Genomic DNA, 576,716 nt, shown 5'->3' on the forward strand with positions numbered 1-576,716 from the left:
CAGGTGCGTGGGGTCCCTGGTTCGATCTCCCACCAAGTAAACTTGTGGTGGACAGGGTACTCTCGCTTCCTCCTACATTCTCATCCCATCAATGCTTCTATTATCATTCACTTGTCTTGATCATACGTCTTCCTTAGCCTAAAGGGTCTAATTGTGGGACAGTAAACTGAAAGATAACATTTTCAGAATCGACACAAGCTTACAATCACAAATTCTACTGTTGTTTATTTCTTTTCAGTCCTCTTCTGAATTTAGTGGCCAGAACGCGTACATTTGGTTCGTTGGGTCCCGGATCGAATGCATTATAAACCATGCTTTATCCAGTCTCCTCCATTTTTTCATCACCTATCATCATATCATCACCTACATAATACATCTATATCTTCATGTTTGAGGTGACTCTATAATTTTAGGGCTGAATTCCACTCACCACATCTGGATAAAACGCTGACTACAGTGTCAGATCCTACTTTTAATTGCAGATCTCATTTTATATAGTTTATGCTGAATTGAAACGTAAATATAAATTAATCAATCATTTGTTTCGTTTCGCCCCACTGTACCTCATCTGTTCTATTTTCGAAGATAGGCTTATGTTCAAAGACGTACCAAAATAATATGAAAACAACGCATGGAAAATGTAAAATATTGCAATTTAAGTTATCTTTCCTTTACACTCTCGAAAACAGGCATGGAGAAATTTAACTTACGAATGTGATAAAATACAATACTTAGGCCCCGTCCAAAAGGGCAAAGTGCGCACTTTGATCATGGATTCTCGAAGTATACAAAGTGGAGTGGAGTGTACACTAGATAATTTCCACACGTCAAATTAACTCATAATCAGCACTTCGTTCCAGAGCTTCATCGTGGTAGAACATGGAACATTTATGTAACAAAAGAAAGAAGAAGTTTTGCATGATAGAAAAAACAAACTAATGCTTCTTATATATATATATATATATATATATATATATATATATATATATATATATATATATATATATATATATATATATATATATATATATATATGAATGAATTTTTAGTTATATTAAAGATAAATATATCGTACAGACAGACAATATTGAACAACTATAAAATTATTTAATGTTTGTTTCATTCATGCCAACAGCTTCAGCTTTGCTGCACCTGCACATATTTGTCACTTCGAATCTCTCACGCGCAGATTAACAAGAACAGAGCATATGGTCCATAAATATCAATTTTCAGATCGGGCTGGTCTCACCCCCTAAAATGGTTCCATATGTGACTAAATTAAGCCAGGAGAAAAATTAGCTTCATTGAATAATATTAAATGGTGCCCCAAGCGACCTAAAATTTTGAATCCGATTACAGTACATAGTATATGGGAAAAATCTGGAATAAACTAATGTAATTTAGAAAGCTAAAGGTAATGCAAAGATACCCTGGATAATAGAAATAGAGGAAGAAACATATCTAATTTTGTATAGTACTGCCATTGCGGCCATCTTGAAATCCGTCATCTTGGATTCAGGTCAAAATTTTTAAATAGAAAGAGGGTCATGTGACATATCGTTTTGAGGTATCGTTTTACCAGAAGCCAAATCTGTCACTATTTTAAAGATAGCTTTAGTCATGTAAGAATTATTACCTGTGAAAAGATTTCTCCTTTTCAGATTAATAATTCTTACCGACTAAAAGTAAAGACATGAGTTTGGCGTGAAAAGAACAAAAGGGAAATGCACGGCTTCAAACGAAAGAGGAACGCAAAAGAAAATGCATTTCTGAAAATAATTTGTTTGAACTTTACACGCCAAAAGACATGGAGCAGTTCAAGTAATGAAGAGGAAAACCCAGTTGAGAATGTTAAAGAAAATGTAAATACGAATGCGTGTGTGCCCGGACCGTTCAAGAGATGTAAAAGGGGGGAAAACTAATTTTATTACTCAAAGACTGGTGTTGCTCTTAATCGATAAAAGATCACTCATAGAACAGCAATACATATTCTGACAGCGACGGCAGAGGTATTAGGCCATAATGTAGAGGAACTAGCAATAAATGGATCTTCCATTCACCGATGATGAGAGAAAACCTGTAGTGAAGTTGCACAGAACTACAAGAAACAATTTCAGAGTGCATCAAGTGCGTTAGTTGTGCATTGGAACGGAAAACTACTGCTGAATTTGACTGGCAGAGAGACTGCCGGAAGGTTATCAATAATTATTACAGGAGATGGTCATGAGAGGCTAATTGGTATTCCCATTTTGTCGTCATCAAGAGAAGAACATATTGATTCTACTGTAGTAAAATCGCTTGAAGAATGGAACTTGGTAAAGTTCGTGCAGGCAGTTTATTGTGACACTACTCCTTGCAATATGGATCTTGTCAACGGTGCTTGCATTCTGCTAGTAGCTCCAAAATAACCTTCTATACCTTCCTTGTAGACATCACATTTATGAATTAGTTTTAAAATGCGTATTTGATAACTGTTCTGTTTCGTTTGCATCTGGACCGGACGTTCTCCTATTGAAGTGTTTTCAGAACGAGTGGTCTAGAATAGATTACACTAACTTTATTCCAGGAATTGGTGATGATGATGTAACAAACAATATTTCCGATGTAAGAAATGAAGTGTTGAATTTTGCTATCAAACTTGTAGAAGCAGGACACTGTCTAGAAGATTACAAGGAATTTTTAGAACTGAGCATCATATTCTTGGGTGGCATACCTCCTTGAGGAGTTTTCTTTCGTTTGCCTGGAGCAATTCATCATGTAAGGTGGATGGGAAAAGCAAGCTACTATTTAAAATATTTCTCTTTCGCGAACAATTTCGTTTAACGAAGCAAATAGAAACGGGTCTTCGGAGAGTATGTACTTTCTGATCCGACTATATGTTTACAGTTGGCTTAAATGTGATCAAACATCCCATTCACCATTACAAGATCTACAATTTTTGAAAGACAAATAGATGCTGAATTATCTGAAGTGGCTCTTTCTAAATTTTCACGCCGACTCTGGTACTTGACGGAGGAACATGTAGCATTGCGGTTTTTTTTTTTTTTTTGATGATGGAGTTACCATAATGGAAAAGCAAAAAATGGTTGAAAGAATTAAAACTACAGTGCGTCCCACTAGCTTTCGAACCTGAAAAAAACGTTATAATTTCCGAACAAATGTACATAAGAACATGAAATTCACAATACACGTACCTTGTTTCATGCTAAACACGAGAAAGGGTTGAACAGAAGCGCACACGTCAAAACAAAGACGGTAGGTGGCGCCAGGGGAAGTGCTGCTTGGCGTGGTGCGCGTGCGTTAGTGTGACTCGAGTCGCTACATCGCGAGGATGGTTCTGTACACCGTACAGGAACGCGTGTTCATTGTTAAAAAATATTGGATATCGGGATCGTATCAGACCGTTCAACGTGAATTTTGCCGTGAATTTGGATGCCGTACAGGACCATCGAAATCATCAATACATCATTTGATGAACAAGTTCGAAACAACAGGAACGTTGCTTACGGGACATGGAGGCGCGCGTCCACGGATGTCCGAGGAGACAGTACAGAATGTGCGGCAACGTCTTTTGCAGTCCCCTAAGAAGAGCCTGCGTCGATTATCACAATAGGTAGGGATGTCAAAGTCAACTGTGCAAAGAGCAGCCAAAAGAGCCAAGCTGTTTCCATATCGCGTTACAGTCGTCTAGGAGTTGAAGACTACAGATTGGGAAAAGCGCGTGATGTATTGTCGTTGATTGCAAGCTTTGTTGCATGACAATCCAGGAATCCTAGACTATACTTGGTTCACAGATGAAGCTTGGTTCCATCTCTCCGGTTATGTGAACTCGTAGAATACTCGGGTGTGGGCCGCCGAAAATCCGCATGTGTACCATGAGATTCCACTTCATCCCTTGAAGGTGGGAGTTTGGTGTGCAATTTCCCGACAGCGTATCATTGGACCCATCTTCTTTGAAGATACAGTAAACAGACAAGTTTACTTACATAAATTCAGTGAATTTGTGAATCAGCTGAACGACCAAGAACTGCGTCGCGGTTATTTCCAACAAGACGAAGCAACATGCCATACTTCCAACGTGGCCATGGCAGAAATTGAGTCCTTTTTTGGTGACAGGATAATCTCCAAAGGATTGTGGCCGCCAAGATCCCCGGATTCGACACCACCTAATTTCTTCTTATGGAGTTTTCTTAAAGGTTGTGTCTACAGAAACAATCCACGATCACTGCAAGAGTTGCGAAACAACATTGAGAATGCGACTCATGAGATCACACCGGAGACTCTATATCGGACTTTTCACAATATGGAACGCCGTGTACAAACATGTCTTGACGTCCAGGGAGGACACTTTCAGCACCTGCTGTGACGGTCATGTATTCAGCATGAAAGAAGGTACGTGTATTGTGAATTTCATTTTCCTATGTATATTTGTTCGGAAATTATAACGTTTTTTTCGGGTTCAAAAGCTAGTGGGACGCACTGTATAATAGGTAACAAACTTCGAAATTTTGATTTCTTTTGTAATTTTTTTTTATCAAATTTAGCAGGACCAATCAAATTCACATAGGTATATACCGTATTCGAGTTCTAGAGAACAATTATCAAATTTTTTTGTCAATTCTCAAATTTAAGTGGTATGCCATTGTGCCCTTCTCAAAATGTAAGAGGTTCTACTTAATGTACTGATGTATCATGAAAGATAGGGTGACCATATTCTGACAAGCGAAAACTAGTACACAAATATAATAGTATATGATAGTCTACTGCGTCGGCAATACGCATTTAACGTTAACCTTAAGTTAATCATTCATTAAAAAAGAAAAAAAAGGGCTCAACAAAAGTACTGAAGGAAATCAACCCATTAAATTAAATCATGAGTGATTAAATTATAAATTAAATTATATCATGAATGACAAATACAGGTTTGATGAAACGATTTAAAACAATTTGAAGGAGTAACATAAAGGACTGACTTTAATGGAAAAGCAAACTTAAGTATGTTGAAGCATAAAATTTTAATAAAATATAAAAAGGCGGTTCGTCTCAATGGTTATTTATCCATTGCCTTGCAATATTTCGTTATTATTGGGTGGTTCGGGCTTTCAGTTTTCAACTGATTTCTCATCACTGCACTATAGAAAATGCCCTCTCAGTATGAGCATTTGTGGCAGGGAGGCACGTACTGAACTCCGCAATATCATATACTTGGAAATATGGAATGGAGTTTTCTTTTTTTAATGCTTTAATAATCCAGTAAAGTGGATTTTTCTGTTTCTACTGTGCATCATGGGCATCATTATATCAGAAGTATTCCGCCATTACCAGCGGGTCACTTACCGCGGCTGAGAAACTGCCATGCTCCACGATCTTCTATTAGCTTTTCCATCTTCACATACGATTTTTCTGTTTTGATATCGCCAATAGCCTAATTCTGTTTCTATATAGTCTAATTAATCCCCTCCCTCTCTTTCCTGCCACCATACCCTCTAGCACATCCTTCATGATACAGTTCCCTCTTAACCAATATCCCAACCAGTTTTTCTTCCTCTTCTTAATAATATTTTTCTCCTTCCATGTCTAACACCCTCTCATTCGTTTTCCTCTCGACCTAGCTATTTCTCTCCATTCTTCTCCACGCACATATTTCGAAAGCCTTCAATTGTTTCTCATCAGTATTGCATAATGTCCATGATTCTGCCTTATAAATACAGTAAAATACAGTACACGAAACATTTTATGAGTCTTTTTTCAACTCTATATAAGGTTCCACAAAATAGTATTTTCTTCATCCTAAAGGCTTCTTTCGCCATTTCTATCCTTGTTTTTATTTCACGTTCGCATATCATATCATCACTAATAATACTACTCAGATATCGAAAACTAGTCATTTGTTCTTTTCTCCCGCTCCTACTTCTATATTTGACACCGATCGCTTCGTTTCAATCACCATGGATTTTGTCTTTCTAACATTTATATTCATCCCATATTCTTCAAAAGCCTTTCTCAAGTTTTCTACATCTTATTAATTTTCTTTTTAGATTCTGCAATCCCAAACCGTATACACCTCATCATTTCATCTCCTACCGAAATTCCATCTTCATTAGGTTGACTCGTTTTCGCTATCTATTCTATATTGCTATTAAATAATGTCAGCGAAATACATAATCTCTGTTGAACTCACCTTCCAATTACACTGTCCGTCTACTGTGCATGCACCAACGAATTTCCATGAAAGATCATGAATAATTCTGATAATTTATATAGTATTTATGGACGAATACGTAATAGAACCTATATGAATAACATATATCGTTCCTCAAAGTATCGAATACGGTAAACATAAAAACATCAATAGACATATTACATCAGGGCGAAATAGGCATAAATTTCAGACACTTCAAAACAGCTTTCGTTTGTTCTTACCGCTGGTCTAGGTGGCTAGCACGTGTGCCTTTCGTGTACGGGGTCCCCGGTTCGATTCCCGGTAGGAGAGTTTTAATTGACTTAAATGATTTTGCATTCGTGTTCCTGTCGTTCAAGCTTAAAGGAAATAATTGTAAAACGTGTATAACCGAGTAGAAAATACAGAGAACTTACTCAGATACGTTCAGTGAATCAGTTTACTTAAAGACAAGAAACAAAGGGCCTTATGCAGAGTCGTTTTGACGTCTGATTAAAGCCATACTACGAGGTTGACTAACGGATAGTTATAAAAATTGTATTCAGAGTCTCTGATTAGGACGTCATTTTTGACGAAGTTAATCACATGTGACTAATTAATCTAGAGCAGAGGCTAATCTTTTACCCACAGTTTAGCATGCGACACAACATTTCGGAAAACCCACGATTAACTCACTCTCTCTGAATACCGCCCAAAGTGTCTAAGGCATTTGTAACTTGAAAGGAACTCTTAAAGGTTATTTCCAGTCCCACCAAAGAAACATGTTTCTTTTATCTGTTCTCGAAGTTTATCTTTGTATTTCTATCGGATTCGAATAAATAGAACTTCGAACAGAGACCACGTTGAATTCATTTATTGAGTAAGCCTGAAATTCTTATAAGATATGGCTATGATTTTATTATTATTATTATTATTATTATTATTATTATTATTATTATTATTATTATTATTATTATTATTATTATTATTAGTTAAAGTACGAAGTTTCAAATCAGGCGATGCAGTATTTACGTAAACTAAATTATAATTTATTTGATAATATTCACTAGCCCACTATACATTTGCGAGGTTTTGCTTTGGGAAATGAAGTGTATACGACATTGAATAGTAAAAATATTACAAACTATATTATTAAAAATATTGATTAAGTAATTGGAGTTAAACATGCTTTCAAGTAAGAATTATATAGAGAGAGGATTTACTTTATAAAGTGCGATGCAAACGAATATTCTAGTTTTAATCCGATTAGAAACCAATAACTTACACAATACTATTTACTTCATTAGTTCTATAAACCTTTATGCTTATCGTATTATAATTATCTTTAAAATTATGATTTTGTCCAGTGGCGGCGTAAGGCAAACTGGGGCCCGGGGCCAGTGAAGTAGGTTGGGGCCCCTTTTCAAACAATCGTGATTTATACACTTCTATTTTTGACATTCATTTTACATAATCATTCTTTCTGTTTGCTCATCCCTTTCCCGTTGGTGTGTGTGTTTAGATCATTATAATCTGAGATATATTAAACAAATAGGGCTGACATTCAGCACCCCTGTCTATTTTTTAAATGCTTAGAACCGCCTTCAGGCTGGTATCTATAAATAAAACGACCACGATTATCATTGCATATTTTTTTCTTTTTTATTCGTTTTTAAACAAAGGACACGATAGAAAAACGATTAGGGATACAATTATAAGGGAAACTACAACCCACAAAAGAAATAACAATCTTAGGAACAAACAAAACGTAAGAATCAAGAATCCAGAATTTATCCTACACCTGACACAATCATAGTCATACGTCTTGCAAATAAGATCAGAAAAATAAACACACTGCTGAACAAGACTGCACTTATTTAATATAAAAACACATTTACATGTGACGTTTCGATCTTCTATCCAAGATCCTCATCAGACGTACAATCATCCTCATCAGAGTGTACGTCTGATGAGGATCTTGGCTAGAAGATCGAAACGTCACGTGTAAATGTGGTTTTATATTAAATAAGTGCAGTCTTGTTCAGAGTATCAACGCGTACTGTAATAGATGGAATAGTGGAAGTAATGCTCCTAATAATACAATTAGAGACAAATTTACGTACAAAACGTAACAATGAGCTGATATTGTAAAAATTGCAAATAATAATATAACCGATGCGATTTTTAAATGTAAGCTCTATGTTTTCTATAATATTTTTGTTCGGTTCTCGCCTTTGGTGTTTCTCCTGCGCAATTTCTCATATGGTTAAGTTTATTCATGGTTTCTCACCTGCCTGAATTTACGTTAGATGGGTTTTATTTGATTAGATTTTTCTTCCTACAATTAGCCCCATTCACTTTAACATTCGGTGTCTCTCCAGTGATAATGTACGATCTATTTAGTTCCGCTGCTTTTGTCGAAATATCAATGAATAGCTAAGCACTAGAATATTTTTCTCCTGCTTGTCTTTTTTACTATTGTTTCTAGATTTCGCTCTTATTATATGATTATATTATTTTGTATTTAATAATTCAGTCATGTTTATATTGTCACTTATGACTATTTCCATTACCATTTACTAACATACTTAGTATTAGAATATATTACAACAAAAAATCCTGAATATATTGAATAATTGGGGATATTATAGATTAAATATGTGAGCACAGAATTCTACTACGGGTTATACCATCCTACTTTTCATTACCACCTATCACCAGTGAATTGACAAATCTTGACAGTTTTTTTTATTACTCTTTTGGTACTTTTGGGAGCGCGGTGGCTCAGTGGTAGAGCGTTCACCTCCAGTGCTTGGGGTCCCTGGTTCGATCCCAGCTTGCGAAGTGTGAACTTTGTGGTGAACAAATACCGTGCTCGTGGGTTTTCTCGGGATTCTCCCGTTTCCTCCCACTTTCTTCATTCCACCTTTTCATTCATTTCTCATCATCACCGTCCCCTTTAGCCTACCCGCATAACCGTGGGACGTAAAACAAAGATTTCATTTTCTTTTGGTACTTTTGTATTTTTATTGCCTTTACTTAAAACATGAAACTACTTTCGACAGTAGTTCCACTACCACATTAGCCTATGTTCCACCAACATTCAGAATGATACCTTCCTTGCTTTGGTAGCAGCGAAAGTCTCAACTATATTATCAGAGTCCAGTGGATGCTATTTCATTTTCGATAAAAAGAATGGCCAGATTCGTGAAACTTTCCTGACTCATTGTGGAACGCAAGTAGGATTTTATCTATTTCATTTTGGTGAAAAACCTTTCACATGATGCGACAGATAGGGCAGTGTTATCAAAATCTGAAGAGCGGTTGACAAACTTTAGTAAATTTCAAGCCCCATTGAAGATACGTATTTCAGAATATCTTGTGGTGAAAAGTCAAGTTGTTCTTTAGCTTTCTGAGCACACCTTAGTGAACGGATTAAATCCTTACAATCCTGAAATAATAATAAGCCATGCAGGTCATTCGGGTAGAACAAAGCCAAATCAGAGCAACATGCTTTTAGCCTTTCCTCGCTTTCATCATCTAGCTGCTGTACAAAGTTGGCCATAGAACACAGGAATCGTTCAGATCATGCACCTGAGTAAAATGATCATACCTTTGTTGTCTCATATCTAGAATTTCATTGATAGAGCGCTTCACTTCGGCCTGTACAGTCAGGTTTCATTCTTTGCTTCTCCAGGCATACATCTCCTTCTACTATGTGTACCCACAGTTATGTTCCATGCCCTGCAACTTTTTCAGCTGTGGATATAATTTCCTTGCCCAGCTCAAGTCTCCAAATATTAATGGTGTTAACCAGGCTCTGTAACTGAATAAGAGTTTGATTGAAACTCATATCCTGAGATTGAAGGCATTTTTGGATCCGATCAAAATATGAGAGATTTGTAGACCAGAAATATAGTAAAGCGATGAAGTTAAATAACTGGATGCTTGCAAGAAGACCAGCATCTCCTGTAGTATCAAGAGTTTCAATCGAAATGTCACGCACATCTTCCAACGAATCAATTACTTCATCCAATTGACTAGAAAGTGCCTTTAAAGCTTCTGCTTTTGAACTCCATTTAGTGTCATTTTCATGTTTCAGACCAATCTTTACGTGATTTTGCAGCACATTCCATTGGTGAGTAGATCTAGAGAAGAATACCAACAAACGTTCCATTGCTCTCAACAAAGTCACCGCCAGAATGTTAACGTGCGCAGCATGTAAGCCACAAGGTCCAATGAATTATTGTTACAAGGAACGAAAATGGCTAAAGGACTTATATTCCGTATCAAAGTTTGAACTCTAGAATATTGTCCGGCCATTGTAGCCTGATTATCACAAGACTGGCCTCTGGAATCTTAATACCAAGCATATCACATTGAAGTTTCTTTCAGTATTTAAGCAGAAATACTCTCAACAGTCTTTCATTCGACAGAGATGAAATCAATAAATGCTTCCCGAACTTGAACAGAATCACGTTGTATGTCAACAAATCGAATGATTTGTGACAAGTGTTCCATATGAGAACAATCAGGAGTTGAATTAAATATAATGCTGAAGTATTTTGATTATTTGAACACTTGTTTTCTTATTGAACATTTTCTTCACTCTAAATTTGTGAGTTGAAATGTAAATTCATTCATACGCCAAAAAACAATAGCAGAAGTGGGGAAACCAGGTAAGCAAAAGAGTTTCGCTCGCTGAAAATTCGACTTGTAAAGGACAAAAGAATAAACACAGAAGGAAAACAAGTGAATCAGCGACTATAGCGTCTGCACCAAAGTGCTTTTAATTAGGAACAGAATGCTAGTACCCTAATAAAGCATTATATACGTTGACCACTTCTTTCTACCCTTCTCTTGAACTAATATATGAATAAATAAATAAATAAATAAACAGTGATAGTTTAAGAAGTAAGCTAGCAGACGGGGGGCCCCATTACTTGCATCATAAGACCTTAGAATGTAAATAACACAATATACTTTGACTTTCATTATATTTTGATCTACACTCGGCTTTTCCTTTAAATTTCTCTGAGGTTATTGAACAGAGTGAAACTTTTATTTTATTCATATTTTATTCCACATACATTTTTTCCTTTAAATTTCTTTGGGGCCCCAAGAGAGTAAAACTTTTATTTTATTTATTTTTCATCTACATTCAACTTTTTAAAAATTTTCTTGGGGGGTCCCAAGAAAGTGAAACGTCTGTTTTATTTTTTCTCCTGCATTCAGCCTTTTCCTTTAAAATTCTTTGAGCGCCCCCAAGAGTATGAAACATTTACTTTATTTTTCACCTATATTCAAAGTTTTTTGCTTTAAATTTCTTTGGGAGCTTCCAAAATAATGAAACTTTTATTTTATTTATTTTTAATCTACATTCAGTTTTTTCTTTAAATTTCTTTCGGGTCCCCAAGAGAGTGAGGCCCGAAGCTTATAGTTTGTTTAGCTTATACAAAAATCCAGCACTGATTAGCTTTACTAGACAGGGAAGGTGTGGATTATAAACCTTGACGACCCTTGTACGACTCATGCTAACAAGGTTCCTTAGTAATTATTTTTTTACCTACCGTCGGGCCCCCCCCACAAAGTGGGGCCCGGGGCGGGGGCACCGCTCGCCCCGCCCTTACGCCGCCATTGATTTTGTCATTTCAAAACGTAGAACGAGAAATAAATGTAATATTCTAGCTAGGTATTTGCTAAGGAAACCTTTGAAACAGTGATGATTTCAGGGCATGACCTGTGGGAGAATTTGAGACCCTGTCGACTAGTGCTTTCAAACGGGTCGGGTCAGGTCAACTCGGGTCGGATCAGTGGGGTCAGCTCGGGTCGGGTTGTCGGGTCGGGTCGGGTCAGCTCGGGTCGGGTCAATCGGGTCAGCTCGGGTCGGGTTATCGGGTCGGGTTAGTTGGGTCAGTTCACTTTGGTCAACTGAGTTTAGGTTGAGCTTAAACTCGGCTGGAGTCGAAAGCTGCTGTTTTTCACTAGCTGCCTAATTAAAAATAGCAATTTTCAATTGATTTTATAGAAGCCATAAATCTATTTTGAACACTTGCAGCTAGTGTTTTTATGGTAAATGCTTATTTTTGTACTTGTGTGTACTTTAATTTGTAAATGTGGAAGATTGATTTTACCAATCGACTGTAATATTAATATCTACGCCAATATGGAGTCTTAATTTAGAACAAAACTAGAAGTTGTTTAAGCAAGGCAAAAAAAAAAAAAAAAAAAGATTGGATATGGATGACCAAGCAAAAGCAGGGCTGCGGTGGCTCAGTGGTACAGAATTCATCTCTGGTGCATGGTGTCCATGGTTCGATCCCCGCTTGTTCTAAGTAGGGTTTGTGATGGAGAAACGCCGTGTAGTGGGTTTTCTCGGGGTTCTCCTGTTTCCTCCCACTTTCTTCATTCCACCATTTCATTCATTTCTCATGGTCACCGTATCCCTTAGCCTCGGTGCAGAATCGAGGGACCTTAAACTGAATATTTCATTTTATTTCACCAAGCCCAAGGACATCGATACAAGAACAAGATAAAGATTGGATATGCAAGACGAATTCCATAGTAATCTTGCTCTTGGCCTTGTTTTGGTGATCACCAAGTAGCGATGAGCATATTTTCTTGCTTTCCGTATAGTATGAAAGACCATAATCAAAATCATACTTGGTCTTCGTTTGTACCGATGAGGCGAGCATTCTTGGCTCTTGTATAGCATGAAAGACCACCACGACTACGAAATGCAGGACCAAGACTTGACTTGAAGACAAAGAATAAGACGCAGTATTGATGACCAAGACCCAGGGAGCGAATTGTTTGAATTTCATTTGTTGGGCTGAAAGTGATGAAATAAAATTAGTACTTTATAATTAAATATCATACTGTATTTTTAAATTTTAAATTACAAAATTCATATTATGTATCTTCTTACGTGCAACTATATATACTGTAAAATACGTTTTAATTACCAAGAAAGAAAAATCAAAGTGGCACGGGTCCCGGAATCATAAGAACCTATTTTGGAATGAAAGTTGAAGGGTTGGAAAAAATCACAGGTGTTCTCCTGTTTCCTCAACCCTTATCATTGTAGTTAAACGATTTCCTTTTGTCTCCGCCAAAAGACTCTTGCTAGTGCCTTCCGAGAAGACCACCTGCCGCCCAAGCAGGTGAGAACACTGGCTTTGAATAAAAATTTCGTCACATAGAACTAAAGCAAGAAAAAATAAATAAATTTCTCCCACGTCGGACATTGGTATCAGTTATAAAAAGAAATAACCAAACCTCAAAAGTGCCAAATATTCATTAAGATGCATATACAGATGGTGATCAGAAAAATGGAAACACCTGTAGTTGGCAACACGTCAGATGTATGGGTTGGCAGTGGTGTCGTGGCGCCCGCAGCACCTGACCGCTGGTGGTGGTGTGTTAGGTCGGTCTCCATACTACGTCAAGCGCAGTGGAATAGCAGTGTCCAGTGGCTGCAGCAGACGGAGGTAGTGTAAAATAGGAGACCTCTCAGATTTTCAAAGAGGGCAAATTGTTGGTGCGCGGTTATGTGGCGGCAGTGGCTACTGTGTTAGGTGTGTCGCGTGGGACAGTGTCGAAGGTGATGACGGCCTACACAACACACGGGAAACCACATCGGGGAAGCGGGACAGTGAGCGGAAGAAAATCATGACTGACAGGTCACGCCGGGTATTAAAGCGCATTGTCACGCAGAACCGTCGTGCCACTGCGGAGCAAGTGATGGAGGAACTCAATCAGCACCTCCCCCACCCTGTTTCGACAATCACAATCCGCCGCGAATTACATGACATGAACTTACGGGGTCGTGTTGCACCTGTCAAACCGCTCATCAGGAACCATAGCGCTTTCGCACGCCGCAAATGGTGTCGTGACCATGCAACTTGGACCGTTGAGGACTGGAAACGTGTGATATGGTCGGATGAGTCATTCTTCACCCTATTCCCAACCACGGGCCGTGTTAATGTGTAGAGAACGCCCAAAGAAGCTTATGATCTACAGTGTCTCTGCCCAACTGTGAAACATGGCGGCGGCTCGGTGATGCTGTGGGCCGCCATATCATGGTTTTCATTGGGTCCTGTGGTCACACTTAGCGGACGAATCACTGCCAACGATTATATCGCAATTTTAGGGGACCACTTGCACCCTTTGGTCCGGATGTTGTTCCCGGACAATGACGCCATGTTCCAGGATGATAATGCACCCATTCACACAGCTGGCGTTGTTGCAGCGTGGTTTGAGGAACATCGGGATGAAGTTCAACACTCTTCTGGCCCGCCCAATCCCCTGATCTCAACATAATTGAACATCTGTGGTCCGTCTTGGAAACACGACTCTGGCGACGATTTCCACCTCCATCCTCTCTCACAGAACTGGCCGATGCCCTGCATGAGGAATGGTATAAAATTCCACTTGCTACCATTCACGACCTTTATGCCTCCATCCCACGTCGCATCAAGGCTGTTCTGAAGGCGAAAGGTGGCCCGACACCATATTAATCTGTTAAGTTGCAATTTCGTTCAGGTGTTTCCATTTTTCTGATCACCATCTGTACAAATCCTCCGCTTGATCTAGCTAGTGGTTAACGTGTAAGACTTCGGTACACGATGTCCGTTTTTAGTTCCCAATGGGAGTGCATTTTGGCGTTCACCCAGTGTCGTGACTATAGTGCTCTCAAACGGATCGGGTTGACCCGACCCGACCCGACTCGGATCGGGTTACGGGTCGGGTCGGGTTGTCGGGTCAGGCTACTCGGATCGGGTTGTCGGGTCGGGTCAGCTCGGGTCGGATCAGCTCGGGTCGGGTTGTCGGGTCAGGTCAATCAGGTCGGATCACGGTTCGGGTCAGTCGGGTCGGGTCGGGTCATCGGGTCGGGTCAGACAATTCGGGTCACACATAAACTTATGATTGATAGACTATTGACCCAAACCGCTCGACCAGTTCGTACGTCTTCGGTGAGCTTCTTTAGACTTTTGTGTAAAGTAGTTTCCTGCTCCACACTTTTTTCGTTTATGTCAATAACACTATAAGTTTGTGGTGAATATTTGGGCGTTACAGGTCTTGCAATGGATAAAGGTCTTTTTCGTATAAACTACATTCAATTTTACGTCCTAATAACTTATATGCAACAGGTTGAATCTGTGAAATGATTGGGGTTGGAGTGATCGTAAATGTTTTCATAGTTTGGAGCCTGGATATGCAAAGCCGCTTAACGTGGGGATTTATTATTGTGAAATTTGGTACATAGGTCTATATATTTAAAAATATGATTTTTTTAAGCCATACTATCTATGCAAACTGGTCAACAATCAAGAGCAGTCCCTATACAGTTATTCACAATGTGTGCAGCACAACCAAGACACACAATTGGTTTGTTGAACGAATTTTGCAGAATATTGTAACTATTCTTACCTTTCCTTGCTGCACTTCCAAAGCTGCAATTGATATTATCAGCACACAAACCTGTGACTTCCCCTTCAATTTTGTACTCCTGTAATGTCTAAAGAATATATGTGGACACAGTGTCTAGATGTTTCACCACACTGATCTTGACAATCGAGAACTTTAACTTGCACCGTACTCGCACAACTAAAGTAGCGAACCAACAATTGAAACAATTTCGTATACTTATGATTTGAAGAATCTGTATATAGTATAATATAATTTACTTCATCCAAGTCTTTGTGCATTTCTGAAATCGCGTAAGGGCTAATCACATTCATTATAATAGCTTCAGATTTTGTTGTAGCACATGTATGCCTATATGCTGTTTGGTTTCTAAACGACGTTTATTGATGCGCACGAGTCGAGACATGTCTCGAATCTCGACTCGACTAAACTCGAATTCGAGTCGGTACACTTTGTAAACTTCGAGACGAGTCGAGACAAACGTATTTCTCGACTCGAATGTCTCGAAAATTCGGCACGAGAATTTCGGAAACCTGCAGGACTTGTCAGGTGTTTGAGGAGTGCTGTGGTGATTGTCTTCAACAAGTGGCGAAACCAAGGGGAAACGACGTCCAAACGTCGAGGTGTTGGGCGCCCCCCACCTCATTACATATGTCGGACGTCGTAGGCTGAGGAGACTGGTAAAACAGGACAGGCAGCGAACTGCGTCGGAACTAACATCAGAGTTTAATGCTGGGCCAAGTACAAGTGTGTCTGAACTAGTGTTGTAAAATTTCCGGAAATTTTGAACCTGTTGGTAAAAAACAGTTTTTTTCGATTTCTTTCCGAAAAAAATGGAAACATTGAAAAAAATAAAAATGTTTGTATTAGGATAATTTTACTAGTAATGGTATCCTTTTTTCAAACACGTGAAAAATATAGGTTCAAAAATTTCAATATTGCGAATATTAAAAAATAGCACTCGAAAATAAAACTATTCCAATTATTATCTGTATTAAAATGCTAGATTTACGTGTATATGTTTGTCCCCACAGAAAAGTTTATGTTTGTCTCCAGTCCTTTCGACAATGAGATATTGAACCCACAAGTGCTAGAAACGTGCCGTTTTCATTGGTCGATTCCAAATTTTGTGTAAATTGTCCAGTTCTAATGAATATTTAAAAAACATGGCCATTAGTTCTTTATTAAATTTTTAGGGGTACACTGGAAGTACTGAAATTTTTGAAAAAGTAAAGCTTCATACCCTACGAGTTATATATTCCAACATCACATAGTTGTATATAGGGGTTGTATATCTCTCAGGTGTTTGTTTCATAGCCAAATGATAAGAAAACGAAGGATAACCATTTCTTCAGTCTAAGATGAATCTTCATTGTGTGGAGAGTTCTTTTTTTTTTTTTTTTTTTTTTTTAAAATGAACTCCGTATATAACTGACAATTAATTGTGTGTATAATGTATTTACTTATTACATAATGCATGCAAAAAGAAAGAAAACACTGGCCATATATGAATTAGAAATTCGAACCACAAGTGGGCTCAAATCTTGCAAACGGTGCGAGATATTGAAAAAAAAGTCGAAAAAATTTCCCCTTTATGATACCCCTTGCCGATTTTTATGAAGGCGTTCTTCACTTGTATCTGTAAAGGGACATGTACAGATATGAGGAATGACAAGGAGATTCATGCTCATATGTGAATGATGCGCTGTGTAGAGAGTGCAGGTTCAGCTAGTTGAAAATTAATAGTCTGCACTTATTTCTGTTATGTCCTTTATTCGTGGATGTGCATTAATTACAGAAGTTACAGTTACAGTTACATACAGTTACATGCATTAATTACAGTTACATACACACCTATCAACATGAAGTGTTCTGTTGCAACAAATAGGACTTTTGAATAAAACTGAATTCTCAATATGCTCTTTGGTCTTGTGAAGTTTTGTTAGTTTTAACCAAATTACTTCTTAAGAGAAAGAGCAGCAGGCAAATTTCACTAATGCTCATGCACTAAAACATATAATTACTATTATTTAATATTTTAATATAGACACTTATATAAACTTTATGTACAAAATCCTGTATGTAAACAAATACATGTTTTCTAGTGCGACAGATTAGCTATTACAATCAAATGAAAGTGACTATGTTTCTAACATAATAACTCTTGAATCATCAGACCTACCTCGATAAAATTTTCAACATAGATGAGTTTCGGAATGGTTTTATCATTTCACTTTGAAGGTGCAACTTGATGGAAGGGGAGAGGGGAAAATGACATATTAGTGTCGAATGCACAATTTTCGGGGTCGATGAAATGAACAATGACACTTCCGATGCCATTTAAATCAAAATTCAGCTCCACAACTTGGAGGAGGGAGGAGATATATAAAAAATATTGAAAATGACCTATATTAGTGTCGAATCGATAGTTTTCGGGGTCGCTAAGATGAACAGTGACACTTCCGGATCCGTTTAAATCCAAATTCAGCCCCGCAACTTGATGAAAGAGAGAATATATATATATATATATATATATATATATATATATATATATATATATATATATATATCGTTTTTTCTGTCGGTACGCAACGGTACGCCATACTGGTATCATTTAATGGTAGCGGAATATTTCCTTTTCTGTCTTAAAAATGGGTTGACAAGAAACTGAAAAGATACCAAATAGTAAATGTATAGGTTTATAGAAAATCAGTTTTTTGTTTGTTTTCATTTTCCTTTTTTTCTTTCAGGAGAAGAAAATCTGGAAAGAGCTGAATCTTTGTTCTTTCTTGAAACCATTTAATAACGTTCGGGGATCTTTCCCTCGCTGGTACGTCTTCGCGCTTCCCTTTGTTCATTCCTTTTTCGCACGGTAATATAAACCATAAAGGCTCGGAACCGACCAGATTATTTTTCTGAAAAGACTGATGTCTCACAACAAATTTGTCTGTCGCTAATTCAATGGCTATTAGAGATAGAAAGTTGAGTGTTGAATTCCTGATATAAATAAAGCAATAATACCAAAGTGGACGGAGAGCAAGTCAGACTCTCTCTCTCTCTCTCTCTCTCTCTCTCACACACACACACACACACACACATATATATATATATATATATATATATATATATATATATATATATATATGCATACACGATATGGTCACTGAGTAAAAGGAAATGGGCATTCAAAATGCCGGAATTCTAGAAAACTTCCATTCAATTATCTATACAAGCCGGCTGCGAATCTTTTGTTTTGGCGACGTGTGCAGTCCAAACTACCCTTTTCTCCTAGCAATTTTACAATTTAGGATTTAGCTTCTTACCGAATGTGTAGCCTACCGAAGGTCCATACAGATGTTATCGAAACTATTGTGCTATTGTTTCTTTGTATTCTTTGGCAGAAACTTCTTTGGATATCGAAGCCCGCTCACTTTTGTTACTTGCGGACATGTTGAGAAAAGCAATTTAGTAAACCAAGCATCCTGTTTAAAATCTTAGTCTTTTTCGCATTGAGAAGCAATTTCAACTGGACGAGCTCTCGAGTTTGTGCTTAATTACAGGTGAAAAAGATTGAAGTTCTGACCACAGCGGCTCAAGAGATCATGTGAATCTGAACATTTTGCAAGCGGCTTCGGTGACACTAAAACGTCGTGGGATGAATTTTCAGCAATGAAGTATCTTTCATTAGTTGGTCGTGTGATTTGTTGCCTGGTGTGGCAGACAAGAAAGCTGTAAATATTTTCGAATTATGAAAATTTTAATTGAATCTTAAACGTACGTATAAGTGTGTAGTGTGTAGAGGAACGTCGAGTAGTTATCTCCAGTTATGACAAAAAGTATAGTCGCTTTTTTAAAATTGCCAAGGACCATGTGAGTACATTTCTTATCCTATGAACCATGTTTTAAAAAATTATGCTGTCTTATCGTAATTTACGTTGCTGTCTGGAATAGGCTATAAAACGTAGATATTTTAACAGGGACGAACGCAGGAGGTGGAATTTAGGGGTTCGGATTCCCCGAAATCCTTATTTTTGTGCAAATTTAGTCTAATTCTAGGGGCAAGTTTACAAATTTTAATATAATTTATCCTCAAATTGAACTTGAAACCACCCTGAATACCTTTGACCCTTCCAAAATAAATAGGGGGCAGGTGTCTCAGTGGTAGAGCGTTCACCTCCGGTACTTGGGGGTCCCTGGTTCGATCCCTGCCTGGTTCGACAAACACCGCGTTCGTAGGTTTTCTAGGGATTCTCACGTTTCCTTCCACTTTCTACATTCCACCATTTCATTCATTTCTCATTATCACCGTCTCCTTTAGCCTAACCGGCATAATCGTGGGGCGTAAAACTTAAAGATTTCATTTCACTTTTCCTTCCGAAAAAAAATCCTGCGTACGTGCTTATATTTCAATTATCTTTTATGAAAATGCTGTACTACTCAAAAGTGTAGGGTTTGAAGGCTGAACATTGGGAGCTAATTGTGCTATATATTGTGCTCATTATTATTATTATTATTATTATTATTATTATTATTATTATTATTATTATTATTATTATTATTATTATTATTATTATTATTATTATTATTATTACACTGAAAGTTATGCAACCAACTTCACAACTTTTTAACCATTGTGAACGTGAGGTCCAGCGTATCGGCACCTTTATTATTAAAAAACACTATACAGTATATATACCCTATATATATATATATATATATATATATATATATATATATATATATATATATATATATATATATATATATAAAGAGAGAGAGAGAGATACATGATCGAAAATGGCGGTCGAATCCATACTTTTCGGGGTCCCTGAGATGAACAGAAGATGCCGTTTAAATCCAAAAATTCAGTCCCATTAGTACTTCTCAGATGGGACGGGAACAGGTAAATGTAATTGAAAATTACCGACATTAGTGTTGAATTCATAATTTTGGTGCTCGATAAGTTCATTGGTGACAGTTTTGGTGCGCTTTATGTCCAAAATGAAATGTATTCTCCCCGTGCAAACTATTCGGCTAGTCTGTAATAATAATGAACGGAAGTTTCACATATTCAACCCTTTAATATATTTCTCGCTGCTCAAATTTACTCACTTGTGTGGTATATGTGTGTATGTGTAAATAAGAACATATCTCTTTTTGAGTTATTCGAAAAACATACAAATAATAAAGAGGGAGGATTTTTACCAGAAATCCGAAAACTAAAAAAGTAAAATTAAAACCTGTCGCTTTATGCATTTTTCCTGTTAGCAAAATACATTGTATAATGCTGCAAACATGTTACAGCAAGTAAGATTACCAGCATCAGACGAAGAAATAGTTTTTACATTATATTTTTCGGTTTTTGCTAATATTTCCGAACAAATTGTTTCTTATTAATGGCTTCAGATGAGGTTCGAGATGGGTTTTATTATTTCACTTTGAAGGTGCAACTTGAGGGAAGGGGAGAGGGGAAAATAACAGATATTAGTGTCGAATCGATAGTTTTCTGAGTCGCTAAGATGGACAGTGACACTTCCGGCTGTTTAAATCCAAATTCAGTCCCATTAGTACTCTAAGGGGGAATGGTGACATGTATTGAAAATTACGGATATTAAAGTCGAATTCTTTGTTTCGGGGCTCCAAAAAATTCATTGGTGACAGATTTGGTGCTCTTTATACCCAAAATGAAACATATTCTCCCCGTGCGAAGAACGGGTATTCTGCTAGTCTGTAATAATAACGAACGGGTATTCTGCTAGTCTGTAATAATAACGAAGTTTCACATACTTAACCCTTTAATATATTTCTCGCTGCTCAAATTTAGTCACTTGTGCGGTATATGTGTGTATATGTAAATAAGATCATTTCTCTTTTTGAGTTATTCAAAAAATATACGAAGAATAAAGAGGGATTTTACCAGAAATCAGAAAACTAAAAAGTAGAATTAAAACTTGTTGCTTTAAGTATTTTTCCGTTAGCGAAATATACAGTAGAACGTCGATAATCCGAATGTCAAAAATCCGAACGCGGTCCCTAGAAGCTTTTTACATTTTGTCAATATAACGCTAGTAATAAACAAACCATAGTGTGTCCGTCGACGTTGTGTGAAGTCAGTGTTTTTACAAAAGTTCATTCATACGTAATTGTTTGTCATACATATTTTTTTTTTTATTTTCTCTTAGGCATATAAGTTTTAAGTGTGACTAACAAGATCAGTGTAATTTAGTGTACGAGCAGGTTCTTCAGAAACATTTAACGTAAGTAGCCTTTCGTACAGTATTGTAATTACTGTATCTACTGAATAACCACTGTATCGATAGAAGAACTACCGTACAGTATTATAAACCTAAATCGCATTTTCTTGATCATTTTCGAAAATTCGAACTACCTGTGGTCCCAATTAGTTCGGATTTTCGACTTCCTACTGTATATGCTGCAGACATGTTATAGCAAGTAAGATGACTAGCATCAGGCCAAGAAATAGTTTTTAAACTATATTTTCCTGTTTTTGCCAATATTTCCGGACAAATAATTTTTTCTAATGGATTCAAAATTTCAGGAAATTTTATATACAACAAGGAAGACATCTCTATAAAATACATGTTTGATTTAACATATTAACTAAAATGATTCTGGACCTATTATTTTATCACTTCTCTGCCATCAAGGTGGAACTTCATAAGACTGCTCGAGATAATTTTAATGCGTCTATACTAATTAAGCTAACTAGGATTATATTTTAGTTTCTTTTGTAGCCATAAGTCTGTTCTATCACGGTGCTAACTTTGAAGTGTTTGGATGAGTAGTGCACAAAATTTCCCTATTCTAATACAAGAAACATAAGTACTCAATTATCTTAACTCTAAACTAGTAAATACAAAATAGTTTTAATTTTGAAAGCATAATATAATGAAATATTCGAAAATTTCAATTTTACCCAAATTTTCTTTTTTTTTTCCAAGTTCGAGAAAACCGTAAAAATCTGGTTTTCTACCCAAAATTTCCGTCCCCCCCCCCAGGCCTTCACAACACTAGTCTGAACACACAGTGCACCGAACACTCCTAACAATGTACCTCCGCCGCCGCCGACCCATTCATGTACGAATGTTAACACCACGATATCGACCACTACGAATAAAATGAACACGTGATCATCGCCACTGGACCTTGACATAATGGCAGAGCGTTGCATTGTCTGATGAATCCCGATAACTTTTTCATCATGACAATGGGAGGGGGCGAATCCGTCGTATTCCAAGGGAACAGCTCTTTGAATCCTGTACTGCGGGACGGAGACAAGCTGGCTGCGGCTTAATTATTATCTGGGAACATTCACGTGAGCACCCATGTGTCTAGTGGTGCTTGAGTAAGGCACCATAACGGCCTAGGCGTATCGCACACTGCTTGCAGACTACGCACACCCCTTCATGACGACCATGTTTCCCAACGGTAATAGCATTTTTCGACAAAATAATGCACCATGTCACAAGGGCAGGAGTGTGATGGAGTGGTTAGAGGAGCGCAGGAGCGAGTTCCAAGTGATGTGCTGGCCCCCCAACTCGCCGGATCTGAACCCAATCGAACACGTTTGGGATATGATTGAACGTGACGTCAGGGCGCATCGCCCCCTCCCCGGAATTTACGGGAATTAGGTGACCTGTGTGTGCATATGTGGTGTCAACTCTCTCCAGCGACCTACCAAGGATAATTGCGTGCATGCCAAGACGTGTCGCCGTTGTTATTCGTGCCAAAGGTCGGCATACTGACAATTAGGTAGGTAGTCATAATAGTCTGGCTGATGTGTGCGTATATTTTAACTCGGATATTTTGTCTCGACTCGAATTTCGAGATGTCTCGACTCGAATTCGAGTCGAGTCGAGACAGAAACTGTCGAGTCGAGACAACATTTTCTCGAGGCGAGTCGAGACAGGCTTAAATCTCGACTCGACTCGACTCGTGCGCATCCCTAACGACGTTCTATTTCAAATTTTTCACTGTTGGCAATTTCAAATGTACATCACTATCTATCTCCCATCTCTTAATAAATGGATAGAGAGGTTGTATATGTAGTTCTGAATTTAGAATACATTTCCGTATTGGAGGCATATCGAAATAATAATAATAATATGAATAATATCACAAATAAATTATAAAGAACTCTCGCAGGCTGTACCTCGCCCTTTCTGTCTGTTCACAGCAATGGCTTAGCTTAGCTTGGAGACGTGGGATGATATTTATGAACTAACCGACGTGAATGAAGTATATGAGAAAATATATGATACTGTAAAACATAGTTTTGAAGTAGCATTTCCAATAAAAAATAATTTTAGTAAAATAAAGAAGAAAAAAATAAAATGGATTACACCTGAAATCTTAAAAACAAACATGGTAAACATACAACTAAATAAAACTAGGAAGCGTTACCCTACCGGGATGAATGAATTAATTTACAGACAACACAAAACTAGTTATAAAAAATTGTTGAAGATAGCGAAACAAAATTATAACAGTAGGAAAATAATTAAAGAAGAGCTCAACATGCAAATACGTAGTACCCATATAAATAGCATAATTTATGAGGGCGTGAACATGACAAATCCAAAAAACATAGCAACGTCTTTTAATAAATATTTTACAAATGTAGAGCAAACTCTTATTAAAAACAAAGGAACTAGTAAAACTAACTTATCGAAACTTAAAAATTAAAAAAATGTGATAAATCTATATTCTTGAAACCAGTAACAGAGAGTGAAATAATCATCATAATAAAACAAATGAAAAATTCGAATTCGGCTGGGTCGGACGAAATATTAAACAATTTAGTAAAAAGTTGTTACAAATATTTAGTTAAACCATTATGTTATCTCTCAAATATTTCAATCGCCACAGGAACCTTTCCTGATAAACTAAAGATTGCTAAAGTTAAACCTTTGCACAAAAAAGGTCAACTCAATGAAATAGAAAACTATAGACCGATATCATTGCTACCCATTATAGGTAAAATTCTGGAAAAAATAATGTTCAATCGGGTTATGGATTTCATTAATAAATATTCGGTAATAGTATACATGAGAACGTCGTGATCTGCGTTTCTTATGTGTTCTATTACCACTTCTACATGAAATACCATAAATTTTCTACGTAGTGCAATAGTAAGAAGTATCCATGTGCACAAGACATGCGATATGCGTTAAATTTCCTCACCCCCCCCCCCTTACACACACATAGTCATAGATAAAGTACAAGGGCACTAGACATGCAGATATGAAGTACAGGTACGTTCTGTTCTATTTTCGTATCAGTCGATAAGTAAATCAAAGTCGCTTTGTTACCCCCTTGATAAGTTCGTAGATACTCAATGAATAATCCCTGAAAGTATGAGCGTCCAGCTTCTTCGGGAACTGACGCGGCTTTACGTATACTATATCCAAATATTCTATTATATCCAACACACAACATGGTTTCTTGAAAGGTAAATCTACTGAGACAGCAATTTTTCATTTTCTAGAAAACTGCAGAAAGTTACTGGATGAGAAAAAATTATCTATAGGAATATTTTTAGATCTAACAAAAGCCTTCGATTTAGTAAATCATCATATATTGCTAGAAAAACTTAGTTGCTATGGTATTAGAGGCTTAGCAAATAAATGGTTTGAATCATACCTTAAAGATCGGAAACAAGTAAACGAAATCACAGGAATAGTTAAAAATAAAATTCTAAAATGTGTGTCAAGTGAAGAAATTATTAATCGTGGAGTGCCACAAGGATCAATTCTAGGACCACTTCTCTTTCTTCTTTATATAAATGATCTTTCTGAAAGTATTTATAGTTCATGTGTGACTTTATATGCAGATGATACAAACATAATAGTTAGTGGGAAAGATGAATGCGAATAAGCTTCAAACTGCCAAACGGCAATGAACCAACTTTCAAGTTGGATGAATAAAAATGACCTAATTATTAATGTAAATAAAACATGTGCCTTAAATTTTAACAATCGTAAAAGTAATCAAGCCAATGCAATAATAAAAATAAATAATAAAACAGTTAAATATGTAGAAACTGCTACCTTTCTCGGAGTTAAAATATCTAATAATTTCAACTGGGAACCACATATAGAACATGTAAGAAGTAAGCTAAGCAAACTATGCTATGCAATTAGATGTGTAAGAGATAAGATTAATGTAAAAACAGCTAAGTATATATTACTCAAATTTTCATTCTACAATAAAATATGGCTTGATGTTCTGGGGAAATGCACCTAAAAGTATTGCTATCTTTAGGCTACAGAAGAAAGTAGTAAGAATACTTGCAGGAGTAAAATGGAACTCTTCTTGCAAAAATATTTTTAAGGAACTTGGAATAATGACTCTTCCCTCAATGTATTTGTTCGAAATATTAATGTATTTGAAAAAACATAGTAGTGAATTTATTGTTAACAAAGACATTCACAGTTATAACACAAGAAGTAAAGACGACATTCACTTGCATGTACATAGGACAAATATATACAATAAATCAGTTACGCACAAAGGTACTCTATTATACAATCTACTTCCATCATGTATAAAAAATCAGGTCTCTGTCAATAGCTTTAGATCCAAACTTAAAAGGTACTTGATAGAACATTGCTTTTACTCGGTTGAAGAATATGTAGAAAATAATTCGTATACGTAAAATTAAATGTATAGTAAGTAAATTACTGAAACTATAAGAATCTATATGTAATAATAGTATGTGTGTTTATGTATACTGGTATATATATAAATGACATGTCCAATTTCGTTGTATGACGATGAACGGATGCAATAAATTATGATTATGAATGTGCTTAGACATTTAACACTACTGAAGGTAGCGAAAGTATTCCGCACATCACAAATGGGCAAATCAAATTCATTTGTATTATGATCAAATAATTTAATTTGCATCATAAATAATTAAACACGTAATTGATAATTGGCCTTGTAGTTTCTTCTTATGAACATACAGTAAAACTACATGTTGACTAAGGATTCTTTTTTTCGATTTTCAGAGCGTGAGGTTATTGTAAGGGATGTGGGAAAATTGGGACTTTTGAGGAATGTTCAAAAACACAGCGGTTTATCATTCAGAAAATGAGTGCCTGTAATTGGAAATGTTGTGAATAAAGAATAAAATATTAGAGTATTACAAATAAGTCAAATTGGGACATTTCGCAGGACATTTTAAAAAAGGACACTTCTCGATTTTCTAAGTGTCTTTGAAACACGCAGGACAGCTCTTTGAAAAACAGTACCGTATTGCGAAAATCAGTATGTCTGGTCACCCTAATGAAAGAGAATTAACTTTTGTACTTAACACTATAACGTGATAAAACGAGGATAAATTAGGTAAAAAACCTACAAATTCTGAATTCTTGGCATTTTTTACCCATAAAAGGAAAGGAGATGAACCACCCAAACTCAGAAAGGTACTACCATACAAAAATTTTTAAATTGACAATTTCCAAAATCTAAGAAGGGTCCTATGCAAGGTCGGATCCAGTATTTTCTGAGGGGGATGCACCATAACTACCAAAATAACCGGTCTTATTGAAACTCTTCAAGTTGACATGTGACAATATTCTTTACGCCTGATACATAGAACGCGGGGGGCGGCTATTTTAAAGAGGGTCGCAAGTGATATGAAGGAAAGATTGTTCTCTGGCTTCTGTTTTCTTCCCTACTTGACAAATGTTATATTGCTTTGCTTGGTGAACCTCTTTCCTTCAATCTTCTGAAAATCGACTTAAACTATTGTCTTTACAAAACCCCTCTTTCTTTTAAGCCCCAAACGGAAACATGATGGCAGAAAGTTTCTGAAAATGTTGCTATTTTCTGTGCTAGCTTCTCATTCACGTGCACCCCCTAAATTCGGCCCTGGTCCTATGTACCCTTCGGCATGTATTTAGGGCATGTGTTTGGACGCAGTATTTAGCTATATACAAATCGTGAAAAGCTTGTAATTTTTTAAACAATTATTTCTGGTGGGCCCGATTTATGCCACCATTTCATCTATGCTAAGTGGGAGATTGTCATATCACCCAGTGAAAACGTGTTGGAGGACTATAAGGAAAACATTAAATGAATTATGTTTCAACAATTAATTCGAGTGGTGTGACTGAGCTTGACCTCCATTGCACAACAATTTAACATAATCAGTAATGCATATGTTTGTGGAGATTTGTTTGTAATTACGATGTAAAATTTTGTCACTATTTTATTGTGGTTAAGTTAGTTTATATATACGCGGAGTTGGCAATGTTGATATATTTTCCCCCTCAGGCCTAGGTCCCCAGTCAGTGATGCCAATTGAAGGGAAATTTCCCTTGGCGCAGGGAAATTTTGAGTAAATTTTGGAGAAAAGGGAAAAAGGGAAATTGCTTGTAATCTCTCAATATTGCAGGGAAATTTGAACCTCTCTTCAATCATTTATAGATTGAACATATTTACGTATCTGATTAATCTCATTAAAATTCAGTATAAATTCAACATCCTATTTGTTCCAAACATAATCCGTTGCACATATTTCACATAAATTCTTATAAGTTATCTTGCTTTGCATTCGTTAATATTTATCAACATTACACATCGATCAACATATTCAGTTAAATTGGAAACATTACAACAATGCTTATTTAAAATCTTTTATCAAAATTAATCTTCCCATTGTTGAATTAAATGCAATACAATAAGATGAAATATTTCTCAGTTAAAATTATCACTCCAACTATTGTAAGTTTGGTATTCCCAATCAGATGTTTTTCCCAACCAGAAAATTGATTGTGAAGAGGATTAATAGATGTAAGAGAAGAAAATCTGCGTGTCGTGAATGTAAATATGTATAAATGGGCGAATACTGGGTCATTAGTGTATGCGTGTTTGTGTAACTTTACAAATTTTCTGGTGACTGTGCGCACAGAATTATTAATTCTTAAGAATTCCGCATCTCTAAACTTTGTTTTGTGCTTACGAACATTCCTCGTGTACAGCCAAAGACAGTAGCAACTAGAGTTTTCTTTGCTCGTATTCGTTTCAGTAAATATGGGAGTGCTGTTCTTAAGTATTTTTCTAAGTATGATCTGTCAGGAAAGTAAATGTACACCTATTTTTCGAGTCTGGCATTCCTGCGCTCCATCCGTGGAGAGTATGAGAATTAAATCAATCAAATGTTTACTGAGGGGCAAAAAGAAAAGCTTAATCTGAATAAGACATTGCAGAGGGGCACAAGCTGTGAATACGAATAGTGCATTGTGTAAATAAAGGACGACACCGAAAGAGAAAGCCAGAAACAGCTGTTAAACTTACAAAAAAAGAGTAAAAATTGTCGAAGTGGAAACATAAAACACAAATACAACAAATACACCGACAACTAAACGGTCACCATGCCATGATCTTGGTGTAGTGGTTAAGGTGCTGGCTTACAAATGCAAAGGACGCAAGTTCGAATCCTCGGCAAGGACATTTTTAAAAATTTTTGTTAATAATACATACAACTCATGAGAGATGGTAAAAGAGGTCGTATTTAGTTTTTCGTAGCAATTATTATTGGTAATGTTTAGTACTGATAATACTTTTTGTCTTTGCGTATTGCTTTTGTTCTTGTCTTCATTTCGAAAGAGAAGAATATCCGAACAAATGCCACCAAAATTCCTCATATTTTGAATGTAAACGCCATTTGCAATTAGTAAAGAATAAAAATTGAACGTTCCGAAGTAGCTGCAAAAAGTAAAAGGAAAAACATGGAAGTCGACCATACTCATGGTTACTAAAAATACAATTTCTACATGCCTTACACCTCCCGACCACGTTTCTACGTTAGCAAGTAAGAGGCTTGTGTTTAGGTTAGGCTCGTCAATACGTTTTGCAAAGGGGCCCGGTTTAGCTCTGACGCACCACAGGTGCGAGAAGGGAGAAAAACACTTTTTCTCTCTCCCTCTGTGTGTCTATTTATCTATCTATTTGTATATATATAACGCTATTTGTGAATGCCATAACCACCCTAATTTTCAGCGGATTGAGACGAAACTTGGCACAAACATTAATTGTTGAAATATCTTGATGAGTTCGTTAACCAGAATAATCAGATGAAAATGTTCAAAATGGTGGCCCTTCAAACTCTTAAAAAGTTCCAAGGGAACCAAATTTCGCCCATAAATAGGTATTCAGAAAGTTTGAATAAATTTTCCTCTTTTACTGAAATATTTGTGTGCAGAAACTTATTGAAATATTGGACCCGATTAATCGCCTAAAGAAGGTTCACGCCCTTTCGCTACGGTCAGTTTTTTTTTTTTTTTTTTTTTTTTTTTGCAGGAGGGGGTTATCTTCCTATTGGAACAAGATGATTGTTACTGATGATATGAAATTATACATTGAAAGTGAAGTAACTTGTGTAACGTGTTATTTGAAAGAATAATATAATAAATGTGCATTCCTCTAACACAGAGAACTCATGTATTTCGAGTTCGGGAGCCTGAATGGCGAGGAGTGTTATTTGATTTGCTTTTTAGTAACACATTGCATTGCAAATAAAGGTAGGCACCATTAGTTGTAAGTAAAATAATAATAATAATAATAATAATAATAATAATAATAATAATAATAATAATAATAATAATAATAATAATAATAATAATAATAATAATAATAAGTGTTGTTTGTGGCAAGGCAATATCTTCCTCAGTTCTTCTTCAAACGTAATGATTGTAACGCCTTATCTCCCTTACAAACAAAATATTAGCAATTTATATCGAGAGAACGGGAAACTGTAGAGCGATGGGACCAACGTTGGACAGTATGCACTCATAGTACTCAGAAAAGTAAGCGATTTCAATGCAAAATGAACGAAGAGTCATTGTCATGGGTACTCATGGGGCCACGGCAGAGCCCTCTTTAGGCAAAGTGTCGAAAGCTTATATCTAGAAAACAGGAGGTGATACTGGGATGGGACCAACGTTGGACACCGTGGACCCATAAGGCGCATCGAAAAAATTAGGGAGGTGGGCGCCAGCCAGCCTTACTTATTTCCACATAATAATATAAATTTATACTGTCGAAATACACACACGAGTTAGCTACTAATATTTCATATTATTATTATTATTATTATTATTATTATTATTATTATTATTATTATTATTATTATTATTATTATTATCATCATTATGTTATGATTATTATTATTATTATTATCATTATTATTATTATTATTATCATCATCATCATCATCTACAGCGTCTTTTCATTACGTGAGCATGTTTGACATGAAACCAAAGAGAAAATCCATCCTGTAGCGAAAAGAAACAATACTTTCTCTCAAATGGATAAAATATCAAGCCGAGATTGATTCGAACTCGCATGGAAGGCGCGAAAAGCCAGTGCTTTGTCCACTATTTTTTTAACTGACTCACCGAACGCGTTTCAGTAACTTACTTATTGCTAATTTTACTTGCTTCACTCGTTTAACTTGCTTTTTCTAATAACTTATAACGACAGGGACACGAACACAGAAACATCGAGAACAGTTAAAAATGATAGATGCTCTCCCGCCGAGAATCGAACCCGAGACTCCATACACCCAAGGCTCACGTGCTAGCCTCTAGACCAGCGGCGATGGCAACGCTCACTTCCTGTGTCGTTAGGGATTACGACCACTGTATTGCCAGCTATCACTTCTGTGGGTTGTATACTATGATCACATGTTTCTTCTTTGCTGGAAGAGTAAAACCTACATTATATGTAATACATGAGGTATTTAGACCTACATGCTCTTCATATAATGTAATAAAAGGGTCATGGTGTCGGATTTTAATACATGACGTATTGCAGTATACAACATGCTTTGCATTACTTGTTTGTTTGTAGACAGCTACTAGCTTAGTGTTCTGAAAGGTTGTGTATAAACTAGGGATAGCCCGTTCCGGAATTATTAGTTTTCGGACTCCCGAAAGTAAAGCCGGACAAATTCCGGAATTCGGAAAATTCCAATTTTGTAATAATTTCGGAATTCGGAAAAATCCGGAATTTAGAAATTTCTGATTTCGTTAACATTCCGGAATTCGGAAAATCCGGATTTTTTCGAAAGTCGGAGTTTTTCTCAATTCCGGAATTTTCTAAATTCCGGATTCTTTCCGAGTTCCGAAATTCTTCTGAATTCCGGAGTATAACTGAATTCCATAATTTTGCGAAATCCGGAAAGTGAAAGTTCCGCTTCCGAAAAATGAATTTATTTTGGTTAATATGAATCGTGGCGGAAATAAGTCTTTGACCAGGTAATGGCGACTGCTTTGAAAGAAATGGGGAGTATGAGAATTCAATCTGTCATATTTGTAGTTTCGTGTGGAGAAAGAACGAATTTGTGAACCAGTGGTTTAAGAAAAACTCAAGTTACTAATATAAACTTTGCCGACTTCATAAAAGAAATACGAAAGACATTTTGAATCGAAAAATATAACATACAAGTTTGCAAGCGGAGACAAAGAAACCTAACGTAACCAGACTAAAGACGGATCGTTTACCGCGTAGCGATCGCGGTTCAGTGGTCAAGGTGCTTCTGCGAATGCACGTTGCAATTTTTTTTCTTACTTTAGAATTTTTGATGGCGATTGATCAGCGATAACATACGTTTTATTATATTCAGATATTTGAATACTCGGATGTTTCAATACTTGAACTATCAAATCTTCAGGAATAATAATAGTAATAATAATAATTATTATTATCTCGTAGAAGATTAAAAGCTAGAAGCTAAATTATCGCTCAGGTCATACCATTACAAGGAGAAACGTGACATTTGGAAAGAATATTTCGGTTTGGTTTAATGTTGCTCACGAGAAGAGGAGTTTCTCATCTCGTTTCTAAAACAAATAAAATAACATGAGAATTAACATTTTACATTCGAGACCGGCCAGGGCTAAATCAAAATTTTCGTCTCTCTTTGGAGATGAGAATCGAGACGAGACGAAAAGTATCGTAAACATTTCACGTCTTGTCTCGATTCTCGAAATAGTGTATGTCCATTCTTTAAGTAACAATTGCTCTGTAGACTGAATCTCATAGGCTATTTCGTTACATTGTATTTCAGAGCTCATTGAATTATGCTCTGTGTAGGTATTTTTGTAGCAAAGCTTTTATATTTACCTCTGCATATTCTAAAAATTAGTTTATTATATGCCTTACTGTCGCGTGATATTCAGTTATATTTATTACAGTTATTTTCCTCAAAACATACTTTCTACATGAAACTTCAATAAAAGGTTCTAGTTTAAAATGTTGGTAGTTGCAGAGGTGTGTCTTGAAGGTACGGAACCCTTTCCCCGAAATCTCTACTTTTAAGTAAGTTTTGCCAAATTTCAGGGCAAGTTTAAAACTATTATTATTATTATTATTATTATTATTATTATTATTATTATTATTATTATTATTATTATTATTATATCAACTCCATGTATAATCTTTAAAAGATATACGGTTTGTATCTGAATAGTAAAAGCTAATTGACTGTCGATCTCGGTCGTCTGGAAGTCTTCAGGAGGCAAGGACATCGGTCACGTTCTGGGTTTGAGTTCCGAAGGGGCAAGTATTCGGGCTCGAGCAAAAAATTGTTAAAAGTTATAGGCTTCATCCAAACATATTCAAAACAGCTGGGACCGGGTTTGGGCTTCTCAACGGCTCGAGCGGCTCGGCTTACAGCTCATTCAATATCGAATCGAATCGAGAAGGAAGCCGAGCCAACAGCTCACCACACCGCGACCGAGCCGATTTGAGCCATCGGCTTAGTTGAGCTGAGTCGAAACGTGCTGATGAACTAGTTTCAACTTAGCTGGCTCGAACCGGTTCACATGAGCCGAGTAGGTGACCCATCCCAACCGAGAAAGCTCGAGCCATCGGCTCAATTGAGCTGAGTCGATGGCTTGTTCCAACTAAGCCGGCTCGGGTCATCGGCTCATCCCAACCGAGCCGACTCGAGCTGTTTGCTCAGTTGATACGAGCCGAGCCGGTTGATATCACTACCCGAGTTGGTCTTCTGCTTGGGCTCAAGAATTCGACCGTGCAGACCTCAGCCTTGATTTTAAGAACTACAGTATATACTTGTATTGGTGATTACGACATTTGAGGCTGTCTCGTAATAATAATAATAATAATAATAATAATAATAATAATAATAATAATAATAATAATAATAATAATAATAATAATAATAATAATAATAATAATAATAATAATACTCTTGTCTTCTCGTTATCTAGACGAGACGAGATACACTAAAATTGCCCCACGAGATGCACTAAAATTACGAGATGAGACGCACCTCTGTCGTGAGCAACACTAAAAGTATTCCACATTACTGCTTACATTTCTCATGGCTTTTGCTTTCCAGTCTGATCAGGCCAATATTTCAAAACGAGTTAAAACGAGCTGAACGAGCGAGAGAGCCATTATCAAACTCAACTCAACTCGAAACTAGACCTCGAAAACAGCGACTTGGCTCGGAACTCAATTCAAGAAAATTACCTTTGACTCGACTCAAATTGTACTCGAGTTGAATTGAATTTTGGCTCGACTTGTGCTCATCCCTATTCGTGTTTGTATTTTATGTTTTCACTTCAACAATGTCCACTCTTTTTTCTCCTTTTACCTGCTGTTTCTGGATTTCTCTTTCGGTGTCGTCCTTTATTTACACCGTGCACTATTCTTATTCCCAGCTTGTGACCCGCTTCAATGTCTTATTCAGTTTAGGCTTTTCTTCTTACATTGACTTCACATGTGATTGATTTAATTCTCACTTTCCGCGCACGACCGATGAAAATGTTTTATTATTATTATTATTATTATTATTATTATTATTATTATTATTATTATTATTATTATTATTATTATTATACTATTGAACTTGCACGGCGAAATTACTGTATAATACGATATCATTTCTGTAATTTTACTCCATTGTATGTTATTTAGTTTATTAATGGGCACTAAATTGTCTCCAAATCAACGAATAAATTAACTACGGCATGCACTTTGGTGGAAATATCATTGCAATAAGATTATTGGTTCGTTCCAAACATGTTCATGTAATGATATTTCCACCAAAGTGCATGCCGTAGTTAATTTATTCGTTGATTTGGAGACAATTTAGTGCCCATTAATAAATTAAATAACATACAATGAAATAAAATTACTGAAATGATATCGTATTATACAGTAATTTCGCCGTGCAAGTTTAATAGTATAATAATAATAATAATAATAATAATAATAATAATAATAATAATAATAATAATAATAATAATAATAATAATAATAATAATAATAATAATAATAATAATAAAACATTTTCATCGGTCGTGCGCGGAAAGTGAGAATTAAATCAATCACATGTCAAGTCAATGTAAGGAGAAAAGCCTAAACTGAATAAGACATTGAAGCGGGTCACAAGCTGGGAATAAGAATAGTGCATGGTGTTCATAAAGGACGACACCGACAGAGAAATCCAGAAACAATAGGTAAACGAAGAAAAAAAAGAGTAGAAATTGTTGAAGTGGAAACAAAATACAAATACGAATAGGGATGAGCAGGAGTCGAGCCAAAATTCGACTCCACTCGAGTTCAATCCGAGTCGAGTCAAAGGTATTTTTCTTGTAGTACTTAAAACTATACTGTAGTTCTTAAAATTAAGGCTGAGACCTGCACGGTCGAATTCTTGAGCCCAAGCAGAAGACCAACTCGGGTAGTGATATCAACCGGCTCGGCTCGTATCAACTGAACGAAGTTGTTGTATTACTATACATCTGCTTCCGCCCCTGTCAAATCTGGTCGATCTCGTTGACGCACATATTTGCTTTTTTATACCCCTTTCTTCGTTTACTGAACAAAACAGTAACTATTCTGAAATATACCACTGCGCATGGCTCGTAGATAAATATTTCTGATGCCAATAGTTTCCGTTTTGTCCAAGAAATGTTCTTTTTCTTATTCCCAGCATGACCCTTTTATTACATTATATGAAGAGCATGTAGGTCTAAATACCTCATGTATTACATATAATGTAGGTTTTACTCTTGCAGCAGAGAAGAAACATGTGATCATAGTATACAACCCACAGAAGTGATAGCTGGCAAGACAGTGGTCGTAATCCCTAACGACACAGGGAGAGAGCGGTGCCCTTCCCGCTGGTCTAGTCGCTAGCACGTGCGCCTTTGGTGTACGGAGTTCCGGGTTCGATTCCCGCCGGGAGAGCATCTATGATTTTTAACTGTTCTCGATGTTTCTGTGTTCGTGTCTCTGTCGTTATAAGTTATTAGAAAAAGCAAGTTAAACGAGTGAAGCAAGTAAAATTAGCCATAAGTAAGTTACTGAAACACGTTCAGTGAGTCAGTTAAAAAAAAAAAAAAAAAAGTGGACAAAGCACTGGCTTTTCGCGCCGTCCATGCGAGTTCGAATTAATCTCGGCTTGATTTTTTATCCATTTGAGAGAAAATATTGCTTCTTTACGCCTTCAGGTAGTCCACTCTTTTCGTATTTTTCGCTGTCGTTCACAGTTAAAGTAACTGACTATTATTCTTTCTACGAATGATGGATCTTCTCTTTGGCTTCATGTCAAACACGCACACGTAATGAAAAGACGCTGTCGATAGTAATAATAATAATAATAATAATAATAATATGAAATATTAGTAGCTAACTCGTGTGTGTATTTCGACAACATAATTTTATATTATTATGTGGAAATAAGTAAGGCTGGCTGGCGCCCCCCCCCTATTTTTTCGATGCGCTTTATGGGTCCACGGTGTCCAAAGTTGGTCCCATCCCAGTATCACCTCTCGATATAAGTTATTGACACTTTGCCTAAAGAGGGCTCTGCCGTGGCCCCATGACTACCCATGACAATGACTCTTCGTTCCTTTTGCACTGAAATCGCTTACTTTTCTGAGTACTATGAGTGCATACTGTCCAACGTTGCTCCCATCGCTCTACAGTTTCTCAGTCTCTCGATATAAATTGCTAATATTTTGTTTGTAAGGGAGATATGGCGTTACAATCATTACGTTTGAAGAAGAATTGATTAAGATATTACCTTGCCACAAACAACCTACCTTTATTTGCAATGCAATGTGTTACTAAAAAGCAAATCAAATAACACTCCTCGCCATTCAGGCTCCCGAACTCGAAATACATGAGTTCTCTGTGTTAGAGGAATGCACATTTATTATATTATTCTTTCAAATAACACGTTACACAAGTTACTTCACTTTCAATGTGTAATATCATATAATCAGTAACAATCATCTTGTTCCAATAGGAAGATAACCCCCTCCTGCAAAAAAAAAAAAAAAAAAAAAAAACTCAATTTTTCAAACGTTCAATTTTTATTCTTCACTAATTGCAAATGGCGCTTACATTCAAAATATGAGGAATTTTGGTGGATTTGTTCGGATATTCTTCTCTTTCGAAATGAAGACAAGAACAAAAACAATACGCAAAGACAAAAAGTATTATCAGTACTAAACATTACCAATAATAATTGCTACGAAAAACTAAATACGACCTCTTTTACCATCTCTCATGAGTTGTATGTATTATTAACAAAAATTTTTAAAAATGTCCTTGCCGAGGATTCGAACTTGCGTCCTTTGCATTTGTAAGCCAGCACCTTAACCACTACACCAAGATCATGGCATGGTGACCGTTTAGTTGTCGGCGTATTTGTTGTATTTGTGTTTTATGTTCCCACTTCGACAATTTTTACTCTTTTTTTGTAAGTTTAACAGCTGTTTCTGGCTTTCTCTTTCGGTGTCGTCCTTTATTTACACAATGCACTATTCGTATTCACAGCTTGTGCCCCTCTGCAATGTCTTATTCAGATTAAGCTTTTCTTTTTGCCCCTCAGTAAACATTTGATTGATTTAATTCTCATACTCTCCACGGATGGAGCGCAGGAATGCCAGACTCGAAAAATAGGTGTACATTTACTTTCCTGACAGATCATACATACCAAATATATACTTAATATTTTCTTTGTACCTTAGGTTACATTAATATTAAAATCTATCATGATGTCTAGGATAAAAATTAAATTTACATAATATTTATTTTACATTTTTTATGATTTCTTTAGGTTGTCCGTCCTGACTCCTGACCGAGGTATTTATAGGGTTTTTCCTCAGTCACACCAGACAAATGCACAGATTGCACCTTTAACATAGGTCCTGGCCTATACCTTTCCATATCCTTTCCCCCTCCTCTATCGCGACGCCTTAGATACCTAAACAACAAATCAAGTTCAAATTCTGCGTAAGCTCAAAGGAAGGTTGTCAGGTGTCTGCTTGTATGTGGTTATAAGATTGGGGGAGGGGGTGGAAGCGAAAACGATTAAAAATACGTCTAGTAAGTACTTGAACGGTTTGGATGAAGGGAAATTTTGTCCGGAAAAGGGAAATTCTGAAGCTTGTAAAGGGAAAACGACTCTGAAGGAATTGGCATCACTGTCCCCAGTTGATGCAGAATGCACTTTCATATACTCATGTAACGAACTGCAGTCGTTTGATTCGCGTCTTGTTTTCTTCGAATTATATCAAAAGATAAATTATATAGGTCTATATCGGAGTTGGAAATGTTTGCAATTCCCTCTCAGGCCTTCCCAGCTGATGCAGTAATGCACTTTCATATACTCATGTAACGAACAGCAGTCGTTTGATTCGCGTTTTGTTTTCTTCGAATTATATCAAAAGATAAACTTTATTTCTAAATTACTTCCGAACAGTGTACAAACAATGGATAATCCACAATGAAGTTATCAGAATACAGAGCACAACCTTCCGACTATCTAAAAATAAGAAGCGCTAGTTCTATCCCCTTCGAAGTCATCGCTTCTTAACTCGTTAGCCACGTTATTAACAAGTATGACCTTGATGATATATGCAATCGAGCACGTGTTTTAGCTGCTGGTGGGCGTGCATTTCAGATCGTAATAGTCATTTGCAGCTCAGGAAGGGGAGGGATCTCAAAGAGTTTTTTCGTTTTATTTTGTTGCTTCGAACGAACGATTCCATCAAAAGAGAGTTGTATGTCAGTTGCAATAAGTTACGTGTGTGAACAGCAGTACAGAAGTGATGTCGGGGGACGTACCAAATTCCTTTGATTCATCTTTTCGCTCTTTTATACAGGATGCGATTCAAGAAGCTGTCGATAGGAGACTACAAGTGCTGGAAAGTGAAATGAGAAGGTTAACATTAGAAGTTCGAGAAATGAGGAACAATGTTAGCCAAATTGAGATAGCAGATGAAGTTAGAGTTCTTGATCAGGTAAAAGAAAGAAAACAAAGTACTGTCGTACGTCATGGATACAAATATATGTGCGTACAGGTCAAGTGTAGGCAGGCACGCCGCTCGAAACATTGGTAATACTGCTGTATCGCCGGACCATATATATCAAATTTTGTTACTCCCCCAAAATACTAGGTTGGGGCCCTGGCACATTTGATAGACCAGGCGCATCAACGGCGGTGGGTTTAAGCATAAAGAGGGATCGTGTAAAAACACTAAACAAATAAAATGCATATCTTGTGTGTTGCACAGCGTTGAGGGAGGTGTGAAATGCGATCCAAAAAAAGGTGTTAACTGTTGTATCGCCGGACCAATTTTAGGAAATTTACCGGTCAATTGGAGAATTTATTTAAGTTTGTGAGGAAGAATGAGTGATAGTGGGGTAAAGGGAATAGTAAAAGTTAAGAAAATTGTTGCGTTTTTTGGTTGTTTTTGATGTTATAAGCGGTACTGTATGTGGAGGTGAATGAACTATTTCGCAGAGAGGTACACCTGTTTTACTATATGGATCCATAGATTGTAAAAGGTTCAAGAAAAATCTGGGCAAGTCTTTAATTTGCCTATTTCATGCCGAGAACAGAACCCAACTAACCCCTGTGGAGCTTGTATTCCGTTCCTACTAATACTACTAGTTATATTATGGATCCGTGTAGTAAAAGTACACGCCTAATAACGTAATCTAACGTAATGTAATGTAATTGAACCAAATATAACCGAATGCAATACCTTTTGGTATTTTTTTCAATTTTCGAATTGGTCCGGCGATACAGCAATAATGCCCAAAAAAGTACCAAACCGTACTAAATTAGGTTTCGTTAGATGTTCCTATTGTTTTCTGTAGTTTCAAATCGTGACTGTTGTTTAGTTTCGGGATGTCAGATTCTTTGATCGACTTTTATGCGAAATTTTATTCACATTCGGTTAGGTTAGGTTAATAACTATTAATTCAGACAGTATTGCCAAGCGAAAGTTAGCAAGTGAAGGTGGGTTAGAGCCCTCAGGGCACTTTGTTTTCTGTCTTCGTTAGTGTTGGCCCCCCATTACTAAACAATTACCCAATTTTGTTTCTACACTTACGACAAACTGTTCGCCCGTTTAGTAGACCATGCGTTCCACACAATTTCAATAACTGACACTCCTTATTTTTGTACAATAGGTAAAAGTTAAACACGATATGTGACAATCTTGTCATTTACGCACCATTTCCACACTGCCTTTCCCATAAATGATAACAAGTGTATCTCTCCGCCAAATAGTCCCTTCCGCCTCCACATATAGTGTCGCTTACAACATAAAAAACAGCTAAAAATAAGTATTCAACTATTGTACTCACCTGTCACTCTTCTACACAAACCAAAATAAATTCTCCAATTCATCTGGTAAAGTTTCTAAAATTGGTCCGGCGATACAACAGTTAACCCGAAATATTTGTTGAAAAAATACAATTTTTCCACCAATTTTAATATTGTTATCCCAAGGATTTGCGTTGGGAAGTTAAAAGGGGTCACCAGATGTATGTTAAAAAATTAGTGCTGTCACTACTTGGTATAAACACAGCGTTCAAACATGTCAACAAACCTGTGCTAGATAGACGCAAAAGCACGAATGGTATATGAGTCAGGGCAGGGCGAAGTTGGTGGTCCTGCACAGTAGCAAGGGCGTAGGTCTAATGGGAGTAGGGACGTGGGCGACAGTCATTATGCGCTTAAATAAAGGTAGAGAAAACACGTGGGTTTGTATAGTACTTGTACAGGTTCCAGACTCGGTAGTAATGCTATTCTTGTGAAATACAGATTTTATACGCTGCATACAAGTATTCTCCTGTAGGGAAATAGGATTTAATACAGTCCTCTTTCATACACGCTTACTTATGTTGGCTTTTGTGCAACAGAGTAGGTGCAGTACTTTCATGGTGAAAAGCGTGAAATTTTTGTCATTTATGAGGAAATTCATTGTCATTATCTTAGAAAGTATTTATGAAGAATTCCTTGGGGCAGACACACTTTAAGAGCACTTTACTGTTTTAGGTGTAAATACCATGTCCAAAAACATGCCATAAAAATTACAATGTAAAAGGCAAACCAATCTGTGCTAGGCGGACACTAAGAAGCACGAATGCTATCTACCCGAAGCAGGGCAGGAGCGCAACAGGAGGACCCGAGTGGTAGTGAAGGGATGGTCCTTGCAAGTGGGCGCGTCATCGATGATGGGTGTGCACATAAATGACACTAAAGCACTAAGTTGCATGTCTTCTTTATTGACAACTTTGTGTTCTCTAAAATAGTACGTTTCACTGGCGACTTTTGCCAATGGCATCAACACAATGTCACATTTGAAAGTATAGCTGTTCCTCCATTTCTTTTTTTCATTGTCTTCCTACATTTGCTACAAGTCCTGCTCAATTTCAATTGTCCATGTTGCTCCATATAACGTAATAACTCTTTTCCATCACCCACATAAGTTGTTATAAAGCTCACAATAGAAACATTACATCCGTCACATGTAATTACCATCTTTGAATGCTGGGAATTAATTTCTTTATTACACCATAATGTCTGACATCAGCATGCCTCCACTCAAGATAGCACCAACGACACGCTGCTTCTGACGCTTGCAGATACCACGTTACACTTGTTTGGTAGCATAATTGCATGAAAATAACTAATTCACCTTTCCTTGCTTGTAAATTTTACGTATTATTTAGATTTCTGGACCTACTCTCCAGCACCTAATCCCATGATTTTACTATCGTAAATACTTATAATGATTTTACACTGGTAACATTACAATTGTAAATATAACATACATTTTCTATTTAATTCCGCCGCCTGCAGAAATGTGTTCCTTATAAACATATCGTTTCATGCAGTGTTGAATTTTACTTGTAAATTTTGCAAAATGTGTTTCTAAACATGTCCAGCACCGATTTTTAAAAATTACAGGAGAAATGTCTACTGTATGGGAATGTATAAGTGATCAAAATATATGGAGATCTTGGGATCTTAGACTGACATCTCTAATAGTGTACAAATCTGTAATCTGTAAGTTTTACGTCCCACGATTATGCCAGTTAGGCTAAAGGAGACGGTGATGATGAGAGATGAGTGGAATGGTGGAATGAAGAAAGTGGGAGGAAAGGGAGAACCCCGAGAAAACCCACGAGCACGGTGTTTGTCCACCACAAAGTCCACACGGCGCGAGCTGGGATCGAGCCAGGGACCCCAAGCACCGGAGATGAACGCTCTACCACTGAGCCACCGTGCCCCCCTAATAGTGTACAAAAACGTAAAGCAAAGTGTGTGTGTGTATATGTGTTTCATCACACATTACACCATAAGGAAACCATGATGAAGTAACGTGCTATGTGAAAGCATTGTTCCAGTAAGCGAATTCAGGGTGAGTCAGTGGGGCGCGGTAGTTCAGTGGTATAGCGTTCACCTCCGGTGCTTGAGGTCTCTGGTTCGATCCCAGCTCGCGCCGTGTGGACTTTGTGGTGGATAAACACCGTGCTCGTGGGTTTCCTCGGGGTTCTCCCGTTTCCTCCCACTTTCTTCATTTCACCCATCTCTCATCATCACCGTCTCCTTAACCTAATCGGCATAATCGTGAGACGTAAAACTTAGATTTCGTTTCATTTCAGGGTGAGTCATTAATTGCTGTTGTGCGATACTGGCTTCTTAAAATGTACATATACAAGAAGCACCTAAAGTGTTTTTTTCTCACATAGTTTTTTACGCTCCTGATCCCTTCGAACGCGTTATAGTGCGGTTCACAAGTTTCGCCCTGTTCTCACTCGGTTAGATACATTTCTTGTTTTTGGTAACCACTTGACGCAGTTTGGTTTGTGTTTTTTGGCTCTGTAATTTGTGTAGCATATCTCCGCACACAGTATAATACGCATAACGGTTAAGTCCTCCTAAAGTGAATCTCCACTCAAGGATCCACGTCTACTCGTAAGAAATTACAAAGTACTAGAAGTCTGCTTTCTGACGAAAAAGGTACGTTATATTGAATTCATCTATGCATCCGTAAACTATGTCTCCACCAAAAAGAAATTAGTAGAATGCCGTATAAAATTGGTAATTTTACTGTCAAAACGAATTAGGAAATCATTCCTGTTTATAATTTTAAGTGCTTACAATATTATTTGACAGCAGGTAATCTGTTTTTGACACGTTAGTTAGTTCTTGTAGTCATATAAGTTAAAGCACTGCGAAAACCATATTAAGATATTTGTGAACTACAAGAACAAACGAATTACTTCCTTTAGTGACCACATAGCACAGGTTGGTTATTTGTCTTTTGGATAAACGTTTTTTTTTCATATACTTTTCTTCAGTTGCTGCTTGCTATCTACCTACGATCCCCCCTCCCTCCAGCTTCGCGCTACTCTAACGAGGAATAAATATAGTTGTTGCTTTTATTGACCACTAAGCAAGTAGTTTGTGTTTTTCGCATGAATAATCGTGTTTGGCGTTTACTATCAAACTATGCAATTTTTTGGGCATGCTACACGAAAGTAAAAGTGTAGAATGTAAGTACTCAACTGTGCTTTTAGGTACATATTTTAAAGGTCAAAATCTTACCTTGTACCTTTAACTTCCATTCGTGTTTAAGTGATTATACTCACAATATTTTAATTCTTATAATCATCCTCAAGCGTAGATGTAATGCTAGTTGGAATCTATCCGTAGGCAATTATTTCAAGTAAGACAGGAACGGATTGATGCATGTTTTATTGCATCCATATTCTTTTATGCCACATAAGTTTGCACGTATATTATCAATGTGAACCAGTGGGATAGCTACCCGTCTTGCAGTGCGGGGGCAGGAGACACAGCATAAAGAGCCCGTTTAAGTTTTGAAGATTAACTTGATATTACGAAGTTAAAATCCACTTTTCAGGTTTCATATTAGTACTCACTTTTTCTCAGTATTGGTCTGTAACCTTCTAATATTTTAAGGTTAGCGCTTAAAAAGCCGTGTAATTTACCGCGAACACTGTGTAGGTATAGAGGCTGGAATAATGATCAAAAAGGATTTGACAATGTGCAGTAATTTTCATTTGAGAGTTGAGATGCAAAGAAGCAGGGATGGAGTTTTTTGTTCTTGGAGGGGCTGGGGGATGGAAATTTTCTTGTTCAAATATCACTTGTGTTTCCTTGTAGGTGATTATATGATTAGAAAATGCGTTTACGACGTCCAGTACTTTCATGTTCAGTCCGGAAATGTCTTTCTTGATTGGGTTTCAAACTAGCATTGCAACAAATGTACGTTATTCAACCACCATATCTCAAATCATGGGCGGCGATTAGGGGGGGCAAAGGGGGGCAGTTGACCCCCCCCCCCACTTTTCTGAAATGGCCTATTAATGTATATAGTTCCAACCAGGGAAATTTGTATATTAACATTGATATACAAATATTCAGATCATGTCTTGCCCCCCCACTTTTAACGTCCAATCGCCGCCACTGTCTCAAATGTTATTTTGGTTGCCTTGCTATTTTATCAAGTACCCATTAGTTATACTTTCTAATATATATATATTTTGCTGGTTGTCTATATTTAATCTGGTAGGCAAGGAACAAGCACCACAAATGAAGAAATAGATGGAAAACGTTTTTTAAAATAAAAATCTTGGTTACATTTCGTTCTCTGTTCGAAAAGCATCTTATCTTGAGCTTTAAAAATTTTAGTTTATACTGGTATTTTGGCTATGATGTTGGTTTTAAAACCTTATTCACAGAATTCCTATTTTCTTTACTGTTACAAATTCACACATTTTAAGTGACAGTTTCGCTCCATGAAATCTACAATTTGAGAACAGTTACTGCTAACACTATTAAACTGTTTACCAAAACGTTTTTGGCGTTGAGCCTTAGTCTGGTACCTCTATAAGACATTCATTGCATCTAGAAAATCCACTGCGTCCACCGATTTGCATTTTTTCTGAGCCATTGAATGATCGACTTACCTTGATTCTTAAATGTTTTCAAGATTTTCTCTTCCAAATGCGGTAATTGTATTTGTCGTGTTATAATGGGAAAACAAAGGTGGAACATACTGATTAAGATAGCCCAAAACAGCCCAAAACTTTCCGAACCAAAAAGCCGCGGGAGATGACTTTGCCTCCTCCCCCTCCCTCCAAAGAAAAGCCGTTTGTTCCGAGTCCTTGCATCTCTACCCGGGAATAAATTAAATTTTACTTTCTTGCCTGGTAACAATGAGAAAAAATCAAGCTTGACATCATCACAATGTTATAATAATAAATGCAATTCTTGTATATGAAATTCCGCCTCCAGATATATTAAAGAAATCTGACGGTACAGTTCTCACTGATACGGATAGCATCTTAAATAGATGGAAAGGTTTCTTTGACGATTTACTTAACACGCAACCAAAAATTAGTGTGCGTGGAGAAAAGGAGATACACACCGCAGAACCGTATATTCCAGAACCCAACCGAATAGAAGTAGTAACCGCTATAAAGAAATTAAAGAAACACAAATCTCCGGGTGTATATGAAATTCCGGTTGAGTTAATTTTAGCTGGAGGCGAAAAATTGTGGAACAAGATACACAAACTCATTCTCCTTATCTGGAACAACGAAGAATTGCCACAAGAATGGAAAGAATCAATCATTGTTCCAATTCACAGGAAAGGCAACAAAACTGACTGTAATAATTATCGAGGCATTTCTCTCCTGTCAACATCCTATAAAATCCATTCAAATATTCTATTAGCAAGATTGACCCCCTACGCAGATGAAATTATTGGAAATTATCAGTGCGGATTTAGACGAAATCGATCAACTATCGACCAAATATTTTCCATTTGCCAAATACTCGAAAAAAAAAAGTCGGAATACAATATCCCTGTACATCAACTATTTATTGAGTTTAGAAAGGCGTACGACTCGGTTAGGAGAGAAACATTATACAATGTTCTTACAGAACTTGGAATACCGAGAAAGCTAATTAGATTAATTAAGATATGTTTAAATGAATCCCAAAGTCCGGGTAGGAAAATGTTTGTCCACGAGGTTTCACGTCGAAAATGGCCTGAAACAAGGATATGCGTTGTCGCCATTATTATTTAACTTTGTTTTTGAATACGCTATAAGGAAAATCAAAGATAGCAACCAGGGCCTAGAGTTGAACGGTATTCACCAGGTTATGGCATATGCTGATGATGTAAATTTAATAGGGGATGATAGGAGAACAATACAAAGAAATGCAGAGATCTTATTAAAGGCTTGCAGGGACATGGGTTTAGAAGTACATGCAGAGAAAACTAAATACATGGAAGTGCGTCGGGACCGTAATACAGCAAATTATGGATGCGTTAAAATATTAAAGAATAGTTTTGATAAAATGGATAGTTTCAGATATCTAGGATCAATATTAACAGACGAAAATCATATTCTCGAAGAAATTAAATGTCGACTGAAAGCAGGGAATCCGTGTTACTATTCGGTTCAAAATCTCTTGTCGCGAATTCTGTCGAGGAATTTGAAGCTTAAAATGTACAAAACGATAATCATGCCTGTTGTTCTGTATGGTTGCGAAACATGGTCGCTTACTCTGAGGGAAGAACATAGACTGAAAGTATTTGAGAACAAGATCATGAGACGAATATTCGTACCCAAGAGGAACAGATATGGGGAATGGCGGAAACTTCATAACGAGGAACTACATAATTTATACGGTTTACCCAACATTGTTAGGGTCGTCAAGTCTAGGAGGCTCAGATGGGCAGGTCATGTAGCTAGAATGGAAGACAGTAGAAACGCTTTCAAAGTCTTGACTGGAAGACCAATCGGAAAACGACCATTAGGAAGACCTAGGCGCATATGGGAGGACAATATTAAGATGGATCTCGCAGAGATTGGAATACGAAGTAGAAACTGGATGCAGTTGGCTAAGGATAGAAGTCAATGGAGAGCTTTTATGAACGCGGCATTGAACCTCCGGATTCCATAAGCCATAGAGTTAGTTAATTCTTGTATAACAGCCTAGGAGGAAGTAGTGACTGACTAGATGGAATATCTACAGTCAGAACTTTCATATGCAGTCAGCATATACAGTCCGTGCTTATGCATTTTTGACATAATCGGTATATATATCTTATCTATCTCTGCGGGATCTTATGTTGAAATGAATCGCATGAAGGCTCTTTCAGCTAAACTAGTTGAACATAATTGGTTAGATGGCAGTAGGACAGATGGAGTTGTAAGACAGTTTAAAGAGTTTTGTTCGAATCCAAATTGTAAAATAATTGTGAGTTAGTATTCTAGAACTGGTCAGCATGTAGATGACTTTTAGGTAAATGATTTGGATACTTCAGAGTGCAGTGATTTAAGAGATGTTGCTAAAATCATCTTGATTTCTCTCAGAAAATTCAAATCTAGGAAGAGAATTTTCAATAAATGGGCAATATGTACCAATATTAATTAAAAGAACAAACTTTAGGACGCAGACTTGTATACAATACAGTAGCTTCTTCTGCTGATCTTGAGAAATTATTTATCAGGAAATGTATGATTCATTATGCACGAAATGCTCGTACTCGTTTTGCAGAAGAAGCTGAAGACATTAAAATAAAGATCATTTTTAACAAACTTGAAGCTAAGAATAAAATAGTAGAAGATACGATACGCGCAATATTGATGAGGAAATAAAGCGTTTGGAGAAGTGAAATGATTTATATAAAACTTGATTTTTTCTAAAGAAGTGTCGTTAATATAGAACAGCCAGTTTTGTTTACATATATGTAGTCTTTTTCGGTGAGTATCGTACTTTCACTTTTTCCTTTCGTATGTGACTAAACTTTCATCATGTGACAAGGAAGATGTTTTGCTTTGTGCAGGAATTTCTATTAGATAAGTGTTCTGTAATTTCATAACAAAATACATTGTACTTGTTTTTAAATTTTCATTTTTCTAACTGATTAGGGGGAAAATATATTATGTATCATCGTTGTCATGTTTTCTTGTTTTTACATGAGCGTGAAAAGTCTGGGTAACTGATCAGATCAGATATCAGGAAAAATTTCAGAAGATATTCTGGAATCCGGGAAAAGTTAGGGAATTATTTCTTGTAAATTTTGTCGCCACCGTGGGAATAGGTTCTGCAAAGTAAGTAACTGATACAGAATGAGGACATAAATAGAATCTTCAATCATTGCATGTAGTCAGTGGGAGATATATGCTGGTCGACTGCAGAGAACCTAATGTATCAATTGCCCCAAGTTCAATGTCCGCAAAAATGTCGATATACAAATACATATTAGCACGTTGTGGATAGTAACAAATTGAAGCAAGAAGATAAACTTGGGGAAATTTTGCCATTTTTATAAAGGGAAAATCCATTCTTTTTGGATTCAAAATTGGAACTTTTGTTCATGTGATAGATTCCCATATCCATAAAAATCTACCAAGGGAAGGATAGTGATAACTCGAGCTTTGTACTTGGACTAAAGTGGTAATTCCCCTACTGGATATTGTGACTAATCCTCTACAAGTTGAGGTATTCTTCGATTATTTTTTCACCTTGTGCGCATTGCTGACAGCTGAAAATCAAGCGATTCAAGTAACCAGTCTATTATTGGAACGAAGAACTCATATTTGTTCTTTGGTCCCCGCAAGTGAAATTAAAAAAAAAAAAAAAAAAAAAAAAAAAAAAAAAAAAAAAAAAAAAGTATGATTTCCGGCATGATGGTGATATTTACATGTGCAGGTGGAATGACAACCCCGTAATCACTTTGGCATCAAATTACTAAACCCACTTACCAATGAGGAGAGCAAAACGATACTTTTCGTGAGTCAAAGAAGAGAATTCATATCCCTGAATCTCACATAGCATGTAAGTACAACAAGAGGATGGATAGTATGGGTGCCATTGATGAGATGGTACCTCAGCTGCGTAGAAAAAAAAAAATCACAATCATATTCGCGGCCAGGTGAAACGCCAGTGTTCCCAGTTGAGAACATATCAATTAACATACATAGAAAATAAATCTTTTCACAAATCTCTTAATTACATACCCAATTGACTAATTTGATAAAATATTCTACTAGTTTTTAATTGAAAAGTAATTCGGCGGGTAAACAGTTAAAGTTTTTTTTTTTTTTTTTTTTAATCTCTGGTTTCTGACCTTGAGGTACTATCCCAGTATTTGATGACGTATTTTGAGGAAAACTTACGGAATCTTCACTCAGAGTATAATGATTTGAATCCTGAGTGTAATAGGAGTCTTGCTCTTTATTATATAGAATTATGAACCTCTTTGTTACTATATGAAATTTTCTACTTCTTTCTCTCTGGAAATCGAAATATAAGCTAGTGCCAATGATGCAAAATATGTCTCACGAAATGCGAATAGGGTTCACGGATTTTCTTTGTGCGACAAAGGAATTCTACAGAACATGACAGGACATTTCTGTACAATACTTCATCGGATATGATAAATAAGTGTGATGCAGAAGTTTTCAGGTCTTCGAGTTCATATATACAAATTGATGTAGAAGATCAAAATATGTTCGTTCTGTGAAAAACATAGAGACTTATTTTTGCTATATGTTCTGCCTCAAATAGTATGTTAAGTGGCAGTACGACTTTATACTTACGTACAAAATTGAATAAAACTCAGTTCTATCCAATAAAACCCACTGGACATTTTTTAACTGGGTTGTTCACAACCCTAGGCAGTATGGACGTAACGAACACCAAAAAATGCATCTTGCTCTATTAAGATCCTAATACGCTTTCGGTAAAAGTTGTTACCGAAACCGTATGAGATCGTAATTGGGTAAGTCTATTTTCTTTATTTAACAGCATGCGTCAATTACGTACCTCAGCATGTTAGTCAGAAAATATTTAGAAAACGATTTGAATTCAGTTTTTAAAAATTTCTTATAAAATTTCGTGTAATGTATACAGAAGGATGCTCATTAGGAAAAGATTATAACGATAAAGTAAAGGAAAAGAAAACAATTATAATTGTCGACATCTGAAGTAGGAGTGAAATAATAGGCAAATTATTGAGAAAAATTTGAAATACAAATGGTGTTTGCATTATATTCTAATTTACAAACCTGTGACATTTGTAATTACCATAGATTTTTGTTATGTACTAGATTTCTCGAGTAGATGAAGACTATTCTTCACTACAATAAAATCCCGATAACTTGCCTCTCGATATCTCAACATTCCATACAACTCTATGATCATTTTTTTTTAAACCACTGAATGATTTCTGTTGGTCAACCAGACCGTTATCTGTAAAATAATGTGGGGGTTATTAATAGCTATACCGTAATAACATCTCTGTACGGTGCAAACAGTGTAGGTACATTTTAAATATTATATTATTGCAATTACACAAGTCGACAAATTTTAACTTTTTATCTGCAACATGGAGGAAAAGTACTTTTTTAAAAATAATATTTGGGATGCTGATTCCAAATAACCACGAAAATTTTCGCACACGTCACTTTTTTTGGGAAAATATTCAAATCAAAATTATGGTAATTTAGGTAAAATTTTACGTTATTCATAAAAATATTGTCCCGTTGAACATTTACTGACGTGTTATTTTATGTTGTGGAAAAAAAAAACTATCCTAACAAATAAATGTAGAACGTATCCCTGCATGCATGGGCGGCTCGGAGGGGGGGGGGACAATTTCCCCCTCCCCCGGAAACTGAAATACTCTTATCCATGAGGGACTTTTCGGACGAAATTGCCTACTTTTAGGACTTTTTCCCACTGAAAATTTTTGCCCTCCCCTGAAAAAATACTGCGGGCGCTCATGGCTGCATGCTAGGGTGAAAGGAAAAGGTTCCCCACGTATCCCTCTCTGTCCTCCATAAAGCCAAACGAAGACCAAATCTTCTTTTTCCGAAATACATTCCTAAACATGTGAAAGTGCGAACACTGTCTGGTCTGAAGTCTGATGAAGACACAGTTATTGTGTTGAAACTGTTACGTGATACTGTTTTTTTACATATCATATAGCCTTGCTCAGTGTGTTATATATATATAAAGGAAACAACAGACATCTGGTACAGGAACTGTTGGAAGCGTACAGAAAACTAGGATGCAGGATGTCACTCAAGCTACATCTGTTACATTTGCACTTTGATTTTTTCCCATCGGACCTGGGATGTGTTAGTGACCAACATCTCCAACCGTTTACGAAAAATTATGATACTTTTAGCAGATAATGTGGAATTTTAGCAATGCATAACAATTCTACTATCGTAAAAAACAAAATGCTTTTGTTTCATGAAAATTGGTTAAGTATTTAAAAAGTTATACACAATTTTCAATAGGGAGTTAATTACCCTACCCCTACCTCGTAGTAGAAAAAATAAGTTATGCACGTTATAATTTAGAATGTTACACACTGCCGACAAAGCTGACGACTGTGTTAGCGGAACGACGTAAAAACCAAAATATGTTTCCTATTTCAGTTAATACTTGTCGTTAGAGTATAAAGAAATGAATAAAATAGAACCTTACACAAATCCCTGCGGTACTTCACACATTACTGATTTAATGTTAAATGAATGATTGTGGACGTATTCTTTGCTGCTTAGTACCTACGAGCACCGCGCCTTTTTTCTGGCTTCGTACATAATTTTGAAACTATTTGTTTACACTTTTCTTAATGCCTATTTTATGTATCGATTAGATTCTGCTGGACGACAAGGTCGAATGCTCTTGTTAGGTCTGATAAAAAGTGTACGTGAATTTCGATTGTCAACGTTGTCACGGACATATTCAAGGTTATTATTTATTGCTATTTCCGTTGATTCTGTTAAAGTTGGGAAGTCTTTTTATTTTTTATAAGTCTGTTGTGTTATAGTTCTCTCGGTAAGAAGTTACGTGTGTTGTGAATTGCTAATGCAATTATTTTAGGACAGAGGCAGAGATAGTGGCATTTAGTTGTCCACTGCATATTTACGTCAAGTTTTCTTCGTGGTTACTTATTCAGTCTTTGGAATAGCGGACACAAATTCTGTTGCTGGTGGGAGCTCACGTGGTTCGGATCTCACGATAACCTGCAGTTATGTCTGCGTAGCTGAATTCATTGATCAGGGTCTATTTCGGTTGTAAAATGTTATATGATGCATTTGTAGTTTTCACAACACATGTCTAATTTGGGATTTATGGTATTGATGCAGAACAGGAACCTTAACCCTCAAAATAACTAATCAGTTTACATTTATTTTCGTTTTATGTGGACAGTTTTGCTATTTTCAAATATTTCAGAAACTACCTTAGCAAAGTCAGGATTTATGAAATGTTTAAACAGTGCCTCTTCAGAATTACTATATTATGTATTTATTTATTTTGGTTTACGCCTTGTTCATTTATCTCAAGTGACAAATTTCTCTCTAGTTTCCTTTTTAAGCAGTGTAAAAATAGTTAGTAATTCACAGTAAACATATCAGAATACCAGGCACAACCTCTCGATTATCAAAACACATAGTAGAGGGTTCATTTAACCACTAAAACACTTGCTTTAAAGTAGTTAAAGTAGTTATTATCAAATGTGACCTTGGCGATATACAATTGGTAAATGTGCATGTGTCGCATTCGTAGATGTGCATTACAGATTATAATAGTAGTTTCTAATGAAAACGAAACTGGTCAGATTTTATTTATTTATTTATTTTGAAGAAACGTCAGGTGCAGTGAATTACGTGTATAACAGCATAGGAGTAATATTGATGGACGTACAAAGTTCCTTTGACTCACATTTTCGTTGTTTTGAACAGGATACGATTCAGGAAGCTGTCGATACAAGGTTAGAATTGCTGGAAAGTGAAGTGAGGAAATTAACTGCGGAGATTATGGAAATTAAGAACAATATTATCCAAATTGAACTCATCTTTAGCATTTCTCGAAGTTACCCTGTGGGAAAGAAGAGATTTATGAGATTACCTGTATAAAATGTGTTTCTTTATTAAAATAACCATTAGCTTGTCATCCAAGCAAACGGGTCATTATTTTCATTTACTTATTTCGAAATTATTCTGGGCACTTCACATTGTTACTAGTAGCATTGTTTCCTTTTAAACCATTGTTACTTATTACTGTGTTTGAGTTACGTATTTTTTATATTTATTTCTGATACAATAAAAAAAGGGGGGGTTCATGACCTTAGATACTGACTATGGATTTTCAACTCTGATGTTGGTGACCAATCTTTTTCACTTTTAATTTGGTCACATTTTATCAACGAACTTAAAAAGTTTGTTACTGAATTCTCTATGTCTTATGTGTGAGTGCATCTGTTATTTACGAATTTTTCAATTTTGAGCTCTCCAGTCGATAGAGCATCAAAAACTATCTGAAAAAAATGATGGAATTTTTCGCGTCACTCTTACCATTCCTGTGATATTGGCCAAAAAAGTTCGGATTTCGGGAGATTTAAGAAGCAATATCTCGGAAACCGTATGTCATAGAGAGATGATATTGTAAGGATCCCCACATCACAACAAAAGCACATGTCAATACTACACGTGTTATTGATTACAAACAATGAAGCAGACGAGTCAACACGAAAGACACGAAATTAGGACAGCGGAGCCTGAGGAGGAACGAATTACCAAGAGGCCTTCTATAAAAGAGCAACCTGAGGAGGACCAGCAGTCGATCAACTGATCAACTAACCAACATCTGCTCCGAAATTGCATTGAACTAAGGATCCTCACCACAACCTAAATCTCACGAAGTTGCCTTGGGCTGAGGGGGTTTTCCTTCAAGACTCACCAAAACCTTGCAGGTGCCTTGGAGACTGCTTTGAGAGAAGGGGCACCGTGCAAAACACCAATCTCCTTCATCTGGTCAATAAGAAGAAAAGACACTGTTTATTCTTTGTAAATCAAAGACATCGTATTTAGGAATTTCTATAATAAATTGGTGAAGGGGAAAGGACTCGCCCGGACCGTTATTTTGTCTCTGCCTATAACATCATTTTAATATTTTGCAAATTTTTCAATTATGAGCTCTCCGTTTTGAGCTTGTGTTTTCAAAAAACAACGTATCGTAGAACGTTTTAACAGAACTCTTGAAGAAAACATGTGGGAAAAATAATAGTACTCAAAGAAAGTATAAATGAATAAATATATTACAAGAATTGTTTAATGAGTATAATAATAAAGTACATAGAACAATTGGTATAAAGCCTGTATAAGTTAATAAGGAAAATTAATTCTTTTGAGTTCGTTCTGGCAATGCTCTTGGAGCATTCTCAGCTGGTTTTATTTTGCCGTTTTTCACTGTATTTTTGCGTAGCTCAATTTTTATGGTGTTCTATTTTATTTTCATCCATTTTCTTCTACTTATATTTTAAATTTTGCTTGTATTTCCGTTTGGAGGCTCCGTAATACATGATGAGTTGGGGATTTATTAATTCTTTCTTCACCCTTGCTCCTAAATCCTTTGTTCCTCTGAAGTTACCCATGGGTTTAATGAAAATTTGGAGGTTTGTCGGGAATACATTAATTAATGAGTTATTCCTCAAACACTGTTTCTAGAAATGCCTTGTTGATACGTATATCGGTATTTGGGATACGTATATCGGTATTTCCCGTATTTTGTCTGGGAAACTGGATGCAAGAGGATGTAGTCGATCTCTAATGGTCTTAACGAATAAATTTAAAAAAAAATAAATAAAGAAAATAAAACATATCGTACTAAAAATTTAAAAATAAATCAAATAGTTCGGTTTTCAAGAAAATTACTTGTAAATATTTTCTGTTTGTGGATGATTAAAAAGAAAACCATGAGGAGCTCTCTCATATAGTGCTTATATAACACATTGATTGTACAGCGGGGGACACTTCTAAATGGTACACCTTAGCCGTAAATCTCCATATGGCTGTACCATTTAGAAGTGTCCCCCGCTGTACATGAGAGTGCTCACATAGTTTTTTTTCTATTTAGCCATGATAAATAGGAGCATTTTAAAAACTAATCTTCAAAGCAGAAATATTTTTTTACTCTTTACTACGATTTGTTTTCATTTTTTTAGAACGAGTTATTTTGTTAATTTCTTAAAGAAATCATTTTTATTTTTTTTTATTTTCTACTTTTTAGACATAATTAAATATATTTTCCGTCGTTGTAGAATTTTTTTTCCTTCATGGTTGCCGAGAACTCTGTTCCGTGGATATTATAGTCTACTTGAGGAAGAGATTCAGAAATTACATCAAAAAAAGCATTTTTTTAAAGATGGTAATATGATGAAATAAACTAAGCCTAAAAAAAGCGTTAAGCGCTCTAAGTAGTTCGCTATAATCCATTATAATCAATTATACTCAATGTTTTTATATCTTTTATAACTGCCCATTTCTTCATTTTACTCACAACAGAATTTCCTTTTTGGTACATTCTATAAAATCATTAATTATACTTTTTACGTTTATTATTTTTTCTTTTTGTTGTTTTCACATTCAATCAGTTCTTTACTTTCATAATCTGAAGCACGTAATTTATGAAGATTCCCTGGATGTTATACTATATATACATATATATATATGATCTCCAGAGCATTTTGGTTTGCATAATAGAATCGGATATATAATTAGTAAAGCAATATTGATAATTTAATTAAACAATATATAATAGTAGCAATGGAATATATTGCCACCTGACCAACGTCGCTGTGCAAAATTTCATCATTCTATGATCTTGGGGAGTGAATTAAATTAAGGTTTCAAGTTTTGAGGACATGCTTTTAGCTATTGTAAGTTGTCAAATTCTCGTTCACATATCCGTCTTCCCGGAGAAAAGTTTTGAGGTGCCCACGCAAACTTGAAACGTGTCCATTGAATATCTGGTGTTATATAGACGATGAGACTTGTAGAGGGGCCTGGCCTAGCATAGTCATGAAACTCATCAGAAGATGAGTCTTTAAGTGAGCTTTCAATCTCTTCGTCGTCATCTCATTCAGACTCACCCTTTGTCCAGCAAGGCATCTAGCTCGTCCCGAGTTTTATCAGAGCAGATATTACCACGAGACGCTGTTGGTTATATTTATTACTGATGCGGACAACTTACCTGATAATTTATATGTAAATATGTGAAATGGAGTTTACTTCACCACTCAGAACAAAAGCGCAAAACACTGCAAAAAAATAACCTTGCACAGAATCTAAGAGCACACGTTTTCCTTTGCAGAAGGTCTCTTTCTGTGTCATGTGACAAACAAAGCTTTTACGAACCCGAAAGTAGAGGTCAGAGTGCAGTAAAGGGCATAGCTTTTTTTTTTTTTTTTTTTTTTTTTTTTGTCTTGGGCTCAAACAGTAAACTCATTTGCAGAACATTCGAAGTAATTATATAATTGCCTGTCATTCGCGCTTTTTAATTTATCCTTTCCCCCTCTTCCTTGCCTTCCGTAAAAACAGGAATGGTTCTGAAATCTGATAGGCATACCACATTAAAGGAAACAGTGTTCTCTCTTAAAATCTTGCATCTGTTTTCTTTTTGCAACACGGAATACGCCATTCCATCTGCGCCGCCCGCCCTTCCCTTTATTGATTCAGATATATTTTTTTTCAACTGAAAATAATGTAAATAGTAAGAGGATGTATTCAGTAGTAAATGTGACCAATAACATAAATTTTCAGAGAGAAATATAAAAAATATCATATTTAAACCAGGGTATCTTTATATTGTTACTTGGTATCCAGGATTTTACATATCTTTTAAAAAATTACATGATATCGTAGTAGTTAACACTTTCAAATACATAACAAGATTTTTCAAATCAGTATAAACGATAGATCTTACATAGAATGATAGCCTAAAATACACTGGTATGAAAAACTTAAAGATGAAAGTAACTTTCGCATACTGTGTCATTCCCAAGTTGCATAGATCGGCGAAACTTGAAAATGACATAGCATGCGAAAGTTACTTTCATCTTTAAGTTTCTCATACCAGTGCATTTTGGGCAAACATTCTACGTAAGATCTATCGTTAACAACAACAACATGTGACTAGAAGAACAAAAATTGTACTTTTATGCAGACAGTAATTGATACTGAAGGGACTGTGACTCATGATGAGCCTCTTGAAGTGAAGGGAGTGAAATAATCCTCAGAAGGATGTGTGATCACCATGAACATCGGTACATACTCAGCAACGTGCTCCCATTCTGCTCACTTGATTGGGTTAATAATACTGTAAAAATTAGTTTATTATTGAAAATTTGTAATTGTTTTTCTTTAGAATAAAAATATTGGTATGAATTGATAGACTAGGTTTTTCGGTAGTTTATAGGTTATCTGGATAATAGCGCTATCACATCAACTAATGTTCGATTAGCCCAAATATTCAACTACTTGATGTGTTTCCGAGTTCGTCAGTTCATCGTACTGAATTCTAGAATAATTTCTTCCACAGAATAGAATTTTGATTATCAATCACATTTTTCAGCAAAACAGAGACGATAATAAGGCTAAACAAATTATTTTTAATTTGATTTGGACAGGGATGAAAAAAAAATCACCATTTTTCTTTTAAAAAATATTTTTGTTGATTTTTTAATATTTAAATAATTTGTACTTGATTTTTAAAACAAAACGAAAGAAAATTTGAATGTTCCTTTTCTTAATTGGTAGCTACGGGGTTTTTTTAGGGTTCTTTATTAATTGATGTTAGAATAAAAGCAAAATATTGTGTTTTCTGCAAGATATTTAGCAGTACAATAATGTTCACCGAACATCTAAGATCGGACGCGGTCCCCATGATCTTGTGAATTCAATGCACAATGATTGATCAAAAGAAAGATAATGTATGGTAGTCTCATTTTTTCTTTCTAAGCATCTTAACCAGTAAATAACCAAAATAAAATATGCAGTGAAGAATATGTTACCATTTGTATTGCGGTACTCAGCGAATATATAGACTTTTAGAAGTGTTTCGTTTATAAATTCAATACATTTTTTTTAAGAGCCTTTCATCATAATTTTCTAATCATGAATATCAGTATATTTTACTTTAAAATTGCAAAGTCATTTAAGATAAACTTGCATATCAACATGAAATGTACATAAATGTAAATATTTGATTTCAAGTTATCTTCACTTAATATGATAAAGATAACAGCATAATATGCTAAGATATTTTAGTAGTAAGATGTTTCTAATAAAAAAAATTGCATCTTATATATTTTTCTTTCTATTTATTAACAAGTAACTGAAATGCCCGTTCTTAGCACGGGAAGAATAGATTTATGACAAATATTTTAGAAGTACATTTGAACCCCCATTTTCATCTCGTCATGATGCATATTTCAATGGAAATAAAATAATAAAAACTCATCTCAGCGAAAGTGTTAATTAACTTAAAAGAAAAAAATATTTCAAATGGCGCAGCTATTGTTGTTTGCGAAAAATTTATCTCACCTTCTGTCCTTAGGAAACGCATTTCAATCAAAGTGTACGACTAATGATAAACACTCAAGTTCTAATTATATTTAAATATTCATTTTAAACTGTTTAGTTGTTTTTGGTGTGTGTCAGCTTATTTTTAATGAGGAGTTTATATACCGAGTTCCATCTCCCTGAGGAGAGAATCCTGAGATACTTAAATTTCGGCGTACTTGTTTAATTCCCTCTTCCCCATTAACATACGCATTTTTAATGAAAATGATGTAATGAAGGCCCGACTCGAGTCGTGTACTATGTTCAAAAATTCATTTCAAACAGTTCAGCAGTTTTCCCGTTGTGATGAAAGACAACTGTAATGTTATTTTAATATTATTAAGAAAAACATTACAGAAATTGACGACCCCACTCACTTAAAAATAAGTGGAATTTTCTAAAATACTGGGCCACGTGTCCACTTATTTCTCATCAAGAGTTTCGTGACATACTCAATTTTTTTCAACAACCCTCCCCTATGATTCGCATTTATGAAAGTGACACGATAAAGTTTCGGCTCGAGCCAAGCTTTATATTCAAATATTCATTTCAAATGGTTCAGCCGTTTCCACTCGATGATGAGACAAACAACGTCGATTTGAATATGAAAGAAAACTATACAAATTTCCGCTTCCACCCCTTAAAAGTGGAATTTTGGAAAGCGCTGGAACTCGTGTTAAATTATTTTTAATGTTGACTATGTACCAAATTTCATCTTCCTAACTTGAGAGTCTTCTGCCTCTATTTTTGCATAAATATAAAATCCCCTTCCACCCTTGGAACACATATTTTAATCAAAATGATATATATATATATATATATAAAACAGATTGAGGCAGATGCTATCTTTGTTCAAGAATTCATTTCAAACTGTTCAGGACGTTACATATGTACAGACGTTTCAATAACGGTAAAAAGGCTATGATATTTATTACCAAGATATTTGAAATTCTGAACTAAAAATTGTGAGTATTGAATGTTAAATGGATTCAAGATTTCTCTTTAAATATCCTGTTCATTATGAAATGGTTAAATTAAGTACATTGTCAAAAATTAATCTTAATCTGAAAAGTAAGATGTTTTATTTAAACTTGCATTATTAAGATCCTATCAACACATGATAGGGATTAAGATGCTAGTTTCAGATTGACATCCAAGTAGTGTCCAATAATATTTTTTTAAAAAAACACTTCGTTTTATTTTTGTTTTAAGCAAAATTAATTTAATTTAAATCAATCAAGCCTGGATTTGAGTTTAGCGTCCTGTTCAGTTCCTGGGCGATATGAGATGTGAACGTACAGCTTAACGTGAGATCTGAACCATATGAGCTTTCGCCGAGAATCGCATCCGAATCCTGCTGCAAAACAAATTATTTTGAAATAAGGTGTAATGAAACTAAGAATCGCGAAAAACAACAGATATATATTCAACAGTGTTTATATTACACTTACAAGTTGCAAAAACGTAAACCTGTACATTAGGGTAAAACGAAGTGACTCGGTTTTTAAAATTTTATTTCTATTTCTATTCATAGTAATAACGGAGTAATGATTTTATCTTAGTATACAGTAATTTTTGTTTTAAAAATGTTGATTTATTGCACATTTTGGCTTATGATTTAACTTCTTAACCTCACTATGAAATAAAATCGTCCTCACCTCTCAAAAAAGAAAGTTAGTTTAATTAATAAAAAGACATATCAAGTATAATCAAGATTTTTATAATGCAAATAAAAGAGTGAAAGAGGCTGAAATAGAACAAGAAACGTGAAATTTATGAAACTTTATTATACTTGCGGGACCTCAAACCATGTTCGCACTTGCCGAATACTATTTTTTTTTGGTCACATCAAAAGGTATTTTTTCCGTTCTGTTAGTATATATATAAAAAAATAGTTTTTTTTTCTTTCTTCCATCGTACTATGCATAGAGGAGAGTCACTGAAATTTCAGTAATTACATCTTGGAAAACGTAAGAAATGCTTTATTTCCAACACTTGATTTCAGCCATTTACCAACAGATAGTTCAGCATTTGGTTCACAATAGAATTGTCATAAAGCTTCAAACCCAGTAAGGTTCATCATGTATATTGAAGGCCACAGCGGAGGAAGACAGCGAGTTAAATGTGAAATGCCATACGCTAAAATAGCTTCAATACCCTTATTTTATTTCCATATTCTGCGTTTATACTTTTGTTAGAGAGCTTATATTCTAGTAATCTATTTCAGAACATCACCAACTTTATCATCCGTCTCCTTTCGCCTAGAAGGCATAATCGTAAGACGTAGAACTAGAAAGTTCATTTCATAACATCACTAGTCTTCATTTGTTAAAATGTAACGAGAAAACATATCCAAATCCCTGAAACCCGTTACATTCGTCGGTAATGTAAATCCTTGATTTTGTATATTCCAGTCATATTGAGTGATGTGATTCTTGTTAGGGTAAAAGATCAAATTGTGTCTTTTCGCGTGAATCGAGCGAAATATAGTGTATCATCGAATTCATTCAACGTACCGTGGATCACACTTCGAGCGAGATACGTTAGTCAAGAGGAACTAGGGCTTGTGTGAGAGATCTGATTTGAGATGCTACTGTCGTGATTATACAAGGTGAACTTGAAAGATGCGCATAAACTCCGGGAGGTAATTCGTGACATTAAAACAAGACAGAAAGTCTTCTTGCATGTTGTCGAATCCTGCGTATGTGCAGATCTTTCTGATCCGTTGCAATTGTCACGATTCGATTTTCTATTCCACGTTGGCAACCTTGTCACTTCTACAATACGCGGAATACGGCAATATGCTTTTGTCTTCTCTTGATGTCACGAATCACCTCCCGGAGTTTGTGCACATCTTTCAGGTTCACCCTGTATTAATAAATTGTGATACAGACTAATCATGCATATCATTATTTTGTTTCTGTATTTATATACAACGAGGAAATAATAAAAATGTGCAGAAGATATTCATATTAGAATAAAGTAGAATATGCACAAATTAATATTTTTGATCATGAACAGATTGAGCTAAACTTTCTTCCAAGTTACGTGGCAGGATTTAGAGGAAAAAAATATATTTACACCCAAATATTGAAGGATAGTTCGCCATAGTATCTCCATCTATGCTTTTGATAATTCTTTGGGACCAATACGCAACGATATTTGAAATGAAAATTAAAACAGAGACAATAAGATTTTGCATATTCATACCACTGACTAGTAGGAAAAAGAAGTGTTTTCTCCATGTTTATCGAACTCTTTATTGCTCTGAGGTCGGTAGCGTGGTCCTGCAATCCCCGAGATAGTGTAGTAAGAAATGGCCTATACTGTAAGGATTGATCTTGCATGAGGGTCTGTGCACCCAGCAGATGCACCGGCCGTGGTTCGGAGAACGAGTTAATTTCAGGCCTGTTCCTTCATAACCTCGGTATTGAACAAGGACGCAAAATACAAGAGCACAAACTGCTTCTACCACACAGTATTTAGTATTCTTCAGTCTATGTATTAGATTTTACAATGACGATGTGTTTTCAATTCCAATAAAACATATAAGTAGTTCGAGTTAGTCTGATGAGGAAGACCCAAGTTCGATTCTCAAGGGAGCTCATTTTGTTCGAATCGATGCTGAAAAGGAATGGTATATTCTCAATTAATCAACTTAAAATCCAAAGACGATATGATAATGTCTCACTTCGATTAGCTTATATAAATACTAGCAGAAGTTAAGGTTTAATGAATATTGAATTTATATCCTTACACAGGGCAGGTTCAAGACATTTCTTAAGTGTAAGCAAACAATATTTCGGCGCCCAAACAAAAATTCTTTAAATAATTGTTACAATTTCAAATTTCTTCAATATCTGTAGTCTTTATGTAAATATTAACGACAATGGCCGAATGTTAACTAATTGACTGTGTATGAATACTGAACAAAGTTCCAATTTTAATAATTAATAGCATTTTTTATTAAATAACCACAATACACAACTAAGATGTATACCTAAGATATATTTTGACAAATACAATTGAAACATGTAAGTCGAAACAGAATAAAACTCATAAGCTTCAAGGCTAATATTAACACAGGTTTGATTTTGACAAAGAAGTGGGCTCTTATTAGGGTTGCCATATTACCCGATTTTCAGGTCCTATATTAGTCCCCCGCTTAATCATCTCTTAATCACGAAAAACCATCCGCTTTTTGGATTGTAGAAAAATCTAAGAAGACTCCGCTACATCTGTGTCAATCTCAATCGTGATTGAGTTAAATTTGGACTCGCGCTCAGGCTCAGGCTGTGAGCTGTATGTTCACCTAGTTTTTATATATTCAGAAATAACTGCAAATATAATTACGGTATCCTTAACATTTTGTTTAGATTGGATTAATTATTATTTTTTTCTTTTAAAAGGTTTATGCTGTATTTCATATATTGTGAAAGTATGGTAATTTTGTATGTTAGTACGATTCCAAGTAACAATCTTTAAAAATTATTAGAAGAATGTTTCTTACAGAGAAAACCGTATGAACAATACCTGCCATATATCGCTTGCCTTTGTTGTTGTTGTTGTTGTTGGTTGTTGTTTTTGGGAAACTTGTCTTACAGATATCTTAATGTAATACTTATTTAGTACTTACTTTATAATTGAAGGGGTGAATTCCAAAACAGCCTAAGTCAATTTTTGTCAATTTTGAGATATTGGTTCTATTAAGTTCCTTTTCAGCATCTTTGTATATTGAACAGGGTTTCATGCCAAAACTACATAAATCAAATTAGTTGTGGGCAAAAGAAAACTGCGTTGTTTTCCAAAATACCCTTAGTCAACTGTATTCTCTGAAGTTATCTTCTGACATGCCTACAAACACTTATAAAACTCTTGCTATAGATGATAATTTCACCGTTATCTTACGAAATGTAGGCAATTATAATTTTCTTTTATGTAGATTACTTTTCTTTCACAGAAATAGAATGATGGAAACTCACACAAAATATCGTCTCCTGAAAAGCTTACTTTCTTGTCTTAGGCTCTTTTGGAATTGAGCTCTTCAATTCGAGACTCACATTTGTTGAACTTAATAAAACATTAAAGTCAAAAACTAAATTTGTTTTACTTTAGTTTCGTTCGATAAGTACATTCGAAGTGTCACTTAGCAAAAAAAAAAAAAAAAAAAAAAAAAAAAAAAAAAAAAAAAAAAAAAAAAAAGATCCGAAGGATCCCAGGTCAGTGTTTGTAATACACAAGTTCACATCAGTACTTACGGTTTAGAATCTTCCGCTTTTTTAATTTTAAAATATGGCAACCCTAGCTCTTGTGCTTAATTAAAAGTATATTTTCATAGTATCTGCTACTGATACGATTATGGTAATTAGCTTATTTCTCGTTTTCTTTGTTACTGAAAAGTTTCGAAGCTAGTCCATTTAATAGTTCTTGAGATATAGTTGATCTCAAATAATTATTTATTAATTTCAGCTGAACTTGTTAAATATATAACAGATGACAAATGTGTGCGCCTTAATCAATATTTAGTTTGTTTACGATCTAGTGTCGGAACTTCAAAATCAGTCCTCCCGCCGCAATAATTCTTTTCAGGGCTCCTTAGGCCTATAAAACTATTCAGTCCTTCCATGTCTCTTCCCTACCATAGACGTTCGAAATCAGGCACTGAGTAACACTATGTAACCACAAGCAGTGGCGCACCCATAAATTCTTTTTTTTTTGGGGGGGGGGGGGTCCGAAGATTTTTCGGATTAACCTACAAAATGCAAACAATTTTGTATATTTCACCCCTGAAATTGTGTTAATTTTCTTAAAAAATAAAAGTTCTGGGGGATCGAGACCCTCAGACCACTTCCGTCGGTGCATCCCGGAACACAAGTAAGTAATAATCAAAACTCTGCATTAGGATTATTACGAAATGTGTAAAAATATCGCTCTATCTAAATTTAATATGAGAGAATGGATTGATAATGATTGTTACACTGTTATAATACAACGAGCATATGTATACGCTGCTGTGATTAACAGTGAGAGTTCTGAAATAAAATATGCTACTTAATGACCTTTCGATTACAGTTTAGATTTCGATTGTAGTTACCCTTTCGAGTTATATTAACATAATATAATTGTATTCAAACAGTAAAAACTAGTTGTATTCAAACAAATTTTGGAATAACTTAAAGGGCTTGTGACACATCCATAAGGTGTCTGGGCCACAAAAACCGATTTTGATGGAACTTGGTAGACTAATAGGACACCTTGCAAAACTAATGCAACTAGCAGGAATTTGTCGAAAAAGCTGTAGTTTCTGAGATACAGTCGATTCATTAAAAATGACATTTGTCGTGATATCTCGAGAACGGTCCACCGAGATCAAGCAAACTTTGCAAGCCATAGTAGATATATGATAGCTTTAAAACGAAATTAAAACGAATTGTCTGCACCTGCACAGAACTGCGCAAATAATTGTGCGCATGCGCATATCTCGAAAACATGAAGACTGCGATATATTTTCCCTTGGTTAGTTTGAACTATATGACGAGTATAACATAATGCAAGAAAAAAAAAAAAACAGGCTCAAACGAGTGTTTTCAAGCAATTGAGGTGAGAAGATGTTGGGGTGGTTTGCCCCCGGACACCCGCCTCTGGTTACGCACTCTGTCTGGCTTCTCAGTCATACATTTTTATTACACCTGTGTAGAAGTCATATAGTTAACGTATATAGTCGCCATATTCGGGTCGTAGTGATATCAAGTACTGTAAGTCATCAATGTTGCACAACAGTAACACAGTATTAAGACAGAGCGTAAGGATAAACTATGAGGCCTATAGTCGCGATCTATTGAAAATAGTGGTAGGCACAAAAAACAGGTTTTCCGGTCTTCGGTTTTTAGGAAAACCGAAACCGGGTTTTGAAGCTTCAAAAACCCGATTTTTCACCGAAACCGGTTATCCGTTTTCTACAAAGCACATTCGATTTTTCACCGGATGCAGTTTCGGTTTTCTTCAAACCCGGTTTCGTTTTTTTTTTAAATTCTATTTCTGACCAGAATAGAATCCGTTGTTCTCCGGAAATCGATTCCGTTTCCACAGAAATAGTTTTGTGTTTTCCAAAAGTTTTGACAGAAATCATTTTTGTGAGAAGCCGAACCGGTGTTTGGAGAAAACAAACTGGTTTCGGCGAAAAAACCGAACCGGTGTTGGAGAAAACGAACCTGGTTTCGGTGGAAAAACGAACCTGTTTTGGAGGAAATGAAACCGGTTTCGGTGAACAACCGAACCGGTTTTTTGGAGAAAACCGAAATGTCGGCTTTTCGGATTTCGGTTTTTCTAGAAACCGGTTTCTGGTTTTTATAAAAACTGATTTTGACTATCCCTAATTGGAACCAGGCTATACTTTTTGTGACGAGACTTTCACGCGACGAGATAAGACTACCCCAAAGGTCTCGTCTCATGGCCACACTAACTATATATAGGTAACCCTATGGCCTATGATTTTGCAAGTTTCTTAGAAGCATAGATGCCTGCATCACACTGACGTGTTCCAGTAGATCGCAACAATAGGCCTGATAGTTTATCCTTACGCTCTGTTACTGTTGTGCAACATTGATGACTTACAGTACTTGATATCACTACGGCCCGAATATGGCGAATTATTAAGATTAACTATATGACTTCTACACAGGTATAATGGAAATGTATGACTGAGAAGCCAGACAGAGTGCGTAACTAGAGGCGGGTGTCCGGGGGCAGACCACCCCAACATCTCACCTCAATTGCTTGAAAACGCTCACCTTTGAGTCTAATTTTTATTCTTGCATTATGTTATACTCGTCACGTAGTTCAAACTAAGCAAGAGAAAAGTATATAGCAGTCTTCACGTGTTCGAGATATGCGCATGCGCACAATTATTTGCGCAGTTCTGTGCAGGTGCAGACAATTCGTTTTAATTTCGTTTTAAAGCTATCTTGTATCAAGCTATCTGTATGGCTTGCAAAGTTTGCTTATCTCGGTGGAGCCGTTCTCGAGATATCACGACAAATGTCATCTTTAATGAATCGACTGTATCTCAGAAACTACAGCTTTTTCGAGAAATTCCTGCTAGTTGCATTAGTTTTGCAAGGTGTCCTATTAGTCTACCAAGTTCCATCAAAATCGGTTGTTGTGGCCCAGACACCTTATGGACACCTTATGTGGCCCAGGCCCTTTAACTCAGACACGTAACCGAAGAGGCTATATCCATTCCATTTTAATTTAACATTTAAATTACTGCAATCAAGTAAAATAAACTTAAGTTGCAAAAGTTTGTCGACTTGCAAATGTTTCGTTAACAGTAACTGGTATTGGCAACTCCTCCACTTCAACATTTGTATGATTACCACTTTCGAAATTTTGTCCAGAAGTCAAAAGAAACTTTTTAGAACCTTCTTTCAAGTTTCGTAGCTTTCTTTTCCGATAAAATGCTCATCTGTTTTTTTTTTTTTTTAACTGTTGGCTATTATTAGTAGGCTACATGAAAAACAAAGTACTATTGAAAAGTAAAACACACATCATTATAAATAAATAAATAAATAAATAAATAAATAAATAAAAAACGAAACTACTCACGATAGAAACGAAAATGTTGACGAACTACAAATGGACTAATAGACATTAGCAAAGTGAGCATTAAGCGGCGATTGTGAGCCACTGATATTAAGAACTTTAAGTTAAAATTTTCCATTGAAATGCTCATAAATTCCAATTGTACCGCCCATCTTTTCTTTGTAGCCCCCCGCCTTCACTAGACCAACGCATGACAAAAGTGCTCAAAATATCGGTTGAACTTCGATGATGTACATCTCATTTAGCGCTGACCTTTCTCAACCCTTAACTGTGGGCATTAAACCGAGGCACTATGCGGGACACTGTTTATGACAGTGCGGAACACCTTTAAAGACATTTCTTTTTACTGTGATAATGCCATCCAATTCATAAGGAACACGTGCAGTTGACTTCCTTTTAATTGTTTTTAAATTCCCATTTCAAAGACATATTTGGCAATGATATTCAAGGTCGGGGAAGGGTTTTTTCCTCGAACTAGCATCACTTGTCAGTGTGGCATTGGCGCCAATTGATATACAATCCCATTTTAATTGTAAACGGATGTTTTACACCGAACCACACAAAGATTCGATTTTATTGTCCTTTTGATGTATTTTATCTGTATCTCAGTCTATACAATACTTATTTGAAGCTATCTGGAAAAAAATCATCATTACATTTTCTCTAATAAATATAGACATTTAAACACAAAACTCATTTTCCAGTTTGGCGCCCTCTTCACCTGGCGCCTCCTGCGAATGCGTAGTTCGCAGGAGTCAAGATCCGACCCTGCCCTTACCTGTATGACTTTTCTCTCGTGAGACACCTCGTGCATTGTCGGCAGACTTCTGTGTAACTGAACAATTGAAGATGGCGGTGTGCCGCGAGCTCAATTCTCCCTCAACCACTTTTTCCTATGTCAAATATCAAGAAACGCAGGAACATGTGCGTAATTACTTTAAATGAAAGGTCGAAATACCACATTTGGTTTCTATTAAGCCTAAGGTATGCCGTGATACGGGTATGTTAGTGAACCACCCTACCCGTTCTTCTTTCCATCTAGGTAATATGCGATGTATATATGGCATTGAAACACGCGTTTAAATATTTTAAGTGAAATTTTTAAATACCAAATTTACTCTCTCTAATCTTAAGAGATTGCTAAATTTAGATATGGACATCTTACAATAGTTGCAACTTCATTTCATCCCCTTCCAAGTGGAATTCCCCCTTCTTCCCCCCCAAAAAAAATACTCCGCTTTGTTGGTAGTACTTGTCGTCATAAATGCTATGTACAGTTTAAATTTCAAGTTTCTAGCTTAAGTAGTTCGAATTAAGCGTTAATTAGTCGGTAAGAACTTTATATAGATGACATTATATTATTATTATTATTATTATTATTATTATTATTATTATTATTATTATTATTATTATTATTATTATTATTATTACGATGTGTATTGTGACCATATGACAGCGTGCGTGCCTTTGATATGCGCTGTTTCTCAGATTCTGGAGCGGTTTTTTCTTGTTTTAATATGTAAACAATTGAAGAGCTACTTCCATTAAGAAGTACCGAACTCTGCCCTAGGAAGCACGAAATAATGATGGGCTTCAAAGTACCACACATCATTTAACAAAAAACTGTTTCAGTTTTCTGAGCTGGTCTAGTGGCTAGCGCGCTCGTCTTGCGCATGTACGTGGTCCTGGGTTCGATTCCCGATGGGAGAGCATCAAACCTTAAAAGCTTTACAGTGGTTCGGATTCTACATTAAACAGTAGATTCATGTCTCATGTAACCTCGATGCTAACAAAACCTGTTTCAACAAATTAACAAATAAAATGTTTTACCAATCTTAATCCTTCGTGATATGTAACGTTAACAAATATGCTCCTTTTACATGAGTATTTATACAGGGTGGTTCAAAAGTAGGTATACAAACTCTGCATTAATCAAGTATAACATTCTAGCTTATAGGTTTATTTGCTTCGGCTGTTCCGAGCTTAAGGTATAAGTAAAAACACATTAAGAACAAAAAATAAAGAAACTAAGTCTACCTGATGGATAACAATAAGAAATTACATAAAAAGCAATGAGTTGATCAGTGTGTGATTGTATACCTACTTTTGGGTTACCCTGTATACTACTCGTAACGAACAAACATATGGCAGATAAGCAAACAAACAAGCTGGGTTGCAATTACCCAGGACGAACATTATAATTAAGTATTGTTTGTAAATCAATTTTATATATTATTGTAGGAATTAACACAAGAGTCAGTTTCTCAAGACAAACATATTTACGGATATGTTTACAGCACTATATTATAGTATGTACATTACCTTAACGATTTAGCTCATTTGAATCCAAGAAGTGGACGACTTATTTACACTTTCAGCTGTAATACCAGTATCTAACCCTGTGCACTACTCGAAAATCTAACTGTGAATTTAATATTTTCGTACTGTACACACAGCAAAATGTAGGGAGAAAGGTTACAAAAGCCGGGAAAATCCCGAACGTTGTAGTTCATAAAAGTTCTTTGCAGGAAGTCTAGTATTTAGTGTAACGTAATGTATGAATCCGATCTTTTCCCGAAAAATGTGAAAAATATAAGGGAAGTCGTTATTTATCTTTTTTAAGTTTTTCGAACGTGTTAAAACTTATATTGAGTAACTAATACCAGTGGCGGCCGGTGGATTGTGGTTTCGGGTGTTGCAGTACGAACGATAAGAGACAGAAGATATAAAGTGTACTCATTGACAAATCAGCATAATTTTAGATGCAAATGCTATGTGACACTTTAAATTAAAATAAATTCTGTTTTAAAAAAATATAAAAATGCAGAACATTTTATCCGATTAATCACCTTAATTAATTAGTAAGTTCATTATCCTCTCTTTGATTGGAGCAAATCTGTCTAATACATGCTGGTTGAACTCTGGTATTCTTATTGTCAGGTCTTTTTCGATGGAAAGCATAACCAATGGCGATAACCTTTCTTGGGACATTCAATTCCTTGAAAGTGCCAATTCTTTCTCATGCGAAAAAAAAAAAAAAACTTTTCGTCTTTCGCTGACGCCATAGGTACAGTTAATATTAATTGCAGAAGCTTTGTAGATTCACTAAATATTTTTTCTAGATTATTGCGAACGATTTATTCTAGCAAACAGTCCCTGACAGTGATCCGAATTCCTCTTCAGCGTTGACTGAAGAGAGTTCGTGGCAGAGATTAGTGTTATAAAAAAAATGTACATTGAACACACTTTATTCACAGTTTATCTAGGAAAATTTAAAATAAATTGAGGAAATGTATCTGGTGCAAACAACACTACTGCCATAAGATATCCTGTAAATTTAAACTGGATTTTTTTTTTCGAACTCACTCCTGAATTGCCCGTTTCTTGTTTTGTCTAAGACTTAATTGCAAATTTTTCCTCAGTTGAAAGCTGGTCAATGTTTTTTTGTAAGTTATTTACAGAAGTCATGGTATACAATTCATTCAGAATTTGTAGGTTATTTACAGAATTAAAGCACACACAAAAAATTAAACCTAATAATTAAAAACCAAAACAGCTGATACAAAAGAGGTACTGGTATATGAATTCCAAATGTCACATATTTATACATCAACACACACACACACATGTGCGTAAAAGAAATAACTACATTCTAAATCATCTGTCTTGGTTGTTATGCAATGCACGATGAACACAATATACTTCGACATGAAGCGAAACAACGCTTACTAATGTGATATATTCCGGAAAGGAAACCTCGAAACCCGCCAGATGAAGGATCAGCATGTAACAGAAGCCAAAAATCAAAGAACATCAAAACAAACAGCACTGCCAGTTCTACACCCAGAAATGTTAACTGGGAGGGGTCCAAAGTATATGAGGGAGGTCCAATACGTTTACATAATATGGAACCTGTCTTATTCTGCACCCGAAAAGACGATAAGTAATTCTTACTTACTGTCACCTATATTTTTAGAAAAAATGATAGAACGATTATTTCTATAAGAAAAGAAAGAGTAGACATGATGAGGAGTAAAATAAAATATTTAGCCTACATCAATCGTTTCTCTGTTAAACAAGTGTAGTTCGTTAAGAAAGTCTACAAATGTTAGTCAAGTTTCGAAATTTTTGGGATGCCCGGACCAGGCCCGTAGCCAGCCCAAAAATTTAGGGCGGGCCCGGTAGAATTTAGGGGGGGACCGACCCAATCATATTATACTTCATCTCCATATTTATTATAGTTCATTTGCAAGCGTACCGTGAAACTTTTATGGGGCCAGCCAAAGTTTAGGGGGGCTCGGCCCCCTAGCCCCCCGTGGATACGGGCCTGGTCCGGACCCGGTGGACCCCCTCGTGGATATGCCTCTGAGCATTGCTAACTAGCCCCAAATTCAATGTGGCGTTTCCCATCATACAGTTTTATGTGGAAATTATCAAGAGTATAAAATATACTTATTTTATGAAAGAAATATGTTTATACTAAAATACTATCCACAGAGGGGGGGGGGGAGCGATTCTACATACAGACTTATTAATATTTGATTCACAAATTACTGTAGAAAAAGCCTTCATTATCAATATAAGCTAAGAATTAACTTGTAAATGCGGGTCTACTTTCATTTGTTTTCTCCACTACTAGATATTTCCTTATTTTGTATTTCTGCAATATATTTTTTTTAATTGTCATTATATTGATTTGCTTCAGTATGGTCCCGTAATTTAAAAATATTAATACATAAAAACAAATTCCATTTGCTAATTGCTACTGAAATAAAATTCAGAAATCTTATTTACCGCGAAAAACCTCATTCACTGGAAACCGTGCTGTGTTGCAGAAGCACTGCAACGACCAGTCCCTTTAACTTCTGAGATAGGGGAAAGGAGACAACATTTGCTCCAATTGCCGCGGTGAAGGAATCTGGTCGTTGTATGCTCGCTGCAACACAATATAAATTAGAGACTCTGTGACGGATTATTTTTCGCTTTTTAAAACGGATTAACGGAACAGACAGTTACAGAAGTAAAAAAATATGTTATTTAAAGTGTATATATGCGAGTATTAAAAAGTATTTTTTTTCTGTTCTTTACTACTATTGATGATAATATTTTTTCTTGAAATACTTTGGTCGTGCGCAACGCTAACATTAGCCGCCACTGACTAATACACATTCTCTAATTTTAGCGAACTGTTGACAAGAGTGTAACTATAGGATGGCTAGACTGCCAAAAGGCTAAGGCCCACCTGTAATCCTGTACGTTTACTTATTTATTATTTTTTCCCCAAGAAAGTGTTCTTAATATCAAAGAAAGTATACACATGGGGCCTTATGTAGAGTCGTTTTGGCGTATGATTAGAGTCGTACTTAAGGCCTGACTACTGCAGAAAGCATGTTAATCGAACTTGACTACAGGGATGCAAATAAGCAACAAAAATTTACTAGCCCAAGAAAAATACTACTAGCCTACATCCCGCAATAGAAATAATTTACTTACCTTCGGTATGAAATTAAATATTCGCCCGCACCGATGAACCATTCACCCCGGCGAGTGGGCGAGTGCTTATTTGCATCCCTGCTTTACTGTGACATTAATGACGCGTCAGAACGATTCTGCGTAAGGCCCATAGGGAGTATTCTGTAACGATGTTATCAAAATTTTAAGGTCGCAACGAAACGCAAATAATGCAATGCCGACTATTTCAGTAAGGCCCTTATTTATGAATCTCCCCTTAGTTCTCCCCTAGGTGTTACCCAAAAAGGGGACACCCAGAGGTTCCTCCAGAAGCGTTATTAATAAACCACGCGCATTATTCCCCTACTTGGCAAACACCTAGGTGATTGCCGAACTGAGATGTGGCAACGCCGCTATATATTTTGGAAAGTTTATAATAAACTCATGATATACCTATCATAGTCTGGGTTATGACTGCCCCCCCCCCGTTTTTACCTTCTAGATCCACCACTGGTAACCGCTTTTTGATATATCATTTTGCAGCATGTCACAAATCTGGGCCTTTGTTTAGCGAGCTTTTTCATCTACTTATTTGCGATATTCTACTCAGATTCGCTCATTTTATGGTTCAATACGTTAAATTAAGTTAGGTTTTGTATCAGATACAACTTTCCACTTATCTTTATGGTTTGGATGATTCAATACGTTAAAATAGGTTAGGTCATCATTGTGTCACCATTTGCAACTTACTTGTGCTGTAAATCCTCCTTTTTTCTTTTTACAAGTTTGCCCTCCTCCCTGTAAAACTGTTACCCAAATCTGTATGCAATCGATGAGTGTAAGGTAACAGCACATTCCAGAGGGATACAACCAGGCCCGTGCTGGCCCACCGGAACGTGTCCCGGTGCGCCCTCCGAAATATCACAGTATAAATAAAGGTACAAGTTTTTAGTAATAAATTCTTATAGTTTTATCTTAAAGAACCCGTGAAAGGTGCAGTGCGCCCTTTACATTAGACGCCCTTCCGAGACCACATCAAAGATGAACGATTTTATTTACTCTTCTGCATAGCACAGTTCTGTGGCGAAGAACCCGTGAGTAGTAGGGGTCCCTCTATGGCTAGTCCAGTCAGCAAAAATTTTCTTGATTCTGATTGGTGGAGAGAGGTCAGGTGACTTTAGGCCCCGCCCACGCGGGAAATTCAAATTTTAGCCACGCCCCCAGGCCACGTGGTATGACGTCATGAGTCACCCTGCGGGGAAATCCCTAACTTTGGATTTTTGAAATTAGTTCCCTTTTACGGGTAAGATGAGTGCTTTGATACCTGATTTTGATTGGTTGATAGAGGTCACGTGATCTTAGGTCCTGGGATATTTGAAATTCGTTCCCATTTACGGATAAGATGAATGCTTTGGTACCACGATGATGATTGGCCGATAGATGTTACGTGATTTCAGGCCCTGGAACTTTTGAAATTCGTTCCTTTTTACGGGTAAGATAAGTGGTTTGGTACCTTGATTTTGATTGGTTGATAGAGGTCACATGATCTTCGGCCCTGGGATTTTTGAAATTCGTTCCCCTTTATGGCTATCCTCTCTGATGAGTACTTTGGTACCTCGATTCTGATTGGCTGATAAAGGTTACATGGTCTTAGTCCGCACCCACGCGAGAAATTTAAATTTTCAGGTCACATATGACGTCATGAGATCAGGCGGTCCACCCTTGACCGGGATTTTAGAATTCCTTCCTTTTGATTATCTTTTTGGTACTTTAAAGTTTTCCTCTAGGGTTTGGACCCCCACCTTAAATATTATTGTTTTCTTTTATGGGTAAGATGGTTCTTACCTTGATGAAGAGGGGGCCCACCTCTTTTTGTAACTAAAAAATTTGTAACTAAAAAAATTGAAACAAAAAGTTTCAAACCAAAAATTTTCGAACGAAAAAAATTGAAACAAAAAATTTTTCGAACTAAATTTTCAAATCAAAATTTTTTCGAACCCAAAAAAATTGAAACAAAAAAATTCGAACTAAACCAATTTCTAAAAACAAGTTTCGAACTAAACATATAAATCACATCTAAAAATTTTGAAATCAAACTTTTTCTCGAACTAAACTTAAAATTTGGGACTAAAAATGTAAACCAAGTTTGGAAAACTAAAAAGAAAAATCCTAAGAAATATTTCTCCAGGAATCGAACTCAGGTCTTTCAAACCAACTAACCGCTAACCGCTTAGCTATGAACAAGCTCGGTTTTAATCGTGCTTGGTGGGTTTCGAACCATGGTCCCTGAAATACTTTTAAGATGTGTAAAAGAAAATAACGCTTCCGTTCGTGGATTAAAATTAAATGCTGAAAGACTTCTTTGTGTGTTGACACAAAATCACATATGATTGAAATGCAAACGTCAGCGAATGCGTATCGTATTGCTTTTGTTTTACTACGAACGTGTGAGCATGATTCATGAAAAAGCAAACATTGACATTCTCTTATGGAATATGAGGAAAATGAAATGTCATAGTTACGAAAGGTGGTCCAGGTAGAAAGCATTCGGGATGATGTCATGGGCAGAATTGCGATACTAACTGTGGTTTCAGATGTAAAGCATCACGGGCAATAGCCAATGGTGCGCGATATTCCGCGCGGTGTTGCCGGATCATGGACTCCCCTTTCCCTTCTCGGTCTTCCTCCAGTTGAGATTATGACACATACATTGGCAACGTTATTCGCAATGTAAATATACTATTCCAGCAAACTCAAGAATTTTGACTCTGCGTCCTAGAAGTATATATAGCAATTAAATTACTTACCTATTAACTTTTTCAGTGGATATGCTAAACATTCGTCTTCAACACTACTTTCACTATCGTGTATGTCAGTTAATATTTCGTCATTGTCTGAATTTTCAGTCTTGTAAATTTATTATCATGGGCTAAAAAAAAAAAAAAAACTGTAAAAACAAAAAATAATTCTTCGAGCCTGATTTCGTAGCACTTTATTTTTTATTATTTATTTTTTTTTAAGAAAGCTCCGCACTTGTACTCGGTTTGCTTAAAGACATTGTCAACTATAATTTTGGAGAAGAAACGAACTACCACCAAAGAAAGTAACCCAGACACTGATGAATTCTGTTTATGCTAGAAGAGAAGTTACGTTCCAACACAACTAGCACCTTTGTTTCCTTCTCAGTTTTCATAACAAATAACATTCTTGGGCTTGGTCTAGGTCACACAAAAACAATCCGTCTGATTCCTAAGCAAGTCCATAAGATCGAGTTTGTTTTGGGTTACGATAATTTACGACACCATTCAGACGCCTGGTGCTTTTGAATCCCTGCTGGGGGAGGAAAGAGGGAATAAGTGGTCGCATATATGTAAGGTAGTGAAACGTGAAGGAAATAAAAAAAACATACTGCGTTTTTTCTGTCGAATAAGGAAGAATTTATCCCGAAGTAAATTTCAAAACAATATTACGAACTTCCCATACTTTGTTCTTACGATGTTAGGCATATTATATATATATATATATATATATATATATATATATATATATATATATATATATAATAAATGAATCAGATTCCAAAGGCGTGTAGTAACGGGGGAAAAGGCGGCCCTGTCTTTCCAAACTATTTCCAACTCCAGAATGAGGTTCGGGGTATGTGTTTAATAAACTTATTTAATAGTTAATGCAAATGAGGGACGTTTATAATAAAATATGAAAATTAAAAAAAATCAAACATCATCAATACGGTTTCTGTGCCTAATTAAAATACTAAAATTAACCATATGCTTTATATTCTCATTTCCCTAACTGGGAGCACACCGTATGAACTCTCTATTAGATTATTGCATAATAATATCTCATTTGATATTTTTTCGAGTTTTTTTCTTTACAATTTTAACCCATATAAATACAAAGTCAGATAAACAGACTACTATAAACAGCATTGTTTTCTTATGAATAGCTTATTGATTCATCTACAATCCGGTTTTCAACTCGGTACTGTCAAGATCCGTCTTTTGATAAGGTAGCATCGTAAAAATATAACATGTGTATAGTATGTATGGTGAGTTAAAATGCTTTCATATTCTGAAAGAGATCATTTGTTTTCTTTTAAATGTGTGAAAAGCTTTCCTCCCCCTGAAAGTAATGTTCCCCTAGAACAACCTGCTGGTTACACCCATGATTATTCTGTAATAAAAGTTGAGTTCTATTTCCAAATTGAAGAAAAATCCACTGGAAATTAGACGCGGGACTCATCGCTCGTTTTACTAATTGTTTTATATGGAAATCTTTAAAAGCGTGTATCATAACAACCAGTTGACATAAAAAGATGTAGTTTTCACGTATGTGTTCGTAGTTCTTTTCTCTACTTCGTAAACTGAGCAGTTGATGTGCTAATACAAGTATTGTCAAGATTCGCAGTAGCGCGAGAAGTCAGCGTGCAGGACTGCTTGTCGCGAATTGTCAACACCGCTCAAAGCCAATTGGATGCCGCGTGAAGCAAACTCAAGGCCATGCCGCTTATCATTTGAAATCTGCAATAGATGTTGTAATAAGGATTTCATAACTATTGAGAAAATTGAATAACGTCACGATCGATTGTTACACATCGTTTTGGTTCGTGATTCATGACGAAAGCTGCGTTTTGATTGGTTCCTTGTGATGTCATTTTATGAATTTTCTCGTTTCTGATTGATTGATGATGACGTTTTCATAGCGACCTAAATAAAAATCTAAATTTCATTTTTCAAATCCTACACCGCTCTCAACTGTCAAGTGAAGAAGGTGTGCTTTTTATGTGTCTTTATTTTAAACTTTACTGCGACGACTTTACGTTCATTGACTTTGAGGTAAGTTCAGTGAGATTTTATTTTCAGACAAGATTCAAAGATAATTTTTTATTTAATATTTGCGGGAATTATAAACTACACATAAGGATAACATTGTTATCACTAATACACTGTTTTACTTTTAGCACGAAATATTTAAGCTATGAGAGCATTTGAATGATTATGAAGGAATTAGTGGAATGGGAAAGTGGGAGTACCCCGAATAAACTCACGAGATCGAATCAGGAACTCCACACATTAAAAGTATCGTGTTCTCTAAAACTAAGCACGAGAAATGATACGGTTTGTTTATTCTGGTTTAGCGTCCCTTTAGTAGTGTGGGCTAGGAATACAGCTTAATGTTGAATCTGAACTCCCGCCGGGGATTGAGCTTCCCCTTGGCTAAGCGGTTAGCGTACGCGCCTTTGGCGTGGGAGATCCGGGTTCGATTCCCGGTGGGAGCTCATGTGGTTCGGATTCCACGTTAATCAGTAGGTCCACGTCTCATATAGCCTCGCTGCTGAAAGGGACGTTAAACTCAAAATCAATTCAATTCAATCCCGTCGGGAATTGAACCATGACCAAAAATGTGTGCGCTAATCATTAGCTTGGTTTTGAAAAGAATGCATTACAAATTTCGAAAACAACGCCTGAGAATAATATGGTTCGATTTCCTTTGAAACCATTGTTTTAGTTTAGAGTCCCTTCAGCTTAACGTGATATTCGAGCAACCACCCGGGATTGAGCCAGGGCCAGAGGTGTGATCATTTAGCTTAGTTTTGAGAAAAATGCATGATAAATTTCGAAAACTACGAATGAGAATAATATTAAATTTCAGAAAAGGATTAACAGCGACCCTTTTTTAACAACGAGACGTCAATCTACAGCTTAACGTGGAAAACAAACGCACCTAGGATCGAACCAAGGTCTTCCACGTTAGAAGCACAAACGCTAATCACTTAACTATGCGGAAAAAAGAGTGCATGAATATTTGGTTAAAAGTTTTACGTTATTCAAAACTTTTCTTTTTGAGAATTACATATGTGTAACGTTAATGTTCGATGAATATCTTAAGCTTGCGAACGCATCATTTTAAAGTTCGTTGTGAGTGGAAAAATGCTTACGCGTACTCTTTTCACTTTTAACCGCAGTTGGAAGACAATTTTTATTCACTCGTGCATTCCTTTTATCACTACAGAATCGTAGGTCAGTTACATGCTGATGTAATGGTCTCGAGTTTGATTTCCAGTATGACAGCAATAAAACACTCATTTCAGTAACATAACTATTTAAAACACAGAGTTAGAAAAAACTTTGATTTCTAGTACTTGTGCTTTAATAATGGGACTCTCAACGCCCCGCCAGGAATCAAACTCAGGACCTTTACATGAATTACTTAGTTACGAATTTATCACAAACTTCATGATTTCCTGTTTATCAGGTGATTAAGATTTTTCTTTCTCCTTTTTTTGTAGTAAATTAACGCTGCTCAATTCCTTTTTCCCAGTACATATTTCTTTTACCGTGATTGTACCTGTTTGTTTGTTTTCTCCTTTTAACCATGGCCGAATCGGGTTTTACCTTTCGTAACGATATCACTCGTCATTATAGACGATTTAACATCGAGGGCAGAATGATGGAAGTACAATTTAACGCACCACCCGTAGGAACCGATATTATCCAATACGTGCATAATAGTTTTCAAGCGATGCTGGACCATTTATTAGTCAATGTCGATGATGAGGCGATGGTTGGTTTATCGGTAATATCTCCACGAAACACCAATAAGCCATTTTGGGTGAGTTTTCGCCAAGCACGAAACCTGATACTGGAGACGATGTGGGCCTCATTTGACTTTTACAAAGTAACAATTCATTTCTCCTCCACGAACCATTCACCGTTCATTTTCATCGTGTGGGTATTCCACGTGGCTATGGTCGTGTGCGACAAGGAATACTTCAAAATGAAGAGTTATTACGAAGCAAGCGAGAGATTGTACGCGTAAAAAATCAAGATTCAAGATGTCTGACGTACGCCCTTGTTATTGCTATTGGTCTAAAGAAATACAAGAATGTAGATGTGAAACGATATAAGCAGTATAAATATCAAACAAAATGTGTTGTGGACCAGGAAGTAGATGCCTTATGTACAAATGCAGGAGTGAATTTGGATCATGGTGCCAGTGTAAATGAAATTCGATAATTCCAATCTTATCTGAAATAATATAAAATTACTGTGTACACCAGTTTCTCAGGCTTATATGTACGAGGGGCCCAACGATGAAAATTGCACTCCCATAAATTTGATTTGTTTGGCTGGTCATTTTGATATCATTCAATCTTTGACTGCTTGTTTTGCAACCAAGTTCTATTGTGAAGTGTGTCATAAAAAATACAGTGAACATAACAGACATGTAAAAAATTGTCTTGTAACGTGGTCCAAATGTTTACAGAGACCTGTATGTGACAAGAACCAAACGCTGATATTGTGCAACGACTGCAATCGTCAATTTTACGGCGAAGAATGTTTTAATAGTCATCGGAATGTAGTATATCATCAAGGGGAACCTGTATGTAAAATGGTGAAACAATGTACTAAATGTTACAGAGTATATTCTTTTGTACGAAGTAGACAACGTATTCATGACTGTAATGAGGTCTTTTGTAATGTATGTAAGAAGATTGTACCAGGATCGCATGAATGTTTCATGCTTCCTGATCGGCAATGTTTGAAACCTGGTGTTCCTTCACTCATGCATGCAAAGAAAGCCTTATTGATTTTCTACGATATAGAATCCATGCAGGACAAGAACATTGGCGATAACATGTTTGTACACGTCCCGAATTTATTGGTTGCACAACAAGTATGTTATGCATGTGTTGAAAACGATAATAACCAACAGTCTTGCAGTACGTGTGGTCAGCGCCAGCATATTTTCCAAGGAGAGGATCCAATTTATGATTTTCTCCAGTACTTGCGGGAACGTCGTCCCAACATAAACTTGGACATTTTATTCTAAAGACTATGGTAGGACAATGCCAAGGGATACCTGACGTCATATTAAATGGGACCAAGATACTGAGTTTAACCTAGAATAATCTAACGTTCATTGACTCTGAACTTCCTGCTTATGGCATTAAGCAAATTGTCGAAAGCGTTCAATTTACCCGCAACCAAAGGATACTTCCCACATTTCTTCAACACCAAAGAAAATCAATCGTATATTGTACCACTTCCAGAAACGAAGTATTATGTTGCAAATGAAATGTCCGTAGAAGACAGGAACAAGTTCATGCAGTGGTACAACGACCATCGTAATGACACGTTTGATTTTCAGAAGGAAATTCTCAACTATTGCATTCAAGATGTTAATGTACTGCGGCAAGCATGTGTTTCGTTTATGACGTCATTTGAAGCAGAAACCAAAGTGAATCCCTTCTTAGAGACTATAACAATTGCAAGTGCTTCCAATTTAGTATTCCGCCGGAATTTCCTCAAGCCCAATACCATTTGAATTCTACCAGCGCATGGTTATCGGTGGAGAAGTACGCAATCGATCACTGCAATGTAATGACTGGCCTACATTGAAAAAACCGAAGGAAAGCAAATCTTACATGCGGCTCGACAAAAAGTAGTGTTTATTGCGGGATTCCATGTTGATGGCTCGCAATCCAGAAGACACCGTGGAATTCCGTTATGAACGAACGCAATGAAAAAATGCAAGACTGCGTGAATTAGGGTGCATTGTACATGAAATGTGGGAGTGCGAATTTAAACAATTCTTGAAACAAAATCCAGCAATGGCGACGTATCTCAAGAATCATCCGTACATGAACCGCAGACCATTAAATCCAAGAGATAGCTGTTTTGGAGGCAGGACCAATTGCGTGAAATTGTACCATCAAGTCGACGAAAAAAGCAGGAGAAAAAATATTTCGATATTGTTTCGCTTTATCCGTTCATAAATAAGTGCGCTAAATACCCTGTAGGACATCCTAGAATTTATCTACAGGGTGATAAAAATATACCACCAATAAATAAAGTCAATGGTCTGATCAAAATGACGATATTACCAAGTCGCCATCTTTATCATGGTCTCCTCCCTTATCGATGCAACAAGAAGTTACTGTTTCCACTGTCTGCTGCTTGTGCCGAAGAAATAAACTCAGACCCTACAGCAACGTATACACACAACGATCAGGAGCGATGCCTCACTGGAACATGGGTATCATACGAAATACAAAAGACAATAGAATTAGGATATCAACCGGTGGAAATCTTTGAAATTTGGGATTATGACATTGAACAATATGACCCCATCATGAAAACAGGTGGCTTGTTCACGGAATACATCAACACGTTTTTGAAATCGAAAATGGAAGCTTCTGGATAGCCGAGTTCATGTGTCACCGAAGAAGACAAAACGACATTTATACAAACCGTCCTGGAGCGTGAAGGTATTGCATAGGATCCGACCAAAATTGAAAATAATCCTGCACGAAGAAGTTTATCTAAACTTTGTGTTAACTCTTTATGGGGAAAGCTCTCATAACGTACAAACTTTAGCCAGACCACAATTATTAATCGGCCGGAAGAATTTTATGAAAAACTCACTTCCCTCGACATTGAACTCCATCAAATTGTACCCATCAATGATACCATGTTGTATGCGTTCTGGGAGTACAATGAACATGTGCCTGTTCAAAATGGAAACACCAATGTCGTTTTAGAAGCATTTACAACATGTCAGGCACGTCTGGAACTGTACAAGTACCTGGAAATGTTGCAGGAACGTGTTTTATATTTCGACACGGATTCTGTGATATTTACAGAAAAGCCGGGGGAGCCAACCATTGAACATTCCACGTACTTGGGATGCTTATCGGATGAGATGGATTCTTATGGACAACGAGCCTATATCAAGACATTTGTTAGTGGAGGATCGAAAAATTAGTTTAGAAATATATAATCCAGACGCCAACGTCACCAGCTACATATGTGAAATTAGAGGTAAACTACGATGCAGGGCAGAATTAAATTTCAACGCCTTAAAAGAAATGATTACGAATCAATGCCGTGGACAAGTCACCATTACCATCCCTCATAAAATATGCAGGACCAAAGACCATCGTCACTCGCAAAGAAAAAATGTACAACATCCTGTACACAAAACGGCGATTCAGAGAACTCAATTCCTATAATACGGTTCCGAACGGGTACGTTAAAAAACGGAAGCTGGAACAGGAAAAAATGGAGAAAAAACTGTAAATACCGAATGAGGCCGCCATTGTAACAGTCTTTTTTCCTTTTCCTTTTTTCCTCCTTGACCATAAAGCAGCAACACCAAGAAAAAAATGCAGTACCCAGAGGAGTTCATAAACCACCAACACCATCAGTGGAAGAACTAAACAGATGGAAGGAAAATGGAACTAAACAGATCCATCTTTTACGAGTAAGTTTTATTTCTCTCATCAATATTTACTCGTTTTTATTGTTCAAGAAAAAAAGAAATTCATAAAGTAATCTATTGCTTCTTTTTCTTTACAGGATACGTCAACAAGATTCGATGATACGTCCAAAATATTCATTAAACTAGATTCTGTATTTATTGTGTTAATAAAATTGTATGAGAAAAACACATACCATTCGTGAAAATACAAGTTGAGAAAAATATGTTTTATTATTTCTTGAAACCCTGAACACTTGTTTTCAAATAATGGTAATATTGAAAATTTGGTTTGGGATTTAAGGTGGGAAATATATCCAAGATTTGGTTTAAATGATTAGTTTGAAAATATTTCGCTCGAAAAATTGATTTGAAAATTTAGTTTTTGAAATTTGATTTTTAATTTTTCGAAAATTTTAAAAGTTTAGTTCGAGAAAAAGTTTGATTTCAAAATTTTTAGATGTGATTTACATCTTTAGTTTGAAACTTGTTTTTAAAAATTGGTTTAGTTCGAAATTTTTTTTCAATTTTTTTGGGGGTTCGAAAAATTTTTTTGAAATTTTTTTCAAAATTTTTTTAGTTCGAAAAAATTTTGATTTGAAAATTTAATTCGAAAAATTTTTTGTTTCAATTTTTTTTTCGTTCGAAAATTTTTGGTTTGAAACTTTTTGTTTAAAATTTTTTAGTTACAAATTTTTTAGTTACAAAAAGAGGTGGGCCCCCTCTTCATCAAGGTAAGAACCATCTTACCCATAAAAGAAAACAATAATATTTAAGGTGGGGGTCCAAACCCTAAAGGAAAACTTCAAAGTACCAAAAAGATAATCTTAAAAGGAAGGAATTCTAAAATCCCGGTCAAGGGTGGATCGCCTGATCTCATGACGTCATATCATGTGACCTGAAAATTTAAATTTCTTGCGTTGGTGGGGCTAAGATCATGTGACTTCTATCCTCCAATCAAAATCGAGGTACCAAAGCACTCATCTTACCGATAAAATGAAACGAATTTCAAAAATTCCGAGTGAGGAATTTCCCCGGAAGGGTAAAACATGACGTCATACCATGTGACCTGAAAATTTAAATTTCTCGCGTGGGTGGGGACTAAGATCATGTAACCTCTATCAGCCAATCAGAATCGTACTAAAGTACTCATGAGAGAGGATAGCCATAAAGGGGAACGAATTTCAAAAATCCCAGGGCCGAAGATCATGTGACCTTTATCAACCAATCAAAATCAAGGTACCGAACCAGTCATCTTACCCGTAAATAGGAACGAATTTCAAAAGTTCCAGGGCCTGAAATCACGGAACATCTATCAGTCAATCATCATCCTGGTACCAAAGCATTCATCTTTCCGTAAAGGGGAACGAATTTCAAATATCCCAGGACCTAAGATCACGTGACCTCTATCAACCAATCAAAATCAGGTATCAAAGCACTCATCTTACCGTAAAAGGGAACAAATTTCAAAAATCCAAAGTTAGGGATTTCCCCGCAGGGTGACTCATGACGGCTTCCGAGATCGACCAAAACGTCTGCCCCCCCCCCCAGCAGACAATTCCTATCTTCGCCCATTAATCTTACGACTGCTGTTAGCCAAAATCCCCATTTATCATCTTTGTAGGTAAACTGAGGTTAATCTAACATCGGCCATCTGCACATGGCAGAGGTATCTTTTTTGAAACGTTTCCTTCATTATTTGCCCCCCTTTTCTCAACTTAGAAATTGTCATTATTGTGACTTATGAGAGTTTTTCTTCTCTTGAAAAATAATAATAAATACTTTTTCTTTTCAGATTTGAAGTATTCTGTCTGCTAAAGCTCTTTTTTCTTCTTTTGAGCTGTTGCGATTTTTATTGTGATTAAGTTCAGTGGTCTCCTCTATCCCTCCCGCACACTTAGCTAACTTTATGGAGTTGTATTTTGAGTAGTTGTGAGATTTTTTCTGAGTTGTCTTGCCTACTGGTTAAATAAGATTATAGTGGAGAATAATTTGTTGTATGTTATTTAGATAATTTCTGTATTTGGTATATTTAGCATTATCATTGAGTTTTTAAAGGATCACAGTATTGATTCTCCTTTAACGTTAGGTCATATTGTGAAACCAGTTTTCTTTCGTGGGAATATAGATGATGTTATTGAATTATTCTTACACCGAGTCAAATCCTACGCATTGATTAATAATCGTGATGAAAGAAGGCGTCGACATCTTTTGTTCTACAGAATCTATCTTAGGGACTCGGCTCAACTTTTGTACGTGGCTTTGAGCCGTCCTTCTGAGATTATGAATTTAACATATATTCAAATGGAACGGCGTTTAGTGACCTTTTGCTTTCTCGGGTAAGGGAGGACGAGACGAGTTCATTTAAGCAGAATCAGTCAAAATCAGTACTGTAGTGTGTTAATGCCAAGCAGAATTTAATTTTACGTTCCAAGAAATAGTGGCGGATCAAATAGAGTTTATCAAGGTAGGGCTACTTTCGGAGTTATTTCGAGTTCTACGAAATTAATAAGACTATTACATCGGTGGAAGCCCTTCCGAACTTTTTGCTTTCGAAAGAAAGAACAAATCTTTTTAACTATAACAAAACTAAAGATTACTTTGCGATAAGAATATTAACTTTTCGGCTTTCTTTCTTCAACGTCACTGCAGAAGGACGGACGGTTGTGATGTATTTAGTCTTCCCCCCTCCAAAGAAGTGAGAAATCTGTTTGTTCAGGAAACAACGATGTTTTTTTTCTTCCTCCTTGATAAGTATTTAATTACAGCTTGACAAATTGTCAGCTTTTCTTGCTTCCAAGACAGCCAATTCTGAACAATTTGTTGATGGACGAAGTCCGCAAGATAATAACGTTACTTTGTTGCAAAAACAGGATCTTACACGTCAGACAAATTTTAATAATAGTAATAGTTCTATTTTTCTGCTGTTAAAGATCACGTTGGAAATAAGGTTAAGTTTGTTGGCGCTTTACACAATGTTACAAATAATATAAACGAGGTTTCATTAGAAGTACTAAAATTTCGTACAGGGTGTCTCGGAATTCCATTTCTAAACCAAATTTCACAGCTCCCTGAAAAAAAAAAAAAAGCAGAGGCGGTATGTTTTATTACCATTTTGACTCGACATACCGTCTGTATAAATGTTGAAATATAGTAAGGGTATGTTGCCTAAAGGCTTCCATTTCTATTTACATAATGACTCAAAACCATGAAGGAGTTTCTCCGTAGTTACGTGGACATGGAGAGGCTTCGAACCCCGACCCCAACTTTCTGAGGAAAATAAAAAAATCCTCTTATGTTTATTAAAGAGAATTATAAGATCAAAAACCGAGTTTTTAGATAAATAATTTACCCCAGGAGAACTCGCGGACCCTCACTCGACTGAAGGTTATTCCAGACCTCCGGAAGGTCCGCTTCCGTAACAGACATCACCTAAATCCGCATATACTCAAAACGCGACAACTATATGAATTAAGGTAAAAAGATACATACATACATAAGAACGAAACAATTTAATATGGCATGACACAATATAGAACGCTTAATATAAAAGAACAAACAAAACAACATAATTGACAAAAACACTTATTTAAGCAAAACAACAGACTCTTTTCATTGCTTAAACTATATTTTTCTCGTAAATACGACTCAGTTATGTATTTATCTTTCTCAGACACAAAAGAAATTCCGGTGAGCTTCAACGATACTTCAGTTTAAATGAGTCTCATCTTCAATACACTGTCTTTTATTTGAATTGGGTCTATGGCCCATGACTCATTCCTTTCTGTTATGTGGCTCTTATCTGCAACCAATACAAGCAACACGAGTTCTTGCGTAGGAGGAAGGAGTGAACTTCTTCGTAGACACCTCATTTCCAAAACCAAAATAAAAGTATTAGGAAAAAGAAACTAAGAAAATAAAAAAGAAAATAAACTTAAGATCCTTGGTGTGCAAAGCCATTCGTCAATTATTGTGTATAAAAGTGGATTTATTCCAGGTATCGTATATTAGCATCCACTTTCCAGTGACTGTATGTCTTGATCATCGAAAAGCCAGAGGCGGTATGTCTTCATCACTGAAAAACCGGAGGTGGTATGGCATACCATCACATAACGTCTTACTTCTACCACTGATTAGTATTGTCCTCTTCTGTTGGATTTTAGCAGTCAGATTTATATGATTTCAGACAGGTGGTTACGTGAAAATGATAAGGTAATTCCTAGGAAAAACTTCACTAGAGGTATAACAGACCCGAAAGTTCAATTACGAGAGTTTTGTTTCTGAAATTTTATTTGCATTGTATTACTTTTACACTCATGTTCAAGTGCTTCCTTATTATAAATTGGACGGATTGCTTGGAGTTTACAGCGCGCAGCATTGGACTAGAATGGTATAGTTTTGAGATTATTTCGATATGGCCTCCTGTGGTACAAGGGCAATTCGAAAAAGAAAGAAAAAAAAAACAGTTTGGTTATCAATGACATATACTCGCAGACACATAACTTTTATTATACACACTAGAAAAGTACATTGCATTATTTTTCAACATATTTACCATTCAAATTGAGCAAGGTTTGAAATTCCTTCCGCAATTTCGCAAAAAAGAAAAAAAAAATCTCCCGCCTGAGAATGAAGCCACCTGTTAACAGCATTATGAAGCGCATTGGCACTGTAGAAGCAGTGCGACGCAAGCCACTGTTTCATGTGGCTGGAGACGTGGTAGTCGCTCGGCGCCAAATCTAGTCTATAGGAAGGATCAAAAACATTCCAGTGGAACTGCTTCAGAAGTTTTTGAGTACGTCCAGCAATGTGTGGGCGAACGTTGAACAAACACCATACCGAGAGTCAGCATGCCCTGACGCTTATTCTGGATGGCTCGTCTGAATTGTTGTAACGTTTCACAGTAGACTTCTAAAGTGATGGTCGATCCACTCTCCATGAGCTTCACTAACAGTACTCTTTTGGCATCCCAGAAGATTGTTGCGATAACCTTTCTGGCAGATAATGTTCGCCGAGCTTTTTTGGGTTTCTTTGAGTGCTTTTGACCGCACTCCAGTAATTGCTAGGGGACACGGTGGCTCAGTGGTAAAGCGCTTGCCTCTGGTGGGTGGAGTTCCTGGTTCGATCCCCTGCCAAGTAAGTTTGTGGTGCACAACATCGTGTCCTTGAGTTCTTTTCGGGGTATTCTCGTTTCCTCCCATTTTGTCATTCCACCAATTCTTCCATAATCATCGTCTCCCTTAGCCTAAAAGCGGAATAATCGTGGGATGTTCAACTGAAAGATTTCATTTTATTTTTATTTCACTGTAAGAAATAACGTTGATCAACCTTGTACTTTTCTATAAAAGAAAATGAATAATAATGTCTACACATAAAACAGAGTGCCTTGTCATGAAATGTAAACTAGCTCCTAGAGATTAAACTCCGCCTCTGATTAAATATAAATAGATACAATGGGAAAGTAGAAGTGCATTCCACCCATTTTGTCAATAGTTTAGTAAGGTTAGGTTATTGTGAATATAGAAGGTGTTTCAAAATAACACCGACAACGTTTGGGAGGTGATTCCTGACAAATATAAGATAAAAAGTATAGACCAACCTAGGTGCACAAGTGCTTCCTTTCGGAATTATAGGCCGCCGAAAACATGAAAAATGGACTTTAAAAGTCCATAGCTCCAAAACTATGGGACCTACCGTAGTTGGATCAAGACTTCATTTAGGAACTAGTGTGTGTCCTATCCAAATATTCATGTTTCAGAATACTGCGATACTTCTGCAACAATTTTTATAGAGGCAGTTTGGCGAGTACTTTAAATTATATGCCTATAGTCGAACTTTCTTTATAAACATTGTTCTGTGAGTACCACAGGATTCTGCATTGTCATGAAAGTAGTCAACTTTTCAAGGTAACTTTCCGCAGTTTTTTTTTTAATAATCAATTCTGAGTAAAGTTATCTAATAATGATGCATAGTAAACCCCGGTTATGGTGTTATCTTGCTGTAGATAATCAACAAAGATTTCCCAATCTTAAGGCCAGAAAATACTAACAAAAACTGGTAAACTGGACTTTTGCACTAAAAACGTATTTGAGCTCAGTAAACTATTATGACGCTACTTTTTAGATTGTTCTTTCATCTCTGAATCATACAAATAGAGCCAGGTTTCATCTTACATTACCAAACGTATGACAAACTTAATGGCATTCTACTCACTCACTCAAAATGTCTCTACAAGCAAGTACTCTTGCTTGCATGCTTCCGGTCTGCATGTAAACATTTGGACATCCACTTGTCAAGATCATCACGAATAATCCCACTAACGCTTTCACGGGAGATGCCTAGATCCTCGGGTAACTTATATAATATCAGAAATGCATCCGTCGGAGAGAACCATTTCATGCACCTTTTTCAATGGTTTCAGGCATAGTCACTGTCGAGGGTCTCCCAGGGCAGGATTCATCTACAGTGCCAAAATATCCTGTCCTAAATTTGACAACTCATTTCTTAAGAGGGGAATAGCACGGGGCGTGGACTCTTATGATTTGTATGATCTCATCTTGGATTACCTTGTAGATTTCCCCTGGTGGAAGATAAACTTGATGATTGCTGTAGTTTCAACATCATTGAACTCCACTTGCTGACCCGCAATCTTCACTCCTGTCTTTAAAAAAATAATAAATAAATAAATAAAACATTAGTTCGAACGTTTTGATTTTGGGTTATAAACATATAGAATCATGTAGCTTTCAAACATAACAACAATTACTGAAATCGGACATTGGGGAAAGGGCCGAAAATGAAGATTTCCCAGCACCCCCTCGTATCATTGACAGAATAGCGTGAACAAAGCGGCGGGGTTGCTAATATTCAAAGCGACTTTTTTCTTTACCATGTCTGAAAGCATAAGCTTCTATGTAATGCTGAAGACTGCTTATGTAATGGGGATGCTGCCCTACTACTGTAATGCTGAAGACTGCTTATGGGGATGCTGCCCTAAGTAAAACCAGAGTATACGAGTGGTTTGCACGTTTTAAAAATGGAGAAATGTCAATTGAAGACCAATCCCGTTCAGGACGCCCCTCAACGGCAAGAACTGACGAAAACGTCGAAGAAATCAATACCCTCGTTCGTGAAGACCGTCGCCGAACCATTGATCAACTCTCTGAGATGTCTGAAATATCGTGGAGTTCAATTCAGAGGATTTTATCAGAAGATTTGCACATGAGAAGGGTTGCAGCCAAATTTGTCCCTCGCCTTCTCACAGACGAGCAAAAGGAGCGTCGACTTGAGGCATGTGTTAAACTTCAAAATCAGCTCAAAGAGGACCCTGGCTTTTTTTTGCCAAGGTGATTACTGGTGATGAATCGTGGTGCTATGGCTACGACCCCGAATCAAAGCAGCAATCAAGCCAGTGAAAGACAAGTGGCTCTCCTCGTCCCAAGAAAGCTCGCCAAGTGAAGTCACACATCAAGACAACGCTCATTTGTTTCTTCGATTGCAGAGGTGTTCTGCACGCGGAGTTCGTTTCCCCGGGTCAAACTGTTAACCAGGGGTTCTACTTGGAGGTTTTGAAAAGATTGAGGGAGAGTATCCGGAAGAAAAGGGTAGATCTTTGGTGCACAGGCGAATGGTTTTTCCATGATGACAACGCTCCGGTCCACACCGCCCTCTCCGTAAAGCAGTTTTTGACCAAAAACGCATGACACCGATTGTGCACCCCCTACTCACCGGATCTAGCCCCCTGTGATTTCTTTTTGTTCCCCAGACTCAAACGTCACATGAAAGGAAAGCGTTTTGCCACTGTGGAGGAGGTAAAACAAAAATCGCTGGAGGTCATAAAGAAGATCCCGATAAGTGATTTTCAAAACTGTTTTGAACAATGGAAGGATCGTTTGCAGAAATGCGTTGCGGTCCATGGACAATACTTTGATGGTAATGAAATTTGGTGTAAAAATATTAAGAAATAAAGAAGTTACGACGAATTTCCCGTTTTTTGGGTCCCCCCTCGTATATTTTCTTGCTTAACTACGTATATGTTTACGTTTCACCGCCCAATTCAACATGACACTTAGACATGCCTCATCTTTCGATTGATCATAAAAATTGGTACCATTCTTCTGGAACTTTTCAACTATTATCGCGACCTACTTACTGCTATATGGGTCTGATTTGCATGTTTGCTAATTTATTAATAGTTTATTTTGACCACTTACATGGACAGCAGTACAAGATTATGAAAAGCGAATGAAGGATTTTTTAATTATGTTATCTGGTTGTCAAGTACTGTACTGTACATACAGAGTATTCTTAAAGAAATCTGATTAAGCATACCAATGCAGCATATTTGTGAACTTCAGAGAATAATTATTTTGATGTTTTTGCAGGATGAAAGTGCTTCAGTTCGAGAAGAGTACGATGGTGAGAAAGAATGTATAAAGTATGGAAGCAAAATTCTTGCCTGTAGTTTCTTCTACGGGTACCTTAATATTGTGCTTCCAGAAACTGAATTTACTACCACAAAAAGTAAGTACTTAATTACATTTGTATATTTGTATTAAATAAATATATTGATTCTGAACAGTACGAGTAGTAGGTGTCAGTAGTCATTTGCGTAGGGGAGGGGGACAATTAGATACAACTCACCTTTCGGTAGTCACTGTCGCAGGGTAATATTCATTCTCCCATTTCATTACTTACCATTAATATTTGCGCATTGTGGATGTTCACGTAAACAGCTAAAATATAAATCAAATGTTCGCAAATTAAAAGTGACATGTATTTGGTGTGTCTGGTTCCGGGTTCAGTTCTAATGTTGGTACAGAATTTTCTGTTTTCTCAAGACCATAAAGTAATTGGGAAGTTGCCTAAACCAATAAATAGGTATCTCCGGTGTAGAAAGCCACAATTACAAATACTGTACGTATTAAAACAAAATAGCTTACTTGATGCGGAGAAATACCACCGAGCTAACATGGATTTAAACAATTCCTGCTTTCAGGGCTATAAACAACTGGGTTGGAAAAAATATTTTCAAGTGCTCTAGCTTCAAGTCCTAAGTGGCTGGAGAAATAAATGGATTTTCGAAGAGTAAGTTGATTAACTACTAAAAATCCTGCTGATATCCAGTCGTATCCTCTAAAATGAGTTCTGTAGATTCGGTACGGTTCGTATCGTAGATGGAATTTGTACAGAACTTGTGCTATTCCTATGTAATTTCTCCAACTGCTTGAAGCGAGTTTCATATATTAAACCTAAGGCGATTCAGCAACTGATTTTTCGAACTTAGGAGGCAGTTATGTACCTTTGTTTATTAAAAAGTTTTTCTTCAATTTTAGAATAAGATGTTTTCTTAGGTATTAGGAAATCTCAGAGCTCTTTTTCCACACCTTGTACATCATTTATATATTCTATAGAACTAAAGGTATCAATAAATAAATTTGTACTAATGACCCATTATTTTAATAATTTTTGAAAGGTCGTTAATTAAAAAAAATCCATTGTTCAAGCTACGTTTTAACCGTTGTTGTATTACACGGACTCTCTATTATACATAGAAAATAGTAATTTTGCTAAACTCAAAATTAATTAAACTTACGAGTAGGACGCCGAGAAAAATTCTCAAAAGTTGAGTACTAAAGAAATGTCAAATTTCGCATTACTTATTTCTGAACACGTATCCCCTATTATTTTCTTAATGAAGAAAACGTTTTGAAAGGAATGTGAAAGGAAAGAAATGAGAATGGAAAGTATTTTATTTATTTATGTAAGTGTCATTTAAAAGTGTTGTCACTGAAGAACTGAAAATAATTTTCGCATACAAAGAATTTGTCCCACATCATTGCCCGTAATGCCGGTCACGCAAGCGCTCGCTCCGATGTCCAGGTTTGCAGTCCCGAAACATCCTTACCTTTGACAGACGTGTGACATTGCATCAGACTGGAGGTGGTAGTTGTTGCGCAACGGTGATTTTTTCTGTTCGACGTTCTCTATCCGAAATTGCTGGAACTAGAAACATCAAACACGGCCCATAGATCGCCACTGGACTGTTCTCCGGAAAAAAGTTTATCTTGAGTCCGTTGGATGGTGAAGACCGAGGTATGAGCTTTAGAAGTCATGTACGACTCATCAGAACTGAAAATACAGCTTACCAAATGAACAAAATTTTATACAAAAGTTTTATCAAAAGCATATATTAACGAATTAGGAATATTCAGAATTTCACAATATGAATTTGTAAGATGACATTATCGAAATTGTTGTCGATGTAATAGTTATACCACAGTACATATCTAACATAACTAACTTCAATGCCTGGTTCACAAAAGCTCTAAACTGACTTCTATCCTTGGCCAACTGGATCCAGTTTCTACTTTGTATTCATATTTCTGCGAGATCTATCATAATATTGTCGTCCCATTTGCGCCTAGGTCTTCCTAATGGTCGTTTTCCGGTTGGTCTTCCAGTTGTGATTTTGCAAGTGTTCCTAATTTCTTTCATCCTATCTACATGACCTCCCCACCTGAGCCTCCTAGACTTATGACCCAAACAATATTGGGTAAACCATATAAATTATGTAGTTCCTTGTTATGAAGTTTCCGCCGTTCCCCTTTTTCGTTTCTCTTGGGTCCGAATATTCGTCTCAGGATGTTGTTCTCAAATACTTTCAATATATGTTCTTCCTTCCGAGTTAGCGACCATGTTTCGCAACCATACAGAACAACAGGCATGATTATCGTTTTATATATTTTAAGCTTCAATTTCCTGGACAGAATTCGCGACAAGAAATTTCTAAGCTATTATGGTCGGATCAGCAGAATTGTCTTGATATTGAGCGTGATAAATTTTCGTTACATGCATCACTAAAGAGATGTCAATTAGGGTCAAAGTTTGGCTGTCCTGACGCTGGTGGTTCACTTGCTAGGTGTGGTAGTTTATCAAACTTCTCAAATAATTCAGGTGTGAATTTTAAAGGGACATCCTTTTTCAGCAAGGCGTATAAAGGTGCTGTCAATTCGGAAAATTTTTCAGTATGGCGATGTCTCCAACCTAATACAGAAGGCTGTTTCAGCCTTATGGCAGTGAATTACAGATCCGTGCCATAGGGCGTAAAACCCCGTTTCCACCAGCGATCATGTTCGATGTGAGAGCCCCGTTGGAGGACGATTGCACGACATCGTAGTTTCTACTGAAGGAGACCTCTATTGAGCACTGCCTGATCCAATTTCGCCCACTCCTCCTTGCACACTTTCCAAAGGCCACCAAGTGCGGACGCTTATTGATGTTCCGTTTGAGGAGGTCGAAAGCGCAGAAGTCCATAGGAGATGCATCTGGTGACTTGACGGGGATGTCGCGAAATGGGATAGCCTTTACACCTGTCTCCTGTACCATACGTGCCATGTAGGCCACCGTTCGTTTGGCAGTATGTATGCTGACCTTGTCCTGGTGGATGAACACTGTCAGTTTTATTGCCATACAAAGGCGGTGCATGTTGGCGATAGATGGGGTCCAGTACATGCTCGATATAATACGCTACATTCACCTTGACATTTGATGGCACCCGGTGTATCGGAAGCTTTCCTTTTACACAGAAACCCGTCACTACCATAAATCCCTTTGGAAAACTCTCCTTGCAGGAGCAAACCCACTTTCCATGATCGGTTCCATCACTGCGGCGGTAGTAAATTGCACGCATCTGCTGGGATCCTGTCAAATAGATCCATGCTTCATCTAAGGTGATCACATAACGCCATTTGTCACCTGCCAGGTAACCTTCATACAGCCTTTTTAATGTCCCCCGCCGTTCTGCAATGGACGTTGGCTTCAGAACATGAACCCGCCGCTTATGAGCACTTCTAAGTCCCAAATTGTCGCGTATGATTCGGTGTACAGTTGCAGTTGACCGTCCAACACGCCTCGCTATGTCACGTTGGGTGGGTGGGTCCTCCTGGGTCCTAAACAGACGGACCTTGGCAATGACGTCTTGATTGCATTGTGGAACCGGTTGCTTCTCGGTTGCTTCTTTTGCCCCTTTTGACGAGCATGGCAATAGTTTGCTCTGGGTTTGCATTGCGATAGATGGCTGCATTAATTCCCTTATCACACTGTGAAACCTTTCTTCTTGCACAGTGTTCTTATTCGGCTATAGCTGTAGCCTATATCAGAAAGTGCTACGGTGTAGCCCTCCCAAAAAGGGTCGATTTTCGGCAGCATTCTGATCACACACGTCTCTCCTCTGCACGGATTGTACACAAGTGTCTGGCTATTCCGTACTGCGTGCGGCACTATGCTGACGGGAAACTAGCGCCTCTAGTGGCGACTGAAAATTGCTACCATAAGAATGAAACAGCCTTCTGTATTCCCAGAAAGGATTTTAGTTGTTTTCGGGTCTTCGGTACTGGGAAATTTCTAATAGCCTCGTTTGACTTTGGGTCAACTTGTATTTTATGACCACTGATGATGTGTTCTAGAAAATTTATTTCCTTAAGCAAAACTTACACTTCCTGAAATTTAAGAAGTTCGCTCGAACAAAGATATCAAACACACTTTCGAAATGTGCGAAATATTCTTCCAAACTAGAAGAAAACACAATACGTCGTCCAAATAGTCAGTAAGAAATGACCTTGTGTTCATATTAAAGAATTTGTTCATTGTTTGTTGGAATACCGCAGGAGAGGACCGCAGACCCATGGGAAGTATTTTCATACAATGCTGGCGGCCTAAATAGACGAAGGTGGTGTAGGTATAGGACCATAGTATGCTGATGTACAATCAAAAATGAAAATATATTTGCACCGGACAGAGGAGCCAATATTTTGTAAATGGGTTCAATATGAACTTTAGGTGCGATCACCTTCTTGTTCAATCCCCGCAAATCAAGGACTGGACGAACGCCTCCAGAAGATTTTCGCACTCAGTGCATGGGGTTACGATAAGGAGAGGATATCTCTTCCGCTGTACCATGTTGCACCCATTTTTCAATCTCCTCCTCGAAATCTTTTCTCATTGCCTGAGGAACGCTGTACAATTTTCCAACTACTGGTTCTTCATTAGTCAATTGTATCTTGTAAGTTTCTGTTCGAATCCTCTGAGGATCGGTATTTTAGCAGCAAATATAGTGATCGTGACTTCGTATCTTCATCTAAATCCGCTCTATTGTTCACGAAGTTCTTCAATTCTTCTTCCGGTGGTTCCGGTGTTCGAACATGCTCATCATTTACAGATGGTTCAGAAACTATATAAAAATAACAACTATCGTATGTGGAATTCATATTAGATAATGACAGCTGCATAAATGTTGGTTGAGAAACATCAATGGTTACGGATTGGCCTACGTTATATTCAAGAATAATCTTCTGATTTCCATTATTAATTATACGTTTGAACTTTTTAAGAAAAGGACTACCAACTAATAGATCCGGTATCATATTTTAACTACAAACAATAGAACCTCAAACAGATGATTTTGAATTTTAACATTAATTATCTTAAGTTAACATGGGACTTGGGGCGACTTTACATTAAGTTTTCTTTACCCGTAAACGTTCTCAGACATAAGTTTTCTTTACCCGTAAACGTTCTCAGACATACGTCGGTTTAAGTTTAGCTGAAGGAAATTTATCGGTTATTTGTTTCTAGACTCTTTCCGACAATAAATTAAGTTCAGTTTCTGAATCGAAAAGGCAAGTTAACGGAATACCTCCAATACTAACAGATGGAGACGGAAAACAATAATCTTCAGGGTTCATATTTCTATTTGTATCTTCATCAATTACAAAGTATAACTGAAAGTATGGTTCTGGATCATAGTTACAGCTGATTCCAAAAGTATTTTGTTTAGTAAAGGGTAGATGTTCATTGACGCAACCAATTTCCCCCTTTACAATTGGTTGCGCTATTTGTTTACTGGAGTGTTAGGGTTGTTTAACGTAGGCGATATGGTAGAATGCTGCTCCAAATTTCCAGTACCTGAGGAAGCATTTGGTTCGTTCACACTGAAGGTCTGTGTAGCGCTACTCTTTCCGTATGGCCTATTCCATGGCCTAAACCCATAATAGCTTCCTCGGTATGGTCCTCTTCTATTACCATATCTCCAATTATTTCCTTGCTGACTATAACTCGAAGTTAACATGGGACTTGGGGCGACTTTACATTAAGTTCATTCCAAGCAATATTCTTCTGTACTGAGGAATCAGTCTGAAATCGTTTGACGTAATTCACTTTTGGAGATCGAAGGAAAGGTCTTCTGTTCTCTCGGTTGTTACTGTATCTATTAAACGTGATGAAAGTATTATTACCTACTTCTTCTATATTTGTTAATCTCAGCATTAAGTGATTCAAGTTCTTACTTGGTGTCTCGTAAGATTTTCGAATCAGCTGGTGGAATACTGTTTAAAACTAGGTCCATAAGCTCGGCATCATCATCGGTAGTACTCAAAATACTCTCATATTGTTCAGCGAGATCCGACGCAAAAGCAGAAACTAAGCTATATCTTGACTTGTTATAACGCATGTGTTGTCTTTTCTGGGTGCGTTCTAGACAGTGATAAGTACTGACGCGTAAAGACTTTAACAAAATCCTCGTAATAATTAAATTCCTGCCATAAGCTTCTGAACCAAGCGCCTGCGCTTTTTGTTAGGCATCGTTGTGTTATGACTAGGTTCTCTTTTTCCTGTAGCTGAAACAATTCAATATTTTGTGTCAACTCCTCTACAAATGATTTTGCAGCTCCGGATTACTGTCCATTAAATTGTGGAAAATCACGTGAATCTTTATATTTGATCTTAGTTAAGCACGCAGATGAGGTATTATTTCCGGAATATTTTGATTATCAATTGGTTTACACACCAGATTTTCCGGCTCGTGCTATGAATTTGACGTATTAACTACCGGCGTATATTCGTTATTAATTGGTGGCGAAGAAGCATTACTATAATTTATCATTTGATAGCTGGGGACGGTGTTTACGACATTTGGCCTCAAGGTTGGACTGACAATAGGCTTAAGGGTACTCACAGTATTAGAAATTGTAGTAAGAGCTGTTGTGTTAGTGGTTGTAACACTAGGTTGAACTACAACTGAAGCCTGATCATTTGAGTACTTTCACTTCTTTCTCAAATTTTACAACCTCGTCTTCATTTCATCCTCTAGTTTCCTCAAATTCTTAGAATTCTGAGTAACTCCTTTCTTTTTCTTCGTTTTTCTGTATTAGATTCTCCAATCTTGACTCGGAAACTTCCTGACACTCTACGATATCTTCCAGCTTCTTTCCGATATTCTCAATAAGATGAGTGCGTTCTTCCCTGTGCTTAATATCTCGGATATCGTTGAGGATGTTATCCTGATTCGACTTCAGACATTCCTTTGGCTTTTTATTATTATCATTTATATAACTAGTTCTTGTCTCATCTCCTACAATTAATTTGTAATCCAATTCTTCATTTTGAAATTCATTTTCGAGTGCAACGGTAACAGCAGACTGGTTTTCCATAGTACCGTCAACTTCCTTACTCTTCACATGTTTCTTTCTCTGCTCCTACATTCAGGCTATTTCCTTCTGCAACATCAGTTACTCTATATTTCGGACAAAACCATTTAACATTTTCTCCACTAAGATGATCATATTCATGATCAGAAATTCCTACACATGAAAAATGAAACCAGCTTTGGCATTCATCACATTGAATGGTCTTTCCATCTTCCGACACATTTATCTGTTCGGCTGACACACTAATATTACAACAACTAACTAACTAACTCTATGGCCTATGGAACCCGGCGTTTAATAAGACCTCTGCATTTCTTTCTATTGCTCTCCTATCGTCTGCTAGTAAATTTACATCATCAGCATACGCCATAACCTGGTGAATCTATTCAACTTTAGGCCGTGGTTGCTATCTTTGATTTTCCTTATAGCGTATTCCAGAACAAAGTTAAATAATAATGGCGACAACGCATCTTATTGTTTCAGACCGTTTTCGACGTGAAAGCTCGTGGACAAAAATTTTCCTACCCGGATTTTAATTTGGGATTCATTTAAACATATCTTAATCTAATAGTTTCTTTGGTATTCCAAATTCTGTAAAAATCTTGTACAATGCTTCTCTCCTAACTGAGTCGTAGCCTTTCTAAGATCAATAAATAATTGATGTACCGGGGTATTGTATTCCCACTTCTTTTCGAGAATTTGTCGAATGGTAAATATTTGGTCGATATTTAATCGATTTTGTCTAAATCCGCCCTGATAACCTCCAATAATTTCATCTGCGTATGGGATCATTCTTGCTAATAGAATGTTTGAGAGGATTTTATAGGACGTTGACAGAAGAGAAATGCCTCGATAATTATTACAGTCAGTTTTGTCGCCTTTCTTGTGAATTGGAACAATGATTGATTCCTTCCACTCTTGTGGCAATTCTTCCTTGTTCCAGATAAGGAGAACGAGTTTCTGTATCTTGTTCCACAATTTTTCGCCTCCAACTAAAATTAACTCACCCGGAATTTCGTCTACACCCGGAGATTTGTGTTTCTTTAATTTTTTATAGCGATTTCTACTTCTATTTGGCTAGGTTCTGGAATATATGGTTCTGCGGTGTATATTTCCCTTTCTCCGTCACATTAGTTTTTGGCGGCGTGTTAAGCAATTCGTCAAAGAAATTTTTCTATCTATTTAAGATGCTATCTGTGTCAGTGAGAACCGTTCCGTCAGCTTTCTTTAATATATATATTCACGAGTAGTGGCGGCAGTTGGACGTTAAAAGTAGGGGGGGGGGGGAGACGTGATCTGAACAATTGTATATCAGTGACAGATTTCCTGGTTGTTTCTAACACTGTTTGATAAAGGGTGTATAACTAATAGGATAGTATCTTTCTTTACTTAAAATACCGTATATCGTATTTGTATTTTATTAAGTAAATTCATAAGAGCAATACAGGTAGGTACTAGTACTTTATACTCTTAAACAACGAAAGAGTAAGAGGAGATTTTAGTCCTTGCATATGAACATCTTAAAATTCTGTCTGGAAACTTGTGTGATGAGATTACTTAATAAATTTGAAAAACAAATAAATAGAAGGGATAATATTAATCAGAGTAATGATTAATGACGCTTGTTTTGCAGAAGTTACATTGAAACTGGGAATTAATGAACAACTTACGCCTTTTAATTCCACACATGCCATTAAATGAATGTTTTTACTCCTAGAAAATGAAATGTAATAAGTACTGCAAGCATATGCTATGACATTTAAAGAAATGTGCAATTGCAATATTAATTCCTTTGAATTGCAATTAAAACGCATTCCTGTAGCTCTCTTAACTCCACGGGAAGACAAATAACCAATAGGTACTAACGCAACGGCAAATATATGGCACCATTTCCTTCTATGAAACAGTAATACATACAAAACCTTTACCAGGGTGCCCACATTCTGGAAAATAAGTGAAAGTCAGGGAAACGCAAGGGAAGTAAAAATGTATCAGGTGAAGTCAGGCAAATGGCAGATTGGTCAGGAAAGTCAGGGAAAAATCGATTTAGGTCCATTGTTCAATTACTGAATTTACTGTATGAAATAGGGTTGATTTCTTTATTGTTACTTGATGCAAAATGTGGCGTTCTCAATGATGATATTGAGGGAGTTGTTGTTGAAATTAATTTTCTGCGAGAAACACATCTAAGTGCTTCCTGACATATTTGCTCAAAAGGATAGACGCTGTTTTAGAAGAATTGCATGGTGCCAAGAGGATATCTGGACAAGTGGCTGAGAACGCGAAAAAATAGTATCTCTAGCTCTCAGTGAAAGCTCAGACTGAATAATTTAAGGAACATTCGAATAAATTCATAGCCAATGACAGAGATGGTATTGGACTTGATGGGTTTTTTACTTAGTCTGAGGAAATGGGAAGAACTTCGTAGACTTATGGTCAGTTTTATGAAATTGTGTTTTATCTTCTTTCACGGAAATGCATTTCTTGAAAGTGGTGTTAAATAAATAAAATTCTCATTGTTGAAAACTTACAAGAAGAATCTCTGGTGGCTCAATGGATCATATATGATTCTGTGATGAGAATAAGAGAATCTTCAGGATTAATAATAACAAGAGGTATGATAAATTCAGTGAGAAGTTCAATGAGACAATATCAGGTGTATTTTGGAAAAGAAAAGAGAAATAAATGCTGGAGGAGAGAGCGAGAAGAGGAGAGAGAAACGGAAAATTCAGCAACAACTAAAGGAGCTGGAGGAAGAAGAGAAGTAAATTAAACTGCGGAGACAACAAGTAGTGGAATCAGATCAATGAGAAGAAAACTATGTGAGAAAGGATGAAAACAAATTTCTAAATGGGTTGCATTTAACAACTTCACCAGCAAAAGTATGTGTTACATAATGTGTGTGTGTGTGTTTTAATAATCAGTAAAATCATGTATGGATTGTTTATTACTATAGGCAATATTATAATGTTGTGTAATTGGTATTATAATGTTTAATTCTTTTCATGTCTTAAGTACTCTGTATACTGCACACTTTCGTTTGTAACTTTACATTTTGTGTAATATGTAGGCCTAATCAATATCGGCCTAACGCACATGTTTGTAAATTTACATTCCTTTGGAAAGAAGATTGAAAAAAGAAAGAAACAGAAGCAGAAGAGAACAAGGCCAACTATGGAGAGTGTGGAGGGTGGGGTTTTTCTTTTTTCTATAGTTTTAAGTTATCCAGGGGTCAGGGCAATGTGGAACTTTCGTCATGGAGTCAGGAAAAAGTCAGAGATTTTTTCTCCAAATTGTGTGGACACCCTGTTTACATTTCCAAATGAAACTATACAAATTAGGGCGTCAATTCAAAAAAGTGGGGGGAACAACTGCCCCCTGTTGACCCCCTAATCGCCGCCCATGGACACGAGGTTGATATCCTTTCTTAAATTCGTTAATCCCCTTATACATGTTCCGAATGGTTTTATTTTTGCTATTATCTTCAAGTTCCTTAATTTTAGCTTTCAAAAAATCGCGTTTCTTTGTTCTAAAAGTTTTGGATGTTTTCCGCGTGATGTCTACGAAATTCTGTGTAGTTATTTCATTCGGATTTTTTAGCTAACGTAATTTTGCCTGTTTTCTCTTCTCCGCTAGGTGTATGCATTCCTGGTAGAACCATGGTTTGTTCCTACGTATTTCCGCGTGTCCTAATTTTTCTTTTGCTGAAATTTTAATGCTATCTCTAATTTCAATACAAGTATCCTCAACACTAGTGCACTCCGAATCTTCTAAAACCAAGAATCTATTCGAAACTTCAATTTGGTATACCTCTCTTACCTGGCTCTCTTCTAATTTCTTTAAATTAAATATCTCCGTTTTATCGCTGCTACCAGGTAGTGATCAGTGTCACAATCAGCTCTCTAAACGACCGAACATCAATTATGCTAGATGGTCTTCTATTTACTAAAACGTGATCGATTTGTTTATGTGTTTTTCCGTCAGGTGAGGTCCAAGTATATTTATGAACGTCGCGATGTGGAAATTTTGTACTCTTCACGATAATGTTTTTGGATGTTGCGAAGTTCACGAGTCTAACACCGTTGTCATTACTTTCCTTATGTAGACTTTCGTTCCCTATAATCAGTTTGAAAAGATTCTCTCGTCCTACCTCCGCATTGAAATCCCCTAATAGAATTTTCATATGGTATCGCTGGAGTTGGAGTCTTTTAAATCGTCATTCTTATCTTCTGTTGGGGCATCTACATTTAAAACAATATCACACCACCTACCCTTAAGAGTGATAAAAGAAAGTTTATCATTAACAAATTCAACCCGCTTAATTGCCGATATTATTCGTTTGTCAACAACATGTACACTCATGTCCAAAATTATTGTCGCATGTCTATAGATATGTTGTTGTAGGAATATAATTTGATAACGATTTCGCCCGATATTTCTCATAATGTTCGTATGTGTATAATCGGCAAAGACATGTATGTGGCAAATTTCATGTCAAAAGAGCAGTAAATAAGAACAATAAAACGAAAATAAAATGTTCTTGTCCATTTAACAACATTTCATTTTACTCATTATAATTTTCGTATTTATAATTCTTTTCCTATGAAATTTACCACAAATACACATTTCCCGATTCTACACATAGTATCAGTATTAAAAGTATCCTGCAAAATCACGATCAAATTATATTCTTACAAGAAGACAGTTATAGATATGCGACAATAATTTTGGACATGAGTGTACATCTAATATTACAACATGTGTACACTAATTCACGGTCCACATTGTCCTTACTTTTAGAACATAACGCTTCTCTTTTTTCTCAAAATCTTCTACAGTTAGCTATTCCTCTGAATACAGTCTTCCCCTTTAAACATGTATATCTATTTCATAACAAATAAACTTATTTTAATTTAAGCGGCATTTACTTGTTAGTATTTCTTCAGAGCGTACAAGTGTTGTAACTTCTCGACGGACTCCTTCCAAATTCTTAGTTCCAAATTAAGGATACCAAAATCCTGGCTGTGGTAGTCATCACTGTCCTACCCTACTGCCCGTAATGCCGGTTACGCAAGCGCAGGCTCCGATGTCCAGGTCTGCAGCCCCGAAACATCCTTATCTTTGACAGACGTGTGACATTATATCAGACTGGAGGTAGTAGTTGTTGCGCAACTGTGATTTTTTTCTGTTCGACGCCCTCTATCCAAAATTGCTGGAACTAGGAACATCAAACACGGCCCATAAATCGCCACCGGACTGCTCTCCGGAAAAAAGCTTATCTTGAGTCCGTTAGATGGTGAACGACCGAGATATGAGCTTTAGAAGTAATGTACGAGTCATCAGAATCGAAAATACAGTTTATCAGATGAACAAAATTTTACACAAAAGTTTTATCAAAGGCATATATTAACGAATTAGGAATATTCAGAATTTCAGAATATGAATTCGTAAGATTACTTAATTGAAATTACGTTATCGGTGTAATAATTTCACCACAATACATATGTAGCATGGATTATATTGCTGAAATAAACCGTATTTGCAGACATGACACGAAATCAAATTTGACACACACAGGAGGTGGACAAAAAAACTCTAAAACGTTTGCAAAAGTGTGAAAATCATACCTAGTATGGTGTGGGGCCTCCTTTTGCGTCTAGAACAGTTTGGAATGGACGTTTACAGCTCTTGAATTGTGGTGTATGGAATTTTGTACCATTGTTCTTCCAAAACATGCTCCAGTTCCTTAAGGGATGCTGGGGGAGGGTGAGACCGAACACGCTTTTCTATCATGAATGCATGATGAATATCTAGAATTACTGGGGCCAATGCATCATAGGTTGAAGTATGTTTGCGAAACCCAGTTATATTATTATGCAGAATTTGATTATATTCTAAATACCAATTCAGACGATTAAGTATAAGCCCCTCGAAAATCTTATATGCACAAGAAAGTAATGAAATCGGACGATAACTATCTACTTTACCAATTGACTGTTTTGTTTTTGGAATCAGGATGATTAATACTTTTTTCCATTCTAAGGGTATGACGCTGGTGTTCCAAATATTGTTATAATATTTTAATAATAATTTGAGACCTTTTTCTGTTAAATTTTTAAAGTGAGAGTATATAGGTATAAGACCATCTAACCCAGGTGAAGTAGTTTTTGTGATATTTTTAAGTACAAGTTCTAATTCTTTCATCGTCAAGTTTTTATCTAAAACAGGATTTTGATTATAGAGTAGTTGTTTCTGTAATAAAAGTCTTGAGTTGTTAACAAAAGGTGGTAATAAGTTTTGATGGAAATCATCTATCCAATGTAATTGGCAAAGGTATAGAGGAGTACTCGTACTCGACATATTTTTTTGTGTATTTTTTCCAGAAATTCGAGATTTGATGCAACAGAAACCTATCAGAAAGTTGATTACAGAAATCTTCCCAACTCTGTGTTCTGATACTTTGTATTATTATTATTATTATTATTATTATTATTATTATTATTATTATTATTATTATTATTATTATTATTATTATTATTATTATTATTATTATTATTTTGATTTGGCTTTTTGTGCACAATAATGTAAGAATTTGTCTCTGGTTTTATTATTAATGAAAATATGGTAAGCTTTTTGTACCATATCTATATTTTGTTGGCAGGTTTGATTCCACCATATGGGTTTATGTTCGATTTTTTTCTTTTTGCTTATATGAATGTGCAGGTGTGATTGCTACAATTTTCTTAATGATAGAAACAGTTGATTTAATGAATTTAAATATATGTGAAGGATGTTGACCTAAATATTCAGATGATAAATTGGAAATTTTCCCATCCAGAATATGATGATAATCAGTCCAATTTATTTTTGAATGGATTTTTTGTAGTTTCGACTTAAATCCTAATTTTGTTGCATAATTATTAATGTCTTCAGTTGGAAAAAAATGAGTTGTGAATATAATGGGTAGATGATGACTATCGCATGGTTGAAGTACATCCACCATTCTGTGCCAATATAATAATTAAGTTTTGATAACGTTAAGTCTGGGACACTTAAGTCTGTAGAAGACATTCTGGTAGGGGCTCCATTATTTAAGTAGAGATATTGGGATTCTACTAATTTTGATAGAAATAATTTTCCAGCATTATCGGTTCGATTTGAACCCCATATAGTATGATGAATGTTCAGGTCGCCCCCTGTATAATCTATATTTAAGTTATTGTTTAATAGATAATCCCAAAAATTATCATCTATATGAGTCTTAGGTGGAATATATATATTTAGTAATTTTATATTATTTATTATAATACCTAGAATTTGAATGTTAGGAAAATTAGTAATATTTGGTAAGGAATGTGGTATAAGAGTAATTATTTTTTTTATACAAATAGCAATGCTTCCATAATTGTCTGATCTGTACTGGTTAATAACCGTGTAATGTTTAATTTGAAGATGGAATTTGGGATTGCACCAAGCTTCCTGAAGTAAAAGAATATCAGGATGAAAAGTTTGAATTAAGTGATGAATATGGTGAATTTTGCCCCTTGCACTTTGACAATTCCACTGAATTATTTTAAATCTGCTAAGTTAATTATATTCCATGTTAAGTCAATTAAAGAGATGTGTATATTGATGTTCATAAATTTTCTAGATGTGTATCAAATTTATTTGCTAGGGGACCATCAAAGAAATTCAATAGACATTTTCTAATTGCTTCTTAATATTTCTTATTAATATTAGTATTAATTATGTTATCAAAATTTTCTGCTTTTGATGTATTTCTAAAAGAAGTTGAAGGAATAGCTCTGCTAGCTTCTTGATACATTTTTTGGCTGTCCTTAATATTAGTAGTTTTTGGAAATGAATCCTGATTATAGTTTATCATATACCTATTGGTTTTCTTCTTAATTATTCGGTTTTCTTCATTTGTACTGAATGTTTTTATTTCATTTTGGTTAAAATCCTCTACTTGTGAACAACTATTTTTAGTTTGTTGAATTCTAGAATCCTTACCATTGTAAAATTGATTCCGAAAAGGAAAGGAATTTAGTTTTGATAGATCTGTAATGTTTCGTCTTTTCTTTTCTGGGGGTGACTCTATAATATTTATATTATTATTTGAACCTGGAATAGAGAATGTATCATATAACCTACTGGCATAAGTTAAAGTTGTGTCTGGTTTCATAAGCTTGGAATAATCTTTTGTTTCCAGATTATTGGAAAAGTCTCCCTGAAAATATGTTTGCATTGTATTAGACTTATCTTGAATTTTATTAACTAGCTTATTGGCTTCATTAAATGAAATTTTGTTAATTGCCATTAAATCTACAATCTTCCTCTGTCGTAGTTTTTCAGGACAGTCATTACTATCTGCCTTATGTTGTTGGCCTCAATTAATACCTTACTAGGATTTGTACATGTTTCATGCTGATGAGTAGCACCACAATTTTTGCATAAAGTTTTATTTAATCGCCAATTTCTTTTTAGTTGGCCGTATTTGTAATTGCATTGCCTAATTGATGGTATATATGTATCTACTTTTCTGCGTATAAAGTACAATTTGATATCTACTGGCAACTGTTGTGAGTCAAATGTAATTATAACTGTTTTAGTGGGTTGATGATCGCCATTCTGATCTTTACTGTATATTCGTCTAGCAGAAGTTACTGGGTCGTCACATTGAATGTCAGTTAATAACTGGTCCATTGTAATGTCAGTATCAATATCTCTTACTACCCCCGTAGTATATATCAGATTATTTGGTATAAAAGCTTCCCATTTATATTGTATTAATATATTATGATCTAAGAAATTGTTTGCTTCCTCACCAGATCAAAATTTAACTTTAAGTAAGTTTCTACGTATACCCTCTATGGTTTCTATGCCTGGGATCTCTGCTAAAAATAGCCTACGGCTAATGGACATTATATGTTTTTTTCCCAATTCTTCCGTTTGGGATTGTATGAATACATAGTATGGAGCTAAATGCGAAGTCTTATATTTATTCCTTTCTATTTGTGTAAAGTTCGTATTTTTATTTTTGTAATTCGTTTTATTTTTATTTGTAAGAGTAGATTTGTCTGAGGACATATTCTCCTTGTGAGATAATACCGGTAAATTTGTACTTGTGGTTGTGTTAACTACATTTCCAACTTTTAACATATTGGCCTCATTGGGATCCGCCATATTAGTTGACGTTTGAGAATCGGAAGTGTCTATTGAAGACAAATCATTTTCCTCATCCATCTTCCCACTACTACAATAAAACTTATCTAACTACATGCAAACTTATATAATATCGATATCATGCAATTGACTTGGAAAGTTTGTCTTAAATCTAAGAGGCAATTATATTATTGTAAATATAAAACAACACACAGTTAACTCGATTGGAGTATCATCTAACGAACTCAACGCCTAAACCTATTTGTTTTATCTTAATACTAAAAACCATGCACTTGAGGTGCTTTTATTATCAGTTATAATATTGGTCCACCGTATGTAAAACTATGCATTCACTGCACTTTAAACAAATGTTTCATCCAAGGTATATAAAATAACCTTCATTTTTTTTTTTTTTTTTTTAATGAAACACGTTGTTCCCTGTGACAGTACCAGACACCATCAACACTCTACCTTGCAGAACTTTTTTTTTATTTATTTATTCAAACTTTATACATTTTAAAAACCATTTAGTGTATGTTATTTAATTTTAACTTGCTTTATCTTTTTCGTATTCAGGTGCAGAATTTATGCACATGTAACTTATGCTTGAAAACACTGTTATAACTAGAAAACAAATTACAAGTTCATTGCTTTAAACTGGATTAATACTGAAACAAAACATGAAACTAAATTAAAGAAAATAAACTTAAATATCAACATACAATACGAAATGGTACTGACATAGCAACTGTGCAGGTTCACAATGGTGCTGATGCAACAACTGTGCAGGTTCACAATGGTGCTGACATAACAACTGTATAGGTTCACTTTAGTGGAGCAGTAGAAATTGTATCTTCCATTCAGCTAAACAGTGGTTGCTAGTATGTTGGGCCACTACAATTTTGCTTTTCATTAATTATATATATATGTATATATATATTCAATTTAACATCATCTACACTAATCACAAGTTATATAATAAATGATATCCGGTTTTGAAAATTCTATAACGTTCCTTCGCGTGATATATATAACGTGATTTTCTGTTGCAATTTTAGCAGAAGAAACGAGATTTAAAATGAATAAATAAAAGAATTAGAGTATATCAATCATTACAGTAGCATTACCATGCAAGATCCGTCAATCGTAATACAGATAATCATGAAATTTGGTTCAATCTTCGACATAACTGTGTTAACAAAAGCAATTTGTAATAATCTGTATCAAAAGTAGCTTTTAGTATTGAAAGCCGATTTTAATAGCACACTACGTTAAGAATTTTTGTTATTTCAAATTAGTTGGTTTTATTAGTATTACTGTATATTTATTTCTGTATTTATTTATTCAGGTTTTGAAGAAAGATTAAACGATTTTAGTGATATGCATTCTACAGAGAACACCCGTGTGGAATTTCCAGTGAAGAAAATGTTTATCCTTTTCCCTAAGTCTTGCTTCATCCCGCCAGTTTTCAGAGAGGAAGAGAAAATGGAGGCAGTGCAGGTATTTAACAGTTTCAACGGTAATTTTAGTTGGTATGCCCTTCTGTAGGATGTCTCAAAAGTTAGTTAACTTTAACTTTGAAAACGTAAGTGATGAACATACGGGTTTTCAGTGATTATTAACCTTCTGTGTATATATATATTTTTGAAACCCTTATCGCGGATACGTGTTTATGCATAGACATTCAGTGTGAAAGGAAAGATGTCAAGATGAAACAAAAATTCAAAGTGAGATAAGTTGTGCATTACAGAAGCATGAACGGCCTTGGATAATTTTCAATAGGGTTAATTAAATAACTCAAATATTAAAGATCGTACATTGTGTCCGGGAAATTAACAACTAGCAGTCTCAGGTATACACCACGTGAAGGAGTTTGGTTTGTATAGTGTTATATTCTATCAGTTCATATTGAAGCTGGAAATAGTAGATTTCTACCACTTCCCGTTTCAGTAGAGAGGGTAGAGTGGAGATGCAACACACTCTTGGGATGCTTAATTGATTACAGAAAATCGCTTCTCGCTATCTATTAGCTGATGATTTTTTGATTGATTTTTGAGTTTAACGTCCCATTGAGCACCGAGGCTATATGAGACGTGGACTTTAACATGGAATCCGAGCCACATGAGCTCTTGTAGGGAATCAAACCCAGGTCTCCCACGCCAAAGGCGCGTACGCTAACCGCTTAGCCACGAAGAGCTCTGCTAGCTATTAGCGTTTTACTCTATAACGATTACCATTAATACCGTAAATGGTTGATTTTCTACCACTTCCGGTTTATATAGGGAGATTGGAATAGAGATGGAATATGTTCTTGGAATACTTAATTAATTGAAAAGAATCTATTTTTTTTTTTTTTTTTTAGCGCTTTCGCCCTATAGTGACTAACATAAAAACAGAAATGATTGATTTTTATTACTTTCGGTTTGAATATCTCCTCAATCAACGAAAACGATTCGTAATTTTTGACCGTCTACATCCTGACCAAATTTGGTGATAATTCATTAAATAGCTCTTCAAATTTTCCTCCCGGACGGACGGACAAACGTGGTAAATATATCAAGGAGTTTTGGTAAATTAAACTCCTTAAAAATTGTACCAAATGTTTTCAGTGTTCGTTGATATTTTTATAAATAATTTGTATTCGCTGTGTAGGGGAGGTTCCTACTGTATGTGAAAGGAAAATGTACATGCAATTTTCACTTCTGAAATTGTGCCGAATTACTCTTCTTTTTGAAAAACACAGTCCCTGCTTCTTAAAAGTGAAGCCAAGTTTGTCACAGTTTGAAAACTGAGGATTTTATTTATGTTTCCTCTTAGAAGAGTTCCACAGGAAAGTTATTAACTACCCATACGTTTCGAGTTCAGCAGCGAATGAAAGTCTTTCATAAAGATGACAGTAAATATTGAAACAATTTGATTTTTTTTTTAATTCTCCGGCTACAAGATAAGATCTTTTATACTTAAGTTATTCATTATACAGAGTGGCCCAAAAGTAGGTATACAATCCTGCATTGATCAAGTACATGACATTTTAATTTATTAAGATAATGAATTTATTTGCTTCGGTCTATTCCGAGTTTAAGGCATAAGTGAAAAGGGATTAAGAACAAATAATGAAGAAACTAAGTCAATACCTGTGTGAGTCTCAATAAGTAAATGATATAAAATCCCATGAGCTGATCAGTACGGGACTATGTACCTACTTTTGGGCCACCTTGTATATCCTATAGCAACTATTATCACTTATAGGAATAAGTAAAGTTGGTGGCTGTTTAATAATTGAGAAAAAGAATGATACATTTCCACTTGAAAAGTTGACCATTATGGCCTTATTAAGGACCATCCCTGAAATTCATGTTCTCCGAAATTACGAGATTCGCTGATAACACTGAAAAACAACCATCATGGCTATCAGTGATATTTAGGCCGTAGAAAAGAAAGACAGTAAAAATTCGTTAAAAAAAACTTAATATAGCAACATTGTACAACTGTCACTTGTTTCGTAAAATTCACCAGGAGAAAGAACAGTGACAGCAGAAAGAATTCATATTGTTCGTGTGATATGATTTTTTTTTTTTTTTTTTTTTTTTTGTGTGTAGCTTAGGCACCATGAGATACTCTGTATTTGTAATAAAAAGAGTATTTATTATTGAAATTTGTGTGTGAATTTTTTGGTAGGAAACAGTGAAAGTGAAGTTTGAAATAAGACTTCCAAATACGAAGGTGCCTAATAATAATCTCCTGTGTGGTGAATGAGTTTGGTGATACGGGATCAATGAGTGATAAAAATAATAATAAAACAACTCTTTCCCTCCCAAAATGATAACAAAATATCAAATAGCAATCTGGTTATTATTCCTGGAAAGTCTATCCGTGTAAAGTTTCATTACAATTAAGTTTACTCAAATCTGGCGTTCACAGAAAAGTTCACGATATTGTTTCAGTTATAATCTTCATCTGCTACGCAACACCAGCTTGAGTTTGCAGAAAATAAGTGTGATGCGTAATTTCGCGATGCCTATCGTTAGGTCTTTTTCAGTATCACTTTGACGACAAAATTTATTACTCTATTGAAAGTGGCCATGCAGGATAATTGATTGCAACAGGATAAAGGCAGCGTGCAACATGTCTCGTGAAATAGTAAACATATGAAGAAAATCCTTTTTTGTCATTTCACAGTATGAAATGTTATCTTCTCCGAACTGAAATCTCCGAATATGATTGGGAGTATTTGAAAAGGTCAGGGTATAAGAATAGCCCAATAATTTTGAAGGAACTGGAAAGAAGTATCGTTACGACAATAGAGAACATTAGGAATGCAGCTCTTCATAGGATTTCAAGGAACACGATAAAATTTGACAATTTTGTTTGAATGAAGCTGGAGACAGTTTCAACACATATTGTAAAATAATTGATAATCTTACAGAAGGCCGGTCCTTATTTATTAAAACGAATTTGAATAATTCTGAGAACGCTGTGTGATGTGCAGAAAGGTAGTGCATCAAGCTAGCACAGACCTTTCCTATACAGGATAGTGCAATAATTAAACAATGTTGTCCGAGGTGTTCATGTATAAGAAGAGCATCACCAATGTTATAAAACGTAGTAAGCAAATACCACCAAAACAAGTAGTTTGTTCTTTAATGGCAAGAAAAAATACCGTATGTTCTACAATGGCAAGAAAAAAATACCGTAAGCCGAAACGTTTAGCGGATGTTGTCCGACAAATGGACAACAGGAAGAATTCACCTTAATAAAGAGTCACTCCCAATATTGTGAGACCAAAAATAACTATTCAAAGGATCATTAGCTAGGATTTACAGTTTAATATAAAGCATAATTCACGTGTTCAGTGTCACAGTAAACAAAACATACAAACAAGATATACTGCAAATGGCTTTATGACCTGTATTTATCGGGTGGCATACGGTAAAATGTTTCAGTCTTAGATCAGACTTGGATATCCTGCCAACTTCGAAGCACATTCGTGCTGTTAACTACCATTCCCAGGACATCAAGCACCGGGAAAATTAATTCGTACATCCCGCGAAAGTTTTCTCGGCAGCTTCATGGTCAAGGCAGGCTTCTGTTGTAAAAGCAAGCTTCCACAGCACAAAGTTGCATCAAATGTCAAAGTAAATGCAGCATACTATCAACAGTATGTCTTCTCTCCGTAGTATGTTTGGTATCAAAGTTGTACATTTAGGAAGACAAAAGGTTCATCCACACAACTCGAACAACTATTCCATACAAGTCCCTTATGGTATATGGAATGGCATTTTGGCTACAGTATATATTATTCGGATATCGTCTGCTGCATAGATGGACTTCTGCGCATTTGGGTGTGTAGGAAAAGCAGTTGCGAAACATTGTCCACATAAAGTATCTGATTAATAGAAAATGTGCCTGTAGGAGTGGGACAAACATGATCGGACAAATCTCAAGAAAAGCTTCCTCTGATGGAAACATCGGTGTCTTAGTCAGGGTTGTCATATAGAACACAATCGCTGATGAAATATGCTTCACGGCGTAGTGTAAAGCTAGAGATTTCGTTTCCATAAATATGGATCAACCGTCTATAGCAGGGTTGCCAAGTATAGGTACATTAGTTTCTTTTACGATAAATAGCTACTTTTTCTTTTTCTTTTTTTTTTTTTTTGTTTTGTTTTGTTTTCCGTCACAGTACTTCATTGTTCATCTATTGTGTCCCCTCAAACACGAAAGTATTGCAGCGGACCTCGTAATTTCGAAAAGTCGTATTTTGTAGGTAATAAAGAAATAAACAATCAATTGTGTGTGAGTGAAAATGTATCCTGCCTTTTTCAATATGATTAGATAACCGTAAACTTTTTCATCCCAAATGAAAATTACTGAAGACAAATCCACACTTGTACGTTACGCATAGTTTTTATCGTTTTGTAAACTTTGACTTCTTTACTTTCACTCTGAGGTCTACACAGAAGCTAGTTTTTATTATTCAAACTGTGAACATACTGTAAATAAAGGCTAAAAACCAGTAGAGACTAATATGTTCATCACTTACAATTCAAAAAATTGTAACTTGGTTAAGTAACTTTTGGAACATCCTGTAGTATCAGTGAAATATTTTCTTGTGTTAACCATATAGGATAGCCACTTATTTTAAGTTCATTTCTCTGTAAAATATATATTTTTAAGCAAATTATTAATATTGTGGAATTACAAACTAAACCAACATTTACTAGCTGAAATAAACTGTTAAAAAGGCATTAGTATTCACTAGCGAACTGTTAATGTCAACCCCGTTATAAAGGTTAGTCATTTGGTATTAGCATTGTCATCAAGAGGCACAAGAAGATCTTCTGTTGGAAAGTGTTGCACTCTAAGATCTTGAGTGATCTTTAAGGAAAGAATTAGTTTTGCTTGTGTGCAAACTATGTCTATATATCTATTTATAGATATTAGTAATTTACTGAAAAATACATTTTAAACGAAATAAACTTCTAAAAAGCGAATTGCTTTCCTTTTTTGTTTTTGCAAACTTATTCGGTCGCATTTAAAAATTATTGGAAATTAAAAAAAGAAAAGAAAAGAAAATCGGAAAATTTGAACCACTCTTACTTCTCCAGAAGCTGTTTACTCGTATCACTTATTCTGTGTGTGGAAGAAATATAGCAAAAGTATATACTGTACAGTATAACATCTTTGCGTGGTCTATCTTGGTTCAAAAAGAAATATGCAGCTTATATAAAATTGGACATCTTACAGAATATAAGTAGCACATACCCGTGTCTACGTGGTTTCACGGTCTTGTGACGAAATTAATCAGACAGCAAAGGTAGAGAGGCGATTAATGAACGTGGTTTTTCTGCATTCTTTATTCCTTTGAAATCTGTCTTGCAAATCTACGCATCAAAATATGTCACCTATGAGTGCGAATGGAAAATTTCTAAGAAAGGTGAATGTTCAGGTTCTCTTTTAAACATGCTCATTGTTAGGTTAGTTTTGGCTAGAAATACTCATCTATTTGAAACCTGTGTCAATTACCAAAACAGGAAAACAGTTTAAGTGATATGTTTTAATAATAGAATTGGTGCAAAACTGTCAATTTCGGTTATAAAATAAGAAATGTAAGTGCTGTGATAAAAACACATGGGATAAATCGACCAAAACTAGAAATGAGAACTAACTTAATAATTGATTAAATTTAGGCATCGTCCTTAAGTCACGGCTATATTATTTGATTGAGTCAGGGGTAATGCAAGATTAATCAGTATATCAAGATTTTTTAGTGTACGTTCTTAGTTGAAACTTGATTTTAATGTACAGCTTACCCATTTTCAAAGGAAACTTTTTGATTTAGTAGTCACTGAAAGATATTTGCATCTAGAAAATTATAGAATTGCTAGTAGTGAGTCGTAGTAGCAGTATTCAATTTTCTACCATATATAACTTCTTTCTTTGTCTTTGTGCACTTTTCAGCCTCTTGAAGTAGAAGTACGAAACCGAGCTGGTGTGAAGGAACGCACTTACAAATCCACTGTTTATAAACTGTTTCCAAACAGAGGCAGTATCCTTGGGTCAAAACCCGTATATGCAGTAGTGGAAGGTGCCACTCCCATCATGTCTGTCTACAACACTTTCGAGCGATCAGAAGGAAGTGCATGTAAGTTCCTAATATATAAGTTAAAGATATTCGATGTATTTATAGTTTGAGATTGTAATGCATGTACTTTATATTGATGGTATTCTTATCTATGTATATATTGATCACTTTATTGGTAGTATGAATATTGTATTCTATGGTTTATAACTTATTTGTCTTAGTGTAGTGAAGCTCTTTGTGGAATTAATTTGAATGGACTTGCATATACAGTACAAGTATAGATGTTGGCATTTTGTTATTTCACCTAGGAGGAGAGGTTTTTCTTGAGATATTATTGGTTACGGATTGGATCTGTGTACCTTTATATATCTACCATCTCTACTATACATTTAAAGGAGAATACCTTCCATCGAGATATATCTGGATTCTATACTGCCTACAAGTGGGTGATGCTTGTTGCAGTTTCGATATTATGAAGATATATATTTATTATCATTCCCATACATTTACATTGACGAAATATAAAGAGGACATTTTATGCGCTTTCCATATGTGAAAATTGTTCTCACCATCTTAACATCAAAGAATGCTACATCCTCAAAAGCTGATTCAAGTTACTCGCGTCCTTGATAACCGTATGGTTCTTAGACATAACATTTGAATTGCTACAAGACTATGTAGCAACTATCGACGAAATATTTACCATTCGCCAATACTCGAAAAAAAGTGGGAAAACAATTCCCCGATACATTAACTATTTATTGACTTTAGAAAGGCCTACGATTCGGTTAGAAGAGAAACATTATACAACGTTCTTACAGAACTTGGAATACCGAGAAAGCTAATTAGATTAATTAAGATATTTCAGTGTAAAATAGTTAACTAGTTATAAAACAATAAAGCTGTTTTTTATTTTATTTTATAGTGTTTCCAGCCCATCACAAGAAATTGATAGCTGACGATTTATATCACATTCTCGGTAGGATTATTGAAGGTGACCGCCGCTGCAGAGATTTGTGTGTGCTTCTTCAGTATGACGGTAAGGATAGTGTATTTTGGATCTTTTCCTTTAATAAATATGCTAGTATGTTCCAGTAGTTTTGTAATCTATGTAACGAGTGCCTGATCTATATTGATAGCACAGGTTAGTTTATTTGCTTCTCGTATTGAATCCAATAATATTTAAACTAAATTCGCTGGCGTTAAAATGTATAAAAGACTATGGTGAGGCAGATGCTTTTTGTTGGACGGTGTATCGTTAGCACATTGAGTCGCATGGCCGCTCGTTACAAGATTTGAGTTTGCTTGTGGACAGAATACCATATAACTGGCATGTTCCTTTTGTCCATCAACCTTACAATTGCGAGCTTCAGGTTGTTTCTGAGGATCATTGTTAACTGAGCCATCCTGAGATTCTTCAGAATTCTAACTTCGATAATTTTTTTTTCTGACTGAAGAAGATCGTCAGAAAAAGTAAAACTACTTCAGTATGTGTAATAAGAATAAAGTAAACAGTTACATCAGGCGGTTAGTGGGATACTATTTCCAAAGAAGTATCGCTGATCCCACTGGTGTTTGATAAGACAAAGCCCTGCCATGCGCTAACCATTGGATTTTATTTCAATGTAGTGTTGAATACATGTAGAGGCAAACTCTTGTATGGCTAATTGTTAGTGTTCTTGTTCTTGGTTTTGGTACAAAAGCATATGATTCTTACACCACGTTAGTTGAAGTTCTGATTCTCGTGCTAAGACGGAACGTTAGAACTCAATCAGTCAACAGGCATAAGGGACTGTGTAAGAGTATCGCAAAGTGTTACAAACTTACGACATACTCTGCTGTAACTGAGAAAGGATAAATATTTTAAAGTATATAGCTGTCGTCTCGTGTGTGTGTGTATAAGATTCGATTCCTGCATCTGAAAACCACAAAATGTCCACAGCTCTAGGAACAAAGTACAGACATTTAAGCAGAAATCTCACAAGTCATGTAGCTAAGTCAGTTATTATTCTAGACTATTAAACTGGGTATACACCCATAAACACTGGAAGCTGAACTAAAAACCATTAATTTTGAAAACAATTTAAAACCATGTAATGTACAGTTTTTATTATTTTTTATTATATTATTTTTAACGCGGTATCATGCTCCGAACTCCCTGCATTTTAATCATTTACCTGTCTCTTCTCGTACGGAGGGAACACCGAAAGTCACAAAATATAAATACATTGTTAAAGAATACTGACTTTAAAAGTGAGGGAGAGTGTGGCTGTTCATGGCACGGACTGGATAGTGGGTAGCGTAATAATTAACGCATCGACACGGTACACCGAAGATCCTGGGTTCGAGTCCCGATCCAATCGTGCATTTTTCACTCTTTCTATATCATGGTGTGTTAAAAATCGGTTGTTTTATCTAATTATCAATATAATGTAGAAACACATCTTGAAATATTGGAGAGTGCACCTGAGAACACTTTTGAAAGACACTGCAAAATTAGCCCAAGAATCACGCGAATAACTTCTCTATAAACACTATAGTTTTATTATGACTTACGTACCAAATTAACAATAAGTTGGGTGTCTACTTGTATTGGAAATACTTAAAGTACTGGCAATCTATTGGAAATTTGTATCGATACTGAAAATACTGAAAACATACTGGAAATTATTGTTTCGATATCCTTCAAAATGGCTACCTCATGATCTAAGTGTAGGTAGTAATTTTGCTAACTGGCCAGCCACTGAGAAGCAGCTAGTTCGAGAAAAAAAATGGATAGTGTTTATAAGAACCAGTATTTATTATATAACATAAAAAATAATGCAAACAGAAGTGGACCGTTTGAGAAAAATAATGAAATCGTAACCTGAAAATGGTATCTTTTAACTTCTTTTATATGTAATTTATATTTATTTAATATTTGTGAAGTGTCAATCAGTGTCGAAGCGTAATCCCACAGTAACATTTTACACTGCCATCTAATTGCTTCTTATCATCTGGCCAACCCTTGTAATACAGATCCAAAATTCTACTTAACACAGGGTCTAATTTAGTTGCTTCAATGAACTTCTAACATTTTGGTAGGCCAAACCTTAAATTATTGATTTACGCGTTTAAATTCTCTTATTGGAAGCACATTGGCATATGCACCTGTGTCCAAGTTAAATGTGATCTGTTCATCTTCCACCTGAATGGTTTCTTCCCATTCTTGCCTCGTTGACATTACAATGTGAAATATTGACACTTCTGATAAATATAGGACATCACTTGCATCCTTCGCTTCCACTACTTCTTCCTGTATGCACTGGACTTGTTTAGCCTTGCACTCCACTGCAAAATGATTAAACTGTTGACAGTTTCTGCACTGTTTACCGAACGCTGAGCACTGCGCTTTCTTATGTACTGTGTTGCACTTCTTACACTTATACTTATTATTGTGAAAACGCGGGTTCCTTGCACTTTGCTCTTATTTTTGTCCTCTCCTGTTGTCCACGCTTTTCCTGGCGGAGCTGATTTTTTCTCACTTGCACTTTATCTTCGCACTTCACTAACTTGTTTGTTTTGTATGGTATCCGCTTGTTGTTTGCTCAATTCCGCTGCACGTCCCATTTCAATAGCCTTATCTAGTGACAGTTTTCCTGCACGCAATCCTGTAATACCTTATCACGTATTCCTAACACAATACGATCTCTTATTACACTGTCTGTTTGGTCACCAAATTCTCACGTCTTAACCAGTTTCTTTAAACCATTAACGAATGATCAAACAGTTCTCCTTCATCTTGCACTCGGGAGTTAAAAACATAACGTTCTATGACCACGTTTTTCTAGGGATTGAAGTAAGTTTCGAAAGTTCGAACAACTACTTCGTACTTCGTTTTGTCTTCTTCACTTATTTCAAAAGTATTATAAATTTCCACAGCTTCTTCACCAATTACATTCAGTAATATTGCAACTTAGGTGGCACTGGACCTTAAATCTTGGCCGCTTGCAGTCATATAAATATCAAAATTTTGTTTGAATTTTCTCCAATTCTCACACAAATTACCGGTAAGACAAAGTTCCTTCGGGACTTTCGCTGACTGCATTTTGGCTAAATGACAGTCTTACTGTTAAAAGATGACTGACTGCGCCATGTATCGTTTGCTATGATCATTAATTAATACGCTTAAGTGTATTACACAAGAACGTATTTATTAATAATTTCTAATTCACATTACAGCGAGCACACACAGACTATCATAACTTCACACTGTCAATGTGGCCAGAACCTTGACAACTATTGCATCCATTATATACAGATGGTGATCAGAAAAATGGAAACACCTGAACGAAATTGCAACTTACCAGATTAATATGGTGTCGGGCCACCTTTCGCCTTCAGAACAGCCTTGATGCGACGTGGGATGGAGGCATAGAGGTCGTGAATGGTAGCAAGTGGAATTTTACACCATTCCTCGTGCAGGGCATCGGCCAGTTCTGTGGGAGAGGATGGAGGTGGAAATCGTCGCCGGAGTCGTGTTTCCAAGACGGACCACATATGTTCAATTATGTTGAGATCTGGGAATTGGGCGGGCCAGAGGAGGTGTTGAACTTCATCCCGATGTTCCTCAAACCACGCTGCAACAACGCCAGCTGTGTGAATGGGTGCATTATCATCCTGGAAGATTGCGTCATTGTCCGGGAACAACATCCGGACCATAGGATGCAAGTGGTCTCCTAAAATTGCGACATAATCGTTGGCGGTGATTCGTCCGCTAAGTGTGACCACAGGACCCAATGAAAACCATGATATGGCGGCCCACAGCATCACCGAGCCGCCGCCATGTTTCAGAGTTGGGCGGAGATACTGCAGATCATAAGCTTCTATGGGCATTCTCCACACATAAACACGGCCCGTGGTTGGGAATAGGGTGAAGGATTACTCATCCGACCATATCACACGTTTCCAGTCCTCAACGGTCCAAGTTGCATGGTCGCGGCACCATTTGCGGCGTGCGAAAGCGTTATGATTCCTGATGAGCGGTTTGGCCCGTGCAACACGACCCCGTAAGTTCATGTCATGTAATTCGCGGCAGACTGTGAATGTCGAAACAGGGTGGGGGAGGTGCTGATTGAGTTCCTCCGTCACTTGCTCCGCAGTGGCATGACTGTTCTGCGTGACAATGCGCTTTAATACCCGGCGTGACCTGTCACTCATGATTTTCTTCCGTCCACTGTTCCGCTTCCCCGAAGTGGTTTTCCCGTGTGTTGTGTAGGCCGTCATCACCTTCGACACTGTCCCACGCGACACACCTAACACAGTAGCCACTGCCGTCACACTCACTCCAGACAACCGCGCACCAACAATTTGCCCTCTTTGAAAATCTGAAAGGTCTCCCATTTTAAACTACCTCCGTCTGCTGCAGCCACTTGACACTGCTGTTGACGTAGTATGGAGACCGACCTAACACACCACCACCAGCGGTCCGGCGCTGCGGGCGCCACGACACCACTGCCAACCCATACATCTGACGTGTTGCCAACTACAGGTGTTTCCATTTTTCTGATCACCATCTGTATATAGTGCACACGAAGACATTTGTATGGCCCAACATTGAACAAAGAAGCGTCGTGTATCCAAACGACGTTGTTTCCAAGCTTCCAGTGCCTACACCATTACGGCGTTCACCTCCGGTGCTTGGGGTCCCTGGTTCGATCCCAGCTCGCGCCAAGTGGACTTTGTGGTGGACAAACAAAGTGCTCGTGGGTTTTCTCGGGGTTCTCCCGTTTCCTCCCACTTTCTTCATTCCACCATTTCTCTCATTTCTCATTATCACCGTCTCCTTTAGCCTAACTGGCATAACCGTGGGACGTTAAACAAAAGATTTCATTTCATTTTCCTATACCATTACGCTACGGACGTTTGGAATTTCCATATAGTGTTACTTAATATGGTGCCATATTTCTGTTTTACTAACAACTTTTACTATTCTTTTTAGTTTTTCTTTTTCTTCAAGACCCCTACCATACTTTTTCTTTGCTGTTGATGAATTCCCTAAAAGATTGTCCGGAAGTATTATGTAGTTGTTAGGACATTTTTGTAACGTTTCATGAAATAAAAGTATGAATATACCATATAGGACTAATATTGTACTTTTAAATATATGTAAATTATATCTCACGTATAACCGAAATACATATGAGAACATTTCAATATATTTTTTGCAGCCTTCTAGTATGCCTCAGTAGACCCCTTTCATCCTTTGATGTGATATATACCTATAAATAACTCTTCTACATCCTCCCTTTTGGTGGGGTGAAGCGATACACCATGTTTTTTAATTCTCACCTGCAAAATAGAAGTGCCAATGAACATCAGACTAGTGGTTGTGAAAGTTTACAATATGTTCTATCGATGGTGTACAAAAAGTTCTGGAATATAATATGATAAGGCATTAATATACCATCATAAACTTTACACTTGTATCAGATCACCCCCGTTTACGGTATACAGTTGCTATCGGGTGCCGGCACACCACAGGTGGTGGAAGATGTCACCAAATCTTGTGCCTGCCTTTTGTGTGCGTGCTTTGCCTTTTGTGTTATTTCTAGAGGTATTTTTCTTTTAAAAAACACTACATTAAAACATAATACCAAAGAATTTTGTATACGGGGAAACGGTTGCAAAATTGTTAATATATCTAAATCTATCTAACTATCTATCTATCTATCTATCTATCTATCTATCTATATATATATATATATATATATATATATATATATGTATGTATAAGATGTTAACGAGGAATAATAATAATAATAATAATAATCCATATTTAAGTATTACGTTTGTCCTACAAATTGCCTAAGTAGGTTTTAAATGAGCATATGTTTTTTTTATTATTATTTTTAACTAGCGAATCCTTAATGGCTTTAAGAAACAAGCAGTTGGAATTATGCAGACCAGGAAATAAACCTTCATAATTATAACGAAAGCACAATAAGATGAATTCATGCAGATGTTCATTTGTAATTTATATTTCAGCCAAATGCTATTGGAACTTCTTTATTTTATATTTTTCACTAGTCCCTAGAGTTTTTCCTAGTGTTGCTTTAATTCTACGTCTTTCCTACACGGTTAATAAAGCGTAATTCATTGTTAAGCTATATAGTACTTAACTAGTGTTGACCCCGAGATGAGAAGTATTTTTTTAAATTCGAGACTAGATTAGAAAAATGACAATTCTCGTCTGGTTCGAGACTAGAGCCGAGACGAGACGATAAATTTCACGAGTCTGGAGGACAACTCTAGTTTATCCCAGTCTTAGTTCCCCAGTCTCAGTTCTCAAACTTTGTTTTATTCATATATGAATCATAGCATAAAATCATGAATTGATAAAATGATTGTACGAACACAGTGTAGAACATTTATCAATCTTTTAAAGATACGCAAGTCATTATGCCATATACTCCAGTGATGAATATGGTTTAAATGTTATATCATTCCCTTCATGAACCTCTCGTTATGCTTAAGAACTCTGGTATCTTCTAGATGAAATTAAGACAAGTGAATGTTGTTTCACAGTTGAAACTATAGAAGATTTCCAAACCATCCGAATACAATACTCAAAATTTCGAAGTAGCCGGCTACATCTACACTACTGATTTTAATATAGGAATAATACCAAAGAAAGAACCTGTTCCTGAGTCCATATATATAAAATATTTCTCGCTATTCCTTACTTTTTTGTTCTGTGGCGAAATGTTGAAACCAAAAATCGTTAATTTGAACCACTTCCAGTCTGAACAGAGTGTTAAGGGAGGGTATAGAACCTATTCTTGGGACGCTGAGTCGATTGCAAAAAAAGTGCTTCTCAATATCTTTTACAATTCTTGCTCTATGAAAATCAGTATTGAAACCAGAAGTACTGTAAATTGAACCACTTCCGGTTTCGTTAGTGTTGTAGGTTGTGATTATATATATATATATATATATATATATATATATATATATATATCTTGAGACCATGAATCAATTGCAGAAAAATATTTTTCGCTCTCTATACTATTTTTGTTCTATGGCGATAAATATTGAAACTCGAAATGATTAATTTTAATTACTTCTGGTTTGGATAGAGGGTTAATGGAGAAGACAGAACCTGTTTCTGGAACGCTGAATCGATTACAAAATCTGCATCTCGATATCTTCTATTGATTTCACTGTGATACCTGACGACAGACGAACTGACGGATAAACCCGTTCTGTAAGACTTTCGACACTTATGCATAGCATAGTTTGAAAATCTAAAAAATCAGGTCATAAATTTTGTATGTGAATTTACAAAATGAAATAAGACAAGGATATCTTTTTCGATAATCGAAACTAGAGAAAAAATTCTTCGAGAAGAGAGACGAGATGTGACTTACAAAATTTAGACAAGGAAACCCTATTTCTCGTGTCGACTCGTGAACACCACTATATCAGACGCATTTATTATTATATTGGTAATAGTATTCGATCTAAGTTACAAAATAGACTTCAGTGTTTATCAGAACTGGAGAGTGCGCCTATTGCAGTACGTTTCTTAGGTTTTGCCACAGTCAATAGGTACTATTTATATAACTCTCTATTATTCTATTCGTATAGTATTTAATCAGTGTTCAGGGAAAACTTTTATGCTTGTTGTGTTACATTGCTGTAGTTTCGCAGAAAAATGTTTACGTTATCTGTGTTACGGAAAAGAAAAGTGTGTTGTGAAAAACAATTTTAAAAATTGACCGAAAAAAAGGAAAAATAGTCACTGATAAATCCCTTTCTCGACAATTTGGAAAGACACAAAGCACAGTCGTACGAGCATTGATGGATAGGTTTTGCCAGCGGGAGAGTTGTCCGCTGGCGTTATTTGAATGCTGTTTTGTGGTTTCTTGGGGAAAGGGACTATGCAAAACGACCATACCCTTGAGTTTCTGAAACTGTATAAGAGGATAGCGAACAGTCTATACCGACCAATTCCGCTCGAGCTCAGTCATTTGTGTATATTAAGCCTTTCAACGTCGATGAACATACGGACGTTTTCCCGAACGTTGCGTCTTCCCTCATCCATTCTCCATTATGTGAGTAAGCTGCTCTATCGCGATATTCCACACATCGAACTAAGGATACTGCTAGGTCCACACATGCGTCATCTCGCTTATATATATATATATATATATATATATATATATATATAAAGTGTGTGTGTGTCTGTGTGCGTGCGTGCATATATATATGCAAGTGAATGCAAACCGTATTTACTCGAACATAAACGCTCCTTAAAATTAAATGTCTGTTTTCAGAATCTGTTTAATATGCGGATATAATCACCCGTGTACGACCCCAGAAAGTTAGGTAGTACTTCTATCTCATTCGTTCTAAAATACGTAATGAATGAAAAGACGCAAACATTACCGTTAATACGTTGGCTAATTTTTATAATACTGTAGTATATAATTCATTACATGCTTATGAGTAGTAGAAAAGTGTAAATTAGTGTAGTTCTTCCTTAACCGTAAAATTTATATACTGGATCTTATGTTTTAAAATTAGTATTATTATAATCTATGCATATTTATCTTTAAAATAAAGCTGAAGACAGAACAATAAAGCAATCTAAAAAAAAAAAAAATGCGATTATAAGCGTCCCCTCAAGAATTTTAGGCTAATTTTGAAGAAAAAACCGAGTAAATACGATTATGTTCGAGTAAATACGATTACGAATTATTCAGTGTGTAAATATTTAGCATGGATGAATTTACTAACTTCGTCACTTCCGCTTTCAATTTTGAGTGCAAGGTTCCAAAACCCACATTGTCAGTTCAAGGAATACATATGCTAGGTAAAGAAAGTATAGTGTTAGAGAAGTAATTGTTATTATAATTTTGTACTAGTAGTTACCTATACTGTGTATTGCGAAAAGCTCTTTTGTATTGTAAGTTATTGTAAGAAAGAAAACAAGCCTGACAACTCTGGTTTTAAGTATGGCGACGTCCATGAATGTAATAAACGAGTGCTAAAGCAGAGAACCCGATTCGTTTTGATTGGAACGATTACGTGTCGATTGGCCTAATAACCTTTATATTTCATGGGCTCAGTCATCGCGTAATAAGAAAAGAATATGGAAATCGGTAGTTGCCGTTTTCGTGGTGTACCGATCCGGTAAACTTTGTGTCGCTGGTTGTTGCCGCGTGGGTTCGTGACTCGTGTTTGTTTATCCTTGAACTGTCGGTTATGTCATCACAAGGAAAGTATATTAAAACTTAGACTGAAAGGACAAGAGAACTGGAATACATGGAAATTTCAAATTATTGTTATTCTGAAAGCAAGAGGCTACCTTAATATAGTGAAAGGGGAAGAAGTGACATCGATGAATACAGTCAATGAAGAAGCGTACCAGAAGGAACTTTGTGAATGGTTGAAGAAAGATAGGAAAGCACAAGAACTTTTAGTTACGTCAGTTGAAGGAAATGTAATAACTCATCTTTTAAGCTGTACCAGTGCACATGAAGTGTAGACCAAATTGCTTGCCGTATATGAAAAACAATCGGAAGTGAGTTTACACCTTTTCCAGCAACAGATCTTCAGTGCAAAATTTGGGAACGAAAATATCGCTGATTTCGTGTCAAGACTGCAAGAAATAGTTATGAGAATGAAAGCAATGGGTGAAAATGTTTCTGACAACATGCTAATAACAAAAATCTTGATGTCACTGCCAGAAGAGTACCAGTATTTTGTATCTGCTGGGGAGTCCGTGTCGTCAGATATACAAACTGTGAATGAGCTAATTTCACGTTTGTCAATTGAAGAGGAACGCTGTAAGTCAACTGCTGCTTCAAATACTGGTGCGAGTAGTGCTTTTGTAGGGAAAGTGAATCAAGAGAAGAAAGCAGAAAATAACTCCAAAGGTACAAGGTGTTATGGGTGTAATCATTTTGGACATTTTAAAAAACACTGTCTCCAAAACAAAACAGAAAAGTCCAAAGAAAAACGTGTTTATTATTGTAAAAAAAAAAAAAAAAAAAAAAATCATGTAATCAAAGATTGTAAGCTGAGACTTGAAAAGGAAAACAAAAATCATATGCCTTTATCAGTAACATGTTTTGCAGTGAACTGGTTAATAACCAAGATTGTTTTTTTTGACAGTGGGGCAACTGGCCTTATGTGCTGTAACAGAAGTCTGTTTGCGGATTACAAAGGACTTGACAAGGCAAAGGAAGTGAAAATCGGAGATGGTACATCAATATTAGGGTTGGGAAAGGAACTGTAAAAGTGAGTGCTTTTAATGGAAGCAACTGGGTTGATTCAACCATCGAAAATGTGCTTTTTGTTCCAAGTGTGAAACTAAACCTATTCTCTGTGTCTTCAGTTCTAGATAAGGGGTTTAAGTTGATCTCTGATGACAAGTTCTGTAAATTTGAAAAAGGGGGCAAAGTGTGTTGCATTGTAATGAGATGTGGAAATCTTTTTAAAATGCAGTTTAAAGTAAAGGGTAACAGTTTTGAATATGTGAATGCAAGTCAAGGTGCAAATCAAAAGGAAACATTGCAAATGTGGCATGAAAAATTAGATCACCAGAATGACAAACAGATGGTTAAAATTTTAAAAAAGTGTGGGGTTGAGTTTTGTGATGTAGATTATTTTTGTGAAGCATGTGTAAAAGGGAAACTGCATAGAATGCCCTTCACCAAAAGTGAAAAAATCACAAGAGTTGGGGAAATAGTTCATTCAGATCTGTGTGGACCAATGGAAGAGGAATCTATTGGTGGTTCAAGATATTTTCTTCTTTTCTAAGGTGATCTATCCCACTATCGAACAGTGTATTTTCTTAAAAGCAAGAATCAAGTGAAACAATTTTTAGTACCTTTTCTGAACAAAATTGAAAATGAATCTGGACAAAAGGTAAAGATTTTAAGAACAGATAATGGATTAGAATTTGTGAACCGTGAAGTGAAAGAAATTTTAGCCTCGCGTGGAATAATTCACCAAAGAAATGTACCTTACACACCCGAGCAAAATGGTAAGGTGGAAAGAGAGATGCACACTATTGTGGGGTCAGCGAGAACCATGTTGTGTGCAAAATCCTTAAATAAGAAACTGTTATCTGAAGCTGTAAATGCTGCTGTGCATATTTTAAGTAGAACAGGAACTCCACAGGAAACGGGAAACATATCAGCTGAAGTATGGTTCAATAAAAAAAAATATCAGTAGTGGACTTGTCTCGTTTCAGTGTTTTCGGAACTGAAGCATGGACACACACACCCAAAAGCAAGAGAGCAAAGTGGGACAAAAAGTGAAAAAGGAATTTTCGATGGATATGACTTACATTGTAAGGGTTACCGTATACTTCCCAAAAACAGACAAGGTTGAGATTGACAGAGATATGATTTTTAATAATCAGACTTGTGAAGTGCAGTCAGATCGAGAAGACAAAAAGTGGAAAAAATCAGATTTCAAGAGAAGGAGAATGAAGAGTTAGAATAAACGGCTCGCTTTCAATCCCTGGAAACAGATGACACCTTTAGTGACTCAGGAAATGAAGACTCGTCAGTTGAAGAAAAAAATGATACTCAAGAGGAATCAAAAGGACCAGTGTTGAGAGACAGAAATCAAATAAGGAAACCAGCAAGATTTGGTGATTTTGTACTGCTAAGTGAAAGTGATCAAAAGGTACCGAATACGTGCCATGATTGATGAAAACGCAAAAAGTTGGAAAGAAGCCATAGAAAGTGAGCTGGACGCTTTGAAACAAAATGAAACGTGGACTGTAGTAGATAAATCAGATTGTGGACTCAAAATGGGTATTTAGAGTGAAAGAAAGTGACAGTGGCGTAGGCAAAAAGTATAAAGCAAAGTTAGTGGCAAGAGGTTTCAAGCAAACACAAGGAGTATGTGATTATTCAGAGATATATTCCCCGGTAGCCAAGTGTTAACATCATTTAGAATATTGCTAGCCATTGCAGTTCAAAAAAAAATCTTGAAATATGTCAAATGGATGTAAAGAACGCATTCTTAAATGGAGATATTAAAGGTGAAATATAATGGAAATTTCACAAGGATTGTCCGGTTTGGGAAAAGATAAGTTGCTCAAACTGAATAAGTCAATTTATGGTTTGAAAGCATCACCCAAATGCTGGAATGAAAAATTCAATGATTTCAGTATCTCTCTTGGTTTCAATAGGTCAAAATAATGATTATTGCCTATATACCAAATGCAACAAGAAAGAAAAGCTGTATGTACTGTGTTATGGAGACGATTTGATTATAGTAGGGTCAAGTGAAAAAGAATTGAGAAATCTGAAAACTGAACTGAATGCCAAATTTAAGATGACTGAAATGGAGAATTATTTGGGCATAAGAATTCACCGTGATAAGAAGAATGGTGTAATTAAGCTGAGCCAGTCAACATATTTAAAGACAGTATTAAAAACATTTGGAATGGAAGATTGTAAACCAATCAAAACTCCTATAAAACCTAACTGGAAATTTGTTGAATCGGAAGGAAATGAAAGCAGCAAGAACTTGAAGTGAAGTGTAGACAAGCAATCGGGTGCCTGATGTATGCTGTTCAAGGGTCACGACCAGATTTGTGTACCGCTGTTAGTCTTCTCAACCGGTATCAACACTGTGCAAACGAAATGTTGTGGAAATCAATTAAGAGGGTGTTAAGATATGTCAGAGGTACTTTAATTTAGTTTTAGTGTACAAAAGTGGTAGCCAGCCTCCTATTTTAGAAAGCTATGTAGATGCTGACTAGGCAAGAGACATAACAGACCGAAAATCAACAACAGGTTTTGTGTTCAAGTTGAACGATTGTGTTATTTCATGGATGTCCAGAAAACAAAATTCAGTGGCATTATCATCAACTGAAGCTGAATACATATTCCTAAGTAAAGCTGCAAGTGAAGTGTGTTGGTTACAAGGAATTCTAAGTGACTTAAAGTAAAAATAAAATCCCCAATAATACTTTATGAAGATAACCAGTCTGCAATCCAAGTCACCAGTAATCCAGAACACCACAAGAGACTTAAGCATGTAGACATTAGGTATCATTTTTCAAGGGAAAAGGTACAAGAAGGTAAAATTCAAGTGAAGTATACAAGTACTAAAACCCAGATTGCAGATATTTTTACTAAAGCTTTGGGCAAAAATAAGTTTGAAGAATTCAGAAAGTGTTTAAATTTGGAGTAAACAAGTTTGAAGAAAAAATAAAATGTACAATTAAGGGGGTGTTAGAGAAGTAATTGTTATTATAATTTTGTACTAGTATTTATCTATACTGTGTATTGCGAATAGCTTTTTTGTATTGTAAGTTAGTGTAAGAAAGAAAACAAGGCTGGCAACTCTGATTTAAGTATGGCGACGTCCATGAACATAATAAACGAGTGCTAAAGCAGAGAACCTGATTCGTTTTGATTGAAACGATTACGTGTCGATTGGCCTAATAACCTTTATATATAGACCTGTGTGTCTTTAATTCTATTTTCATATAGATATGTTTTCTTATCTTGATTATCTTTGATCCATTTACTCTTTAAGTTCTTTTTTTCAGAAATTCAAACTAAAATTGCAATTATTTCTTTCATTATAATATTTATATGTGAACGTAAGTATTGTAAGTTCCATATGTAGGTCATATTTTTGGAACCCACCGAAAATAAACAGACCAATGGAAATACCGACAGAAATATGTCATGCTTGACTTCTCCATAGAAGATTTCCTGTATGTAGCAAACCCATAAGAAACTCAAACTTAGTCTTACAGGATAGTTGTAAACAACTCACATTGGAATTACTAAATAGTTATTTATATTTCAAAACAAATAATTGTTTTCAGAATGTAGACGATAATCAAATTAGTATAAGTTTCCCAGTGACGGAAAAAAACTCGTTCTTTATTCAGTTTGAAGCAAATCTTTATTAAAATTGTTTTGTAAACATTTCTCTACAAATTTGATACCTGTAACTCGGAAACTAAAAGCCTGTAAACTGTAAAACTTCACAAGCTTGTAAAGTAACTCTGGGTCTACCATCATTCCAAATTTCACCACAAATTTGATGGGTCGTAACTTAGGAATCAGAAACGTCCATACCATAATATTTCATATACATACTAAGGTTGGCAAAGTCTACCACCGTACCAAATTTGATCTAGATCGGTGAGTGCGATTGAATTTGTATGATATGTGCTGTCCTTGATTTTTCAGAGAAGAAATCAATAAAGGAGGAAAACAAAACTGGACAAAAAGTACTATTATGCATTACATTCAACACTCTGTTGGCCTAGTGGCTAACGTGCACACCTCGGCGCACGTAGTTCCGGAACGTATTCCTTATGGAAGAGCATTGAACGCATTACGATGGTTCGAATTTTACCGGAAGTTGAAGCACCAGGGCAGATCATTAACAAGATAAGGTATACAGATGATACGATTATAGCTAGAACTGAAGGACTACAGGAGGTGATTGACAAAATACTTGACAGTGGGAAACTATATGAAATGGAAATCAACATCGAAAAATCGAAAGTCATGAGAATATCCCGTGGAAATGCGCCCTTACGATCAGAGTAGAACAAAGAGTACTTGAAGAGGTCGACCATTGCAAATATCTGGGAAGTATTTTGACGAAAGACGCGTACTGCACCAGAGAGATCAGGTCGAGAATTGCCATAGGCAAAGAAGCATTCAACAAGAAAAGGTCATTCTTAACTAACACTCTTAATATTGGACTAAGGAAGAAATTAGTCAAGTGTCATATATGGAGTATTGGACTTTATGGTATGTCAGAGACTTATACATTGCGGAAGTTACAGAAGAAATATTTAGAAAGCTTCGAAATGTGGTGATGAAGGAAGATGGAGAAGATAAAATGAGCATAAAGAGTAACAAACGAAGATGTTTTAAAACGAGTAGTAGAGAAGAAGACGTTTCTAGCCACTATCCTTCGTAGAAAGGCCATGGTGTCCCTGGTTCGATCCCAGCTCGCACCGTGTGGACTTTGCGGTGGACAAACACTGTGCTCGTGGATTTTCTCGGGGGTTCTCCCATTTCCTCCCACATTCTTCATTCCACCATTTCCTTAATTTCTTATCATCACCGTCTCCTTTAGCCTAACCGGCATAACCTTGGGACGTAAAACTTAAAAGATTTCATTTCATTTTTTTGGATTGGACACATCTTGCGAAGAAATTGTCTTCTTCATACCGCAATAGAAGAAAAGATGAAAGGAATGCGAGGAGTAGGAAGAAGAAGAACACATGTGATCGATGATTTGAAAAATAGAAGAACATATTTTGAGTTAAAAGAGGAAACTGAAAATCAAGAAACATGGAAGAAACATTTCCAGGCCCAAACTGAAAATTAAGAAAAAGGAAATGAAAAAACTCGTTAGTCCCAGGATCTACCAAAAGGCAGAATACTTAATAATAATAATATGATGCAGCTCCAACTATATATAGCTTGGGTGTTGGAAAGGGACGCCAAAATTCAGCAAACAAACAATTAAAAACGTGTCCTATTTCATAATAGTTGAATATCGTACCAGAACGGTGTGACGGTAAGCTTTGATCAGATCAAAATCTGAGTAGGTATCATGAGAGGAGAGAACATCAGAGGGGGCTACAATTCGCAGAAAATATATGTGTGTATTGAATCGAAGTTGATTGTATAGACAGTGTATGCAGAGATGTAAAAAGCCATTAGCCAGCTTGATAACCTGGTACAAAAAAAAAAAAAAAAAAAAAAAATGCAATCTTCAATTTTCAAGCAGCCAAATTTAGAACATAAAATGTCCTGTTGAAAATAAGAGGAATATAAACCTGATGAATACAAGTTACTTTATTCATCAAACGTGGCAAAATTTCACTTTACATTCTTTATATACTATAATTCTATAGTTGTGTTCTTCACCCTTCTGAAGATTTCATCATATGTGCTAACAGGAGAAAAGTTTGAAGAGGATGAGGTTAAAAGCACAGATTATGTTTACTGCAAACTAAATGCATTGAAGAATTACGGAAATCCATTAAGACTATATCAAACGCCCTGCCAACAACTGCCACGCGATTATTTCACAACATAGATGTGGCTACCCAGGAGGCAAGCTCAGAAGTTCTTGATATATTCGTTAAGGATTTTTGTAATTTTTCAGATATTCACAGTTGAAATATCTTCGAGTTTTAATGTCATTTTCAAACCCTTTTCCCAAAAAAGAAAATTTTCTTTTCTTTTTTATTCTTTTCTTTTTCGTGTTTGAATGTGTCCAGCCATACTGTTTAAAGTGCAGATGATACTAAAAAGGTACTTCTGAACAAGATTGTACACGTTAGAAAATATACAAAATAGCGTCATCTGAAAAATCATTACCGATGCAAGTGGTGTGTGGTGAAAAGGGCTCATCAAGGCACGTTGATAATTTTCTTTATGACATGAAATGCACCCAGAATAAATGAAATGACTACTCTTCCTTAAATCATACTAAAGGGTGCTCACTATAAAATGTGAACCTTCACTGCGTCAATACATTTAGCTGTTGCTATATCCCGATATATTGCTGGTTACAATGAGCCTGTACTTGAGGAAGTATCAATTAAACACAACCCGTGGAACGATGGTGATAAAAATGATAGTTTTATGGGACGGATTTTTTGTGGATGTTTCTCCGCCTATTATAATCACTCAGCAATAGTAAAACTGTACAAAGAAGAGGGTTTAATCGTCAGCGTAGCTGTTAGAGCCTGTGGTACTTCGTCGACTGAAAATCGTGAGAACAACACCATTCCACCCCGCTCGAACCCCCAATACACTATTAGGAGAGCATTGATGTAGAAGTTCGGTCATACGACACGGTATCTCAAAAGGCACAATTTCCAGCATCATCTGGAAACAACTCGTATTGGAAGCGTGTTACTAAACGCACCATCCCATCTCAGAGCGCCACATTCAGGAGAAGTTCTAGAAAATGTATGAAACAGCTTGCATAGATCGAGTGAAAATGGATGTGTACACTGGACGAGGGGTGGCTCTACTTAGATGAGACCAATAGAATTCGATTCAGTTTCTGCTGTCAATCAGACCACAAGATCCGTTCAGACTGTGCGAAAAAAGGTTTTCCAAGAGATTTCTGTTGTTGATTGTGGGTTCTTGCAGTTGGGGGACACTATTATTTGTGAATGTGTCTTTCAACAACCAAGTCGACACAGCTTACTCCCAGGCAAATGTGAAGGACTATCTATATGATACACATCTCTCACTTGTATGGTTACGAGATTACAAATGTATGGATCTACATGGACAAGGCCTTCAGGCTCGATCATCCCAGGTCTTCCCTGTGAAATCTCTGGACATATCACCAATGGATTACTATTGGTTTGGACTTCTCAAACAGGCAGTTGCTCGACGCAGTCCTCGTATCTTCAAGGGTCTTCGAAAGTTACCAAAGCGGTATGGCGAGATATTCCCCTACCCATTCTACGCAAGAGTTTGCAACAGTGGAAACTATGCTGCCGGCGATCATTCTGATCCGTTGTCGTCACATCAAACACAACCGGTGGTACAGAAAAGGAATTCAAAATCGACTAGTTTTATCGTGGTCAACCTTCTGTATTTTCGTGGATTATGAAAGTTTGAAGTTTGTTTTGGCTCTCCTGTGGTACAAAAGGGTGCAAAATAAATATACCGGTATATCTGTAAGAGTTCTTGTTTTCTTCATTAATAGTTATGTTGAGTTCTAGATTTCATATATATATCTCAAGCACACTTTGGCAGGGATTTTTATTGTTATTAATTTCTTGGCACAATTTTCTTTTGAAATTAGTCATGTCTCTTAGTGCGTGATTTCGTTGAAAATACTTTGTCTTGACAACTCTTCAAAAGAAAGAGACTATTGGAGTAAGATTATGTGATCGTGGTGGTCCATTCAACTGGCCCTCGTCGACCTACCCAATGATCGGGTAATTCGTTGTCAAGAAACTCAAGCACTGTTACAGCATAGTGGAAAGAAGTTCCATCTTGTCATTAATGGCACCATAATTGTGGAATAACAGTGTCCCATAGTATGTAAAGAATAGGTCGTGGGCGACAGCTGCATTAAGAAAGATAGGCCAATGACCCATTTACATGAAAAGCTCGCCCAAACTTGACTCCAGCTGGATTCAATTATTATTCAAGTGTTATCTGGAGGATTTCTGTTACGTGATAGACACAGTTATGTCTATTAACAGCGCCTAAAAGTTTAAAATTCACTTCATCTGACCAAGCCATCACGTTGTCTTTCTGCGTTTAACAGTACTTCGCTGAATTGTAATCGGTGATCTGGATTATCTTCTAATAATCAACGAAGTAATCTTTAATCTTGACCGATACATTTTTAAACCTAAACGTTGCATCAGATGCCCCAAAGATGTACGGCTAACTCACGAGAATATCTCTTCTTTGTTATTTTCGGGCTTTGGATAAATGCCTGCTCAATTAACATTTCATTGCCCTGGGTAATAATACTGACTAGTCGACCTTTGGCGCATTACAGATGGAACCAGTGTCATCAAATTTATTGCGTAATCTCTAAATTGTTAGTCTACTTGGTAGAGGTGTATCAAATTCTGTACCCCATTTCCTTTACATGAAATGCTCGCCCAAACTGTAACTCCAGCTTGATTCGTATCATACCCAAACTGCACCGTACCTTTTCAGGTTTCTCTGTCTTCCAGTATTGTTTGATTATCCGCTTCCGTTGGTCAATGGTTAAATTATCAGCCATGATCTGAACAATAATAAATAATAAAAGCAATAGACTGTATACATATACTTTTTTGCGTGTATGTGTGTGTGAGAGAGAGAGATAGAGAGTGAGTGAGTGAGTATGTTTACTTCAGCCTCTTTGACCTTGCAGTAAAGAATTAACAACGTATTTTTCATAAATTAGAATCAAATTTTTGGGCTAGCCATATGAAATGTTCTTACGACAGAATAACAGATATCAAGCACTGTAAATGTCAAATGTTTATTAATATGAAGGTTCAAATGTTGATTAAATATGCAGATAACTGGCAAGTTATGTGAGTAGTCCTAGAAGTACCCGACCTGACGTATAGAGGGCGATTGTTGTTTGAAAAACATTGCTATTGACTAAATTACCAACCTTATAAAGTTTAAGTTTGAAATTTCAAGATGCTACGTTGTTTAGTATTTGTTTGGCAGCCATCAATAGTGAACGCTATCAGTGAAATTGTAAACATTGAAAAGTGATACAATACCCTTTTCACTTCAAATGTCCCAGTCCAACCAATATCAAAGCCGAGGTAGATTTTATTCTGGGGGAATCTGCCCCTTCATTTACAACAGTAAGATTGTAGGTGGCAAAGTTTAAACGAAGCCGTACGAGCTGCAAAAAAAGAACATCGCAGTGGTCGATCAAATGAGGTAACCACGTCAAATATGGTGAAGAAAATCCACAAAATAGCATTGGATGAAGGTCGACTGATAGTGTGCAAGCTACAGACATGGTAGATATTTTAAAAAAAGTGCTCTATATCGCATATTGACTGAAAATTTGGAGATGAGAAAGCTGTGCGCGAGATGGGTGCCGGGTTTGCTCACAATGGAACTAAAATTGCGTCGTGAGGATTTTTCAATCGAATGTTTGTCTGTTTCACAGCAATAAAGCAAACTTTTGCGTTGATTCATAATCATGGATTAAACATGGTGCATCACTTTACACATGAGACGAAGGAACAGTCAAAACAGTGAACTGAAAGGGAAGAATTGGCTAGTTCCATCTACTGGCAAGGTCGTGCTGTCAGTTTTTTGGGATGCATGTGGGATATTTTTCATTGATTATCGTCGAAAAGGAAGAACTATCAACGGCGGGTATTATGCAAACTTATTGCAGCGTTTGAGCGATGAAATTAAAAAAAAAAAAAAAAAAAAAACGCATTTGCCGAAAAAGAAAAAGTTATTTCATGAAGAGAATGCATCAGTTCACACATCCATTTTCGCAATGAGTTAAAGTTTGTATTGCTTCCTCACGCACCCTCTTTGCTTCCTCACGCACCCTCACGCAGACTCCTCGTACTCGTATTACTTTCTCTATCCAAACTTGAAAAAAATGGCTCGGTGCTAAAAGATTTGCCAACCAATGAAGAGGTGGAGTCTGCGTTAATGGCTATTTTGAGGAGCTGGACAGTTCAGACTGTAAACAGGATATCGAAGTTATTGAACATCGCTGAGAGAAGTGTATCGAGCTAAAAAGAGACTGGGTTAAGAAATATACTGGGTTTTTTTGGTGCGGCCAACAAAGCATTAGCCTGAAGCCCCAATCTCATCTCCCCATGAATTTGCCCGAACTTGAGTGCAAGCGATAGCTTCCGATGCGTAGAACACGCCTGTAAAGGAACCAGAGTGGTCAAATGAACCGTTCCTGCGATATCGCATTCCAAAGGTGTGGGATGTCACGAGATGGCGCCAGCTGCGAGATCGCCTCTTCACGCCCCGAGGGTATTTGTATAAAGTGTGAAGTTAACACATTATAGTGATCACAGACATAACTCCGTATCGTATTAAACTTGTTGATCAAGCTTGTTGTTTCTATCTTCTCTCAACTAATTGTATTCGTGTTTGGTGCTTATAGTTGCTGCAAAAGAAAACTTACACTGCACTCGTTTTCGCTGCTTTATTCCGCTTATTTGAGGAGAACTATGCCGGTCGATTGTATTGGGTACAAAACGCGAAAACGGAAGGACTGTAAGTTTTATTCGGCGTCACTATTTAGTGATTCGATTCAGTATCTGAATGAGGTGCGAGCTGGTGCAAACATGCGGCAAAAGCTGCTCGATCCAATCGCTCAGATTCCAGAAAAAAAGCGAAGTATGTGAGCCTTGCTACAAGCGGCTGAACGAATGGTGGAGGAAGGCGCTGAAACGGTGTTGGACGAAACTCCTGACGCTTCATTCTTCCGTCGTGGGAAAACTTCGCGCCCTCAGTGTATTTTCGGCTGCCGAAAACCAGAATCACTTGTTTCAGTCACGGGCAAATTGCGGCCACATGTTGATGATGGATTATATGCTATTTGCGACGTTTAATAGCAGAATATGTGTGACACATGTTGACCTGCAGAATTATTGGCCACTTATGAAACAAATTAAGGACCCACTGAGCACTGCTGAAGAGTTGACGGAAATGGCCCAGTTCCAGCATCAATGATATCAACAACTGAAATCAGGTGCTTGCTGGTCGCTGTTTGATAAGGAGGAACCAGATGGTGACTGGATTTCGGATGATATATTCAGCAAATGGGTCAGCTATGATAAGAATCAGTTTCGGAAGATTTGCTCGTTCACAACCAATTGTAAGTCCGTCCAACTAGCTGTGTTCTTGATCAGATTGTGCACCTACTTGCCCTACCATCTGATCGGTTCACTGTTTGGCATCTCGAAGTTTACTGTTGGCGATTATGTTACGGCAGCTCGAAAGGATTTACTTCTTAGACTAGTTCCAGAACTTTTCAATCAGCACAGTAGAGAAACTTTGGCTAGTCATAATACTCCACTTGCGAAGGCGTTGTACAAAGTGAGGATGATCCTGTGACAATCTACTGGAATGCAACGTATAGACTGGTCCATAAGTCTGCGAACTTCACCAAACAGAAGAAGCTCTGGAGTGGGCAAGAGAAGTTGCCCCTTGCTAAGGTCATTGTCGGTGTTTGTCCAGACGAATTCGTTGCTTTTGTCTTTGGCCCTTACAACGCGCATTATAATGCTGCCATCATTATCTCGGATTGCTTGATTCGATTTCAGGAAGCACTGAGCACGTTAGAGGAAGGCGATGTCTACGTCTGCGACAGTGGTTTTAGGGACGTAGTCGCACAGCTCGAAGAGATGGTGTTCCATGTGAAAATCCCTGCATTTGGAAATGGCAAACAATTAGCGACAGAGGCTGCCAACTCAAATCGTTTCGTAACGAAGGTCAGATGGGTGACTGAGCAGGCTTTTGGCCGTTTGAAGAAAAAATTCCGACTTTTCGCCATTGCTGCACACAACAGCACGCTTGGCCATGATTTTGAAATGGTTCAAATTGGATTTGGTCTTCTGAATCTCTTTCACCAATCAATTTTGAGCGATCGAAATTGACTAGATATTGCTAACAAAGGGCCGGCCTTATGCCGATTGGACCGATTGCTCCCAATCGGGCCCCGCGCCTAAGGGGGCTCCGCGCTAGTGCCGTTTACTCTAATGTCCAGTCTAATCTACCCTTCAGTGCCGTTTTAACGGCATATTAGATCCCAGAGGAAACAAGTATGTTGTGTAAATGTTGCTAAACTTTGCTCCTAATACATGTAATTAATAGGGTCTACATACCATTCCGTTCGCAGTGCCCCCAATGCTTGCGGGGCCCCCGACCATGTGGCTATGGTACCGTTAAAATGGCTCTGCTACTCTCGATTGTCAAGTACACACAACAGATTGCAATACAGGTACATCCATGGACTCCAGAAGGGAGGTATGGCCTCTCCCGAACACGTAAATGAATAGTTTATATTAAGTTTCCGGCCATAAGCAAATATTTGCTGAATTTAATGCTGCAGTAGTTTCTTTCTTTTTTTTTTCTTTTCTTTTTTTACGTTTACAATTTCTGTTGTAAAAATATATATTATGTTCAGGGAGTATTCTGCACACCTCCAACACCCCTAACATTCCCTCAAATTTCCTTACACACACCGCTGGGCATAAAAATATTTTCTTTGAGTTTCTGTAAAAATGTATATCATTATTCTGGGTGCACACCCTCTTTTATTTTGAATACCCTACTAAGTAAAAGTTCCTGGCGTTGTTACTGATTATGTCATGTGATACTACCGTGAATACCGAGATGGTATCGAATAAATCAGCCTCAGTGCGACTTCTTTGCATATTCTTTATAGCTATATTAAAAATACAAAATCAGAGGACAAACTTTGTCCTCTCCTGCGAAAACTCCCGTGGATTTTTTAAAATCAAGTCAGGAAAACCGAATGTATACTAGTGCGTAGTGAATAGGTCGCTGCTTATGAAGATTTGTCTTCTAAATCGAATACTCAAAGAGCTCCTCCGTGGCTAAGCGCTTAGCGTACACGCCTTTGGCGTAGGAGACCCGAGTTCAGTTCCCGTCGGGAGCTTATGTGGTTCGGATTCCACGTTAATCAGTAGATCCCGTCTCATATAGCCTCACTGCTGAAAGGGACGTTAAACTCAAAATCAACTCAACTCAACTGGAATATGGAAAATATGTCATTCATCTTCCATCAGTTCCTCAAGGTTTGTGATCGTCGGGTAATATGTTTTTAATTTTCATCCATTTACGCGTTTTACAAATAAAATGAAATTTTCAAACTTGAAACACATTGTTATGACTTATTCTGATCAATCAGGTTTTAGGCCACTGCGGCCGTCTTTATGGACGGAAGCACTCTAAATTTTGCTTAGTCTAGTTTCTTGATATTCCACACTTCTCTGCCAAGTTTGGTCAAGAACGTAGATTTTGACATTGATAGGTTTACTTGTAAGAGCAGAAAACCATGAAATACTGGTACGGAACCTTTTGAAAACTTACGAAGCACAAGGGTGAAATATGTATTTTAACCATTTGCTGTCTGCATTTCCGTTTGAGTTGTTTCTCTGAAAAATTAGCTGCCATAAACAATGAACAGGCTTAGTGTTTCCACCAGAATATTTTGCAGATGGGCAAAGCTTTATAAAGGATAATGGGTATAACCACTAGAGCATTACATATTTGTGGTGACGGACAAGGCGAAGGCAGGTAGAGCGACAATCACTGTCTGCTACTACTGTACGTACGAGTATGGGGAGCACGTACAGTAAGTAGGATATTGCTCACACGTGGCCACCATTATTTGGTACTTCTCTTATGGCCACCACCACGAGTTTGTTGTGCCCGGTCATAGATTGTCCAACGTTTCCCGTCGCATTGAAAATGCTTTCGATGAGGAGGATGTTTCTGATTGAGTTTCATAAACTAAAATGCCACGTTGATCTTAACCTCGATGCTGGCGCCATCTCGTGGCATCCGACACCTTTGGAACGCGATATCTCAGGAACGGTGCATCTGATCACTCTGGTTCCTTCATATGCGTGTTCTACGCATCGGAAGCTATCGATTGCAATCACATTCGGGCAGATTCATGGGGAGATGAAATTGGGGTTAAACTGTCCGCACTCTTTACTGTGTTAGGTCGGGTACTTTTGGGACTACCCTCATACGTATAAAATTGTAAATGATTTTTTCTTCTTTTTTTCTTACAGATGAGACAGACCCCCACATTTCTGTTGCAGATATTATCTTGAATAAAATGGAAGAGTTGGTGAGAAATCGTCAGTAAGGAGATACCGAAAAGTGATTGTTATGGGGCTGTGAATTTTATGTACTTTTTGACAGATATTCAATATTTTAGCTGATTATTATGAAAAAGTAAGTTTATATGTGTACTGGTTTTTACAATCACTTTATAGGTCGCAGCTATATATCAAGAAGTATTCCTAAACTTTGCATTTTGCATCGACGCATTTCCAAGAGTTTTTGATATGTGGTTTTAATTTTGATAATACTGTTGCACGTTTGATGAATATGGCGTTAGGTTGCTAAGACTTGCAAAAAAAATTCACAAGAAAAGGCAGTTAATGTGATGGGTGTGATTTTTCGTTAGATAATATTTTTGTTAAGTTTCAGCCTTTCTAAATGAAGATTTAGAATAGTGGAAAATTAGTACTTCGAAATTTTTACCTGATTTTATTTGATGTATTGGTGATGTACTGGTTTTATTCCAAACAGTATGAGAGAATAACTGTTATTAGTTAATTACAAATATTATTGCATTTTTATTTACAAACGTTGTTGTAAGTAATAATGATTTTGCCATGAAAAGTTTACAATATTGTAAATACATACGAAAAGAGATTCGTTTCTAACAATTATTGTTAAAATAAAGCACTTGTTCATTGACATGCTTTCTAGTCTACCGCTTCAACAAAGTAAATTTTCAGTAGAATCTAGTGATAATAAATTAAAATATTTTTTATAAGTTAGTTCGCTTTTTATTCATCTGTCTGTGTTGTACTTCCAAAGGAACGTTGAAGCCGCGGTGGCTCAGTGATAGAGTTCTCACCTTTGGTGCATGAGGGTTCTAGTTTGATACTAGCTCCCGTCAAGTGGACTTAGTAGTGGGCGAACACCATGTGTGTGGTCGTTCTCGGGATTCTCCCGTTTCCTCCCACTTTCTTCATTCGATTTTTCGTTCATTGTCTTCATCATCACCGTGTCCTTTAGCTCCGATGCATAATCTAGGGACGTTAAACACACGCACACCGCCCTCCACAAAGAAACATTATTTTCATCTATAAGATACATTTTGATGTCTTGGTATAAGTTTTTTGATAGCAAGCACTGTCGTTATTATTTATATTGTAGTGTTACAATATTAAACAGTGGAAAGTATAAACTTAACATATATGTATCTGATATATAACCATATCATTTTGTAGTTTTTATATTTCACAAGATATAATAAAGATAGCAGCTTATTCAGGGCTGGCGATACAGAAACTGGATCTGAGTTCACCGTCCGTCCAATTTTCTTCGTAAGACTATAAAATAATAATAAGTAGACTTTCAATATTTCGGCCTAGTTAAAATAATAAATCTCCGTAATAAAATGGAGGATAGCTTTTGTGAACAATCTGGTTGACTTTTAACGCCTTTATAAAGGCACAAGTTTGTCAAGGAGATGTAACCATCTATTAAGGACTCTTACAAGAACTAAAAACTTTAAGTTTTGACTCTGTCGTAAGCCTACATTTTCACATTTGTGTAATCATTTACCAATTTAAAATATATTTTATAAGAATTGGACCTACGTTTATTTTAAAATTGTAAGTATGTATACTGCACAGTGCACATCATTTAAAATTCCCTGCAATTGAGTTAAATAAAATTTATCTTAAAATGTGTACAGTATTTTCATTCTTGGACTTCCTGTAATAAATTTTTAAAACGTACCAAGCAATACATAAGAAACATTTATAAATCACTGTACTTGTACTGTACTGTACATCTCGTTGCACATGCTATTTGATACACTTGTGTATGAAGAAAAGGTAACTAGAATTAATCCATGGAAATTACTTCACATGCGTAAAAGTATTCTTATAGAGACTTGACTTCTCGATTTAACTTCATTGGTAAATTCCTCGACTGAAATAGGAATAAAACAATTTCTTTTGTTAAACAAAGCTATAAGAGCTGAAGTTTTGTTACTATAAATTGGTAAGGAAATGGTTTAGAATGTTTAAGATAAATGTAATATTTGAAGTAGATTGTTAACGTGGCTTCTGTATAACTAAGGTTCGGCTACAAAAATAGTGATTTGACTCCTGTTTGCTCGTACCTGAGCTCATTTGGAAGTAATTTGTGAGATCTCATTAAAACTCGTGAACAATTTTAGGTGGAGACATACGAGGTTCCCAGATGTTTGTTTTGTAATGTTTGCTCGGGAAATAAAGCATATCTTCAATGATGTTTATAATAATTTTTGAAAATGTAATAATAAATATTGTGGCTTTTACAATGGAATTATTTGAAATGTGTATATATTTTTATGAGTAAAATCTACGTTGAGGAGAGCATATTTTCCTTCATAGCACTATCTTTCTTTCAAACCAGCAGACATCCTTCAAGATGATAAAACACTCAATAAAACTTGAGAGCTTTCAAAATTTAACGTGTTTTAAATGCAAACCTACAAATTGTTTTATTGGTCTGATTTATGTAGACCTTATGGGGTTAAAATGTTATTACGGGTCTACCATTTTTTAATACTTTGATTTGTTGGCGAAAAACACTACAAATATATTCACAATAATATAAGCATGTGTCTATGACAAGATATGACAAGATTCGCTAAATTTGAAATAGAATTAGACCGGAATGCTAGGGTGACCAGATTCTGACAAGAGAAAAGTATAATACAAGTATAATGGTATATGATGATCTGCAATACGCATCTTCTCATTTCAATTAACGTTAACCTTAAGTTAGTCACTCTTTTTGTTTCAAGAAAAGGGTACTCACAAGTAAACCTTACGTTTGGGTGAATCGAGTTGCTGACTGAGACACATATGAGAAAGTAGTACTAAATGTGGTCAGTATTTCAGTGAAATTTTAGGTGCGAAGCTCCAGAGGTTTAGGAGATACAGTTACCAGAACATCACATGGAAGTACAGAATAGTCATCATACAGTTGGAGGTAAAAGCTCTGTAAGACTTCTTGTAACGACAAAAGGTGAATAACAAATATATGGGTACATATTAGGACTAGGGGGAAGTCATATAGTAAGGGTATACCTGACGGCGGCCATCTTGAAATCCGCCATTTTGAATTAAGGTTAAGTTTTTAAAATAGGAATAGGGTCATATGATACATGATTTAAGGCGCAAATTTAATCAGAAGAACAATGGTGACGTTAATTTTGATTTACGCGCAATTGGTAAAAAGTTACAGGGAAATTAAATATTGTTGCAGCATATGTATTAGTCCTTTACCCCACCTTGTAAATTTTGTGTTAATGATAATAATTAAATAAAAAGCAGGTGGATAAATATTAGGTTTATGGTAAGAGTTGTCTTGATGGCGTCCATGTTCAAATCAGCCATTTTGAATCAGACAAAAGTTTTAAACAAAACACATAACAGTGACACCTTATTAATAGCAAATTTTACTATAAATCCAACCATATAACCATTTTTGCTTTATCATTACCCAGCATTTGTTATCGCATAAACAAGTTGGAAATTTAAGGAAAAATGACCAAAGTGGAATTGAGTCATAATTGAACTTGGGTCTTTCTTCCAGAAGGTCCTCAATTAGTACAATCAGTATGTAGTTCAAAAAAGAGTGCATGACTTGCACAAATGCTCTGCTCACAATGAGCACACCTGACAAAGGCAATCGAGTTAACTTGACACATTTGTCGTTAACAATTCCGTCAAAGCAGTAGTCGTAAGGAGCGATCCATTTAATTTTGTGCTGGTTAATGATAAAACAAAAATGGTTATACCGTTGGAGTTATGGTAAAATTTGCTATTAATAAGGTGTCACTGTTATGCGTTTTGTTTAAAACTTTTGTCTGATTCAAAATGGCGGATTTGAACATGGACGCCATCAAGGCAACTCTTACCATAGACCTAATATTTATACACCTGCTTTTTATTTAATTATTATCATTAACACAAAATTTACAAGGTGGGGTAAAGGACTAATACATATGCTGCAACAATATTTAATTTCCCTGTAACTTTTTACCAATTGCGCGTAAATCAAAATTAACGTCACCATTGTTCTTCTGATTAAATTTGCGCCTTAAATCATGTATCACGTGACCCTATTCCTATTTTAAAAACTTAACCATAATTCAAAATGGCGGATTTCAAGATGGCCGCCGTCAGGTATACCCTTACTATATGACTTCCCCCTAGTCCTAATATGTACCCATATATTTGTTATTCACCTTTTGACGTTACAAGATGTCTTATAGAGCTTTAACCTCCAACTGTATGAAGACTATTCTGTACTTCCATGTGATGTTCTGGTAGCTGTATCTCCTAAACCCCTGGAGCTTCGCACCTAAAACTTCACTGAAATACTGACCACATTTAGTACTACTTTCTCATATGTGTCTCAGTCAGCAACTCGATTCACCCAAACGTAAGGTTTACTTGTCAGCAAAAATATTGAAGGAATTCAACAATACCCCAAGTACTTTCATGAATGCCAAATACCAAATTGATGAAACCATTTAAAACAATTTGATCAAGTAACGTAGGGGAGTCACTTAATGAAGTAGAAAACAAATGTGATAAAGCTCAAAATTTTAATGAAATATAAAAACTGCGGTTCGTATTAACTGCTATTTATCCATTAGGAGCTACCTTGCAAACTTTTTCCAAAAATGTTAAATTATTTTCATTAATATATGACATCTGTTTGCCAACTAAACATCAGTACAGTGTTTGTGACATATTTTTCATTTGAATGTACAGCGCAGAGTAACTTGCTGTTTTGCAAAATCATGTCATGGAATTCACCATGGAATATACAGGTAAAATTATAGTTACATTTGATTATTATTATGTGTTTGAGTTTCGGTTTTCAACTGAGATTTCTTATCAGTTCACAAATTATTCATTATAGAAAATATCCTCTCAGTCAGAACACTTCTGGCAAGGAAGCACACACTGAACTCTACAAATATCACATATTTGGAAATATAGAATATATTTTTTTTTTCAAAATGCTTGAACAATTCACTCCATCTTAAATCTTCCCTCATTTGAGCAGTGTTTCATTCTTAATTGTTGTAGAAATAGCATACTTCTTTACATTTGTAATCTCATCAAACAGGAGGAAATTGTTGGTTTTATTCTGCCAATTTATTAATGTACTTCAAGCTTATCTGGACATTATCCTATTCAATTACTAAGCTCGTTTTGTTAAGTTAGTTTTGACTGAACTACAAGGAAAGAAACACTATCAATCAATTTTGCTTGAAGTTTAGCGACCAATGCAGAACTTTCAACAACCGAAACGTACTGACCTTCAAGAAAATGAACAAAATCACTAAAAATTCATGTCTAGCTGTAGATAAAATACAGCCATATTTCAGACAAAGGATCATTGAGAAACATCTCAATGGTTGTGGAATACTTATCCTGTGATAGAAAATACGATTTTAAGGCTGAATGAAGTTTACATTCTATACCTGGCAACTAAGAAAACCATCTAGTTTTACTGAAAGAAAGGAGTTTCGAGTACTCCACTTCCAGGAAGTTACAAATTCACACAATGTAGCTTCACGTATGGTATATACGTAAAACTATCAATATATTTTCTGAATCACTTATCTATGCAAACTGGTGAACAGTCTAGAGGGGTTTGTATGCAATTATTCACAATGTGTGCAGCATAACCAACATCAACAATCAGTTTGTTTAACGAATTCTGAAGACTACTGTAAACATTCTTCTTACATTTCCTTGCTGCACCTCCCAAGTTGCAGTTGGTATTATCAACACACCAGTCTACGACTTTTCTTTGAATTGTATAGCTACTTCTGTAATGTGCGAAGAATATATGTACACAATGTCAGGCGTTTCACCACACTCATCTTGAAAAGCGGTAACTTTAACTTGCATTTCAATTGCAGGACGAAAGTAGCGAACCAACAATGGGAAAGTTTTGTAAACTTGTGATTAGAAGAATCTGTATATACTGTAATATAATTTACTTAATCCAAATCTTTCTACATTTCTGAAATAGCGTAAGGGCTAATCACATGTACTATGATTGCTTAAGATTTGGTTCTTACACACGTATACTGGGGTTCGAAGCATTTCTTGATGAGCTTAGAAGCACAGTCTGGTGAACGAAATGACTAATTACGCATCACTATATGAAACGTAAAACATGCTTCTGCTTGCGCGAGCATGTGGATTGAATCGGGCAATGATTAATGAAGTCTTGCGTAATTTCCCAAACATCTTAACTGTGGCACTTTTTGGAAACAGAAATAAGGTTTTCTATGAAATTCACCATATTTCTTCCAACACTATTAGTCTTTGCGCTATTAATGTTCAAAGTTCAATTTTTAACACCTTCCCGCGCTCATATTTCGGAAAGGACGCCACTTCCGCTTTGGGTGTAATAATTTTTGGCATGTTTTCTTGTCTACTTTCAACTGCCAAGCGCTGTAATAGTAAATAGGAAACACTATATATATATATATATATATATATATATATATATATATATATATATATATATATATATATAAATAATATATATGTGTGTGTGTGTAACAAGGAATGGAGCGTATATTCACCTAAAAATTAGCATTACATCACTGCTCACTTCTATTACCATGTATGGTAGCATACGAACATACAAACGCAATAAAAATGAAAACTGAATAATTATTTTTCATTTAGATAAGTATTTATGTATTTATGTATTTAAATTTATACATACTCTTCTTGATTACAGAAGATTTAAGTATGCATGAGAATAATTGATGAACGAACACGCAATTTCTCAAGACAGTAAGGAAGTCCAATTTTTTTCTTGAATATTCCACAAAACGCTTATATATACATATCCTTAGTCATTTCTTCGCCTCCAGTAGAAGAACCCTGTTACTGAAGCAATAATTCCCAAAACCTGAAAAGTAATTGTTCGTTTAAAAGGAAAAAAAAAATAAACATTTTCCTAGACTTTTTAAAAGATTCCTTGTACTTGTGCAAAAGTTCTATTCGCTTTTTTTTTTTTTTTTTTTTTTTTTTTTTTAGCAGGTCACAGTTTAGCGCAGTATCGACCTTACTCATGACGCTGCAGTGCATAAATTGGTGGCCACGTAAGCGGGGAAATCGTAGAGTAGCAACAGCAGGCAATGAATGTGGACAAGGATCCCTTAGGGTGACAGAGTAGCGTATGGATGAAATAGAAATTGATAAGGAACACATCAGATACTGCTTTATTTTTTGAGTTCAACAAAAACCGCATTTCGGCTGTAACCTAACTAATATTTGGCAAGTATATGGTTCAGGCACATGTCATGGTTGGTATCGTAAATTCAAGTACGGAAAAATGAACTGTCAAGATCAAATATCGTCTAAATACTCAGCAGAGGTTTCGGAAGAGATTCTTGACCCGCCATAAGAAACAACCCGAAACATACCGCTATGGAATTAACAGATACCACCCAGGTAGCTGGAACAATCGAAAAATGACTCGAAGTGCTGATTTTCATCACCAAGTTCGATTGTTGCATTTCACATCAGCTGAGTGCAGTAGCAATGATTATGCATAGTCCTAGACGAGTTACAGTTCTTGTTGTTACACTTCTCTTTGCACACCAAAAACGAGTAGAACTAATGCACGAACCCAATACTTCCAATATTTGTCATCAATAACATTTCATTTGATCCTTATCTATTATAAACAATATACCTATTCTAAGCTTGAAACATCTTTATCAAATCTACACTAATGTAAAAATCAAGTATATATATATATATATATATATATATATATATATATATATATATATATATATATATATATATAGGGTGAGTGTTACAAGCCAATATCTCGCGAACTATACATCAAATAAGAAAAATGTTAAAGAGTCAATATACAATACAGAGGGGCCTAAAAATGAATCAAGAACAAGGTTTCCCCTGCCTCTATTTTGGGGGGAGGGAGTGTACGTGAAATTTTCAAATGAGAACATAGGTCGAGTGATACCTCGTTCGAAGGGGCTTGGAAAATTGAACAATTTTTGATATGAGGCACCGTTTTCAAGATGGCCCCCCAAAATGGTCCTGTATCAGATAAAATTTCCAGTACTTATAAATCAGAAACGTCTGAGTAGAAAAAGATGAAACACAAAATGAAAAAGGAAATCGCCATAGGCAACGTGGGACGGTGTTGTCGCTGTATCCCGAGGGCCCCCATCATGCGGCTCTGGGACCAACTTGAAAATTTCAAATGGGAATATAGGTCGAGTGATACCTTGTTTGATAGATCGTGAAAAAAAAAAAAAAAAAAAAACAGCTTAGTGCAAAATTTGTTTTGATTTCGGGCAAGCCTGTTTCAAAATGGCCTCGAAAATGGTTCTCTATTCAGGTACAAAGCGCAGTGTTCAAATTGAGTGTTACGAGCCAATATCCAGCGAACTATGCATCAAATAAGAAATATGTTAAGCGTCAATGTACAATACAGACAGGCCTAAAAATGGGTCAAACAGGAGGTCCTAATTTTGTACTAAGCTGTTTGGTATTTCATGATCTATCAAAGAAGGTGTATGTGGGTATAGAAAAGCACTGTGTCTAATGTCACGAGGGTATACACAATTCATGGGCAAACGACGTCTGCAAAGCTCAACAGTGGTCGAAAGACAATCCTGTCAGATAGGGACTGGAGGGCATTAAAACGGATTGTAGCAGCTAAAAAGAGCACTGCAATGAAAATTACGTCTGAACTCAATTCCGGCCTGCAGAACCCGGTTTCATTAAAAACAGTGCGACGGGAACTTCAAAAATGAAAATTCATAGCAGGGCCGCTATCGCCAAACCCCTGGTCACAGCAGTAAATGCGAAGAGGCGTATCCAGTGGTGCAAGGACCACAAGGCGTGGACTCATGAGCAGAGGAAACACGTAATGTGGTCCGATGAATCGACCTTCACCTTGTTTCCAACAACCGGTCGTGTTTACGTATGGAGAACACCGTCAGAGGCCTATGATACATACTGTCTGCTCCCAACTGTAAAGCATAGGGTGGTTCTGTTACAGTATGGGTAGTGATATCGTGGTTTTCTGCAGGTCCCATCATAGTACTGCATGGAATGATGAATGCTAAGGTTTATGACGTCATTTTGGGCGACCAGGTTCTCCTCATGGCCTAAATATTATTTTCTGATTGTGATAGCATCTACCAGGATGATTTGGCACCCTTTCACGACGCAAAAACGGTGAAATCATGGTTTAAGGAGCATGACCAGCAGCTATCACACCTCCCTTAGGTCCCACAATCACCACATCTGAACATCATTAAGCTGCACACGTGTCCAATTAAAAGTTTACTTTTTTCGTTGGATACATTCTGTCCTCTAATTATCCTTATTTTCCTTATTAATTTTTCCTCTTTCTTTCTTCCTTTTTATTTCTTCTTCTTTAAGCAGAATCTTCTCCCATTTTTTATTTATCGAGAATCCTGCATTCCAATTCATCACCTTGTCTCCTGCTCTCATAAACTCCCTAGCTTCCTTCCATTTTCTCACCAAAGTTCTGTTCTCTACTTCTATGACCTCTGCTCCTTCCCACCCTATCCTGTGGTTTGTCTCTTTGTGCTCCAAGAAGAATTTCATAAAAAGCATGGAAGAAAGAATAGGAGACAAACACAAATGAAGAACAGAGAAAAACCGATTTAAAGAAGTTCTGGACACAGCTAAGGAGAAATGGATACAACGAAGGGGATAAGATCAAAAGAGACATAGCAAGATAAAGAAAGGAAGAGGAAGAAGACAAGAACTGTAATGCCCCACACGTTATGTGATGGCATTCCAAACTCTGATCGTTTATTTATTCAGTATTATGATTTTGTTGTTCTTATTCATTCAATTAATTATTCAATATTTTGTCATTAATTTTATTTTGCATCAACGCAAAGCATATGTTGGCTAAATGGTACAATTTCTGCACCTCTAAATTTTTCTTCGTGAAAAGAAAAGGAAGTCATCTTATATACTAAACAAATAAATGGTTACTAAGTATAAAAGAAGCTAAACAAATGGAAGCAAATAATGTTTCGTTAACTGTTATTTTATTTATCGTCCGACAAATATGGAGTTGAAAACTATGCAGCTCTAATTAGCAGACCCGCTCCGGGTTCCCACACGCAATTTCCGATGACCCTCTTTATGTACTAAAACTGTTGAAGCATAATCAAAATTTCTAGTGGAAACAATGTTATCTGCTCTTGTGATATCTAATGGCTGTTTACAACATTTAGGAGTATCTGGATGAATATTTTACTAGGATATGGGATGTATGTAAGTCTAATATTAATAATCATGTTTGAGAAATTAAAATCTGTAGAATGATTTGGATTACAAGGTTTATTGAAATGTGGAACTAGGCGTATTCCAAGTATGTTATACTGGTGAAGAATACAGAAACGTCGAGAAATTGAATTAAAAAGAAATAAGAAAAATAAATGCATATTTATTATTGATAGAATAGTACAAAGCATATTTCATGTTAGTAGAGATAAAATATTTAATTAAATACAAATATAAAGAAGTAAAGTTATAAAATCTCGAAATACGCCTAAGAAACTAAAAGATGCAAAAGAGTACTGTTTATCCACATATTTCTTATTGCAATTAGGAATCATTCTTCAGGATAGTCAACACACACAAGAGGTTAACTATGGAATACCTTAAGATAATAAACTATATTTAAAAATCCAATTATTAATAATACTGACATATACCTAGAGATACTTGTTTAAAACATCTAAGAATATATCAACTTGAATTAGACCGTCGTCCAGTTACATTATAATTTGGATGGATCATTGGAAAACAGCTACATCCTGAATGAAAAGGAAATAAGATTAATATGTAAAAAGCAGATAACGTGCTTCTTGATAAAATATGTGCGTGTTAGTTTATATATCTATTATGTATGTATATGTTTTGTGCTGATTTGTTTTCTTTTAGGCTTGTAGTTTGTAGTAATAATTTGAATTGTGAACTGTTTGTTGGTCATTGTAATATTATAATTGTATCTAGGCGAATTCTGATTATTCCTTGTTCGATTCCTTGGGTACAGACTCTCCCCATTCCGTATCTGGAAGCGTTTGTTTGTGTTTTCTTGCTTGGGATATCATCCTAAGCTGGCGACTCGGGCCGTTCACGTCGACTTCGTGAGTGCTTCACGCAGTGTGACGTGTTCTATTTCTTCCGTTGCGTGTTACATACTTACCCTACTCTTCGTCTTCTACTGCTTTGAAGAAAGTCCACTGAAAATAGAAGATGCATCGAAAGAAGATCATGTGACTACATCGTAGTGGTGGTGACGAAGGAGAGGAGCGTTTCAAAAATGGCGACCCTAATCCAGGATTTGAAGTTGAATCCAGGCTTCAAGGAGGAAAATTAATCCAGATGGTTTCAGTGAAGACTACCAACTTAGTACCATAATTTTAAGAAGTGTAACTCAACATCTGGGGATGATGGTACTGATGATTAGACTTGGATATTCTCCATTCGGCGCGCAAGTGGCGAATATTTACAAGGGATCTCGTAACAGCTGAAGTTGTTTTAACCTTTTAGGAGATACTATTGAAGGAAGAAGGATTCAATTCTAGAATGCGGAGAATCCTAGACTGGGGAATTGACGTCCAAAGGATAATAAATTGCAATAAATAAGTAAGCAGTCAGTGATCTACAAGGTAGCAAATTTTTATGAATCATCGGATCTTATTGTGAGTGAGAACCCAAATGGGGTAGTTGATGAAATAAAATAATGCCGCTTATAGTGAATAAGAGAAAGGACTCTGTTAGTGATAGCGATGTTGAACAATGTCAGTATAAAAAGAATCTATTTGTGAGAAATTTGAATGAAGAAGATGGAGAAATGTCGGTGACGAAAAATACAAAACCGAATTTAAAAATAGAAGATAAATTTGACTTAATTTTGAGAGAACTGTTCCAATTGAGAGGTGACGTTCAGAATTTTGCACAAGATTTTAAAAGAGAAAATGCCGAGACTCTAAAGGAATTTAGAAAACTTACCAGCCAATCGATCGCAAGATTAAAGGGAGAAATTCCTAAAGAATGTAAAGAAAAACAAGAAATAGTAGTTCTGAAATATGAGTTTGACATCGGGAAAGTAAATAAAGAAGAAGAAATCCAAACTGGAATGAAAGAACTGAAAATCAAAGAAGAAGACATCGAAGAATGTGGTAAAGAAGATGGAACAGAAAATTGTAATGAAACCACACCTATGACTGAAAATGAATCTGTAATGAACGAAACATGTCAAATATCGGGAAAGAAATGTGTAACGGAAGAAACAGGTCAAGAAAATAATACGTCAAATAATGAACTGGAACAGAGAAATAGCGACACTGGGACTACAGAAATGAAATGTACAAATGTCTTTCCCAAGCTTCAACTAACGAGAAATAGGATTTGGTTTGGTTGGAAAATGAGAAAAAAGAAATGGATCAGAAAGATGACTGATGAAAGACGATCGACACCTAAGATGAAACGACTTTATCAGTATTGGAAAGAAGTAAAGAAGAAACATATGGATGAGCATATGAATCTTCCGAAACGAGTGAAATGTCGAGTCAAGACAGACATTTTAAAGAAATATCGAGATCATCGGAAATCTAAAAGAAGAAAACAGGACTGGATGATTATGGGATCAATGAAATGGCTTTATATCAAGTTGGTCAGAAGCAAGAAATACAAAAAGAAAAAGCTAATCAAGAAAGAAAGATTCCGCGACACAGGATAAAGAATTGGAAACCCCTTTTGACTTAATTCTATGATTGAATTGATCTTTATTATTTTTTGTTGATGTTGAAGTTTAATAATTTTAGTTTAATTGTTCAATGTCTTTGTTATATTTATACGAGAGCATTTGAAAATAGGGCTCTATATAATTATGAAAATCTGAAGAAATTATGTTGCACATAGGGTACAAATATTTTATGTTTAAAAATTTTATCTCATGATAAAATTTTTTAGCCACCACTGGCAAATTGTAATGCCCCACACGTTATGTGATGGCATTCCAAACTCTGATCGTTTATTTATTCAGTATTATGATTTTGTTGTTCTTATTCATTCAATTAATTATTCAATATTTTGTCATTAATTTTATTTTGCATCAACGCAAAGCATATGTTGGCTAAATGGTACAATTTCTGCACCTCTAAATTTTTCTTCGTGAAAAGAAAAGGAAGTCATCTTATATACTAAACAAATAAATGGTTACTAAGTATAAAAGAAGCTAAACAAATGGAAGCAAATAATGTTTCGTTAACTGTTATTTTATTTATCGTCCGACAAATATGGAGTTGAAAACTATGCAGCTCTAATTAGCAGACCCGCTCCGGGTTCCCACACGCAATTTCCGATGACCCTCTTTATGTACTAAAACTGTTGAAGCATAATCAAAATTTCTAGTGGAAACAATGTTATCTGCTCTTGTGATATCTAATGGCTGTTTACAACATTTAGGAGTATCTGGATGAATATTTTACTAGGATATGGGATGTATGTAAGTCTAATATTAATAATCATGTTTGAGAAATTAAAATCTGTAGAATGATTTGGATTACAAGGTTTATTGAAATGTGGAACTAGGCGTATTCCAAGTATGTTATACTGGTGAAGAATACAGAAACGTCGAGAAATTGAATTAAAAAGAAATAAGAAAAATAAATGCATATTTATTATTGATAGAATAGTACAAAGCATATTTCATGTTAGTAGAGATAAAATATTTAATTAAATACAAATATAAAGAAGTAAAGTTATAAAATCTCGAAATACGCCTAAGAAACTAAAAGATGCAAAAGAGTACTGTTTATCCACATATTTCTTATTGCAATTAGGAATCATTCTTCAGGATAGTCAACACACACAAGAGGTTAACTATGGAATACCTTAAGATAATAAACTATATTTAAAAATCCAATTATTAATAATACTGACATATACCTAGAGATACTTGTTTAAAACATCTAAGAATATATCAACTTGAATTAGACCGTCGTCCAGTTACATTATAATTTGGATGGATCATTGGAAAACAGCTACATCCTGAATGAAAAGGAAATAAGATTAATATGTAAAAAGCAGATAACGTGCTTCTTGATAAAATATGTGCGTGTTAGTTTATATATCTATTATGTATGTATATGTTTTGTGCTGATTTGTTTTCTTTTAGGCTTGTAGTTTGTAGTAATAATTTGAATTGTGAACTGTTTGTTGGTCATTGTAATATTATAATTGTATCTAGGCGAATTCTGATTATTCCATGTTCGATTCCTTGGGTACAGACTCTCCCCATTCCGTATCTGGAAGCGTTTGTTTGTGTTTTCTTGCTTGGGATGTCATCCTAAGCTGGCGACTCGGGCCGTTCACGTCGCCTTCGTGAGTGCTTAAACGTTCACGCAGTGTGACGCGTTCTATTTCTTCCGTTGCGTGTTACATACTTATCCCACTCTTCGTCTTCTGCTGCTGTGAAGAAAGTCCGTTCTATAATAATAACAGAAGATGCATCGAAAGAAGAGCATGTGACTACCTCGCAGTGGTGGTGACGACGAGAGAGGAGCGTATCAGAACAAAAAATGGTTTGGAATAGAAAGCCTAGGCAAAGAAACAGAAAAGATAAAGAGAATGCTTCGGAAAGCAGGAATTAGGACGTACAGGAAAGGAGGAAGCAGAATAATTGAATTAGTAAGAATAACCAAGAGAAAAGCAGTAGCGGACAAAGATCAAAGGGGAGTAATATATAGAGTAGGATGCGCAGAGTCAACAAAAATTACGTAGGAGAAACTTGGAGATCTGAAAGACGAGAGATATGAAGATGGGGCGGAAAAGGACAAGAAGAAGGGATAAAGAAAAATATTATAGAGGACTGCAAAAAGAAAGGGTTCAAGAGGTTAGTGAGAGAAGAAGGAAAGCTACCTAGGATGGAAGGATTTCCAAAAATCCACAAAGAAGTAGTGAAGTTGAGGCCGGTGCTTAACTGCAGGAATAATGTTAGAACTGTTGGGGGAAAAGCTTAATAGGATAGCCGAGGCAGTTAGAGAAGGACAAGAAAGTAGGAGAGTAGAGAATATGCAAGAGGTTAAGAGGATGATAGATGAATTAGGAAGAAGAAAATAGAGCACAGTACTATTTAGTCTGGATGTCAAGAGTATGTTCCCGAGCCTTAAGAGAGAAGAAATATTGAGAATAATAGAAGAGGAAATGGGTGAAAAGATAATAGAAAATTGGGACAGTAAGAAGGTAAGAAAAGGATTAGAGGCATTGTGGGAGAATGGATACTGCATAATCAGAGACAGGATTGTTAAAATGAAGGAAGGACTTAATATAGGATCTTGTTTGAGTCCAGTACTATCAGATATAGTAATGAATCGATGGGAGAAGGAGACGATAGAAAGAGGAGGAGAAAGACTGCTTCTTTTTTGCCATTATGTGGACGATTGTTTAGGAATATGGAAGGGAATATGAAAGAAAGAAAGAGGAAGAAGACAAGAACAAAAAATGGTATGGAATAGAAAGCCTAGGCAAAGAAACAGAGAATATAAAGAGAATGCTTCGGAAAGCAGGAATTAGGACGCACAGGAAAGGAGGAAGCAGAATAATTGAATTAGTAAGAAGAACTAAGAGAAAAGTAGTAGCGGACAGAGATCAAAGGGGAGTAATATATAAAGTAGGATGCGCAGAGTGTAACAAAATTTACATAGGAGAAACAAAAAAGAAAATGCAAGAAAGGATTAAACAGCACCAGGATGATGTAAGATTGAAAAGGGACAACAATGCGATATACAAGCATCACAAGGAGACAAACCACAGGATAGGGTGGGAAGGAGCAGAGGTCATAGAAGTAGAGAACAGAACTTTGGTGAGAAAATGGAAGGAAGCTAGGGAGATTATGAGAGCAGGAGACAAGGTGATGAATTGGAATGCAGGATTCTCGATAAATAAAGATGGGAGAAGATTCTGCTTAAAGAAGAATAAATAAAAAGGAAGAAAGAAAGAGGAAAAATTAATAAGGAAAATAAGAATAATTAGAGAACAGAATGTATCCAACGAAAAAAGTAAACTTTTAATTGGACACGTGTGCAGCTTAAAAGTGAAAGTGAAAGCCACACAAGTGTTACTTTTTAATGAAGGGGCGGAGCCTAATTAAAAGTTGATATCCGGAGACTATATAAGTGATGACCAACTCCCAAGCAGCCAGAAGGACTGGAAGTCTGATGAAGACACAGTTATTGCGTTGAAACTGTTACGTGATACTGTTTTTTTTTTACATATTATCACATTGCCTTGCTCAACAGGAGTTGGACAAAAAAATCTCAAACGTTTGTAAAAGTGTGAAAATCATACCTAGTATGGTGTGGGGCTTTCTTTTGCGCCCAAAACAGCTTGGATCCGACGTGGAATGGACGTATACACCTCCTGAATCGTGGTGTGTGGAATTTTGTACCATTGTTCCTCCAAAACATGCTCCAGTTCCTTTCATATAACTTTGTGCAGTGCTATTTGGTGAAGGTTTTATCCTTACGCCTGGTATCATATTTATGTGTTGATGGTGTGTTAAATAAGTCCATGTTGTTTTCAACAAAGAGCAGCATTCGAAATATGTAATGTGAGAGTAAAGTCAAAATTTTAAATTCCTTTAATGTTGGTCTATAGTGTAGTTTATTTTGGCCCCTGCTATAGTTCTTAAAAGCCTTTTTTGAATCACGAACAACACATTACTTTTTCTAGAATTTCCCCAGAAGATTATGCCATATGTACAGAAGAGTACCGAGTACAGAGGGTGAGGAAGAGTTTGATATTGCAACTGATGGAGAGTTTATATGGACTTTAAGCAACATATGGACGTGAAACATGAAAACCATGTATGTCGACCATTGCTGGATGCATGTGGACAAGTTTGCCGTATATTTAATCAGGTTCAGTACTGTAACGATGACGAAGGAAGATATGATGGATCACTCCCCACCAACAAATAACACCTTCTGCTAGTGGAAGGGTGATTTTCGAAACTATCTTGAACGTTGATCATAATCCAATGACTGTCTTCATCATATACAATTATAGCAGATCCATCTTTTATCAGAAGTAACAAGCTGATACAGAAGACCTTTCAGGTTATTGAGTAAACTCAGAGAATTGCAGATCAATACGGTGTAAGTAAAGACTGAAAGAGCCCGCAATATAAGTTGCGAATCGTGTGTAGTTCTAAAACATGTTTGATAGATTTCAATGCATAGAACATTTTATTGAGCTTTTGGGCCAGTGCAAATATGTGAGTTTCCCAGGAGAGATTGTGATTTAGTCTGAGTTCCCAAAATTTGGTTGAGTTTGACTACATCATTTTATGATTATTTAACATTATATCAATTTCTACGCACTGCTTATTTTGAATGTGATGGAAATTTAGAGCTGTATATTTGTCTGTGTTTAAGTTTGTTTTGGGCAAACCAGTTTTCTAAACTACGAGTTGTCTCGTCAATTTTGTCGCAGACAATATCATAGTTTGTGCCTGTTATTGTTAGGCTTGTGTCATCTGCGTACATAGTTGTATTTGCTAATGATACGTCAAATGGCAATTATTTCTGATGGATTACTTTGGTCTGATATGGAACCATTTTAGGGTAGGAGACAAAAAAAAAAAAAAAAAAAAAAAAAAACTGGGAAGTTGAGAAATAAGGAGAGACTGAAATAATATATAATGTGCTGTTGCAAAAGATTAAAAAAAAAACGGCCCTCCTTATCAAAAATTTCATTTCTATACGCATATTTTCTTGAACGTACTCTCTTATGTTATTCCATGAAAGAGCTTGGTGCCAAATCTGTCAATATTTACGTAGGAGTTATTTATCCCTACCGAAATATCGGTATTGATTATGAATAACACCGTATGAAATTCTGCCTATTCATTTCATATTTATGATAGAACAAAGTTGGTTCAATTTTTTTTTTTCAGTTTGAGCTCATTATAAAGTATTTAAAATATCACAATCATTTTTCTACTGCTTAAATATTGAGTTGGTACGATTAAAATGCCCAGGGTCCTGTGTCACTTTCGAAGACAAATAAATAAATAAAAATAAAAACAGCAATACTTGCTCAAAGTAGTCTTCGGTTGCAGCCATCGCTCGGTCAACGATTGGATTGCCTGATGTCAGTAATGCAAAGGAATTCTCAATCGCGCGTTATGCCCCCCAATATGATGGAAGTTCTTCCCTTACAAGAATAGATAGAGATTGCGGAAGAAGTGGTAGCCGGTGGGAGAGACGTCAGAAGAGTACTGTGGGTGAGGAAGAGTTTGATATTGCAACTGATGGAGAGTTTATATGGACTTTAAGCAACATATGGACGTGAAACATGAAAACCATGTATGTCGACCATTGTTGGGTGCATCTGGGCAAGTTTGCTGCGTATTTAATGAAGTTCAGTACTGTAACGATGACGAAGGAAGATATGATGGATCACTCCCCACCAACAAATAACACCTTCTGCTAGTGGAAGGGTGATTTTGGAAACTACGCATAACCTCGGCCGATCCATTGGTTGTACTCCGAAGGGTGGTTTTCCATCGCTGCAAAATTCGGAAATTTCAACAGTACCATCCCAATATTAACTAATTGTGTCATCTATACACAATGTTGAATTAAAAATAATATTATAGTTTATACAGTATTAAGTTGGAAATATGTTAATGATAGGTCTTAGAACTAATGACGACACACTAACCATTAGTGGCGTATAAGTTATTGCCAAACCTCCAACCAAACCAATTTTAGTTGCAAAGCCTCTGGCTATTTCATGCATACATCCTCTAGTGAAAATCATCCCACTTTTGCATTCACAAACATATCCGTCAAATTCTTTCTGAAAAGAGTAACAAAAGTACGGTCATTTCGGTGTGTTTGTCGAAATACTGTATTACACTATGTCGATCACATAGTTAGAAAAAATTGAAGGAGTAAATATTATTTTGACATTTTAGTTTGATATTGAATATCCGTACTAGTCATTAAACAATCGTAAATTTAGAGCTCAGAGGAATCTTGAATACTATACTCACAACAAGTGAGTTTCATTTCACAGTGTTAAACTACGGTAGGTTTTCAAAGTATGGGAATTCAATATTCAAACTTGAAGTAGTATATCTATAACTACTAGTTGCAATAGATTAATAAGATAAAGGATAGAGTAAGTGAATTTCGTTTCACAGTGTGAACCTATGGTAGACTTCCAAACTAGAAGAATTCAATACTCAAACTTCAAGTAGCACATCTATAACTACTGGTTGCAATAGATTAATAAGATCAAAGATAGAGTAAGTGAATTTCATTTCACAGTGTGAAAATATGGTAGACTTCCAAACTAGAAGAATTCAATACTCAAACTTCAAGTAGCACATCTATAACTACTGGTTGCAATAGATTAATAAGATCAAAGATAGAACCTGTTCCACAGAAGCTAAATCCCTATCAGAAAGCCATTACTCGTTGTGCCTTACTGCTTTTGTTCTACGATGATAAAGGTTGAAACCAGAAAACGTTAATTTGAACCACTTCTGGTTTCAATAGATGGTTAAGGGAGGTGATGTAACCTATTCTTGGGAGACTCAATCAATTGCAAAAAACTGCATGTCGACATCACTTACTGTTTTGTTTTACGAAAATCAGTATTGAAATTGGAAGGGTAGTAAATTAAACAACATTCGGTTTTTGTTACAGTATAGCAAGATGTGCTGAAGTGTGTCAAGTTAGCATACACACATTTAGCCAACACGACCAAAACTATAAAATCGTTAGTGATACGTTAGTGCTGGCTTCGCAACGTTAGTGCTGTTATACTAAAAAATAGAGCGATTTTTTTCTTATATGCCAACTTGACATCAAGTTAGTTTGAGCATATAGAAAAATTAATCCACTAATGAAAGTAACTATACCAATGATTAGTGCTAGCTTCCCAACGTTAGTGCTACTATACTTCAAAAAAATAAGAGCGACTTGTTTGTTGTATGCCAACTTGACGTCAAGTTAGCATGCGCAGATAGAAAAATTAATGCACTAACGAAAGTAAATATACCAATCGTTAGTGCTACGTTAGTGCTGATTAGTGCTAGCTTTCCAACGTTAGTGCTGCTATAATAAAAATAGAGGGACTTTTTTCTTATATGCCAACTTGACATCAAGTTAGCATACACATATAGAAAAATTAAAGCACTAACGAAAGTAACTATACCAATCGTTAGTGCTACGTTAGTGCTAGATTCCCAACGTTAGTGCTACTATACTTTAAAAAATAGAGCGACTTTTTTGTTGTATGTCCACTTATCAAGTTAGCATATGCATATACAAAAATTAAAGCACTAAGGAAAGTAACTATACCAATCGTTAGTGCTACGTTAGTGCTGGTTAGTGCTAGCTGCCCAAAATTAGTGCTGCTAGGTTCCCAAAATTAGTGCAGCTGCACCCACATTAACTTCAATTTTCATATTTTCCTATAGTAATCCTTTCTATTTTGTATATTTATTGTTTCCTATGTTTAGACATATTTGAGTGACGACGGGTATATTTGAGTGAAAGGGTGTATGTGAATTTCTAGAGATTGATGAGAATGTTTCCAGTCATCAAGTTAGCATACACATATAGAAAAATTAAAGCACTTGTTGCTCATGCGAACGGAGTTTCTCTAAGATGAATTATGCCAAGTCTAAATTAAGATCGACTATGCTTCAACAGAGATTCAACTCCATAATGTCGTTTTCTGCTGAAAAGTCGATTTAAGTGAGCAATGATATTGAAGATATCATTAAAGAATTCAAAGCCATGGTTCCATTCAACAGAAGAATGCCCTTATAAAAGCTCTTGTAATTGTTGCCATTAAAAAAAAGTGCCCTTGTACACTTAAAAATTCTGATATTTCTTTGATAAATCCATAACTCACACATACGTGTATCCATGTATGAAGTTTCTTTAAATATGAACATAAAAGTTTTGTGTACCATGTTAATATTTTTTACTATGTCTTATCCCTTCCCAGTCTGCACCCACATTATCAAAATTCTGGCGCCGCCTATGCTGGTTAGTGCTACTATACTTAAAAAAAATAGAGCGACTTTTTTGTTGTATGCCAACATGACCTCAAGTTAGCATACACATATACAAAACTTAAAGCACTAACAAAAGTAACTATAACAATCGTTAGTGCTACGATAGTGTTGGCTTGCCAAAGTTAGTGCTGCTATACTTAAAAAATAACGCGACTTTTTAGCAAAATTACCAACCGTAAGTGCGAATACGAATCTGATATTCTCTAACTTGACTAGAAAGATACTTTTTGGTGGGTGAAATTTTAAAAACTAACATATTGTTAGTTTGTTAGAAATTGTTATTTCATTTATTAAACCTAATTGTTGAAACAATGGTTTTATAATATCTTTTGTGTCAAATTTCTAATGTTAATTAAATTTGAATGAGGCCGTGGTTTATAACAATATTTGATTGTTAAATTTTAAATGTAAAATAATTAGGCAAAAATCGCTTTGTTTGTGATTATAAACAAATGGTAATTAAATATATTTTAAATATGACAGTTATATTAAAGCTGACAGTCATTTGACAAAGCTGGCATAAATAAATTAAGTTGGTCCAGACAAAGGCGATAGTTTTAACGTAAAATCAGTATTTTTTAAAAATAAAAAATCCTTTTTTGGTTTCTTTATTCATAGTGAACAGATTTATCTCACACATCTAACATAAAGTTTGCATAATGGTTTCGTATTAGTGTGAACGGAACATTTTATGGAGATTGAAACAGCCTGATGCAATATGAAGAACGATCATCACGAATCTCAACCGTATTTTTCTACGTCTGTGAACTTGGTCCTGACTTAGAGCATTAACGATAAAATGACACTTGTTAGTGCTTCTTAGTGCACCAATCCCAAATGTTAGTATTTCATTCGTGTAGGTGGTACAAGTAAAAAATCTTTGAGAGACCAAGTTCATGCTGCTCCATACTTCAAGAACTAACAAAAAATTTAGTTAGTGCAACAACCCATAACGTTAGTGCTTTATTAGCGTAGACTCTAGAGCCAAAGCAATGGTACACGCTGGCGCCACTTCAAGCACTAACAAATAAATTAGTGTCAGTGATCGTTAGTGCTTCTAGAAAACACTAATAGTTTCGTTAGTGCTTCACTATCCTAACAGCACAAGTACATAGCAGGCTTATGCCTATCATGTTCCCTCAGGTACGTGGGAATGTGCCCAGTATGTGTCTTATGTACCTATGAGAGAGAAATCACATGGATGGCAAATGATAGTCACAGTCTATGTCCGCCCCTAGGCACATGTCAGACATATACCTGCGGAACGTGCCTAATATGTTCTAGTTATGTTCCCCATGCAGTAAGCGTCAATGAACCCAAAATATGTTAAATCGCCTTTTAAACAAGTGAAAAAATTGAGCAGGTAGTTGTGAACCACCGACCTTTGGATTACTAGCCGCGTGCTCTTCCGACTTGGCCACGGAGGCGATGAAGAGAACGTCGCTTGTAGAGGGATGAATTGTTGAGGTCTTCTGAATTTGACTAATCAGAGTGCTACTTTAACCGCGTATATTCGACGATAACCGTTTGGGATCAGATAAAATCTGCTCGCCATGTAATTTTATAACAAAATGACGAGTGTCTATTTACTTTATTTCATGGTTCTTCCATATTCACTTTCATATGATCGGCGACAGTTGCCATCTAATAAAGTTGATGCGTTTGTTGCTTCTAGTACACAATCGCTTAGAAATAGAAGCAACAAAGGCATCAAATGTAGGAGATGAATTTAGAACACTTAATGGCGCATGTCTAACACATCTTGTGCTGTTAGGATATCTGAAACAGTATGCACCTAAAGGACGTACCTAGAACATGACAAATATATGTCCCAAGTGACGACATAAAAACAAATGACTGTTAGAATGCGAAACTGAGCCAGGTATATAAACGCTATATTTGTGGTACATAGTTGCAAATATCAATTAGGTGTAACAAGTACCTAAAACTGTAGGTAACTGAAGAAGTTACTTATGTCAGCACCACAAAATCACCCCTACCAGTACATACTTAGCACATGAATATCATATGTGCTAAGTTTCCGGTACCTAAAAAGTAGCTGGGACACCTAAACGGCACATGCCTAGCACATCTCGTGCTATTAGGGTATTAGTGTAGATTGGCAAATTATATCACGAAACATCCATAAGAAATACATGAGGAATTTTTCATTGGGTGAAATTCCCACCAAATTCAAAATCAGTAATGATATCTTCTACTGTAATTGTTAGTACTTCGTTAGTGCTTGCTAGTGCACCAACTCCGAGGATTAGTGTTTCTTGTGAATGCTTTTGTGGGGAGGGGCTAGCGTGTAGTAAGTTTCCCTTAAGTTTCATCTTTTAGCGTCCGTGCTATTGAACCACTGATGCTGGGAGTTCTGCAGTAAGACCCACCAACGTAATAGTAACCATTAAACTATAAACTATAAACCATTAAACTCATATATATGGTTATTAATATTTTGAAATTTGGCGGGAATTTTAGAAAATGCCACGTGTCGAAATTTAGCCCCTCACACATCTCAAATACTACCAAAACTTTACATGGTTAGTGCCTCGTTAGTGCACACTGCACTAAACACTATCGGTAATACTATGATAGTTGAGGAGTTTCAATGATTAACTCTCGTGGGACTAAATTGAAATTTATCGAACTGTACAATAATTATCCTACAAAGGTGGAATAAACGCTAGAAGTTAGTGCATCGTTATTGCTTGCCGAAACACCAATCATAGTTTAGAAGTTATAAGTGAGTAACACTCGGGGCTAAATTTAATTTTGTCCAATTTTATAATAATTGTCCCACTAAGATGGAATAAACGTCAAAGGTTAATGCATCGTTAGTGCTCCGAAATACACTAGGCATTAACGGTAGTGCTATCGTAGTTTAGGAGTTATTAATGAATATTTCTTGCAGGGCTAACTTGAGATCTTTCAATTTTGATACAATTTTACACTTATTGTCAGACAGAAATGAGACAAAACCAGCGGTCAGTGCTTCATAAACTAAGCACTAACATTACTGCTGTCATCATTTAGGAGTTATTAATGAATAACTCGGGCGAGGCTAAATTTAAATATATCGAATTTTTCAATAAGTGTTCATTAAAAGGTAGGACAATCGCTAAAGATTAGTGCTTTGTTAGTGCTCAAAAAATACTAAGCACTGACGATAGTGCTATCATAATTTAGAAGTTATTAGTGAATAACTCGGAAGTAACTCAATTAAAATTTATCGAATTTTACACTAATTGGTAAAAGTTGAAACACCTGAAGTTAGCCCCGCCGAGTTATTTATTACCAACAATACACTGACCAATGGTGATTATCTCATTTCTGTCTGACAATTAGCGTAAAATTGTAAAAAAAAATAAAATAAAAAAAATGAAAGATCCCAAGTTAGCCCCGCACCAGTTATTCATCAAAATCTCCCAAACTACGATAGACTGACGTTAGAGTTTAGATAGCACTAACGTTAGAGCTTTTTGGAGTACTAACGATGTACTAGCCTTTGACGTTTATTCCAACTTTATGATAAAACTAGCAGCGTTCACCCCGCTTCGCTGGGGTCACCCCGGAACGCAATAAACCTTGTTAATTAGATAATTTTTACTTTTTCGCTTTCAAGTGATATGATAAAAACCATAGTAGATTGCAGTAAATGTTAACATTATATCGCCTGTCATTTATGTTAACCCGCCGAGTGACACGGTCATGCGGGTTGCATATAAATACGTTTATTTTTACCTATGATGAACTAACAAAGGATTTGTACGTTATGGACACTTGAATGGTCAATTATCTCAAGACACTGGTAATTGAAAATTAAAGTGATATGATAAAAACCATCTAGGGTCCAAATCCTAATAACCCCCCAAAAATGAAAGAAATTGGTTCAGCCGTATTAGCGTGATGAGGGAACAAAGGATTTGTGCGTTCTCTTTTATATATAAGATTGTTGTAAAATTCATATATATTTGAATTTAGCCCCGAGTGAGTTATTCACTTATAACTCCTAAACTATGACAACACTAAACTTAGAGCTTAGTGTTTTATAGAGCTCTAACTATGCACTAACCGCTGGTGTTAGTCTCACTTATGTGCCACAATTATGTAAAATTGTATAAAAGTTGAAAAATCAAAAGTTAATCCCGTCCGAGTTATTCATTAATAACTTCTAAAGTATCATAGCATTAATGTTAGTGTTTAGTGCACTAATGTGCACCAACGAAGCACTAAACATGTAAAAAAATTAGTAGCATTTAAGAAGCGTGCGGAGCTAACTTGAAACACATAGCATTTTTCATTTTCTAAAATTCCCGCCAAATTTAAATCACTAATGACCATATATAGTAAAATGGTTACTACTTCGTTAGTAGGTCTTATTGCAGAACTCCTATCATTAGTGCTTCAATACTATGGACGCTAGAAAATAAAACTTAGGGGAAACTAATTAAACTTAGGGGAAACTAATTAGTACTTAGGGGAAACTTGCTCCTCCACACAAAAACATTCACGATGAGAAGCAGTAATGTTCGGAGTTGATGCACTAGCAAGTACTAACGAAGAACTAACGATTGCACTAGAATAGATCGTTGCTACCTTTGAATTTGGCGAGAATTTGACTCAAAGAAAAATTTGCCATGTTTTTCTTACGGGAGTCTCGTGACATATAATTGGCAATATCTAAACTAATATTCAAACACTAACTGAGCTATTAGTGTTTTCTAGACGAAGCACTATCGATTGCACTAGGTTTCATCGTCAGTGTTTTCTTGGTGGCTAAAGCTTTTTGCTTCTAGCGTTTAACCTATTAAAACACCAATGTTGGGAGTTAATGCTCTAAGAAGCACTAACGAAGCGCTAACGATTGCACTAGAAGAAATTATTAGTGCTTTTGAATTTGACGGGAATTTGATCCAATTAAAAATTTCCTATGTATTTATTATAGGAGTTTCGTGACATAAATGGCTATATCTACACTAATAGTGAACACCTAACTATTAGTGTTTTATAGAAGCACTAACGACTAGCACAAATTTATTCGTTAGTGCCTGAAGTTGGGGCCAGCGCGTAAAATCGTTTTGGCTCTAGAGCCTTCACTAATGAAGCAATAACGTTAGGGGTTGGTGCACTAAGAAGCACTAACGATACGCTATAACGAATGACACTAAATTTTTCGTTAGTGATTGAAGTAGGGGGCCAGCGTGAACTTGGCCCCCAAAGGTTTGTTACTTGTAGCAATTACACTAGTGAAGCACTAACGTTAGGGATTGGTGCACTAACAATAAGTAGCGATACACTAATGATTGCACAAGAAGAGGTTATTAGTGCTTTTGAATTTGGCGGGAATTTGACACAATGATAACTGCCCCATATATTTCTAATGGGTGTCTCGTGACGTGTAACTTGCCGTAACTACACCAATACTGAAGCACTAATGAAACTATCAGTGTTTTCTAGAAGCACTGAAAATGCATAACGAATGGCGCTAATTTTTTCGTTAGTGCTTAAGATTGAGGTTTAAGTTCACGCTGGCTTCCCAAAGCTATTTATCTTCTACCAGGTACACTAATGAAGCCAAACATTAGAGGCTGGTGCACTAAGAAGCACTAACGATACACTAACGACTGGCACTAAATTTTCCGTTAATGCATGAAGTGGGGGTCAGCGTGAACGTGCCTTCACAAAGATTTTTTACTTGTACCACATACACTAATGAAACACTAACCTTAGGGATTGATGCACTAAGAAGCACTAACGATTGACACTCATTTTATCCTCAGTGTGTCATGTGGAGACACAGTTCACAGGGGTAGAGAAATAAGGTTTAGATTAGTGATGATCGTTCTCCAAATTATCGCATCAGACTGTTTCAATCTCCACAAAAAGTTCCGTTCACACTAATACGAAACCATTATGCAAACTTTATGTTAGATGTGTGTGGTAAATCTGTCCACAATGAATAAAGAAACCAAAAAAGGATATGCTATTTTTTAAAATACTGATTTTACGCTAAAACTATGGCCTTTGTCTGGGCCAACTTAATTTATTTACGTTATGATAGATACTATTAGGGCCTACTGTGAGCTTAGATATATAACTGTCATAATTAAAATATATTTAATTACCATTTGTTTATAATCACAAACAAAGCGATTTTTGCCTAATTACATTAAAAACTTAACAATCACGTATTGATATAACCCACGGAATCATTCAAATTTAATTAACATTAGAAACTTGACAAAAATAAGATATTATAAAACCATTGTTTCAACAATTAGATTTAATACATGAAATAATCATTTCTATCAAACTAACAAAATGTTATTTTTTAAAATCTCACCTACCAAAAAGTAACTTTCTGGTCAAGTTAGAGAATATCAGATTCGTATTCGCACTTACGGTTGGTAATTTTGTTAAAAAGTAGCTTTATTTTTTAAGTATAGTAGCACTAACGTAACACTAACGATTGGTATAGTTACTTTCGTTAGTGCTTTAATTTTTGTATATGCGTATGCTAACTTGACGTCAAGTTTGCATACAATAAAAATGTCGCTCTATTTTTTTAAAGTATAGCTGCACTAACGTTGGGAAGCTAGCACTATACCAACAATAACGATTGGTATAGTTACTTTCCTTAGTGCAGCGTTTCCCAACCGGTGTGCCGCGAGGAAATCGAAATAAAATTAATTCATGGCAATCAAATTGCAAAACTAGGGGAAAATGTATATTTGTATTTCACATTACTATGAACCTCTACTATGAATCTACAATTTTAATTTTCATACTCGGTTACTTTTCTGTACATTTTAATATTGAAAAAAATAACACTAACGTTGGAAAGCTAGCACTAACGTAACACTAACGATTGGTATAGTTAATTTTGTTAATGTTTTAATTTTTGTATATGCGTATGCTAACTTGACACCAAGTTGCCATACATAAAAATGTCGCTCTATTTTTTTAAGTATAGCTGTACTAACGTTGGGAAGCTAGCACTACCATAGCACTAACGATTGGTGTAGTTACTTTAGTTAGTGCTTTAATTTTTCTATATGCGCATGCTAACTTGATGTCAAGTTGGCATATGAGATAAAAGTCGCTCTATTTTTTAAGTATAGCAACACCAACGTTGGGAAGCTAGCACTAACCAGCACTAATGTAGCACTAACGATTGGTATAGTTACTTTCCTTAGTGCTTAATTTTTTATATGCGTATGCTATCTTGACGTCAAGTTGGCATACGACAAAAAAGTCGCTCTATTTTTTTTAAGTATAACAGCACAAACGTTGGGAAGCTAGCACTAACCAGCACTAACCATTGTATAATTTTTGTCGTGTTGGCTAAATGTGTGTATGCTAACTTGAAACACGTAATGTGCAGGCATGTTGTCTCGATATTTTGATTTGTCTGCCGAAAACAGTTTGTCGCTATATATTACCATTTTTGTTCTATCGCAATAAATGTTGAAACCCGAAAAGGTTAATATGAAACATTTCCGGTTTGAAGAGAGGGTTGACGAATGAAATGGAACCTATTTTTGGGACGCTGAATCGATTGCAGAAAACCGTATCTCGATATCTCGTACTGTTTTTGATCTATAGAAATCAGTACTGAAACCGGAAATAATATTCTATTTAAACCACTTTCGATTTTGGTAGTGTGTTTGGTACGTTACCTTCAGTAATCACCACGCCAGGTAAATCCTCAATCTAAATACGAACTACCATATTTCCTATTGTATTTTTTCTTTGAACTGCTTTCTTTAACTTTTATAGAACCACATTTACTTGCCGTATCGAAACTCGTTTTACTATCATAATTAGTTCACTTGCATTTCTTTTCAAAGTTGTAAGTTGTAAACCACTTCTTCATTATTAAAACAGTTCTCGATAATACTATGGGTATCAAACGGAAAATGCAAAAGTGCCATTTATTTTTTCTAGATGTTTGGAAATTTGCAGACACAGTCCTTGACGACTTTTCGAGCTGGTCATAGGACGCAGTGCCATTTCATGAGGTTGGGTCTGAGTAATAGCTGATTCAATTTTGCGGCACCACTACACAGTTGCACCAAGGAGGAGCAGCTTGGAGTTATTTTATTTTTACTGAGTGAAGGTGTGAAACCGGTTAATATTCATCGGACAATGAAGACGAAGTATGGGAACTTCTGTCGGTTACAGCGGCAAGTCTAAAAATGGTGTAAGAAAGTAATAGAAGGTCCTAATTACTTTGGTGACTTACGCTCCCCGTCTAGGTCAGGCACATCGAGTTGTGAGAAAGGAATCCATAGCTGCAGCAGATCAGCTTATTCAGGAAAACCGGCGTATCACCCTGGCTGAAATGGCTTCCTAACTAAATATGGGCTTCGGTTCAGTACAACACATAGTGCATGACGAACTCCACTACAAAAAATTTTCGCCAGATGGTTTAGTCAACAGCTGACGCAAGAAATGAAAAATAGTCGGGTTGACATATGTCAAGAGCTGCTGAGGCGGTATAAAGAGAAGGGTGTGGCTTTTCTAGCTCACATTATAATCGGGGATGAAAGTTGGATGCACCATTTTCAATAGAAGACGAAACACGCAAGCTAAGAATGGTGACGTTCTTCTTCGCCGAAACCAAAGAAATTCGCAGCCAACCTTCCGCAGGGAATGTCATGACCTTATTGTGAGATAAGAGTGGTCCTATTTTTGAACACTACATGCTCGTACGTATCACAGTGATTAGTACTGCCTACATTGATCTTTTCAAGCATTACTTAAAGCCAGCAATACGCACAAAGCCAAAGGGATTGTTGAGTGCAGATATTTTGTTTCAACATGACAACGCGCGTTCTCATTCTGCTCGTTCAGCCATGAAAACCATCAACCTACGTTTCAAGTGCCTTCTACATCCACCATACTTGTCCAATTTGTCACCATCTATTTTCATATCTTTGTTCCATTAAATGAGTACCTCGGAAAACAGAAGTTCAAGTCTGATGAAGGCTTCCAATCGGCGGTGCACAAGTGACTATTGCGTAAACTAACATAATTTTTCTTACGCAATGTCTAAGCACTTCCTACAAGCAAACGTTCTCCCTCCAATAAAATAATGGAAAAAATTGACTGCAGTTTTAATTTGATTCTCTTTGTGTATTATCTGGCGTTAAATGACAGACCACTTTTCCGAACTATAGCTTCGAGTTTCTTAAGATCTACTGACCGTCGCGTCCATTTCTACTTTTACACCTCTATTACAATCTAAAATGAGAACTCCTTCTTAGCTTAGCGGTCAGCGTACGTATGCCTTTCGATGTGGGAGACCCAGGTTCGATTCCCGACAGAGCTAATGTGGTTCGGATCCCACGTTAAGCTTTAGGTTCACGTCTTATATTGCCTCGCTGCTGAACGAGAAGCTAAATTCAAATTACGTTACCACAATTACAACATAGAATGGAAGAAATATATTATTAGTATCGGTTTTAATATTGTTTTTCATGGAGCAGAAATGGTAATAGGAGGTGACACACGATTTCTTATATGGATTCAGTGTCCAAAGAATATATTTTATCTAAGCTTTATTCTTCTCTTTAAAATGGAAGTAGTAAGAAATAATAGAACTTTCAGTTTCAATTTTGATTTACATGTATATACCCTGTAGTAATAGTTCTAAGAGATAACAAGAAACTGCTTATGATATGGACGCTATCCCTCTATTGAAAACTATCTATTTCAACATTAAATGCGCACAGTTTGGAAGGCTATCGTAGTTTCACAGCTATGAAGCGAAATTAACTTCTTATTTAAGTCATTCCTGTTGCACTTGTTTTACAATGGTCACTTTTTTTTCTTTTAGAGTTCTTGGACTTTTTTCTAAGTTTGATATGTTTCGAAAGCCATATCAGTCATAGTTATCCATCAAATGTATAATACTTTTCTTTGATAGTAATTTGGTTAAATAAGTTGGTTATATGATAACTTTTGCACGTACTATAAATGGTCAAATATAAAGACGAATATCCATTATTATTACTATTATTATTTAAATATTTCTTCATTCAATTGTTAGGCTACTTGGGCATACGTCTGTAGCCTGTAGTTTTGTGGTTGCACATGGTGGTTTAACCATAATGAACAGTGTTGTCACACTTGGTATAATTGTACCAAATTCAGCCCTTTTTGTCATTCATCGGCCTGTTGGTACCACGCTGACATTTTCAGCCCCTTTTGTGAAACTCTTGGTACAATTCTACTCAATTCATCACCATTTAACAAATACTTGCTACATTTTCAGTAACATTAAGTAACAGCAAGACTTTTCCTACATCTCATGATAATCATACTGCATGTTGGAGTCTTAAAAAATGCTGTTCAACATTCATTCTGTGACGCACCGCATAAGGCTACGAACTTTGTGTGGAAAATTCGTAATTCGAAATATACCGGGAAGCATATCGTCCCTTTCCGGCATTAACGCAGTAAGCGACATTTTTTTCGAAATTGACTTTTTTGCAGTTTTTGGCTCAGAATTTTAAGGCGCATCGAATGGTCTAATCGCCATGTTTCTATCTTTAACCGTTGCCGAGATAGCTATGTCGCTTACACGGGTGTAATTAGACTTGCTGGAGGCAAAAGTGTCGTAAGTAACACTCAGTCGTTTGTATTTACTGCATAAATGTTTCCGATGAAACGAAGAAACTGATTTGTATTATAGATTGTTTCAAACACCACATTATTTTCGTGCTTGGAGCAAATAAATGTGGTATGAACATGATTATTATAATATTTCATGGCAAAAGTGTAGTAAGCGACAGATTGAAGTTGGTTCTGAGTCGCTTGAAACAATTTTGATGTAATGATATCAATGATTTCCAGTATTTGTTGCAGTTCTATTTACCTGCTAAGAACAAATACTTTTTCTTACAGCACTTTTGCTATCTTAAAAATATACGTAAGAAGCTCTCAACCTCACTTCTGAAGTAAACGGTAATATTGTTACAGCTACTTACTGCTATTTTACTTGTAATAACAGTGTGTAACGTCGTATAATTCATTTTAAGGTTTCATATTTCGGTGCAGCGAGAACTTCCGAAGTTGCACAAGCGTCCAATTTACACGACTGAAGAGTGCCTATTGGGAAAAAATAGTGTGTTGCGAGCAAGTAAGAGGGAAGGAGCTAAAGAAATACCACATTGACTTGATCCTTAGTCTTCCGTTGCAAGCGCTGCTATCGGCCGAAGGAATTCCACTCGCTTTTTCTCGCTTAGCAACAGCTAAACCCTTATTGGCTCAACGCGTGGGTGTGTGAGGGTGTGAGCTTTTGTTCGCATTTTTGCCACGGCTCAAAACATTTTGGCAGCACAATAAGAGGTTCTACTCTTGGCGTTTGATACATTTTTCCCAGTAGACAGAAAGTGACAAATATATTGACCATGCAAGAAGAAAGCAATGGTAAGGTTTGAAGCAACTTTTAGCAAGTTTTCACAATGATTGTTTCCGTTCCCTTTACTGTATGGTTTCAGATATCAATTTTTTTAACATCATTTCACTAAATAGTAGGCTAAAATCAATAATTTCGTTTTCATTTATAATAAATATAATAATTTCAAAACTTGTCAACAAAATACGAACAGAAATTCCATAGTGGGCCTGGTGTGTATTAAATAGTCGGTGTTATTTTAATGGTTTCAGGGAGAATGGTAAAATTATTGTACATATGCGTCCTTTTCAACAATAGGTGGTGGAAACAAATTTATGTTTACTTAACCTTAGCACAACAACGATTCTGCGAGTTGAATTAAAATCCTAAACAACAAACTATTCCCAGACAGTACATGCAACGGCATTGTGTGAATATAAGCCTAACGATGGTAATTGTTGTCGGGCAGAAAAGAAAACTTAGGTGTAAATAGGTGTAGCTTAGGTGTAAATAGCGGGCCTAGGGGGCATAATCCTTACCTAAACCAAAGTCTAGAAAATCCCTAGAAAATTCAAAATTCATGAAAATAATTACGGTATGATTTTTTGACATTAATTTCTACCAGTTGCATCCACTTCCACAAATATTTTCATTGAAGTCAGAAATATACATTTAAACTGAGATTTTGTTTTTCCTATTGAGTAAGTTTATATTAAGAACTATTCGAAATTATTTATTTATTGTTTTAGTTAACTTTACTATGTCTATTATACAAGGACCCCTTTGATGGAGCATTCCATAACCCCACATGACCGTATCCATCCTAGATTTTCCTGCTAGGATCGATACGCCTATGATTTCGGGGAACTACTGTCAACATACATGGGTTGATATTCACCGTAATGGACTGAAGAATATCAATGGGTCTTAGAAGTTTAAACTTTGCCTTTAAAACGTTTAAAATGTCGTTGAAAAGACGGGCGTTTTTCTGCTTAATGAACGATCATCAAAGTTTTGTGAACATGTTTTTCAGTGTTTAATAAACTTCCTGTGTACAACTGGATAAAAGTCAAGGTAAAATATGAACAATCACAAAACGTGTGTTCTAAACATCCTATCACTTAAATGGAAATGTGCAGAACAATATCCCGGTTTCACACACTGAAAATAACGTAGGACTTCAATAATTCATTTTTTAGGATGCCTCTATGTGTGCATGTATTTTATTTTTGTCCACTAATATCTTCGAAAATTCTTATTTCAGCGCAGCTTTTTGCATTAGGTAACACTGTTCAGCTTACGGAATGGTGAAAGAGTCGTTAAAATTCAGTAAACATGTTATATAAAATATTCCTGTTTTTGACAAGTTATTAGGAATGATTATTTTATACACTAAGACTAAACGATCACTACATTAGGGACACTTATCTAATAACGTGTTCATTCTGGGTAATCAAAGCATTCAAACGCTTATGAATAGATTCCTCATGGTATATTCCTTATATTCTGCAGGTTCAGTCCAAGCCATCTATGCTGCAGCAGTTCCTGCAAGTGGTGCACATTTGGACGATATGCAGCACGTTGCACAGAACATCACAGCATGTTCCATACATGCTTAATAGGGTTAAGTCTGGCAATTTTGGATATCAGAGTAGTATTGAAAACTCATTTTCATGTTCCTCCAACCATTATGTATAAAAACGCAGCTCGATGACACCTTCCGTTCTCCTGCTAGAATATGGCGCTGCTCTCTTGGACTTGGAGGTATGGGCCATGAAAAGTTTAATCGAGTAAGAAATACTTGTGCGTTACTTTCCAGACCCAGACAATAAACAGCACCGCCACCGTCCTATTGAATTACCATGCTGCAACCCGGAGACGTATACTCATGCTGTTTCCAACAATATCATCCACATGTTTCAGTGAAAAGCGGGACTTACCACTGCAGATAACCTTCTTTCATTGATCCATAGTCCAATGATCCCTTTGCTTTTGTTCATGTCAGCCGTATGTTATTTCTGTGTTATTGTAATAGTGTTGGTCTACGGCTATATTACCCTAACCGATGTAAGGTCGTCACATGGTCATGGTTGAAATTTGTTGTAGGATTTATTGGCCCACATTGTACTGGTGCGTCAATTCCTCCATTGACATACGCCTGTAGTGAGATACCATAGTGCTATTCGTTGTTCATTTTCTGCCCACCGCACGTACCTGATCCAAGTGTGATCGCTTGGCGGATGACTGACCGTCATGAGCGCTGTTAGTAAAATCTTGACACTGTAGCGCTTGAACATCTCACAAGTACGACTGTATCAGGTGTACTGGCAGCAGTCATTTGTGCCCCAACAGTTTGCGCTAGTCAAAATTTACTCACATAATTTTGTTTGCCCATAACGGGCATTAGCTGCATTCTATTATGTTCGGTAGCCGTGCGCGTCTTCTTTGTTACCTGCTCATGCCGTGGACGTTACGTGTTATCGATATTTGATGGCGGTTATTCCTATTGTAATGATCGTTCTGTGCATATAAAATCTAGCTGTTAAGAAAGGTTGCTTTTAGTAACTAATTAGAAGAAGTTACGGCCATTTACAGAAGTGTCGTCACGGCATTCGCCTGTTAAGACTGAAAAATATCACGGAGATCTTCAGTTTGGATGACTGGCTAGAACTGGTTTGTGAATTACACTGTTACACAATCCACTGAAAGCTCAGCAAAACCTGATGGTCGAGGACGCCTATCAGTTCGCCCCAATGCGACATCCGAGCGAGATGTGAAGCTCGTTGTTGAATTCATTCAAAGACTTCCTGCAGTGCCTTCCCACTACTGTAGAAATAAAACAACACGACTATATCTTCCCGAGGATCTCAAAAACGTCACTTATCTCTATTCGATTTACTCACGTGGAATGAACGAAGAAGGAAATATTCCTGTGAGTGAAAGAGTTTTTCGTTATATATTTAACTCAAAATTCAACCTTGATTTTCATAGACACGAAAAGGACAAGTGCCAGAAATGTATCGCCTTTACCAACAAGACAGACGTAACCCAAGAAGAGAAGGCTGATTACACGCAACATATTGAAGATGAAGAAGCAACTAAGGCTCATTTCAAAAAACAGCAGAGTGAGCGGTAGTCAGGAAGGAACACTTGTCGCGAGTTTCGATTTGCAGAAAGTTTTGAGCGTACCTCATGGCGATTCCATGCTTTTGTACTACACACGAAAGTATTCCGTATACAATCTCTCGATATATGAATCAAAAAGCAGAACAATTATGTATGGGGTGAGAGCGAAGGTAAACGAGGTTAGAATGAAATCGCTTCTATCCTTTCGAGATATATAGATGTAGTGGACGAACGAGGTAATGTTTCAACTGTAATCCTGTATTGCGATAACTGTGCCGGTCAAAACAAAAATAGAAATATTTTGGCCATGTTGAAATATGAACTTGAAAAATCCAAAAACTTACAACGAACCCATATTAATTAGTTGGTATCAGGTCACACATATATGCCTGTGGACAGTGTGCATAGTCAAATTGAGAAAGCATCTCATAATCAAAAAATTGAAAGTCCATCCGAGTGGATTACCGTCATGATAATGGCAAGAACAAAGCAACATCCATGAATTATGCAACTGCATCATGGTTCTTTTAGAAATTGGTCAACTTTGGCAGCCCAAATCTTCAGTGCTAAGAAACATGAGTTAGGGGAACCTTTCTTGCTGTCAAAAATGAGGGTTGTCATTTTTTCAAAAAATAGTGAATTTGCCAAAGTTAAGTATTCAATGGCTAAGGACGCAGTGTATCTTACACTGAAACTTCGCCCACAAGGACAAAAGCAGCCAAGCAGACTTTATGCAGCAGCCATTATATCAGTAAGGCCAAGTACCAGGATCTTGTCAAATTATGTAATCAGAATATTCTACCAATGCATCTACACGGGTTCTACCAGCAGTTGCCACACACGGGAGAAGCACAAGATACCCTTCCTGAGACAGATGAAGATGAAGAAGAAATTCAAGATTGAAACACGTTGTCATCATTTTTTATTTCTTCTTGCAATAGTTAAAAATTCATAAAGTTACAGTTTTGTGAAGTTTTGACAATTTGCATTTATTTAGTAAATTATTGATGCAAATTTTCATTGTATCAATAAGCTTAACAAATCAGTAATAGTTTGCAATATTCCAAACTTTAATACATTAAAAAAATCGCTAAAAATACATGAAAAAACTAAATAATGGTGTCAGTTATTATTAACTTAACTATACAGAAGATTAGATTAATTTTTACATATAAAGGAGAGGTAAGCCAAAGCATATTTCTTGCCAAATTTATTTTATGCAGCATTATTTCAAGAAGCGTTCAGTATTTTAACGATCAGTATACAACTAACAATCTTCAATTAACGAATCAGCAATTTATTATCATTAATTTTTCCCCCTAAACGTCGCTTAACGCAATCTCACTATGACACCATGTGTCTTAATGCATTAGTACATTTAAATGAATGTCGCTTGAAGCATTGATTTGTTAAAAATTTTGTAAGCAAAAATGAATTAAGCGCCAAAATAAGTAAATATTTTTAAGCTATTATATACGTCACTGTCCTATTTGACGGAGCTTGCTTAATTATATTAGCTGTATTTTTCTTACGAAAATAGTCCGGAAAACAAAAAAGTTATTCAAGAAAAACCATTAAAATTTCAGTTTTTCGGCTCTCCTGTAAAATTTTCAAAATGTCGCTTACTGCATTAATGCCGGAAAGGGACGATATGACGCTAGACAGGCGCATCTGCGCCGCGTATGAAGACGGAAAAGAATCAGTGTGGTGGAAATTTTGGATTGAAATCTTTAAAACAAATGAAGAAGAACACACACGTTGAATGTTGAATATTCTGAAGAAGACCATCGTGCTAGAAAAGTTTTCTCTGTTTCCACGGTTGTTCTGGTCCTTCTATTTGGATGTTTTTAAAAAGCAATTAAAAAAAGAGCACTTTCTTGAATTTGGACTCTTGGAGAAGGAGGGGTTGTTCTAGAATTTTACCTCTATTACTTTCGTGTTATAGAGCCATGCATTACACTGGTATACGGTAAAATAATGAATTCAGCCCTTTTTGTTTCAATTTGGTACTATTTTTCAGCCCACTCCAGAGCTAGGACTGTGGCAACACTGATAATGAATAAAGTTGTAGAAAGGAATGGAATGACTAGCTAAGTAGGTTTTACTAATGGGTTCCCCTGATAACAGACACATGTACCTGCTTTCAAATTAATTTTGTAATTAATTATGATTATATTAATGTACTGTACCTAATACCTTACTTACAATTACTTGTGTTTCATTTTCCTCCTTTACTAGTAATTGTTATTCGTATTGTTGTTCACTAAAAACTTATGAATCTATATTGTATTTGTTAGTCTGACGCTTAACTTTCGTTTAATTGTTAATTTTCATGTACATTTTATAATTTTCAGTTACTGATTAAGAACACTTAATTATAAAAACCATAATTTTGCAGTTAAAATAAGTATGTATGAAAGAAGACTCAGAATATTAAATTTTACTGTCAGAGGAATTTTTAAAACATAGGAAACCAGTATTTCATGTTTATAAATATGAAACATTGACATGTACTCTAACTTATGATATTTTATGCGATATCAAGTGTTTTAGCACTATCTTCATTTCCATGCATGCTCTCCGTCGCTGACATGCCTGTTCCTTGAGAATACACCCCATCACTAACACGCGGGCCCACCTACTTTGCTCCTTCCCTGACTTGGTTGGATACCTAATAGGGTGGAGCGTTTTGCTCTTTTGCTGGAAATTCGATGACGGCTAGTGCAAAAAAGGTGCCATTAGTGGCACCGGCCTATTGATTTTTTAATTTTATTTTTTTTTTGGACAGCTCCTTTCCCTGCCCCAACGGACTTTAAGTTTTTTAAGTGTTTGGTTAGGCAACACGCACAACACCAATGACGGAAAAGCTACTCGTGGTCGTTTTTTGAGTTACGATAAAAACAAGAGATTTCACGAGAATTTACGATATAAAATTTACATATACAGTATTTCAAACTTGGAACACGTGCATGGTGTTACAGTGAAGCATTATAGCTGTCCTGCATATTTTATGCATAGTGTAAACCAGGATTGGAAAAAATAGTTTTTTTTTTAAAAAAAAAAAGAACAAAACACGTGTTTAAAACATGAAAAAGATGTTCAAAAATGTTTTAAACATGTTTTAAAACACGAACGAATAAAAGCATGTTTTAAACATTTTGAACAGTTTAAAACATATTTCAAACTCGTATAATAACTTATTTGTTAAGACCTTTTATTTTCACTCTTTACTTGCAACCAATATTACAGATTCATCCTGTATATACTGATTAGCAAGGTGGAAAAAAATCATGATTTTTTAAAAATAATCTTTGTTCATTTTTTATTTAAATCGATTTTTTAAAATTTAAATCAAATCTTTCTCCTCGTATAATACAAGTCGCAAACTGACGAAAAAGCATTGGGAATTAGTATTAAATGCTAATTATGCCATTTAACCCCTTGGGGATCTCATGGTACAATTTGTACCATACGGGGTGTTTCATGGTACTCCCATGCGCAAAAAAAATTGCGCGTATACTGTAACTCACGATTTTCCGTATTTATTCCTTTTTTCTTACGTTTATGGGTAAAATTGAGTTATTAGTATGTGGAGATAATAGAGAGCAATTCATCTAAGGAGATATTTCCAAAAAATATAATAAAATAATAAAAATATAAACAAAAAACAAAATTATGCTCGGTTTTGTGTATACTGGCAACGATGATTTCTAGGGATTTTTTCAGTAGTACAGCACGATTGCGGAGGGAATTCAGTAGGGAAGTCGAGGAGATGGATGAAGGAACTGGATACTGAACTAAAATGTTGCATTTATTGGTTAAAAGCTAGTGTGTAGATTGCCTGCCAAATATAAATTAGCTTCTGTAACTAAGATGTCGTACGAAAATATAGAATTAAACAGAAAAACTCTTATGTTAAGGTTCGAAGCGATACGCACCATGGTTATGAAGATTATTTCTTAAGAAAAAAGAACAAACACAATGTAGCCTCTGTGGTTAGGTGGATAGAGTGGCGGACTCGTGGATATTTTATTATTTAGACACCACATCGAATCCCATCCTATCCCATCCCTTTTTTTTTTAACAAAATATTATTGGAAGTGTATAACTTTGATGTTAATAAGAACCGAAACAGTATAATAAGGAAATAACTTATTGATAGTATCCTTTAATCGACGTATTTATTCAGTATTAGAATACGTGTACTATTGCAAACAGTTATTGTTTTCAGTTTATGGTCTTGTATGTTACCTGCCCGTTCTTGAACAGCAGACAACTCACTTCGGATTTGTGTGTCAAGAACAGGAAAAATAACATACGCGACCTTGACAGTCTTCCCAAGTTTACCCCTTGTTATATCGACATGACGTTACATCGAATGATGCTTGTTGTCGTGAAAAAAGGAAGAAAGGAAAAAGCTGATGTCAAATTATCGTTTGTCTGTCTGTGTGTGTGCTTGTGTTTTTTTTTTTTCTTTTTAGAGTATTGACTTTCTCCTTCTCTCTCTTTTTTTTCATATCCACAATTGCAAGAAATTATGACCGACCTTTGTGGGTTTATTGGGAATAGGACGATTTATTTTGGATTGCTAACAGACGACATTTTTTTTAACCATTTGCTTTAAACTTTGGCTTTGTGGCTCTTAGCACCCACGAAAGGTCATTATAAACTATATAAGCAGTTCCCGTTTTCACCGGCCACTGAAAAGATATTGGGGAAGAGAAAAGTGCTTGCCGTAAAGATAATGAATAAAAAAAAATTAAAATAAATAATTTATAGATCTTTATAATACACTGTAAAGTTACGAGCGATTACGGCTAAGAATTTAACGTGAGATTAAAATTACGAGTATTATGTATTATGATTAAACAAATAATATACAATAAGTAAACTACAAGCAAATTATATATTTAACAGCCTGAGTGCTTAAAAACAATTACTTTATTTTTAATTTTTATTTTTTTTTAATTATTTACTTTGATTAGATGGCCTTTTTGATTTATAGGAATGATTTTTTTTTAATTTTATTTATAATTTGCGCTAGCGGCAATGAATGAGAGTAGGGGATAATTTATATAACACTTGTGTTTTATTATGCACTGCACAAGGAGGGTGGGAATTAAGTCAGCCGCAGTTTTTTCTTTTGGGCTTTTTTTTTTTTTTTTTTTTTTTTTTTACAGAAATTTGGTTTTCTGTAGAAGTCAAGAACTAATTTGAGTGTTATGCTTATATTTACTAAATTCTAACGACGACAAAACACGATTTCAAAATGCAATCATAAGTCTGTGTAAGGAATGGGTTTTCGTTGAACGAAGCGAAATTATACAGATCTATGTATGCGGAACACGAATATTTCCAAAAGATAGCATGAATATGAACGATAATCATACCATATTTCTACATTATATAGTAGCGTGAAAAACTTATATTAAAATGATATAACAAACAGGCATAAGCTTTTTTTTTTTTTTTTTTTTTTTAGCACGGCAACACATTAAACTTAACTCATTAAATTTTGGGAATTACAAATTATCACCTTACGTGTCGTTGTATTCCTATTCGTTTTCACGTTCGAGCGACGAAAGAAGAAATTGTAGTAATAGTGATAAAAATCGAATTCGAGATTTCAATGAATTCAAGTTTCACGCCCCCACATATCGAAAAAGTAATTTTGATGTCTGTCCATCTGTTCGTCTGTCGGTTCGTCACGCTTTTTCATGTATTCAAATAGAGGCCATACTGTTCGACGTATCTGGACCGAATTCTAGACATAAAGTTTTTATAACACTTTAAAAAAACTAACTAACTATATGGCCTATGGAACCCGGAGGTTCAATGCCGCGTTCACAAAAGCTCTCCACTGACTTCTATTCTTAGCTAACTGCATCCAGTTTCTACTTTGTATTCCAATCTCTGCGAAATCCATCTTAATATTGTCCTCCCATCTGCGCCTAGGTCTTCCTAATGGTCATTTTCCGATTGGTCTTCCAGTCAAGACTTTGAAAGCATTTCTACTGTCATCCATTCTAGCTACATGACCCGCCCACCTAAGCCTCCTAGACTTGACGACCCTAACAATGTTGGGTAGATCATATAAATTGTGTAGTTCCTCGTTATGAAGTTTCCGCCATTCCCCATTCCCGTTCCTCTTGGGCCCGAATATTCGTCTCAGGATCTTGTTCTCAAATACTTTCAGTCTATGTTCTTCCCTCAGAGTAAGTGACCATGTTTCGCAGCCATACAGAACAACAGGCATAATAATCGTTTTGTGTATTTTAAGCTTCAAATTCCTCGACAGAATTCGCGACAACAAGAGATTTTGAACCGAATAGTAACACGAATGCCCTGCTTTGAGTCGACATTTAATTTCTTCGTGAATATGATTTCCCTCTCTTAATATTGATCCTAGATATTTGAAACTATCCACTTTACCAAAAGTATTATTTAATATTTTAACGCATCCATAATTTGCTGTATTCCGGTCCCGACGCACTTCCATGTATTTAGTTTTCTCTGCATTTACTTCTAAACCCATGTCCCTGCAAGAGTTTAATAAGATCTCTGCATTTCTTTCTATTGTTCTCCTATCATCCCCTATTAAATTTACATCATCAGCATATACCATAACCTGGTCAATACCGTTCAACTGTAGGCCCTGGTTGCTATCTTTGATTTTCCTTATAGCGTATTCCAGAACGAAGTTAAATAATAATGGCGACAACGTATCTCCTTGTTTCAGGCCATTTTCGACGTGAAAGCTCGTGGACAAAAATTTTCCTACCCGGACTTTACTTTGGGATTCATTTAAACATATCTTAATTAATCTAATTAGCTTTCTCGGTATTCCAAGTTCTGTAAGGACGTTGTATAATGTTTCTCTCCTAACAGAGTCGTACGCCTTTCTAAAATCAATAAATAGTCGATGTACCGGGGTATTCTATTCCCACTTTTTTTCGAGTATTTGGCGAATGGTAAATATTTGGTCGATAGTTGATCGATTTCGTCTAAATCCGCACTGATAATCTCCAATAATTTCATCTGCGTATGGGGTCAGTCTTGCTAACAGAATATTTGAAAGGATTTTATAGGATGTTGATAGAAGAGAAATGCCTCGATAATTATTACAGTTTTGTCGCCTTTCTAGTAAATTGGAACAATGATTGATTCTTTCCACTCTTGTGGCAATTCTTCCTTGTTCCATATAAGGAGAATGAGTTTGTGTATCTTGTTCCACAATTTTTCACCCCCAGCTAAAATTAACTCAGCTGGAATTTCATCTACACCCGGAGATTTGTGTTCATAACACTATCGTTTCGAATTCTATATCCTCCGACACCTAAAAATAAGGGTAGTTTACTGAAGGATGAAAATTTAAAATCATTAAATTGTCTCAAAAACGGCTGTAAAGATTTTGTTTGTATTTTTACAAATATAGTATGAATCATTGCTCTGAAAAAATACGTAAGGTGTAATTTACTGTATGGGATGCATTTTTTTGAACAATTTTCTCAATCACATTTTATAAATAAATGTATCATTAATAACCTGACAATATGACACAACTCGTTCGTCCTGTAAACATTCAGAAGAGGTAGTTTAGCCTACTCTTCGACGATTTTCCCATTAACGCCTGACCCGATTTTGTTCATATTTCATAAATAAATGTTACATAACTAACCTAACGATATGGTATAATTCCATCATCCTAAAAAGCTAGAAGTGGTATATTACTTTTCGGAGCAAGTTGTACCCTACGATTTTGTCGATAATTACTCTGGCAATTTTGTTCGTATTTCATAAATAGCATAACTCGTTTGTCCTGAAAAGATATACAAGGGATATTTTATTCTTGGAGATGACTTTTTTAACGATTTTCTCAGAAAGTACTCAGACGCTTTTGCTCATAGTTCACATACAATTATCTGCTTAATAATTCTAATGTATGGCATAAGTTATTTCTAACAGAAATATGACGAATGGGTACTTTACTTTTGGACGTAAGTTGCTTCGAACAAAGTTTTCTAAAACACATTATTTTATTCGCATTTCCCAAATAAATGTTTCAGTAATAGCTGCAGCCTAACACGAGTCAATTTAAGAAATTCGAGCGAGAAAATTCAGTGCGTTTCATCCGTACCCATTCTTCAATATATTTTTAAATGTTACACCCAATCACAATTTTCCTAAGAAAATCGAAACTTCTTTTTAAATGTGCCTTGCTGTGGCCAAATGGTTCAAGTGCTTTGGTTCTGGATTTGATTCCCGGTGAGAGCTAGTGTATTTGTATCCAACGTTAAGGAATAGGTGCAAAGAGAAAAGTGTTTAAACAAGTCTAACCAAGCTAATGAATAATACAAAGAAATAATACAATATTACGAAATTCTAGAAGAAACGTTGTTAATATTAGATATTTGCGTGTAAAAGTAAAACCCATGACTGTCAACTCCAAAGGTAAGAAAGTGAAACATCCAATACCAGGTTAATCAGTGGTCTCTAGTTAAAGCTATCCTACTAGGAAGTGATTGAGATACCAAAAAATATTGTAATCGCTGGGAGACATGTTAGGAAAATACATTGGGTGAGAGAGTTTAATACTGGAACTCATGAATAGTCTCTGCACCTTCGTTTAGTATTGAAGTGCGTAGGTCTATATAGGTTTGCATTGAAATGAGCATTAATGCACAACATCTGTTGAACATTACGGGGGGCTTGCGGACAGGTTTGCAGTACATTTTACGGGGTTCGATATTGTAACGATCCTAGCAAACTCCTCAGCCTTTCCGCACTGTACTCTATAAGTTAAATTCGTGCTTAATTAAAACTATGTGTTTAAATTTAACACTGTTAACCGTTAATACCTGTGCACAACGGGCAACAATCCGCCAGTAATTCTTTATTTTTGCCCTTTGTTTTAGTGCCATAAATGTCTTTGTTCATAAATTTCTTTGTCTATGGTTTTGCATATACGTAGCGTGAACATTAAATTTTGACTTATACGCCATATGCATCTAATTACAAACACACCTATAGAACGAACACAACAAACTTGGAATATATAGTTTATGTATGGAAAATCATACACGAGGAGCTGCACGGGAGAGCAGTGTGCATACATATGGCAGTCAACTTCCTAAGAAATTTATAATAATAATAATAATAATAAAAACAGAAAACGAAACAGTTATTTACATAATGTATTTATTTAAGCATGGAAGTGCAATAGACTTAAGTTATTTCTCTCTCTCTCTCTTTGAAGGCAACAACCTTTAGGGTGCCAAGACGTAGAAAAGGACTTGTGGCACTCATGACTATAGAGTGGTGTGTGTTTGGCACATCGGGTTCCTTCGTTGTTAGCCCCAGCTTTCTAGACCGGATGCAGTTATTCCCGGTAGAAAATACAAGAAAATATACCTTTCTATTACTATTAAAGTAAATAATTACACTCATTCCCTCAACGTGATACTTGTTTGTTTAACTGTATACAGACAGCTGATCCATGGGAGAATCGTTGATAATAATAAATAAAATAAACTCGACAAATATTCTTGTAATTTGCTGGGCGCGCCAGTGTGCCTGTTATCCGGTTGTGGCACACTGGAATATAGGGTATGGCTTTCTCATTTTTTCCCAACTATTTTAACTGCTTCAATTGAAATTAATCTATAATAATAAGAGTGAATTTAGTCTTCTTACCCTTCGATTTAGAAATAAGGTCCGCTAGAATTGTATATTTAAAAAAATAATAATACTGTACTCAGAATTTTATAGAGTAGTTTGTTTGATTCGAAATGACATACTTCCTGCAACTGTTTGGGTTGGAATTATTTGAGATCAAATCTTTAAGTTTTACGACCCATGGTTATACCGACTAGGCTAAAGGACACGGTGATGATGAGAAATGAATGAAATGGTGGAATGAAGAAAGTGGGAGAAAACGGGAGAACCCCGAGAAAACCCATGCACATGGTGTTTGTCCACCACAAAATTCACTTGGTGCGAGCTGGGGTCGAACCAAGGATCCCATGCACCAAAGGTGAACGCTTTATCACTGAGCCACCGCGGCCTCTCTGAAATTATTTATAGGAGAGAGTGACTACTTTATGAAAACTTGATATCGAACACATTTGTTTAAAAATACCAGCTTTTTGTGAAATATTGCTTAATATTCAGGAAAACCTAAGTCAATAAAATAATAATAATAATAATAATAATAATAATAATAATAATAATAATAATAATAATAATAATAATAATAATAATAATAATCTTAAATTAAAAACTCTCTGGACCTAGTGCATTGGCACAATTCCACGAATTAAAAGGAGTTTGTTTACTTCTCATGTAAGTGTAGAAGGACTTAATCCCTGTTGCTTTCAATATACGAAGAAAGTGTCCAACTGTCAAATGATATGCTACATAAAATGCCCTATGCAACATAATGTAATATAGAGTCATCATTTCAGGTTGTCTAAAGAACACTTTCGTTTTAGCAAGAAAGGAAGAAAATAGAAAATACTCAGTTGAATACCTAGTAGAAAGTTTGCAGATTTAAGAGAAAATGTACAGAGTTGTTGGATATTAAATGTAGTTCGGATTAATGGAGTAAGACACCGTAGTTCATTGTATGAAATATACTGGGAGTGACCAAGCCATTGCCTATGGAAATATCGAAAGAGATACGTTAATGGTGTTAGTTGCCAACTGTTGTAGAAATGAAAAATTTAAGGAAATCTCTAAAACTCTAAAATCACAGATCCATATTGACTAACTGCTAAGTAAAACTGCTAAATCTGACTAAAGCAAAAAAATAATCTTAATGACCTGTGTTACAGTTTCAGACACATCATTCTCATATCAAAACTACGATAGAAGTAAATTATGAATACAGGTGAATTTGCAGTTCTGAAATACCAACAAATGATTTTGCTAGATGTAAATTTTGGGAAAACATTTTTATAAGGTTTTAGATTTATTTATTGGTTTGTTTGTTTATTAGCTTCTCCATGCCGTAAACGTCGTCAACACCTAGTGGCCCACTTACTGGTAAATGGCGATCGTCAATATAGCGACGCGTCGAAGGATTGCCGCTAGTGTGCCACTAGTGGCAGGGATTCGTCGAGTCGAAGCAGATATCTAGAATCGGGGATATTGAAGTTACCACCACGTAACAGCGAGGACTTCATTTTGATCCCCGCTCCTTTGATTTGTCACGGACAATCGCAAAGGGACCAACACGAACTATCCCAGTCATGTGCATGCGGTTATTATTATATATTACTTTTCCCTGACGAATTGTTATTATAAGGACAATACATGAGCTCCGGGGGTCAAGAGTAACTCCTACCTTTACATCATGAAGTGAAAAATCTTGAGATGGGTGCGTATAATTGTATGAATTTAGTTGGCAACTGTCGCCGATCACTAGCAAGTGAATATGGGAGAACTATGAAAAAAGTAAATAGACGCTTGCCATTTTGTTATAAAATTACATGACGAGTGCATTTGATCTGATTCCAAACAGTTATCGTCAAATATACACGGTTAATGGAGCACTCTGATTAGAAATATTATAAATACTTCAACGATTTATCACTCTACAAGCTGTGTCTTCACAATCGCCTCCGTGGCGAATTCGGAAGAACACGCACCTAATAACCCTAAGGTTGGTGGTTCACGCCCAGCTCAGGGCACTTTATTTTTACTTTTTTTAAAAATGTTTGTAGACTCACCTTAATGCAAAGGCGATTTAACTTATTTTAGGGGAACAATTTTGTGGTTCGTTGGCGTTCCGTCGCTTCTCTGCCAGTGGTGGTATAGTTTTCAAAGCGGAAGTGGGACCAATTTTTGGCTGCGGGACCACCAATTTTTGGGGACATGTCGCTAGTTGCCTATCGGTAGTCCACCGACGCTTACGGCATGGGGTTGTCCCCTCACAAGTGAGGCAGATTGTAATCGACCAAGAGTGTTTGGGAAAAATGGGAAACATCTTCCGACTTCGACTTCTGAATAATCCGTTTAGGATCAAGTCGAATCAAGGCTGAGTCACGGGAAGGTAGAACAAGTGAGGCAATCTTTCCAAGCACTACGCTGAAGAGCCTCTGTCTCATTCAAGACTTAGACTCTCCAGGAAAAGTAACAAGTTTATTATTTGTAATTTATTCTTTGAGTCAAAGTATTTTGCAATAAACCATCGTTTTGTAAGATATTTTTACGATTGTATACTATTAATTTCGAAAATTGTACACATAATATAATTTCCCATCATGGATTTGAAAAAATCAAAGTTCGAACAAAGAAAGATCTTCGATCCACATGTCTCTTTCATTATTGACCTTTAATTTATTTTAGTCCTAGGCAAAGCGAATCGACGGGATGGCTCTAAGTGAAAACATTCATTTAGATGGTTAAGTAATCTAGAAATTCCTGCTGTTATTTCACGAAACACAACAAATCTTGAGAAACAAAAACAATTTTGCTTACCAGGGGAAGGGAATAAATCATCTGCTTACGTTTGCTTAACTAGGAAGAAGGCAAGGGCGCCGATCCTAGGGGGCCGGGCCCCCCAAAGCTCATGTAGGCCCCCTTTGTATTTATGAATATACAATATTTGGCATAATTTGAATGCAATTTGCCTTAAAATCCTAATCGTCTGCATTTGAATGCCCTCCCAGAAAAAAATTTACAGAGAAATCGGCGCCCTTGGAAGAAGGTCTAGTGAAAGGAATAAAAATGTGATAACGTAATGCTTGAACAACTCTATCTAATGGAGAAAGGTAAATTAGTATTCAACACTTCTTTCAATTTTAAGCATTTCAAAGATTCTCGTAATTTAGTAGCGTCCCGAATTTGCATTTTTGAAGTACGGGTACTCTATCTATACCTTAACGTTTCAGACCACGCACTTAAGTCGCTTTACCACAAGAGGCACATAGGAGTTTTTCTTTCGATTTCCTTAGGAATATTGAGAATGGTATGACTTTTAAAACTATGTTTAAAATACCTAGGAAATATATTGAATTGTTTTTAATTTGTTCTCACGCTACCAAAACAGTATTTATTTTTTTTTATTCCAGCCTTTTAATATAAGCATTTTACACTATTGTCTGTTCTAGGACAATACAATTCTAGTTCATGTATATGCTAGCTTTGGAAATACAGTAGAATTTCGCTTATCCGACATAAACAGGTAGGCAGAACGCTGGATAATATGGATGTGTTAAGAAAAGACCTGTTAAAAGTAAAACTTATGATATAATTTTACATATTACACATCTAATAATAATGTTTTATAACAAATAACTGCACTGCACTGAATCAGGGACGTATCCAGCGTGAGGGCCTGAGGGCTGTCCCCCTCCGAAACTCAAGCACTTTTTAAGAAACATGCTTTTACCCTTTTGAGATTCTTTTATATCAGTTTACTAATAGTCAGTGTCCAAACTTTGGGCAATGTGCTGTTGTCTTGTTATAATTCTAAGAACATACATTACTGCCATTATACCATTTGGAATTAAAGAACAGGAATTAAATAGGATTAACATTTTGTTTCCGTTCTGTTTTTAACTTTAATATATTAGAACGATACACTCAATGTCTTCTTGCTATTTTTGTTATGTGATATACGTAGCAGACAGTTTTCTTTAGTTACATTTCTCTCGAAAATATGTTTCATTTTGTTTGTGCTATAATGCAGTTTCCAAAGTAAACCGGTTTATAAATGAAAAGTAGGAAAAAGTTTAAGAGAAATACAGAACTGTTGCATTATTCTTATTCTTATTCTTATTCTTATTCTTATTCTTCTTCTTCTTCTTCTTCTTCTTCTTATTATTATTATTATTATTATTATTATTATTATTATTATTATTATTGATATTGATATTTTTAAAACATTAGAATTACGTGCTTACGAGGATTCGTGTTGGGCCCCCTCCGAATAGAAAACCTGGATACGTGTCTGCATTGAATGATAGATGTATGAGTCAACGTGTAGACGGGCGCGCTAGGCGATATACTCCAGAGCATGAAAAACAGATTAAGACCACAACTTGCAGTTCTTCTTGCCGATTGGTGCTTTCTGCAATGATATATCGGATCATACGGTATGTGTAACAAAGGATGGTCGGATAAGCGAGACCATGGTGTATTGGTGTTTCACGCACCTAAACCTGTAAAATGTTTGTATAAACGATTATCTTTCACTCCCTAGATACCCATTTGTGGGTATGATCACACACCTTGCCTCATAAAGTATAGTCTTATAAAGAAAAAAATATTTTTTTAGCTAAAAGCTAAAGGGAAGTCAACTTCAGTAATTTACTTTAGTTTTTTTTTTTTTTTTTATGGCAAACTAGTCCATTTCATCACGATAAATGACGTTTGATATTAAGATGTCTTTTTCTGTCCGTATATATCCTTTACATTTTGTTGGAGACAAAATTGTTATTTTCCCAAGAAAACAGGGTGAGAGAAGCTATACAACAACATGAACTGAAAACAATAGCTATTACCAATACTGTAATCCTGAATATCAATAAGTTGTCCTTAGTATATTGCTTCGGTTCTTATTAACATGAAAATTATAATGTTTTGTAAAAAAAAAAAAAAAAAAAAAAGGATAGGATGGGATGGGATTCGATGTGGTGTCAAAATAATAAAATATTCACGAGTCCGCCACTCTATCCACCTAACCACACAGGCTACATTGTGTTTGTTCTTTGTTCTTAAGAAATAATCTTCATAACCATGGTGCGTATCGCTTCGAACCTTAACATAAGAGTTTTTCTGTTTAATTCTATATTTTCGTACGACATCTTAGTTACAGAAGCTAATTTATATTTGGCAGGCAATCTACACACTAGGTTTTAACCAATAAATGCAACATTTTAGTTCAGTATCCAGTTCCTTCATCCATCTCCTCGACTTCCCTATTGAATTCCCTCCGCAATCGTGCTGTACTACTGAAAAAATCCCTAGAAATCATCGTTGCCAGTATACACAAAACCGAGCATAATTTTGTTTTTTGTTTATATTTTTATTATTTTATTATATTTTTTGGAAATATCTCCTTAGATGAATTGCTCTCTATTATCTCCACATACTAATAACTCAATTTTACCCATAAACGTAAGGAAAAAGGAATAAATACGGAAAATCGTGAGTTACAGTATACGCGCAATTTTTTTTTGCGCATGGGAGTACATTGCGTTATAACTCTCCTATTTGAGCTTTTTCGTCCGTTTTTTTTGTTTTTTTTTTGTTTTTTGTTTTTCAAGTCCAGAGGCATTGCAGAAGACATTACGGATGGTTTCACACCTTCCTGTGTCGAGACATAGGAGGTGATGACGTCATAAGTCTAAAATTTATATTTTCGTGTAATACTTTTCGGGGAGTTTATGTAAAGTATTTTGGCGGGCTTATTTTTGAAAATTTGCACAAACATGCAGTCCACCGAGTAGTATTTACCAGATTTTTTCTTCAGATTTCTGCGTTAAAACAGGGGAGATCCAGAGGGTCAAAAAGTTGAAAAAAGAGATATTTTTTACCCAAAAATCCTGTTTTTCCTCATTTTCCCGCCTTAGATACATTATGGAGACAAGTGAATGGTACCGCCTGAAAGGCAGTTCTATTCTGAAGAGAATGATGTGCGACACATGGCCCTAGGGTAATTAGGGAAGTGTCAGGGAATTTTTATCAAAATATACTTCTGTATAGGGGAAATGTGGACATTTTCGGTACTATTTTTGTGCTGGCTTATTTTTGCACCTAGAAGATTGAAATTGTGCACAAACATTCAGTCCACCGAGTAGTATTTACCAGATTTTTTTTTTTTTAGATTTCTGTGTTAAAACAGGGTGGTACAAAGGGGCTAAACGTTGAAAAAGGGAAATTTTTACCAAAAAATCCCTTTCACGGGATTTCCCGCCTTAGATACACAATGGGCACAAGTGAATGGTACCGCCTGAAAGGCAGTTCATTCTGAAGAGAATGATGGGCGAAACATGACCCTAGGGTAATTAGGGATGTCTCAGGGAATGTTTTAAAAATTTCCCTCTGTATACGGGAATATGGGCCATTGTCGGTATATTTTTTTTGGCGGGCTTAATTTTGCACCTGGAAGGTTGGAATTGTGCATAAACATTCAGCCCACCGAGTAGTATTTACCAGATTTTTTCAGATCTCTGCGTTAAAACAGGGGGGTCCAGGGGGGCTAAAAGTTGAAAAAAGGATATTTAGACAAAAAATCCCGTTTTTAATCATTTTCCCGCCTTAGATACATGATGGAGATACGTGAGTCATACCGCCTGAAAGGCAGTTCTATTCTGAAGAGAATGATGGGCGAAACGTGACCCTAGGGCAATTAGGGATGTCTCAGGAAATTTTTTACCTGAGATCATGGTGTTTTACGGTAATTTGGGGCATGGTGGGAATTCCTGATAAAATTTTCTCCCGCCCTTGGTATTCAAGATAGAAACTTGAAATTTGGCACACACATTCAGTATACCAAGTACTATTTATCAGATTTTTTTAGATGGCTACGTTCACACAGGGTCGCTCCAGGGGGGCCCAAAGTGCGAGAAAAAAATTCCCTCCGAAATTTTCCCTTTGACATCATTTTTCCCACTCCTGGTATACGCTATGAGCATGCAAGTGGTATCCTTTGAAAGCCAGTCCATTCTGAAGAGAATGAGGTATGAACCACGATCCTAGGATAAATAATGACGATGCAGTAGCTGCTTGACTGAAAGTCTAAAAAATAGCCCCAAAACCCCGGATCTCTTAAGGGTTAAGTGAAAGTATTGGGGCTGAATTTTGAATTATCCCCAATCGTTAACCTATGTCAATCCCAAACAATGTTTCTTAACCCGTTTAAATTATGGCTCTTTTCAAAGGTAAATTATAGACTTTCCGTCAAGCAGCTACAGCATCATCCCTATTTATCCTAGGATCATGGTACATACATCACTCTCTTTAGAATAGAACAGCTTTTTTGAAACGGTAACATTCACATTTCCCTATCATGTCCCTGAAGTGGGAAATTTTGAGAGTAATCGGCATTTTTAATTTTTTTTAAAAATTTTGATCCCCTCTGGATTCCCCTGTGTTAACGCACAGATCTCAAAATCAACTGGGAAATACTACGGGGTGTACTAAATGTGTGTACAAAATTTCAACATTCCATCTTGAGTAGTAAGGGTGAGGAAAGTATTTAACAATGAAGTAAGAACATTCCCACAATGCCCCAGATGACCCGGATGTAATATAAAAATTTCGCCAGGCATCCCTATTTATCCTAGGATCATGATTTGTATATTATTCTCTTCAGAATAAAACATATTTTCAAACGGTACCCTTCAAATGTCTCCATCATGTATCTGGGGCGGGTAAATTACGAAAAAAGGAATTTTCTGCTATTTTTTTTAAATTACCTCTGTGGACCCCTCCCCTGTTTTAAAGCAGAGATCTGAAACAAATCTGAAAAATACTTAGGGGTGCACTGAGTAAATATGCAAAATTTCAATCTTGTAGGTGCAAAAGTAAGCCCACGAAAAATAATATTCCCCAAATACCCCAGATTCTCGTATAAAACAGGATCTCAGGTAACAGTTTCCTGAGACATCCCTATTTATCCTAGAAGCATAGTACGTACATCATTTTCTTCAGAATAGAACAGCCTTTCAAACGGTACCATTCATGTGTCTCCATCTGAGGCGGGAAAATCACGAAAAGAGGTTTTTTTTTGTTAAAAATATCCTTTTTAAACATTTTTGCCCCTGTGGATCCCGCTGTTTCCACGCAGATATCTGAAAACATCTTAAAATTATTAAAGGGTGCACTGAACGAGTGTGCAAAATTTCAGTCGTCTGAATACAAAATGTAACCCGCCAGAAAATAATAATAGGCATAACAAAAAATATCTTTTTAAATTTATGACGTCATCACACACTATGCCTCAACGCAGAAAGGCGTGAAAGCATATGTAACCAGGGGTGGACTGGCTATGTAAAAAGGGCGCGGTCACATACTCTGGGAGGGCGCCGTCCATTCGAGGCTTTCGCTTATGTGGAATACCCCCTCCTAATAAAAGGAAGAGCTGGGGTCTTCCCCTGGTAGTACACAAAAAACAATAAAAGATTTAGTAGCTATTGCAGTTAATCACGATAGAATTATACAAATTCAATATTTTCATAAACAAAGATACTTTGAGTACTAAATATATTAGGCCTATATAAATCTGCACACTTTAACTGAGACTACAAAAATCACAGCAGTTGTTTAAATTCTTCGGCTACATTTGTTAACAGCCTAATTATAACTGAAGATTTGAGTTAAGTTTGGGGCTTATGCTATTTTCCATACTTTTGTCCTTTTAAAGCTATGTTCATCATAACATTAACTTATTTTTCATCTATTTGTAAAACCGTTGATAAAAAGTATACATGAAACATTTACTACAAATTAACAAAAGTAAATTTAGAATTATATACCTACCAAGCAAAAAAAAAAAAAAAAAAAAAAAAAAAGAAAAAAAAGAAAAAAAAATTTAAAAACAAAACTGGAAAATGAAAGTAAAGTCACTGCTTTATGCTTGAAGGAGCTTTATCTAATTCGCACACTGAGAACAATGATTCCAGATGTTCATCTATAAAGTCTTGAACGGAGTTGTTTTTATGTATCTGAGCTTTGAAAATGCTCGCTCACAGGACACTTGTGTTGCCCGGTAATGTAAGGATATACTTATAAACTTTGAATAATTCTGTGTAGAGTATTGAGTACATATTGTACTGCAGAATCACATCGAAGACGCACTTAAAGCAAGAATTGCACTTCACTCCATCACATTTTATAGACCTTAAATCCACAATATCGTCAGTTGCCCCCAAATATTCCTCCTCATCCTCCATGAAATCTTCAGAAAACTTATCCTCTTCAATCGTACGAACCTCAACAGCTTCTTGATTCTTTTCTCATAAGGGGATTTTGAAAACTCTTCCCACATTGATGAAAACGAAAGAAGCTCATCTTTAAGTTTTCCCTCTTCACAATCAGGAATTAATTCAGTGATTCTTTTCAGTGACAACGAAGCCAGACTTAAACTCTTGAACTTCTTAGGATCAAAACACTCTAAATCTAAGTATAAGCTTTAATTTTTAGCAAATCGTTCCTGCATGCTGTTAGAAATTTGTTCTAGAACACAGTTGAAAACGGTTACTTCAAATCTGTATTTACTGTCTTCAATTACTTCATGAGAAGCTGATTCCCCTGCCATTTTCTTTCTTTTTTCTACATCTTACCTCAGGCAATTCTGTTTCTATAGTAACTTGTTCTAGACTAGGAACATCTGTAACGAGTCCTTGAATACTATTTGACATTTCTGTTGCAAAGTGTTCTGCTGCTTTGTAGACTTTGTCAAACTGGTCCCTAGCTTCTTTCAACTTATTTTGAGTTGAGGATATCATGCTTGGACATGGTTTAAGTTTTTCGTTTGCAAGTAGTCTGATAAAATATGGTATGCTGAAAAATCAATAAAAACATCATAGCCACAATGATAGTCTCAAAGGAGCACAACTTTTGAATGAGAGACATTGCATCATGTCTGACTTTGGAATTGAATTCTTGCGAGTTGCCAATCACACTTAAAGCTGCTACAAGCTCCACATATACTAGTTTTGATTTTCTTGGTCTGACATCTTTTGAGTCGGGTGCCCAATAATGAAAGTGTCCAAATATTTTTACAGCAGTGTTGCTTTTACTTCTTCATCGAGTTATCCCAATAGCCTCAAGACGGACGCTTGGATTTTGTTCCAAGTACACCTCAAGTCGTTTCTGAGATTCTTTCAAAAATATCTGAATTTCCTGGAGAAGCCCAAAGAAAGATATGCAAACACACAAACTTTGAGCGATGTCAGTTATCACCAAGTTCAACACATGTTAATGGCGCAATATGTCAATGTGTCACATCTTTATATAGTCCGCTCATATTTGACGCTCCATCAAAGGCGTCTGTCACACATTTTTTGATAGGTATTTTTACTTCAGCCAAAGACTGTTCGAGGGTTTGAAAGAGGTTTTCTCCTGTTGTAGAAATCACATGTTTGAGGGCAATAACTCTTTCCTGAACAAATCCATTGTAAACATACCGAAGCACTATGGAGCACTGGTCATATGTGGAGACATCTAGGGTCGTGTCCATCATGACAGAAAAAACTCCAACTTCTTTCGCAATTGCTGTTTTGATTGCAAGTGTATATTCTATATACATTACGTATTTGGGCATCATATAATTTTGCATATGTATACTTTTTCAATGTGCATACATACGTAAAATAATACTGTATATACTGTATATCTACTATATTATAAATGCCATTGTATGTTTGTATGAATGTTTGTATGTATGTATGAGTATGTTCCACATTTCCTCCTAGACGGTTCAACCGATTTTGAGCAAACTTGGCATAAATATTCTTTGGTACCAGGTAATCAACACTGTCTGGGTTAGCAACCCGCAACTCTTTCCTTTGCAGAGGGGGAGGGGGTGGAAACTTGAAACCAATGCTACTTAAATGGGGGTTATAACTAGTGCTGTTGAATTTGTGACATTTGCGGTTTTTGAGAAAACCGGATTTCTGAAAACCGAAAACTGCAAAATCGGTTTTCAAAACCGAAACCGCAAATGCGTTTTTTAAAACCGAAACCGCAAATGCGTTTTTTAAAACCGAAACCGCAAAAGCGGTTTTGAAAACCGAAACCGCAAATGCGGTTTTCAAAACCGACATTTCGGTTTTATGAAATTTCACTTTTTTCAAAAACCGGTTTTCGGTTTTTTCAAAAACCAATTTCGACAGCACTTCTTATAACAGTAGGAATGGTTTTAATGGTATAACGTAAGAACGAGAAAAATAATTTTAACGAAATTTTGGAAACATATAGGTTATAGTGTGACATAAAACAGCCTTGGTATATAACGCTACTAGCGCCCCTAACGGCGGGAGTGGGAGGGAGAGACATGTAAAAATGATCCAAAATGACTGAGATTAGAGTCAAATCGATATATTTCGAAGTCGCTGAGATCATTAATGGTACCACCAAAGTCTAAAACAGAAAGGGAATGGCCATAGGCCGAGTAAAGACGGGATCTGGGGGCGGAGCAGTGGGGGTGGGAGGGTTGATATATAAAAATCATCCAAAATGACCGATATTAGAGTCAAATCTATAAATTTCAGGCTCCCTAAGATCATTATAATGACATTCCCAAAGCCAAAGACAGAAAGAGCGAGGCCGCAGGCCGAGCAAATACTGGGATTTGGGGCGGAGCGTGGGGTTGGTAAGGGTGATATGTAAAAATCGTCCAAAATGACCAATATTAGAGTCAAATCTATATATTTAGGGGTAAATCTAATGTCATTAATAGCATTCCCATGCCGAAAACAGAAAGAGTGAGGCCGCAGGCCGAGCAAATACCAGGGTCTGGGGTGGGGCCCTAGTTGGCCAAAGGCTAGCGAATTTATAAAATAATTATGTAGCTTTGTTTTTTTTAAATGTGTTCAGAGAGGAAATTGTGCGCCTTCCGGAGGCAAAGACGGGTCTTAGTCCCTCCCGAGGAAGGCGCAAAGGCACTGATGTGAAGAGGGCGCAGCGGTCATCGGGCCGGTACTTGATTATGGCCAGTCCACCCCTGTATGTAACGCGTTCTAAAGTGCCTCCAGTCTTCAAGAAAACGAAGTAAAAATCCTTATTGGTACTTTTTTAATCGAATAATGAAGATTCTACCCTATCACCTAAAAATAGGTGATATAATTTAAAAGGTTAAGCATTAAGGAAAAAGTGCAGCAACGATTATCAAAATGTCACTTTTTTCACAAAAGTTACTGATATTTGGCAGGGGTCTATTTTTAAAAACTCAGAACTAGCTTGCGACATGAAATACATAAATTTCGCCTAAAGTTATAAAATTAACAAAAAAGAAAAAAAATGGAGAAGGGATAAGACCCCTCTAAATACGCCCTATTATCTGGGAACAATCAAACAGACACGCACAAAAAGAATTTTCGCCTTAAATGTCGATGGTGATTTCCCCGTTGGAATAGTTAATGATTTTAAAACCCAAACCCAATGTCACGAAAAGAAGAAAGCAGGATTGCTCCGTTATCTGTTCAAACCGGGATTTTCCCTAATCGTCCTCTGCATGACACTTGTTTTCATACTATACTGTACCAAATTTCACAAAATTAAATCCCCGCGTTAAGCGGGTTTGCATATCCAGGCTCCTAACTATGAAAACATTTACGCTCACTCCAACCTCAATCATTTCACGAATTCAACCTGTTTTACGTATGTTATTAGGACATAATATCGATTGTGATTTATTCTAAAAACACTTTTATACATTGCAAGAGCTGTAACGTCCAAACATTTACTGAGAACTCATAGTCGTATCGGAATAAACAAAAGCGAGTATGGAACAGTAAACTGCTTTCACAAGAGGCAAAAGAAGATGTGCAAAGGCATACAAAACGGTCGAGTGGTTATTAGCGCTGTGAACGTTGTCGAGTAAACACGTTCTCTGTGCTCTCTGCTGCTACGCTTGTGTTGTGTGAACTGAGTCAAACTCACCCATTAAGTGAAGCATTTTTTTTTCTTTTTTTTTTTCGTGTTATTTTTCACTGTAATTTTTGTGGATCTTTCGGCGACAGTTTTGGTGTTTTTTTTTTTTCCTTGGTTTGTGACTGCGAATAACTTGAATATGTCTACACGTCGAATGAATACATTGAAATTTGATTTCGGAGCGGTTAGCCAGCGGCCTACCTCTCTGACAATTCATGAATGGTTATATGATCGTTTTGCCTTTCCTGTTGAACAGGTTTTGAGTCTTGAACTGGATATTTACCGTAAGTGTGTGTTCCTCAAACTTTCGTCTCTCGCGTCATGTGAACAAGTTTTGAATGATACTAGTGGTGTAGTTCAATTTACTGATCCCTCAGGCACATATGATATACGGATTTCTTGGGCTGATACTCAGGTTGTTACTGTGCGTTTACATGTAATTCCTATGGAACTCTCCAATGACACCATTAAAGATGTAATGAGTCAGTATGGTACTATTTATAATATTCATGATGAACTATATTCTAGTGACCATGTTTACCAAATTCGAACTGGGAGGAAATTATTACGAATGGAATTAAAGAAATCGATTCCATCATTCGTACTGATTCAACAGCACCGTTACTGGGTCACTTATCCTGGACAGGAGAAAACTTGCATACGGTGTCACAGTACCCAGCATTTACATTCAAAATGTCCCCAACGTCCCAATAACGCACCTCGCAGCTCTAATAGTTATGCGGGTAAATTGGTCCCTTCTACTACTAGTTTGGATGCTGCAGTGAATTCTTTTGTTCCTCACTTCTCCAGCCTACCAGTGACGTCTCAGGATCGGTATCCCAACCTATTGCAATCTGAGGCACCTCAGTCCCATCAGATCTCCATGGACATTAATGTTCCTCAAACAACAGATAATCTTCATGAGAACCATGCACCTCGTCTTCAGGATAGCGACTACCCCCCTCTCCCCTCTGTTGCCATCCATCCGGATGATGTTTCTTCAGTTCCGTCTGTCGCACAGCGCAGCTTATCAACATCTGTCGATGATCGTCCCCCGATAGTCTCCTCATCCTTGTCATCTTTGGTCGTCAGTGATTCTCCGCATACTTGTGCTACAGCAGCGTCAACTCCCGACGTCCGATTGGCCCCTGCGATTTCTTCGGCTTTACCCACCACAGGTATGACGACCAGTGATAGTGCGTTCAGTGCACGAACTCTCCCTTCTGTGAATGTTTTGCCAATTTCTACCAGCTCTATGGCGCCGGCGGTCTCTGTGGTTTCCTGCGTGCTCGGACCTGGCAACCCAGAAAGTGTCGATGGTGAGAACGATTTGTCACCTTCCACTGTTACTACTGTTCCTTCTCCTCTCGTTGTGGAACCTCCAGTTGTGGGCGCTAGTGTGAACTCTCCTACTTCTGCTTCTGGTACTGGCGAACGGTCTCGAATTAAACGTTCGAGGCGCCAAGACCTCAGTGACAAACTGTTCAAGAAAAATAAAGAAGAGGCTGAGATCCTTCCTGACGTTGATATTCCAATTGTCACTGCTGCTGTTGACTCTCAACCAGATGATTCCTCGCAGAATCAACTCTGATGCTATAATATTTATAGGTAATCCTATTTTCCTTTGGCACATTTCTTGCTCCTGATGTTTGCTTTTTGTGTGTGTGTATTGCAGTGCTGGTGCTAAGTGCGAATTGTGACAAATGTGTTATTGTTTGCCTCCTTTTTTTTTCTTTTTTTAAATCTCTGTGCTCCGCCCTTGTTTTTAGTGCCTATTTGAAAGCTCTGTGATGTGAGCGTGCCTGTCATGCACACTTTTCATTTCTATGTATGGTTCCTTCTTTTTTCAATGACATTGAAGATTGCCACTATTAATATTAATAATTTACATAGTAATACCAAGCTATTCTCGCTGCGTGACTTTTTACAACAAGCACATATTGATATAGCATTATTGCAAGAAGTTGGATTGGAAGTGTTAGACCTTGGTCCTAATTTTACTGTTTACAATAATTTTACTGTCACTGGCACTGGAACGGCAATTGTTGCTCAGCATCATGTTCAGTTTTCCCCTATATTACTACACCCAACTGGCCGTATTATCAGTGGTCGGCTCGGTAATATTCACCTTCTCAATCTGTATGCTCCTAGTGGCTCTCAGGCACGTGTGGCTCGTAACAATTTCTTTGCATCTGATGTGGCTTCCTGCATTCTCCCCAACAGTGACATGGTTCTTCTTGCTGGTGATTTTAACTGTGTTTTAAATCCTGGAGACCAGTCTCCGGGGTTTAATTATAGTCCGACCCTGCAGGAGTTAACACAAGGTCTTCATCTCCAAGATAGCTGGCTGTCTACCTCTCCACGTCACCAAGCCTTTACTTATGTTAGCCGTAATAGTGCTTCTCGCATCGACCGCATGTACATGTGTCCCATGCTCATTCGCAACATATTTGACGCTGAAATTGTGCCTACCATATTTTCTGATCATTGTGCTTATATTGTTACCTTGCGTATACCTGATGTCAAGGTTGAACGCGGGCCTGGTTATTGGCATTTTAATACTTCTCTTCTTGAGGATAACGAATTTTGCGAATCTTTTATGACCAAGTGGACGAAGTGGTTAACCCAGCAGAGACATTTTCGCACTGTTACTGATTGGTGGTATCAATATCTCAAACCACGTGTTGCCAGCTTTTGCCGCTGGTATTGTGCTGAGCGGGAGCGTGATCACCGAATTCTTTTCCATTTCTACTATCGTTGTTTGGCTGATGCTAAAAGTGCTGTTCTACATAACCCTTCTGCCTTACCTCTCATGAAGCAGTATCAAGCTAAATTGTTGTGTCTGACCCGCCGTCGCATGGAAGGAACGAAAATCCGCAGCAAATCTACAGTCATCGACCCTCAAGAAGAACCGTCGCTCTACCATGTCTTGGCAGAATATAAACGAGGTACACGCAAATATATTGAGAACATCAAGGATGACGAAGGCAACATCCACCATACTTTTGCAGGTATTAAGCGGACTTTTTACACCTATTACTCCACCTTATATGGCACATCGGACACCGTTGACATACCATGTTCCTTCTTAGATCGCCTCCCATGTGTGCTCGATCAACGTGAACGCAATCACTGGAAACTCCATTCACCAAAGAAGAGGTGCAAACCGCAATTATGAGTGCTTCGTCTGGAAAATCTCCTGGAATTGATGGTCTTCCGGCTGAGTGGTACAAACGTTTCTTTCCACTTATTGGTGATACCTTAACTGCTATAGTGAACGAACATTTTGCTCCTGCTGCAAGGACCCCGTATAAAGCTGCTGGCGTGACTATCTTTTTACCGAAGCAGTCACATCCTACTACCGTTTCCCATTACAGGACAATCACCTTGCTGAACTTTGACTACAAGATTCTCGCTCGCTGCTTGAACAACCGCTTACGCCCCTATTTAGGCAAGTTAGTGGGTCCTCACCAATATGCGTGTGTTGAAAACAAGAAGATCTATCATCTTTTACAGTGCATTCGTGACGTTATTGCTACCCTTGAAGACTCTTCTGCCTGTCATGTTCTCCTGTCACTTGATTTCCATCAAGCCTTTGACCGCGTACGTCATGATTACTTGTGGCGTATACTCTCCACCTTAGGTTTCGGGGAGCAGTTCATTCGCTGGATTCGTATCTTGTACGACAATGCTCAAAGTAAACTTAAAATCAATGGATTTCTCACTGAGCCTGTGCGTATCAAACGAAGTGTGCGTCAAGGGTGCCCATTGAGTATGAGCTTGTTTGCCATTTCTCTTTGCCCTCTTCTTTATAGTATTCATGCTCGTCTCTCCGGCCTTTCCCTTCATGGTCATACCTTACGAGTCTGCAGTTATGCTGATGATGTGACAGTTTTCATCCACGATTGCAGTGATATTCGCACCCTTGATACCTGTTTGATGGAATACACCGCCTTATCTGGCGCTCAGATCAATCAGTCGAAAACTAAGCTTTTGGTTCTTGGCACACAAGCTTCTTCTGAGTATCCACCTATCACTAACGTCGTGCCTCAGTTAAAAATCTTGGGCATCACATTTTCCTCTACCATTTCTGAAACAGTCCATGTGAACTATAAGATACTCGTAAACAGCATCCGGCATATTCTCCAGTCTCATCGTTCACGCCAGCTGTGCTTATTGTCTCGGATATACTTTGTGAATACTTATGCTCTATCCAAATTGTGGTATGTGTGTCAGCTGCTTCCTATGCCCAGTGACATTGCTCAACGCATTACGAGTGTTGTTAATTGGTTTCTTTGGCATGGTCACGTCTTTAGAGTTAAGTATCCCTTCACATGCCTCTCACCAAAAGCTGGTGGTCTCACCCTTATCCACGTCGGGCTAAAAGCTCGGGCTTTGTTTCTGCTCCGAGGCTTCCAGAGCCTTACAACCAGCCTTACGGGAATCAGCCATGCCTTTCTTTCTTACTGTCATGACACTGTCTCATATACATTTCCACTTAATGTCTGCCATATTCCTGATATTTATTGGTATTATAGTGATGTTATTTGTTCCTATGCTTATATGACTGCCGGTCTGACGGCTGCGTTGCCTAGTTCAGTGAAAGACTTGTATCAGTATTTACTTAGCCAACTTTCTCTCCCTTCTCATCGCCTCTACGAAAAGCACCCCGCACGACAATGGACGAGAGTATGGAGTAATATCTTTGCCTCTCACCTTTCTGGACCGACAATTTCGAGTTGGTACGTTGTGGTGAACGACCTTGTGGACACTCGTGCTAAACGACATCGCTTACATTTCAGTGACAGTGCCCTTTGTATCAAGTGTGGTCGTGTCGATGATTTGGAACATCGATTAACAATTTGTTGTAATGCAGCTCATATTTGGGCGAAGTTTCAACGAATGATCAGTACTATTTGCCGTACAGTGCCAGCTTCTGTTACCAGTGATCTCGTCTTATTTCCTGATTTCCGTCTCTTTCCCAGCGCTAAACACAACTCAGTGCTGTGGTTAATATCGAGTACTGTTCATTATATCCTTACTCCTGAGTTACGCCGTATCACCGAATACCAGGATTACTTGTATACCAGATATAGACATTTTCCACCAACCAGACGAAAAACCCTATTTGCACATTTCCTCGATGTAGCTCTTGTTCAAGCTTATAACTAACGCCCTGACCTTGGACGTTCTACCACAATGTAATCGTGCATTCTGATCTCTGTCAATCTACTAATAGAAAACACGGAACTGTTCTCTGATACTCATGTAATCTGACTGTACTTTATGATTTATATGTAACTCTACTGTAATAAAGAAAAAAAAGTGGCTAGCAAAAAAAAAAAGAGTGGTTTGGGTCGATACACTATCAATCACATGTTTGTGTGTTCAAACCCGGTAGTAAGTTGTTTCTTTTTTAATGTCTTCATCCGGAAGCTGAAAATATTTCTTTGAGTAACTCATTGAAAACTTCTTTTGTTTCAAATTCGATTAGAACGGAACATTATATGAATTGCGAATCTTAAATCCATAGCTAAAAAAAAAAAAAAAAAAAAAAGTATACTCACTACTCCATTATCCTCTGATTTGTAACGAAGAACTATTTATAAACAGTGGTGACTTCAGAAAATTATCCTCGGGAGGAATTTCAATATGTGGGTGGAGGGCAAACATTGGTAGTCCACATTGAGCACGATCGAATATATGGTCCTGAAGGCGGAAATTTCTTAGCTCGAAAGGGGTCTCAAATTCTCCGTCAAATCACGTCCTGAAAGTATCATTGCTTAAAAGCTTTTCATAGCAAATATAATATTACACTTGTTTCTCGTTCTACATTTAGAATTGGTAAAATCATAACTTACAGAGGATTATAATAAAAGCATAAAAATTACAATACCAATCATGTATAAATTATCCTGTAAGTTACCAACTTTGGGTCAGATTAAAACTCAAATATTTGTTTTCGTATTGCACTTAGAAGTAAGTCCTCTCTATATAATCCTGATTGGAAAGCCATGTATAACTCTAATTAATTAATCAATATTTATACATTTTTTTTTATTTTACTATTTTTACTATTCAATATTATATACACTTCATTTCCAAAATCAAAATCTCGAAAATGTATATTGTACGAGTGCAGATTCGGAAATAAATGATTATTTATCATATATATTGGTCTCTATTCGAAATTCTATTTAATCGAATCCGACAAGAACACAGACAGAAACATTGAGAACAGGTGAAAAAAAAAAGAGAAAAAAAGGTGCTATACCCGGCGGAGACTCGAACTTAGTTCGATTGGTGCTTTATAAGCCGAATGCCTTAGACCACTCGGCTATGGTAACAACTAGTGATTGCAGCAAAGGCTTCGAGTAGTAGTTGTTATTACAGAATAACGTTTTCTATTGCCTAAAATTTAAACCTAATTTACTTTGATATAATATATCTATTAATTTGTTTCATGAACACGTTTTCATTACTTTGATGAATGATGTATGTTGTTGATATAGATTCTATTACACATTCTTTCGTAAATATTATAGAAAGTATCAGGGTTATTATGATCTTTCATGGAAATTGACTGGCGCATGCGCAGTACACAGACAGTTCAATTGGAAGGCGAGGAAGGAAACGCTAACACATTGTTAGAATGTTTCCCTCACAAGCAGTAGTTCCGAACCGAGGGACGGCGGGACGCACTTCCTCCTCCTGGGGTGGCGTGAAGGGTTTACGAAGTCCCTTTGTTGTGTTATATTTTTTGAATGATTATGCACAATATACAGTCACATCTTCGACACATTTGGAAGTGATAAATCGTAGTATAAATAAATCGTCCTCCACACACAGTGATTGTTGCTTTTCCAAGATTATAAACTGGAACACTTTTTATTTTAATAGAATATAAAAGTTTCAATGGGAGGGGTTACAACCCCCTGGGTCTTTGATGTGTCAACGCCTAAACTGTAACTTTCAAGTTAGAATCGAAAAATAGAGACATGTGACCTACTAAATATATTTTTAGTTCATTATACATTTTCATAAATAAAATATCCACAATTACAATGACAGTAAATGCTAAGTAATTATTGTAAATGTTTGTACTTTCATTTTCCCTCTTTCTTCTCAACTGAGCTTGAAAAGTGTAAAAATGGGAGGTTAAGAATTTCAAATATTACGTATATTTTAGCGTATTACGAAATTATAATTAATAGAATCCGGCAGGATCACAAACAGAAACGTCAAGAAGAGGTAAAACCAAATTGTACTGTGGTGGGATTCGAACTAACCTTGAATGATGCTTCAGAATCTCTAGCCGAATGCCTTAGTCCACTCGGCTAATGTCACAAGTTGAAAATATAGTAAGCGTGTTTCGTGTTCAATCTTTTGTTACAGTATGAAATTTATTTTGTATTCTCTGAAGTTTAAGCCTATTTTGGCCTGATGTAATAGTCTGTTGAAATTGTTTTATGTTTACGATATTCTTTACTTTGACGAATGATGTTAATATAGGTTCTATTACGTATTCGTTCATAAATATTACAACAATTGTCAGGATTATTTATGATCATTCATGAAAACTGACTGGTGCATGCGCAGTAGAAACAGAAAGATGCACTTTACCGACATTTGTCATACACGCCAGAACGCAAATTTCTAACAGGTTCTGAAAATGCCTCGCTCTAAAGGTTGTGGAGAACTGTCTGTTGCTCTGAGAGGAGAAATCATAGGCCGAGCAAAAATGGGACAAACTGTACCTCAGATTGCTAGAGATCTGGGATGTGACAAGAAAACGGTCAAGAAATGGGTTCAGCGACATGAAGAAGGTGGTGAATGGTTCAGGTCTCGGTCAAGAAGTGGAAGGCCAAAAGTGACAACTGCAGCTCAAGATCAAGCTTTAGTTACAGAAGTAATGAACAGACCTCTACGCCACACGTCAATCCTCTTGGACAAAGCCAGAGAATATAATTGTTCTCACGAAACAATAAGAAGAAGAATATTGGGGGCTGGTCTACACTGTTCAAGACCCGCTAGGAAGACTCTCCTGACTGAAACTCACAAGGCCAGACGAATGGAATGGGCACAGAATAACATAACCCAACCTCAGTCATATTGGGACTTAGTCATCTGGACCGACGAGAAGGTTTTCAAGTCTAACCAACAAGGCAGAGTTATATTGTATAGACCGCGCGGAACCAGGTATGCTGAACAAAATATTATCAGAACTTCTTGTTCAGGACGAATATCAGCACACTTTTGGGGATACGTGACGGCTGCTGGTCCTGGAGATTTGGTTGCGGTGCCTGAGAGAATGAACAGCAGTGTTTACATTAATATCCTCGAAAATACGTTGTTACCGTCCTTAGAAAGAAACTTCCCCGAACAGGAAGAATGTATATTTATGCATGACAACAGTGCTGTTCACACTTCCCGGCAAACACGAGAGTGGCTAAGTGAACATCCAGAGTTAATTTGTATTGAGTGGCCCCCTCTGTCCCCAGATTTGAACCCAATTGAACATCTCTGGGCCTACATGGTGCAAGAATGGGAAGAGAGACGTGAAGACAGAGACCAAACGCTTCTTCAAAATCATGTTATGGAACTGTGGCAACATTTTCGTGACACACCGTCGTATTGCTCGAGACTTGTATCTAGTATCCCCTCCAGACTTCAAGAAGTTATTGACTCTGGAGGTGATTACACGAAGTACTAGTGTGTTATTTTTTGTGTAAACATTTATTTAAGTTCATTTATTTATTATATTTTTTCAAGAGCAATACTTTCGTTCTTCATTTTTTTCCTTTGCTTGTTTACTTATTAGTTCGTTAAAACGTTAAGGAAGAGTAGTATATCTTCAAAAAGTATTTGTGAATTTACTTTGAACATTTCTAAGAATACATTTATTTTTTTTTCTTACTCTATATCATGCCCAATATTACTTTCATTTCAGTTAATTAATAACTTTATTTTACATCTCGGATAAAAGTATTATTGCCTTTTTAACAATGTTTTTCCTTTTGATTGTGTAATTTCTAGTTTCATTGAATTATCTCAATTCGAATGAATAAATCACATTTTGTTTAGTGTCCCTTCCTTAGCTAGGTTCGAATTCGAGAACAATGTGGTGTAATTTACGTTCTTTATTCTTCATATTGTGCAGTAATGACAATATTAATTATTTTTCATGAGTCCAGTTGATCAGTGAGAACTTGGACAAACATTAACCTGGTGATTCTTTACGCAATGACAAGAGTAAAATTCATTTTAGCTGTTCTTTATACTTCACAGCGATGAAACATTCTAACAGTGGGTTAGCGTTTCCTTCCTCGCCTTCCAATTGAACTGTCTGTGTACTGTGCATGCGCCAGTCAATTTCCATGAAAGATCATAAATAACCCTGATACTTTCTATAATATTTACGAAAGAACGTGTAATAGAATCTATATCAACAACATACATCATTCATCAAAGTAACGAAAACGTGTTCATGAAACAAATTAATAGATATATTATATCAAAGTAAATTAGGTTTAAATTTTAGGCAATAGAAAACGTTATTCTGTAATAACAACTACTACTCGAAGCCTTTGCTGTAATCACTAGTTGTTACCATAGCCGAGTGGTCTAAGGCATTCGGCTTATAAAGCACCAATCGAACTAAGTTCGAGTCTCCGCTGGGTAGAGCACCTTATTCTCTCTTTTTTTTCACCTGTTCTCAATGTTTCTGTCTGTGTTCTTGTCGGATTCGATTAAATAGAATTTCGAATAGAGACCAATATATATGATAAATAATTATTTATTTCCGAATCTGCACTCGTACAATATACATTTTCGAGATTTTGATTTTGGAAATGAAGTGTATATAATATTGAATAGTAAAAATAGTAAAATAAAAAAAATATTTGTATAAATATTGATTAATTAATTAGAGTTGTACATGGCTTTCCAATCAGGATTATATAGAGAGGACTTACTTCTAAGTGCAATACGAAAACAAATATTTGAGTTTTAATCTGACCCAAAGTTGGTAACTTACAGGATAATTTATACATGATTGGTATTGTAATTTTTATGCTTTTATTATAATCCTCTGTAAGTTATGATTTTACCAATTCTAAATGTAGAACGAGAAACAAGTAATATTATATTTGCTACGAAAAGCTTTTAAGCAATGATGCTTTCAGGACGTGATTTGACGGAGAATTTGAGACCCCTTTCGAGCTAAGAAATTTCCGCCTTCAGGACCATATATTCGATCGTGCTCAATGTGGACTACCAATGTTTGCCCTCCACCCACATATTGAAATTCCCCCCGAGAATAATTTTCTGAAGTCACCACTGTTTATAAATAGTTCTTCGTTACAAATCAGAGGATAATGGAGTAGTGAGTATACTTTTTTTTTTTTTTTTTTTTTTTTTAGCTATGGATTTAAGATTTGCAATTCATATAATGTTCCGTTCTAATCGAATTTGAAACAAAAGAAGTTTTCAATGAGTTACTCAAAGAAATATTTTCAGCTTCCGGATGAAGACACTTAAAAAAGAAACAACTTACTACCGGGTTTGAACACACAAACATGTGATTGATAGTGTATCGACCCAAACCACTCGACCGTTTTGTATGCCTTTGCACATCTTCTTTTGCCTCTTGTGAAAGCAGTTTACTGTTCCATACTCGCTTTTGTTTATTCCGATACGACCATGAGTTCTCAGTAAATATTTGGACGTTACAGCTCTTGCAATGTATAAAAGTGTTTTTAGAATAAATCACAATCGATATTATGTCCTAATAACATACGTAAAACAGGTTGAATTCGTGAAATGATTGAGGTTGGAGTGAGCGTAAATGTTTTCATAGTTAGGAGCCTGGATATGCAAACCCGCTTAACGTGAGGATTTAATTTTGTGAAATTTGGTACACTTGACACTCATTGTATTATGATTAACTTCCCTAATCGAAATAACAGATCAGAAACGGGATTTTACTTATTTTCACTTTAAATTAATTTATTTCGGAATTCGATTTAAATCAACGATTTTTATTTTAAAAAAGTGATTTAAATCAGACTGATTTAAATCAATTCACCCTGCTGATTAATACAACATTGATAACAAAACTAAAATCGTTTGACTAAAAATGGCTTTTATATAGTTTTTTAATGAATTTTTATTGGCCACTTGTTGTTCAAGATGATTTTCGAAAAAAGATTAAATACTTTTTTAGTGCACTGGTGATAATGCACCTTAATGTATCAAATTTAGTTTTTGTAGCAGCAGCTATTTTGGAAATGACTTTTGAGTGTCACTGATAGACTTTTTCCCTTTTTTTTTTACCTAACTTAATTTGTGTAACACGAGTGGTTTGAAAAATGACTTCGAATGACCATTGAATTTAATATGACATTTTTACGGTATTTGGCTCAAATAATTGTATTGTTATTAGAATTGTACACACATGTACATAATTTTTACTTAATTGATCACCTGGAGCTGGGTGAATTTTGCAAAAATTCCCATTGGTTGCAAAAATTTGATTGCTATTTCGGAATACTGATGCTAATAAAATTATTTTAAAATAATAAATTTTCCAAAAGTGATGTTTCAAGCACATTTCATGTTCATGCAATATTTTCTGCAAACCTGTGTATTGGATGTTAACTCAATAATTGAACCTCTGATTGGAAAAAGGGAATAAGTACAATTTTTTGCGATTTTAACCTGAGATAGCAGATGTGTTCCTTTAAGATAGTTACATCGTTGAGTAGAAAATAGGAATATTTGGGCAATGTAGAAGACAAAATCTCTCGCTGATTAGAAAAAGGGAATAACTACGTTTCTTATTCCCTTCTTCCAGTCACTACAGGACACCACCACAACTGTGAGACTGTGTGTAAGTAGACAACCACCAGAGCCCTGCGCTGTCGTTACGATACTTTGCCTTCTTTTCGCATTACACAATCTATAGATAACTTTTTGCCCCAATCAGTTACAGATTTACATGTTTCCAGTGATACAAGTGGTGGTCAAAACTGCAATCGTTCAATGACATGAATGCTTTTCAGCCTGATCGTGTCATAACGGTTCAGCACTATACAGCAATATTTGCCTGTCAGAGGTCACAATTTGTACCATGTGACCGAAATTTTGCTGTAATCAAACCAGAACTCAAAAGACACAATCGTATTTATTTACCAGCACAGTATAACCACATGATTGCGAATGCAAGAAGTACTAATTCTCCATTTCAGGTTTACGAAGTTGTGAATGAAGAAATCTTAGATTTTAAACATGGATGGCAACCGTTTTACAAGAAATCTTCAGGTAGCATTGTGGACAAAACAGTGAAATTCCAAGTAAATAGAGACACTGTTTACAAAACAGAATCTCCAGGTTATGTGCAAGATCATAAGTTTATCAATGGACTAAGAACTGATATTTTTCGATTACTCAAAAGTAATGTCATAAACGTTCCACTGCAAACGTCAAAGGCATACGATTGGCAAGTCTCTATCAATCAGAAAAAGATCAACGATTCTTCACAAATCATCAAATACATACCTGACCAATACAAATAATTTTATAAGCGCGCCATAGACGCACGCACTTGCATTACCAACATGTATGAAAGGTTTCTTTCATCATGCATCTTGAAAGAATTTTTTGACCACACACGTACCAACGTGCTGTCCAACATACTGAAAGTAGTTTGAGAAATGTGGAGGATGAGGAAACGCGTGCTTTTTCTTTCTGCAACTGCACGACCTTGGCATGCGACGGAGGAGAGACTCACGTGATTTCTTCTGCTGTCGTGATTGGCGGACCTAAATATAAAACAGCCACCTTGCATGAACGAGCCCATACACGGTAAACATGCACGCAGAACGGCAAAAACATCAAACATGTTTTCAGAAGATTTTGAAAACTTTTAACATGAATGAACGAGGCCATACACGATCAACTTGCCTGTGGTTTTATCATTTTTCATACAAGTCGGGCTGTTTCTTCAGGCATGTGTTTACGTGTATGGGCTGCTATAGGATGATTTGTTCATGGAAAACCACTGACCAAGAAACTGTAGAAGACGAAGATGCACACGGATAGGACCCTATGTAAAGCCATTCTATTGTGACAACGTATTTTGCTACGTATTTTGTTCAGCTGTCTATTGTATTACTTTCCTTGCTGTACGAATAACATATGTTGTACAAAAAAAAAAAAAAAAAAAAAAAAAACGAACGGTGACAATAAATTGTTAGAAGCCTAACATTCGTGATAGTTCGGATACATATATCCAAGATTAACATACAACATTGTATTCAGCACGTACATTTTCATAGCTTTCTATCATAAACTGCACATTACATACCCTACACACAATTACAATTGCGTCCAACTCTAATTGATTGGAAAAAAGGGAATATTTTTTCCGTTTTTAAGCTTATCTAACCAATTGCAGTGCTGCAATACTTGATTCTTCTTCTTGTCTTAGTGTTTGTTAGTTCTTTTGCTACAAGTAATCAATTATATACTTTTTGCAACAAATAGAAACAACGCTTCGGGAAGGTTTTTTTAGCGTTTTTGAAAACTTGGGTCTGATGCACTTATTCCCATTTTCCAATCAGTGATTCAATTGTATTGAAGAAAAACAATATTTGCGAAACTCACAGCACAATGGATCCAAGTATATTTTCAATAATGTTCAGTTTTGCTCAGCAAATGAATGCTATTTCAAAACGTAATATCTTCGCAGTCAAGAGTACGAAAAATGAAACTAAAACCACGTGAAAGGGCGTGGGCTAGTTTCATATGACAGCCGCTAGACAGGGACGTCAGTGGGGGCAGGAAGACAGCCGCGCCCACTCCCACTCTGAATTTCAGATTTTGGAGGCAGTATGGCAAATTTAGAAACTTTTTGATAAGCAAAGTCAAACAGAACAAGTGTGAAGTCCTTACACCGAATAAATACGGAGCAAATAGGCCTATAGACGATCAAAACTGGAAAGTTGCTTAGGCACAATTTCCAGAATTTTAAGCAGGCCCGAAACTCGAAAGGAGAGTCACCTTTGGAATCCTTGGGTCAAAAAGAAAAAAATACAAAAGGGCAATATAAGCCTATAGCTCCTTGCGCCCAATAGAAATGAATTTTAACTGATCAAACTCCGTATTTATTCGGTGTAAGGACTTCATTTTTTCTGTTGGACTTTGCTCAGCAAAAGGTTTCTAAATCTGCATTACTGTCCCAAAATTTGAAATTCAGGGTAGGCGGTAGGAAGGCGGATGACCTCTAAAAGGACGCCCTTCTCTAGCTGTAATCATATAAAACTCTAGATTGCACTTTGTCACGTAGTTTTCTTTCTTTCTTTTCGGATTCGTGGTTGCGAATATATGACGTTTTCCGTCGGTGTATTCTTTTTGACACACCCTGCATTTATCTAATGTAATTATGAATCATTGACAATGACATTTGAGCTTGACTTGTTAATCTTTCTCACGTTGCAGCGTACACAATATCTTAGCTAATTTCCCTCTCCCTGCTCATAAGTTTCTCTTGTTCCCCCGTTCTAGAAACGCCCTTGTCTAGCAGTTGTCCTATGAAACTCTAGCCCACACTACACCTTTTCATTTGGTTTTTGGTTCAGTTATTTCGGACTCTTCGCTACGAAGATACTACGTTTGCTGAGCAAAAATGATCCTTTTTGAAAATGGACTTGAATCCTTATGCTCTGAACGACCCATATCTAAAAATATTAAAAAAAAAAAAAAAAAAAAAAAACTAAGTAGGAGCCAAATTTATCCTACAACCCAAGTTTGTTCGAAACGTATAAAATTAGTTTCTTCGGTTTACTCGAAATTGTGTCCTTTTTTCTTCCCGTAAAACTCATGTTAAACGATTCCAAGTTGTACGAAGACTGAGAACCAACATGTAGTGTATGTATTAACAAATGCCTGCGATATTTTTAATTTCAGAACCGCAATTTAGTAAAGAGCCCTTTGTTTTCTGAATACAACAGAAAAACTTGTTTCAATGATAATTGTTTTATTTATTGTTTAATATCATTTCTACAAGTAGTCCAACCTTCGACTACAACACTTTCTCGCAAGTTAACTGATAAGCATTTAAGCAATACAATAGACGATAAAGAAAACAAGGGGAAAAGAGACGAAATAAATTGTGGATCACCACATCGACCTGCAGTAGCCACAAGAAATCAAAACATTCACATGGGAACAGTGTTGTCAGTGTTCTAGCTCTGGAATGGGCTGAAAAATAATACCAAATTAAAACAAAGTCATTATTTTATCACAGTGTAATACATGGTTCTATAATAAGAAACAAAGAAATAAAGTACTAGAACATTCCGCCCCCTTTTTCCAAAAGTCCAAATCAAGAAATAGCTCTTTTTAAAAACATTCAAATAGGAAGTATTGTGGAAGTAGATAAAATTTTTTTCGCACGTAGGAGGTATAACAGAGGCCACAAATTAAAAGGGAAAACAGTTATCATCTTCGATATGTATTGTAAGGAAATCAAACGCGCCTCTATGAGATGTAGGAAAAGTCTTACTGACACTTTTGAAAATGTGCCAAGTATCTGTTTTGTACCAACTTTTTTCACAAAAAGGGCTGAAAATACCAGCGTGGTACCAACGGACCGATGAATGACAAAAAGGGCTGAATTTGATAATTGTACCAGGTATGGCAACAGTGTATGGGAAGAAAATAGCCTTCTGAATGGGATCACATTTGGTAATTTTCTTTTTCTGGCAATTTTTTTTTACAAAAATAAAATAAAATAAAAATAAACATATGTTTAAAACAAGCCTTAAAAATACACGTGTTTAAAACAATATACGTATATAAAATTGTTTAAATCAAGTTTTAATCATTTGTTTTAAACATTTTGTTTTAAACAAAACAAACCTGGTGTAAACTGATGCATAGCAGTAGTAATTGTGGTCTTTATGATTTAAATCTTAAAGTGAAAGCCAGCATAAATTTGCTACGTAGTGGGGAAAATCTAATTTCTTAACAAATCTTTCGTAATAAATATAATTCGGCCTGCACTTTTACAGTTAGTATCTAAAATAAATAAATATTCTATACAGTGAGGAAGTTCAACAAGTAGTAAAGTAACCCGTAAGTTACTGGAGATAGCTGTGAGGCTTTAAGCCTGTCCCAGTAATCGTAAAATCAGGAGAACATAGTATTCTATCATATTCACCCAATTGAGTCATATGTTATTTAATTATTTTTTACGGCAAGAGTACCTTTGCTGTAACGTAGGTCCTAGTAGTAGAAAGCAAATTATTATACGTGCAATTTTACAATATGATCTCAAATATTAAAATTTTTGTCGAGGTCGTTTGTCAAGGGTGGTGCTTAAAGGATTTTTCAAGGACCATTTACTTTGTTAATATTGCATATAGAAAACAAAGAAATATAGATTTATTTATTCCCCACACTGTTCTTTTATAGTACCGAAGGTACAACGTCGTTGGCAGGGGTGGACTGGCCATAATCAAGTACCGGCCCGATGGCCGCTGCGCCCTCCTCACATCAGTGCCTTTGCGCCCTCCGCGGGAGGGGCTAAGACCCGTCTTAGCCTCGGGAAGGCGCACAGTTTCCTCTCTGAACACATTTTTTTTTTAAAAAAAAGCTACATAATTATTTTATAAATTTGCTAGCCTTTGGCCAGCCAGGGCTCCACCCCAGAGCCTGGTATTTGCTCGGCCTGCGGCCTCGCTCTTTCTCTTTCTGGGAATGCTATTAATGATGTTAGATTTACCTCTAAATATATAGATTTGACTCTAATATCGGTCATTTTGGATGATTTTTATATATCAACCCTCCCACCTTCACTGCTCCGCCCCCAGTTCCCGTCTTTACTCGGCCTACGGCCTTGCCCTTTAGCCGAGTTTGGGTGTTTGTATATCTTTCTTTGGGCTTCTCCAGGAAATTCAGATATTTTTGGAAGAATCCCAGAAACGACTTGAGGTGTACTTGGAACAAAACCCAAGCATCCGTCTTGAAGCTATTAGGATAACTCGATGGAGAAGTAAAAGCAACGCTGCTGTAAAAATATTAGGACACTTTCATTACTGGGCACCCGACCAAGGATGCCAGGCCAAGAAAATCAAAACCAGTATATGTGGAACTCGTAGCAGCTTTAAGTGTGATTGGCAACTCGCAAGAATTCAATTTCAAAGTCAGACATGATGCAATGTCTCTCATTCAAAAGTTGTGCTCCTTTGAGACTATCATTGTGGCTATGATTTTTTTAAAATTGATTTTTCAGCATACCACACCTTTATCAGACTACTTGCAAACAAAAAACTTAGACTATGTCCAAGCATGGCGCCTGATATCCTCAACTCAAAATAGGTTGAAAGAAGCTAGGGATCAGTTTGACAAAGTCTACGAAGCAGCAGAACACTTTGCAACAGAAATGTCAAATAGTATTGAAGGACTCATTACTGATGTTCCTAGTCTAGAACAAGTTATTATAGAAACAGAATTGCCTGAGGTAAGATGTAGAAAAAGAAAGAAAATGGCAGGGGAACCAGCTTCTGATGAAGTAATTGAAGACTGTAAATACAGATTTGAAGTAACCGTTTTCAACTGTGTTCTAGACCAAATTTCTAACAGCATGCAGGAACGATTTGCTGAAAATCAAAGCTTGTACTTAGATTTAGAGTGCTTTGATCCTAAGAAGTTCAAGAGTTTAAGTCTGGCTTCGTTGTCACTGAAAAGAATCACAGAATTAATTCCTAATTGTGAAGAGGGAAAACTTAAAGAAGAGCTTCTTTCGTTTTCATCAATGTGGGAAGAGTTTTCAAAATCCCCTTATGAGAACCAAGAAAAGAATCGAGAAGCTGTTGAGGTTCATACGATTGAAGATTCGATTGAAGAGGACAAGTTTTCTGAAGATTTCATGGAGGATGAGGAGGAATATTTGGGGCCGACTGACGATATTGTGGCTTTAAGGTCTATAAAATGTGATGGAGTGAAGTGCAATTCTTGCTTTAAGTGCGCCTTCGATGTGATTCTGCAGTACAATATATACTCAAGACTCTACACAGAATTATTCAAAGTTTATAAGTATCTCCTTACATTACCGACAACATAAGTGTCGTGTGAGCGAGCATTTTCAAAGCTCAGAGACATAAAAACAAGACTCCGTTCAAGGCTTACAGATGAAATCTGGAATCATTGTTCTTGGTGAACTCAGAAAGAAACATTCTGACCAACATAGACAACAATCTTATTATTGACAAAATGTGTGAGAAAAGCAAGGAGATGCGAAGGCTCCTTCAAGCATAAAGCAGTGACTTTACTTCCATTTTCCAGTTTTGTTTTTGAATTTCTTTTTCGCTAGGTAGGTATATAATTCTAAATTTACTTTTGTTAATTTGTAATAAATGTTTCATGTATACGTTTTATCAATGATTTTAAAAATAGATGAAAAATAAGTTAATGTTATGATGAACATAGCTTTAAAAGGACAGAAGTATGCAAAATAGCATAAGCCCCAAACGTAACTCAGATCTTCAGTTATAATTAGGCTGTTAACAAATGTAGCCAAAGAATTTAAACAACTGGTGTGATTTTTGTAGTCTCAGTTAAAGTGTGCAGATTTATATAGACCTAATATATTTAGTACTCAAAGTCTCTGTATTTGTTTATGAAAATATTGAATTTGTATAATTCTATCGTGATTAACTACAATAGCTACTTAATCTTTTGTTGTTTTTTGTGTACTAATTTTCCGGGGAAAGCCCCCCGGCACTTCCTTTTATTAGGAGGGGGTATTCCATATAAGCGAAAGCCTCGGATGGACGGCGCCCTCCCAGAGTATGTGACCGCGCCCTTTTTACATAGCCAGTCCACCCCTGGTCGTTGGCTTCCCGCGAAAAGTAGTAGTGACATTTATGCGGAGTTGCCAGCTTGGTTACTCGTGGCTCGCTGAGCGCATGTAGACGGATGAGGTTGGCTGACCTTGCGATGAATAACTTAGGCAAATCTGAAGGGTGGTGATTGGCTATTCTCTTACCACACCCCAAGTGACAAGCAGGTCTAAATGTGGGAAGCGAACGATTTTATACATTCTGGACTATAAGTTAAAATAAATAAAAGTAATGGAAATCCTCATTGGAAGAACTTTCAATTGGCAATATTAGATAAGAGCTACAACAAAAATAGAGAGTGACTATAACTTCTCCTGTTCAAGTGCTTCCATGTAGCATTATTATATTAATTTGCTGATTAAAAACTAACGCTATTTATCAAACTTTTGCAATTGGGTGGCGAAATTGCACAGATTTACCTTATTATATAACTATTCCCCGTATATATCTAAGAGATAGTAAAATTTTTATCGAAATCATTCTTATTAAATTTATGAATAATCAGCTCTTACTTACTATATCTTCCACTTCACTGCTATCTGTACAGTTCTCGGCTGATGGCGGTACGCTCTTTTTAAATTTTGACTTGTAATAACAGCAGGATTTAGGCGGCACGATGCCTAAAGAATCATGTTTCGTCCAGTCATGTGGACCTTCCACACCACAGCATTCATGCTACAAGAAACAGGAATCCTGCTATGAATGACAACCTCCAAAAATTTGAAAACACTCAGATCAATGGAATCGCTACAAATTCCCTTTGGATGATTTTGTCTATGTAAGGACAAATGTACGCCAACAGAGGTCGGCCTTTCAAGTTTATAGTTAAAACTAATATTGTAACAATATTCAAAGGTACTTCAATTTACATTGCAAGGATTGAACTTCCCTACAACAATCTAGCAACTTCTTTATAACGACACTGACAAAAAAGCCTAATATAATAAAATGTATTGAATTTTATTTATAAATGACAGATAAATATTTTAATATTTATTTTATATAGCATATAAATCGTATTCATCATCAAAATCAAAAAAGTCTTTGCCTTTACATACTGACATTTTTATTCATACACATGATCAAAACAACATTAAGAATTTTGTAGGGGAGACTCGGTAAAAATGACATACTTTTTCTAAAATGAATACAACTTTATTAATAAACATCTCACAAGGGAACCTTCCGAAAATGATAGTTGCAGTGAAAGATGCGACCTATGCCAATTGAAAGAACTGTAACAGAGATGAGCAATCCCCAAAAAAATTAGCTGCCCATAGCAATAGGTTCAAAAAATATAAGGGATCGAAGTTCGGGAAACAGCAAGGTTGGACAAGGGGAAAAAAGAGCAAATTCCGCAAAAAAATGGGGACATGGCAAAATACAATGCTGACAAGTGATGTATAGAAAGAGACTTGCCACAATAGGGAACAAATGAAGGCCATCACTGGGATTAACAGTGTTTCCAACTGCAATGAAAAGTACATGGTTTGCAAAGAGCACTATATAAAGTGACTGCAATATTCAGTGTCAACCTGTCATGTAGAACATAAAATATGACGTGTATAATCAGTGGTACAATCTAACAAAAGAAAATAGAAAAACAGAAGTACGAAAAATACGGAAAAGATGGAGTTGGCCATAATGTGCCACATTTGATCACGAGCTGTGCATATTAGAATGAACAAAACAAGAAAGCACCAACTATGCAGGAAACTGACGTACCTAGTGTCGAAAAGAAAAACGAGTTCCAAAGTTGGCAACACTGGCCATGAAAATCCAGACAATTCTAATATAGTTAGGCCACTCGCTTCACAAAAGGAAAATTCCGGCAACAGGCATTAGCCTTCGCATTATTTGTGCATGCTCGTCAACATTGTACTTGCAATTGTTCGATGAGACAATGGTTCAAACAGAAGATACATTTGCAGTGAGCACAGCGGAATACTGCCAATCCGTCACACATGGTACAATGATCGTCTGTGAATGTCTCGAAACAGTACTCTAGAGGTGTCGGGACCTTTGGTGGTCTTTCTATCACATATCCACACCTGTAGAAAGCAAACATAATCAAAGGCTTGAATAAACATGCCGTAAACTGGTAATGGGTTAAGGCCTGAAGTTTCAGAATATTCTCGCGGGACCAAATGTTAAAGTGGGTATCTGATAACACAAGCTCTATAACGTAGCGCACAGTTCTTGTATGGTCTAAAAACATAAACAGAAAGTGGTTGCATCAGACCTAGGAGGAATCAGCTCAACTTTGAAATTCACTCCGGATGGTACATGCTCGTAGAGCAAGTTGGTGTCTTTGTTCGCTGTCCAAAAATCAACAAGTTGCACAACATCAGTTAGGTTTCTTTCTGCCAAACTTGACCAAAACACGTTGGCATAAAACACGCTTAAATCAATCTTCCGCATGTTTGTGGTTGTGTTTGGGAAGGCCTTAATATTCGGAAGAGTTGACAACAAGTCTTTGGTCTTCTGGGGTAATGTTCCTTTGCCTTCTGCCACTTGCACATACATTGGTGACAAGAGAGTTCCATCAGCACAGATGACAGGCATTATCATATACGAATGTGATGAAGACATGATGACAAAAGAAACCTAACTGATGTTGTGCAACTTGTTGATTCTTGGACAGCGAACAAAGACACCAACTTGCTCTACGAGCATGTACCATCCGGAGTGAATTTCAAAGTTGAGCTGATCCCTCCTAGGTCAGATACAACCACTTGAACTTTATGTTTTTAGACCATACAAGAACTTTGTGTGCTACGTTACAGAGCTTGTGTTATCAGATACCCACTTTAACATATGGTCCCGCGAGAATATTCTGAAACTTCAGGCCTTAACCCATTACCAGTTTACGGCATGTTTATTCAAGCCTTTGATTATGTTTGCTTTCTACAGGTGTGGATATGTGATAGAAAGACCACCAAAGGTCCCGACACCTCTAGAGTACTGTTTCGAGACATTCACAGGCGATCATTGTACCATGTGTGACGGATTGGCAGTATTCCGCTGTGCTCACTGCATATGTATCTTCTGTTTGAACCATTGTCTCATCGAACAATTGCAAGTACAATGTTGATGAGAATGCACAAATGATGCGAAGGCTAATGCCTGTTGCCGGAATTTTCCTTTTGTGAAGCGAGTGGCCTAACTATATTAGAATTGTCTGGATTTTCATGGCCAGTGCTGCCAACTTTGGAACTCGTTTTTCTTTTCGACACTAGGTACGTCGGTTTCCTGCATAGTTGGTGCTTTCTTGTTTTGTTCATTCTAATATGCACAGCTCGTGATCAAATGTGGCACATTATGGCCAACTCCATCTTTTCCGTATTTTTCGTACTTCTGTTTTTCTATTTTCTTTTGTTAGATTGTACCACTGATTATACACGTCATATTTTATGTTCTACATGACAGGTTGACACTGAATATTGCAGTCACTTCATATAGTGCTCTTTGCAAACCATGGTGGACAAACACCGTGTGCGTGGGTTTTCTCAGGGTTCTCCCGTTTCCTCCCACTTTCTTCATTCCACCATTTCATTCATTACTCATTATCACCGTCTCCTTTAGCCTAACCGGCATAACTGTGGGACGTAAAACTCAAAATTTCATTTTTTTGCAAACCATGTACTTTTCATTGCAGTTGGAAACACTGTTAATCCCACTGGTGGCCTTCATTTGTTCCCTATTGTGGCAAGTCTCTTCCTATACATCACTTGTCAGCATTGTATTTTGCCATGTCCTCCTTTTTTTGCGGAATTTGCACTTTTCCCCCTTGTCCAACCTTGCTGTTTCCCGAACTTCCATCCCTTATATTTCTTGAACCTATTGCTATGGGCAGCTAATTTTTTGGGAATGATCATCTCTGTTACAGCTCTTTTAATTGGCATATGTCACATCTTTCACTGCAAGTATCATTTTCGGAAGGTTCCCTTGTCAGAGCTGCGAAGTTTGTTTAGTACAATAATAGAACCTTCAACATAAAATTCTAGTTAGTTACATAGGATCTAAGTGTTAAGGTTTAATGACAGTAAATGAATAAATTCAGTACTACATTTTGAAAGAGACCAAAAAAGTGAGGTTAAAATGACATATTGAATTGTGGTAAAATGACATATATAATCTATCTGAGGTAAGAGGCTTATACAGCAACAACGTATACTCAAGAAGACAACATCAGACAAATATTGCATTTGAAATGTGGTTCGCGCTTGCTGACACCTTCACATTCCGTATGAGCCCAGTGTCGACACAATTCACATAGAACCCACTGCTCCTTAGGTTAAAAAAATGTAGGCACAATTATTTTCATTGTCATCAACATTTACATCACTCACATTTTCAGTGTCTGAGGGCTCTTGTAGTATTTTATTTTTTTTTTTTTTTTTGCATACTCGTGGAGATAGACGTGCAGACTTCTTTTCTATTTTTTTCTGTTCCTTGATAAATGGACTACATGTTAGAATCATTGTGTTTCTTCGCTTACGAACCAACCGTTTTAGGTTCAATCCTGATGGAAGTGGGGAAAATTCTTGTATATGTTGGGAAATGAAATGGTGGCAACGATAAACTTAAGTTTAACGCCAAGTGTGTGACTTTAGAAGAAGAAGAAGAACTCTATGTTAGCATGTTGTTTATGGATAATTGATATTGTAATGGCTAATAATTTTAAGTTATGAAGTTAGGAGTAGAGGGTGTCTATAATAAGAGGACGGAATAATTGTGGCTCCAAAGATAGTTCTATGATTGTAGTAGTATGCGGCAGAAATTAAACGAGTGATACGTTAAGGGACTGAGTTATAATTAGAGTTGCATACAATTGTAATTGTTCACTGGAACAAATTAAGTCTAACAAGTTACTACTTCAACCACTTAGATATATGTAGTTGAATTTTCATCACTATCAGCATAGAGACAATTTGACGTTCACCTTCAGCTGTTGACGGAGTACTAGGTACATTTTTCGGGGTTAGGCTACAGGATGATTTCTCAGAAAGATTGAATAGACTGTTAGGAATTGTAGGTGGGTATGAAACGTCTATTGGAAATGAAACATCTTGTGTAGATCCACCGTAATTCGTAGACATGACATCTAGTAAACGGTTGTCTGATCGAACTCTTTTCTCCTAAGAAATTCCTTCTATGTCTAGAATATTCATGTTAGCTTTGGATGCTTTTAACCAACCCATTTGCCCCGATCGAACAGATCGAGATACAATGTGTAGCTTCCATTTCCAATTAGGGTAAAATGACATAGTATGTCATTTTACACCAAGCCATGACGTGTCATTTTCCCTCAAAAACATACTGCAACAAAGTGGCGTCATTCTATCAGCGCGCATAAAACCGCCAACTAAGGAGAAGGAGTAAAATAATAGCTCACTGACCATAATTCAACAACCACATATTTTTTACAATGGCTCGGTAACTTTACAGTACTTATACTATTTCTCAGAGCAATAAGAAGAAAATGACATACCTACATTAACAGAAATCTTCCCGTCAAAACGTAACTTCCTCCTGTATTAATCTACCATTACTCCATTATCACTGTTGCCAAGTACCGGATAGGGTTATGTTGCTGACAGACACAAACCACACACCAACACCAAGAAACCACACTACGTCATTTTACCTGAGTATGTCATTTTCACCAAGTCTCCCCTAAAACCTAATACTGCACTTAGATTAGGAAAGCATTAGTCAGGCCTAATTCTCATAAGTGGTTTGAATGTGGGAAAATTATAGAAATGGAGCTGTTATAAGCTAAAACAGTGCTACCTTGTTTTATGGGGGGGGGGGGGGACTTTTGTAATCTATATATTAAAATGCTAGGTTTATATGTTTGCAGTCAAGAAAAGTTTATATGTTTGTCTCCAATCCTTTCGATAATGAGATCTCGAAAACCACAAGTGCTAAAAACGTGCCGTTTTCGCTCGTCGATTCCAAATTTTGTGTAGATTGTTTAGTTGTAATGAAATATTTTTAAAATCTCCATTATTTCTTTATTACATTTTTAAGGGGTACACTACAAGTGTTGAATTTTTTAAAAAAGTAAAGCATCATATCCTACGAGTTATACTTTCTAACATCACATATTTGTATACATGGGTTTATACAGTGGCGAAGGGTCGTAAGAGGCTCTGAGGCCAGGCCAACCCATTTACTTTCAGAAATTATAATTTATAATTAATCCATTTTCCTTTCACAGAATGTGTGATAATTTTGTAAGTTGAAAAAAAATAATAAAGATAAAGAAATCGTGGTTACCACCACTGATTGGAGGCTCACCGAGCAGTGTCTCAGGCGGCAGTAGAATACCGCCAAGCTACTCAGAAAATCCCGCGAGAGAACGCGTTGGTAATAAGCTGCGAAAGAGACCTTCCTCAGCGCTTATCGACTTTTGTTCCTACATAAAGTGTTTTTCTCGAGAACTTCGATTTCTATTCGATATGTCAAACAAATAAAGAGCAAGAGAACGTGGGCCCCATTCCATACTAACTTTGCTTAATTTTGCGGGCTCTAACGCAATGCAAAAGCTGGAATAAGCAATTCTAAAGGTGCTACGCCTTCCATTTTACTCAATTAAGTTGACGCAAACCCGTAGGAAATCAGACTCGTTGTGTTCATTAGAACTGAGTAGAGAGTGTGTATTTTTGAGATATTGTGAGTGGCATTTTTTCTTACATCTGCAAAAGTGAATGAGAAAAATGCCAGTAAGTGGAGAATATGAACATAATATAATTCCTATTAAAGAATCCTCTATGTCAGTGGTCTTTTGAAAATTAATGTGTTATTAAGGAACAAAGACCAAGGCCTGTGTTGAAAATATAATAAACAAAGGGCAAGAGATAAAAAAAAAAAAGTTATTTGGAGTTGTTGACATATAAAGAGCAGCATATGAAAATAATTTTTAAGACTGATTCTGTTTTTAAAGGGGAATCAAGTGACACAAAATGACTTGATTGAATGCTTGTTATCATACATAATTCAAGACGAAATATTACAAGCATAGTTTTTTTCAGTACAAGTAGACGTAACAGCATATGTTTCTTGTGAAGCGCAGATAATATAATAGCCTATCTTTCACACCCGATCACGCCCAATTGAAATAATTAAATTGCATTACGGCGAATTAAGATCAACTATGAGTCACAAACGTGAATTTCATTATGGAAAAGCAAAGGGTACAAGCAACTCTCCTACGAAATTTTGGATACACTTGAAGTTCAGATGGAAACGAGTTTTAGTGATTTATTCTCTTTGGAATCTGTAGAACTACTTGATTGTGAACAGTTTCAGGATCATAATAGTGATTTTCTTAGTAAGAAACTAGAGAATCTTCTTAAACTCTATCCCACTTTCGACGATAATCAGCTGCGGAATGAACTGACTATCATCTATTACGACGAAAATCAATCTCTTAGACCTATTAACTTACTTCAATACATCTCATTAAGCGGCCTGCAAGAAGTGTACCTAGAATGTCTTCGCTTGTTACATGTGTGCTTAAGTATTCCAGTTACTACAACACCATATGAGACAAGCTCTCTGAGGTGTATATCTCTCATTGCCAAATGATAATGAAAAACGAAGGATAGCCATTTCTCCAGTCTAAGATGAATTTTTATTATTTGCAGTGTTTTGCCCAACGAACACCATATATCACTGACATTATAATTGTATGTGTAATGTATTTGTTTATTACATACTGCATGCAAGAAGAAAGAAAACACTGATCATACATGAATTAGAAACTCCAATTGGAAGTAGACTCAAATCTTGCAAACGATGCGAGATATTGAAAAAATAATCAAAAAATCTCCTCTTTATGGTATCCCTTGCCGTTTTTATCGACTTCTTTCGTGTCTGTAAAGGGACATGTACAGATGTTGTGAGGAATGACAGGGCGATTCATGCTCATATGTGAATGATGCGCTGTGTTGACAGCGCAGGTTCAGCTAGTCTATATATTAAAATGCTAGGTTCATATGTTTGTGGTCAAGAAAAGTTTATATGTTTGTGCCCAATCCTTTAGACAATGAGATCTCGAAAACCACAAGTGCTAGGAAAGTGCCGTTTTCGCTGGCCGATTCCAAATTTTGTGTAGATTTGCCAGTTCTCATTCAAATTTTCAAAAAACTTGTCTTTATTTTTCTATTACATATTTTAGGTGTCGTTTTGACCCTATCAGAGTAAAAGCACCAGTGCCCGTCACCAGTGCAACAGCCCGAGCTGTACCATAGTTCGAAAGATACATTGATCATTCCTATACATGACCATACAGTTATAATTCAAAGTCGAATAGCCGTTCAATAAAAAACAATATATTTTTAAATCTTGTTTTGCACCAATATCCGTCAACTCAAAACTGAAATGTTCCAGTGGTCGTCAGGGTTCCGTACCAGTGTCCGTCACTCACATAAATTGACATAATTTACTCAAAAACTAACTATTGATCACCTTAAGGTTAAGAATAGAGAATTAAGTACTAAGCTTAAGAACTGCGCATCATTTTAAGCACTCAAAAAAGAAAATAAAAATGTTTGTACTTACCTTTTTAAAGCAATTTGAGAAACAAAATATGTTAACTGAACTCAGAATTTAACTATACATTACCTTAAGCTTAAGAATACACTATAAAACAATAAGCTTAATAACAATACATATTTTTAAGCCTAGGGATGCGCACAAGACAAGATTTGAGGCTGTCTCCTTTCGAAAAGATGCCACACAAGTTATGTGTCGTCTCGAAAACTGTATCTGTTTCTATTGGAAGAACTCTGTCTTGTCTCGAATTTTGTAACGAAAAATTGTGTCTCGTCTCGTCTCGCGCGCATCCCTAATCAGACCCGTAGCCTAAAACTTCATTTCGGAGGAGTTCGATACGGCTTTACGATATGCGGATTTAGATATCGATAATCGAAATCGACAAAATATGGAAACGTTTTAGATATATCGAAATATAAACAATATCGAAAGTATCGGTATATCGATCAAAAATTTCAATATCTCCAAGACTCCAAGCCTCCAACTATTACCACCCTGAAAATTAATGTGAAAATTGCTAACTAATCTTCTATAAGTATTATTTTCTCGAGAGGGGGGACTGGACCCCATGGACCAACCCTCTGGCTACGTCCCTGCTCATGATTCACCACATCGTGATGTAACCAGAGTGTAAAATCATGACAATCGAAGTGGGGAAAGACTGATTGGAGAGTAAAAAAAAAAAATACCGTGACCATTATATACCCATTAATTAGATAAGAAATACACGTTACACATGAAATACTGTAATTATTTAGCAAACTTCCGATATTATTTCACTTTATCTTCCCCCCTTCCCCAGCAGTTTCTTATTGGGTGGAATTTTCTTCCAAAAATATTTAGTGGGAAAGATTTCCCCAGTCCCGCAGGATTTCGCATTCTTGGTGTAATTAGCGAGAGAGCAAAATTCACAGTTTTAATAAAGCGGCCGAACGTTATGTTGACAGTGTTCATTCCCGTGACGACTATTTCTATTGGTTCCTTTAATATACAAAGTATGATCCATTAGGCGTCAGGTGTGACAAACTCTTGTACAAGTACGTAAAATGTGATCCAGTAACCACCAATTCCATTAACTCATAAAATTGCTCGTAGATGTAAAATCTGGCACTACAAACGTATTCTAGGGATGTTAAATCTAAGGTTCAATTACTCAAGGTTAATAAAAATTAAAGCAGGGTGCGAATTAAAGGGGGGATGAGGGGGATGTTCCCCGTAGTCACATAATTTCCCGAAAGAAATTAACTGAAGTATTCCCACCAGCGATGCTCGCTTTCCCACCCAATCATGACGCCAAATTTCACTATTCTTGTCATTTCTTGTAAGTTTAATCTGCTAGCCGTATATCGAAATGAGCAATATAAACTATTCAGTTTTGGACATTTCTAATTTCCCTACTATTTTCACCATTGCTTAGTTGAACTATATTATTATGACTACAGTTGTTACTTGCAACCATAACCGCATACCCTTCAGTTCGTCGTCCTTTGTGAATTTGAATGTAGTAATTGCGCATAACAAAGTCACATATGGAGGTATAAATTTTCGTAGCGGTTGGCCAAGAAGTAAACAAACAGCTTCTTGCACCATACTTGGCGAAGGTTGGACATGTCATATTTATCATCTACATTTGTATCAATTATTATCTTTTAATTTTTGTTATATTTCATTTTAGTTTTTAAGTTTGCATAATATTCATAATATCCAATAAATAAAACAAGTGGACTTAATAGAACTTAAGCGGACTATTATTTCCTGCACACGACTGCCTTTTACAGTTTACGGAAATGAACTTTTGAAATGAACGTACGCAAAATCTGAGTTTTATATTCTCTCGTGGCTATATATTAACGTACCCTCATGCTAAAAAAAAAAAAAAAAAAAAAAAAGCGCGTGTACTGTAACCCACGATTCTTCGCATTTATTCCATTTTCCTTACGTTTATGGGTAAAATTCAGTTATTAGTAAGTGGAGATAATAGAAAGCAATCCATCTAAGAAGATACAAAAAATATAATAAAATAATAATAAAAATGTAAGCAAAAAACAAAATTATGCTCGGTTTTGTGTATACTGGCAATGTTTTCGAGGGATTTTCGCAGTAGCAGAGCACGATTGCGGAGGGAATTTCATGATTGGTAGTATCGTAGTATCCAGAAGTTGAATCAAGGAATTGGAAAGTGGAGTAAAATATTGCATTTGAAGGGTAAGGGGAAAAACAAGGAATGTCCATGTGTGTGCTTTAACGGGTGCTTTGTCCTATCTGTTGGTGACTCTTGGTACTATTTGACTGTATATGCCATGCATGCGTAGATGTAGAAATGTCAGTGGAAAACGAGGGAAAAGATTTGACTAACTCTATTCATTTTGTACGCTGTTTCAATATTAAAACGCCGTTTTCTCGAAAATCCAGTTTTGTGACATTTCTTCTTTTTTCCCCTTACCCTTCATTTATTGTTTTAAACCTAGGGTGTAAATTGTCTGCCAAATATAAATTAGCTTCTGTAACCAAGATGTACAGAAATATAGAAACAAAGATGAAAACTGTTGTCTTAAATTTGGAACTGACATGCTCTATAGCCATGAGCATTTATTTGTTAAGAAATAGAGAGGTAACAAAAAGTAGTATCTGTGGTTAAGAGAGTAGAGTGGCGGACTGGTAGTTCTTATATTGTTTTGACACCAGATCGAATCCCATCTCATCTCATCTATCTTTTTTTACAAAACATTAAAAAAGTGCATAATTTTCACGTTAAAAAGAACCGAAACAATATAATAAGAAAATAACTTATCCTTTAATCGAGTATTTGTTCAGGATTAGAGTACTATTGGTAACAGCCATTGTTTTCAGTTTATGGTATGGTATGCTTATTCCTCCTTTCTCCGCTTTTTCACAGCAGACGAACTTCAACTCCTTCGAGTGTGTCTGTGAGTCAGTAACATTAAAAAAAGTGTCTGTGATTCAGGAACAGAAAAAAAAACATGCGCGATCTGCAGCCTTACAGTTACAGCGAACTAAGTAGAATAGCTCGTTGTCATGAAAGAAAAGCCGATGTTAAATTATTGTTCTAGTGTTTTGTGTGTGTTTCTTTTTAGAGTATTGACTCTTTCTCTCTCTCCTTTTTTTCATATCCACAAGTGCAACAAATAAATCATAAGTCTGTGTAAGGAATAAAGAATGCTTTCTTTAAACAAAACTAAATTATACAGCTGTAATTGTGAGGAACACGAATGCTTTCAAAAGATGCCATCGATATGAACTTTAATCATGCCTTTCTTCTGAATTATACAGTAGCGTGAAAAATTGATAATAAAATGATGTAACAGGCATAAGCTTTTTTTCTAGCGCGACAACACATTAAGCATAACAAATTAAATTTTGGGGATTACAAATTATCACTTCACGTGTCCGTGTAGGCCTATCGTTTTCACATTCAAGCGACGAAACAAGAAAGTGTAGTGATAGTCATAAAAATCGAATATGAGATTTCAATGAATTCAAGTTACACGGCCCCTACATATCGAAAAAATGATTTTTCGAGATATGTCCATCTATTCGTCTGTCGGTTCGTCGTGCTTTTACATGCCCTTTTACTATACTCAGAGGCCATAATGTCCATAATGGTATGCGTTCGTATCTGGACCGAATTCTATACATAACGTTTTAATAACATACTATTGTTTCGAATTTTATATCCTTCGACACCTAAGAGTAGTTTACTGAAGGATGAAAATTTAAAAGAACTAATTTTCTAAAAAAAGCTGTGACGACTTTATTTATTTCTTATAAATATATATTAATAATTCTCCACCGTAGTATGAATCATTTTTCTGAAAAAATACATATGGTGTAATTTACTGTATGAGTAGTAATCGCATGACTTGGCCTCACTTTTTGGCCCCTGGGTCCCTGCCTCAGGACCCATGGTCCCTGGCCGGGGTCAATGACCTAGGGGTACCTAGGACCACCCCCTCTAAATTTTGGCAGGGGTACCTTGGCCCACCCCCTAAATTTTGGCAGGGGTACATAGGACCACCCCCCTTAAATTTTGGAAATTGCCAAATCTAAAAATTTGGTATGGTAGCCTAGGACCATAGTATGTACCTCTATCAGTATTGGGTGTCTATGTCGTTCCCTTTCATGGGTAAAAAATTGCCAAAAATTCAAATTTTGGGGGTTTTTGACCTAATTTATCCCCTTGGATGAGGTATTATTACCCTATATGGTTGTATGGGCGTATACAGGGGTCCATTACCTTTCATAAGACATGGGTATATTAATGCACCCCTTGAAAAATTTGGGAGGGGTACCGTGGCCCACCCCTTAAATTTTGGAAATTGCCCAATTTCAACATTGGGTATTATAGTACAGGACCCTAATATGTATTATGATAAATTTGGGTGGTCCACCTCATTCCCTTTTAGGAGTACATAGGACCACACCCCCCTTAAATTTTGGAAATTGCCAAATCTAAAAATTTGGTGTGGTAGCCTAGGACCATAGTATGTACCTCTATCAGTATTGGGTGTCTATGTTGTTCCCTTTCATGGATAAAAAATTGCCAAAAATTTAAATTTCGGGGGTTTTTGACCTAATTTATCTCCTTGGATGAGGTATTGTTACCTTATATGATTATATGGTCATGTATAGGGGTCCATTACCTATCATAAGACATAGGTACATTTGTGCACCCCTTTAAATTTTTGGGAGGGGTACCTTGGCCCACCCCTTAAATTTTGGAAATTGACCAATTTAAACATTGGGTATTATGGTACAGGACCCTAATATGTATCATGATAAATTTGGGCGGTCCACCTCGTTCCCTTCCAGGGGCACAAAATTGCCAAAATATAAACGTAAGCAATACGTTATACCACGTGTTTGGTTTTTGGTCGATTTTATCCCCTTTGATGAGATGTTATTACCTTATATGGTTATATGGTCATGTATAGGGGTCCATTACCTTTCATAAGATATCGGTATATTTGTACAATCCTTTAAAAATTTGGGAGGGGTACTTTGGCCCACCCCCTTAAATTTTGGAAATTGCCCAATTTAAACATTTGGTATTATAGTACCGGACCTTAACATGTATTATGATAAATTTGGGTGGTCCACCTCGTTCCATTTTAGGGGTACAAAATTGTCAAAATATAAACGTAAGCAATACGTTGTACCACGTGTTTGGTCTTTTGGCCCAATTTATCCTCTTGGATGAGGTTCTATTACCTTATATGGTTGTATGGTTATGTATAGGGGTCTATTCCCTATCATAAGACATAGGTACATTTGTGCACTCCTTTAAAAATTTGGGAGGGGTACTTTGGCCCACCCCTTAAATTTTGGAAATTGCTCATTTTATATATTTGGTATTATAGTACTGGACCCTAACATGTATTATTATGATAAATTTGAGTGGTTCACCTCGTTCCCTTTTAGGGGTACGAAATTGCCAAATTTTAGTACAACCACGTGTTTGTTTTGGCTCAATTTATCCCCTTGGATGAGGTCCTATTACCTTATATGATTATATGGTTATGTATATTGGTCCATTCCCTATTATAAGACATGGGTATATTGATGCACCCCGGGAGGGGTACTTTGGCCCACCTCTTTATTTTGGAAATTGCCCAATTTAAACATTTGGTATAATAGTATAAGACCCTAATATATATTATGATAAATTTGGGTGGTCCATCTCGTTCCCTTTCATGGGTACGAAATTGCCAAATTTTAGTACAACCACGTGTTTCGTTTTCACCTAATTTATTCCCTTGGATGAGGTCCTATTACCTAATATGATTATATGGTCATGTATAGGGGTCCATTTTCTATCATAAGACATAGGTACATTGATGCACCCCGGGAGGGGTACCATAGCCAATCCCTTAAATTTTGGATTTTTTTTAATTTAAGCATTCGCTATCATAGTACATGACCTCAATATGTATCATGATAAATTTGGGTGGTCCACCTTGTTCCCTTTCATGAGTAAAAAAATGCCAAAATATAAACATAAGCAATATGTTGTATCACGTGTTTGGTTTTTGGCCCAATTTATCCCGTTTGATGCGGTTCTATTACCGTATATGGTCATATGGTCATGTATATAGGTTCATTTCCTATCATAAGACATGAGTACATTGATGCACCTTTTAAAAATTTGGGAGGGGTATCATGACTCATCCACTCAGTTTTAGAAATTGTTTTAATATAAGCATTTGGTATTTTCGTACAGGTCTTCAATATGTACCACTATAAATTTGGATGGTCCACATCGTTCCCTTTCATGGGTAAAGAACTACCAAAAATCAAATTTCGGAGGTTATTGACCCCTATTTAGCACGTTATATGGTTTATTACCTTTATATGTTTATGTTCTCTTTTAAATTTGGGAACTATAAAATAACATAATTTGGTAAACGTTTTCTAGGACCCATTGGTGTTCCTCTTATGGCCAAATATTCAAAATTTAAAGGTTATTGAACGGCTTTATTATTGAATAACTACAGGATTTATTACTTTTTCATAAGACACAGGTGTATTTGTGTACCAATCTTAAATTTCGGGAGGGGTGCATTTCTTATTGTCATATCAATAATTGGTAATTGTTCTTAAAATTGGATAGTATTTCATTCATTGGGTAAATCATTATGATCACGTGATCAGTTATTGACCTATGATGGGATTAGGAGTCCAGGACATTGGTACATTTAAACTTTGTAGGATAATTTGAGAATGCGTCATTGGTATTGATTATTACAGCCAAATATAAACGTAAGCAATACGATGTACCACGTGATTGACCTTGATGAGGTAGTGTACAGGGATACATAGCTAACCTTATTGAATCTTATGACTCATAGTCTTAAGGGAATACATGCTACAACACTGGCAAAGTTATTGTTGATGTAATTTGATTGGTTGATCACTATCTTTCGTGCAATCTGATTGGCTGATCACTATCTTTCGTGCAATCTGATTGGTTGCTGATTTTCAAATCTTTGCTGCATTCAGTTTTAAGTTTTGTTTAACATTTAAAAATCTTGGTTTCGTTCAACATTTTGCACTCACTGATAAATATGATCAAAACCGTTTATTTGTTAATCGAATAGTTAAAAACCGGATAAAGTTTGACGGTTAACCGTGAAACGTAAAATTTTTAGTTTGACATTTTTTTGTTTGAAACTTTTTGTTTGAAAATTCTTGCTTTCAAATTTTTGTTTGAATTTTTTGTTTCAAAATTTTGTTTGACATTTTTTTGACAACTTTTGTTTCAAAATTTTTTTTGTTTAAAAATTTTTCGTTTGAAATTTTTAAAATCTTTTCGTTTCAAAATTTTGTTTAAAATTTTTGTTTGAAATTTTTCGTTTCCAAATTTTTTCGTTTAAAATTTTTTGTTTAAAATTTTGTTTGAAATTTTTTTTCAAAATTTTTTCGTTTGAAATTTTTTGTTTCAAAATTTTGTTTCAAAGATTTTTGTTCTAAATTTTTGTTTCAAAGTTTGGTTTGACATTTTAAAAGTTTGTGCACTCATTAGTAAAGAACCGGAACTGTTTAGAGCAAAAACCTTTGACAACATTGTGGTGCAATAGTACACGTCAGAACATGATAATGCAACGTCATCAGTTTTTCATCATCGTTCGAGTTAGTATTCATGATAACATCATCATGGCTACTTGTCTGCAGTTTCTAAACACGCGTGATGTGATGAAATCATTTACCAAGATTACTGATTTACAACAGAATGTACCTTATAGAATCTTAGCTAGCCAAATGATCCCTACAAAGTTTGGATTAAGAATCGTAGTGAAGCTTGAAAATGATAAGAATATAATTTTACCAGCAAGATATTTACCCATGGAAGCATCAAAACAAGAAGAACTGCTGCGTTTCTTAAATACTGGATCTGTATCTTTATGCTATAAAAGACTCTTGGGTCGAAGTCATCAATTTGAATTTAGTACACAGCCAGATTCGTCAGCAATTGTGATGAAATCATGAATCAGCACATTCCTTTGACGTCAGACATAGTTGTATGAATTTGGTTGGTCGGCATGACGTCAGCAACTGTGATGAAATCATGAATTCAAACGTCAGCACATTCCTTACCAATGACGTCAGCAATAACTATAAACCAGCAAATACAGTGTCAGCTCATGAAATCATTTGAGCAAGTGCTTTTCAGGAGGAAAGATGTGTACTTCTAACGATAAAGAGTTCATCTTCGCAAGCTATTATCCAATAAATATATTTCAAACAAAACATGTGATGATTGGTATCAGTGCTAGAACATTTGAACCTGTGATTCGATTGGGCAAAGCAGAACAATTTGGTGTACAACTGACCTGTGAAGAATGGCAAATATTATGTTCACGAATCGACCAAATGAACGATTATTTTCATGATGAGCTAAATGTGACCATAGTCAAATCATTAGGCTCAAATCATGAAGTGGTGCTGCGTACAGTCCTCGAAGAGAAGATGGTGCTGTTACGTAAAAAGAGTACATTCCATGTCCCTCGCAATATGGTGTATCTAACACAAACTGAATGGAACAAATTCATCAGCGTATTTCAGTGTGTGAAACATGCAGTGGAAGTGTGCAACAAAACTAGTATATTCCTGAAAAAGTACTATTTTGAAAAATGTGTTATGCATATTGTACAACATGTATCTAGATATTGTGATGGTTGTCAACATCGTTCGTGGGTGCATACCTGTATTGATAAACAGTTTATTTGTGATCAAATGGACATTGAGTTTCCACCAATTGATATTGCAATAGATCTTAAAAGACTTCAATTGGAATTAAAATTATATGCTAAAGACAAACTAGTGCAAGAAGTTCAAAATACATTGTATCGACAATATCCAGAACCACTATCTGGTATGGATGTATGTGGAGTGTAATAAAATGATCCATTTCAATGAATTATGTTTTTTCATTTCAAGTACAACCCCATATTCTGACGTGTACTATTTCACCACAATGTTGTCAAAGGTTTTTGCTCTAAACAGTTCCGGTTCTTTACTAATGAGTGCACAAACTTTTAAAATGTCAAACCAAACTTTGAAACAAAAATTTAGAACAAAAATCTTTGAAACAAAATTTTGAAACAAAAAATTTCAAACGAAAAAAATTTGAAAAAAAATTTCAAACAAAAAATTTTAAACAAAAAATTTTAAACGAAAAAATTTGGAAACGAAAAATTTCAAACAAAAATTTTAAACAAAATTTTGAAACGAAAAGATTTTAAAAATTTCAAACGAAAAATTTTTAAACAAAAAAAATTTTGAAACAAAAGTTGTCAAAAAAATGTCAAACAAAATTTTGAAACAAAAAATTCAAACAAAAATTTGAAAGCAAGAATTTTCAAACAAAAAGTTTCAAACAAAAAAATGTCAAACTAAAAATTTTACGTTTCACGGTTAACCGTCAAACTTTATCCGGTTTTTAACTATTCGATTAACAAATAAACGGTTTTGATCATATTTATCAGTGAGTGCAAAATGTTGAACGAAACCAAGATTTTTAAATGTTAAACAAAACTTAAAACTGAATGCAGCAAAGATTTGAAAATCAGCAACCAATCAGATTGCACGAAAGATAGTGATCAGCCAATCAGATTGCACGAAAGATAGTGATCAACCAATCAAATTACATCAACAATAACTTTGCCAGTGTTGTAGCATGTATTCCCTTAAGACTATGAGTCATAAGATTCAATAAGGTTAGCTATGTATCCCTGTACACTACCTCATCAAGGTCAATCACGTGGTACATCGTATTGCTTACGTTTATATTTGGCTGTAATAATCAATACCAATGACGCATTCTCAAATTATCCTACAAAGTTTAAATGTACCAATGTCCTGGACTCCTAATCCCATCATAGGTCAATAACTGATCACGTGATCATAATGATTTACCCAATGAATGAAATACTATCCAATTTTAAGAACAATTACCAATTATTGATATGACAATAAGAAATGCACCCCTCCCGAAATTTAAGATTGGTACACAAATACACCTGTGTCTTATGAAAAAGTAATAAATCCTGTAGTTATTCAATAATAAAGCCGTTCAATAACCTTTAAATTTTGAATATTTGGCCATAAGAGGAACACCAATGGGTCCTAGAAAACGTTTACCAAATTATGTTATTTTATAGTTCCCAAATTTAAAAGAGAACATAAACATATAAAGGTAATAAACCATATAACGTGCTAAATAGGGGTCAATAACCTCCGAAATTTGATTTTTGGTAGTTCTTTACCCATGAAAGGGAACGATGTGGACCATCCAAATTTATAGTGGTACATATTGAAGACCTGTACGAAAATACCAAATGCTTATATTAAAACAATTTCTAAAACTGAGTGGATGAGTCATGATACCCCTCCCAAATTTTTAAAGGGTGCATCAATGTACTCATGTCTTATGATAGGAAATGAACCTATATACATGACCATATGACCATATACGGTAATAGAACCGCATCAAACGGGATAAATTGGGCCAAAAACCAAACACGTGATACAACATATTGCTTATGTTTATATTTTGGCATTTTTTTACTCATGAAAGGGAACAAGGTGGACCACCCAAATTTATCATGATACATATTGAGGTCATGTACTATGATAGCGAATGCTTAAATTAAAAAAAAATCCAAAATTTAAGGGATTGGCTATGGTACCCCTCCCGGGGTGCATCAATGTACCTATGTCTTATGATAGAAAATGGACCCCTATACATGACCATATAATCATATTAGGTAATAGGACCTCATCCAAGGGAATAAATTAGGTGAAAACGAAACACGTGGTTGTACTAAAATTTGGCAATTTCGTACCCATGAAAGGGAACGAGATGGACCACCCAAATTTATCATAATATATATTAGGGTCTTATACTATTATACCAAATGTTTAAATTGGGCAATTTCCAAAATAAAGAGGTGGGCCAAAGTACCCCTCCCGGGGTGCATCAATATACCCATGTCTTATAATAGGGAATGGACCAATATACATAACCATATAATCATATAAGGTAATAGGACCTCATCCAAGGGGATAAATTGAGCCAAAACAAACACGTGGTTGTACTAAAATTTGGCAATTTCGTACCCCTAAAAGGGAACGAGGTGAACCACTCAAATTTATCATAATAATACATGTTAGGGTCCAGTACTATAATACCAAATATATAAAATGAGCAATTTCCAAAATTTAAGGGGTGGGCCAAAGTACCCCTCCCAAATTTTTAAAGGAGTGCACAAATGTACACCTTGTCTCAAAAAGGTTGAGCGCATTCTTTACTGGTGTTTTGAGGCAATAATTTTCTAAGTCCAGCTTCGGGTATCTTCGGGAAAAAGTAAGCCAGGTTCGAACCTCCAAGCCAGCCTTTGCAATCGGGAAAAAGTTTGCAGATGTGTTTTTCTTCTTTTAAATATAATAAGACTTGTTACCAAGTGTTAAAAAAAAGCAACATTGATTGAAATACTTAATGATACAATATTTCGAAACCTTTTTTTTCAATCTCAGCACATGCTTGTTTGTCATTTAGCTCTCCATACGTAATGGAACATTTAAATACGTTAACGAATCTTTCCATATGCAAAAGAATGCTCAAAGTTAAGAAATAGAACATAATTATCGCCTGAGTACTAAAATAAAAGTCAAAGTAGAACAGAAACGGCGTTTGTAATGGATATGAATGTCATAATTATCTTGAGATCCGTTATACATCGCTAGAAGGTTGTGTTAGCTCATTGGTAAGCTGTCGGGTTTCAAATCATAAGGTTGAGGGTTCGAATCCCGTCTAGGCTAATCCTTTTTTTAAAATTATATTTTCCGCAATGCATGAAAAATTATATAAAATAATTACATTAGAATACATAAGTTGTGTATATATAACATAATCATTGCAGAACATAGTAATTATTATGTTTAAAATATAACATCTGAGATAATTTTCACAGTAGGTCGGTATTATATATGAGGATGTAAATACAAGTTAAGAAACTCGTTCAATAGCAATAAATAAATCATGTAGTGTATTTATTTGCAGCTATTTGTCATATAGAGGGTAATTCTCAACATTCATAATACAGAATGTCATTTATGTTTTTGAAAAGTTATTGGATGCATAAACAGAAGGTATAAACAGAGAATCCAAAGTCGGAACGCTCGCAAAAAAATTCATGAACCCCAAAGGTCACGTGAGCAGACTGGAATTGTCCTTATGAAGCACGCCACAGCAGAAAGTCTTTACATAGATTTTCAATTCAATTCCTGATATATGCTTTTGCAATGTGGAGGTGGTGATGCCTTGAGTCGCCCTCTCTCGCTCGCTCGCTCGCTCACTCTCTATTTATACAGAATATAAAAGTGGATTTATGTGTGTATTTCAACATAATTCTGATATATCTAGAGCAATTTTAACTATATTTCTTACAGTCTGGAAAAAGAGTACTGTCGGGATACATATCAAAAACGCTAGAAACGGGTCGATATTAGTATCGAATCTATAGTTTCGTGGTCGCTTAGGTGAATAGTTCTACTTTCAATTCAAGTCCAATTAAGCTTCCATTAGCACCCAGGGTGGTTACGTAGCGACATAAAGATATCGAAATCATTCGATATTAGAATCGAATCGTAAGTTTTCAGCGCCGCTAACAGTGCAGCATTTCCCATTAGTCCACATTAGTCCACATTTCACATTAGTCCCATTGCCTAGAGGGGAACATATTTGCAGAGTGCAAAGTTTAAAACTTGAATAATATTTTAATTTTTCCGTATGAAAAAGTTATAAATCAAGAGCAAATATACTATTTCACGAACAATCCTCTTTTACTATTTTAATATGTTTAATAATAGCATAAGAAATCTAATAGTAATTCAGAACATGTTTCACAGTTGTTATTTTTTGTTACATAGTTGTAGCTGTAGCATGTAGTGAGTGGAATTTAACTGTAATAAATTCACTAATTAACCATATTCGAATTAAGTTTTATTTTTAAGTTCGGGATGAAGGGGTGGAGAAATATGTAGTTATTGGGGGCACCGAGCTTTTCTACATTTTACTTTCAAGATCTCCATTTTTCTTTTGTCATTTGTTTCTAATAAAAAAAAGTTCAGTCACTTTTGGATTGTCATAGGATAGTAGGAGTTGGATTTTGGGATGCAGCCTGTGAGATTCTAGAGGAGCTAACTGCTTGAAAAAATATTTTTGAATCATCTGTAACATATGAAATAAGGATATGTATCATAAAAAATTGAAAGTAACTATGTCTGCGTAATCATCACGGTCAAATTGCAAAGTCAAATGAATTGACGTTTGGTATATAATCAGGCTCCATTCCCAACTGGGAAGTTACCATACGCGTGTCACTTTCATTATAATACATATCCTTAGGGGGAGTAGAAGTCCGAATTTTTGCGAAAAATTTAGTATCTTACAAGCCGTTCAACTGAGAGCTGAAATTCAACATATAACTCTTTATTAAAAATAAAGAAAATATGTCCTGGCATTTTTTAAAATTATCTTTTATGAGCGGGGGGACGGGGGTGCATTTTCTATATATTGGAAATTGGTAGTGGGTTGATTTGTAAAAATAATCGAAAACGATTGATATTAGTTGAGAAACAAATTGAGTAATTTATTCAAACTAAAGTTCTTTTTGAATTTTATACCCACTGCTTTCTATTTATAATTGCTGAAGCTGGTGCCATAAAGTTAGAGAAAAATGGCCATAAAATTTGTATTCTAAACTTAATTACATTGGCATTTTCAATTAGTACGGCATGCTTAATTATATAGAAAATTAGTTTCTCTCTCTCTCTCTCTCTCTTTTTTTTTTTTTTTTTTTTTTACGTTGGTCTACTTTTCCTTGATTTGAAACTTTCAAATTTCACCCTATTTTCTACTGAAATGTGTCTGTAAGGCAACAAAGAAATATATATATATGATAAATTTAAATTCATTTTAATTTGGAAGATGAGAAACACTTTGCCATTATATATCGTAAAGGTCAGACCCACCAGTATTGTAACAGAGAGGTGCTTGAGCCATTGACGGTAGAAATTCAAACTCCGATAAGTGATAATTTCACAGTCTTGTTTTATTACAAGTGTAACCTCTTTAGTCAATGGAGAAGAGGACGTGGGCCATCGGTCAGAGTTGATGTCGATGGGTTTTGGTGGTTCGGAGTTGGTCGCAATGGTTCAGAGTGGTTCATAGTTGGTGGTGGGTCAGAGTGGATCACGATGGTTGATGGGTCAGAGTGGGCCAATGGGGCATTTGGGTGGTGGGTGATAGTGGGTCATGGTGGGTCGTGGATCAAATTTTCATTGACCCACACCATCTCTGGTTAAAATTGTACTAAAGATAAGAGGGACCGAAGATGTATGTCGGCTATTATGCTCAAATTTTGCTCATGGATAGTACTCCACCAGGAAGCAATAAATCTGAAACGGTTCACGGTATCACCTTCTAGAACTCGAGATGTAGGGGTTTGTCTGATTGGCTAAATTAAGACGTCAATGATTTATCCTTCAACAACCAAGCTTTTTATGATCGTTTCCGTGGGGAAGTCAGGAGAACACGTGCCTAGTAATCGTAATATTGATAGTTTGCGTCCACCCCGGGTATTTGTTTTGTGTTTTTTTGATTCAGCTAAATATAAACAAAACACACATATAGGCATTTTGACATATTTCGGGAGAGTAATTTTGTGGTTCGTTGGCGTTTCATCGCGTCTCTGCTGCTGGTGGTAAAGTTTTCAAAATGGAACTTGGGCCACCACGGATCGTCGCTGCGGGGCCACCAATTTCTGGCGAGAGGTCAATAGTTGACCATCTGTAGTCCACCGACGCTTACAGCTTAGAGTAATGAACGATGTCTTTGCCTTGTAGAGTTCATGACTACCGACGTCGGCAGTCAACTAGCTTTTAGTATTCCTTTACTAACCATCTATTGTTCATGTTTGTACACGGTGTTGTAATAATAATAATAATAATAATAATAATAATAATAATAATAATAATAATAATAATAATAATAATAATAATAATAATAATAATAATAATAATAATTATTATTATTATTATTATTATTATTATTATTATTATTATTATTATTATTTGTAGTAATAGTAGTATAATTGATGATAGAATAATTATTGTCTATGTATTGTCTAGGTAGGACTACACACAGGATTTGGCTCGTTTTGGTTCGACTTGACTCTAATCCGAGTCGAGTTGGAAGATATTTTTCGCGCCGAGTCCAAGAGTAGACCTCAAAGATGTCTGTTTCGAGTCGAGTCGAGTTTCAAAGGAAAGTCGTTCGTGCCCATCCCTACTAATGAGAGCTTAATCGGAGTTAAGCGAAATTGAAAGTCTCACTATTTATCTAAGCGACCCCGAAAACTATGAATCTAATATCGATAATTTTCTAGCAATCTTTTATATGTATCCCCCTCCCATTCACCATAGGTAACCCGACAGCAATCTTTTTGAAACTATAAGAAATGTGGTTAAAATTACTCTAGACCAGTGGTTCTCAATCTAATTCCTATCACGATCCCCTTTTATCACACGCTCTTGCCAGCGACCCTTTTATAATTTGTTTTACCTATTTCTATAATGGTAGAATCCATTTTTTTGTTTATAGTGAACAGTGCCATGGAAAATCAGTGCCCGGGGCGAGAGTATAGTACGATGTCACCGTATATATGAGTGACGTCGACAGACTAGCTACGAAGCGCCACCATGGTTGGCACGAAGCTCAATAACATTTTCAAAATAAACCCTACCTTTCCTTAATTTTGAGCACATTTTATTACGTTTTTCCTTCTATTTTACACATGTGCACATGTACTTTCCTAACATGAGTAACACACTTCCTCCGAAATGTGTGGCCCCTTTTTTCGGCGCCCGGCACTGACAGTGGATACAGTAACTGTAATATCTATATTCCCAATGTCGAAGGTGCTGGTTCAAGATGGATGTTAAACTCCTTCATTGAAGAGGCCATTAACGTATCCGATCTAAGCCCACAACTTCTTGACCAAATAATAGAATGATCATGCGACAAGTCTTTGCAACTGTAACGAGGACTTGGACTTTTTTGTAACGAAGACTTGGACAAGTTCTGCCTGATGAGGAGAGAAGAATATCCTGGTCTGGGGATTGCTGCTTTAAAAGTAATAATTCCATTTGCTATATCGCACTTGTGTGAAAGTGTGTTTTTTTATGGTAAACATTAAAACAAAGATAAGAAATCGCTTATCAGTTGAAAATGGTTTGATAATGTTCGTCATGAAGATTGAACCGGACATTGCTGCACTAGTGAAATTACACCATGCTTAGGTATCTCATTAGGTTTTAATTTTAATTGTATTTCAATGTGCAGGTTTTGTTGCATGTGTATTTTTCTAGTATTTCTATATACAGTTCTCATTAGTTTTATATTATACCTCTTTGATTTAAATTCATTTTTAAACAACTCTACTAACTAACTAACTCTATGGCCTATGGAACCCGGAGGTTCAATGCCGCGTTCACAAAAGCTCTGCACTGACTTCTATCCTTAGCCAATTGGATCCAGTTTCTACTTTGTATTCTTATCTCAGCGAGATCCATCTTAATATTGTCCTCCCATCTGCGCCTAGGTCTTCCTAATGGTCGTTTTCCGATTGGTCTTCCAGTCAAGATTTTGAAAGCGTTTCTACTTTCTTCCATTCTAGCTACATGACCTGCCCACCTAAGCCTTCTAGACTTGACAATGTTGGGTAAACCGTATAAATTATGTAGTTCCTCGTTATGAAGTTTCCGCCATTCCCCATTCCCGTTCCTCTTGGGTCCGAATATTCGTCTAAGGATCTTGTTCTCAAATACTTTCAGTCTATGTTCTTCCCTCAGAGTAAGCGACCATGTTTCGCAACCATACAGAACAACAGGCATGATTATCGTTTTGTATATTTTAAGCTTCAAATTTCTCGACAGAATTCGCGACGACAAGAGACTTTGAACCGAATAGTAACACGAATTCTACACCCTTTGAAAATGTTCAGTAGACTTATTTTTTATTGTTCTTTACAGTGTGTATAAAAAATAAAAGTATGCTTATCAGAACAAAATTAAAAATAATATTTAAAAATAATATTTAAAAATAATTTCTGGTATTAGATTCTAACTACATTTATCTCTTCCGCCTATCTTCGCGATCCCCTAGGGGCCGCGACTCCCAGGTTGAGATACCCTGCTCTAGGCATACATGAGTTATGTTGGAACATACATACATACACTTTTATGTGTATAAATGCAGATAAGAGAGAGATGAGAGAGAGCGATTAAGGAATTGCCGCTTTACTTTTGCGATTCGCGAATTTCTTGCGTGACAGTTTGGGGCTAGCTAGTTTTTTGTCTTGGACCACGATCCGATTTTCGATATGCTCTACCTAAATGCTGTAATGCGAATATTGAGAAGTTATCTGCGATGAAAGTAGCTGCAAATAAATACATTACATAACTTATTTATTGCTATTACACGATTTTTTAAATTTGTATTCAATATTCACACATAACACACCGACGTTCTGTCAATACCTCAGATGTTATATTTTAAAGATAAGAATTACTTATGTCGTGAAATGATATGAATATATATATTCAACTGATATATACAACTGATGATATGAATATATATATTCAACTGATATATACAACTGATGAATTGTAATGTAACTATTTTACATAATTTTCATGCATTGAGGAAAGTAGAATATCATAAAAGAATTTCACCTGAACGGGTATCGAACTCACGATTTTAGCGCTCGGTGGTGTACCACTGAGCTAACAGGACCGCTTTTCGGAAGCTGCTTCTGAAATATAACTGAGCTCATACGTAAATGCTCTTTTCCGTATGGAAATCACAATGACGAAACGAGAGTGTGAATACATAGTCTCGAAATATTGTATCATTAAGTATTTCAATGTTACTTTTTTCTACACTTAATACCATTTCAACATGTCTTATTATATTTAACAGAAGGAAAAACATATCTGTACATCGTTTCCCGATTACTAAGGTTGGCTTTGGAGGTTCGAACCAGCAGCTTTAGTTTACTGTTTTCCGAAGATACCCGAAGTTGGACTTCGAAAGTGTTTGTCTCAAAACAGCTATCATCATATCGCTCAATCTGTTTGGTATATGGTATATGTTTTTATACGTGTAAAGTCAGTATAACAATTCATTCTTTAAACAGCTTTTCGTATGTATTAATATTTCTTTATAAAAACTGTTTTTAATATTATTATTACGGCGCACCATTTTCAGATTTCTTTCGCGAGTCGTTTACCAAGTCGTTCCCCACCAGCGTTGCCAGACTCACAGCTCGGAATTATTCCAAAACCTGATCGAACTTATGCTAGATTCGGTCAAATTATGCTAGATCCTCATAATTACTAATTCAGGAGTTTGAAAAAACGAAGTTGAGATACGATAACGTAACTTAAAATACACAGAGAGCAAGAATGCATGGATAGAACTCAATACTTCACGCACCAAAATTTTAACTCAACTAAATTAATGCAGTCGTTGCCAGATTCAATGGCGTATATGTCGTATAAATGAATGCAAAGTTTTTGTTTACATATTTTGAAAGAAAATTACTTCGCAGCATAAGCGGAGTTGGGAATCGTCTGCTGGGGGGGGGGGGGCAGATTTTTGGTCGGTCTCGGAGCTGTCATTTCAGGAATAAATATGATCATGAAGTCAGAAATAAAGATGAAGTTGTCAAAAAGTTGGGGGGAGAATGGCCCCCATAGCTCCGCCCACGCGTCGGAGTTAAAGGATTAGAAAACCCTGGGTGGAGCCACAAAAAAGCCCAAAGACGTTTCGAACTTACTTCGAAAAATAAGACTGCCTGTATGGTTTACCGACTGTATGAATCAATGGAAGAGGATACATTTCTGCCGTTCTTTTTCTTCCCACGACCAACTTCTTTCTCATCTCCAGGTTTTACGGCTTTTCGATAAACTTGCTGAAATTGTGCTAGATTTGGGCAGGATGCTAAAAGCAAAATGCTAGATGCTAGAGACATGCAAATTATGCTAGATCTAGCATCATTATGCTAGATCTGGCAACGCTATTCCCCACAATAGGCGTGTCGTGCAAGTAACCAATCACACGTCAGGTACTAGCTTTTACCTATTGCTTCCTTCTCACAGCTCAGAACATTGGTAACTATGGATAGACGTACAGCAGTAATTACTTTATGGAGTTGGAAGGTTATTCTGCAACTGCAGCTAGCAAGCGAGTAGGTGTCCCGGCCTCTACAGGAAGGCGATGGATTCGGAAATATGGTGCTACAGGTCAGACTGATAATTTACGATCTCCTGGTCGTCCGCATGTGTCAACCGAAGCCCAAGATGCGAGATTAGTAAACGAAGCCCGGTTAGACCCACTAAGGACGTCTAGACAGCTAAGGGAAGTTTCTCTCTTTCCTGGTAGTAAGCATACAGCTCTGCGAAGGCTTCTTCATGCTGGGTTACGTGGCCGTGTTGCTGCCGTGTAGGAAAAACTCTCAGGCGACCACAAAATTTACCGTCTCGCGTTTGCACAGGCGAATGTGGGTCTCAATTGGGAAAACGTAGTTTTCTCAGATGAGTCCATATTCACAACATCAAAGGAGGGACGCCGTTTTGTGTATCGTCCGAGAGGCACCCGATATGACCATGGATATGTGGCTGCTTGCAATCGCAGTGGCCATGTATCTATTTTATGTTGGGGTTGGATTTCTAGTCGCGGAGCAGGACAGCTTCATAGAATTGAAGGACATCTGGACAATGCTCAGTACTTAGACATTATCAGTAATATCATGGTGCTATCTGTACGAGTATTTCAGCCTGATGGTGTAATTCAGTTCCAGCAATACCAGTCGCCAATACATACTTCCCGTGTGATTCAGGAATGGTTCGCAGGGCACCCTGAGATTGATTTAATCGACTGGCCGCTCGTGGAGCAGACCTCAATCTCATGCAAAATATGTGGGCAGAAGTGAAGCGTACTCTAAGGGAAAGTTGGCCTGAGGCAGATCCACCAAGAACTCAGGATGACCTGTGGCATCTTGTTTCCGAAGCATGGCTGGAGGTAGGGGAAGGAGATAGATTTGTCACCCATGTAATAGATTCCATGTCCAGAAGAATGGAGCGTGTAATAAATTCAGAAGGGTCTTGGACACAATATTAATGTCCCCGCCTTAACTCCCGAAAACAGTCCTTTTCAGGGCTACTTAAACGCTTCTGAAAATATTTCTAGAAGTAAACCACTCCTTGTATCCGATTTCTGTGCAATCCTACCAACAAAAGAATGATAATTAGCTGTAGGCTTTGAACTCAAGACCTCTTTATTGGCAAGTCCGTACTCTACCAGTGAGCTAACATGAACACGCAAACCCAATCTGAAGAAACACGATTTTCAATTTCTGGTATTCGATGACAATGGGTGATATCAATAAAAATAAGTAACTACTCCTGAGAAGTCCTGCTCGAGAATCGGAGTAACTACAGCTGGAGTAATCTCCTCCCTCAATTTCGTATCAATAAAACAAGCCCCTACTCAGGTCTAGTCTGCTCCAGATTTATGAACGTTTACTCGCGCTTCCTCTGCACGTAGCACTGAGTCGTATCAATAAAAGAAGTGATTACTCATTTCTCCCATTCATCGCGCAGTCATTTCGTTGTTTTTAATCTATGGCGTAGTATCTTAAAAGCCATGGAAGGGGCAAGTAGCAACGATAGCTTCAATCAAAGTGCATTTGTGGATATTGTAAAAGAGTTTCCAGTGGTACTTTCAAAGTCACAGCTACCAGAAAGTAAACGAAGGAAAGCCGAAACTTTGAATGTAATTACAGTGAAATGCACCGAAATATCAAATACATCTACGACTGAGACACAAATTCAAAAGAGAATCTTTAATATTCGAGCGAGAATAAAAGAAAAATAAAAAAGAAGAAAACAATTAAAAAAAAACGGGAAAGAAGAAAGTAATACTAAAACCATGGGAATGAACCTATTTGAGCTGATGGATGTTGATTGGAATCCAGCAATATCAAGATTAACACGACAAGCGCATATCACGTGTTATCCAAGGTCTTTGTAGATTGTTTGGCTTTAAGAACGAAATCAGACACTTGGCTCCTTTGTTTTCTTTTTTAAAAAGTCCAGCCACCCACGTCATAAATCACGTCCATCTGATTGCGTTTTCCACACCATACGTGTCCCCTTTCGCCTTGACATAAACTAAATACATTCTCATGTATACACCCTTATACACCCTTTCTATCAACGTTGAGTTGAGTTGATTATTAGTTTAACGTCCTTTTCAGTAGCGTGCCTATATGAGACAGAACCCACTGATTAACGTGGAATCCAAACCACATGAGCTCCTGCCGGGAATCGAACGCGGGTCTCCTATGCCAAAGGCATGTACGCTAACCGCTTAGCCACGAAATAGCTCTTCCTATTAACGTATTACTCTTCAAAATACTAGGTTTCTTTAATGCCACTTGTGTATAGTCAAGTGCTCCGATAGCACCCGGAAATGTATATTGTTCTTGCCACTCTGCCTTTCCTGTTTGTATATTACGCACACTTCCGGAAACAATCCATTTTCAGGTAGTCATAGACAGTACTTTGAGCCATACCAGAATCCCCTGACATTCCGACCTGGAATCCCGGATCACTCACGTAACGCAAGAAAACCCAGGACACCGATTTCTCTGTAAATTTGGGGGGGGGAGGGCATTCAGATGCAGAAGGTATATATATCAGGATTTTAAGACAAATTGCACTCTAATTATGTCAAATATTGTATATTCATAAATACAATAGGGAGCCCACATGAGTTTTGGGGAGCCCGGGCCCCCACAGGATCGGCGCCCTTGAAGAAAACCCGCATCTTTTCATCATTACGTAGTCCATCACCCCGAATTTCGGTTGATTCTCCTTTAAAAATGGGTGATATCAATAAAAATAAGTAACTACTCCTGAGAAGTCCTGCTCGAGAATCGGAGTAACTACACCTGGAGTAATCTCCTCCCTCAATTTTGTATCAATAAAACAAGCCACTACTCAGGTCTAGTCTGCTCCAGATTTATGAACGTTTTCTCGCGCTTCCTCTGCACGTAGCACTGAGTCGTATCAATAAAAGAAGTAGTTATTCATTTCTCCCTTCCGTCGCGTGGTCATTTCGTTGTTTTTAACTTATGGCGTAATATCCTAAACGCCATGGGAGGGACAAGTAGCAACGACAGTTTCAATTAAAATGCATTTGTGGATATTATAAAAGTTCCAGTGGTACTTTCAAAGTCACAGTTACCAAAAAGTAAACGAAGGAAAGCCGAAGCTTTGAAGGCAATTACAGTGAAATGCAACGAAATATCAAATACATCTACAAATGAGACACAAATCCAAAAGAGAATCTTAATATCCGAGCGAGCATTAAGAAAAAAAAAAAAACTAATTTGAAAAAGAAAACGGGAAATAAGAAAGTAATACTGAAACCACGGGAATGAACTTCTTGGAACTGATGGATGTTGATTGGAATCCAGCAATATCAAGATTAGCACGACAAGTGCATATCACGTGTTGTCCAAGGTCTTTGTAGATTGTTTGGCTTTAAGAACGAAATCAGACACTTGGTCCTTTTGTTTCCCTTTTTAAATAGTCCAGCCAGTCACGTCATAAAGCACATCCATCTGATTGCGTTTTCCACACCATACATGTCCCCTTTCACCTTGGCATAAAAAAAAATATATATTCTCATGTATACACCCTTCCTATCAGCGTTGAGTTGAGTTGGTTTTGAGTTTAATGTCCTTTTCAGTAGCGAGGCTATATAAGACGAGACCCACTGAGTAACTTGGAATCCGAACCATATGAACTACAGCCGGGAATCGAACGCGGGTCTCTCATACCAAAGGCATGTACGCTATCCGCTTAGCCACGAAGGAGCTCTTCCTATTAGCGTATTCGTCTCCAAAATACTAGGTTTCTTTATTGCCACGTGTTTCTAGTCAAGTGCTCCGATAGCACCCGGAAATGTATATTGTTCTTGCCACTCTGCCTTTGCTGTTTGAATATTACACACACCTCCGGAAACAATCAATTTTCAGATTTCGCAATAATCGCATCCATTACACTTGTAGTAGTCATAGACACAGTACTTTGAGCCACAACAGAATCCCCTGACATTCAATTCAGACCTGGAATCCCGGATCACTCACGTAAAGCAAGAAAACCCGCATCTTTTCGTCATTACGTAGTGCACCACCCCAAATTTCCGTTGATTCTCCTAAAAAATGTTGTGCTAACTACTTTACATTTTCTTTCATGAACCTATGTTTTTTGTAATCTCCATTTGCAACATTTCTATGCAATTTATAAGTTTTTCTACGTAGTAAAACAATCATACACTCTGCCATATTTCGCAGGGAGTCACCTATTTAGCTTGCTCCACAAATTTGGAGAAGTTACTAGCATCACAGAGGAGTCTTTGATTTTTATTAATATCAAACGCGGAGTAGTTACTCGGCTCGAGAATAGAGGTGTGGTTACTTCAAAAGGGCGGGGCTTCTCCGAGGTCAGCCGAGGCGACTAGTGCTCAGTTCTCTTTTTATTGATACCAATGCGAGTAACTACTTTAAAATTGGGCGTAATGAGTAACTTCTCCGTTTTATTGATATCACCCATATGATGCTGATATACTTGGCAAATGTTGTATTCAACTTGGGATATTCCGCAACACACACACACACACACATAAACAAAGCGAAAGAGAGAGAGAGAGAGAGAGATGAATATACAAAAGCATATTCAACGTATTCGAATGAGACTTTAAGTAACGACATTCCGTTCTAAAGAGAATTTGTGTTTCTTCCCGTGACGTTAAGGGGATCGGGAAAAGTTATGTGTCTTGAAGCAGGATACGACTTTGGATACTCTGTTTATACACTTTCTATATCCGTAGGAATATATTGTATTTCACGAATGTAAATGACATGCTGTAATGAGAATATTGATATCATTCATGAGAATATTTGTCATACATCTGTATGACAAATAGATGCAAATAAATACACTACATAACTTATTTATTGCTATTAAATGATTTTCCTAACTTGTATTTACATCCTCATATATAATACCGACCTACTGTGAAAATTATCTCAGATGTTATATTTTAAACATAATAATTACTATGTTGTGCAATGATTATGTTATATATACACAACTTATGTATTCTAATGTAATTATTTTATATAATTTTTCATGCATTGCGGAAAATATAATTTTAAAAAAAGGATTAGCCTAGACGGGATTCGAACCCTCAACCTTATGATTTGAAACCCGACAGCTTACCAATGAGCTAACACAACCTTCTAGCGATGTATAACGGATCTCAAGATAATTATGACATTCATATCCATTACAAACGCCGTTTCTGTTCTACTTTGACTTTTATTTTAGTACTCAGGCGATAATTATGTTCTATTTCTTAACTTTGAGCATTCTTTTACATATGGAAAGATTCGTTAACGTATTTAAATGTTCCATTACGTATGGAGAGCTAAATGACAAACAAGCATGTGCTGAGATTGAAAAAAAAGGTTTCGAAATATTGTATCATTAAGTATTTCAATCAATGTTGCTTTTTTTTTAACACTTGGTAACAAGTCTTATTATATTTAAAAGAAGAAAAACACATCTGCAAACTTTTTCCCGATTGCAAAGGCTGGCTTGGAGGTTCGAACCTGGCTTACTTTTTCCCGAAGATACCCGAAGCTGGACTTAGAAAATTTTTGCCTCAAAACACCAATAAAGAATGCGCTCAACCTTTTTGAGACAAGGTGTACCTATGTCTTATGATAGGGAATAGACCCCTATACATAACCATACAACCATATAAGGTAATAGAACCTCATCCAAGAGGATAAATTGGGCCAAAAGACCAAACACGTGGTACAACGTATTGCTTACGTTTATATTTTGACAATTTTGTACCCCTAAAATGGAACGAGGTGGACCACCCAAATTTATCATAATACATGTTAAGGTCCGGTACTATAATACCAAATGTTTAAATTGGGCAATTTCCAAAATTTAAGGGGGTGGGCCAAAGTACCCCTCCCAAATTTTTAAAGGATTGTACAAATATACCGATATCTTATGAAAGGTAATGGACCCCTATACATGACCATATAACCATATAAGGTAATAACATCTCATCAAAGGGGATAAAATCGACCAAAAACCAAACACGTGGTATAACGTATTGCTTACGTTTATATTTTGGCAATTTTGTGCCCCTGGAAGGGAACGAGGTGGACCGCCCAAATTTATCATGATACATATTAGGGTCCTGTACCATAATACCCAATGTTTAAATTGGTCAATTTCCAAAATTTAAGGGGTGGGCCAAGGTACCCCTCCCAAAAATTTAAAGGGGTGCACAAATGTACCTATGTCTTATGATAGGTAATAGACCCCTATACATGACCATATAATCATATAAGGTAACAATACCTCATCCAAGGAGATAAATTAGGTCAAAAACCCCCGAAATTTAAATTTTTGGCAATTTTTTATCCATGAAAGGGAACAACATAGACACCCAATACTGATAGAGGTACATACTATGGTCCTAGGCTACCACACCAAATTTTTAGATTTGGCAATTTCCAAAATTTAAGGGGGGTGTGGTCCTATGTACTCCTAAAAGGGAATGAGGTGGACCACCCAAATTTATCATAATACATATTAGGGTCCTGTACTATAATACCCAATGTTGAAATTGGGCAATTTCCAAAATTTAAGGGGTGGGCCACGGTACCCCTCCCAAATTTTTCAAGGGGTGCATTAATATACCCATGTCTTATGAAAGGTAATGGACCCCTGTATACGCCCATACAACCATATAGGGTAATAATACCTCATCCAAGGGGATAAATTAGGTCAAAAACCCCCAAAATTTGAATTTTTGGCAATTTTTTACCCATGAAAGGGAACGACATAGACACCCAATACTGATAGAGGTACATACTATGGTCCTAGGCTACCATACCAAATTTTTAGATTTGGCAATTTCCAAAATTTAAGGGGGGTGGTCCTATGTACCCCTGCCAAAATTTAGGGGGTGGGCCAAGGTACCCCTGCCAAAATTTAGAGGGGGTGGTCCTAGGTACCCCTAGGTCATTGACCCCGGCCAGGGACCATGGGTCCTGAGGCAGGGACCCAGGGGCCAAAAAGTGAGGCCAAGTCATGCGATTACTACTGTATGGTATGCGTTCTTTTTGCACAATTTCCTGAACCACATTTCATAAATAAACGTATCAGTAATAACCTAACAATATGACAACTCGTTCGTCATGTAAACATTCAGAAGGAGTAGTTTACTCTTAGGATGAGCTTTTCCCCGATGATTTTACCATTAACGCCTCAGGCAATTTTGTTCATATTTCGTAAAGAAACGTTTCATTAATAAACTAACATACGCATAAATTTGTTCCGATCTTGGGTGACATTAATAAGTCCTAAAAATATAGGCACTAGACCTACATTTTAGGTGTTGTGCCGTTTAGGACTTGTGTTGCGAAATGATTTTTAGGACTTGCGCCGCGAAATGATTTTTAGGTCTTGTGCCGTTTAGGTCTTGTGCCTTTTTCATTCACTTGCTTTAGTTCTGAAATTCGCCACCACCACACGAAATTGCGACGATGCAGCAACTAGTAGGCGATAATGTTACGAACGTAGCTAATTTCAAGGTAACAGCTATATTTGTACTACTATGGACCGCGTCACCCAAATTGGCGTGTGGCATCAGCCAATAAACTCGCAGTGCGCTGTTACAAAACCTTCAGGAGGGGGGCGCGGTGGCTCAGTGGTAGAGCGTTCACCTCTGGTGCTTGGGGTCCCGGGTTCGATCCCAGCCTCCGCCAAGCGAACTTTGTGGTGGACAAACACCGTGCTTGTGGGTTTTCTCGGGGTTCTCCCGTTTCCTCCCACTTTCTTCATTCAACCATTTCACTCATCTCTCATAATCACCGTCTCCTTTAGCCTAACCGGCATAATCGTGGGACGTAAAACTTAAAGATTTCATTTTCAAAACCTTCAGGAAGGAATCTAAGCATTCATAATTGTCCACAAATACGAACAAAATAAATTGTTTTGTAACAGCGCACTGCGAGTTTATTGGTTGTTGCCACATGCCAATTCGGGTCACGTGGACTACAGGATTATTATTATCATAATCTATTCTGTTCTTATACAAGAATTACATAATATAACCTATTTCATTCTAAGAATTAATTATATAATTGGTTAAGAAATTCGTTTCTTTCAAATGGGGATACAAGAATCCCAAGGCAAATTTCTAATAAAAGAAGAAGAAGAATTAAATAAAAATGTTTAAAAAGCATATTTTACCAGACTTCTGAAACCAAGCAAACATTCAGAATTATACTGTGTGGAGTGTATTTTATTAATAGCAGGACAAAAATCCACCAAAGTTTACTTAATTAGGACAAAAGCTCACTAGACATTTTACGAGTGAACATTAAATGCCAATTGTATACATTAAGAACGCAGTAAATTTAAAATTGAACAAAGAACATTTATTATGCAATACAGTTACTATATTTCACAGTGTGTTTTGATAGAGTTGATATGTATAAGCAAAAATAAAAAAAAAACAACGCTAAATTACTAATGTAATATGCAATACCATACGTTTGCAGAAACCACTACATAGTCATTTAGGGGTGTAGCCTGCAAATTTTTCTAGAGGAGCAGGCGCTTTTTATATATTAAAAGCAAACCAAAAGTTTATTTCCAGATTACGAAAGCTTCAATAATTCCCGTTCTGCCTAATCTTTGGAGGTGGGGAATTCTGTACAAGGAGGGATTTCTTCTAGGAATTTTTTCTTCTTAATTGTAAGAGATTCTATAAGAAGAATAACTATTTCTTCAGGTTTCATCATAAATTTTTAATGTTATTCTACTTGTTCCTCTCGGAAAAATGAGTAGATACTGTTTTGTTATTAGTAGTATGGTTCACATCTATTTTAGTAAAAACGAATGCGATTTAAAAAAAAAAAAATACCTGCAGAGAAATGAAAAATTGATTGACTTAGTTGCAAGAAAGTCGTTTGACATTGTAACTGAAACAAACATAAAACAAACTTAATTCGATCTAATACAAAGTCATTTCAAAACAGAAGTTTTTTCAGTTTTCCAGTAATTCATGCTCAACATGCTAAGGTTAGCAGTTAATAAAAGGTATCATATTTCATATCCCTAAGACATGTTTGGCCATACATTAAACAAATAATACAAGAGGGTGCATAAGACGTCCCTTATCCCCGATTAACTGACCCTTTGATTTGGTTAGAACTCTATAAAAAAAACATAGAAGTATTTCAATGTGTGATATTGATATTTTGTATTGGTGCTATTTACAAGCTTGTACATTGACAATATAAATATGAGAATAGAAGTATGTTACCGCATATAGTATAGAATTATGTATAGAAGACAAATTAGTTGATAAGGTGATGCTGAAAAAGGAGTTGTGATATACAAGACTAAGATTCTTTCTTAAGGTACTCCTTATGCGTTCTCCTGCATTGTTTACTTAATATGTGGCCAAACAATTCTTGAGGATGTGAACTGTGACACATTTTACATACTGACAGCCTTAGCATGTTAGAAATGAACTTCTGGAAAACTGAATAAAATTTTGATGTAAAATGATTTGATATTAGGCCGAATTAGGTTTGTTTTATGTTCGTTTCAGTCACAATGTCAGACGGCTTTCCTGCACCTGAATGAATCGATTTCCCATTCCTCTGCAGGTGTTAAAAAATTACATCCATTTTTACTAAAGTAGGTGTTATTAACACTGCTAATGACAGAACTGTATCGTAAGCATTTTTCCGAAAAGAACAACTAGAATAACATCTACAATTTATGATGAAACTTGAAGATATGGTTATTTTTCTTACAGACTTTGTTAGAATTACTAACCAGATTATTGCGAATGCAGGACAAAATCCAAGAGGACACGACCTTGAAAATTCTGACATAAAGAACTAAAATCAAGGGACAGAGTCATAGGTGCAGCCTAATAAAAGGATGATTATTCTTTTCTTCAACTGTCACACACCTTTGTCAGAGGGAGGGGCGAAGGATACTACAATTGGTTGACGATATCAAAACAGAAAAATCGTACGTGAAGAGAATGAGGTTAGAGGAAGACCGTGGAGCATGGAAGCTTCTCAGTGATATGCCAATACTGGCAGCAAGTGATATGCCAATACTGGCAGAATACCTATGATAATGATGATGTCATGCACCTAAAATGTTATCTGTAATTCTCCACTTTATTGAAGTAACCTTTTTCAAATACTGCAAACTCATTAAAAACACGTAAGACTGTTGTACAGACGTGTTCAAATTATTAGACTCACCCTCGAAAAATGTGAAATTGATGTTTCGGAGTTCTTGAACATTTAATTTAACGGTTTAAACCACCAATATAGGATCCTTCATTTGTTGACTGTACATTTGAAGTGGTGATATCACCGTTGAACAGCAGATGGCATTAGTAGAGGGGAGAGAGTTCTAAAAGTGGTATTTCAGTTGTAGACAGCTGTTGTGATTTCTAACAACACGTTACAATCGGAAGTATTATACTTGCAGTCGTAAGCAGTTACGACATTCAAACCGTTCAACAGTTCGAATGGGCCAGTTCAAAGTGATCTTGACGCGTTTTGTGTATTAATCTTTTATTCTATGAAGTCCTGTAATCACGGCATAATTTGAAAAGCCAGACCTTTCTTCCGTAAAGTGGAAGTTGTCAAAACACTTTTGGCGGACGGAAGATATACACAACGACAAATTGCTATTAGAGTTGGGGTAGGGCAAAACTCTGTGAGTGAAATCTCCGTTGCGTTGAGCAAGAAGCAAATGTATCAGCAAAATATGCTTTGGAAGTGTGGGCGACATCCAAGGCTATCGATAAGAGGTATCAAAAAACTAAAAAGATGGGCTCTAGGAAACAGAAACGCAACTTGTAGAGACTTAAGCATAAAAATGGCTGAGTATGATGTAGACATTTCGCCTGAAAATGTTCGAAGATTCTTTGTATTGAGGGAATAAAATCACTCAGGCCAAGAAAGCAAGCAAAAATTACTCCAATCATTGCAATGAATTGCTTCGAATGGGCACGAGGCCTAGAACATTGGACTGGTGATGATTTTAGAATAGGAGTTTCAGTGATGAATCATGTGTCTTCGTGTCTGATGAATGTTCAAAATATATGCGACGTCCACCTCTGGAGTAATTCAAGTTGAAATGCCCCTAACAAACAGTGAAACATCCTACTTCAGTCATGGCCTGGGCTGTGATGTTTGTCTTCGGGCCTGGGAAACTGTATAGGAGAGCTTGCCCCAGTACCGGACTCTTCCCAGTTCCAGACAGTAGGCCCTACTAGTTTTAGCATTCCGGCGTTAGAGAGCAGTAGCTGTTCTACATGCAGCATTTATCAACAGGGGTAAATGTTTGGCGCCACTTGCCTGTCGTATGCGCCAGTCTCAAGTAAATCGCTGAAAATTGATCCTCGCTGCTATCTTGCATTACACATATAACTTTTACAGAAGATTTACATCCTCCTCAGGTAAGTGAACTAAATTTATCTTACTCTCATAATACGGTATTTCTTAATAATTAAAGAAGCGTACAGGTGGAAGCATTAACTAAAATTTCCATGGTCTTTAGTTAGTAATTTTTTTTCTAATAGTCCCAATACCGGACACTCCGAATGGTCCCAGTGCCGGACAGAAGAAATTACCCAATTAGTCTTAGTTGAGAAGATATTTAGGGTGGACTTGATTTCTAGGAACTTGGTACAAGGATGGCTACATACAAGAAAGGGAAATGGGATGAAGAAAGTATGAAGAAAGCTGTGGATAGTGTGTTAGCGGGAAACTGTAATGTTCGGAGAGCTGCTGGACAAAGCAGAGGAAAATACTCTCACGGAGTATCTTATTTGTGGAGGTTTCCATGAGGATTGAGTACTGAGCTGCAGTTGCCGAGGAAGGTCACATGTTGGGTGTAACGGCAGTGAAAATATTAATTACTTCATTTGTGAAAATTGTAGGCAGTGAGCTTACTGAGATGAAGCACTTAATTTGAAAAATCTTTTGGCTTTAATTTCCTACATATTATTGTTACTATAGTCTTAGTTTTATTATTATTGTAGAAGTTTATAAATATGTTGCCTGTACCAACAGTTGTAACAGTAGTCACTTTTGTGTACAGTTTAGTAGGGAGAGAAACACTGTTGCGGTGAAGTAGTATTTTATTTTGCTTTTTTTAATTTTCTACTCAATTTTCATACTTTTAAACCGAAAGTACTAATAGAGGGAATAGCTCATCTTGTCAGCTAATATTGTAAGCACTGGATTATGTAATACTATTAACATAGCAAATAAATTGTATTTCATAACTACATGTCATTTGCTTGGATATTTACAACCACTCCTCGCTTTGATATTTATAGTAATCTGTCCGGTACTCGCAACAGTTTTTTGACCAACGCCATTTTGAGCATTTTAGAAAATCGAAAAATTTAATGATGAAATTTTATAATAAAAATGTTATGCTGTGATTATTGTCAGTGTGTTTTCTTATGTCGATTTTTTGATTGGTTCTTAAACAAATAGAAAAAAAAATGCTTAGGTGTCCGGTACTGGGGCTAGAGGGAACGATGAAGCACGACCAATACCTACAAGTTCTTCAAGAACTGCTTGCCCAGACTGCAATCTGGTTTGATGTCACACACTTCATCTTTATGCATGATGGAGCTCCATGTCACCGAGGCAAAACTGTGACAAAATTCTTCGAGAACAACGAAATTAGTGTTCTTCCGTGGTCGGGCAGTATTCCTGTTATGTACCCGATTGAAAATCCTTGGAGCTTCATGAAGGAAAAGCTAAAGAAAAAGCATATTACAACCAAACATTAATTGATCGAGGAGATCAACAATTTGTGGTATCATGATGCTGAATTGAAGTCAAAATGTGCTAAACTCGTATATAGCATGCCACAAAGGATAAAGACTTAATAAAGAATAACGGATTTAATACGAAATAGTAATCTTTCTGTGAGAGATGATTTTCTTGTAAGTATTCCATTTCATTTGTTTGTTTTCAATTTAGATACACACAATGTATAGTATTTATATTTAAATGTCACGTACGCATTTCTTTAATTGATATTGAAAAGCATGTGCCATGACCAAAAGAAATTTGAACAGAGTTACAGAAAGTAATTTGGACTAAGCTGAAAGGCGTTTTCTGATGTAATATTGTAAGAACTGTAAAATATTCAGAAACCGAATGTTGAACCTAATAATTTGAACACGTCTGTAGTAGTAAGTATAGACTATATTTCACATTTTGATCTTTGCTAAAAAATATCTTGATAAGTATTTCAGAATTAAAATAAATAAATATTCATACAACGCTCAAAATAAGACTCCTATATGCCATGTCATAAAGATGAACATATAAAAATAATCAAATAACATCACAGTTAATTTTCACAATTAAAATCAGTGGTCTAACAATAACATGCTGAACGTATTTCAAATGTATTAAATGTATAATAAATAGGAGTACCCAGAACTTTTCATGTGGGTGTGTGAACGTAATTAAAGCAAATCTACCCCTTTATTATAACATTTTTAGGAATAAGTTTTATTGGGTTTTCCTTATTTTAAAAGAAAGAAAATGTGACAATTGAAGGAAAAAACTAATCATATAGGGTGAGCACTGGTGAATCAAATATATACTCATATAATGCTGTCCATAGAATTTTGTTCGAATTGTCAGAATTTTTCCTGGACTTTTTATCGCTTGGGTTTTGTCCCCGCTCTCGTTACTATAGCCATTATATGCACCTACATGACCTCCGATGTGCATAAAAACACGCTAGGAGTCAAGAATTTCGGTGCTACATTTCTCTTTAAAAATCCTTCCAGCATAAAATTCCCTCCTCCACAGATTAGGCAGAACGGGAATTCCCGTTCTGCCTAAAGATAATATAATTTAAAATATTTTCCAGAAAGTGCTGGAGGGCCTTTAGGCAGAACGGGAATGAATCATGAACTCCACAGTAAAATTTCTAGTATGGAGACGTGTTTATAAATAACAGTTCTTCTTTTACATTAATAAATTCCAGAACACTTGAAATTTTAGTTTTTTTAAAGATGTGCCATATATATACGGAACTTGTAAATTTGAGGAAAAAACTTGCATAATAGACTCTCAATGGGGATCGAACTTGAGACCTTGTGTGCAAGTCATACGCGCTAGCAACTACACAAGCAGGGAGTAAAAGCTTCACCCTTTTCCTACAGAAAAACTTCTTTGCAATTCATTTACATATAATACCATCATGTAACACTTCCCACTGGTAACATTCCGATTTTGGTAAAACTTAGCAGGTAGATACTACACATAAAATAAACGAATCCATGTTTTTTTACTTTCTGTGGAAAAGTAGTTTTAGGGGGCAAAAGTCCGCACCCAAAATTTTGAAAGTGGACGCCCGAAAGGCAAGAAGAATTGGATCGAAGTGAATGAAATTATGCACAGATTTGTAGACGTAAAATGAAAGAATACGTGTTTTGTATTAAAAAAAAAAAGAGGTTCGGTGGGGCACGGTCCCCTTCAAACCTTTGATCACGAAATACCGAAAGTGCTAAGTACAGTATGTCACAAGTGCCTAAAGAACATGAGGAATTGCAACGAAACTTTGTGTAGTGACAGTATGCAAAAAAACAATCGAATACGGTTTTTTTAAAATTTTCTGCGGAAAAACGGTGGTAGGAGGCAAAAGCCCGAACCCAAATTTCGAAAGTTGACGCCCGAAAGGCAAGAAGAAGTGGACCGAACTGAATGAAACTGTCCACAGATATATATATATAGACTTAAAATGAAGAAACACATGTTTCGTATTTTCCTGGAAAAAACAGGGTGAGGCATCGGCCCTTCCAAACCTTTGATCATTAAATATCGAAATAAATAAAAGTGCTAATAACAGTATGTCAGAAGTACGTAGAGGACATGAAGAATTGCAACGAAACTTTGTGTAGTGGCAATAAGAAAAAAAGGAATATGAGTTTTTTTTATTTTATGCGAAAAACGGTTTTAGGGAGCAAAAGTCCCCACCCAAAATTTTGAAAGTTGACGCCCCAAAGGCAAGAAGAAGTGGACCGAAATGAATGAAACTGTGCACAGATATTGTAGATGTAAAATGAGGGAATACTGTTTCGTATTTTTTTAAAAAAAGAAAAAAGAATTGGGTGGGTCACTCACCTTCTAAACTGTTGATTGCGAAACATAGGGTTGGGCTCGAAATATAGGGTTCATTGAAACTCGAGTCGACTCGAAACAGACATTTTTGAACTCGACTCGAAAAATTCTCTCTAACTCGACTCAAAACTCATTCGAAATTGACTCTAGTTTCGAGTCGAGTCGAGCCAAAACGAGCCAAATGCTGTGTGTAGTTTTAAGTACTTTCTTAAAGTATCCTACATAGACAATATAATTATTATCAATGATATTTACTACTTCTACAACTTTATTATTGCTATTATTATTGTAACACCACCGTGTATTAGAGGTCTGCAGAGGCTCAAGCCCGACCCGGGCCGCGGAACGGAAAAATGAAATCTTTGTTTTACGTCCCACGATTATGCCGGCTAGGCTAAAGGAGACGGTGATGATGAGAAATGAATGAAATGGTGGAATGAAGAAAGTGGGAGGAAACGGGAGAACCCGGAGGAAACCCACGAACATGGTATTTGCCCATCACAAATTTGACTTGGTGAGAGCTAGGATAGTACCAAGGACCCCAAAGCACCAGAGGTGAACGCTTTTCCACTGAGCCACCGCGGCCCTGTCCTCGGGCTGGGCTCGGGCCTACTAAGGATATAACACTTCGGGCCCGAGTCGGGCTTGGGTTGTAAATTTTAAAATATAAACCATATTTCTCGGGCCTTCTCCGGCCTAACTTTGTAAATATATTGTACAAGGATATTTATTGGACTATTCTTTCTGGAGAAATATTAAAGCACTACTTCAAAATCAAACTTCTAATTGCTGTAAATAGAAATGTAATTTTGCGTTCATTATTAAGTTTGTGTAATTCAGGCTTATTTCGGGCTCATTTGATATTCACACGAGCTCGGGCCTAAATGCTAAAACATATTTCAAACTACGGTCGGTCCTAACATTATAAATTCACGGGCGGGGCCCGGGTTAAAAATTCCGGCTCTGCAGACCTCTATCGTGTATAAACATGAAAGATGGGGGATTTGTATCTGAATACTAAAAACTAGTTGACTGCTGACCTCGGTAATCTTGAAGTCTAGGAGGCAAGAACATTGTTCACAAGGTTCTGGTTTGAGTTCCGGAGGAGGAAGTAAGTAGAGATATGCGCTTTTGTGTACTGTCAAAATTGATTGATGAATAAACATAAGAGGATAGCATGAAACGGTAATTTTAGGTGGTGGGAAGGGAGAGAACGCCTATAGAGTGTAAACAAAAGAAAGAATAGTAGAGGGTAGAAGAGAAATCGTGTATACAATGCTTTGCAGCTGTATGGTTATATAATAATTGTATAGAAAAGAAAAGAAAAGAGCTGGGTGTGGGAAAAGGGTTGTTGTTGACTTGTGAAAGATGAATTGTAAACAAAAAGAAAGAATAGCAAAGGGTGGAAGAGAAATCGTGTATAGTGCTTTACAGCTGTATGTTTTAAAGAATATATGTATAGAAAAGAAAAGCGATGATGTGGGGGGAAAAGGGTTGTTAACTTGCGAAAGTTGAATTGTAATGGTGTGCGTAAGAGAAATTGTATATACAGTGCTTTGCAGGTGGGATGATTATGGAAAAAATTCAGCTATGGACTGCACATATAGAGGTTATTATTATTATTATTATTATTATTATTATTATTATTATTATTATTATTGAAAAAAATGTTAGAACACGCATTACGGCGGACGGTGGCGGAAACGCAACTCTGCGCGGAGTACGCGGGGGGCGCGCGAACGGAAAACATCCGCGTGTGCGGACGCGACCGGTAATAAAGATGAAATTGGAGTAAAGACATGTACATGTGAAATTTTGACAACGAGAAAAGTGTTGACCTTGAGCTTACTCACGTAGACATAAGAAAAAGAAAAACAAATGAATGTTTAGGATTGTGAGAGAAGTGTTGACCTTGAGTAAAGACAGGTACACATTGAATTTCCAAGAAGAGAAAAGTATTGGTCTTGAATGGACACATGAGAAGAATTCTGGGAATTTTTTGGAAAGAATTGCATGCTTGTATACTGGATGCGTTATTTTGAATATATTGGAAAAATATGAGAGGCGCGAGAAAAAAGAATCTTGTCCTTGAACGGAATAGGATGTTTGTATGAACATGATGTTGTTAGGAGGCCATTATATTTGATGTAAGCGTTTAAATACTGGGTTTAGGAAAATGTTGTATGTATTTGCCGCTATGGCTCCCGTACGCAAGCTTGTTTTTGAGGAGGACGAAGACACTTTACCGTGTCCACCATCTCCGCTGAAAAAGAAGATGAAGACTGAAAATATGGATTTATCGGGGAAAAAGTCAAAGCACAGACGAGATTGCCCGGACTGCGTCGTAGACATTTGTCATCATCTTGGGATGATGATATTTTATCTCTAGATGAAACCAATTTTGAAGAAGAAGGTCGCCAAACACCACCACCAACACTTTCACCTTTTCCACCATCATCTCCATCGCTATTGACAAATACAAGAACAAGATATTGGAATACGTGTGGCAATTTTAAAGTGGAATCGAATTGTATTTTGAAAGCACTTAAAGAGTGGGAAACAGAGAAAACTTTAATCTGCTACGGATGTCGCGAAGCTGTACAGAACCAATTGGGCGACAAGATCCTTTTCAATTCTGAAGAAGAATTGGTGGAAAGAGCGGTAAGAAATTTAATAGATATAGAAATTGACGAACTTTTTTATGCTTATCCTAAAACACATATTATTGGAATATGCACACAGATCTTTTACGAAACGTACTATGATCTGTTTCAAGAAAGGAACAATAATTTTATGAATAAAGTGACTGAGAGTTTTAAAAGTAGACACAAAAAAGTCATATTCGAAGTGTTTACACATGTGAAAATAGATTATGTATTAGTGAACTGAAGAAATTGAGATGTGTTTGTGTATATAGTTTAAAGACCATCAGAAAGTGAAACGTGACTGTGTAAATATTTTTAAACTACATGAAGAAGAAAAAAACATATTTAAAGTATTTGGCTACATATAATCATGTGTGTTTGTGTTTTAAAATATATTTTGCATATTAATGGACTTGGTGATGTTGAACATATTATTGAAATTTGTGTTTTAAAAACTAAGTGTATACTTACGTTTAAACAAAATTTCTTGTGAACATCATTGCTTATTTCTTCATGTTATTGGAACTTTTGCTGTAGAACATTTGCCCAACGAAATAACTCTTACTGATTTACTTGAAGTGTTTGAAGAACAACATAGTGATATCTCAAGTATAAACTTTATACGAAAAGCACGTGAACACGGAATTTTTTGGACCGTTTTTGTTACAACGTAAAAAAAATTTCACCATGTGTTAATGAATACATTATTGACATACACAGTTTTTATGATTTCAAATCATGAATTTTGTTTAACTGCATGTGATGATACAGTAAATTTGCATTGTTTGATAAAATCACCAGTAGAATACAATTCACTTCCGTTAGGTTGTCAAAAACAAATTGAATGGTTAACATTAAACTTTGTAAACAAGATGAAGCCTTTTATTGCAAAGGTGCAGAAAAACACTTTGAATTAAATATATTTTTGCACTAGCTTATGTTATTAATTTGCAAAATAAACATTGTCCACTATTAAACACACTGTATGCAAACAATGCATAATAATTATGTTTGGTTGGAACGTTTAATAACATTAATTATTGCATTTTGAATGATGTAATTTTAATGATTGTAAGTGAATGATAAATGAAAAAATAATCAAATTTTTCATTTTAGAAAATGTGTTGTTTTCTTTTTCGAAAACTTTTAACATTGATAAAAGTAAATAGAAAAAAATCCCTTACGAACTAAAATATTGGAAAGTAATACATGTTTAATATTTATTTTCTTTTGCATTTATATATATATATATATATATATATATATATATATATATATATATATATATATATATATATATATATATATATATATCTTACTTGATGATTAGTATCGTTTCACATGTGTGCATATCTTAATTTTTTGTTATATTGTTTTACATTTTAAGAAATTATTTAAACATAAACATGAATAGAAAAAACTTACGTGAAGGAACAATCTTAGAGAGAAGAAACGTGAAAGGGAAAACTAAGTAACTAACTAGCAAAGTATTGCAACTTGAAATATAAACGTATTATGCTTTAGAGTACGACAGTGTTTTAGAACACGAAATAAGAAAATGACCCCTAGAGCGCAACACTTGAAAGAAACAGTGTTTTGATACTGCTTGTTAGTTGTTGAGTTTATTTTCTTCTTAGAAGACGCATTTGTGCATTAGCAAAAGTATGAATTGCACATATAAGAAATCACATATTGACATTAACTGTATTAAGACATCTTTAATTAACTGCATACCAAACAAAGTTTTACTTTGTCATGGGTGTTATATCAGTTTGCAAAATTACAATATACGTAGTTGTATCTTAAAAAGTGAACATGTGTTGGACTTGGAAGCTTTTAGTATTTTGTCAGAAGACGATACGTAGAAGGAAATTATGAAAATATATATGAAATCACATAATATTCATACTAAGAAGGATTATATTCTTATTCAGTATAATTATAATAAACTTTATGAAAGCGTTTCGTACTGTCTGATTCCGACTTTCCAAGACAAATGTTTTTCCATAAAGATTTTTTACACGGCATGAATATAAATGCAGATAAATAAAGTTAACTTTTGTAGGACGCATGCGCATTCGTTGAAAGTGTGTGCGTTTGCCCACTCGTTTGTATATTTGTAAGAAGAATATTTAAATAGAACAGTATTCGTGAAGATGTGTAGTATATGTATATTTGCTTTCGAGTATATTTTTCCAAGAAAAAAATAATATTGCTAATAGGCATATTGAAATTCCTGAATTAGATAATGTGAACTGTAAGCGCAATCGATTTAACATAAGCGAGTTAGGCGTAAAAGAACTTTTTGAAAATTATAAACTGAGCGAACCTCTACTTTGCTTTGCTTGTTCAATAAGAATTCCAGATGAAAAACTTCATTCATGTACATTAGCGTGTGATAATAGCTTGAAACGTGCTATGTGGTAATTTGTAATAAAGAAGAAAACTCGTAACATAGTGTTTGAACTTGACTTCAAGAAATACTGCTTAATAAGTACTTATAAAAAATAAAACGATTTTAAATAGATTTATCATACGAAGGCGTTTCGTTTTCTGATACCTATATTTCGCAGTTGGTGGAACTGTTTTTAAAGAAAGATAAAATGTTTATAAACTGTTTATAGAAATTATTTATCGCTTGTATGATTGTACTTCTTTTTCTCTGAATGAACACTGTGTGTTAGAATGTATTTCAAGATGTAGACTTTTGTGTTATGGTTGTTTTGAAAATCGAAGTATTTAAGATGAACAAGGATGTATTACTTTAGACTATGATATGCTATAATGCATTGCTTGCAATGGTGAATATAAAAACATTTTATGACATATGAAGAATTTGTATCAATGCATAGAGATATTCAAATTGATGAATCGATATTTAATTATGCCTTATATAATATTTTATCAAACAATAACTATATCCACTTAATTTTGGAGTTACTCCTCGAGAAGGATTTCTTTTGTAATTTTTAATTTTGTATAATGTAATATAACATTTTATATTGGAATTTTAGACCGAATTTTTATTATGATAAAATCATTTACATTTGCGTGTATTGAAAATAGAATATAACATTGTATATCTTTTTCATATCATATACTTTATTAGAATTTTATTCATGATTTATAGCCAGTTATAATATCTATACACGATTTTTTAATTTTATATAACCAGCAAAAAATTCTTTGTATATAAAATATTATTCGTTAAAAGTATTTTTTCTCTTATTATTATTATTATTTCGTAGAAATGTTTTTACGTTTTGTTATTTTAAAATATTTCATTTTCACTTTTCAAATTCTAATCTCGTACCCAGATACATTTAGTTTGTAACCTCGTACTCAGAAAGTTTGAAACAAACATTATTTTTTTTAAAAATGGTAACAGTAATATTACGATTACGTGAATTATATTACATTGTAACACAAACTAATTTCATGAACATTACATAATGTTAAATAATGTGTTGTAACACTTCGAACAATTTTAGTTGGTTCACTTTATTACGTAAACTCTGCTTATTTATTCTTTCGTGTTATTTATAATAACACTCCTTGTTAAAATATTTCGAAAATTCTAGAAATTGCGAAACTAGAAAAATTCTTGCAGAAGCTCAGCTTATGTATTCCCTCATAATTATTCGAACACTTTGTATGAACTGCTAAAAAAGTTGAGACATTTGCTTTTTTGCAAATTCAGAACACTATGTGTAATCCTACTAAAAAGCTCGTTTTTCAGTTACTTCGTTTTACTACGTAAACTCCTCTTATTTATTCTTTCGTTTGTTACACAAACTCCGAGGAACTATGTTCCGAAAATACTAAAAATTGCGAATCTAAAGAATAATTTGCTTCTAAAGAAACCCTGCAACAAACATATAAAGAATTGTACTTTTCATATTGCAAATTAAATTTTACAATAAAAGAGTGTCATGTAATGAATTTTTTGTAAGTTCACACTCTACGAGTGTTGTGTTAAAAGAAATAATTTTATAATCAAACTTTGTTTAGTTTTGCAAACGAATTTTAATAAATATACATGGAAGTTGGTGTTAGAGCTTGCTAAGTAAGCAAAGCAATGAATAAACAGAATTTCACATAATGAATTATTTATACGTTCATAGCATAGCTGTTCTACAGAGATTTATGTTTGAAACATTCAAACAAAATATTGAAAATTGCATTTTACTTTTGTATGTCAATTTGAAACTAGCGTTATAGACAATTGCAAATATGAAAAAAGTTTTACTAATACAAATCTTAATTTTAACAAAATATAAATGAGTATCAAAGGAGAAAAATCGTAAACTTATACTGAAATGTCACATGCAGTAAAAATAATTTTTAAGTTGAAAGAGTGGTCTTAAGAATAAGGAAGGAACAAATATCGCTTTGATAGATTTTTTAGTGGGGGAACTGCAACATGTACTTTATCGGTTATCGGCAATGATACTCCCGTTAACAATTTATTCCGAGTACATATGTTCACCAGTGCACATACTTAAAATAAAAATGGAGTAGAATATGCTTACTATTTTTTGTCTGTGCATATATTTACTATTGTATATATTTCCCATACTTTAAATACAAACAACGTATAAAAAGTAGTAGTAGTATATGTTTTCATGTATAAAAACAATGCGTTGACATTCATAGTGACTCTTACTCAATATATTTGCTATGTACTATACTTATATACCATACTTTAATACGTACAACACGAAAAAATTATCAAAAATACATAGTAAGTGTCAACAATTATTTTTCCCCAATAGTACACACATATTTTATACAGACATCCTGTAAAAATGAAATAATAATAATATATATTTCGCAAAAAATTTAATAATAATAATAATATAATTTAGGTAAGTGCTATTCTATGCTCGAGCACAGAGCGGCAGAATTTTAAGGGCGGAAAAATTTTGGATTTCTTAAATGAAACGAAATGAAATCTTTAAGTTTTACGTGTCACGGTTATGCCGGTGTGGCTTAAGGTACAGTGAAGGTAATGATGAATGAAATGGCGGAATGAAGAACGTGGGAGGAAACGAGAGAACCCCGAGAGAATTCATGTATATGGTGTTTCTCCATCACAGAGTTCACTTAGCGCGTGCTGGGATCGAAAAAGGACCCCATACACCAGAGATAAACGCTCTACACTGAGGCACCGCGGACCTCAGGATTTTTTTAAAGATTTACAATAAAGTAATATTTGAAACTAGCATCCCGCTGAGTCTCGCGCAAGCGCGATAAAATATGTTAATGGTTTAATTCGCATTGCAGTAGTTACTAATTAGCTACTTATCTGATTATAATTATTTTTAAAAGTCATCATTTCCCATCTCCGCCCAGAGCGGTGAGGACGAATTTAAACATCATGAAAACTGATAGCGTTTAACTCAGCGACCTCGAAAACTATGAATTCAACACTAGCATCTGTCGTTTTCAATCCCTTTTTGAATATCGTCCCCTCCCTGGGGAGTGGAGTATGACCTTGAAGTTCAATTGAATTGAAACTGTAACTATTAATCTCACCGCCCCCAAAAACTATTGATTCAACTCTAATATTGGTCGTTTTTCTCGGGGGACGGGTGCTTATTTAGAGCACAGGAGCGCACAATATATAAATATGGACCTGACTTTATTTGGAGGCAAAATTGTTATCTTTCTAAGAAAAGAGGATGAGAGAAGCTATACCACAGCATTAACTGAAAACAATCGCTATTACTAATAGTACAATAATTCTGAATATATACGTCATCAGAGGAAACAAAAAGTTATTTCCTTATTATATTGTTTCGGTTCTTATTAACCTAAAAATTATACACTTTATATAATGTTTTGTAAAAAATGTCTGGGATGGGAGGGATTCGATCTGGTGTCAAAACAGTATAACAACTACCAGTTCGCCACTCTACCCACTTGACCACAGACACTACCTTTTGTTGCCTATCTTTTTCTTAAATAAATGCTGATGGCTATAGAGCATGTCACTTCCATACTTAAGAGAACAGTTTTCCTCTTTGTTTCTATATTTCCGTACAACATCTAGGTTACAGAAGCTAATTTATGTTTGGCAGACAATTCATACCCTAGATTTAAGCCAATAAATGCAATATTTTACTCCATTTTCCAGTTCCTTGATTCAACTCTCCTCCTATCAATCGTGTTATTACTTCTGCAATCGTGCTCTGCTACTGCTAAAATCCCTCGAAAACATTATTGTCAGTTACACAAAACCGAACATAATTTTGTTTTTTGCTTATATTTTATTATATTTTTGGAAATATCTTCTTAGATGGGTTGCTTTCTATTATCTCCACTTACTAATAAGTGAATTTTACCAATAAACGTAATGAAAATGGAATAATGGTGAAAAATCGTGAGTTACTGTATAGCTACGCGATTTTTTTTAGCATAGGAGTACATGCTGAGGTTCGTCCGTAGTCAGCAGACATGTTAGTGAAGGTGAGTAAGCGCATAAGATTTGTTTCAGTATTTGCTAATATGACTGATTCTATGTGTCATTCATTGTCTGTGTCTGTACTAGAGGTCTTCATGGGCTCGTGCCGTAAACTTTTAAATATTTCTCGGGCCTAACTTCGGAAATATATTGTACAACGATATTTATCGGACCGTTCTTTTTGGAGAACTTTCAAAGCACATCTAAATTTGTAACTTGAGACGCTCACATAATAAATCTAATTATCATTGAAGAATTGAGAGTAAAGCTAACTGTGTAGTGGAGAGAAAAACTAAAAGAAACAGGAATAAATACGCGTAGCTTATCTGATAGTGAAAGTTTGAGCAGCAGAGTGTGCATTCCATTCTTTTTCTTCAAAGCAATCGAGAATGACTACTTTGAGGACTATCTGAGTACGCCCAGTACACACCCATCTGCATAAGAATTTACACACATTGAAATTTTGTTTTAAAGATTTGAAGTATTCATGTTTCAATTTCATGAGAATTTATATAAATGAAATAAAATGAAATCTTTACCTTAACGCCCCACAATTATGCACCGAAGCTAAGAAAGTCGGAATTTATATAAATGACCATTTTCTTCATGAAATTCATATAGTTAATAAGTGTAAATTATAACTTTTATTTCGTTGTTTTCTCTGAATCATGTAAGCTTTTAAAATGCAAAATTAAACCTTTTGCGTTAATTATTAATTTTCTGTAATTCGGGCTTATTTGAATATCACATGAGCTCGGGCCGGGCTCGGACCTAAGTGCTAAAACATATTTCGGACTCGGGTCGGGCCTCACATTATAAATGCACGGGCCGGGCCGGGCCCGTGCTAAAAATTGAGGCCCGTGCAGGCCTCTAGTCTTTATAAGCACTTCAATTGAAGCAGGTTTTAACCCTTCACTTTCCATCTTTCTTTTTACTGTAATTACAGTTTCCTGTCCATGCCAATAATGCTGTTTGGAAAACTTCAGTGTAATGTTTATACTTCGTTTGATAATGTAGCATATAGTGAATCAACTTAGTTGTAACCTAACAGTAAAGTAATTGTAAGTGTTGATTTTCTTAGCTCCGTCACGGAATCGATATTTGAAAAAGAAAAGTGTCGAGCGCAGCATTAGCGGGAAGTAGAAGCGCAAGCTCGAAATTTGAATTGAGAGTTTTTAAATATTTGGCCTTCGATTTAACCCTGATGCCAGAAATCGGAACCAGCAACAATCCATTTCTCGTATGATAGGCTAATACGTAGATTTAAAAAAATCAGTCCGATTTAACTCATAATTTTATTGGTTTTCATAATACTGCAGTAGGTTTTCTTTCGCAAGGTTGTGTGTAATAACGCAAAGTGGAAGATTTCAATAAGAGCGGACAAATTAACAGTTATGCTTGTGATCATGGCTATCACTCAGGCCGAATAAATCCTAGAGAGCTAGGAGCACAAGAGTGCAAGAGTGAGTACAACATTTGAACCCTAAATATGTCAATAATAATCCCTTATTTATTACAAACTCAAAGGTGTGTGGGGAATATTTGAGTTTTGCGTCCCATGATTATGCCGGCTAGGCTAAAGTAGACGGTGATGATAAGAAATGAATGAAATGGTGGAATGAAGAAAGTGGGAGGAGACGGGAGAACCCCGAGGAAACCCACGCGAACGTTGTTTGTCCACCACAAAGTTCACATGGCGCGAGGTGGGATCGAACCAGGGACCCCGTGCACCAGAGGTGAACGCTCTACCACTGAGCCACGGCGGTCCCCTTGTGTGTGGAGAGGTAAGGCATTATTGTCTCATTTTGAATTATTGCACCTCAGACTCAACGTCCTGTTGGCCTAATTTCATCCCCCGCTAGTATACATTATCTACTTCGAGTTCCGCACACTGGATTTGCGTTCCACAATTGATAAATGACCAAAAGCATACTTGAGTCGCTTACGTTTTTATAGAAGGGAACACTCTCCTGTACGTTGTTTCATCACAAACATCTACTTTTCTCCAAAGCCTTTCTCCGCCGAGGGTTCTGTTGTTACACATCACGTGACATTGTGAAGAAAAGGTGTAACGAAGCTAGCAGCGTATATCTGAACATTTAAACTCATGTGCTTTTCTTATTTTAAGGATTTTAGTGTGTAAACTACTGGCCCTGGCACAGTTGCGGTCACTGGTGCTTTTACCTAGTTTGGTATTGCCACTAGCACGTTAAAGTTGATACACTTGTGAATAGATAACCAGTAGAGGAGCTACGTATAGCGGGTTGATGGACATTTCAGGCGCTTTGCTTTCAACTGCCCATACGTAAAACGCGAGTATATCTACTACAAAGTCTGCACTTGTAAGCACATAAAAATGTACTGTGAAACGTGGAAACGGTGATGGGCAGTATGGTAAGTCGTGATCCTTAAAAATGGTAATATTCGAAAGGAGTCCAAAAAGGGTCCGATTCGTTCCACGGAAGAGTCTCAACACCGAAGTAACGTATTAGCAGTGCTGACAGTGTCCGAGACGGAGTTGGCGTGGGTCAATGAAAACTTGACCCACGACCTACTGACGCACGACCCACTGTGACCCACGACCCACTGACCCACCACCCACCGTGACCCACTGACCCACCACCCACGGCGATCCACTCTGACCGACCACCCACCGTGATCCACCACCCACCATGAACCACTCTCATCCACTATGACCTATTCTGACTAACCAAAATCCATCGTCATCAACTCTGAACACGATCCACGGCCTCTTCTGTACTGATTAAAGAGTTTACACTTGAAATAAAACAAGACTGTGAAATTGTCACTAATCGAAGTTTGAATTTCTAGTCAATCGCTCAAGCACAACTCTGTTAGAATAACGATGGATCTGACCTTTATGATATAAAATGGTAAAGTGTTTGTCAGTGAGGAAATTGAAACAGTTCGAGGTGGGGGGAATTAGTGTGTGCTTAAAATATACTTGTACTAAGAGAGTATTCTTGCAAGTGTTAATTTCTAAACGCATTCCAAAAGGAACTTCTATTCGCAGGAAAATACCCCTGTACAATATGGAAAAGGTTATGGTTTCTCAGTTCACAGTATTTTTCTCACAAAAACTTGAAAAATCAGTTTTTCATAGTTTATAAAGGTGCTCGGGTACCCTATGTGAGAGCATCTCCATTAAGTATGCTCATAATTGTAATTTGTGTAATTACTAAAACACCACGTTAAATTTAAGTTACAAATATGCATAATTGGAATTATTATGAATATTTATTCAAAGTAGTTTACTTAAAGCATAGAAGAGACTTACTGAAAAACAGGTACAAAGTTGAATAACACAAATAAACAATTATTAATACAAGTAAACATTTTCTATAACTCGTAATTTTCCACCTTACAACAAATCTGAAATCGGGTTTATTTCCTGTTGGTAACTTTTTCGTGGTAAATCATCCGCAGCGGAATGATGTCCATCCTTCAGCCAAGAAATAACTAGCTCGAGTACTTTGAGCTTGTCTAGCGGTGGGCCATTAACATTGATGAACAACAAGTTAGACAATGTTTGAGCAGTTAGTCTATTTCTAATATCAGTCATCTGTAAATTCATAAGGGGGAAATCCCTTTCGCACTCTGTCGTGGAAATTGATAATATTTCTACCCGATTTCTGCAACTCCTCATCGATAATCTGCTTGTTAGACTTAAGTCTGATAACGATTTTTTTAGTCAGTTTTGAAATACTCAGCAAGAAGTATAATCTCTATCACCATACAACATCTTTTCCATATCGACCATGTCAGTTGGCAATGTCGATTCATGGAGAACAGAAACTTCATCTACCACGCCTTCGATAGGGAATCTTGTAAATAAATTATCAATTAAAGCCTGATAAACTGATGATTTCTTATTTGTTTATAAATTTAATTTTTGTAATTACACATGAAGGTTTGATGCCATTATCAAGTTTCCGCACCCCTCTAGAAAGCGAAAGGGAACGATGTTCCTGCAAAGTGTTCAGAGGTGAATGGGAATTTCCCTCCTTCTTCCCCTTCAATTACCACACTGCTGTTTGCCATGGCCAAATTACAATGAATTTAAATTAAATTATCATAGTATAATTATTTCCTTGTTAAATTATCAATACTTTTCAGTGGAAAAAAGGATGAAATTTGAAAGTTCCAAATCAAGGTAAGTAGACCAATGTAAAGGGAAAAAAGTGTAAAATTTTTTAAACAATTATGCGTACAATCCAAACTTAAAATTTCCGTGTAATTAAGCTTACAGTACAAATTTTATGCCTATTTTAGTCACACGTTTTTAAGTTGATTGTCCTGTGCTGCAAGCGCTCCATATAATACACGTAGGCTTCAGCAATTATTATAGTAGAAAGCAATGGATATATGAAGCCAAGCACTGTATTTTTTGTTTCTGATTTTTTTCTTAAATAACATCGATCGTTTTCGATCATTTTTACAAACCAACTCACTACCAATTTTCCATGTATAGAAAGTGCCCCCTCCCCCACACACACATAAAGAAGAATTTTTAAAAAAATGCTAGGACATATTCTGTTTATTTTCAATAAAGAGTTAATACACTGAATTAAAGCTCCGTAAGTTTAACGGTTCGCATTTTTTTCTCGCAAAAATTCATATCCTCTCTATCTCCTTAGGATATTATGCATTATAATAAAAGCAATATAATATCCTAGTTTGGATTAAGGCCTAACTATATACCAAAAGTAATTTCATTTGAGTTTGCAATTTGACCGTGATGATCAGGCACACACAGTTACATTCAATTTTTTATATAATAATTTATATTACAGTGATTCAAAAATGTATTTTTTCCACTAGTTAGCTCCTCTAAAATCTCACAGATCTTGAAAGCCAAGTAGTAGTAGAAGTCCTATTGCTATTATTACAATTAAAAATATGAATATCCAAAAGTCCTGAAGTTCTTTTTTCACTTGGTTAGATATACGCACCTCAGATAAGTAGACAGAAAAAAATGGAAAAGGAAGGGAAATGAAGGTCTTGAAAGTAAAACGAAGACAATTTTACCAGTCTTCAGAAGATACTGTCTACAATGCAGTGAGCAGAGAGGGTCGGTAGATCATACTGAGTCGGTGGGTCGCAGTGGGTCATGGTGGGTGGTGGGTCGCAGTGGGTCACAGTGGGTTACGGTGGGCGGTGGGTCGCAGTGGGTCATGGTGGGTGGTGGGTCGCAGTGGGTCACGGTGGGTGGTGGGTCACAGTGGGTCACATGCTGTTGACCCACGACCCACTGACCCACTCAGAAAACTTGACCCACTTGACCCACTGACCCACTCCATCTCTGCTCCGAGAATACTGGCAAAGTATGACAGAACTGACTGATGTGTTCAAATATAAAAGAAAATTAAGACAATTCGAATTATCTGACGTGGGAGAGGATAGAATGTTAGTTTCAATGAATTCCGTATCTTCAGTTCCTCATACGCATATTAAATTTTTGCAAGAGTATGTTTGTCAAACGTGATATAATATTTCAGATAAACAACGAGCATATGACGTGTAATAAAAGAAATAAATTGGTAGGGAAAAGATGCAGAGGAAAGAAGAAAGAATTTGTGAAAATTCCATTGGGACGTAAGATAGTTGAGTTGTCATATGTAGATTACACGTATGTCACCATCATTGACGCACTTCCTCTCTACGCTCTTGCCCACATGCTTTGCTCCTGCCCTGACTCTTGTTAGATAGCATTCGTGCTTTTTAGTGGCCACCTAGCATGAATTGATTTGTCTTTTTAAGTCGATTTGTGCTTTATATTCAGAATTCCGAAAGTGAATCTGCACCCATTAATGCAACTCCTTTAATAAGAAACGTTATCTAAGACAGTGCATTTCCTGCTAAGAGAAGTTCATATTTGATGAATATAGGTAATTTCATAAAATAGTGTGGCACGGCTAAAGCAACTGAACTAAAAACAATAAAACATATAGTGGAATTTCTTATATAAAGGTAACCAAGAAAGTTATGTCGCTTTTTGTGGAGGTCTGTGTTCAATTAAGCCTAACACCGTATGTTGAATGTGAATGTAGATAAGGCGAAGACCAGTTATTCGTGTGGGTATATACAACGTACTACCTGATTGTGGAAGTTCAGTTACACCGTGAACTTGCTTAAGGACAGAGTGAACATGGGACCCACACAGAGCGTCATAAGGGCGTGTATGCTGTACGAGTTCAAACTGGGATCAAACGCCGCTGCCTCGGGGCGAAAGATATGCCAGACCTTTGGTGAGGGCAGCTGTGTAGCCAGCAGGTTTGTGTGGGAGGGGCCCATCGTTTTTGAGGGGGGCCAGCTACAATGTACAAAACCAAAAATGTGTTGCTGCTAGTGTTTTTGAGGCCTGAAAGAAAGAAAAATTTGGTTTCCTTCTGGAAAACTAAAAACTATTTTAGCTTATTATTATTATTTTATTATTATTATTATTATTATTATTATTATTATTATTATTATTATTATTATTATTATTATTAATACTGCATTAATTATATTCAAGATAGTTTTATTATGCTTAATCAAGAACTACTGCCTGGGACCAAACGTGATACTTTTGTGGATAACTGTAAAGGTAACCAAGAAAGTTCTTTCGCTTTTCGTGGAGGTCTGTGTTCAGTTGGAACTTACACCGTGGGTTGAATGCGAGTGGAGATAAGGCAAACGTCAGTTGTTGGTGTGGGTATATCCAACAGGGGACGCGGCAGAAGTCCTAAACGGCAGAAGTCCTAAAAATCATTTCGCGGCACAAGTCCTAAACGGCAGAAGTCCTAAACTGCAGAAGTCCTAAAAGGCAGAAATCCTAAAAGGCAGAAGTCCTAAAAATCTCTTGTGGCGCTACCATCGCGTCCGTAAGAATACTGTCAATCTGTTAGTCAAAGTTTTAGATATACTGTTTCAAATTACAGAACCTTAGTTCTTACAAGTTATTTGTATAAATACACATTCTATCGTTCTGAAATACTAAATAAATAAATAAATAAATAAATAAATAAATGAAGCCTATTGTCCTTTCTTGCTCTTTCCATGATATATTTCTATAGTAGATTGGGTACCTAACTACTAGCGCACTTTCCCCTCCACCCCCTAACTACCAAAAATTACATATCCGCCACTGACCATTGTACTTTAACACAGAAGGATACCCCCAAGTGAGATTGAATATGCTTTTATGACATTTAGAATCATAAAAACTTACATCTAAAAACTTACAATGGAATTCTACACAAAATATATTTATTGCATCTTAATCTCCAGTTTATAAGCTTTCATTTGACACTTGAATCATGAAAATCCGTTAATAATTAGCTTTAAAAACTCAATGAGAAGAAATACATATAAATACTATATCTACTTCGGAACAGGTGATCTGTCACTGATTCATTTGAACGATTCCAGTACCAGCACAGGATCATTCAATCCGATTCTCTTTCCTTCTTCTCACACTAACATACATATATACACATTAGCCGCTCTTCCTTCAACAGAACTTCTAGCAGTAGACACCAGATGGCGCTGTTATGACGTAATCCCGCGAGATGGGACTACGCAATAACTATGACGAAATCCCGCGAGATGGGACTACGTCATATATCCTTCCACCTCCAGCAAGAGAGAGAATGACTTACATATAGCTCAACATGATTTCCTCAACATGATTTCCTCAAATAAAAGAAAGAAATTCACAACTCACATGATGTTCTCACTAGATGGCTTTTTACAATGCAGTGTATCCAACTCAATATATTTTTTCGGAACGTTCCAGGATTTTAATTTTTCAAGATATCGCTTTAAAACATATCGGGATGAATTCACCCCATTACTAATAAATATGATAATTGTTAAAAATGAGTTGGCAACACTGATAGTTTTACCCCCAAATAAGGTTATTATTTAATATCTCAGCTCCTAATTAACCGATTTTCAAAATTCAAACGACATTCGACAGAGAAATAAATTTGTTATCTTGTGAATGTATTGTGGGTTGCATACCTCTAAGGATACTATTCCGAATTTGTTATATCTCCGTTGTTTATTAACCGATTTTCAAAATTCAAACGACATGCGACAGAGAAATAAATTTGCCATCTTGTGAATGTATTGTGGGTTGCATACCCCTAAGGATACTATTCCGAATTTGTTATATCTCCGTTGTTTATTAACCGATTTTCAGAATTCAAACGGCAATCAATAGACAAATAAATTTCCTATCTATCGAATGTCTTATAAATTGCATAACTCTAAGGATATAATTACAAAAAACTCAAGTAAATCTCTTATTTATGTATGGATATTTAAAATTCGAATGACATTCAAAAGTACTGCTTCTCCTTATGCATTGTGTATGTTTAAAGATCTCAGTTTTATGGCTTTATAACCATAAAACACTTAGAACATACTTAAAATTACAAGTTCGGATACTGATAATGGAATCTTCTGTTAACCTCGTTCTCTATGGGAAACAATGACTTCTTAAACTCTGTCCACTGATCGTAATTCAAGCTGAATAGACAACCGTTAATATCAAAAACTACTTGAACTTCGGTTTGCACATTTTTCACAATTACATTGAAATTGTTAGTCAGTATAAACTTCTTTTGGGGATCCATTCTAATCACTCCATTTTTTACTTCTGACAACATATTTTTGTTCATTTTCGTTCATTTTTGGATTTACATACAGAACTCAACAGTTGGATAGTTACCTTTTAGACCAGTGTATTTGATTTTTATTCCATCTTTAACGATCTCATCAATCATTTTATCTGTTAAGTGTTTTGTAAATCTAGGTGGAAGAAAAATCTTGAACTTCTCACATTCGACTAATATGCTCTTTCCAAACTTAGTTTTAATCTTTTCCATTTTTACAATTTTATATTCCGTATTTAATTCTAATTCTCTTAATCCAATAACCTGTTTTTGTTCAAGACTTCCAAGGTTGTTTAAAAAATCAACGTGTTTTGCCATCGTATTTATTATATAGAAAATCAATGAACACTTTTCAATTTTTATCTTCACCAAAAAATATTTAATCATTTTTGTTAATTTCGTTTATGGAAAACTTCCATAAACATTACAAACATACATTTAAATAGACCAGATTCGTTGATGAAGCAAAAAACAAAGAATCAGTCAGTGTCGTCTTTCTTATTCAACTTGCAAACTAGCTCTGAGAGGTCTTCTAATGACATGGTAGTTCTGATGTGGTTACCTTGTGTCGTGATGCCTGGTTGTTCCTTAAGACGGTTAAACAAATTGATAGAGTTAGGATCATACATCTGCAAAACAATTCTCATCTTCTGGTATCTTTCTTTAAGGTCGGCAAGGCGTTGGTCTAAGTTGCACTGTTGAACTCTTAACGCATAGTAATCAAAGCTGTCATCTGTAACGTTCTTTTCTAGTAGTACAAACATATTCCTCTTAGACTCGTCTTTGGTCTGAGGTACTACGTTTGGCTTTAATTCTTCTATGGTCTTTTTTTCGTTTTGAACTGTTTCTGCTAACGCGACTATGGTTTGTACTTGTTTATTGAGCTGTTTATCTTTTTGAGCAATGATTTTGTTCTTTTCCGAAATTTGCTGCTCTTTAAGTGTTAGTTGATTCTGGAAGCTGGTGATTATTTCGAAGAGCTCGTTGGGTTGTGTTAGTTTGTAGTGTCCCGTTTGTCTTATTGATGGAAGAACTTCAGTGGTTACCCAGCGTTTAAATTTTCTTGCTTCGGATTTTTTTGAGTCGAGCACAAGTGAATATAGGCCAGACTCGTTGATGAAGATTGCTTTACCATCACAGCGGCCGTCGATTTTTCCGACGTCTGTAAAAGACTTAAACTCGCGCCTGTCTTCAATATCAACGTGATTGTTTACAGCGTCTCTAGTGTTTTGATATCCAAGAATTTCCCCAACGTCCTTACCTTTAAACCATACGGCTCCGTTATCATCGATCACAGTTAGAAGCTCTTGGTCTTGAAATTTAAATACACTTATGATAACTGGTTGTCGTATGGTTGTTTAAGGCTCAAGTGGTTCATTTTCATTAGCGTGTTGAAGTTTGATTAAGCGCTTGATAGACTAAGTCTATAAAGCAAGGTTAGGGGTTAAGGACAGTGAAAATTACTATCTAAAACTCTTCTACCACTTTCTCATTCTTGGGATCATATGTAAAGTTCTTTCGCCCAATTAAAATCGCATAACATGGTATCAGCAGCCACAGCTTCTGCAAAGTCTACAACAATCTTTATGTTCGTTCTCTCATTTATCGATACATTCTTCCTCTTACTACAATTAATCACATACATTGGTCTGTTGTCTATAAACTCTTTAGGGTCATAGTACATTTCGGTATTGCCACATGTTATTCTCTTAAACGCAGTATAATCTTCGTACATCTTAAAGTAATCCTTGTTAGCAATATCTAAGTTTCTTGATTCTTTTGGAAATACCTCATTCCTCCCACTCTTAAGATAGATATTCTTTACCTTACAATGATCAAACTTACTTGCATCTGCTGTTTGTTTACCGCTTCTATCAGTTTGGAACATTACAACTACGAAATCAGGCATATCAAATTGTCTAGAATTAAATTGAGTAGTAACATCAAACTCCAAGAAAGAACCTGTAACAGTCTTTTGAACACATTGATAAGTATGGAATGAAAACATGATTTTGGGCTGTTTAAGAATATTCAACTTTAACTTGTTTTCGTAATTAGATTCGTATTCAACAATAGGCATTCTTATCTCCATACTTTTTATTGTTATTTTTCCATCATGAGGAGCTGCCCCTGATCCAGTCCATTTGTACAAGACATCGTTATTGTTGTTGGCTTTTGTAAATGTTATTCTCAATCCGCCTTTCCACATAACCTCTTTATAATCACTTAAGAAGCCTGGAATTAATCTTAATGGATACAAAACGCTAAAGTCCTTTCTTAGACCAAGTTTATCATTTGTTTCAAATCCTGCTTGTTTTAAATATTCAACTTCTGGCTTGGAAATCTTTAATGTTCCGACAGCTGTAGATGTTAATCCAGGTAGCTCAAATTTATCTATAACAACTCCATGCTTTCTAACCTCAATTTGAGAAAAGAAGAATGGGAAGAAGTTATCTACAAGTTTTATAGTATCGTTTGCTCCAAATGTTCCTCCAACTGATGCACCAACAACTTCAAAAGCCATATGACAATCTGCTTTGTGTGGATGTATGAAACCATCCCCCACATTGAAATCAAACTCAATATCTTTGTTAGCTTCATTCAAATTATTAAATGTTCTTGTGTTAGCTTTAAAACTCTGTAACTCGTAGCTCTGAACACTATCCATTTATTATAAAGAAAATCTTGAAACAACGCTTTGATGGGATATACCCATAAAAGACTCATACATAATAACAATTAAAAACTTATAATCCCCATCCCAACTTAACCTTAGCATTCATAGCAGTACCAACTCCAAAAGCAGCTAATCGTTCACCAATTGGCGCATCACTACTAAATGCTCTTTTCCATGCTTTAGTTTCCGGTTCCTTATCTGCAATATGTCTCGACTCTGTATCTTTATTGTCTCTGTAGTATATATCGTGTTCTTTACAAGCCTCATCTAATGGGTTAATGCCTTCATCACCTCTCTCTAACCTTTCTTGAAGCTTCGTAAAAGGCCCGCAAAATCTGAAGCCTGGTATATGTAACTCTGGTATTCCCTTCATGTTTAAAATCTTATTCATTAGTCCTTTCCCAAGCTTCTCATCATTCCAGAATCGTGGTGGTAATGTATTTAAGATCTTAATCAAATAACCTATACCTTTTGGATCATTAGGAATAAACTGTGAAAGCTTATTATTAATCATACTCACTATACCTACTTTCTCATTGTAAAAGTTATGATTACCAGCCCTTTCTTCTCCATCTATAACTATTAACCTATCTATAAGCTTTCTCACATCATCCATCCATACATATTCTTTAGGTATTTCGGTATATTGTTTAATTCCTTCACCAGTCCTTTTAGGTGTCGTGTTCTTTTTAGGAGTTGGGGGTAAAGTTGGTTTAATATAATTATCCCAAATAGGCTTGATAATATTAATGTACTTTGAACCTCTACTAGATGCTACCTTTTTATCTCGATTATATTTTTGGAAGGCAGCATCTGAGTCTATTATTATTTCCTTGTACTGTTCAAAATCATCATCATCATAATCTTCAATGGTTTTACTAGTATTCGTCGTTAACAATTCCCATAGACCTTCTGTTCCTTTATAAGTTTTACTATTAATTATCAAATCATCACCGTTCACTTTAACTTCCAAATTTCCTATCTTGTTTATTATTTTTCCATCTTCTTCTACAGTTCTTATTCCAAACACAGTATCATTTTTTTACTATAATATTTCGTTGCAATCTTACCAAATGACTGTGCTGTTGTTAAAGGTTCTACTCCTTCCACTTTGTCTTTAATTTGTTTCCTCATTTGTTTTATTTCTTCCGTTATAGGCGTATCACTACTACTTGGAGAACTATCATAAGTTATCTTTTTAGGTGTTTCTAGTAGACTGGGATCTATTGAAGCCGTCTTATGTGCAACTGGAACAAGTTCAGTTATTAGATTTTTATTTTGTTCTGCTACTTCTTTGATCTCACTTCCCAAGTTTTGAATAGCATCAATTACAGGTTGCTCTTGTGTCTTAAATTTATCATATATACCTGCTCTTTCTTTTTTCCAAGATTTGAAGCCCTTTATCAAGAACTCCTTCAACTTAATATTCTTATCAATTTCTTTCTCATCCATTTATTGTATAGCAAACGAACAAACGTCAATGAACGTCAAAGAACGTCAACAAACGTGAAAAAACGTCAATAAACGTCAAAGAACGTCAAACGTTAAAACGTCAAACATCAAAAAACATCAAACGTTCAAGAAGTGTTTTATCTTGTTCCTATACTTACCATTGTTTACCTTCCTTGTCATATCAATTACTATGAAACCATAATCTTCTTGCCAACATTTTGAGCATATCTCTTTAAATTTATCATAAGACATATCTCCCCCAACAAACTCATTATACACATTTTTAAGATTAGTATCATCTTGTCTGAATATACATAGGAAGTTGACGTTATCTCTTATAAGCTGTTTAGGTACTTTTGAATATGTTTGTGCGAGATAGAAACAGTCTAAATGTCTATGCCTACCTCTTGTAAAGTAATTTCTAACAGTATCTTGATTCTCCAAAATGTAATCATCAAACACAACAACAGAGTATTTTTCACATTCATCAATAGGCACAATAGAATCATTACCGCTTAAGAACATTGCTATTTGCTTCTTAAACTTTAGTTCTGCTTTCTCAAATCGATCTTTTAACTGCTCATACTTTGGCTGATTCATGCTTTTAGAATATATGTAGAAGTAATTATTGTTTAACCAACCTGGCTGTAATAAGAAGTTAAATAGCAAAAACGTTTTACCACACGCCGAGGGACCCACGATAAGACAACGAACATCATCAGGTATAAGCTCTCCATTTCTTTTCTTAGCTGTTGTTTCTTTTATCATCTCTTTTACATCCCAATTAATAGTTTTCTTACTCATTTATTATAGAGAAAATCATCACCTTTTATGATCTTATTTGTTTTAGAGTATTCACAACCTAGAAACACCATCCAAGATCATGTAGACAAAGAATATAAGAAAAAATTTTTCAGAAGTTAAGAGCGGCAATTCACCGCCCCACGTTGGGGGCCAGCAGCACTGGCCCCCTTTCAAACAGTTTGAGGATGCAAGGGTATCTTTTGATACCCCTTAAAGCCGAATACTGTTGTTGATATTTTTTTGTTATATGGTCTCCACCCTTGACCTCATACATAGAGCGATGACCCAAATCCGGGTCACCGTTTTTTGTCTTGTTACTAGTACAGACCCGGGTTCGTTGATGAAGGCTGTGTGAGGGTGGCCAACTGATAAAGGTCTAGTGCTGATGGACCTTAGATTCTTGAATTGTTTTTGATAGCTTCTTGTTCTTTGAGGCGGTTAAACAGATTGATAGAGTTAGGATCGTAGCAAGTGCCTTCTTGTAGTATGTGCCTGAGATTAAGAGGTCTGCTGGATTTGCACCTTTAGATGTGAGAAAATACTAAACAGATAGGGAGCTCCGATTGGTGCTACCAAAAATATACACGTTGAAGTCTTGGACTTTTTGGACCTCCGAATACAGCGGAGCAAATTTTATGATCTTATATCTTTAAGTTGTTCTCTGATCTTAAGCAACGTATCTTTTATATATTCGCCATCCATTTCGCCATTTAATGTTATTATCATCTCTAACTGTTCTTTAAATGAGTTAATACAAGTGACAATGGTTTTATATTCGTCTTTTCTTTTGCTTATGTTTAACTTCGAAGACAAACCTGTTATTATAGCACTTCCAGTTGCAAGAGACGTTGTTAATATTGAGTAAATTGTTACAGGTATAAAAATATTAATAAACCCAGTTGTTGCAGAAAGAATAACCGACAACGTGATCAAAGTGTAGTATGCATATTTAACAATTCGTAGTTTTCTCTTTTTCTTCTTTAAACTGTATTCTAACTTTTGAATGACACCTTCTATTAACTTGATTACTTTCTCTCTCGGAATATCTCTAGGTAAATCAAACTCATTCATTTATTATATAATAAATGGCTAAGGTATTTAAGCTAACGAGTGATACTTCTGTTTTAAAGAAGAAGCTCCATTACGAATTAGACAACAAGAGCAGCTATTTAAGTATAGGACTAGTTGGGTTTTACAGTACATATCTGACACCAAACATAACAACACAAAAAAACAGTTTCTCATATGGTGATAGACAAGTTTTTATACCAGAAGGACAATACAGCTTAAACAGTCTTAATGAATATTTAAAATCTCAATCCATCAACATAACATTATCAGAAGATCATTTAAGAAATAGAGTTAAAATTGAAACTGATAGTAATGATGTTACAATTGGGAGTATAGGTACTGTCCTCGGGTTTAATGTTTTTGAAGTTTTAGAAAAGAACAAAGCATATATTGGAAGTAAGTTGCCAAAGTTTCATTCGTTTGATACTATAAATGTTCACTGTAATATAGCAGATGGCATGTTTGTTAAAGATACAGAATACACACATAGAGAAACAGGAATTATAGCATCATTCAAAACAGATGCCGAATTCAAACATAGTATTATTTACGAGCCTACTTATCCATTATTTTTCCCTATATCCAAAGACAAGGTTGACAACTTTGAGATAAGGATAACAGATGAGAATGATTCCTTAAATGATTTTGGTGGAGCAACAACAACTGTACTTTTACAAACCAAGATTTTCTCTTAGATAAATAGGAAGATGTGTTCTATTAAAGGTTGTATGTTTAGTGTTCCTTATAACGAACTAAAGGATTTAAATATTGACCATGTATTAACAAAGAAACAACTTAACGATAAAGCCAAGAAAATTAAAGAAGGTAAAGGAATGGATTTAACTTTAACTACTGCACAAATGAAAAAGATTAAGAAAGAGCATATTGGCGGTTTTATCTTTACAATTCCAGCGATTCTAGCAGCTTTAGGAGCAGTTGGCTCATTAGCAACTGTACTGGATGCTAAGAAGAACAAACAAGAACTTGAAGAACAAAAAAGACACAATATGGCTATGGAAGAAAAGCAGGGAGCAGGTAAACCAAAGAAGTCAAAAAACTAAAACCATTGACCAACTTCGATATAGAGAGGTTGGCTAAAGAACTAAAGATAAAACGATTTAGAGGTGTATTTATGAGTGATGAACTTCCACAAAAACCCTATGTACATGAGTGTGGCGTAGTTAACCTTGATAAATCAGAAAACATTGGTACTCATTGGATATGCTATTGGAAAGATAACAACATAAAGTACGTGTTCGATTCTTATGGTGGTGTTCCTCCTAAACAACTGGTACAATATCTTGGTACCGAAAACTTACTTTACAATGACGAACGAATACAAGACTTTAACTCAGTTATATGTGGCCATCTTTGTGTTAAGGTTTTAAATCTTCTAAATCAAGGGTATTCTTTTAGCGACGTTATGTATATGATTAAAAATGATTAAGTGCTTTTATGGTTTGTATCCATAAAAGTTTTTCTTTAAGATAAATATGGAAGCTATACACAATAGATTTTTAGATTATTTTGAGAAGCATGAGGATGAACTAGATGCACTAGATAGATATAATTTTTATCAGTATTTTCAGGATGTTAGCGAGATAGACTTAAAAGATAAAAACAACGTATATAATGTTATTGATCTATGGAAAAGGTTAATACCAAAATTTTTGTACACGGAAGAAGAGTTGGAAAAGTTACGCCCAATAATTACCTTAAAGGACTTGTTGTCGAATTATAGCTCTAGACCATTACAATGCAGTTATTGTGGTAGTAAGTCATTAACAAAAGGTATGAGTAGCTACATTTGTGATGTTTGTTCTGTAGAGAGTGGTTGGGTTTACAGTACTTGTGAAGAAACGAAAGCTGCTTGCGTAAGAAAACCATGGTATGATACTACAAAAAGATTTAAGTTACAGTTATCTCGCTTGCAAGCTTTACAGGATAGAATTATTCCCGAAGAGGTGCTCAAGGTGTTAAATGATAAACTTAGAGATATACCAAGAGATTTAATATCAACAAAAGATGTTCTAGAAGTACTAAAGAAAAACAAATACACAAAATATTATGATGATGTCTATTTAATACACTATCACCTTACCGATCAAAAACCATTAAAATTACAACATATGGATGAAGCACTTATAAACGACTTCGAAAACTTACACGAGGTCTTTAGGGAGCTGTATCCGGAAAGAGCATTGTTTATTAACCTGAAATGTGTATTGCACTATCTGTTGAAAAAGCATGATGTTCATGTTGATATTGATTTTAAACGCTCACCTAGACAAATAGAGATGTTAAAGAGATGTTTTGAAAAACTAGGATGGACATTTTCTGTATAATAAATGAGTATAGATATATTTGGCAATGTTAAAGATAGAAAAGGTGATGTTGATATTAGCGAAGAAAAATTAAAATTGTTGGAGAATTTAAATGATGTTGTTAGTGTAAGTCAACTTAGATCAATAGAAGTCCAATTAGAGAACGATAGAAAACGATTTGAAGATGCATTAGAAACGTTACAAGACACATACATAAAGAAAGAAGATTTTCAAAAGATTAGGATGGATACTACTAAATTGGTTATGCAGAAAGAAACAATGCCTCTACTATATCGATTAAAAGTTAAATACGTTAAGGAGCCAATCTTTAGAATATTTAATCTCTCTAACGGTTACAAATTTCTCTATAATGGGAAAATAATGCACATGGACTTAAGTTTGGATAAATACTTTCTAGATATATATTTGGGTGATACTTTGATTTAAGAGATACCTTTTGACTTTAAGAAGAACGATATAATTACGATTAAACCAAATAAAAATTCTGCTATGGAAGAAGGACAATTATTGTTTGTTGTAATGTACATAGAAAGAGAGCTTTCCTAAAGACGTTTGCTATATAATAAATATGGATATCTTTGGTAATGTTAAAATGACATCAGAGTTAGATAATACATATGTGAGAAAAGATATTGCTATGTTGAAAGAAGAGCTTAACTTCATCAAACGGAGTTATGTTATAGAGCTTCATAGTCGATTGATATCAGAAAATGTTGAAACTCCGTTCTTTTTAATACATAATCTATCTATCACATACAAATTTCTTTATAAAGGTAGGTTAATGCATATAGAGTCATCTTACAATACGTATTATATAGATCTATATTTAAATGATTCTCTAGTTGAAACTTTTCCATTGCACTTTAATACAAATGATAAATTAGCAATTAGACCATCTAAAGGTTCTGATCTGAAACATGGTAAATTACTATTGCTTCTTATGCATGTAGAAAGAGAAGACGAAGATAGTGATGATGATGGTGAGAATGTTGATAGCATAATATTAAACAGCGATAGTTATTGATTTTCTATATAATAAACAGAATGTATTGTGTTAAGTGTAAGAAAGCAACAGATACGAAGAAAGATACTATTAGAATTGAACAAACAAAGAATGGAAGATATCTAAAGAAAGGTATTTGTTCTGTATGTGGTGTTACTAAAACTCAATTCGTTAAAAAGCCCGAATGACTAGAAGAAGGTAAAGGTGTTAGAGAAGACATTATAGAAGAAATTCACAAACCATCTAGAAAAAACTTTGACAGATTAAGTGTAGTTATAAAAGGTATCGATGATCTTTGGCAAGCTGATCTTGTAGAAATGGATAGTGGTGTGTTAAAAGGTGTTTCCAAAATCAATAAAGGTTATAAGTATTTGCTAACGATTATAGATGTGTTCTCGAAATATGCGTTTGCTGTTCCTGTTAAAGATAAGAGTGGGAAGAATGTTACAGAAGCATTCGAATCCATATTAAGAACGAGAAAACCTAGCAACTTACAAACTGATCAAGGTAAAGAGTTTTACAATAAAGAGTTTAAGAAGTTGATGGATAAAAATAAGATTAATCACTACTCAACCTATAGTGGTAAGAAAGCTTCTGTGGTTGAAAGATTCAATAGAACGCTTAAGCAGAACATGTGGAAAAGGTTCACGACACAAGGGAACTACAAATGGATAGAGATATTACCAACACTAGTTAAAGAGTACAATCATCAAATTCATAGAACAATTGGTTTAAAGCCTGTAGAAGTTAATAAGAAGAATGAGCAAACAATATTAGAGAAAGTGTATCAAAAAGAATATAAGCGTGTTAAGCCCAAATACAAATTAGGTGATCATGTTCGTATAAGTAAGTCGAAAGGGTTATTTGAGAAAGGATATACGCCTAATTGGTCAACAGAAGTATTTGTTATTAGTGAAGTTATTCCATCCAATCCGCCTACATATAGAATTAAAGATTTGGAAGAAGAGGATGTGCAAGGTAGATTTTACGAACCAGAACTATTAAAGACGAAACATAAGGATGAATACTTGGTAGAAAAGGTGTTGAGAAAGAAAGGTGATAAAGTATATGTCAAATGGCTAGGGTTTGATGATTCGCATAATAGTTGGATAGATAAGAGTAATGTTGTAGTGTAAATATAAATGTTTGTCTTTTATGGTTATTATGCCATAAAAGGTTGGTTTAAATGAGATAAGGGGGTAACGAAACGATACCCCCCCATAACATATATTTCCAGCGCTGGAATTCCAGCTGTAGAAATTATCGAAAATTAACAACACAACAAACTTCGTCGGGATTCCGACCACTTCAGAAACTCATCTTACACAGTAAAACTAGGTGGTAACAAAATAAGCAGTCTAAAGAGTTAATTTCTTATATAAAGCCATCACAACGAATTCGTGGGGATGACTTTAAGATTAGTAAGAAGTAAGAAACTACTTGAATATTATGATAACAATTAGCTAGCTTACATCCAAGCTAGCAAAACTAATTCGGGGGAGCAATGGAGCACCCGCGTTTAACAAAGAAACATAAACAAACTCCCGAACGGAAGATTTTCCGGTTGCAAAATACACCATTATGACACAAGACCACTTCAAAGAAGCGACGTATGCATGTTTGAAAGGGGTCCAGTGCTGGTGGACCCCACGAAAATGAAGTTAAAAATAAAGATTTTCTATATAATAAATATGAGTACTATGGATAATTCTCCTAGTTTAAACGATATTTGCTATGAACAGATCAAAGATAACTATTGGTATGGTTTGTTTGGTGATTTCAAGTTGATTATAGATAAGAGTACAGGATACTTCAATGCTACCAAGTTGTGTCAAGATGGTGGTAAAGAGTTTAAAAATTGGTTTCAAAATAAACAATCCAAGGAATTGATAGAATACTATAATGAAAAAACCGGTAGCTGGAATCCCATCGGGCGCTCTACATATCAAATAACAGGAGGAGATAAAGAAACAAATACAATTATCTCAGGAACATACGTATATAGAAAAATATTTCTTGCTATTGCTCATTGGTTGTCTAAAGATTTTTACGATAAGTGTTATGATATAATCGAAGACTACTTTACACAAGATTTTAGACAGCTTCAAGTAAACAATGAAGAACTACAATCAAGGTTAGAAGAGATAGAACAAACGATGGAGAGACTTAGAATTGAAAACGAAGAACAAGCACAAGAAATAACAAAACTTAAGACCATAGCAGCACCATATACAGAAGATCCAGAAAAGATACATAGGCTATTCATTATCAAGAAAAACCTTACTAAAGAACAACTTGAAAATATACTCTTTTACTATGACGAAGAAGAACGAGATCAAAAAGAAAGAATAGAACGATATAAGTATTGGGTTGGAAGAGTACAAACATGCAATTACGAAAGTAGGATTAAACAACTCAAACTTAAGTATCCAAGTATGAGTATTCTGCTTAACGTCGACGATCCAAACTCTATCAACTTATACAACAGAGCTAAAGAAAGATATGATGATAGAATAACTTGGCACGGTTCGCATATGAACACAGATTTAACTGATATAGATCTTGTTGACAGGTTTATTCAGTTAAGAGACATTTAAGTATAAAAAATACGAGAAACTAAATATACCATTGCTTTTATGAGTTAACCCATCAAAGTACAAATGTAAGTGTTAAACAAACCATCTGTTATAACACCGAATGCTAAATTCAATATACTACCTAAATCGGGATTATTATGATATTTTCTTATTATAACTCTCCAATCTACGTAATGTCTAAATAAATATATAAAATCTACAGAGAGGTGTTGATAAATTGAGATGTTATGCCAATGAACTCTGTCTTTGAACTCTGCAATAAATTCTTCTGTTAAATTTTGAAACAATGAAATTGCTTCCCAATCTACTTTGTCAGCGTAATCTCTTATAAGGTTTTCTGATAATTGTTGAGTTTCAGATAAGCACCTCCAAGAAACTTTATCTGCATGTTCTCGTATAAAGGTCTCAGAGAGTTTGTTTCCATAAGATATAGCATCAAAATTAACTTTATCTATAAACTCACTAATAAATTCTTCAGATAGCTTTTGATTATACGATACTTCTTTCCAATCAACTCTATCTGCAAATTCTCTTATAAAGTCTTCTGATAAGTCTTGGCTTCCTGAAATAATCTCCCAATCAACTTTATCTGCAAATTCTCTTATAAACTCTTCCGATAAATTTTTCCATAAACATATTTCAATCAAATTAACTTTCTCCTGATATTTGCGTATGAAGTCTTCTGTAATGTGATCATAGTTATATTCCTCCTCATAATCATCATAATCTATAGATAACCATTGTTCATCAGTCAGTGAATCTAATATTTCATCAGACAAGTCCATAACGTTTGCATAGAGAATGTTTTGTATAAGAAATGAGTTGTTTTCTTTAGTGGCTTTCTTGAACAAATGATCTAACATACCTATGGACACGCTAAAGTTTATTTTGTCTTCATCATTATAACCACCAATATCTAAATATTTACATACACAATCAAATATAGGTTTGTAAGACAATATTTCCTTAGCACTAGTCATGTTTGTTTTTTATTCTTAGATTTTTAAAATTTATTTCATTTTTGTTGGTTTTCTATATAACAAATATGGAGAAAGATTTTGATTTATTACATGATAGACTTAGCCTTATTCATGAAGATCTTAAACTCTTAGCAGCACTACTAGAGAAGCAAATACTGTTAAAGGAAAAAGAATTGTTAATAATGCAACAAAAAACATCTGATTTGAGTAGTGATGATGAATACAAATATGGTAGTGATGATTATGATGATGATGATGAGTAAGCTTACAAAAATGATTCAGTTTTAAATGTGTATATGTGACTTTGATGGGTTAATCCCATGAAAGCCGTGTTCTAATACAACGCTTAATATGTAGACAATGGCAGGGGTGTACAATGTTAAGCGTTGTACTAGGACAAATGAAAATGAACTGAAATAACCCGGTGAAGAGTACTAACGAAGATTTTCTATATAATAAATAAGATGAGTAATTATAATAAGTTTACTGTAATAGAGTTAAGACGACAATGTAAAGAGCGGGGAATCAGAAGATATTCCCGATTAAGAAAAGCAGAATTGATAGACCTTCTTAAACAACATGATGATGAACAAAGCAGAAGGCAGATTAGAAATATATACCCATTTCAACAAGAAGTATTTGAAGAACCAAGAATCAAAGTTGAATCACAACCAATCGATGTAAAACTTAAAAGCACAGCATTCAAATCAAGATTAGAAACATGGAGATTTACAACGACTTATAAAGAACATGATCCACTAGAACAATATATCACCTCAACATCAAAAGCTTTAATAAATAGATTGAACATCAGCTTACAAAAACATGGATCGTTAAAGGCTAATCTCCTAATAAGCTGTCAATATAAGAAAGGTAAAGAGATTCAAGACATTTACTTCAACATTAATAACAAAGAGGTATTCCAATCAACCAATCTAAAAGAATTCTTAAGTGATGCTAAACAAATATTACGAGCAAGAATGGATGAGTTCCAAGCTAGAGGTTCTGGATGGGCTCTTACAAATATAAACTACTTGGAGTTAGCTCTTAATAAATATGCACCATATAGAGGATCATCATATATAGAACTACCAAATGAAATCAAAAGGAAAAAAGCTGTTATCAATGTAAAGAACAAAGATGAAAAATGTTTCTTGTATTCAATTGCCTCTGCATTGCATCCTGTTGAAAAAGACCCACAACGACCACCAAAGTACAATCATATCGTTATAGACTTAGAAGAAAAATTAAAAGATATTCATTTTCCTGTATAACTAAGTGACATCCCAAAAATTGAAAGACGACTCAATATATCATTTAACGTTTATACATATAGTGATGATGGAAAATATACAATATACGTTTTATATCATACTAAAAACAAGAAAGACATCCATGTGAATTTATTATATGTAAAAGAACAAAATGAAGACCAAGTTAAAACACACTATTGTTGGATTAAAGATCTAAGTAGATTAGTAAGCAGCCAAATAACTAAATGGAGAGCTCGAAAATACTTATGTGATAGATGCTTGTTATATTTTTACTCACAATGTGCATTAGATAAACACGAAAAAGATTGTTCCACTCACGAAGCTGTTAAGATAGAAATGCCACCGAAAGATACATACGTTGAATTTAAAAACTATCAATTTACGATGAAATTGCCATTTACGATTTACGCTGATTTTGAATGTTTGCAACATAAAGTTATGGGTTGTAAAGAATGTTATCCGGATAACGAGCCATATACCAAAAAATATCAACAGCACAAACCATCTGGATTCTGTTACTATATTGTAAAAAGTGATGGGAGTAAAACTAATCCTGTTGTGTATAGAGGTAAAGATGCAGCAAAAAAGTTCATAAGAATGTTAAAGAGAGAAGCTAAACAAACATCAAACATATATAGTCAAAATAATGAATTACCATTAACACGTAAACAGATAAAAGAGTTCAACCAATCCGAATCCTGTTCTTACTGTAAAGTAAAATATACACCAGAAAACCATAAAGTTAAACATCACGATCATATAACAGAAGAGTTTGTAGCTGCATTATGTAACAACTGTAATTTGAAAGTTAGAATACCTAAGTTCGTACCAGTGATTATACATAACTTATCCGGATATGACTCTCACTTGTTTATAAAAGAGCTAGGATGTAATAAAGTACAAATAGAATTAATACCTAATAACGAGCAACGCTACATATCATTCAGTAAAAAAGTTGGAACTATCAAATTAAAATTCGTAGATTCATTTAGATTTATGGCATGTAGTTTAGACAAATTATCATCAAACCTAACGAGAGATCAAATGGTGCACACACAACACTTCTATCCTGATGAAGAACAATTTAACCTTGTAACAAGAAAAGGTGTTTATCCGTACGATTATGTTAACAATTGGGATAGGCTTAGAGAAAGAAAATTACCACCAAAGGAAGCATTCTACAACAAGCTTAACAACACACATATAAGCGATGAGGATTATAAGCATGCAAAGAAAGTGTGGAAAACATTTAAAATTAAGAATCTCGGACAATACCATGACTTATATCTAAAAACCGATGTGTTGTTATTAGCAGATGTGTTTGAGAACTTTAGAGAAACATGTCTTAAAGCTTATGGTCTCGATCCAGCTTGGTATATGACAGCACCAGGTTTAGCTTGGGATGCAATGTTAAAGATGACAACTATAAAACTAGAGTTATTAACTGATTACGATATGGTATTGATGATAGAAAAAGGTATAAGAGGCGGGATTAGTCAATGCTCAAAAAGATATGTGAAAGCAAACAATAAGTATATGGAAGATTACAATAAGAATAAAGAAGATTCTTACTTAATGTATCTAGATGCCAATAACTTGTATGGGTGGGCAATGAGTCAATATATGCCGTATAAGGGATTCAGATGGTTAAGTGAAGATGAGATAAGAGAAATAGATTTCACAAATATACCTGATGATTCTGATACTGGTTACATATTAGAAGTTGATCTTGAATATCCTAAAGAATTGCATGACTATCACAAAGACTACCCATTAGCACCTCAAAACATGTGTCCACCTGGTTCAAAACAATCAAAACTCTTAACAACCCTATATGACAAAGAAAAATATGTAATTCACTATCGAAACCTAAAACAATGTCTTTCACTTGGATTAAAACTTAACAAGATACACCGAGTAATAGAGTTCGAAATATCAGATTGGTTAAAGAAATATATTGATTTAAACACGCAGATGAGAACTAGAGCAACAAATGACTTTGAAAAAGACTTTTATAAGCTCATGAACAATTCAGTTTTTGGAAAGACTATGGAAAATATTAGAAAGAGATGTAAACCTATAAAAATAGAATGTGATCCAACAAGAGTAGAAAAACTAATTGCTAAACCAAATTTTAAAGATAGAATTATTTATACTGAGAATCTATGTGCGATCATAATGAATAAAACAAAATTAACTTTCAATAAACCAATATATGTTGGAATGAGTATCTTAGATCTATCGAAATATTTAATGTACGACTTCCATTACAATGTGATGAAACCAAAATGCCAAGACAAAATAGAAGTATGTTATACAGATACCGATAGTTATATATACCATATTCAAACAGAAGATGTGTACGAGGACATGAAAAACTACATTGATTACTTCGATACCAGTGACTACCCTAAAGATAACAAATATAAGATACCGCAAATCAATAAGAAAATACTTGGTAAAATGAAGGATGAGATTAAAGGCACAATCATAGAAGAGTTCGTGGGTTTAAGAAGTAAGATGTACAGTATAAAAGCACCCCAAATAGATTTAACAGATAAAGACTTTAAAGGTAAGTTCGATAAAGAAAAGTGTTGTAAGAAAGCTAAAGGTGTTAAGAAGAGTGTTGTGTATAAAGAACTCACATTTGACGAATATAAGGACTGTTTGATTAGCCAAAGAGAATATTATAAGAAGATGAATTTGATTAGAAGTTATAAGCACGATTTGTACAGTATAGAAGTAAATAAGCTAGCTTTAAGTTGTGTGGATGATAAGAGATGTGTTTTAAAGAATGGGATAGATACTCTACCATGGGGACACTATAAGATAGAAGAGAAATAGTTTTAGATTGTAAGTTTTTAGATGTAAGTTTTTAGATGTAAGTTTTTATGATTTAAATGTCATAAAAGCATATCCGCAGTGCAATTACCCAATCTCGCTTTATGCTATCCTTCTGTGTTAAAGTTCAATGGTCAGTGGCGGATATGTAATTTTTGGTAGTTAGGGGGTGGAGGGGAAAGTGCGCTAGTAGTTAGGTACCCAATCTACTTTCTATGTTGACAAAATTTTAACAAATTTTAACTTCCTACCAAATGTAATTCCCAGATCTTTCATAATGTCTGTTTTCCTCTATTTCCACATTATTGACCTCATATTAGTAACATAATATTGTGTTTTAGTTATGTACGTCATAAATTTTGCTTTCCTTGTGTTGTTTTGAAGTAAATTATTTTTACACATATATTTCTTGTAGAGAACTCTTTCTGTAGTAAATAATTGTCATGCTCGTAATTAACTACTCCTTACTCGTTATCTTATTAATAATAATTTTAGTGTTACTAACATAGTTGTTACCGTTGGAATTAAATACGTTCATATTGGTATTGTGGCAACTACTTACTACTGAAATGTCTAGGAGCTTTTGTCCTAATTAAGTAAACTTTGGTGGATTTTTGTTCTACTCTTAATAAAATACGCTCTGCATAGTATATATTGCAATTCTGAATGTTTGCTTGGTTTCGGAAGTCTGGTAAAATATGCTTTTTAAACATTTTTTTTACTTTTTATTTATTTATTTTTGTTTTAGGAATTTGTCTTGGGATTCTCGTATCTCCATTCGAAAGAAACTAATTTCTTAACTAATTATGTAATTAATTCTTAGAATGAAATAAGTTGTATTATGTAACTCGTGTATAAGTACAGAAAAGATAGTGATAATAATAATCTTAGTAGTAAAAATATACCTGTTACTCTTGGAATTAGCTACGTTCGTAACATTATTGCCAACTAGTTGCTGCATCGTCCCAATTTCGTGTGGTGGTGGCGAATTTCAGAACTAAAGCAAGTGAATGAAAAAGGCAGAAGTCCTAAACGGCACAAGTCCTAAAAGGCAGAAGTCCTAAACGCCAGAAGTCCTAAAAATCATATCGCGGCACAAGTCCTAAACGGCAGAAGTGCTAAACTGCAGAAGTCCTAAACTGCAGAAGTCCTAAAATTTAGGTCTAGTGCCTATATTTTTAGGACTTCTGCCGTTTAGGACTTCTGGATGCCCGGGGATACTACCTGGTTGTGGCAATTCAGATACACAGTGAACTTACATAAAGACAGAGGGAACATGGGACATCCACAGAGCGTCATAAGAGCATGTATGCTGAACGAGTTCAAATGTAGGTCAAACGCCGCTGTAGCGGGACAGAATATATGCCAAGCCTTTCGTGAGAGTGTCGTGACGACGCGGACCGTGGTTGAACAAGGTTAAGGACGATGACGAAACAGCACGTACCAGAAGACCAACACATGTACAAAGAGGAACTGGGACTACAATTCAGTGTGTGGAGAAACCTTTCGGCAGCACATCCATCAACTTGGGAAGCACTACAAGTTGGGTCGATAGGTCTCACATGTTTTGACTCCGGGACAGAAGGCAACGCGGCAGTCGCCTGTGTTTATTTACTGTTTCGGAGCCATTTCTGGACAGGGCGTTGACATATGATAAAACGTGGGTCCTATATGAAGCTCCACGGCGCCGTCATCATTGGTTAGCATCCCATGAACCGATTTCAAAACTGCCGAAACCAGCACTGTACCAGAAGAAGGTCCTTCTGTGTGTTTGGTGCATCGTGCATCGGGAACTGCTACCAGCTGGTCAGAGTATCAATGCAACTGTGTAGTGTTAGCAGTTGAGCTGTGCTCAAGAAAAACTCAAAACTCTGGAGCCATCACTTCTGAATTGCAAATGGGTCCTCGTTTATGGGACAACGCTAAGTCCCACGTGGCTAGGATCGTGTCACCACGTTTCGCCTAACCAATTATTTGACACTTTCACGACAGATAAATGATAAGATTTGCGTCCGCCATTTTAGGCGAAAAAATGATCCTCGTTTGGCCTAATCCTCGTTACGCCTAAAATGGCGGACAGTGAAAAAAATTGTGGAAATTCAACTAGTGGGAAATTACAAGAGAAAATTCCCTAGAAGTATTAAGAAATGCGAAATATATATTTTCACCAATGAAAATAAAAAGTAGTTGATTAAGAAAATTCAAAATGTAATGCATTGGGACAAAAAAAAAAAAAAAGCATAAGTGAAGCAGAGACGTATTAAAAAAAAAAAAACTACTAGGATATGAAGAATACTTGTTTATCTGGAGCTCCTTTCCTATGTATTCGCGCAGAGCTGACTTTAATGTACTTCAGAACATTTTGCAATAAAGAACACAAATACTGAAAGTAGTGAAAGAGCTTTGAAATCATTTCCTACATTTGAGTTTCTGAAATTTGAGTAAATACTGAAAAAAAAGTCTAATATCATGTGAAATATACTTGCTAAAAAAGCCTTTACAGTAGATTATGTGACTAAATAATTACACAAATAATAGATACATTTGAAAAAAATCTATTATGCCCTTCAGGCTAAGGGAGACGAAATAGATTCATTTGAATTGAATGAAATACCACGCTCAAGTGCACCTTACAAACATATTTGTAAGGTTTATCTTGGACTTCATGCGTTTCCTTCCACTTTGCTCATCCCATCATTTTCGTTCATTATTATCATCACCGCCTCTCTTAGCCTCGGATTATTGATTGATTGATATTTATATCGACACCAGCGGACCACCAGAGCCATTGAGAGAGCAAGGAGCCAAGCCTGTGGACATCAGTCTTGATCATCGAGGATTGTCAGCTTTTGAGCCCATACGTCGAAATGAGGGTATTCCTATAATCACCTTCCCTCACCCAGTCTCTCTCTTCTAAGAAATGCTAATGCGAATTCATTTCTAGATAATTATGCCTTTTCTTCAGAGGATAGCCGTCCGATCTTAGTACCTGTCTAGAGCTAGAATCCCCATTTCTTTCTTCTGATGGCTAGCTTGTAAGAGGTGTTTTTGCCGATTTTAACTCCCTCTTACTCACCCTTTTCAGTATGAAATCCTCATCAAAACCCACATAATAAAATATCTTCTACATCCACGTAAGAACGAAACAAACAGAAATGTAAAATACATATTCCGGTTTATACTCACGCAAACTATATTCCCTTTAAGAAACTGATTAGCAGTAAGTATTATTTAACAATATCAGATATTTGAAAACAAACTACAAACTAAAACACTCATGTTTAAACGAAATTAATAACAGGGAATAAACTACGTGTAACTTATTATTTTTCTCTCATCTCAAATATAGTCACTATACACACTGTGAAAGCATTAAATTTTAATGAGAGGTATATCTAATAAGCTGTTCTCAAAATGGAAAGGAAAAATAACCTAACACAACTCTCAAAGCATTTTCTAAATTACAAATTAGTTATGGTTAAATCAAATATTTCTCAGTTGTTCACATAGTAGGGAACATTCTTTCGAAATTTCCCTCCAGTTTTATTTCCGTGATTTTTTTTATAATCCATCGTTTTAGGCAAAACGAGGATTAGGCCAAACGAGGATCCTTATGTCGCCTAAAATGGCGGACACAAATGTTATCATTTATCTGTCATAAAATTGTCAGATAATTGGTTAGGCGAAACGACGATTAGGCCAAACGATGCAAGATCGGCTAGGATGACTCAGGACACCATTCTCCGCCTTGGATGAGAAACAATATTGCAACCACTATTTCCCGGGTATTGCACCTTCCGATTATCACCTGTTCCATTCTTTGGACAATCACCTTAGAGGACGCCAGTTCAAATCCCTAGTAAAAGTCCAAAATGCAGCTGATACCTTCTTCCTTTCACGGCCCACCAAGTTCTACCACGATGGATTCCGTGGCCTTCCAGAACGTTTTCAGAAGGTCGTCGATGCTGATGGGGACTATTTTTGATCTTCCACGTTAGGTAACATATTGATGTTCAAAGGTGGTAGGTGAAAAAGCATCAAAACTTTTCTTGGTTACCTTTATATTTAAATTTAAGACCTTGTATACAGAACCTATCTACACAAGATTGATTTTCTTTGAAATTTCACTTAATTTCTTTACGGTTTCCTGACAAAAATTTATTATTCGTGACTTAAAAAAAAGAAAACAATTACAGTAGAAAGTCGATTATCCGAAGTAATTGGGGGACATGGGTGTTCGGAAAACTGGTTTGTTCGGACAATCGAACTGTACATGTTTATTTGCCAAAAAGAAGTACTGTACAGTAAATTTATTCATAAAAAGAAGTGTGCTGATTGTTGAAACCAGCGGCTGGCGGCTTGGCCGGTCAGCAGCGCCTTATGAAGGCCCCATTAGAAGCAATGTTCCGCGGTGGCTCAGTGCGGCGACTACTGTGGGAAACTTCGTTTGGGAGTGAGGGGGATGATGGACGGTAGGGTGGGAGAGTAACAGGTGCGAGCGAGTACACAGTTCGGTTAAGCGGTCGTTCGGTTGACCGACGTTCGGATAATCGACGCTCTACTGTATTTTATTACACTGAGTAGAAATAAAAGAGAGAGAGAATGAAATCCAAATTGAATAAAAACATTGTTCCTCTTCAAATTTTCCATCCTCCATGTCTTTTAAAACACTTGTTAAAGCATATAAAAATATACTGTACTTACAAATCAGTTTAGTACCTTTGTTTTATGGCTGTATTTGTAGTACCTTGTTAAAACGTTTGTCTTCAAACTGTCAAATATAAATCGAAGTAAATTGTGTAATCTGCTGTCACAAAAAAGTATCCTATTTTTCGATCGGTATAAGGAAGAGATACTATACTATTTTTCGATCGGTATGGAAAAACAATTTCTCTCCATACTATTTTACCGTAAATTATTAACTGTCAATAAAATTTGTTACTTTTAAATGAATGAAGCGAGATAATTTTATTATGATGTTTTAAAAGCTGGTGATTTGGGGGGCAGGAAACCATTTGGGGGGCCTGGCCCCGATGGGTTTCCCCCCTTGGCTACACCCCTGGGTGAGGGTGTCGTGACTACGCGGAAATGCATAGGTGGTTTAACAAGTTTAAGGACGGTGACGAAACACTCGAAGACTCACCACGTGCTGGAAGACCAACACATGAACAAAATGAAGATCTTGAGGCAACAATTGAGGCGAACAGTGGCCAGACAAGTGAGCAACTGCGACTACAATTCAAAAGTGAAAAATGATATCTTTAAATTTAACGTCCCACGGTTATGCCGGTTAGGCTAAAGGAGACAGTGATAATGAGAGATGAGTGAAATGGTGGAATGAAGAAAGTGGGAGGAAACGGGACAACCCCGAGAAAACCCACGAGCACGGTGTTTGTCCACCACAAAGTCCACACGGCGCGAGCTGGGATCACGACTACAATTCAGTGTGAGTGACAAACGATTCGGCAACATCTCCATCAACTTGGGAAGCACTACAAGTTGGGTCCCACATGATTCGACTCCGGGCCAGAAAGCAACGCGAGCAGACACTAATGTTTCTTTGCTTTCTCGTCTGAGGAAGGAACCATTTCTGGACAGGGTGTTGACATGTGATGAAAATTGGATCCTGTACACACAACCACAAAACTATCTCCCACTCTAAGTGCTCTAATTCCATTATTTGGGGTCCAGGTAATTTGAGGTTGTGAGAACGCCTAGACAGATGCAAACCAACTTACACGTAACTTTTCTCGGCACTGACAGCAGTTGGTAGCCCTGATGCAGCTGTTTGTCCAGGTAAAATTGTAAAGAAGATCACTAACGAAACAGTTATCTATTCTAACAAGTAGACTTCACCACTTCGCCGTTGCGTTAGCAAAAGGAAACAACTACTGTCCTAATGTAGGGTTGAATATAAGACACTGACAAAAAGTTTAGCTGCTAATGAGCACTAGAAATATGGGAAAAACGAAATAGAAACATGAATGTGGGAACGCTATCTACAATATAATTTGATAGTTGCAAGACCGATATTTTTTCGAAATTGATGGAGCAACAATAGTTATGGCTTCAACTATGTAAATCGAATTAGGAGGGATGTTTTTATGGCATTCCAGTTCATGACTGCCATCTTCAAATCCGCTATATTGGATTGACGTCAACTTTTTCAAATGGAAAGAGGGTCATGTGAGGTATCAAACAACAATGATTTTTTCCACCCAATCTCATACACTAATTAGTTTGTCCATATCTAGGACGGTTTACAACTTGCACTTCTTTGAATGTTGAAAAATTCGTTGTTTGTAGCAGATAACAGATAACTACAGTAGCACTGAACATAGCTCCAGTGACAGCATTCTTACATAACAAAATTACGACAATACAAGAAATGAAAAGTCCTCAGCATTCAGAAAGTGGTTTTGACCTCGCCACTTCGTGTGTGCGTTTGTACATTCAAACTGAAACTATAAGCATTAGGGACAACACGATGAAGAGAATAGCAATATTGGTTGCTAATGGCATTCCTGGTCGTAGCAGCTACGGTATAAGGTAGGAGCTTACGTGCATCGTGTACCATTCTACAGCGACGAACTCTGTAAGGAGACAAGTGCAGGAAATATATTATTCTCACTGTTAATTCTATCCGTGAACTTGAAAGTGTTTGAGAAATAGTTATTTCGTTTATTGCATTGTGCCTGTAATTCTGTGAGGTGCGTGGGTGTGTGTGTGTGTGTGTGTTAGGGAGAGTATGTGCAGGCAAAAAATATAGAGTAAAAACCAACACACCATGGCGTTAGGTAAGGCAAACATTATCATGTACCCCTTGCAGCAGTTGCAGATATTACGGCTCAAGTACAAAGCAACAAATATATCAGAACAGGGAAGAATAATCGCAGAGACATAATTGGATTCCTTGCGGATGAAGAACGGGAATAAGTATTATTATTATTATTATTATTATTATTATTATTATTATTATTATTATTATTATTATTATTATTATTATTATTGATTCACGGGGCCCAGGCGGGAATCCCTGTCTTCCCACCCGGGTCAGTCTGTCCCTGGCAGTGAGGACATCATCCTTTGATTCGTTGTAAGGAATCCCGAAGGAACTAATACGAACTATCGCCAGTCATGTTCATCCGGTCATTATTATATATTACTTTTTCCAGACGAATTGTTTCTAAAGTGAACCTGGGGGCAAGAGTAACCCCTGCCTCTACATCATGAAGTAAAAAATATTGAGATAAGTGCGTATAATTGTATAAATTTCGATGGCAACTGTCGCCGATCATTAGAAAGTGAATATGAGAGAACTATGAAATAAAGTAAATAGATACGCGTAATTTTATTATAAAATTATATGGCGAACGCATTTCCTCTGATCCCCAAGCGGTTATCGTCGAATATACACGGTTGCAGGAGGTCTCTGATTGGCCAAAATTAAAAGACCTCAATGATTCTTTCCTTTACATGCGACGTCTCCTTCATCGCATCCGAGGCGAAGTCGGAAGAACACTTGCCTTCGGATCGTAAGGTTGTTGGTTCGCTCCCGCGTCAGGGTACCTTTTTAACTGTTTTTAGACTCACTGTAATCTAAACAAATCATGCATATAGGTGATTTAACATATTTTGGAGGAGTAATTTGGTGGTTCATTGGCGTTTCGTCGCGAGAGGTCTCTAGTTGTCCATTGCAGGTCCACGGACGCTTTCAGCATGGAATAGCTTGAGTTTCAGGTTGTTTCCATTATCAGTTTTCTTTTTCTACCTTTCACAAAACCAAGTTCCATAGAAAATAATGTAATAAACAGAAAAATATATATAAAAAGTACGTTTGAGTATTCGGGCCACACATCACGTCTTCGAGAGCCAATGGTTAGAGAGTTTTATTTCCCCAATATCGAGTAACCTGAATAAAACGTTGATCTCGACAATCTGCAATGTATATTACTGGCTCGTGAAAGAATATAATTATAAAGAAATACTCGAAGAGATATATTTAAACTGTAGTTTCACATAACATTAGCCTCGGTGCTCAAGCAGGATGTTAAAATTCCTCATATCTAAGTACTGCAACAACATCCACTAATACTACTTCAATCACTCATTTTCAACAATTTACTTTGACAATTTAAATTTGTATTTTCTTGACTATTGTTTCTACATAAAACTCTCTATTTTATTATGGCGGAAAAAAGAGTTTTACAATATTGAAATGGTAAAAGCGTGCAATGTACTTAAAACACTTCACACCAATCCCCCCCTCTCTTAATTGACAGTGATGTCTTAGAGTAGGGGGGCGCGTTAGAATCTTTCCAATGCTAACGAAAAACATATAGGAAATCACGACGAAGAAATATAGGAGGTTTCGTGAAGCTATGAAAAAGGAACATTTCAATTATCGAATAGGTAGAAATAAAAAGAAAAAATCTTGTCTGAGCATATTTCATCAGTCTAGTAGCTACTTCCATTCCCTTCTGTAATGTTTCGTCCATTTCATTTAATTTCTTGAGAGACGATTCACTCTTTGAAATTTTCTTTGATATAGCTTCTTGCTTCGCATTTCCTAACGCTCTTTCTTGTCTGGAAATCTTTGCCACTGCGGCCTCTTTAGATTTGCACTCTTCTAAGCAATCTTTATACTTTCTCCAGGCGTTCCTGCATAGCATCTATTAACTATTAACAGGTAGGTTTTCAACTTTTCCTCCATATGAAGATAAGGGAAAAAACAAGGAATGTCCATGTGCGTGCTTTTTCGGGTGCTTTGTTCTATCTGTTGGTGACTCTTGGTACTATTTGACTGTATATGCCATGTATGAGTAGATGTAGAAATATCCATGTAAAAAGGGGCAAAAAAAATTGAGTAACCCTATTCTTTTTACGCTGTTTTCAATACTAAAACGCAGTTTTCTCGAAAATGCAATTTTGTGACATTTCTTCTTTTTTTCCCCTTACCCTTCATATATTCTAATGCTCTCCTTTACAGTTCTCAGAGCCTTCATGGTCTCGTGTGCAAGATGGGATCGATTCACTTCCTGAAATGTGTTTCTTCTCTGTGAAACCATGTTCAACATCAGCACTATTATGAAATACTGACAGCCAAACTCTGACCACTTTAGACATCATTGGATATTTAATTGTTCTACATGAATTTCTTATATCACATACTCTTGCCCAGTATAGATCCACAGGCAAGTGCCTGACATCACCACATTCAGTTTTTTTTTTTTTTCATAGACCAAGAATCTTCGGTAAGTGGCTCCACAGAATAGAGTTTCCATTCGTCCATGAAAACAACGATGTTCTTACAATCTTCAAATACATGTTTCATTTCTTTGTCAAATTTCGTGCAAGGGATAAACAAGTAATAGTGCATGTAGACATGCAGGTACTTCAACAACGGTTTCGATATTGGTAATTTGTTAAGCAGTTTTGAAACCACACAAATGTAGAATCGTTTCACATATTCACTGTTTTGTAGCTCTGAGAAGTTAGCTATTACAGTTTGCGCTTTCACTCCGACTTCAGGTTGCAGCACATAGTATTCGCAGTTCTTGAAATCAATTGCAGATAAATTAGTACTCTCCTTCACCCCAACATCTGACTTCACAACCTCAATAGCAGCATTCTGACTAGCTCTCATAACTCTGAGTACAGGAAATGAATTAGGAGTCTCTACATTGAAAGAAACAGAAATTTATAAATAATAACTGATGTAAAAATGATGAAATGCAGTTTGACTTCAAACAATTTGTATTTCAGATTGTTTAATCCTTCTGTAACGATTATTTTCATGACATGTTTCTTGTCCTCCATTCAACCACCCTACTGTGGAGAAAAAAGGCCCTCACAACCACCCACACCTTATTTCCTTATGCTATTTTCATAAGTGGAAATAGCAATACGACAAAAATATAGGTTTCATTAAATGTAGGAAATATAGGAGTTTATAGGAAGCGATGCAAATATATAGGAAAATAAGAAATATAGGAGCATTGGAAAGCCTGGCGTTTGTTTTATATTCTGGTGGTCTTCGGTTCGATTCCCGTCGGGCAATTAAAGGAATTTTTTTATCATCTATAATGTTGATACTTCCAATGTAAGATAACAGAAAATATTCAATTTCTCTCGGTCTTAGTGTTGATACGACTTTCTTCAGTGCACTCGCAATACAACAGGGGCTTACAAGATGACATAAGCAGTATTAACATTGATTCGTACTGTCTGGGTATGTAACGTGTTGTGAGAACAATTGATGAATATAAGGCATATCGTTAGTATAGGTCAAAAATACGACCGATCAAAAACAAAGGTTATTATTTCAGAGAAATTGCTTATGTTTCTACTACTTCTTCTTCTACTACTACTACTGCCAGAAATAACTTGAATTAACGTTTTAAGCAATTCACCATTTCAGAAACGTTCAATATCAACAAAAAGACTTCAAATTGAATAATCAAAAACTTCGTATAATATAAAATATGTAGCGAAGTCTCAACTTTCCAATAATAATAATAATAATAATAATAATAATAATAATAATAATAATAATAATAATAATAATAATAATAATAATAATAATAATAATAATAATAATAATAAAGGAATAACAGAATTAGAATAGCAAATACGTAAACAATACCTTCTAATTAAGAACAAATAATTGCCACGATGGAATTCGAACCCGTGTCTCTGCTGTACGAGTTTCATAATTTGCCAATGTACCACAAATTCGTCATACAAAGATTAAAAAATAAACTAATAGTTACGGAAGATAAAAATAGAACTTTCTTTTTCTACGCGAGTTGATGCAAGTCAAAGAATGCGAAAATAATGTCTGCCGGCTTGCATTTTGGCGGATCCCAAGAGTTTCAAATATCCTTTGATCTTATTGGCCGATACAGGTAAGACATGAAGATTCATGACCTACATATAACTTAAAGCTGTCGGCCATCTTAGCCGAGCGTGCTAGCGCAACATGCTAGTAATGAAAATCATTTTTGGCGTGGGTTTAAACCCTGCCCAAGGAAGGTTTTTTTTCTTTTTTAAAATTTTCATAACACTTTTTTAATTATAATAAGATTGGAAATAATACTCAAAAAAGTGATTTACCGATTATTTTTTTAAATTTTCATAACACTTTTTCATTAAAACAAGCTTGCAGTTTTACTATACGGATCCATAGTAAAAGTAGTAGTAGTAGTAGTAGTAGTAGTAGTAGTAGTAGTAGTAGTAGTAGTAATAGTAGTAATAGTAGTATAGTAGTAATAATAGTAGTAATAGTAGTAGTATAGTAGTAATAGTAGTAGTAGTAATAGGAACGGACTAAAAGCACCGCAGGGGTTAGTTAGGTTCTGTTCCCTTGCCCAAATTTTTCTGTACATTGTACATGACCAACTTCAAACAGCTGGCTAGGGTAGCGCGCGAAAAATAATACAGGGTAGCGCGCGAATACGGAAACTCTTGGGATCGGCGTAAATGTTGTCGGCTTTTCTTCTTTGGAAATTAGAAGTTACTAGAGGAAAAATAGTAGTAATGTAAATCGGGAGCAGTTAAAAACGATGGGGTAGCTTCAACTTGAAGAACGTTTCGTGATATTTTCCTCATTGACGAACGTCTATATAACTTGTTGTTGAGTTAAAGAAGGAAATCTCGAGTAAGTCACTGTGGCACTCATAAGGAACGTCTCCTTATACGAGCATTAGTATTTTGTATAGTTCTACATGCCACTATTTAAACTAGTTTATAGTTTAGATGAAAAATGAAGTAACACGGTGGATGCCCTTCCCACTGGCCTAGTGGCTAGCACGTACGCCTTTGGTGTTCGGGGTCCCGGGTTCGATTCCCGGTGAGAGAGCCTTTGGAATGTTAACTGTCCTGGATATGTGTCTGTTCGTATCCCTGTCGAATTTAGTAACGGTCAAAGAGGCTTTATATACGAGGAAACCCGGGTTGCTCAGGAAACTGAAGTATGATTTTTTTTTTAAAAAAAAAGTGGGTAAGTGATTAGCGTATTGAACTTCTATTCGGCGGACCCGGGTTCACATCGCGGCATGGTTGAAACTTTTTTAAAGGTTTCAATTTCAATACATGCTCAGTGTGACAAGTAAGATCTCTCCTCCAGAAAGAAAAAGATGTTGGAATGAGGAGAATTGGAGAAGGTCTCTCAATGGAGGCAATCATTTACAAACTTATTTCCAGCAGTTGTTTCAGGAGATGTAGCAGAAACTAATATTTTCACCTACTTTCAGATTTTCCTGATTCATGCATGGTCAGTATTTTTATTTCTCTAAACATATTGTATATAAATAAATAATACATTGCATACATAGCAATATTGAGATTAATATGCGTTGTTCTTTGGAAAACACGATCCGCACCATTGGGATTCATCTTAGACTGGAGAACTGTTTCGTTAGTCACCTACTTTACAATTTTACCTGCATAAACACCTGCATCAGGGCTACCAACTGCTGTCAGTGTCGTTAAAAATTACGTGTAAGTTGGGTTGCATTTGTGTAGGCGTTCTCACAACTATAAATGACCTGAACCCCAAGTAATGGAATTAGAGCCCTGGGGGAGAGAGACACTTTTGTGGTTCGCTGTACACCTATATCATGACAAATGGCTCTGTTATTTCCTTAAAAGTAATACCGCGTATAATGAGGCTAAAGCTAGTTTTCAAACAGTTTTTTGTCTCTCCTGTAAAACTTGTGAAATGTTACTTGCGCGGTGTTGAAATATCTACCGACGATATACAACGGAAATTTAAATAGTTATTATTTTCGATTAACTTTAAACACTAGAACCAAATACAAGCAATATTAACAATCAATTCAAATTGAATGTAATAAACAACTACCGTATAAGTTAAATGCTCTACTCCTTTTACTTCAGAATCAATGTAATTTTGACGTTTCCAGTACAAATTACTATTTCTGAAAATAATTTAATGTCAGAATATCCCTTCTATTCACAATAACTAAAACCAGAAATAGTTTTATAATACAGTTAATTTGTAATTAAATATCTCAGTAAACACAATATTTAAGTTAAATGGCGAGCTATATTAACGTTTCTACTCTTTAATTTATAAATCAAAAAAATACAATAACAGAACAGACTCACCAAATTTCGATGACAAATTATTCCAAATATATTCTCAATATCATAAGTAATACTTTTTAATTTATTTTTATTTATTTTGCCTGTTTTGACTTACAATATGGAGAGTTAAGTGAAGTCATTTTATGAATGTAAGAGATATTTTTTTTTACACTTGGTCAACAAGGGTTCGTTCAGTTTCAACTTTACCTGAAATCTGTCCTAATTCATTCGAACAGAATTCCAAGCAGAAGATTTTACTTACGGCCGCAAGATGGCAATATTAGGAAATTTCAGTGTTATCAACCCATGTATGTATATATATCAAGATTTTTAACGTACACCAATGTGTAATACGAAATCAAAAGTGGTGAGAATTTTACTGGGTTCTAAAACCAACTAGATATAAAAAAGTAAAAAGTGAATTCGTTGACAGAAAAAAAGAATCAGAACCGTAATGAATATTAATGGTTGCTAACAACAAAAAAAGAATCAGAACCGTAATGAATATTATAAGAATCGCTAACAACAAATATCATTAGTATTAGTTGCGTGTGCTAAAATACACTGACTTCCGTAAATAGTTCCCCAACAATAAATTATGAAGTTTATTAATATTACCTTTTCATTTTCACAAAAATATGCATATTTAATTAACCCTCACTAAATGTACAATCTACAAAGAATAACACTAAACTTACTTGTTTCTGAACTTTATCCCAAGCAGTTACAATGTTGCTGTCGGTTTTATAAGAATCCAGCGACTTGAAAAGTCTTCTTTTAAGTTCTGCGGTAATTGGAGAATCTACTACTTTAAGTGATGTCTTGTTGTACTCAAATTCCAGTTGAACTCTTACTGTTAAAATGATGGAGCTGCACGTACACAAAGTGATAAGAATTGCCAGAAGTAGAGCTGCAAACTAGGAAGTAGAATTGTATGAGTTTGATGCCACATGTTTCATTAAAAACATTTAAGTGCTGATTAAAGCTCTTTCCTAAGCTCACAATTACTTTTTTCAATCTTACTGAATACATTAAAAATAATAAGGAATATTAAAAGTGTGGGAAGTCAGGTAGGTAGTATCTACAAAATGTTAGAGAATAAATTACTCTCCAAATATTTTCTTATAGGCTAGAAAGGATGGGCCATGATAGGGGTCAGTTTCTGCCTAGCAATGAATTATTATGAAAGTTGATACCTGTAATGTATTCCGCATGAAAGGTCGTTTAGGTTATTTTGAGATCATTTCCGGTTGTTCCTGTAGAGCGTCCGGAAGTTACCCCTGACTCCAACCTTCGAAAAGTCGAGGTGGGTGCGTTCTAAACGGATTTGCGTGGATAGGCCGACATGACGGTAAAATTCGTAATAATGTTTTATAATGTTGATAAAAGCAAATAACAAGACCACAGGTTTATTTGTTACATTATGAGAGCAATTTGTTTATGAAAAAGCGTGTTCGGTGAACCTGTATTTTCGACATCAATATTCATTTTCGGATTTATAGTAATAGTTAGAGCGCACCCTCAGAACAACACCAAAAACATGTCAAACTGTAGTCTATGTCTACTTGAACATACTACAATCACAGATTGTTTTGAAAATCCGCTATATACCTGTATATATATATAACGCCGGTTTCTTATTCCCTTCTGCTCGTGCTGTTTGGGAGGAGGGAATCATTCTTTCTGGTAAATGCACAACGTGGTATTACAAATATCGCAAAACAGGGTACGTTCTACAAAAGGCCTCCACGAAGACAGTGTGTGTGTTAGAGTGTAAACGTTTGGATAGTGGAACTAGCACTTAAAGTTGTCATCTAATGTGTGTGGATATAATACTGATAGGCACAATGCCCCAAAAATCGAAGACAGTGAAATGTGTACAGTGCAGTAAGCATATGAAGAACGTGAAACTAAGGAGACATGTTCCCCGAACATATACAGTGGGATGTAGAACGAAGACTCACTGTTACAAGAAGATGCCAAAGAAACTCGAAACGACCAAAACTGCTACGCAGGATACAACATCCGACTAGCCTGCAACCTCGGCTCAAAAGAAGCCATCAGTCTGTACCGCAACGCGAAACAAAGACAAACCATCAAGCCAACCCTCAACGTCAACCCATGCTCAACCAGCAGATCCACCCTCACACCTATCGGAGACAGACCATCAGGAGGTCACGGTAAACAGTCCACCAAACCACGTTTCAGAAAAGACACGGATCAGGATCCAGAATTTGTTCCAGGAGCAAAACAGGAATGTGTAAAAAGTCCAATAACGATGACACTTACCCTGAGGAATACCTCTTCTGCTCACAACAAGTGCATTATCTGCCCAAACAGTTCACAGTTGATTGTACTTTACGCTAAGGGAAAAGCGCAGAAATATATTAAGTTTAATATCATACATGTAGTTCCAGATGACTTCAGGTGCTGCGCAGATCATCTCGATAGCGAGAACGTGCAGCTTGACGTGACGGATGTAAACGTCACGGAAGACGATTCCAACTTCCACCGAACTGAACTTGTGCAGCTGCTGACAGCATTGAGGGAGGCGCTCGCAAATAGGAATGCGAATTTCGACACGACAATGACCGAAGCCGACTGTTACAATTTGACAGGCTTAAAGTCTGCCCGGTTCAATGCGTTATTTGTTTAGGTCAGAGACGAAATATCCAATACCCAGATACGTTCGGCCCAAACGGCGCTAGGACTGCTCTTGGTTAAACTGAGAACAGAACTGTCTTTGGGAGTCATTGGAACTCTTTTTTGGAATCACAAAGCAACAGTGCTCACGAGCAATTCACACAGCCAGGAAAGCTCTAATGAAGTGTTTTGTTCCCTGAAATCTCGGATTCAAACATATGGCACGGGACTTCATTCAAGAGAATACCAGACCGTTGGCCAAAGACATCATAGTGGACGGGAATGATGTGGCAGTTATTGTGGTCGATAGAACATGCATAGAAGTGCTCGAGCTATGCGTTCCAGAGGCGCTCGTTTAGTATGCACAAATATCTTTCTCTTGTCAAACCTATGCTGATTATCAGCAGTGACGGATATGTGCTCTCTGCGATGGGTCTTTACTGGGTTAATGATTCCGATGCAGCGATTACGGACAAAATACTCCGTGCTGATGTTGAAAAGATGCGTGCCTGGTTAAAAAAGGACGATATATTTGTCGTGACCGGGGTTTTAGAAACTCACTGCAGCTACTGGAAGACCTCGAATTCCATAGTCAAGCGCCGTGCTTCCTTCCAGAAACGCAGAAGCAACGTACAACAATGGAAGCCAACAAGTCTCGTATGGTAACAAAAATAAGATGGGTTGTCGAATCCGCCAATTCCAGAACGAAGAGATGATAGGCCTTGGGACACATTATGCCTATTACCCAGATTCTATTTATTGGGGGCTATGTGCGAATTGTTTGTCCACTTTGCAATACATTTTGCCCCCCACTCATACTTGACACCTCCCGCGATGAGTACATTGCACGAAGGATGCGGACTCTTCTTTACAATGAAAACGAACCCCAAACGACGGTAAATGAGAAAGATTGGGACCGCTAGCGAAGCAAATTCAATGAGCTCCGATGAATGCGGCAGATCTCCCGAACTTTTCTGTATTGTCCGAAGATTTCCTGAACTAACTCTCGGCGTATACCAGCTCAAATAAAAACTTTTTATTAAAAAGCTGTATTAGGGAATATGCGTGCCTATGAATTATTTCTTAATCAGCAAGAGCATGATGTCATTCGTGTTAAAATCCAGTCTTACCACACAAGTTCCCGCACCTACATACACTTTCTGGATAAAGTACAATGTTTCTGATATTCTGGGATGGTACTGCCAGTGCAAGGCCGCGGCCGGTGCCAGGGTAATAGGCTGTTGTGCTCACGTAGCTTCAGTCTTGTGGTATCTTGCATTTCGCAGGCATAACCCAACCGCATTCCATAGGCCTGCATCGTATTAGGATTACGTCGAATGCCCAATGTAAAGTGGATAATGACTGGACTGGCGATGCAGAAGACGATTAAGAATTCTTCAGGACGATGTTTAATCCCAATATCTTCACATTTGTTTCTTTAATAGTTTATTCTTTGTACAATTGATACTATTTTTTGCTTCACTGTGGATTCCTATCATACATGCGACTTAAAGTGCAGCGTTTTTATATACCTAGGTATATAGAGCGGATTTCTAGAACAATCTGAGTTTGTAGCATGTTCAAGTAGATATATCAGACTACAGCTTGGCGTATTTTTGTTGTTGTTCTGAGTGTCCTCTCTAATTGTTACTACAACTCTGGAAACGAATATTAATGGCGAAAATACAGATTCACCGAACATGCCTTTTCCTAAACAAACTGCTCTCATAATGCAACAAATAAACCTGTGGTCTTGCTATTTGGTTATTTTGTGTGTTTTTATCGACGAAAAAACATTGTTACGAATTTTCCCGTCATGTCGGCGCTTTCCACGCAAATCCGTTTAATACGCACCCATCTCGACTTTTCGAAGGATAGAGTCAGAAGTCGAGATGCAAGGGCTCGGAAAAAAAACCGGCTTTTTTGGAAAAAAACTCGGTTTTTTCTGCTTTGCTTTTTTGCTTCGGAAATTTTGGGCTTTTTTCAAAATACTGCTTTAAATTGATAAAACAGACTTTGTATCGCTTCTCTATAACACAAAAAATCATTTAATTAGTGGTTGATGCTGATAATAATATAAAACATCGAAAATAAACTATGAATTTCGAAAAAATATTTCAAACAATTTTTCTTCAACATATTTACATTATGAATTCCACAGGATTAACCAATGTATATAATAAGAATTTTTTAACCTCCTATATACAAAAGTAAGCAGAGTTGGCAAGAACCGTGGTTGTTTTTGAAAATGCCAAAAACCCGTTTTTTGGGGATGTTTAAACCAGGCTTTTTTGGTTTAAACCAGGCTTTTTTGACTTAGATTTTTTGCTTTATGTATTTATATTACATATTCACAGAAATAAGTTTGTTTCGCCTTGATGTTATTATGCAACAGCGGGGTTATGCCGGAAGAACTCCCATAAGCTTAAAGAAGTGCGGTCAGTAAATTTCTTAAGTTGAGAATCTCCCGCCCTAACCATTGGGAAAATCCCGTCATTACTTGAAATGAGGGGGGTAAAATTAATCGAAAAGAAGATTTTTTCATGGGAGAACACCTACGGATAGACAACTGGGGGGGTGCGTCATAGACATAAGGGGGGGGCACCACTGATAACGGGAAAATCCTGTTATTGCTTTGCATGTAAAATTTAAAGGTCAACGTACCATAATCAGTACGCTAAAACTGAGGTATTAAATTACAAATTTAGTACCGGTACGTAGATATCATTGAAAGTCCAATCCGAGCTAATGTTGGAAGCTACGTAGGCAATCGATAAATTTTGCCAATTTCTATCAATATATTTAAGCAATATTGGCTTCTTTATAAAACAACACGCATTTAGGCATGTAGAAATATACAATTTGGTTTGTTTCGTATATTTAGGCTTAACATCCTTACGAAATACCGAGGTTATCAAGGAGAAGACTTTCGCCTAAAATGACATCCGAACCGCTACTTGGGTTACGCATGAAAGAAGGATTGTGGTTCGACCGAGAATTGAACATGGGACACCTTGATTAAAAGGTGAAAGGGAAATAAAACTATTGCAGGTAGTTTGATATCTGGAAACGTTACCATGAAGTTCACACGATTCGCATTTTTCATTCTTTTTATTTTTGTGGTTTAAACCAGTTATTAAAAAAAAAAAGTTGGTGTAAATCAGCCAACCCTAAAAGTAAACACTTCTTTTTAAAGAATACACAAATAACTAGCAAAATAGTATGTAGTATTTTTACTTCAAAATATTCCATACCCTCTTTTTGAAACAAAATAAAATTAAAATAAAACATAAGAGAAATACTTAGATTTATAGGATACACTTAAAGGCTGCACATCTAGAGCTTTTGGTTCTGTATATTCTTGAAATTCTACAGTTAAGTTTTATAGAACCACCATCACAGTTTACCCAATCCTCAAGTTTTCTGAATTTTTAACAAGAGGGATTCAACATATCATTACGGAACTCCCCCCCCCCCAAAAAAAAAAGACTACGGAATATATTTAAGTTAAGCTAAATACAACTGCACAACAAACATGACTGAGTGATTAGCTTTTGCGCTTCTATCGGGAAGTCCGGGATTCAACCAGCATTCGACCATTCTGACAAAGCTTTTCTTCATTCCATCTGTGAATGTAGAAATAGTGCGTGCACTGTGAGTTGGGCGACTTCCTTTTTTATTGTTTTTAAATCGTTATTATTACTAATTACCAGCAGTGACGGTTTTGCGAAGGTTAGGGGGGCGGTCTTTCGGACTGAAGCCCGTTCCCCAAAGTTACGGAATGTCTGCAACAAACGAAATATCTATTATTTATGCCTTTACTCATAAACTTTAAGCTCCCGTCAAAAAAAATTACGAATGTTTAAAAAAACTAAACATTAGTAAGAAACCCTTCCCAAAATACTTTTCTAAATCCGCCACTGATTCTCAGTATAAAATGATTTTTAAAGTTGTATCCGGAAGATTATTGCTAAACATATAAACGAAACGAAATATTAGTTATGCTGTACTCATAAACTTCAAGCACTTCCCAAATAAAATTAGGACTTTTTAGGAAACGAAACAATCAGAAAAAAACCTCCTAAAGTACTTTTCTAAATCCGCTACTGATTATTTGTATAAATTGGTATTCAAGGTTGTGTCCGGAAAATTATTGCTAAATCACTTCACAGCTACAGTATAACAGAAATGTGGAAGTACGGTTTGACGGATATATTGAAAAACGTACGCTTTGACGGATAAATAGAAAAACGGGCAAGTTTAACTTTTGCGCTAGAAGCTAGAGTACTAAAAGCTCTTAGAAATGAAACACGGATGACAAACTAGAGAAGAAAAAAGATGTCGATAACTCAAAAGTTAAAATAAAGTTAAATAGCCTCTAAAATTACCCTCAAATACTACATTCTTCATGTTAGCTTTAATTCGTAAAACATGTGCTCCATCCATCTTGATGGTGAATTTCAGAGCGAAATATCACATTCAGGTCATGGAATTTTTATCTAACTATAGAATATACTATAAGAAAGCTATTTAGATAGAAAAATCATGAAGTTGAAAAAAGCCAAAATTTCCAAAATTCTCGTTTTTTTCCCAAAAAAGCCGGCTTTTTATGTGAAAAAAACCATCGATTCAAAAAAGCCGGCTTTTTTGCATCTCTAGTCAGAAGTAACTTCCGGACAACCGGAAATGATCTCAACATAATCTAAACGGCCTTTGATGCAGAATATCGTGTAGATTACAGGTATAAACTTTCACAACAATCCATTGCCAGGCAGAAACTGGCCCTTATCATGACCGATCCTTTGAGCGAGTAGTTTATGATAATTCTTGGGCACTCAGATTTATACACTATATAGGATTTGAAAACAATTATTAGTTCTTGAAATAGTTTTTTGCAAATGATATTTGCCTGACTTTCAAAATTTTTCTTATTTTTCATTGTCTTTGAACTAGTAAAGTTGAAAAGAGTGAGAATGAGTTTAGCAAAGAGGTTAAGAATTTTGTTATTAAAAATTATGTCCCATCCACTGTAGACTTCAAAGGGTAAAGACACCATTGTCAGCTTAAGCTGCGATAAGTCACGGAAAGTAATAAATGAGACAATAGTGATTAGATTGCTGAACTAATTATTATTTCCCAGTTGCATCCACTAGATCAAAAGAGACAGTGAGTAATGAACCCAACGAACATTCATGTACTAAAGAGGTGTATCGGAATCGTATATATCCTTATAGGCATCAGTCGATGTAAGTATTTACATAAGTAACCGAGTCTTGCGGCCTTGATGACAGTGACATTTGATCAGAATAAAGAAAAAATCGGAAAGATGTGTAAATATAGATTTTTAAAAATCTGATAAATTGCTTTGAAGGAACTATGTGTCATATATGAATCCCCTTACCAGAGCTTGAAACAACTCTGAATTCAAAAAGTGCAGAAGAGTTATCTATTGCTAGTTATATATTTGGTTGGTACGATTGAAATATGCGATGAGGAATATACGATCGGAAAGGTGTAAAAGCCTTTTCAGGTCGGCCATTCTGAGTGAGGATTTTCCTGGATTTACTTCATTCATACGAGCAAGTGGTAGGATAGCACTGCCAGTACTAATAGTTCAAATATTGACTTATAACTTATCCATAAATTGTTACATTTTACCCAAAGAAAAGGATGTAAATGGGGATGAGAACTGACAACTCACACGCAACTATTATTGTGGAAGGTTATGCTTTAATGTATAAATGAAACTCAAGAATTTCAAATAATAAAATAATGTCTAGATTGAGTGGAAAATAAAAGAGAATATTTAACTATTAGGATAGGAAGTGAGCAGTTGTCATCCTTCCTTCTTTATGATGCCGTAGTTGGTCCAATTGAAGAAATGACTTTCCGAATGGACTTCTTGGCTCGTGATTGATGAAACCGAACTAATGTTGACAATTGGTTTTCGCGTATCCTGTCAAATCTGTCAGGAGCAATGAATGGATTGTCGTCTCTGCTTAAAGATGAATTCTGGGTAGTGGCCTGGATTTCCTTCATGGATTGCTTCTGCTGCAATCATCTTAGATTTTCCAAGCCCGTGACGGCCTGGAAACAATCTTAGCCTTCAATAGTGTCTGTTTGTTATTGATATCTAACTCACAACTATGTTCATACCACTTTGAAGAGCGTCTCTAACAGTTTTACTGGGAGAGGACAATGGCGTTTAAATCACTCACACACAAGGTCTATGCAATGAAAACTACGTTCATATTTATAATTATTTTGGCGGATATTAAAATCAATTACCGGAATTTAGTCCTTAACAGCTTGAAAATGGGCCTCATTCGAGGCTGGTTTAAAGAACAAAGATTTTCAACACAGTTTATATTCTTCTTCTTTTTATTTGCTTTATTATAAAAATAATTCAATAAAGATTTATACCACTAATTATTATTACCACTAAAAATTTTTATTTAACTATATAGTGCAATAGTGCCTATAGTGCAAAACTGTAAGACTTATAACAAAAGAAATTCATTAACATGATGTGTACTTTACAACGTGTACATAACCTAGGAAAATAATACACACCAGAAATGAATATACCACTACGGACTCATTGCACACTACTTTTTGTATTTAAAACCAAAAACATAAATGTAGCCTATACATTGCTCTTAGGGCTCTATATTTTTCCCCATATTAATATGTACGACAATAAGTAAGAAATTGAAAATAAATTGTTAAAACTGCTCCTATCTCGTGAAAATCTTAGGAAGTATATTTCAACAAAGTATTTCCTCGAGAACTGAAATTGGCAGAAAAAAAGTGGAGATTGCTACAATTTGCTTTTGCCTCAACCCCTAATATGAAAACAGGATGCAAAAATAACAACAATGGGAGTAGAGCAACACCATATTATTGCAACTTCATAATAGCACTGAATCTTAAGATTTCCCGAGCCACCACTTATTCCAATGCAACGCTGGCCGTCTCATGTGGCAAAGATGATACACGAGGTTGTACTTTCTCACAAGGAATTTATTAAGTTGCGCAGAAAAGAAGTGCAGTAGCCTAAGCGATTCATATGATCGAATAATTCCCACTCAATTTATATGATCGAATAACTCATCTGCGCAAAATAGATGCGCGGAAACCTAACTGATTCAATGATCGAATCATTCCCAACCAATTCACTTGCGCAAAGGGGACTAGCTGACAACCAATTCATATGAACGAATTAAATGATCGAATCATTTTAGTGAATCAGAGTAAATGAATCGATTCTCCGAAATGAATTATTTTGCCCATCACTACTAACAATCAATCTGAAGATCTAAGTTTTACAAGGTTGCGTTGACCTCTGCCAAGACTTAACTTCTAATAAAGAGGATGGAATTCGTTATCGTGACGAAAGTTTGATCACTAACAACCCTTTGGTATATCTCTTGAAAGCAAAACTCAGAAGTACAATTCCTTGCAGTAAGCCTGCAATTTATTAGTTCTAATGATATTACAAGTCCATGAGCTGGGGTTTTAAGTGTAACTAAGTGTCTTTAAAAATATTTGTAAAAACTTACTTGACAAGTTCCAATCAATCTCTAAATACTTTCACAGAGAATAACTCAATCACGAATAAAACAAAATTTCACTAGACTGAGAGGGCACGAGTCAGTCCTAGTAGAAGGTTTAGGTGCACAGGTGTAACTATTTGATCTAGCTGTGTGTTTGAGGCCAGCTAGGCAATAAACCTAGAGTCTGTCTAAACACGCATCAAATAGGGAGTTTACCAGAGAAGGTTAGGTGTACATGTGTAACTATTTGTTCTACCGGTGTGTTTAAGGCCAGCTTGCCTTGTACCTAGAGTCTGTATAAACACATATCAAATAGGGGAGTTTACCAGATATGGTTAGGTGTACAGATGTAACTATTTGATCTACCGGTGTGTTTAAGGCTAGCTAGGCAATGAACCTAGAGTCTGTTTATATACACATCAAATAGGGGAGTAACAGAACTTCGACGGTCGACTTCCTAAGCAGTTTCTAGGCGCAAAGATCTCGGCTGAAGCTAAGCTTGCAGAAGCAGATTGCCAAGTTCGAAAGAGGCAAACTTTGACCGTCAGTTTCCTAAGCTGACCAGCAGTTATGGGCAGACCCCTGGCTATCGTCAAGCTTTCAGAAACAGATTGCCAAGTTAGCCACTGGGACAAGGTATGGATTGTAACCAAAAGAGTATCCAGGGAAGCCGATAGAATGAGAAGCAGAGTAGGGGCAAGGATTACTAGAAACTACTCGGAAATCCTGGGCTAGGTTGTACATAAGACACTGCGGACTCCGTCTAGGTAGTACGACCTTGAGGGGCCTCAGGAAAACAGGGAACAAGTCCGAGGAACGAGCCCAAAATCGGGGTTCTTAAGGGGCTTGTTGGGCCATGCAGTCGGCACCAATTTACATGTTGGGCGCATAGATGTAACGTGTGCAGATATTCCACTAGGACTGTGAGGTCAAAGGTTGGACATGCGTGGTAGTCTGAAAGTTCCCTGGGGAGGAACCAAAGAGTAGTCAGCAACCTGAAAAGGAAGCAGATTGGCTTGCGCACGGCACTAAGAGCAGAGTCGATTGAGAAAAGTTCTCCGTGGGCGGAGAGAGTAGCGATTGGAACACGTCATGCTGATAACAGAAATCAACATCAAGATTGGTTTACAACAAGGTGCCTCGGCGGCGCTAAATGAGAAGAAAAGATTCTGTTTGTGCGCATGCGTGTATGTATGTGTACTGTGTACTCCGCGTATTTGTATGTGTTGCCCCCAAACTCTGGCAAAGTATTTTACAACGAGATATGCAAAAATCATAGTTTCATTTGAAAATATAAAACATGAAAGATTTTATATATATTTGTACCAAGGATCTTCTTCCTTTTATTTATCTTAAAAACAGTCTGTTCAAACATGTATAAACATCTACAGTTTGAAAACAGAAAAATAATCTTTTTAGAAGCAAAAACAAAGATTTTAAACACACAGATTATATGGAATTCTTTCAAAGTCTTCTAACATTATTATTATTATTATTATTATTATTATTATTATTATTAATAATAATAATAATAATAATAATAATAATTATAATTATAATTATATAACTAATGCTAAGATTACACATATACAGGGTGGGTCATAAGTTTCCATACAAGATGACTAATGTTTATTTTTGATTTTCCAGCTAGTAACTTCACATCATTCTGTTGACTAGTAGTGGTACCATGCGTCATGTAGCACGTGCGTTCAATGAAACACAGAGAATGCAGATAACCCATGACACAGTGGCTAAACTCATTCAGAAATTCAAGAGAACAGGTTCTGTGGCTGACGTACCTCGATGTGGAAGGCCGAAGACGGCAACAAATGAAGTTACGTCAACGATGGTGCTGGCAGCGATGGTCAAGAGCCCGAAAAAGGGAACCCGACGCCTCTCTGCAGAATTTGGTATCAGCCAAAGCAATGTCATGCGTATCTTGCATACTAACAAGTGGCAGCAATTCAAGCTACAAATGTTGCAGAACCTGTCAGAAAACGATCCTGATCGCAGGGCAGAGTTTTGTTAATGGGCACTAAACATGTACCACAGTGATCGTGATTTCGTTAGTACCATCCTTTTTCAGATTAGGCAAAATTTTATGTTAGTGGTGACGTGAACAGGCAAAATGTGAGGTACTGGAGTGATACCAACCCACATTGGATGCCTGAATGCAAACAGCAAGATGCAGCGAAACTCATGGTGTGGTGCCGGATATGGGGTAACAGGATTGTTGGCCCTTTTTTTCATTGAAAGAAACCTTAACTCCAAAGGTTATCTTGACATGTTGAAAAAAGACATCTTCATGTCAATCTTGGATGAGAGTGGGGACTTCCCTGCATTTTTTCAGGAGGATGGAGCACCACCCCACTACGGCATTGAAGTATGCCGATGGCTGGACCAGCAATTCTCTGGACATTGGATCGGTCGACGTGGTCCGGTGGAGTGGCCACCAAGGTCACCAGACCTCACTCTCATGGGTTTTTATTTGTGGGGCCACCTGAAATCGATTGTGTACCAGGAGAAAATTCGGGATTTGGATCATCTTAAACAAAGAATCAATGCAGCTTGCAAACAAGTAACAAGTGCAACATTGACAAATGTTCGTCGGAATTGGTTGGAGCGCCTGTCATTTTGTCTCGACATGCAAGGGAAACATGTGTAACATATTTTATAACTGTAGTGTAGTATTATCATCATTTGTATGGAGACTTATGACTCATGATGTAGTATACATACATAGAGTTGTGTAACACAGACATCTCCCTGTTACAGTACTAATTCAGTTGCGGTAATAAAAATGAAAAAAGAAAAAACTAAGCAAAAATTAACCTGCGAATTTGCGGACACTACAGCATGAAAACCACACTGACGTCACAAAGCAAAGTAGTTCCTCATACCGTCGTACGTAAGAACATACTTTGTGAAACGATACAAAGTTGTAAACGCTAAATCAACGGAAAGTTCGGACGGCCACCATTTTTATACGTTTCATCCTATTTGACCTGATGCTGCTTTTATTCGATTCAGCGTCCAAAAAAAGTATACATAGACGCCTTACACGCCTATTTCAGCCAACAAGGGAACTTCATTAATTTCCCTTCCTCCTTCAAAACTTCTTCCCCTAGAATTTTTATGGAATCCTCAGTTTTGTAACCCTCATGTTTAAGGCGATGTATTACTAAAATTTCGTGGATAAAGGAATTCTTCATTTTTAAAAGCCTCTTTTGTTTGCATTATCGCTACATATTCAAAAATTCGCAAACTATCGGAGCACCAGCCTTCCCTTTATTCCTCTATATCTCCAGAACGCTTGAAATCGAGGGTTTTTCCCTCTAATGGGTTTAACTGTACACAAAAACATTTCGTTTGCACATAAACTCATCCACAATTACGTGTCACACTTGAATCGGTTTACTCGTTAGTTTATAATAAAAAATTACAATACCTTCAGAGCAAGTAATTGAAGATATTTTAAATCATTTCTAATCATTATACATTCCTCATCGCCATTATCGAAAGCTATTGTTGTAAGACAATATCAAAACCTAGGACGGAACTACATATAGACATTCTAAATAGAATATAATTTTATCATAGAAACCGGTGAAACTTTTTGGTACTACTTCCAGTATAGATGTCTATTGAACTAAATATTTGGTATTACGATCATTTGTTTATTGGAAACCGTTTATTCTTAGCAAACAGACGAACTATCTCATAATCAGACTTAACTTATATAAAAAGTTCCAACATTTTCGATGCTACTAATTCAAAAGTTTCCAAAGTGTTTCTAATCATTATAGCCTACACTCTTCATACCTATTATCGAGAAAGCATTAGTGTAAACAACGACAAAACACGAGAGGAAATTAGATAAGCATTTTAAATCGAATAAAATTTCTTATCCATTCTCTTGTAGAAGATTGTTTTTTCAATATTGTTCCCGTTGAACATATCTAAAAATCAATATATAGAATTTTGATATTCTGTGACCATTGTTGGTGTGAAACGGATTCAAACTAGGTTTAGCTTATATATATATATATATATATATATATATATATATATATATATATATATATATACATATATATATATGATGGCCCATTTTAATCTTTCCACGGAAATATCTCGAAAACGGTTGAAAATAAATGAACCAAACAAACACTCAAATAGGAAATGTCATGGGGCACACCGAATGATGTCGCAGTGCCTCCCAGGGCCCAACTTTAAAATTTTAAATGGAAACATCGGGGGAGTGATACATCATTCGATAGATCTTTAAAAACTAAAAAGCGCTGTGGCAAAAGATTTTTCATATCGGTCACCGTATTCAAGATGGCCACCAAGACATGGTGCCTGTATCAGATAAAACGTCCAGTACCACTAATATGAAAACACTTGGAGATAAATGAACAGAATAAAACTCGTATAAGAAATCACAGAGGGTATTTATCATTCCACGGATCGGTAATAATGCAACGGAGAAGAAGATTATTAAGTTCTTCTTATATAAAGCACTGTCTTTCCATACTGTCAAGGAGCCGGAAACTTCACACAAGGGTGAAAGAATTGGTGAATTGCAGATTACGGATGTTTTCCACTAGAAACCCACTCTAGTAAGAAATTAGAAATATTTTGCTTGGGAGTTGGTTTTCTACTACTATACCTCGATATCTACTAAGGAATACCAGAACTTTTCGTTAATCGATTCAAATTACTTACCACCAATAGAAGTTGTGGGTCTTGATTTGTTGCTGCTACGCAACCAAAGAAGCCGATGAAGAATAATAGTATACAAACCGCCATGATTACTCTTGAAGCAATGATTGGACCCGCACTTCCAGCTAATCTCACAGTTGCCGTTCTTAAAATCTCCGTATACACACACGCTCCTAATAAGACAAGGGATAAGGTCTGCAAGACAAGAATATACATATAAGATTAATCTTAACGTCAATAGAAGCATTAATGTTTTTTCTACGTAGTGCTTAATATATGGAAAAATGTAGAAATGTTTTCGTCCAAAACGCTTTGCTTTCGGATCTGTAGAGTGGAAAATTTGATATATATAACAAACCATATGGTACTATTTCGTACTTTAAGTTTGCTCATAATGTTGTTCATTACTCAGTGGCAATCGAGTAATACATTTATATAAACTGTGTTTATTATTATTATTATTGAAATGAAATTTCTAGTTTTACGTCTTACAAGTATGCCCTTTCAGCTAAAGTAGAGGATTAAATGAAAATGAATAATTAGGAAAGGACTGGGGCAATGATAATGTAGGTAGAAACAGGGGAACCCCGAGAAATCTCGCGATGGCAATGTTATTCACCACAAACTCAAATGGTCTGAGATTGAATCAGTGTTGAATGCTCTACAACTGAGCTACCAACCCCAAATTATTTTATTATTACTGTACATTTCCGGACTACGAACACCTTAGTTCCGGAACAGATCGGTTTACAAACAATTTGTCGCTCTTCTTACAGGCAATATTTCGTATACAAACTCACTCACCTTTGTATACTTATATTTGGTGAGAAATCCTGGCTCTTACGTTCACTCTAAAATACGACCCTCGAAAGCCCGTCGCTGTAGTCGCCACATAATCGTCGCTGATGACTGGAAACGTGTGATATGGTTGGCGGATGAATCGTCGAAAACGTGTGCAAATCAGTCATCATTCACCTTACTTCAAACCACGGGCCATATTTATGTTCAACGGACCACAAAATAATCATGATTCTCTGTGTCTTCGTCCAAACTTGAAACAGCACGGTGGCTCTGTAATGCCAAAATGTTGTAGTTTGCAATGGATCCGCTTACCTTTTGCGTCACTGTTAGTAATTGTATCTCAATTTTATGAGATAATATAGCTACATCCTATGCTTAAGATGTTGTTTCTGGGCAGTGATGCCACATTCGCGGATGATAATGTGCTCATTCACATAACTGCATCTATTGCGGTGTAGTTTGAGAGACACCAAATATAGGCTGTTCATTTCGTGGACCTGTACATGATTTGAACATCTGTTGTCCGTCTTCGAAACACAAATCCGACACAGATTTTCACCTGCATCCAATATCACGGAACTGATCAATGCATTGCACGCGGATTAGTGTAATATTCCATTTGCCAAGATTCACGATCTCTATGACTCCATATCATGTCGCATCAGTGGTATTGTGTGACGTTATTTTAATGTGGTAAGTTGCACTTTTTTTAGATGTTTTTATTATATATATATATATATATATAGCAGGGCGCAAAATTTCCGGTCGCCAGGTCGCCATTGGCGACTAGAAATTTAGAGCTGGCGTCCAATGTTCAGTAGGATTAGTTTCACCCTAAACTCACAGGGCTGCGCAGTTTCTGTTTCGCACGAAAATAATTGTGACAGTAAGAAAATAATTCTCACTGGTATAAACTGTCCAATTCAAAATTGATTATTCTGAATCTAATTGTCTGGCTTTGAAATTTTAATGTAATCTCTTACTTTGTCAAACCAAAGGCCAGTGGTGGTAGGAGGGGAACCAGTCATAATTTGTACGTGAGAGATACTGGCGACCATCATTTTTGGATTGGCGAGTGCGTCTGACTTTGAAATTTGCGCCCTGTATATGGTATTTATATATAAACGGGTCAGTTTGGGAGCTTCTTTTAAAGTCAGTTACGAACAAAACATCAAATTTGGATCCTTTGTTGCTGGTCAGAGGTAAGGTGAGTTTGTTGTGTATGATAAGGTTCCATGTTCTAAATGCTTAGATTGTCACATTTTCTTTTGATATGTACTTCAGCGATTTCATTTTTCATGGTACCAAATACCAATAACTTCCCATCTATGGAACCACTTTTGGCAACTTCGACATAATTTTCAAATCGCGCTTTCCTTCCCCGAAGCTGGGTAGTTCCAGCTTTTATTTTATTTCATTTATTTATTTTTTACCTCTCATTATAATTGTATGCATGAAAACAATTTCACATTTATTCGACTCTGACCTCGGTGAACCTCAATAACTTGAAATACAAACAGAAATCCACTAGATCAAAACGGTTTTGTTTATTAACGACGATATAACGTTACAGTTTCCAAGTCTTAATCACAGATTAATCTTGCCTCTAATAAGATTTATATATACAGGTTGTCTCAAAAGTCCTCTGACATAGGGTGTCTCCAAATATGATGTTTTCAATCTAAAGTCTAGGTTTTTTTTAAAGTCAGACTAGCCGTTTAGGCTGTACATTCTCTATGTGTCCAATGTCAAATGAAAATGCAACGCTGCCATTTATCTGGACCCACAACGTAAATGTATGAAATTATTGTCCATTACGCTAACATGTCTATGGCCAGCCCCCATTTCAAACATTAACTTCATTCACCTATGTTGTGGGTCCAGGTAAATGGCAACGTTGTATTTTCATTTAACATTGGGCGCATAAAGAGTGTACAGCCCAAACAGCTCGTCCGATTTAAAAAAAAAAAATTCCTTCGGTTTAGATTGAAAACATCATATTTGGAGACAGTTTCCCCTCCTACATTTTGTTGTAACTATCACAATAACAGAGTTACCCTATGTCAAGGGACTTTTGAGACACCCTGTATTTTATAGGTATTTTACGCCCCTCATACTCACAACGCCTTGCAGACTCTGGCATTCCTTGCAAGCAAGTCTTAATAATGCTATGTGTGAACATTTCATCGTAATGATACAACACCATCCAGGAAGTCACGACCGCACAATATATACCTGGGCGATCGTTATTAAGAAAGAACTTGATCTACACAACAGCTTATCATTTACAACATCCAGATCATGGGCCAAAGCTTCAAACGAACAAACAAAAAAGTTTCGCTCATGATTGCACATAAAGTTACACGGAAGTCGACATTGATCCTGCAGTTATTCAAACAACCGCCGCACCCTTCACGAATAAAATCAAGTCTTCCATTAGAGAGCACGAGTTGATTCCGGAGCAGATGCTTAATGCAAATCAGTCCAGATATGATAAAGAGTTACGTTATGGCAGAATTCTTGCCATTAAGGGGAGCAAAACGATCTTTGGTGCCATGAATTAAATCGCCACCACGACGTATTCATATATGATTATGAAGGTATTTGGAATGGATGATACATTGTTTTCACACATGTATGTCCTTATTTCAGAGCCCAGTGGCCTCTTCCCTGCGACCGTGGTCGCTGAAGTCCCAAATGTGAAAGCATATGCAAGTAGATTAGCAAACATTACCAAACCCGATTTGCACATCTTTCTGAAGCAAGTCTTGTGGACTGATTTGCAGGATACGGATCGTGTTTTGCTTTCCTTTGACTACTGGACAGCAAATAAGGATCATTACAACGCGACAGTTCCTGATTGTTTTGTGTTCCACAAGAACTGATTCCTGCACAACCTGCTAATGTATTCTTTCGTTCATTTAAAACTATAATTAAGTTCATCACTGATACATTGGACTTATCATACAGCATTGAAGTGTGGCAACGAGACCTTTTTCCACCTTCAGTCATTTGTTCATTACCAGTTCTCCACAAGGCGATTCAAAAATTTCATCCGCTTTACGATCTTTAAATATGGTTATTCCAGTGAAAATCCTGATCAATTTCAAACACTTTCCAAATATTGTTTCGAAACAGGACTTACAGAGGAATCCTGCAGGGTTAGGTTACTGTAATCTGCTGTGCTCCCTGCAAGAAATACTCTTTGTGTTGATCACGCATGCATTCATTATCGACCTTCATGTCAACTGCAGCTAAACTACAACGCGTATTGTTCTATTTTCTTTTCCAATATTTGTCTTCCTTCACGTGCGATATTCACGCTCGATTATCGTCCACCGTTTGCTATCTTTGACATATCCATTTTCTGCTGAGTTGACATCACTGCATTCAAATATCAACCCTGTTTATAATCTCTCATATTCCATGTTGCCTTTCTTATGGTTGGTAGTTACTTTTGTTTGCTTACTTTTACTCTTTGAAATATATTGTTTCACCGCCATTAGTGCCGTTCTCTCATTTCATCGACTTTCAAATTTTTTTCTTCCCTAACTAAGCTCTACAGTCCAGAACAGCTTAAATTTGGTGATCATATCTTTTCATGCTCAATCAGACGCTGTACGTTTTCATCAGATTTGCGTGACCACCATATGGACGTTTACTTGTTAGTATTCGCTGGTACTCTGGTGTACGAGTTTAAGAGAATACGTAAAAAATACATTCTCAATAAAGAATCAAGCGGGCCGAATGAAAGTGTTCAGTGTCCGGAACCATCCCGAAGACCGGCGAGGGTGACTCTCTCGAGGTCATTCTCACCCTCAAATTTCCTCGCCCACAATGACGCGAGGGCGAGGACAAGCTTCGACAGCGAGGGCGAGGGTGCACGAGGGCGAGGGCGAGGGCGAGGAGAAATTCCCAACACGAGGACGAGGGCGGGCGAGGGCGATGGACAACTCCCTTCGCGAGGGGGAGGGCCAAATGACACTGCGAGGGCGCGGGTCAACTTCACTGCGAGGTCGAAGAAAGTTTAGAGAGCGATGGCAAGGGTGAACGAGGGCGAGGACAAGTTTCGATAGCGATGGCGAGGGTGCGCGAGGGCCAGAGCAATGTACAACTCCCTTCGCGAGGGTGAGGGTGAACGAGGGCGGGGATCAACTTCCACTTCGATGACAAGGGTGAGCACAATTTCTTTCGCGAGAACGAGGGCAAGCGAGGGAGAAGAAAAAAACTTCCTTAACAACAACTATTTTGAATTTGCTGTTTGACCATTTTTGGAGGAATATAATATTTAAAATGACATCTGCCATGTCCCCTAGATGAAAAGTTGATACCATAGCAAGATCATATATTGGTCATATTCTTCCTTTCATTTTAGGACAGCCAGAAAACATGTCACTAAAATTGCATTATTGTCAAAATACTGAAAAATGTAACTGCAGTTCTCTTATTAGTGAAAATAAAGTAAAATACTTAGGTATATTTACTGATAAGCATCTAAAATGGTACTCACATTACACATATCGCCACAATACTAAGAAAATTATTATATAAATTTGTTCAACTACGAAACATTGTAAGCATAAAAATATTATGAACTGTATATTATGTTCTTGTAAATAGTATACTTACATATGATATATTAATTTGGGGCGCTGCTTACCCTACTCATTTAAAACCTCTGATTGTTCAGCAAAATAATATTGTAAGAATATGTTTAAACAAGGGACTTCAAAGTAGACTAGATAGACTCGACGACCAATTCTCAGTATTACCACTTTCAAAATTATATTTGCAAAAGATATTAATAATGTTAAAAAGAACAGAAACAAATGGGAAGTATATAACCAGAAATGTGACAAACAAAAATTTAGAAATTAAAGCAACGAGAAAATCTATAACTCAATACCAAACATATTACAGAGCTCCGAAGATCTATAACGAACTCCCACTCCGAATCAAAGATGAAAGTAATTTCAAGGTTAATTTTACAATGCTTAAAATAATTAAAAATTGTTTTAAAAAAACTATTGTTAGCTAAAAGTAAGAATAAACCTCATATGTTACGATAAGAAAATAAATAAAACACAAGAATCAGGTTCACACACAAGCATTTGCTTATGTGAGCCATTTTCTATCTTCTTTATTCTTTGCATAAAAAATACAAAAAATTCGCAATATAGAAATAAGTGCATTGAATTAAGTTACCCGACACTGGGAGATAGACATGATTTCTGGAAGTCCGAAGTCCTGTCATCTCTGAATACCGGGTACGTTAAACTCTACTAATAAAGGGAATCTAGGAAGTCCGATTTCCTTTAAAGAAGTAATAGCACTTATAAGTAGAAAATTTACTTAATTTCTGTAGCAGTTATTTTTCTTATTCTTTTATTTTATTTCATTAATATTTTGTATATTGTTATTTTATAATTTAATATGTTTATGTATTTTTATGTATATTCTTTAATATATTGGATACACCCAATATATTAATTTTCTTCTTTAAATAAATAAATAATAGATTTAATTGCAGTAGACAATTTCTCTTGTGTACTTCTACATGGTGTCTTCCCACTTGCGACAGTCCTATTAGCGACAGGAACTGTTAACTGTCCTATGAGCGACCGATTCGATCTGTTAACTGCCCTATGAGTCACCGATTCGTTCATACTAAGATAATGGAAAAAGATAAGGTTCTCCCTTCTTCAACTTGTTTCATGCTAATGTAATTTAGAACCTAACAAAATGTACTATGAAAAATTTCGCTCTACCTGAATTTAATACGTGAGAATGCTCTCATTACATTAACAATCTTTTATACGTTTTTCCTAATATTATATTTTTGAAATAATTTTTATGAATACATTGACTCTATCAAGGGGAAACTAACTAAATACATTTAGAGTAGCTCCGCCTTTGTCTATGATTCTAATATAATTAAAAATTTCATGTTAAAATGACACGGAGCATAAGTTTAGATTGAATATGTTTATGTCATAAGAAAGAAATCAGAAAGAGGTAGGGGCGCCCGAAGAAAATTTTTTTGGGAGGGGCATCTCCATGGGTGCTGTATCACGTCTGGTATATATGGTATTTAATATACGTGGTTTGCTATATTACGTATACATTTTTGTGGGCCAGGGGGCGACCCCTGCCTTCCCATCGGGCGCCCATGGAAAAAAGGTGTTCACCACTTGAGGATATCAAAGAAATCTAAAATACGGTGTATTTGAACAAATTATTACACAAGTTACAAATCCCTCGCAGGACTTAACAGTTCGTCTAGTTATAAGGGATTATTTCACATTGCTACACGACAAGCTTTTATGTGTAAGTCAAAACAAGGGAGGGAAGGCAAATTAAGCAATTAGTTTACGTTTTAGTAGCTTACAATAGGGGGAAAGGTAGTTTAAAGAGTTTGTTTACCTTTTGGATTGTTTAGAGTGAATTTCATTGTAATTGGTCGGATTGGTTGAGAATAGCCAATCAGATGTAAGGGATCACGAAAGCTGTCTTTTATCATTGACTTTTTTTTTCATTTTATTCATAGAGTCTTAGGAAGTCTAAAAAGTAGATAGTTGGCGAAACTGTTACACGTTTAAGTTTTTCAAAATAAAATATATTACTGTGCTTAGTGTGTGATTAGATTTGAATCAAATTAAATACAGAAAACAGGGCTTTTGAAGAAAGGGGATATTACAACTGGATTTTCAATAATTACATAGGAATATACTTTTCATGGAAATATCCCTGTTGTCTCGTTAAGTTACTTGATATGTTTTATGTCAAATCTAACTCAAAATTAAAATAAGTTTTATTTGCACTCACAGTAGTTGAAAAATATATTTGACGAACACTATCACTGGCACGTACATATTTCATACCAAGGTTGTTCGGGCGCTAATAACGCCAGAGGCAAACATATTTTACGAAATGGAATCATATCATCTTCCATCATCTCAATAAAAATGAATCGGTCGCTCATAGGACAGATAACAGTTCCTGTCGCTAATAGGAGTGTCCCTTCTGGGACTAATTCCTTCTACATAATTATTAAAAAGAATAATGCAAATGAATATCATATTTGCATGCTTCTCATGGAAGTTTCCGGATAGAAATAGCGCTACGTTTAGAAGCGAGTATGCTTCATTGTTGCCCTGCCTGTGCTAGAGACATTTTAGATAAAAAGTGTCTACACTGTTATGTTTAATGAGTACTGGTAGACAGACAGTCACTCACGTCATTCAGCAGTAAATGATATAATCTTAAGGGCGCTGATATCTGAACAAATATAATCAGTGAGAGAACCAACAGAATGCAGTAGTTCAGATGGAAAAAGACTTGATGGAATGACTTTTCTACATAGATGGCTATTTTGCACTGGGCTCGCGCATACTTCTCTCAACTGGGCTCGCGTTCACTCGAGCTCGGGCTTATTTCTTTCAACTGGGCTCGCGATCGGGCTCAATTCCCTCAGTTCGGTTTGCGCTTATTTATTTCATTGAGGCTCACGCTCAATTATTAAATGAATAGTTTGTATTGATTGAGCAGTAGTTTATTTCTTTACGTTTCCAACTTCTGTTGTAAAAATATATACTAAGTGAAATATTACGTCAATGAACACCCGGATGGTATAGCCCTAGTGCGATTTCTTTGTGTATGTTTTTTCTCTTCATTACCCCAAACCAACTTTTATATGCGTATGTGGTGGACTTTGTGGTGGACAAACACCGTGTTCGTGGGTTTTCTCGGGGTTCTCCCGTTTGTTCATAGATGGCTATTTTGCACTGGGCTCGCGCATACTTCTCTCAACTGGGCTCGCGTTCACTCGAGCTCGGGCTTATTTCTTTCAACTGGGCTCGCGATCGGGCTCAATTCCCTCAGTTCGGTTTGCGCTTATTTATTTCATTGAGGCTCACGCTCAATTATTAAATGAATAGTTTGTATTGATTGAGCAGTAGTTTATTTCTTTACGTTTCCAACTTCTGTTGTAAAAATAGATACTAAGTGAAATATTACGTCAATGAACACCCGGATGGTATAGCCCTAGTGCGATTTCTTTGTGTATGTTTTTTTCTCTTCTTTACCCCAAACCAACTTTTATATGCGTATGTGGTGGACTTTGTGGTGGACAAACACCGTGTTCGTGGGTTTTCTCGGGGTTCTCCCGTTTCCTCCCGCTTTCTTCATTCCACCATTTCATTCATTTCAACTTTTATATGCCCAAACACACACACACACACACACACACATATATATATATATATATATATAATATATATATATATATATATATATAGATAGATAGATAGATAGATAGATAGATAGATAGATAGATAGATAGATATAGATATAGATAGATAGATATAGATATAGATAGATAGATAGATAGATAGATAGATAGATAGATAGATAGATAGATAGATAGATAGATAGATAGATAGATAGATAGATAGATAATGTGTGTGTGTGTGTGTGTCTTGGGACAATACAGTATATGCAATATATATACAAGTTAGTTGGGAACCTGGGGTCCCGCAATAGTGTTCCCAATCGGGCTCTGCACCTTCTAAGTCCTTTAAATTACCTTTTTTTCCCTTACTTTGAAGCAAAAAGCTTTAAATTTTTAACTATATTACTTTCCTCAGGAACAGCCTGTATTTTTAATTATGTGTTTGAAGATATGTTGTCCTCCTAAAATACATTAAATATGGTAATTTCTTAATTAGTTTTTATGCAGTAGTAATAAAGTTCGGTCGGACACTGTTCTTATCTTCTTTATTATTATTATTAGACAATAGACAATATTACTTACTCACCAACCAATACGCATTTCTTGGAAAAGTCGTCAGAACGAACCTTCAATTTACGGTACTCGAAGAAAAGTTTTTATCTCCAGCTATAACGCCTACACGTCATCTAGTACTGGAATGGAGGGCTGGATTCACGACGGGCTCCTGGGGGGAAAGTGAGAGGTTTCTTCGATGATCTGAAGCTGCCGAAATATGGTATCGCTAGAGGGAGGGGCAAATGACACTTCGTCCTGTGCTGACGCAGAGATTTCTTTGAATTTTGTACAGGTGTCTTCTTCATTACCTTAGTAAAAATAAAAACTAACTTCTACGCACAAAAGTAACATTAAAAAATGGATCAATGATTTTTGAACACAAGAAATTACTACATATTACAAAGGGTGTTATTGCTGGAATTGTAAACGAAATTCGCCAAACTAATTTCGTGCAAATACTGTGCAACAGTGATTTTTTTTTTACAGAAATGTAAATGGCCATTCTTTATTGAATTTTGGCACTGAACACGAAACTGACAATAAAAATGTGTTCCTGGCTAAGATTTACTTGTAATTACACAATTTACATGTTACATATAACGCTATAATAATCAAATGGTAAAGGTAAAAGTCACAAAACATTGAAATGGTTACGGAAATAAAAATAGCTATTCTTTATAATTTCTTGGACACTGAACAATAAAATGACAATGATAATGTGCTTCTAACTCAGATTTAGTACTAATTACACAATTTACATTTTACATATATCGCTATGATAATGAAACTGTAAAGGTAAAAGTAATAAACATTAACACAATTTCGGAAATAAAAATAGCTGTCTCTTATAAATGTTCGGACACTGAATATGAATATCAAAAATGTAACGTACTCCTGGCACACTATCGGTGTAATAGCACTCTTGTCATTTTGCATATAGCGCTACAGGACAAGAACTGTAATATCTGGAGCATCTCTTGGAATCATCCAGCAGAAATCCGCTAACATTGAAACTGGCCACTTTCCTTTGTAATGTTGTACCATCGCAGAAATGTCCTGGTGAAATCGCTCTCTATCCTCGTCACTGAAAGAACCACAATTCACTGGAAAGACATCAAGGTAGGAAAGGAGGAAGTGCATTTTGAGTGACTTATTTTACCCAAGTTTCTCGTAGGCAGATAGAAATTCTTCTACTAATTCTTTATAATTTTTGGCTCGGTGGTTGCCCAAGAATCTAGTACAAACATTGCGGAAACAATGCCACGCATGGAGCTCATCAGCACTGAAAATAAATTCAAACACCACGTCTTGCAATAGCTTGCGTATCTGCGGACCAATAAAAACTCCCTGCTTAATCTTTTCTGTACTTAGACGCGGAAACTTTTGTCACAAGTATGCCAATGCACGTTCATTCCTGTTCATGGTTTTCACAAATGCCTTCATGAGTCCAAATTTGATGTGCAATGGTGGTAGCACAATGCTTTGTGGTTCACGGGAGGTACATTTGAAATGTTCTTTTCACCTGGCAACAAAGCTGTTCGTCGCGGCCATTTCTTTCGAGTGTAATGGGCATTCTTTGCACGACTATCCCACTCACGTATAGCCACCCTGTAGACTAAACAAAATTGCGATCACCTTAAAATCGCCTCAAGCTAACTAATTGTGTTCATGATATTTTATAAGATCTAGAACGCGTTCCTAACTTTCTTTACTTAGGGGTGCATAAGCAAAAGGGATTGATGCTGATATCTCCTTACTGTTGTACAGGAGCACAACCTTAAGGCTTGTCCTTGAGGCGTCTATAAACAGTCTCTAATATCCTACTTTGTACGGAATCTTCAGTTTCTACATCAAACCTGGAACATCATTGCAAAATACGAACTCATCGGTGCAGCAGAAATATTTTGCAAGATCTTTTTGACGATCGCGTAGAGTTGACACCCTAACTGTATCCTCCAGAAGGTTCCCTGCTGCAACCTAGATGTTAAGAGCGCAGCTTTAATCTTTGGCAGTTCCAAATCTCTAATTAGGTCATGAAGCTCCGCTAGTATGAGTCGGCGTGATTCAGGATAGTTGGTTTTCGGCTCAAATGAAGGATCAGTGTCACTGGTATATGGAGCAGGTTCACTTTCACTTTCATTCTCTGTATTACTTTCCGTCGGAATGGCAGCCGGGGGATCGAGAACAGGCAATCCCCCTCCATGTGCCACTGGACGAATGACAGATGGTATCACTGTGTATTCATCTTCCTGTTCTTCCTATTTATACCTTTCTTCAAACAGGGTAGCATGCAAAAGTAGCAGTTTCTACTATGGTTTGTTGCTTCACTCCAAATGGCAGGCACAGCAAAGCGCATGGAAACGTTCTTGCCATTCATCCAGGCATTGAGAGTAGATGAAAAACTCGTACAAGAAACGTGGGGAGTCCATGATTTATCCTGGTCTCCAACACGACACCCAAAGTATAATGAATATGCTCTTCGCACTGCAGCAGTCAATGGCCGCTTCTTGGAACCACAAATCACGTCAGCACATGTGTAGCACACACTGTCCACCAAATTTCCATAAACGCGGGGCGTTGTTGCACTATCCTTGAATCACTGACACTTTCAGTGAAAACGATATGTACAACAGTGATAATGACCTCAATCACTACTTCCAAACTGCTAGTTCACCAGTAACAGAAACAGTCGGCCAAACTACTGCTTGAAGCACGCTATGATTACGATTAGAAACGTTAACTGGAGCTAGTTGCAACTTGCAATCATTGCCTCACATGACTCATGAGACGCTCGCACTAGCTGTTGATAAAGTACAACATTGCCAGGAGGTAAGGCAAACATCCATACACCAAACCGAAGTGTTGCCTATAATTAGAGTAATTATACTAATACTTTTTCCCCTAAATTGATAGATTTTTTATTTTTTAGTGATTTCTGCAGTGTTGCAGCGAAAAAGTAACTAGATTTCTGATAATTTCCGTAAGTAATGTACTTATTGTACACTTTTATGAATTATTTTTAAGTATACTTTATATATTGTAATTAGAGAACCTACATGTACTTAGCGCAATGAGTTTTTTGCAATTGAAGTCATGAAAGAGTACGCTGTATAAAATTGAAGTTATAAAAGAGTACGCGGTAGTTATATGTTAATGATAATATGAATTATTTTTTTTTGCGTTACTTACATCTGTAATTGTTATTTACGTATGACATAATGTTCCGCGCAATGAGATCATTTCCTAATTACGATCTTTTATTATTTACATATACATAATGACCCGCAAAACGAGATTAATTTCTAATTATGAATTTAAGTTGTTGTACCAATTAAAATTATTGAATGCATTCATAAATAAATTACTTACTTACCGGTGACGTCAGCACATCCTTTCGAATAGCACATACGCACGCCGACTTGTGATTCCGAAATATTTATTGTAGGAAAATTTATGAGTGCCACATTAAGTATTATTAATGTTCATAAATAAATGTATATGTATTCTTCCTTTATTTTATATTGAATACACATACTTATTTCATGTTTAATGAATATATATGCATAATACTCATTTTTTTAAATGTAAGAGCGTCACATAAAGCACTATTAAAGCACGTAAATTAGTATACAGTAGAGCGTCGATTATCCGAACGTCGGTCAACCGAACGACCGCTTAACCGAACTGTGTAGTCGCTCGCACCTGTTACTCTCCCACCCTATTGTCCATCAGCCCCCTCACTCCCAAACCAAGTTTCCCACAGTAGTCGCCGCACTGAGCCACCGCTGGCGGAACATTGCTTCTAATGGGGCCTTCATAAGGCGCTGCTGACCGGCCAAGCCGCCAGTCCCTGTGTTTCAACAATCAGCACACTTCTGTCGGTTTGGCACTGGCTGTAGAAGTAGCGGCAGTATCAAAGCTGTTCACAGCAACAGCTGCGCCAGCTTAGAGTTGAGGCGTGCCGCTCCGCGCATGGCAAATAAACATGTACAGTTCGATTATCCGAACAAACCAGTTTTCCGAACACCCATGTCCCCCAATTACTTCGGATAATCGACGCTCTACTATATGTATTATCGGTAAATACTTGATATGACGCGGTATATGTATTCTTCCTTTATCTTATACAGAATACACATAATTATATGATATCAATTATTGGATGTACATAAGTATAAGAATAAAACATATTCATGAAATTTGTTATTTTTTATTGAGTTTTCTTTGATTAAATACATTATTTAAATATTTTTTTGAATAATTGTAGTTTTCATTGGTTTATTTTTACATTTTGAAATTTTCAAACGTATATTTACATTATTTTTTCAATGATTGTTTTTTATTCGTATATTTACATTTTTGTATTTTCAAAAGTATGTTTCGAATATTTACATATTTACATATTTACTACACTTGGAATATTTGCATATTTACATATTTACAAGAAAAGAATATTTACATATATAATATTTACAAAAATATTTACATATTTACAATTTTAATTTTTACAATGTGCATTCATGCGTGTACGTTGGTATTTAACGCAATACACTATGGGGGATGAGGATGATATAATACTCAGTACTATTCAGTAATATCCAGATGAATGTAAGAAAGAAACTCAATGTTGTGAATAATAATATGCTATATCCGAGGTAGTATAGCATTGCTTTGCGTAATTGCCATAGTCATCTCCTGCCTTTCATACAATTAATATATATATATATACAGATGGTGATCAGAAAAATGGAAACACCTGTAGTCGGCAACACGTCAGATGTATGGGTTGGCAGTGGTGTCGTGGCGCCCGCAGCGCCGGACCGCTGGTGGTGGTGTGCTAGGTCGGTCTCCATACTATGTCAGGCGCAGTGGAGCAGCAGTGTCCAGTGGCTGCAGCAGACGGAGGTAGTGTAAAATGGGAGACCTCTCAGATTTTCAAAGAGGGCAAATTGTTGGTGCGCGGCTATGTGGAGTAAGTGTGACGGCAGTGGCTACTGTGTTAGGTGTGTCGCGTGGGACAGTGTCGAAGGTGATGACGGCCTACACAACACACGGGAAAACCACATCGGGGAAGCGGAACAGTGGGCGGAAGAAAATCATGAGTGACAGGTCACGTCGGGTATTAAAGCGCATTGTCACGCAGAACCGTCGTGCCATTGCGAAGCAAGTGGCGTAGAAACTCAATCAGCACCTCCCCCACCCTGTTTCGACAATCACAATCCGCCGCGAATTACATGACATGAACTTACTATTTCGTGCTGCAGGGGCCAAACCGCTCATCAGGGACCATAACGCTTTCGCACGCCGCAAATGGTGCCGCGACCATGCAACTTGGACCGTTGAGGACTGGAAACATGTGATATGGTCGGATGAGTCATCCTTCACCCTATTCCCAACCATGGACCGTGTTTATGTGTGGAGAACGCCCAAAGAAGCTTATGATCTGCAGTGTCTCCGCCCAACTGGAAACATGACGGCGGCTCGGTGATGCTGTGGGCCGCAATATCATGGTTTTCATTGGGACCTGTGGTCACACTTAGCGGACGAATCACTGCCAATGATTATGTCGCAATTTTAGGAGACCACTTGCATCCTAAGGTCCGGATGTTGTTCCCGGACAATGACGCCATATTCCAGGATCATAGTGCACCCATTCACACACTTGGCGTTGTTGCAGCGTGGTTTGAGGAACATCGGAATGAAGTTCAACACCTCCTCTGGCCCGCCCAATCCCCAGATGTCAACATAATTGAACATCTGTGGTCCGTCTTGGAAACCCGACTCCGGCGACGATTTCCACCTCCATCCTCTCTCACAGAACTGGCCGATGCCCTGCACGAGGAATGGTGTAAAATTCCACTTGCTACCATTCACGACCTCTATGCCTCCATACGACGTCGCATCAAGGCTGTTCTGAAGGCGAAAGGTGGTCCGACACCATATTAATCTGGTAAATTGCAATTTCGTTCAGGTGTTTCCATTTTTCTGATCACAATTTTGTATATATATAATATTTACAAAACTATCTACATATTTACAACACACACTTGTTTTTCATTCATGCACTCATCACAAGGCAAGACTTTGCCTTCGATAACCGTATGGAATACTACGGTAATCTGTTTCACTGTCAGGGTTTAGTCTTGGCCGTTTGTTATTTAACTTGTGGTGTGTTTTTACCTGTGTTTTAGAAAAAATAGAAAACCCAGATTTACGCACAATCCTCCCTGGGAACTTCAACTCTTTTTATTCTCAATTTTGTTGCGAACTAAATCATAAAAATGCTGAAAATTATTTCCTTCCGCGTTCTACTGTTCAAAGTGATTGTCCTAATTTTATATACATAATCAAATTTCCCCGTCCTAAGTTCTTTCATCCTGTATGCGTAATATTTAGCTCCTAATCCAATAAACATGTCAATTTCCCACCCTTCTGGAACTTCATTAAGTAGTTCTCCCAGGTATGATCCCGTTGTAAGGTTGGATTTTCTCTCACGATGCTGTATAAACATAATACTATCGGTGTCGCAGTAAAGAACGTGGTCTGCAGCAGTCAAAAGATCATGAAACCGAGCCTTGCCCACGATGTAATGAACGAAGCAAGCACGATATTTGAGAACTTCCCTGGTATGTTTTCACTCTCAATGCCTTTGTATGTGACCAGGAGATGGCGTTGACCAATTGGTGTTACAGATGTAGTTCATATTGTTGTGACAGGAGGTACGTCAAAAAACTTTCCGGAGTGTCAACGACTTTTGATTGTGGAAGATCAGTTCGTTGTCCCGATTTTGCATAAAGCGAGTTGATGAATATTTTAGCAATATACCTCAATCCAGGGTTCTTCCTAATATTACCGTAATTTAATCTTATGCTTTCGTGGGCATGATACTTTTCAATGTATTTTGTTTGTCCCCTTCGCTTTTGCAAAGAGCAGGAAAACCTGATGTCTCCTGCTTTATTTGAACGAAAGAATTTACATAGTATCTAAACAAACTAGGCAAATTACAATCCTCCTCACTGCCATGCAGGTCAAATTCCAAATTTCTTTTATTTTGAGTAACATATATCCGTTTTGTAGTGCTTTATGAAGTTCTGGGGTACAGAACGTTCCAGTAATGGCACGATCATTTTCACTATGCAAACATTCATTGACACACTTTCTTCCTCCATGCATCTGCGACAAAAGCCAAAAAGTAATCGGCCATGTGCAACATATGGCAAGATCGGAAAGAATAATTCACTCGTAGGCAAAACGGTGCATTTTACTAACCCTTGAATGCTTTCCACTTCTGGAAAGTCCGATGCCCTATGAATTTTTGGCACACCTACTGGTAAAGATTTACGAGCCATTACCCAGGGGTAAAGATTAGTAACATCTAGATACTTAATATACTCATCAGTACACTCATACAAGGCATTAAAGCACTCAGTTCGTCCATTAAAACCGTGCTTAGGAACAAGGACAAAATGATCAACAAGATCATTACACCGAGTTTTAATAAACTCTTGAATGGTCTTGTCTTTATTCACCTGGTCATCCCACTCACACTCCCATTACTCAAGAACGTTGAGATTACGTTCTTTTAAATATTTTAATTTAATAACGGTCGTTTCGCACTTGTGTTGTATGGTTGTATGATGGGACGAGGACGTGTCAAGCTATTCATGACACATGTCAGGGTAACAGATGAGCCACCCGTGGTAGTAACATCCCACGAACTCATATAGAGTATTCCTAGATGGCTCATACCCATCCACTTTGTATTTTCCAAATCGTCTTTTGGGTACATTTCCTGAATGTTGAATTTCAGTACCTCTTGTCTCGCTCATATACCGCAACCATTGCAAAGCTTTTACACTTTGCTAGTCACGGCAACCGAATCCAAGAGGCGTAATAACTGCAATTGACTCTTTGGGTAAATACAAAGTATAGTATGTAAGCATAGCAAGACTGGCTATGGTTCCGGTTGAAATGAAACACTGGATTCCGCCAGTTTTCTTCTCTACCATATCGGAAAAATTGATAACCGCTTCCACTAAAATTCTCACGTCATTGCGGCAATACTCCAACATTTTCTTTTGCAGGTTGTACTGCTCGCCACTCTGAGCACGTTCTACGTTCCGGGCGATTAATTGCTGTCGCTCTTCCGATGCACGATTTTCAGGATCACAATACTTAAGTTCGGAAATTTCCTCTATATAATTTTGATTGTTCAAAATATTAAACAAATATGGAAAACTTCCCTTCTTTAAATTTTCAGAAAGGCCTAATGTCTTCGGGAGTTTTGACAGCTTAACTCCCATGTAAGAAAACGTATCGCGGAAAAATAAATGATTACCGACCCGCAACTCGGTAATTTTGTGCCCCGTCATTGTCATTGATGGTGTAAAACGTTGGGCCCTAATGAGATTTTTAACACAGAAATCGATATCATACCGAGATCCGTTATGGCTCAGTACAATTGTACGTTCGAACTTCGGACGAGATATTAACACAAAGTTAATAAACTCGTTGATGTTCTTAAAAGAAAACTCACGTTTTCCATTTTCATCTCGACATTCATAACATGGTATGACTAAATTTCCACCCTTACATTTATAGCAAATCATTTGCGCGCAAAGATTTATTATATGCTACTGTTCACCTCATCATTCGTATATAGAAGCATAGTCTCTACATCAAAGATTATGTTCAAATACTTTTCTACTCGATAAGTTGTTGGTTCTGCATATAACATACGTGGTCATGCTCAACATGTTCATAGCATGATTTACACAATCGCTCCCCGCATTTATGAATAGATTGCCGACGGGTCAAATCAAACAAAAAACCACACTTATCACACACCCTAAACAAATCACATACTCTTCGTCCGCTCGCATCTTTGTAATTATCAAAACATTCATTCGTTGAAAACAATCTATGGCAATCATCGCATTTACTTTGCATATCAGAGGACGGTAACTCGTGATACTTTTCACAATATGTGCACTTAAACACACACTTATGAAAAATATCAGACTTATTGTACCCCTGCAAACTGTGATCACAACGGCCGTCTGTTCCCAGAAGTTTACGCACACTGGTTATCAGCTGATAACGGTTGTCCTCATACAAGATGTAAATTTGCTTTCCACCTTTAATCCCTGGATATATGACAAAATTCCCGTGTCATTTGATTTCTTTTATACACAATGATCTGGTACTTGGGTGCGAGGCGGTTCTGTATTTTCTTTGCGTCTGCGAGAGTATATCTATTATTTTTTCAGGTTTAATTCCCAAATCATTACATAAAATGTCTACTTTTCTCATTAGTCGCTTCGGTTTATTTTTCAATCTATATAGTTGAATATAATTATGTTCGGCTCTTGCCATCCCAAGAATTCTACTCTTTGGGAGGCAGTACACGTCCTTTATCTTCCAAGAAGTCACATAATGGAAGATATTAATGGATCATTCACGTCTTCTTCCCCTTCCCTTTCGGAGATTCACAATATGCACTTTAAACGTGACGTCATCTCCGATTAGGAACGCCTCATTACTGGTGAGGGTGTTTTCTACTACGGAAAAGGGTTTAATTCCAATTTTCTGCGCCTTGTCAGATAAATTGGTGTATTTAACTTCGAGGCAGTGCTCTCGATAGTTATTCCAACATACGCGTTCTTATCAACGTCTTGAGCGTGTTGTCTATTACAGATTGAAACAATGAATGGTTGTACTTTTCGGGTCCTCGATTACCTTACCAACACGCTTAATGCTTATTTCTGTCCCCTTTAAGCCAAAGCATCCATATGTTCTTGATGTACTCTTTACTATTTCAAACTGTGGCGCACCCATACCAAACATTGCATTTGGCGATCCCTCACTATGACCTGAAGCTGGATTAACAGTCGTGCTAGTACTTGGCTCAGCCAAGTTAACAGGATCACCTAGTTTTTCAGCTGCGGCCTCAGCAAATAATCCATCAGTTTTACCTGCTAATATCAGCTGCTTGAACTTTTCACAAGTCTGATTTTTATACCACTCTCACGCAAGAAAATGCACTGATATAAGTCTGAAATATCAGCAGCGGTTTTACAGGTTGCCAAAATATTCTCATGGACAGCTCCAATAGACCTAAATAGCGCCTGCAAGAGACGCTCGTATTCAGGATTTCATACACGCACCCCGTTATTATTATTATACGAAATTTATCTGCTATCGTCTTCCATGTATAACAAACAATTTTACGTGCCTCGTATCCGAAGCGGTGTGCGAAAATTAATAGCTCTTAGGTCATTTGTACTTGTAGAAGCCATCTGTAATGAGAATATTATAATCTTGTATAATTTATCAGTTTTTGCTCAAATTAAATTCAGTTTTCTTCTCTGTTCCTATACTTGTACTCTACTGCGTAACGGTAGGTGTCAATCACATGTTCACCGAAGATACATTTTAAGAATACTTTCAAAGTTACCGGTAACTATAAGCCACAATATCCCGTATTTTCTAAGTTCACCAAAAATACACTTAAAACTATATTGGTTTCAAACTATAGCAACTTCACTTAATGCACAAGATTTATCTAAAATTCAGATCTAAGTTTATCGACAACTGCACCAGTACTTCCCGTTAACTATCATAATAAAACTTCCCATACCTTTTTCAGTTCACCAATGTTTCAGTTCTGTTTATCAACTATTTCACCAGTACTGGTTGGTAACTGTGATAAAGTTCATGTATCTTTTTTACTTTACCGACAATGCACTTGAAAGCTTACTGGCAAATCATACAGTACTTTCTGATAACTACAATGATTACGTCCCGTATAGTTTTCATTTCAACCTAGGTGTACTTAAAAGTTTCATCGGTAAATCCTTCACTACTTTCCGATAATTGTGATTTGCAAACTGCCGTAATGAGATTCTATTTAGGGTAATTGAAACATACAGCGTACAACCAGAAACGTCTTCACTTTTTCATTGATTTTTCAATACTGACTCGCCGCGCAATTTTGCCTCTCTTATACACACGTAGATAACGTAAATTACAAGAATTCTATGCAATTCCAATACACACGAAGTTTCCCGAAAATTGCCGAAGTTTCACGAAGATAAAGTTATTGAAAATGCCAGTCTCGTAAGCAGCCTGTTTGGTATAATCCACTACGTGTTTGCCGACGATGTTAAAAGTTTATCGGCAAATCCTCCAATACTTACCGGTAAGTTACAATGTCAATGTCCCGTAACTTTTATTTAGCTGTTGTAAGATTGCAATAACACGTAATGTACAATAAGAAAGGTCTTTACTTTAGCACGGTTTCTTGTATAGTGTGCGGCGCAGCTTGCTGTGCGTGATTTATACTTTTCAAAATCTAATATCGTACCCAGATACACTTAGTTTTGTAGTCCCGTACCCAGACGCGTTATAATTATATGTTTATAACAAGATGAATTAGTAATTAATATAAGTTGTAACTCAAATATTAATTGTGGCAATCACGTACAAATTTCACGAAACAAGAGAAATAAAGTTTTCCATTACGTATAACTAACAAAAGTGCAATAAAACGAAATAATAAACGAACAAAAATATCAAGAAAAAAAGCATACATGGTTAAAATATAAAAAATAAAGTATATAGAAAAAACTTATCAAAGCAAAATAACATTAAAAATAGAAGAAAGAAAATGTAAGAAGGAAGTTTAAGAACAAAAAACATGCAGAGAAGGTTATGTTAGATTCGATATTTTAGAACAGAAATTCAACACAAAAATATAAAATACAAAAAGGGTAGGTTAGCTTCGATAGTTTAGAACAGGAATTCAATACAGAAAAATATCAATACAAAAAGGTTAGCTTAGCCTCGTTAGTTTTAAGAACAGAGAAATTCAACATAGAAATAAAAGATAAAGGACACATTTTAAGAAAGGAAAAAGATTTAGAAGCAAAATTATGCAAACAAAATAACAGAACAAAAAATGAAAAAAGCATAGTATAGCAAGAAAATATCAGACGGGCAACACAATAAATAAATAAATAAATGTTAGCTTCGATAGTTTAGAACAGAAATTCAACATAGAAGAATATCAAATACAAAAAAGGTTAGCTTAGCCTCCTTAGTTTTAAGAACAGAGAAATTAAACATAGAAATAAAAGACAAAGGACACATTTTAAGGAAGGAAAAGATTTAGAAGCAAAATTACGCAAAAAATAACAGAAGAAAATACAAAAAATAGCATACCATAGCAATGAAATATAAAACAGAAGGAAGTTTAAACGAAATAACGAAAGAAAGAAATACATAAAAAGAAAACGGTTAGAAACAAGGGTTACGTTAGTTTAAAACAAAATAACAAATCATACAAGCAAAGAACTTTAACTGCACATAAAAGAAAATATTTTAACAATCATTAACAAAAAGAATTTATCACTAAACAAAATTATCAAACAAATGAATTTAATACCATTTTAATGTAAATGTATATTTTTATTGTTAAAAGCTATTAATGTCAATTGTACTTTGTGTACTAAAAATTTTTTATTGCAATATTCATTTTAATTAATGCATAATTTCTGTATCAGTACAGTGATTTTCAGTTGTAACGTTAGCTTTTCATTAAGTAACAATAAACGATATTTTATTTTTCTACTTAAATACATTTTATAGTCACATTTATTTTTTGAAAATTAAGTACGTCATATAAAGAATGTATTTGTATTATACAACAATTGAAAATGATAAAAAATAAAACAAGGAATTTTGAAATGCAATTTGCAATTTTTGTATGGTCGTTTTATGTTAGGCATTAATTACAATTCTTAATTTTTACGTTTTATAACATGAAAATCTTTCGTTGTAATCCTTCAAGTGCTTTTACCTGTGTTCAATTCGTGTAATGTTAATCTACAGTGTTTGAAATTGTAAGTTTCAAACGAAAATGTAATAGAATAGATTTAAAAAGTATCAAATATAATTTGTATGAAGCAAATTAAAACGTTAATACTTACCACCGCTGGTCAGACTTAACAGATCTGACTTGCTTTCATAGTTGAGGATAAAACACTTGGATGTTGTAATAATAAACACAATATTAGTTTTCTTGAAAATTTTATTTCAGTATTCACATGTTGAATAATGTGTATTACTAAACTATATGTTTGGAAATTAATTTGTATGTAATGCAAGCATTTGTAAACACTAAATGTATGCTGTCAAAAATGTTGGTATGTGTTTAACATAACGTGAATGTAATGAAAATATATGTTGTCACTAGAAATTGTATATTGAAAATTAATTTGCCTGTAACGAAAGTATATGGTGCAAACATTTAACTATGTTGCATGCAAGAAAAATTTTTAAGTGCTGATAACAAAATTGCATGCTGAAAAATATTTAAATGTGACTATACTTCAAATCAGAAGAAAAAAATTAATTGCTGTTAACAAAAATGCGTTCTGAAAATTATTTAAACAACAAAACGTCAAATTAGAATAAAAGTACATGGTAGAATAAAAGTTTAACTCTTGCAAACATTTAACTATGTTGCATGCAGAAAATTTTAAGTAGTGTAATGTGAGGGCATGATAGAAGTATAGGTATCTTTGAAAGTTTAAAAGTATGATGTATGCTACAAAAAACTTAAACACAACACAAATTGTTTGCCACAAAAAACTTACATGTGTGTTGTAAACAAAAAATTCAAAAGAAAAGATGTATGGAAGAAAAAACAAATTGCATGGCATGAAAAACTGTGTATGTTGTAAATGGAAACATAATACAAGGAACATGTTACACAAAACAAAATGCATGCTCTTAAAAATAACTGACGCAAGAAAAATAATTCTTTCAAATGTAATCTGCATGCTACAAACTTTGTTAAAAATTAATGCATGTGAAAAATAAACTTATTTAGATATTATAAAGTAAAATGTGTGCTATGAAAAATTTCCCTTAAGCAAAACTTTATTAAATTCCTGGTCAATGATACTTTACTTCTGTGAATTTGGATACTTTGAAATTTTGAATTCCGTTGCAGCTTCTACTTAGTAGTTTCAATGAAGGGGTCTCCAATCTGTTGCAATGCAGTCCTGAAAGAAAGAAACATTACTAAGTAACGCTTGTAATTTATTTTCACATTCTTCTAATAATTTTTATGCATCGCTTCCAAAGGAAGCTCAAAAGAACAGCTATGTTGTAATTATTTTATTCGTTCGTACGCATACCATACTCCGTAGAACAGCTACGCTGTGATATTAAAATGCTTGTAGAAACTCATACGAACACTTACAGTGTGAACTTACAAAAATTCGTTTGTTACACAAACACGTTTTTAAAATTGTTTTGAAAATACTAATACTCCACCTAAACGAAGCTAACCTTTTTTCTATTTCTACTTACTATTTTTCCTTTCATAAATGATTCTTTTTTAATTCTTTCCTTTCTTAACTGTTTCTTTTTAATTACTTTCTTAAATCTTTCTTTTTCTAACTTTAACAGATCGCTACCTATGGAAGCTCCTCCTTAACTTTAGTTGAATCGTATGCTAAGTATACTCCATAGAACAGCTATGCTGTGTTCATGTTAAAGATCTTATAGAATCTCATAAGACCATTTACAGTGTGGATACTTTACTCGTTCGTTTTTAAAGAAAACTCCAAGGAACTGTTCCGAAAATACTAAAAATTGCGAACTTGTAAATAATTCGTTCGTTACACGAACTCTTTAGAACAGATATACTGTGCAACTTTTGTTAGCTCGCTTCTTATAGAACTTCTGATTATGTATTCTTTCGTTTCTTAAACAAATTCGTTCTCAAATTTGTTTGCGATCCTACTAATAAAGCTCGTAATAACCGATTAACAATCTATGATTGTGATTGTACTTAAAAAATCCTAAGAAACATACCTTTGGCAATATTTGCACCAGGTATAGCAGTAGTAATAATAGTAGTAGTGCAATAATACTACTCCGATGGTACTCCTAGAAGAACAGTCATAGTATATTCTGAAATATAAAATAGGTATATATATTAATTGTCCATATATCTATTCTACGAGGAAATAATTTCTGAGTTCATAAAATATGTATATTGTAGTTAAAAATGTAAGAATATCAATATGATAATAAATGTAGATAAATCCTAAGTAAAATATAGCGGAAGATCCAACGTCAGTATATTAGTACACTAAGATTGGTTTGTCAAGGTAGGTTAAATAAAAGGAGTACTAGACCACAATGAAAAGAGAAGCAAGCACCCATACAGAAAAGGCAATGGCAAAAACTTTTTTTAAAAAATCCTTATAGTATTATTCACAAAGATAGAATCCTATGACGAGACATAAATAAAGCAGACAGAATTAAAGAATTTAGAAAATAAAAATAGATTAAGAACAAAAATAATAGTGATACTTAGACGATAATAACGAGCAATAGTAAATAAAGTAGCGTATCATTTACGAACTAAATTTTCAAGAAAGCATACTTCAATAATGACACAAATAAAACAAGCTAACCATAGTAAACTAAAAAAGACAATTTCAGTAGCAAGACATAAGTTAGCTTATTGGTATTAATACAAGAATAAAGACATTTTTAACAAGAAACAGCAAAGTACCATGTAACAACTTTAGATTAGGTTAGATTACAAAGCAATTTTAGTTCGTTCGTATGCATAGCAATATTAGTTGGTTCGCTTCTTGCAGAAGCTCTGCTTATTTCTCTTAACAGAACACTATTTGAGTATGAATATACTAAAATTCTGGAGTAACAAACAATAGAAAAGAACAGAAAAAGACAAAGAATAAATTAGGTAGCAAGCAGAACTAAAAATAATAGGTTTCATTAAGAATAATGAAGCGTGTAATCAAAGACACGATTATCAAAGAAGTGAAAACTTAGTTAGGGACAACATAGTGGAAAACCTTAAATTAATTTCAAAATAAGTTACTCAGATTATCTGCATACTTAGATTAGTTCATACCAAAAGCATCAAATACAAGTCAAAGAATAAGGCATAATATCAACTACTACTGACATCACTAGGGAAAATAAGCAGAAAGATAAAACTAGCTATCAAGAACTACAAATGAGGAGAGACATAAATAATGACAAATAAGTTAGAGCATCAGGGCAATTTAAAGACATACTACTAAGAAAAAAGAGAAGCAAAAATAAGTTAGCTAAAAGGTTGCTTAGGAGAAGATATAAAATATGAAGACAACTCAGGTAAAGTTTACTTAGAAGGCAGAAATAATACCTTCAAGGTTAGGGTATCACACAGATTAAATTGTAGTAGCTTAAGGTTAGGACAGGTTCCATAGGATTTTAGAAAACCGTGAGACTCAAGCAAGAGAAGATACTATTCTGTAAGAGATTAGTTGAAATATTTGTTAGAGGAGGAACTTACTTCATTCTGTAGAATAATTTAAGGTTAGAGTGGCACACAAAGAAAACAAAGAAAAAGACAGGAAATAGAAATACATACAGAACCAAGGAAAAGAGGCAATGCAGAAATGAAGGAAAATAAATGGATGAAAAGCAAAGGTGAAATAGAATTCTAATACCATACCACAAAGAGCAAACAAAATACCCCAATTATGGAGAGAATTTTGTTGATCAACTGAATTACTGTACATCATTTAGCGCACTGGCAGACTGAAAGATTAGAAGGAAGACATAATCGACCAAAGTTAACTACCGTTAGGAGGTAAGAAGAGAGAAATTTTGGTTAGAAAAAGGCATATAGGCAAAGGTGTGAATTACAAGAAAGAAGTAGGTCATCCGACGTATGTTAAGTCATTTACATTAGGAAAATGAATATAAACATTTTACCCTACTTATGTTCAAGATCTTAGAAAATTTAAATTAATTCATAATGAATTATTCAGATTATTATCGTCAAGCAAAGTTTCGGCTGACGTCCAATTAATAACACAGGAAAGCGCGAATACAATTAAATTTAGTTCACATTAGGAAATAGAATAAAATCAGGAACAGTAGTCGTAAACTACTACCAACAGAAAGTGCAGACATAGTTAGCAAAGTAAATCGGAAATCATATAGTCATATAGTACAAAAGACATAAGGAAAATATTTATTAGTTCATAGCAAGGACACAATAAATGACAGCTATATTACTTGACAAGCAAAGGTAAGTTGATTAGGTTATGTTAAATTAAGAAAATAAGTTATAGATCAGTTACATCTATAGTACTAATTAAAAGAAAAGCAAAATAAGTTAGCTAAAAGCATATGCGGAAGGACAGCAAAAAAACATCGGGTCTGAATATAGCTTAGATAAAGTTAGAAGCCAAAATTGTAATGCCGAAGTTAAAGTATTACAGAAGCAGTATGCAATACCAAGAGGAAAAATGCAAATACATAAAGTACAACGCTTGGATATCATCTCAAGGTAAAATTGTTCCGTAAGTTAAATCTTCAGTACCATAAACAAAACATGTATAACCAAAATTTGTAGTATCTAACGAACAATAAGCTTATTCTGACATATTCAATAATTAGTGTAAGTCACCGTCACCCGTCCTCTAAACTTATTGTCAGCTTTTTACGTTTATCGATATTACAAAATGTTTCCGTTGTCATGCTACCATTTTTTCTTCGTTTTATCTCTTAATTTCACGGAATGATAGTACGATTAACTTTAGTGTGAAGTAAGTTTAAAATACACAAGCACCATGTAAACTAAGGATTTTTCCTGTTATTATTTTAGCAGAGACGTCTGCCTAAATACATGTATTCGTATTAAAGAACGTCCATCAAATTCTCATTCGATTGCTATATCCGTCACTAAAACAGGTATCCATCATTTCCTAAAGTTGATATATTACCTAACATTTCATATATGCCCTTATCTGAAAGTTGAATTTTGGATGTTCCTTATAATCAAAGTAATCTATTTTCTCTATATTCACATTTCGTAAAAGTCGTTGCTTTTTGGAACACAAGCTATATCAATGACACATCTGTTTATAGCTTACACCGTTTTGTATTCTATATGAACATGTTTATCATTTTTTGTCCCCCTGACATACTCTTGAGTACACTCTAAAACCAGTATTATTAGTTTATACTAAGGATAATGTCACTAGCTAGAATAATAATATTATAATAATAATACAAGTATTAGTTGTAGTTTAGGTTAGTTATCAAAAGTGTAAAATAGACTAAAGTCATCATTAGAAACCAAAAGCAATCAAAATAAGTATAAAGTGCATCAACAATATGTGCTTTTACTCTCTATATAGAAGAAACTATAAAAGAATTATTTAATAAAGATTCATAGTACTGAAAGCAGACATCAAACTACTTTTAATCTTGAACAATCAACCACAGAAAAGGTTCAGAGAAAAGCAAGGGAAACGTATGACTACTGCTAATTAGAAAAGCCTCGGACCTAAGCTCTTAAAATGTATGATTCATAAACAATTTATTAAGATTTTTAGTATGTAACGCAAACAATAAAAGCTTCATTTTCAAATGGAATAAAACGTACTGCATATCATATCCGGAAATAAAATAGTATGTTCCATTGCTGCACCGTGCTAATAGAGGATATGGTAGAAGGTAAACCACGAAGAAGAAGACCAAGTATTGAATATCGAGATACAATCAACAAAAGAGCAAAGCTTAGGGGAGGATCAATCGTAGAGAAATTATTTATATTCTTTTCCATACCCACATTTTTTAAATCGAGTCATATCGTACATCACAGAAATCAATTACTTTCCAAACATAGACGATCTTTCTCTGCAAAACTTATTTCCGTCAAAATACCATTAACACCGTTTTAATGCGTGTTTCCGTCTCTTTCATATAAGTGACAACTCTGTTCATTCCCTACTCTAACAATTACTTAATGATTCAGTTGCGAGCTCGGTTAGCACTTCGGTGAAGTGACAACTCTGTTCATTCCCTACTCTAACAATTATTTAATGATTCAGTTGCGAGCTCGGTTAGCGCTTCGGTGCAAACTATCTCGTGTCCGCAGATTTATGAAGGATTCCTAAATATTACCGTACTCCTCACGTGTACCGCACAAGTAATGGCTCCCAATTGCAATACTAAATTGACTTCCATTGTAAACAAGTGTTCGTTTTACCCTTCGTGAATTTTCCCTCTTTCTTAGTATCGTTTAAAAGGATTATACAAACATTACTTTCCAATTCCATTATACATACAGAATGAAAACTTTTAACTAAATACCATTCGTTCTAGGTTTCCTGTAGACTAAATCTAATTATTTCTTCCCGATTAACGAATCTTCCAGAGAAAAAAAAGTACAAAAATTGAGTTTTAGTTACCCGAAATTTTTTAACTTAGCATCGTCTCAAAAGAAATACATTTATTGTTCCGGATTTAAAGAAGGATTAGGTAATGCGCAAATAAGAGCATTTTCTTCCTAAATTTATGCAATCACATCAAACAAGTAAGACAATCCTACAATTCCTGCTCCTGTTAAAAATTATCTTTGCTCTTCGTACAATAAACAAACAAGGAGCCCCTCCGAACAAAAACTTCTACGTAAACAAACTACTATAATTGCTACTATTTAAATTTCCATACCAGCGTCAGTATCTCTTCTAAATCATGTAGCCAAACTACACAGAACGTTGCACATCTAAATAACTTAATCAATAGAAATAGAAAACAATATTATTTTAAAAGCAGCTAAGTCACACAAGTACGGCTCCTCCAAAATTATGACATTAAAACTGTTTTTTCTGTCTGCAATGCATCGAAGCCAAACAGTACGTAGCCTGACACACAATCTCACGTCATATTCCTTAAAAATTCTTTCATGTAAGTACCATAAAGTGGTTCCCGACCAAATCATTACGGGCACATTAGAATGGAAAACAATACTAAATATCAGCAATAAGTTCCAAACAATATCTACAAGACCCATCAAAGAGTAATGAGGGCAAAGTCATACTCTGTCTAAGGACATTCTAGTGCATGTTCCCGCTTTCGACAATGTAAATAAGGGGAAAAATGCACAAACATGAAAGACCTCCTCCCCAGATTTTGAAAATTCATTTACAAGTATTAGAAACCCAAAAAAATTCAGTTTTGTTTCCTCTCGTAAATTGTATATCACTGCTAAAAAGTAACGTTACTCTGGTCTCCAATTAGGGTCGCGATGGCTCAGTGGTAGAGCGTTCACCTCTGGTGCATGTGGTCCCGGGTTCAAACACTGCTCCCGCCAAGTGAACTTTGTGGTGGACAAATACCGTGTGTGCAGGATTTCTCGGGGTTCTCCCGTTTCCTCCCACTTTCTTCATTCTATCATTTCATTCATTTCTCATAATCACTGTCTCCTTTAGTCTAACCTTCATAACGTGGGACGTAGATTTCATTTCATTTTCGTTTTCTGGTCTCCAATTAATTTTAGAACTAAGCAGTTAAAAATGTAGGCAGTCATCCTAAACAATTTATGTACAGGAAGCAATCAATCTTCCATCAGTGGCCGTTCTTAAGGGAAGTCGCTACACAATTCTAAAAACCTGAGTTTCCGTCTTTCTTTAAGTAAAACACAAACATTAGCTAAAACTATGTGTTCCGTAAAACTTCCGTATGTGGTCCCCATATATAATACAATATAAGTTCCGTCTCACACAACCTCACTGTTAAAGAATGCAAAATTAAGTCAAAGCTTTTAAAAAGACAAACTCAAGCCTCACTTCTGATTTCAATCTAGTATCCCAAACTCTTTTACGTAATGCTGGTAAAAAATCCTAATTCTTCTTTCTATGTAGGGTACCATTATAAAAAAAACAGTTACTTGTGATTAAGCTAGGGTTCTTGGTATAGAAGACCTACATTCGTTTCCAACGGTGATTAATCTGAAGGTCCACGTCTCAAATAGCCTCACTACTAAAAGTAATAATAATAGAACCTCTTCCTTGCTAAGCGGTTAATGTTGTTGGAAACCTGCAAACGGGCGAACAACGCTAAGCTGTGTCTCCTATAGTGTCAGTGCTGAATGAATTCTATGCATTATCTTGGCCTTTAAACTTAATTTTAAGATTTTACTCGATAACCGTGAAATTGAAAAAAAAGCACATTTTCGTGAACAAGGAAAAGATCTAAATGGGGAAATAGAATTCAAATTCAGGTATCTTCGATTACGAGGATAATATAATAAAATAACATGGGCCGATCAATGATCGTAGACTCTTTTAATTATGGATTATGAAGCAACTACGGAAAATTAAAAACTAGTGAACTTCAATCTAGAACGGTGACAGCATTCATTATACATAACACAACTAAAAGCCAATCCATAACATTCTAGATTTTAATGCAAAATATGTACGAACTTACACAATTTCATCTCATGACTTGTCCATAGCTGGACGCCATTCATTTTTACTGCTGCCATTGGTTTTCCACAAAATTTTAGAATCCAAAACCCCTGAAACATTTATTAATTATTCTGTCAAGCATCAATTCCACTAACAGCAAGAATGCTCAGTATTACATAAAGTCAATACTTCATACAAATTCATAAAGCCAGTACTGTTATCAATAAAAATCTAGTAGCGTTATGTTGGGTCGACAATAAAAAAGTTTAGTAACCACTGTTCATAAGGGAACATCATAAAATGTAATCCTATAGAACTATAGTTACAATTTGGTGCTCATATTACAAAGATAAGGAAAACAAAAAATGCTGATAAACAGGCAGTGAGAACAATCAAGTAAGCCATATTTAATGTTGTTATACTCCAGCCTCTTTTCTGAACTAATGACGAAGAATTTTCTTTTTTTATATATACACATGTAATCTCAAATTGATTCCTAGTTAGAAACCCTTAAACAGCAACGCGATGCAGTGATCAACGTAAAACTAAAAAATCCACATCCCTCACAGCTAAACTCCAACAAAATCGTCTCAAATAAATAGTTTCCTACAACCTATGATTCTAATTCTGTACTGCATAATAATAATAATAAGACAGAGAAAAACCTCCAAAACGAAACACAAAAGTTTAAAATCAAACTCAAGATGAGCGAGAAATTTCAACTCAATAATAATAATAATAATAATAATAATAATAATAATAATAATAATAATAATAATAGAGATTCTTTCTTACTAACCGATTAGCCTACGCGTCTTTAGCATGAGAAAACCCCGACCAATTATTGGCAAAGCTTAGTTTCCACTTTAGGTCCACGTCTCATATAGCCTCGCTGCTAAAAAGGACGCTAAACCAAAAATCAAGTAAGTAACACTTAATGTATGTAAACAGGACTTTCATTCCCAACGGTAGTTCAGATCACAAGATATATAATAAAATATTATTTAAATAATAATACGAGTCTTGTAAATATAGATCCACGTTTCATATAGCCTGAGTATTGACCAACACTTAACTGCATCTATCTGTTGTCATAAATTGATTCTTACTGATACAAATAAACTCGGTGCCAAAATATATCTTCCAACATTATCTATATATTTTTTAGTTTTCAGTTTAAGTAGTCGCAAGTTCTATTCCTGGGTTAGGACAATCAACCAAACTATAAAAATATTTCAGCCCATCCATTCTGAAAATTTTCTTATATTTACACTACGTAAATGCTGGATGGTACCTAGCATATAAGTCCCACATTGCTTTCCCGCAATCCTTCTTCCCCTCAAATACTATAATCAACAAAACGTCATCCCTCCATATATATGAAGAGGGACATCTAAATCCTAGTATATTCAAGTTTGATGTGCAATGTTAATCCTACGTTACGTTAACAGCACAACTTAACTAAATTAATAAAATAACAACCTACCTTTCTGCTTCAAACTTCAGTCGTGGAATACAAAAAATGCAGAAACACAACTCCACGCGCTCACATACACAGAAATAATTTGCTGACTTTCCACAAGTGTCTTGTATAGGAAAATATAAAGAAAAAATAAAATAAAAAATAAACACGCGGTAAGTTCTGTTCATTCAATTTAGCTTACAAAGAAACCCTACTACAATAACCCCGTGGTCAGGTTCTGTTCACCCTCTTCCCAGAGTAATACAAAGGTGCTCAACCCGAAAGTAATTTAACACTCTTTTCTTAACAGAAGTCAACTCGGCAACACAATACGGTAAATAATCACTTTTTATTTTCATTCCTTTTTAAATGTTCTCTTCCGAGTACCAATAGATATACCTGCCCTTTAATCCTCTAGGTGGGAGCTTGTTAGTTTACACAAAAGTTGTAAAATAAATCTTATTATGTTTCTATCTCTCTTTTCTTCTTTCCAAATACTAAAGATTACGTAAGTGAATCACAAAGGATATTTGTACTATTTAACTTTCACAATATATTATCTCGCTTCCTGTTTGCACAAAAATCTCTCCTATTGCCCGGTAGAAAACAGTACAAATAAAGACCGTATACTTCAAGTCGGAAAAGGACACAAATACAATATATATTTTCTTTACTATATTGAATTCTTAACAGAACGAAAAGTTAGAGTGGAAATTGCTTCTTCTATTCAAACTCGGATTTCTTTCATCTCACAAGATGATCCATTCTCTCAAAGTGATCTATTTCAAGCCACTTACGTGCAGGTGTTACAAACCCAAGTCATTCTATACACGTTCCTTAAGAACAAAGATACACAAATTGTATCTCCATGCCTTTTCAAATCCAACTAAGCTTTTCTTTAAAATCACATAAATTCGGCCTACCAACAATAACTAAGATGTTAGCATTCTTCTTCAGGTGAGCAAAATGACAAGCTTCCAGGAAATGGATACAATAGTCTGCGACTTCCTGTATAATTTCAAGTGTACCCATTCAAACTAAAAGAATAACACGTAACAAACTCACGTCAGGCGGTACTCTCAATTATCTCCGAGTACTGGCTAAAGAAACAACTGTCATACGGAAAACAAGAAATTCTTCGATTTTCCAAAATGCTTCTCAAACAATACAGGTGATTTCCATTCTCTTGTACTTCCAGTCAAACTCTAGATGATCTCAAAGAAAATGTAAGTGTGTTCCTAAACATATATATCACACCTCCTTGTCAAACGATAACAATGTCCAAAATTTTCTCGGTTCCAAATCAAGGGAACAACAATATATTATTCATGAGGTGTGCGTCATAGATGTTCCAATACTTGAAATTTTGCTGTATATTCTCTCTCTGTCATGGACAAAAATACAATGTCTGTCAAGAACAATAAAGAATGATCTTGTACGCCTCCCCTGCTGATACATAACTTTAAAGTTAAAAATTAGCTTCTTCTAAAAGCCTGCTCTACATGAAACCCTCTGATGGTTCCCCCTATTTCTGCACACGTGTACAAGCTTCATCCACGCAGCACTAAATCCAAACTCAATCTTTTCTTACAAACCCATAAATTCTTAAAAGTAGCAATCAACCACATGGTTACATTATTTTCCAAGGGTGTCGCTACAGCCTTTATCCTCTCCCATTTCTTCCAAAAAAAAAAAAAAAAAAAAAAAAAAGTTCCTGTCTCGAACATTTAAGGTTGCATGTAATTCTAAAAAATGCCAAAAGAGGTAATGCCATCCTCAATCTTTCACTTACCCGTCGCCAGAAATCTTTGCTTTCGGTAAGTTTTTACGTAACATAAAATGGAAAACATTTAGTTCAACAAACAAATCTTTCCATATTTTCAAAATAGATAGTGGCACTGCTCTTTTCCTCCTTTTATATAAAATACTTTTGGTCAACTAAAGTATAATTACGGGATATTTTATTTTCTAGTTTATTATATAATATTAAAATCCATAGAAAAATCAGTGATTAAATAATATGTCAATTATACTCAAACAAAAATAAGAAAGTAAAATAGGCAAAGGTAAACCAATCGTCATCAGATATAAATTTACGACAGGCATGGTAACAGCAAAATGCGAGTATGTGCATTTTATCCGAAGAAATAAAACTCCGTGATCGCGAGTCCGCTTCGTGGGCGGTCGAGGCACTTCGTGTGTACCTCCAAAAGATGTGCTGATTTCAATGGTAAGTAAATACTTCATTTATGCATGCATTCAATAATTTTAATTGGTATAACAACTTCATAATTAGAAATTATTCATAATTATTCATAATTAGAAATTAGTCTCATTGTGCGGATCATTATGTATATGTAAATCATAAAAGATCGTAATTAGGGATTGATCTCATGGCGCGGAACATTATGTCATACGTAAATAACAATTACAGATGTAAGTAACGCAAAAAAAATAATTCATATTATCATTAACATATAACTACCGTGTACTCTTTTATAACTTCAATTGGATACAGCGTACCCCTTCATGACTTAATTGCAAAAAACTCATTGCACTAAGTACATGTACTCTAATTACAATACATAAAGTATACTGAAAAATTATTCATAAAAGGGTACAATAAGTACCGGTACATTACGTACAAAAATTATCAGAAATCTAGTTACTTTTTTAGCTGCAACACTGCAAAAGTCACTAAAAATTATACATTTAGGGAATAAGTATTAGTGTCATTACTCTAATTACAGACAACACTGCGGTTTGGTATATGGATGTTCGCCTTACCTACTAGTTGCCAAGTCGAATATGCAGGAAATACTTGTCAAGAACGACACTTTGTGCCGTGTAAAACAATAATTTCAAATCATGTACTTATAATGTCCCATAGCTTTATATGTAAAATAAAAACGCTAAATTTCTCAAAAATCTGACCCAGGAGAGAATTTTAAGTGCAATTTTCGCGTTCTGTGGCCAAAAATTAATAAAGAACGGCTACTTTCGTTTCTGTAAAAATTAAAATTGAAAAAAATGTTGAACAGTGTAATTAACTCAATCTTTTTCGTAAATCTTATCTATCTTATATGACAATAATTATCAGCCAATCGATTCTTACGGACAGGACACTCTGGTCTATAATTCTGCGAAACATTTAATAAAAATTGTTGATAGTTGTTAAAATGTACAGTTCCGATAACTCCGAGTAATCGCCAAAGACATTTTGTAGTTACAGCCATATTATTATTAATAACGGAAATATTTTACCACATTTATAATGATCAGTAATTAATCTTACGGACGGGACATTTTTTGGACATACGTTTTGCTACGCACTGATTTTAGCTTAATTTTCTGCGAGTTGTAAAATCGTAGTAGGCTAGTTGTTTTACATGATTTGCGGAGCATGTTTTCCTACATATTGGCCTGCGTTTAACTGAAAAAAAAAAAACTATTTTCACTAAATTATAAAAAAAAATAAACTAACCTTACGGACGGGCGAAAAATATCTCACGGACGGGACAAAAGAATTAAATGCATAATGTCTCCTTTAGCGTGCTATTTATTGCATTTATCTTAACTGTTATCCTAAAAGTAAGTAAAACTACACTTGATATTTCCGAAATTAAATTACAGAATGATATTATATAGTCGAAACGTCTTACAAAAATTGCGTCACATCACTGTTTAAAGGTGATCGTCAGTAGAGTCTGAATCTGATTATACTTCCTTGCTGTGCTTACACACGGTGCACTGATGTTTCTCACAAGGGAACCTTCCGAAAATGATAGTTGCAGAGAAAGATATGGCCTATGCCAATTGAAAGAGCTGTAACAGAGATGAGCATTCCCTAAAAAATTGCTGCCCATAGCAATAGGTTCAAGAAATATAAGGGGTGGAAGTTCGGGAAACAGCAAGGTTGGACAAGGAGGAAAAGTGCAAATTCCGCAAAAAAAAAAAAAAAAAAAAAAAAAAAAGGGGGCACGGCAAAATACAATGCTAGCAAGTGATGTATAGAAAGAGACTTGCCACAATAGGGAACAAATGGAGGCCACCAGTAGGGTTAATAGTGTTGCCAACTGCAATGAAATGTACGTTTTGCAAAGAGCACTATATGAATTGAGTGCAATATTCAGTGTCATGTAGAACATAAGATATGACGTGTATAATCAGTGGTACAATCTAACAAAAGAAAATAGAAAAAAACAGAAGTACGAAAAATACAGAAAAGACGAAGTTGGCCATAATGCGCCACATTTGATCACGAGCTGTGCATATTAGAATGAACAAAACAAGAAGCATCGTCTATGCAGGAAACCGACGTACCTAGAGTCGAAAAGAAAAACGAGTTCCAAAGTTGGCAGCACTGGCCATGAACATCCAGACAAGTCTAATATAGTTAGGCCACTCGCTTCACAAAAAGAAAATTCCGGCAGCAGGCATCACTCGGAATGCATCAATGCTAGAGTGATTGAGGCAATGCCAAGTCGGGGAACATGAAATGGTTGGGTTGAGCCAACAACCTATAATAGAAGTAAACATTATGCCATGGTTAGGTCATATGTGGTAATATACAGGGTGTCCCACCAAACTTTGTGACCTGAAATATTTGAGACACGAACAAAAATGTGACGGATCCAGTTGTGCAGGAATGTACCAATGTCAGGGAATGATAAAAGTCTGTGAGAAGCAAGTGCCCCCAGGATCCCCATCATAGGGCCCCAGGAGCCAACTTCAAATTTTCAAATGGCAACACGGACCGAGTGGTACCTCTCTCGATAGATCATGGAATGTGCAACAACACATATAGGAAACATTTGCTATATGAAGCATGTATTTCAAAATGGCCACCACAAATATATGTTGTGTCTTAACATGGCATCGAACATTGTGATCTCAAATTGCTGCGAAGCGAAAAGAGATGTTGCAAATCCATTGCACAGGAATGTACTCATTTCAAGGGCCAAGAAAACTTTGTAAGAAGGAAGTCCCCAGGGTCCCCATCATAAGGCTCGAAGGGTCAACCGCAACATTTCAAATGGGAACAGGGGGCGGATGATATTTCTCTTTATAGATACAACACCACCTATAAGAAACATTTGCCATATGAAGCACGAGTTTCAAAATGGCCGTCAAAAATGCACGTTGTTCTTGTCACCGAGCAGATATTTTTGACGGCCATTTTGAAATCCCATATAGTAAATATTTCTGATATGCGTTGTTGCATATTCCATGATTTATCGAAAGAAATATAACTCGACCGATGGTGCTATTTGAAAGTTTGAAGTTGGCTCCTGGGACTCTACGATGGGGAACTTGGGGGCATTTGCGTCTCACAGAAGTTTCTCGCCCGCTGACATGGGTACATTCTTGCACAACTGGATGTGTCAAATTTTTTTTTCGCTTTGAAACTATTTCAGTCGCAGAGTTAGGTGGGACACTCTGGATACATCATATAGGCGGTGATAGTACTGCAGACAGCAACACATAGCAGATCAAGCCTTTGATTATGTTTGCTTTCTACTGGTGTGGATATGTGATAGAAAGACCACCAAAGGCTCCGACACCTCTAGAGTACTGTTTCGAGACATTCACAGGCGATCATTGTACCATGTGTGACGGATTGGCAGTATTCCGCTGTGCTCACTGCAAATGTATCTTCTGTTTGGACCATTGTCTCATCGAACAATTGCACGTACAATGTGGACGAGCATGTACAGTCAGCGACTGTAAAAAGTGGAGGTTGGATACATAAGAAATGATAGCTTTTTCCAGTAGCAGAATACTTTCACTGTATGTCTGATAGTTGGACAACCAACATGACAGCAAATACATGTCCGAAAACAAAACATGCCAGGATATTCCTCCATTTGGAGGAAAAAGTATTACTATCTGAGAGCATCACTTAGAGAAACAACCACGAGATAAATCTGCAAAAATTCCATTCACTTTAAGATCAAAGAGATAGGAATTAATACAAAGGAAACGAAAAGAATAATACTCATCATGCAGAGACCGAAAAAGTATGTAAAGCTAAACAAAATGAGAAAAGAAGAAAAGAGGGAAAGGAAAGAGCAAAAGACATGGGAATAAATTAAATTTTAACACTTAAGGATAAACAGTCTCCGTCTTTCCCCCTGCCCCCTGTATTGTCTTGGTTTTTCTCCCTTCATAGGATAAATCTCTTTCAGTATCAAACGCGAACATCAGTTATAGTTTTTAATTCCTTAAAAAAATGTAACTCAGTCTAGGCTCAGACTCGAACACAGAATCCTTAGAACGACAGTCACACACGATACCCACTTATCTACACAGGCTCTATCAACTGCCTTTATAAATAACCCATTACACGCGCTGTTATCAAACGTGTTAAATCAGCCATTGTCGGTGAGTTACTCCAGTTACACATGAAGTTTGAATTTTATTTACGACCTTTAGCCATCTACGGCAACAGGCCCCATGTTTTCATTAAAAGCATTTGTTCTGTAGATTAAAATCAAGAATATATTAATCTATTATGAATTAATTTCTTGGGTGCACTAACACACACACACATACATTATATATATATATATATAATGTTATTGATTAAGGATTAAATGAGTTATTTCGTAAATTTACGAAACGGGTCTTGAAGGAGGTCGTCGCAACAGTAATGACACCTCGTAGCATTGTTACGTAACACACGCAATATAAATAAAGCTTCAAAACCGGAAGTTACAAGTTCTGCCGTGGCTAAGTCGCAAGGATGTCTGCTTCTTGCGTGGAGCAGCGCGGGTTCAAATCTTGGCTGGTGCACTTTCAATTTTCTTTCTCTCAAAATACATTCATGTATGTTTTGTATTTGTCACTAATATTTGCTTTATTGCATTTTTTTGTAAATTAACTTAAATTTTTGGAGGTTAAGTAAAGTCAGGAAGGTTAAGATAAATATATGACTGCTTTATACGTGTGTGCACTCCAGAGATGGAGTGAGTCAGTGAGTCAATTTGTCAAGATTTGTAAGTGGGTCGTGGGTCAATAGGATGTGACTCACTGTGACTCACTCTAAGCCAAAAACCCATTCTGACCCACGCTGACCCACTGATCCACTCTGACTCACAAACCCATTCTGCTCAGTGCATTGAAGACAGCTTCTTCTGAGCACTGGTGAATTTCTCTACCTTTTACTTTCAAGGCCTCCCTTTTTGTTGTTTTTTCATTTGTTTCTATTTAAGAAAGAACTTCAGGCACTCTTACAGAACTCCAGGCAATTGACCATATTTGGATTTGTAATAATAGCAATAGGACTTGACTTTTCAAACACATTCTGTGAGCTTTTAGAAGAGCTAACTACTGGAAAAAATTGTGAATCATCTGTAATGTATGAATTATTATATAAAAAAATTGAATATAACTATGTGTGTGTGATCATCATGATCATATTGCAAAGTCAACTGAAATGACATTTGGCATATACATAGTTTGGCTCTGATCTCAATATCATTTTTTAAAACTCTTTTATTGGGGGGGGGACATTTTCTATATATAGGGTTGATTTCTAAAAATAATCGAAAACGATCGATATTAGTTCAGAAACAAATTGGAAAGCAATTATTGAGAAATAAAAACTACAGTTTTACGCATTTTACATCTACTGGTTTTTATTATAACAACTGCTGAAACTTGTGTTTATATATGGAGCGTTCACAGCATAAGGGTATCACGTGATAAAGTTGTGAGGAAAATGGACATAAAATTTGTACTGTAAGCTTAATTACGTGAGAATTTTAAATTTGTACGGGATGCTTAATTATATGGCCAATTTTAGACTTCTCTTTACTTTGGTCTACTTTACCTTGATTTGAGACTTTCAAATTTCATCCTATTTTCCACTGAAAATGTCTGTAAGTCAACAAAGAAATAATTATATATGATAATTAAATTTAAATTCATCGCAATTTGGCCCATGACAAACACTTTATCATTGTATATCGTAAAGATCAAATCCACCGGTATTGTAACAGAGCGGTGCTTGAGCGTTGAACCGTAGAAATTCAAACTCCGATAATTGATAATTTCACAACCTTGTTTTATTACAATTGTAAATTTTATTCTGTTTTGAAGAGAGTGTGGATCATGGGTCAGAGTTTATGACGATGGGTTTTGGTGGGTCGGAGTTGGTCACAAAGGTTCAGAGTGGGTCATAGTGGGTGGTGGGTCGCAGTGGGTCACATACTGTTGAACCACTGACCCACTCCAACTCTGATTAACGCTTCGACATTTGAGGCTAACACGTTCTGCCAGGGGACCTTTTTTCTTTCAAAATGTATTTTATATGCTCATATTTATTATTATTAATTACTTTCTTGCATTTTTTCCTACATTAGCCTATCTTAGATTAGTGACCGCTGTTTAGGATAGATTATATAAAGTCAAATACGGTTATGTATGTTTACACTTTCGTTTCTTTCTTTCAAAATACATTCCTATCTGTTCACGTAGTCCAAAAATAGGCATACACTTTTGTATTGATCAACTATAACATTCTAGTTTATGAGTTTATTTGCTTCGGCTCTTCTGAGCTTAAGATGTAAGTAAAAACATATTAAAAACAAATAATAAACTAAGTCTACCTGATGGATAGAAATAAGAAATTTTATAAAATGGAATGAGCTGATCAGTACGGTACTGTATACTTATTTTTGGCCACCTTGTATATTACTAATAATTTATTTCTTGCATTTATTAATAACAAGCTGAAATACCCACTTTTCGCATGGGTCAGATAAAATATCCATGTAAACAAACTGAACAACGAAACGAGAAGATATCGGTCATTTTCTACTACTTTTACATATCCCGGTAAATGCCCCCTGAGACCCCCTGGTTCGAAATTTAAAAGAACGCCTGTCGCCCGCAGGCGATTGGGCTGTATTTGGAAGTCAGCGCCTCTGGAAGAATCACCTTTCATCTCAGCTACCGTGAAAACTAAGGATTTACACTAATATTGACCAAGGGCTCCTCCGTGGCTAAGCGGTTAGCGTAAGCGCCTTTGGCGTAGGAGGCCCGGGTTCAATTCCCAGCGGGAGCTCATGTGATTCGAATTCCACGTTAATCAGTAGGTACACGTCTCATATAGCCTCGCTGCTGAAAAGGGACGTTAAACTCAAAATCAACTCAACTAATATTGGCCATTTTGAAATATTTTTATATATTTCGGTACCCCATCCCCGGGTGACACGGACCCGCATACAATGGTAGCCAAAGTCATCGCTAATGAAAGTGTCACCATTGATCTCAGCGACCGCGATAACTATGAATTCAACACAAATATCGGTCATTTTCTAATATTTTTACATGTCCCAGTAAACGCTCCCTTCCCCTGAGAAACTGGTTCGAATTTTAAAAAAACGCTTTGTCCTGGTCTGGAGCCTGAATAAAGGTATCCGTGACCAAAATTTAGTAACTTTCCGTCAACTCGTCTGATTCCCAGCCCGCACACAGACAAACACACAAACAAACTCGTATTTCATACACACAACTGACACAACAACCCAGAGCATTTTTTTTTTCTACACAGCACAGCGTTCTTTGCCATAGAACGTTACTATGTTGCTTCCACCCAGTTAAGCCTTCAACTAAGTGCCTGAGGCGTTAGTCTTTTATACGTAAACACATCTGTTGTATTTTCCTCTTCTATCTATCGAAGTAATGGGTCAGCTATTTTGTTTATGTATTGACCTTGAAGAACCAACAAATGGATTTTCATGAAGTCACAAGTCGCTTTGGTCCGTGAAGTTGATATACAGTAGAAATGACCTATGCATTACTCACCCGTTGTGAAATAGAAAGATTATGTTGATTTTATTTGAACACCCACAAATCTGTTATAGCAAGAGGCCTTTCCACAACTACTTCCAATCTGGATTAAATTTCACGGCTAACTTTTTGAATTATACACAAGAGTATCATTGATATGTTAACTAACTAACTAACAAACTCTATGGCCTATGGAACCCGGAGGTTCAGTGCCGCGTTCACAAAAGCTCTCCACTGACTTCTACCCTTAGCTAATTGCATCCAGTTTCTACTTTGTATTCCTATCTCTGCGAGATCCATCTTAATATTATCCTCCCATCCGCGCCTAGGTCTTCCTAATGGTCGTTTTCCTATGGGTCTACCAGTCAAGACTTTGAAAGCGTTTCTACTTTCTTCCATTCTAGCTACATGACCTGTCCACCTAAGCCTCCTAGACTTGACGACCCTAACAATGTTGGGTAAACCGTATAAACTATGTAGTTCCTCGTTATGAAGCTTCCGCCATTCCCCATTCTCGTTCCTCTTGGGTCCGAATATTCTTCTCAGGATCCAGTTCTCAAATACTTTCAGTCTATGTTCTTCCCTCAGAGTAAGCGACCATGTTTCGCAACCATACAGAACAACAGGCATGATTATCGTTTTATATATTTTAAGCTTCAAATTCCTCGACAGAATTCGCGACAAGAGATTTTGAACCGAGTAGTAACACGAATTCCCTGCTTTTAGTCGACATTTAATTTCTTCGTGAATATGATTTTCGTCTGTTAATATTGATCCTAAAAATTTGAAAGTATCCACTTTATCAAAAGCATTATATAATATTTTAACGCCTCCACATTTTGCCGTATTACGGTCCCGGCGCACTTCCATGTATTTAGTTTTCTCTGCATTTACTTCTAAACCCATGTCCCTGCAAGCGTTTAATAAGATCTCTGCATTTATTTCTACTGTTCTCCTATCATCCCCTATTAAATTTACATATTAACATATTTACATAATAACATAATAATCATTGATATGTTAGTGTTAATAATATTTATGGAACTAGTCAGGTTTTAAACTTCCAAACTATGCCGTGCATAAAAGTCGGAAGTCTTATAGAGTGGTTTCATCCGTGTGTGTGACAGATACCAGAGCAAAGAAAGTAAGTGATATCGGAAAGTGATTTTCTGCCATTGATTCTGCATCCAAAGAATAGGTTCCATCTCATCCGTTAACTCCATATTCAAGCCGGAAGTGGTTCAAATTAGCTATTTCCAGTGTTGCCACTAGACTAGACAGAACTCTTTAGGATGAGACGCGAAACGAGACAGTCTACTTGTCTCGTCTCGTTTTCGAGATGGGACACGAGACGAGACGAGACGTCTCATGAAATGTCTCGTCTCGTCTCGTGTCTCGAAATTGCACAGTTTTTGAATTTAAAACACACACAGTAAACGTAACATTTTCGATGTTAATCGGATGACACATTAAGATGTTAGAACATTGAACCGTTGCGTTTGCTCTGCGTTTTTTTTTAAATAAAGTTAAGTGTAATAGCCTTGTTAGCTTGTTTTTATTAAATTATTTCTTCATGTTTAATTTTTCGGCTGTTTCTGGTATATACTACTTAATTTCCTACAGTAATTTGAGTCCGGCATTTATAATTGAAATTTAATTTTGGTTCCATTGCATTTTATTGTCAATAGTAAAGATGCCTTACAACACATTTAATTTTGACTGAGGAAATGAAATTTCTTCCCGTTTTTGTGAATTCAAACCCCTGCCCTGGATGACTTTTGTATGTGTCCTTAACCTTACAGTTTACAACGCATGTCCTGCACAGTAAAAAAAATAGCTGTGTTGATTCAACACCATGGGCGGAGCTATGGGGGGCATTGTCCCCCAATTTTTTGACAAAAAATGAGTTATTCATATTAATTCCACACTCTAGGAAGTATTCCACAGGTCCGAGACCGAGCAAAAGGTCTGCCTCCCAGCAGACAATTCCTAACTCCGCCTATGTTCAACACAGTGCGATGACCCAGCATGACTACCACTTTTTGTTTTAAATCAACACAGCACACAGTGTTGATTTCGGTAGTGGGAGAAAAAGTTAGCTGCAGGGAGACTTGAACATGGATTACCCAGTTAGAAGTCGAGCAGCTTACCTACTTGGCTAACTCATCAGACAGAAAAAAAAGAACACTTGAAACAGTATAGGGATAAAAAAAAATGTTGCTGAACAATAAACACAAAATTACTCTCACGACTTATACCATTATTTGATTACTTTTTCAATGGTCAACTAAGAAGCACATTTCCCTATCCCTTTCAGTACCCTTTCTGTAGTTTTATTTTTTTAAACCCACTACACGACCTGGCGACGCGACGGCCAAAACATTTTCTTTCATCACGCTTTTGTTATTGTCTCTGGAGCCAATCATAGCATCGCTATTACTAGGTCGAATCATAATAGTAAATACGGTCGTAATTTTAAAAAATGCCAAGTTCCATTTTGTTCTACTCTTTCCCTGTCAAAAACATTCTTAAAGGGCTATTTGGGAACGATTAGTGAAAGTTAGGAAAATCATGCCGCCATTTTAAACCTGTCTTAAGATCGTATTTACTATTATAATTGTCGTGTGCTATTAATAACTCTAGTATCGCAGTAGACATGCCTATCTGACTTGACTCGCGGTTTTAGAGAGTAAGGTAGGTTGTACGGAATACTATTTAAAAAAAAAAAAGTCTTAGTGAGTCGGTATTGAAATCTTGAACACGTTTAGGAAGGCCTATTTCAATTCAGTTTGGGATTTTACTTCGTAGGAGCTTTTATTTTCAGTTGTTTTTCACCCTCTAAACGTGCCGCCTTACTTGCTCCGCACAACAGTCAGTACTCTCTGGGGCCAGTGCAGTCACATCGAACTTTACTTGTCGCGTTAACATTACTTGACATTAATGTCTTTGTTTTCGACGTATCTATGAGCAATTTGTATTCGTGTATTCGTGCTGGTATAACAAATTTCAATGTTTCAGAATGTAAAAAAAAAAAGTTTAGGGTCGAGGAGCCTTACACCAGCGGCGCAAATCTGTCTTCACCATTGGGGGGGGGGGGGGCGAGTAAGACCGTTCCCGTATTTTTTTAAGAGATGTTCAAAATATTTCTCAGTTGAAAAGCAACACTGTGGAGGATCAAGGAGCAGAATTGTCTTCAGGTGGGCAGATTGAGGCTTATTCTGAAGGGAAGGAGATGAGACTCATATTACGGTAAATGAATTTAATTTCTGAGGTGAACTTGTTGTATATTATATGGTGATGTAACTGAAGTGGCAGTCGGACACAAATCATCACATTTCTTTAAAAAAAAAATTCAAATCGTGTTAGTGACCTTCGTTTGCTCCACATACCGTATCATCTGGCATATCATTGCAGGTTAAAAGTAGGATCAATCGGCAAAAAGAACTGCAAGTTGTGGTCTTAGTCTGGTTTTGAGAAAAATGAAATGAAATCTTTAAGTTTTACGTCCTACGGTTATGCCCGTTAGGCTAAAGGAGGCGGTGATGATGGGAAATGAGTGAAATGTTGGAATGAAGTGGGAGGAAACGGGAGAATACCGAGAAAACCCACGAGCACGGTGTTTGTCCACCACAAAATCCACACGGCGCGAACTGGGATCGAACCAGAGACCCCAAGCACTAGAGGTGAACGCTCTACCACGGAGCCACCACACTCCCTTAGTCTGTTTTTGATGCTCTGGACTCTATCGCCTAGCACGCCCGTCTACACCATGACTCATACGTCTATCATTCAGTGCAGGCACGTATGCAGGTTTTCTTTTCAGAAGGGGACCAACATGAATCCTCGTAAGCACGTAATTCTAATGTTTCAAAATTATCTATAATAATAATAATAATAATAATAATAATAATAATAATAATAATAATAATAATAATAATGCAACAGTTCTGTATTTCTCTTAAACTTTTTCTTACTTTTCACTTATGAACCGATTTACTTCAAACAAACTGCATTGTAGCACAAAGGAAATCAAAAAAATATTTTTGAGACACATGTAAGGAAAACTGTCTGCTACGTATATCAAATGGCAAATGGCTATCATAACAAAAATAGCAAATGGCAATGAGTGTATCGTTCTAATACATTAATGTTATAAACAGACCGGAATCGAAATTGTAATCCCATTTAAAAGTGGAGGCGCGGTGGCTCAGTGGTAGAGCGTTCATCTCCGGTGCTTGGGGTCCCTGGTTCAATCCCAACTCGCGCCGTGTGGACTTTGTGGTGGACAAACACCGTGCTTGTGGGTTTTCTCGGGTTTCTCCCACTTTCTTCATTCCACTATTTCACCCATCTCTCCCCATCACCGTCTTCTTTAACCTAATCGGCATAACCGTGGTACGTAAAACTTAGAGATTTCTTTTCCCATTTAAAAGTGTTCTTTAATTCCACCTAGTTACAATGGCATTACGGTATGTTCTTAGAATCATAACAACAATGTATTGCCCACAGTTTGGACACTGCCCCAAAGTAATCTGATATAAAAGAACCTCAAAAGGGAAAAAGGTTCAACAAGTGCTTGAGTTTTGGAAGGGGACAGCTTCCAGGACCTCACGCTCGATACGTCCCTGATTCAATGCATTATATTTATTTCTTACAAAACATGATTATTAGATGCGCAATATGTAAAATTATATCATAGTTTGACTTTTAATAGATCTTTTCTTAACACATCCATAAATTCCGGCGTTCTGCCTGCCTGTTTTATGTCGGATAAGCGAAACTCTACTGTATTTCCCAAGATAGCTTATACACAGGGACTAGAAGTCTGCACGGATCGGAGTTTGTAGCTCGGACAGGCCCGGTCCCTTGAATCTATCAGCATTAACGCATTAAGGGCGCAGTCAATGGATCCCAGGCTCCGAGACTACAAACTCAGGGGGCCCCTTAAAATCCCTTTGTTTAATACTAAAATATAGCATTAAACTTATATTATAGACAGACCTATGCTAAATTTCTTTCGGCTCGTTACGCTCGCGGTATCGCTAGAATTAAGTCTATCCATCAGCAGTATTTAACTGTTAATAATGAATATAATTATTTAACTGTTAATAATTAATGTAACTAAACCAATTATTGTAAACTCGGAGCACATTAAAATATTACAGCATAGTTCTCGGTGGTTCGATAAGCCTATGAGGCAGTGGAAGGCAGCAAAGAAAATTTATGAGCTGAAACTATTCTTAACATAGGGCCCCCTTAAAATAGTCGACTCCAGGTCCCCAATAGCCTTAATCCACCCCTGCCTATAAGCAATATTTCACGAAAAGCTGATATTTTTTAACAAATGTGTTCGTCATCAAGTTTTCATAAAGTAGTCCCTTTCTCCTTTAAATAATTTCAGATTCCGCAGTGTTTCAGTAGTAGAGAGTTCACCTCTGGTGCATAGAGTCCTTGGTTCGATCCCTGCTCGCGTCAAGTGAACCTTGTGCTGGACAAACACCGTGTGCGTGGGTTTTCTCGGGGTTCTCCCGTTTTCTCCCACTTTCCTCATTCGACCATTTCATTTATTTCTCATCATCACTGTTTCTTTTAACCTAGCCGGCATCAACGTGGGACGTGAAAACTTAAAGATTTCATTTCAAATAATTTCAATCAAAAAACAGTTGCAGGACATATTAATTTCGAATAAAACAAACTACTATATAAAATTCTGAGTATATTATTCTTTTTAATGAAATTCTCGCTGACCTTATTTCTGAGTCGAAGGGTGAAAAGACTAAATTCACTTTCTTATTATTATAGATCCGTTTCAATTGAAGCAGTTGAAATAGTTCGGAAAAAATAAAAAGCCATACCCTATATTCCAGTGTGCCACAATCGGTATAACGCTGCACACTGGTGTGTCCAGCAAAGTGAACATGATTTGCAGTATTAAACTCTCTCTCGCCCTCTGTGTTCTTTTAACACGTCTCCTAGCGATTACAACATTTTTGGTATCTCAATCACTTCTTCGTAAGATAGTGAGTGGTCATTGATTAACCTGGCATTGAATTTTTCACTTTTTTACCTTTGAAATTGTCAATAATCGTTTGGACATTTCAGTTGCACCTACCTAATATTATCAACGTTTCTTCGATAATTTCGTAACATTGTATTATTTCTTTGTATTATTGATTAGTTTGGTCAGGCTTATTTAAACACTTTTTTCTCTGCGCCGACGTGTCACATCTCTTGGACAAAAATACACTAGCTCTCACTGGAAATCAAATCCAGAATCAATGCACTTGAACCATTTGACCACAACAAGGTACATTTAAAAGGAATTTTCGATTTTGTTTCGAAAATTGTGATTAGGAAACATTTAAAAATTTATTCAAGAAATGGTACGGAGCAAACGCACTGTACTTTCTCGCTCGAATTTCTTACACTGACTCATATTAGGCTGCAGCTATTATTGAAACATTTATTTGGGAAATTGCCAATAAAATATTGTGTTTTGGAAAACTTGTTAGAAGAAACTTTAGGCCCAAAAGTAAAGTACCAATTGGTCATATTTCCGTTAGAAATAACTTAAGCCATATATTACAATTATTAAGGATATAATTGTATGTGGACTATCAGTAAAAGCGTCTGAGTAATTTCTGAGAAAATCATGAAAAACGTCACCCCAAGAATAAATGTCCCTTGTGGATCTTTTCAGGACAAACGAGCTATGCTATATTGTTAGTGTTTTCATAAAACATTTATTTATGAAATACGAACACAATCGCGTGAGTCGTCCTTGAGAAAATCGCAGGGTAAAACTTAATGTCAAAAGTAATATACCATCTCTAGATTTTCAGGATGAGGGAATTATACCATATAGCAGGTTATTTATATAACATTTATTTATGAAATATGAACAACAAACATCTCCTGAGTATTTTTTGGGAAGGTCATCGGGAAGAACTTACCGTCAAATGTAAACTTTTCTATCTGTAATTTTGATGATAAACTATTTATGCCATATTGTAAATTATTTATAATCTGGACCAAGTATATCGAGTTATTTTTAAGCAAATCGTCAGGAAAAATTTCACTGTCAAAGTAAACTATCTCTTTTCGATTTTTCTTTTCGGGACAAGTGAGTTATACCATACTGTGAGATTATTACAGAATATATTTTAACTGAAATTACAACAAATTTGTCTCAGTTATTACTGAGAAAATTGTAAAAAAAAAAAAGTCAATTCTTGAGAAAACGTCTCCTTCTGTATGTTATCGGGATAAATGATTTATGCTGTATGTTAGTTTATTAATGAAACATTTCTTTACGAAATATGAACACAGTTGCCTGAGGAGTCAATGGTAAAATCATCAGGAGAGAGCTACTCCTTTTGAATGTTTACATGACGAACGAGTTGTCATATTGTTAGGTTATTAATGATACGTTTATTTATGAAATTTGGTTGAGAAAATTGTGCAAAAAGATCGCATACTACACAATAAATTACACCATATGTATTTTTTCAGAAAAATGATTGATACTACGGTGGAGAGTTGCTAATAAAATATATAGTTATAAAAATAAATATAATCGTCACAGCTGTTTTTTTTTTAGAAAACTGAATTATTTTAAATGTTCATCCTTCAGTAAACTATCCTTACTTTTAGGTGTCGAAGGATATAAAATTCGAAACGATAGTATGTTATTAAAACGTTATATCTAGAATTCGTTCCAGATACATTGAACAGTATGGCCTCTAATTCAGTGCATGTAAAACCGTGACGAACCGACAGACAAATAGATGGGCAGACGTGGAAAAATATTTTTTTTCGATATGTAGGGGCCATGTAACTTGAATCCATTGAAATCTCGTATTCGATTTTTATAACTATCACCACACTTTCTTCTTTCGTCGCTCGAATGTGAAAAGGAATAGGCCTACACCGACACGCAAAGTGATAATTTGTAATCCGCAAAATTTAATTTGTTATGTTTAATGTGCTGTCACGCTAGAAAAAAAAACTTATGCCTGTTACATCATTTTATTATCAGTTTTTCACGCTACTGTATAATTCAGAAGAGCGTTATGATTATAGTTAATATCCATGGCATATTTTGGAAGCATTCGTGTTCCTCACAAATAGAGCTGTATAATTTAGTTTTGTTTAAAGAAAGCATTTATTCCTTACACAGACTTATGATTGCATTTCTTGCACTTGTGGATATGAAAAAAAGGAGAGACAGAGAGAGTCAATACTCTAAAAAGAAACACACACACACACACACAAACACTAGAACAATAATTTAACATCAGCTTTTTTTTATGACAATGAGCTATTGTTCTTCTTTAGCTGTGACTGTCAGGCTGCAGGTCGGGTATTTTTTTTCTGTTCCTGACTCGAAGTGAGTTGAAGTTTCTTCTGCTATGCAAAAACGGAGAGGGGAGGAACAGGCATACCATACCATAAACTGAAAACAATAGCTATTACTAACAGTACCCTAATTCTGAATAAATATGCCATTAGAGGAAACAAAGTTATTTCCTTATTATATTCTTTTTGTTCCTATTAACATAAAAATTATACACTTTCTATAATGTTTTGTAAAAAAAAAGTAAAATGGATGGCATGGGATGGGATTCGATCTGGTGTCAAAACAGTATAAGAACCACTCTATCCACTTGACCACAGATACTACGTTTTTTGCCTGTCTTTTAACAAATAAATCTCATGGCTATAGAGCATGTCATTCCAAATTTAAGAAAACAGTTTTCCTATTTGTTTCTATATTTCCGTTCAACATCTTGGTTACAGAAGCAAATTTATATTTGGTAGAAAATTTACACTCTAGGTTTAAAACCAATAAATGCAACATTTTACTCCACTTTCTAGTTCCTTGATTCAACTTCTGGATACTACGATACTATCAATCATGAAATTCGCTCTGCAGTCGTGCTTTGCTGCTGCAAAATTCTCTCGAAAGCATTATTGCCAGTATACACAAAACCGAGCATAATTTTGTTTTTTGTTATATTTTTATTATTTTATTATCTTTTTTGGAAATATCTTCTTGGATGGATTGCTTTCTATTATCTCCACTTACTAATAACTGAATTTTACCCATAAACGTAAGGAAAATAAAATAATTGCGAAAAATCGTTTGTTACAGTATACGCGCATTTTTTTTTTCATGAGGGTACGTCTGTATTATACAAATGAAAAACACATTGTTTAACGTAAAGGAAATGGTTGAACCGTTCGGTGTGAAGTTTTTAACATAGTTAACACCTACCTCAAACTTGGTTGTTGTCACGTCATATTTATTAAAGTGCGTATCCTAATAGAGGAGAGAGGGTTAAAAATACATAACAAATTACTTCGCGTTAGTGAGATGAAACTTAGTACCGTAAGACTTTGTGTACTTTGCACAAGATTTAAGCCATTTTAAAGAAAATTGCATTTAAGTTACAAACGTAATTATTTAGAACACTGTATTTTAAACATATAATAGCTAGATATATAAGGAAAACATTAGTGCAAGTTCATTAGTAAACATTCAGTATAACCATAGCTATTGAAATATAAACTTTGGTGCAAAGTAACCCCATAGCTGGGGTTACTTTGCATAACGTGCAAAAAAGTATGTTCGACATACGAACATAACGTTTCCGTGCAATGTTTTCCCTTCAACATTTATACATTTTACTTTCTACACAAAACTGCATGCAGTCTACAAATATTGATATTAGAATGATGCTACTGGTATTAGTACTTAGTTTGAATTATCGATATTTGTAAAGAAAATTATGTATTTTCTGCTACCGGCACAGGAATCGCATTCTAATAGTTTAGCATATGTCCCACAAAAATGCCAACTCAGGGACAGAAAAAAAATCCCCGTGAACTGATTTTCCTTGGTTGTTCCTTATGTCCAAGAATATCACCCCAACCGTAATTAGTGGGACATTTATGGGATTTGGGACTTTCAGGATGAAAATACCCAAATTGCATGATTTCCTTTTCAAAATCTAATGTTAGTCATTCCTATGCGTATAAGCGGAAGCCCCCGCACCCCAAAAAGTCTAGTCATTTCTATATATAAAAAAAGAAGTATTTGTGGCTGAAGACTCTCTCAAACTACTTTTCTGAATCCGCCACTGTTCATAATTTATTTATCAACAAGAAATTCATTCCAACATCTTCCTAAATAGGAAATTTACCTAAATTTAGAATGCAGTAGGTTCTAGTAGTAATTATTTCCTATCTAAGCGGTATTTTTGGACCGGTGCAAAGGAACCCCGAGTAGAGACTGAAACTGCCTTTCCCAGTTTTACTTTTTTATGACTTTAAAACGTTTCACATTTCAATTTCAACTATTGCATCCAGGGACGTACACAGATGGTGGGTCCTGGGGGTCCGGACCCCCGAAATCCTTACTTTTTGTAAATTTAGTCTAATTTTAGGGGCAATTTTACAATTTTTAACATAATTCAGCCTGAAATTGTGTTTGGACCTCCCCCGGAAAGGTTTGGACCCCTCCCGAAATAAATTCCTGCGTACGTCCCTGATTGCATCGAAGTTCCATTATCCACAGTAGTATTCTACGAAACTGACTTAACTTTGACGGAAAATCTTGTACGTGATATCTTTCAAATTTTGGCGGCCTTTACAGTGAGTGCTTTCCATACCTCTACAACAATGAACCCTCTCGGTAATTAGAACTGATGTTAACCGCCAACATTATAGCCAAAATACAGTTAGATGTTCTATCTTACGGTGCCAGTTGAAACTTCCTCTTTTCTGTTCATGGTTTTGCCGACAGAGGACTGTGAAACTCTTTTCATATTTTGTGCAAAGTAACCCCTGATGTGCAAAGTACGGTATATACATTCGGTATGGTACGGTTCAAACATTTTTTTATTCAGTAGTTAGCTCCTCTAAAAAGTCACAGGCTGCGTCTCAAAGCTAATAAGTCCTATTGCTATTATTATAATTGCAAATATCAATATCTAAGATTGCCTGAAGTTCTTTTTTCAATAGAAACAAATGAAAAAAAGAAGAAAAAGGATGCCTTGAGAGTAAAACGTAGACAAATTCACCAGTGTTCAGAAGCTGTCTACAATGCACTGAGCAGAATGGGTCGGTGGGTTGTAATGCGTTGTTAAGTCAGAATGGATCGGTGGGCCAGAGTAGGTCCCGGTGGTTCGCCGTGGGTCACGTTCTGTTGACCCGTGGCCCACTGACCCACTCCATCTCTGGACTGCATATACGGATAAAGCAATCATATATATGTGTCTTAACCTTCCTGACTTTATTTAAACTCCTCTAGTTTAAGATAATTTACAAAAAATGCAAGAAACCAATTATTAATAACATATATAAAAATATAGAAATGTATTTTGAAAGAAAAAGGTTATCGGTGTACTCGAGACTCGAACCCGCGCTGCCCACTCCAGAAGCAGACACCTTACCAAATTATCCACGCCACAACCTGTGACTTCTGCTTTTGAAGCTTTATTTATATTGCGTGTGTTACGTAACAATGCTACGAGATGTCATTACTGTTGCGACGACTTCCTTCAAGACTCGTTTCAAAAATTTACGAAATAACTCATTTAATCCTTAATCAATAATATATATATATATATATATATATATATATATATATATATATATATATATATATATATATATAGTGGCGGCGATTGGACGTTAAAAGTGGGGGGCAAGACATGATCTGAATATTTCTATATCAATCTTAGTTTCCCTGGTTGTTTCTAACACTTTGACGAAAGGTTGTATAACTAATAGGATACTATAGTTTTTCAGTTAAAGCACGATATATCGTATTTCATATTTTATTAAGTAAATTGACAAGGCTAGCGCAAATAGGTACTAGACCTTTGTACTCTTAAATAACGAAAATGTAAGAAGAGATTTGATTCCTTGCTCATGAACATCTTAAAATTCTGTCTGGAAAATTGTGTAATCAGATTATTTAATTACAAATTTGCAAACCAAATAAATAGAAAGGATAATATTAATCATAGTAATGAATAACGAGTCTTGTTTTGTAGATGTTATACTGAAACTAGCGGTAATTGAACAACTTAATTTTTAATTCCAGACATGCTATTAAACGTATGTTATTACTCTTAGAAAATGAAAGACAGTAAATACTACAACCATATGCTACGACATTTAAAGCAGTATTTGCTTTTGCAGCTTCCCGAAACATGTTCGTTGCCATTAGGTGCAGTTTCAACTTTCTTGGAACACATCAAAACACAATACTTAGAATCACTTCACACTCCTGCTATACAAAATAATCCTAAAACCTAGAATTATGTTGAATTCACTAAAGTTAATTGTATATACACTTACACCCCTAAACACACACCACTTCACTCGTATATTACATTACAAAATAATGAAAAAGGTAGTTGTTGTTTCTTATTACGCTCTTTTTAATCAATATTCCTTACTTTAGAAAGAAGAGAAGCCATTTTAAGAATTGTCAATTTTTGTTCAATTAAAGAATAACTTGTGAAATACTTTTGTTTTTGCGAAATGTTCTCTCAATTAGTTTCAAAGCGGCTGACTAACACATCGAGCCCTTATAAGAAGGGGATATAGAAGCAAAACCTGCTAAATCCAGTTTCGAATTTTGTCTGATAACGAAGAAAAAGTGATGCCTCATGTTTTCAATTGTTGAACAGCTTCTTTTTGTTTAGTGGTTGATTTCATTAATTTGTATTAAGTAGGGACCACTAAACTAGAAAATTGTTCAACAATTCTGAAACATAAGGGCATCACTTCTTCGTTTCCTGACAAAACTGAAAATGAATTTAACAGATTTGGCTTCTATATCTCTGGATTGAAAATATGCTCGAATTTTTGGATTGTTTTCCGTCGCACTTAAAACGAAATTCCTCTACCTTTCTTAACTTCACGGGAAAACAACCAATACGTACTCATGCACCGGCAAATATTATATAGCACCATTTTTCTATGAAACAGTAATGCATACAAAAACTTTATATTTCCAAATAAAACTACGATATATACATTAATGGGTTGCTTCAAAAAAGTGGGGGGCAACTGCCCCCTTTGCACCCTCTAATCACCGCCCATGTATATATATAATGTAATTATGTGTGTGTGTGTGTGTGTCTGTTGTGGGTTGTTTGTGTGTGTGTTAGTCCACCCAAGAGATTAATTCATAATAGGTTAATTTATTCTTGATTTAATCTAAAAGAACAAACGCTTTTAATGAAAACATGGGGGCTGTTGCTGTAGATAGCTAAAGGCCGTAAATAAAATTCAAACTTCAAGTGTAACTGGGGTAACTCACCGACAATGGCTGATTTAACACATTTGATAACAGCGCGTGTAATGGGTTATTTATAAACGCAGTTGATAGAGCCTGTGTAGATAAGTGGGTACCGTGTGTGACTGTCGTTCTAAGGATTCTGTGTTCGAGTCTGAGCCTAGACTGAGTTACATTTTTTTAAGGAATTAAAAACTATAACTGATGTTCGCGTTTGATACTGAAAGAGATTTATCCTATGAAGGGAGAAAAACCAAGACAATACAGGGGGCAGGGAGAAAGACGGAGACTGTTTATCCTTAAGTGTTAAAATTTAATTTATTCCCATGTCTTTTGCTCTTTCCTTTCCCTCTTTCCTTCTTTTCTCATTTTGTTTAGCTTTACATACTTTTTCGGTCTCTACATGATGCGTATTATTCTTTTCGTTTCCTTTGCATTAATTCCTATCTCTTTGAACTTAACGCGAATGGAATTTCTGCAGATTTATCTCGTGGTTGTTTCTCTAAGCGATGCTCTCAGATAGTAATACTTTCTCCTCCAAATGGAGGAATATCCTGGCATGTTATGTTTTCGGGCATGTATTTGCTGTCATGTTGGTTGTCCAACTATCAGGCATACAGTGAAAGTATTCTGCTACTGGAAAAAGCTATCATTTCTTATGTATCCAACCTCCACTTTTTACAGTCGCTGACTGTACAAATGATGCGAAGGCTAATGCCTCTTGCCGGAATTTTCTTTTTGTGAAGCGAGTGGCCTAACTATATTAGACTTATCTGGATGTTCATGGCCAGTGCTGCCAACTTTGGAACTCGTTTTTCTTTTCGACTCTAGGTACGTCGGTTTCCTGCATAGTTGGTGCTTCTTGTTTTGATCATTCTAATATGCACAGCTCGTGATCAAATGTGGCGCATTATGGCCAACTTCGTCTTTTCCGTATTTTTCGTACTTCTGTTTTTTTTTCTATTTTCTTTTGTTAGATTGTACCACTGATTATACACGTCATATCTTATGTTCTACATGACACTGAATATTGCACTCACTACATATAGTGCTCTTTGCAAAACATGTACATTTCATTGCAGTTGGCAACACTGTTAACCCCAATGGTGGCCTTCATTTGTTTTGTTCCCTATTGTGGCAAGTCTCTTTCTATTCATCACTTGTCAGCATTGTATTTTGCCGTTCCCTCTTTTTTTTTTTTGTTTTTGCGGAATTTGCACTTTTTCCCCCTTGTCCAACCTTGATGTTTTCCGAACTTCCACCCCTTATATTTCTTGAACCTATTGCTATGGGCAGCTAATTTTTTGGGAATGCTCATCTCTGTTAAGGCTCTTTCAATTGGCATAGGTCACATCTTTCACTGCAACTATCATTTTCGGAAGGTTCCCTTGTCAGAGTGAACTGTCTTCCCGGTTTCAATATGGCGTTCATCAACAGGGCGAAAGTAATGTCGAGACTGAACTTGCGGAATAGAACAAACATTAATCCACTGTTTTTCTAGTATTTTCCGGTGTTCACCCATAGTTTTGTCATCAACAAAGAAGAGTTGAATTCTTTGAGGTTTACAAAGTTAACTGCAACATTTGTAAAAAATCTTCTGCTGTTGAAACATCCATTGGCCATGTTCTTACTATTTCCCAGACCATTCTCTGCCGACGGCTCCTTTCCCGTGTGAGGTAGCAGAAAACTCCATTCACCAGTTTTGACTTTGTACTTCTTTCATTGTTGAAATAGCTTCCTTGATTCATTGAACAAGTAAACCCTGATCGAGGGTTTTTCCCTCTAATGGGTTTAATTGTACACAAAAACACTTCGTTTGCGCATAAATTCGTCCACAATTTCGTGTCACACTTGAATCGGTTTCCTCGTTAGTCTTTTTACTTAAAATTAAAAAAAAAAAAGTGTTTCCCTTGAAAGGAAAGAAAATAGGTTGGATGTATCAATTGTTATAATAAAATAGTCAATCTCGAAATTCCGTAAGATTAGAGACACGTTAGGGATACAGAACGTGTATATAAAATAAGTGGGCATGTGCCACAACGTTTCCGATAATTCAGCTTTTAACGAGAGAATGAGCAATTTTTATTTTCTTCTCAATACATATAAATGATTTCGATGTTATCAGTCTCATCATCGCGAGAAAACGGTGAACGATTTGAAATGAATTTTAGAACATAACATAGGTTTTTAAAATTTTACTTGATTGAAATGTGTATTCTAAAGAAAAAGGGGTTTAAATTTTTTACAACTAATGCTATAAACGTTTTCTTGCCGTCCGATGAACGAAAGCAAAAAGTGAAATATAAGGTGTGAGTCCGAAGGCCAAGCAAATGCTGGTTGTCTTGGGACGAAGGCCAATTTATTTATAAAGATCTGCTTTTTATACCAATAAATTTCAGCTCAATCAATCAAGTAAGTAGTGCGTGAATGTGGACCATGGTGTTAATGGGTCGCAGTGAGCCACTTAGGGTTCGCCTATAAGTTATTAACCAATGATCAAAACTTAACCCAAAGTTAACTAATTCATTTCATCTTCAGTCCCCGATTTGATCTTCCGTGAGTATACCAATAAGCCTCGGTTCCCTGTAGTGCATTCCATTTTGAACAGTAGGTCTCGTATCATAGTCTTGGAGCCGAATTAAAAAGTGTTGAAAATTCAATCTATCAATAATTGTTATCTCTACATTTATGTGCGTAACTTTATTTTATTTCTTCTAATGTGTACATATTCGTATATGTGAGTTGAGTTGATTTTGAGTTTAATGTCCCTTTCAGCAGCGAGGCTATATGAGACGGGACCTACTGATTAACGCGGAATCCGAACCAAATGAGCTCCCTCCGGGAACCAACCCCGGGTCTCTTACGCTAAAGGTGCTTACGCTAACTGCTTAGCCACGAAGGAGCTTACTCGTATATGTGAGTATTAGATACCTACTAAATCTTTTCAAGATTGATTGTTACTTGATCATGACCAAAGAAGTGATAAAAACTTCTCAAGTGTATGTAAGATGTCATTACCATACTCTCAAACATTTCACAACCTACGAAACGAAAGTGTCCAGTAGCGGAAGCTAGTTAACACGGTTACAAGAATGTATTCGCTTATGTATTCAACACAGAAAGCTCCTTCGCTTTTCCCTCCCATCTTGCATTAGCAATTGATTACAGTCTTCACTCGAAGAATTGAAAATTATTGTTCACTTTTGAACATTAAAAGGACTTATGCAATAAAACAAACATGCGACGTTTAAATACGTTACATGTATTGCAGTTATAAATTAATAGTTAGTCTCAAAGTAAATCCCTGTCTCTTTTTCTGTGTACTTATTTCTTTTGAGTTGTGTAACTTACGGCACAGAAAAGTGAATTACGGCGAGTATCTATAGTACAGGGTGCCCATCAGAATCATGCAACAAGTATAGAAATGAAATGAACTGAAAATCCTAGTTATACATTCCACAATTATGCCCTTTAGGCTAAAAGAGATGGATGATTATTGAAAGTGAATGATAATGAAATAATTTGTGGTATAAGAATGTGGAAGGAAATGTGAGAATCCTGAGAAGACATTCAATTATATTTAGATGGAATATTGAACATCAGGACTAAACCGAGGAGGAGTGAGATCGTGTTCTTTTCTCCGATGAGAACAGATTAACTCTGAATAGTGATTCTTTACCTACACTCATCTGGCGAGACATGAAAACACACAATAAACCCAGGAAAGTTGTCGAACATAATTATTTTGGAAACCCGATGTGTTCTTGTGTGGGAAGGCATACCGATTCATGGGCATACCGATTCCCAAAGTTTTGAACGCAGTACACTTATGGATCAACGTTACTATGACACTGTACTCCTTCCCTACGTGCGTTTATCAAACGTGCAATCGGCAGCAATTTCTTCTTTATGGATCACATTGCGCGACCACAGCGCAGATGCCAGAGCTCTTGGAACGAGAGGATATTTGGTGAATAGATTCGCCTGCATGTTCCTCCCACTTGAATCTCATTAAGCATATTTGGGATACTATGGGGAGACGTTTTGCAACACATCCAGACGCATCAAGGACCATCCAGCAGTTGTCAACAGCGCGGATGGAGTAATAACACTCTGTATCACAAAACCTCATTACTAACTTCATGAGCAGCATAGGAGCACGTTGCAGAGTATGTATAGTTGTCCATGGTGATCATAGTCCCTTCTAAGGACCATTTCACTCTTTCTGAAATGTCAGCGCGGCCATCATGAGTTGCAATGTCCCCAGTATAAGCTATTGTCTCTGTATAAAAGTGTCATTTTTGTTCTTTTATCACGTGTTTCTTTGTTTCCTGTATCATACGTACTGTAGCACTACCTCCTATGTATAGTTTAAGCTTCACCAATCTATGGCCGCTTAAAAGTGACATATCTTGTAAAACCTACTTTCGTTCTTAAGTTTTGCACTCCAGCGTATGCTATATAATAACTCCACAAAGCTTGTATTTTGTTTGTGATGAAAAATATACGAGAAAACCTAGAAAGTTTCACGAAGTGTATAATGCAAGTAGAAGAATCCCTAGAAGTAGTCACACATAGAAGATTTCTTAGAAGTTAACGGGTAGGACGAACTATATTGCAAGTTCTTAATCTGTATTAAAGGTTATCAAGTTCTGAGCAAGTCACATAATTTGGGAGTTGAGATGGTTTGGAAGTCTACCGTGGTTTCACCATATGAAATGAAACTCACCTGTTTATATTTATACTTCCAGACTATATTAAGAGTAAGTGTGAGAAGTCTTATAGAACGGCGATGTCCGTCCATCCGCCTGTCGACAGGTATCAGAGCAAAAACCGTAACAGATATTGAAAACAGGTTTCTTGCAATCAATTCAACATCCCAAAAATAGAATCCATCTCCTCTGTTAACTCTCTATTCAACCCGCAAACGTTAGAACAACCTGTATTATCGCCAGTTTCAACGTTTATGGTGATAGAACAAATCGATAAGAGCAACAAGTTTTTTTTTTTTTCGATCGATTCAGCGTCTCAAGAGAACATACCATCACCATCCTCAATAGTCTATCATAACCGGAAGAAATTGAAATTTACTAGTTCATCTGGTTTCAATACTTATATCCATAGAGCAAAACTTGTTAGACATATCGAAAAGTGGTTTCTTGACACAGATTCATCGTTTCAGGAATGAGTTTTGTCTTGACTTGTATCTATCTGCTCAAACTGGAAGTGGTGAAAATCTGCGGTTTTTCGATTGCAACATTGATCCCATAAAAGATGACAATAGATAGCGACAAGCATTTTTTTTTATATGTGTTCACTACGCAAGAACATGCTTCACCTCTGATTTTATTCGTGTATTCCGGTTTCAATATTAATCTCCATAGGGCAAAAAACAGTAAGAGATAGCAAGTAATAGCTTCTTAGTACGGATTCAGCGCCCGAGGAATAGATTCAATCTTTGATCTCATTAATCTATTGCAACCTATAGTTATAGATATACTACTTCAAGTTTGGTATTGAACTCGCACAGTTTTTAAGTCTACTGTAGTTTCACACTGCGGAGTGAAACTACAGTGTGTCCCATTTAAAACGCAAGTTGGAATCAGGTGTAGGCTAACTCTTGAACGGAATGAGGTATACGTATAAATGGTACACCAATTTTTAGCTTGATCCATGTAGATATTTTTAAACATAAAAGCAGCTTATGAAATCCACGTGTGTACATGCAGTGTTGCCAAATGTAAGTGAAAGTGTAAAAAAAATTACAAAACATTACAAATCACATGTCATACGTGTGCATGGACATGCAACCCACAAATTTCAGCGCGATTTGTGGGTTGAAACGGTAGTGATCGTAGTCGAAAAAGAACGGTTCATTTTCACCATCAGCTTGTCCAGAATTCTGCCATTAATGGCGTACCTGCGAAAACATAATTTTTGAAGTTTTACGCTACGCACTGACAACCCTGCCTGTGTTTAAGTGCAACAGCATGTGTGTTTAGGTACTGTTTATCACATAGGATCATTGAAAACACTAAATAAAAACATTGAAAAAAAGTAGAAAAAATAGCGTATCTTACATGCACCCTGCAACCCTGTGTGGAAGGAAGGGGAACGTAACCTCACAATAGATATTGAAAATGCCCGCCATTCTTGTTCAAACAAAGATACACATGTCTTAGCATGTTGGAAGCAACTTCACGAAAAGTTAACGGGTTCATTTCCACAATAGCTGTGCGGATGTTGGTTTTCAGGTCTTGTACAGTCCTTAGGTTATTTGTATACACGATTTGTTTTAAATATCCCATAAGAAGTCCGGAGATGTCCATTCCGGGGAACGACTGGGTCACAAATTTTTACTTATTACTCTGTCACCGAAAAACTCGTCAACATATTCTTAGTTTCATTTGACGTGTGACATGTAGCCCCATCTTGTTGTAACCAACAATCGCATTCATCAGGTTCAAGTGTGGAAATAAATTCAGTGATTGTGTCACGATACACGGTACCGTCAACTGTGTTGTTGAGCAAATAGACCCAATTATTCGACGTCGTGAAATTGTACACCCACACCTATCATCTCTGGATGAAGTGGTTGCTCGTGTAACACATGGGGATTATCACTTGACCAATATCGTGAATTTTGGCTATTCACATACCCGTTTAAATGGAACCATGCTTCATCTCTAAAGAAAATTTTGTCCAAAATATCCATTCCTTGCTCTCTGCTGAATGATTTCAATCAACGACAGTATCTGATATGTGCGACCTTGTCTATCTGCTTCAGTACTTGCATAGCCTGTATCCTAAATGCATGTAGGTGCAGCTTTTTTAAGGCTCTGTGTGCTGTTGTTTCTGGTAAACTTGCCTGTGCAACAAGTTTAAGAACTGACTTTGTAGATGATTGCGAAATGCGATGCTCAACGTTCTCAATTACCTCTTCTGTAAGAACATGCGGTTGTCTGTTGCGTGGTTTATCACTAATGTCCGGATTTGTATTACATATTTGTAATTACATATTTTTTCCTTCATATGTAGGTTCGTCAAATACTTAAAGGTTTGTGATTCACACCTGTAGGGTGCTTCACTTCAAGTTTCATATTACATTTTACATATTTTGACCAATATTACATATTTCTATGGCTTCTACAAATTTTTTTACATAAAACTGTCTTAAAATTTTGCGTTTACTGAAATTTTAATTTAAAATAAAAATAATAAACTCTCCAACTGTACAAGGCTTGCATCTAGATTCAGTTTTGTCATGTCTATTTTTTCGTTTCTTTACCGAAAGAGAAATATCTCTCTTTTTTTATTTGTCAAACCATGTTTCGCAGAATTTTCGCCAATAACAAAAGAAATAAAAGAAGAAACAAGTAAAAATCCTCCTCCGGGGTACATTAGTAGCGCCCTTTATTCTCAACTCTGGAGGAAGAGAGATCACGTGCCTAACAGGAGACTGGCTAGGAAATTTCTAAAATAAAGTCTATTTGATTGTTATCGGAGGTCGGACGGGAAAAAAGATGAAAGCAAATCCTGCAATTCAAGTTAAAACTGTATGCCAGTGTGCTTCAAGGAATTTACTGCAAGAGTTCGTTCCAAGAAGCTGGCGACAATGGCTATATCATAGCAGGTTTTCTAAGCTTTCAAAGGACTTCGCTTGTTCAACTGAATGACAGGAGGACAGTACTCTAGTATTGCAGTTGCAAAACGCACGTGTTCTGTATTGACCGTCGAAGTTAGAAATGGCTCCGGTTGCCTCAACTTTATCCGCGAAATTGCGGTCGTGGGTAACTATCGATTATGCGTATACTACGGACGGTAAAGTGGTGTTGTGCCAAGTGTGTGATTAAAAAAAATGGATGTTCAATGAAATCTCAATTAGAACATTGCGAACTGTAAAAAAACAAGTACTTTTGACACAAATGCATCAAGATACTTCAGTGAGTGAGTTTTTCAAAGACTTGTGCCAAGCAATGATAGCAGCAAACATTCCTTGGAACAAAGTTCAAGTGCCAAAATACCGTGCTTTTCTGAAGAAGTACTGCGGGCGTCAAATTCCTGACGAATTCACTCTTCGAAAGTGTTATCTCGAAGTTTGTTAGAGGGAAGCTATAGATATCATTAGGGCAGAAATAGGTAGTTCATATACTTGGATTTCTGTGGACGAAACAACAGACGTTTTGGGACGTTATGTAGCAAATTTAGTGATTGGAAAGTTAAGTGAAGATGCTCCATCTAAATCCTATCTTATTGCGAGTAAATTGCTGGAACGCACTAATCATTCCACGATTGCTCGCTTTGTAAGCGATGGTCTTAAAATGTTGTGGCCGGGAGGAGTTCAGGAAGAAAAAGTCCTTGTTCTCTATACAGACAGTGCAGCGTACATGTTAAAAGCCGCTAGAGCACTTACAGTTTTTTACCCTCACTTAATTCATTTCACCTGTATGGCCCATGCTCTTCAACATGTTGCTGAAGAGGCGAGCGACAACTTTTGCGAAGTAAATCAACTAGTTTCTTCCACGAAAAAAATGTTTGTTAAGGCGCCACAACGTGTTCAAGTTTACAGAGATCAACTGTATATAAATATAAATATGTCTAACTATATTGTATATGGTTATAGAAGAGAGAAAGAAAAAAACTATGTAAGAATTTAAATGAGTCCCTTCTCATACATAAAAAATTTACGTTTTTACTCATATATATATTGTTTATTACAAATCATACGAATTTTATTCGTAGGGGCATTTGTGACCCCTCTCTGCTCCAGCCACAAAACAAAGTTTTGGTTTTCCCAATCTTGGAGGCCATTTTATATCCTCGGTTAGTCAGTCACTAGCTGGATTATAAACCAGCCCCAAATCACTAGATTATTCGATAGATGCACACACTACCAAACACAAACTCAGTTTCCAATTCGTGAGGGGTTCAAAATCTTACTATTATTATTCATTCCTTTTTTGTTTGGAGATTGTGGACATCGACGCACAGAGGCTAGGAAAACACACACTGATTAGATGGAAAAAGGTTTGTGTAAGAGGAACGGATTTTAGATGAAAACTGGTAAAAGGATGCTATGTTAGTGAACCTAAAAACGGACTTGATAGCACCTTAGGATCACGAATACGACCCGCCCTCATCTTATATTACATGCAATCTATTTTAAAAGGAAAATGAGATTTTTTTAAAAAAAAAAAAAATCACATATAGCATTCAGCGAATCTACAAAACAAACAAAAATTATTTTTGTATGCGGCGGTATTTCCAAAATCTATCTTTCACATTTGTCGGATGTCTCGAACTATGGCAACCAATAATCATTTGGGGTAAGTACTAAACCCTTTATACATATTCACTTTCTCAATTCAACTATACAGTTTACTTCGACGTCATACTCACGTTTCATATACATTCACATTTCATCATATACCTATTTTTCAATAATAATCTACACATTATACTTAAAGAAAAAATAAATATAAACCCCGACATATAATTCACTGATAGGTTGCAACACTTTCAAGATATGAAAATTTCCGACATCTCTTATAATCAACAGATTTTTCCACGCATAAACATAACATTCGTATTTCAATATATATTATTCTGTTTAAACAGTAGACCCTTGATATATAAGGCAGACGTACACATATTCATAAACCGAGAGTGTCAATTTCACTATTGGGCCCAAACTACTACAACGTAAGCATTTATTAAACCTTATAGCAGGAAAGTAGAAATAGTTGATAGTTTGACATAGAACTTCAGACGAACCATAATGAAAGAGATGAGAATGACATTACGGTGTACCGGACCATCATTCGCCCAGCGATGGGTCAATTATTATGGTGAAACCAGTCCCTCGATATTTCACGTCGACAAATGTCTCCAAGAATCATGTCTCACAACGTCTCAGTTAATAAATTAGGTTCAAGAGCTATATACTGAATGATCAACACTTATATTCATGATGTTGGGGGGGGGGGGGGAGATTAAAATTTTAAAAAAATGAAGAAGAGAATAAAGAGAGCTGAAAGAAGAGAGAGAGAAAAGCGGTGCCAAAGGAATAAGCCAGAACACTAAAACTACACAAGTGGTCGAATTTAGACATAAAACAATCAATAGCGAAATATACTTATATACGCCGAAAAAGTGGCCTACTCACATGCACGGCCCAAGGGGTCTCTGAGTGCCTAAGTACGAGTCCGTGCCTTCTAGGCAACCATCTCACAAGCAATAAGCCCTGTGGGATGATTGATTATTAACTGTATCCGGAACCAATTCACTCAGATTACGGCCGGTCAAGCCGGAAGGTTGGCGTAGTCTGTAATTTAGGATTTCTAAAATAAAAAATATCCGACACCTCAGAAAAATAAGAATTCCGAGAACAGTTTGGAAAACTAGAGTAAAGTCGATAAAATAGAAAAACCCTAACTAGGGATTTGTCAAAATATAAAAAATTAAATAAATTTTAATTTTGTACTGGTGATTTATTTGCCAAATATCACCAGTGGCTCCCTCTTCGCAAGAACGCCACGTCTTGAGGTGTCGATTGATTTCAATAGCTATCTAAGTTAAAATTTAAAAAATAAAAAATTTCTGCAGGGAAGAGACGGTCGACACCTGGGTATGAAAATATCGTAGTTTACTGTAATTAATTTATTAAAAAATGTTTAACTCTATCCATTTTGTCAGCTCTACAAGCAAGGTAACTTTAACTTAGCCGGAATAGGTGACTTGAAAAAATTTTCAACGCTGCAGATTAACCTCAAAACAAATGCATATAATTCTACGGCGCCACATTTTAAGCAGTTATTGTACTTCCGTGATTAATTGTAAAATATTTCGATTTTTTTAATATATGATGTTATTCACCCCGCTAGACTCGATTCTCAACAAATAGGTACTATTCCTCCTGATCGCCAAACTGTGAAGTGCCAACATAGTCAGTTCACTAAAGCACACTTACATACTCGTGAGAGGTTATAGTGTAGGGGTCGATCTTGCATCGTTTGGCCTAATCCTCGTTTCGCCTAACCAATTATCTGACACTTTTATGACAGATAAATGATAAGATTTGTGTCCGCCATTTTAGGCGAAATAAGGATCCTCGTTTGGCCTAATCCTCGTTTTGCCTAAAACGATGGACTATAAAAAAATCGCGGAAATAAAACTGGAGGGAAATTTCGAAAGAATGCTCCCTACTATATGAACAACTGAGAAATATTTGATTTAACTATAACTAATTTGTAATTTAGAAAATGCTTTGAGAGTTGTGTTAGGTTATTTTTCCTTTCCATTTTGAGGACAGCTTATTAGATATACCTCTCATTTAAATTTAATGCTTTCACAGTGTGTATATATAGTGGCTATATTTGAGATGAGAGAAAAATAATAAGATACACGTAATTTATTTCCTGTTATTAATTTCGTTTAAACATGAGTGTTTTAGTTTGTAGTTTGTTTTCAAATGTCTGATATTGTAAAATAATACTTACTGCTAACCAGTTTCTTAAAGGAAATATAGTTTGTGTGAGTATAAACCGGAATATGTATTTTACATTTCTGTTTGTTTCGTTCTTATGTGGATGTAGAAGATACTTTATTGTGGGTTTTGCTGAGGATTTCATACTGAAAAGAGTGAGTAAGAGGGAGGCAAAATCGGCAAAAACACTCCTTACACGCTAGCCGTCAGAAGAAAGAAATGGGGATTCTATCTCTAGACAGATACTAAGATCGGACGGCTATCCTCTGAAGAAAAGGCATAATTATCTAGAAATGAATTCGCAGAAGGATTTCTTAGAAGAGAGAGACTACTGGGTGAGGGAAGGTGATTAGGATATTGATAGGAATACCCTCATTTCGACGTGTGGGATCGAAAGTTGACACTTCTCGATGATCAAGACTGATGTCCACAGACTCGGCTCCTTGCTCTCTCAATGGCTCTTGTGGTCCGTTGGTGTCGATATAAAATCAATCAATCAATAATAGATCAATCACTGTCAGTCTTTAATGTGGGCGACAGTACAAATACACATTCTTTTACAATATCAGCTTCAACACTTTATTAAAAAAAACTGTTCATGCATTATAAGCGATGCTATTGTGAGTCATTATAATTTTAATTAATATAAAATTAGTAAATATATTGAGATAGATCTGACAAGAAGTATCTGAATTAGTTCATAACAATGGACAACTTTAATCGAAATGTGATTTGTGACAAATCACTCCGCTGGCAATTTGATCTTTGGATAATTCCACAATCCAAATATCTCACTGTGTTACTGACAAAGAAAAAAATAATTTTAATTCTGAGTAACCATTAGCAAATAGTTATTGAAAAATTGTTAAAAAATAAAATTATATGAACAGAAAAACAAATTCATATTGCTATAAATTCCCTTCAAATATCGTGGATAGGCATCTTTTCTAACTTAATCCTTACTGGCTTCTGATTGGCTATTGGTTGTAGGCTTGTGATTGGTAGATGTAGTTTTGTTTTGGTCCTGGTAAGGTCCAGATATTCTGTTTCCCTGCGTTGTTTTGGTTGTCATTGTCACATCAGTGTGTTTGGTTTTCACCTGTGCGATTGGTTTTCATCTGTGTGTGTTTGGTGCTTTCCTGTGTGAGATTGGTTGCTGTGTTTGTGTTGAAGTTTTTTCTAGGTTCTTCTTTTTCCTCCCTCTTCATTCAACTACTTGAAAGTTGTCTTCTCTATTTGGTTTCTTGCTCGTAATATTTGGTTGGGCAGTCAGGCTCGTCTTCATAGACGTGTAGGCTTCTGTCTGAGTGTGTTTCCTGTGGGTCTGAAGAACAGTGGTCCTCATAAGGTCCAGAATGCTGCTGTCAGGGCTTTGGGCCTGAAAAGCACCGTATTACCTCTAATTTGTATGTGTTCGTCTCCCTGTGCAATCTAAAAGGAATAGTACTGAGTTCCTCTCAGCAAAGCCTGTTCAACCTATACGATCAGTGTAAATCTTGGTCCGCGATAGGGGGTCCAGCCGACAAAAAACAGTCGACTAAAAGCAGGGAATTCGTGTTACTATTCGGTTCAAAATCACTTGTCGTCGCGAATTCTGTCGAGGAATTTGAAGCTTAAAATATACAAAACGATAATCATGCCTGTTGTTTTGTATGGCTGCGAAACATGGTCACTTACTGTGAGGGAAGAACATAGACTGAAAGTATTTGAGAACTAGATCCTGAGACGAATATTCGGACCCAAGAAGAACAGGAATGGGGAATGGCGGAAATTTCATAGCGAGAAACTACATAATTTATACGGTTTACTAAACATTCTTAGGATCACCAAATTTAGGAGGCTCGGGTGGGCAGGTCATGTAGCTAGAATGGAAGAAAGTAGGAACGCTTTCAAAGTCTTAACTAGAAGACCAACCGGAAAACGACCATTAGGAAGACCTAGACGCAGATGGGAGGACAATATTAGGAGGGATCTCGCAAATATTGGAATACAAAGTAGAAACTGGATGCAGTTAGCTAAGGATAGAAGTCAGTGGAGATCTTTTGTGAACGCGGCATTGAACCTCCGGGTTCCATAGGCCATAGAGTTAGTTAGTTAGTTAGTTATTGGAGAAACTATATATTTTGCATTTCTTAATACTTCTAGGGAACTTTCTCTTGTAATTTCCCTCCAGTTTTATTTCCGCAATTTTTTAATAGTCCATCGTTTTAGGCAAAACGAGGATTAGGCCATACGAGGATCCTTATTTCGCCTAAAATGGCGGACACAAATCTTATCATTTATCTGTCGTGAAAGTGTCAGATAATTGGTTAGGCGAAACGAGGATTAGGCCAAACGTGGCAACACGGTAGGGGTCAGTGTCCGAAATATCTTTCCTTATACATAAATACTCATTACTTTACCTCGTAGTAAATCAATACATTAAACACATACATTCAGGGATGTCCTATTATTCATTCACATTCATTTTCATCTCTCTCTCTCTCTCTCTCTCTCTCTCTCTCTCTCTATATATATATATATATATATATATATATATATATATATATATATATATATATATATATATATATATAATTTATCTTCATTACACTCTACAATGTATATTCACTAATGGATACCCTATACTTTAAATATACTAGAGACTGTTCAAAGCAGTCATATCATATAATTATGACCAGCGGCGTATTTAGCGGGGTGGCTTCCGGGCTTAAGCCCCCCCGAAATCTTACTTAGTATAGTAAAGTAAATGAAATATCTTGCAGAATTTTCACATTTCCAGGCAAAGCCTCCCCCCGAAAGTTAGCAAAGCCCCTCCCGAAACAAAATCGTAAATACGCCACTGATTATGACATATATGTCACTATAATGAATAAGATTAATTGCACACGGACCAATACACAGAAACATCCTACGAACCCAGACCTTTTGCAATCAAACCCAAACTATATACCACTTCACAATTTAGCAATGCATATAGGTTCAAAGAACAACAGTATTATCAACCATAATATTAATTAAATACGTTTCTATTCTGATGGCAACAATGAGGTTTATGCTACAGTACGAATAAAAGGAAGAACAAAAATTTAGCATCGCAATCAAAGAACGGAAAAATAACCATATATCTAGTTTCTGCTTAATGACGAACGTAAAGTTTATTTTTGCTAATATTTTAATTTCTGGTTCACACAGAGCGTTGTAATTTTGAGGAAATCTCCATTTGGAAACAATTTACCTAACTGTTTGTTTAGATAGTCCAGAAATAATATTTATTCATAATTTATCTAGAAAAAGATATCATTTTCGAGTTGACCAAATCGTTATGGTTCGGAGCAACAGACACTAATTCGCGAAAGCAACGGAGATGGCATTAGCAGCATCTAAATAGCCTATGCACGATCGAATGTGCCCTTGCACTCTAAATTACTATATAATAATTTTATGGATTGTAACCATGTTTTAATACCTTTTACTACGAACAAAGTATGAAAAATATAATAAATGATGCTCTGTCCCTACTTAGACATATCACACTCTTATTCACACACTACTTCCACTGTCATAATACTACATTACACATACACATGCCACTACATTCCACATATACTAAAACACAAGATTAATACATGTTATTATACACGTTTATCAACACTACTACGCGGTTATATTATACACAACAAACAATATCCAAATTTTACCATATTAAATCGGCTCTGTAGGTCGGGAAGGAAAGTGGCTAAAATGAATCAAGGCTCCAATCGACCTGGCTACCAATTAAATCATGGTTCTTTAAGTGACTGTCAAAGCAAGGAAAACATGTTGAACTATTAATGGGAGGTCCCTTTCCTGAAGGGAAAAGAACCCCTAAGAATTTCGTTCCAATCATTTTTGCTGGAAGCTATACTCAAGTCAGGAGTAAATGGGAGCCCCTTAGTTTTTGTTTACTCTGACATAGTTGAAATTACTCTACTGCAAAATCGGATACCGCCATGTTAGTAATAATTTTAAAAGAAAACACACTTACTACCTACACAAACATAAACTATACCGGGACAGGCCTCACGTAACTCTAAACTGATTTTTGGAAGGGGTGAAAAGGCGATTTAAATAATTAGTTCACTGAAACTTCATTTGGAAAATCACTCAAGTTAGAAACTATTACACTTTCCTTCTCGCCTGCCCTTGGACGATTTCAATTCAAAACATGGCGTCTGCAAAGCTAAATTCTGATCGGATTTCCTATTTTACTGTTTTCAGTCTATTTATGATGAAATTCCCAGGATTTTAGGCTCTCAAAAGCTTCCTGGATGGTTCGTTTTATAAATAAAACTACTTTTACCTTTATTACTGCGTCGATAATGGAAAATCCCAAAATTTGGAAGAACTGATGTAGCGTGCTGTTGAGTAGTTCGTTTCTGGTTCTAGAATGGAGATTCTCGCGCCGTAATATCATAGTTCAGGAAATAGTTCCAATCACAGCACAGATTTTTGGTGGCGGAGTGTACAAAACGAATAGCAAATGGTAAAATCTGGATCAAACCGGATTGTAGAGAGGATATGGGCATCTCAAGAAGGACGAGGGGGGTCCAAAATATTCTGCCAAAATTTAGATTTGTAGTTTTTTTTTTTTTTTTCAAGAATTCCTGCCCAATAGCGGGCCTAGTTTTTTATATAGCATTAAAATGATGATTTAAATGTTTCCCTATTTGAAATACCCATATACTAAATATTATCGTGAAATAAAGTATGAATAAAGATATTATCCCTCCAAAATATAGTTACAACCGAATTATCCTGAATTTCCACATTAATTCCAAGTATAATTATAATCAATTGAATATCATATATACATCGAAACCTATTTCGGAAAAAAATTAGCATGGTAGAGTAGATGATAAAATTAGTGGGCATCTCTGAGCGGAGATCACATTACGTGATTGTAATGGTACATTACAAACAAATCACAAAAATGTAAAACATTGCTGTGGCTTGTACAATAACCAATTAAACTATGTGAAAACCTATGCAGTATGGGCGGAGTTATAAGGAACATGGGTGGGCAATGGCCCCCCAACATTTTGAGAAAAAATAAAAATGCCACTTCTAAAATCCTTCAATTCTCATTTGTGTTTACCGTCCCCCCCCCCTCCCATGGTCTGCCAACCAGCTGACAATTTCCAACTCCGCCTATGCTACGCAGAAATTAGTCCGAATCGTCGTCACAGCTTTTTGAACTATCAGACCAATGAGAAACTTCAGTATTCATGATGTAGGAGGCATATGGAAGTAAAGAAGGACCTCATGCTTGTAAATATCTATGATAACCCAAATACCACAATACAGCGGCTATATGTGCACAACAAAGAACCACCCGTGCACCAAACTTGCATTTGCAATACCAGCCACGAATCGGAGGTGAAACATCATTGTGGTACTGAATCCATGCGTTGTATATTTTGGAAGACGTGTGATGTGATTGTAGTTGGGCACGAACGATACCATCGAGCTCTTTGTGAACAAATAGTTCATAAAAACCCAATTCATTCAAATGCTTCTTTGTATAAGACGTGCCTTGCTTAATTTGATACACCCCAGACGTCATATCACGCAACTCCTGAATCTTGGAAAGTCCATTGAAGTGTCAACGGACATCTTGTGCCAAGTATTCTTGCGTTTTTTTCAGTTTTCAGATTCTACTGGCATTGATAAATGATTAGGTTGGTTCACCAAGGTTAGCATTCGTTCGGCGATGATCTCTTCCGTATCACTTGAGATTCGAGAAGGTAGAAAAACATTGCACATAGCACAAATAATATGAACAAACTCGCCAATATCTGTGTTCGGCATCATCTGTCCTAGAACTTTCCATCGTTTGATTAAACCGTTGACAGCTTCGATCATCCACCTAATACATGTAACCAATCGTGACTCATTCAATTCATTTGCGGTATTCAGTTTCTTCCTTTGTAAGAAATCTGGCATTTTTGGAATAAGTCCCCCTTGACTCTTCAATATTTTGCATCACACACAAATCTCTACAGCTTCGCACAGCGTTACTACAGAGCTGTTTGTTCTATTATAATCACTGCATGGACCTACTTTCTCTCACAAATGCACACTCCGTTCTGTTTCATTTGGTCTTCACAGGCAACCTTCTGCTACGTGACGTCAGTGCAGCAACTAGTTACTGTTTCTTTTTTTATTATTTTTTTTACTATGAGCACAATCGTGATACACTTTGTTACTTATATAATCTTATGTGTTGTTACATGCTTAGTATATTATACAGAGGTTGTTCAGCCTACGTTTGGCCGATTTCGTTCCTTCCCCCTCCCGGACAGAATGGGCTCACCCGACCTGGCTCGTGTATTGCGCAGTGGCTTCCTAGGAACGGAGTTGGTTTTGCGCGCGGACGACAATAACTCACAAAACAGGACCATATGCGTTTATGTTTGTTCTGTAGTAGGGATTCGGGTTTTCACGTAGTGTAACGCCTATAACCGTTCTAAGAAGCTTTGCGTGCTTTCAAGATGATACGAAAAAAAAGTCCGATTATGGCTGGCCATAACGTCGACGTTGATCTGAAACAAATAAAAGGTTATAGTTCACTAAAACGGTTCGTAACTTAGAGATGCTGATGAGATAAAGCTTGATTAAACTTCATTTCAAGCAATATCAATGTCTCGATTCGCTTATGGCTTACGAAACGGTTCATCGTCTCAAAACTTAGTCCCGAATATTTCTTCAAGACAGTCAAAATTTTAAAATCAGTAAACGGATATGGTTATGCCTTATGAAATGAGTTATGACCAAACAGATCATTGCTAATTTTTTTATTTTATGGAGTTTTCTCGTCATCTGAAATGATAAACTTTTATGACTATAAAACTTGAATAGAGGGTAGTTATTGATGAAAAGTTACATTTGCCCAAAATTAGTTAATCCGTACCTCTAAGTTCTAGTTCCGACCTTGAAATCCATTAATTAATTTTACACTTTGAATTTTAAGATTGTAAATGTAGTCGAAAACGTTCATTTGTTGTAAACCGTTTATTTCTAAGGTGTAATCTAATTAAGTAATCACTTTCAAACCTCTGCTTATTATTTTCAAAAAGTTTGTATGAAAATTTCGAATTATTTTTTTATTCGAAACTAAACTTTCAGCTCGAAAATTTTGGTTTTAACTTTTTGGGCTCGAAAATTTTGATTTGAAAATTTCAAGGTATAACATTTTTAGTTTGACACAGGTTGAAACTTTTAATTCGAAAATTTGAGTTTGATTTTTTTGTTTCAAAAATCTTGATTTCATTTTTTTGTTCGAAAATTTGTTTCAACTTTCTAGTTCTAAAATTTGGTTGCAACTTTTTTGGTTCGAAAATTGTGATTTGAAAATTTCGTTATAAAATTTTTAGTTTGACAGGTTGAAACTTTTAATTCGAAAATTTCAGTTCGAATTTTTTTGTTTGAAAAATCTTTTCATTTTAGTTTCAACTTTCGAAAATTTTAGTTTCAACTTTCTAGTTCTAAAAATTGGTCCGAAAATTTTGATTTCATGTTTCGAAAATTTTAGTTTACATTTCTAGTTCGCAAATTTCAGATGAAACTGTTTGATTTGGAAAATTTGAAATGGAAAATTTTTATTTCATCTTTTTTGTTTGCAAATTTGTAGTTTTCCAAAATTTGTTTTGAAAACTTTTAATTCGAAAATTTCAGTTTGAATTTTTTCTTTGATTTCAAATTTCGAATTCGAAAAATTTTATTTCAAGTTTTTTTGTTCAAAAAGTTTAGTTTGATTATTTTAATTCAAAAATTTTCAGTTTCAATATTTTTGATTTTAAACTTTTGAGTTCTAGAAATTTTAGTTTCAAAATTTCACTTGAACTTTTGTGATAACTGGAAATTAATGAAAACTCAAAATTTAATCGAATAGTTAAAAACCGTTTATTTGTTAATCGAATAGTTAAAACCGTTTATTTCTTAATCGAATAGATAAAAACCGTTTATTTGTTAATCGAATAGTTAAAAACCGGATAAGGTTTGACGGTTAACCGTGAAACAATCCCCTCTTTGCACTCAGTGAAAAATTTTGGATAAAATATTTTGAGATGATGATTCTAACTAAACCGTCAGTGTTATTTAAGATATAAATTACCCGAACTAACAGCAAGACCAAGAAGGTAACCTTAAAGTATCGTGGTTCTCTCTTGTCAGAAAGCTTAAGAGGAGTGCATTAAGGTACGCATATCCTCATTATATGTAAATAAAGTGACAGTAAACTCTACTTTGAAGATCTCACATAACGTCTCAGCACAAAAATTTGTTAATATCAGTCATATAAGCCATCATCGAGAATCAAACTCATGACCTTCGGAGACTAAATCTAGACAGTGCATGCCTATAACATAATAAAGAGAATACATTAGGTTAGAAACCTTCCCAAATTATGTCTTTAGCAATTTTAGGTGATCAAATACTAAAATTTGTTCTGGAGACCATGACTTTGGTTCTGCCAAATTAACCCACCAATCATGAAATTTTAGTGTTCGTTCAAGTACCCTTGCTCTATAAAAGCCAATACCCATGACGTCATTAATATTTATCCACGAACGGAAACGAAAGGTAGTAACTAAGTTCAGCTCATCACTTCCCTCTTTTACCTTCTCTAGGAATGAATGTATTATTTCAAAGTAAACCATTACACATATATGTTTTTGTTTTATCATAAGAAATAACTCCTCAATGTTATCTCATTACATAAGTATGATTAATCGTTATTACAATGAACCAATCAGATTTAAGCAAAAAGTACATGTGACGTCATTTATTTTAATCCACAAACGAAAACGAGAGGTACTAACTAGGTCGAAAATAACCTCATCTCATCCCTTTTCTCCTCCTCAAAGAATGGATATATCTTTTCAAAGTAAACCATTACACACTATTTGACAATTAAACACCGTACTTGTTCAAACAATGCCAACGATACTGACAACGAATACGTAAGCATATGTAACACGATATAGATGACGTTTCCTTTCAAACATATGATTTTAAGTCAATACACAAAGAAGCTTTTTAAATCTTTCCAACAATTTTATTTAATGCACAAACGAATACGACATAAATTATTATTGTTAACCAAGTCCGGGATCGCCCCTCCCCTTCTTTTATGCGTCTCAAATAAATGTATGCTTTCCTGGACACACTTTTTGACAATTGAATATCGTGGTTCGAGTTCCATAAGTCCCGTGAATGAAAACTATACCTTAACCAAAAGTCAAGTATTCCTCCCAAAGTTTTCGAGTTGAGTTTAACGTCCCGTTTAACAGCGAGGATAGAACTACTAATTAACGTGGAATCCAAACCACATAAGCTCCCGCCGGGAATCAAATCCTGGTCTCCCACGCCAAAGGCGCATACGCTAACCGCTTACCCGCGGAGGAGCTCCAAAGTTTTCTAATTTCATATTAATACTAATATTAATTTATACTATTGCTGGGGTCTACTAATTCATAATGTAATAGATCATCAAGAAAGAAACCTAAGATCTTGTTTTAGTAATTTTATACCGATAAAAGGGAACGAAACAAGCCATCATAACCTCCAAGCTAAAAATCCCCGTTCAGTGACATCATACGAACGCATTAACTCGAACTAAATACGTCTAATTCATTCGCACCAGTAGAGAGCGTGGTGGCTCAGTGGTAGAGCGTTCGCCTCTGCTGTATGGGGTCCCTGGTTCAAACCCCGCAAAAGTAGTTTTATGGTGTGCAACATTATGCTCGGGATTCTCCAATTTTCTCCCACACTTTCATTCCACCAACTCATTCATTTCTCATCGTCACCGTCTCCTTTAGTCTAACCGGCATAACCATGGGACGTAAAACGAAACATTTCAGTTGCACCAGTGTTAGTCCAATTATATACCATCTCATCAAAGGGATAACAATCTCCAAATTGTATGCCATAAAAAGGAACGAAAATAAAAAGCATTCATAAACCTGTACTAATTCATAACAATAAATCATCAAGAATATGTTTTTTTAATAATTTTAAAGAATCATCATAACCTCTAATCCAAAAATCCCAATTCAATGACGTCATACAAAAGCATTAGCCGGGCCAAGGTACCTCTAACTCATTCGCACCAGCGTGCATGACCCCTGAGTAAGCATTTTTTTCTAAGCAAAATTTCAATAGGTGACGCAATTCCGGGCAAAAGCATCCCTAATTCATTCGCATTAACGCTATGATCCATGGGGTCCCTACATTGGATAATCAAAAGTTCGATAGGATCAGGCCATTACTACTCACATCGAGCACTTACGGACCTGGCGCCATGGATTCTTCTAAATTTTTAGGTAAGTCGAAATTGGCCAAATGCAGATGAACAACCTCTGTATAAATAAGAAATTGTATCGAAGTTGCGCTCATACTTTAACAAGTACAAAACTAACGGAAAATCCGCAATTTTTAGCAAAAAATCTTCAACTACTCGAGTTTGGGACTCTAAAATAAACGTAAATATGGATAGCGTGAAACAAATATTTATGGTATCGCTAAGTAGTTATCTTCTACACTTAACACGGGTAGTTAAATTTGTTGTAGTACTCATTTCATTTTTTTTTTTTTAGAGATTTTCAGAGCCAAAAAAAAACTTATGGACCTTCATCCTTTATCCACCTTGTGGATTTTTTTTTAGAACAACTGAGTTATGCCATATTGTCAGGTTATTAATGAAATATTAATTTGTGAAATATAATCAAAATATCCTGATTCTTTCATTTTCTATTTTATTTTAATTTTTTTTTATTTTTTATATTTTTTTTACAAAATCATCTGAAAAGTGCTTCTCAGATTTCCTCCTCTCTGGTGAGACGGAGACGAACAGCAAAACTGAGAAGCCTGGTAATATAATGTATTTCCTCAACTTCGATGTGTAAGCCTATTTCAGTACAGCGTATTGTAGTTCGAAGAAGATCATGGCATCTATGAATGACAGGAGTAAGCCTAAAATTGTTGACTAAAAAGATTGTATTGTTGGGTATAGGCCCGCTTTTACAAACGAGCACACTGGGCACGTTCCTCACGAGCGTAATGCTGAAAGAATTACAAATAATCCTTAACCTAAAAACAAAATGTTTAAATAACTAAAGTTAAAATAAAAGGCGATAAATACAGGTGCACCTTTTATTGTACTATCAGTAGCAACAGCCAAGTGCAAATTGGTCTGGCTCTATACATAAGGTGACCATAATTTTAACAGCTCAAAACGGTACGATTAAAAATTTAAAAAAAAAAGTAGTAGTAGACCACCAGGGGTGCCCACAAGGGGGGGCTATGACGCAAACTGCGTCATTGAAATTTTGAGGGGGGGTTAAAAATCTATATAAATATGTTTGATGGGGGGGGGGTAAAATTAATCGAAAAGAAGATTTTTTTCATGGAAGAACACCTACGGATAGACAATTGGGGGGGTGCGTCATGGACATAAGGGGGGGTGGGCACCACTGGTAGACCACTGTATATATATATATACAGGATGTTCCAAAACAACACCGACAACGTTTGGGAGGTGATTCCTGACATCAAAATAAGACAAAAAGTATAGACCAACTTGGGTGCACAAATGCTTCCTTTCGGAGTTACAGACTGTTGAAATCATGAAAAATTGAACTTCAAATATCCATAGCTCCAAAACTATGGGACCTATCGCAGTCGGGTCAAGATTTTACTTAGGAACTAATATGTGCCCTATACAAATATCCATGTTTGAGAATCCTGCGGTACTTCTGCAACAATTTTTATAGAGGTAGTTGGTGAGTACTTCAAATTATATGCCCGTAACCAAACTCTTTCTATAAAAACTATTACGGAAGTACCACAGGATTTTGAAACATGGATGTTTGGATAGGGCATATAGTAGTTCCTAAGTGAAGTCTTAATCCGACTACGGTAGGTCTCGTAGTTTTGGAGCTATGGATATTTGAATTTCAATTTTTCATGATTTCGGCAACCTGTAACTCAGAAAGGAAGCATTTGTGCACCCAAGTTGGTCTATACTTTTTGACTTATTTTGATGTCAGGAATCACCTCCCAAACGTGTCGGTGTTGTTTTGAAATACCCTATATATATTCTGGAAACAGACATACTCATATATATATATCTCCAAACAGAAGGGTCTATTTAGTGGAAACGAATCTTTTCACTAAATTCGAAGTGTAAACGAAAGCGACAGTAAAAACCATAAATCATATTCGTATGCAAGATTTCCGACTAACAACAACTTGAAACTAGTTACACTACATAGGAATAAAATTATATAATAAACTACCAAAATCTGTGAAACAAATACCAAATTTGGATTTAAAATTCATTTCAAATTATTGTAATATTATCACCTATTTTGTAGCATACATGAGTAGTTTAATCAGTATATATATCAGTATACTTTTGATAAAGTGGATACTTTCAAATATTTAGGATCAATATTAACAGACGAAAATCATATTCACGAAGAAATTAAATGTCGACTAAAAGCAGGGAATTCGTGTTACTATTCGGTTCAAAATCTCTTGTCGTCGCGAATTCTGTCGAGGAATTTGAAGCTTAAAATATATAAAACGATAATCATGCCTGTTGTTCTGTATGGTTGCGAAACATGGTCGCTTACTCTGAGGGAAGAACATAGACTGAAAGTATTTGAGAACAGGATCCTGAGAAGAATATTCGGACCCAAGAGGAACGAGAATGGGGAATGGCGGAAGCTTCATAACGAGGAACTACATAGTTTATACGGTTTACCCAACATTGTTAGGGTCGTCAAGTCTAGGAGGCTTAGGTGGGCAGGTCATGTAGCTAGAATGGAAGAAAGTAGAAACGCTTTGAAAGTCTTGACTGGAAGACCAATCGGAAAACGACCATTAGGAAGACCTAGGCGCAGATGGGAGGATAATATTAAGATGGATCTCGCAGAGATAGGAATACAAAGTAGAAACTGGATCCAATTAGCTAAGGATAGAAGTCAGTGGAGAGCTTTTGTGAACGCGGCACTGAACCTCCGGGTTCCATAGGCCATAGAGTTATATATATATATATATATATATATATATATATATATATATATATATATATATATATATATATATATATATATATATATATATATATATATATATGAGAAAAATTAAAATTTACTTCTGTGTCGAGTAAATATAGGCTATATTACGTACAAACAGCAGTTATTGAAAGGTTTTGTATCGCGTGACGAAGATGTGAACTCAAGGGTTCGTAAGACGGATAATTAATTGAATACATGAATTACTCCAATCGTACTTGCTTCAAGTTCCTATTGTATTCAGTAAGTCAGGTTTATTAACTTGGGAGGTCCAATGTTGCCATCTCATCAAGATGCTCATTATGAGGGCGGGATGAGCCAATTAATTCCGAGTGTACTAAGCATAAATTATTATCAGAGTGTAGGAATAGCCATAACTAAGAATCACTAATTTTAAATTATCCGCGTGTTGACCTTCGTCTACAAGTCTAGAAACAAATATAGAATTCCTGTTTTCGCACTTAGGCCTAAATTGCACAACAGATTGCTTGGTACGCACACGATCCTCAGGGAAAAAAAAAAAAAACTACTGTAGACAACGAACACCTTGCGTTTTACTGACTTTTTCAGTGTTGCCAACACGCAATCAATACCCTCGCCGCCAGGTGCCAAACAACCAGCATTTCTCGCCATACCCGTAAGGTCGGGGATTGTTATTTACTCCTTTCACTTGCATAAAACGGGACAAATACTACTTTTCTTCATCTTCTGACGGGACGGACGGGACACGCCCCGAAAATGGGACTGTCCCGGTCAAAACGGGACATATGGTCGCCCTATCTATACGTAGCTACAATGGGGACAGTTTGATCTTCGGTGAGTAATGGGATTGTAATTCACCACAATAAGACACTCACGTGGCTCGTTCCTCCTTTAAAATTAGCACACTTTTGTTATTCCAAGGATTGAAAAATATCATGGTAGGCGAGGACGCTAGCTTACAGTGTCCCAGGATCCATTGCACAGTGTGATGGTAAACGCACTACTGGGTGGGTATTCACTTTTCTTGACGATGCGACAGTAGAATAGTAAGTTTCTGCAAATGTTGATAAGTCAATTTCTTGAACTTCATGGGACATTCTATTATACAGACTTACCACAATAGCTCCTGTAGTCATCAACGTTGCCAACTCTACGCACTGGCGGCACTGCTCCTGTGCACTAAATTTTGGAGGTAGTTCAAGTTCAGTTTTAAGTGTAGCAGTAACTATCTTGAAGTGCCCAGTTTTAGCCATTTGTTGGGCTAATTCGGACTTCAAACAAACAAAAAAAAGAAAGAAAGAAAGAAAAAAGAGAGAATGTTTAGATATTTGTTAATAATTACCTTACAAAATCACTAATAGCATTAATAATATAGACTCGAGAAGATGATCTTGACCATTCTTATACTACTGAATCTCCTAATGCTATTTACAATTTAGAGGAGAGTTTAATGCACGGAATGTAAAGCATAGATCCACCACATTACCAGGGGTTCGCTCCGACACAATTTCTAAGGGAGGAGTGATGCTCCGGAGCAGAATAAAAAAAAACTTTCTTTTTATTTCAGGGAAGATAATGTAAAAAGAATAATAATTAGGAAATTAAAAATGAATCAAAAGAATGCGATCTTGCACAAGTTTTGGGTTTCGGTTCCTCAGAATTTTTGAACGGCTCCTAAATCGAGTTTTTGTATTTTCTACGAAAAAAGCACATCATACTGAGTTAAGTGATAATTTGGGTTTGGCTACACTATATGTAGTTCTCCAGATATAAGGCCTACAAGAAAATTTTTGTTGACATATTGAATCTTTTTATCCATATATGACTTTTAACTTATAACAGACGTGTTCCAAGTTATGTTTTAAATATTTGTTCAAAGGTATTTATTTAGTTAGGGTACTAGCCTTCATTTTGTTCGTATCTACTGAACTCATTGTCTGCCCTCCTTCATTTTCTTTTCTTCTACATAAGCAGTCATTACCTCTTTCTTTAAAGGGTTTTCTTTCATGAAAAGCAAGCAGTACAGTCTCCAGTGAATTAGAAAAATTGTGACATGGTTATATATGTTGTGTATTGTTTCATTATACAATACTAAAACAAACGTTTATAATTTAATTTCTGTTTCGTGCTAATGCTTGAATTTTGTTTTTAGTTCTGTTACGGGCCATTTATTCACATATTACGTAACTCTATATCTTTTTTAAACCAATTTTACCCCCACACCGTATGTCACACTTCGCAACGCAAGGTTGAACCCTTTCTCCCCCTCTGTCACGTAACGCTTTTTGATTTTTGTTTTTCACCAATTTTCTTTATTTTGAGGGGTTATTAAATAAAAAAACACTAATTTTAATGGTAAGACTTTTTACAACAAAATGCGTGTTTTCTTAATAAAATTGTAGTTGTTTTTTTTTTCGACAACGAATCAAAATATTAGAAAATGGTAGTATCGTAATAATATTTTAAATCCATAAGGTTGTTTAATTAACTAGTCTTAATTCTTCGATGTTATACGAGGGTCACTACGAAAGTTTTGAGATACGCATTGTTGTGGCACAGTATTTGAATTCCAACAATTGCGTTCGGTAGTAGTATCCAGAGCGAAGAAGCGAAGCAAGTTTCAACTTGCCTCGCTTACAGTGTTGCCAGAACAGTCAGTTGGAAAAGCAGGAGATTCGAAGATAAAAAGCAGGAGAAAGCAGTAGACACATACAGTGGTAGCGTTTGAATATAAATCCAGGGGGCAATAAAATTTGCCATTACTAAGGAGGCAGTAGTCAAATCAAGCAGTCCAGAATTCATTTCCGATGAACCACGTTGAGCAAATGAAAGGGAAAAGTCCGGATTTATATTAATATTATTTGATACACACGTGTGTGAAGTAAAACGTAGCGAAAGAGCAAAGTGGAGTGGGAAAATGTCTTTTCATTCACGTAACGATAACATAGCTATATGGTACAGACCCACGTGATCGTGGCGTAGGACGATTTTTTGCTAACGATCGTGGAGAAATGATCTAAGCCACTCTTCCAACCCAAGTCCCAATCTAAACAACACTTACTTGTAAATCTTACAGAAAGTCATAAAAACGTTAACCATAATGCATATAGAAGATGACGATGCTCTGCAGAGCTTTGTGTATTATAACAGAGAAATTTCATCTTTTTATGAGAGGAAACATTGAAAATTATATATTCCTTCAATTATATTAATTCAAGGAATTAATAATAATATATTCCTTCAACTTCTCGAAGTAAGGAAAAAGCAGGAGATTGTTCACTTTTCATTTTCTTTCGCAGTAGATCAGTAGAACGTAGAAAAAGCAGGAAATCTCCTGCAAAATCAGTAGATCTGGCAACACTGCTCGCTTATCGGCGTGACCGTATCCCCTTCACTTGTTTGTTGATGTGAGCAGTATTCAGTTGTCTAGAATGAAGCTCGAAAGGGAACATTTTCGGGCAATGATCCTTTACGATTTCAAAAATGGTTTGAACGAGACATAAAGCCTTGCAGTTTGCAGGGGGCATTTGGGGACCTTGCTCCTTCCCGTGCTACAATTTTTTGGTTGGTTTGGTGAATTCAGAAGAGGCCGGACATCACTTAAAGATGAAGAGACAGCTGGACGTCCGGCAACAGCTGTGTCAGATGAAAACTGCCGCTGTGGAACAAATGATTCGAGAAAATCCTCGAACAACTTTCAAGGACGTTGAATCTACAGTGAACATTGGATCGCCAGCAGTAACAGAAATTCTTCATGATCATCTTCGGCTCAGGAAGGTTTCATCTCGTTGGATGCCTCACACTTTGGCTGAACAGCAGAAGCGCATGCGTGTGGAGTGGTGTGAAGAAATGCTTGCAAGATTTGATGGAGGCAATTCTCGACGCGTCTCTGACATTGTTACTGGTGAAGAGACTTGGATCTATCAATTTGACCCTGAAAATAAACGCCAGTCTACAGTTTGGATCTTTCCAGACGAAAATCCACCCACGAAAGTGAAGCGACCGCGAAGTGTGACGAAGGAGATGGTCGCAACTTTCTTCTCCAAATCTGGCCATGTTGAAACTGTTCCACTTGAAGAACAAAGGACTGTTACTGCTCAGTGGTACACCACTGTTTGCCTAACAGAAGTGTTTCAGAAGCTTCGGGAACGGCGTCCAAGAACTGGATTGCGTGGTATCCTGCTTCATCATGACAACGCGTCCGCACATACGGCCAACATCACAATTCAGTTTTTAGAATCTACGGAGGTCAAACTTATGACTCATCCGCCGTATAGCCCTGACCTGGCCCCGTGTGATTTTTCCTGTTCCCCAGGATCAAAGATCGCATGCAAGGGAAGAGATTTTGCAGCCCTGAAGAAGCTGTAGTGGCTTACGAGAATGAACTTTCAACACGTGAAGAAAAAGACTGGCAACACTGCTTCCAAAAGTGGTTTTCGAGGATTCAAAAGTTTGTACAGTGTAATGGTGAATACTTTGAGAATATGTAAGTGTTAAATTGATTTTAAGTATGTAAGTTATTTCACATCTCAAAACTTTCGTAGTGACCCTCGTAAATTGTCGTTCTTCCAAAGAGATTGCACTTGTTCTTTTAGATCACTACTGATTGGCAATGAGGAAATACTTCCTGAAGATGCAGGTGAAACAGGATCTAAAGAACTGACATCGATATCTTCTTCCGGGATCCAGGATGCGTCCTGTACTTGAAGTTCGCCAGTATCGACTATGCAAAGAAGTTCTCGTCCTCGTCGACCACGATTCGATGTGTCTACACACGTGGAGGAGCAGGGAAATCTCTTTGTGAACAAGCTTTTGAGCATCTTCTTTGGACTATCCTTTTCGAAATTCTTCTTGTTTTAAACCAGTGTCAGAATGCGAATAAACTTGATTTCTCCGGTTTTTAATATATTATTATACTCTGCAATTCGCGGATCATTCCGTCGCGGAAAACCTATTTCACGAAAAAGAGCTTCTTCTATTTCACATCCGAAACTTCTTAGAATAGAGCGGATAATCATTCAAATCAAAAGCTTTGAATCATATTCTCAGAAATAGCGATACAAGTGGGAACATGAGGGCATATTTAAGCGGTGGTTATGATCGCTAACAACTAACTCCAGAAAAGCATCGTGTGAACTAAATGCGATGCGGCGATAGCCACAAAACTGGGTATTATTGTATTGTAATATACGCATGGTTCGTCACCAGTCATAGTGGTGTCTAGTAGCGTCTTTGTGCATGATTCATTTTAAATAGGCTATATGTTCGCAATTTCCCAAAACAATAAAAATATTTATTTATTTATTTTTAAAAAAAAGAAATTGAATAAAACTATTTGTTTAAAAGATTGCATATAATCCTAGCAATAAAATATATTTAAAAACTTAAATTACAGAAATATAATTCCTCAATTGCTTTACTTTCCACTTTTTCGCAATAAAGAAATAAAATATTTAAAAAAAACAGTTAATATGAACAAGATTCTCATGTACTCATTTGCACATTAAACTTTATCAAATCAATTATAAAGTATTAGGGTGGGCCGAAAAATTTTTTTCAGATATTCAGGATTGAGTAGTTATCAAAAGTTGTGCATTGGTACGAAATGAAGCCATGTCAAATATGTTGATTTTAAAACAATATTTAACCGGGCCCCCGTGGCCCTAAAGTTCCTAATTTTTTGTTCAAATAAAATGGTTTTAGGTAATAATAACATTTTACCACACAATACTATTAATACATAAAACATGAAATACATGGTTTCAATATACGCAAATAACTACTAAGAGCTTAACTAACTTTCATAACTACCATATTAACACACGAAAAACCTTTGTGTTGAGCCCACCTCAGAACTCTCAAACTTTAAGAGAATATCATTTTTTCGCATCTGGATGCAAAATACATAACACTGGCTTTCCGAAGGCGGCGCTTACATTGCTGAATTCAAATAAACTAGAAACAATATGGCTGCGAGCCTCTCTTCCTGTATTGTCTTGACTTCGAATTAAGCATATGATTTTGAATTACAACTCAATATGCAAAACGATCATTAACCCCATTAAGAAATGAGATATACCCCATTAAGAGCCAAATTAAAGAAATTTAAGAACGGTGCTCAGAAGTTATGTGATATTTTCTCTTGCAAATGCTGCGATAGATTAACCTGTAAGTGTGGTCAATCAAATTATATACCGCTTTTGGAGTGGGAGCTCATATTAGATCAGAGAAATCAGAGACAAATGACGAGTTGCAATGTAGATAAAGCAGAAACCCATAGGCTCAAAAGAAAGCATGACACTCAGATCGATTATGATGCTGCGGTACCAATTACAAGAGGGTTACAATCGTTAGTCTCAATCCCGTACTTGGAACATACATTAAGCGCTTCCACCCCGAATTCAGACGATGAAGAGTTCGCATGGAGCTATCGTTTAGAGAATAAAATCTAAAGTAAACCTAAATAAACAATAGTGAGCCCTAAACAAATGAGTGCCGCAAAAGATTTAACAGATATATCGAATAGGTCGGCTGCTAAAATTGTATCCGCTATTTTAGAAGATATGAATTTATTGAACAAAACTAACTAAGACAAGGTAGTAGATAAAAACAAAATCCGTACGAAACTAGCAAAAAAGAAAAAGAAAAAAGAAACCGTCTACAGTGTAAAGCTACTAATTTTAAGGGTCTCTATTTTGATAGCTGAAAATACCAAACTATAGATCTAATTGACAATTGCAATAGACAAAGCACTGAAGAATATGTCAGAAGTAATAATAGTAACGAAACCTCCAATTTCGGCTAACGTATCAATAGAAGAACCAACCGAAATGATTGTGGAAAAGAGGAGGTTTCAGTTTGTCACGTTCCCCTTCCACACGCAGGCTTTGGAGAAGTGTCTAAAGGTAGTAACAGAATCTTCTTCAGAAGTATGCGGTAGTGTTGCACGAGACGGTTATATTCGCGCAAAACTGGAAGCACGAAAGTATCTACCAAGCTTCGGACATAAATCTCAATATTTTGTTCCAAGGAGGGTGGTGGGAGGAACTCGCTGTGTAGCCATCTCCACGTGGTGAGTTCTGCGCTGGTTTGGTGTTTGTTGGTCAAGTTTTCAACCTTACCTTATGTATTTGTGTCCGTACTATTATATCTACTAAACACCAATCAGGCGAAGAGCTGCACATCAGATCAGAACATTTAAAATCCTGGGGTCAAGTTAAAGTATTAGGAATCTTAACCAATTTTTCATACATACTTAAAATAATGGTATATATATTTAAAAAAAATAACAACACTTTTCGGACCCGCAGGGCCTGTTGAAATATTTTTATCTGTCTCTGTTTTGGGGAAGAAACATAGCATTATACAACTTTTGCACGGTACTCAAACTTAATTTTCTGAAAACAAATATTTCAATAATATTTTCACTACTCACAACCATATTTTTTCAGCATTAACATTCTTTTGGGCTCCCGGGGCGCGGTTAAATATCTTTTTATCCGGCTCTGTTTTGGTGAGGAAACATGACATTATAAATTTTGCACGGTACTCAAACTTAACTTTCTAAAAAAAATATATTTCAATAATATTTTCACTATTCACAACTATTTTCTTTTCAAAATTAACGTTCTTTGGGGCCCCCGGGGCCCGGTTAAATATCTTTTATTCCGGCTCTGTTTTGGTGAGGAAACATAATATAACATTATACAACTTTTGCACGGTACTGAAACTTAACTTTCTAAAAGTATATTTTAATAATATTTTCATTGCTGGCTACTTTTTTTTTTTCGAAATTACCGTTCTTTCGAGCCCCCGGGGCCCGGTTAAATATCTTTTTATCCGGCTCTATTTTGGTGAAGAAACATAACGTAATATTATACAATTTTTGCATGGTACTCAAACTTAACTTTCTAAAAAATATATTTTAATGTTTTCATTGCTGGCTACTTTTTTTTTCAAAATTAACGTTCTTTGGGGCCCCTGGGCCCCGGTTAAATATCTTTTAATCCTGCTCTGTTTTGGTGAGGAAACATAACATAACATTATACAACTTTTGCACGGTACTCAATCTTAATTTTCTAAAAAAAAAAAAAAAAATTTCGGCCGTTTTCGGCCCACCCTAATATATATATATATATATGTAGATAGATAGATAGATAGATAGATAGATAGATAGATAGATAGATAGATAGATAGATAGATAGATATGTGTGTGTGCGTGTGTGTTTGTACACGTGGTCTATTTTTGTAAACAGCAATGTGTGCGTTTTATTTATAAACAAAACCACGTGTTCTTTTACTGTAACTACTACAAGAAGCAGACGACAGGAATTACCACCATCATTAGGTCATGTGACAGAAGAGGAATACTAGTGCCACCATTGTATAAAACACCATGTAACGTCTCCATGGACATCAGTTTTGGCTGATCAAATCTTCTTTCTTAGCTTGTCTGGAGTTCTGAGAGAACTAACCTAACAAAAGCATCTTAGCTTGTCTGGAGCTCTGAGGTCTCTTGCCCACTTAACTTGCCTGGAGCTCTGTTGAGGCTCAACTACTCTCTTTGCTTACCTGGAGCTCTGAAAAAATTAACTGTAACTTTCCCTAGCTTGCTTGAAACTGTGTTTTTTCTGCCACCTAGCTTACCTAAGCTCTTCAAGACACAAACCTCTCTATGCTTACTTCGAGCACTGAGAATTCCTAAACTACTTCCACTTAGCTTGTCTAGAGCTTTGTGGGAATCCTTCCCTTGGCTGCCTGGTTCTAGGAACACCTATTTACCCAAACTTCATATAGAACTTTGTATTGGTCTTAAGACCACAGTTATGGTGATTTTGTGTTATATTGTATATAACAAATATTTTATAATAAAAGGTTGCAGGAGAAAAGTAAATCCTGTGTGCTATATTGCTCTACCTACGACCTTAGCAAGGTAATTTTAACACACACACACACACGCATATATATATATATATATATATATATATATATATATATATATATATATATATATATATATATATATATATATATATATATATAATGTAAGTCTCCTGTGATCGGAATTCATACTCTGTTGGTGTAATTAAATAATCTCAAACACATCAAAATCGTACAACCCACTGGTCTGGTGGCTAGCGCGCGCTCCTTTGGTGTACGCGGAAATGCGTTCTATTCCCTGTGTCGATAACGTACTGCAAGAAGAAAAATAAATTTACCCTATTTGTATTTCCTTTCGTTCTTTTTATCGTTCATTCTGCATACCTTAAAGTTAGTATTAATCGCTAGTACAGGGTGTCCAATGCAACCCGGAGTTTGTGATAGTAGAACTTTTGAACCGGAAGTGGTACACAAACAATGGTTATACCAATACGAAGCCTTGTTCTTGTATAAATTTTTAAACTAGGAAGCAACGATTGAAGTACACTAGGAACCACACAGTGTCGCCAGATGTAACCGAAGTTGTAATTTTTTTTTTTTTTTTTTTTTTTTTTTTTTTTTTTTTTACAAGTCACGTAAATGACTTTGATGTTCTATCGTTAATTTTCAGTTTGTATAGTTGGAGTAGCTTGGAAACTATGGAGTGGAAAATATAATTTTTCATTCCACCAATAACTAACCCACCCAACACAAGTACATACAGATCATGTGTAAAGAATGTTCCTCGAGGTACATTGGAATGTACATGATAGGTACGTGAATAGAGCAATCATGTGAAATACACATGTAAGGAATAAGGTTACTTCCGCCCAAAAGTACGTGCATGACACATACCGAGGAATGTATCTATTATGTGTATATCACGTACCGTGTATGTACTTGACACATTTACTTGGCATTGGCATGTGCCAGGAATGTACTAGGCATGTCAGTAATGTTCCTTAGGGCAGTGCTATGCAACTGGGGGTGCGAGTACTTAAATACTAAAACCTTAACGCTTCATTTTTACGTTCGAATTTAGAAGCTTGTACTTTTAAAAAAAGCCAAGCAACTAACTCTGTAAATACATGCTCTCCTCCGGCATCTGTGTGGCAATTTAACTATCTATTAAAATACTACAGTAACATTTACGAGCGACCGAGCTCTAACCTATAATCTTAGCATTCAAACCTTTGATTTACGGTTATTTGTGATTTCACGTTTATAACAAAGACAAATATTTTTAAAAGAGTGTAGTTTAAATAAATTACTGAAATAAATATTTTTCACAAAGTTTATCCTTTTAAATTATTGTTCAAAGGCCTTTGCCTTTAGTAAGCCTTCCCCGAAATACATGCAAATGAGTTGTGCTGCCATCTTTGGAGCTCTTTTAAAATACACATATATGTTTCTCGACAATGAGATCTCAGAAACTACAGGCTCTAGAAAGATGACGTTTTCACTGATCGATTGCAAATTTCATGTAGATTGTCCAGTTCTAATTGAATATTTAAAAAACATGGGCACTATTTCTTTAGTACATTTTTACGGGTACATTGGAAGTGTTGAACTTTCAAAAAAATAAAATAAAACATCACATCCTAATCATTACACATTCCAACACCACACTGTTGTATATAGCGGTTGTATATGTCTCCGGCATTTGTTTCATAGCCAAATAATAATGGAAAAGGAAGGATAACCATTTCTCCAGTCTAAGATGAACTTTTTTGGGGAGTGTTTTTCCCAATAAGCACCATATATAACTGACAATATATTAATTTTGTATGTAATGTATTTGCTTATTACATACTGCATGCAAGAAGAAAGAAAACACTGCAGAAAATTGCAAAATGACACACACAATATATTACAATGTGGCTAAACTCAGAAAGTGGCTATAGAAGTGAAAAGCATATGGCTAAAAAGCCACTATTGGCTCTTTGGAAATTATGTGACTAACGACGTTCTCAAAATGGCCAGATCTCGTCACAAAGTGGCTAAATTGGCAACCCTAGTCGCAATACGAAGCAACTTACGCACAACCATGCCATGGTACATGGGGTATGTGCCATTCACATTCCTCACATTCCAGTGAAGCATGTAAAAGTACCTTTCAAGTGTCAGAAATTCCTCGAAAGGCACGTACCTAGCGACACGTGCTATGCATATGAAATGTACATTTTTCAAGTACCAGGTACGTAAACGGTACATATGGAACTTAAATGGCACGTTCCTAGAATGTACCTGGTTGGGTGGGAATCGGATGAGGCCTCTGTAAGGGGTTACAAGGGAAAACGTAGTTTTCATAAATTAACATTCTGACTTGGCAACAGTGCTGATGTTTCAGTGCATCAAAAGCTGTGTTAAGGATCTGGCTATATTATGCAATTACTGAAAACAATTAAAAAGAAACTTTGAAATTATCATGATAAAACTTTTACTTACATGCACCCGGCAACATTGCTATTCATCACGTACTGAATTGTCAGTTCTACGCAGATTCTGGAAGTGCCCCCATTTTGATTCAATTGATACATGTTGATCCGTTTCTCTCGCGATCCGGACTACCTTTTCAAAAGTGCCCCAAAGGTTTCTGTTCGATGTTCCTTCCGGGTTGATATCCTAGGTCGCTGACTGTCTTTTGTCTTGATGTGCGTGCTCATAGATTAACCAAGGTGGGGTGATGATAGGAATGCTGACAGGAAAACAATCTGTTGTTTTTATTGATTGAGAAATTACAAGTGTAAGAAAGAAATGACGGACAGCAAGAAAACTTCCTGGTAGGAAAAGCAAATGAACTAAGAAAAAAAATCGAAAAGTGATTCAACATTAAATGAACGATTATGCTTTTCACTGTAATGAGTTTTAAAATAAAATGCCACATAGTTCGAAATAAAATGTTTCGTTATGTGTCCAAATACACATATCTTCACAATATTAACTAGATTTCCAGGGGTCGACCGACCCCTTCGACCCCCCTGCCGACACCCATGTTCTGGAGAACCAACCAGGAAACCAGATATATACATCAACTCAAGGGGGTCCATTGTTACGCCTTTTGACAAAAAAAAATTAAGTTTCAACTGTTATTCTTCAACATAACTTCCTGATTGGGCTTACAAATACGCTCCTCCACTGTAGCATATTCTCTTATTAGGAGGCCACAAAATTACCCTCCTTCGCCGATGCCCCGAAGGGATTTGTTAACGGCATTGAGTACGGTATGTTATATGAAATGCCGTTATGACATACTGCAATACCTTTCCTTCCATTTATATTCATATCAGCTCTTCTCATAGTGTTATGGCACGTGTAAATGTATAACAGTTTTTCAAAACCGAAAAATCGATTTGAGTTTTTGAAATCGAAAAACCTGTTTCTGTTTTCAACACCAAAAATTACTTTTACTTTTTGAAACCGAAAATCGATTTTCATATATTCGATTTTTCAAAAACAGAAAACCGGAAATGTCATGACATATGAACAGTATTAGTACCTGCCCAACATAAGAGCTTTTCTTGTTCTTTTAACTCCTGCTTGATGTGTCAGTAATGATTTTCAGGAAAGAAACACACGTCTTACAGTTAGATTTAAAGATTATATTTGCCCTATCAGCTATATACTATGAGGTGGCGGCTCTACCAATATTCTAGAGCACTGTATATTAAGAACGTAAAAGCGTATAACGTTAAAAATAAAAAAAAAAAAAATAAAATACTACATTGAGGATAAGAAAGAATAGAGGATGGAAAAGTTATCACTATTAGAAATAGGGAAAAAATGTAAACCGGTAGAATCAATTTTGCCCACAGGCTGGTTTTAAGTCACAGATTGCGCTCATGAAATTTTGAGAAGGCGTATAATCTTTCGTTGAAAATGATACAATCGAACTTTTATATCGTAATGAACGGCAGAAAGTTCCGAAATTGAATAAAATTGCACCTACGAAGCAAGTTACCTTGGATTGTAACAACCAACTCTGGTGTTAGCCAATGTTGAGACTGGGAATGGTAATCGCGTCGCAGATTACTAAAAATCATTAAAAAAAAAAAAAAAAAAAAAAAAAAGCTAACAATTTTTCTTTTGCCTGGTTTTCGTAAGTGAAAAGAGATAATGAAATGTACCTTAGCACAATAATAGATAATGTTATTCTACACCCGAAAATACGAATCAAAAGAATTTTCAGTGTTGGCATTCATAGAAATTACAGTGTGACCAGAATTTGAATTACCTAGAAATCTAAGTTAAGGCAGAAAAGTGGATAGAAAAATGAACTCAACGGTAATTAACGACTTATCAGGTTGTCTTGGTTCCTTGTTAACTACTTTTTAAATTGTATTTTTATTTATTTTGTTCTGTTTATTACAAAATTATTTATTTTGTACTGTTTATTACAAAAGAAATACAGATATTATTTCACGGACGATGGTCATAAGAACGAGATCATCAGGACGCTGGCGATGGTCATCAGCACGAGGACCTTCGTACCCGACCTGTCTCCGTCGAAAAGGGATGTATGATAACCCTGTCTACTATAATACGAGTAAAAATAAGAGATATAAAAGTCCATGGTGGAAGAGCTAGACTAAAATAAAATGTATTGTTTTTGGAAGCTTATACTCGCATTTAAAGGATCACATTCGATTCAATGTCATGTAATCTTCCAGTATCTTTATTCTCCCATTATCTCCCGCTCCGTATATCCATGCCGCTAGCAATTCCATCACCATGCACTTTCATTTATCTCCTTTAAACAAAAGGGTATAACTGACATAACTATGGGACTTCTAAGACGGTCATTTACCATTATGGAAGGAGTTCATTCATCAAACGTTCCTTAACGCTCTAAAAAAAATCATTTGAAATTATACATCTTCCAAAGAGTGGTTATTATACAGTCTTAAGGTCATAGGAAATTCAGTACTGTAACTGGTTCTTCAAAACCAAGTTCCAATTTTACGTGCGATATGTGATGCTAATGAAAATGAAGAGCTAAAGTGAAATCGATACTAATTAAAGATTAGAATAATAAATATATGAGCAATCATTTCTTTTTAAAAAATCAGAATGATATTGATTTTCTCGTCTTGCTGCGTATATCTTCTGTGCGATATTTTCCTCACTACTTTTCAAAAACAATAATTTGGTTTTGATTGTCTCAAAAGAAAAAATCTAAAGAATTGAACTCAGGCTCTTATTCATAATTTCAATGCTTATTGTAAAAATACTTGATGTAAGTGTTGAATAATTTCAGTCGCTTTTTCTGAAAATCGTGAATGCCTCAGCGTTACAGTGCAAGGAAATGCAAGTCAGCTTTGAATGCTACAATTAGTTTATGGATCATAAAGACAAATTTTACACTTAGGAATTTAGACTTGAAGCTAAGATAATTGTTTTCCTTTGAAAAACCAACGAGTTCACAAGAAAATGCTCGTTTGTACCTGTTCTTCATTCGTTACACAGTGGCATTTACTATTACCAAACTAGGGAATATCATAAATAGATTACTGCAGTTATAGAAATTTAGTGTTCAGGTTTTCCCTTTCGGATTGTATCCAAAGCTGGTCAGAAAAAGAAATCTCAAGAATGCGCTTGTGTGGATTATTCTTCAATTATTCATTGTTACAGCTCCAGTGATCCAAGCAAATAATTGAAAAACAGAGGAGGAATATCTACCTAGCTGTATCAAGCTATAAATACTGTAACTTCTTGTATTTTTTAAAATAATAATAATAATTAGTAAACCTACTTTTAATCGTCTCTGTAGGACTTACAATAGAAATAATACTTTTCAGAGGAATTTGGTTCATTTTGAAATAGAAATGAAAAATATTATATAAAAAATATTAATTCAATAAAAGTTTTAGGTTTGTAGACAGTACAAACAAGACTAAGGCTTTAATTCTGATAGGAGGGTGACCACTGGAACAAGTAGAGGGACCAACGCTCCCCAGATGACAGTTCGTATACTAAACAATCAATTGCTTGATGCAGATATACGTTCCAGCTTCCCTCTTGCACTCTTTCCCTGACAACTGCTCATCATTGAGGATGTATTTCGCGGTGTCAGGGGAGATTTCACTTTCTAGGCGAAAGAAAGTGATGCTATTCTCAGAGATGAGAGTAATTTTTATCTCGGAGCATAGTATGTACCCGTAAACGTTCAGCTCAGTGGAACGATCCATTGTATCTTCGCGTTTACAATATAGGGCCCATATCTGGCATTCTGTTATTGAGGACAATAAACTAAACGTTCTGGTTGCCTCTTATCTTCGTTCAGAGCAGCATGACTAATGCGTCGTGCATTACGTCCTTAATCCTGTACGTCTTTAACTGAACAGTTTGAAGGGTCCCATCTTCCAGCAGGAAAATGTGTGCACCACACTGTCAGGGCATCTCAGTTTGTTCTACTCGGTGTACATTTTCTTTGATGGCCTGCTAGGTCTCTGAACTCTATCCCCATTGAACAGGTGTGGGGAATGATGGGACGCTCCCTCACCACCAGTGCTACCAGCCAGGTTCTGGCAAAATCCATAACAAATCAACGCTAAGATCTACGACGAGAGTAGGAGATTATACCGACATAGAAATTCAGTATCCATATATCCGGCCACCTGCCGGTATAACTGCTTCTGTGGTCATTCAGCATGATTACAGCAGTTTTTGGTAGGTATAGACTAGATCATGTTCATAGCATTGGTCTTAATCTAACGCCACCACATTTTCATTCCCCTTGCGTTGTTGGCACTAACTTAAACCAACATAAGCGTCATTGTCTTAATAACCCTGTTCCATCTCAGAGAAAACCGAAATTTCCATCACTTTGCAAGCCATTGTCGATTTAACTGAAATCAGGTGCGATGGAAGAAAAACTGATGGATAGTGAGTAGGAGATAATTGGTTCACGGAAAAGGTTCAATTTACTGATCTCTCCAATAGGATGCGTTTTCAACGGATCCAGAGTTCCTGGAAGAACTGAAACACTGATCTCTGAGTACCGATACTCATCCGCTATATCTACTTCCTGAAAACTCATTTTTAGCCAACGCAACTTTCTATTTTAGCTTACTTCTTACCCTACAGATTTGATAAACATATGAATGGTCTTTGCTTTTGGTGGTGTAGCTGTGTTGAATGCCCTACACTCTCGATATATGAGACTAATTCCTGGTTGCGAGCTATGCTGTGCGAGCTCTATTTCCTCACCTGATCACCATCTGTTCGTTGTATACTCCTTGATCTGAAGTCTTGACAGCAGTTGATCTGATTCAGCTGTTGCAATAAACTTAAACCACCTGTGCTGATTCTCGGAATCTGGACGTGTACCATTTCCTGTGGAGCTTCATCCGAACTGACGATCGTGGCCATCAGGTAACTGTACTGTATTGTACTGTCATTTTTCTACTGTACTGTACCAGGTATTTATATTGACCTCTACCTGTAGCATTTTCCTTGAGACTTTCTTGACATTCAGAGTGTGTCCAAGTCTCTGTCAGTGATCATTTTCCTGTGATTTTGATCTGAATATTACTAAATCCACCTCACCTTCCACTTTTCAACTTGAAGCGTGATGATTAGAAAATATTTCGGGAATGTAGTGAGTTTAATTCTCTTTACACTGTGCCCGCATGTACTGCTGTAGGTTTCTTCAAGCAGATCTTCATCGACGCTGAGTGTGGTTCTGTTTCAGAACACAGTCACTCAGCAATAGAGCGTTCACCAGAACGTGAGACCTGATTTTGATCCTAGGACAAGTGAGTTTGCGATTAACATAATCGTGTCAGTGGATTTTCTCGGATTCTCCCGTTTCCTCCCGTGTTCTCAAACCACCAACTCTTTCATAATTACTCATTTTAGTTAATCGTCTGTCTCCTTTAGTCTAAACAGTAAAACATTAAACTAGAAATTAACTCTCACCTCATTTTCAACCTTTTTGAAAAGAGATTTCTGTCAAGTTTATAATAGCCCGCACCGTTGCTATCCTTAAGCAAACAGCACAAATTACACTCCATTAATTTTAACAGAACGGATCCCAACTTCTCCAACTCTAAGCCAATCCGACTCTACTGTATCTTACTTATCCCTACCCTATCCTACTTTACTATACCCTTTTAAAGTGGTCCTACTTATGGATGCGCAGCTGGGGCATGTATTGTAAAAGTCACCCCTGGATTATTTTTTTGAGTAGCTGAATAATGTGTGGAAACTTCTTAAAGAGTATGAATATTGGGAGACTTCTAAAAATATAATCCTTACGCTGAAATCGGGTTAAGTTCTAAGGTTGGTCATCCGTTTCTAGCAAAATTTTGAAAATTTACCGGGAATAAATAAATAATTTGCTTGTTTGTGTGCTTGATAATGTATAAGAAAAGCAAAAGTTGTGTTTATTTTCTTATATTAAACGTTCATAAACATGGAACTATCTTTCAAGCGGAGGGAACTACTTGGCGCAAGGCTAATTTATGGTAGGATTATGGGAATGTAATGAGTATTTATTTTGTAAACATGGTTGGTGATAATCAGGAAAATCTATTAAAAGTAAGTAAAAGTCATGGCTTAATATATCTCCTAAATTGTAGGAAATGCAGTAGGCAAATAACTGTAAACAAACGTACTCAAAGTAACTTTTCATTGTAACGGTAACATAACCAACATGGCGACAAGGTTCTAGAACACAGGTCCCCCTTCTCATTTAGCTGTACCTTTGGCGTTGGAGACACGGGTTCGATTGTCGGTGGGAGCTCATGTGGTTCGGATTCCACGTTAATCAGTAGGTCCACGTCTCATATAGCCTCGCTGCTGAACGGGACGTTAAACTCAAAATCAACTCAACTCATTTCGCTGTAATAAAGACAAAAAACAACGTACCCTACGGGACTCTAACCCGCCTTCACGCGCTAGCGCTCGCTTGGCAATACTACGTGAATTAAAAATTAAAGTTTGGTACAATTAAAGAAACGAAAAATTAAAGAAACGAACCAATTATTACGCTTTTCTCCAATAACTAGGCGGACGACCAACTTCGGAATAAATGTCCTGAAATCTATTATTGTATTTGATAGGCCTACTTCCATTTTTATTTTCATAATAGCATTGTTTCGTCACTCACTAGAATGAGTAGAAACCTGAAGAGGGTAGGTGAGCGAAGGTAGGTGCTTAATTACGTGTGGGACAAGTATTTTTTAAGTGTGTGTGCCTTTGGAATACCTTAAGAATGTGAATATGAAGTGTTTAATTGTACAGTTTGCAGTGATTATTTCACGAAAGATTACATGACAACATCGCTCACACTATGTCATTTCTATATTTTAGGTAGAAGTATACAGCCTTGTCTTACAGCCTTCAATCTTGTTTTTTTTAAATCTAATGTGAACTTTCATCTTCAATCTGACATTTAAAAAAAATCTAATATGAACGTTTATTTAATCTATTCATACCGGTTCTTGTTTAGAACGTGAAGCCCCCATGATTCCTTTTTTAAAAATTCCACACGAATAATATAATGTTCCACTAAATCACGTTAAATTATTAAGAATTTCGTCTTGGTTCACTTTTATTGTTCTGTCTATAAAACAAAAGAAAAGCTTTATCTTTTCATTTTATCTTTGTGGTATGTATCGAAATTCGTAGACATTCTCTGCCCAATTTATTAAGAGAATTATTTTACTATTTATTGCTTATTAAACATGATCACACTTTCCGATCATGTAGTAGGTATTTATCTAACTATCCTCTTACTCGAGCTAAGTGATGGAAAATATTAAAAACACTAAAAACATACTAAAAACAGTCACCAATCTGTGCTATCACTGCTACGTAGTCATTACAAGCAAAAGTTAGCTTAGTAGGATAGGATAGGTTATGGTTTCAGGTTTGGTGCAGATTTTGTTGTACGGATCCATACATAAATTCATTACACACACACACACACACACACATATATATATATATATATATATATATATATATATATATATGCCGAAAAAATGAACTTCAAAGGTCCATAGCTCTAAAACTATGGGACTAGATTTTACCTAGTCGGGTCTAGATTTTACCTAGAAACTAATATTGCGCTATCCAAAAATACATGTTTCAGAATCGTAAGGTACTCACGCAACAATTTTTATACAGGGAGTTTGGCTACGTGCATATAATTTGAAGTACTCACCAACTACCTCTATAAACACCGTTGCGGAAGTCCCGCTGAATTCTGAAACTTAGATATTTGGATACGGCACATACCAATTCCTAAGTGAAGTCTTGACCCAACTACGTTAAGTCCCATAGTTTTAGAGCTATGGAAATTTAAAGTTCATTTTTTCATGTTTTCGACAGCCTGTAACTCCGAAAGGAAGAATTTGTGCACCCAGGTTGGTCTATACTTTCTGTCCTATCTTGGTGTTAGGAATCACTTCTCAAAAGTTGTCGGTGTTGTTATGAAACACACGCACGCACACACACAAACACACACACACACACACACACATATATATATATATATATATATATATATATATATATATATATATATATATATATATATATATATATAAACGTATCCTTTTTCTGTAAAACTACTCTACCTCTTGCAGTGTGGACATGCATTCCTCGGTGCAGATTCACTTTCGAGGAATTTCAGCGTGCGTATGCTATAAAAGCTATTGTGCATAAGCACTAATCAACTTCTGCTAGGCCGACACTAAAAAGCACACGAATGCTATCTAACCGAATCAGACCGTGACCGGAGCAGGATGTAAAGGGGTAGAGTCAAAGCTATCTAACCGAGTCAGACCGTGACCGGAGCAGGATGTAAAGGGGTAGAGGCAAAGAGGCTGACTTTTGGAAATGGTAAGAGAGTGATATGTACGGCTGAAGGCCGACACAATTTGCATAAGAAAATCAGATACAAATGAGTAATTATCTTAAACAAATATGCAAATGAAATAAAGTATTTAAATAAATTTGGTAGAACAAAATGAAAGCGGTATAGCAAAACGATAAGTTAATAATCTGAAAAAAAAATTAAGTTACTTTACGTTAATTGAAGGCAATGAGACTCTTGATTTCAGGCACTATGTGGTTTTAGTTCAGGGTTTGTGTACCAATAATACCACTTACAAAACTAACACGTATGTCAGCTGTAATCATGCCGTGATGAGTTTCTACGTCTCCAGGCAGCTGCAAAGAAAACATATTACAGAGAATTTTGCAACATACCTGCGAGTAAATCCTGGTGAAGAATGTAACACAACTTCCATGGGAACAGCAGATTTTAATATTGCACGCGCGGAAAAAGCGATACACTTTGATATATATATATATATATATATATATATATATATATATATATATATATATATATATATATATATATATACAGAAAAGTATATTAATTTTCACATTTTTAATATTTTATATCGGCCCTTTAACGATTTTTGAATGTTCGTGCACTCCTCTTTTAAAAATTTCCACTGACGCAATTTCCGGTTCCTCTAGCGCTTCCAAATCTTCACTGTACTTGCTCCAAGCTATGGTGCTTGCTCGGAGGTCTCATCTCTTCCCATTAATAAGACAGCCACCTTGTTGATTGAAGTTCTCGTTCCCACGAAATTCTAGAGAAAAATGAAATGAAATCTTTGAGTTTTACGTCCCACGATTATGCCGGTGTTGGGAATAGGAGCTGGCAACTTTGTGCCTTGTTTACAGTTCAGCTGCTAGAAGAAGAAGAAGGACTAAAAAAAAAAGTTGTGACCGCATGGTGCTTGTAGAAGCTATTTTTTCTTGTGTTACGTTCTTTTGTGGAAATAAAAGTGAATAGCTGGAAATAAAAAGGTTTCATTCCTCTAAAGTGTAGATCTTTTGATTTCTAACATCTGGCGACCGTGACAGGACACAATAGACCATGGAGGAAATGAAAAAACAATGTAAAATCTTGAGAGCAGCATTCACTAGGTTGCATACGAACTGTTCGGAACTGTGTAGCGCAGAACTTAAAAACGAAAGTGATATTAGTGGTACATTTCAAGTGTTAGAAGAGAAATACATGAAAATGAAGGAGATAGATGAGAAGATAATGACATCAGCAATAGAAGATAATTGGAGCGAGAAAGAACTACTAGAAGAAACGGAGCAAGCAGATAAGTATTCTTTAAAATTCTACCAAATTAAAAACAAGGTTGAGGCTGCGTTGCATGCGTGTAAAACGAACGAGAGTAGTGGTAGCACGAGTAGTGAAAGAAACTTTAAACTCCCAGAAGTGGAAATTAAGAAATTTGATGGTAATTTGAAAAACTGGCTTCCGTTTTGGTCACAGTTTGTGCGCATAGACGAAGATAAACGGATTCCTAATGTAGACAAATTCCAATATCTCATTCAAGCTATTGTACCGAACACACGTGCACGTCAGTTCGTAGAAAGTTTTCCCCTGTGTGAAGATAACTACCCGAAGGTTATTCAGGGTTTGAAAGCGCGTTTTGGACGTGACGATATGTTAGTAGAGGTATATGTTCGTGAACTTTTAAAGCTAGTGTTTCATAATCTAAGTAACAATGGTAATCTAGAATTGATAGACCTGTATGACAAGTTGGAATCTCAACTTCGCGCTTTAAGTACTTTAGGTGTCACAACAGATAAATGTGCTGCCATGCTGTATCCCCTTGTGGAGTCATGCTTACCTGCTGAACTATTGCGTACGTGGCAGAGGGACAGTACAAACAGTGCAGACGCAACTTTAGAAAAACGTTTGGAAGACTTTATGTCATTTTTGCGGAAAGAAGTAGAAAATGAAGAAAGAATAGCTCTTGCTGTGTCCGGGTTTGATATACAAGACACCAGTAATGTGGGAAAGAAAAAGAAAGAACGCAGTAATCGTTCCGATTTTGTACCAACTGCCGCTGAATTAGTTAATTGTAAAAATAGTGCAAAGTGCATTTTTTGTGATCAATCGCACGCAAGTGAAAACTGTGTAAAAGCCTGTAATTGGACATACGAGGAAAAAATAAACATTTTGAAGGGAAAGGGATGCTGTTTTCGGTGCCTTAAGAATTCGCACAAGAGTTCAAAATGTTATGCTAAGTTGACTTGTAGTGCATGCAAGGGGCGTCACGTTAGTTATGTGTAGTGGCAGAAATAAATCTAAGAATGCGTCAAGTAACGGTGATAAACAGACTCATGTGAAGCATGTTATCGAAAACACACTGACAAACAATGAACATTCCGAAACATTTTTACAAACATTGGTAGTAAAAGTGAGAGGGCGGAATTCAGAAAAGAACGTCAGGGCGATTATAGACACTGGTTCACAGCGATCTTATATCTGTACTAGCTTAGCGCGGGAAATGAACTATGAAGTATTACGAAAAGAAACTGTAGCGCACGCTCTTTTTGGATGTGTATTTTCAGAACCATGTGAACATGACTGTTTTCGAGTTAGGCTAACCAACCTCAATGGTGATTATGCATGTAATTTTGAAGCACTGAATCAGGATGTTATTTGTAATAGTGTTACATCAATCATAGATGGTCCTTGGTTATCAGAGTTACGGGAAATGGGTATAGAAATATCCGATAATCAACCTGGCCCAATCGCAATTTTAATAGGAGCGGACATTGCCGGTAAACTTTTCACAGGTAAGAGAATTGCTTTGAAAGTTGGCCTGATTGCTATGGAGACATTGCTCGGCTGGATTTTAATGGGAAAAATGAACAGGAAGGATTCTGTTAGGTTTTCTACAATGCAAGTCACAACGATGTTTTGCAAATCAACTAGGGATGGCCAAAATATCCGGATAACGGATATCCGGATAAGAAATTATCCGGTATCCGTTTTTGAGGAAACGGATAATCCGGATAACGGATAATATCCGGATAACGGATAATATCCGGATAACGGATAATATCCGGATAACGGATAGCGGATAATATCCGGATAACGGATAACGGATAATATCCGGATAACGGATAATATCCGGATGACGGATAATATCCGGATAACGGATAATATCCGGATAACGGATAACGGATAATATCCGGATGACGGATAATATCCGGATAACGGATAATATCCGGATGACGGATAATATCCGGATAACGGATGATATCCGGATGACGGATAATATCCGGATAACGGATAATATCCGGATAACGGATAACGGATAATATCCGGATGACGGATAATATCCGGATGACGGATAATATCCGGATAACGGATAACTGATAATATCCGGATGACGGATAATATCCGGATAACGGATAACGGATAATATCCGGATAACGGATAATATCCGGATGAAGGATAACGGATAATATCCGAATTACGGATAATTTTCGGATGACAGATAATATTCGGATAATGGATAAAGAATAAATTCCGGATAAAGGATAGTGTCCAGATATATAATATTCGGATAACGGATAATATTGGGATGTCAAATAACGAATTATGTCCCGATAATGAATGATATCTAACTTACGGATAACGGAGAATATTTGCGTGAAGAATATGAAGACAATTATTGAATATCTGGAAATTAATTATTGCTGACTATAAAATAATTGTGAGATTGCCTTCTTCGGGTTTTTACAATTGGTTAATAAATTCAATTTGTTTATTACAAAAAATATAGGATAATAAGTTTCAGAATATTATATATATATTGTGCGTGTTTTCATTCTAAACGCTTAAAATAGGGATGGGCACGAGTCGAGCCAAAGGTAATTTTCTCGAGTCGAGTTCCGAGCCGAGACGCTGTTTTGAGATCGAGTTTCGAGTCTAGTCGAGTTTGATAAATGGCTCGCTCGTTCAGCTCGTTTTAGCTCGTTTAGAAATCATTACCTCATTAGACTAGAAAGCAAAGCCATGAGATTTGTAAGCAGTAATGTGGAATATTTTAGTGCTGCTCACGAGATGGGACACTGCTCGTATCTCGTCTCGTCTCGATAACGAGACGACAATAGATTTTTATAACGAGACAGTTTCAAATATGGTAAGCATCAATATAAGTATATACTATAGTTCTTACCATCAAAGCTCAAACCTGCACGGTCTAAGTTTTAAGACCAAGCGGAAGCCCACTCCGGGAAGTGATGTTAACCGGCTCAACTCGGTTCAACTGAGTGAACAGCTCGAGCCGGCTCGGTTGGGATAAGACATCGGCTCGGCTCAACTTAACGGACGGCTTGAGCTGGTTCGTTGCGATGAGCCATCGACTTGACTCAAGTAAGCAGGTAGCTGAAGCCGGCTCGGTTGAGATGAGCCATTGACTCTGTTTGAGTCTGCTCAGGTGAGTCTTCGGTTCGTTGGGCTCGGTTGAAATGAATCCATCGGCTCGGCTAGACTCGGTTCATCTGAGCTAATGGCTCCAGTGGGCTCGGTTAGGGTAAGCCATCAACTCGGTTCGGTTCCGCTCAAGTGAGCCACCGGCTCAAGCCGACTCGATTGGGATGAGCCATCGGCTCGAGCCGGCTTAATTGGGATGAGCTGTTGTCTCGGCTCACTTGTCGGTAGGGATGCGCACGAGACGAGTCGAGATAAAACGCTGTTCAAGTTTTTATATATATATATATATATTTAAAACCTTTACATGCCGTACGTATAAGCGTTTTTTAAAATAATTTACATATTACGTAGCAAATTGCGATACAAATTTCCATTTTTACGCAAATTTGTAAATTTTGTAGGGCATTTCATGCACTATAATGAGTAATTATATATTCATAAAGGAAGTCCAATAAATACGAAAGTACTTGACAATTGCATTCATTATGAAGGAAATTGTGAATTACTTTCGTATTTATTGGATTTCTTCTATGAAATTATTATTATTATTATTATTATTATTATTATTATTATTATTATTATTATTATTATTATTATTATTATTATTATTATTATTATTATTTTCTCGACTACAAAGATACAAAGAAGAATAATTCAGTCACTAGTAACCTAGAAGCGTAAATGACTTCTAAATGGAAATAATAGTCTAGATTTATGCATTTAATTTCGGGCAGATGCTACAGGGTACTTTAGAATTTACTGCTTTTATTATATTTATATTTTATTATATTATTGGTCAAGTTTAGCGAAATAAGAGTTTTACCACAGAGACAAATTGAACAATTAGGGTCAGAAAAACAACGCATTGGCTGTTCTTTCTTCAAACATACACACACAAAGAGAGAGGCCATTTGGTCAGGATGTTTTTTCAGTTAGCTTTGTGGCGTCTCGCAAGGAGAAATATTGCAAGTATAGTATTCATGTACAAAGGTAATGTGACGCTGTGTCACAAAGATAATAAAATAAATTAATAAATAGCACTATATATATATATATATATATATATATATATATATATATATATATATATATATATATATTTGGTCTAGGAATTAATTCGTGCGGTTTTACAAAAGATGGCGTAACTAGCTTATTGTCCCATAGTTTCGTTGATCCAAACATGCGTTGAAAACTACTGTCATTGAGCATCTTGTTTAGTATATGTCAGTTGCTTGAAGCGGAAACAACAACATTTTTTCTTCAACTGAAAATGGCGCATTTTGTGCCTGATAAAGTGTTTCTGCGGGGAGTTATTCTTCATTGCTTTAACATGAAGAAAAGTGCTACCGCAAGTCATCATATTTTAGTGGAAGTGTTTGGTGACCATGCTCTAGCTGAGCGAACGTGTCAGAAGTGGTTTGCACGGTTTAAAGGTGGTGATTTCAGCTTGGAAGACCAAAAGCAATTTGGACAGCCAAAAGAATTTGAAGATGAAGAATTGAGAGCATTGCTTGATCAGGATTCGTGTCAAACGCAGGACGAACTTGCAGAAGCATTTGGAGTTGAGCAAACAACAGTTTCCAAACGTCTCAAAGCCATAGGAATGATTCAAAAGATGTCTTATTGGGTTTCACATGAATTGAAAAGAAAGACGTTGAAAGAAGAAAAACCGTTTGCGAATTGCTGCTTCAAAGACAGAAAAGGAAGGGATTTTTGCATCGAATTGTAACTGGTGATGAGAAGTGGATTCATTACGAGAATCCTAAACGAAAAAAGGCCTGGGTGAAGCAAGGTGAACCAGGTCCTTCACAACCGAAACGAGATATTCATTGTGCAAAGGTTATGCTGTATATATGGTGGGATTTGAAACGTGTGGTGTACTATGAACTTCTGAAACTTGGTGAAACTATTAATGGACACCGCTATCGACAACAATTAATGCGTTTGAAGCAAGCTCTGGCCTGAAAACGACCAGAATGGAATAACAGGCATAATAAACTTATTTATCAAGATGATAACGCTCGACCACATGTCGCAAAACCGGTCAAAACCTATTTGGAAAATGTCGGATGGAAAGTGTTACTCCACCCGCGATATTCACCAGACACTGCTCCGTCTGACTACTACTTGATCGATTGCATGAATAACGATTTGATTGGACAGCGGTTCACTTCTTCAGAAAATATCGAAAAATGGATCTTTGATTAGATTGCGTCAAAAGATGAGGAATTCTTTTGACACGGAATCCGTAAATTGCCTGAAAGATGGGAGAAAGTAGTGGCTAGCGATGGACAATATTTTTGTTAACGTATTCATTTACTTTGTTTTTGAAATAAAGCTTCAATTTTTATTAAAAACCGCACGAATTAATTCCTAGACCAAATATATATATATATATATATATATATATATATATATATATATATATATATATATATATATATATATATATATAACGAACTCAGGAATTATTCCCTGGACAATTCCTTTCTCACAAAACCTGCCTTATTAGCAGCCTAAATTAACTATTGATTTTTTAAAAAAATATCCTGTTTAGTATTCACAGAGAATATTTTTTTCAAAATTTAAATTTGATGGGTGCAACAGTAGACTTTTAATACATTCACAATATATCCACTGAATTGCGAAATAGTCTACCTCCAGACGCATTTAATTTCTTAACCATCCCCAGGTTAATCGAACAGTTTGATACATTTGAATGTGACTTAAATTTATATTCGTAACTATTCTTATTAACAGTGGCGTAACTAAAGGCTTGGGGGCCTCTCCGCAAACAGCGTGGAGTGGGGCCCCTTCTCTACGTCCCACTTCTTGATTTGGGGCCCCTGATGGCTTCAGCCCCCCGCAATGTGGGGTCTGCGGGGCCCTTATTTACGCCCCTGCTTATTAAACACGGAGATTATGAAGGAACGGATGTACTGTACAAATAGAATAAAAGTACCTAATTCGGATTTATATAATCCCACAGTCCAACCCAAGAGTGAACCACAAGAGATTGACTTTCTGATTTTAAACAAGATAAGTTGCCTAGCTGAGACTTTACATTGTGAAGATCATATTAGTGAAAATTATGCAAATGCAATTTTACAATTTAATAGATATTACTAAATATTGAGCCTCCCCGTGGCTATGTGGTTAGCGTACACTTCTTCGGCGTGGGAGTCCGCGGTTTGATTCACGGTAGGAGCTCATGTGGTTCAAATTCCACGTCAAGCTGTAGGTTCACGTCTCATACAGCTTTGCTCCTGAAAGGGACACTAAACTATAATCTAATTTAATATTACCATTTTTTTAAATGGCTTACCAAGATGACGTGAATTTGACTGCCATCAAATCCGTTTTATATTTTCACCTAATCCAGTGGATATTAATATAACAATTATAAGACACGAGTGTATATAAATATTCAGAAACAAGTGTATATACATACACACACATGCATACCAAATATCAACACTTCAAGACTATTTTACAAGTGGTAGACTGCGCTGCATCAAGCAGTGTTATCTTCAAACAAAACTTCTTCGTTTTCCCATTAACGTCTCATATAGTCTCGCTGCTGAACGGGACGTTAAACTCAAAATCAACTCAACTTATCTTCCCATTTGCTGAGCTGGGCTGATTTTGAGTTTAACATCCCGTTCAGCAGTGAGATTATATGAGACATGGACCTACTTATTCACATGAAATCCGAACCATATGATCTCCCGCCGGGAATCGAATCCGGGTTTCCTACACCAAAGGCGCGTACGCTAACCGCTTAACCACGAAGGAGCTCAATCATCTTCCCATTTGTCTGCATTATTTGATTCACCCACAGATTTGTCATATATATTTGCACTTGTCATTGGTTTTAGCATTTTCGTGGAGGGTTCAAACTTGTCACAATCTGTAAGCTGAACTTACTCAGAAACTAAAAGAATTACGTTCATTGTGTACGACAAAGAACTTCGTGCTTGAAACGAGTGTTTCATTTTTCTCTGAACATCTTTCTTCAGCAAAAGAGTCGGTTCTCTGTATTGGAAAGAGGGAAGGGCGAATTTATATTTTATGAATGGATAACATTTTAAGAAGTATAAACAAAACATGCCGCTTCCGACATAGCCCTGAAGCATTTCTTTTAGCTGCGTCCCCTAACTGGCTGTCCCCTGACGTTCATACCCCCTACCTTCTCAAGTTGTAAATTGAAAAGGGACAGAAACATTCCAGATAACCACATACTCAGATTTCAGTTGACAGGTAGGTAGTAAACAGTCTTTTGTAGAATCACGTTTTGCTTATTTTTGAACATTTCTGTGAATTCGACAATACAACAGCGTAAATGCTGACTGGTTTTATTACTCCTACTATCGATTCAACTAAAAAGGATAATTCCCGATGGTCGTTGAACCATCTAATTTTTTTCTGTTCTCCAGAAGTGAGAATCAAGATGCTAGATGCTAAATGCGTGTAAATTATGCAGGGTGGAAAAAATCATTTTGTTAATTTTTTTTATTTAAATCGTTTTTTCATTTAAACCAAATCTTTCTTCTCTTATACTACAAATCGCGAAAAAACATTAGGAATTAGTATTAAATATTAATTATACAATTTAGGTGAAAGTACCGGAGTTGAATTTCCAATTAATCCCCAATCGTTAACCTATTTCAATCCCAAACAAAGTTTCTTAAACATTACGGAAAAAGTACAACAACGTTTATCAACATTGCATTTTTTTCCCAACCGTTACTGATATTTGGTAGGACATATTAAAAAAAAAAAAAAAAAAAAAAAAAAAACTAGCTTGCGGCACGTAATACATATAAAATCTATAAATTTCGCCTAAAGTTATAAAATCAAAAAAAAAAAAAATCGTAACAAACAGACATGCACATAAAAGAATTGTCTTCTTAAATTCGAATGGTGATTTCCTCGTTGGAATAGTTTATGATTTACAAACCCTATGTTACGAAGAGAAGAAAGCAGGATTGCCTTGTTACCCGTTCAAAATGGGATTTTCCCTAATCATTCTCTGCATAACACTCATTTTGATACTGTGCTGTACATACATTTGAGTCTCATCGTATTATGATTATTATCCTCCATAATTGAAATAACAGAACAGAAAAGGGATTTTACTTATTTTCACTTTAAATTAATTTATTTCGGAATTTGATTTTAATAATCACTTGATTGTTTAAAAAAATAAATGATTTAAATCTTGATTTAAATCATAATGATTTATCAGAATTAATCCAATGCTCCAGATTAAATAAGAATTAATCCAATGCTCCAGATATAGCATTTGACTAAATTCTTACTAAATCCAATAAATTATTATAGACTGCCAATTGCTCACTTAGACAATTTACGAAGTTCACTTTAGCGCAACATTAGATATCTGGATAGTTACTTAAGTGTTGTAAGCATATTTAAAGTCTATCAGATATCATGACATATAATTATTAGTTTTAATTAACTGAAATGAGAAGAAAATTAAAGCCCGCTGGCGAAAGGTTAACTATTAACTTTAAAAATACCTGTACCTTTTCGAAGTAATAAATGCTGGTATGGTATTGGTTTCAAGGAAAATACCTGTTTCTGTGTGATTAGTTACTTCGAAATAATTTTAAAAATAAGCAAAGATTTTCGAGACATTCGAGTCGAATCAAGATTTTTACGAGTAATAATAATAATAATAATAATAATAATAATAATAATAATTGTAGTAGAAGTAGTAACATTGATAATAATTATATAATAATTATATTGTCTATGTGGAATAATTCAAGAGAGTACTTGGAACTGCATACAGGATTTGGCTCGTTTTGGCTCGACTCGACTCGAAACTCGAGCAAAATTCGAGTCGAGTTCCGAATCGAGTTGAAGGAAATTTTTCGAGCCGAGTTCTCAAGTCGAGCTAAAAGATGTCTGTTTCGAGTCGAGTCGAGTTTCAAAGAAAACTCGCTCGAACTCGCTCGTGCCCATCCCTAGCTTAAAAGTTGTAGGAAAAAAGGAAACAAAACATGTATTTAATCAATTGTAAGTGGAAAATGAAATATATCTGTTTACAACTCACTGTTATGCCGTGTAGTCTGTACCGTAAAACATTATTAATGAAAGTGAATGATTATGAAGTAACTTAGTGGAATAGATTTTCAAATTTGAGACGAGTCGTAAATTTTCTGTAGTTTCGTGGGCTACAATAGTTCGTCCAAGTTTTAGGTCTCAAACAATGTTTATTGTTACATGATTCGTAATATAGAAACTATAAGTTTATGAGGTGATTATACGAACAAAATGAAGAGCATTAATAAATGTTTGAAGATATGCAAGTCAGTATACAATATAGTGTAATAATAAACATATTTAAATGTTGTTACATTTTACTCTTGAGGAGTTCTTGCGCAGCGAAAGGCTATTGATCAATTCTTTATTAAATTAAGAAACCAACAGAGCATACATTTTCTACATAAATTACAAAACGAGACAAGAAAAATCGACACCAGACGAGAAAAAATTCCGAAAATCAAGACTAGACAACAGTTCTATAATGGGTCTCGAGACGAGAAGAGAAGACGAGAAAATGTTATTTTCTGTCTCGTCTCATTTATGAGCAACATCAATTGACAAACATATTGTCTATTCGTAAATATGTCATCTAATAATACAAATAGCGTTGATACCAAGCACACGTGACCTCAACCTCACGAACTGATCGTGAGTTTATTGAGCGTGATGTCAAGATCATGATGTAAGTATAAAGTCGTGTGAGTAATGTCGAAAGGATGTTCTAAGTGTGAGGTCGAATGTGATAGATGTTAATGTTGTGAGTATGAAGTTAAGTGATCGTGTGGTCGAAAAGGTGTTGTAAGCGTGATGTCGATTGTCGAAGTGATGTGAGTGTAAGGATGAGTGAGTGTAAAGTCGCTCGAAAGCGTGTTGTGAGTGTGATTTTCTAGCTATATTGTAATCATGATGCTGAGTAAGCGTAATATCGAAATGATATTATGACAATGCGTGTGAGGTAGAGTAAGTGTAATGGCGGATTAATTAGGTAAGTACAGTATAAAATTAGTAGTATTGGCACGATTTTCTCGTCTTGTCTGGTGGAAGTGTCGTATTGTCTCGACTCTCAAAGATTTTTTCTCGTCTAGTCTCGATTCTAGATAAACTTTTCTCGTTCTCGTAAACTTATAGATAAACTTTATCAAGCTCATTCTTGACTAACGGTTAGCGTACGCGCCTTTGACGTGAGAAATCAGGGTTAGATTCGCAGCGGGAGTTCATGTGGTTCGGATTCCACGTTAATCAGTAGGTTCCATCTCGTATACCCTCGCTGATGAAAGCGACGTTAAACTCAAACTCAACTAAATTCTATGGCCTGATTTTCTTTCTTAATTTCATCTAGAAGTTATCAGAATCTTTCCATGTCAGAGAGGTTCACGTTCAGGAAGAGTACATGTATCTAGGTAACAACATTTAAGCCATAAAGTATATTATATGACCTATGAATGTTTATATACAGCAAATTATGAATACGTTAAAATATTAAATAATACTTTTTGATAAAGTGGATACTTTCAAATATCTAGGATCAATATTAACAGACAAAAATGATATTCACAAAGAAATTAAATGTGGACTAAAAGCATCAGGGAATTCGTGTTACTATTCAGTTCAAAATCTCTTGTCATCGCGAATTCTGTCGAGGAATTTGAACGTTAAAATATATAAAACGATAATCATGCCCGTTGTTCTGTATGGTTGCGAAACATGGTCGCTTACTCTGAGGGAAGAACATGGACTGAAAGTATTTGAGAACAAGATCCTGAGACGAATATTCGGACCCAAGAGGAACGGGAATGGCGAAAACTTCATAACGAGGAACTACATAATTTATACGGTTTACCCGGCATTGTTAGGGTCATCAAGTCTAGGAGGCTTAGGTGGGCAGGTTATGTAGCTAGAATGGAAGAAAGTAGAAACGCTTTCAAAGTCTTGTCTGAAAGACCAATCGGAAAACGACCATTAGGAAGACCTAGGCGCAGATGGGAGGACAATATTAAGATGGATTTCGCAGAGACAGGAATACAAAGTAGAAATTGGATCCAATTGGCTAAGGATAAATGTCAGTGGAGAGCTTTTGTGAATGCGGTTTTGAACCTCCGGGTTCCATAGGCCATAGAGTTAGTTAGTTAATCGTCGAAACAAGCTAGGTTATCATTACTGTTCTATGGCCTACATCTGGCCCACCCAGAGAAACAGTAGAGCGCTGTCCCTGATTGCAGACATGTGTCCCACTTCATCTAACCTGAAATAATCTCAATACTATCCTGTTCTTATAGTTAGTTAGTTATATAAGACTTGTGCATCTTTAAACATTGATAAATGATCTTCATGGTGTTCGTGCAATCACTTTACCAATTTTTAGTTTTATGCTATGAATCATGTAACAATAAAGTAGTATTTGAGATGTAGGACGTGGGTGAATTCGAGTTCCCCTCGAGATTAATTATGTTTCTCATCTCGTCTCGAACTTAAAAAAAAAAAAAAAAAATAGATATTAACCTTCTCGAGACGAAAATCGAAACAAAACATTTTTCGCACTTTGTTGTAAATTGTGAGCGTGATGTTAGCATTGAACGTGATGCCAAATATTTAATATCCGTCTGAACAGAACAGCCTGTAGAGTTTGATTTTTATGTGTATTTAGGCTATAGAGGGTGTTTTATCCTATTGGGTTGGATATTCAGAGCAAATTTTTAAACACATTTTTTAGTAAAGATAGATAATATTTCCTGTCTGAGTATGTTGCTCCAGTGGCGGATCTATCCCGGGGCCGGGGGCCTAGCCGCAGTTTTTGAAAAAAAATAATCAAACAAAAATTATCAAGCTATTGTTTATTGTTTATATATTTTTGAAAGTTTATAATAAGCTCATGATATACATGTGATAAGCTGCGTTCTCGCTGCCTCCCCTCCCCAGTTTTTGCCTTTTAGATCCGCCTCTAGGTTGCTCTAAGGTGGGCTCTCTTAAAGTCGTTTGATGGATTCACTATCGCCGTAGATGAGAGATTGTTGCTAGTTGAACTTTAGCGTCTCTTTTCAGTATCGTGTACAGAGATTATACAGTATTACATTTGGACCTAAAATTTCAGATACGAATGAACCACCGTAATTTGCGTTCCAGTTATTTTTTCACAGGAAGTTTTATTCTTCATACGAGGCACACTTTCTAACGACTAGGAAAGAGGGAAGGGCCACAGAGCGTTGATATAGTGGTCAGTTCTTTTCCCACATGTATCTAAAAACTAAAACTTAAAAAAAAAAACGTGAAGTACAAATATTCACTTCGAGTTTAACGTTCCACCTTCATGCTCCTATGCAAAGGAAAGGCAGATCGGAATGATAACAAAAGAAATACTGGAATGCAGGAAGTAGTAGCAAACATAATTCCTAGACAGTCCACGCATATAGTGCTTGTCGAACACAAAACTCACTTGATGAGATCTGGGATCGAGTCAGAGACCCCACGCAACACAGGTGAGCTTTCTACCACTGAGCCAACGCGGCCTCCAATAGGTGTTGGCTAGATTGGGAATTAGAATTAGGAATACAGGTATATAGTAAAACCAAATTATTATTATTATTATTATTATTATTATTATTATTATTATTATTATTAGTAGTAGTAGTAGTAGTAGTAGTAGTAGTAGTAGTAGTAATAGTAGTAGTAGTAGTAGTAGTAGTAGTAGTAGTAGTAGTAGTATTAGACCCTATTAGTTTATTACGTGCATTCCGAATACATGAGTCCCTACCGGGAATTGAACTGAGCTCTGTTGCGACGAACCGTGTTCGTTCTCCATACATCCGCTGTTGCTACATCCGAAGAAACATTTGAAACCTGTTTGACCTTATGAATCATTTCCAGCTCTGTGAGGGGTTGTAAAACTACAAATGCAGAACAAGAGTTTATGTGACTGATCATACAGCCCGGTCCCTTCAACCACTATATTGAGAGCGAGGGGAGGGCGAGTAATTCCAGCGGGTGGTGGATTAATGTCATCTTATCGCCAAACAAAATCTTCGCAAATGAAAGAAATGTCATGGGTGATGCTTAGTTCACAGCTTTTGTATTAAATTGGGACACTTTGATGTCATCTGGTAGTTGGATGGAAGTCGTAGATTTTATCTGGAGTAAATTCCTTTCGTTCGTAAACTTTCTTTTCATAAGTGAGCATATTTATGACTATGGAACACTTTTGTGGAGAAAATGGAACCCCGAGTTGATAGTCTAGTGCGTGATTGTTCACATAGTCTTGGGTTCGATTCCAGATGGGAAAGCATATGTAAAATTTTAACTGTCTTCGACATTTGTGTATTCGTGTCCCTGTCGCGTGAAATTAGGTACAATAGAGGTAAATACAGAAATAAAGTTACTGAGGAATGTTCGATTAAACAGTTAACTTTTAGAAAGTGATAAAATCCTAATCTTTGGTGCAGTGGTCCGAGGTGCGATTCCAGTGGGAACACCCGATCGAAACGACTTAACAACTTTTCCGGGCCAGCCATCCACAGTGGGGTTTCCTTCATTCACACCAGGCAAATGCCGGGATGATACCTAACGTGCAGGTCCCAGGTCGCTTCCCTCCTTTCCCGGATATTATGCTCGCCGAAAAATGTGATCTCTAATATGTTACGGGCTTACAGCCACAGATACCAGTAATGCCCAGAAATATGTATAGATAGAATAAAATAAAATCTTTGGTGCATGAGGACTCTGGTTTGATCCCATCTCGCGCCAAATAGAATTTATGGTGGACAAACATCGTGTTCTTGAGTGTTCCCTGGGTTGTCCCGTTCCCTCCCACTTTCTTCATTCCACCATTGTATTCATTCTCATCATCATCATATATATTGCCAAAAACGAAAATTTTAAATTTTAGGGGGTCTAAAAGGGAACGAAGAAATCCCCCACGTTATGTAAATGAGCCCTTTTTGGGACCTATAATCTCATGTTTTAGGTACTTGAAATAAATACTTGAAAATCGATATGCTTATACATTTTCCTTAGCGTTAACTAAGTAAAGCGTCAAAAATACAAATTTCCAACTGTAGAGTTGTTTTATGGGGAACTAAAAAATATTCTCAATGTTATTTCTATGGGACATCTTCTACACCCCAAAATATTTAGACACTTCCAGCAGGATTACAATGATGAAATTTGGCATGATTGTAGCCTTCCGAGACTAACCCACAGGAAAATGCCAAAATTGAATATTTTTAGTTTGTAAGGGGACTAAATAGGGGCGAAGAAATCCCCATATTATTTAAATGGACATTTTCTTGGGATACAAAATCTTATCTTTCAGATAGTTAAAACATGAAAAGAAACTTGAATTTGATAGAATTGTGGGTTTAACAGGTGCGAGGCTGTAGGCCGAGTCAGTGGACGAAGTCCTCAGGTGGATCAAATTCAGGAAATGTAATTAAAGAGCAAATACACGAAATTCACTCTTGATGCAAAGGTTGATACACAAGAAATTCGAGGCCGTAGACCGAGCAAACGCGGGGTCTGGGCTCTGGGGCCGGAGCCGCCAACTAACCAAAGGCTAGTATGAATCTAAAGCTACAGACACCAGAATCCATCTAGACTTTTGTTCTCGGTTTACTCATACAGCTAAAGTTCAGTGAGAACGAATGGTATGTGCTGTATAATGATTCCAGTGAGTGACGTTTTCAGGGTTTGATCAAAGAGAGGAGTTAATGCACTCAATCTCATTTCCTTTCAGGTCAAGCGAGATTTTTGTTCATTTATCTCAATGTAGTCAATGTTTAAAAGTTGTATGTGCCAGAGTTTCTTCCAGAAAAATCTTTCTGGGGGTATTTCGGATCCGTAAGGGAAATTATGGGAATTACTCTCAGAGACGTATTTACAGAGGCTCGTATGGCTTACGACCACCCACACCCCTCCAGGAAATTTAATCCAAACATTTTTTTCATTCGATAGGTAATACTATTGTTGTCATAAAATCACATTTATTGCTAATTTGGATTTAGCTCCCTGTTTCCGAAAAAAATATTGAACACTAGTGTTACTATTTTAAAATAACGAAATTCACAGGAGTTTTATTGTGTGGTTACTTTATAAAATAATACAAGATTATTTTTTAACACTTTTTACTGTTTTTGTTTCTCCTTACTTTTAAAAAGAACGAAGAAAGTTACATTAGAACATTGCACTAAAATAAAGAGTCTTATCATAATGCAAACATATCTAAGCAACGTCTATATTTACCTTGATATTAAAACTGTATTTTATTATTATTATTATTATTATTATTATTATTATTATTATTATTATTATTATTATTTCCTCCATTTTTTTAAATGAATAGCAAAGATAAAAGAAATTTTAGTTTGTACTAAGCCTAATACCTGAAGCTTTACAAGACCTAAAGCTTAATTACATTAATTCGAATTAGAGTACAGTGGTAGAGCATTCACCTCTGGTGCTAGGGGTCCCGGGTTCGATCCCAGCCCCCGCCAAATGAACTTCGTGGTGGACAAACACCGTGTGTGTGCGTTTTCTCGGGGTCCTCCCGTTTCCTCCCACTTTCTTCATTCCACCATTCCATTCATTACTTATCATCACCGTCTCCTTTTGCCTAACCGGCATAACTGTGGGACGTAAAACTCAAAGATTTCATTTCATTTTTTCGAATTAGAGTAATGAGTCATGAAACTATTTCAAACTTATTATATCTAGAAGCTATATGATTATCTACATTTTATTGGAAATGTCTGATCATATTAGATTTAATACTTACGTCCGTTTTGCTTATAAAAAAAATTATGCAATAATTGTAGCAAAGGCTCTCCTTATTTAAACCTTACTGATCCGTGTCTACCTTTTAGGTGCATATTGTTCAAGAAACTGAATTAAAAATCCTTTACTTACAATCATTTTCTCCTTCAACACAAATCCTCATGCATTGTAGTCCGATGATGAGACTCCAAGTCGTTTTCTGAGTGGTGTTGTTCTGCTGTAAGATCTCTCAGTAGTAGCCGATCCGTTGATATAGGTACAGTTAATATTTTCACACATACGCTTTCAAATACATCGTAACCTAGAGCTGAACTTCTTAATAGATTACTGTTTCTATACAACATGCATTTGTAGGTTTAGAAACAAATTAGTTTTCTCGGCTTTATCGGAAACTACGCATGAGGATTTACACTCACCCATATCATTTTGTTCCGTTTAATGAGATCTGTCGATTAGTAGACTTCTCATCTTTCGACATTTTTTTCCTTAAGAGTCTTCATCCCGGCGAAATTAAAATGCCGCTAATTTTACAGTAATTATGTGATATTTTCAAATAGATAAAAGATAATCGAAATGGAACAAGAGCGCCCTAGACAATATTATTTTACATGAGAAACCGTTATCACGACTCACTTATCTGCTTTCGATTTCGAGCCATTTTGAAAATCGGCATTTATTTTCGCGCTTCTAAACAGCTGAAAACGGAAAGCCACTAGGTGACTTGTGATAACGATACCTCATGCAAAATAATATTGCCTAGGGCGCTCTTGTTCCATATTTCAATTATCTTTTAGCTATTTGAAGATATCACAAAATTACTGTAAAATTAGCGGTATTTTAATTTCGCCGGGATGAAGACTCTTAAACGCTAATAACGTAAATTCCTCCATTACATCTTACTCAAGAGGAATTAAATCTCGAACCTTCCTTGCGTGCGCCATTGGTTCCAGCTAAATCTTTATTATGGGATCCGATTCGAAGTACTCGATAGATCGAAGTTTGGATCTTGTTCTAATGAGAGTCTAATCTCAGACTATATTGCAAAAATAAATGTCGTAGCTATTAGTAAATAGAAATCGTAAACTTGCGAGAAGCCCGTGTTATAAAGTTTTAATTAAGTTAGTATTCTTTCTCTCAATCTTTTCGACGTTTCTCTTAAGTTTTCTCTATAAAGTCTGTCCCGGAATCCTCCCACCAGAAGTAATTCTTATTCATGTCCATTCATTTCATTCTTAATGTCTCTTTACCTCTCTTTCCATCCACTTCCATTGCCATCGCTCTTCTAACTACATAGTCGTTTGTTTTTTTCATTAGTTAGCCATTTTAATGCAATCTGTTTTCCTGGATCTTCTTAGATATGTATATACATTTGGTTGCTCCTCTTACTCTATCATTCATCAGTCTGTCTCTTCTTATTCCATCACATGTTCAGCGCAACACTTTTATTTCGGTAACATTCTATTTGTTTTCCTGTGCCTTCTTTACTAATCACGTTTTTGCTCCGTATATCATTGCTGGCATAACCACTGTTTTATAAACCATTACTTTGTTCTTTAATGTGATTCTGCAGTCACACGAAACGACTTATACTTTCTTCCTATTTCGACATCCCTTTGTATTCTGTGCGTTATTGCCAAGTCTCAATCAAAATTCTTGGAAACAGTTGAACCTAGTTAAAAAAAAATCATTACATTGTTCTTCTGGTAAACTTTACTTCCAAATTTCCTTCTTCGTTTAACGAGAATTCTGTTTTCTTTCTACTAATTTTTAGCCTTCTATCTTCAAAAAGACTTCTTCCTATTCACTTCCCTTTCAATAGTAAGACTTGCAAATCTAAAATTGAGACAAGTTTGTTTATTTGGTTGGTTGGATTTGAGTTTAAAGCTCGTTTCAGCATCAAGGCTATATGAAATGAAATGAAATCTTTGTTTTACGTCCCACGATTATGCCGGTGAGGCTAAAGGAGACGGCGATGATGAAAATGAAGTAAATAGTGGAATGAAGAAAGTGGGAGGAAACATGAGAACCCCGAGAAAACCACGCACACGGTATTTGTCCACCACAAAGTTCACTTGGCGCGAGCGGGAATCGAACCAAGGACCCCATGCACCAAAGGTGAATACCACTGAGCCACCGCGGACTTCGGCTATATGAGACATGGACTTACATTTTAAGGTTGAATCCGAACCGTCATAATGCTTCCAATTTCAACACTTTCCACCTGATATTGAACCCCAGATTCCGTGTATCAAAAGTGCGCTATCTCAAACTCACATGCCGTGAAACCACGGAGCTTTCTAGCAGATGTGAAATCCTATCAGTATATTATAATCCTAATGAGGGGATCTTCTCAAAAATTAAATGTAATGGTGTTTTCTGACCGAAATCGGTACCGGTAGTATGCAGGAAAATTAGCATAATGCATGCAAAACACATTAAAGTGGCGAGAACAAAATCTTACAGTTATAAAAAATGTCATAAAGATAATTGGTTATTTCTACAGATCCATAATAGACACATAGGTATAGCTCCCGGCAAAGAGGATCAAATATACAGTTGCCCCTTCCCCCCGGGAATTTCGAAGGGTGTTAGTTCTTGTAAATACATGTCAAATAATACTAATCTTTTCTCGCATACTATATAATATTTAATATATTTTATATTTAATACTACTGTATTATAGTTTGTTTATTGTAGTTAATGAGGATAATGCTTAATAAATGTTATGTTGTATAATGTATTATGTGAACGCATATATCAAAGTATGTGTGTGCATTCGTGACTGTGCTTGGGTGTCAGTCTTTGCCCCTTCACTTGGAATCGATCCTTTGCCACCCCTTGGAAGAAAGCCCTGCAGGCGTTCCTGCGTATAAAAGTAGCAATTTTAAGATTTAGAAATTAAAATTGAGAATGAAAGTATGAAACAAATAAGTTCTATAAAGGATGGCATACACAAGATGTGTAGTTGAACAGGTAAGCGAATTTCAACCTTAAGCATTAAATTTAAAATACTTTCAGTACACCAGTGAAAACGAAAAATAAGTCTATCTACACAGCTAAATAACCATTTAAAAAATAACGGTAAGACTTTATAAACTTTTTCCACCACATAGACCTTTATATTACCAACCACCGGAGCGAGAAGCAGAAAATGGACAAAAACTGGCTTATTATATTCTGCCATCTTCATATCTTATGTCTATATACAAAGCTGAATATTTGTTTGTTTATTTATATATTTTTCCGCTCTAGAAATTCATATCACTGGCTTAGGATAATCCTAGGCAGTGCTTTTATTGACGCAATGAAAGGTGCCGGTAATCATAAAAATGTAGTTCTCATTCTGATTGGTTGCGAGGATAAAATTTAAACAAGTGGGAGGAATTATGGATACTGTCATTTACTGATCGTATTACGTATTTCAAAGTTTATAATATATTCTTGTTTCCATTTTCAAATTAATTCAATTTTTTTTTTAAAAAATATATAGGTTTAGTAAATACAAAATAAAGAAGATACAAGCGAGCGGATTTTTGACATTTTCATTGTCTTACCTTTCATCAATTGCGTATTGCATTATTTAGCTTAATCTTTTTCCCCACTCAATATCTCATCCAGTCATGACATATAAATGATAAGATTTGTGTCCGCCATTTTAGGGTAAATAGGGATCCCTCTTTTCCCTAATTCTCGTTACACTTAAAACGGCGGACAATAAATGCACGCGGAAATGCGAAAGCACAGAAAAAGAAATCCCTGCTATATAAAGAAAATATAATTTTTATATTATTGATATTGGTATCACATTGTCTTCCCTAGTGAATATATTTTACTTTGATTATTTTCATTTTATGGAAAATTTAACCTTTATCACTTAAATTTTAAAAAGTGATGAACCAGATAGGATTTTTTAAAATGTTAGCTGGTTTGTTAATTGAAGTTACCATCCTACTTTTGCACCGATTCTATATGAGACGGAAATGCAAGATCTACCAGCTGCGAATCCAACAAACACCAGTTATTCTTTACCTTCCAAATAATAATAATAATAATAATAATAATAATAATAATAATAATAATAATAATAATAATAATAATAATAATAATAATAATAATAATAATAATAATAATAATAATAATAATACAAAATACAAAATACATAGACTGAAAGTATTTGAGAACAGGATCCTGAGAAGAATATTCGGACCCAAGAGAAACGAGAATGGGGAATGGCGGAAGCTTCATAACGAGGAACTACATAGTTTATACGGTTTACCCAACATTGTTAGGGTCGTCAAGTCTAGGAGGCTTAGGTGGGTAGGTCATGTAGCTAGAATGGAAGAAAGTAGAAACGCTTTCAAAGTCTTGACTGGTAGACCCATAGGAAAACGACCATTAGGAAGACCTAGGCGCAGATGGGAGGATAATATTAAGATGGATCTCGCAGAGATAGGAATACAAAGTAGAAAGTGGATGCAATTAGCTAAGGATAGAAGTCAGTGGAGAGCTTTTGTGAACGCGGCACTGAACCTCCGGGTTCCATAGGCCATAGAGTTAGTTAGTTAGTTAGTTAATAATAATAATAATAATAATAATAATAATATTTGTTATTATTATTTGTAGTAGTATTGATGTGAATTACTATGAATTTATTGTTGGAGTGACTTTGTACCCTTTCCCTTGAGTGATATCAACCATGAGTAGTAAATCTCATTGAGAAGCGTAAAGGAAATAATATGCGATATTTCCTGAAAACCGGGTATTTTTTTAAGAAACGTTGTCGTTAAAATGCTTTCATAAAACTGGATGAATTGATTCTCTTCTCTGGGCTGCGGGATTCAGTATTAGAGCTTGGTTCTATAATGCGTAGTGTCCAGTTAAAAAAAAAAAAAAAAAAAAAAAAAAAAAAAAAAACTGGGAGGTAAAATTAGAAATAGAAATGTTAAATAGAAGATATCCACTATACTCGCATTTCTACTTAGCCTGCTGTTCGGGAAGTTTGAGCCCTGAATAGAGAAGTTACCAACTTCTACTATTTTATATAATAATACATAGGTATAGATCGCGGGAAGAAGAAGTACTCTATTATTCTTCACTGATTTTTATAAAAACATTCATTCAGGATGAATTTAAAGCCCCAGAAACATAATCCGTAGTCCATCAAAATCAAATATTTTACGAAAGTTCTCGTGGAACATGTTTAAGTATAAGATATCCTGTTATTCGTTATTAACTTTATCTTCATGCAATGGAAATCATTAAACAACCTTAAAGGAAATAGTAGCGCCTATATGTGCCATATTTCTTCAAAGTGAAATTGTATTTTTTTTTAAATTATCGTGAAACATATTTTAATTTTAATTTGGGAGTTTACTCTTATATTTTTGAGAGACTTTAACCTCAAATAGTGGGATGACTGATAAGCATTAAAGAAAATATGCGGCATGCTGCATCAGAACAGAATCCTTTGTCATTTGTCATAATTAGAAGAATTTGGTGAGAATTATTAGAAATTTTTATCATATAATTTAAATGAGTAAGCTTCCAAATTTGAAGGGAGATTACCTACTTTGGATTTTATCCACTTGTCTTTGCAATAAACTGATCGGAATTATGTTGACGCCCTAAAATATGATACAATCTTTTATCAAAATCGAATAATTTTTACATATTTTATTCTGGAGTGGAATTGACTTTACTGATTTTAAAATTCTTATGACTGGGGAATATAGACCCTAAAATGGGGTTGTTACGGAAAGTTGAAAACAGATACGAAATTTCGTAACACTTGGATAAGATTTACGGGGTTAAACGGCCACACACAAATGTTGATTGAGTTGGAAGTTTTAAAAGTTTACTTAAAATAAAACTATATATAGTCTACTCGTGCGGAACATACCAGATGCGGGATACTTTCCCATCTTTTTGGCAAAATCTCAGAACAACATAAAAAAAAATCTTTGAGTTTAACGTCGCGCGATTATGCTCGTTAGGCTAAGGGAGGAGATGATTAGAGCAAGTGAATGATAATAGAAGAACTGGTGGAATGAAAAGTGGGACAAAACGGGAGTGCCCTGAGAAAACCCACGGACACGATCTTATCCACCACAAACTCACTTGGCCGGGGATCGAAACAATGAGGACCCCACGCACCAGAGGAAGCGCTCTGCCACTGAGCCACCGTGCCATAACAACAACACACAAGAAAACTAGAAGTTACTAGGAAACATTTTAAGAAGCAATGCCTTTCAAAGGTAAAAATCACTGCCCGATGATCATCTTTTAAATACCTCCATGAGCAGAAGAGACTGATATGTCCCTCTCCTATATCATCTTTTTTAAACCATATACGTCATCCGTATATTATCCTTTATCCGTATATTATCCGCTATCCGAATGTTCTACTACCCGGATATTAGCTATCCGTTATCTGAATTTTATCCATCATCCGGATAAATCTATTATCCGGATATTATCCGTCATCCGGATATATCGATATCCGGATAATATCCGTCATCCGGATATTATCCGTCATCCGGATATTATCCGTCATCCGTTATCCGGATATTATCCGTTATCCGGATATTATCCGTCATCCGTTATCCGGATATTATCCGTCATCCGTTATCCGGATATTATCCGTTATTCGGATATTATCCGGTATCCGCTATCCGGATATTATCCGTTATCCGTCATCCGTTTTGTTATCCGTCATCCGGATATTGCAAATCCGGATAAGTTTCTATCCGATATCCGAATAAAAAATTATCCGGATATGGCCATCCCTAAAATCAACACCTGTTTCAGACTTGTGGAAATTGGATGTTTTAGGCATAACCGATCCAGCGGAAAAGAAAACGAAAATGGAGGCGCAACAGGAAGTAATGGAATATTTTAACCAGACAACGACCATTAACGCTGACGGGAGGTATGAAGTAAAAATGCCTTGGCTAATGGAACATCCACCTCTCCCCAACAACATAGATACCTGTAAAAGAAGACTGAAGAATGTAGTTGTTAGATTGAAGGCTGAAAACTACTACGAAATGTACGAGAAGGTTCTGAAAGAGTGGGAAGATGAAGACATCGTAGAGGAAGTTCCTGCGGAAGAGATAGAGAAGAAAGGCTACTACTTACCTCATCGTCATGTTGTTAAGATGACTAGTAGTACGACGAAGATCCGTCCAGTATTTGATGCCTCAGCGAGAGAGAAAAATCATCCATCTTTAAATCAGTGTTTAGAGAAAGGAATCAATTTGATAGAAATTATTCCAGCGATTCTGACACGTTTTAGATTGAACAAGTTGGGAGTTGTGTCTGACATTAAGAAGGCGTTTCTACAAATTTCCCTGTGTAAGAGAGACCGAGACTATTTACGATTTCTTTGGATAAATGGAGAAGGTGGTATAAAAATATATCGTCACAAAAGAGTAGTGTTTGGCGTGAGTTGCAGTCCTTTCCTGTTGGGAGCCGTAATAGAGCATCATCTTAGGCGAGCACTACAAAAGTGTAATGAGGGTCAGAGTAGTTATGCTAAGGAAGTCATTTTGAAGTTATTGAATAGTTTTTATGTAGATAATTGTGTCACTAGTGTCAAAAATGAAGATGAGCTTCGTCAGTTTAGAGAAGAAGCCACGAACTTAATGGCGGAAGCAAAATTCGAACTTCGAGGGTGGGAGCATACCTCTTTAGAAAACACACTAGAAGAGAATAGAGTTCCTGTACTTGGCCTACAATGGGAAACTGTTTCAGATGTGTTGGAATTACGACCAGGATGTTTTGAGGATACAAAACCTGCGGTTGTCACGAAGAGAATAATTTTGTCATTTGCTAACAGAATATTTGATCCTATTGGTGTCACGTGTCCAGTAACGCTAAGCCCGAAAATTCTTTTACAACAAGTATGGTCATCGAAGGTAAATTGGGACGAAGCGGTACCAAAGGAAGTTGAGAAGAAATTCCTACAATGGATCAAAGAGTTGCCTCATTTAAAGAGACTTGTCTTTCCAAGATGGGCTGCTGGAGATTGTAAGAATTGGAGCCTACATGCATTCTGCGATGCTAGTGAGAGATCGTATGCTACGGCTGTCTTTCTCAGAACTGAAGAAAAAGGACAAGTGAAGGTGCAGTTAATACAGGCGAAATGCAGGGTTGCTCCGATGAAGAAGTTAACCATTCCTCGACTGGAATTACTGGCAACTACAATTGGCGCAAGGTTAGCTACTACAGTGAGAGAAACATTGGATGTTGAAGATGTACCAATTTATTTCTGGACAGATTCTACCACCGTTTTAGCATGGATTAAGCGGGATATGCCATGGAATACCTTTGTGTGGAATCGAATACAAGAAATAAGAAGGTTAAGCAATTCAGGCAACGAGTGTTGGAGATTTGTTCCAGGAACCATGAATCCAGCTGATCTGCCCTCACGAGGATGTTCACCTGAACAGTTAGTTGCGTCAAAATGGTGGGAGGGTCCAGACTGGTTAAGACGACCAATAGAAGAGTGGCCGGAGCAGAAGTACACTTATCAAGAAGAAATAATCTCAGAAGAAAGAAGAAAAAACATTGTATCTGTAATGATTAATGCCAAAGAAGAAAACCGTGATTGGTACTACCGCCGTTTTTCAAAATATGAACAGATAATCCGCATGGTTGGTTGGATCAAGAGATTCATCTTCAATTGTCGTAATGGAAAGAAGAGGAGACAAGGAGAATTATCGGTGGAAGAAGTGACAGCTGCTGAGAAAACAGTCCTTAAACTCGTTCAGAAAGAGTCATTCGACGGCGTAGAAGACCAAAAGTTGAAGTCACTATGCCCATTTGAAGACAAAGATCAGATCATTAGGCTGAAGACGAAAATTGTAGAGCTTTCAGATTCAGAAGTGTTTCGGTATCCTGTTGTATTACCAAATACACATCCTGTGGTCAAGCGGTTGATTCATGACAAACATGTAGAATCTTGTCACGTTGGAGTGCAGGGTCTGATGAGTCTTCTCAGAGAAAGGTACTGGATTATAAGAGGAAGGCAAGGCGTTCGATCCGTTGTTAGAAGGTGTGTCGTCTGTAGAAGATACAACGCCAAGAAGATGGAGACCTGTCCCGTGGCCTTACCAGAAGATAGAGTTAAGGAATCAGCAATCTTTGAAGTCACAGGATTGGATATGGTGGGTCCAGTAATACTAAGAGATGGCAAGAAAGCATGGATTTGTATCTTCACATGTGCAGTGTATAGAGCGGTACATCTAGAATTAGTATCTGGATTGTCAACGGCCGATTTCCTTCAAGTGTTGCGGAGATTCGTCGCTAGAAGAGGACGTCCATCAGTAATCTACTGTGATAATGGTACCAATTTTGTCGGTGCAGAGAGCTTGTTAGACAAACTCGAGTGGGAGAAGATAGAAGCGTACACCACTACGAAGCGTATCAAATGGAAATTTATTCCTCCCACATCACCTTGGTGGGGCGGCTGGTGGGAACGTCTGATTAGACTAATGAAACAGTTGTTGAGAAGAGTACTTGGAAGAGCTTCCCTGACTTATGAAGAATTTAACACAATTCTTTGTGACTGTGAAGCAGTTATAAATTCCCGTCCTTTGACATACGTTTCGGAAGAAAGTTCTTATTTTGTGCCTTTAACTCCTCTAATGTTCCTACAACAGAATGCTGAAATTGGAGTACCTGACATTGATGTCATAGAAGCGGGGAGTCTACGAAGAAGACTGAAATACATTCAGGATATACGGAAGATTTTACGCAGCAGGTTTCGAAAGGAATATTTGGGACAGTTGGTTCAACATTGAAGAACCAGAGTAAATTGTAAGAAGATAGAAGTAGGAGAGGTTGTTCTAGTGGGAAACGACAACTTAAAGCGGTTGGAATGGCCCCTAGCACGTGTCGTGGAACTTATACCTGGCCGTGATGGAAAAGTTCGTCTGGTGAGACTAAAGACCGGCGCGGGGATGATGGTGAGACCTCTTCAACGTATCTTCCCTTTGGAAATCAGGTCAGAAGCTGTTGAACAGAATGTACTTAAGAGAAGACTGGTGGTACGAGAACCGAGAAGTGAAACTGATCAATGTGAAGGTGAAAAGGAATCTCAAATTATCACTACTAGAACTGGAAGAGCTGTGAAACCTCCCAAAAGATTGTCTCTTTTTACGTATTGTAATCCACAGTTTTAATGATGGGATGGTTGAGTCACTAGTTCCCTTACGTGACTCAAGGTGGGAGGATGTTGGGAATAGGAGCTGGCAACTTTGTGCCTTGTTTACAGTTCAGCTGCTAGAAGAAGAAGAAGGACTAAAAAAAAAAGTTGTGACCGCATGGTGCTTGTAGAAGCTATTTTTTCTTGTGTTACGTTCTTTTGTGGAAATAAAAGTGAATAGCTGGAAATAAAAAGGTTTCATTCCTCTAAAGTGTAGATCTTTTGATTTCTAACAGCCGGTTTGGCTAAAGGAGACGGTGATAATGAGAGATGAGTGAAATGGTGGAATGAAGAAAGTAGGAGGAAACGGGAGAACCCCGAGAAAACCCACGAGCACGGTGTTTGTCCACCACAAAGTTCACTTGGCGGGGGCTGGGATCGAACCCGGGACCCCAAGCACCAGAGGTGAACGCTCTACCACTGAGCCACCACGCCCCCCAAAATTCTAGAGAAAACACTGCTACTTAGTTATCTTACTGCAAATAGCAAATCCTTCTAGCAGTAAGACTTTAAATTGGGAATGTGACTGCGATCCCAAACTTTAAACTACTATGCATGTCTTCTTCATGAGTGAAATTTCAGAAGGTAGCGAAATTCCCTGTCTATCGCGATCCAGCCAGGTGTATAGTGGCAATATTTCGTCTAACTACTTTCATCCCGTTTATAAGAAAAAGGAAGATCACACTTAGTACGATAATGAAACGGAATCACTGACTTGAATGTTCTCGGTCTTAATCACCTATACGCAATGTTTTGTTACCATTTCGTTTCATTGAAAATTTGTACTGTTATCACAGAAGAAATGGTTTGTTTTTCACGTAATTTCTATATAATTTATATGTGTTATAGCTTTAGCACACCGGCTACCAACACAGACAAACTTACATTGAGGAAGACGTTAATTTCCACTTCGTTTCTCATCAGCACACAGTGCATGATGGCTGTATTAACCAGGTAGAGCACGCCGTTCGAAGCTTAGCACGTAGTTTTGATGTCAACTGCTTCACGACCAAGAACCGAATTAGCCCTCTTCACCTCAGTCCTTGTTTTAAATAAACTCTGGTTGCTCACTTTTTCATGGGCTCACCTCGAAACTCGATGAAGTCTTATGACAGGGGGGGGGGTCGAAGTGAAGAGGGTTGAAACCACAAGTCTTTGAACTGCATGACCTAATTAAAGCACTTCATTAGTTTCTCATGCTATGTGCACGCTTATGAGAGATTTGTTAGTATTTTCATCGCTATCACTGTTCACACTCAATTTCAAGCTTTCGATTGATGTATGTCACGCTATATTTACTTTTGGTTATAGCCAAGGTGACCAGAATTCTTGCTTGCAAAAACGGGACGCATACGAATCAGCGACGGGGGGGGGGGATATATCTGGTTTCCAGATTAGCACTGTTTTCAATTTATAAAATACACAAGTAAGAGTTATAACACATCGTTTCTAACTTAAGTACTACCCAACAATACTTTTAACTACTAATAAACTACTTACCTCATTATTAAATATCTGTTATTCTTTACTATATCATTACTTTCACTACATCATCTATAGCGTAATTTTCACTGGCATTTTTGGGATGAATGGATCTTCTTTAAAAGTTCTTTGTTTGCACTTAACAATTTGTAGAAATTGGTACAAGACTGATCAAAATTAATCTTACTGGTCGGCACAGCTTCCAAAGTATCTGTAAACAGTTGGGTTTTCATCACTTGTTCACAAAGCATTCATGTGCGAGAATACACGTTCTATTGTAGCATTAGTCCCGGGTAAACAGAGAAGGAACTTCACAAGTTTTAGAAGATTTGAGTACGGTACGTTATAAGAACAGAAATAAGAAAATACTTCTACCCAGCAGTTGTCAGGAGATACTTTATTTGAGTTCCACTTAAATGAACCTTTCCAATGAGTGTTGGTACGGATGAGTGTAGAGTTTGTATTGACCATTTATATTTTGAATAATAATTACGGGACACCTGGGTCATTTTTGCTTAAAAACGGGACATTTAGGCGTCCCGTTTGAGAATCAGAAAAATACGGGACAATGATTGAAAAAAAGGAACTGTCCCGGCTAAAACAGGACTAGCTCAGGAGAGTAATGCTCCCGGAAGTTGGAACAGAAAACACAGTTCTGATTGGTTGGCGTTATCTATGTCTTGCCACGTTGCATTCAAATAGTAGAATTCCGACAATTGTTAGTGTCAGTCCTCGTGGCCGAGTGGGCTAGCGCTATATGCTAGTAGCGAAATCTCTTTTGGCGTGAGTTCAAACCCGGCCCGAGGAAAGTTTTTTTAACATTTTCTTTTACATTTTTATAACACTTTTTAAATTAAAATAATACGAAAATAATACTCAAAAATGTGATTTACTTACTTTTGTGCAGATAAGTAGTAGTAGTAGTAGGAACGGGTTAGAAGCCCCGCAGGGCTCGGTTTGTTGCCCTTGTACTCCATGATATAAGGCTCGTTTTGTTCCCCTTGTACTAAATGATATAGATTTTGTGACCATCTTAAAACAACTGACTCAGATACCGCGTAAAACAGTTGGATGGGGAGTAGCGCGCGAAAAAACGTACTTCCGGGAGTATTACTCTCCCGAGCGGGTTGTGCTAAAACGGGACGTCTGGTCACCTTGGTTATAGCACAGAAATCAACATAGAACACGAATCATGCACCTGTATTTTTAACTACCTGCTGGATCCTTCACGTGTGTTAACAGGTGCTGCCCTCTGATGGCGATTTTACAAAGATTTCCCAATTACATGAATATTTCTTTTCGTGGATTATATGTGAAACTTTTGATGTTTCGATGCAAACATTTCATTACGTAAAACACTATGCTAAAACCAAGTATATACATATTTATACATATATTTAGCAGTTGAAAAGTAGTCATCTTATATTTCAATAGATTTAAAAGATGTTAGTACTGTTGTGTTGATTTTTCATACAAGACATCCTCTGCTAGCGACGGCCATCTTCTCGCTGTTACGGGTAATACGAATTTTCCCCGTGGAATTTTCCCCCTGCCAGAGATACAACCACAGTTTGAAATAAGCCTTGTTTTTATGAGTAATAAATATACTACGATACGAACTAATCTATGCTATATATTCCGATAACGACAGATTCAAGTAAATTTGTACAAATATAAAGAATTACTTGTGGAAGCTTATTAACATGACAGGGGTGAAGGCATCTGAGATTAATGACTACTTCTTTCTCGTTTTCAAACCAGCTACCAACATTGTTCAAAATTCTAGGATCATTTTTCTTGACGGTTGACAAAGCTGCCGAGTGATGCTATCCCCTTCTGAGATGCTAAAAAATGGCCAAGTCGCAGAAAAATCACACCTCATTCTTCTCTGTAGTTTCGCATGTAGACCTGAACTTTTTTGAACGTTTTAACAAAAGCTATATGCGACATGAAAACTCCTGCCGAAGTACTCCTTTCATCGTATCCTCCTATTGTACTTTTCAGCGACTATATTGCCTAGTCAACTTAGTACGCAGGATTCAGAAGCAAACATCCATTAGTTGCTTATTGCGGTTAGCAACGCTGCATTACATTCCTCTGTACAAGTGTTCAGCTACCGTAGAAAGCAAAGAACTCTGTGTTTAACACTTTTCTTTAACGTTCAAACTGAACTCCTATGTTGCGACTTTATGTGTGATATTGAAGCTTCATACGTTTTAATATAATAAATATATGCAAAGTAACTCTTTATTATTCCATTTATACTGCAGCTATGATATTAGATTAATTAATATCAATTAAATATCTAAGTCCTTCCTCTATGGCTTTATATATATATATATATATATATATATATATATATATATATATATATATATATATATATATATATATATATATATACATACAAAATTACACACAATATAAGTTACCTAATTACTCAGTTATCCTTCCACAATTAACTCCTTATTTGAATATATATTTAATTAAAATATTGATATACAGAATAGAAATATTATCATATTTGTAAATAGAACAAAAATTTAATATGCATATATATAAATATTGTATGCTCTATACAAGGAGGCCCGCGGGATAGCGTGAGGATGCATCCCTAGATAGCAAACGCATAAGCGACAGTGGGTATACATATAACTGAGGATAGCACAACATACATATTATATATGGCATAGAAATATTTATCTCACTGCTCGATTATGTATTTTTACGTTATTATGATTGTTACGGATATTATCCTGATATGTTTTCATTGCTTTAACATTGGCGTTCTAAAACAACATGACACATTCTTCAGTGGTGCCCCCCCTTATGTCCATGACGCACCCCCCCAATTGTCTACCCGTAGGTGTTCTTCCATGAAAAAATCTTCTTTTCGATTAATTTTTACACTCCGTCAAACATATTTATACAGATTTTTAACCCCCCCCCCAAATACTTCAATGACGCACTTTGCGTCATAGCCCCTCCCTTGTGGGCACCCCTGCATTCTTCACGTAAATTTCGCAAAGCATGGATTCCTTAAATCTCTTACACTTCTATGCTTGCGCATCAAGAGTTTGAACACTGGCTTCAGATATCCCACTTCACTTCACTTTACTTTGTACGCTTTTGTTAATTGCTAGCTTATGGACGAATCCGTACTTGGGGATAAGAGATGGAGCTGTAAACGCTAAGTTTGGGGGAGTTTTGATCTCAATTTTTATTCAATTTCTACCATTTACAATTTCTTACTTTTGATAATTTTATTGTTTGTTACAATTTTAATACAGTTTTTCATTTTCAATATGTTCATGCGCCACTTATTCTTCCTTACTACAATAACAGTGTGATAAACAATTATATTTAAAAACAGGCAAATTCGGCCATTTTGGCCCGTGCCATCTTAGTACATATTCTTATTTCAAACAATTTATCTAAAACAAATTTAGTGAAACAGTCCACAGGGCTCTAAGGCCGGGACTTCCTTTATAAATCTCCCGTAAGGAAGATAACTGGAACTGGAACTGGAATATGTACTTAACAGATTAAATTTTGATCAATGTATTTCTATGTAGGCCTAGATACACATCTCACAGGTTAAAACGCAACATATCTCGATTATTTACAACTGGTCTATAGGGACGTCCTTTCAGACTTCGCTTGAGGGGAGTAAGAGCACCACCAACATAAGACTTTCACGCTTTGTACTAGTATATTAGTAGACAATCAATTAAAGTATATGCATTCCTCAAACTTTCGGGGAGCAATTGCCCCCTCCTATACCCCTAAATGACGCCCCTGCTGGTCTAATGAAATATTATTACGAATGTGAAATGAAATGAAATCTTTGAGTTTTACGTCCCACGGTTATGCCGGTTAGGCTAAAGGAGACGGTGATTATGAGGAATGAATGAAATGGGAATTAAGAAAGTGGGAGGAAACGGGAGAACCCTGAGAAAACCCACGCACACGGTGTTTGTCCACCACAAAGTTCACTTGGCGGGAGCAGGGTTTGAACCCGGGAACCCAAGCACCAGAGGTGAACGCTCTACTACTGAGCCACCGCGGCCCCTTGTGCAGTATAAGAAACGGCACCGTAAGTAATAGAGTGGAGTAGTACATATTATTATTCTTGGTTAGGTTAGTAGGTTAAATAGAGTAGGCTAGCTTAGGTTATGTTAGTACAGTAGGTTAGGTTAAGTTAGTTAAGTAGCGTGGTGCAGGGTAACATAGCTTAATGTCTGTATGTTACTTTAATGCGGATTCCGTACGATACGAGTTCACATGGACCTTGTAATTGTTTCACACTAGTAATGCTGCATTTGTAATATATATATATATATATATATATATATATATATATATATATATATATATAGATAGATAGATAGATAGATAGATAGATAGATAGATAGATATAGATATAGATATATATAAACATTTATCTAGTACATTGTGGAGAGACATTCCACCAGCCGAAAATATTATGTAGTACAGCCCTCTTTCGTATGCATTCATTTTTAATCATCGTACTGCAATTAAGCATCGTAAAATACCTCAATATTGATATCTTAAACTACAAATAATTAGGGATGGTACCGAGACCGGAAATCGAACTCGGGACCACGCGAACCGAAGTCAAGCGTGCTAGCCACTATACCAAATGGAGGTCCTCACATTGTGTTGATTTAAATCATTGAGTCAGTGTTGTCAGATTCGAAGATCAAAAACTAGCGTGTCTGTGCTCCAAAAGTTGAGGATTTGAACTATTTGTAGGCCAAATATATACAGTAGAAATTAATTATTTGGCAACTAATGACTGGTACTAATGAAATGATTTTTAACATGGACTGGAAAATGTGCTGGACATATTGCAAGAAATTATGATCGATGAACAAAAACAATTCTAGACAAAATACCACGAGATAAAAGCGCAGCCTAGAAAACGTCCTTGTACAAGAAGGTTTGACGAAATCAAGGACAACTGGGGAGTAACCTGAAAAAGAATTGTTCAAGATAGATAGTTGTAGTGAAGACTTGGAAGGATCTTCATCCAGCAGTAGGTTGATAATGGTTGATCATGATTATGGTTATGATTTTATTATATCTGGACTTCAGAGATAAACTAAACCAAGTCATAATTTTGTAATTTTACAGGAGAAGCGAAAAACCGGTTCCTTTAGTAAGACCTACAGTACTGTTTTTCAAACTATACTAACTAGTAGGGATGCGCACGAGACAAGATTTGTGGCTGTCTCGACTCGAAAATGTGATGTAAAAGTGATGTCTCGACTCGAAAAACGTACATTTTTTCTATTGGAAGAGCTGTGTCTCGACTCGAATTTTCTCAGGAAAATGCTATCTTGACTCGACTCGTGCGCATCCCTAATAACTAGGGATGATTCCACACCGGGACCAAGTACCTGGGGAAAACCTATATATCGCCTGAAAGCTCTTGCCATGAGAAGTACGAAACCGTTTTCAAATCACTCCGGCAAACTGATCCTATATGGAGCCAGTTTGTTGGTGTTTATGACATTATGTATGGTATATTCGACAGAAATAAAAACGAATATTACAATGCATCACACGTAAGCCCCTAAGCCCATCATGTTCCTGTTTGGCTCACTGCTAGAACGTGACTGGAGTAAGGGTTTGATAATATCACTTTTCACCCAAACATACCCATTTCGTCAGTGTTGCCAACGAATTGTAAATACAACGTGGCAGATGGTTTCTGTACCACTCGATATATATCCATGAAAACGCGGGATAAACATCATTCGTCACTAGAGAAAATTTACTTCGGACATATTCCTCTTCCAAGGACCCCAGTTTATCAGTGTTGCCAACCAAGTATAAAAATAAGAAATTCAATCAATGGAAAAGATAGTGTGAGTGTCCCCATCTCCCAAGCACCTCAGTGTGGCGGATATAATTAGACTGTGGTCCATACTAGATTTGTAGTATGTTAGTGAACCCACAAGCACCCATGTTGTCATGTTTGAAAATGCGATAGACTTCATGCGAAAATCTTGAATGTTCGCAGATTGGCAACACTGCCACACTGGGATGCTTGGGAGACGGGGACATACACTGTTTTCCATTGTCCAATGCTGCTTCTGTCACATTTTTCATATATTCTTTCATGACAGTCACACCATCTTCAACATTGTGATGATTACACTTGTTGGCAACACTGACAACCAAGAATGGTTGGGAGACGGCCACACTCAACATCTTTTTGCTATAGTTCGTGTGATGTTTCTGCAAAGCTTAGTGTATAAACGTGTATTCGTGCGGAAAGCATTTTACAATTTTTATTGTTATACTTGGTTGACAACACTGATAAACTGGGGTCCTTAGAAGAAGAATATGTCCGAAGTAAATTTTCTCTAGTGACGAATGATGTTTATCCCGCGTTTTCATGAATATACATCGAGTGGTACAGAAACCATCTGCCACGTTGTATTTACAATTCGTTGGCAACACCAGTGGCGGCGATTGGACGTTAAAAGTGGGGGGGGCAAGATATGATCTGAATATTTGTATATCAATATTACTTTTCTGGTTGTTTCTAACACTTTGTTTGACGAAAGGTTGTATAACTAATAGGATACTATCTTTTTCAGTTAAAATACCGTATATCGTGTTTCATATTTAATTAAGTAAATTGACAAGAGCAACGCACATTAGGTACTAACCCTTGATTCCTTGCTCATGAACATCATAAAATTCTGTCTGGAAAATTGTGTGATCAGATTAATAACATATTTGCAAAACAAATAAATAGAAAGGATAATATTAATCATACTAATGAATAATGAGGCTTGTTTTGTAGAAGTTATATTCAAACTTACGATTAATGAACAACTTATATTTTTAATTCCACACTTGCCATTAAATGTATGTCATTACTTTTAGAAAATGAAAGACAGTAAATACTACAAGCATATGCTACGACGCAATTGTAATATTAATTCCTTTGAATTGCAATTAAAACGCAACTCCTGTAGCTGTCTTAACTCCACGGGAAGACAAATAACCAATACCCACTTACGCAACGACAAATATTATGTGGTACCATTTTTTAAAATAAACCAGTAATATCTTTACATTTCCAAATTAAACTATATACATTAACCATTTTAAATTATGGCTTTTTAAAGGTAAATTATTGAATTTCAGTCAATCAGCTACAGCATCATCCCTATTTATCCTAGGATCATGGTCAGTACCTCATTCTCTTCAGAATAGAACAACCTTTCAAACGGTTCCATTTACGTTTTCCTATCATGTCCCTAAGGCGGGAAATTTTGAGGGAAATATGGATTTTTGTGATTTTTCTCAAGCTTTGATCCCCTCTGGACCCCCTATGTTAACGCACAGATCTAAAAATCAACTGAAAAATTCGAAGGGGTGTACTAAATGTGTATAAAAAATTTCAAGCTTCTATCTTGAAAACTAAGTGCGGGAAAATGTTTACCAATGAGCTAAGAACATTCCCACAATGCCCCAGATGACCCAGATGTAATATAAAATTTTCCTGAGACATCCCTATTTATCCTAAGATCATTGTTCGTACATCATTCCCTTCAGAATAGAACATACTTTCAAATGGTACCACTCGCATGTCTCCATCTTGTACCTGAGGTGGGAAAATCATGAAAAAATGGATTATTTGTTTTAAAAATATTCCTTCTTTGTATTTTTTTTTTGCCCCTCTGTACCCCCTGTTTTAACGCAGAGATCTGAAACAAATCTGAAAAATACTAAAGGGTGTACTAAATGTGTGTGCAAAATTTAAATCTTCGAGGTGCAAAAGTAAGCCCGCCAAAAATAATATCTCTACAATACTCCAGATTCTCGTATAAAAAAGGATCTCAGGTAAAAATTCCCTGAGGCATCCCTATTTATACTAGGATCATGGTTCGTACATCATTCTTTTTAGAACAGAACAGCCTTTCAAACGGTACCACTCACATGTCTCCATCATGTATCTGAGGAGGGAAAATCGCGAAAAAAAGAGATCTTTGTTAAAAAGATAACATTTTTTATCCCTCTGGATCCCCCTGTTTTACCGCAGAAATCTGAAAAGAATGTGGAAAATATTAAGGGGTGCACTGAATGTGTGTGCAAAATTTCAATCTTCTAGGTGCAAAAGTAAGCCCTGCAAAAAGTAATAAAAAAGTCATAATAAAAAATATTTTTTAAAGTTATGACGTCATCACACTACATCTCGACGCAGAAAGGTGAGAAAGGATATGTAACGTGTTCTACAATGCCTCCAGGCTTGAGAAAAACAGAAGTAAAAAGCTTTTTTGGTACTTTTTAAATCGAATAATGAAGATTCTAGCCTATCACAGAAAAATAGATGATATAATTTAAAACAGTTAGGTGGTCACTTCAAAAAAGTGGGGGGGCAACTGCCCCCTCTTGCCCCCCCTAATCGCCGCCCATGGGCAACACTGACGAAATGGGTATGTTTGGGTGAAAAGTGACATTATCAAACCCTTACTCCAGTCACGTTCTAGCAGTGAGCCAAACAGGAACATGATGGGCTTAGGAGCTTACGTGTGATGCATTGTAATATTCATTTTTATTTCTGTCGAATATACCATACATAAGGTCATAAAAACCAACAAACTGGTCCCATATAGGGTCAGTTTGTGGGTTTGCCCGTGATTTGAAAATGGTTTCGTACTTCTCATGGCAAGAGCTTTCAGACGATATATAGGTTTTCCCCAGGTACTTGGTCCCGGTATGGTATCATTCCTAGTAAGTAGTTACAAAGTAATAGGATGCTTTTAGACTTACATTATTACACCACTAGAAAGAACATAGTCTATTAAAAAGTATTGTTAACTCAATTTCGACCAAAAAGTGACTTAGCATAGTCTGTCTCTAAAGTTCCTGCATACATACACACACACACACACACACACACACACATATATATATATATATATATATATATATATATATATATATATATTACGACTTTATGAACTTGTATAAGAAACAGAATGTACTTAAAGTGAGACGCGAACTATATGAAACATCGGACTTTGAATCTAACTTGCTTGGTGATCCAACCCGAGACGACAGATAGCAAAGATGAGTACCGTAGCTCCCATCACAAGGTTAAAGAAGTTCTTGTTTTAAAGTGTCAATTAAACACTGATATGTGAAACGGTAATAAAGCATTTGGTCAATTTGAAACAAAATATAATGTAATAATAATTTACTCTATTTGTTAAGATAATGAACGTTATATTCTGTTTTTAAAATGACAGTCAAAGCAGAAAGTATTGGATAATAACTGAGAAATTGTAAATTTCAATTTCGGCGCGATTAAATACATTCGTGCTCCTATGTGTTCAGGGCCGGATTTCCCAATAGGCCCGGTAGGCCCGGGCCTATGGGCGCAAGCTTCCAGGGGGCGCACGGCCGAGAGAAAAAAAATAAAAAAAATATCTAGAAATAAAAATAAATAGCCATAACTTAACATATTTTTTGAATTGATTTTTAAAAATCAGGCTAATAAAGCATTCTGATTTTGAAGTTCATTGGAACAAATAATTGTTGGTAAAGTTCACCAATCTTTTGAAAATACATTAACGGTATTTTGTTAAGCCCAGAACCAAGTAAATTCCTCAAAAAACTTGCAATGATAAAATTGCATCGTGGAGTGCTGTTTAAGCAATTAACATATAGGCCTGATATAATTTTTTAATAAAGATTTCTAGGAAAGTAACTTTAACCAGACTAGGGGGCGGAAAAAATTATTGGGCCTAGGGGTACCAAAATGCTAAATCCGGCCCTGTATGTGTTGCGTTATCCGTTAGGAGGTATTGCACAATTTTGATTCAAAGGAAGGATATAAACTACTGTATAGTACTGGAGTTAATTTAATAGAGTTTAATTGTATAGGCAGTACTGAGGCTATTTGAGACAAAGTCTATTGCTGAAAGTGAAATATGGGTTACTATTATTGCTTTATCCCAGGTATGTTATACCCACTAATGATTGAAGCTGGAACACACACATGGCAAGCATTAGCGCTAGCAAATTAGCTACGAAGAGGTACACCATACCATAATTCTAAGTCAAGAATGAAGGCAAAAAATAAGAAGCGGAAACGACAGACTGTATGATAATAATACTTTTACAATTTTAATTTCACACTATTTATTTCGAGACTTTCGAGACGAGACCGAGACCGAGATCGAGACAAGCACCTGTTGACCGAGACAAGACCGAGACCGAGGCGGCAATTTTTGACTCGAGACGAGATCGAGACCGAGACCGCTACTTATCAACCGAGACGAGACCGAGACTATATAAAGTCTCATCTTGTCTCGTCTCGATACCATCTCTACAAATAATTGCAAAATAAGCAAATAAAATAAAACAAACATGTTAAACTGAAAAGTTTAAAACTATTATTATTATGAGAAACTGTAAATGGATATTTTTGGAATAAATATTTAAATAGGGGCTGCAATGACTTAGTAGTAAAGTGCTCACCTCTGGCACGTAGGATCCCTGCCTTATTCGATTGTAGGTACCACCAAGTTGACTTTGTGGTGGACAAACTTCATATCCTTGAGTTTTCTTGAGGTTATTCCGTTCCTTTCCACTTTCTTCATTCCACCATTATCCAACTCATCATCATCATCTGCTTTAGCCTCGGTCCATAATCGTGGAGAATTCAACTCTCTCAATTTATATATACAATATAAAACTGTGAATTGGGTTCTAATTCTAATAATTGAAGTTTACAAGAAGAAGAAGAAGGAATATCGTCTACCCGTTGCGAATCTTAACGCTACGCTACTGGAGGAAAATTAGACTGGTTTTGAGGTTAGGTTTCGGAGCTCCACTCCATGGAAAACGTGAAAACGTGATCTTTGGAGCTCCATATTTCCAAGCGTATGAGTTACAGCGCTGATCGGAAAGGCAGTCAACAATACTCTGCTACTGACATAAAGCAATATCATTTGCAATGTCGGCAAATTGGGTACGCAGGAGGAGGTTAAGTATGCTACTCTGAATTGTCGTGATTCGATTGCTGCTTTTCGCGAATCCCATTTGCCGCTGGTCACGTGATTTTGTCTTACGTACTTGGATAGAACATTATTGTTTTCAGTGGCGTAGCAGCAACCCCCACAATCCCCGCAATGCGTGCAGAGGCGAAGTCTTGCGACGAATAAAGATTTCAAGTAGTAAAATTTCAACCTTACTTCCACTAGAATCCCTTCTCTTTATTTTGCGAGGGGCTGCGAGTGTGCTACGTCACTGATTGCTTTCCTTTACGATCGAATGTTGCATCAGTTCTGCGACTCATACATTTTAAGGAAACAAAGTTAACTTTCTCATGTTTCCAAAGATGTGCAGCTCAGCAGCTAAGTTTCAGTAGTAAAAATGAAAGATAAATATTATGCATGTTTCCCTGTGTATAATCTTTTCTCAAGCATTGTAAATGTATTCAGGTGGCCCCGTGGGATGTAGACTCTCGCTTGTGGTGCGATCGGTCCCGCGTTCGATCCCTGGTGAGGTCACTCGGTCGAAAATGTGTAACAGCTTTTCAGGCCAGTCATCCTGAGTGAGCTTTTACTCACTCCCACCAGGCAAATGCCGAAATGGTACTTCACATACAGGTCCAAGGCCATTTCCTTCCCTCTCCATTCCTTTCTCCGGATTATGTCCCCGCCGAGAGATGTCATCTCTCAATCGTGAAGGGCTTAAAGCCATAACTGCCGATAATGCCCATAAAATATGTATAAATAAGTAAAATAATATGTATGCCGTTATACCCAGCATATATTTTGTCAACAAACATAAAAAATACAACCTTTACGGGATATAACTTACCTTTCGAGCAGCTTGAAGGTGGCGTATGCCAGCGTCTTCTTCTAACCGTCTTAGCACTACAACCCAACTCCACATCTTTTCGGATTCGAGTGGCCGGTCGAGACGGATTCCTCCTGTTTTTTTCAAGTATTTGTCTGTCTTGTTCTTGGTTTGTAGCTTTTGTCCTTGGACTTTGTCGTTGTGGTTTTAATCCATCCTCCTTCTTCTTGAAATCCACAACACTACTGTCTTCAAATTGAGACCAAGTTGCCTTCAATTTGTCTTGTCGATCTTCCCCCTTCCCACTGCCCCACGATGCAGCCACGAGTAATCAAACTTACTCCGGTCATTTTGCCGTGCTTTATGATAAAAGCTTAATTCTTGGTTTCAGCATTCTAGGGGCTATTTTGCGTGCGTCACGTGGCTGGCTCCTAATATACACAATGCAAATTCCACAAAATAAGACGTATGTGCGAAGCGAGAGCAACTGCATTCTGTTCTACATTGTGGAATTGGGCAGCTATGAACTCTTCTTGGGATGTCTACATTGCGAAGCAAATATTTTCAAATGTGATTACTTCCTACTTTGGAGAAAGAAAAATGAACACCCCGCTGCGGATTTGAACCCCGATTTACCGAATAGAATTCATGATGTTTAACCACTACTCTATACACATCTTGGCCAAAACATGCAGAATCAAGAGTTGCGGTGCGAGAAGGTCGTTACTATTTTCTGAAATCATGCAGCTTTTTCATCATACTTGTGCTTGGTGTTTTCGTTTCATTTGTCGACGCAGAATTTAAAGTGTTTTACTAGAACGTGTGTGTGGTGTGATAGTCAGCAATGTTTTCAAAACGTGGCTAAGAAGGTCAATGCATAACACGTTATGAGTAATAGTATCCAATAATCATCAAATGATTTCTCCTCTTTTTTCCATGAAATATAATATTGTGGAAATTAACAGCACATAAATAACTTGGGTTCGAGAACAAGTTTATAAATAATGAATATGCTGATCAAACAAAACGATCAGCTCAATGTAAATAATTAAGCAAGGGCTTTTTGAAACAGTTGCTTCGTGGTCATGTGGTTAGAACGCTGGTTTCATGTTACAATGAACTTGGTTCGATTCTGGCCTGCACTTTTTATTTTATTTTTAGTTAGAAGCTTATGACATTGTTCATGTTCATAAGAGAGAAAAATATTACACGATTCCGCGTAAATTGCAATTTGGAGGCAACAAGTCATGTGATTATGTTTGTGGACATATAGTACGTTAAGTTGATCAACTTGTGATGAATATAAATCAAATGTGTCGTGGAGTTTCGTAATTGCGTATTGAAAACTCCCTCGTAAGCATCTCTGTGCAGAAGCGAGATGAAAAGATAGTTGAGTGGAGTTGATTTTAAAAACAAGAATTGCATAAAATTTATTCTAGTTTTGTTATTATTAGGCTAATTAAAGAGCAGATATTTAGGCGTATAATCTAGGAAGGAGTTTGCGTATTTTTATACGTAAGCCTGATGGTAAGAGACTTGGAAGAATAACAAAATAAATAAGGATGAATATTATTAGGATGAAAACTTATTCTATATTGTGAGATGCAATCTGTTGTTGTTTAAGAATGGTGTAGATAGGGGTCCAATGTTGCTAGGTCAAGCAACTCTACTGTTTAATTATGCTACAAACATGGTATGTTTAGTGATAGGTAAATTCTCGGGAAGATATTTTTCGGGAATATTCCCTGGGAAAATTCTCGGAAAGATTCCCAATAATGGGAATATTCCAGGAATTTATGTACAAACACAAAGAAAATTGAATTCTATTACTATATTATGATTTCAAAGGTAAATTCGTTCTTGTCACCGTATATTATTACTGTTATGTCCAGAGGATTCTTTAAAATGTATATTCTGAACGGCATTATGTTATTTTATTAATATTTTATTATATTTAGAGAATACGCATAAATGTATATTTACTTACAATATCTTCTATGCAAGTAAATATGTGGGAAAGATGGTATAGTAAGTCCACATACTTTTATACCGCTAAACAGTTTAATTTTATATGTAAGTGGAGTTTCTAAATTTGACTCTATTATTGATATTATACATATTAAATTTTTATATCTTATACACAAATTTTATTGGGTAATTGTCAGAAGACACATGTCTCACCATGTCTCAGAAGACACATTTGCGCATACATATTTATGTTCACAATATTTGCAAGATACTAACCTAGTTTTATAATTTAACACGTAACATTGAAACACTTGACCCTTCTTCCTACCTATTTCTCGAAATCTCATGCGTTATTTCACATGTAAGGGAAGCCCCTTTTCAGAAATTCGAAAATGAAATGAAATGAAATCTTTGAGTTTTACGTCCCACGGTTATGCCGGTTAGGCTAAAGGAGACGGTGATGATGAGTAATCAATGAAATTGTGGAATGAAGAAAGTGGGAGGAAACGGGAGAACCCCGAGAAAACCTAAGCACACGGTGTTTGTCCACCACAAAGTTCACTTGGCGGGGGCTGGGATCGAACCCGGGGCCCCAAGCACCAGAGGTGAACGCTCTACCACTGAGCCACCGCGGCCATTTCAAAGATTCGAGTCAGAGACAGGAGACATAGCGACGTCTATTACTAACGGTGCTTTGGGGTGTATTGATAGTACTTCATCTCTATTTTTACATAATTTCTACATTATTTTAAAACTGATTCCTTTTCATCATTTGTAAATTAGTACTTTGCTACTTTGTAGTGCAATTGGAAATGGAACTTAAAATATCATATTATTAGTTATATAAAGTACTGTCAAAGAATTTTATTTTTTTAATCTCCAAATTATTTAAAACCTAGAAGCAAATAATAATAATAAATGAAAATAAAGTAATTAGACACATGGTTCTTATAATTTGGAAGATAAAGTAAAGAAATGGAAATGAATTCCTTCCCGGGAATTTATATGCCAGGGAAAAACCCGGGAATATTCCATTTTTTTATTTTCCTTCCCACCGGGAATATTCCCACTGCCCACCACTAGGTATGCTAAGCAAACACTGCTCACATTTCATTTTCCATTAGTCCCACTCAGGAGCGCCCGCAGGAGTGGTTTCAAGGGGAGCCGAAAGATAATACAAGTTAAGTCGCGATTTCCAAAGGTGGGATAAAAGACCGACACATAAGCTACGTCGCGAATACACACACCATGAATCACATAATAATTAATGTAAAATGAAATCTTGCAGGTTTACGTCTCACGATTATGCCGAGTAGGCTAAGTAGGCTAACACAGTACTAACCATTTTTTTCTTTACTGATTTTCTAGAGGGGGTAAAACTTAGAATCTTGGCTAGTTCTTGACAACTTAAGAATGTTAGCCCCCCTCCTGGGCCAGGGGTGACAATTCCTCCAAGTGCTTGGATGAAATTTCTCCTACATTTATCATTCTCCCCCTCCCCACCAGAAAAAGAGTGCCTAAATTGTTAGCGAGATTTCTCTCCTCTTCTAATGAATTCCACACTGATTTTCGTGTCACATACATAGGAGAGTACATCACTTGATAGAAGGGACGTAGCCAGAATTTGATTTTGGGGAGCCGCTGGCTGAACGCTCATTTAGAGGGAGTCCGGGGATCCACCCCCGGAAAAATTTTGAATAAAGCTGCAATCTTAGGCCTTATTTTAACAACTTTTACAAATGTCGGGGGTTCCAGACTTCCTGGCTACGCCACTGCTTGGTAGCATCCATTGTTCCTAAACATCATCAGTCTCTTTCACTTCCACCTTCAGCCATAGTTTTATTATTTCAAGCCAAAGGGAATACATTCGTTTTCCTTCGCGTTTGGCATTCTTAAAAAGTAAATTTATGGTAAATTAAACGTGCGATTTTGCCATTTTGAATGTAAATTTATATCCCCTCCTCTCCAAAACAAATCTCATGGGCGCAACCTGCTCCCTAAACCCCGCGTGTGTCCTTCCTCCTGTTCCAAATAGAAAAATGGAATTTGGATTATTGTGTCCTCCTCCGACGGATCATCATTGCAAGTCGCGAACCAACATTGTCACAATAACAAAGGCTTCACATTTCAAACAAACCGATCAAACATAATGTAACATGGTAGACACTCGAGAAAGCTACCTCACTCGATAACTTATTTTCCGCTACAACTTCATTGCTGTATTCGACTGCAGTAGTCCCCTTTTCATTTAGGTATCACGTGCTACACTCATCCCAAGTTGTTATTGCTTACGAAGGTGGACAAAGAAAGTTGAGTAAAAAATATAGCAAGTAGTCAAAAATATAGTGGTTTACGTACAGTACGTAATAATTGCATTCCGATCTATCAGATTTTATTATTATGTTATGGTCTATATTAGTATGTCATTTAACAAAATGTAGCTATATAAACTCCACACTGTTTTCGACCAAAAGCGCAAGAAACAAACAAACAAACAAAAAAGTGAAAGCAGTTCTTCCAGACCGGAACAGTTCTTTTTGGCACTATATGAAGCAAATACAAAGTCATGTCATAAATAATAATGTAATAATACACAACTTGGATATCAGATTTCACTGTTAATTTTCTTGGCTTGTAGATGGGCGATTCTCTGTCAAGTGGTCCATTGTCAGTAAAATTTCAAAATTAATTTGAAACTATGATGTTTATGTTTTTCTGTTAAGAAATAGTGTTGTTATGCCCCACAACTATTCTTGTTTATACCTTGTTTATTCCTTTTGCTTGTCATGTTGTTGGTTTATTTGTGTCTTTGCTTTCTGTGTTTATATTCGTGTTGTTCAGCATGTAAATTTTATTTGTTATATGTTTTGTCATATGTCAACTTAATTTTGGTCGGTACCAGAAATTAATTTATTTAAATATTAGAGGAAGAAGAAAGAATATTAAGAATAAGAAGAATATTAAGTGAAAGAAATGTAATTGTGATTGGAAATTGTTAATCTGTTACTTTTAACGGAAAATTTAATTAAAATAATAATCTTCAGAAGTGATTAATGTGTTTAAATTGTCATCGGCCAAAGGTTACATAATTTAATTTATGATTATTTAAGTTTCGAACGTTTTGTGTATATTTTAAAGGTGCTAAGAAAATAATGAGTATGCAGAGTTAAATACTTTCTTCTAGGGCTTAGGCCCTTACTCTTCCCTACCGCCACATCACCGTAAAATGGTTCTAATGTAAACTATTGTGTAATCTACAAGTATAAAATCCAAATTTTAGTAACCTTCTACAATTTAATCAATATAAATCTTTTGAAAATATTTATTTGTTTCGGCACGACTTTATAATAATCGTAATGCCTATTTTGTTACGGAATCTTTATCTACATGATTGAATGACATATGAATCCGCATATCATTAGATGTAATCTCTTCCTTTGTGTGAGACTGAGTTAATCCATGAAATTTAAATATTGAATTATGAAGTTAAGTAGCATATACAGCAACGCCGGAACGATGATTATTTATACAGAGGCTATATATAAAAAGAATAAAAGATATAATTATGAATATGAATATTTAAAAATAAATGTATTAATGGAAGATTTAAGAATGTATTTGAAATATGATAGAATTTATAGTTAATATACGTTGCCTTTGTGGAATTAAGGAGCTGTGGCGAATGCTGGATATATAAATAGTAACTTTAGAGTCATAACAAGATAAGTTCTGATCATGGAAATGCTAGATGCGGAATTCTTGACTAAGTTCGGTAACCAAACGGTATTATTGATTTGTATTAAGTTTAGTGTTGGAAATTCGTATTTTACTTGAAAACTTCCATACATTCCGTCAGTTAGTCACGGTTTATTCTCATACTGTACCGTGCAATGTGATCGTATAGATCTTCATGGTTATTTGCTTCTGAAATCAAGGATCTGGAACTAAATATACTTTTTTCCACGTTTTGCGTAAACGTGGTGGCGACTCAGTTTAGGCCTATACAATAACTCTAAAATAAAAGTCAGATTTGTCAAAAATATAAAGCGTTGTCGAAGAGCGTGACAGAGAATTTGGCGACCCAGCCAGGATATTAGATAAAGAAGGCAAATCGTCGTGAAGATGTTAATAAATCGCTCTATCGAATATATGAAATATGAAGGAATGTTTTTGAAAATTTCCCCCCAAAATGTTAACTGTGAAGACGAGGAAATAAATATGGTGAATGTGGTGAGAAAGAAGAAAAGGTGCTACGGTCCTAGATACTATAAAGATTAACATGTCAGGTACTGAAGTTGAAAAAGACTTTTTTAAGTGTTGCCAAGAAGTAGTTCCGACAATAAAGAAAGGAAGTAAGAGGAAAATTAATACACGAGATAAAGCAATTACCTGTGGTAACTGCACAAAATTGTTTCACCAGAGATGTGTGGGAACTATAGAAAACCCAGATGATCAAGATATGGAATACTTTTCGAACTGGATCTGTAAAGACTGCCAACTGAAAGGAAGCGAAAATAATAATAAGACAGATAGTGAGGATGATTTTGAAGATACCGAAGAAGAGAAAGTAAAAGGAAAGGAGAGAGAACTGGGAAAAGAAGAAGCTCAACGGAAAGAAAAAGTACAAAATTCAAAAGAAGAAGAAGTGTCAAACGAAGAAACTAGACAGGAAGAAATGCAGAATTCGAAGGAAGAAGGAGAAATTGAAGAAAAAGTACAAGCAGATAAATCTCAAGACATTTGTATTTTAATGGAATCAGTCGTGTTACATGAAGCCAAGGAACAACCGAGTGTGCCACAATCAGAATTAAACAGCCAAGAAATGTTTAAAATGTTTATGCAGCAGATATCCCTATTTCGGTTAGAAGTTACCAATAACATCACCACATTGGCTAATAACATGCAAACATTCGGAAAAGAGTTGAAGGAAGAAATACGGGAGGACTTAAATATAGCGATTGGAGATTTGAAGAAAGAAATTGTAGGTATAAAGAAAAAGGAGGAAGAAACGGAGAAACGATTAGAAGAGGTGGAAAAAACGGTTGATTCGTTAGTCAAGGCTCATGATGACGTCAGTATGGAAGTAGCCACGACTAGGAGCAGACAAGAGGAGAATTGTCAGAAAATTGAAGATAATACCCGTCGAATTGAAAAACTGGAAGACGAAGTGAAAACTCGCATGACGAAGCTGGAAGAAGAAATGAGGAACCAAAGACCGTGTGAAGAAAAATCTTACATGAACGGGAAGGACGTAGGTCACGATAATACTCCGGTAGTACCTATATTGCTGAGTTCTGCGACCGTATGTAGTACTACTATTACAACGGTAACCAGTAATCAACAGAGTATCTATGCCAATGATTCGTTGATGACGAACAGATCTAGTATTGGTTCCATAGTTACACCTCACCCTGTACCGGTATGTTCTGTGATAGAGCACTCTGCGATTAATAATCCAGTAATGGGGAATAAAACCATCAGTATGAATCCGATCGAAACATGTGGAACGATAGGACGTATAACTATGAATGATTTAAGTCATTTTCCTAAGTTCGACGGTCAGCCCAATGGAACAGCAAAAGCTTTTCTGGAAGAACTTACCCAAACGTTGAATCTCTTCACGTTGCGTGAAGACGAAAAATTGGTAATCACGCAAAGATGTTTACTTAAGGGAGCAGGAGCATGGTTCAGGAACGTGTTGCCAAATCTACAGACATACCAGGATTTTATTGACAGCTTCAAGCGACAGTATTTGTCCCCAAGACTAGAGAGGGTACAAAAGCGGAGATTACAGAATATGCGACATGAACGGAACCAATATCCTTCTTTAACGGATTTCGTATGGGCAATAGTGGAGCGCTATCACGCTATAATAACAGATGGGAATGAAAAAGAACTCATGGAAATAATCTTAGATAACATACCGCCAGAAGATGCCAAAATCGTCCGAGCGAACCCTAGTCGAAATGTGGATGATCTGGTACTAAAGATAGCCGATATGGAAGACTATGGTGATCCGTGGAGTTATAATGAGTCGAAACCTCGATACTCAGGAAATAATAAACCATACATGCGAACTCCACAAATACGATACGCGAAAAGGATGAAGATGGACTCCGCATCCCAAACAGAGAACCCAGATAACAACCCATCATTTGTTAACGAATCACCATCTGAAAATACTAACCAGAACAAATGGAGATACAACTACGGACCAGTTTACCCTAATAGGAGAGGAAATAATCGTGGATGGTATATGAATCCATATGGTCCTCCACCACCTTGGTGGAATAGAAGAAGAAACTTTCGAATGGGTCAAAATCAGAATGGAAACTCAAGAGTTAATGCTTCTGAATTGGAAAAAATTAATGTGTCATCATCTGCTACCGATGTGTCACATCCGATTCAGAATCCGCAATCGGGAAACTAACGCCGCAGCCTACGGAAACAGGGGTAGGTGGCTGCGATGGAAATGTATCCCCTGATATAGTTACTAATGATGACATCGTACGCAACCCGAAACAACTGGGTCAAGATATTCACCGATTATATGGTAATTTTATATTTAAAGAAGATCCTGATTTGTATGATCCGGAGGAAATGAGGAGGAAGCAATCACAAGATGATTATTGCAACTTATTGAAGAATAAAATAAAAGTAGAAAACTCGGAACATATTAAATTATTCAGATCATTACTGTTTGTTAAGAACGTGAAACGTGGGAGTTGGCTTCTGGTAGTGCCCCAAACTATGGCCAAGGACATTGTTCGTCGAATCCATCAGAAGGGCCATTTTGGTCAAAAGAAGTGTTTAGCTTTTTGCAAATCCATTTTCTATTGGAAAACATTGAAAAAGGATATGATACACTGCATCCAAGATTGTTTAGAGTGCGCTAAGACTAAACCAGCGAATCGTAAAATCCTATGTGAAAAATATCATCTGGACGCAAATTATGCACATAATAAGATTTGTTTAGATTTAGAAGGTAAACTTCCTAATAGTCATGGTTTCCAGTATATTCTATCCGTTGTTGATGTATACTCACGCTTTGTTTGTTTCTATCCTCTACGTAAAGCTAACACCGCGGAAATAATTAGAACGCTAGAAAAGTACTACTTTTATGTTTTTCCTTATCCATCTTCCATTGTAAGCGATCAAGGAGCACAATTTACCTCGGCGCAGTGGAAAAAGTTTTGCCAGGAACGCAAAATTAAACATTGCCTAACATCTCCTTATAATCCTCGAGGAAATGGTATTATAGAAAGAAAACATCGAGATCTCAACCGGATTATAAGACTGTATTGTGCTGAAGAACAAAGTAATTGGAGTAAAATGTTGAAACCTGTACAGGATCTTTTAAATAATTCGGTGAATACCATGACGCAACAGGTTCCTGCCGAAATCTTTCTCGGGCATTCATCTGTGGACATATTCAAGAAAGCGTATAATTGGCCGGAGGAATTATATCCTTTGGATATACATGATAGAATCATAAGTTTACGAAATCCTGTCCTGCCGAAATCATCTACTAAAGCCACGAGTGAGAAAGATATTGTGCTGAAACCTGGAGATTTAGTTATGAAAAAGACACACTATTTATCATCTGCGTTCAAAAGTGAATCAGCGAAATATTTGAACTGCTATGTGGGACCTTATTTAGTAAGTAAAGTGTTACGCAATTGTGCAGTGCTGGATACTTTAGATAATAAATCGATTGGAACTCATAACTTCCGAAATTTGAAACTCTTCAAATGTTCACCTGAACAAAAAACTAAATTAATGGAAAAATATGCTATAGAGAAGACGTAAAAAAAAAATATCACTGATAATTTTTTTTTTCTTGAAGAGGGGGAAAGTTGTTATGCCCCACAACTATTCTTGTTTATACCTTGTTTATTCCTTTTGCTTGTCATGTTGTTGGTTTATTTGTGTCTTTGCTTTCTGTGTTTATATTCGTGTTGTTCAGCATGTAAATTTTATTTGTTATATGTTTTGTCATATGTCAACTTAATTTTGGTCGGTACCAGAAATTAATTTATTTAAATATTAGAGGAAGAAGAAAGAATATTAAGAATAAGAAGAATATTAAGTGAAAGAAATGTAATTGTGATTGGAAATTGTTAATCTGTTACTTTTAACGGAAAATTTAATTAAAATAATAATCTTCAGAAGTGATTAATGTGTTTAAATTGTCATCGGCCAAAGGTTACATAATTTAATTTATGATTATTTAAGTTTCGAACGTTTTGTGTATATTTTAAAGGTGCTAAGAAAATAATGAGTATGCAGAGTTAAATACTTTCTTCTAGGGCTTAGGCCCTTACTCTTCCCTACCGCCACATCACCGTAAAATGGTTCTAATGTAAACTATTGTGTAATCTACAAGTATAAAATCCAAATTTTAGTAACCTTCTACAATTTAATCAATATAAATCTTTTGAAAATATTTATTTGTTTCGGCACGACTTTATAATAATCGTAATGCCTATTTTGTTACGGAATCTTTATCTACATGATTGAATGACATATGAATCCGCATATCATTAGATGTAATCTCTTCCTTTGTGTGAGACTGAGTTAATCCATGAAATTTAAATATTGAATTATGAAGTTAAGTAGCCGGAAGTTAAGTAGCAGCAACGCCGGAACGATGATTATTTATACAGAGGCTATATATAAAAAGAATAAAAGATATAATTATGAATATGAATATTTAAAAATAAATGTATTAATGGAAGATTTAAGAATGTATTTGAAATATGATAGAATTTATAGTTAATATACGTTGCCTTTGTGGAATTAAGGAGCTGTGGCGAATGCTGGATATATAAATAGTAACTTTAGAGTCATAACAAGATAAGTTCTGATCATGGAAATGCTAGATGCGGAATTCTTGACTAAGTTCGGTAACCAAACGGTATTATTGATTTGTATTAAGTTTAGTGTTGGAAATTCGTATTTTACTTGAAAACTTCCATACATTCCGTCAGTTAGTCACGGTTTATTCTCATACTGTACCGTGCAATGTGATCGTATAGATCTTCATGGTTATTTGCTTCTGAAATCAAGGATCTGGAACTAAATATACTTTTTTCCACGTTTTGCGTAAACGTGGTGGCGACTCAGTTTAGGCCTATACAATAACTCTAAAATAAAAGTCAGATTTGTCAAAAATATAAAGCGTTGTCGAAGAGCGTGACAGTGTAACTATATACTGAGACATTTAAAATCTTTTTGTAAAATATATTTACTAGGTTTTGACCACATAAACTTTACATGTTCTACACCATGCTCAATGCTGCTCGCATATCCTACTTTTCAAATAATTTTCAAACTAAATTCTAATTCTCAAATTATATAAACAATAGCAAAAAATATGAAGTGAAACTTTGGCAAAAATTTGACAATTTCGTTTTAATTAATGTTTTATTCTGGTAGGCAAAAATCGTAGTTTTCTCATGTCATGTTTTGCTGTCCCGTTAGTAACGGAAAACATGTATTTTTCGTGTTTCTTTTGTAATTGTAGAAGATAAAGCATTGAAACTTTTGCTCCAAAGTAGAATTATTATTAGCCTGTTAGTGGTACTTATTACATGTGTTTATTTTCCTCCTTATTTATTTTATGAGGTATAGAAATGTTGTCCTGTGCGTAACGTTACGCACGGGACATTTACAGATTTATGCAAGAAAGTGAATAAAATTAAGTTATTAAGATTTCAATGCGTGTTTATTGTTATTGAGGTTAAACAATGAACAATACACTTTTATTTTAACTCAAAGGAACATGAATTTGCTGAGAGAAATTAAGCCAAAAACATAACTACCAAAAACGTCTGCGTTAAGTTACATAGAAACATTTACCACGAGGCTTAAAAATAAATTATCATGATAAATCACACTTTTTTCTTTTCATTAGAAAGGTAGGTATCTAAGTTGGTTTGACAGTCTTATAGAGAGCAAATAGCTTCGCTTCAAAACTCTTTAGATCTTCACAAAAACGGCTATTAGTTCTGGAACTTTATAGTATATTCTTTCACCCTTTACCAGCAAATTAGCTGCTTGAAGTATATTTAAAACTTGATCGAATGAGACATAAGATCTGTTCTTTTCATCAAAACAAAACTTTGTACAACTGTTGTCCATGCATTTCAGATTTGTTACTTTATAATGTCACCATCTTCTTCTACATCACTTTCAGACACATATACATACCGATATTTAATCTTATTTTTGGAAGAACTACAATCAAATTTCACTAGGAGAAATACACCTGCTCTAATATTGCCCATTCTGAGCTCGACAGTTGGAGGGTTGGAATATCATTATGAACATCGTCTTCAAAGTTGTATTCTGAATTAATGTTGCTCCTATCACTTGATGAATATATCATTCTGTACGCTGGCACTCTTTTCCTTGAACCAATCTATCTTGAATTACCTTGTTCTTCTTCACATTTTAGTGTTTTCCTCTTCTAAATGGTTTTGCGGAATGAGTTTCGGAAAAGGAACGTGAGAGGAAAAGAGTTAATCCTTTAACTTACCTATAACGCTGCATCCTCACTTTATTTTCCAGTCTCGCCTTGGTTCCTATGTTTAAGTCAATTTATATATTTTCTAGCTCTTTCAAACCCACTCATTGTTTTTTTGTTGATCGATTCAGTTCATCTCTGACAATATTACTGGGAACAGAGTTCCTGTGAATCCATATTACTTACTTTAAAAAAAAATCACATTAAAACAAATCTTCACTGTGAAGTAACAATCAATAATACCAAATAACCAAAAACCAACTGTTTCCCTTCAATTCACTTTCCCGCATTTCACCTGACAATGACAGCGTTCAAACGAATCAACGTTTGGTAGGTAACATAGAGGATCGAGCATCTCAATAGTTGTATAACATTATGTGGTTTGAACGCCACCAATCAGCTCTCAGACAAATACTCGAAAGACATAGTAATAGCACTAAGCGAGTTGCCTAGCAAAGTTCGACTTTGATACTTTGGAATGTAATTTAATTCATTTAAATTAAATGATGGGTGCAAATTTTTTATGCTTGTTAATGACCAAATGGTAATCTTAAAATATCGATCTCTTTAGTAAGGAAATTGCATAATAACAGTCTTAGGACAACCAAACAATTGGATAGTTACTTTTCTGTCCCGTGCGTAACGGTGAGTCGAAAAAGAAAACATAATGGGAAAGCTAATTAAATTCTATTTTCCAATTTAAAAATATAATGCACAGTAAGGAGAATGAATGTAGAACATAAGTGATGGTATATAAAATAAAAATGCTACCACAAATCGCAGAGAATGTCCAATGAAATTGAGGTTGTCAAATGAGCTTTTTGCCTGAGTCCCGTATGCGTAACGCTTAATTTTGGCTTATAACTCAAATTTGCAATTGTTTTGAGTGTTTCATTTTATTGAACTTTACACTAATAATTTCCCCCCTAATTTTGATATACTTTTTATTTTATTTGAAAATACATGTGTTTTCGTAAAAATCCAAACTTTCAACATACTAGTATCAGTGTCTTAGATTTTCGTAAATAACTATAAAGATGATCTTAAATCTTCAAAGTAAGTGCAGATAATGATCAATAAAGTTCATAATTGACATTTTGAGAACATGCTGGCCGTAATTGATATATCACATGACTACCTTTCCATTTCAAAAAATATCACATATTTCAAAATGGCGGATTTCAAGATGGCGGCAGAGGTTCGTGATCTACTCTGCCCATTCTTCTTTTGCCAATATGTGAAACTACTACCGTTTGCATTGCCTATTTTTCACTATTTTTACGATTCAACAGTTCGTTTGATGTATTTCAATAACATAGCATACCGTTCTCCACCAACTTTGACTCCCTCCCCCTCTGTTTCTTATGGCCCTCAGCCGCTATAACTTTGCACATACACATATTTTTACACCCTTTATCAGGCGCACTATGTCTCATCCCGCAACTCGATTCACCCATTTGGACCATTTACTTGTAAGATATTAATACAAAAAACGCGCGTATGTTAAAGTGATGTGAACTTGAGTGGTTTCACCTTCCCTCTTTGAAGAAATTCTGTGTACGGTACTGATCGGAAACCTGGTACTCCCAGCAGAGTTTGAACATGCGAACATCCTATTAAATGCAAGCTGCCTGCAGTTGAATCTTGTATCGTAATCTTCCGTTGATAAATTAATTTATAGTAATATCATAAAAAAATAATTTATAGCAATGTCACAATCAGAACTGACACACAAACGTAAAATTAACGTACTACTATAGCCATTCATACTCGATACAGGAAGAAAAGCGGGACATTATTAATCTTCCAGTAGATTACTTGTCCATCGTTCTTGTCATAAATGGTATGAAGAGTAGGAGTCAAACTAATGACGTCAGAAACGAGTTACAGTATGTGCATTGAATTAGATAACTTGAATTGTGAAAGAAAGCCTATTGTATTTGCGTACGTGTGTGTAAGGATGTATGAGTAAATATTAAAAAAAGAAAAAATAGTGCTATATGGACAGAGAAAGTACTCGAGCGAGTGAGTCATTCTTCTCGTGATTGTTATGGTACTGTTGGTTTACATGAAGCAATGGAAACCTTTATTGCGTAAGAAATGACACATTCCGATGTGCTTCACTTTCAATTATGCTGTGTACAGTACTTTGCTAACAGATGACCATGAGTATGCGATTAGGATTAGCAATTAGATTTCAGGGCTTTCGGTATCTATGGTCATTTTAGCCCGTCACGTATGAAGAATGATGTTCCTCGGGGATCACACTACCCGGGGAATTGGGGAAGGAAGGAAGAAATCGTAAGGGAAGGAAGTGGCCTGGGATCTGTATGTTAGGTGCTTTTGTCGGCCTGGTGTGAATGAGGGAAACCCGGAAAAATACTCAGAAAAATTAGCGTGAAAGAGCTTTCAAAACTTTTCGACCGAGTGACCCCACCGGGGCAGAGATGGAGGGGACAGTGGGTGGTGGGTCAAGTAGGTCAAGTTGTCAAGATTTTTGAGTGAGTCAGTGGGTCGTGGGTCAAGTAGGCCAAGTTGTCAAGATTTACGAGTGGGTCGTAAGTCACTGCCCCTACAACCCACCGTGACCCATTCTGAGCCATTGGGTCACTTTGCTCAGTGCATTGTAGACAACATCTTATGAACACTGGTGAATTTGTCTGTTTTATTTTCAAGGCCTCCATTTTTCTTTTTCATTTGTTTTACACTTTTTTTTAATTTTCTTTTCTATCTTTTTTTGCCTGTACGTTGGCCTAATTTACCTTGATTTGAGACTCCCAAATTTCATCCTATTTTCATCTGAAAAGTATTTGTAATTCAAATTCAACAAAAAAATAATTATATATGATAATTAAATTGAAATTCATCGTAATATGGCCCCTGACAAACACTTCGCTATTTTGTATTATAAAGGTCATATCCACCGATATTGTAACAGAGCGGTGCTTGAGTGATTGACCGTAGAAATTCAAACTCCGATTAGTGATAATTTCACAGCCTTGTTTTATTACGAGTGTAAATTCTTTAGTCAGTGGAGAGGAGAGCGTGAATCATGGGTCAGAATTGATGACGATGGGTTTTGGTAAATGGTGAGTCAAAGTGGATCATGGTGTGTCACGGTAAGTGGTACGTCATAGTGGGTCATAGTGGGTCACGGTGGGTGGTGGGTCAGTGAGTCATCTTCTGAGTGCTTATGGAATGGAGAAACTATGTCACTACATAGAATTGAAGAGCGTTGCCAGTGACAAATGCTTAAAGGTTAAACAAGATGCATATAGTAGTTGGGATGCACACGAAACGAGTCGAGACAGGATTTTTCAGACAAAATTCGAGTCGAGATACGGCTCTTCAAATAGAAAAATATATATTTTTCGAGTCGAGACATCACTTTTACAGCACATTTTCGAGTCGAGACAGCCATAAATCTTGTCTCGTGCGCATCCCTATATAGTAGAATTCAACTTCTCAGAATATGCATAGAAGTTGACAATCTATTATTTAATAGTTGATAAGTCGACAGTCCCTGACATGTGTATGTGACAGCTACGATTCATGGTAATTTATTAATGTTGTGTGTGATACAATTCCATTGACTGTGTAGGTGGACCTATAATATATTATTCTCGTCTATACATATAGATATGGAAGGTTTATCTTAAACATTAACAACTGACTATATGCTCAATTTTGTTATTTGCAACAAACATCACTGCTTATGATTTATTGAAAAATATAGTGGTGAGCCTACTCACATCAGAGTTGCGGTTTGCAATTTCCGCTTTCGTCTGTGATTAGCAAATGACAAAATTGACCTTTAAACTCCAGTGCTATAGAAATGTCGAGACCGATGACGTGATCAGTGGCGTATTTACGATTTTATTTCAAGGAGGGTGTGCTAACATTATTCCTGGAAATGTGAAAATTCTGCAAGATATTTCATTTACTTTAAAATAATAAATAAGATTTCGGGGAGACTTAAACCCGGAAGCCCCCTTAAATACGCCACTGGACGTGGTCCTGTATTCACCTCTCTTGCAGGAGTGATAATGTGGAATTTTAATATCACTCTGTAATTTCGCAAATTCATTGAAACTTATTTAGGCAAACTCGGAAAATTTAAAAAGACAACAAAGGGTTAAGTGCATATGGCTGTTTTCAGTGGCGGCTCACTGTCTAGCCAGATGGGTGTGCAACACTCATTAATTTAAATCAAGTTTCTTTCCCCCCTGCACACACACACACACACACATAACATAAGGTAGTTCGGAGGCTACACAAATTTTGACACAGAGTTCATTTTATACCTATGTTCGCAAAATCAACGTACAGCAACGCAACGCAGAAAGTCATTCTAACTGCTATAGAGATAATTGCAAGCAAAATCGTACATTTTGAGTTGCGTTGATGCATAGTGTTATGGAATGAGCTCGACAGTTAATTGAGAAAGCATCACACCCATAGTTAGGGAGTAGCCAGGAGGGCTGAGCACCTTGAAACTTTCATTTCTTTAAAGATATCTGTAAATAAATATAATATGAACTCAGGTTAGACCTACGTGGTGGTGGGGGTCTTGCCCCCCTATCTTAGTGTTCTGGTTACTGACCTGGAAAGCACGTATCTGTTTTTCATAACTTGTCTATTGTGCTTCGCAATATTAAATCTAATAGCACAGTCAAGTTGTTGTTCTTGAAATGATATATTTTCTCAAAGTACTTCATTCTAACGTCGCATTCATGTGAAGTTTTGAATGTTCGTGTTTCGCCTTTTTTTTTTTTTTTTTTTTGCTTCAAATGACAACTCACAAAAGTCCATCTTGAGTAAGTCCCATCTCTTTCAGAAGAGAACAACAAATAAGGAAACCAGAACTAACGATTTGTTGCTTCACATTCACAAACCTAATCATAATTATGATACTCAGAAATATTACACTTCTTGACCTGCCTTTACGTTTAGTTGTTTGAATCAAGTCTATGGGTGCTTTTCCTTGCTATTAGTTTAAATTTTCAATTTCTTTTTGAGAGTTAAGCGACACAAATTTATTATTATTTTTCAAGTATCTGCAGATGATTCATATCGCTTTGTGCAACGATCTTCAATGTGAACAAGAAAAAGAATTTAAGTCATTACGCAAGCTTTCAAGTAAACATAGGACAGAAATTGTTCTCACAAAACTAATTGAACATAATCATGATATAAGTGTCAAACGTAAACACACTCTAAAGCTCCCTATAATCTGTTTCACATAAGCTGATAGGAAAAAGAAGAAGTTTCTTCCCCCACCACGCTCAAGTACAGCCATTTACATAAGAACCTCGACCCGTGACTGTTATAATTCCATTACTTGGGGTTCAAGTCATTTGCAGTTGTGTGAACGCCTAGACAGATGCAACCGAACTTACACGTAACTTTTCTCGGCACTGACAGCAGTTGGTAGCCCTCATCCAGGTATTTATCCAGGTAAAATTGAAAAGTAGGTGACTAACGAAACAGTTCTCCATTCTAAGATGAATCTCTATGGTTCGGAACGTGTTTTCCAAAAAAAAAAAAAAAAAAACAAAAAAAAAAAAACAAAAAAAAACATATATTAATCTCAATATTGCTGCGTACGTAATGTGTTGTTTCTTTATATACTGTATGTTTACAGAAATATAAATACTGACCATACATTTATCAGAAAATGCTTCAAAGTAGCTGAAAATATCAAATGTAGAACAACTGCTGGAAATAAGTTTGTAAATTATTGCCTCCATTGAGAGATCATCTCCAATTATCCTCATTTCAAAATAATTTTCTTTCTGGAGGAGAGGTCTTGCTTGTCACACTGAGAATGTATTGAATCTGAAATTGAAACATTTGAAGAAGTTTCATCCTGGCCGGGATTCGAACCCGGGTCCGCCGAATAGAAGTTCAATACTCTCACCACTTATCTATTGCGTCACTTCACCTTTAACCTAAACTATTAGCTAGTTAAAATCGTTGCATGTAAGACTATACAAAATACTAATGCTGGTATAAAAAGACGTTCCTTATGAATGTCACAATGACTTACTCGAGATTCCTTGTTTAACTCGAAAACAAGTTACATAGACCTTCGTCAATGAGGAAAATATTACGAAACGTTCTTCAAGTTGAGGCTACCTCATTCTTTTTAGCTGCTCCCGATTTACATTACTATTATTCTTCCTCATGGTAACTTTTAATTTCCAAAGAAGAAAAGCCGGCAGCATTTACGCCGATCCCAAAAGTTTCAGTATTCGTGCGCTACCCTAGCCAGCTGTTTGAACTTGGTCATGTAAAATATATAGAAAAATTTCGGCAAAGAACAGAACCTAACCAAGCCCTGCGGGGCTTCTTACCCGTTCCTACTATTACTATTACTATTACTATTATTATTATTATTATTATTATTATTATTATTATTATTATTATTATTATTATTATTATTATTATTATTCCTACTATTATTATTATTATTACTACTACTTTTACTATGGATCCGTATAGTAAAACTGCAAGCTTATTTTAATGAAAAAAGTGTTATGAAAATTTAAAAACTAAAATAAAAAACCTTGGGCAGGGTTTGAACCCACGGCTAAAACAATTTATTTTATTAGGATGTTGCGCTAACCCGCTCGGTTACGAGGGCCGATTTATTTTTCGGTACATGTAGTTCGTGACTCGATGTCCTTCCTGCATCGGCCAATAAGATCAGATGATATATGAAATTCTTCCGCGAAATGCAAGCTGACAGGCATTATCTTCACATTCTTTGAATTGCATCAAAACGTGTAGAAAAAGAAAGCTCTATTTTTATCTTCCGTAACTACTAGTTTATTGTTTTATCTTTGTATGAGAAATTTGTGGTAGATTGGCAAATTTTGAAACTCGTACGGCAGACACACGGGTTCAAATCCCGTCGTGGCAATAATCTTTTTCTTAATTGGAAGGTATTGTTTACGTAATTGATTTTGTAATTCTGTTATTTATTATTATTATTATTATTATTATTATTATTATTATTATTATTATTATTATTATTATTATTATTATTATTATTATTATTATTATTATTATTGCAAAGTCGAGACTTGGCTACATATTTTATATTTTATGAATTTTCTGATTGGATTTCAAGTCTTTTGTTGAATAATCAACACACTCCGTTGTAGGGGTTTTGGGGGAGGAAAATAATATCCTGTTGCTTTTTATTTGTTTATTTGCACTCTACACCAAGCCTGGAAACTGCATTTCACCTTTCTGTATCTAAGGGAAGTATTCTAAAGATTTTGGTTATCATAAGAGAGTAAGTGAATAAGTGATGAGATCAATGAACTTTGCGTATTTATAATAGTTAAAGTATCAGGTTGTCGGAAAAGTCATGACGTATTTCGGTAAAATATGATAAATAATAATTTGTGGATATACTAGAGTTATTCGAATCATCTAATAATTATGTCATGAGTAGCTACAATGTTGAGTGTTTGTGTATTAAGGTCATTTGGGGTAGTCCCGGCATTTGGGGAATCCCGTCACTTCTAAGCTTGCAATACTACTGGCCTTCAACGCTTCAAGACCGGCACTTGTCATTAGTGTAGTGTGATTTGCATGAGTGTGTTGCTGTTTGCAATGTGAGTTCCTGACATCTACGTCCGTTTATAAGGGAAACAAAAATTGAAGAAGCAGGTAAGTTGTCTGTGAATTTTCTGAATATATAGCCTGATGTAAGATCTATGTTTCAGTAGCTAATCTGTACTATAAATATGAAAACGAGTAGATGGGAAAACTGTGACCTGGAATCTTCTATGCGCCATTGCACAACAGGTGTATATCGCCAATCTCCAGAATCACTGTTGCTAATTGCAAATAAAAATGCATGTTAATATTAACAGCATTTGGGGCAATCCCGGCACATGACTTTGGGGCAACTTCGTCACTTGGTGATATCAGAGTGTTATAGTTAGTGCTGCTAAAATTAATGTGTACACGTGAAGGTGAGTTCTAAATAAGAAACATTTTCTCATTGCAGGAAAAAATGGTTAGGAATTACATTCGTACGACAAACAAATATAGTTGGTCCCTCGAAAATTTGAAAGCAGCCGCTGAAGCTGTAATGCAAGGGATGCCAGTTGCAGCTGCCGCCAGAGCGTATGATGTTCCACGAATGACCCTAAGTGATCGACTGAAGCGATCTGACATGGATAACAGATTTGGTGGCATTTCAACCTTTTCAAAAGTCCAAGAAGACGAACTGGAGAAAAGGATTCTGAAATTAGATTCTGTAGGATTTGAACTCACAGTTACAGACTTGCGTCGATTAGCATTTTCTTTCGCTGAAAGAAACAACATTAAAAACCGCTTCAATAAAAAAAACAAAGATGGCTGGTTATGATTGGGTTTATGGGTTTTTAAAGAGACATGGATCTGTTAGTATGCGGAAAGCTGAAAAGCTCTCATTCGCTCGGGCTAGGGGTTTTACAAAAGATACAGTTGAAGCGTTTTACAAAATTCTTGAAGATTGTTATGATACATACGATTTGTGGGATAAGCCTGGACATGTGTTTAATTGTGATGAAACGGGGTTATAATTAATACCTGTTATCTAAACCAGGAAAAGTATTGTCCAAAAGAGGGAAGAAAGACGTATACAGTCAATCTAATGCAGAAAGAGGGGAGACTGTGACTGTAATGGCTTGTGGAAATGCCTCTGGAAATTTTATTCCTCCTTTTGTAGTAATAAAAAACCAAAGAAAGAAGAACGAATTCAGTAATAAAATGCCTCCAGGAGCAGTGGTTGAAATGTCTGATTCTGGGTATATGACAACTATTGTTTTCGCAAAATTCTTGGAACATCTTGCAAAGTACAAACCTCAAGGTGAAATTCTTTTGATTCTTGATAGACACGGGTCACATTCTAAGGATTTCAATGTGCTGGAAAGAGCCTGCGAATTGAATATCAACCTTCTGTGCTTACCTCTTCATGGAACACATAAGCTGCAACCTCTAGATGTCTCTTTTTTCCCACCTCTAAAGCAATTTTACAATGAAGAATGCCATATGTGGTTGCGTACAAATGCAGGATTAAACTTATTAATCAGAAAATGTTTTTTCGGAACTCTTCTTAGGAAAGCATGGGTAAGGGCTGCTACTCTTGCTAATGCCGTTAATGGATTTGAAGCATGTGGAATACTTTCCATAGATCCCACAAAATTCCAGACAGTGCGTTCCAGCCATCGCTACCTCATTGCAGCGCCACTATAAGTACTCCTTCTGTTAATGACGAAGAACCCCAGTCTGCATCATGTAATGCAAACTTGGATTTACCTGACCATCATGCTACAGTCTCCAACTTTGGTTCAACATCACAACATAACAACAGCAGTACAATATTATGCCTACTACATGACAACAATAGGTTTACATCACCAAACAAGAAACGGTCGCTTCCAAGTTCTGCTAATCAAGACTCTGGCACATCTGTTCAAGCATTAGCTCCAACACCCAAGAAACGTGTTCGAACTTCCAGAATGCATCGAGGAATCGCAGCAGGAGCAAGAGTCTTGACATCTCCCCAATATATCCAAGAGCTGCGACTAAAGCCAGCACCTCGCCAGAAAGCATGTGGGTCTAAGAAGACAGTTGTTAGTTGTAATGGCTGTAGGCGAAAGTTAAATCTTGCGGAATCTCAGACAAAATCTAGTGAGGAAGAGAAGGATTATTGTGGAGAGTGTCATCAATGGTACTATTCTAGCTTTCGAGGAGGGTAATGGGTGCAGTGCACGAAATGTTATTACTGATTTCATGAGAAATGTGTGATAGATGGTTGTAATCCACAGTTCTTCAGCCACAATTGTCAGTAAGCTAGCAAGCATGTCTATAGACTCACGTTAGAAACTGCTATTGTTTCATTTGTTATTGCTATTTTCATTTTATCCTAAAATTATGCAACAATGATTGCTGTTGTACATCATATGCCTTGGTTTGTATTCATTACACTTGTATAATCACTTTATGCAATACATATATTTTGTTTCTTTTGCATCTTCAACTAATGTCGTTGTTATTGTTTGTGCCGGAGTTCCCCATAGTGCGTGACGGAATTCCCCAACAAGTTTGGGGAAATACGGCAGGATGTAGAGTTGTGTTTACAACTCTCTTACATCTATGGAAACTATATTAACGGTATAGAACTACTATTAAAATATAAAGGAATGTTCAACGTATCATATATCTTAACAACAACATGATCGCGTCATAAATATATTTTGCAGGAATGAATATATGCTTAACGTGCCGGGACTGCCCCAAATTACCTTAATATTGGTCTCCAGAGATGGCGTGGGCCAATGAAAACTTGACCCAGGACTCACTCACCCATCACCCAACGTGACCCACTCTGACCCACGATCCATGACCCACCACCCACCGTGACCCACTCTGACCAATGACCCACCATGAACCACTGACCTACCAAAACGCGTCGTCATCACTCTGATACATGATCCACGGCCTCCTCTCTACCAACTAAAGAGTTTGTACTTATAATACAACCAGTTCTCAAATTCTAACTAATCAGAGTTTGAATATCTACGATCAATCGCTCAAGCACCGCTGTTACAATAACGATGGGTCTGACCTTTACGACATAAAAAGTGTTTGTCAGGGGAAAATTTACGATGAATTTCAATTAAATTATCATGGTCTAATTATTTCCTTGTTGAATTATCGATACTTGTCAGCGGAAACACGGATGAAATTTGAAAGTACCAAATCAAGGTACGTACAGCAACATACAGAAACTTACATTACAATTTTTTGTCTAATTTTCTCACAACTTTATGGGTTGATTGTCCTGTGCTCTAAGCGCTCCATATAATAAACAAGCTTCAGCAAATATTATAAAGCGCATGGTAAGCATATATGGATATATGATGCGAAGCACTGTATTTTTTGTTGAGTTGAGTTGTGTTGATTTTGAGTTTAACGTCCCTTTCAGCAGCGAGGCTATATAAGACGTGGACCTACGGATTAACGTGAATCCGAACCATATCCGCTCCCGCCGGGAATCGAACCCGACTCTATTTCTTCTTTCTCAATTTGTTTATCAACCAATATCGATCGTTTTCGATTACTTTACAAACTAACCTACTGTCTATTTACTATATATAGAAAGTGCACCCCTCCCCATAAAAGAGAACGTTAAAAATGCTAGGACACGTTATGTTCATTTTCAATAAAGAGTTAATATACTGAATTTCAGCTCCGTAAGGTTAACGGCTTGTGAGATACTCATTTTTCCGCAAATATTCGGATCCCCACTATCTCTATGGATATTATTAAAATGAACGCAATATGATAACATCACAGTTTGGATTAAGACCTAACTATATATCAAGAATCAATTTATTTGACTGGAATTTGGCAGTGATGATTAGGCACACATAGTTACATTCATTTTTTATATAGTAATTTATATATTACAGTCATTCAAAAATGTATTTTTCCAGTAGTAAAACTACTGGAAAACTCACAGGTTTTGTATCTCGAAAGCCAAGTAGTAGTATCGCGGTAGCGCCTCTTTCGTTTTGAAAATTATACCACCAGCGGCAGAGACGCGACGAAACGCCAATGAACCACAACATTACTCCCCCAAAATATGTTAAATCGCCTATATGTGTGACTTGTTTACATTTAGATGAGTCTAAAAAACACTAAAAAGTACCAAAAAGTACCCCGGAGGGAGCTCGAACCAGCAACCTTATGATTAATAGGCGTGTGTTCTCCGACTTCGCCACGGAGGCAATGAAAGAAACGTCGTTTGTACAGGATCATTGAGATTTTTTAAATTTGGTCAATCAGAGTGCTCCTTTAAACGTGTATATTGCACAATGTGTGTTTGAGATAAGATAAAATGCGTTCGCCATGTAATTTTATAACCAAATGACGCGTTTCTTTTTACTTTATTTCATAGTTTTCCCATACTCACCTTCTAATGATCGACGACAGTTGCCATCTAAATTCATAAAATTATCACACTTGTCTCAAGATTTTTCACTTCATGATATTGAGACAGGGGTTATTCTTGACCCCCGGAGCTCACTTTAGAGACAATTCGTCAGGGAAAAAATATATAATTAATAATAACCGCATGCACATGACTGACGATAGTTCATGTTTGTCCCTTCGCGATTCTCCGCGACGAATCGAAGGAGCTTGTACCAATACGAAGTCCTCGCATCTACGCAGTGGTAACTTCAACACCCCGATTCGAGATATCTGTTTCGACTCGACAAACCTCTGCCGCCAGTGGGACACTATCGGCAATCCTTCAACGTGTCGCAATATCGACGATCGATATTTACCCACAAGTGTGCCACTAGGTAGGTGTTTACGGCGAGGGGCAAAAATGCCTCAAGTTCTTTTTTACTTACTAGGGAAGTACATGAAGTGGTACGCGGGGATCTGCATGTGTTATATATCGTTGGAAAGGTCACACCGAGTATACTTACATGTGAAATATCTCGCTTGAATGGAGCCTGTAGGGGCGTGGCGGCCATTTAAAGATCAGAACAAGGCTCGCTCCGAAACACCAGAAAACGTGGATAAAATAAAAAGCTATGACGTAATTGTTTTGGGACGTGGTATATATAGATTTGAAAGGTAGCTAATTACGAATCTGACATCAAATGTTTACAAATCAAAATGTCGGATCCAACATGGCAGACACAAATTACAAAGAAAAATGCTATGAATCTGAAATCAGGTAGGAGATATTCGACATCGGTGTGTATGAATCAGATGCTAAAAGTGTAAAATTCAATTTGGCTGACAAACCGTAAAACTGCTGGAACTGAAAGTAGGTTGGTAGAGTTTTTCGTGGTCGCGGTATACGAATTCAATGTTAAAAGTGCAAAATGCAATATGACGCATCTAATATAGTGGACACAAGGTGGAAAAGTACAGAATGAACGTATGAGTATCGAGACGAGCCTAGGTTCCGTCTCGATCTCCTCTCGATTTGGAAAAGCACTCAAGATCGAAATTACTCTCGGTATCAGTACCATCCCTACTACGGAGAGTGGACATTTATCATATATATTGCTCACAAGTGCACACGACATAATATGGAACCGGAAAGACAGTTATGGAAGCATAACGATATTTTAAACGCTTACTTTTCACTGTCATTGTTCGAATCTTCAGATGGTATATGAAAATATTTGCAACATACCCTATAGAGGCCATTCAAGCGAGATGTTACAGATGTGAAGAGTAGTCGATGCAGCTTTTAAACGATATATAACACATGCCGAACCCTGCGTATCTCTCCGGCGACAGGGGAGAGAGTTGGTAGTAAAATAATTATTGCTCATGATTGCAATCTGTTCATATCATAAAACTTTCATGTGCACTACAAAACCTGCCCTGCATTCTGTGCCTCAATGTTGGCGTGATTGTATAGCAAAACACGTTCCCTGTTTATTGTTAAACATCATCTACTTGCCCCCTTATGCACTATAGGTATTTTCTACTACATGTGTAAGAACATATGCCCGTTCTGTACATATCTTTTCTGCATTTTGCACATTCGATCCGTCATATTGCATTTTTTACGTTTAACATTGAATTTGTACTCAGCGACCACGAAAACTTCTATCTACTGCTTTCAGTTCCATAGCAGTATTTTACATTTTGTCCTCCATTTTGAATTTTACACTTTTAGTATCTGATTCATACATAGCGACATTGAATATCTCCATATACTTGATTTCACATTCATAGCATGTTTCTTTTTAATTTGTGTCTGCCATCTTGAATCCGGCATTTTGATTTGTAAACATTTGATTTCATATTCGTATTCAGCTACCTTTCAAACCTATATATATACCACATCTCAAAACAATTACGTCATAGCTTCTTTTATCCACGTTTTTTTTGTGTTTCGGAGCGATCCTTATTCTGATTTTTAAATGGCCGTCACGCCCCCTACAGGCCCCATTCAAGCGAGATATGTCACATGTGAAGTATATTCGGTGTGACCATTCCAACGATATATAACACATGCAGATCCCCGCTTACCACTTTATGTACTTCGCTAGTTAGAGATACTAATCTTAGGTAAGTAAACAGAAACAAATGGACAAGGGAAATGGACGACTTGTAAGTAAAACGTAGACAAATCGACCGGTGTTCAGAAGCATATTTTTAATACACGCTCGACCCTACTAATAGGAGCTAAATACGGGGTTCTGGTAAGTTTGAGTTATCCGTTTCTCGCCACGCAGCATAAATATAGCAATTATCAAGTGTCTGTTATTGGCGGTCTTCGTGGCCGAGTGTACTAGCGCAATGGGCTACTAATAATAATTGCTTTTGGTGTGGGTTCAAACCCGGGCCAAGGAAAGTTTTTTTATTTTTATATTCTATTTTTAAAATTTTCAAAACACTTTTTTCATTAAAATAAGATGAAAATAATACTCAAAAATGATTACGTTACGTGTGCAGATTTGCTATACGAATCCATAGTTAAAGTATTAGTAGTAGTAATAGTAGGAGGAGGAGCGGGTTAGAAGCCCCACAGGGCTCGTTTTGTTTCAGCTTGATTGCAATTATATATTTAACGTCAACTTCTTCTTCAATTTTCTTGTTCTTCAATTCCAACAAAGTGACAATTTTATTTCACTACCACTATAATAGACAAACATACCCCAGAAGGTTTGGACAATCGCAAGCTGCAACCAATCAGAAAATTGTTTTAGTTTCTATGCCTAGGGTCGAAGGTGAACGATATGCTGTTCAGAAGATGCTGTATACAATGCAGTGAGCAGAGTGGGTCGGTGGGTCAGAGTGAGTCATAGTGAGTGGTGAGACACGGTGGGTAGTAGGTCGCGGTAGGTCACATGCTGTTGATCCAAGACATACTGACCCCCTCAGAAAACTTGATCGATTTGACCCACTGACACTCCAACTCTGGATTTGACAACAGATATAAGATGGAAGACCAAAAAATTGCATGTTCAATATATTTTATTGTTTTACTTCAGATAAGGTAGGAACGCGCGAATAGTGTTTGTGATTATTACTGTTCTCAATTTTTCTGTGTTTTTCCCTCTTCTAAAAGAGTTAGTGGAAAAACTAAAAGTGAGTAAAACGCGTAAAAATAGGAAACAAGGTACTGAGAAAGGTTCTTTAAATCAGTAAACTTAAAAAAATAATCCAGTGCCCTCAAACACCAAATTCCAATCAACATGAGTATCTGTACAATGCCGTGGCGTGAAAAATCTGGGCCTGAGGCGAGAGCATACGGCAGCGCCTCACTACATATGAGTTGTCAATTTAAAGTTGAATTCTCTGGACTATTATTTCTGAATAATACTTTACTATTTAAACGTGATTGAAATCAGAAAGCTTCAGCCTTATTACACTGGAATCGTAAAAGTGTGTAATTACTGAATTCACTGCACATCCAATTTTTTCCTTCTCCCAGAACAGTGATGTATTAGAGTAGTGGCTTAAGCGTTAGTTTGCGTTGGGGACGCGGGTTCGATTCCGGCTGTAGCAATTCAGGATTTTTTATAATCTGCAATATTAATACTAACATGAAAAATTACCAATTTCTGTGGGTATAAGAATTGAGACGACTTTCTTCACAGGTGAAATGCCAACAATACAAAATTACGTCATCCGTATCAACCTTCATTCGTAACTGTCTGGGAAGTAACGTGCTTGGACGAGAATTGATGAATACCTAAGGACTAAACACGTCCTTACTGCTGTAGTATGGGCCAAAAATGAGTTCAAGGAATTCTTCCTAGCTGTGCACAAATTGCAAACAGTGATCGAACTTACGACGCTAGTCACGGGAATGATCCTATTTAAGGTGTCACGTCACCTTTCCACCTAGAAGAAGGGCGAAACAAGATGCATTACTGTTATGAGCTAACTAATATTTATATTCCATTTCTTGTTGTTAAAAAAATATATTTCTATCTGTAAATCCATAAACGTAATAATATTATTGAGTTCTTCTGTAAACCTTTAAAATATCTGACGTACTGTATATCTTTTATGTTTCTATAAATACCTTCGACTATGATACTTTTTCTTTCCTTCTGTAGCAATAATAATAATAATAATAACAGTAACAATAATGAAGGAATAACATAATTACAATAACAATTACAAAAACATTATCTTCCCATTCTGAAAAATTAATAATTGCCACTACGGAATTTGAACCCAGGTAGCTGCAATGGGAGTTTCCTGCTTTCACAATTTTTTTAAAACAAATTGTTATAACCGGGGTATTGTTCACCACTGGCAGCTCATGTCCTTTTGACGTATTCCAAACACTACAAGGACACTAACACAGAATTACTGAGGACAGTTAAAATTCCGACTTTGCTCTTGACAGGAATTCGCACCGCTGGTGGATTGCGCCTAATGATCAGAAGCCGAACGCCCAGATCAATCGGCTAGTGCCACCGACTCAATTTGTTACAAATTCCTCATATGAATATAAGAAAATAAACTAGTAGTTATGGATTATAAACATATAACTGTCTATTTCTACAAGTGTTCATACAATTCAAAGAATGTGAAAATAATTTATGTGGTCTTTTCTTCTTTGGAAATTAGAAGTTATGGTAAAGAGGAAATGTAGTGTAAATCGGGACCATTCCTGCAACCAATGAGGTAGCCTCAACTTGAAGTACGTTTCGTGATATTTTCCTCATTGAGGAACGTTTATATAACTTGTTTTTGAGTTAAACAAGGAAATCTCGAGTAAGGCATCAAAAACAGTCACACAAGCGTTAATATCTTGTTTATATTTTGCCATGAAAAAATTTTAACTAGGTATTAGTTTGGGTGCAAGGTTAAGTGGTGCGGTAGGTGGGTGGTTAGCACATTGTACTTCTATTCGATAGACCCGGGTTTGAATCCCGGCCAGGCAGAAATTTTTGCAAGTGTTTCTGTTTCAATTTCAATTTCAATGCATACTCAGTGTTGGAAGCAATATCTTCTCTTCCCTAGAAAGAAAAAGATATTGGAATAATGAAACTTGGTGAAGGTCTGTCAATGGAAACAGTGATTTACAAATTTATTTCCAGCAGTTGTTCTAGATTTGATATTTTCTTCTACTTCCAAGCATTTTCTGACTCATGGGTGATCAGTGTTTATATTTCTTTCAATATAAAATTAACTACCTAACTCCATAGCCTATGGAACCCGGAGGTTCAATGCCGCGTTCACAAAAGCTCTCCACTGACTTCTATCCTTAGCTAACTGCATCCAGTTTCTACTTTGTATTCCAATCTCTGCGAGATCCATCTTAAATTCTCCTCCCATCTGCCCCTAGGTCTTCATAATGGTCGTTTTCCGATTGGTCTTCCAGTCAAGACTTTGAAAGCGTTTCTACTTTCTTCCATTCTAGCTACATGACCCGCCCACCTAAGCCTCCTAGACTTGACGTCTTAACAATGTTGGGTAAACCATATAAACTATGTAGTTCCTCGTTATGAAGTTTCCGCCATTCCCCATTCCCGTTCCTCTTGGGTTCGAATATTCGTCTCAGGATCTTGTTCTCAAATACTTTCAGTCTATGTTCTTCCCTCAGAGTAAGCGACCATGTTTCGCAACCATACATAACAATAGGCATGATTATCGTTTTGTATGTTTTAAGCTTCAGATTCCTCGACAGAATTCGCGACGACAAGAGATTTTGAACCGAATAGTAATACGAATTCCCTGCTTTTAGTCGACATTTAATTTCTCCATGAATATGATTTTCCTCTGTTAATATTGATCCTAGATATTTGAAACTATCCATTTTATCAAAAGTATTATTTAATATTTTAACGCATCCATAATTTGCCGTATTACGATGCCGACGCACTTCCATGTATTTAGTTTTCTCTGCATTTACTTCTAAAACCATATCCCTGCAATCGTTTAATAAGATCTCTGCATTTCTTTCTATTATTCTCCTATCATCCCCTATTAAATTTACATCATCAGCATATGCCATAACCTGGTGAATACCGTTCAACTCTAGGCCCTGGTTGCTATCTTTGATTTTCCTTATAGCGTATTTCAGAACGAAGTTAAATAATAATGGCGACAACGCATCTCCTGGTTTCAGGCCATTTCCGACGTGAAAGCTCGTGGACAAAAATTTTCCTACCCGGACTTTACTTTGGGATTCATTTAAACATATCTTAATTAATCTAATTAGCTTTCTCGGTATTCCAAGTTCTGTAAGAACGTTGTATTTAAATATAATGTTTCTCTCCTAACCGAGTCGTACGCCTTTCTAAAATCAATAAATAGTTGATGCACCGGGGTATTGTATTCCCACTTTTTTTCGAGTATTTGGCGAATGGTAAATATTTGGTCGATAGTTGATCGATTTCGTCTAAATCTGCACTGATAATCTCCAATAATTTCATCTGCGTATGGGGTCAATCTCGCTAATAGAATATTTGAAAGGATTTTATAGGATGTTGACAGAAGAGAAATGCCTCGATAAATTATTACAGTCAGTTTTGTCGCCTCTCTTGTGAATTGGAACAATGATTGATTCTTTCCACTCTTGTGGCAATTCTTCATTGTTCCAGATAAGGAGAATGAGTTTGTGTATCTTGTTCCACAATTTTTCGTCTCCAGCTAAAATTAACTCAGCCGGAATTTCATCTACAGCCGGAGATTTGTGTTTCTTTAATTTCTTTATAGCGGTTTCTATTTCTATTCGGTTGGGTTCTGGAATATACGGTTCTGCGGTGTGTATCTCCGTTTCTCCACGCACACTAGTTTTTGGTTGCGTGTTAAGCAAATCGTCAAAGAAATCTTTTCATCTATTTAAGATGCTGTCCGTGTCAATGAAATAATACATTACATACACAGCAATATTGAGATTAGCATATGTTGTTCATTGGACAACACGCTCTCAACCAGTAAGTGTAATTGTAAGTGTTGTCTATATCGAATTCCGGTAGTATATCCCTGACTTCTAGCTGGAAAAATATGGCCCAAGTTTCTATTTGTTCTGAATTGTCAACTTCTGCTCGCGATACGAATTTTGTTATTTCTCGCGACACAATATTGTTTCCGTTTAAAACGGGTGCACCAACTTTTTGAACCCTTAAAGTTTAAAGATTAATTTCTATCGCTTTTTCAATTGCCATTTCCGAAGATCCATATCATGTAAGGATGAAATCTCTTTTGGCTTCAATGAACTTTGCATACACAAAAATGGAAATAGATAAACATTTGTCATTGCGTGTTCCTTGATTATCAATTTGAGATTCCCACCGGAAATTTGCGACACATGTTTAAATTTGAAATGAAATCTTCACATCCCACGGTTATGCCGGTTAAGCTAAAGAAGACGGTGATGATGAGAAATGAATGAAATGTTGGAATGAAGAAAGTGGGAGGAAACGGGACAACCCCGAGACAACCCACGAGCTCGGTGTTTGTTCATCACAAAGTCCACATGACGCGAGCTGGGATCGAACCAGCTACCCCAAGCACCAGAGGTGAACGCTCTACCACTAAGCCAGCGCGCCCCCTTTTTAAATTTAAATTGTACACTTGAAAATTTTCTTATACCTCAAAGACTTGATTTAGATTTCCAAAAATCGACGACCTTTTTCTTGTACTCTATTCGTACTGCATCACCTTTAGGGATGTCATCTTCTACAACTTAGCATTCCGGATCATCTTCGGCTATGGACACTGTTAATCATTTATCGATGTCGAGTTCTGCCGTCTTTTCGACAACGAAAATGGGTTCTTTCATACCACATTCTAAAATATCAATGAAAGATGATGCCAATTCTGTTTCCTTATCTGTAATAATTCTTGCTACATATTTTTCAACAGGAACAGTTTTTAAAAGTGAAATGGCATCCATAGGATTCGTCAAATGAACTGTGTGTGTAACGTTGTGGACGCAACGTTTTCGTTGTTTTAACGGCTGTTTACCCCGCCTGGGGTACTTTTTAATTTTGTTTCCACAACAATATAGAATTGATTGTGCTCTATTTTTGAATACTAATTTTATAATTTTAAAATTCTTATAAGTACCAAAGAAATGCATGCAGAAAGTTTGCCCATGTCTAAATTAGTTCATGCATTGTTTATGGTCAGAGAAGCAGCCGTTGGGTAAGCAAGTAAAAGGGGTCCTCGCTCCCACACCTTGTGTAATCCAAAGTCATTAGATTAGCTGATGTATCTACAGTATTCTTTCGTATTTTGTTTCTTCGTTATATTTCTCATTCTATTTCTATTAGTCACGAAGTGACTAGCGGATTTTCTAGTACACGTGTCAAAAGGTTCTGCAGGTACATACTTGCTAATCGTTAATTACAAAATATCAAATATTACCACAATTTCAAGTGAATATGATATCACCTACATTGTAGTATCGTTGTTCCTACTAACTCCGGATGAGCGTTTCATTTCTATGAAACATACAATCCATACAGTAAGCACTGATTCTGCCAAACTCCTATTTCGAGCCCTTCAGTTCTCTTTCAACTTGTGATTCAGCATCCCAGAAACTGGGTAGAGACCTGTGCCGCATATGTGTTCCACAAAGTACTTTTCAAGACAAATTTGAATTAAGCTCGTCAAAATGAAGGGGCAACATGTATTGCACTTGTCAGGGGGACAACCTCCCCCACACAGGGATCCCCAACTTATAATTGAAGTATCTTTACGCAAATGAAGACGAATGACAACGACAAGAATAATAGGTCAACAACAATAGGTCAATTTTCAAATCAAACGGCAAATTTTTACTACGAAAGCCGAAAATCGCAAATGTAGTACTGCTCCACCCAAATACGGGGTTCCGCCGAAATTAATAGTACCGATCTTTATTCCATAAGCCTTCCTAACGATCTGTACAAACATTTTTTAAATCTGAGATTTACACTTCGGACACACTTCTTGTGAGTCAAATCTTTATGCAAGTAAAATTGTGAGTAGATGACGCACGAAACATTTCTCCATTCTGAGATCAATCTCTCTGGTTCAGAGCGTGTTGTCCAATGAACAACATACGCTAATCTCAACATTGCTGTGTATGTAATGTATTATTTCATTATACACTGTATATTCGAAGAAATAAAAACACTGATCACACATGAGTCAGAAAATGCTTGAAAGTAGAAGAAAATATCAAATCTAGAACAACTGCTGGAAATAAGTTTGTTAATCACTGTCTCCGTTGACAGATCTTCTCCAATTCTCCTTATTCCAATATCTTTTTCTTTCTAGGGAAGAGAAGATATTGCTTCCAACACTGAGTATGCATTGAAATTGAAATTGAAACAGAAACACTTGCAAAAGTTTTAGCCTGCAAGGGATTCGAACCCGAGTCTATCGAATAGAAGTTCAATGCACTAACCAAAACCCTGCCGCACTATTTAACCTTGCACCCAAACTAATACCTAGTTAAAATCGTTTCATGTAAAAATATAAACAAGGTATTAACGCTTGTGTGACTGTTTTGATGCCTTACTCGAGATTTCCTTGTTTAACTCAAAAACAAGTTATATAAACATTCCTCAATGAGGAAAATATCACGAAACGTACTTCAAGTTGAGGCTACCTCATTGGTTGCAGGGATGGTCCCGATTTACACTACATTTCCTCTTTACCATAACTTCTAATTTCCAAAGAAGAAAAGACCACATAAATTATTTTCACATTCTTTGAATTATATGAACACTTGTAGAAATAGACAGTTCTATGCTTATAATCCATAACTACTAGTTTATTTTCTTATATTCACATGAGGAATTTGTAACAAATTGAGTCGGTGGCACTAGCCGATTGATCTCGGGTGTTCGGCTTCTGATCATTAGGCGCAATCCACCAGCGGTGCGAATTCCTGTCAAGAGCAAAGTCGGAATTTTAACTGTCCTCAGTAATTCTGTGTTAGTGTCCTTGTAGTGTTTGGAATACGTCGAAAGGACATGAGCTGCCAGTGGTGAACAATACTCCGGTTGTGACAATTTCTTTTTAAAAAATTGTGAAAGCAGGAAACTCCCATTGCAGCTACCTGGGTTCAAATTCCGTAGTGGCAATTATTAATTTTTCAGAATGGGAAGATAATGTTTATGTAATTGTTATTGTAATTATGTCATTCCTTCATTATTATTATTATTATTATTATTATTATTATTATTATTATTATTATTAATATTATTATTATTGCCACAAAAGGAAAGAAAAGTATCATGGTCGAAGGTATTTACAGAAACATAAAAGATATACAGTACGTCAGATGTTTCAAAGGTTTACAGAAGAACTCAATAATATTATTACGTTTATGGATTTACAGATAGAAATATAATTTTATGACAACAAGAAATGGAATATAAATATTAGTTAGCTCATAACAGTAATGCATTTTGTTTCGCCCTTCTTCTAGGTGGAAAGGTGACGTGACACCTTAAATAGGATCATTCCCGTGACTAGCGTCGTAAGTTCGATCACTGTTTGCAATTTGTGCACAGCTAGGAAGAATTCCTTGAACTCATTTTTGGCCCATACTACAGCAGTAAGGACGTGTTTAGTCCTTAGGTATTCATCAATACTGGTGCAAACACGTACTTCCCAGACAGTTACGAATGAAGGTTGATACGGATGACGTAATTTTGTATTGTTGGCATTTCACCTGTGAAGAAAGTCGTCTCAATTCTTACAAGAAGAAGGAAGACTTTGGTAAGTGAACTTCGGGACCATTTTTTGCGAGGAGGTAGTACACATTTAAAGAGTTAATATTAGAAACTAGGAGAGCACAATTGGCAAAAATAAAGGTGAAAAAACGTCTTCAAAAGTTTTATGGTCGCCACATATACTGTTCGACGCGCAAATTCATCCAGTGGCGGCGTGGCAGAGTGAGTAAAGTGTACAACTCATATGCAAAGGGTCCCAGATTCGATTTACGTTCGATTCAATCCTTGTTTTGTGATTTGCTTTAACTTATAAAATAAAAATTTATAACTATAAATAAATTATTAATTCACCATATCTTTATAATGAATAAAACAATAGAAATTTTAAAATCACTTGTAAAATCTTTCAATGTTCCATGTAAACTAGCAAGAAAATGTCCCTGAAGTTCACTTACTAAAGTGTGCCTTCTCCTTGTTAGGCCCAGAGAAATTGAAAATTTTTCATGTTAGTATATTTATATATCAGAGGTATCAATATTGCAGATTATAAAAATTTCCTGAATTGCTACAGCCGGAATCGAACCCGCGTCCTCAACGCAAACTAAGGCTTAAGCCACTACTCTAATACACCACTGTTCTGGGAGAAGGAAAAAACTGGATGTGCAGTGAATTCAGTAATTACACACTTTTACGATTCCAGTGTAATAATGCTGAAGCTTTCCGATTTCAGTCATGTTAAAATAGTAAAGTATTATGCAGAAATAATAGTCCAGAGAATTCAACTTTAAATTGACAACTCATATGTAGTGAGGCGCTGCCGTATGCTCTCGCCTCAGGCCCAGATTTTTCACGCCACGGCATTGGACAGATACTCATGTTGATTGGAATCTGGTGTTCCAGGGCAGTGGATTTTTTAAAGTTAACTAATTTAAAGAACCTTTCTCAGTACCTTGTTTCCTATTTTTACGCGTTTTACTCACTTTTAGTTTTTCCACTAACTCTTTAAGAAGAGGGAAAAACAGAAAAATTGAGAACAGTAAGAATCACAAACACTATTCGCGCGTTCTTACCTTATCTGAAGTAGAACAATAAAATATGATGAACATGCAATTTTTGGTCTTCCATCTTATATCTGTTGTCAAATCCAGAGTTGGAGTGTCAGTGGGTCAAATGGATCAAGTTTTCTGAGGTGGTCAGTAGGTAGTGGGTCAACAGCATGTGACCCACTGCGACCCATCACCCACCGTGACCCAGTGCGACCTACTACCCACGTGACCCACCAATCACTATGACCCACTCTGTCCCACCAACCTACTCTGATCATTGCATTGCAGATGCTCTCTGCTCACTGCACTCTACACTCTGCTCACTGCATTAATTACCCTCCAAACCTTATCACTGTGGCTAACCTGGCACTCTGTTTCTAAAAGTTTAACAATAGTCAGGGATCTGCCCATAATTGCTGGCCGAGTTAAAAAAACTAACAGTCAAAGTTACCTCCTTCAAACTTGGCAATCTACTTCTACAAGCTTAGCTCCATCCGGAACCTGTGTGCCCAAAAACTGCTGGCGAGCTTAAAAAGTTAACAATCAAAGTTCTGTCATTCCCCTATTTGATGTGTGTTTTAACAGACTTTAGGTTCATTGCCTAACTGGCCTAAACACAGCAGTACGATCAAATAGTTACACCTGTGCACCTACCCTTCCACTAGGACTAACTCGTGCCCTCGCAGTCTAGTAAAGTTTTGTAAGTTTTTCTCTATTGAATTACAGGGTTATTCAAGAAGAAAGAACAGATTTCAAACATTTATTTCTTCCAAACTACAAAAGATAGAAACATGATTCGAACGTTACTTGATTAAGAAAAGTTTACAATTTAAACAGCCCGGATAGAAGTTCCAATCACGGCCGCATTGGCGCTGTTGTTTGTTGTTGTTTGTCTGTAGTGAAATGGCGGCGTCACCACAGGAGAAGTCTTTTTGTGTGCTAGAATTGGCAAAACTTGAGTCCATTGTTGCAGTTCAGCGAGCATTTCGCTGTCAATTTAATAAACGACCGCCGCATCATAAGCAAATTTACGAGTGACATCGAAAATTCGTAGAAGATGGTTGCATCTGCAAAGGGAAATGCACGGGACGTCCACGCACATCGAACGAGAATGTCGAGCGTATTCATACACTTTACGAAAGGAGCCCAAAGAAATCCATATCACAAGCAAGCAAAGAACATTCCTCAACCAACGGTATGGCGAGTTCTAAAACATATTCTGCACATGAAGCCATACAAACTGCAGTCATTACAAGCATTGTATCCTGACGACCACAACAAAAGGTACGAATTTTGCATTAGCATGTTAGATGATATGGAAGAAGTCAATTTTGCTCAACGATTAATTTTTTCCGATGAATCCACTTTTCATCTTTCTGGTAAAGTTAATCGCCATAACGTTAGAATTTGGGCAAGTGAAAATCCTACGGCAGGTATTCAACATGAAAGAGATTCACCAAAAATGAACGTCTTCTGTGCGATATCTATAACCAAAGTTTATGGGCCTTTCTTCTTCATGGAAAAAACTGTGAGAGGATTAACCTATCTAGACATGCTTCAAAACTGGTTATTTCCCCAACTTGAAGTTGATTCAGACGACTTCATCTTCATGCAAGATGGTGCCCCACCTCATTTCTCTAACAGCGTTTGACGTTACTTGAATGACACCATTCCAGGGCGTTGGATTGGAAGAGGAGGAGCAGAAGATCATTAATCTACCTGCATTGACTCATTCGTATTTGTTACCAATACGCGAACTTAGAGTTTACACGATTCTGTTTATTAGAAAAGCTTCCCTTCCTGTGAAGATCAACGATTTGCTTTCCCCTTCTCTAGTGGAAGTAGTTGGAGGAAGGGGAGTTTCCTATGAGGTTGCCTGAAACAGATTTTAATGGCTATATTATGGTTAGCGTACGGTCTTTGGCGCGAGAGTCTAGGGTTCGGTTCCCAGTGGGACCTCTGTAGAAAACCTGGCAGATGATCCTTGATACTCCTCCAATAATACAACCGCGCATGTGCAGTATCCTCTGCACAAGTCGGTAAATGTGAATAGCCTCATTAAAATGTATTAGCTTCTCTTTCGCCTCTGTCCCCAGATACTCAGAACTTTCAGCTCTCATGCAGAAATCTGAGGAAGTGCGACTCCTCGTATATACCTGGTAGAAGAAAGAAGAGGATTCATAATTCTTTGCTGCGCGTCGAAAACCGCAACGTGATTCATTTCAAGAATTACATCCTATGGAAATTATTTTAAAATTAATTCCACATTCTAAAAGTAATGAAAATAAGAGATAAATTAATGTGGATATCCACATGCAAATTTGCAAATACTCGCCAACCGCTTCAACTGTTTGTTATATACAATAATAACTGGAAAATCATATAAATATGTGTGATGTAGATCCTTGTTTTTCCGTATTGTTTGATTAGTGTTTTTCCTTCTTTCTTTCTTTTTTCCTTTTTTTATTTATTTATTTTTTTTTGTAGATCTGGCAACGCTTAATCTGTGGATAGGTATAAAACGAAAGTTAATCATCGAAGTAAGGCAAATGTGTTGCGCCAACACTGATCTGAAAATAACAAGAATTCAATACATTAGTAATTATAAGTATATAAAAAAAGGAAATAAAGTATTATGAGGCCATAAAATACAAAGGAAATACTACAGTAAATAAATACTACAATAAAAGGAAATTGATTTTTACAGAATTCTGTACTTAAAAAATACATATATCTAATATTAGTCTTCTCAGCCGATGTAGTAACGTAAAGAATGTTGACACATTTAAGCCCTAAGATAACGATTTCCGGTAAATATTTTTAAGAAGCGTGGAAAATGGCAGCGATAAGTGAAGCTTGGAAAATACAAATGTTAGTTGTAGATAAGAGAGAATAGTTGTTCAAAGAAAGCAGTATACCATATATCATTTCGCAGCATTCCACAGAAAAAAACTATTTCAAGCGAATATTGCGTTACCTCGTGATGTCTGATTTCATCAGAAAAATCGAAGTGTTTTCGTTTTGTGTCCAAGATATATTTCTTAGAGTTTAATGCTAGAAAGTAAAAAAAAAAAAAAGTATATCCGATAGAAATATCGGGAATCCATTATCCAATTGCTACGTGCTTCATAAATATGGGAAAGTTTTATAAAGGATGAACAAGCAAATGGTCTGTCTCTGACAAATGACTGACTGCATGTATTCATCTTTGAGACACGGATCAATTAAGAAATACATTAAGTAGACCATACTTTTACTTTTAATTGAAGTATACTTTAGTTTGTTGCTCCCGATCCTTTGGCCTTCTGTACACTATAAACTGAAATCGTACTTACTAAACTCGTATCTGACGTTTACATTTTTTGAGGAGGAGATATTGCCCTCCAACCAACTTGCGGTTACACAAATAGGAATGCTCAAATCTAAATATGGTCACATACCTTGTCAAAGGACCGGCAATAGGCAATTTACCGCCCCTGCAATGGAATCATTTGTCCCCCCCACCCTTTCTCCAGAAAGAACAAATCGTAAAAGCAACGATTTTAAATATGCTACCCCATGAACGGAAGGAAAGACCTAAAGGCCTAAACACTACAAACACAATCTCGTTGTATCTGTTTTTCTTTCTTTAAATAATCTATTATGTTAGTGAAAGATAAGGCAAACACACCTGCAGAAGAAAGATGGTAATCTTTTTTTATAGAATTCAATATCGAGCTTCAACCTCAATATATCAGTTTGCAATTCCAGTGCAACTAGCTCTTTTATCTTTATTTTTTGACTTCCCTTCTATATCTGTTAAAACATTTAAAAAAGAAATTTGTTTCTACCTTCAATGATAGGAACTTGTTTGTGACAAAGACAAGACTATAGTTTTCTAGTAAAACTGTGATAACTAAATGGAACAGGTATTCGCTACTATTCGAGAATTGACTTCTTGTATTTGACAATAATCAAGCAATTAAGGTTGGGATTTGTTTGACCATTTGCTTTAACACTGTCCATGTGACCTTAAACTAATGCGACCTAAAGATGATTTATGAATCTAGTTTTCAAATAGAAGGTCAACTTAGTAAATTTAACCACCATCATCATGAAGTCTGTTTCCAATAAGAAATATTTTAAATAATATTATGGCAGATTTCGCCGCCCCGTGTAAATGCTCGCGTTACACATATGGTAGAACCGGCCCTGCCTTGTCCTAACAATAAATATAAGAGCATGTTTAGGTCAGTGTCATCTCATCACTATCTATGCTGAAATAATTAAATTTAAAAATACAGTTTAAATTGCAATTAAAAATGATCATAATATATTATTGTAGAAACACATAAGTATTAATGCTTAAATCTAAATACGATTACGGCTTTTGTCCTACTTCGAAATAGTTAAATTGAAACAACACAAGTTTTAAGTTGCAATTAAATCGTCACAACAGTTTTAAGTCGGCAAGTTGTTTGTACACTAGTGACACCAGGCAGGCAAGTGATAGGGCAAGTAGGACATATGTTTGCGTGACTTTATTATTAGGAATTAACGTGATGCACTAAATGTTTGCCGTTTGTAAATAGGATTGTTGATAGGCAGTTAAGTACCTTTTTCTCGTTCCACAAAATAAGTACTTTCCACCTCCACGTGAGCCATAAGCAACAAATCAAAATGTAGTCAGTCACCTATGCTGAACTAAATACTTTCCTCCTCAAACATGTATGAGCAAAGGAATCGAAAAAAGAAAAAATAGATTAAAAAGGTACAATTAACAGCTGAGTTTAACGGACTTTAAAAGTGAACAAAGCGCGAATAAGTTTGAGCTCACAGCTTATGGTACATTGTTATATATGTGCCTCCTCAACCGACGTCTCATACATACACCAATGTTAATTGTACGGCGTCATCAATTACGACTGGAATGGGCACGCGTACATCGTCATCGGACACTAGAGCAATGCTATAACATTGCATGGTTCGACAAATCACGATACTATCTTCATCACCTCAATAGATATGTCAAAATCTGTCGTCTTACAGGAGAACAACTGCTCGAGACGTGCACAGTAGAGTGACGACAGGCCGGTGGTTACTTCAATTTATTTGGGAAATCTTTTGATGGTTATATATGGGTTCGGAAATGTGTCTGGAGAGCACCACTATGGCTCCTAACTATCGGCAGGTCATTGCTGAACAGGTACATTTATTCCTAACTCGGAATGGCATCTTTCAGCAAGACAACACTCCTGTCACAAAGCGAACATTGTGCTTCAGTAGTTCGAGAGTCACAGTGGTGAATTTCAATTGCTGCCATGGCCCCCAAACACACCCAATCTTAACCGATTTGAACACATTTGGGATGTCATTGAACATCAGATCCGAGCTCTTCGAACCGTCCGTGGAATTTACAGAAATTAAGTGACTTGTGTGTGTAGATGTGGTGTGCTATGCATCCAGTCACCTACCAATGTCTCATTGCTTCCATGCCAAATTACATTGCTGCTATCATGCGAGCCAAAGGTGAGAATACCAAATGTTAGGTAGGTGGTCAAATTGTTCTGGCTGGTCAGTGTATGCTTTCTACCTCAAGCTTAAATTCGTTCATTAAGACTCATTTTCACTCTTAATTTCAAATGTCGTAGTAGTTTACTCTTGCTGCCCTTATACTTCCATTGAATTTACCTCCATATATTTATTTAAATTTCTCCATCGGTTTAATTCCTCTTATCTCCCTTACGTCTTTGTCGATTTTTCTTCTTAACTCGGAGTTCAACTTTCTATACGTTATTTTACGCTAGTTCACCAGTGCAACTTTGAATTTTCTTCTATAATCCATACTTATTAGCTGTCCTATTTACCTGCACAGTTTAAAATACTTCCATAACTAGTTAGTTCCTGTCTCCACTTCCTCTTAAGTCATACATATACTTCTTTTCAAAATTTCAAACAAATGAGACGCCTAGTATCAAAATCCGCCACATCCATTTCGTTTAGTTTCGAGTAATCACGCAAAACGTGCAGTGAAGCTCCCTATACATGCGTACAAAGTCCCATATTTGACCTAGTTTTTTTTTTTAGTATGAAATATTAAGCTTTTAAACAAAATACTGTTTCCACAGAATTCCTTTAGGTCAAACATATAACAAGCAATACATAACTCAATTTCGGTTTTTAAAAAAAATGGATTTGGCGGCTTTTGATACTAAGCGCTTCAAACCTGATTTTGCTTCCTCATTAAATTTCCCACTATCTAACTTGCCTCTTACTTTCCTTCCTGACTATATTTCAGGGAGGTTTCACTTCAGTCAGCACAAAATTACAATTCGATAACTTTTGTGCTCTTTTCTTCTTCTTACGATTGGTGTTCATCATAATTTCCTATCAAACAAGGTAGCTCACTTGTTACAAATTTAGAATACAAAAGCCATTAAATAACCTCTTTCTCTTGACATAGCAATTATATAGGGGAAAGTTGTACAAAATGGGGACCCTTATATATTTTAGTACATAAAACCAAAACTATCAATGATAAAATCGCTAGATGTAAATCAAAACATTCAGTGGAATGTTGGCTACCATGAAACAGGCCTTTTTGTATCATAAGAACGTTTATTTTAACAAAAAATAAGGGAAACTGAAAAAGGGTGAAAATCCCCGTTTTTATACTACTAGTCGGGTAAAATGGGGTTGCCTTTAAAAACTTACCAAATACTTTCAAAACTTACAAATATCTTGCCTAAAACTTTTTACATCTTGTTTACAACTTGTTTATATCATATACACATATCTAGTTTACACATGTCACATATACACATATCACAACTTTTTACATCTTGTTTACAACTTGTTTATATCATATACACATATCTAGTTTACACATATACACATATTATATATCTAGCTGGAATCGAACCCGAGACCTTTTGCACGTGAGTCGCTGTTGCTGCTCACTCTACCACGCCGCCACTTGCCCCTCTATGTGTCGTACGATACATGCGGCGAGTCGAAAACTTTAATACTTTTTCTACACTATTTTTGGCTATTGCGCTCTACCAGTTTGTAATATTAACACTTTAAATGTGCACTACCACCTTGCGAAAAATGGTCACGAAGTTCTTTTATTAAAGTCTGCTTTCTCCTTGTTGGAAGAAAGCGGAGTAAAGTTAAAGGAAAATGATTCATTGATATCAGACACATAACAATTTCAGGACAATTTTTATCCACACCACAGATACCTAAAGGCAATTTAAAAAATTCAAATTAAATTCAAATATACTGGTAGTTATTGTTGCATCCCAATCAGAAAATCCAGGATCCGACCCTGTATATATGTAGGCCTATGTGTATTAGCTAGTTCATTTAAATAATCAAATACATATAAATCAAGATTATACAGACCTTTATTAATTTTCATTTTAGCCAAAATACAGAATAAAATAGGTTTCTAATGTATACATGTCTTATGTAAAGCTAGATAAGAATAGTACAGTATATAAATTAACTCTGTAATTTTTCACGCTACCATTACTACTTTGCTGCTACTTCTATTTATAATGAGTGTGTAGAATGTTCAACGTTATATTATATTGAGAACTTGGAAAACTCAAATTTTAATCTTCCAAAGATGAAGTAGTTTCTTCTTTCAATTTACTATTCTAGTTTGCTGCTATGAGTGCATTCTCCGACCAAATCCAAATTCAATTAATAAAATAGGAGGAAGAGAAAAGAAAAGAAAAAAACATATCCCTTGTGAACAAGATGGCAGTGTTGCTGCGTACAAACAGGGATATTAAACGGCACTTATTCTTAGCTATATGTAGCTATTTACTCTCGCCACAGAGCCAGTGCCTCAGTTGTTACTTGCAGCAGATCCATGTGGTGAGGCTATGACATCAGCTATTTCTTTCATTTAGGTACGTGTTTACATTTCTATAATTGAACAGTCTATATTATTCTTTTAAAAATCTAATTGTGGTAGAACTCAAACTCAAATGGGAAATCTTATAGTGCGAGTTGCAGGCGAAATGTTGAAAGTTCAGTTAGATCTTTTTTGTTAGAAATGATCATAAACTGAGTGCGGCGCCAACAGGGTAGTTTTCTTATGGGATGCAAGGCAGATCAATAACTCGTGTTAAATTCAACAGGATCATCTGATGCAACGACCAAAGAGCCTTCGACATCTTTTTCCGAACCATCTTCTGCTTCGGGAAAGCAATCCTGGTTGAGAAAACCGATTCCGATGGTCAGACGCTGGTGAGTCAGATAGATCAGGTGCTGGTGAGTCAGATAGGCTGTTACGGGGGGCAAAGTTTTCTTCCTTTGGTACTTCCAACATACTTTTACCTAGAACTGTTGTCCAATCCCTGAATAGCTTTTCTTTCTTTACCATTCCACATTTCAGCAGTTTTCTTCTGTTTAAATCAAAAACGATTATCAAAGCAGCGTAATGACAGATGTCATCAGCGTCCCTTGTTATAGGATGAATCTTAATCCCCAACAAATGATTCGATACAGTCCATGCAAGGAAAGTAAATAGTTCAACTGGTCCATAATTAACAATAGCGCAGCCAATAACAACTCCATAGTTCAATGCTGTAGGAAGAGCTATTGTTCCACGCCAGTCGCTTCCAACGAGAGTAATATAATTGCTGGATAAATCAAATATAACAGAAATCTGATCACAGAACACGTAAGGGAGTCCTTGATCGTCAAATTGACTAGGAGAGTAAGATGGTAAAGCTGAGAGTTCCCCCATTGCATGCATCAATGTCTCTCCATGAATGGTCATCAGTTGGAAGGTTGAGGAGACTACTCTATATGAGAAAGACCATCTCATGTGTTCTAATATTCTTCGAAGTAGCCTCTTTCTTCTTTTTCTCATAAACAACTCTGATGAAAGCAATGCAAAGTTCTGTTCATCTTTTTCCTTTGATCGATTGTGTATTCTGTTATGTCTAGTCCAGAAAGCAGAGAGTCTTCTACGTCTCTTGCGAATCCATTTTCTACAACGTGGAACCAACTGCCGTAGACTGAATTGCCTTTGCTGCTGAGTCACTGTGTTGCTGGTAAACGCAAAATGCTTTTCTTCCAACCTATGTAGTGCATCTATATTGTGAAGCAAGCGTCTCCAGTTTCTGAACAGTTTTTCCTTCTTAGCCAAATGCCATTTAAGAAGTCGCTTTGATATTAAGTCAACAATAAGAATTAAAGCTGCATAATGACAGATGTCGTAATTTTCTCTTGTAATTGGGTGGATCTTTAACCCTAGAAGATGGCCAAACACTGTAGACTCAACAAAAGTAAACAGCTCGACTGGTCCATAATCAACTATTGCGCAGCTAACCATTAGCCCAAAGTCCAGAGCAGTGAGAAGAGCCGCTCTACCGCGCCAATCCGTCCCATATATTGCGATACTGTTTGACGCAGAATAATGATACACTTCTAACTGGTTGCAAAAGACATACGGTAGCCCCTGGTCATCAAAATGCTGTGGCGAGAAGGATGGCAAGACAGAAAGATTTCCCATTATCTTCAGCATGGTTTCTCCATTAATGCTTATCAAGTGATAGGTAGAGCATAAACCTCGATGTACAAAAGACCATCTCATAAATATTACCGTCTTCCATAATTTCTTTCGTTTTTTAGCCAGCAGAAGATTATTTGGCGAGAAATTACACTGTAGCTGGTTTGGCATCATTGCATTACCTTTCAAATGCCAGTGGAAGTCATCATTTGTTGTAGGTGTAGCTGTTTCGTTAGCGTTTCTTGTTCGTCGTCTAGGAAAGATCCTTTGTAATCTCATTAGGAACCACCGAGTACAACTAGACATCCAACGTTGGCAGGAGGAGTTCCGTGCACGTTGTCCATTTCCTGATCTGTTGAGGTTCCCCATACAACTCATCGATTGATCATATGTGGGATTTAGGCATATGTAAGACTGTGTAGGATGCAAACACGTAGGTGCTGATGTAGGGCGGACCAACAAGGTATCAGATGGTCGCCTCTCTATATGATGAAGGTTTATAGATGTGCTTGAAGTCATATTTAGTTTCCGCTTTCTAAAAACACGTCCACTATTAAAGACTCCGTTCGCGCATCTGTTGCTTGGAAATTTTGATTTCTAAAACAATATCTGTTCATTGTTGTTTCTGTTATATTAATTATTGTTGGAAATAATTTAATGTTTTATGAATTAGTTTCATACTGTTTAAAAACATGTTCAATGATTTTGATTGAGAATGTGCCGTAAGTGACGAATATTGTCTGCTATAATATGTTTTTAGACTTTGTCATACCTCAATACGTGCAAACTCTTTAAACAATGTAGACTAAAGAATCAGATTTTTATGTCAAGAACAAAGATAACTTGAGCGAAAATATGCTAATGCAGTGACGACGTTAAGCTTTATTGGGGACGTCGGGCGAAGGGACAGAGAATTGTTGGGAAACAGCTATTTTTCGTTTACCGAAATGGATAGTTTAATATTACTTGGCCTACATTACGATACAACATGACTGGAGGATTAAACAACATGGGTCCCCCCTCTTCTCGCGTCGTCACTGTGTGCTCGTAATGTCAAAATCCAAGAGTAGTTTTTTTAATCGGGACGAAACATAAATAATTAAACTTTAAAACCGGTAAATTCCATTACCGTCATGAAAAAAGTGGAAAGCAAAGAAGGGAATACAGCTTACTGCTATACTTTCTACTGAAGCTAAAGCGACAATTCCCAATCTGCGGAACACCAGGGATGTAATGGTAAGTATACGCAGGTATACGGTGTATACCCACCTCTAATGTTTGGAAACTATCGTATCGCCACCTAACATTTAGGAAGTACGCGGGTATACGCTACATTTGATCCATGGTATAGTCACTTAATTGGAACAAGCAACAATTGCTTTTCATGTACTGCATTTCAAAACAAAAAAATCTCACTAAACAGCTGGTCGTCAGGTTGTTGCTGCGAATTATGTCTAAATTCTTTTAAAATGTTTTCGTTTTCTGGGTGTAGGAATCGAATTTTCCGAGAATACCTTTATAATGGAAAACATCACTCTGAATGTGCAATGCTTTTTCCTTGAGATGTTACATTGTGTTATCCCAATTTCAGAAAGCTGACCTCTGGTATATTAAAATATTTGTATTGGGAACTCTTTTGTTTCTAAAGGTCAGTGAGAGATAAAGTTAAGTGTTGAGGAGGGAGGAGTAGGGTCAGTGGCGTAACTAAAGGCTTGGTGGCCCTCCTCCAGACAGATTTGAGTGGGGCCCCTTCTCTACGTCCTACTTCACGATTTGAGGCCCCCGCATGGCTTGGGGTCCTCCTGCAATGCGGGGTATGTGGGGCCCTTATTTACGCCCCTGAGTAGGGTCTATATTCATTGAACTTGTTCTGTTTTGACATAACGATGACACTTTTCACTCCCTCTTTGAACCAAATTCAGTTTGCCAACTGGATACACTTTGAGTGAGGCAATACGGGATGGAGCCAGTTCCTTTCTAATCGCGGAAGGATTTTCCGAAAAAATGTGCTCTTTACTTTAGTTCAAGGTTAAGAGGAAATTAAATGAATATATTTGCGCCAAGAAATCATTAACCCCCGCAAAAGTAACAAAACACATGACCTATCGTCGGTTTAATTTGAAGCATTCACCATCGTTCTCAATACCATCAACTACAACAGCGAACCTCGGATTAGTACTGCTCATTTGTAGCCGCAATTGATATCAAACAAAGCGACGATTGATTTCGATAAATACTCTGCAGCTAGTATTAGTAGTAGTTTTTCCGCAACCTACTGGGAAAAAAAGGGAGAGGATAAAAGTAAACATTTTTCTTTATTGTTTCGTTTTGTTCATATAAAAAAAAATATTTGAAGAAAATTTGTTAATAGAAGAGGGTAGAAAAGAAAAGTCAAAAGACTTGTAGCGTATAGTAGTTGAGACCGCAAACGTCACGAACAGTGGTGCTAATTCCCTATGATAAAAATGATCTGTTTTATTAAAATTTACAAATTTTATCCTATTTTGTGGTACAATTTATGGTGATTTTATACAATTTATGGTGATTTTATGATAATTTTATACTGTTTTTGGTGATTTTTTAATATTTCTAGTGATTTTATGATAATTTCATACAGTATTTGGTGTTTTTCTCATATTTCTAGTGATTTTTAGTGTTATTATCCAATAAAAATTATTGTAAAATATTTTTGGTAATATATTTGATATCTAAGTTGGAAACACTTGATGGAAACACACAAATGGTTGAGAATACAAAGTTAACTTCCTCAGCCTCTAAAGAAACTTGTTTTTTCCTTTTTTTATCCTTCCCTCAAGCGGTGAAGAGCAGGTGAATGAACTTGAAGAAACTACCTGGAAAGGGAGGGAGGAAGGAGACACAGGTGCACGAAAGAATGCTAGGAATTCCTTTGTTCACGGAGTAGTGGTTTCTCGTAAAGGTAGTTTAGCCAATCAGAGAACGAGTTGATTCATTGGCGTTAAGAGAAGGTTATTTGACAATAGGTCTTTGTTTACAGGAATGTGGTTTATCCTTGAGGGTTCACGTACGCAGGTGGGAACAATAGACGCCGCAGATGTGTGTATATGTAATAAATTAGGGTCAATGACATGACGGCTTCCTTTATCCTTTGTTGACAAAGAGGTGGTTGGAGTGCGTACGTGACTGGATGCATGTACACAGAAGGAATTGTTTAGGGAGCGCAGCTGTATGTTAATTTTTTATTCAGGACAGGAATGTCGTTGGAAGGACTACGTGACTGGATGCACGTACGCAAGGGTTGAATGTTTTGATAGATGAAATTTTTGATAATAGGATGGAAAGGTAAATATTTAAATCATTGTAGGTTGTGTGGGATTCCCTCTTAACAGATAGTTGAAAGAACAAAGTGTCCTTGTTGTGTTGTAGTATTGGTTATTGATATTTTTATTGATAGGTAGATAAAATAATCATATTATGTCTAGAGACCATATTGATTGAATAGAGGATGAAAATCTAATCAAGTATGTTAATTTGTATTAATTTATGTTTAAATTTGCATGAATTATAAGCTGTTTCTGGTTCTTAGGAGATAGGAGAATATAGCCTGGTAAGAGGTAGTTCTTTCTGTTCTAACTTGTTTGAGCTTTGAGGCAGGAGGTGGAACTTGTTAACTTGTATAGAAAGACTCCAGCAAATGAAAAACCAGACTTAGAGAATGGATTTACAACTTTTTATTCCAACCCAAAACTTGTAGGAACCAATAATAAAAGGAAAGAGGAGGGACTAGGCAAGAACGAAGAACGAATGATAATTTGATTCCCATTGCTTGAAGGAGGTCCTTTGCAGCTTAAAGATCCCTTTTCAATTGGCCTGTCCCCTGTCAACCAGCTTGTTTTATGATCCTGCCACTCGAGGGTAAGGAAGATCGTCCCTTCTTTACCTGAGTTTATGTTTATTGCAGGGTGCAATAAACCAGCTACCTGCCTTTAGGTTTATGAGGGGTACAATAAAATCTTTACCTGACCAGAGTCTTCTTTCCTTCTTTGCAGCCAAACAAGATTTCTTTAAAATATTTTTGCATAAATTAGATTAATGAATTAATTATTCATGAATATTAATTAGTTGGTAATGAAAGGGTTAGAAAGAAGAATTTTTCGTATTTAGCGTTTATTTAGAGGTATATTATGATATGTATCGTATAGATTAGTATATATTGTACACACATACCCAGATATTGTGGGAGGAAACGGAGACAACTCTAAGAAAAGTATCTTATGTACTTTTACGGTCTTTTCACTGAATGATAGGGGATTTTATTGATCTTTTAATGATGTTTGGGTGTACGAAACACAGTTGAATCACAAATGACGTATGTATATAAATACTTTTTGGTAATGGATGTATGTATACGTGTTTTGCCTGATATGTGGACAGGTGCATGCATATTATGTTTTGTACCCATGTAAGTGTTTTATAGTCACCTTTAACGTAATGTAGGGTTGCATAACTTCTTCCTTGGTGACATGCTTGGTGAATGCAAACACCTGAAGTGTTTGTATTGTATTAATATTGATTTGTGTTGTAGCCTTATATATTATGACTTTTTATGCATGTACCCTTTTCTTCAACGTAATGTAGGGTTCTTTGGTGGTATGTTAGGTGAACGCAAACACCTGAAGTGTTTGTATTGTATTAATATTGATTTGTATTGTAGACTTATATATAGTGACTCTTTATGCATGTGCATTATCTTCAACGTAATGTTTGATTCCTATTGGTATAATGATAAACGCATAGCTTTTACCTTATCAGTTGTACTGTAGGCATATATTATGCCTTATTATACATGTAACCTTACCTTGACACGATTGTTAGGACCTCTTATGATGATTCTAATGATGCCTTGCATAACCTTAACCTTTGTTTGTTTTGTATCGTTATATATTGTGGTGCTTGACGTATGTAACTGATTTAACCATGTCTTAAATGTATTGTTGAGATATATATTGTGACTTATACGTATGTAAGTGCTTGCTAGACATATCTCGGTTGTATTTCAACCACATATACCATTTTTAATTTGCAAATAATTTATTTGTACGTCCTTGTAGAAGACATTATGACGTCATCAGGGTTTGCAGTACATACTGATTTATTGTATGCTGTCACATAAATAACCTTATATGAACCATATGTATTCTTTTCCTTTATCTTATATAGAATACCATATTTATTTATAAGATACCAATATTTTGTATAAAGGTTTGAACGTCACATAAAGTATTATTAAACCATGTAAAAGTGATAGGTAAATACTTGATATGACGCAGTATATGTATTCTTCCTTTATCTTATATAGAATACACATACTTCTTAATATGATACCTATTATTGGGTGTATAAAATAAAACATGGATTTGAAATTTGTGTTATTTGTTTATTAGCATTAATTCTTGTTCTACAGTAGTAGGCTATTATTGATTAGAGATATTATTTACATATATTTAGGTGATTGATATATTTATAAGTACTCAATATAATAATTTTGTATTTGCAATTGTGATATTTCAATTGTATATTTCCGTATTTACAATATTGATATTTTGAATGGTATATTTTCAATATTGATGTTTCATTTATATATTAGAATATTTACATATTTACATATTTACAATATTTACATTATTTACAATATGCTATATACATATTTATAATATTTACAATATTTACATATTTACATTATTTACAATAACAATATACTATTTACGTATACACATATATACACGTAGGGAAGTGTCAATTGACGAGTGCTGTGAAAATATTTATGAAATTTGTTTCTGTCCGAGATTATTATGATTATGTCACTATGTTAGGACATATTTAACATAACATATATACAAATATTTATTGAACGCTCATACCAATAATATCAATTATTCGACACACATATTAGTTTGATACCCGTACGGTAATGTTCTAAACTCGGTCATACTGTGAGGATCAAGTCGACGTCTTTTATTTTCAACTTTTTGATGTCTTAGTTTCAGGCCTGGACACAATGACAAACCCTGACTTTCGAACAATCCTCCCTGGATTGTTTAACTGTTTACTGTCAACTTTATCGTGAAATAGATTATAAAAATGATCCAAATTAATTTCCTGGCGCGTACGATGATTTAAAGTTATACCCCTAATTTTAAATACATAATCTACATTGTCCGTACCAACCTCTTTTAAACGGTACGCATAATTCTTTGGCCCTATTCCTATAAATGCATTAATTTCCCACCCTTCAGGAACTTCGTTAGTTAGTTCACCCAGGTTGGAACCCAAAGAAAGCGGAGGTTTTTCATTACGTGGCTGTACAAACATAATACTATCGGTGTCGCAGTACAACACACGGTCAGGCCCTACTGTTGTTAATAATTCATAAAGTTTTAGACGTGCCCACGAGGTGATGAAGGCGGCAAGGACAACATTTGAGAACTTCCATGGTTTGTTTTTGTTCTCAATGTTTTTATACGTTACAATGAGATGCCGCTCTCCAATAGGTAATACAGTTTGCACCTCGTATTGTGGTGCCCACAGATAAGTCAAAAATTTTTCCGGAGTATCGACAATTACCGATTGCGATAAATCCGTTCGCTGTCCCCATTTTCCATATAGTGAATTGAGAAATATTTTAGAAATATACCTCAATCCCGGGTTCTTCCTTATATTATTATAATTTAATTTAATGCCTTCATGGGCATAATAGTCTGCAATATATTTTTGCTGGTCTTCTTCGGTTTTGCAAGAAGCAGGAAATCCCGAAGACTCCTGTTACATTTGAAGAAAGGAATTCACATAGTCTTCAAACAGACCATTTGAATAATCCTCCTCGCCGCCAACCAGGTTAAATTCCCAGATTTCAATTACTTGCAGAATTTTGTATCCCAGCTGTAAAGCTACATGGAGTTCAGGGGTACAGTATGTGCCCGTTAAGGTTCGCTCGGAATCGCTATGCACGCAATTGTCAATACTTTTTTGTATACACGTACGGCACAACCCAAATAAAAGACGCCCATTACATGCAAATGGTAACACCGGAAAATACAAATCATTAGGGGGTAAAACAGTGCATTTTACTAACCCATGAATACTTTCCACGTCTGGAAAGTCTGGCCCCTTGTATATTTTTGCCTTACCTACAGGCAATGGTTTACGTGCCATCACCCAAGGGTATAACGATGTTACATCATAATATGCCACGGTTTCCTCGCTGGTACACTCGTACAAAGCATTAAAGCATTCTGTACGACCACCATGGAAACTATCTTTTGGTATTAGATGATCAACAAGATCCTTACAGTGAGTTTGAATAAACTCCTGCATGGACTTATCAGTCTTTAACCAATGATCCCATTCGCATTCCCACATTTGAACAACATTAAGATTTAATTTTTTCAGGAATGCTATTTCCGTGGTGGTTCTTTCATACCGGTCTTGTAAGGATGTACCTTGCTTAGAGGTGGAATCCAAAGACACGTGTCGAAATGTAGGATAGCAGGTTAAACACCCGTGGAAAAAACACCCATGAAATTCGAAAACTGTATTCGTTCGAGGTTCAAACCCATCAACCTTATACCTCCCAAATCGTTTTTCCAATCCATTCCCGGAATGTTGGATTTTATTACCCCTGGTACGTTCTAAATACCGTAACCAGTACATTGCCTTAAGGCTTTGTCGGTCACGATGGTCGAACCCATAGGGTGGAATAATTGGAATAATTTCTTTAGGCAAATATAAGGTACGATAGGTCAGTATGGCCAAACTAGCAATAGTAGACGCGACGATAAAACATTGAATGCCATTCGTTTTTTCCTCAATTAAGTTTGAAAATTTAATTACAGCTTCTGCTAAAATTTTGACATCATTTCGACAATACTCCACCATCTCCTTTTGGAGATCATACTCCTCGCCACTTGCAGCACGTTCTTGGTGCCAGGCGATTAGTGGTTGTCTTTCTTCCGTGTTTCGCGAATCAGGATCGAAATATTCAAGAGCGGGAACCGGACCTACATAATTTTGATTTTCCAAAGTGTTAAATAAATATGGGAAATCTCCCTTTTTCAAATTTCCAGATAGACCTAAAGTTGTAGGGAGTTTTGATAATTTTACTCCCATATACAAATACGTGTCACGGAAGTAAATCTTTTGTCCTAAACGCATTTCAACAATTTTTTGCCCTGACATTATTACTTCAGGTGTATGATGATGGTTCGTTATCAAAGTTTTAGCACAGAACTGCATATCATAATTACTCCCATTATGGGAAAGTACAATGATTTTTTTAAACATTGGTCGAGTTATTATTACATGATTAACAAATCCATCAATGTCTTGGAAATCAAACGAACGGATACCATTTTTATCTCCGCATACAAAGCAAGGATCATCCAGCTTTGCGTCCTTACACTTGTAACAGGCATGAATACAATTTACGAAATTCACGTAATGTTCTTGTTCTCCCTGTTCATTTTTAGGAAGTAACATTGTTTCTACATCAAAGATGATGTATAAAAAGGCCTCTACATGTTGCAAAGTAGCAGCCTGAACAAAACAAATGTGGTCATCGTTCACATACGTATAACACGTTTTACAATAACGTTCACCGCATTCGTGTTCAGACTTACGACCTCGCATGTCAATCATATCACCACATTGGACACAAATTTTCTTTGTTTCGCATAAAGTCTTTCCGCGAGCAATTACCGTTTTATGATTGGCAAAACATTCTTCTGAAGAAAACAGTCTGCGACAATCACTACATTCGCGTTTAATATCCTTATCATTATCATCAGAAACATTGTGATACTTCTCGCACATCCTACATTTGAAGTTACACTTATGATCTTCTGTATGATAATATCCTTCCAAACAATACTGACAATACCCATGTTTGTTCAATAGAGTTCTAATGTTTGTAATTAATTCATAATGTCCTTCAGTATACAAAATGAAAATTTTCTTTGATGCATGTATTCCAGGATAAATTACAGTATAGTCTCGAGTCGATCGGTTCTTTTCGTAGATGACAATTTGGTAATGAGGCGATAGCTTATTTTGGAACTTTTTCACATCATCAATAGTACATCCATCACGGATTTCAATGTCAACTTTAGCACTGACACACAAATCCTTTGCTTGATTTAACAATCGATTTGGATGATTTTTCAATTCATATACGTAGTTACGACGATGATCAGCCTTACCCTTCCCAAGGACAATGCTCTTGGGAAGACAATACACATCCTTTTCCATTGGGATAGTACACTGTTCCAGGTGTGTTACAAGACTGCTATATTTTGCTGAACCCATACTTCGTCCCCTACCTTTACGTGAATCAACAATATGAATTTTGAAAGTTACTTTGTCCCCAAATAAATAATTTTCGTTACTATTTAAAACATTTTCAATACTCTGAAACAAAATCTCGTGACTTAATTCTGACTTTTGACGCCATGATATGTATATTGGCTTTTTGATCGTGGAAGCAGAACTTTCTATTGTCATGCCAACGTACATGTGTTCGTCGACCTCGTTTAACGTATGGTCCTTTACAAATTCAAATAATGAATGAATGTATTTTTCAGGGTCATAAATCCCATTAGTGCGCATACGTTCAATGGTAACTTCCTTTCCTGTTAGTCCAAAATAAGTATAATGTTTGGTTGTACTATTAACAATACGAAAATATTCATCCGTTCCAGCACCATACATTACAGGTTCTGGTGCAGAATTATTGCTACGCTCAGGAAGAATACCGAGAAACTCATTGGACTCATCTGCAATTAAACCGTATGTTTTCCCTGAAGACACAAGTTCCATAAACTTTTCACGAGCTAAATTCCTCGTATTATCTTGGCGAAAGAAGCCTATATGATATAAATCAATAATATCTTTTGCAGACTTACATTTCTCCAAAACAACATGTGGATTACAGCCAAAATGCATGAACAATGCTTGCAATAGCTTGGAATAAGCTTCATTGCTTACCCTTGCACCCGTAGCATGACATTGCGTCAACACTTCCCATGTAAATAAAACGTCGTTTGGATTTTCATATCCACGCGCTTCCTGTGCTGCCAGCATGGTACAAATCACATTACGGCCATCCATTGTATCACTGTTTAAGTAAAATACTCACGTTTTAGTTTTTAATTACTATTTGTTAGAACACTATAATTACTTCTTATTTATCAAAGGTGCACTTAAAAGTTTTTTGAAATTACAATGTCACCAACTCCTCTTGAAATGATAATGTCCCGCAACTTTTACAGTATAACGACGATTCAGCTGAAAGTTTATCGGCAATTGCACTAATACTTTCCGATAACTATACTGATAAAATTCCCGTAACTTTTGCAGTTTACCGTAGATATTCTTCTAAGATTATTCGTAAATCCTTAACTACTTTCCAGTAATTGTAATTTATAATCTAGTGTATAAATATTCTTCAAGTTAATTGATTCAAGTTACGTAAAACCAGGGATCGTCTTCAGCATACAACTTCTTCTTTTATACTAATTTGTGATGCCTCTGTTATATACATGCAGACTATTTGATATATTCCACTACGTTTTTTTTCTCGAAAATGACAAACTCTTGTACCTTTTTCAGTATAGAGATGATGCAGTTAAAAGTTTATTGACAAATCTTCCGATAACTGCAAATGTCAATGTCCCGTAATTTTTATCTAGCTGTTGTGTGTTTACAATTGCAACTCGTACTGTTCAATCAGAAACGTCTTCACTGCAGCAGTACTTTTTCTAAAGTGAAGCAGCGCCGATTTTGCACGCCTTATATAGACGCGAAAGGTACTCTCGTCCCCAGACGCATTCAGTTTGTAATCTCGTACCCAGGCTCATTTATTTTATAGTTTCGTACACAGATACTTTGAAATGTACGTGATTTTCTAAATTAGTATTAGTAATATTACAGACAGTGTTAATTATATTACATTATAACAAACAAAATAATTTTATGATCATTACTTAACTTATACAATATCTTGCAACACTGAATGAATCAACTTGTATTTTGACGGATCATTTGTATAGTATACATCCTAGAACAGCTAAGCTGTGAACTTGTAAATAATTCGCTTCATATTGAAACTAAACAATCTTTGATTGTGATCTTATAAGTGCTATTTTGACGGTTCGCTTGTATATTATACATCCTAGAACAGTTCATAGGAATTATATTCCGAAAATACCAAAAAATTGCGAACTTGTAAATAAATCCTTTTCAAACTTTTTTAATTCGATTGTTCAAGCTCTGCTTTTGTATTTTCTCATACTTTTAATGAATCGTTTTCTACAAAAACTCCGTTTATATATTCTTTTGTGTTATTTATCATAACACTCGTTGTTAAATGATTCGAACACTTTGTGTGAACGTACTAAAAGTGCTTCGAAAATACTAATATGCGTGCTCCTACTAAAAAGTTGATTGTTAAAAATAGTTCTGACCTGTTAACTTATTTCACTACATAGTACATCATATTCGAATGTAAGTTTATAAAACTAAAAATACAGAAAAGTAAAATGTAAAAATGCAAGTTAAGAAAACAATAATGTAAAACTGAAAATGAAATTGCAGAAAGAAAAATTTAAAAAAACAATGTTGCAAACTAAAATACAGAAAGCAAAAATGTAAAAGAACAATTTAAGAAACAATAATGTAAAACGGAAAATGAAATTGCAGAAAGTAAAATTCTAAAAAACATAAAAAATATAAAAAGGAAAAATGTACAACTTAAAAAATGTAAAATGAAAAATGAAAACAGAAAGTAAAATTCTAAAAAACAATGTTACAAACTAAAATACAAAAAAGAAAACTGTACAACTTAAAAAAATGAAAATGCAAAAGCAAAATTTTAAAATCAATGTTACAAACTAAAATATAAAAAGGAAAAATGTACAACTTAAAAAAATGTAAAATGAAAAATGAAAACAGAAAGTAAAATTCTAAAAAACAATGTTACAAACTAAAATACAAAAAAGAAAAACTGTACAACTTAAAAAATGTAAAACAAAAAAAATGAAAATGCAAAAGTAAAATTTAAAATACAAGTTAACAAACGAACATGTAAACTAAAAAATTAAAAAATGCATATGCAAAATTTTCAAAACAATGTTACAAACTAAAAATACAAAAAGTAAAATGAAAAATGTAGGTTAAGAAACAATAATGTAAAACTGAAAATGAAATTGCAGAAAGAAAATTTTAAACACAATGTTGCAAACTAAAGTACAAAAAGTAAAACTTAAAAACACAAATTAAAAAACAAAAAATGTTTGTAACATTGTTTTTTAGAATTTTACTTTCTGTTTTCATTTTTCATTTTACATTTTTTAAGTTGTACATTTTCCTTTTTATATTTTAGTTTGCAACATTGTTTTTTAAAATTTTTCTTTCTGCATTTTCATTTTCTGTTTTACATTATTGTTTCTTAACTTGTACTTTTACATTTTACTTTCTGTATTTTAGTTGCAACACTATGTTTAAATTTTGACTTTCTGCATTTTCATTTTCAGTTTTACATTATTGTTTTTTAGCTTGTAGTTTTAAGTTTTACTTTATGTATTTTAGTTTGTAACATTGTTTTAAATTATACTTTCTGCATTTTCATTTTCTGTTTTACACTTTTTAAGTTGTACAGTTTTCCTTTTTTGTATTTTAGTTTGTAACATTGTTTTTTAGAATTTTACTTTCTGCAATTTCATTTTCCGTTTTACATTATTGATTCTTAAATTGTTCTTTTACATTTTTGCTTTCTGTATTTTAGTTTGCAACATTGTTTTTTAAAATTTTTCTTTCTGCAATTTCATTTTCAGTTTTACATTATTGTTTTCTTAACTTGCATTTTTACATTTTACTTTTCTGTATTTTTAGTTTTATAAACTTACATTCGAATATGATGTACTATGTAGTGAAATAAGTTAACAGGTCAGAACTATTTTTAACAATCAACTTTTTAGTAGGAGCACGCATATTAGTATTTTCGAAGCACTTTTAGTACGTTCACACAAAGTGTTCGAATCATTTAACAACGAGTGTTATGATAAATAACACAAAAGAATATATAAACGGAGCTTTTGTAGAAAACGATTCATTAAAAGTATGAGAAAATACAAAAGCAGAGCTTGAACAATCGAATTAAAAAAGTTTGAAAAGGATTTATTTACAAGTTCGCAATTTTTTGGTATTTTCGGAATATAATTCCTATGAACTGTTCTAGGATGTATAATATACAAGCGAACCGTCAAAATAGCACTTATAAGATCACAATCAAAGATTGTTTAGTTTCAATATGAAGCGAATTATTTACAAGTTCACAGCTTAGCTGTTCTAGGATGTATACTATACAAATGATCCGTCAAAATACAAGTTGATTCATTCAGTGTTGCAAGATATTGTATAAGTTAAGTAATGATCATAAAATTATTTTGTTTGTTATAATGTAATATAATTAACACTGTCTGTAATATTACTAATACTAATTTAGAAAATCACGTACATTTCAAAGTATCTGTGTACGAAACTATAAAATAAATGAGCCTGGGTACGAGATTACAAACTGAATGCGTCTGGGGACGAGAGTACCTTTCGCGTCTATATAAGGCGTGCAAAATCGGCGCTGCTTCACTTTAGAAAAAGTACTGCTGCAGTGAAGACGTTTCTGATTGAACAGTACGAGTTGCAATTGTAAACACACAACAGCTAGATAAAAATTACGGGACATTGACATTTGCAGTTATCGGAAGATTTGTCAATAAACTTTTAACTGCATCATCTCTATACTGAAAAAGGTACAAGAGTTTGTCATTTTCGAGAAAAAAAACGTAGTGGAATATATCAAATAGTCTGCATGTATATAACAGAGGCATCACAAATTAGTATAAAAGAAGAAGTTGTATGTGAAGACGATCCCTGGTTTTACGTAACTTGAATCAATTAACTTGAAGAATATTTATACACTAGATTATAAATTACAATTACTGGAAAGTAGTTAAGGATTTACGAATAATCTTAGAAGAATATCTACGGTAAACTGCAAAAGTTACGGGAATTTTATCAGTATAGTTATCGGAAAGTATTAGTGCAATTGCCGATAAACTTTCAGCTGAATCGTCGTTATACTGTAAAAGTTGCGGGACATTATCATTTCAAGAGGAGTTGGTGACATTGTAATTTCAAAAAACTTTTAAGTGCACCTTTGATAAATAAGAAGTAATTATAGTGTTCTAACAAATAGTAATTAAAAACTAAAACGTGAGTATTTTACTTAAACAGTGATACAATGGATGGCCGTAATGTGATTTGTACCATGCTGGCAGCACAGGAAGCGCGTGGATATGAAAATCCAAACGACGTTTTATTTACATGGGAAGTGTTGACGCAATGTCATGCTACGGGTGCAAGGGTAAGCAATGAAGCTTATTCCAAGCTATTGCAAGCATTGTTCATGCATTTTGGCTGTAATCCACATGTTGTTTTGGAGAAATGTAAGTCTGCAAAAGATATTATTGATTTATATCATATAGGCTTCTTTCGCCAAGATAATACGAGGAATTTAGCTCGTGAAAAGTTTATGGAACTTGTGTCTTCAGGGAAAACATACGGTTTAATTGCAGATGAGTCCAATGAGTTTCTCGGTATTCTTCCTGAGCGTAGCAATAATTCTGCACCAGAACCTGTAATGTATGGTGCTGGAACGGATGAATATTTTCGTATTGTTAATAGTACAACCAAACATTATACTTATTTTGGACTAACAGGAAAGGAAGTTACCATTGAACGTATGCGCACTAATGGGATTTATGACCCTGAAAAATACATTCATTCTTTATTTGAATTTGTAAAGGACCATACGTTAAACGAGGTCGACGAACACATGTACGTTGGCATGACAATAGAAAGTTCTGCTTCCACGATCAAAAAGCCAATATACATATCATGGCGTCAAAAGTCAGAATTAAGTCACGAGATTTTGTTTCAGAGTATTGAAAATGTTTTAAATAGTAACGAAAATTATTTATTTGGGGACAAAGTAACTTTCAAAATTCATATTGTTGATTCACGTAAAGGTAGGGGACGAAGTATGGGTTCAGCAAAATATAGCAGTCTTGTAACACACCTGGAACAGTGTACTATCCCAATGGAAAAGGATGTGTATTGTCTTCCCAAGAGCATTGTCCTTGGGAAGGGTAAGGCTGATCATCGTCGTAACTACGTATATGAATTGAAAAATCATCCAAATCGATTGTTAAATCAAGCAAAGGATTTGTGTGTCAGTGCTAAAGTTGACATTGAAATCCGTGATGGATGTACTATTGATGATGTGAAAGTTCCAAAATAAGCTATCGCCTCATTACCAAATTGTCATCTACGAAAAGAACCGATCGACTCGAGACTATACTGTAATTTATCCTGGAATACATGCATCAAAGAAAATTTTCATTTTGTATACTGAAGGACATTATGAATTAATTACAAACATTAGAACTCTATTGAACAAACATGGGTATTGTCAGTATTGTTTGGAAGGATATTATCATACAGAAGATCATAAGTGTAACTTCAAATGTAGGATGTGCGAGAAGTATCACAATGTTTCTGATGATAATGATAAGGATATTAAACGCGAATGTAGTGATTGTCGCAGACTGTTTTCTTCAGAAGAATGTTTTGCCAATCATAAAACGGTAATTGCTCGCGGAAAGACTTTATGCGAAACAAAGAAAATTTGTGTCCAATGTGGTGATATGATTGACATGCGAGGTCGTAAGTCTGAACACGAATGCGGTGAACGTTATTGTAAAACGTGTTATACGTATGTGAACGATGACCACATTTGTTTTGTTCAGGCTGCTACTTTGCAACATGTAGAGGCCTTTTTATACATCATCTTTGATGTAGAAACAATGTTACTTCCTAAAAATGAACAGGGAGAACAAGAACATTACGTGAATTTCGTAAATTGTATTCATGCCTGTTACAAGTGTAAGGACGCAAAGCTGGATGATCCTTGCTTTGTATGCGGAGATAAAAATGGTATCCGTTCGTTTGATTTCCAAGACATTGATGGATTTGTTAATCATGTAATAATAACTCGACCAATGTTTAAAAAAATCATTGTACTTTCCCATAATGAGAGTAATTATGATATGCAGTTCTGTGCTAAAACTTTGATAACGAACCATCATCATACACCTGAAGTAATAATGTCAGGGCAAAAAATTGTTGAAATGCGTTTAGGACAAAAGATTTACTTCCGTGACACGTATTTGTATATGGGAGTAAAATTATCAAAACTCCCTACAACTTTAGGTCTATCTGGAAATTTGAAAAAGGGAGAATTATGCGTACCGTTTAAAAGAGGTTGGTACGGACAATGTAGATTATGTATTTAAAATTAGGGGTATAACTTTAAATCATCGTACGCGCCAGGAAATTAATTTTGATCATTTTTATAATCTAATTCACGATAAAGTTGACAGTAAACAGTTAAACAATCCAGGGAGGATTGTTCGAAAGCCAGGGTTTGTCATTGTGTCCAGGCCTGAAACTAAGACACATCAAAAAGTTGAAAATAAAAGACGTCGACTTGATCCTCACAGTATGACCGAGTTTAGAACATTACCGTACGGGTATCAAAGTAATATGTGTGTCGAATAATTGATATTATTGGTATGAGCGTTCAATAAATATTTGTATATATGTTATGTTAAATATGTCCTAACATAGTGACATAATCATAATAATCTCGGACAGAAACAAATTTCATAAATATTTTCACAGCACTCGTCAATTGACACTTCCCTACGTGTATATATGTGTATACGTAAATAGTATATTGTTATTGTAAATAATGTAAATATGTAAATATTGTAAATATTATAAATATGTATATAGCATATTGTAAATAATGTAAATATTGTAAATATGTAAATATTGTAAATATTATAAATATGTATATAGCATATTGTAAATAATGTAAATATTGTAAATATGTAAATATGTAAATATTCTAATATATAAATGAAACATCAATATTGAAAATATACCATTCAAAATATCAATATTGTAAATACGGAAATATACAATTGAAATATCACAATTGCAAATACAAAATTATTATATTGAGTACTTATAAATATATCAATCACCTAAATATATGTAAATAATATCTCTAATCAATAATAGCCTACTACTGTAGAACAAGAATTAATGCTAATAAACAAATAACACAAATTTCAAATCCATGTTTTATTTTATACACCCAATAATAGGTATCATATTAAGAAGTATGTGTATTCTATATAAGATAAAGGAAGAATACATATACTGCGTCATATCAAGTATTTACCTATCACTTTTACATGGTTTAATAATACTTTATGTGACGTTCAAACCTTTATACAAAATATTGGTATCTTATAAATAAATATGGTATTCTATATAAGATAAAGGAAAAGAATACATATGGTTCATATAAGGTTATTTATGTGACAGCATACAATAAATCAGTATGTACTGCAAACCCTGATGACGTCATAATGTCTTCTACAAGGACGTACAAATAAATTATTTGCAAATTAAAAATGGTATATGTGGTTGAAATACAACCGAGATATGTCTAGCAAGCACTTACATACGTATAAGTCACAATATATATCTCAACAATACATTTAAGACATGGTTAAATCAGTTACATACGTCAAGCACCACAATATATAACGATACAAAACAAACAAAGGTTAAGGTTATGCAAGGCATCATTAGAATCATCATAAGAGGTCCTAACAATCGTGTCAAGGTAAGGTTACATGTATAATAAGGCATAATATATGCCTACAGTACAACTGATAAGGTAAAAGCTATGCGTTTATCATTATACCAATAGGAATCAAACATTACGTTGAAGATAATGCACATGCATAAAGAGTCACTATATATAAGTCTACAATACAAATCAATATTAATACAATACAAACACTTCAGGTGTTTGCGTTCACCTAACATACCACCAAAGAACCCTACATTACGTTGAAGAAAAGGGTACATGCATAAAAAGTCATAATATATAAGGCTACAACACAAATCAATATTAATACAATACAAACACTTCAGGTGTTTGCATTCACCAAGCATGTCACCAAGGAAGAAGTTATGCAACCCTACATTACGTTAAAGGTGACTATAAAACACTTACATGGGTACAAAACATAATATGCATGCACCTGTCCACATATCAGGCAAAACACGTATACATACATCCATTACCAAAAAGTATTTATATACATACGTCATTTGTGATTCAACTGTGTTTCGTACACCCAAACATCATTAAAAGATCAATAAAATCCCCTATCATTCAGTGAAAAGACCGTAAAAGTACATAAGATACTTTTCTTAGAGTTGTCTCCGTTTCCTCCCACAATATCTGGGTATGTGTGTACAATATATACTAATCTATACGATACATATCATAATATACCTCTAAATAAACGCTAAATACGAAAAATTCTTCTTTCTAACCCTTTCATTACCAACTAATTAATATTCATGAATAATTAATTCATTAATCTAATTTATGCAAAAATATTTTAAAGAAATCTTGTTTGGCTGCAAAGAAGGAAAGAAGACTCTGGTCAGGTAAAGATTTTATTGTACCCCTCATAAACCTAAAGGCAGGTAGCTGGTTTATTGCACCCTGCAATAAACATAAACTCAGGTAAAGAAGGGACGATCTTCCTTACCCTCGAGTGGCAGGATCATAAAACAAGCTGGTTGACAGGGGACAGGCCAATTGAAAAGGGATCTTTAAGCTGCAAAGGACCTCCTTCAAGCAATGGGAATCAAATTATCATTCGTTCTTCGTTCTTGCCTAGTCCCTCCTCTTTCCTTTTATTATTGGTTCCTACAAGTTTTGGGTTGGAATAAAAAGTTGTAAATCCATTCTCTAAGTCTGGTTTTTCATTTGCTGGAGTCTTTCTATACAAGTTAACAAGTTCCACCTCCTGCCTCAAAGCTCAAACAAGTTAGAACAGAAAGAACTACCTCTTACCAGGCTATATTCTCCTATCTCCTAAGAACCAGAAACAGCTTATAATTCATGCAAATTTAAACATAAATTAATACAAATTAACATACTTGATTAGATTTTCATCCTCTATTCAATCAATATGGTCTCTAGACATAATATGATTATTTTATCTACCTATCAATAAAAATATCAATAACCAATACTACAACACAACAAGGACACTTTGTTCTTTCAACTATCTGTTAAGAGGGAATCCCACACAACCTACAATGATTTAAATATTTACCTTTCCATCCTATTATCAAAAATTTCATCTATCAAAACATTCAACCCTTGCGTACGTGCATCCAGTCACGTAGTCCTTCCAACGACATTCCTGTCCTGAATAAAAAATTAACATACAGCTGCGCTCCCTAAACAATTCCTTCTGTGTACATGCATCCAGTCACGTACGCACTCCAACCACCTCTTTGTCAACAAAGGATAAAGGAAGCCGTCATGTCATTGACCCTAATTTATTACATATACACACATCTGCGGCGTCTATTGTTCCCACCTGCGTACGTGAACCCTCAAGGATAAACCACATTCCTGTAAACAAAGACCTATTGTCAAATAACCTTCTCTTAACGCCAATGAATCAACTCGTTCTCTGATTGGCTAAACTACCTTTACGAGAAACCACTACTCCGTGAACAAAGGAATTCCTAGCATTCTTTCGTGCACCTGTGTCTCCTTCCTCCCTCCCTTTCCAGGTAGTTTCTTCAAGTTCATTCACCTGCTCTTCACCGCTTGAGGGAAGGATAAAAAAAGGAAAAAACAAGTTTCTTTAGAGGCTGAGGAAGTTAACTTTGTATTCTCAACCATTTGTGTGTTTCCATCAAGTGTTTCCAACTTAGATATCAAACATATTACCAAAAATATTTTACAATAATTTTTATTGGATAATAACACTAAAAATCACTAGAAATATGAGAAAAACACCAAATACTGTATGAAATTATCATAAAATCACTAGAAATATTAAAAAATCACCAAAAACAGTATAAAATTATCATAAAATCACCATAAATTGTATAAAATCACCATAAATTGTACCACAAAATAGGATAAAATTTGTAAATTTTAATAAAACAGATCATTTTTATCATAGGGAATTAGCACCACTGTTCGTGACGTTTGCGGTCTCAACTACTGCGTATGAGCATGTTACAGCAATTTGTGATCATTTCAGTACAGCCGTCACTTCCAAAATATATGTTTAGCATTTTGGATTGACCAATTAAGAGATGATTCGCAATTTCTAAGATCTCCAAGAAGGTGTTAGAAAATTGGTTAAAAAGGAAAAGAGACAATAGCTGTGTAAATTCCGTTGACGGAAATGTAAAAGCAAAGACATCGAGAAATAGTAAAGAAAAATCCAAAGAACATATTAATTTGCCAGCTACTACTTCAGAGAAAGACGTAAGTTTATTTCATATTATAAAGGTTGTTATGGCATCTCCGGTTTGATGACGAAGATATCAGAGGAATAACGTCCTTCGTTAAAGACATTGGAAATGAGGCTACTTGGGAGCTGTAAGTTAGAAAAATTTGTCCGGTGTGAATGAAGAAAATTTTATCTTGGGATAGCTGATCTGTAAAGGCTTTTTCACATCTTCTTGTCTGATTTTAATCAAAAAAGAAATAAAAATGAGATTTTTCGTACTAAATAAAACTAATTAGAAATAAAATACTTTTGTCGAGTAAGCAACAATTTAAAGTTTACGTGCTACAAAAGTCACAAACAGATATATCATCCTTTTCGTCCACGTTAGAACAAGCATCGTGTGCCCACCCATTGCAGCCAGAACACCTAATCCATCCTTCTTTAGCTTTTGAATGACTATAGAGTCCGTTGCAAAAAAACACAAGCCACATCAGAATTCTCTTCCGACGATGAAGATAGTATTGTTTCCGTCTTGAGTTTAATTTTCTTTGATTTCGGATCTCTAAGAGTATAGCCCTTATCAGAGAAGATCTAACTATTCATTTCAATACGCTTGCTCACTTTTCGTTCTTTACTAGCAGATCCTAAGATTAGCCTTATTTAGCAAACTTTCTGTAGATCTTTCTTATTTTCTTCCTTTCGTTTCTCTTCTGCTTCTAATTCAACTTTGTATGGTGAGGAAGTGAGAACTACCGTCTTACCCCTTCTTTTATTATTTTTATGTTTCTTAACTCTGTTCAGCTCTTTAGGTGAAGGTATGAGCAATTTTGATGAAATGCGAAAACTTGAAAAACTTTCCACCGGATCCCAATTAATCCCAGATATTGAAGATTGAGAAGGTTTAACATTTTTATGTCGGAGAAGTGGCAGCCGCATACGTGAAGTGTTGAGATGATTCTGCAGCTGGTGGCAGGACACAAATGGGCACAGACGTAGAAAGTTGAGAAAGCTCAGCAGTTGTTGTCGATCCGCATGGCATCTTCGCCGATTCCAAGAGGTTAGTCCAATACATGGCTGAAGTAGCACTCTTATTGGCCACATACGGATGACGTCACAAAGATTCAAGTTCAACTTGCTACTATGCGTGTTGCTTTCGTTTCTTTGTTTTGTGTGTGTGCGTGTTTAAAAACAGAGAGAGGAGATTATGAATATTATTACTTGTGAAATACATTACTTGTGAAATACATACATTCACTTCTTACACGGTACAAATAAATTATCCTTAAATAAGTCTTCGTCGAAATAAAAGTGTTATAAAACGTTCTTCACATGAATAGCAATTTTAACATTTTTATTAAATCACAGAAACAATATTAGCTGATGGTGCTCACAGTGAATACATTGTCTTTTGGAGAAATCGTGTACTTTGTTATACAACACCTTCTTTTGATTTCAAATTTACATACAGAACTTGGGTTCCATACATTTGATGGTATAAAATTGAAAACGTCTTGTCCTTGCTACTTTTACCATGTACAAAAATGTTTCTAAGATTAACTTTACATTACACGCTTCAATTCGTCTTTATTTGCATCCAAAAATAGGTCTGGTTTAGAAGTATTTTACGGCAAATTACGTTCTAGTGACGTTATTGATAAGCCATGATCGGTTCAATTGCACGAAAAATGCTCACCAACTTGAACTAGATGGCAATTATTAGCTAGCTTTCTTTATGAACCATATAAGGATACCAACTGGAATATACAAAATAAATTGCATTATATTTCGTTTGAGTTTAGCGTCCCTTTCAACACCAAGGTTATAATGAGACATGGACCTATTACTTCACGTGGAATCCGAACCACATGGGATTACGCCGGGAATCGAATCCGGATCTCCTGGGCCAAAGATGCGTACGTTAACGATATAGTTACGATGTAGTTCCTGTAAAGTTAACCCTGCTTTTCTTTAGAATGATATACCAGGGTCAACTTTTCATCGCCTTAGACTTTGAACCAGTGGTTCCCAAGGGCCAGCCTCCTAAAGGGGACTTGAAGAACAAGCAAGAGATCACAAGCTGACTGTAGAAAAATACTATAAACTTGTCAAAAAAGCTTAACAGATGTTATGTTTTTGATATTTTGTCCTTCTTATACTCCCATTCGAGACTTTTAAGTAATTAAGCACTTAATAAATATAAACAGATGAAAAAAAGGCGAGTGGTTTGAGGTTTGGAGTCCCATTCAGCAGGAAAGCTATATGAGACGTTAAACTACAGCTTAACGTAAAATCCTAACTACATAAGTTATCACCGAAAATCAAATTCAGATCTCTCGCGTTAAAGACGTCTATGCTAATCATGTAACTACGAGGAAACTAAAGATGAAAATATGGTTATGATTGCATTATCGTTATTATTATTATTATTATTATTATTATTATTATTATTATTATTATTATTATTATTATTATTATTATTATTATTATTATTGAAGACTTGAGATTTCAATGATGAATCTGAAATCAGGCAAAAAGCACATATGGCCAATGAGTGGGAGGGAGGTTAGCGAGAAGTACCGGGTAGATATAGGAAGGAGGCACCAGGTAAACATTTGGGAACCTGCCCTTGTGCGGATTTGATGCAAAACTGACTTGTACAGACCAGTCAACACAGATTGACCTGTATTTTACGCACTTGATGATATAATTGCATCAAGAAACCATTATCAATAAGGATACGACAATAATATCTGTTACAAAATATCTCTCCACGTCCAGTGCACGTACAAACTGCAGGAGTTCATTTTTTTTAATTATCTCTATACGAAATTCGCAATGTTTAAATGGGCCTATTCCATCAGCGGATTTTCATTCTGCTACGAATGCTTTCTAAAAGGATTTGATTCATAATCCACTGGGAAGTGTAGGGGACCTAAGAAAACAGACACCTGAATAGCATGGAGTGAGGTTAAGAGCAAGGATAACAGATCTGAAAACACTAGCCGACAATTGTATGTTGCATTTACTGCAGATTTTGAAACAGGCCGGAAGCCAGCTCAAAAATGTAGGGAGGGCCCGGCTGAAATTAGGGGGGCCCGATCCAACCATATTATAGTTCATCACCATATTATAGGTCATTTGCAAGCCTTCCGTGAAAATGTAAGAGTGGCCGGCCCCCTAGACTTCCCCTGGATACGGGCATGTTTTGGAATCACATTCCAAAAGCTGGCGATTTACAGGAAAGATGTAATAATTTAGATTTGATTTTCAAATTGAATTTAGCGTTCCTTTCAGCAGGAGACTTATGAGCTTCTGCCGGGAGTCGAACACGGGCCCCCTGCGTCAAAGTTGTGTACGCTATCCACCTACCATTAGGAAGCTATAGTAATAATTTAGAAACGAAAGAAAATTTCTGAGGAACTAGGTTGTTTATACACTGAACCATGTAAGTATAGTGTTACAAACTTATAAACAACAACACTAGACGTCTTCGGCGCGGGAGACCTGAGTTTGTTTTCCGGCGAGAACTTATGTAGTTAGGATTTTACGTTAAGCAGTAGCTTCAAGTCTCATACAGCTTTGCTGCTGAAGGAATCTCCAAACCTCAAAGCACTCGCCTTGTTTTCACCTGTTTATATTTATGAAGTGTTTAATTACTTAAAAGTATCGAATGGGAGTATAAGAAAGAAAAAATATCAAAAACGTAACATCTGTAAGCTTTTTTTGACAAGTTTATAATATATTTCTGTAGTCAGTTTGTGATCCCTTGCTTGTTCTTCAAGTCCCTTTCAGAAGGCTGGGCCTTGGGAACCACTGGTTTAAAGTTTAAGGCGATGTAAAGTTGACCCTAATATATTGATTCTAGAGAAAAGCAGGGTTAACTTTACATTGTCTGGAACTATATCATGACTATATCGTTAACACGTGTTTTTAGCCCAGGAGATCCAGAGTCGATTCCCGGCGTAATCCCATGTGGTTTGGATTCCACGTGAAGCAGTAGGTCCATGTCTCATTTGGTGTTAAAAGGGATGCTAAAACCCAACGAAATATAATACAATTCACATTGTATGTTCCAGTTGGTATCCTTATATGGTTCATAAAGAATGTTAGCTAATAATGGCCATCTAGTTCAGTTTGGTGGGCTTTTCTCGTGCAATTGAACCGATCATGCCTTATCAATAACGACACTACAACGCTATTTGCGGCAAAATACTTCTAAACCAGACCTATTTTTGGATGCAAATAAAGACGAATTGGAGCGTGTAATGTAAAGTTAATCTTAGAAACATTTTTGTACATGGGAAAAGTAACAAGGCCAAGACGTTTTCAATTTTATACCATCAATTGAGTGGAACCCAAGTTCTGTACGTAAATTTGAAATCAAAAGAAGGTGTTGCATAACTAAAGTGCGCGATTTCTGCAAAAGGCAGTGTATTCACTGTGAGCACCATCAGCTAATATTGTTTCTGTGATTTAATAAAAATGTTAAAATTGCTATTCATGTGAAGAGCGTTTTATAACACTTTTATTTCGACGAAGACTTATTTAAGGATAATTTATTTGTACCGTGTAAGAAGTGAACATAAAGCAAGAATTATAATTCAATGTATTTCACAAGTATTCAATGTATTTCACAATATTCATAATCTCCTCTCTCTGTTTTTAAACACACACACACACGAATAAAAAAAAAAAAACAGAGAAACGAAAGCAACAAGTATAATAGACTGAATTAGTGTGACGTCACTTCCTTTTAGTTGCCATGGTGATCGTCATTTTATTTTCTATACAAGCACGAGCGAAGGCTGAGAAATAACGCATAAATGGTGGTGTGTTATGTATTTGATTATAAACATTAATGTAATTGAGCAGAAATGGAACAAGCAATATCCTAGAATTCTTTACTAAAGATTTTCGATATTCTGTACGCAACATAAAATTCTTAATCGTAAACGTAAAATTACTAAGGCAAAATAAATGAGCAAATATGATTCGATCAGAGCACACAATTGTAATATTACATGATACAGACAAATCAACACGATCTTCACATAAGGTTTGTTCCCTTTCTGTGCAAATAATGGATACAAACGTACCTCTACTTCAGTTCTTCATGTTTGCCTCCACTCTGCCATTTAAATATTTAAATTCACCATTATCATTACGGAAGACACGTGATTTGATTCAAGAGCATTTCGCCTTTTTCTACCAACTTTACTTCATTCTCAAAGTATTTAAAAATTCTAAATAATTTCACAGCCATTATTTACTCAACACCTCATTTACATACTAACGTTTGTATAGAAAACAAAATGACGATCATGGTAACGGAGAGGAAATGACGTCACCACTATTCCAGTCTATAGCAGGTTGAACTTGAATCTTTGTGACGTCATCCTTACGTGGCCAATAAGAGTGATTCTTCAGCTACGTATTGGACGAACCTCTTGGGATCGACGAAAATGCATCCACATGGTCTTTCGGTCGTCTCAGAGTGAATAAGTGATTAGTAAATGCATCTCTGTTTAAGGGGTATATTCCAGTTTTCTTAAAGCAATTTACTGCCGTTTGCACTGAAGCTGCTTTACGAAAGCTACTATGAAGAGTTTTCCCGACTTGATAAATGGTTACTTTCCGGCCAGGATGATTTATCAACTATTTCCTTACTTCTCCAGAATAGTAGTTACTTAGAGGTGCCATGAAACTAACATCCAGAGGTTGTAATCTGTGGGATGTGTAGTGGAAAGCAGAACAAAATTACATTCCTTTTCTTTGCTAGATTTGATCAGTTATAAGCTCTTGACATGTTAATTGTGACCGTCTAATAGAAGTCACACAGGTTTCTCAGAAGTAGGATTTGCGAACTCTAAATATTTATTAAACCAAACCAAAAATTTTTCTTATTTATCCAGCCACTCCCGTGATACACAACAAATAAACCAAGAAGTGCATCATCCATCAACATATGATTTTCCCTTTTCCTGGGGAAAAGAAACATGGCACGCACAAAATTACCAGTCGCGTCGATACATATTTTTGTAGTCACTAAAACTCCTTTTTCAGATGACGTCAAAGCACCTACTTTTTTTTTTTTTTTTTTTTTTTTTAATACAAAGAGCGCAAGCACTTTAGACTGCTTATTGGGTACCATCATGATGCCTGTCTCGTTAACATTATAAATATCATTCGGAGTGAAATGATATTGTTCATAAAAAGACTCCAATAGATCAAAAACTTTTTGACAGTCTCGCGATCAAATCCCTTTGCCCTAACCATAGATGTTTTCTCAGGATCACGCGAAGAAAGGTTAGGGTGCCTCATAGAAAACCGTAAGCCAGTGTTTTCCAGCAATCTTCTTGTCCCTGTTAAACGAGTGGGAAATACCGTTCGCTTTAGTTAGCTCGAACGCAAGAGAACGTAAATCGGTTAGTGTCAGGCCAAAAAGACTTTCTTCTAGTGTTAGTATGTGCTGGACTGTAATACGCAGCCTCAAGCGGGCTGTAATACGCGAACTACAAGTAAATTGTAATGACGTTACATGTCGTCTAAAATGGGGACGTCCCCAATTTGTACTACCTTCTATGTCCCCGTTTTGGTAGAATGTGACATACATGGAAAAACATGGCTTCCCTATGCTCATAGGTTATATAACCCAATAAGTGAAACGTGTAAACAATAGCTTAAATCTAATGAATGCATTAGTGTATTTACCAAATTTATTTCTACATGTAATCAGGGAGTAAGTCAAATAGTAGAACTACAACACATCGAAAAATATTTCGCCAAAAACTTCAAAGCAATACATATCCACACTAACTGTACAGTGATGTTTTTATTCATGCCCAAAATGGTGTAATCGTTGTCCTGAACAATAATGCATAGCGTTGCCGCTGTAAGCAGCGCCAATCATGTAAAAACACCATGTCCCCGTTTTATACAACTCTCCCCTACTTTAATCCTGTTCATAAATTGAAGTCTTTCTCTTCCCCTCTTTCATCATTCCACTGTATTCAGAAGACAATTCCTTATCAATAGACGAGTTTCATACAAGTAGGTACACAAGGTTATACTGTTACTTAACCCTACAATGCATAGTGGGAAAGATATCAATTATAGTGGTAAATAATCTGTGCTTCCCTACATAACGGTGCATGTTGAACGAGGTTGGGAACGTTTGAAGCTAGTTGTAATTCCACTATTAAGCGTACCGATACTTTCGTTACTCATTTTTGTTTTCTCTTGCAAAACTATTTTTTTTTTCACAGAAAATAAAAAAATCATGCATTGTAGGGTTAACAACAGATATAACATTTATTTATTCTTGCATGTAAGTACTTTCAACCTTCATCCATTTCCTTTCTTACACAAAATTTTTGGGGAACGCTTTCCTCTGTCCTCCCATCAGACACCCGTGGTCCCTATCGACTATCTACCATGTCATTCATAAAAATCTATGTCTAAAAATGGTCCATATGGCGAATCGTCGCTGCGCCAGGGACGGCGTTAAGGGTGGGCGGGGGTGGGCGACCGCCCACCCGATGGATGTCTTCGCCCACCGATCCGCCCACCCCAACAGAAGTAGAATGATGAAGGTGACCAGTGCCGGATTTAGGTTTGATGGGGCCCTAAACTATTGAAGATAATGGGGCTCTTGGTATTTCTAGCTTTCTTTTTCAGCGACAAAATTTCGCCTTTTTTGTTTGAATATATTCTATATGGTAATTTATGGACCCAATGCATATCTAAATACGTTTTCGTATATATTTCGTTAACTTAACTTACTGTTTTGAAGACATTACAGAAAAACTGTAAAATTTGTAAAATTAGCGATTGTTTAACTTGGTCCCAATAAAGCCCCTTGCCGATCTTCTCTGTTTTCTTTTTGCACTAACTATGATCAACGCTCCACGCCATGCTTCTACAATATGTGGAGGCCGCATCATTTCTCATTTCAAGTTGTTTCTATTCAGTTGGGTAAAGTTTGAAATGTTTCCAGTTATCCGATGTAAGTAAATACAGTCTGAATATCATCCAAGGTTGGTAATTACTGCCTGAAGCTCAACTAATCGTGTGAGCTTTTTCCAGGTCAGGTTACTAGAGTAACTGAAAATGGAATGCAAGCAACCCTAGAAGATTACACAAGGTGCAATAGACACAAATTCGCTGGAAGCAGAGGCGAATCTAGAAGGTTAAAACTGAAGGAGGGGCAACTAAAATCCAGATTATGATAGATAGACCGTGAGTTTACTATAAACTTCCAAAAATATGTAAGTAATGGCTTCAATTATTTTTGTCATTCAAAAAAACTGGGGGCTTGGACCTCTCCGGCCCCTGGTTAGATACGTCTCAGGCTGAAAATCATAAAAATATCGTTGAAAAACCTAACTGTTCCAATAAAAATTATTATAAGACCTATAAATGTAGATAGCAACCTTTTACTGCGACGTGAAAAGATGTTGGTACTTTGCCTTGCTATGTAGTAACTAGTCCCGATAATCTAATGCATTCAGCCTGCTGCATACTAACTTACGCAAGGTAAATTCGGGCAGTTCTGAGCGTAACAATACATAAAATACTGTTAATATATACAAACGAACGACTCATATGCCTAGAACGAATAGATGAAATCACTATGATTCGTGCTCCTATTCTTTCCTTTAGTCAGGGGCGGATCCACTCTGAATGTTTGGGGGGTCAGTTGTTCGAAGTCAATAGGTTTTATTTTACGTTTATAATACAAAGGTGAAAATTCTTAGGCTAGGTTTTATTTTTAAAATAAAAAATATTCAATTCTGGAGGGCGATCGCCCCCTGGATCCGCCCCTGCCTTTAGTGATCCATTATTGCACTCTATAGATCACTATATGAGCTCGTCCATGACTAAGCGGTTAGCGCAGGCACCATTGGCGTAGGAGACCCAGGTTCGATTCCCGGCGGGAGCTCATGTGGTTTGGATTGCATGTTAATAATAGATCCCGTCTCATATAGCCTCGCTGCTGAAAGGGACGTTAAACTCAAAATCAATTCAACTCTATAAATCACTATGAAAATCAGTGCCAAGTTCTGAAAGTTATGAAAATACTTCTGAACACTATTTTTCATACTTACGTACAGCGAAATATCTATAATTTCGTGATATAAAGATTATTGCCGCTTAGGGCTGTAATTCCTTTATATTTTACTATTATTTCGCGAGCTTGTCGTTTCATGCCTTCTTATGCATCCACTCTTACCAGACTCAACTTCTTGTCGAATTCCAAATAGTACTTGAAAGGGTAGCACTACAGTTCTATCCGCATACAAGATACTGTATCACTTATGCTGTGAAGTCTTATTAAAGTAGCTAAGTGTAATGGCTGTAAAACAGGGTCCGGATTACAAATGGGGCTCTGAAACAAAATCCCCATTACAAGCGGAGCTGGGAAACGAGGGTTTCATTATAAGCGGAGCTGGGCAACGGAAATCCCATTGCAGGCGGGTTGGAAAATAGGGCCCTATTACTTGCTTCATGAGAGCTTAATACATAACAGTACAGAACACCGTTGTTGTATGTGGATTTTATCTTATTTGCTTTTTCTTATTATTTGGAAATGACATTACAGCCATTTTTCTTTAAATTTTTTGGGCCCCCAAGAGAACGGGACCCTAAGCTGTAGCTTGTTTAGCTTATACGTAAATCCGGCACTGAGGGTGACATCCTGTATTTCAAAAGCAATAGGTATTACTTTCGATTGTAATGTAATAGGTTCTAGGACTCTGTTTAATTCTGCAATGAACAATGATTTTAAGACAGATAGATACTTGTAATATAATGATGCCAAAAGTCGTGATTAATGAATTAAAGTTTAACACACACACAATCGTGCTATTGAAACGCCAGCGTTTGTATGTGCTGCACTGAAAAAAAAAAAGAAAGTGCTTTTCAAAAAAGCCGACTAAATAATGGACAGGACTGGCCAGTATTATCTATTGTCTCATTTCAGAAAGAAAGGGAGGGAAATAGTGCTTTGTGTCAGCGCTATACCTTCTTATAAAAGGGTTGCAACTTGCAATTGTTTACAGCAATGTACCGCATGTCTTATCCGTGTGGCATTAAACAGATTTGTAAAAACCCTTATTATAGCATTGTTGAGTTGATCTCTGTTGCGTTCAGAAGTCTCGGCGGTCGGTGCTTGTTCAGCTAATATGTCGAAAATCTTATCAGCGATCTCTTCTCATTCTCAGTGTCTTCCTCGTGTTCAAAGAAGCGCGATTTTCAATCCGTTGACGTTAGTGATAATCCTTCTTCGAGAAAAAGAAAAAATATATATATACAAATACATGTGACAACCAGGATTCGCAATTTGAAGTGTTCGATTTCGAAGAAAGTGAAAATGAACTAGACGCTGGAGAGAGCGAAGACGACAGCATTGCTTCTGAAGATACTGATTTATATTTTTGGTCTCTTGCTTTCTTGTAATAAATAGTTCAAAGGTAAAAATGTTTGCAGTAGCCTATTTTATCCTTGTTTTACTTTACCTACTTATTGTGTATTTTATGTTATTAACGAAAAGTACAGTATTATCTGTTAGTCTGTGTTGTTTGAACCTTCTTTTATTTCTATGCATTCATGTGCATTCTTGGAGGGAGAGGAGGTAAAGCTGTCTTGAACTTCATAGAGGAAGTGTGTCTGCCACGTGGAATTCGGTAGGTCGAGCATATAGCCACGAACTCCCGCAGCCCATCCTACGTCCTGCATTTCTTCTCTCCCACCAGGCGAATACTGGAATTGCACCTTCTATCAGGTCAAGACAACTGTTTTCCACATCCTTTGTCCTCCCCTATTTCGGTCTAAGCCTTAGCTAACTAAAGAATATAAAAATTGAAATTTAATCATTGTCAAAAAATGTCCACATTGCCCAGTTCTCATTTTCATTGTCCGCCCACCCAGCACCTAGGTCCGCCTCTTTCCGCCCACTCCATCAAGCGTTCCTGGCGCCGTCCCTGCGCTGCGCCTCGAAGAACCGCTATGTAACATTTTTGTCGAAAATGAGTTATGAGGTGCAAATTAATCTGAAAGCTGTCAGGTAGCGTCCCATATAATGTGATAAGTGAATATTCAATTGTTTCGCCACAACAATGAAAAAATAATAGATTGAAATTACAGGCTTCATCACGTACGTATTGATTAATGTATACAAATCCTCTATGTGCTTATAATGGCGCAATAGGCACAAAAACAGTAGGCCTAATATAATATTGTTGAAGCAAGCTACAACAATGTCCAGTGCATAATATACGCAGAACCAATTTTATTATATTTTTCAAGTGTTTCCGTGTATTTGGCAAAATTTTAATAGTTTGAAATGTTTTTTGTCTCTCCTGAAAAGTTGTGGTTTTAACACATAGCGACTCTTCGAGACGAAGCGACGGAATGTTCCTGTGCTGAATACCAAAATACCAATCATGTCGTGGAACAGACATGAACCAACTGCAGAAACCTCTACAAATGTTACCTTGAGGAAGACGGTGGAAGTTAGTAGTCGCCGTAGAAGAGGCATGACAAATTGTGTGAAGGTTTGAGTAATTGCGTACAAAAGTATCGATGCAAAAGGAGAAAGTAATGTCGTCCATCAGTATTCAGTGCAAGAGTTATACAAGTGATTTCATGGTTTAAACTGGATTTTGTTACAGGGGAAAATTAAGCTACGTCGCATAGCCAGCAATGTGAAAATTAACACTGTGTATTATGAAGAGTATGTTTAGACGAATAATTACAGCACTATAAGGAAATCTTCGTACTATGTGGAGCAGACACCGACGAGGTGGAAGTGTTTTAGGACAAGGTATTCAAACCATACAGTTAAATCACCGTTGGCAGTCTACAGATGGATGGAAGCTAGAACCGGAATTCATTTTATCCTCTTTATCGACATTCCAGTGAAGAGTCTCAATGCCAGTCCAATATAATACTGCATCTTTTGACTTCTAAAACTCCACTTTTCTTCTAGTAAGGTACGCACACTTTTCGATCTCGGTCTTTGAAAATTTCCAACATAAAATTGGGATACTCCATTTACACTGGCAAAAGAAGGAAAGTGTTCAATTGAGCGATCGTGAAGAGTTGCTGGTCGTCAAATAAAACACAACCGGTGATGGACATAGAATGGTGGACTGTGTCGTAGGTGAGTGAAAACTTCAAAATCGTTTATATGGAAGCCTCTGCGGAGTACAAAGTTAGTAGCAAGAGAATTAGCAAAGTTAGCAGAAAAGTACATGGTCTTTAAACAGGACGTTTCGTAATAAAGCTCATATTGTATCACTAAGTACATAGCGCAGTACATTAAGCTTTTTTCTTTTTAACTATGGTTACCAGAGGTAACAAGGAACGCGATTTATTTGAAACGCATATCCATGCTTTATTATAACCAGAAGTATCCATCTTTCCCATGGCCCAGGATGCATCTTAATTTATCCTGTTAAATCTCCATCCAAAAACAAAACCTGCTTTTAAACTTATTCAATAATTCCGATTTCCAATAATCTCTCTTTCGTGCACTGGAAATGACTCGAAACTATGTTGGTATCGTATCAATTATTCACTTTTATCACTTTTTAATTATTATTATTATTATTATTATTATTATTATTATTATTATTATTATTATTATTATTATTATTATTATTATTATTATTATTATTATTATTATGTTTTGTTTATTTTTCTATACTCCCTACGAACTCTTAATGACGTACTTTGGATAATGACTTTTTCCTGTATTTACCCCAGTTTTAAGTAGTACATCTTATGGGAACACATTCTAGATTCTAAATTTACATTTATTCATGTGTTTCAAAGAGTTATAAGAACGTTAATTCTCAGAAGAAAGAAACTATATCGCCAGCAATATTCTATAGTACTTTCTATATAACGGGAAAGATAGAAGAAAATTCTCAGTAACTTTCGAAATACGAGGAAGGAATGGAGTGAGATTTTAGCTAAAGGTCAGCCACAAACATGTACTTTTTCCTCTTTCGAAATGATCTGCATTCCATTGCGAACGATAAGCATTCAATCACCGTACACAGGATGAATTTAATTTGTATCATAGACTTCCCGAGTAGGAAAAATAAAGGCTATTATAGCCCAGTCATTTTAGACAAAATTTGGGTCAAACTGTGAAAAAATAGTCTAAAGCTGAAAATTGGCAGGTTTGTTCTATTCGATATCCTGAACAACACATCAAAAGTCCCCTAATTTCCCGTGGTCGCTTCCTGGAATTCCAGGCGGTTAAAGTCTGGAGTGCTGGAAAAGCAGAAGTTATCACTAGAATGGCTGTTACTTACAAACGGTTAAACCCACAAAGCTAAAATAGGTCTGAAATGAAAGACAAATAATAGGGCTTCAGTTCAAGCTATATATTGTTTTAATTGAACACCATCCAGGGCCGCTTGAAACGATTGAATCCCTCAAAAGTTGAAATGAAACGAACTCACTATTTCTTTGCTTCGTTATGGACGTTTTGCTATCGCAGATATCGTAAAGCTACCTCGATTAAAAAAGTTTCATCAAACTTTCATCTTTCCATCGGTATCTTTGTAGTGCATGTACGACTAATAGTTACGGAGCTACGTGCGTTTAAGTGACGCGCGCTGCACTATTGCTCGCCATTCACGCGACCGTTATGTGAGCAACTGTAGGCTAGATACTTTACGTAATAATATATACAAATAATTGTATGAAGCTGAAAATTGGTACGTTTGCTCTATTTGATGTCCTGAACAACATATCAAAAGTCTCCTAATCTTCCGTGGTCGCTAGGTGGCTTAACTGCTGGAACGCTGGAGAAACGCAAGGAATCACTGGAATCGCTCTTAAATCCAAACGAATAGGCCTACGGAGTTTAGATAGGCCTCGAATGAAAGATAAAAGAATGGGCATTATTATGAGGTGTTCATTTTACATCATGTACTGCCGCACAAAGAAATAAAATTTATAAAGCAACTAAAATAACCCTTTGTTTTCTTTTTTTTTTTTTAACTCTGGCAGGCTTAGTATCGCAGGTACTGCAAAACTCGATATAAACCTTTTGAAGTTACTTTTAGCTTTCTAATGACATCCGTATTGTTTACATAAGATGCTAGTTGTTGCACTACATAAATTTAAACGACGTACTACACGTGCGCTGATCGTTATCCAACCTTACGTGATAATACTTCTGTCATTTGCTTAGCTGATATTCAAGAGGTACATATGCACGCAGAATTCATGAAAAATTACGTTTCTTATGATGACATCTGCAAATCCAACGCTCTCGCAACACTTTTATCTATCATGGAAAACGCATGTAACGACCTATCATCTATCACTTATTTTCAGTACTTTGGATACAATATGTTAGGTAGGTAAATTTGATTCGTCTGTTTATTAGAGCTGAAAGAACTGGAGATTAGGAACTGCACCTTCACAGCGTAAAAAGTATGTTGCCTCATCTACATGCTGCAGGTCACTTAAATTATGCTAAATTTGTGCATTTGTACATTCAGGAGATGCAAAATTTGGAGTCCGAAATCTCTGCCTAAGAATATGAGGAGTTCGTCGTTCAAGGTTATTTCACGATAAGAAGTGGCAAATTCTGGTGTTGAGTGTGGAGTGATGTAACGACCTATCATCCATCACTTATTTTCAGTACTTTGGATACAATATGTTAGGTAGGTAAATTTGATTCGTCTGTTTATTAGAGCTGAAAGAACTGGAGATTAGGAACTGCACCTTCACAGCGTAAAAAGTATGTTGCCTCATCTACATGCTGCAGGTCACTTAAATTATGCTAAATTTGTGCATTTGTACATTCAGGAGATGCAAAATTTGGAGTCCGAAATCTCTGCCTAAGAATATGAGGAGTTCGTCGTTCAAGGTTATTTCACGATAAGAAGTGGCAAATTCTGGTGTTGAGTGTGGAGTGATACGATTGTAGAATAGCAATCAATGTGAGCAATTAAAACATCTGGAGGACTTATGAGAGGCCGAGGTATAACGGAAAGTACCCTGGCTCAGTGGGTACTTTCATTACCTGGAACTTTACGAATGTGTGAAGCTTTCGAAAATTTCAGCAGTATCCCCTCATCGTCGTCCGAACATGTCGATCTCCGAGAGTCCCGGCAACAATGCGACTACAAGGATCTTGAGAAGTTTGTTCTATGGCTCAATGACCCTAGTCCATTCGACATGGACTCTAATTTAATCTCTATCGCGACTGGAGTTATTTCTGATGCTTCACTTAACTGCGATTCCCCTGAAACTTTGGGGAAAGCCTTTGTAGAGAGTTGGAAAGAATTTTGGAAATTTAAAGTTTAAGAGATCAGACCGAGTAAAACCTATTTCGTACACAGGTATATGTATTAAAGTGTATCAGAATGTGCCGGTCCGGTAGATACGAATCAAATGTTTATGCGGATAGCATGTGTGATGAAAACAAGTATCTGAAGTATGAGGTAGCCTCTTATCCGAAACACGGAATTAAGTAAACCAAACAAGTCTTCAATCTGTGATCTCTTGCAGTCGAGTACTCCTAGTCAGTGGCGGCGTAAGGGCGGGGCAAGCGGTGCCCCCGCCCCGGGCCCCGCTTTGTGGGGGGCACCGGATGACAGGTAAAAAATAATTACTAAAGAACCTTGTTAGTATGAGCGGTAACCCAAAAATCAGCGACGTGTTCCCCCAAAAAGATATTTTTCTACAATTTTTTGAAATGTTCAACACGCAAAAAAAAAAAAAAAAAAAAATAAAAAAAATAAAGAAAATACACATTGATAGTTTTGGAAAAAAATTGCACATTTACATCTAGATAATATTTACAATCTATGAAACTTTCAAAATTTTTCGACCACTTCCACCAATATTAAAATAATATTCAATTTTGAGCATGTATGATACGATAATTCGGTAAGGGGAGGGGGTAGGGGGTCAAATTATTTTTGTGGTAGTTTTAGGTCAAGGGTAATCTTTTGGGTCAATAGCGACCCAATTTGGATCAAGGGCCGATTTCACTGTCTTACTAAGAAAGACCCTTTAAAGAAAAAGGCTGAATGTAGGTAAAATATATATAATACAAGCGTTTCACTCCAAAAATAAAGGAAACTGCTGAATGTAGGTGAAAAATAAATAAAAATAAAAAGTTTCGCTCTCTTGGGGCTAAGGATGCGCACGAGTCGAGACATGTCTCGAATCTCAAGTCGAGATTCGAGTCGAGACACATTTGTAAAATTCGAGACGAGTCGAGACACACTATTTCTCGACTCGAATGTTCGAGTCGAGACAGCTCGTAGAAATCTCGACTCGCCTCGAATGTCTCGAAAATCTTTCTATAATTTTTACTATTATTTTGAAGAAAGTACTCACTCAGAAACACTCGGCACGAGAATTTCGGAAACTGCAGAACTTGTCAAGTGTTCGAGGAGTGCTGTGGTGAGTGTCTTCAACAAGGGGCGAAACCAAGGAGAAACGATTTTCAAACGTCGAGAGGTTGGGCGCCCCCACCACCTCATTACATATGTCGGACATCGTAGGCTGGGCAGACTGGTAAAACAGGACAGGCAGCGAACTGCGTCGGAACTAACACCAAAGTTTAATGCTGGGAAAAGTACAAGTGTGTCTGAACTAGTGTTCTAAAATTTCCGGAAATTTTGAACCTGTTGGTTAAAAAAAAAACGTTTTTTTCGATTTCTTTCCGGAAAAATTGGAAATATTGAAAAATGTTTGTATTAGGTTAATTTTACTAGTAATGATATCCTTTTTTTTCAAACGCGTGAAAAATATAAGTTCAAAAATTTCAATATTGCGAATGTCAAAAAATAGCACTCGAAAATAAAACTATTCCAATTATTATCTGTATTATAATACTAGATTTACGGGTATATGTTTGTTTGTCTCCACAGAAAAGTTTACATGTTTGTCTCCAGTCCTTTTGACAATGAGATCTTGAACCCATAAGTGCTAGAAACACCGTTTTCATTGGTCGATTCCAAATTTTGTGTAAATTGTCCAGTTCTAATGAATATTTAAAAAAACATGGCCATTAGTTCTTTATTAAATTTTTATGGGTACACTGGAAGTACTGAAATTTTTGAAAAAGTAAAGCATCATACCCGTCGAGTTATATATCCCAACATCACATAGTTGTATATAGGGGTTGTATATTTCTCAGGTGTTTGGTTCATGGCCAAATGATAAGAAAATGAAGGATAACCATTTCTCCAGTCTAAGATGGATTTTCATTGTTTGGAGAGTTTTTTTTTTTTTTTTCTCAATGAACACCGTATATCACTGACATAATTAATTGTGTAATTTATTTACTTATTACATAATGCATGCAAAAAGAAAGAAAACACTGGTCATATATGAATTAGAAATTCCAACCACAAGTGGGCTCAAATCTTTCAAACCGTGTGAAATATTGAAAAAAAATAAAAATCGTGGTTTTAGTTCGTCGTCTAATTTGTTGTCTGGTGTGACAAGACAGCAGACAAGAAAGCTGTAAATATTTTCGAGTTATGAAAATTTTAATTGAATCTTAAACGTGCGTATAAAAGTGCAGTGGAGCTCCTCCGTGGCTAAGCGGTTAGCGTCCGCGCCCTTGGCGCGGGAGACCCGGGTTCGATTCCCGGCGGGAGCTCATGTGGTTTGGATTCCACGTTAATCAGTAGGTCCACGTTTCACATAGCCTCCCTGCTGAAAGGGACGCTAAACTGAAATTCAATTCAAAAGTGCAGTGTGTAGAGGAACGTCGAGTAGTTATCTCCAGATATAACAAAAAATATAGTCACTTTTTTTAAATTGCCAAGGACCATGTGAGTACATTTCTTATCCTATAAACCATGTTTTAAAATATTATGCTGTCTTTTCGTAATTTACGTTGCTGTCTGGAATAGGCTATAAAACATAGACATTTCAATAGGGACGTACGCAGGGGGTGAAATTTGGGGGTCCGGACCCCCCGAAATCCTGATTTTTGTGCGAATTTAGTCTAATTCTAGGGGCAAGTTTACAAATTTTAATGTAATTTATCCTCAAATTGAATTTGAACCTCCCTGAATACATTGACCCTTCCGTAATAAATAGGGGGCGCGGTGGCTCAGTGGTAGAGCGTTCATCTCAGGTGCTTGGGGTCCCTGGTTCAATCCCAGCTCGCGCCGTGTGGACTTTGTGGTGGACAAACACCGCGCTCGTGGGTTTTCTCGGGGTTCTCCAGTTTTCTTCCACTTTCTTCATTCCACCATTTCATACATTTCTCATCATCACCGTCTCCTTTAGCCTAACCGGCGTAACCGTGGGACGTAAAACTTAAAGATTTCATTTCATTTTTCCTTCCGAAATAAATTCCTGCGTACGTGCTTATATTTAAATTGTCTTTTATGAAAATGCTGTTCTTCTCAAAAGTGTAGTGTTTGAAGTCTGATCATTGGGAGCTAATTGTGCTATATAATGTGCTTTATTATTATTATTATTATTATTATTATTATTATTATTATTATTATTATTATTATTATTATTATTATTACCCTGAAAGGTATGTAACCAACTTTCCAACTTTTTAACCATTGTGAACGTGAGGTCCAGCTTACCGGCACCTTTATTATTAAATATATATATATATATATATATATATATATATATATATATATATATATATATATATATATATATATATATAGATAGATAGATAGATAGATAGATAGATAGATATAGATAGATATAAATAGATAGATAGATAGATAGATAGATAGATAGATAGATAGATAGATAGATAGATAGATAGATAGATAGATATAGATATATAGATATAGATAGATAGATACATGATCGAAAATGGCGGTCGAATCCATACTTTTCGGGGTCCCTGAGATGAACAGAAAATGCCGTTTATATTCTCAAATTCAGTCCCATTGGTACTCCTAAGGAGGGACGGGAACAGGTAAAGGTAATTGAAAATTACCTACATTAGTGTCGAATTCATAGTTTTAAGGCTCGATAAGTTCATTAGTGATAGTTTTGGTGTCCTCTATATCCAAAATGAAACATATTCTACCCGTGCAAGCTATTCGGCTAGTCTGTAATACTAACGAACGGAAGTTTCACATATTCAACCCTTTTAATATATTTCTCGCTGCTCAATTTTACTCACTTGTGCGGTATATGTGTGCATGTGTAAATAAGATCATATCTCTTTTTGAGTTATTCGAAAAACATACAAATAATAAAGAGGGATGGTTTTACCAAAAATCCAAAAACTAAAAATGTAAAATTAAAACCTGTTGCTTCGAGTATTTTTCCTGTTAGCAAAATACATTGTATAATGCTGAAAACATGTTACAGCAAGTAAGATTAATAGCATCAGACGAAGAAATAGTTTTTAAATTATATTTTCCGGTTTTTGCTAATATTTCCGAACAAATTATATTTTAATTAGTGGCTTCAAAATTTTTGGAAATTTTACCGATCTCGATAAAATTTTCAACATAAATGAGGTTCGGAATGGCTTTTATTATTTCACTTTGAAGGTGCAATTGAGGGAAGGGGAGAGGGGAAAATGACAGATATTAGTGTAGAATCCATAGTTTTCGGGGTCGCAGAAATGAACAGTAACACTTCCGATGCCGTTTAAATCCAAATTCGGCACCACAACTTGAAGGAGGGAGAAGATACATAAAAAATATTGAGAATGACAGTTGTTAGTGTCGAATCGATAGTTTTTGGGGTCGCTGAGATGAACAGTAACACTTCCGGCTGTTTAAATCCAAATTCAATCCCATTGGTACTCTAAGAGAGGATGGTGACATGTAAAGTTAATTGCAAATTACCGATATTAATGTCGAATTCATAGTTTTGGACCTCCATGAGTTCATTGGTGATAGTTTTGGTGCCCTTTGTGTCCAAAATGAAACTGTTCTCCCCGTGCGAAGAACGGGTATTCTGCTAGTCTGTAATAATAACGAACGGAAGTTTCACATACTCAGCCCTTTAATATATTTCTCGCTGCTCAAATTTACTCACTTATGTGGTATATGTGTGTATGTGTAAATAAGATCATCTCTCTTTTTGAGTTATTCGAAAAATATATAAAGAATAAAGAGGGATTTTTACCAGAAATCAGAAAACTAAAAAGTAGAATTAAAACCTGTTGCTTTAAGTATTTTTCCGTTAGCGAAATACATTGTATATACAGTAGGAAGAAGATAATCCGAACGTCAAAAATCCGAACGCGGTCCCTAGAAGCTTTTTACATTTCGTCTTAAAACTTATAACGCTAGCGATAAACAAACAATAGTGTGTCCGTCGACGTTGTGTGAAGTCAGTGTTTTTACAGAAGTTCATTCATACGTAATTGTTTGTCATACATATTTTTATTTTTTATTTTCTCTTAGGCCTATAAGTTTTAAGTGTGACTTAACAAGATCAGTGTAATTTAGTGTATGAGCAGGTTCTTCAGAAACATTAAATGTAAGTAGCCTTACGTACGATATTGTAATTACTGTATATACTGAATAGCCACTGTATCGATAGAAGAACATACCGTACAGTATATGTAAGCCTAAATGGCATTTTCTTGGTCATTTTCGAAAATCCGAACAATTTGAAAATCCGAACTATATGTGGTCCCAATTAGTTTGGATTTTCGACTTCCTACTGCATATGCTGCAGACATGTTACAGCAAGTAAGATGACTAGCATCAGGCCAAAATATAGTTTTTAAACTATATTTTCCTGTTTTTGCCAATATTTCCGGACAAATGATTTTTTCTAATGGATTCAAAATTTCCGGAAATTTTACATAGAACAAGGAAGACATCTCTATAAAATATATGTTTGATTTAACATATCAACTAAAATGATTCTGTCCCCGTTATTTTAACACTTCCCTGCCATCAAGGGGGAACTTCATAAGATTGCTCAAGGTAATTTTAATGCGTCTATACTAACTAAGCTAACAAGGATTATATTTTAGTTTCTTTTGTAGCCATAACTCCATTCTATCACGGTTCTAACTTTGAAGTGTTTGGATGAGTTGTGCACAAAATTTCCCTATTCTAATACAAGAAACATAAGGACTCAATTATCTCAACTCCAAACTAGTAAATACAAAATAGTTTTAATTTTGAAAGCATAATATAATAAAATATTCGAAAATTTAATTTTGTCCAAATTTTCCGTTGTTTTTTTTTTCAAGTTCTGGAAAACCGTAAAAAACTGGGTTTTTCTTACCCAAAATTTCCGGTTTTTCCCAGGCCTTAACAACACTAGTCTGAACACACAGTGCACCGAACACTCCTAACAATGGGACTCCGCAGCAGACGACCCACCACGTTATCGGCAACTACGACTGAAATGAACACGTGACAATCGCCACTGGACCTTGGCATAGTGGCAGAGCATTACATTGTCTGATGAATCCCGATAACTTCTTCATCATAACGATGGGAGGGTGCGAATTCATCGTATTCCAAGGGAACAGCTCCTTGACACCCGTACTGCGGGACGGAGACAAGCTGGCTGCGGCTTAATTATTATCTGGGGAACATTCACGTAAGCATCCATGAGTCTACTATCCATTTCATAAAGATAGGCCCCTGACTTCGCGGTGCTGCCGTGACGTCCAGTCAAAACTTATATTGCATTGTGGTACCTCGTTGGAATTGCTGGAATGTTGTATTTTTAATACTTAAGACATAAAAATTTTCTTTGTACTATGTAGTGAGAAAAAAATAAAAATTAATGAAAAAGTGCGTATTTTTTCGTACTTTTTTGGTAGATCAATGTTTATAGAGCTATATCTCAGAAAAGAGATCACGTGAAATAATTTCCTGTGTACAATATGTAGATGCATCCATTAACTGTAAGTTGTGAAAAGTTCAATTTTCATCACTTGATATTTTTTGTGTAATTAAAACAAATGTGCGAAGCTCTGATCTCCTTTACCATGGTAGGTAGAGAAACGTACAAAATACTGTTCGAAAATTTGGAAGTCTAGTATTCCAAATATTTGGAACTATTAACAAAAAAGGGTTTAGTTGGTAGAGTATTTATTTTTTAAAAAAATATGTTTACTTCAACATGTTCTCTGCGTTAAGCGGTGAGCCATGTTGCAACCCAATCTTTAAATTCCCCGCGCTTATATGAAGAAACAGCATACAGTAAATGGAAGTGCGGCAACGCTGTCGTGCAGTGTTGTCGCGTTCAGGAAGCTTGTAGCGCGAAGCCTACTTCATAAGAATGTAATAGGAAAAAGTATTTATTATAACCTTTCACAACATCATAAAAACATTAATGCATGTACACTCATGTCTAAAATTATTGTCGCATGTCTATAAATATGTTATTGTAGGAATATAATTTGATAACGAATTCGCCTGGTATTTCTTATAATGTTAGTATGTGTATAATCGGCAAAGACATGTAGGCTATGTGGAAAATTTCATGTCAAAAGAGCAGTAAATAAGAACAATAAAACGAAACTAAAATTTTCTTATCCATTTAGCAACATTTTGTTTTACTCATGCTAATTTTCGTATTCTTTTCCTATGAAATTTACCACAAATATACATTTCCCGACTCTACATATAGTATCGGTATTAAAAGTACCCTGCAAAATCATTATCAAATTATATTCTTACAAGAAGACAGTTATAGATATGCGACAATAATTTTGGACATGAGTGTACACATCTCAATGTAATCGAAATAAAACGTTGAAGTAACACATCCAAAAACTCATCTCTTAATCTATTTACTTCATTCACTTTCGTCATGACTTTGTTGACTCATCGCTGCTCCTGCTATAACTTCTTCCCTATATTCTTCCCTAATATCTTCTATATCTTCCCTATATTCTTCCCTAATATCTTCTTCCCTATATCTTCCCTAATATTTATAAACAATTGCTCCATTTCTACCTAGCTTACGAACATGTTAAAGGTTAAAAAGAAATGTGCCTTGGCAATCACGTGTTCACCCAAGTTCTGCGATCAATTCCCTTGCTAGGGATGCGCACGAGACGAGTCGAGACAGAATTTTCCTGACAAAATTCGAGTCGAGACACAGCTCTTCCAATAGAAAAATATATATTTTTCGAGTCGAGACATCATTTTTACAGCACATTTTCGAGACGAGACAGTCTCAAATCTTGTCTCGTGCGCATCTCTATCCCTTGCCGAATGTACAGTAACACAGAATGGGTCCTTTGTTTTCTTTCAACGAAAGAAAACAATGCAATTAGTAGGTGACGAGGGTTGTATTTGCGTCTAATCACGTCGCACTGATTAAGTCTTCAATACTTCCCTTGGGTTCGTAGGCGTCAAACTTACACACGCATTCATATCATATGGGTTCATTGCAATGAGACGGACGAACGGGCATTTATATTTTCGTGAGTATATATTGTGCTTTTTGATTAAAAAAAAAAAAAAGTGGATATTCCTTCACGAGCGGCGGTATTACAAAAAGAATAGGCAAAATGTTTAGCGATAATGAAATTGCAGAACTGATGAATGACTCTGACTCAGACGGTTATGAGTTAGTAATTAATAGTAAGGACATTGATTATTCTGTGCTCAGTGGCGTATCCGGGAGTGAACAAGATAGTAACTCTGTTTCAAGTAAACCTGAGGCTGCGCCGGAAAAAAAATGCGTCATTCCTATTCAAAGGCAGATTCTAATGTAGCTTGGAGCTCTTAGATCTGAAAACAGATTTTCTGTGAATTGTAAACTCAATATTACATATCAACTAAGGTTGTATCATATAATAAACTTTGTGCGTGTTTTTGTTTCTGTGCAAGTGTATTTTGTACTGCGTGCAATAAGTGAAGAACTGACAAAAATCAACAAATTTTCGAGGACCATCACATGCAAATCCAAACAAGATAAGAGTTCGCTTTTCTAATTTTGAACACTTGGTACATTTACTGTATATCCTGTTAATTTCTAAGAAATTGGTTTAAAATCTGTGGAGACATTACATTTTTAAAATATCTCTTAAAAAGTGACGGACAGTGCGTAACAAGTTTAAATACCCGTCCGGCTGAGAGTGTATACGCGTCAGGAAAATGTGGCAACGTAGCACTCCGTATAAACTGCGATAGCGAAGGGCGCAAAGTAGACAAAATCATAATGTCATATTTGTGATTGTTTATATTTTAAAACAAGTCAAAACAGTTTGGTTGAAAAAGCTACTTTAAGATCTTGTAAAAGTTTTTTTCAGATTGTTAATACACCGCCGCAATTCAGAGATAATGACGTCTCACTTTTTGCTGAATAACAAGAAAATTACTACGTGTTGAGTAATGAAATTTTCAGAACTTGCAGGTAATATATGCATCTACATATCTTGCACAGGAAATTATTTCATGTTAACTCCTTTCCGAGATATAGTCCTACAAACATTGATTTACCAAAAAAATACGAAAAAATACGCACTTTTTCATTAATTTCTATTTTTTTCTCATTATACAGTACAAAGAAAATTTGTATGTCTTAAGTATTGAAAAGACAACATTCCAACAATTCCAACGAGGTACGACAATGCAGTATAAGTTTTGACTGGACATCACAGCAGCACCTCGAAGTCAGGGGCCTATCTTTATGAAATGGATAGTAGTAGAGCTCGAGCAAGGCACCATGACGGAAGAGGTGTATCCCACACTGCTTGCACACTACGCACACCCCTTCATGACGACCATGTTTCCCAACGGTAGTGGCATTTTTCGACAAGATAATGCACCATCTCACAAGGCCAAGAGTGTGATAGAATGGTTCGAGGAAAGCAGATGCGAGTTCCAAGTGATGTTCTGCCTCCCCCCCAACTCGTCGGATCTGAACCCAATCGAACACATCTGAGATGTGATTTAACGTGTCGTCAGGGCGCATCGCCCCCTCCGCGGAATTTACGAGAATTAGGTGACCTGTGTGTGCATATGTGGTGTCAACTCTCTCCAGCGACCTACCAAGGATCATTGCATGCATGCCAAGACGTGTTGCCGTTGTTATCCGTGCCAAAAGTCTACATACTGACAATTAGATAGGTAGGCATAATGGTTTGGCTGATGTGTGCGTATATTTTAACTTCTATATTTTGTCTCGACTCGAATTTCGAGACGTCTCGACTAGAATTCGAGTCGAGTCGAGACAGAGACTGTCGAGTCGATACACGAGTCGAGACAGAAATGTATTTTCAAGTCGAGACACGAGTCGAGACAACATTTTCTCGAGACGAGTCGAGACAGGCTTAAATCTCGACTGGGCTTGACTCGTGCGCATCCCTACTTGGGGCACCAAAGAAACTTAAAGGAAAAAATGTATGTGGATTAAAATATGAATAAAATAAAGGAAAGTGTAGGTTATAATTGAAAAAAGGAAAAAAGCTGAGTGTAGATTAAAATATAACAAAATTCGAAGTATATTATGTTGTTTACATTCTAAGATCTTATGATGCAAGTAATGGGTCCCTGTCTGCTAGCATGCTTCCTAGAATATCACCGTTTATTTATTCATTTATTTATCAGTTCAAGGGAAGGGCACAAAGAAGGGATCAACGTGCATAATGCTTTATTAGGGTACTAGCATTCTGTTGCTAACTAAAAGCTCTTTGATACAGACGTTATAGTCGCTGATTCACTTGTTTTCCTATTGTCTTTTTTCTTTTGTCCTTTACAAGTCGAATTTTCAGCGAGCGAAACCCTTTCGCTTAGCTAGTTTCCCCTTTTTGGTCTTGTTTTTTGACATATGAATTTACATTTCACCCCACAAATATAGATTGAAGAAAATATTCAATAAAAAAAATGTTCAAATATTGAAAAGAAAAAAAAAACGTGAATTATATGTTATATTACGTCCTTCTATATTTAGGTGGAAATAAAATAGAACTATTTTTTTACTTTGCCAAATTTGTGCAGAGCTAGATGATGACAGCGAGGAAAGGATAAAAGCATGTTACTCTGATTTGGCTTTGTTCTACCCGAATGACGTGGACGACGTAGAATTATTTCAGGATTGTAAGGATATAATCCATTCTCTAAGGTGTGCCCAGAAAGCTAAAGAACAACTTGACTCTTCCCCACAAGGCACTGAAATATGTATCTTCAATCGGAATTGAAGCTTACAAAAGTTTGGCTCTTCAGATTTTGATAACACTGCCCGTATCTGTCGTATCATGTTAACGGTCTTCCACCAAATTAAGCTGATAAAATCATACTTGCACTCCACAATGGGTCAAGAAAGACTCACGAATCTGGCCATTCTTTCTATTGAAAATGAAATAACATCTACTGTGGCTTTCGATAATATAGTTGAGATTTCCGCAGCAACCAAAGCAAGAAAGGTACATTCAGCGGCGTGCCGTCAAGGGAACTAGGGAACTAGGCTAGTCCCCTGGCATTTGAATTAAAGTATTTTGTGATAAATATATAACAAAGAAAACGAAAACATTGTTTGTATTTCTCTATTTTCGTAAAATAACACTATTTCAATTGTTCTGACACCAGAGATGGAGTGGGTCAGTGGGTCAAGTGGGTCAAGTTTTCTGAGTGGGTCAGTGGGTCGTGGGTCAACAGCATGTGACCCACTGTGACCCACCACCCACCGTGATCCACTGCGACCCACCACCCACCATGACCCACTGTGACCCACCACCCACCGTGACCCACTGCAACTCACCACCCACCGTGACCTACCACTCACCGTGACCCACTGCGACCCACCACCCACCGTGACCTACCACTCACCGTGACCCACTGCGACCCACCACCCACCGTGACCCACTGCGACCCACCGACTCAGTATGATCTACCGACCCACTCTGCTCACTGCATTGTAGAGAGTATCTTCTGAAGACTGGTAAATTTGTCTCCGTTTTACTCAAGACCTTCATTTCCCTTTCTTTTCCACTTGTTTCTGTCTACTTACCTGAAGTGAGTATATCTAACCAAGTGAAAAAAGAACTTTGGACACTTTTGGATATTGATATTTTTAATAGCAATAATAGCAATAGGACTTACACTACAACTTGGCTTTCGAGACCTGTGGGTTTTTAGAGATAACTACTGGAAAAATACATTTTTGAATCACTGTAATATATAAATTATTTATAAAAAATTGAATGTAACTATGTGTGCCTGATCATCACGGTCAAATTGCAAAGTCAAATGAAATTACTTTTCATATATAGTTAGGCCTTAATCCAAATTGGGATGGTATATTGCTTTTATTATAATGCATAATATCCTAAGGAGGTAGTGAGGATCGGAATTTTTGCGGGGAAAAAAATGATTATCTCGCAAGCCGTTAAACTTACGGAGCTGAAATTCAGTGTATTAACTTTTTATTAAAAACAAACAGAATGTGTCCTAGCATTTTTTTAAATTCTCCTTTAGGTGGGGGGGGGGGATTTCTATATATGGAAAATTGGTAGTTAGTTGATTTGTAAAAATGATCGAAAACGATCGATGTTATTTCAGAAAAAAAATCAGAAACAAAAAATACAGTGCTTGGCTTCATATATCCATTGTTTTCTGCTATAATAATTGCTGAAGCTTGTGTTTATTATATGGAGCGCTCACAGCACAGGGCAATCAAACCATAAAGTTGTGAGAAATATAGGCATAAAATTTGTACTGTAAGCTTAATTACACGGAAATTTGGATTGTACGCATAATTGTATAGAAAATTTTACACTTTTTTCCCCTTTACGTTGGTCCACTTTCTTTGATTTGGAACTTTGAAATTTCATCTTTTTTTCCACTGAAAAGTATTGATAATTCAACAAAGAAATAATTACACTATGATAATTTAATTGAAATTCATCGTAATTTGGCACATGGCAAACAGCAGTGTGGTAATTGAAGTTGAAGAAGGAAGGAAATTCCCATTCACCTCTGAATACTTTCCAGAAACCTCGTTCCCTTTCGCTTTCTAGACGGGGGAGAGAACTTGGTAATGGTATCAAACCTTCATGTGTAATTACAAAAATTAAATTTATAAACAAATAAGAAATCATCAGTTTATCAGGATTTAATTGATAATTTATTCACAAGATTCCCTATCAAAGGTGTGGTAGATGAAGTTTCTGTTCTACATGGGTCGACATTGCCAACTGACACGGTCGATATGGAAAAGATGTTGTATGGTGATAGAGAGATGATACTTCTTGCTGAGTATTTCAAAACTGACCGAGAAAGATCGTTATCAGACTTAAGTCTAACAAGTAGATTGTCGATGAGAAGTTGCAGAAATCGGATAGAAGGATTTCCCCTTTTGAATTTACAGATGACTGATATTAAAAATAGATTAAGTGCTCAAACATTGTCTAACTTGTTGCTCATCAATATTAATGGCCCACCGCTAGACAAGCTCAAAGTAGACGAGCTAGCTATTTCTTGACTGAAGGATGGACATCATTCCACTGCGGATGATTTACCGCCAAAAAGTTACCAACAGGAAATAAATCCGATTTCAGATTTGTTTTAAGGTGGAAAATTACGAATTACGGAAAATGTATACTTGTATTACTAATGTAATACTATTTGTGTTATTCAACTTTGTACCTACTTTTTAGTAACTCTCTTCTTTGCTTTAGGTAAACTATTTTTGAATAAATATTCATAATACAGCGGACTCTTTTTAATTAGAACTTGGATAATTCGAACTGTTGGATATTTCGAACAAAAGCTTATTCCCCTTGAAAACTGTATTAAAAACAATGGTTAAAAACTCGTGGGTAAATCGAACATTTGAACCTCCTGTTTGGATAATTCGAAGTATTTACAGTGGAAAAATTTGCAATTGTTTGAGAAATTGCAAAGTGTTCGACAAATTGCAAATAGAACAATGTAATTTCAACTGGTTTTTTATTTATCTTATCCAAAAACGACCATAGGAAAGAGAAATTTTGTTGATATCACCTCAGCTGGACTCCCTCCCGTTATAGAGAATCCGGCAGAAGATGGTTGGTACGCATCTCTCCACCTCCTCAATAACCTGGAAGTGTCCACCCCTTCTGTAGAAATGCCAATGACCCTGTCCTCCACTAGCAAATGACTTGCAAGAACGAGATATTTGTGCAATTCTTTTTAACTGAACTAAAACAGTGAAAAAAAGTAAGCAGATTCGTTTGTGATCTATTGGCGTGCATTATGCACAATGTCAAATCGCAGCGCCTATTCTAAATTCTTACGAAAATGTGGTGCTTTATAGGTAAGGTGCATTGCATGTTAATTAGTTTTTCATATACAATACAGTTATTTTGTTCCCTTGATTTTACTTTAAAATCAGAGTTTTTGGTTAATTCGAATTTTTTTCTTGTCCCCTTGGACTTCGAATTAAAGAGACTCCACTGTAATTGCAATTATGCATATTTGTAACTTAAATTTAACGTGATGTTTTAGTGATTACACAAATTACAATTATGAGCATACTTTATGGAGATGCTCTCACATAGGGTACCCGAGCACCTTTATACCCTATGAACAACTGATTTTTTAAGTCTTTTGTGAGAAAAATACTGTGAACTGAGAAACCACAACCTTTTCCATATTGTACAGGGGTATTTTCCTGCGAACAGAAGTTTCTTGTGGAATGCGTTCAGAAATTAACACTTGCAAGAATACTCTCTTAGTACAAGTATATTTTAGGCACACACTAATTTCCCCCAACCTGGAACTGTTTCAATTTCCTCACTGACAAACACTTTACCACTTTATATCGTAAAGGTCAGATCCACCCTTATTGTAACAGAGTGGTGCTTGAGCGATTGACTAGAAATTCAAACTCCGATTAGTGACAATTTCACAGTCTTGTTTTATTACAAGTGTAAACTCTTTAGTCAGTTCAGAAGAGGACGTGGATCGTGTTCATAGTTGATGACGATGGATTTTGGTGAGTCAGAGTAGGCCACAGTGGATGAGAGTGGTTCATGGTGGGTGGTGGGTTACGGTGGGTGTTGGGTCAGAGTGGGTCACCGTGTGTGGTGGGTCATGGTGGGTCATGGTGGGTGGTGGGTCAGAGTGCGTCATGGTGGGTGGTGGGTCAGAGTGCGTCATGGTGGGTCGTGGGTCATGGTGGGTCGTGGGTCAGAGTGGGTCATTGTGGATGATGGGTCAGTGGGTCGTGGGTCAAGTTTTCATTGACCCACGCCAACTCTGTCTGACACAACTTTAGTCAGCGCCCATGTGCTGAGTGCGATAGCGAAGTGGAGATCTGAAACGCTTTCGTTTTACTCGTCTTTTCTCGGGGAAAGGAACAGGGTCCGGCCAGCTAGTCCTTATATTATGTTGTCTAAGCTATGTTATGTTGTCTAAACAGTACATAAAAGGTAAATAAAACAAAAATGAGTCACAAGCCCATTTCAGTAAAAAACGTCTACTATTAGGGGCCCTAGATATAATATTTATTTGTATGGCTTTGAAATTTGTCAATATTGTCACCTTCATTAATTTGTCATGTATGGAACAGACTCAGGGGCGTAACTAACGGCTCCGCAGACCTTGCCGTGCGGGATGGTCCACAGGCTTCGGGGGGCCATAAAGAGTAAGAGAAAGGTGGAAAGAGGGGGGCAGGAATTAGAAAAACAACTTTTTTTAGAAGGCCCAAATACGCGTATTAATGCTTGCACCCACAAAAAAATCTAAGTTACGGCGTTGGTGTCACTGTTAGGAAAAAACAAAGAGCAGTAGAGCATATACTTACACATGAAGTATATAAATAAGTAGCTACGAATAGTACCTCGATTTTCTTCAAGAAAATTTAAAAAAAAAAAAACTATCATTATTATTGCTCGCAACAAGCGACATACTTTTTATCATCACAAAAGTTTAGTTTTCTTAATTTTCTCGAGAACTACGCATCGGAATGTAGTCTCAAGCATCTGATTTTGTTCACCTCGATGTACTCTGCCGATTGATAGGCCTATATCTCTTATCTTTGGTCAAACCCTTGTTAAACAGAAATCAAAATTTAAGTTATTGGCAGTGGCGTATTTAGGATTTTATCTCCTCCCCTAGTGATCGTGAAAAATATTTAGGATTTTATTTCGGGGAGGGCTAGGCACAACATGTGAATAAGCACTTATATTTTTCCTTTTGGATGCCGACAAATTTTAATAAAGTTGTGCATATAACAAATTTATTTCGGGGGGTTTGAGCCCGATAGTCACCCCTAAATACGCCACTGGTTACTAGTAATTTTATGCTGTGTCTCATTAACCATATTTGGTATTGCTATGTTGCTAGTGTCATAATGAACAGATTAATGATGTAGTCCAATACGTGTTTCACTGTAATAAGACGTCTGGTATTCGAACAACATGAATTTTTAGGTTTACAAAGAAATTAGTTTTTTTTTTTTTTTTTTTTCGAAATTTACGCATGAGGTCTTATACTCTCGCGTGTCACTTTATTCATCCCAATGAGATCCACCAATTGGTATATGGTACGCTAGTATTGAAATACAGTATATGTTTAGTGCTTCAAATATTTTACATTTCTACTGTATAAATATTTACTGCATAATATATAACCAACCAGAATCACGTGCGCAGACAGCACATATTGTAGCGACTTGAGCACGAAGAGAAGTATCCTTACCCCCCCCCCCGTTTGTTTTAATATTAGGAAATACTGTAGATAATACGTAGTAACTATTTACGAATAAACAAACGTTTATATTTCAGACTGTATCATAAAAGGGAAAGTAATAAGAAAATAAGGCGCAGTTGTACGACGAAACTCCTTGAAAGAGGTCTTAGTTACTTAACTCCCTAAGAAAATGTTTGTGTTCATCTACTGTTTGCAGTAGCATTGTCACTCAAGAAGTTTCCTCCGTTTATCGTAATAATTTAAACTCATGTTTCGACACCCGTATGATGTCATCACAGTTGTTGGTGAAGACTGGCATTTACCACGTGACACAACATTCACTCTAAGAATATGAATTATCTCAAGAGCATTTAAAGAGCATTTGTTAAGAAACACAGTTATGCTGGTATACACATGTTAATATGTGTCACAAGAGTGAGAACAGCCGCTATGGAAGCTTTTTTCCACTGATACTCTCTACTAATTTTACGACTCTGAACAAAATACAGTGAAGCCTCTAAATAACGAATATGATACGAGTATTTGTCCCTAAACGAGAGGTATTCGTTGCTGACAGGTTACACAAATTTAGACTGTTCACAGTTCTTACGTTAATTGTATCCAACAAATAGTAATTTATATGTTAATTATAAATGTAATGTAATCGAAATACTATACTCTGTGTTCAAATTATTAGAGATTTAGGGGGGGGGGAGGTGAGAGGTCCTTCTTTAAAATTTATTGTAAAACGAACAAAGTTCGTTCATTTATCTTTGGAGTCGCAGAAGCCCTAAGGGAAAGGAAGAAGTTCCGCATAGAATTCATGGTAATGTGACTGGTGTCCACGATTGTTTTCATACATCCTTTTAGCTTTTACAAGAATACAATTTATTATATACACAGGAAAGAATAATTTCAATTACAGTTTGGAACTGTTGTGTGTGATATTTTACCAGTTCATTGACTTATTACAAAGGCATTTTGTGGAAAAGAGATTTTCTGTCTACTGTAGTATATCGCAGATATTTTTACAGATGGGAGAAAATATTTTCTATGCTAAATACATATAAACTGACAATAAATCTTGTTCGTTGTCGAAGAGTTTGCTAAAACATTTGAAAGGAAAAAAATACTGTCTGTGTTCGGATCAGGGATAAAAGTGGATCTGAAAAGGTTGGGAGACGCATGACGTCACGCCATGCCCCGTGCCTATCTTTGCCCATTGTAATTTTTTTTTAGAAAGTGGGAAGACGCCATAGATATTTTTTTGGAAGTGGGGTAACGGCGTCTCTCTTCCCCCCTCTTTTACCCCTGGCTCGTGCCTGAAAGTGTGCGTAAAAGTGTCCTGTCCCATAATATTACACTTATTTTTGCCGGTTCCGTAAAAGTCTGTTCATATTATGGAAGTGTCCGTTAAGGAAGATTTAACTGTTTTCTTCTTCTTAATATGATATTTCTTAAAGGAGGAACATCCCATGTGACAGATGATAATGAAGATGGGCATAAACAAAAATTATTTAAGAAGAGATTAGAGTAGAATTTATGCTTTTCTACAATTTTGAAGCCAAAGGGGAATTTTACTGATTTATTCACACACCTTTTAACATTCCGTCCTCCAAATTTTCTTAAATTCCCTTCTAAGTTAAGACATCGGAAATACCATTTCGCGTGGGAAAGTATAGGTATATTCTCCACAGAGATGTCAAAAATTACGAGCTTGGCTCTTGAACTCAATAAATGTATAGCGAGCCGAAGTCCAAGTCCGAGCGAGTGAAAGCCTCATTGAGGATAGTGAGCCTAAGCTCGAGCGAGTGCAAGTCCGAGCTAGTGTGAGTGTCATTCAGGTTAGTTGAACTTGAGTCTGTGCAAATCCGAATGAGCCCCGTTATAACATACTAACCTCTGTAAAACTATTTGCAGTGGCGGACCGTGAGGGAGGTCACATCGGTAAAATAAAATCAATAAATAACGCCAAGGGAAGAAAGCTTACCTATCGCATTAATTCATGTTGAAAGCTTTCTTTCTTTAGCTTAAAGCGATAAAATTCAAATGTTTACTCATATGACTTCCTCCAGTGACCTATGTCCAAAATTTCCATTACCTCAATTACAAACTTCTGGATAGACTACTGCAGAAACCAAAATTTGCGGAAACACTACCAAATTCTAGAACAAAGTAATGACTACTACGATACTCTATCATTGACTAATACTTGTCAGTTTATTTGTTATGGCCCGAATGTCTTGAAAGTAATAATTAATTTAGATTCACAATACTCCTTTAAACAGTGAAGGAATGGGTCACCAAGTTCGTGACCCAGAAGACTTATGACCCATCAGGCTCGCTGACCCGGACAGATCCATGGCGACGAAACATTGTCATAAACAGATGGAGTATGTATAAGACTGCTAATGTAGCTCACGAGAGGAGAAATAATGTTTTCTCATCTCGTCTTCTCTCTCTCTCTCTCTCTCTGTCTCTCTCTCTCTTTGTCTTCTCACTAAATATTCTTTCTCTCTTATTGTTTTTGTCTGTGTGTCAAAGTGTTGCACTTAAAGCTAACTACAAGATTTATCAAAATATAAACGTGTGAGAATCACAGAAAAGATAAATTACACTTTTGTTCTTATGAGAGATCATCAAAATTCAAGACGCCGCTGAGACCTAATACTGTTTGGTTAATTCTTTTTCTGTATAGTTTATGCTCTAATCCAGGAATGCAAATAAGCAACAAAATTTTACTAGCCCAAGGAAAAAGCTACTTGCCAACACCACACAATAGAAATGATTTACTTACCTTCGGTATGATATTAAATACTCGCCTGCACCGATGAACCACTTGCCCCGGGCGAGTGGTTATTTGCATCCCTGGTCTAATCCATATTCAAAATCAAAAGTCAAAATCAAAATTATATTGTCAAGTATCAAAATTCAAAATTATATTTGAATTATTGGAGACATGATATTTTGATTAAGAAATGTCAAATCTAGAATCAAAGAAATGAATATTCAATTCCCAATAGAGAATATAAATCCACTATGCAATTCTGCAGTAATGCTGTAGTCCTGCCCGATCTCTACTGGAAGAAAGGAACAATTTCTTTCATCTTCCTGATATTATTGCTAGGCCTGGTTTTCCCTCTCTTCCCTATTGACAGTGTCAATCATTAGAAATTACATATTCAGCACTTTGCCATTTTTTTACCATGTGTTTGTTATTCTTCTGTTATTCCCGATAACATTAGTTGGAAGCAGCCACTCTATTGTATAGGTTATATCCAGTGATGCTGTTCAGCCAGTTCGCACCGGTTCGCTAGAACCGGTTGTTAAAATAATTCGAGTTCGCAGAACCGTTTATTATACCGAGTCATAAACTCTCTCTCTCACACACACACACACACATACACACACACACAAACAGACAGCTAGAAGGGAAAGCTTGTTGGGAACAAGTTTTTCACAACCAAAAGCAAATTATCTATTTAAAGAAACTATCTTTGTTCTGTACATATCAGAAGATTACTGGTGGGGTGGGGGAACAACAATTTTTTATTTTATCTTTCCTTTTAGAAATTCTTAAAGCTATAGGGTTAAACATACATTTTATCTCTCAGAGCCAGCGGCGCAAATCTGTCTTCAACATTGTGGGGAACGGGTAAGACCGTTTCCATAATCGTTTTTTCTTCTTTCTTTTAAAGCAAAGTTCAAAATATTTATGAAGTTGAAAAGCAATGCTGCTGTGGAGAATCCGGGAAACAGAGTTGTCTTTAACATTGGGAGGCGGGCAGATTTGAGGCTTATTGTGGGGGGACATCAATTTCGTCTGACTTTCCTTTGTGGCAATTGGACACAAATCAACACATTTCTTCTCAAAAACACATTTCAAGTTGGATTATTGGGGGGACAGTCCTGTTAGTTCCAAGATTGGAGGGAACATGTTCCCCTCATCATCCTCCCCGGGATTTGCGCCAGTGCTCAGAAAAAGGTATAAGCGTTTATTCCTAGAATGAAGAATGAGAACTGAGGTTAAATGAGTGATGTGGTGTGGATTATTTATATTTGAAACACAAACCTACCTTTATCGTCAATTACCGATCCATTGCTGGACGAAGGCTTTCCAATCCGTTTTGGCAACCATCTATCTTGGAAAATTCGTTTTCAACATATTCGCAGTCCTACATAATTTCGTCATACCACCTAATATTAGGATACTGTATATGTCGCTGTTTGTCACTTGCTGTATCCAGTAAACAATTGTGGTTTTGTCTACCATGTATGATTTGTTTGCTAAGAGAATCATATCTACCTATCCATCTAGATAGGTAATATATATATAGAGCTGGTTGTTAAAAATTAGAATAGCACAACTGGTTATATCTAATAAAATAGCAAATACTTCACAAAATATTTTGTTACCAAGAATATTTAGTAGTGGTATTAAGAGCAGTAAAGTCTGGTACAGTTCGAGGTTGTAGTATTTCACACAGGGTGATCGATAAGCAGTAAAATATTTCTACTAATGCACTTAATTATCACTGTGATACTGCACATTTATTGCCATTAACCATTAAACATTCAATACATTAGTATGTGTTCCACATTATCTTTTGAAAGCATGGTTGTACGAGTGTCAAGGTGCTCTCCTTCTGAGGACGTCATTAGAATAATACCTTTTTGTGGTTCTCCAACTTTAACTTGATAAACCTCCCATAAACACTGTCGCGTACGGATGAGATCGGAGCATCTGGAGGCCACAGAAGTGAAGCTAGAAAACCTTCAGAGCTTCATTCAATCCTATCGATTTGGAAGAATCTTTCAGTCTGAAGCAGATTGCCATGGTAAATGGACCAGTGTCAAACAGGCCCGTATCCAGGGGGGAGTCTAGGAGGGCCGCCCTCTAAATTTTTGCTGCCCCCCTAAAATTTTCACGGTAAATGAACTATAATATGATGATGAACTATAATATGGTTAGATCGGGCCCCCCTAACTTCAGCCCCTCCTACATTTTTGGGCTGGCTACCGGCCTGGTGTCAAATACTGCTGATACCACAGACTGTATGTGATGCACTTCTTCTCCAATTGTGTAACTAATCATCCATTTTACATCCACAAATGCGTGTATTGAATAGCATGTCCATTAAAAATAAATAAAGAAAAAGAAACCAACGAATAGTGCATCGTCATGTATGTATATATCATAAGTGGCAGGGCACTTTTTAAGCTACCCTTTTGTATCCAAATGGATACCAAAGCCCAGCACGTGAATACCCAGTCCTAGCAGTTTGGATACCCAGTGCACTTAATAAATCTTCAAATTACTGAAGAGCACTTGAACATTAAATTATTTGAATTACTGTAAATCTAAAATTACTTCAATATACTTTGGTTTTGTGACTATATGTATTTGCTTGTATTCTGTAGATAGGTATTGGAGAGCTTCATTCTTGAAATTTCAGATATTCCTCTTTCCTTCGTTTCGCGTACTCATTTGTCTACCTCGAGATGCCACTTTCATTCTACTCTGATACAGAGAAAGTTCATAGACTGACTAAAGAGAAAGAAGCCGAACTCTCACATGTAACAGTCCAAATGACGTTTGGCTTATATATCTTTCGAACAGTCTCTAAGAGAAAATAACAGAAGAAAACAGCGTGCTATTTGGATATTTAATTTTTATTAAATGGAATTTTTACTTATCTTTAGCTTACAACATTGTTATGGTACGTTACAATTAAGACTCATTATTTCTGATACAATATTCTGAATAGAGCTTTTATACTTTGGGGGAACACTTTGCATCGCGACAATAGCCAGTTGTATTTCTGACCTGGCAACTTCGAGTGCGAAAGTGCACACAAAGCTACTGCAGAAGCTGCAAGTATCCTGGGCAAGATTTTCTGATAGACATACTTGGACCAGAATACTAAAGGAAGCAAAGATATAGACTGTGAACAACCTAATTGCCATATGCAATGATTTTGTACAGTCCTCAGCAATAAAACCTGCAACATGAACATGTAAATAGGGAATCCGCCTAACAGAGCAGGGAATCAACATAACGTCTAAGTGGCACGAATCACAAACCTCGGCGTCCTCTCCTGCACACTTATTTTGGAGCAAAAGACTTCGTCGTTTCACAATAAACTTACATGCTCATGTTGCAGGTTTTTTGCTGCGGACTGTACAACGATTTCCTGTATGAGACACCAACAGCTCACTCCTGGCCAGAAGGATCTCAAGCTCACTTGAAGTTATTGTCCATGCAGAGCAATGAGGCACTGCAAGATTAGAACTCCCCATTCACGTCTTTTGATCCTGCAGTTTCTGATCTGATCTTCATTACAGAGATCCTGTAGTTTATCAAGAGATGCTGGCAATAATTGTGAAGTTGAAAAAAGAGAAGTTGTGCGAAGAACTGAAGAGTGGGATTTGCTATTCCTTACAAGTGGATGACAGCTGTGACCGCCAACAGAGAGACAATAAATTTGTTTCTGTTAATGATCTTTCTGTTAAAAATTTATTTTTATCAGTTGTCAAGCTGATGAGTGTGGTGTAAAAAATTTGTTGCACGGTGTAGCAAAGACTATTGAGGAATTCTAGTTGCATACAGAAAATCTTCTAAGCCTAACTAGAGATAGTGAATCTGTGAATATAGGGAAGGACGGAGGTTATGGCAACTTGTAAGAAATTACGTCGGGCACGACATACTTACTATTTGGTGTGTTTGCCACATATCCGATCTTGTAATGGAAGACATGTTTGACTGTGTCCCTGAAATGACACATTGGCTGTCAAGTTAGAAAAGTGTTGCAACGTACTTCAGAACGTCGAAAATAAAAACAAACATGCTGCACAAAACAATATCTAATTCCTATACTTTTCCTGCCTACTTCGAGGTACGATTTGCTGAACACTTGAATATATTAATTGCTGCCGTACTCCACAACTTACCTGGAAGCAAGATAGTTTAAAAGGCAATTGTCAGGGAAGGGGAAAAGGATCGAGCTGCTGGCAAAGGAATGTTAGACGCGTGGGCCGAAAATTCCACGCAGTTTAAGCTAACAGTTCTCATGTATGACATCATCAGTATCTTCCAGCAGATGCAGAAAATTCTTCAACGGCCTGTTCTTCTAGTGCCTGTGGTTCTTACAGCAAGGGATGCCCCATTAAGAAAACCGAATTTAATGTTGGAGAATCTCTTTCCCGGTGGAAAGGAAGACTTTGTTGTTAGCAACAACGTGGATGGCGATTAACAGAGGTGACAGTACCCTACAACTCATAATATGCATGTGACTCGTCGGAACAGAAACTGGGAAGCTCTTCGAAGAGAAATAGTGCAGTCTTGCTTAAACTTCCTTGGTGTTCTACTAAACATAGAAGATCGTAGATCCATTCAGACTACTTTGTCCGCATCTTCAGCATAGTCGATGATAAATGCTGCTCGTACATTAGTAGAAGCAATATTTTGAAAGTACAGACTTTTGTCTCAAATGTATGCGACAGCTGGCCAGGAATTGAAGAAGTGCCATTACTAGTAGATAGAGCTGATGCAGGAATGAAATATTCTGTAAGACTGAGGAGAATATTACCAGTCTTCTCCAGAATGCAGAAACTTCTTGCTGCCTTACTTGCAATATCGCCTCACAGCACGTCAGTTGAATGAGCTGTTTCACACTATAACCAGCTTCAAAGTATTCATCGTTTGTCGATGAGTAAAAACACGGCTAGTGGTCGACTTATGATATCGCTAAATGGAACAGGTATTGCAAACTATGACCCAAGACCGGCTGTAGCGAAATTCTTAAAGCAAAAGGACAGACGGGAGAGCAGGCCTGATAGAGGTATCTATAAAAGAAGGGAGTTTGTGAAGAAATTTTTCAGAGTTGAATAATCTGTTATATTCAAAATCAACATATTAATACCATATAGGCTTCTGTTGCGATATGCTATCAGTTAGTGCCCTTTATTCGGTAATAGTAGATTATGTATCAATTGCCGTAACAGTAATACAGGTGATATAGTGATAATGGCTAGACTGCTAGTGATAGATTAACGGCTCCGTCAAACGTATATGGAAACTAGATGAGAAACTTACTCAATTATATTCTAAACATGTAAGAAATCAAACAATGCAGAACACATTCAGATGTAGAGTGTGAAAATAATAGCAGGAGTGTAACTAATAACAACTGTTATAACATGCTTTAAAGCACGTGAGAAACCAGTCTGAATCAGGTTCAGCTGTAAAGTGTGAGAATAATAGCAAGAGTATAATCATTAACAAATAGCCTAAAATGTTTTAATACAGGTAGGCTAAAATAATATAATAATAATATGGGACAAATTGAAATTTGAAGTGTGAAAATACTAGAAATTAACCAACACTTTAAAACAGGAGAGAAACCAAACAATGTGAAACAGATTGAGATTTAAAGTGTAAAAATTACAGCAGAACTGGAACCACTAACAAAAACGCTTACATGCTATGATTTAAACCATTAGCTAAAAGGATTTAACATATTTTGGTTACATTGTTTCTTAAAAAACTGAATTATTCATAGTAATATTTAGTATTGAATACATACGTATACACACAATATGGTATCGTTTGGGAAATGTTAGTCAAGTTCCCTGTTGTTATTTCTTGTTGAGTAGTTTGTGTCTTGTATTTTGTGTTTTGTGTACTATCTATCTGTAGCAGTCGCGTTTCTTTCTCCTTGTCCTGTCTATGTCCAAATTTAAAATATGGATATAAAATAAATAAATAAATGGAGTGGACATCAACGAGTTTCCCGAAGAAAGAATAGATTTATCTTTGCCCAAAAATAAGCATTTGTATCTTTCGAATTCCAATAAACTGCACATTCATTCGATAATATAGTAATAATTTCTTATCGGTACTCAGTGCTGAATTTACGTATATGGTAAGCAAGCTATAGTGCATATACGTAAATTGAAATTGCAATGCATTCAGGATGATTTACATAGTCTCTCGGCGTAGGTTCAAATACTCTATACTCTTTTCTTTTTTTCTTTTTTTTCTTTCTTTTTTTTTTTTCTGTTCAAAATCGTTGCTTTATACCAGGCACGTGCAAGCCAACCACCGCTGAACCTTTTCACTCGGTCCGCCTGACACATTATTGAAAAAGTGTTTTTAAACTGATCTTTTTTTTTTTTTTTTTTCTAGATATCTTATGTGTACCTTGAAAACATCCTCCTCACTGAAACATCCAATGTACCACCGAAGATTTAAAAGCTAGTTCAAAATATGAAGTGTCAGGTTTCCCACTAAAATGGGTTTTTCTGCTTTTCTTTAGAAAGTAAATGATTTTGTTATCGTTATAGCAGCTTTTCTGTTCTTGTGGGGTCAGTGTACGATGAACAAGTTCCTGCATTGAATATGGCTATTCAATTCGTGTGAAAATGTGATATAGTATAGGTTACAATTGTCTTGCACTGCCCTCGATACCAGTAAGTCCTCTTTGATTGGCCCATCCACTGTTTCAACTTTGTACATGCCTGCTTTATACTCTTTTGCTGAGTTACATCATACTGATTTAATATAAAAGTTATTATTATTCATTTTCAGTGATATCCAGAAATGAATACCTTAAAAGAAACGGTGAATTTCGTCCTTGCAGTCAGGTTAGGAAGTAATAAATTCGAACGTCTTAAAACTGAAAGAAAGAAATATGATGATCTGCCCGATGAAGGTCAGCTTATTGTTTATTGGTTGGATTGCAATTTAGCGCCCTCCAGTCTATATGAGACCACGTGGACCTACAGGTAAAGGTGGAATCCAAACCACCAGAATAAGTTCAAATTTCTCAAGGTTCTCTCATGGTTAATCGAACCCACGACCCCGTGCAGCAAAGGCCTGCTCGCTACCACTAGACCAGCTGGAAGTATTGGCTTATCACTATGTCACTATGGCATTCTCTCTGTCGCTTTCATGACGATGCAACTGCGGTAACTACCAGCGATATACGTAGGGGTGGGTCCTGCGGGTCCGGACCTCCCCCGACATTTCGACTTTTGTGTAAATTTAGCCTAATTTTTGGGGCAATTATAGGACATTTAATATAAAATTCCCTCATATTGAGTTTGGACCCCCCCTCCCCCGAAATAAATTCCTGTGTACGTCCCTGGTAACTACTAACAATAACAAAGCAGTGACAACACTATAGAGGACAAGGAGGCGGGCACATCTCGGTGACATCGTTTCCCTCAACTGCCCGCCCACCGCACATGATGTACGTCAAGTAATTCAAAACTATTATTTTCGACGTGCAAAATAATAGCTGCCCCAAATACCTCTGCTCCTCCACTTGCGCCTCAACCCCGAGAAATTAAAAATAGGCTAAATAATGCTCCCTTAACAAGACAATGTATGACTTATAGTTACATAGTCTTCTAATACTCTTTTTTGGTCAAAATATTTGTGGTCACCCTATTTTTATTAACACTTAAAGACCCGGAGGGGATTTAAATGTAGAAACGCTTGGATCCCGGCCATTTTAAATGTATTTTTAAAATTTTGTTACTCAGAAACTACCCTTTTAAAGTGAATGAAACTTTCAGATTCAATCGAATAAAAATGTACTAATATAACAGAAAAACAGTAATGCACTTAGCATTGTTACCGTTGAATACACAGTGTTGCAAACTTTAAGGAATATTTTTTGTATGTTGGAAATCCAATCGAAAGACATATTGTCCGATAATTTCGTGTAAATTGCAAACGACCATACAACTAAATATAAATAAGTTTAAATATACACTACATATCACAATATGTCACTCCGCCCTCTCCTGTCCCTTTTGGTGACATGTTAGGTGCGAGGACGTTTAGAAGCGCGGCGCGATTGTTGAGAACTAGTGCTAAGAACAGCATCGAGTGTTGTTTTCATGTCACTGTCGGAAGCTTCTAGTTATTCTAATATTGTAGCAATGTCTAAACATTAGATTCATCGTCTGTTTCAAAAGCATCGGAGTCGCTATCATCTATTAGGTCCGTAATTTCTCCGGGCGAAAATACGCCACTATCATAAGAACCACGACTTGTTGCGGTGGTATTCATCGCCAGAAGCTCAACTAAAAAGAGGAAGTGAAGCCTAAGCAAATTACAAGAAGGATGTCGAAACAACCACACACACTTCCACTGGCTTATAAAACAGGAGAAAAAAAATAACTACATGTTTTTTTTTTTTTCCTTCTGAGTACTCATATCTTTTTGGGGTATACACATTTGACACAGCATTTCATATAAATCTACGCAGTAGGTGACCTGTAGGCATGAAGGTGATAAATATTAGTGAAAAGAAAACAGAAGGGACTAGCTGTATGAAGCTGTTGGCTTCTTTCGTCAACTGCGTGCTGAAGTGCGGGAGCTGGCCTTGATGGGTGCACGGCAACTAAAGTTGTCTCCGGGACTGAACGCCTCGTAACAAGAGGGCAACTATAGTTGTCCATGGGTCTTTAAGTGTTAAAGAGAACTAAAAATGTTGTGTTTAACATATCCTGCATGAAAAAGTACTATTTGCTACTGGCAACACTTCTATGACTCATCTCACCTGACATACTTCCGTCTTGTGTTCAACCTTAACTGAATTCTTGTAAAGTGTACTAATGTCAGTCACAACGTCATCAGACATCTAATTTTAGGAACACAAGTAAGGAAAAATAAGAAATTAGAATAAATTTACTATGGGTACGGGAACTAGTGACACAATAATGACAAACCAAGATTCTAGTTAAGTGTAATTGCTACAAGCTACCGTTGGCAGTAGCCTACGTGGTGTTTTTGTTGTCGAATATAGTATGTGCAATTATTTGAAATATCACAACGTGAAATAAACCTCTATAGTGACTAAAGCAACTTCCTTATCGCTACTTCTCATCTAACAATTTTCAATTTCGTCCTATTTTATTCTTGTAGAGGTAGATCACGGTCTTCGGGAGATTTTTGATCGCAAGTTCCGTTTTTCTTTGGGAGAGGACAATTTTTCATTAAAAATAGTATAATCGAACTAACATTACAACATAATGATGCTTTTAAAAATGTTATGGCAAAAGTTCCGAAATTGAATAAGAGTTACTGTATAAAGCAAATTACCTTGGTTTTGTCACAACCAACTCCGGTCTTCTCTACTTGGAGAGAGGGGGGTCCGAGAATTAAAAATTTTTGTTGATTGCGCCCAGAAAATTTAGGGATCACCGCTGCTGCCTGCTATCTTAATAACAATATGTAGTTTTAGAGTATACTTTGTTTTTCTTCGTAACTTTTTTTTTTAAAAATAAGGAAAAGAGAAAAAAATAGAAAAGAAAAGAAAATGAAAATGAAACACTGAACAGTACCGTAATATCAATTTCATAACAAGTGACCTATATAATTAAGGTTTCGGGAAAATATAACCAATATTCCTACAGCTCATATGTCAACAAACTGAACAGTCTGTATTCGGTCAGGATTTAATAATGTCCATAACTTTTTCATTTTATTTTTCCCTGTGTTACACGAAATAATTTGTGGTCATTTACTAATCATGTGTTTTTCCAAATGTATTGTTTTTAAAAGAGGCACAAGGAAGAATAGTCCAAACTTCCGGTTTGCCGCTCCCATCGACATTACTTTGTCATGAAATAAATATTATGTTTAAAACTTTGTAAGTACTAAGGCCTATGTGTATTTTGTTTTAATCCGGATAACTTTTTTTTTTTCCAACAAGCTTCTTTTTCTCTCCGCCGTCGACAGTGAAAGTTACTTCTTATATCAAGTGCGTAAATCATCAGGTTTTCTCTCACGATGAATGTTATCCTTCATACGCTCTTCATTTCTTGCTTTCATTTCACTTGAAGACTTTTTATGTTTGTTCTTTGAGGAATATTTAAACGAGTTTGGATGTCTTCTTTCGAAGTCTACGGAAGCAAGCCAGTTCTCTCATGACGTGAAACTTGTTCCTGTGGTCCTATGGCTTAGGCCTAAAGAAGAATTCCTACGTAACACGAAATATTTTTTTCTTTTATTTCGGCTAAAATCTTTTGAAAAATAAAATAATGTGTTTTGTTTAGTCGAAGAAAGCCCGCCAAGCGAGCGCCCGCTCGCGCATTCTGCCTTCACGGAGGGAAAGTGAACACAGGCGGGCCGGGAGCAGCGTTGCTAGAAGCACAGAATAGGAAAACCGTACGCAAGATAAGAATTGGCCATTTTATCCTCCGAAGGACCGTACAATAAAATTTCTTGTCAAAGTATTTTACTTTTTTTAAACGTATAACGTTTTCTTTCACTGTATCCAAACTAAGTTCGTAGCGCCGTAGCTAGGAGATGGACAGGGGACTTCATCCTCGTACGATCACCTTCATTCCTCTGGAACTTTCAGTTGTTTGTTAATATGTACAGTATGTATAAATGTGAAGTCAACTCAACTCAACCCCTCTTCAAAATGATCTCGGCCCCTTCTATCTTCTGGCCAGAAGCCAGTGGCGGGACCAACGGAGGGCCTGGGGGGCCAGGCCCCCTTGCTCAAAATCTTGGCCCCCCTAGTGGCCCCACACACAAAGTGATACTGCTATAGGTCGACAAACGATGAGTTGATAGTTGCCACAAGTGAAACTACTACCGAAACATCTTTCGACAACAGAGCTACCAACAGCAGAATGCCGTATGTTGCAATAATCTGCGTTCCGAGCAAAAATCTCCAGGCTCGTTTTTGTTTGTACTAGTACAGCAAGATCTAATTCATCGAAATCATGCATTGAGTTCATTATCTGAACGTTCTTTTAACCTCTTTCCCTTGTCCGGTTATCTTCTTTGTTTTCGACAAAGAGCCAGAAAAAAAGCAAGATCAGTCGGCATTCTCATTCGCTTCGATATGAAAGTCATACTAAAATAAGAGATACTTACTTACAAATAGCATTACACTGCAGTAAAACATTACACTAAGTAATTAATTTTCATTGATTATGGCGACATAGAACAAATGCATAGTATCCATTAAATTATTTGGTATTATTATTATTATCAAATAATATCGAGCCGTCTTGTTTAATATACAGTAAAAGAAGAAAGCAAAAGTTTCTATTATTTATCTCTTTTGTTCGTATCCCAATCGTTCGAGAAAATAAAGATACTGAATACTACCTGAAAAACACACTGCTTAACAAGACTGTATTTATTTAATATAAAAAAACACATTTACACGTGTTTTTTATATTAAATAAGTACAGTCTTGTTCAGCAGTGTGTTTTTCTGATTTTATTCGCAAGACGTATGACTATGATTGAATACTACCAACACCTACTATTTGCTACTGATACTGGTTCTCCTTTTCTACTACCTCCTGGTCTTGTCTCTAGTACGTCTAGTTTCCTAACACTCTTGGCCGTGGCAACTAAGTAGAAACCTTCTGCTGCGATGTTAATAAGCGATACTAGAAATCTCCAGGGAAAACGAAGTCAGCGATTGGTGGACGTATACTACTAACTAAAGCCTGGGGAAATGAGGCTAACAAGAATCAGTGATTCTATATAAATAAATCGTTCATAAGTATTTCCTTTTAAACGATTTTAACTGTAGCTTAATCCCAAATGCTGTTTTATCTAACTCTTACGACTTTATTAGCTTGGCAGAAACTTCTTTAACGACAAATTATTCTGACTCAGAATTCTTTGATGATAGGTATTTGGTCTGGAGGCAAGACAGAAATATTGAACTACAAAAAAAAGGCTAAGGGTGGGGGAGTATTGTTTGCTGCACTTAAAAAATATAATATTCAAAAAGTAAATAGCTGGGAAACTAACTTTGAAAGTGTAATTGTCAAACTGGTTTTGAAGTCAATTACCGTGTATATTTGTACTGTTTACATAGAGCC

General features: G+C 36.1%; 2 protein-coding genes across 3 annotated transcripts; one reads left to right on the forward strand and one right to left on the reverse strand.

The window, feature by feature from the left end:
- Positions 1-38,202: 38,202 nt before the first annotated feature.
- On the forward strand, positions 38,203-141,953 carry LOC145680698 (stimulator of interferon genes protein 5-like). The gene is made up of 6 exons (XM_081751613.1): positions 38,203-38,913; positions 91,093-91,231; positions 108,707-108,858; positions 114,820-115,003; positions 115,869-115,982; positions 140,253-141,953. Exons 1-6 carry the CDS (start codon positions 38,722-38,724, stop codon positions 140,327-140,329), a joined length of 858 nt encoding a protein of 285 aa, XP_081607739.1. The 5' UTR covers positions 38,203-38,721; the 3' UTR covers positions 140,330-141,953.
- Positions 141,954-146,991: 5,038 nt separating this feature from the next.
- Positions 146,992-464,282, reverse strand: LOC145680699 (CD63 antigen-like). 2 transcript variants are annotated; one of them, XM_081751614.1, is made up of 7 exons: positions 421,791-421,929; positions 404,547-404,702; positions 323,381-323,572; positions 309,152-309,370; positions 218,008-218,166; positions 159,072-159,209; positions 146,992-147,213 (listed from the first exon to the last, which is right to left on the reverse strand). In XM_081751614.1, exons 1-7 carry the CDS (start codon positions 421,818-421,820, stop codon positions 147,154-147,156), a joined length of 954 nt encoding a protein of 317 aa, XP_081607740.1. In that variant the 5' UTR covers positions 421,821-421,929; the 3' UTR covers positions 146,992-147,153. The 2 variants fall into 2 exon arrangements, with proteins under 2 accessions (XP_081607740.1, XP_081607741.1); XM_081751615.1 differs by lacking the exons at positions 404,547-404,702; positions 421,791-421,929 and adding an exon at positions 464,028-464,282.
- Between the last annotated feature and the right edge of the window lie 112,434 nt (positions 464,283-576,716).

Source organism: Thermobia domestica, chromosome 3, assembly GCF_964235325.1.
Source record: "Thermobia domestica chromosome 3, izTheDome1.hap1.1, whole genome shotgun sequence".
NCBI lineage: Eukaryota > Metazoa > Arthropoda > Insecta > Zygentoma > Lepismatidae > Thermobia > Thermobia domestica.

Excerpts from the sequence above, each read along its gene's own strand:
- LOC145680699 (XM_081751614.1), bottom strand. The coding sequence starts at position 421,820 with ATGGGGGCTTCACGTTCTAAACAAGAACCG. Across the intron at positions 323,573-404,546 it reads TGACTACAGGAGCTATTGTG|ACCTTATCCCTTGTCTTATT; the intron begins GTAAGTCTGTAT and ends CTTGTCTTGCAG. Across the intron at positions 159,210-218,007 it reads GCAGTGAAGTGGAAGATATA|AAAGAATTTGACGGATATGT; the intron begins GTAAGTAAGAGC and ends TACTCTTTTCAG.
- LOC145680698 (XM_081751613.1), top strand. The coding sequence starts at position 38,722 with ATGTCGGGGGACGTACCAAATTCCTTTGATTCATCTTTTCGCTCTTTT. Across the intron at positions 115,004-115,868 it reads GCGATCAGAAGGAAGTGCAT|TGTTTCCAGCCCATCACAAG; the intron begins GTAAGTTCCTAA and ends TTTATTTTATAG. Across the intron at positions 115,983-140,252 it reads TGTGCTTCTTCAGTATGACG|ATGAGACAGACCCCCACATT; the intron begins GTAAGGATAGTG and ends TTTTTCTTACAG.